Source organism: Ursus americanus, chromosome 14 (assembly GCF_024610735.1).
Source record: "Ursus americanus isolate L20-20 chromosome 14, mUrsAme1.1.p, whole genome shotgun sequence".
In the NCBI taxonomy this organism is placed as follows: Eukaryota; Metazoa; Chordata; class Mammalia; order Carnivora; family Ursidae; genus Ursus; species Ursus americanus.
The window spans coordinates 35,525,525-35,989,609 of NC_142140.1; the positions used below are offsets into that span (position 1 = coordinate 35,525,525).

Consider the following 464,085-nt stretch of genomic DNA (forward strand, 5'->3'; position numbering starts at 1 on the left):
GTGTGGTTCTTTTATGGCACGTGACCTTCCTCCGTCTTACAGGAGTTATTCGTGCTTTCGTCCATCCGCTTTTCCTTGTGGAGAATGGAAGTTCCTTAGTGGCAGACACTCTGCAGCCTCGGTTTCAATGCCAGCTCTACCACTGGCTACCTGTGAACAAGTCACTAAACCTCTCCAAGCCTCAACGTCTTCATCTGTGAAATGGACATGATAATCGTACCAACTTCATAGGGTTATTAGGAGGAGTCACTGAAGTCAGACATGTTAAGATGGACATTTTGACTGCAGTGCCTGGATTGAACGGATACAATATTTTGAAAAAGGAACTAGAGTAAGATGTAAGTTTTCAAAGTAGCCATCTGAAAACCAGCTCCGTGTCTGTGGCTGCCAGCCAGATCACCCTGAATGTGTCTGACAACCAGTTCCTGAACTCCCCAGCCTTTCTGCAATGCCAAAGGGCTCAAGGGAGGAAATTTTTAAAAGGTAGATTTCTTTGGGGTTAGTTATTCTGTGATTCCCACCCTGAGGAGAAAGGGTAGGGAGTTTCACTACTTTTATCTCAAGTCACCAGCGGGAGGCTTTAGGGAAGCCACCTAGAAAGGTGAATATGTACCCCTGAGTTTTGGAAGGACTGTAATGTGTGTTTATTATATTTAAGCTATGCAATTCGGTGATAGAGGACAAGGAAAACAAATAGGGTGGATGTCAGAAAGATAGTATGTTAGTAATGATGAGGGAACGGAAGGCAAGCTGAGGACAAAGCAGAAACTGACACCCTGAAACCCGCCCCCGCCCCCCCCCCCCCGCCCCGGATGTACGTGACATTCCTCAGGCACTCTCAGCTGCCCTAAAGCTAAGGAAAGGAAAAACAAATAGTTAACTAACAGAGATCACAATCCTGCAAGACCTGAGTCTCCCTCAGTTTACACGTCCTAGTGATCTACAAGGAAGCAGCTTTCTTATCAATAGCCTAACTTCCAGAGCCCCATAATTCAGTTTCCTGAAGCCCTAACGTTACCATCCCCTCCACAAAACTGAGGGAGGCTGAGGCAGAAGGAAATGTAAATAAAATGGAATTTCTTTTAAACCTGCAGCTCATATAAGGACACGTGATAGGAGGAAAGTAACATTCTCCCAGGAAGTTCCCAACTACCTTCGTGTTAATGTCTTGCTAGAGGGAAAAACAACCTTAACTTGACAATGGCAAGGCCTCGGGTATCCTGTGAGTCTTCTTTAACATGTGAAAATCCTTTTGAAACCTCCCTTTTTCCTTACCTCCCCCAACCCCATAGTATATAATCAGCCACCCCTCACGACCCAGGGCAGCCGCTCTTTCTGCCCACGGGTCCTGTCCCCGTGCTTTCATAAACCACCAAGAATTCTTTCTTGGTCATCGGCTCCAGACTCCACCCCACCGAACCTCACCGATATCCCACAACCTCATCAGTAACATCTAAAATGTGTTAAAGGTAAAGGGAACGATGCACTATATGATTTTTTATTTTATTTTATTTTAAAGATTTTATTTATTTATTTGACAGAGATAGAGACAGCCAGCGAGAGAGGGAACACAAGCAGGGGGAGTGGGAGAGGAAGAAGCAGGCTCATAGCAGAGGAGCCTGATGTGGGGCTCGATCCCAGAACGCCGGGATCACACCCTGAGCCTAAGGCAGACGCTTAACCGCTGTGCCATCCAGGCGCCCCTGTATGATTTTTTTTTTTTTAAATGGAATAAACAAGAGTACAACTTGTGGATAGAAAAGGATGGAAAGGCCAAGTCATAAGGTAAGTAATGGATCATGCCACCTCCAGACTGACAACTGTGTTATCCCCAAATTGTTCACCCACCTGTGATACCCATTATGGTCCCATTCTGAACCCAGTGTTCTTCCCAAGATGTGCACATAAAACCCAGAGCTGCTCAACAGGCTCACTGACAAGCTGTGGCTAATGGCCAGGCTCACGTGCGTCACTGACAGAGCAAGCATGTTGGCTCTAAGCACCTTCTATATGCCGAGACCCTTTGCTCATTTTCAGATCTGGTTCTTATAGCCACACCATCAACAGGGAAACTAATGTAGCGAGGGGGCTGCAGATGATAGGGGACATACAAACGATGAGAAACAAAGGATTCAGAGAATGCAGTCCTTCCACCCTGCTTGTCTACTACCCTAAGGTATGATAAACCTACCCATCTGTTTCCCTTTGTTCTTCATTGTGTGTTTTACATTGATTGACTAAATCTTGTCATTTGAGCACCCTATTTTTGTATAAGAGTGATTCTATTTTGTAACCTCTGGGATAGCTTGCCAGGTAGTATACGAGAAGCTACCTCTGCATCAAGGTAAGTTCCCACATGCCAGAGACACGCAAACCTGATGCCCGATTCCTACCTGGAAAACCTAAAAGGTGAGGAATGATCTGGATGGCTGCCTTAAAAGCAGGACTGAGGGGCGCCTGGGTGGCGCAGTCGTTACGCGTCTGCCTTCACGCTCAGGGCGTGATCCCAGTGTTCTGGGATCGAGCCCCACATCAGGCTCCTCCCCTGGGAGCCTGCTTCTTCCTCTCCCACTCCCCCTGCTTGTGTTCCCTCTCTCGCTGTGTCTCTCTCTGTCAAATAAATAAATAAAATATTAAAAAAAAAAAAAAAGCAGGACTGAAGACATTGTTGCTACTGTGTTGGACTTGGCTGGCCCTCCCAAAATTTGTCAGGCAAAGGATGTGGGAGGGACCTTCGATTATGTTGACCTGGCAGCCTGGCAGGGTGCAGGGACATCAGCAGAAAGGACTAAAGGTAAAACATGGATTACCAGAAGCAGAGGAATGAGCTCTGAGTAAGTCAAGAGCAGGAGTAGAGATGCTTTGGGTCTTATTAAGGGGGCTATTTGTGATAGATTCCCCAGAAATTGAAAGAATTTCCAAAGGACCCACAAAAGCTGGGTTTAGAGACAACCAACTCAGATTTCAGAGGCCTATAGGTAAGAAGTTTTCTGGGTCCTCTTTGCTTCCCCTCCCATCCCCAGAGGAGTCTGAAACCACAAGCCAGCTCCAGGAGGTGGGGGAAAAAGCTGGACTGGTGACAAGAAGAGGGAACTAGACATAGACAATTCCTTCCTATAGCAAACCTCACCTGGGGAAGGGAAAAACCTTACTTTTCAATCAAGATCAGGAGTTTTACTATCACTTAGAAATGGACATTTTTCTTATTAAATTTAGATAGTGTGACCTATGAGAAACCAGAGAAGTCATGGGACTTGCCCAAATTTTCATTTAAGTGCATAGAACAACTAGCCCCACCAAACAAAATGTAAAGGAGTAGTGGGAGACAAAAATAAAATTATTATCGGAACCCATAGTTCTAGCTTGCTCAATACAATGTTACATATGGAAAGTGCTTAGAATAGTACCTGGCATATAGTAAGTCCTAAATAAATATTAGCTATTATTACTACCTGTGCCATTGCCTACCATAATGATTTGTACACAGTAAGAGCCTAATAAATGTTTTATCAAGTTAAACTGAATTCATAGTAGTGGTAATTGAACAACTTAATGGATCTTTAAGATCTAGAGCAAAAAGGAAAGTGTCCGGAACTTTTCTGAGGCTCTCTTCTGAAATCTACAGCTCATTAAAAAGGATAGAAAAGACAATACCCTAAAGCATCCCAAGGTCTTTTTTTCTGGCTTTTATCTTAAAACTAGACAGGCCCTGAAATAGGCCTCACATCTTCCAGAGAATCAAAGGAAACCATTCCTTCCCTAGTCTTAAATTTCAAAAGTCATTTCTTTAGCCTAAAACTGAAATACTGTTTATTTGAGAGAGAACTAAAGAAAACAAATTGCCCATAGAGAATATTCCAGAGCACACTTGGTGGGCAATGTGGGGACAGATCCTCCCAGATTTCTTGGGCCTTTGCAGAACCTAGGCATAACCCACGGTGTCTGCAGCCCTTCTCCACTCTGTTTCAGAAGGTAGCGTAAGTCTTGCATTCTACTGTATACAAATTTAAAAGAATTTAACTTATTTTCAGTGTTGACTCCCTGTATGCTATTTCCAAAAAATGCCTTCAGCTGGGAGGCAAAAATCATTGAGTTGGATTCTAATTTATTCCCCTGAAAGAAAGAAAGTTGCCACAACATATTTTTTTATAGCATCTAAATTCTATCAAAGGAAAGGATGTTCGATCAGAAACACTCAGGGGCGCCTGGGTGGCACAGTGGTTAAGCGTCTGCCTTCGGGTCAGGGCGTGAGTGGTTAAGCGTCTGCCTTTGGGTCAGGGCGTGATCCCAGCGTTATGGGATCGAGCCCCACGTCAGGCTCCTCTGCTATGAGCCTGCTTCTTCCTCTCCCACTCCCCCTGCTTGTGTTCCCTCTCTTGCTGGCTGTCTCTATCTGTGTTAAATAAATAAATAAAATCTTAAAAAAAAAAAAAGAAACACTCAAACAACCAACTTTGGACTTTGTTTTTGCTTTGTTTTTGAGGATTTTGAGGATTTGAGATTTGTTTCAAGTTATCTGCCATTATATAAAATTCCATAAATTTTCTTGATTAACAGTCCATTTTTTTTTCCAGCATGGTCCAAATATCAGCAAAATGATTCTACAGTCTGTCAACAATCAGCTACCCAAAAGAAGGGCTAAAGATCTATAAGGTCCATAGCCCTTTTTGAACGTTTTTTAAACGTTTTTTGTTTTTGTTTTTTTTTACTTAGTAGTATGAGAGGACTCTGAAAAAACACATGTTTAAAATGAATGTTTCTGTTCAGTAACCTTGCCAATGGATCGTTCACATGATTTGAACACGCAAGTCTCCATTTTGATCAGTTGTTAGTGATGTGGTTTTGGAATATAGGTGGAGGGTCAGTGGGGTGGAATCCAGAGCCGACGACGAAGAAAGAATTCTTGAGAAGTCTTTGGTGCAAAATGGTGGTTTATTAAAGCACGGGGACAGGACCCGTGGGCAGAAAGAGCGGCTGCCCTGGGTTGTGACGGGTGGCTGACTATATACTATGGGGTTGGGGGAGGTAAGGAAAAAGGGAGGTTTCAAGAAAATGCTTTCATATGTTAAAGAAGACTCACAGGATACCCGAGGCCTTGCTACTGTCAAGTTAAGGTTATTTACCCCTCTAGGGAGGAATTAACATGAAGATAGTTGGGAACTTCCTGGAGGAACTTTATACTCCACCAGCTTCAAGTATCTGTCTATGGTCTGCAGGTTATAAAGACATTTAATTGTATTTACATTCCCTTCTGGAAGCTAGGCTATTGATAGAAATGCTTTGTTCTCATAGACTGCTAAGACATTTGCAAACTGAGGGAGACTCAAGTCTTGCAGGATTGTGGTCTCTATAGGTTAACTATTTATTTTTACTTTAGGGCAGTCAGGAGTGCCTGAGGATGTCACATACTTCCCATGGTGGGGGGGGGGGGGTGTCAGTTTCTGCTTTGTCCTCAGCTTGCCTTCTGTTCCCTCATCAGGATTATTTCGAGCTAACTAGCATGGAATTTGAAACTGTGTTTACTTGATTCTTATCAGACTCTATTGGTACTTAGGGAAAACCAAAAAACATTGATCAACACATGAGGCTTGCTGTAGGCAGGTGTCTGACAGGCAGGTATGACTAGGTTGTTCCCTCTTGTCACCAGTCCAGCTTTTCCCTCCACCTCCTGGAGCTGGCTTACTGTGTTTTTGGACTCCTCCAGGGATGGGAGGGAAACAAAAAGGGCCAGGAAACTTCTTCCCTATGGTCCTCCATAATCTGAGTTGGTGGTCTCTAATCCAGCTTTTGTGGGTCCTTTGCAAATTCTCTCAGTTGCTGGGGATCTATCACATGTGTATACTTTCATAGGTATTACGCGTATACTTTTGTGTACGAGAGCACTTAGGCAGAGCAAACAACTTTATTAAATAAAATGTCCTTTGAATTGTACTCCAAAAGTTAACAACTACCTGAGCAAACCCTTTAGTTATTAATTTCCTATCACTTCTGCTAGAAAGAAATATTTTGGGACAATTTTTTAAGAATTGCCCAAACCATTAAATGAAACTAAAGACGAACCCTCAGTTTCTAACAAATGTAACTTTTAAAAATTATTGATATTTGGATTGATTTTTATTATTTGACATTATTTATATTTCTAATGACAAAAGAAATACCAATGTATTGTCAAAGACTCAAGAACTATAGAAAAGCACAAAAAAAATTAGAGGTCTCATAATCCCATTTTTAGTGTATTTCCATATACATGCATTTATTTTGCACTGACATACTGTGCATACTTCGTAATATGCTTTTCTCACTGAACATAGTATGAATGGTTTCCCATTTCTTTTTAATGTACAATATGCTATTGTATTCTAAAATTTAGCCAATCCCCATTGCTGCAGTGACGTGCCTTCCCTTTCTTCATTCCAAATAACGTGGGGTAAATATCCTTGCACATAAATCTGTTTGAACTCTCTAGGTTCCTTTAGAAATTCCAGAAATGGAAATGTTGGGTTAAGGATATGAACATTTTCAAAGCTTCCGATGGAAAATGTGATTGAGCGTGGTTTCTTTGGAATTTTACATGTCTAAACACAGTGACGCCAATGACTAGAGTCCTATTCTGGGTGGCTTCCCTGTGCAAGAACGGTCCCAAAGCTGAACTCCCGGGTACCTGGTTAGCCTATTCAGTCCCCGTGTGAACTGTTTGTGTTGCCACTTCTGCTGCAGCTGTAATTATGCCTGAGCAACGGCCCTTCTATCTCGTGTGCCAGCCCTGTTGGCAGCCCCTACAACTGCTCTGCTCCCGTGCCAGCCAGCTGACTGTGGCACAGGAACTGCAGAGATCAAACAGGTCAGCAACCCAAGGTGACTCTATCCATTTCCACTTGCTTCTCTACTTTTCTGGGCATATGGTCTCCGGCACACTTGTGAAATGTCTCAGTCTGAATGTGAAAGACTGGGTGCCACTAAGGAGAAGCTAAATACGTTCAAAATGAAATGAGAAAATAATATCAAGCAACACTTCTTCAGTTGCCAGATTCCATTTTCAGAGTCTCTGTTCCATACTTCCCATCAAAAACAAGTTAGGGTTTCATAGCAAAAGAGATGGATTACTGATCACTGTGAAGGTGAAGTTGTGAAGTGAAGAGCCGTCTTTGACCTTGGGTGATACTAACCAAGCTGCTGTGTTTATGTAATTAATAAGGAAAAATGATGTTGAGGCATCAGCAATAGCCTGTCTGGCCACCAAGTCGACGTGACAGCAACCTCCTCCAGTATTCTTTTGAGCCTGGCTAACAGTCTTTCCAAGGAACACTCGTCACTGGGCCGTAAAGAAATTTCCTTTAAGAGCCTATAAAATAAACCCTTTTTCAATGAACCTGCCAATAAAGGAACCAAGAAGTCAAACCAAAGTATGGCTTTATTTATCTGTTTGGTTGTAGAAAGATTAAAAGCAGAATGTTTATTGGCAAAATAATTTTTTTAATCACCCACACATTTTAAACTTACTATTTATAATGACCCTTTCTGCTCACAAGAAATAATGTATTTTGACTATATTAGGAAAACAGTTGTTGTGAAAAAAGTTATTTATACATACATAACAGAATTGTTAAAGCCAAAGGCAAAGCACTGTTCAAGACTTAACCTAAACTGGCACTTCGATTTGGTTAAATAAATGCATCAACTTCCACTTCTGCTATGGAGGATTAAGTAGTTTGCTATGGAATTCCTTCAGAGGACAACTAAAAAGAATCTGGCCAAAATAATAAGAAAAAGACATTTTCTTTCTTTCTTTTTTTTTTTAAAGATTTTATTTATTTATTTGACAGAGACAGACAGACAGTGAGAGAGAGAACATAAGCAGGGGGGAGTGGGAGAGGAAGAAGCAGGCTCCCAGCGGAGGAGCCTGATATGGGGCTCGATCCCAGAACGTTGGGATCATGCCCTGAGCCGAAGGCAGACGCATAACGATTACGCCACCCAGGTGCCCCTAGAAAAGACATTTTCAAAACATCAGAGAGCTAATATGTGAGTGAGGAATTGCTTGGTAAAGATCCAAAAGATGGTGAACTTGAGAGACGTGAGTCTGTCATGAAGGTTACTATTGCCCAAGAGGAATTTGCCAAGCAGTGCTTACAACAACCTCACTAAACTACAGGATCGAAGCTTAGCATCCTGAGTTACAGGGGAAGAAGAGAGACATATTCTTCATGGAATATCCATTTGTATCTTTTGAGTTCTTACATCATGCTCAGGTATCACATTATTTTTTAAAAGATTTTATTTGAGAGAGAGAGCGAACGAGCAAGTGCGTGCACAAGCGGGGGAGAGGCAGAAGCAGAGGGAGCAGCAGACTCCCCACTGAGCAGGGAGCCTGACAGGGGCTCAGGGCTGGGTCCCAGGTCACGACCTGAGCCCAAGGCAGACGTTTAATCCACTGAGCTACCCCAATGCCCCGCTCAGGTATCACATCAAAACTAAAACAGATCTAAGGACTATTGTTAAATGCTCTGCTCTGAGCCATTTAGTGAATAAGAATAATGAATCATATGTTCCTTAAAATCAATGGGCACATATCTCTACCCTAATTTTTCCAAACATAAAAGTCAATGTTATCTTGAGACTTATAAACATAGTAATAGCATGTACATTTCTATTTCTTTACTCCATATTTCGGGATCTAGAGATAAGGCTTAAAAGCAATATTTTTTTGTACTAGGGAATGCAAGCCTAAAAATATTAAAAATCTGCTTTTAATGATAAAAAAATAAGACAATTAAAGAACTAAGATTTCTGAGCCTGAATGCAATAAAGAATACCAGGCAATAACTGTAAGTACCAACACATAAAAGGTTCATAATGAATATAAATGCCAAGTAATTTCCATGTTCCCTAGAGGCAGTATTGAGGGCATCTCGTTGTTTTGATGCAACCTTGTGGTAAACACTACCCCTCTTCAACTCCCAAACCATGTGGTTTAAGTGGGATTGACTCCAGCTCCTGAGGTAGCTGTCTTTCACAATAGCCCATCCCTCTGGCCAAGGGATTGGTGCAGAGATGGGAAGACCATTAACTTTGATGCTTAGGGGAATTTTATCCATTGGGATGTCTAGAAAAGAAAAACTAGGGGAAGTTATTTTGCAACTTGGAGAAAACTGAGATAGATTCAATCTCCAGAAACCACCTCCCCTTCTATGCTGAGTACTAGTGTTTTTTTTTTTTTTTTAAGATTTTTATTTATTTATTCGACAGAGATAGAGACAGCCAGCGAGAGAGGGAACACAAGCAGGGGGAGTGGGAGAGGAAGAAGCAGGCTCATAGCAGAAGAGCCTGACGTGGGGCTCGATCCCATAACACCGGGATCACGCCCTGAGCCGAAGGCAAACGCTTAACCGCTGTGCCACCCAGGCGCCCCTGAGTACTAGTGTTTTAGTAACTGTTACTGAGTGGAGAGATAGTATGGTACAGGAGTCGAGCACAAACTATAGAGCCACACTCTTGGGCTTAACCTCTGCTTTGCTTCTTGAACTAGCTGCGTGACCTGGGGCAAGTCACTTGAGCTATTTATGCCTCGGTTTCCTCACCTGTAAAATGGGAATAATAGTAGAACCCATTTGATAAGGTTGAAGTTTAAATGAATTAATAATACACAAAAAGCACTTACAATATTGCATGGCGCAGGGTAAGTGCTGTATAAATGTTAGCTATCATTATTGTTATTGTAAGGATTAAATGAACTAATACATGGAAAGTGCATAGAACAGTGTCTGACACATAGTAAAGCCTGTGTAAGTATCATTCATTATCATGCTGACATTGGCAGCACACATACTAAAATATTAGCAAGTATTAAGACCATTCATTCATTTATTCAACAAATACTTACTGAGAGCCTTTCTGTGCCAGGCCAGTATCTTCATTCTAGACCAGCAGCATACAAAAGAAATATAATGTGAACCATAAATACAAGCCAAATATGTAATTTTAAATTTTCTAGCAGTCACATTAATGCTCCCCCAAAAGTCAGCATTAAATTAAATGTTCTAGGACATACTTAAAATCTTAACCAACACTATTAAGTGCAAAATGTAACCTTTTCAAGCTGACACCAGGCTTGAGCACTCGGGACTTGGCGGGGAAGGGAGGGTCACAGCCATTAGGACTTCGCGTAGGACAGCCAAGTACAAAGGCCTTGAGACAGGAATGAGATCAACATGCGGCCATCAATAAAAAACAATAACAGAACGGTCTCGCCCTACAGATTTATTTTTCACGGTTGCCTCACAAGAGCTAATAATTCCATTCGCTTCTGGTGAACCAAGAGCAGAAACACTGGTTTTACAAAGGATGAACACATCTAGAGGGTGTCTGTGCATTCCTAAAACAGGACAATAAAGCTCCTAAGGGTTTGGTCACCGCCTCAGCCGAAGGCACTGCCCTACACACCCTCAAATAACACCACTTCTGGAATATTTTCAGGACTTCCTCCTGCCAGCACTTCTTCAAGACATTGCACATGCAGAGCTTCGCCTTCCCGACGCTGGGCCCATCAAGCAACTAGAAAACTCTTCAAGCTCAACACCAAAAGGAGACAAGCAAGCGCTCGCTTACGGGTTAAATCCCAAACGTCACTTCCGGTCACCGGCCCAGCAGCCCTCGCTCTACGGGAAGTCGCCAGCGTGACGACGCAAAAAAACGGCAGTCGTGTGCGTGTCCCTCCCAGCAGCCAATGGGTTCCGTCCACCTCCTTTCTCCGTCGCCGGTTGGTCTAACCGTGGTCTGTGACGTTCAAGGGCGGGGCGCAGAGGGCGGTACCGAGGCCGAGAGGGGCAAAGCCCCTCAGTCGCTCCGGCAGCTTGGGACAAGGGGCGAAGATGGTTTACATCTCGAACGGTGAGTTGTCGTGTCTTCGGGGGCGGCCGCTGGCCTGGGTGGCCGGACCTGGGTTTCTTCCATCCTCTCTCGCCGGCTCTGCGCGGCTTTCGCGTAGTCGGTCGGTCCTGCGCCGCGTCAGCCGAGCGTCCCTGAGCCCGTAGGCGGGGGCCGAGGTCCCGGTGGTGACGACGGTGTTGGCCGCCCGGCGCCCTCGCCCACCTTCTGATTGTGGGTGTTGCCAACGTGGTCTTTGCTCTCGGGCGCCCGTGTCCTTAGCTGGTGATGACAATAGGGTTAACACCGTCTGTCTGCGTAGCGCCTGTGTCTGGGGCGCTGTTTTAACTTTTTCGCTATCAACCCATTCAGTCTCTACAGCAGCCCTGTTCAGGCAGTTGTTATCCCGTTTTAGGGGCGGAGATTCTGAAGCGCGGCTAGGTCCAGTGGGTTGCCGAGCATCACTAAGGTAGTTAATGGTTCAGTCGGGTTCCGAGCGGGGTGACTGTTGTCAGCGTCCTTGCTGTTATCGACTAGACGGTCTTTCTCTGTAATGTATAAGGAGAATTAAATACATAGGATAGGCTTCCCTTCCCCCTCCCTCGCCCCCAGGAGTAGGTAGCTAGTCATACACGTAATTTTTTTTTTGCCCTAATTCCAGGGGGCACAGGAAGAAGCACCGCCCCCTGTAGGAACAAGGTAACTTCCTGGAGAGAATCTGAGAGTGACTTAATTCAGTGACTCCACAAAGAAAGTGTGTGGCGGTGCCTGGGTGGCTCAGTCGGTTGAGCATTATCGGACACTTGGTTTGGCTCAGGTCATGATCTGGGGGTGGTGGGATCTGCCCCGCCGGGGGCTCCGCGCTCAGTGGGGGAGTCGGCTTGGAATTCTCGCTCCCTTTGCTCCTACTCCCTGCTCGCTCGCCCTCTCTCTCTCCAAATAAATAAATCTTAAAAAAAACAAAAAACAAAAAAAACCCACCTGTCTGGGAAAGGACGACACAATATGACTGGGTCAGACCAGTGCCAAAACTGCCCACCTGTTTGACTCAGCTGGAATCAATGCCTTGATTGGCAATCTGTATGAATAGGATTATTGGAGCTAGGTGCTTGTTGTATTTGAATCATCTGTTTATCTTCAGAGAGGATTAAGGTGATGAGTGAGAAGTCTTCTGAGTGCACTTTGCATTTCTCTGCACTTCAGAATGTCTCCCCTTATCCTCGTCCAATTAAAAATCTTTTAAACAGGGGCGCCTGGGTGGCTCAGTCGTTGGGCGTCTGCCTTCGGCTCAGGGCGTGATCCCAGGGTCCTGGGATCGAGCCCCACATCAGGCTCCTCCGCTGGGAGCCTGCTTCTTCCTCTCCCACTCCCCCTGCTTGTGTTCCCTCTCTCGCTGGCTGTCTCTCTCTCTGTCAAATAAATAAATAAAATCTTTAAAAAAAAAAAAATCTTTTAAACAAGTAGGTTGATGGACACTACACAAAAGCATAAAAGTTTCTTATTTGGGGCACTTGCAGACTTTGTGTTATATCCTTTGTGGGTAAGGCTGGCAGCTTCTATTTATGCATTATTGAGTAATTCTTTTTAGTATGTCTTCCTGTGTATGCATTGTCATAGTGAAGTGGCAGAGTGAGGTTCTTGTCTCACCAAGTTGAAAAATGAATCTCTCGGACAAAGAGTGAGTAAAGCGATAGAGTATTTTAAAGATTTTTATTTATTCATTCGACAGAGAGAGAGCCAGCCAGCGAGAGAGGGAACGCAAGCAGGGGAAGTGGGAGAGGAAGAAGCAGGCTCCCAGCGGAGGAGCCTGACTTGGGCTCCATCCGAGAACGCCAGGATCACGCCCTAAGTGGAAGGCAGACGCTTAACGACTGAGCCACCCAGGCGCCCCAGCGATAGAGTTTTTTAAGTGAGGATACAGAAAAAGCTCTCAGGAGTGAGAGGGCCGGGACAGGGCTGCTACTGAGGGCCTCCAGGGTTGGTCTTTTATAGAAAGCTAACCAGGCAACTTAAATCCTTTTAACATCTCTGTTGATAGCACCATTGAGTAAGGACTAGTGATAATATCTTCAATGGCTTACTTCCTTTTTAGGGTCCAGTAATTCTTTGTTGGTCACAAGCAGCTGTTACAACAAGACCCCACCTCTGACACCTAGGGCAGGATGGTCTGGTTTGTTCCCTTATCTCTGGTTTCCTTATACCTCCACATTTTTGTAATTTTTTGAGCCTGATGCAGTAGCCCCCCACCTATCTCCTGACCTAGCTTCCTTGTCTCTTACTCAATGGGGGATCCACATGAATAACATAAAGGTCCTATTAAAGCCTTTATCTCACTTTTATAGTGGAGAAATGCCAGTTACATCCAAGCAACTTATTTTCCTCTGTAGATATTGGAAGGGGAGGTTTCTGCCTTCAGAAAGTAGGAGGGAAAAGTGCTAAAAGCAAGACAGAACAATGCAAGTGCACACAAAAGTTTCTTCAGAGTCACAAAGAAGGAATTGATGTGTTCTAGTTAGGTCTCTCTTGGAAGGGTGGAATTGATCAGCACTTCACAGTTGATGAAACATTTTTGTCACGTGACTTTTTCTTCAGCAATCCTAAATGATGACTAGCCTTGGAATACTTTTTCTCAGAGCAGGAAAATATCGCATCAGCCAATGAAGCAGAGCTAGTAAGAGGCAGAACCACGTGTGTCACCCACGCTCTGTCTTGAAGTGTATCCCTTTTTTGTCAATAGCTCTATTGAGAGCTCAGGTCCAAGTGGCTCTTTGAAAGTAAGGCAGTCAAAGAAAGAGGAATTGTAGACCCTGACTGAGGGGGTGGAGGTGAGTGTGTGGTGAAGCCTTTGAGAAAGTGGAGAGGAGAGGTGGTTGACAGCTCTTCTCCCAAAATATTCTGACCTCTTAATTCTCAAGGCAGAAAAACTCTAGAGCATTAACTTCATGTTGTAGCTTCCATTATTTAGTGGTTTGAAAAACAGATCCTCATTTGTGCTTAAGATAAAGCTGGAGTCCATAGGGGCGCCTGGGTGGCTCAGTCAGTTAGGCATCTGGCTCTTAAAATCAGCTCAGGTCATGATCTCGGGGTCCTGGGATTGAGCCCAGCGTTGGGCTCCCTGCTTAGTGGGGAGTCTGCTTGTTCCTCTGTCCCTTCTGCCTGCCCCCCCAGTGTGTGCATGTGCTCTCTCCCCCTCTCTCCCTCTCTGTCTCAAGTAAATAAATCTTAAAAAAAAAAAAAAAACGAATCCATAATTACAATCAACAGCATCCCATTACAGTGGAATTACAGAAAAATAGTGGTTATTTTAATGAACAAGGCAAATTCTCTTCAGTACTTAGAACACCCAGACTCTCTTGATTTATGGAAGTTTTAGCATAATTGTAAGGATTTTTAAAAGTGTATATAAACAACTTTTTTTATACAGGAAAGAGACTTTGCAGGTGAAAAGAAATATTTTCACATTTAGGGAAGTGCAAGTGGTGTGAATATTCTTTTATATTCACTCATTCCATTTGTTTCCTCAAAATACTTGAATAAACAGAGATTCGTGCTTCATAGCATGACTTACTGTCATACTTCACAGCCAGTGGGTAGAAGCAACCCAAGTGTCCAGCAACAGATGTATGCATAAACAAAATGTGGTGTATATACACACGAGGGAATATTAGCCAGCCTTAAAAAAGAGGGAAGTTTGACACATCTTCAACGTGGATGAGACAAGAAGACCTAAGCCTGTCATCAAGTAAGCATACTGTATGATTCCTCATATGAGGTTCCTAGAGCAGTCAAATAGAGACAAAGTAAAAGGGTGGTTGCCAGGAAATAGGGGAAGGGAGAAGAGGGGAGTTAGCTTTGAATGGGTACAGAGTTTCAGTTGGGGGAAGATAAAAAGAAGTTCTGGAGATGGATAAAGGTGATGGTTGTACAACAGTGTCAATGTACTTAATGCCGTAGACCTGTACACTTAAAATTGGTTAAAATGGGGGGCGCCTGGGGGGCGCAGTCGTTAAGCGTCTGCCTTCGGCTCAGGGCGTGATCCCAGCGTTATGGGATCGAGCCCCACATCAGGCTCCTCCGCTGGGAATCTGCTTCTTCCTCTCCCACTCCCCCTGCTTATGTTCTCTCTCTCGCTGGCTGTCTCTATTCTGTCAAATACATAAATAAAATCTTTTTAAAAAATGGTTAAAATGGGAATTTTTTAATGTATATTTTACCGCAATTTAAAAAGAAAAAAAAATACTTGAATTGTCACCAAATTAGGAACATAGGAAAACATTTGACATACTGAAAGAATGACGCCTACGTCATAGAGCTTTACTTCCCTGAACCCTTCTTTAGAAGGATGCACACCTAAAAATCTTTCCTTGTGTTGGCCATCTGGAATAGTGAGCAAGTTGAAAACTGAGATTTATGGTCCCCTAAGTGATTAATTGTAATACATCTCGTGTCAGGGATTTGTAGTACTAACTGAAGTTTCTTTTTTCTTGTCTGTAGGACAAGTGTTGGACAGCCGGAGTCAGTCCCCATGGAGATTATCTTTGATAACAGATTTCTTCTGGGGAATAGCAGAGTTCGTGGTTTTGTTGTAAGTGTTACCAGTGCTCTTAATAGCCCTTATAATTTAACAGAAGTACATTAGGTACATTATGTTGAGGTTCTTAAACTGAGCTTTTCCAAAACAGTTAATTTTTTTTTTTTTTTTAATTAGCTTTGCTAAGGGAAATGAAGACTTTTGTGGTGGTAAAGCTGCCCCAAACATCTGACAAGTATGAATATGATAGTTGAGTTACGTAGCTTGGCTGTGGCTTAGCCTTGGTGGTAATCATTTCAGTCTGCATCTATGGAGCCAGGCCTCCCTATTTTAATGCCAAATGACAGTGACTCACTTTCTCTTGCTGTTTCAGCTTTAGTGTGTATGTGCAGTTTTTTAAAATTGTTGGAATTGATGCAGGAGATGAAGATTTAAACTTTACCATGATTTCAAGCAATTCTTAGTTAAATGCATCTTTTGGTCTTTCCCATGGTGTTTGTTTTGTGAAAACTGTTAACTAGTCTTACTCATGCTAAGTTTGAGAATATATATATATATATATATTTGAATGTCACATGGCAGAGAACTGCAATGATGCAGAGATGTGGGAGACTGCCCCTCCCTTCATTGACTTTAATTCGTATTACAGTGGGTATTGGGCTGGGTATGATTGTGGGAGGTGGACATCAGAGGAAGTTACTCCAGGTGGAAGAAACACAGGAAAGATGGCAGAGAAGTTTGAATAGCAGACTGTGATCTTTATACTTAATTGGATTGTTGCTGTGATTTAAAAAGATTAATCTGATGGCTGCATGTAGCATAAGTAGAACGGGGGGAAAAATGGAAGAGATGGTTCTGGAGAAAAATACAGTGGGACAGAGGGGCCTTACATTCCCCAGTGCAAAACTTCCTTAAAGTCTCACATATTTACCTACTTACTCCCTATTGTTTTTTTAAAAATATTGTTTTAACTTAAATTCTTCCCCCTCCACAAGTAAAGAAAATTCCATTCAGATGGATTCCTAGAAGCCCTGTGCCTCTGGCACACCATCCTAGGCTTTTCCCTCAGCAAGGTAACATTAGGTAGGCTGTTGGCAGGAGAAATGTGGGGGAAATAAATGTGCAATGCTGTAAAAACAGACTCTGAGGCCTTTCAGCTGATAGAGTGGAGGAAGGAAGTTGGGGATGGCTTTGGTTTCAGAGTCATTCCTAGACACTGTCAGGGAGAGTTATGAGCATGTAAGAAAGACAAGGAATGGTGACTTTGGCCCAGAACATAGCACCTGTATAGACATGTGCTACATGGTGTTGTCCAGCTAGCTTCGAGAAATGTGAGGTTGGAACTAAGTTGGTGTAGACATCTGCTCACAAACATAACTGAGACTATGGAAGTACATTTTATAATGTTGAAAGTGGTATTTTTGTTTTTTGCCCCTTGTTTCAGTTTCAAGACACTGCTTCAGCAAGATGTGAAAAAGAGAAGAGGCTATGGAAACTCCTCTGATTCCAGATATGATGATGGAAGAGGGTATAGCTTTTTTTTTTTTTTTTTTAAAGATTTTGTTTATTTATTTGACAGAGATAGAGACAGCCAGCGAGAGAGGGAACACAAGCAGGAGGAGTGGGAGAGGAAGAAGCAGGCTCATAGCGGAGGAACCTGATGTGGGGCTCGATCCCATAACGCCGGGATCATGCCCTGAGCCGAAGGCAGACGCTTAACCTCTGTGCCACCCAGGCGCCCCTTAAATTGATAATAGATATTTTTACCACTCTGTAATTTTAATTAAGTTAAATATTATAGATGGATAGACATAGGCTAATGGAAATAAAAGGTTTAAATTCTGTTTCACAAAATTAATGCATTACTGTAAATAAAGTCAAGTTGCCTCTGATTTGATAATTAGAGTCAATTTGACAAAGCTAAAATGTTTATCAAATGTCCTATAGGAAAAGTCTTAAATAGAGACTGAAAACTGATAACCACCATTAAATCTAGAGATTTCACTTTAGAATCTGGATTCCTACTGCTAAAGAAGACCAGAGAAGATCAAGCAGCACGGGGTTGGGCTTGCATTTCCATGGAGCTGGGTTTCAGTTGGGCATTTATTTACAGGAAGTACTGTTAAGGTCCTCACAATTCCTTGCTTGACTCACTTTTCTCAGTGCATTAAGTGTCTGGTCCCTATAAGTATTTGAATTTTCTCAACTCTTGACCTAATTGGTAGTTCCTATTTTAGATAAAGCAAAGGGTCTAGTTGAGTGTTTGAAAGGAACCACTTGATGTCTACTAAACAGTAGAAATTAAAATTTTCTTTTATTAGGCCACCAGGCAACCCTCCCAGAAGAATGGGTCGAATTAATCATCTACGTGGCCCTAGTCCTCCTCCAATGGCTGGTGGATGAGGAAGGTAACTTAAAATCTGAAATTACTCTGCAGAGATTTTCATTTTGAAAATATCTTCTTAGGGAAGTTTTCTTTAGGAAAAGTTACCCAATATTTTGTTATTATTCAGACATGTTATTTGGAAAAACATGTATATCTTAACCCTTGAAAAACTTATTGAATTTTATTATCAAAGTGTCTTTTGAAAAAAGGCTTTAAAAAATGATTGTTGGATTTTTATGGTGCAGATCTAAATTAAAATAACTAGTAAATGATATAACACTTTCTTTTAGGTAAATGTCTGCTCTAAGAAGCAGACAACTGGACATGCACATTCATAACAGAGGGAAACCATGAAGAAATAGAGCGCTGACCATGCTGGACAAGGAATTGAATGTGTATGCCTGAACAAGGATTGCTCTGTGTCCTCACAGACGAATGAGGTTGTGCTGGGAGTTCCCTCCCCAGGGATCTGGCATGACTGACATGCAGTTCTATAAATGCACATGTTTGTCTCATCTTTTTTGTATAGTTTATGAACGTATTAATATAGTTTTAATAAGTAAATATTTTTAGGTTACAAAACTTGACTTCTCATCTTTGTATAATTCAGAACTCCAGATTTGAAGAAAAATAAAAGGTTGTGTATTCAGGACAATAAGTGTCACCTTTTTAACTTCTGAAATAGTATTCGTTGCTAATTTGTTCTCATTTATAAATAAATCACATTGTTTTTATTCCAGTAGTATGCATACAATTTTATCTTGAAACATATTTGTCCTGTGAATCGGATTTACTACCAAATATAACTATCAGGGTAATTATAAAGTTGTAACCAACACACCTGAGCTACAAAATGAAGATTGGCTAGGTGGTCTTTAAAATCGTAGACTTTTGTGTTATCTTGACAAATTTGAATTCTAAATCATTGCTTAAGATACTGCCTGTTAGCCTTCACCCCCATGAATAGTTGGTAACTCTCATATTCTTTCACTAGAATGGAAGCTCTATGAGGTTAGGGATTTTGTCTTTTTTACCCCAGTGCTTTGAACAGTGACTATACGTAATAGGCACTGAAATATCTGTTGGAAAAATGAATAATACAGATAATTTTGCTTTGCGTTTAACAGTCTTTGAACCAAAGTGTTCAGGTAAAAGCATTTTTTTTTTTAAGTTTTATTTGAGAGAGTGAGTGAGCACACAAGCAGGTGGTGGGTGGTACAGAGGAAGAAGCAGACTCCCCACTGAGCAGGGAGCCTAACATGGGGCTCAACCCCAGGACCCCAAGATCATGACCTGAGCTGAAGGCAGATGCTTAACCGACTGAGCTGCTGAGGTGCCCTTACATTTATTTGGAAGTATTTATTCAACCCTCTTTGCCAAGAGATGGAGATGTAGTGACATGAGATACTTATCTTCAAACATAAGGAAAGGGGAAATTATAAGACGATTTTCAGGTTAAGGATAATAGAGACAGTTTAGTGATCACTCAAGTGTGTCAGACATCTTTTACATATTAATTCTGACACACTACAGTAGGTAGATGATAATTGCATTACACAGGTAACATACAAGGGATCAGCAAAGTTCTGTGATTATATGGCTAGTGAATGGCAGAGTCATTCTGTCAAATTACCTAAGGCTGAAATAGGGAGGACCTGGGCAGAGTCTCAAGGACATGATGGCTTCTCTGTCCGTGTGATTCATGATCCCCGCCCTTCCCCCCAACTCCTCTGCAGGACACTTCTTAGGACTATTCTATAGTCCTGACTGCCTCCAATATTTAGCTCTCTCACTCTGAACATGAGGTGGACCGCTGTAGGGCAGAAAGTAGCCTCTTGTGTTCGAATCTTGTCTTTGCTGCTCAGTAGCTTATGCTCTTGAGTAAGTTATGTCATTCTATCCCAGTGTACTCATCTGTGAAGTGGGGATTAAATTCCTACTTCAAGGGATTCTTCATTCAGCAGTATTTAATCCACAAATGCTTATTGGGCGCCTACTATGTGCTGAAGATAACAGTGGTGAATAAGACAAAGTTCCTCCTCACAGAGCCTACTTTGTCGTGTGGGAAACAGCTGGCAAGTTAAGTACAGACCTAATTACTGCTTCGATGATAAGATAACGGGGAGGCTTCTCTGAGGTGACATTGGAGTTCAGACAGGCCGAGAATGAGCCAGCTGAGGGAAGAACACCCAAGGCAAGGGGGGCAATGTGAGTGATGGCTCAATGATGGGAAGGGCTTGGCATTTCTGAGAAGCTGAGAGAATGTGTCACTGGAAATGCCAACAGAAGGAGAGAGATGAAGTGAATTTAGAGATGTAGCAGGGACTGGATTAGGAATGGCTTTCTAGGCTATGATTAGTTTAGATTCTGTTCCATGAGCAAGGGGAAACAGTAAAGCATGGGTTTAATTTTTGAGATAACTCATTGGTGTTATTAAATGGAGTGCTGGGTGTATAGTACTGGTTGTCTTAACTACATGCTTTAAAACTTGACACTTGGGCAACCGAATTAGGAACAGACTGCAGGAGGACAAGTACGGTGTTGGTTTAAGAGGCTGTTGTAGTCCAGGTGAGATGATAGTAGTTTGGGCTAAGTCGTAGCAGTAGGAATGGAGAAGTGGATTCATTGAAGATATATTTTGACGACTACAGAATTTGCCGATAGTTCGGACAACTGAAGAATCAAACGTATTTACTGAGATGGTGAAAGTGGCAGTAGGGTTTGGGGTAGGGGGGAGGGCGGATCAAGAGTTCCAGTTTGGGCTCATTTAAATTTGCAGTGCCTTGTGGACATCCAAATGGAGATACCAAATGGGCAGTTGGTTATCAGTCTGGATCTCAGGGAGACTTCCAGACTGGAATCACGTATTTGGGAGTTATCTTCATATGTAAATCCATGAAACTGGATAAAGTCATCCAAGGGGTGTGGAGTAAGGCGCCCTAACTCAAGAACTCCTTAACGTCAGAGGCTGTACTGAGCATAACCAGCACAGTACGAGAACTAGGAGTATGTACGGGGTCTGGGAAGCCAGGAACAGGCAGGTGTGAGCGAAGCGCCGGCTGGTACCGGCTGCTCCTCCGTAAGCGCTCAAAATAAAAACAAGTCAGCTGTGGGCATGCTACCGCCAGGACCAATCACAGCAACATCCACCCATCCACGCCCCACCCCCGCCCCGTCCTCCTCCTCCGGGCGGCTCCGCCCCTCCGTCTTCCTGGAAGTCTCCCGGGCGGCTGCCCGGCGGCCATCTTGGTTGCCCGGCAGCTAGCTGGGAGGGTACGCGTGCGCGGGGGCCCTCCAGCTCGGGCGGGTGCGGCGTGTCCCTGAGGGTGGAGGCCGGTAGGCGTCCGCGGCCGAGATGACCCAGGCGGAGAAGGGGGACGCGGAGAACGGGAAGGAGAAGGGCGGGGAGAAGGAGAAAGAGCAGCGCGGCGTGAAACGACCCATTGTGCCCGCGCTGGTGCCGGAGTCGCTGCAGGAGGTGAGGCGCGGTACCGGGGCGGGTCTCGGTGAGAGCCTTCCGGCCGGGCGGGGGAGGGGAAGCAGGCGGCGACGCGAGGCTTCCGGTCCCCCACGCTGTGGTGGCTGGTTCCCGGGTAGTTCCCTCCCCGGCCCGCCGCCGAACCCGGACCGGGCTTTCGCCTACCTTGCAAGCTGCCGTGGGGTGTCAGTGACCGCAGGTAGAGTTAGCACCGGGCAGGGACAGTTGGCGGGACAGGCGTTTTCCTTTGTGAAGGAAACCTCAGGTAGTGGAGTCCAGTTCAAGCATAACGCTAGGAAAAAAGGCAGACGACTGTCTGAATAGACATGAAGAGTTTGTGTGTCAAAACCAGAACAAGAGTAAATCCTACTAACCAGAAAAAAATTGTGGTTGCATGGCAGGCGAAGGACCTGTGTGTGTGTGTGTGTGTGTGTGTGTGTGTGTGTCTGTGTGTGTGTATTCTTTCTGATCAGTGAAAAAAAAATCACCGTTCCCGTAGGAAAATGGGCAAATTCACAGCAAAAGTAAGGAGGCATTGAAATGCTCAGAATTTTCATGTTGGACATCTCTGAGGCAGCCTCTCACTGATGGATGGGTTAAGGGTAACACCCAACTGGCCAGGCAGCTGTAGGAGGTAGAGCCCCCTGGCGGTCCCGGTAAACCCCGAGGGTGGTTCTTACTGTTGCACAGGCCTCAGTTTCTCCACCCATCTAGTTGAGGGAGCCGACTGGATGGTCTTTAAGGGCCTTGCCGGTTCCCACCCTCTAGGATTCTCTCATTCTGTGAGTGGGAGGCAGGAGGGTAGAGCTCACAGTTGGGCGTGGGGCAGCAGGTATTAGGGCATGGTGTGCAATGGGCTAGTGCAGAAGGCCATAGGGGAGTATTGGGCACACACAGCAGGTACCTCCTCTGGCCCTGATGGCCTGGGACGGTTTAAAAGGAAGTGACCTCAGGACCAAGACCTGAAGAATGATTAGGACTTAGCCAGGGGGAATCTCAGGGCAGGAGAACAGTGTGGAAGAGACCTGGGCCAGGAGAGGATATGAAATTTTGGTGATCAGGATGTTTGGAAGTAAGGAAGAAGGAGCAAGAGGTGACACTGGAGATCTTAGTGAAGCCTATCGTGAGAGTCTTAAAGCCAAAGAGCCTGCTCTCTTCTGGAAGGCAGTGGAGAACTTTGAAAGAGCTCGCGAGACTCCTAGCTACATGATTAACTAACTTAATCCTCACAATAACTCTATGAGGTAGGAACTTCGTCCAGAGCAAAGAAGTGGCGCAGTATGAATTTGAAGCCAGGTCTGTGAATCCAGAGCCTGGGCCCTTAATCATTGTAGCAGCATTTCCTTAACCTCAGTCAGTTGTAGGACACCCTTTAGTTTTGCCATATTCTCTGTGGCTTTTTCATATCCATTATTCGCTTAATAACTTTTTTACTCAGTCTTATTTAAGCATTAGTATTCGGGAAATGATTTGTGGGGTGTACTGGCTATTTTTCCTGATGTGTTAAAATAAGTATGTAATTATTAAAAAATATTTGTTTACACTTTGGAAAACTGCCATTACTAACCCCAGAGCTTTCCACTCACTGTGCTGCAACCTGTGTGCTGGAAATGAGGTACAAGTATCCCTGACGGCAAGCAGCTTCCTCTTTTTACCCCAACCTACTGGGCAGATGTCTGCCATAGCACAGAAAAGCTTTGGAAGTACTATTTAACATCATGCCAACCGCGTGAAAGAGGTGCATTCAGCAAACACCTCCTAGGCTCCTGTGTCCCTTGCACTGGGCATAGAGTAGTGAACAAGACAGAAGTGATCCCTTCTTACAGGGAGGTTTTTGTCTGTTGGGAGGGCAGACAGTAAATAATTACAAGCATGACAGGTGCCATGAAAATTATATTGCAGGGGGATAAGCAAATCTACTCTAGTGACATTTAACTTCAGAACTAAAGAGAGAAATAAGATTTACCAGGGAGAAAGGATGTGGCAGGCAAAGAGAGTTACCTGTGTGAAGACCTAGAAGTCAGCATGGTGTGTTAAGAAATCAAGAGAGATCTAGGTTGGGAAGATTAAAGAGACCGGAAAGGAGGTGGTTCTCAAGTAAGGCTAGAGAAGTAGACAGGATCTTGATCTCACAGGTTCTGGACTTTATCTTATGGGCAAGCTATGGAAGTGTTTTAAATGGAGACATGCAAGAACACACAACTGTAGCTCAAGGACAGGGCAGGGCAGAGTAGGTGCAGGCTAAGGAGTCGTGCAGGAATGGTGGTTCTCCACAGAGGGATCCTTTGTCACAGGGATCGTCAGCATCCCTTCTTCCCCTTCTCTCTACTGAAACTCCGGGTCCCTCAACAAGTTCACGAGGTAAAGATTCCCCCAATAGTTCAGATTATGTTCTGCCCCTCCTTGCAAATTATAGATCTGAAACAATTACCATCTAAAAATAAAGCCCACAGTAATCACTCCCCTGTCCTGATATGTGCTGCTTTGTCATTTCTTGTTCACCATTTCCCAAGAATGGATTGTGGAATACAGCAAAGTTTTCTGACCTATGAGGACAGAATTGTGAACTCTGGCATTTTAACCCCAAACTTTTGCCAGATTAGAAGAATAGCACAGAACTAACAAGGGGTAAAGTGTTTTAAAAACAATGACCAAAATGTGGTTTATGCGCACACTCAGAAGTGGTTGATGTATAAAGCGTTATTTTCCAGCATTACAAAACAATAATTCTGTGCTTACGTGAATTTCTCCCCTAACCTGTTCAACCAGTGGTTATCAAACCTGAGTGATCATACTGATCACCTCAGGAACTTTTGAAAGTTGCAGATTTCTAGGCTCCCTCCCTGGAAATTCTGAATCGGAAAATTTGTACTGGAGGCTTAGAGTCTAGTTTTTTATTTACAAGCATCTTTAGGTGATTCAGATTTAGCTTGCACTTCGCTAGGCATAGTATTCCCTACACTTACTCCTTTTCTGTTTCCCCTAGTAAACTGAAAGTTCCTCGTGGTCAGGATTTTGTCTTGGTCACCATTGTAACCCCCCCTCCACCGATACCTGGCACAGAAATTCTCGGTAATTGTAGATTAACTTGCATTGGATAATTATGGTTTCGTTCATTTAAACAGATGTTGACCTGTGTAGTGTGAGTCAGATGCTGGGAGCACAGAAATACGAACTGAGTTTGCATTCAGGCAGGGAGCAATAATTGGGTGCCTCTCAAAGAGCTGAATTATTTTGATACCTGTGAGTCTGATAGTCATTACAGGAAACTAACTTCTTAGTCTAGCCTGCTACCTGTATGTTATTTAACTTGTTACCTGTATATTATTTACTAAGGTCACACTTCTGTGTTTTATATTTGCAGCAAATCCAGAGCAACTTCATTGTTGTCATACATCCAGGTTCAACAACCTTAAGGATTGGTCGAGCCACAGACACACTTCCTGCTAGCATTCCTCATGTCATTGCACGAAGACACAAACAACAAGGGCAGCCACTATATAAGGACAACTGGCTCCTAAGGGAAGGACTAAATGTAAGTCAGAAATGGAGGATCTGGAGAGAAAGCCCAAGGTTGTTTCCTTGGGGGAGCTTAGACATTCACGTATACTATGTGTACTTGAATTAACATCTTCATAGCTTTAATGTGTTTTAAAATAATAACATTCAGGGTTACAAATAGCATTTTTCATTTGAGCTAGTGGTTTTAGATTGTAAAGAAATAATTCTGACGAAAGCAAATCAAAATTTTTTAATCCGTCAATATGAATTGGGTTTGATGAAGGTGATTTTTAATGGAAGATAGAGAATTGTCACTCACTTAAAATGATGCATTAAGGCCTCTTAACTAACTGCCGTATTTTTCTCTTCCAGATACTTATAGTTTATATTGAGTTCGTATTTTTAATCCATAAGCAAATTGAATTGTTATAATCACTTCCTACAATCTTAGATCAAATTATAATTCAAAGGCAGGACTGTATGTATCCTTGCAGTTAGCATTTACTTTATCCTACCTTGCAGATGGTAATTATCAGAAAAATTTTTCATGGTAGGTGTTAAAATATGCATATTGCATTGTAATCCACATTTAAGTTTTAGATGAAAGATAGTTTTAGGAACTTGAAGTTTCTGTACTTCTGTTAGTAAGGTTTAGGGTTCCACTTTTTAGCATAACTGGAAGACTGCCTATGTCCATTTCTAATCTAAGTGTAACTTGAGGATATAAGAGTCTAAATCCATTTTTATCTTTGGATCTTATAGTTCTACCTGTCTACATAAATCTCAGGAGTAAAAGTTGATAGAAAACAGTAACTTTTCCGTAGAGATATTTATAGATGTGTTCTTTACAATGTCACAGGGACTTGAATACCTGCTGAATAAACAAAATAACCCAAGTGAATATAACATTGTTACAAAATTGTAAATAGGAGAATTATGTAGGTGTTTGGAAAAGTCTCTAAAATACTTGTAAATACTAAGTAGCTCTCCAGTGCTTAGTGCCATTAACAATTTTATCACTTAAACTTCACTTGAGGTTATAGATTTTTGCAAATAGGTGGTTTATGGTGAGGGTTCCTTTCTGACTTCTTTATTTATAAAGAATAAAAAGATTACTTTGAATTCTTAAGATTGATACATATGGCAAAGATTAAGGAAATGCTGCTACTTGTTTATGAGGGAGCATTTCCTCTTGATGGATTAAATCAGTAGTTTGCCACATTGCTTTCTCTTTTTACTAAATCCTTTGTGCTTCTCATCTTTCACTCCCTCCCTCCCCCCAGAAACCAGAGAGTAATGAACAAAGACAAAATGGCCTTAAAATGGTGGATCAAGCAATATGGTCTAAAAAGATGTCAAATGGTACAAGACGGATTCCCGTGTCCCCTGAACAGGTTCAGTCTTAACTCTTTCTTCAGATTCATTCTGTCACTGCTGTTTTGTCATAAGTGCTATTCATGTGCTCTCTTGATTTCATTATGCAAATTAAAGATGGGATTTCCTTAAAAAAAGGAGAAAAACCATTCATAACCAGCTACAGAATATGCAAACGAATGTCACAAGTGCTTGGGCAAGCTGAGTAATTTAAAAGATGGTGTTTCTTGTGGCAGGTTGATAAAATTTATAGTTTACCTGAGAGTCTTAAGTGTACAATCCCAGGATCAGGTGGGAAGCAATATTCTTACTATATTTGCCATTTTAATATAATAAAAAATACTTAGAAATGGACATGAGTTGGTATGATATGTAGATGTATATTCAGCTTTAAACAGAGTGCAGTATTAATTTTGGACTGGCTATGAATCACAGCATAGATATTAAAACCACGGGAAAAATCACAATTTTGGAAAAGGTCAAGAGAATCTTTATGTGACCAGTCAGTATTTTGCCAAATATTTAGGATTTGTGATTAAATTTTGCTACTGTATCTGGTCTATGAGAGAGGAGAAAAGAGGACTCATACTACATTTCTCCTTTCTTCTTTTGTTCTTACATAATTTCAGAGACTTTTCTGGTGTTCCTTTGTTTCAGGCACGCTCCTACAACAAGCAGATGCGACCTGCAATTTTAGATCACTGTTCTGGAAATAAGTGGACAAACACATCTCATCACCCGGAGTTTTTGGTGGGAGAAGAGGTAGGGAACTTCTCAGCGCCATCCAGTTCTAGTTGTTTCCTAGAATTCATAATCTTCCTTGCGGGCCCAGATACTCACACAGGCTCCTGGGATATTAGATACTCCACTCTCAACATTTGGAATAGTCAGCAAATCTTAATCATACTCTGGCCTTAGATTTTTTAATGTGAATCCAGAAAACACCCAACAGAAATTTTAACAATGTATTCATCTCCCCGTCTTTTCTAGGCCTTGTACGTTAATCCATTGGACTGTTACAATATTCACTGGCCTATCAGAAGAGGTCAGTTAAATATTCACCCGGGACCTGGGGGCTCCCTTACAGCTGTTCTGGCGGATATTGAAGTAATATGGTCTCAGGCAATCCAAAAATACTTGGAAATCCCCCTGAAAGATTTAAAGGTGAGCTAAAATTCCCAGTTACTTGGATTGGCTTTAAGATTCTTGATCAGTAAAAGTACACATTACTGGATTGCTTGTAATCTAGTGTCCTTGAAGCGTTCTCAGCCTTAAGGTGTTTAGGCGAGCTTTCCTTCTTCACTGACTTCACCTCTGGTGATTTCTTTTTCTTACTGTGTTTGTTTCTGTGGTGTCCCTATCTACTGCTCAGCAACCAGCAAGCTTGCTCATGTTTATGCCTTCTCTTTGGACCTTTTTCAGTTCACATTTGTTGTCTTATTTTTAATTTCACCAGGTTTTGTTTTGTTTTTCAATTGAAGTATAGTTGACACGCAATGTTACATTAGTTTCAGGTGTACGACACAGTGATTGGACAACCCTGTACGTAATGTTGTGCTCACCACAAGTGTAGCTACCGTCTGTCACCATACAGTGCTGTTACACTACCGTTGACTACATTTCCTATGCTGTAGCTTGCATCCCCATGATTTCGTCATTCTATAACTGGAAGCCTCTGTCTCCCACTCCTCTTCACCCATGTTGCCCATCCCCCTCCCTCCTCCACTCTGGCAGCCACCAGTTTGATCTCTATATTTATGGTTCTCTTTCTGCTTTTTTTGGTTTATTGGTTTTGTTTTTTAGATTCCACACATAAGTGAAATTGTATGGTAATTCTCTTTCTCTGACTTATTTCACTTAGCATAAGGTCCTGTAGGTCCACCCATATTGTTGCAAATGGCAAGATCTCATTCTTTTTAATGGTTGAGTAATATTCCATTGTATGTATGTACCACATCTCCTTTATCCATTTATCTGTTGACGGACACTTAGGTTGCTTCCGTATCTTTGCTATTGTAAATAATGCTGCAGTGAACATAGGTGTGCATGTATTTTTTTCAAATTACTGTTTTAATTTTCTTTGGGCAATACCCAGTAGTAGAATTACTATTTTTAATTTTTTAGGAATCTCCATTCTGTTTTCCGCAGTGGCTATACCAATTTAGATTCTCACTTTTTCTCCACATCCTCACCAACACTTATTATTTTTTGTCTCTTTGATAGTAGTCATTCTGACAGTTTGAGGTGATACCTCATTGTGGTTTTGGTTTGCATTTCCCTGATGATGAGTGATGTTGAGCATTTCTTCATGTGTCTGTTGGTCATCTGTCTGTGTTCTTTGAAAAAATGTCTGTTCAGGTCCTCTGCCCATTTTTTAAATTGGATTATTTGTTTTTCTGGTGTTGAGTTGTGTTAGTTCTTTATATATTTTCACTATTAGCCCCTATATCATCTGCATATATCTTTCCCAGCTAAGTAGGTTGCCTTGTTGATGATTTCCTTCTCTGTGCAAACTTTTTATTTTGATGTAACACCAGTAGTTTATTTTTGCTTTTGTTTCCCTTGCCTCAGGAGACATACCTAGAAAGATTAGGGGTGGTGTCGAAGAACTTGCTGCCTATGTTTTCTTATAGGAGTTTTATGGTTTCAGGTCTCACATTTATGAGTTTAACCCATTTTGAGTTTATTTTTGTGCATGCTGTAAGAAGTGGTCCAATTTCATTCTTTTGCATGTAGCTGTCCAGTTTTCCCAGCACCGTCCCCATTGCGTATTCTTGCCTCCTTTGTCGAAGATCAGTTTATCATATAAGTGTAGGTTTATTTTTGGACTCTGTTCCATTCCATTGATCTGTGTATTTTTGTGCCAGTACCATACTGTTCTGATTTTTATAGCTTTGTAGTATATCTTGAAATCTGGGGTTGTGATACCATTTCACAGGTTTTTAGTAATTTAAAGGGGAAAAAACACACACAGCTTCAATATTTTCTGTTTTTCTTTAAACCTAAAAGATAGCAGAGAGGTTTGAGCTTTTGTTCTGGCCCTCTAACCATTGCTGTCATCCTTTAGAGAGAATCCTCTCTGAAGACAAGTGTAGTGACATTTATTTTGACCTAACTTTAGTATTAACCATTTTCTCTTTTTTTTCTTTGTTCTTCTTTTTTAGTATTATAGATGTATCTTGCTAATTCCTGATATCTATAATAAACAGCACGTGAAAGAATTAGTGAATATGATCCTAATGAAGATGGGTTTTTCAGGTATGTCTGGATATTCCAGAGAAATCTACTTGAAATGAGATTGTTTTTCTTTTTTACTGACAAAGTTAATCTAATTCACTGCTTTATTGAAATGCTTATTCTGAGAGGATCAGCTGTGTTTAGACGATTGCCTAGGGGTTCCCAGACTTTAATTGATGATTTGTCTTAGGATCTTTACTGCTCCCTAGCTGATTGCTCCTCTGCTTTTGTGTTTCAGGGATTGTGGTGCATCAGGAGTCTGTGTGTGCCACCTTTGGAAGTGGTTTAAGCAGCACATGTATTGTAGATGTTGGAGACCAGAAGACGAGCGTGTGCTGTGTGGAGGATGGAGTCTCTCATCGGAATACTCGGTAAGGACCTTGGAGGGTTGTGTTCTCTGCTCCTTCTCCCCTCACAGCCTGTTCAGCCAAAAAGCATCACAAGTTTAAAAAAAAAATTTATAAGGAATTATATATTCAGAGTTTGCATAGGAAACCCAGATTGTGAATGTGCAGATTCTAGCAAGGCCATAAACCAATGATTTTATCCTTCCTGTTAGAACTCTCTACTATGAGTTCACATCAGCAGCTCCTGAAAATCCTAGCTTGCATTGTGTGCTTTCCCCCAGAGGCAGTATATATATCAGTTCTGTGTCTCGCTGTGGTGTGATGGAGAGATACCAGTCATGCTCACGACAAAGCTTTATGGAGGCAAGTCATGTTGGGGAAAAGAGGTTTTCAGGTTTGAATTCTCTAGCATTGTATTTGCTTTTGTCATAATTGTTCAGTGAGCGATGAGTAGCTTTCTGGTCAAGTCCCTTCATGATGTCATCACTGATACACGAGGTAATAAAATAACTCTCAGGAGCAGGTTTGCTGCTTGTCCTTCCTGAGACAAGGCCAGCACAGGTAAGCACACTCAGGCAGTGCACATACAGGTTCTCTGCAGCATTTTTTTGCTCCCAGGATGGCTTCTTCAGGATGCTGTAGTTCTTCCTGTCCCTCACATAGGTAGTTCGAGATGCAGGGTATAGAGACATTTAAAAGAGACCCTAAGCAGTCCATAAGAAAGGTTGATCTGTTGCCTCCCACCCCAAATTATGATGCATTCTGAAACTCAGTATATGTTAATTTGGCTCATCCATTGTATTACTTAGTGCTGTTGGTTCTCAGAATATGGAGAAAACACTGGGCCCAGGTCTCCCACCTCTAAAATAACATACCATTCAGTTAGTTAGTATACTCTTTAAAGTTTTCTGCTGTGAGTTTGTCTTAATGGTGTCACAGCCTGTCAACTTGATACACTGGTGAGTATAGACAGGCAAACAACTATCGTATGTGACTTAGAAATGAGTTGCATTTAGGCGTGGCTGTTTTGTTTCTTGGAAACTTTTTGCGAATAGCATGACTGCTGCTAGGTGCCCACGACTGGTTATTTGCTAGAGTTCCGTTTCTCCCTCCCATGCATCCATCCTGTCCTTTCATTTTTTATTCCTACCATAAACATCTTTTGAGACTTGTTATGTTTCATTTCACTGTGCCTGATTGAGTTTTTGAAATGCCCTTCACACCTTCTTTTTTTTTTTTCTTCTTTTTTTTTTTTTTTTAGATTTTATTTATTTGACAGAGACACAGCGAGAGAGGGAACACAAGCAGGGGGAGTGGGAGAGGGAGAGGCAGGCTTCCCGCTGAGCCAGGAGCCCGATGCGGGGCTCGATCCCAGGACCTTGGGATCATGACCTGAGCCGAAGGCAGACGCCTAACGACTGAGCCACCCAGGCGCCCCTCTTGACTAACAGATTACTCACCTGCCTTTTCTTTTAACTCTAGGCTCTGTCTGGCCTATGGGGGGTCTGATGTGTCAAGGTGTTTCTACTGGCTGATGCAGCGAGCCGGGTTCCCTTACAGAGAATGCCAGCTAACAAATAAAATGGATTGTCTTCTTCTGCAGCACCTTAAAGAAACTTTCTGTCATTTAGATCAGGTGGGAGCAAAATCCAAATTGCTGCTTATTTTTGTTTCCAGGAAAAATTTAAGATATTTAAAAGGCAATTAAAAATATAATAGTATCGTGCTACCCTTTCAACCCAAGTTGAAAGAGTCTTGAAGTTGAAGTTCAGGAGTGAGAGTGTTTTGGTAAGGTCAGAGCTGTTAGGATGTGTCTCAGGCTCTGGAAAATATAGCTGATTTTTTTAAGGAAGTGTTTAGCAGATTTGTCTCCTTAGGATCTTTGATCAAGATGAAGATAAACCTTTAGATATAATGAATGTACAGGTATGGACATTTAATAAAATGGCATCAATTGAAGCACTTTCTTAGTGTCGTGGACAGTCAACATGTTACCATTGCTGTATGTGGATTCCTAACTTTTTATGCTTTCTGTTTCAGACCTTTTCTTTTCCCTGAAGCAGTCTAATTTTTTTTTTCAAGCAGTCTAATTCTGCATAACAAAATTTTGAGAAACCTACGACTGGGTATCATTTCCCAGTTATTGAGGGAATTGGCTTATTGATTTGGGTCCTTGTTTACGTTAGTGTTTATCGATAACGAAGAAAAAAATGCAGATGGTAGAAATTTGAGAAGTGTTAAAAGGGAAACAAGGTCCATTTGGACTCTTGTTTTACTAAATTCCAGTTGAAATAGGAAAAAAAAAGAAATGGTAGCAAGTTGCAGGGCAGCCTTGTTATAGGTGATATTCAGATGGTGGAGAGGCTTAATTGTCATTTGAGGAGTTCACATCCACTTTTACTGGTTCACTGACAGCATCTTTTCCTGGAATCAGGACATCTCTGGACTTCAGGATCATGAGTTTCAGATTCGACATCCAGATTCCCCTGCCCTACTTTACCAGTTTCGATTAGGAGATGAAAAACTCCAGGTAATATACGAGTATATATTTTCATGGGCAGAAAGAAAGCTGGCCAGGTTCAGTCAGACTGAGAGAACGTGTACTTGTCTGACACCTCATGAGGTCAGAATGCTGACTGGTTTAGACTGTCTTCTAAAACAGCTTTTAAGCCACCAATAGAATACAGATTAAAGTAGATCTGAGGACCATCTTTTTAATTAGCCACTATATGATTAGTTATTATTTAGAGAGAGGAGTACTGTTCTAACTAGTAAAATATAAAATAGCTTATTGGGCACTTGCATTACGTTTTTAAAAATTTTATTTATTTGAGAGAGAGAGTGAGAAGGAGCAGGGGGAGGGGCAGAAGCCGACTTCCTGCTCAGGGAGTCCAACGTGGGGCTTGATCCTGGAACCTCCAGATCATGACCTGAGCCACCGAGGCACCCCGGCACTTGCATTACATTTGCTTTGACATTTCTCTCTGGTGTCATATCACTCACTCAGTTGGATGATTTCTGTTAGTTTTCTGGCCTCTTGTGCAATGAAGAAATCATGCTACTCCCAAAAGAGAATACTTATTCCGTGTACCTTTTAGGATCTGATTTGCCAGTTTTGTTTTGGGAAGAACAGAATTTAATGGATCATTTTTTTCAGAAGGCAGTGTCCTTGGTTGATCATTTTTTTCCTTCCATGCACAGGCTCCAATGGCTTTGTTTTACCCAGCAACTTTTGGAATTGTCGGACAGAAAATGACAACTTTGCAGCACAGATCGCAGGGTGACCCTGAGGATCCTCATGATGAGCATTACCTGCTGGCCACGCAGAGCAAGCAGGAGCAGGTCTGCCGTGATTCTGGCGTGAGAGGGGACAGCTTTGCCCCTGCAGGAGAAGTTTGCCTGTCATTAATGGATCCTTGTAGTCACTGCAGACCAAAGCTAATACTGTTTTTAGAACGATAGATGGAATGAAGTCTAAATTTGAAATCCAGATGACAGATTTCTTCGTTCAGCAGACATTAATCCAATTTTCAGAATACCAGTCCACACATTTAGAAGTTAGTTTAATGAAGATACTTCCTTTTGGTATATACATTGATCTCCTTTTGAATGTTTATTCAGTAGGGAATATTCTTAGTAAAATCTCACTTATTTTAAAAATTATAATAAACAATATGTGGTCTAGGCAAAAAGCTGAATTCTTTTGTCCAGAGCTAATGATCCCAGTAGTAGGATGTCTGATGCAGGGGCACAGACAGCTTAAAGCTCTTACCTGCCAATAAAACAGCAGCTCATGATGGAAGGAGGAGGGCTCTAAACCTTTTCTAGTCCTTGTTCCTGAGCATGATGTGGTTAGATAAGGTCTGAAAATGAGGATTCCATAATAGACACAGGCACAAGAATCCTGCTGAAATACTCCACTTAAGAACTCTGTGCAAGGGGTAAATGTCCTTGTACGCTGACATTTCAGTTTTAAAATCCAACCAGTGATAGTAAGGTTGTGAGACTTGCCCTGCCTGCCTGCCAGTGACTGCTTTGGAATTGTCAGCACATCCTCATCTTTTGTACACCACGTCTCACTCCCGGGTAATCTGGGAGTGGGTCCAGGTGGTTGACTATATGCTAGCATGCATTCCCTCTGCACCACAGTGATGGACCTTTGCTTTATAGTAGTGTAAAGAGTGTAGTAGTGAGGGGTGGGGTCTAGCTGGAGAACATCAGCAGTGTTCTGTTATAGTCTACCATCCACTTGATTGTCCTTTTGATTGATTTAAAGTCTGCCAAAGCCACTGCTGACCGAAAGTCTGCATCCAAACCCATTGGATTTGAAGGGGATCTTCGTGGCCAGTCTTCTGATCTTCCAGAAAGACTCCATGCCCAGGAGGTGGATTTGGGATCCTCCCAGGGAGACTGTCTGATGGCTGGCAATGAATCTGAGGAGGCTCTCACAGCACTGATGTCCAGGAAGACTGCCATCTCGCTGTTTGAAGGGAAAGCCCTGGGCCTGGATAAAGCCATTCTTCACAGCATAGACTGCTGTTGTAAGCAAGTTTGGGGAGCTGGTTAGGTGAATGGGCTCAAGCTAGAGTGTGGTTGTGCAGCATAGCGCATGCATTGAAAAACTGTGGAGCACCTGCTTTGTGCTTGCATTGTCGGGTATTAGGAATTGGTTCCTGGCCTCGTTGGAGATACAGCCTACTAGAGGACACCAAAGAAGTTAAATTGCCACACAAATGGGAAATTACAACTATGACAGGTGCTGCAAAGTCAAACTAAAGGATACTGACTTTCAGAGTTTCTGAATGAGGGATTTAATAAGGAAGTTTTATTAGGAGGAAGAAGTGGAGGATGGGAGTCATGGCAGGGAAGCCCTTCTTGGGGAAGAGCCACTTGAGAGAGATCTAGGAGATGAGTGGGCGTTAGCCTGTCACAGGGTGGCATTCTGGGCAGAGGAAGAGGCCTGTGTGGAGGCCAGTGTGGCTGAGGGGGTAGGGGCCAGGATGAAGCTAGAGAAGCAGTATGTACATGCCACATTGGACTTTGTAGGTCCCTGTAGAGATTTTGGTCCTAAACCTGCAAGTAGCAGAGTGGGTGGTATGATAACAACATGTTCACATTGGTGTTTTCCAAGATTCTTCTGTCTGCATTTTTGAGGATGGGTTGGAGAGAGATCTTGGAGAAGGCTCTTAGAGTTGTCCAAATGAGATGGCAGTGGCTTGGCCCAGGGTGGTGGTGGGTATGGAGAAAAAGAGTAGACGGAATATCATTGTCTTTTCAGCATCTGATGATACGAAAAAGAAGATGTACAGTTCCATCCTCGTGGTGGGAGGTGGTTTGATGTTTCATAAAGCTCAAGAATTTCTGCAGCACAGAATTCTCAACAAAATGCCACCTTCATTCAGGCGAATAATTGAGAATGTGGATGTGATCACAAGGCCTAAGGTCTGTTGTTCATGGTGCAGTTGGATTATATGCAAATGAAACCAGGACTGATTGTAATTGTAATGCTGTATGTGGACAGATAAAATCCTGGGAGCCATGAGGTTGCGTCTGGGCAGCTCTTTTTTTTTTTTTTTTTTTTTTAAGATTTTATGTATTTATTCGACAGAGATAGAGACAGCCAGCGAGAGAGGGAACACAAGCAGGGGGAGTGGGAGAGGAAGAAGCAGGCTCCCAGCGGAGAAGCCTGATGTGGGACTCGATCCCCGAATGCCGGGATCACGCCCTGAGCCGAAGGCAGACGCTTAACGACTGCGCTACCCAGGCGCCCCACTGGGCAGCTCTTAATTAAGGGTTTGGGCAAATGGAAAAATTTCCGTAGGTCACAGATTTGGTGCAGGGAGCTTTGGGCCTAGGGGCCTGGAGTCCTGGTTGTTAGTCCCTGCTAGACTCTCCAGACTAACATGACTGACTTCCAAAAGCCATGCCTTTGGAAAAGGACTGGGTGGGGCAAGGAAAAGACTGGCTGGTCTCCCATCGGCCAGAACAACTCTAGTTTTCGCTTTGGTATTAAGGATCTGTTGCTGATCCCTGGACCAGGGCATCTTTACAGATCCTTTTGGCTTGCATTAGCTTGGAAAGAAACATAAACCCTGGAATTTAGAAAGAGATTGTATCTGTATTTCATTATATCCCACAAACAATTCCTGGGGATGTTTTTATTATATTTAATTTTAATCTTGAGGAAGGGGTTATGGTATCTATTTATCCTATTCTAACTTCAGAATATGGGATCTGTTTGTGGATTAACAGTGAATAGTAGCATGTTCAGTAATAAATACACTAAAGTTTTCTTGTCAGTTGGAACAGAAAAATGTCTGTAGTTCATAGATCCTATACGGATGAGTCTTTAATGCAGGTTGAAAAATCTGGCTTTTTAGGTATTGATTCAGCAGGGGTTTTTTACCCCCAAAATCAAAGAAATGATATGTATATGTCTTGTCTGCTTTTGCTGAAATACCTTTATCACTTCTCTAGGACATGGATCCCCGGCTGATTGCATGGAAAGGAGGGGCCGTGTTGGCTTGTTTGGACACCACCCAGGAACTGTGGATTTACCAGAGAGAATGGCAGCGCTTTGGTGTCCGCATGTTACGAGAGCGAGCTGCTTTTGTCTGGTGAAAATGGGCAGAAAGTCACTACTGAAGACCAAAAACAGGCCTCCTGGTATAAAAGACTCTTAAAGAATATATATATTTTAATTTATTGACTTAGATGCTTAAGTTTCATGGAAAATAAATGGATTTTAACTTTTACATGGACAACAGGACATTTATGGATAAATATGAACTTTTCAGTGGTAAATTCTCCTGCCCCTTTCTCAGGGTCGCAGGAGCTCCCTGATGATGTGAAATGTTGCTGTTGAGTGGCTCGTATGCACGCCCTGGTTTAAGTTGACCTCAGTGTCATCAGACAATCTCACACAGCCACAAAGGGTGGGTGTGTGACTCGGGTACCTGAGAACCGTCAGGCCATGCCATTTACCTCATGTGTTACGGCAGGCACACATTGTTTTGACTCTTGTGCTCTTAGAATTCCAAATAGGGAGAGAAAAGGTTCATTCTTTCTTTTCCTGTTGGATTACAAAAAAGACTGTGACCAGTTGAGCTCTGGATTTCCAGAGGCAAAGATTTAAGGCTGGGCTGGCTGGCTTTTGTTACTTGACATGCTTCAGGTGGGCTTGGGGAAAGAGAACAATCCTTATCTGACCAAAACAGAACAAAAACTGAAAAGGAAAACACATTTCCTTCCTAAAGCCAAAGAGACACAATTCAGGTGTAATTTAGAATTGTTAACTTGTGCAGAAGAATAAGGTGACTGCTGTGATCTCTGCCAGCTTAATCGTCAAGCTCCCAATTTTCTTTTACTTGAAGAACCAAGAGAAAGGTTTTGGAACTCTTTGTGCTCAGTATGATCATTTGACCTTAATCTGTAAACAATCTGGAGCAAAATCTAAGTACGGATAGCTGTTAGCACTAGTAGTCCAGGCCTTGGTGAAGCCTTCCGAGCCCCTGGCCAGAGGAAGAGAAGACTTTCAGAAGCCGGTCAGTGAGCACAGCCTGGGGTCTCAGAGACCTGGGAGCTCGGGGAATGCCTGATTCCTGCCACTCCCTGCTGGGCGTCTGCTTCCACCATCTGCTCATCCAGAACTGGAGATGGGAGTGGAATGGGAATAGCGGAGGGGGAGACAAAAGTAGGGCTGGATAAGAGATGGAGGTAAGAGTGGAATATAGAAAGAATAGGATGGTTAGAAGTCTCAGAGCGTGGAGAAATGCTGGTCCTGGAGCATTTGCATTAACAAGGAGTATCCTACATACGTGATCAGTAGGCAAGGAACAAAGAGTCCATCAGTATAACAAAATAATTTTACTATTAAAGATATGTGCCTTCAATTTGAAGATTGAATGCTTTTTATTTTTTTAAGTTTTTAACAAAATAAATTTATACTGTATTGATTTTATTTATGTTTTGGGGCTGTTTCAACACAATTTATTAATGGCTACCTAGTTCCAAAAGCAGAATGTGTTTTTGTGTATCATTGTCTTTTTACATAATAACCTATTGCTCTTTTAACTGGTAGATGTTGATTCAGAGGAAGTTGATTTCTGGTCCACGTTTTGACATAAGCCTTGTCCTTCTGTTACCAGCACTTACAAGTGCGGTGAAAACTGGTCATGACAAGTAAGTGAGCTTAACCACATTAAACATACTGCCTCGGCCATTACTAAGTGTCTACTTAATGAAGTTGGACATGGTGAGCTTTTACTCTGTGCTTTCTTATTTTGATTTTTATTTTATCCATAAGACATGGCCCTTTGAGGATAGTTTTAACCCTTCAAAAATACATTTTAACAGTCACCTGGTGGAAGCTGATCCACATTCTAGGGCAGATTCAGTATTGTACTATGTGAAAGAGACAAACATTCCTAGAAAAATTGCACACTAATATAAATGGCCTCTTGGTAACCTCTGCATTAAGAAAAAGATAAGTCAGAAGACTTAAAATACCATACATATCTAGCTCTCTGGTGATTTTTTTATTTAAGTAAACCATTATAATAACTCATTTATAAAAAGGTTACTTGTAGACGGCTGACTTTGAACAGAGCAGGAATTATTTGTGTTTTGAAAATGAAAAGTCCCATAATAACCAAGAAACTCTGAACTCTTGACAGTAACGTCTAATAGGTAACTGTGAGCAAAAGTAGACATCAGGTCTGCAGGTAATGAATGTTGGTGTCCATGTTAAAAGTCACCTGTACAAGAATTGGATAGGACCTGAATCTAGTCCAGAGCGGGAGGGTCCGCTGCAAGTGCCAGATAATACACCTGACGCGTAATGTGTCATCAGGTCAGCAAAGAGGAGTTCAGCTTGTTACTCCCAATTCTGTTTTCTTAAAAATGGCTTTCGTATGTAATGGAGGGTTTTTCACCTGTGAAGTTACTGAGGGAATGCGCAAAGGCTTTCTTAAATTTGGTGTTCACTAAGTTGAGAATGTCACAGAAATAAACAGTTCTCCTTACTGTGCAGTGCATGGGCTTTTCAGGACTGGATGTTGGGCTGGAGGAGGCTCTATCATTGCGTCATTAGACTGGTTATAGTTCTGCGGTGGAATTCTCCTTGACTTTTAGGTATGAAGTTGATTTAGCTTTATAATTATAAATTTAGTTTCTGTCCTTTAGTTGATGCTACAGTAGTTAGCAGTATTTGTAACAGTTTTATCGGCATAAAAGTTTTGATTAAGGTGTATGTATTTAATTATGAATCCTCCCTATTCCTGTTGCTAAATAAAGCAGGTGTATATAAAATCTCCCTGTACATAGTCCATACAGGAAACTTCAGAATCATCTGAGATACTTCCCCCTGTAATGGGAGGAGTAGGAGGGCTTCAAGGCCCCTCACTTCTCATGGGTGGGCTACAGGGAACAGGCCGTCAGCTTCTTTCCTGCTGACACCTGCTGCTTGACACGGAGTAGTTCTGTACAGAAAGTAGGAGCGTCCTTCATGAGGTGGTACTTGGGGCAGACACTGAGTGCGCTGTATTCGTCTTTGGTGTCAGCCTCTTTAAAATAGACTACCATGTATTTGTGAAGGGGAGTCTGGCTTCTCAGATCGCTACAGAAGAGGTTAAAGGCCAGGGGGAACAGGTCTTGGGAGTTCTCGTGGGGGCTGCCCTCATGCCTGCCACAGGTGCTGTCACACCTGGGGTTGACATCATTGGAAAGAAGGAAGATGACTTTATCCACTGCTTGCTTCTGCGTGGTAAGCCATTGCACCGGACCCATCTCAGCTATTTTCTTTTTCTGCCACTCTTCAAGGATAACCTCACTTCTGCAGTGGTTTTGAAGAAATTCAGCGAAGTTACAAACTGTGTGATGGAAACATATTTCAGATGGGTAGACCACAAGAACCTTAATGGGGGGCAGGAGCGTGGTAGTAGGGAAGGAAGCCTTCCTGGTCCTTTCTGTAAGGAGAGAGCATTTGTTGTCTGTGAACAGCAAACAACAGGCTTTCACTCTGGTCTGAACCACCATGAATAAATGATCCCTTGCTAGGGAATGTTGGCTGAGCACCAGGGACATTGTTACTGCCAGAGGGGAAAATGTCCCCGATGTGCCTTTTGAACGTATCACCTGAAACACACTGATGTTTAAACCTTAAAGATGCTTAAAAAGATGTATTTTCCAAGTCCTTATCACTAAATAGATCCTCTTCAGCCATATCTTTTCAAGTAAATTCATAGAGACTGTTTAGGTTTGAGGTACTTTGTTTTAGGTGGGTGGTTGTACTTGTATTAAGTGTCCTATACAAACGGCCGCCTGAACTGCCCTTCACATCACGTCTTGAGTTAGGTCAACTCGGTAATTGGGCCATCCTCTGTCTGCAGGTGGTAAAGTTTCTGAGTAGTTGCGAAAGTTTAATTGTTACCCCATTTCAGCTGGAACTGAACTGGAATTCTGTATGTGCTCAAAAACAAACTATGTATTTAAGTACTAATAACAGGACAAACCATATCCCCTAAATTGAAGTATTCCCAAGGTCAGAGTTCCACATGGCTTTCTTAGTTAGGTCATGAGATTAATCTTGTTTATCCACAACATCACAAATGACTCAAAGGGTGCATTTAGAATCTGTCTCCGTGTGGAGAAGAGGAGAAGCAGAGGTTTTCAGTGTATCGGTATAAATACTCTGATTTCTGTACTCAAATCCTCGATGTTTTAGAGTTGGCAAGGTCCCTAGAGTATATGAATTCAAGTGAGTGGTGTTCTTATGCCGTGGAAGAATTATTTCTAAAAAGTAGGAACTAGCTTACAGTACCTATTAGAGGCAAAATGCAATTCATTATTAGCTGTCTTTCGCCCATTGCAGTGCTTGTAGATGCCTCTGGTAAAAAGGAAACCAGTGGCAGTCCCCAGATTGGGAGGGCCCCATCCCTGCTTTGCCTTGGCAGATGGGGCCCAGTCATCGTACCAGTACTTTCGGAGCTCTACGGCATTACGTCAGTGCTACCTGACTCTTGTCCTAACACCAAAATGTGATTGCCTCGGGAGTCCTCTTCTTTAAAAAAAAAAAAAATCAAAGCGTTATTTCCTCATTCGGTTTTTTTTAAAGAACCGAATTAGAACACTTACCATGCCTCCACATTAGATAGACGCCAACAGACAGCACCCACGTGGCCACCAGCAGAGCTGAGAGGAGGAGAGGCAGCCAGCTACCCAGGGTGCTTCTGCCTGCGAAAACAAAGTGTATTTACCTTCAGTGGAACCAAAGCAAATTGATCTCCTATTTGGAAGCTAAGATTTTCACTCTATACTTTGTAGAAGTTGAGATTCCTATAAAACCAAGGGGCGGGATATCTCTAGGGGGTCTGCAGATTGGTGCCTTTTTCCACGGAGTGGCCAGGCCATTCATTAGATTCTCAAAAGGGCTATGGGGAGGTTAAGAAAGTTCCCCCCAAATCACTTTGGCTTCTTACTCCACATACATAACAGGCATTTTCACCGTGCTAACCGGGGTTTGCATTCAGTTTTTTTGTTCTTTGATGAATTGATGTTATTGTGGGCATGATTACTTAATACACAGTACACAGATGCCATTTTTAAAGGCTATTTTGTTAGGCTGACAAACATGGGGGGTAGTGCTGCCCCCCACAGGCACGTCGGTCAGGTTAGCTCAGGAACCCAGAGGCCCTGTGCCCACACAGAAGTCAGGATTGTCAGGCACCTGGCTTGTCAGTTCAGCTGAGCTTCTAGGAATAACACTTTGTTTTGACTCCACCCCAGGGCTAGTTCTGGGAACATTTTATAATTTGTCTTCCTGTAATGAGAGCACGGACATCTCTAAATGCAGACAGACGTTTTCCCAAACATGCTGCTCTCAGGCATCAGTGAGGCGTGACTTTGGGGGCTAATAGTCCTAATTTGTTATCCAAATGTTGGCTGTGTGACCGCACCAGCTAGTCACAGGCCAGGGCTGGTCCCTGTCGTACTCTGCACACCCATTTTGCACTGTTCATCCCCCCCACCTTCTTGTGTGTATCCTGTTTCATAAAGGATCCTGCAGTGAATTCGTACACAGAACCTTCGTTCTCAGTCTGCTGTGGCTTCAGACCTCTGCCCCTGCACCCCAGCCCTGCGTGCGCAGCAGGGACTCCCTCCCCTCCCATGGGCCAGGTGCACGCCCTGGCGCACAGCGAATGGGGCGGCGCTTGTGGGGCCCCTTGGGCCCTGAACCTCCCCGACGACCCTGCGAAAACGGCCGGCCACTTACGACTATCCAGGGGAAAGGACATGCCCGTCTGTGGGCAAAGCGCAACTGTTCCTTTGCGTCGGATGCAGTCATTGCCGCAAGTACGGAAATATGGAGTCAGCTGAAGGAAAAGCAAGAGGCTCAGGAAAGTTCCCATCATGTGTCAGAGCAAGACCTCATCACAATGCCTGCTTCCACCAAAACCCTTTCTCTTCCATCTTGAACTGCACCCCCATCCCAGCATGTAATGGGACATTTTTTCCCTTGGGTACACACTTCTGTAACAAAGCCCTAAAATCCAAACCAGTGACCCATGACCGAACACCTTCTGACTCCTGACTTGTGAACCTAAACTTTGTACGTGTTGCTAACATGTTGGTTTCCTTATCTAAAAGGATTAGTTCACATCCTAATACATACGCAAATATTTCCTCTAAAAAAAAAACCCAGAGTAGCAGAGCTCCTATTGACAGACACATCCCTGGGGACTAGGAAAGTCTGGTTCCCTGGAAAAGGGATGCCGTCATAATATGTGGACAGGTATCTGCTCCCTCCGGCAAGTCTGAGTACAGCCTTTATGTTCCAGGGGATGAGAAACAAAAGCTCCTTAGATCTTGGGTGTGGCTGTGTGCCACTATGACCCTTGATGTCCCCACATCATAAACTTGGAACTGAAAGAGACTGAGAGCATCTGTGGGTCCAACTTCCTGTTTTCCAGCAGAATCAACGGTGGTGGCTGCCCTTCAAAGTTCGTACATCGACTGCAATCCAAACCTGATTTCCCGTCCTTTGTGACTTCATGCAGTTAGGAAAATTAAATAGTACTCCTGTCTCAGAATTACTCTGAGGCTCTAGGACTAAAAATGGAAAGCCAACAGCCACGAATAAAAGCAGAAGGGATCGTGACCCTGAGGTCAGCTCTGGCCCTCGCCTCCATAGCAGCCGAGACAGGGATCCCCCGTGAACGTCCCTAAGTGCGCACTGCAGGAGGGAGCTCATGGAAGCAGCTGGAAGCAGCAGTGTGCAGCAGCCTGGCCCTGCCTACCCGGCCCTCCCAAACACCTCGTTAAGCCTTACCTGGACCACAGCACCTTCACTTTCCCCCGTCACTGGGATCACCACCGAAGCTCGACTTGGGGGGTTGTTCTGGTGCAGGTTACATGAGACAAAATCGAGAGATGTGAGCCAGACGAATGAGGACACCAAACAGCCAGCGAGGGGACTGCTCTTTCCAAACTGACTCTCAATACACTAAGCTGTGTGAACAAGCATTCTTTTCATACTTCTGAAACGTCTACTTTTGGTTGGTTTTAGATTCTGGGGGACATTTCCAGGGATGTTCCCAGGGACTTGTTTTTCTCTGTTGAATGAATCTGAAGAGCTGAGCACATTTGGACAACAGATAGTCCTGTCTGCGCTCTGTTAACATTAGAGCCTGTCCAGGGAATCCTAGAGCGTCTACGTTTTTGGTCAATAGGTGTGGAAGGCTGGCGGTTGAGGATGGGGGCAGTGTTAGGAAACGAAGGGATGAAGTACCTCCAGCACGACAGAAAACCCAATTACAATGAGATTTTGGATGAGAGCCATGTATTTGTTTCCAAGGGGGCTGGTTGTAAAATTCACTTCCACTGCTGTCTCGTTCTTCTTACAAGCAGTGATGTTTGGATCCCACAGACTTCCTGAGTCAAGAGAGAATCACATGGATGGAGTTGCAAACTGTCCCTCACTTAAGTCCCCCAAAGGGCTTGACAAAAACGAATCTAAGTTCTCAGGCATACATGCAGAGATACGGGCTCTACTGCACAGTGTACTTTTTATTAATCATTGCTCCCAGAACCTCAAAGTACCTGCTGCCCAAGAAAGTTGAGGGGCCCCCTGTCACTGCTTTGCCTAAGATAGCTTCCCTGGGCTGGGGGTGGTGGGAAGCACAGAGCGGGTTCTGCTCCTGTTCCCAGCATCTATTCTGACTTAAGGGTAGGGTCAGCATTTTCTCCTTCCCAGGATAGGGAGGAGCCACAGGCCGCAAGACATGTCTGAGATTATAGCGCAAGTGAATTCAGGATCAGGACTACAGCTACTAGAACATTCTGGGTTCTAGGAGCTTCAGCCATCAGACCATTCTGCTGCCTTTACTGGGTGTGAAGAAATAAGGAAATGCCTCATCGCTTAGCAGATACTCTGACGGGCCTCCTCTGTGGGAAAAAGTCAGTTGATTGTTGTGACTTGCAAATCAGCACCAGCTTAATTTCCAGGAAGGTGAGAGACGATAGCGAGCATTGTTTCCCCACCTGGGAGAGCATGTCAGGCCCTAGCTCAGAACTGTCTCGAGGAGTGGGGGTCTAGGACTGAATGCAGGCCCTCAGAGCTCCTCACACCCACTGTGCCCTCCAGAGTCCAGATCTCTCTCGGTGGAGGGTAAGAGAGGAAGCACAAAGCTCCACGTCTGCCAAGGAGACCTGCACACAGCTCAGCCTGATGGGGTGCACAGATGGGCACAGGGTTGGGGCACCCGAGAGATAGGGCCTGGTTCCCTCATATACCACTAGCCTCATGAGCGTCCTAAGGCTCCATTATGCAGAAATTTACACACGCCCTTGTAAAATCCTTGGAAATGGGACCCTTGGGACTGATTATCCTGAAGGGACTTATTCCAAAATTCAAAGGTAGTGGCAGGTTCTAATAGCCTCGCATGTGAGAGGTGAACCCCTGTGAAGACACAGGTTGAGAATATGTTTCTAGGTCATGACTTGAGCTAACACTCCCACCTTGAATGTTTGCTAATCCAAGGTTCACAGGGTCCCTGTGGCCGGAGGTCAGTGGTACTGCTGTCTGAGCAGGTGGAAGGACTTACAGATTCCCCTCCCATCAGGAGGGCCTCCCATCAGCAGCATCAGCATTACAGTTTGGGCAGAAAGGATCATTTCCCCAAGGTGACGGGTGTTTTTCTGTGCCTGCTGCTGACTACCTAAAGCCACTCAGAGTCAGCCCTTTGGACAGGCTGCTTGATCAATGGGCACAGTGCCAGCCGGGGATCAGACCGCGCTCTGTGCAAACTCCCCTGCTCTGGGCCTCGGTATCTTCACGGAACATGGACTGAGCTGTGTGGGCTCCAGTTTCTTCTAATAACAAAAGCAAATTCTGTATTTACTTACCTGCCTCGATGCACTTTTTTCTGTATTTCATTATGTGGTTCAGGCAGCCTGGAGATTTGAATGGAAGGTTTGACGTTTTAGAAAAAGGTATCTCTGCCCCACTCCCTTGCCAACAAGTACACACAACACAGGCTTACCACACTTGCAATAAATTGCTAGAACATTCACGATGGGAGGTAAGATAGCTAATTTAAATGGGATGCTAACATTTGACTATTAATTACCCGCAAAGCGATAGCCAGAGTCTGAGTTAAATACAGTCTTGATCAGAATAGTACCTGTGATCCCCAGAAGAAGACTCAAACCTCTGAAAATGAAGTTTGATCATATATGTAAATACTGCCCCTTCCAGGAGGTGGAGCTTAACCCACCCCTACCCCAGAGTGGGGCAGCTTTAGTCACTCGTCTTCAAAAGCTAGAGTAGAGAAATGGCAAGTCAGTAGATTTACAACGGAGATGGCTGGCAGATGCCAGTGACGTCGTGTGGATGTCACCCTCCCCTGCTAGGAGGCCATGACGACACTCTGCCTCTGCAGTATCTCTCCGAAAACCCACCTCCCCAGGCTAATCATGGCATGAACTTCAGACAGACCCAGACTAGGGGGCATTCTGCAGGATGCCTGGCTAGCACTCCAGATTGTCGACGTCACGAGGACTAAAGACTCGAAGCCTGTCACTGACCAGAGGAGACACGAGGACTAAATGTGACTGGAAGAGAACGTGGGCATTCACGGAAAAGCAGGTGACATCCCAATGAAGTCTGGAGTTTAGTTAATAGACATGTACCAATGTTGGTTTCTTAGTTTTGACAAATGTAACCATGGTAATGTAACAGGTTAACAATGGGGGACACAGGGTGAGAGCCCTATGGGAATTCTTTGGACATCTACACAACGCTTTGTATTATCTTTGCAAACTTATTCCCAAATAAAACATTTGTATTTTATAAAATGATGTTTGGGCTCATCGCGAAAGCTGGAACACCCTGGACCACAAGCTCAAAGAACAGCAAGGAATCGGAAATTGCCCCATTTGGCTCGGACACTTCGCCAGAGACCAAGGACAGGACTGGAGGACAGAAGAGGTGACCCAGCCTAGATGAAGGCATGGGGACTGCTGTAGCCAGGTACCATGCTGGACCCTCCATCTGGGACACAATGTCCTGTCTCATGCTCACGGCAGCCCCGTGTGTGACACTGCAGGTGTGATACTCGAGGGAGGGCTGGTTGTGGGCTGTGGAGGTGCCACCCTGCCTCTTGCTGACAGCCCGGGGGCCGACAGGAGGCTGAGACCCAGCTGCTGCTCAAACGCCACAGCCTGCTAGCCAAGACTGGAACGGACGTTGTGCAGGAAGCATTTTGCATCAGTGACAGAGTGGTGAAAGTTGCTGACCAGGAAGGACCGGAGTGGGAATGTCAGCTTCACTTGGGCTGTGTATGTAACCCAGGGCAGATTACTTAAGCTCTCCATGTCTTCAACTGTGTCATGGGGCTCTCCCAACCTCGGGGTTCTGGAAGCTTTGGTGAGAGGATGCAGCTCAGGCTCTCAGCACCAGGTCCGACACAGGAATGGGCTGTCCCCTACGTTTGCTCTGACTCAGTCCTGTCCCCCGCTCTTTGAGGGAGCCATCGTTACCGTGCCGTACGACGGCTGTGTATCACGGATGAGGAAACCAGACTCGGCGAGGCCAAATGCTTCGTCCAGGGTACCCCAGCCTCTCTGTACCAAACCACACGCCCCGCGGCAAGCATCCCAGCAGGACAGGAGTGAGGCAGTTTACCTGGTGAGGTGAAGTTCACAGACATGGAGGGAGGGTCTTCATTCATGTTGGCATTGGGGATATTGTGGGCCCCGATGAAGTAGAGTGTGTTCGGCTCTACAGGGAAGCCTGTGTAGGAAAACGTCCACTGAAAGGCAAAGCGAAGAACCCCTGAATTTCCAAAACACTGCAGTGCAGAGACATAGCACCCTGGCGTGCTGCCCTTTTCATTTAAACTGCCTGCCTTAACCTGCTGCGGGAGCTGAGGTCTCTAGCCGATGTCTGCTGCGGGAACGTAGCCCGCACAGTTGCCCGGGGTCAGTCGCGGAATCAGAGAAGGGTAAGCTTTTAGAGCCGGGATAGAATTTAAGTTCAGCTCCCCTCACTTAGCTGATGGGGAAACGGAGGCCCAGAGACACTGACTTGCCCAAGGCGCAGAGGCCAGCAGCGGCCAGGCATGTTGGGTGTCCAGCACGTCACCCCCACCCCCCAGCGAAGGGGCTGGCCGTCAGGACGGTTAGCCAGGTGCCCCGGCGCGCTCACTCTGCCGCCGGACGGTCTGGTCTGAGTCTGGAAGGCCTCCGTGTAATTGCACCTCACGCAGCTGTGGGACTGGACGTTGCTCTTGCCTGTCACGCAGATCTTGGTGGCCTTCAGGAAGCGAACGCTGGCTGCAGAGACAGGCAAGAGGGCGGTTGTTTCTTTAGCACCTACCACGTGGCCAGCTTGGTGCCAGAGCGTTTACACGACTCATCTCTGTTCACGTTCACAACAGTCCTGGAAGGCGGGCACCCTTGTCCCCCGGGTACAGAGGAGGCGAGTAAGGCTTGGGGGGTTTCAGGGAGCTGCCCAAGCTTACAGAGCTCCTCAGCGACAGATACGGATTCATTCTAAAGCTCAGGCTCTTTCCCCTCACAGGGAAGCCTCGCTGTCACAGGATCCTGCAAAGGGGGCTCTGGCTCTGCAGTCCTGTGGTGTCTCTTAAGGGGATCGGGCCCCCCAGAGCGTCATCCCCTAACCATGCCAGTTCTGACCACCCCTTCTCTCCCCCATTCCCCTCCTCTCTAAGGCTTACTGCTTCTTTGAGGCCCAGCTCCCCTAGAACAGCAGCTAACAAATGCCAGGGCTTGCTGTGTGCTGGGCACAGGGCCACTGCCTTACTGCCCCACCCACTTCCCGTGCTCTCCTGAGGGCCCTGTCCTGCTCCCCCCTGCCTCCGTCCCCTTCCCGGAGGCCCTGGACATGGAGCCTGCGCCCCTGTGGCTGTGCCTGCCTCCCCCAGCCCCCTGAGCACCCTACTGCGTGGGAACTGTAGCTGCCTCCCCTCTCTGTGCCGGGCACTCCCAGGTTCCTGACTCGATGGAATGTAACAGAATTGAGCCGGTGGAAACCAGAGCCGTGGGCTTGGTTCATGGAAAGAACCCACAGGCTGCCTTGGGGAAACGCCAGGCCCTTCATGGTGCCATCTGGGAAATGGAAAAGTCAGGTACCTGAGCGAGCACTTTCCCTACACTAGGAGGGGGATCATCTCGGCACTTTGGTTCCTTCCATGAAATACAAGAACAGACAGAAGAGTACGCAGATCCTAGGTAGACCACATGAGGAGTCGTCACACTCATGTAGCCAGTACCCAGGCCGAGGAACAGCCGCGGAGTGCCCTTCCTGCTTCCTTCCCTTACTTTTCTTCCCGGGAGTAACCACTACCGTGACTTCGGACCACTCAGCGGTGCGCTCAGCGGTGCGCTCAGCGGTGCGCTCAGATGTGAATGTGGACGCCTGCATCCGGTTTCTTGGGTCTGTGAGACTCATCGTACTGGGTTTAGCTACAGATCACTCCTGCTCATCGCTGCCCTGGATTGGTTTTGTGATTCTACTGTCGGGCGTTTGACGGGTTCCAGTTTGGAGCTGTTATGAATAACGCTACTAGGAATAATCTAGTACGGTAGTCCCCCCTTCACTGCAGGGGATGTGTTCCAAGACTCTCAGTGGATGCCTGGAAACGTGGAGAGTACCAAGCCTCCTAGATACTGTGTGTTTCCTACGTACACACCTCTGATGAAGTTTACAAATCAAGCACAAGAGCTGAACAACGGTAACCAATAATAGAAGAATTATAACAATGGACTGTAATAACAGCTATGTGAACACGGTCTCCCCGGAAATATCTTCTTGTACTGTGCCCGCCCTTCTACGTGGGGGGATGAAGCAAGCTGAATGACGCACGCACGGTGACGCAGCGCGGGGCTCCTGCGGACCTGCGGAAGGTATGTCAGAAGCGGGGTCATCTGCGTCCAGACTGCAGTTGACCACAGGTAACTGAAACCATGGAAAGATAAGGGGGGGACCACGGTATGTGGCTTTTGGTGCACTTTTGTATATGTTCTGTTGGGTTTATGCCAGGGGTGGAATTAATGGGCCCCACAGTCTGTGCTTTTCTGCTTTATGTAGACACTTCAGGCTTTATTCCCAGATACAAACTTACCATCTGCCCGGAGTCTCCAGCTGACGTTCATCAAAATGGAATAGTCCTCCATGGCAACACTGCTTTTAACAGGTTCCACTCGGAGGTCCCTCAAGTCTCCGGGGGTCAGAGTGTGTTGGATCATCCACTCTGGAGACGGTCCTGGGAAGGGGCAAAATTGCCTATGACACTCTCCTCCCGGCCCAGTGCAATGCCATCTCCTCTCAGTGACCCACCCTGACCTGTCCTTCATTCACAATTCGTCTCTTCTTCCTGCTAAGGCAGGCCAGCCCAGACATTTCTTAGTGCTGGCTGATTTATCGCCGAGGAGATGCTCAACTTCCTGGCCCCCGCCCACAGCGCACTCGGGACCACTCCACGTGCCTGTCCCGGGGTATCTGACATGCTTGTTAGGTCGGTCCTGCCTTCCCCATGCCTCAGCCTGGACTCCAGCCGGCTAGCCCACACAACTCCCCTTCCTATCTCCTAACTCTTGCCCGCACCCTCTCTCCTCCCGCTCATCCTTTCCAACCACATTTCGTGGGCAGAAGCCCATCCATTCTTCAAATGCTACCATCTCAAACGCTCCTTCTTCTTTAAAACATTTGCTTCCTGTTCTCAACTGTAAGTGACCTCCCTATCACAGCACTTGATCTCCCAGAAGTGACAGGCTTCTCTTCCCACCCTGAACCCGGTCATTCCTGTCCTGCCTGTGCCCCTCTTACTGGCCAGAACGGCAGCCCATCTGAAACACCGGGAGCTCTGCCTTGCCAGGTAGACGCCTCACCCATATCAGCTAACCCTGCACCTGGTCTCCAATGGCCCACCGCCTGGACTTGGGTTCCCCCCAAAAATACCCATTCCCTAGCACACCTACCAGGTTCAGAGCCACACCGAATCATCTGTAAGAGAGAAAGAAACAAAGTGTCATGTTGGACGCTAGCAAACCGTAAGCCTTCATTTGCCAAATCAGACAAAACACCATCTTTTTCTTTTTTTAAGATTTTATTTATTTGAAGAGAGAGGGAGAGTGTAAGTGGGGGGAGGGGCAAAGGGAGAGGGAGAAGCAGACTCCCCACTGAGCAGAAAGCCTGATGCAGGGCTTGATCCCAGGGCCCTGGCAGATGCTTAACGGACTGAGCCACCCAGGTGCCCCCAAACCATCTTTTTCTTAAAATGCATATACAAGTGGCAAACTTTTGGAGAAAAGCTGGGCTGATTCCACTTCAGTTTGGGGGAGACTAGGCCGGCTCATTGTAGGCTATCATGAACCTGACGTTAGCTATCATAGACTTGATCTTCAAGCCCGCTCATCATCTCACTTAAAAACTAGAGGTGGGTCTCCACCCTTCTCTGTGCCTCTTCCCCTTCCCTGCTGTAAGCAGGGGTGACTCTCGACCATCATGAAGACCCCTTCACACTCTACTGTTCGACTGTAGATTTTCAGGACCATCCAGAGTATTTATTGATTCTCCCCAGGTTAAGGCCCAAGCTGTGCTAAGAAGATAAACAGAAGAAAGCTATAAATGCAGTCCATGGTGCCTTCCCAGGGCCTTTAAAATAGTCCTCCTCTGATACAGAAGGGCCCACCTGAGCTATAACTGTGATTTCAAAATGTTATCTTTTAGGGGCGCCTGGTTGGCTCAGTCGTTAAGCGTCTGCCTTTGGCTCAGGGAGTGATCCCAGAGTCCTGGGATCGAGCCCCACATCAGGCTCCTCCGCTGGGAGCCTGCTTCTTCCTCTCCCACTCCCCCTGCCTGTGCTCCCTCTCTCGCTGGCTGTCTCTCTCTTGGTCAAATAAATAAATAAAATCTTCAAAAAAATATTTTTAAAAATGTTATCTTTTAAAAAGAGCTTTTAAAAATTATGTATGTATCAGTATCCAAGAAAGGCCAGTACTAAATCCCTTGGAGGTAATGGCTCATGTCTTTTAAAGCAAAAAAATAAAAAAAATAAAAAAAAAATAGTACTTCTGTTTCGGAGTAAAATGCTGGACCTAAAATAGTTAACTGTCAGGCAACAGCAAGTTCCAGTGACAAGACCCTATAGGCTAAAAGGCCACCGCTCTGCAGTCTTGGCCCTCTCAGCCTGAACACTTACAAACATCTTGTAAGAAAGAAGGCAAGACTTTTGATGGTTTGGGTTGTCTGGGTTTGTTAGTCCCTCATCTTTGTCTTTTTACAGCTGAACTTCTAGTAATATCAGACTTTTTTTTTTTTTTTTTTTTTTAAACAAGCCACTATAGTGGGAGCCGAGTTCTTGTCAAAAGGCTGGTGAGACAAATTTTAGGAAGAAGCAAAGCAGCAAGGGTAGTGGCTGGAGAGATCAGGGCACATGAATGGGGTTTATTTTTCCATAACCATCAACAAGTAACCACCATGTTTTATGCTCTATGCTGTGCTATGAGGGCAGAGATATAGTTTCAAATGCTTTTCGAAAGATTTTTCTTCATTAGTGATCCAGAAGATTCCCTCAATCCTTAAAGGCGCTGGGGAAGCAAGGAAACCGGCCAGAGTCCAACAAATTACCAGCTCCAGGGGCAGGGTACCCCAGCACAGCGGGAGCCCACACGGCAAAAAGAAAAAAAAAAAAAAGGCAAGTGGTAATAGAGATACAGTTCCTGTCCCCAGAGTTGGGCAGACCTCAAGACTGCAAACAATAACAATATTGAGCACCTACTATGTGCCACGCTCTTTGCTGCTGCCTTGCAAGCCCTGTCGTTGTTCCTCACTAAATCCAAATGAGTTGGGTAGGACTCTTCCCTTTACAGACGAAGACACGGAGCCTCGGCGAGCATAAATGACTGAATCCAGAATGCAGGCTGGCATTTGAGTCCGGGTTCGTCTGGTTCCGACGCCCCTGACTCGAGCAGCCTGAAGCCCAGGGCGGGGACCCGTCGGGCTGCCCCAGAGGGTGCGGACGTGCCCCTTCCAGGCGGCCCTTCGCGAACGAGCGTGAGCTGGGGGGCGGGAGAGGGGGTCGGACGCCGTCGGGGTGCGGGCTCGAGGATCGGAACGCGGGAAAGGGGCGCGGGCGGAGGCTTACCGGCTCCGGGGACACCGCTCCCCAGCACAGCGTGGCCAGGCTCAGCAGCACCAGCGACATCGCGGAGCCCCGGGCAGCCTGCGGGAGGCCGCGCTCTTATCTCGGCGCCCCGGGCCACCCCTCGGGGCCCCGCCTCCCACAGCGCCGTCCCGGCCCCGCCGCCCTCCGGGCGGACCCCTCCCTGGGTGGGGGACGTAGCCGGGGCTCGCCGGGATGGGCCGGGTCCCAGAGCCCCGGGGCACCTGACTGGCGGAGCAGCTCGGGCGCCGCAAGCCCCGGGCCCGCGCACACGTGCGAGCGCTGAGCGGGGGCGCTACTGCACACGCGCCCTCGGGCCGGCCCGGCGCAGACCCGGTGCAAGCCGCCCGCCCGCGGTTCCCCTCCAGGCCGCGCAGAGCGCGCCGTGCGCCGGCGCCGCCAGTTAGAGGGGAGCGGGGCGAGGGCCCGGCGGCCGTCGCCGCTCGCTCCTGCCGCCGTCGCCCGCCCTTCCCGCCGCAACCCCCGTCCCAGCCGCCGAGGGTGAGTAGCGGGGGGAGGAGGGGGCGCCCCGAGTCCCGGCCGCCCCGCCCAGCACGCCCCCGGCCGCAGTCCCGGAGCCCCGGGCGGCCTCCGGCCGCGGAGTGGGGGAGTCGGGAGGACCCGGGCTGGACGCCGAGGCTCGAGCCCCACTTTACGCAAAGGCCCAGCCCCCGAAACCAAAGAGTGGGGACGAGGGCAACCGAAGCCTCGTCGAGTTCTTTGGGGGCGCTAGTTCTTCGCAGGAACTAAGTTATATGTTGTTGGGACAGCAGAAATCCTCCCTCCCCCCGGCTTTTCTGGTGTGTGTTTATTTACACAAAACGAGTTCTGACACTAACTCCTGGGTCTCGGAAGGCGGAAGCCTGGGTTGCTGTGGGCTTGCAGCCGCGCGGCGCGGGTTTCGCTGTGCCCAGGAGTCCCGCGGCGCCGCCTGGAATGCAAATCCGGGGCCCGCCCTCAGATTCCAAGGGGACCCCTCGGTCCCGACTGGGCTCTGCGCCTGGTAGTTTTGACGCCCGCCGGCCTGGCCCGCCGGCTGCTGAAACCATCCCTTGAGACACAGTGATTTGGGGACAGGTTAACAAAAATTAGTTGGGCTAACAGTGGATCGCAGAGCTTGGAACCCTACTGTTTCAGCCCCTTCTGTTTGCAAAGGACAAGGTTAGGGTCACCCACTCAAGGCCACTTAAACTTGCAGGTGGAGTTAGCACCATTCTACAGATGCAGAGACCAAGGCCTAGAGAGGGCCCTGAGACTTATGCAGGGAGTTGTCAGCTGGCCAGAGCTTGACTTTGTCAAACAGCTGCTTTTGTTGAGGTCCTACTGCTGCCAGGCCTGGCTCACCTGTGGGGTTCAGATTTGGGCATACATGGACTGGGCCCAGCCTCAAGGTCACCTGAGGCTCTGGCCTGCGTACATGTGGGGCTCCAGGAGAGGTTTGTAGGGGATTGATCTGGTTCTTGACCAGGAAGAGTGGCTCAGGTGAGGTTGTTGGCTCATCCCTGCCTGGGGCTGGCTCACCTTGGGCCCCTTCCTCAACCTCTCTGAATTGCTTTGAGCCCCGTGGTCCCTGAGACCATTGTCAGCCCTGATAGTTATCTGTCTTCTCAGGAAACACCTGCAGGTGCCAGTACTGGGGTGCAAAGGTGAATGACACACAGGTGATGGGCGCTCGTGGACTGAGGATGAATGAGATGAGTGCACGTTCAAGGGCACATGTGCCCGCCCTGCTGTGAAATTGCCAATGGAGACAGCCTCATAGACCAGGTGGAGATCGTGAACTTTGTCCCATGGTGCCAAGAAACGACAGCAGAGTTTTAGGTGTGGGGGGGCAGTTTTAAGCCTTATAAAGGCCACCTGGGTGGCTGTGCAGGGCAGTGGGGGGCCAGCCCCTCCGAGACCAGTGGGAAGGTAGCTGCTAACCGATATGCACTCCCTCAGTGAACCACTGAGCCCCTGTCGTGGGCCAGGCTCCGAGCTGTGCTGGCCTTATACATCTGTGTGCCCCAGCAGGCCTTGCTGTGGGAGCGTGGGACTGAGTGCGAGGGGTTCAGAGACAAGCAGGGATGCAGAGGTGAAACGGGGGGATAGGATTTGTGAGTCAGACATATATGGGGGTGCGAGAAAATCCAGGGGCGAGGGAGCAGCCCCCGCAGATCAAATGGGGCAGAGAGGTCAGGGTTGGCCTGACTTACATCACTGGCAATCAGGGGTGGCTTTGGCAAGAAGGGGAGAGACGGGCATGGGAGGAAGTGGGTTCAGAGATGGGAGTGGGGTGGGGGTGGTTTTGTTTTAAGAAAAGGAGAGGCAGGGCTTCTTTCTACAGGGGAAGGAACTGATGGGTGAAGGGGGGAGGTGAGTGTGGTGTGGAGGTCGCTGAGCATGTGGTGGGAGGGGGGACCCTGGGCAGGGGGTGTGGGGCACAGTGCCGACACCGCCCTGGCCCTCTGGGGCTCCCGGATGGTGATGATGCCCACGACCAGCTCTGCAGACAGGACTGCAGGGTGAGGCATTGGGGGGGCCTGCAGCCACAGCTGGTGTTCTCCGTGGGCAAGCAAGCTGTGTCTGCCTGTCTTCTGTGTGGGGGGGGGGGTCCCACACTGGCTTGGAAGGTCATTCCAAAAAGTGTCCTTCATGAGAGGTCCTTGTTGGTCAAGCACGCAGCCTTTGAGGGGCCTGCTGAAAGGGACACCGTCTGTTTGACTGCCTAAGCCCAATAACACTGTGGCCTTATAAACCGACGCAGGCCACTAAATACCCAGTGGTCCCCACTTCCTCTCTCTCTGTGACCTGTGGCAAGTCACTGCTCTTCTCAGAGCCTCAGAATATCTGTTCCACGGAGCAGAGGAGACAGTGAAGTGGCATCAGCTGGAAGAGGTGACTTGAGCCTGTGAGGGAAGTAACCTTTGGAGGTCCTCGGACCTTCCCCCTTCAGCCATGGATTCTGCCCATTCCCGGTTTCTCGAAGCACCGCCACGCAGTGTGCCCTCGTGGCTCGGGATTTCGGAGGCACCGGTAAATGCTCGAATGCACGGTGCGCACTTTGCTCCCAGGTGGGGCTTACAGACCTGCCTGCCCAGGAGAGCCGGCTTGGCCTTCCTCCTCTCCCTCCTCTCCCTCCTCTGGTGGAGTGCCAGTCAGGGCCTCTGCTGGAGCCCGGGAGACCGCCCCGTCTAGTACCCGGGGCGCCTGACCCCAGACTCCCCGGGGCAGGCTCTGTGCTGCCGGCTGAGACACCAGGATTTGCCTGGCTGTGCTCCTCACCACTGCTGGCCTTGGGTGACGCTCTCCGTGTCTTGGAGCCTCAGTTTCCCTATCTATGGGGAGGAGGGTGCTGACATCTACTCTGCTGGCCTGGCAGGGCTGTTGGGAGCCTCTGAAGAGATAGGAAGAAAGTTGAAGGATTTCAAGATGTTGTGTAAATTTGGGGGCCGGGAAGGCAGGACAAAAAACCAGATTCATACTCTGTGACCTAAGTAAGGAAATTCCTTTGGACCCAAGTGCAGCAACAGCCTCAGGTTCTGTCACCTTTATCAGGCCTTTGTTTCTCTGCCTGGTCCATCCCCGAGACAACAAGGCCATTGAGGTTGTTGACATATCCCGCGTCCCGGCCTCCGCCCAGATGGAATTTTCCACTTTGCTCCTTTTGCAAATATTAATCAAGGCCCTGACCAGTCAACAGTGGACTCATTGTCTCGGGAAGAGTAAGCAGTTTCTGGCTGCTTTCCAGGGCCCCGGCGGCCCACCTGAGCTGGGACATGGGGCCGTTGGGAGCACCTCTGCCCTCGGTAGCCCTCCGACCCCTCTACTCCAGCTGGTTGAGCTTTGCAGGGTCAAAGGTAACGGCTGTTTTGAGCCAGGGACGGGAAGCCACACGGAAGGCCCGCACCCCACTGTTCGCCGCAGGGCCTCCGACGGCGACCCCCTGCCCTGCTGCGGTGAGGAGGGCCGGCCCCGAAGAGCGCGCTGGGACTCCCGCCTGCCCCGGGAGGAAGGCCCGCCAGGCCCCGGCCCGTGTGCACTTGCCCTGGCGTTTGCAGCTGTTGTCCCGCGGCCACCTCGAAGCCAGTCGGGACACAGAGTGGGCAGAGACCGCCGTTCTCCCAGAGCCCCATCTGCCCATGGGGTGCTGAAGGCGGCCCCACAGTGCTCTCAGGAGGGTTACCGGAGACGCCGGGCACGCGGAGCAGGGCTGCTGGTCTAGTTTTTGATCAGTGATACGTGAATTAACCTATTATCAGTGATACCATTACTGGCCGTGGTGGCACTTGACGGGAGAAGCAGCAGGGTGAGTGGAGCTGTGTGGGCAATAGGGCAGGGACAGGACCCCGGCCCCACTGGGAATGTGACAAAGTCGCCCGTGCTTTGGCTTGGCACTTTTCATTTTTCGAAGGGTGTTTTTTGGCTCTTACTTCCTTTTGCTCTCCCAACAAACCTACGAAAGAGGTGGCTCCTTTCCCATTTTATAGATGAGGAGACTGAGACCCAGAGGGCTAAATACACCACGAGTGGTGACTGCTTTGGGGCTGCAACCCAAGGATCTTGACCAGCAGCTCCTTTCCTTTCTGGAAAGCCCGTATCTTACTAGGGGACCGAACAGACATAAAGTCACTGTGTGAAATTGCTGTAAGAGTTTCTCAACTCTGACTTCCGATTCTGGGCTTATCTTCCACAGACCATTGACAGCAGCGTGCCGGTGGCCGACTCTCTGAGTCCAGTCATATCTGGGAGTGAGGTGGGTTTCAAACACCATAACCACAGGGCCAGGGTCCCCTCTGCCAAGCGGGGATTTTCTTAACCTCCTGAAAAATCCAGCCGGGGTTCACATTCCCAGGATCTAAGTAAGATCCACATGTTATTCTTGAGAGTTCGCTCCCTCTTCCTCTGTCTTGTTTATTTTTCCCTCGAATCTGTTGAAGAGCTGCATGGCGTTCCCCTGGGTGGGGTTTCTGGGTGGCCTTTTCCGTGCTCCTCTGACTTTCTTCTGAATTGGTGGGTGGATCCGGAAGTGTGAGCAGATTCAGGCTTGAATTTTTTGGCAAGGGGATTTTGTAGCTGCGGTGTCTCTCCCGATCGGATGGGGGCCCCCCCGATGTGGGGTGACTGTTGATACCATCCTGACCGGAGGGCAAAGAGCCAGCTGTGAAGGCAGTACCTCCAGGGACAGTGCCAGCCGTGGGGCACCACTGGCCTCGATGGTCACTAGGAGCCGAGCTTTGTGCTCGGGTCTGCTCAGGCTGTGTCTAGAGTGACCAGGCTACATGGTCACTGTTTAAAGGGTTAACAGGTCCTTTCATGTGGACGGGCCCATTCTTTCACAACGCCGTCCGCTCTTGGTGGACAGTTAGGTTTTTTTTTTTTTTTTTGAAGATTCTATTTATTTATTCGACGGAGATAGAGACAGCCAGCGAGAGAGGGGACACAAGCAGGGGGAGTGGGAGAGGAAGAAGCAGGCTCATAGAGGAGGAGCCTGACGTGGGGCTCGATCCCGTAACGCCGGGATCACGCCCTGAGCCGGAGGCAGACGCTTAACCGCTGTGCCACCCAGGCGCCCTGACAGGTTTTGATCACTGCTTGCCAGCATAAACAACTCGGGACATCACGACAGACCCCTTCTGCTTGCTTTTCCATAGTCCTGAAGAGCTCTGTCCTGGTTAAATGCCTAGAAATGAGATTGTGGAGCCAAAGGGCTGCCCCTTTAAAGTCCTGATGTGTCCATTCCCTTCTGGAAAAGTTCACACACACCGCAGCTGTGCCCAAAGCAGATTCACTGCCATTGGCCTCACGCTGGTGCAGCTCCTCGAAGGCTGAAGCAGGTCTTGTGCCTCAAGCCTGGCTGAGACTGCTTAGTCCCTCCCCAGAGTTCTTAGCATCTCTTCTCAGGTTACCAGTGAAAGCCAGGCCTTCGATGGCCCAAAGAGGCTGACCCTAGGCCGATACACTGCACAGGCCAGAAGCTGGAAAGGAAACACACACACACACAGATACACACAGATACACATGTGTGTGCCCACATATGTGCACACACGTGTGTGCGCCAAGAAATTGTGAAGAACCTGTTACCAGTGTTGTTTCAGAAAGTTTGGTCAGTTCTCCACCTGTAGGACTGTGGAGACACATGGTGTCCCAAGTGTGGGCACTCCTGAGATAAGAGATAAACATTTTATTCTGGGCACAATTCTATTGCAATTTGACTCCCACCCAAATTATCCAACTTGTTGTGTGATTGGTCTCAAGCTCAAAATTACATGGAAATTTGTCGTTCTCCAAGAAATTCTGACCATGAAATTTGGCAAATTATTCAATACCCATATTCACCGACTGAGTTTAGAATTTGAAATGAGAATTGTTAGTTGCTACCAAGCACTGCCGTGACGAAGGCTTCTAGCAACACTTAATAGGGTGAGGTGGCTCGTGCATTCGTTGCCCCTCATTGAATGTCATCTCTGCGCTCGGCCCGTCTGCTGTGTCCATCACTGGACTTGGGGTGGGGGCCTGAACTGACCAAAGCCATGCTTCGCAGACAGAAGTGCCACAGGGACCCGGTGGCTAGCTCCAAGCTGACTGGCCGGATGGATGGGGTGGCTCGGTGTGGCTGCCCTGTGCCCCAGGAAGACCAATGTGGCACGAGGGTCTTCTCCCCTGGACTCCCCTTCCTCTCCTGCTCAGAGCGCAGGAGTGGACGGACAGGGCCCTAAACAGAGCCAGGGTTGGTCCCAGGAAACAGGGCGAGTCAGGGGTATAGGCACCCAGACTCAGAAGGAAGCCTTGGATGCCGCCTGACCTGTGGTAGGACTCCCCACCCACCCCCCAACACACACACACTCCCTCAAGTGGACACACGTGCTATCCTGGCTTTCTCTGGTTCCTTACCTCCACCCCCACCCCTCACTTTCCACACGGCCAATGCCAGGGAGCTCCTTCCCTGCCCAGGTAGCTCAGCAAAGTGGAAAGGGTTACTTCCCTGTCACTCCTGCCCCGTGATGGTCAGTCTGCCCACCCACCCGGTCTGGAAGTCTGAGAGGGCACTGCACTAGGGATGAGGGGGCCCCTGCCCCCAAGGAGTTCCCTTTGGGTAGTGAGCCCTCCCTCTGCACCCCCAGTCCCTCCACCCCCTTAATTTCCTTGCATACAGTGTGTCGTAGGACCTGTCACTTTCCAACACTGTGAGCCAGGAGCCTGAGTGACTCCTCTGCTCCCCCTAGCCCACACCTGCCTTCTGAGAGGAGGAGGGAGCTGGCGCCCTCAGATGGGTCTCAGGAACAGGGAAATGTTGCTCTGGGGTAGGAGCGGCCTGGGGCCTGGGCACCAAGCCTGCCTGGAGAGAAGAGGAAACCCCAACCCACCCCGCCCCTGGCCATGGGGCAGAGAGCTAGACCACGTGCATCCTGAGAAGGGGAAGTGAGAGTGCCCAGCAATCTCCTGTCTCCATTATTCAGCAAATCCTGGGCCAGGGATTCTGGGAGGGTTGGGGGGGGGAGGGGAGGCAGAGGTGCCAGAGGGACTTTCCCAGTTTCAACAGAGGTGGGGACCAGACAGGTCCCAGTGTAGTCTGCCCCTGCCCAGAGGTTGGAGAGATGGGTGCCTAGTTGAAGGTCAGACCCAGAACTTTGAGAGCAATTAAAGATTCCTCCGTGGGGGACCATGTGGAGGGGTGTTGGAGGCAGAGCTGTGATAGGAGGTGGGGTTTGGAGTGACTGGGGTCAAGGAGAATAAGTGACCTACCATCACCCCGTGAATAAGGGACCTATCTTCACTTCTCCGCAGTAGACTTGGTGCCTTTTGGTAAAGGCGCCATGTTGCTTCCTAACCCTGTCGACTTTCATTATCAATTATTTCAGACCTTCAGTGGACCTGTCACCCAGGTTAAGACTCAAAGCATGGCAGGTGCTGGTGAAAACACCTGGGTCCACCCTACGCAGAGGCAATATGCTTGGCTTCTTTATACTTTTCTCAGTCATAGGTTTGAGTCCCTCAAACAACATCCAGAATTGTACGTGATACGGGAGGGGTTTTTGCAATCTTTTTTATTATGGCAAAATATACATAACATAAAAATTACCATTTTCACCGTTTGTAAGTGAACGTACAATTCAGTGGCAATAAGTCCATTCACAGTGTTGTGCAACCATCACTACTGTCCATTTCCAAAATGTTCCGTCACCTCAAACAGAAGTTCTGGACCTGCGACACAGTACGGGCGTACCTTGTTCTGTTGTGCTTTGCTTTACCGTGCGTCGAAGATCTGTGTTTCTCACAAATGGGAGTTCGCAGCAACCCCATATTAAGCAAGACTTTTGGCGCCATTTTTCCAACAGCATCTGCTCACCGCATGTCTCCGTGTCACAGTTTGGTAATTCTCGCGGTATTCTGAACTTTACTATGCGTTATAGTGACCTGTGATCTTTGATGTTACTGTCGTCATTGTTGTGGGGTGCCACGAGCCGTGCCCGGGTGAGATGGTGAACTAACCTGTAAATGTTGCGTGTTCTCACTGCTCCACCAACCTGCCATTCCCTTTCTCCCGCCCTCCCCTTGGGTCTTCCTGTTCCCTGAGACAAAACAGTATGGAACTTAGGCCCATTAATAACCCTACAATGGCCGCTGAAAGGAAGAGATCCACGTCTCTCAGTTTAAATGGAAAGCTAGAAATAATGAGGCTTAGCGAGGAAGGCATAGTGAAAGCCGAGATGGGCCGAAAGCTAGGCCTCCTGAGCCAAACCGTTAGCCAAGACGTGAATGCAGAGGAAGTCCCTGAAGGAAATTAAAGGTGCTACTTTAGTGGACACACGAATGATAAGAAAGCAAAACAGCCTGTTGCTGCTGTGGACAAAGTCTGAGTGGTCCAGAGAGAAGATCGAACCAGCTAACACAGTCCCTTAAGCCAAAGCCTAATCCACAGCAAGGCCCTCACTCGCCTCAGTTCTGTGAGGGCTGGGAGGGGTGGGGAAGCTGCAGGAGAAAAGTCTGAAGCGGGCAGAGGTGGGCTCCTGCGGTCGAAGGGAAGAACGTAAAAGTATAAGGTGAAGCAGCAAGCGCTGACGTGGAAGGTGCAGCAAATTATCCGGAAGATCCAGCTCAGCTAATTCACTAAACAACAGATTTTCAGTGCAGATGTACCAGCCTTCTATGGGAAGAAGACGCCATCTTCTATGGGAAGAAGACGCCATCTAGGGCTTCCATAGCTGGAGAAGAGAAGTCAATGCCTGGTCTAAGCTTCGAGGGACAAGCTGACTCTCTTTTTAACAATGAGGGTAACTGGTCACTTTAAGGTGAAGCCGATGCTCATTTACCATTTGGAAAGTGCTAGAGCCCTGAAGAATTATGCTAACTCTGTGCTCTGTGAGTGAACATAAAGCCTGGACGACAGCTCATCTGTTTACCACATGGTTTACTGAATATTTTAAGCCCACAGTTGAGACCCATTGCTCATTAAAGAAGATTCTTTTCAAAATATGACTGCTCATTGACAAAGCAGCTGGTCACCCGAAAGTTCTGATGGAGATATACAACAAGATTCGTGTTGTTTTCCCACCTGCTCACACAACATCCATTCTTCAGCCCATGGCTCATGGAATAATTTCAACTGTCGAGTCGTATTATTTAAGAACTATGCTTCATAAGGCTCTAGCGATTCTAGATTCTAGATAGTGATTTGTCTGACGGATGTGGGCAAAGTCAATTAAAAACCTTCTGGAAAGGATTCACTGTCTCGATGCCCTTAAGAGCATGTGTGATTCGTGAGAAGAGGTCAAAATAGCAACATGAACAGGGGGCAGAAGAAGCGGATTCCTGCCCTCCTGGAGGACTCGGAGGGGTTCAGGACTTCCGTGGAGGAAGTACCTGCAAATGTAGTGCGAACAGCAAGAGAACCAGAATGAGGAGTGGAGCCTGAAGCTGGACAGCATTGCTACGATCTCACGATAAAACTTGAACGGACGAGGAGCTGCTAATTCTTAGGGGTTAAGCAAAGAAAGTGGTTTCTTGAGCTGGAATCTATTCCAGGGGAGGATGCTGTGATGATTTTTGAAATGACAGCAAAGGATTTAGAATATCACATAAACTTGGTTGAGAAAGCAGCAGTGGGATTTGAAAAGATTGACTCCAATTTTCAAAGAGGATCTGCTGTGGGGAAAATGCCATCAGACAGCGTCGCATGCTACGGGGAAACCATTTGTGAAGAAAGCAAGATTCTCTCAGTGCAGCAAACTTCTCTGTTGTCCGACTTAAGAAATCGCCACAGCCACCCCACCCTTCAGCAACCACCGCGGCGATCAGTCAGCGGCCATCAACAGGGAGGCTGGGCCTCCACCAGCCGAGAGATTACGACTCTGTAAGCTCAGATGACGGTTAGCATTTTTTAGTAAAAAAAAAAAAAAAAATTTAAATTAGGGTATATACATTTTTCTGGCATGATGCTATTGCACACTTAATAGGCTACAGTATAAGGATGAACATAACTTTAAAAAAATTTTTTTTATTATGCTAGTCACCATACAGTACATCCCCGGTTTCCGATGTAAGGCTTGATGATTCATTAGTTGTGTATAACACCCAGTGCACCATGCAATACGTGCCCTCCTTACTACCCATCACCGGTCTATCCCATTCCCCCCCCCCTCCCCTCTGAGGCCCTCAGTTTGTTTCTCATAGTCCATAGTCTCTCATGCTTCATTCCCCCTTCTGATTACCCCCCTTTCTTTATCCCTTTCTTCCCCTACCGATCATCCTAGTTCTTATGTTCCATAGATGAGAGAAATCATATGATAATTGTCTTTCTCTGCTTGACTTATTTCACTTAGCATTATCTCCTCCAGTCCGTCCATGTTGCTGCAAATGGTGGGTAATCGTTCTTTCTGATAGCTGAGTAATATTCCATTGTATATATGGACCACAGCTTCTTAATCCAGTCATCTGGGAGAACATAACTTTTATACACACTGGGAAACCAAAAACTTCATTTGACTCCCGTTATTGTGATATTTGCTTTATTGCATCGATCTGGAAGCAAACCGGCCGCATCTCGGAGGCGTGCCTGTAACTCCCCATTTCCTCTCCTCCCAGCCCCTGGTCACCTCCAATCTACTTTCCGTCTCTTTGAACTTCTCTCACGTAAGTGGAACCATGCAGCAGTTGTCCTTTTGTGACTGACTTATTTCCCTTCACATAGTGTTTTCAAGATTCATCCGTGTTGTAGAATTCATCGTGTTAGAATTCTGTTCCTGTTTGAGGCCGAATCCGGTTCCGTTGCACGGATGCACGCCTTGCTCCTTCAGTCCCCTCTGGACGGCCACGTGCGTTTCTGCCTTTCTGCTACTGTGAACGATTCTGCTGCAAACGCTGGAGTACAGCTGAGACCCTGCTTTCAGTTCTTTGGGGTATCTATCTAGGAGTGGAGCGGCCAGATCACATGGTGATTGTATGTTTAACTTTTTGAGGAACCGCCAAACTGTTGTTGTTGTTGTTGTTGTTGTTGTTTCGCAGTGACTGTGCCATTTTACGCTCCACCCAGCGGTGCCCCCGAGTTCCAATTTCCCTACATCCTTGTCAACACTCGTTATTTTCCTTTCTTTAAATTTTATTTCAGACATCCTAATTCTAGGTTTATTCATATTTTCTATTTCTTCATAATTCATTTTGGGGAGATGGTGTATTTCTGGGGATTTGTTGGGGGATTTTCATCTGGGTTATCTAATTTGTTGGCATACAGTTATCCATATGCTCTCTGATAATCCTTTCTATTTCTGTAAAACAGTAGAGATGTCCCCATTTTCATTTCTGATTTTACTAATGTATGTCTTCTCTCTTTTTTTCTAATCCAGTCTACTTAAAGGCTTGTCTTTTTTTTTTTTTAAAGAATCAACTTTTGTTCATGTCCCTGTTCAGGCGCCAAAAAAAAAAAAAAAAAAAAAAAGAATCAACTTTTGGCTTGATTTTCTCTATTGTTTTTTTGTTCCTTATTTATCTCTGTTCTAATCTATTGTTTCCTTCCTTCTGACAGCTTTGGGTTCAGTTTGCTCTTCTTTTTCTAGTACCTTAAGATGTAAAGTTAGGTGGGTTGGTTTTTTTTTTTTTTTTTGAGATCTTTCTTCTTTTTGCACGTACGCATTTACAACTAAAAATTTCCCTCTTCGCACCGCTTTTGCTCCATTTCATAAGTTTTGGTGTGTTGTTTTCATTTTCCTTTGTCTCTAATATCCCTTGTGATCTCTTCTTTGACAAATGGTTTAAGAGTGTGTTATTTAATTTCCACATATTTGTGAATTTTCTAGTTTTCTTTTTGAAACCGACTTCTATTTTCATTCCATTATGATTAGAAAAGATACTTTGTATGATTTCAGTCTTTCTAAATTTATTAAGATTTGTGGCCTAATACAGATGTCTGTCCTGGAAGAATGTTCCATGTGTACTTGAGAAGAATGTCTGTTCTGCTGTTGGTGGTGGCGTGTTCTGTAGCGGTCTACCCGTGGGTTTATGGGGTGAAGGCATCTATTACCTATTGGTCTAGCTGGTTACTCTGTCCATCGGACTACAGAAGTCTCCATTTACTACTGTAGAATTATCTGTTAATCCCTTCAAATCTTTTAATGTTTGCTTCATATATTTTGGGGCTCTGATGTTAGGTATACATAAGAATTACACATTTTATTTTTTTTTGTTTTTGTTTTAAAGATTTTATTTATTTATTCGACAGAGATAGAGACAGCCAGCAAGAGAGGGAACACAAGCAGGGGGGGGGGGAGAGGAAGAAGCAGGCTCCCAGCAGAGGAGCCTGATGTGGGGCTCGATCCTATAACGCCGGGATCACGCCCTGAGCCAAAGGCAGATGCCTAACCGCTGTGCCACCCAGGCGCCCCCAAGAATTACACATTTTAAAACTGTATTTATGTAAAGGTTTTATGTAGGTCACACAATGCATAGTTTGCTTTTTCTATTTGAATATGTTTCTAGGATTCGTTTGTGTTGATGTGAAGTTCTGTGTCCCTTCATCCTCACTGTTCTGTGGAGTTTCTTTGTATGACTACTACAGTTTTCTATGGCCTTGGTATTTCCATACACGTGTTGAAGTCAGCATGTCAATTTCTACAGAAAAAATTCTGCTGAGATTTGATTGGCATTGCATCTTATCTATAAATCAATTTAGAGAGTATTGACATCATAACAATGTTAGGTCTTCCTGTTCATGCTATCTTTTTCTATTTATTTAGGTTATCTTTAATTTTTATCAACAGTTTTGTAGTTTTCATTGTATAAGTCTTGCATGTATTTTGTCAAATTACCTCCTAAGTGCTTCATACTTCCTGATGCTCTTGTAAATGGTATCGCTTTGTTTTCTGGTTGCCCCACAGAGGATGGGATCAACCCTACCCTCCCACCACCCAGGATTTGTTTGAATGTTGAGACTGATGACATCACACATATATCAAGAGGCTATGAAAAGGCTTATTTCTCCATAATGGGGTTTTCTGGGGAGCGCAGTGCGGACACCCAAGTTGGTCCAGGATAGCTTGAGCGAAGGGAAGGGTGAATGGCTCTGGTCTTCATTATGTTTGGGGAGTGGGCCCAAGGTGGAGATTCCTATATATGGGTTGGATTTGCAGGATTTGAACTACTCCCTGCTCCTCCCCACCCAGGGCAGGAATGCCAGGGCTTTCTTATTGACTTGCCCAGATACAGGGCGAGAGGGAGGGTTGGAGCTTAAAGCTGTCAGTGGTCAAACATGAAAAATAAACTCAGTCTTTATTACATTTTTTACATTTAAATTGCCAACTGTTAATAGTATATAAAAATGCAGTTGCCTTTGTATGTCGACCTTGTATCCTGTGGCCTTGCTAAATTCACTTATTAATTCTAGTCGCTTTTGTAAATTCCTTGGGGATTTCTATGTAGATGATCATGTTATCTGTAAATAAGGACATTTATAATTCTTTCTAATCGGTATGCCTTTTACCTTTATAATAATTAATTAACCTTAAAATTCTGGTTAGGACCTTCATACAACGTTGAATAAACAGTGCTCAGATTGAATATCCTTGCCTCATCCCTGACCTCAGGGGGAAAGCTTTTAGCCTTTCCCCATTTAGTACGAAGCCGGCTGTAGGTATCTCGTAGATCCTCTTTATCGGGACGTTCTCTGTCATTCCTTGAGTACACAGCGATTTTAGGGACAGAATATGGAATATCGCCAAATGCTTTCTGCAGTAGGATGGTCACATGGTTTTTCTTTTGTGCTTTCTTAATATGATGAAATACATTGAGTTTCTACTGTTGAGCCAACTTTGCATCCCCGGGTTAAACTCCAGTTGGTTACAGGTGGGTTGCCGGATTTGATTTGCTACAATTGTGTTAAAGATTTTTGCATCTTTGTTCAGTGATGGGTGTTGGTCTGTAGCCTTCTTGTGGTCTTTGTCTGGTGTTGGTGACAGGTTGATGCTGGCTGTATAAAAACGAGCGGGAGAGTGTTCTCTACTCTCTTTTCTGTAGCATTGGTATTATTCTATCTTGGATGTTTCTTAGATTTTACCAATGAAGTCCGAAGTTTTCTTTGTGAGAAGAGTTTAAATAACGAATTCAATCTCTTCGATAGATACGTGTAGCTATTTAGGTTACATAGTTCTTGAGTCAGCTTTGAGAATCTGCCTTTCAGTTATCACATTTTTGGGCGTAAAGTTTCCACGTTACCCTTAGATCGTCTCTTCCTCATGGACTAGGCAGAGATGCCTCCTCCGTCGTTGCCGATGTTGGTAATCTGTGTTACCTCGCTTTCTTTGGGCAGATGTTTATTATTTTATTGTTTTAAAGAACCAAATTTTGGTTTTATTTTTTTCTATTTTTAAATTTGTTTTCGATTTTATTTCTGTTGTTGTGTGTATTACTTATGACTCCTGTGGGATTTTCTTTTTTCTGATTTTTTTTTTAGGGGTAAAAGTATAGATCATCAATTTGAGATCTGGCTTTTTTTTTTTTTTTTTTTTTTTTTTTTAGATTTTATTTATTTATTTGACAGAGATAGAGACAGCCAGCGAGAGAGGGAACACAAGCAGGGGGAGTGGGAGAGGAAGAAGCAGGCTCCCAGCGGAGGAGCCTGATGTGGTGCTTGATCCCAGAACGCCGGGATCACGCCCTGAGCCGAAGGCAGACGCTTAACGACTACGCCACCCAGGCGCCCCGAGATCTGGCTTTTCTAACATAAGCATTGGGACGTCACATATTTCCCCAGAGCACTGCTTCCCCTGAATGCCCCACACTTTGGTCTCATCTGTTTTCATTTTCATTCAGTTCAAACATGTGCTACTTTTAATTTCTCTTGTGATCTCTTCTTTGACTCATGTGTTATATAGAAGTGTGTTGCTTAATTTCTTATGGATTTTTCAGATATGGATTTTTCATTTACTTCCACATCAACTGTTTCGTGGACAGAAAGCATAATTTCAGCCCTTTTACATTATTGAGTTTTATTATGGCCCAGAATGAGGTCTCCCTTAGTGAGGTGTACTTGCAAAGAACATGTATTCTGGTGTTGTTTGGGTGTTCAATAGTAAGTGTTAATTAGGTCAGTTTAGTTCATAATGTTAAGTTTTCTGTATTCTTCCTGATTTTTTGCCTCGATGTTTTACCTCTTACTGAGAAGGGGGAGTATTGAAGTCTCCAAGTGTCATTATTTATTCATTTCTCCTTTCAGTTCTGTCAATTTTTGCTTCATGATTTTTTAAAAAAGATTTTATTTATTTATTTGACAGAGAGAGAGACAGCGAGCGAGAGAGGGAACACAAGCAGGGGGAGTGGGAGAGGAAGAAGCAGGCTCCCAGCGGAGGAGCCTGACGCGGGGCTCGATCCCATAACGCCAGGATCACGCCCTGAGCCGAAGGCAGACACTTAACGGCTGAGCCACCCAGGTGCCCCTACCATCTTTGTTTTAAAGTCTATTTTGTCTAATATAAGTATTGCTGCCCCAGCTTTTTTTTTCCATTCCCGTGAAATATCTTTTTCCACCCGTTCACTTTCCGTCTGCATGTGTCTTTAGGTCTGAAACGAGTCTTTTGTAGACAGCATATAGATGGGTCTTGTACTTCTTATCCATTCCGTCATCCTGTACCTTTTGATTGATGCATCTATCCATTTAAAGTAATTATTGATAGGTGTGCACTCATGGCCACTTTGTGAATTGTTTTCTGGTTGTTTTGGTAGTTCTTCTCTATTCCTTTCTTCTCTTACTCTCTTCCCTTGTGATTTGATGACTTTGTTTTTTTTTAGTGTTCTGCTTAGTGCCTGTGTGCTTCTTTTTTGGCGTGTGCTTGCTAGAAGGCTTATACCGTCCTGTGTCTAAGAGTCGGTGCTAAGCTGGTGGTCACGTAAGTTTGAACGTTTTCTGAAGCCGCTACATTTGTACTCCCCTCCCCCATGCTTCAATGTATATGACATCAGCGTTTTTATCTTTTTATTTTGTGTATCCCTTAACTAATTTTTGTATATATAATTTTATTACTTTTGTCTTTTACCTTCATACTGGCTTTATAAGTGATTAATCTACTACCTTTCTGTGTTTGCTTTTACCAGGGATGTTCTTTCCTTTCATAATTTTCTTCTAGTTATGACCTTTTATTTTCCTCTTAAGGAGACCCCTTTAACGTTTCTTATAAGGTTGGCTTAGTGGTGATGAACATTTCCAACTTTTATTTGTCTGAGGCGCTCTCTCTCCTTTAATTCTGAACAATAACCGTGCCGGATAGAGTACTCTTGGTTGCTGGTTTTCCTTTCAGCACTTCGAGTGTTACCATGTCACTCCCTTCCTTCTTCCTGCAAAGTTTCTGCTGAAAAATCTGGCCATAGCTTTATGGGGGTTTTCCTTATATGTAACTATTTGCTTTTCGCGTCACGATTCTCTTTAATTTTTGCCATTTTAATTGTTACGTGACTTGGTGTGGACATCCTTGGTCCTCAGGTTAGAGGCTTTTTGTGCTTCCTGGACCTTGGATGTCTGTCTGCTTCCCCAGATTAGGGACATCTTCAGCTATTATTTCCTCAAATAAATTTTCTGCCCCATTCTCTCCTCTCTGGGAGCCCTTTAATGTGAATGTTAGTACCCTGGATGTTGACTCAGAGCTCCCTTAATCTAGCTTCATTTTTAAAATTTTCTTTTTGCTGTTCAGCCTGGGTGCTTTCCACTACCTTGTCCTCCAGATTGCCGATCTGTCCTCCCGCATCCTCTAATCTGCTGTTGATTTCTTCTACTGTATTTTTCAGTTATTATTCCGCTCTGATTTGTGCCTTTTTATGTTTTCTCTTTGTTGCCATTCTCTCTGACCTCATCCACTCTTCTCAGTGAGCGTCCTGTGGCCGTTACTGTGAACTCTGTAGCAGGCAGATTGCCAATCTCCATTTTCCTTAGTTCTTTTTCTGAGATCCCATCATCTTGTGTTTGGAGTACGTTTCTTCTGTAGCCTCGTTTTGTCTGACTCTCAGTGTTGGCTTCTGTGTATACAGTGGGGCCTTTTGTAGAGGGCATCCTGTAGGGACCAGCAGTGCCATCTCCCCTGGTCACCAGAACAAGGCACTCAAGGGGTATCCCTTCCTGTGCCACAAAAGTTGTGACATACTGATGGGCATGGCTGGCCCCTAGTGTGGCTGCTTGACTGGCTCGGCTGCAGCTGCTGTGGGTGCGCTGATGGGCGGGGCTGGCCCCCAGCCCAGCTGGCTGCAGTGACCGGCTGGGACTGCTGCAGGCACACTGGTGAGCGGGGCTGGCTCCTGGCATGGCTGGCTGAAAGCCCAGCTATAGCTGCTGTGGACACACTGGTGAGCAGGGCTGGCCCCCGGGACAGCTGGCTTAGAAAACCCAGCTGTGGCTGCTGCAGGTGTGCGGGGTTAGCCCATGGCAAGGGCTGGCTGAAAGGCCTGGCTGTAGCGGCTGCAAGCATGCTGGGGTATGGTGCCAGCTCTTGGCTTCCCCAGGGCAGGAGTCACTTTGGAGGGGTGCCAGTCCGAGCCGAGGCTGCCTGCTGGGTGTGCTGGGACAGGAGCCTGGTTGGAGGGACACCTGCTGGGACAGGCGGATTGGGTGGTGTGGGTCCCCAGGGGAATGCTGGTGGGGGGCAAGCAATGCCAGCAAGGTAGATAAAGTATCAGAAGTGGCTCCTGCGAGCGTCCCGCCAGCTGGGCTGAAGAAGGGCAAGAAAAATGGTGTCACCAGCACTTCGGTTCCTGGAGAAATCTACAGATCACTGGCCGTTCAGCAAACGTGTTAGAAGTAGTCCGTAAATCTTCATGTGTAAGCTAGGTGCTCTTCCAACTGCTGCTCCCACGCTGGGTCACAGACTGAGCAATATAGCATGCTGGCCCTTTAAGAGCAGACTCTTGGTTTCTGATAGCTCTCCTGCTCTCGCAGAGTGGAGCCTCACTGATTTGCAAAGCCAGACAGGACAGGGGCTCATCTTCCCAGTGCAGATCCCAGGATGGGGGAGCCCCATGTGGGGTTTGATCCCCTGGCTCCTCAGGGAGGACTCACGTGCTTGTGATCGTCTTCTCATGTGTGGTGGGAAACCCACCGTGGTGCCAGGGTTTCCCTGACTGCATCTCTGCCCTCCTCCCCTTCTTGATAGGGCCTTCTCTTAATGTTTTTAGCTGTGGAAGAGCCGTTCTGCCAGTCTTCAGGTGGTTTTCAGAGTAAGCTGCGTTCTATGTCCTTGTTGCCCATGTGTGTCTGTGGGAGAAGGTGAGCTCGGGGCCCTCCGCCACCATCTTCCCCTGCTCTTCGTCTGTATCTCCCACGTTTTTATTGAATGCAGGACCTTGTGTGTAACAGGATAGGAGTGACTAAGGTAAATAGTATTTACACCTAGAAAAGGTCATGCTTTTTATCCGACCAGATCTTTAGTGTGGAGTGTCGAGCCAACCCAGTTGGGAGTTGAGTGATGGGCACCGCTGGGGCTAGTATGGGGCCTGGAGTGCTGGAAGGCTCTTCTGTGTTCCTGCTCTCAGGGGGGCCTGGGGCTTCTTTCTCGTGTGCCTGTGTAAAGGGGGATGGGCTCTTTCCTTACACTCCTCTCTTAGCCTGCCTCCGGTGGTGGTCCGTGGTTGGTGGTCGGGGGTCGGCTGCTGCCGTGAGCCTCCAGGGCAGGCTCCCGGAGGGGGTGGTGGATGGATCAGCGGTTTCTCGAGGTTCCTCGGCTCTCTTGTGGTGGCATCAGTCTTGCGTGCCTGGCCCTCATGTGTGGGGCTTTCTCAGACATTCTTTTTTTTTTTTTTTTAAGATTTTTATTTATTTATTCGACAGAGATAGAGACAGCCAGCGAGAGAGGGAACACAAGCAGGGGGAGTAGGAGAGGAAGAAGCAGGCTCCTAGCGGAGGAGCCTGACGTGGGGCTCGATCCCATAGCGCCAGGATCACGCCCTGAGCCGAAGGCAGACGCTTAACCGCTGCGCCACCCAGGCGCCCCTTTCTCAGACATTCTTGTGTCAGTTGAGTGCGATAGCCTGGTTCTTTTCCGGCTCTGTGCACTGAGCATGTTGGGATTAATTTGCACGTTGTTGGGAAAGGCGGCTCCGAAAGCTATTGGCATTTTGTTGCTCAAACTCCAGCACTCTACAGAGTGATCTCTGAAGACCTCTGAGCCCACCCCTGCTGAAAAGCCCTCTAGCTCACCCCATGGCCCTCACTCAGGTCATAGGCTTTGAGCTCTGCAGCCTCAAGCCTCACACCCTGACCTTCCTTTAGTTACTTAAGTCTCATCTGTCCCCCAAACCCCAGACCATCCGTTTTGAGGGCAGATGTCTTGTTCTCCGTGTACTGCTAGGGATGAAATGTTCCTGGCACGTGGTAGGGGCTCAGTAACCGTCTTAAAGTTACTGAGCAATGAGTGCAACCCCGGAAATCCATACCGCCCCTGCATGCCAGCAGCCAGACACCTGCCCAGCCTCCAGGTTCATGTACACATATCCCAGGGAAGCCTCGCTGGGGACCACCCCACCTCCCAAGCTTGGGGAGGAGCCCCTGAGCCCCCAGCCCTGTGCTTACGAGTCCTGGCACAGTACCGTTCTCGTCTCCTTCTACCTCTGCTCCCTCCTCCTAGCTCCCCAGTGCAGGGTCATGCCAGCCAGGCCTGCCCCTCCGGGCCCTGGGTGGGCACTTGGTGAGCCTGCAGGGGACCTTTGCGGCACTGGGACTGCTGTCCCAGCCTGGGGCTGATTTCCTGCAACGTGCATGCGGAGTTACAATTCTAAAGCTTTTTTTCCTGTTTTAGGAACAATCATCGCACTCCTCTCGGTGGATGTACGAGGACTTGGGCTGGAAGCATGTGGCGTGTCCTGCGAGGCTGGAGGGGAGGGCGTCTGGGCCCCTGGGGAGCCGTGGGGTGGCAGCGGCCCCCCAGCGTCCGCGTGCTGTCCAGTGCGGGCTCCCGAAGTGGGGACGAGTACAGTCACGTGGTGGTGGGGGCGGGCTCCGCGGGCTGTGTGCTGGCCGGGCGGCTCACCGAGGACCCCGACAAGCGCGTGCTGCTGCTGGAGGCCGGGCCCAAGGACATGCTCGCGGGGAGCAAGCGGCTCTCGTGGAAGATCCATATGCCCGCGGCCCTCGTGGCCAACCTGTGCGATGACAGGTACAACTGGTGCTACCACACGGAGCCACAGCCGGGCCTCGACGGCCGGGTGCTGTACTGGCCCCGCGGCCGGGTCTGGGGGGGCTCGTCGTCGCTCAACGCCATGGTCTACATCCGCGGGCACGCAGAAGACTACAACCGCTGGCAGCGGGAAGGCGCGACGGGCTGGGACTACGCGCACTGCCTGCCCTACTTCCGCAAGGCGCAGAGCCACGAGCTGGGCGCCGGCACGTACCGCGGCGGCCAGGGCCCGCTGCACGTGTCGCGGGGCCGGACCAACCACCCGCTGCACCGCGCATTCCTGGAGGCGGCGCAGCAGGCCGGCTACCCGCTCACCGAGGACATGAACGGCTTCCAGCAAGAAGGTTTCGGATGGATGGACATGACCATCCACCAAGGTAGTGCACGGCTCGCATACCCTCCCTTGTTCTTTTTTTTTTTTTTTTTTAAACCATGCTCCATCACAGCCCCATCCCTCCTGCCCCCTTCATGGTAAGTGAGGTTTAGTAAACTGGGGCTAGAGGAGGCCCAGATGACCAAGGGATCGCGCCCCCTAGAGCCCACAGAATACCGCTCACAGCCAGTGAGAAACCGTTTGGAGACAGACTTGGGCATTCGCTAGGCCTCTGTTGGCCTGGACAGTCAACTCTTTGACCGAAGAGCCCAAAGTCCGAAGAGACTTGCAGATGAGGAAACTGAGGCACAGGGCACCGAAGTGCCTTGCTCAGGGCAGGACAGAGGCAAGGCCTGGGTTGACCCAGGGCTCCTGCCTGCCTCCAAAGTGTTCTCACCCCCTTTTATTAGCTGCTCCTGCTCGGTCAGCCTGTGGGTTTTTCCACCCCCACGTGGATGTGGATTTCAGTCCAGCAGGGACTTGTGGGCTCAGACTGACTTTGGGAGGCCGAGCTCCCAGTGTCCGGGGAAGGTCAAATCCCATCCTCCTCCAGCCCCTTTCCCCTGGGCGGGACCTGTGCCTGATCGGCTTGCTCTGTCCTGCAGGCAAGCGCTGGAGCGCAGCGTGCGCGTACCTGCACCCAGCACTGAGCCGCCCCAACCTCACGGCCGAGGCCCAGACGTTTGTGAGCAGGGTGCTGTTTGAGGGCACCCGCGCGGTGGGCGTGGAGTACATCAAGAACGGTCAGAGCCACAGGGTGAGTTCCCGCCAGGCCGGGGCAGTGGACACCGAACGGAAGGAGTCAGTGTGGGTAGCTGTCGGACTCTGGTACCCAGGGCCTTGGATGAAGTGGCGGTCTGGTGGGGGAGGGGGAGGAGCCGTCAGGCCAGCCACCTGCAAAGAGCTCACCGTGGCCTGGGGGAGCTTCTGTCTGCCCCTCCCCCTCAGAGCAGTCACCCAGTTCCTTCCCTACCGGTTCAGAAATTGCAATGTTTATAGTAAGACTTTAAAAACCATCAGTGTGAGCGTGCTCTGCATTTCTGCACTACGCTGCCGCTCAGCAGCGGGTCAGGATCCTCCCGCATCCACGTGGCGATCCGGCTCGCTGCTGCTGCATTTAAACCGCTTGCTTGAGTGCTTGCTTGCGTGGATCCCGTGTAAGCGCGGCAGTCCTGTTTTCAAGACCGTCGTTGCGCGCGGCGGTCACAGAACATCAGGAATCGCACGCCCGCGCTGCGCCTGCCGAGGGCTTCACAGGGCGGCCCGCTGAGCCGCCTCTGCCTTCCTCGGGAGCTGGGGAGCAGGGACATCAGGCCCAGGCCAGGTTCTTGGGGCTCCGTCTGGCTTCTCAGGAATTGTGAGCTGCATGCCTGTGCCTCTTCCAGGCTTACGCCAGCGCGGACGTGATTCTGAGCGGGGGCGCCATCAACTCCCCGCAAGTGCTCCTGCTCTCGGGTGTGGGCAACGGGGACGACCTCAGGAAGCTGGGCATCCCGGTGGTGTGCCACCTGCCCGGTGAGCCCCCTCTCCCCGGTCCTCAGGGGGACCTCTGTTAGTAACAGCCCTTATTGGAGTTCATTAGCATGGAGTGGGGCCAGGGCAACTCCTGTGTTCCACGAACGGTCCCATTCTTCCCACGAGCCTCACTGGACACCCCTACCCCTGAGGGACCCCAAGTCTCTGTGTCGTTTTCTTCCCCTTCCCTGGCCGTCCTGTCCCACTGGGCAGTAATGCCCCTCCATCAGGGAGCATCGCCCACGAAGCCCACTGGGCCAGGCTCAGCTGTGTCCCCAGGGCAGCCCTGCGGTGAGAGGGGTCCAGGCCTTTGTGTGTTCTGTCCTCAGGACTCAGCAGCAGCCCTGACGTTAAAGATGCCGACTCAGTGCTCCAGAGCGTGCTTTTCATGCTAAGACAATGGTCCCAGGCCTGAAGTTTATCCTACAAACAACAGTTTTTGATTCCCATTAGGGGCTCTTACCTCTCTCAGAACCCAGGCTCCCCAGAAATGACCCTTTCTGCATGGAGGCTTCATCGTGAGAGGTGTGTGAGAGTGCTGTCTGTGACAGTGGCTGCCCAGTGTCCCCTCGTGCTTAGATACAGTGCCCAGCACAACAAGGCCTGATTCCCTCTTTCCCCATGCCATGGGTGCGGGTGGGGCTGTCAGTCCCTCAGCTCACAGAGTGGCACCTGCTGAATGCCGGGGCCCTGCCCTCAGGGAGGGTGCTGCCTGGCAGGACAGCCTCGGGATGGTTCCAGGGGCTTCCCTGGGAGTGAGTGACAAGGGCAGGTGGCTGTGGCATCATGAGAGGACTAAACTTGGCCATGAGTGTAGGGCTGGAGTCCGGGGAGCTGACCTTGAAGCTGAGACCCAGGGAAGGAGCAGGAGCTGGCTTGTAGATAAGTGGATGGGGGTGGGGGGAAGTTTTCAAAACCAGGGGATGTCGAGAGGCCAGAGGCAGCCAAGCCCCCCTCAGAAGCCATTTTTCCTAACCCCTGGCTCCCATTCCAGGAGTGGGCCAGAACCTGCAGGACCACCTGGAGGTGTACATCCAGCAGGCGTGCACCCTCCCCATCACCCTGCACTCAGCGCAGAAGCCCTTGAGGAAGGTCCGGATTGGTCTGGAGTGGCTCTGGAAGTTCACAGGTGGGCGTGCTGGTCCGGGACCTTTGTGGAGCGGGTCTGGGGGCAGCACGGCTTCCTTCCTAAGGTGCTGTGAGAGAAGGCTCTGGTCAAGTCACTTACTCCAAGTTTAGCTCTGCCCTTGCCTCAGCTTTCCCATCTGCAAAATGGGGATACACAGTCCCGTCTGGCAGGCTGTCGTGAGGACCTAATGCAGTGGCCCAGGGCCGGTCCCGGGTAAGACTCAGAGCCTGGGTGCCCCTCTTCCTTACATATGGACAGGGGTGGCCTTGTGCCGGATGCCCTCTGGGATCCAAAGAGCCAGGAGAAAAGGCACAGTCAGCATCCACTTCTCAGCAGTTTGCTGTTTTCGGAGTCCCAGCGTGCTACCCAGGCCAGGAAGTGGTGCTTTCAGGCCCCCTTAGCATGGTTTCTCCCACACCTCCCAGGTACTCTGTGCTGTGCCTATGGGGCAGGTGCCCTCGGGGAGCTTACGCGCTGCTGGGATCCATGGAAAGAAACCACATAAATGTGCTTAAGTTTTAGGGTCAAGATGTTAGTAAGGTGGAGGCTGAGAGGCAGGAAGATGTACCAGGGTGCCAGGTCCAGGCACCTGGGGTTGGAGGAACAGATATGTCGGGCCAGGGAGACTGCAGCACGTTGAGGAGGAGGCAGGGGTGCGATGAAGAGCGCTTGATCTCGAGGGTAGGCCGGGGCACCTGCGCGGAGGCCCTGGGAGCTGCCGGTGAGGAGGGGTCTGAGCCGGGACCGAGGGAGCGGCGGGTGCTACTGCCGAGGGGGTAGATCCCAGAAGAGTTGGGAGCTGAAGTCAGGGAGGCTTTCTGAGGGTCAGATGGGGGGCAACGAAGAGGAGGAGGAGGGGGAGGCAGGGACAGCTCGAATGTCCGACTTAGGCCTTATGTGAAAGAACAGCCTGTCGGGGGGCACCTGGGTGGCTCAGTAGGTTAAGCATCTGCCTTCGGCTCAGGTCCTGATCCCAGGGTCCTGGGATCGAGTCCCACATTGGGCTCCCCACCACCCCCTCCTTGCAAAAATAAATGAAATCCTAAAAGAAAGAAAAAGAACAGCCTGTCAGGGGTGGAGCCCGGGCCGGAGAAGTTGGGGATGCTGGGCGACACCAGGCCTCACAGCTGGGTCGGTGGTAGGGGAGTCTAGGGGGAAGAAGGCAAAGCTGAAGCCCCTTGGCGTGAGCGGATACGGGAACCTGTGGGGTTGGTGAGCCCACCTGAGGGAGAGAGGCGAGAGTTGAGCTCTTGGGTCAGGCACCAGAATAGGGCCAGGAGGAGCTACCAGGAGAGGGGAGGCCGGCCCGCCTGCCATGCCCCGATTCACGCAACTGCCTCGTCCTCTTCTCATCCTCAGGGGATGGAGCCACGGCGCACCTGGAAACAGGTGGGTTCATCCGGAGCCGGCCTGGGGTCCCCCACCCGGACATCCAGTTCCACTTCCTGCCATCCCAAGTGATTGACCATGGCCGGGTCCCCACGCAGCAGGAGGCTTACCAGGTGAGCGGGCAGCATTCTCACTGCAGCACGGCCCTCAGAGGGGGGTGCGGGAGCCTGCGTTCTGCCCTCCAGCTGCTGAGTCGGGGGGAGAGGAGGGGCCTGGACTCTCTGGGAGGCCGTGCCCAGAATGGGGTGAGGCAGTGGAGGTAATGGCAGATGCGCCCAGCGGCCATGGGGTTTCCAGCCCCTGAAAGGTCAAGACAATCAGGTATAAAGCCAGGAAGCAGGAGTGATTCGGGGAGGTGTTTTCTGATCACTTGTGGAAGGGGGGAAGGGGTGAGATACAGACAGATGCTAAAATATGTCTGCGGTTAATTGGCTTGGACATGGAATCCCCTCCCACGGGAAACCCCAGGGCCTAAGCTGCCGAGTCAGGAGGTTGAAGGAGGTCCCGCTTCCTCCGGTTCTTCTAGGTGCATGTGGGGACCATGCGGGGCACGAGTGTGGGCTGGCTCAAGCTCAGAAGTGCCGACCCCCGGGACCACCCTGTGATTCAACCCAACTACTTGTCAACAGGTAACTCACCACCCCCCTTGGTCTCCCCCAGGCCTGGGCTTGCCAGGTCGTTCGTTCAGTGGATGAATGAATGCCTTTCTGGGGTTCACATTTGTCTCTGAATCTTACCCCTGAGACACAAGTCACCCTCTGCCCCCGTCACTCTGGGCTATACCCTTGTACACGCTGCTCTGTGTGCCCTGGGATGGCCTCTGATGCAGCAGGAGAGAGCTGCAGCTTTCAGAACCACCTACCAGAAGGTGCACGGAGATCTGGCTGTGTGCACAGAGCTCCCGGAGCGTTTGTGCTGCGGTTACCCTGAGGGCCCTCCTGCAAAAGCAGATTGCATTCTGGGGCCTGCCTCTGCCCGCAGCAAGAAAGAGCACTCCGCCTTGCTCGGTAATGACTCGTAGGGTGCTCACAGCCACACTGGCAAGAGCCAGGCTCTTACCCCGATTTAAACCTAGGGCTTCTGGGGCAGGCTGTGTCCACTGAGGATGCTGCCTGTTTGCCCTCATGGGACTCTGCACAGTCTAACTGGCCCGGAGTGGGTGACACACAACCTGGTGGCTCCATGTCCCTGAGGTTTCCCACCCCAAGCACCCTGGTCTGTGGATCCGCCGCGGCCGTGGGTGGCATCAGAGGGGTGGTAGGCGCTGACCTGTGTCCCCTCAGGCAGCTTACTGAGCCTCCTAGAGCTCAGAATCCACTGGTAAGAGGCGTCCCCTCAACTCTCTCTTCTCCTTAACAGAAACCGACATTAAGGACTTCCGACAGTGTGTGAAGCTGACCAGAGAGATTTTTGCCCAGAAAGCCCTGGCACCGTTCCGGGGGAAGGAGCTCCAGCCAGGAAGCCACGTGCAGTCAGATGAAGAGATAGATGCCTTCGTGCGGGCAAAAGCAGACAGCGCCTACCACCCCTCGTGCACCTGCAAGATGGGCCAGCCCTCTGATCCCATGGCCGTGGTGGATCCGCAGACCAGGGTGCTCGGGGTGCAGAACCTCAGGGTGGTCGATGCCTCCATCATGCCCAGTGTGGTGAGCGGCAACCTTAACGCCCCCACCATCATGATCGCAGAGAAAGCAGCGGACATCATCAAGGGGCAGCCTGCACTCTGGGACAAGGACGTCCCTGTCTATAAGCCCGAGACCCTGGCCACCCAGCGCTGAGGCGGTCACTGCCCAAGAAGCCTCCTGCCAAGCCAAGAGGGTCAGCACAGCCCCTGCACGCCCCTCCCCCCCCACCGTGCCCTTTCCCGAAACTGTCTAGAATGTTATAATTCAATGGCTGAGAATGTGTAATTCCTTAAGCTAGGACACCAGTATCAGGCAACGAAGCACATTTCTTTTCCCCAGCATTTTCCTGCGGGAAACCCCCCCCACCTCCTGAAGGGGCAGCAGAGAGGACTGGGGGGCAGGCCAGTGGAGAAGGATGGCTTACTCCTACCACGGCCTTGTCTTATCCTCCATGGCACTCTGCAACCCAGGGTCTTGTTGGGACTTGAGGGAGGTGATTCTCTACTGGGCCTCCCTCTTAATTAAGGCAAGCCGCTCCAGGAGCGGGGTGCTGTGCCCAGAGGCCGGGTGCTGGCTGACGGCATGGGGATCTCGCGGTGGGGCCATCCTCTGCCTTAGGCTGCCAGCTGTAGCTGAGGCCTGTGCCTGAGCCCCAGCGTCCCTGTTCAGAGGGAAAGCTGCCTGCCCGGAGAAACACAGGCTTCTCTCTTCTGCTTCCTGAGTCCCCTCCCAGGTGGGTCACTCTGAGGGCCCACCTCTCCCATGCTCTGGCTCTTACTAAACAGCCCGATTTCTGGACCTTGTTCAGAGAAGAGTCTGGAGAGTCTCTTCACTACCATAGGTTTCCTGATTCAGCATTTTAAACAATTTGTTACCAGGGAAACCTAGAGCAAACCCCACAGACCAGATCTCTGCTCCAAGCCAAAGCAGCCAGCCCGAGCGGATGCTTTTCTGCCAGCCTGGGGACATGACTCACAGGGGACGAGGCTGGCTGATCCGTATTCCACAGCCATCCACAGGAACAGACTGGGACAGAGCCGAGGCTGGTGGAAAAAGCAGTCGAGTCACACTGTATCCCTGATCCCATGAAAGTCAATTGGCAAAGGTTTGAATTTTTGGGGGGGGGGGGGAAACAGATACAAGTAGCATTTTAAATAGTTCTTTGATCTTTAAACTTCCTATAATTCAAGAACGTAATCCAGTAACTGATTTTTGAATGGAGATGCCTTAGCCACACTGTTCTTGTAAGGTTATGAAAATTAAATGCATTTTGGGTTGATTTTTCTGGAGATCTACAAAGCCACCATCTGTGGCAGGGGAGAAAAGACTTGTGCTCTGAAAACCTGCCCCGGAACCAGGAGGGGAGGCAAACGGGGCGTTCTAGGCTTCGCCCAGGATCGGAGTGGACGGAGATGGCTTGGAGGCCAGAGAGCCACAACTTGTGTTTGTGAGGAAGACCTTCCAGAAAGATGGGAAGAAGAAAACCATCAAACTTCTCCTTCCTTTAAATATTTAAAGTAGCTCTGGTTTCATCTTACCTGCCTCTTGCTTTATTTTCTGTTCCAAGGGAGGGTCTAAGGCGGCCAAGAGATGTATTTCTCCTAGAGAGGTCCCCCATCTGCCCCGCAGCCCTGGTCCATAGCCACCAGCCTCGGGGCCCTGGAGCCACCTGCAGGGGTGAAAGAACAGCGGGGCAGTGCAGGCGCCAACCACCGCCCTACCCCCGCCCCCCACCCCTGCTCGGAGGGCCAAGTTGCAAGTTTGATGGATAGAGGGGTCTCAGGCCTGAGCGTAACCGTGCGGACCTTCTCTAGGGCGGGCAGGCCAGGTGGCCCAGCCGTGCCATTCCATGGTCTCTCTGTGTGCTGCGGTGGTCTCGGTCTCTGGGCCAGCGGCTGGTTTGCTACCATGTCTGCAGCGTAAGACAAGCAGAATGACCTGTTGTCAGAGGAGGTGCGTCGTGCTGTGCGGCTGGATAACCTCCCGGCCCCTCTCACGCTCTTGGCTGCAGTCTCACTGTACGTACCTTGTTCCATACGATCGCACACTTTCGCCACGTGCAGAAGTAAGTCTCAGAAGACAAGACAGTGCGTCTTCTACACCCAGGCCCCATGGAAGTCAGAGTGGAAGGCTGTGCTATTGGGGTTCAGCCAAAGGGCAGAATACTGGGCTCAGGGGCGGCTGCTTGCTCGAGCCCTGACAGGTGAGCGTGCAGCCGTCTGGCAGAGTGGAACCGTGGCCCGTGTCGCAACAGCGGGCTGTCTCCAAGTTCCACTGCCATGGGGAAGCCAGGGAGGGGAGAAGAGTGCCCGCTGGGTCAGGCAGCCCTCGGGGCACCCAAACACCAGGCCAGCCCACAGCCCTGGGAGGAAGCTTATTTAAGCCCCTTAGCAAAGAGCCCGTGACACGAAGAAATGGAGGAATGTGCTTTGCAAACAATAGTTGAGAAAGTGGAACTGAGCTGTGGCTGTACCTGAACCAGGCTCTGAGCACGGACCCCTCGAAGAAGCCTATGTGTCCGAACTGCTGCACGAGCAGAAGGTTCTTCCTGGTCGGGCTGGGGACAGGACGCACGGGGAGGAGCAGCCCGCCAGAGCAGGACCAGGAACTGGCAGCTCCTGGAAGCCGGATCCTGGCACCGGGATGTGCCTGTCTGCTTCCAGGGCCGGCTGTGGGAATCCTCGTTTCCATAAATTCAAATAGAGCCTGTTCTCCAGCCAAACCCTGTTCCTCCCCAAAAAGGCCGTTTCCTGTTTCCACCAGCTCAACATCAGATCTAATACCTGTATTCTCTTAAAAAACGAGAAGAAAATGCACGCCCTCTCCACCAGCTCTGTCTCGAGAGCCAGGCAGCGTCCCTGGTCCCCTCTCCTGCCACCGTCCCCACCGGTGTCTGTGAGGCCACTCTCGCTGGGGCTCCCGCGTTGGAGGCAGCGGCCCCGGGCCTGTTCCCCATTCTCCTGCCCTCTCATGTCCCCAGGAAAGAAGGAATATCCTTTTGGAGAAATAAAAATTTGGTCAACACATGCAAACCTCGCTGGCGTCTGTTTCTGAGTCAGGGAAGGAGCTGGAGCTCTGTCGCAGACCACTTTTTAGAACAAACCTATGGCCCATCCTGACGGGAAACCTGTAGGAAAACAGGCAAGTGGCAAAGGCACTGAAGACCATAAAACAGAAACAACGTGAAGTCAACTGCCCGGGTCAGCAGTAAGGCAGGTAGAGCCCACACTGCGTACGGAGCAGCTTCCCGGCCTTGGGCGGGCTCCCGAAGGTGGGAATGGAGCTGGAAAGCCCTGTCTGGCCCGGCCGCCTGGATAGAAACCAGAGAAAAGGCTGTCAACGGGGTTCCTGCTGGTAGGGAGTTCAATCAGAGCTGCCCTTTCCTTTTGTGATAGGAAAAAACACAAAACCAAATGTACTATTCCTGGGGACACAGCAAAATGACTTTTGGGGGGTGACAGGGGGGCCAAACTGGGGAGACAGTTCACCTTAAAACTTTCCTGAAGGGAAAAAAAAAACAACGCATCGTTCTACAACTTCAACTTGTTCTTACAAAGAACAATTTCATGGTAGATGGGAGGTTGAACCAGACTTAACACGGGCCTGTTAGGCTGGGGAAAGATGGCGGCCTGCGCCGGAAAATGCCATCCTGGTAGGGCTGCTGCCGAGAAACCACACAGAGCAATGCCCAGCGAAGATGACGGGGATGGTGGCTTAGCCCGTTAGGAGAAACCGTGCTCTCTGCAGCTGGTGCTGAGTGACCGTGGGCACCAAGGAGGGAGCCGTGAGGGTAAGAGAAGCTACGCAGTCCCAGGACTGTCCTCACCCAGCACCAGCCCCTCCTGCAACGCTCACCGGCCCACACCAGCTCTTTGCCACGACGGCTCCCTCGCACAATAAAAATTATTAACACAGTTTTATTCTGAAGAACATTTTGCATTTTAATTAAAAAAATTTATGTCAGGAAATAGTCATTTACAAACCTTGAAGTGTTTTTGCCTGGATCTGGAGTAAGAATGTCTTAAGAAGAGGTTTGTAAGGTCTTCATAACAAAGTATTGTTATTTACAAAAAAAAAAAACAAAAACAAAAAAACAAACCCAAAACATTAACAGGTTGTCTAGGTAATATTTAAAAATTTTGAACCAAAAACTGCTCATTGTCTTTTTTGACCGCAGGGAATCCCTGCCAAGGTAACTTGACAAAGTCGGCATGACTCCTTGAACAGAAAGGGAAGCCTTGGTGGGTCTCGTGGTCCAAAAGTGGGTTTTCATCAGGAAGTACAATCGGAGTGCGAGTACGTTCTAATGAAAACTTCAGCCCTCATTCAGTTGCATATAAAAGCCCTCAAAGAGAACACACAGTACAGCAGTGTTGTGTAAAAAGGCAACGATACGACTTGGACAGACCCGACGTTCCAATCCTGCAGATCATCGCTTTGCCCCTCCGCCCCCCCTTCCCCAGCACCCCTATTTAAGACAGGCAGCAGCATCCATCCTCAGGGAGCAAGGGCAGAGGGACTTCATTCACCTCTGCGATGATTTCTACACCAGAGATGCAAAAAAGGTCTTGTGGGGGCAGCTGAGGGGCCGCTGTGAATGCCACAGGGTCAGAGGAACCAGCTCAACCGACGGGATGAGCTTGCTGGAGGGTTAGTAAAATCAGAGACACTTGCGACCCATGGTGGACCAAAGGCGCACTCTCAAATCCTGGAACTCTTGCCCTAAGCAAAGGCTGTAAATAGTCATCTGGTATACCTCACGTAAAGGTAGATTTAGAGTGACTCAAAATATTTTTAGAAAAAATCTCTATAGTGTCAAGTTCTTTTGAACTTAAAATTTCATCCCCAAAAGATTTTCACGGAATAAATGAGAATTGGCTCTATTTCTTCTACTTCTGTACAGCCCGAGTAAAAATGCTAGTAATTTCTAGATTTCGGTGGGGAACTACAATTATTAGGACCCATGGATATTGCTGCAGTTCAAATACGGTACAATAATTACAAAATATAGACCATCTCTTTACAAATACAAATTATAGTACATTACAAGTCATGTACAGTAAATCTGTAATTTTTAAACAAACTAGCGTAGTTTACCTGGTTGCGAGTGCATGATTCTTCCAGTTTACTGTTGTTGCCCTTGAGCTGACAGACACCGACTGAGTGACACTCTCTCTTGTAAACTGGGGTCACACAACAGAAGAGCTCGTGTATAAGGTCCTGCCCCCCTCTCCAGACGACGGCTGGTAGGTCCTGACTCACACACTGTATTTCAGAACAGCTAAACAGAAACCAGGAAGCAGTGTGTTTGGGGGGAAAGGGTTTAAAAATGGAAATGCTGGGCCCAGGGAATGTCTGATGTGCTAGACCGATGGCTGAGGTAATGACACAGGTGTGGTGATCGTCATCACCTTGCCCTCCCCCACCGTGCCAGCAGGTGGGTGGGCGCGGGTGAGAGCCCCGGGGGGGCGTGCCCTGGACAAGCGGGCAGGGCTTGTCCCACCTCCTCGAGGGTCCTCCCCCGGAGAGCCGGACCTGCTGCTTCCCACAGCTGGGGCTGGGCACGGGTGCGCGGCTGTCCCCTACCAGGTTTATGGCTTCCGTGAGCATGACATCACTTGTACAAAAGTCTAATTGAATATGGACTCCACACTAGTGCCTAACCTTTCCTAACTATGAGGCACTTTTTCCCTGGCCCTCCGGCGCCCCACCTGACGCCAGAGCCAGTCTGCCCCTCTCCGGGGCTACAGGGTGGTGATGCAGATCATTTCGTCTGCCAGGTCCTCCTCATCTCTTCCGGGGTCAGGCTCTTCATCGCTGTAGCCCGGCCCGAAGTCCTGGAGCTCATAGTCCTGCCGATGGGAGACGGGGCCCACGCCCCCGTTAGCCCGGGGATGCACGGTCCCGTTGAGCAGGTTGCTGGCTGCACTTTCCATCTCGTCAATGGTCAGGTCACAAGCATCGGCGATTTCGTGTTTTGTTGCCGACACAAATTTGGGGTCCCTTGCATACCGTCCTAAGCCTTCAGATATCAGGACCTGCACGGGACAGAGGATCGACGGCATGAATGCCTTATGAGGCTTTGCCAGGAAAATGACAGAGGAGACACCTCAGGCACTAACCAAATGACGTGCTTTTGGGACTCAGCCAATCCTGTTCGCTAGACCTCACACGTGACAGTTAAATGTGAATGGCTTGGAAACGTCACAGAGATCGAACGCCACATAGGGCCCGAGAGTGAGCCCCACTGGGGAAAGGCTTCAGTGGGGGCTGGTGATGTGTGCAGGCCCGGCATGTGTAATCCTTAGGTCAGCCCCGTGCGGAGGACGGGCACGGGTGGTATTCTTACACTCGCTCTAGGGACCATCTTTGCTTCCAAGCAACGGGCGCGACCCAGAGGAAAAAGGACCCAGCTCGGCTCTGGAGCCCCCCACCCTCGGAACCACCACGCCCCTGCGGGTGCCCCTCTGCTGTGCCCGGAGCCTGCGCGTCCGTGGCACACTCACCGCCTCCACCAAGCTGTCTGCGCTCCTCTGCTTGTCACTGTTCTTGTTGCGGAAGCTGCTGGGGACAGTCAGGCTGGCTGGTGTGAACGTTCGGTACGAGATGCCGGGCTCGTCCGTGTACCATGAGCTCCGGTGCAGGGATGGCAGGCTGCCGTTGACCTGGTCCAGGGCATCCGGCCGCTCCACCTGGATCAGGGGTGCGTAGCATGGCGTCCAGTCCCGGTACGGAGGGGTCGCCGGAGGGGTGGCCCATGACCGGGTCGAGTGGCTCGGCGAGTATTTCTGGGCTTTACTGGAATCCAGGCCCGCAACTGCCATGATCTGGAGAGAGACGAGAGGTGCCGGGGCCAGAGGTCCTCAGGGGGGGGCCCTAGGCCTCCCCACGCACACCAAGCAGGAGGCACTGCCGCACAGGGGTGGCCGCGGACAAGGACATGGAAAGGACAAGGGCAGTAAAATGTGGCTTTCGGGCAGACTATTTTTGGTTTCCCCAGATCCATAAGGCACTTCTCATGACTGTTCCTAAGGAGGCATCAGCCGCTAATTTGTGAAATTGTAGCCAAGCAGTGGAGAATTAGGGGAGACATTCAGCTGGTGGGGTATGAACACACCACCCAGTTCGCTCTCCGTTTAAATATGGAAGGACACGCGGGGCAAACGAGTCATTCCCAGCCCTCGGAAGGAGCACGGCTGGTTCTCTCTGCTCTAGTGCCCTTCGTCACACCAGCCAGCATCCACTCTGCTCTGGAGCTCTGGGCACAAGCCCTGCTTGCCCACCTCCAGCTGCACCCCAGCGGCCAGCCCAGCATTCCCTCTCTGCACGGAGGGCCACGGAGGGCCACAGAGGCCTAACCGGAAGCCGTGGCCACCCGAGGGAGGCAGTGCAGACACAGATCTGGCCCTCGTGGGGGCCAGACAGCAGAGGGAGGGGCATTTGCACGCACGTGCCCACGGAGACTTCTGGGCCTGCTCGGTTCATGACATTTGGTGGCTGGGCCTTCCCGCGCTTTGTCCCTTCCACAACAAAGCAGGACACGAAGACAAAGTAATAGAAAAACTGAAGGCAGAAAAGTAAGAAGTTGGCAGAGAGACCTGAACAGAACACCTGAAATGGAAGCTCGTGCTCACGTGCTCAGGATGCCGGTGGTGAGCAAGGTGGGGGGGAGCTGGCCCTGCACATTTGCAGACCGGGGGCTCCCCGCACGCCTGCCGACCCCTGACACAGGTACACAGTGGACCACATCTCTGATGTGCTCTTTGCAGGAAGAAAAAATGCCCTATTCCTGCCCTTGAGGCAAAACCCTGGTGAGTGGGCTGCAGCCCCCTGCCCCCGCCCCAGGCCCTGGGCTCCCTCCTGTCCAGCCATGTCACTGTGGACGGGTCCTTCTCCCTGGCCCGCACCCTCTCCTTGCAGCGGGCTCGGAGGCTCACCCAGCCCTGTGACCATGGCATCCTGATAGACCCCGGGCTCCACGGCAACGGGGGACGGCGGGACCTCCTGCAAAGGGCTCTCCGGACATGTCTTAATGAAGGAACGATGTCTCAGAGCAGGTAAAGGGCAGCACTGACTGTCCAGGATCGGGCAAGCGGCCACCACCCCCTGGGCCAGGGACTGTGCCAGGTCCCATCTTCAGTGCCCAGGAGAGAACACAGCAGGCACCAAGGCCGAGAGCCCAGCCTCGGAGTCGCAGGTCAGCTGGTCACGCGCCTCCTGTGTGAGCTCAGGCGAGTCACCTACCCTCTCCCTGATATCTGCTCCTCTGTGAAATGGGGTTCGTGATGGTGTCTACCTGGCAGGGTTGCTGCAGGACTGAAGCACAGTGTCTGAGAAGGGTCTCTCTTTCCCTCCTGCTGCTGGCACCAAAGGGAAGGGGTGTCCCGAGGGTGGGTCCCACACAGGGTGCCCCTCGGGCCTGTGGCGTCCAGGCCGGGTGGGCCGGCTCACCTGTTGCTGCATCAGGTGCAGAGGCAGGGCTGTGCGGTGGGGGAGGGCAGGGGACGGCGGGACCTCCTCCTGGCTGCTCTGCCGCCGCAGGCACTCGAAGTTGAAGGAGGATCTCCGGTGGGCTGAGAAGCGAAGCACAGCGGCAGCCATGAAACAGGCGCTCCGTGGGGCCCCCGGACCCTCAGCAGGTGGCCCAAGAGGAGGCGAGACTTATGGGAGTGAGGTCTCGGAACCTTGGGGGGGATGAAGGAGCTGCCCAACCGACGGATGTTTTTATAAGTGCAGGCTGGTTTCTCGTACCCATGGTGCCTGTTCTCACGGGGCGGAGCTGAAGGCTCCAGAGGGCAGCTGTCCTCACCGGACGTCCCTGGCCCCATATACGCATTGTGGGCAACACAGCACGGCAGGTCAAGAACACGACGTCATTCTAGAATCCTGCGAACCCTTGCTGCTGCCCCCTTGCCTCCCTGCAGGCATGCTAAGTGTCTCTGGGGCCCCCGGCTTATACCTGCTTGAAGGGGACTGACTTGCTATCAGCTCACCCAGGTAAGAAACAAATTCTTTGGCTGGGGAAGACCCAGCTTCTCCAGCACTGAAGGCAAAAACAGACAAGAACACCTCTGATGTTAACACGGCTGTCCCGTGAACAGCCACTCGAAATAGACGCTCGTGCACAGGCTGAGCAATGACGAGAGAGCCTGAGTTTGTGTCTTCACAGGACACAGGGCCCGGGAGGTTGGTCTGAATTCTGGGCCCCCAACCACAGGCCAGAGGCTCCCCCCTGGGAAAAGGTCCACCCTCAAAGGTGCTGGCCCTAGAGACACGGCCTGGGGGACTTAAAGGACAGTTTGCAAGGCAGGAGCCAGGTCTCTCAGTCTCTGCCTCCTAAGATCCCAGGGCATTTCTCATGCCCCCGCAAAACTCCACACCCCCGATTCCCTTACTGGAAAACTGCAGGGCCGAGCCTCCCAGGCCTCCTGCGAGTCACATGAAGCGGCACGAACTGGGTTCTGTGAGAGCTCTAATCCGAAAGTGTGGGAGGACTGGGCTGAGCCCAGGGCGGGGAGAACAGACAAGCAGTCCCGGCCACGCAGGCTCGAGGCACCTCTGAGGGACATGCTGAGCCACCACCGCCTCCTCCTCGTCAAGTCGCCTCCATGGAACACAGACAGCTGCACACCAGCTGCTGTCCTCATCAGACAGCCTGGCCTCCCTGCACCACACAGGGGCTGAACTGAAGAGTGTTCTAAGGGGGAGGGGCCTCCCTCGTCGGCACACCCTTGAAGACCCTCCTAGGGTCAGCGGACCAGGGCGAGAGGCTCGGAGCCAGGAGAGGAAACCACCGTCTCTCTCATTCAGGTAGTGCCTTTCGGTTTTGAAAATCGGTCCCTGGATACACCGATCGGCTCTGTGCACAACCAGCTCTGACAGAGGAAGTAATTCCACTGTTGCTGAGAACACAGGCCGAAGACTTCCATTTTCTCCCAGCCCATGTCTGAAGCAATGGGCAGCAAAGCAAATAAAATACGCTTTATTGATTTGCCCTTACAAATAAGGAGGGCATGTGCTCTGGCCCACTCAGGTTCCTCACTTCATTCGGGCGGCGCCTCCGAATGGTGGGCAGTAATGTGGCCACCGTAGGGGACATAGGGAAGTCCAGGGAGGGCAGGGCAGTCCACGGGGCAAGGGCCTTTGCCCAGCTCACCTGCAGGTGCCACCCCGCGTTCAGGGAGCTCAGAACTGCTCTGTTGGGCGGCACGTGTTTGGGGCTGCAGAGTTGAATATTAACCATAGAAATGGGTCTGCTGACACTGCCCAGCAGGGCTGCAATCGCAGGCGAGACGCAGAGGGCCCTGGGCGCCGCCCAGCTGGACTGGCTACTGAGCACGGAGTCAGCCGACTCAGAGCCAATGTGTCTTGGCTATTTTTGGTTACTGATTACAGTCCTGCTCAAAAATATGCTTCACTCCTCAGAAACCCCAGGAATGGATATTCTTTAACCATCACCAAAACGCCCCCATGTGCAAAATCCAACTGCCCGGCTGGGAGCGGGCAGGGGCCACGGCTTCATTTCTTACTCCAGCCCAAGTCCCTCCCTGGGGGGCGAGCCACATCTGCAGTCCTGCTTACGCCACCTGCGTAAGAAAACCAGGTGGGGCACAGCCAGCCCCCCGCCTCTCCTCAGCAGGATGGGACTCCTCCAGCCCCAGGATGGGGGCGCTGACCCAAAACCTGCCCCGTGAGCAAGGGCACTGGCTGACACGTGGCGAAGATGGGGGTGGGGGGTGGTGGTGACAGGGGAAGCCCCTGGTGGGGACTGAGCAGAGACAGACACCAAGAGTCCCCAGGGGCCCCTCAGAGGCTGGGGGGGGCTTGGTGGGAGAGGCCTGGGCTCAGGTCCAGCTCTGCACAGGGGCTGCTCACTTCCGCCCTCCCTCTGAGGGTCGGTTACCCCATCCACATCCACGGAGAGGGCCTGACAACCCCACGGTGCACACCGTGATAGACCCCGGGCTCCACGGCAACGATAACGGGCACAAAAAGCCTCTCAGAAGATCCTATGTACTGTAGGACCGCACGCTGCCTTTCTCTGTGCTCAGAGAGTCAAGAATGGCGCAGAAGTGGTTTGAGCTCAATCACAGGGGACACGGATGAGACAGAAGGGAAAGCTGATACTGACAGGGTCCCCAACCGGGGGGCTGGTCTCGCGAACTGACAGGCCCTAGCACAGCGCGACCACATCTGTCACACTTCCTCCTCAGGGCTGGGGTTGGGGGAGGAGCACACTATTCTCTGGGAGGCTTCACCCAAAACAAAAAATCTGGCCTCACATGTCGGGGTGGGAGGTAGTAGGCGTCTCCTTGGAGATCTCCGGGAATCATAGCAAACGGGCGAGTCCTCATCCTCCAAGAAGCCTTGGGGGTGATGGTAGCCTCGGGGCCACTCGAAGTCCCAGCTGCCGCCTGGGTATCGGCTGTAGTAGCTGTAGTTTTGCCTGGGGGTCAGAAAGGCCAGGAGAGAGGGCAAGGGGCACATGGAATCTTTGTTAACACGCCCTGTTTCTTAGCTCAGACAGACCCGGGGCTACAGTCTGCTCCCCAGCTTTCTTGGACAGCCCGGACTGGCTGAGAGCCAGGCAGTCAGTCCTCAGCTTCGCGGAAGATTCGGGGCCCTGGGAGAAGCTGGTCTGAAAAGGCAGCCCCCACTCTCCCTCTGCTTCACTCTCCCAGGGCAGTCCAGGCGTCGTACAGGTGGGGCCTTGCCGCTGAGGATGAGGGGCAGGAGACACCCAGGCCTCCTGACATCAGGCCGAGCCACAGAGCCACTCACCTGCCCCAGGTCGGTGAGCCGGCATCCTCATAGCCCTCCTCGCCACTGAAATATTCCTGCTCCTCCAAGCAGCGGGAGTCCCTGAAGTAGCCATGGATCTCTGGATCTTCCCGGCAGATGGTGGGGCACTGCTCGTCCCCCGAGTCAGATCTGCAGTGGTGAGAGAGGGCCCGACCACCTGAGCACCCAGGCAGGCCTCGGTGTGTGGCTAGCCCCCCTGCCCCCACGTGCCTCTGGGGGCAGTGCTGTGTGTGTGAGCACGTGCGTGTGCTGGGAGGGTGTCGCTCTCTCGCTACCTTGCGCAATGCTGGTGCCGAACCAAGATGCCCAGGGGCCATGGAGCCAAAGGAGTGGGTGTCATGTGGGGGAACAGAACAAGGAAATGGACCTAGAGGCCTGCAGTGATCGGCAGTCCTGGGGAAAAGATGCTAGGCTCCCAGGCCACCTACTCTGCTCCTTCCCCCTTCCTCCTCGGGGCCGTGTGACTTCAGGATCCAGAACAAAGAGGCTTCCTGACCAGTTTCCCACTACCTCTGACCCAGGAAATGCGACAGGAGTTTGGGATATGGTGTTCTTGGGGAGACTCACACGTGTGACACCTGCCAAGTGTTCAAAGATGGCCCTACCCACATGGCAAGCCTGTCGTGTTATCTCCCTGAAAGCCGCTATCCTGACCTCAGTCCTCAGGAAAGCCAGGCAGGCTCTGTTACATCGACTCTCTGAAGAGAGGACTGTGCTCCCTCCAAGTTCTTCATTCTCTCAAGTTGCTCCTGAGTCGCTGGTTACACTTGATAAAATTAAACCAAGAGACCCAGCCTCTCCGTCCCCAACAAAATGCTCATCCCACTGACAGTTCAACCCAGTGCAGCAAATATGGAGCAGGATACAGTGCACATATGTTGAGGGCTGCAGGGGAAACAAAGACCTGGTCTCCGGTCTTCGGATGGCTGGGGTCATGCTTTTATGAAGCTCCCACAAGAGGCCTGAACCCAGCCAGCAGTAGCAGGCAGTGCCAGCCTCCCAGGGCCAGGTGCCCAGACGTGCACAGTGGGCTCTCCCTACATGGTGGTCATGAGGTGTGCAGGGGCCAGCCCATGGGCACGCTGGCATGTGAATACTAGTCCTTGGATGACAACACAGTCTATGCACATATGGACCTAAAAGCGCCTTTCCTTAGAAATAAGCAACTACCGAGGCCCCTGGGTGGCTCAGTCAGTTGAGCATCTAACTCTTGGTTTCGGCTCAGGTCATGATCTCAGGGTCCTGAGATTGAGCCCCTGTGTCGGGCTCTGTGCTCAACAAGGAGTCTGCTTCAGATTCTCTCCCTCTCCCTCTGCCCCGACCCACCTCACTTGCACATGCTCTCCCTAAAATAAAACAAATGAAATCTTAAAAAAAAGAGAGTGAGAGAGAATGGGAGAGAAGAGGGGAGGGAAGAAGGGGGGGGAGGGGAGGGGAGGAAGGAAGAGGCAACTATGCCTGCCTCTGGAGTCCACAGCCCCAGGCTCCACTACCCTATCAGGTTGCTGCCTCAAAGGAAGTTCTCGTCCCTCAGCACTGAGAGGCCAGCTGGTCACACTCACAACACAGAGAATTTAATACACAAACACAGGCAGTGCGCACATACCTAATGTAAGTTTCATAATAGCGGGTTCTATCCAGGAAAGGCATAACATGGGAGGGAGGGAGGGAGAAGATAAAAGTTAAATATTTCCAATAAAATATAAAATGCAGATTATCAGGCTAGTTCCTAGAGCAGAGATCAGCAAACTATAGTTCACAGGCCATATACTGTCCACGAGCTATAAGCAGTTCTTACGCTTTTAAAGGATTGCAAAAAAAAAAAAAAAAAATCAAAGGAAGAAGAATAGCTCATCACACGTGACCATGTGATGTTCACACTGCGGTGTCCATAAAGAAAGTTTTACCGGGACACAGCCCCACTCAGGTGGTTACACACTGTCTATGATGCTTTCTCTCACAACAGCAGCGCTCGGTCGCAGCAGTGGAGCCTGCATGGGGCCCAAGCCTAAAATATTTACCATCGGGCCCTTCACAAAGGTTGCCGGCCCCTGTCCCAAAGTATGTTGGCCCCGCTGGGGAAGGCAGTGTTTACAGCAACTGCTGCTGTTTTAGGGGGCATCCCCTTTGGCAGGACACAGGATGGCTGGCGGCCCTTTATCCTTTGGGTTCGGCACTGGCTAGTGCCTGACGAGGCCACGAGCTCACAGCCCTCGCAGGTTCGAGTGCCAGTGCCTCCCGGAAATCTCCTGTGTGCCAGAGCACAGGGGAGAAAGCAGCACCGCGGGCAGACATGACATCACCAAGCGCAAACACATTTTAAAGGTTACCTTTTAATACTGGACCTTCTTTGAGGCTCCCGGTCGTGCTTGTGGGAGGAGTGATGCCCATTTTCAGACATATGCTCAAGGTTCCCAATGCTGGGCCGCTTTCCAGGGGCAGCTTTGGACATATTGGCATTATTGAGATTGGCATTTGTTGAGCTGGGAGCTTGCTTTCCTATGGAATTATGGTTATGATGGCTATGACACCCCGAATTTCCTGCTGGAGGAAACAGCGGTCTCTCAGTATCACTTGCAGGTGGAACTGAAGGCCTTTGGACATGCAGGGGACGGTGGGTGGTATTGGTCTGCTGAAGGGGGTCTCTCCTATCACTATTAACATGATTGACATGGTTTCCAAGCAGGGCACCATTTCTCTGCAAAATAATGGGAGACAACACCAGGTAATTTAACAAGTATTTGATGCAGGCTAGCTTTGTTAGGTAATTTTTTTCTACACGAAACACAAATTCTAGGTAAGCTCCGTAGGATCCCTGTAAAACAATCTCAGTGTCTCACAGATCAGGGCGGACGTGTCTGTGTGGCAGCTGGTCCCCCTGAAATGAGGAAGGTTACCGATCCCTGAGCTGGGGAGCAAGCTCTTGGCTGTCCCACGAGTGTGCTCTTCCAGTCGCTCCAGGTTGAGGTGACTTATACCCAGCAGGGCTGGCTGGCAGCCCCCAGCGGTTGAGGCTGGACAGCAGGCATGCTCTCTGGGCTGGGGGGCTGAGGGCCGGCTGGCAGATCAAAGAGTTGGCCCAGGGAAGGAGGGGGTAACACAGGCGGGCAGCTGCTAGCAGGACTCAGGATGCTCAGCCACCCTGGCCAAGCGGCTGTGGCCAGGCTCCAGCGTGGGAGAGAGGGGCCAGCTCAGGACAGGAGCAGGCCTGGCCCTAGAGGAGGTGCCGAAGGTCTGCGGTGGAGAGAGCATGGTCCACGAGCCCCTCTAGGCCCGGGGGCTGGCGTGCATTCTCCAGGTTCTTTTGTGGACCACCAACTGCCCAAACTGAAGTCCTGCCCCGCTACTTCCAAGTGGCCAGTGTGTAGCTAGGCGTGGAATAATTACTTTGAATACATCTTCTTCTTCTTCTCGTTTTGTTTCCTCCGGCTCGTCATCTTGCAAATCACATGATATAGCACGCCGGATTTCTGGCCCAATGTCATGCAGTGTCCTTAATCCTGCCTAGATCAACAAAAATGGCAAAACGGATTAGACAACATGGGTGTGCTGGGCCCGGCCTGGGTCCTGGCTCTGCTCCTGCCTGATTCAGCTGTGGCAAGGGAAGGTTTCTCCAAAGGGCAAACCCAGGGAAGTGACTACTCGTGTGAATGTAACTGAAGGGTCCCTGAAGCTCCAGGGCTGAAGGGTGTGGTCGGGAATTCCAGACGGTCCTAGACTGGGATGCTTGAGGCCTCCGACCTAGTCACCTCCTTCTCACATAACCCAACTTGCAGGGAACAGTGTCTGCCGTGGCCACGAGCACATGCCTGCCTCTAAATGACAGTCTACAGAAGGATGGCCTGCAGAGTCCTCTCCCAGAGCCCCAGAGGGGGCCAGGAGCATAGCCCGGCCACTCTAGAGGGAGGGTGGCAAGGACTCACTGGCCGTGACCTACGTACAAGTGTGAGGGGGCGAACAGACCAAGCAGCCACCGGGGCCCCCGGTTCTGCAAAAAAGCCATGGGAACGAGGGAGTGACAGCACACACTGCAATCACCAGCACATTCAGGAGCATGACGGAATGGGTCGACACGCACACAGACCCGGGCCGCTGTGCAGCGCCAGCCTCCGTGGCCATCCGTGGTGCCCTGGCCTGGAGCCCGGGGTCAGGCCAAGAACTTGCCAACGGTTGGATCATCCTCTTGAAGACCACAACACATTGAAAGGGGCTCACCAGCCTCTGGAGGCTGTGCGGGACCCACCAGGTGACCCCTCCTGGCCCCTCGCAGACACAGTCCTTTGCCTGAGGCCCTCACGGTTGGCCTTCCTTACACTGGGCCCCGGGTTCCACTGGAACAGGGCCTGGGAGAAGCCCTTCTGTTGTTCCCGGCTTTGTTAGGGAAACATCAGAGATGCTTATGCTATACACAGGGGAGGTGGAGTTGCTGGTTCTGAGAAAGTCCTGTTCTAACCATCAGTTTGAAGAAAAACAGCATGCTGACTTTAAAAGGGATAGAATAGCCACTTTATCCTTTTCCACAAAAAGACTGGCATCTGAAAGAGGCGTTTCCCCCCTGCCACCAGGCCTAAGCCCCTCCTGTCCTCGATCTGGGCAGGACCCCCTCATTTGCCAAGAGTCCTTCGGCAGCCACAGCGGAGACTGTCTAAACCCCAGCTGCACAGGGCTGCATCTGCGGCTTGCACTCTACATCACGGGGGTCTGCAGGGCACAGCTGGGCCTAGAGGGGGGGGCGTCAGGGGAGGCGGCCACTTCCCGGCCCTTCCTTCACAACTCCCAGCGGCGGGAGTAGGGAGGGGCGGGGAGGCTGGGGATGGTGGCCACAGGGCTGGCCCCCCTGGTATGTGAATGCTCACAACCGGTATTCCGCAGATGCCAGTGGTGGTGACGGTAATTTAGAAAGTAAAGTCCTATGGGAGCTTTCTAAGAGGCTCCTGTGAAAAAAGCCTCCTCCGTAGGAGACAATGCTTTAAAAATGGTATACCAGGCTTGGTCTGATTCGGTCCGTTCTTTGAATAGAGGAGTGGGGGAGGGGGTCTTTCCATTTCATGCACTGTGGGTGTGCAAGAGCTGCCTGGACTCAGAGCTCACAGGTTCCTGGCTAGGAATGCTACGGTCTTGTCGGGGAAAGACACACGTGTCCTGCCACCAAACCCAGAATAGTCTGTGGTACAGTCAGCGAGGCTGCCTCTTACTCCCCTGTCCCTCTGACCACAGGCACAAGCTGCACGCACACACGCATACACATACACACTCACGTAGGTGCACACACACATGCTTTCCCTCTCTCAGGATCCCCAAGTCTGGCACATCTGAGCCAGGGGAATCATCTGGCTTGGACGTGGACCCACTTGCCATTCTCTTGGCAACACCGAGAAGGCGACGCTAACGTCCAGTGGGGGAGAGCTCTTTCACACAGAGCTGCGGGCATGTGCAGGAAGGTCCAGCCCAGCAGTGTCGAACAGCCTGCAGCTCATTCGCTCAGTGTTTCCCAGAGCACAGTCCTCAAGGGAAGATTAGCTAAGCCAGGGTTTCATTGTCTGGTTTTGGATCACTGGGAGGAAAGGCTGGCCACAGATCTGAGGCTCCCAAATCAGAGACCAGGGTTGAGACACCTGCTGCCGTGTCTATAAGATAAACACAGGTGACAAAACACTAAGTCAACACCCCCAGGTAAATTATGTATCTGCACCCATGTCACAAGGCACCACGGGCTTGGAATACCCCTGAGTTTGGGGAAAAACCCAAAAAACCCCCAGATAATCCTATTCACTGTCATTCAACAATTTGGACTAGGTCTGATTAAAAGAAATAGAAAACTATTTATTTGGATAATTTTTAACATCATCCTCTGTTGGCGGGTTGACATTTCACTGAAATACACATATAACATAATTGCATAAGAAAAACAAAAACGGTCTCCAGCAGGTCTTCGATGGTACACAAGATCAGGGGAGTGCAGTGAACAGACACAGGACAGAGAGTTTGTTCGCAACATAGATCATGGAGAAAACTGAGAGGTGGCTCAAGAGGCCCCTTCTGAGGACAAATAATGACAACATATTTATTAGAGACATCAGAGGAGGAAAAAAAGCATCACTCTTCCTCAACACGAAAGCGGAGGTTTAGAAATCATGGTTATGTTTTGCTCGCTCCACACAGGAAGAAACACATCTTCTAAGAGTCAGGGATTGACTTGACTCTTTCGCATGGGATCTGGGGAAGGACGGGGGTCGGGGGCTGTCTGCTGGGGGTGGGAGTTGTGTTAGGGGTGAGGCGTCTGCAGGGGGGAGGGGTGGGGTGTCTGAGGGGAGTGGTACCAGGGATGGGGTGTCTGCCAGGTCTGGGAATGAGGGAAACAGAGGTCCCCACGCTTGAACTGAAATGAAGCTTAAACACAGCACCCTGAATTTATTACATATCACAGAACATGATAATGAAATTTTTCTAGCACACATATCAAGCTAAAAGGTAGCTTAGGCTGCTCCAAAATTTCCATAGGCACAAGTTCTGATCCCAGAAAACTATCTTAAACTCTTGAAAAAATTACTTTTTTCCACAGCCCTAAGAAAAAGAACATTTTTGCCTTGCAATAAACACTTTACAATCAGTAAAATGAGCTATTCTTTCATTTTTCATATCAGTGTCTACCTCTATCCGCAAAATACTACTTTAATTTGAAACGTGGTCATTAGCACTTAAAACCAACACAATTAAAGCCGTAGAAAGTCATTCCATTAACATCACAGTAGAATTATGGTTTTGAATAAACACAGAATTGCTAGAAAATAGAAACATTTTTAAGATGTCCAATCATATAAAATATTAAACAGAATCAAGCCTAGTTTCTGGTTGATTTTTAAATGCTAGACGGTATCATAAATATCTTTAAAAAAAAAAAAGAAATGTTGGCGCTTTGCCCGCAGACTGCCGCTTTAAATTTTAGACACCATTTAATTGGAATTTTATAGATATTAACTGTACAGAATGACTGAGTCACCAAAAAAGCCCCCAAAACAAAACAAAAACCAAGCTACAAAATCTCTCTAAATATCTCTGAAGCAATAGCATAAAAATATGGTATTTTAACATCAAATAGGAACACTTGTTTACCTCCCTTTCTCTGGCCCACTCTCAGGGTACGTTTTTCCTACCTGGGTGCGCGACAGATCTCGCAGAGACGGCCTTCCTGAGCTAGCGCCCCCAGACGCACTGGGGAGCGGCCCGCTCAGCCGCACAGCAAGCCCCACCCAAGGCCAGAACCCCTCCCGCACCTACACTGTAACAGTGGAGATAAGAGATGTGAGTCTCCAGGCGGACCCGGCCAGGCCATTCATCTCCGGGTGCGAGTGCCCGGCTTTCAGACGCCAGCCAGCGAGCCCCCGTCTGGCGGAGCCTGTCCTCCATCACCAGCTTCGCTCAGCTCCTTAAGAGCAAGTTCTGGTGAACCCTTTCGCGGGATGCCGCCCTTCCCGAATCCGAGGGCACTGTTCCCGACTAGCTCCATCAGAAGAACGGACCGGAGGTTCAACTTAGAGAACCAACCGGCTCATCTACCAGCTGTCCCCCACCGCCTCCTCATGCACACGTGCATACGTATCACACACGGGCACACCCCTTCTTTTGTCCTCCTTTGCCTCCAGGGAAAATGTGACAGCGTGGCCTTTGTGTCCATTATGCACAGTTCTTGAGTCACGCGTCCAGGGGCAGAATCATGAGCACGGCATGCCGTGGGCCGCCCACAGGGAATCTGACACTCGCTGGAGAGTCAGCTGTAATGCCACCAACAGAAGTTCCTGCTGGGGCTGCGCCCTGCAGCACACATCAAGTTCCTACCACTCTGAAAGGTTAAGGAAGGTTTTCTTAAAATTCCTGAAAGGGATCTCTGACATTTCCCAGCGAACGATCTCGCAGAGCTCTCTGAGCAACCTCGATTCTTGGCTGAACTTTAACACCAGGATCCGAAATTCCTGCGCGTTCCCTGATAACAGAGCCTCAGTTTAAGCTCAGCAGATGCCTACATCAGGAGCTCTGTTCTGCTAGCATCTCTGTTCCTGTCCTAACGATCTCACGTCCTTTAGCCCACTACATCCTGGGAGGCCAGGACTAACCCCATTTGGGCGAGTGGCCTGACCTACCTAGCAAAGGCTCAGCTACGACTCAGGTCCCCAGGCCTGTGGTCCCCGTGAAGCCCTGCTGGCCTCATCCTGGCCACCACCAAGACAAAGTCGTTGAGTCTACGGGAAAGAGGGCGGGGCCAAGTCTGAACTGTGTGCTCACTTAAGGACGGCGACCCCACCTGTGACCTCCGTCAAGGTTAACCTTCTTCCAACTAACTTAGCAGAGCTCTTGTATCACCAACGCCACATGGAAATGACCAGTGACCACACACCCTTGTCTCAGCTGGGCGGCTCTAAGGAGTGGTGTCTCTCCCGCACTAATTCAGACAGGCATTCCTCCGGATTGGCACAGGCAAGGAGATGTGGGGTTCCACTCTCAGTTTGAACTCAGCTGACAGAGGGAACGGGCAGCTCTGTGTCTGGGTGAGTGGGTTGGGACTGCCGTGGCACCGGGGAGGGACAGAAAAGTTCAGGGTGGGGGCAGTGCTCAATGCAGGAGGCTCCCTCACCAGGGAGATCATAAAAAGGCTCCAGCACCCTTTTCCTTTAGGGGAGATATGGGATCATTTCCCTAGAGTAGCAGTTCTCAAAGCATGGCCCGGAGACACCTCGGGCGGCCCATGAAGGGACTGTAATTTGCACAACCCTAATATCTTCTTTGCCTTATATACACATTCTCTCAGAGCACAGTGGGGCTCTGCAAAGGCTCCATGCCTGCGACGATGCCACCTCTCTGTTATCTTTGTGCCTATATATTCTGTATTTTAAAAATTTCTCAGTTTTAATTTCTAATGCAAGTACTGATTTACAAAGGTCCTCAATACTTTTTAAAAACATCAAAGAGACCCAGAAGATTGAGAACAGCTGAGAACTCAGCCCCAGACAGGCAGCACCAACCTCTCCTCGGGCACTGGCCCCTTCATCTCATCTAGGATTCCTGGGATTCTGCTGACCTTTCTCCACTTTTGGAAAGAAACTTCTGGCTTCTCTGAACTAACCTTTGGCACTCGTTAATGAGTTGCCTTCACCATGGCTGAGAATGACATACCCTCCATTACCTCAAATAGCCACCTCTCTTAGGTCTGAGGTATGCCACGGAGAATGAACTCACGCAGGCACCTACCCGACCCTGGGACTGTTAGGTGTTAGCAAGCTCCCTCCCGTGGAAAACTGACACATTAGGGCTAATGAAGGGCGTTAGGCTGGTATTATTCAGTAACACACCACAATAATTAAGACCTTCTGCTACTATGTAATATAACCTGTCTTAACTTCTTTTCAGTAAGTCTATCGTCTCGAAGACTTTTGAAAATAATCATTATTATTGTCAGAGGGAAAAGATCTCCTGCCTTTCAGAAACAGTAGAGAATCCAACGATCCTGTGAATTTATGGTTGGGTCATACCACAGTGTAATTACGACGTGTCCAACTTTACACCTGCTTCCCCACGATGGATACCGGCCTGCATCGTGGCTTCCATCCGGGAGTGTAAGAGTCTAGCACCATGGATTCTGGTGTTGGGTACCAAGTTTGCTGAGTCTGTGAAGATTCTCAGGTAATAAACTTGAATTGTCTCTTACAACTTTCCTACACTCAAGGCTATACTCTTCTGGCAAGGTTTTAGGACAAAGGACAGAGCTCTCTGCGGTCTGACTGTACGCCAAGTTTCAGGGAAGCTTTGTTTCCCTTTTGAGTTGAAGTCAGAGGCAGACCTCATGACTTCTGGGTGTTTCCATAAACTGCCTTTGGCTAGCAGCCATAACTAGCACCATCACTCAGCAACACAGCCAGGCCTCTGTGGGGCCAGAGCCTCTCATTTCACTGAAACCAATCCCTAATCCCATCCAGAAAGTTCGCTGTTCTCCAGTTTTTCCTTATTTGGAAGGACTGCAGAAAAGCATATGCAAACACCTGCCATGCCCACCACCTGGGGCTGTTCTGCCGAGACTTTACCCTGTGGAGACTCCATCTGGAAGTCAGCTAGTCACCCTGGCCCTCCGAGACAGGGGCAAGCACATATTGCCCTTCATTGTTTAATAAACTTGACAGAAACAGAGGGATCACTCATCCGACGGTGAATTAGATCCACACCTGTGTCCATGGGGCTCACCAGCCTCTTTTCAGGGATGATACACCAAATTCATAATAAGAGGTACATCCCAGGTGCTAGCCGATCAGGGCAGAGCGGGCCTTCAGACCAGGGCAGGATCCTAGAGGCCCTGCTACGCCAGGCAGCTTAGTTGTTGGATCACAGAGGGATCTGGGGAGGGACTGGATGTTGGCAGCTGTGAAGTAGCACATACAGAGGCTTCAACATCTTCACAAGAGTGCGGCCACACCAGAGTGTGCTGGCCAGCTTTCAACCCCACCCCGCACCACTGCCCTGGTGCTGTGTGAAGTCAGACCTGCTCTTGGACCCCATGGACTCTGCTGTGAGAATCCATAAAACCACCACGAGCTCCCAGACTTACAGCAGTCTACACAGTGGGAGCAGAATCAGGGGCCAGGCCTGTTTCCATAAGTGAGGCCGGCGAATCCACTTCAGTGCACACAGGCCAGATCACTGGTAACGGGAGCCCCGGAGGCCAGAGGGCAAAGGTCACAGTAGAAACGCCATCACTGGAAGAGACCTCAGGGCTGGGAGGGGTCCCGCCAGCTGTCCCCGGATGGGCCTGCAGGACTTCCGCTAATGCTGCTTTTCCCGAGGGTGGCTACCACTTTCCTACTTGGCCTGCCCTTGAACGAGTCTGACCAGGAACAGGGCTTCTCCACATTCTGCTGGCTGTCTCCTCTGCATTCTGCATACCCCCTCATACACACACGCGCGCACACACACACAGACAAAGCCTCCAGTCTGCACCGGCGAAGGCAGGCAAAAGGGGCTTATAAGCACTTCTTTTCTCTCAACACTCCAGAAACTTCAAGTCTTTACACTACAGTTACTTCTGAATATTGATCTTAAAACTCTAGTCGGCTCCTCTGGGTATCCTGGGCTCAGCCCTGCATGCACAGACTCCTCAACCACTGCTTGTAATCGGCTGAGAACTGCAGACTCCCTCACCAAGCAACCCCTCGGACAAAAGTCTACAGTCTGTAAGATGTGAAAACACAACCCATAGAGGCACCTCTGTGTACACCTTCATACATTTCCCAGATCTCTTTAAAAGCGGTAAGATTCTCTCTCGGTGGGTAAGTACAGAACAGAACAGAGATCAAAGAAAAACAAGAATATCTTAAAGTTCCGGTAGTAAACAGGCATACGATATTATTATTGTTGTAGTCTTAATAATAAGCAATTATACGTTCAAAGTGCTTTACAATCACTTAGCTATTCCTCACAACAGCCCTGTGAGGTAGGTCGACATTATTACCCCCATTTTACAGATGGGGGAAACTGAGGCACAGAGAGGTTAAGTGTCTTGCCCAAGGTCACGCAGCAAGTGAACGCTGGAGCTGGGACTAGAACCCAGATTCCCTGACTCCCAGTGTCCTTGAAACTAGACCACACTGCTTCCAAAGAGGCATCCCCAGACTGGCTTTGAGCACGAATTAGAGACGGACAATGTTGGATGAGGTTTGGGTGTGGTGGCATTTCCCGAGGACACGTTACGATGGAACCTGAGGTGTTACCTGGACTGGTTTTGGCATGCGGGTGTATGTGTTAGTTTAAATGGTGTGTCTGAGCTTCCTGGCCTGCCCACTTCCCACTGCGTTCTCGACTGGGTCACTGCAGAGAGTGGGGGCCGGAGGGTCAGTAGGTCATGGCGGACCAGCATAAAAAAGGAACTCTGTCAGCTCAGGGCCGAGGGGCCTGCCAGTCTTTGGGAGTTCGGGCAATCTAGGGATGCAGGACTTTGGCACGAAGCCAGCTGCCCACCTTAGGCAGGTCTGCTTCACCTTTTTATTCTGGTATTTTTACTGGCCAGCGTCAGGAAGTTGTGTTCATTTCATTTCTCTGTGGGGCGGCTGCCCTCCTCCTTTGCTCTCTCTCTCTCTCTCTTTCCCTTTCTCTGAGTCTCTGCTTGGAAGGGAAAACCGTTAAGCCTTTTGCACGTTCCCTTCCAGGACAAAGAGCCACCGGGAGCAGCGTCCGCGACAGGAGGCCACGGCTCTGCAGATGAGCCGCGGCCCTGCTTCGGCCTTCTGGAGGAGTGCTTTGCTTGGAAGGGGTCTCCCTGGGGCCTTGGGTTTGCTTTTTCCTGCATTTCTTCCGAAATGCTGTTTCAGTAGAAATTAGCCCACTTGAGACTTTTCCCTTTCAAGGCCTTAGCCACAAACGCCTTCCGACTAACGAGCTTGGTGCTGTAGCTCAGGCAGAAAATTCTAAAGCATCCGTTCAAGCATCTGAAACAAACGAATCAGCCAGTGAAATCTCATCTGTTAGCAACTGTTCTCTTCTTAGATTAGAAACGAAAAGAAAAAAGCCTTTTTTATGGCTTTAAATGGACTCATGCTTTTAAAAAAGAAAAACACCTTGCCATTTCTTCAACTAAGGTAACTAAATGACAGGTGTCTGCTACTCCACAGATTAAATGTCTCCTTCTGCACTGGGCCTCCCCAAGGGGGCCACATCAGAGCACATCAGGGACTTAGAGTCGCTGGATTCTTGTATACCACCCACCCTTCCCCTCGACCACCTACATCACCACCTGTTGGCTGGGGTGCCGGCTTTCACAGAAAACCTAACCACCTAACTCTGCACCAGCTGGAAATAATGGTTGCCTCCTTAAACCCAACCTCCAGACAGGTGAGCAAAAGACTATCCCTCTAAAGTCTTCCTGTCATTAAAGACAGGCAGGCTCCCATCCGGGATGACTGGGGGATAGAGTCTCCTCGGATTTCACCAGAGTATCTTTTGCGTAAAGGGAATCCTTGAACGTTGAAAGAAAAAGAAATGAACAAAACTTTTCCCATTTTGGGATCTTTTTTTTTTTCCCTTATCCATGAGACACTGGACTAATTCATGTCTGCGTCTTGCACAGAAGTCCTCATCCGGAAGGGGCACTGCTGTGTGATGGGAAGGGGACTGAGCATTTTCAAGACTGCAGAGCTGTGTTCCTTTATTGACTTGCTCTTGGCAGAAACGTGCAGGTCACTCGATGCAGCAGTGATGGAGGGAGAGCAAATGTGGAGTCAAACTGAAGTGGGTATGGCACACGGGGGGTGGGGTGAGGAAAACAAAAAGGCAGCCTGATGCAGCTTCTCTCCGACCCTCTGCGGAAGGTCGGAGAGAAGGCTGGCTTTAATGAAGATGGATGGACAGATGGAAACTGCACACTCATTCGGACCACAGAGGCCAGAGGACACCGGGTGCCGAGCTCCTCCCGACACAAGGATCCCCTTCGTGTAGAAGGGGACACCGCAGTGGGTCTGAACACAGGGAGACCAGATGGAGCCCCAGGGCTGGAAACCCCAGGGCATCTGTGTGCCCTTGAAAACCATTCCATGGGGAGCAGAGAACGCGGGCTGGTTCTGACCCCGCTCAGACAGACTGCACTTTCCGCAGCACAAGCACGCACATGCCTACGTCGTACTTCTGCGCTCACACTCTACCTCCCACGAGCAAGCCGTCCGTCAGCCACGTGGCACCCCCGACGCGGGGAGAAGCACCTCATCCCACTTCTCGGCAGGCCGTGCCCACGTCTGGGAGCTTCCTTGCGCGTCTGTGCACTTGTCCTAGTGACACTCGAGTGCCACTGCCTTTCGACCCCGTGTCCCTAACTACTATGTCGTCACAGAATAGTTCCTCCCACAGAAAGGAAGCGCCTCCTCGTGCTTATTAAATGTAGAGTGAAAATCTACATTTAAAGGCACTTCTAGAACCGAGGAGGCCAAAAATGTAATTAGAATTATCCTTCAAGGAGACCAGAATTTTCTGTTTTTAATGTTTGCTTCGGAATCCAATATACTTTCAGAATTTATCTGTCAAGATTATGAATACAACTTAATCTTCTAGGCTGCGTACTCAACATAAATTATAGTCATAGCCTAAACTCCCAACAGAACCGGGTAAAGATGCACTGGTATCATCATATAACAGGAAATGTTTGATTTCACCAAAGAAATGAAACTCTTTCTACAAACAACAAAATGAAAAGGTTTAGGAGAAAAACATTATTGTAACGCAATGTAATAGTCTTTTACCCCATGACTTACAAATGCAGCGTTAGCACCATTTGAACCTGTAACTTAAAAGACTCAGGGAAGCCCATCCTTGAAATATGATAATTACATAGCCACGTGTTGTTTTTCAGGTTTTAAAATATCAAAACACTATATCCAGCCACTAGAGCAGGGAAGTCTTGGGGATTCCGGGAAGGGAGAATGCTACTCGTGTGGTCGTCATGCATGCCTTCCCCAGAAAACAGAAGGATCTCATAACACAGAGCTAACTTCGTTACTGGAAATTATGACATAGCCATGCATGAAAGAGTATGTTCCCCCTCAAGAAAAGTCATCAAGTTCTACCAGCCCCGCCACCTAGAATCCAAGAACAGCACGCAACTCCCCGCAGGAGGAGGGGACCATGACACTCTGAAAACCAGCCAGTCTAGTCCTTCAGGCCCAGGGCCACTTCAGGGAAGCAGCTTCAGAAGTGCATTCATCACACCTTTTCCTTGCACCCAACGTGGCCACGCTGCCCTCAAGAGCCTACGGACCACAGGCCTGTTCAGATTTGCAAACACATCTTTTCGGTTTGCTTTCGTCTTTCTAAGGCTACTTGTGAACAGTGATCAGGAGGAGGGCTGTCCCTTTTGCAGACTGGAGGGGCTGGAGGGGAAAGTTTTACTCACAAATGCCACGACCTGCGACAGCAACGGGCTACTGGACTGAGCCTGTGGTTCACTGAGCCACCTTTAGGACAGGTGATCAGAGAAATAAAGACCAGAATGGACTTCAGCTGGACTGACAATCCTTGCTTCCCCCGGCTCTGCAGCTGCCTGGGCAGAGCAGAGGTGTCCTCACGAAGGACACCTACTAACCCACCACCTGCATACGCGTCCACATGCCCTCACTCGTAACCATTCACATTCATATCCTCTTGCAGCAAGCTCACAGACAAGCCCTCCCTTCACTGCACCATCGCTTGGAACACAAAACAAGGCTGGGCATTTCTCTCCAGAAAAAAGTGAAGGACTATTCTACACTGCACCCTGCTAATACCCTACACGGCCCAATGTAAGACTCCTGATAACAGGGACATAAAAGTCATTTTAGAATTAACAAATGAACAGGGAAAAACTACCATATTCATGGTGGACTTCAGGCACTTGGGTAGCAGTGATTAGTTTGGACAGGTGTTTCTGCCCGCTTGCCAACCTCTATAGTTCCCTTTTGCCCATTCTTAACATCTGGTTCCCTCTTCACCCGGCTTTCTCTATTGCCAGCGCTCGCTAACAAATTCCCTTTCCTGGCCCCTCTTCCTGCCGGCTTCACAGTGACCCCCTTCCTCCACACTCCTGCTTCCCATGCCAGAGCTCTGGGCTTACCTAGGTTTCTACATCCTCGAATGCATGGACCCCGGCTGGAACCAGAGGTTCCTGTAAGCCGCACCCCCAGTCCAGGAGCCTGGGGCAGGTCAGGGCTGGCACAGGGGGAGGGACCAGAGGCTGGCCTGGGCACAGAGCAGCGTTTGCACAGCAAGCCTCACGGCCGTCAGGAAACACACACAGAGACAGACGCACTGTGACACACACGTGCGCGCGCGCACACACACTCATATGCACGCACACGCACGCCAGGAGGTGATGGATGTTACTGAAATGGACCGAAAACCAACAAGCAGTGGGGTAAGAAACAAACAGAAACAAAACAAAGCACTTGCGTTCAGATGGAAAGCTGTTTCCTGGGCAGCTAGGGCCCGAGCCCGGGGCTGGGGGAGGTGGGTGCCTGCCTAAGGACGCGGTCTTTGGAGAAGCCAGGAGGAGACAGGGTATAAGGCCAGCGCTGGCCCCCCGGGGCCCACCAAGGCTGTGCCTCTGTCGCCGTCCTGGGAGCCCTGCCACCCGGGCCATGGCAGATGCGGGCACAACAGACAAAGCAAGGAGAGGGGGGCACTTACCTCGTAGCCCAGAAATGGCTAGTCCGCATTTTGGGGGGTGTGCGGTATCTCAGTTTAAACAAAATCCTTGTGGCACTGCTCAACCATGAATAGCCAGCTCTCTAGTATTTCAAATAAGCTTGTAAAATGGTTAGTGAAAAGAGAAGAAAACAAAAGGACAATTCACCTGTAGGGCAATGGTGGTGTTCTTCGCAGGGTATTTTCCCACCAGGCCTTGTTCTTTCCGTTTCTTGAATTTCCTAAAGTAGTCCTGTATCAGGAAAGTGGCATAGAACTTCCCCACGGTTACCTCATCATCTAAACGGAGAGACCAGACAGAGCTCTCCCGAATCAGCACATTTGCACCAGGAGCCTCAACTTTCACTGGGGGGTGGGGCGGGGTGGGACAGCACCCAGGGCACTGAGCTCTGAGCTGAGGACACAGGACACTAAATCTAGCAAAAAGCAAGGTTTTGCAAAGCAGTTAAGGCTCAAAATTAGAGTCAGTCCCACGAACTGATACTCAAAATTGCAGAAAACGATATGTTTGTCATGAGCTTATTAGAGCAGCGTATTAGTAACACTATGGAGTGCTGTCTTGGTTATTTACTGAAAATAAAAATTACAAAACAAAAAAAGACTTCCTGGGTCCTATTTTCACCCCTGTGCATAGGGATTTGCATGTGTAATTACCGTGAACACCAAGGGCAATTAACCATCCAAATCCCAATGCTTTGAGATAAAGACAGAGACCTCAGAAAGTGACAGACAAGCTTGGAAGAGGAGGAAGGTTCAGGAAAGTGGCTGCAAACCCAGATTTTCATGTGCCCCCGTGCTTCTGTTCCAATAGCCTCCATATGCCATTTCTCTGTTTGTAATCCAGAACTTTTGGCACTGCAAGCGACAGCTCCAGCTAACCTCAAAGCTGAGCTTACTTCTGCTTTGCTCGGAATAACTCCAGCATGTACCCTTGGGGAACTGGAACTCTGCTGAGCGTTTTAAAGGTGATGCATGAGGCAGAATAGAGGCTCTGGCTGTCTCATGGTAAACCACAATGCGTTTGCCCAGGGGCCGCCACCAGTCCTGCTCTCCCTGGGGTGCTCACCCCCAGATCTGCAGTGGCCCCTGGGCAAGAAGCTTAGAACCCCAGAAGTTGTAAAGGCTGGGAGGAGGAAGGGCTGCCGGCCCTCAGGCTTTAGGACAGCTGAGCTTGTACCCAGGCTGCCCCTGCAAGAGTTGCATGCTGATCTGGGGCAAAGGACTGGGGTAAGGGGCTTATGTTCTCATCTGTAAATGGGGCTACACCTCTTAGAGGAGCTGTAAGCACGACCCTAGAGGAGGCCCGGAAGCACCCGGCCCCATGCCAGGGGGGTCCAGAGTGCCTGGGCTGGAGGGCAGTGAGCCAGCAGCCTGCCGACAATGGCATGCACTGAAATGGATGGTGGAACGTGACGGGTCGGGGGCCACTGGGACCCTCTGTATTCACTAATGCACCCTGGGTGGGGTTCAGTCAGTGCCCATGAGGCAACTGTACCCGTCTGGGTCCGCTGGGCTGTTGTACACACCTCTCCAACTTTCCCTGTCAGGAGCCACTCAGGGTTACTGAGTAAGAAGATGCCTTGGGGTGGCTGGGCTCAAGAAGGGCACTGCATTCCTCCCAAACCCCAGCCAAGAAGTCCTGAGGTGGTGCAGGGCCACCAAAGGGATGAAGGCTTTGGGTAGCGTGTGAAACCCTGTCCTGCATCTGTCTCAGGCTGGTCCAAACGGCCTAATGACGCACTGCCCATGGGCAAGGAGGTGAGAGGTGGACAGACCATTCGGGTCTTGACACTTCACCCCTACTTTGCTCTCAAGCTGCTCCCAATTTTGCCCAGGGTACGTCTGGAACACCTGTTCCAGCGGCCTCTACTCTTGGGCATCCATGTTCCCAGAGGAACTCCACGTGGGTGTCATGGCCTCTTCACAACGGCTCTGAGATGGTGCAGCTGCTTGCCCCCTTGGCAGGTGGAGCGGGGCTGAATGACCTGCCCTGACCAGTTGAGCTGCCGTGCAAGCCCAGGGCAGTAGGCTCTCGAGCATGGGCCCTCCCCCTCCTCTGCACTGCCCACCCAGAGACAGCTCAGCTCTGGCCACAAGACCACCTACTTCTTTGGGGCTGCCTCCCCCAGGGTCCAAGTCTCTCTACTGAGCAGCATGCAGGAGGTGGGCTCACAGCTGATGACCCTGGGGACCCAAGGGGACTCTGCTTTCTGTGCCACAGCTATCCCCTACAGTCCAGGGTACTGAGTCTTCTCTGTGGGCTCCCAGAAAAACACACTGGGTTTACAAAAGGCCCACCTCATTCCACACTGGGATGCTTCCTGTAAGCGCAGGTCTAACCCTTTTCTCCCTTCAGCCCAAATGGTGCTAGCCTGGAGGGGCCCAAGGGGCTCCTGTGGGAGGGTCTTGGCTCTCCCTGGCCCAGAACTGGGGGCAGGAGGGGGCTCAGTGCAGAGGGCTGACTGTGGTTCTGCCCGAGTGGCTACTCCAGAGGAGAGGCAGGCCACCACTTGTTCTTCTCCACCGAGATGCTAAGCTAACTGAGGCTGGGCTGAGGACAAGCCCTCAAGAACGGGAAAAATCAAAGATAGAGCTGGTTAGAAAAGGGACAGAAGGAATGGATACAGTGAGGCTGTCCGGGCTCAGGCCTGGAGAGAAAGAGATGGGGTCAGCTTTTTGTGCTCTTCAGGGCAAAGGAGCCAAAGACCCAGGTCAAGGAGTGGAAGTCCAAAGGAACGACAGCTCCTGGGAGGATAGGGGACTCCTACAGAAAGGGGGAAGAGCCACGACGTGGCAGAGGACTGAAGAGTGGAGCAGAGGACATGAGCAAGATTTGGAGATGGGCAAGAGGACCACTGAGCACAGGTGATGGAGAGGACAGGCAGGCTGTGCCCGAGGTCACAGGCCCCTGCACTACTGACAGTGCAGAAGGACAGTTCCCCACTGCTCCTCCAGGGCTGGCGCCTAGGGTCACCTCCTTCTCAGAAGCTTGTGATGACCTGGGGGGCACCTCACACCACCCTTAGCTACAAAGCGGCCCAAGATGGGTCCCTACCCCGCTGTCACCAGGCCTGTGAGGGGCTCCCTGAGCGACCCCCATGGGCCGGTCCCAGGCGCCAGGAGCAGCCAGCCTGGTGGGGTCTGCCGCTCTGGCCAGGGTATGGCCTGGGGGATGCTGAGCCCCTCGGTCCCCGGGAGCTAGCCATCTGCTGGCCCAGAGGACGGACCAACTATTCCCATTTTCCAGGTGCACCATGGTGTGGGCAAGGCTGGGAACCACTGCTCTACTGGAAGAGAGAAGAAGAGACAGAGGACTGGCGGAATAAAGGCAGTAAAACCCTGCCCCGCACGCACAGAGTGTGTTTGCAGATGCCAGAGTCCCTACTTGCCACAAACCTCTCCAGCACACTAGCGCTTGGGGTCGGCCTGCAGGAGCGCATTCTAGGGACATACGCAAACAGTGCAGAATGCCGCCTCCTAAGGCCTGCTGCCTTCTCCTCGGGGTTCACTGTGCCTCCTGCTGCCATTTTGGAATAGATGAACACCCGTCATCCAAGAAATAGAGAGAGAAGGCCAGGCCCAGCTATCGGGCCAAGAAAGCGGAAGGATATCTGGCTTTCACTAGCAGTCTAGCAGAGTTAAATGCTGATCTGTTTTGAGGGCGTTCGCATGGTGAGCCAAACTCTGGACCTTTTTTTCTGGTCTAATTTAAAGAAAGAAAGCTTAACAGTAATACGACTATGCTCCCCAAGATGTCGGGGTAAGACTGGTTTGTAAAGAAGGTGGCCTGTCAGCAGACGGGTGCTGGGGTGGGGCGGGCGGGTCCCCGGGCAGGGCAGAGGGGGAAGGGAGGGGGGCAGGGTTTACCGGGACGCACGCAGCCGCTATTCTGAAGCATGCATCTGGATTCGAGAAACAGTGTAGGGGAATACGGCTGCCAAGAGATAACCCTGATTCCATGCCACCACCCTAAAACAGAATTGCTTCAGAATATTCTGAAAGACTGAGACTTGAAAGGAATGGAGGCTGCAGAAAAAGCTCAAGCACATTGTTACAACAATCTTACAAAGCAATTTCTCTAAGCCATGCGAGCACTGGGTGCGCAGCTGCAAGGAAAAGAACGAAACCAAAGAGTCGTTTTAAATGTGCAGTATCGGTTCTCCTGTGGAAGGGCCGGGGTGGTCCAGGTGGGAGCTGCGGGGTTTCTATTCTCTGGTTTTGGGGGGGGGGGGTTGTGTGTGTGCGTGCTTTCCCTTTAATATTTCTTTGGGGCCGGCTCCGCCGGGCTTCGAGCAGGTGGCCGCGCCAGCTAGGGGTGGCTCCCTCCAGCGACAAAAGCTCACACTGCTCTGGCTTCATGCTGGGGAGCAGAGCCGGCCACCATGCTGCTCTCTCTCTCTCTGCCTCCCAAGAGCCAGAGACTGTCACCTTCTCAGAGGGTGAGGCCTCGGCCACCATCCTGGCCCGGGGTCCCGGAGTCGGCTTCCAGCCCTGAGCCCGACCAACCTCGAAAGTTGCAGGAGCAGTGACGCTAGAAAAGTGTGGCGGTTACAAAACACACGGAAGGCTCACAGTGTGCCCGGGGCTAGGGGCAGCTAGAATACTGGGGTGGTGGCACGGAGTGAACGGATCCTGCACCTTTAAAACGTGAAAATAAAACAGTCACGAAACAACCACCTCAACGTCTAAGTCCGGTGTACTTAAACAAAGATGGAAAAACGGCATATATATTATATATATGTGCATCATATATATATATACATCTGAGAAAGTTTAGTCCGTTATTTTATGACAAATAACAAAAGGAAATAAGCATGCCTGTTAGTTGTGATTCTAAACTCCAGTTAAAGGGACATTTTCGGTAATTATGATGGTAAACTCAGTCTCAAGAAGAACGTTTCAAAAATACCATTTTCTGAAAGCTATGTTTCCTGAGACATTTTCAACAGGATGTTGAAGGATAAGTGGAAACTAATTTTAAGTATTTCATTTTGGTTGAAAAAAATGCAGGCTCTTTGTTTTGAGACAGTAAGCTTGTTCTCCCACGGACCACAAATCCCCTGCCCCAGCCATCTGGGTCTTGGGTCTCCTTCCCACTGAAGCCTCTCCTTTGTCTGAAACGGGCCTCCTGTTACCCCCCAAAATTACACCGAAAGGCTGCAGAGCCTTCCTTAGCTGTGGGCGGAATGCTCTAGCGGATAGGTAAAGCATTCTGCAAGCCCGCTTTGGGCTTGCTGGAGATCCTCGCATTCAAGCCAACGCACTGGCCAAGAACCACTTAGGAAAGAGACCGCACTGACCACCGGCTGGAGGGACAACTTGGTCAAGCAGCTTCATGCTGGTTTTCTTCCAGATTTTCTTGATCACAGCTCGGAGTTCTTCATTAGCTTGTTCCAGGTTCCCTGAATTCAAAAAGCAAGAGGGGAAACGAGCCTTGCTTCTCTTAGCCAGCTCTCCTGTCTGTTCCCACCAGGGCTGCTTCCCTCCCAGCCTGGCCTGGAGCAGAGCCCTCAGGTAGGATGGCGCTCCCCTCCCCCCGGGCTCTCCAGGGGAGGGGTGGCAAATAGTGGGCGAGCCTTCCACAGGGCAGTCGCTCCACCGTGGGAACCGTTTTATTCTGGAATTCAAGGCCTATGCAGCCTGATCTCATCCTACCCTCCCACAGCCAAGACCCACCCCTTCCCACGGCCCCCAGCTAGAATGCCTTCTATCCCTCCACTGTCTGTTCCAAACCCTGCCTCCATTTCACCCAGATGGGACTCTCTCAATTCCTACCGCACGTACTCGTCAGCACCACAAAGCCTGGTCTTGTATTACTCGGGCTGACGCCTGTCTCCTCACCTAACCCAAGACCACCCTGTCTTCTGCCTCGCCCGGTGATGCTGGCCGCGGCCGGGGATGGGTGAGCACACTGCCAGGGGTCCTGGGAGCTTGGGGAGACTGGCTTTGTGCAGAGGTCCCCCAGCGCCTGGGGGCCGCTAGCAGACAGCCTCTGCTGACTGCAGCTATGCCTTGCTGGCCCCTCTTCCGTCTCGTCACAGAGTGTGTCGAGAGTCGGCTCCTTCAGGGCCTCCGCTTTCCCACCTCCTGTCACTCCTCAACCTGCTGCAATCCGCTTTCCGTCCCACTCTCACGTCATCACTGCGCCAACCCCAGCGGCCACGCTCCAGGGCTGACTGTGGCCATGAAGACCACTGCGGTTTGCTCTCCGCGGGGCAGATGCTGCTGCTAATAGGCCCCAAGTGCCAGCTCTGTGCTCGCCCGGCAGACATCCTCTCATCTCGGCCTCGCGACTCCTCCTGATGGAGGTGTGTTTATTCCTTTTCAACAGAGAAAGAAGCTGCAGCTCAGCACCGTGAAATCCTTCTCTGAAGGTCACACAGTAGAAAGGGACAGCTGGAGTGAACGCACCTGTGACGGTCCTGTCTCGGCCCTAACCCCCCTCCCTGCACCTAATTTCTCCTGCTCTGTAGCAAGCAGTGGCAGGAGTTGCCATAAAACTTTCTGGGACAAAGGGAAGCACAAACGCAGGCAGAAAGGGATGAGGGAGGCAGGGACAGCCAGAGGGCCTGGCACTCACCGCCCCCTTCCCCACATCCTCCCCTCCGACAAGAAAAGGCCCGGTGGGAGAATGCAAGGTGCGATAAGGCATCCTCCCCTCTTGCACCCCGTCCTGTCCCAGGGATGCTCACCTTCCGTCTTGATTTTAAGAGCTGTTCGAACCAAAGCAAACAGGGTTGCATTAAACATGACCGTCCCATCGCTGTTGAGAGGCATGTTCATGGCCACGAGCCTCTGCAAACATAAAGAAGTTTCTCAACAGAAGGCGAATGATGGATGATAGCCATGTTCCTTTTCGGTGTCGGTTCTCTGTTTATCCCTTGCCTCCTTCTAATCGACAGTTCAATTCCACCACTCCTTGGGGAGCCCCTAGCATCTGGGGGGACTCGGAGCTGACACAGATCAAGGCTTTAGTCGTGAAACGCACATGCTGGCATGCGGATGGTGTGCTTTGCTTGTTTTCAACCCCAACCATTTAAGACCTGACGAGTGCTCTTCTGTCCCTCCCCGCACCCTGGGGTTAGGCCTCCCTTCTGGGCACATCCTTTTTTTTTTTTTTTTTTAAAGATTTTATTTATTTATTTGACACAGAGAGAGACAGCCAGTGAGAGAGGGAACACAAGCAGGGGGAGTGGGAGAGGAAGAAACAGGCTCATAGCGGATGAGCCTGATGTGGGGCTCGATCCCATAACGCCAGGATCACGCCCTGAGCCGAAGGCAGACGCTTAACCGCTGTGCCACCCAGGCGTCTGGGCACATCCTTAAAGCTGTCATGAGGGTGAGACGATACACAGGTATGACAAGCCAGCACACTGCCTGGGGCTTGGGTCCTCACTATTCCTAACACAGGGAGTGTCCTTTAGGGAACCCCTGCCCTGGGGGGGCCACTTGGCAGTATTTCCTACAAGTCCACACTGCTGCTCTGTCTGGTCTTCCAGAGCAGGAACCCCACCTCCTGCTTCTCTTCTCCCTCCTGGTCCCTTGAACACCAGCCCTGGGAGCTGAGGAGGGGGTGTGAGAGGGTGACCGCGTCTCTGGGCCCTCCCCTGCATATGCAGAGGCACATCCAGCTGGGATCAGGGGAGACTATGGATGTGAAGATTTCAGGGGAAGCCTGGCATGGGATCAGAGCTAAGTAAGTGGTACTTGTAATTGTTAATGGTTCCAAATTTCTTATTTTGGGCTGGTAAGGTGTCCTAAGAGATTTTTAATGCTTTTTCTCTTCCCTATTAAGGGACTGGAATCTCGTGTTTGCATGACTCATCCCACCTAGATTTCTAGCCCTGTCTCCAAACCCAGCACAGGCAGCCAGGAGAGCCTGCATGTCCATTCATTTTTCCTGGCAAGTCCCTGAATCAGCAAAACGGACCACGTGGTGCCTCAAAGATACTTAGATCCTTATATAAAAGGGTCTGGAAACATAAACGCAAAACGACAGCCGTGAGCTGGAACCCATCTTGTTCTTGGAAAGCAGAAAAGAAGTTGGTACTGAAAATTTATGAAAAAAAGTCAGCTTCTGTGGCTTACTCTCTGTACCTTCATCCAGAGTCCAGGCTACAGAGAAGCAACGATGTGGGCAAAGACCCAAGGACCTGCCAATGGGGTTTTCTGGACTTTCAGGGCAGAGAACAATGAGTTTGTCTCCAAAGATTTCTTTGAAAGCCTGCAATACATTGTACACTCCACTCTGTTACATTGGGTTCTGTCTAGAGCTGGCCCAGCAGTGCTGGGTAAAACCCCTAAACACGGAATCGCCTCAGACCCATGGGGAGAGGTGACCAGCTGTTGTGTGGCTGGCTGGATTTCTAGGGGCAGGTGCGGTAACCAAATCTTGCATGTCTCCTTCAGAAAGGGGAATTCTCTTCTGTTGCTACATTGACTCAAGGCGGTTCCCTAGGAGCTCTATGGAAGAAGAACAAATCTCAGCTGGGGCTCACAGAGAGCATGGTGGGGGGTGAAAACTACAGAGGTGGGGTGGGGTGGGAGATCTCGGCCCAACCCTGAGAGGCCACTGCTGATGTATGGCTCATGGGGACAGGCACTCTGGCGGCAGAGGGGTGCGTGACCACGTCCACGGTCACACAAGCTAGGAAATATCCAGGGCACCACGTCTTCTCCATCCTACTTCCTAAGTAGACCTTCCAGCCCTGCCCTCCTCTGTCCCCGCCCCTGAGTGACTCCCAACATCTCTCCGGTTGGTCTCCTGTTTACTCCCCCATCACCGAGGGGCAACTTTCCACCATGAAACTCTACTGATGCTTCTTTTGTGGGACTCAGCCTGGCACACAGGGCTCCTTGGAGCTGCGCTCAGCTTGTGCCCGCAGTCCTCTGCCACTTTCCCTTCGCTCCAGCCACACCGGTGACTCCCCATGTGCCAACACAATGATCATCCTTCAATCTCTGCATCTGAGTTGTGTTCCCTTTCTGCAATGCCCTCCCGCCTCTGTCCTTCTGGACCTGATGCAAATGTCACCTTCCCCTCCGCCCACCCAGTGACAAATGACACAACCCCCTTCCTATTCTTACTGTTGGCTGACAGGGTGTCCTAAGAGTCACAAATCTGATAGCTCCTCAGGACAGGAACCACACGTGATTCATCTCTGCGTCCCCCGTGCACCTGACGGAAGCTCGGCAGAATGTCACGGAGCGTGTGCTGAATGAAGTGGGGCGTCCCTGCAGAGAGGCCATCAGACACTCAAACAGAACCTTACCTTACAGGCTACTCTGTGTGGGCATAATTTCCCAAACCCCAGGGGAGGCTGGATGCGGCGGAGCAGAGTGACCACATCGAGGTGCTTGATCCTTCCTCTGCAGACGGAGAACAGCGTGAGGGCCGGGGAAGCGCTGGCTGGCCTGAGCTTTCAGTCCACCCCACCTTCCACAACGATCACAGCCAACACTCCAGAAACAGCCCACACAAGTCACACGGAAGCCTTGTCAACTCACTTTGCCTCAGGGTCGTATTCCGACCATATTCTTTTGAATTCATCTAAATGGTGAGGCCCCAGAATAGACCAGTCCCGGGTCAGATAATCAAAGTTGTCCATGATGACAGCCACAAACAGGTTGATGATCTGAAAAGCAAATCAGAGCAAAGATGCTTCATCTGTAGTGGAATGGATAGGGTCAGACCCTAGTAAGGGCCTCCTAATTGTAAGGGTCGTGAAATATTTGGAACTCATTTCTCTGAGAGAGGCCATAGAAACTTTCTCTCTGGAGAATGTTGAAGAAAAAGGCAGGCTCCCAGCTTTCCAAAATGGTTTTGGTATAGTCCCAGGGGAGGCAGAGGGCTGTGTCATCTGGCCTTTTCGAGGCACACTGCAGTTTTATAATTTCATGGCCACCAAACTGCTCACACTTTTGAGTCACTGCTCTGCGATAAAGACACCAGCGGCCCTAAAATGCTGGGCTGGTGACTGTCCCAAGCCTGTTAGTGAGCCTCAAACCCTGCTCAGAATGAAGGTGCTAGTGACACACACCTGCTGAAGGAAAACCTCCCACCGCCAAAAGCAGCCTAGAGCGCTCATCAACACACAGTAGCCACAGCGATCCGAGGCGGCGACATCCGTGGTCTGAATCCCACACGCCACACAAGCATCGGTCAGTTGAGAAAGGGCTGTCGTGATCACCTACCAGAAACGCGCAGAGCATGTAGAAACTGATGAAATAAACAATGGCGAAGTTGCTCCCACACGTGTGCTCCTCCCCGGGGTTGTAGTCCGACTCGGGGTCGCAGAGCTTCCCCGGAAGGCAGGCCAGCATGATCTCCTGCCAGGCTTCGCCCGTGGCACACCTTGTTTAGATGAAGAGAAAGGGCTTTTTCGTAGACGAAAGAGCAATCTGAAGCTTAGACCTCCACGACATTTTTAAGAATTTTTTTTTTTTAAACAGAATTTTTAATTAGAGCAAAACCTAAGCGATTTGGGGGAAAAGCCAGTTCAAATTAGTGAAAATTCCTAAACTGAAATTCCTTATTTTCAAATGCTACTTCTCTGAGTGAGGCCCTGCTACAGCCCCTTTAAAACAATCATATGATACAAGCACATTAATTCTTTCTGTATAAATGGATGTTGTTGTGTCTTCTCTTCTTTAAATGCTCATGTTACAATCTTAAAATAACTATTAATTTTTTTAATGACCTAACACCTGACAACTTGATGAGATCCCCACTCAATTTAGTTGAAAGCAAAGAACTGAAAACTACTGAACTGCAATGACTCTCTATTTAACCATGATAACTGTCAGAAATTACCCGTATAATTTCTAGAAAGTTCTCTCACTTCAAGGCACCTTGTTTATAAAGCTAGTTAACTGGGGTTAAAAACAATCCTATAAAATCTGAAACTGTGCATCTTGGATGTTTCCCATTGGCTGTACAAAGGCCTTTCTGTTCTTTTTTTCTTTTTTCCACTGTCAACGTGTACTTTAATGGCCCAAGGTACATCCTAAAAGCCGAGAACTTCTTCATATTTCCCCAGAATGAAATCATAAATCACCCACTTTTAGATTTAGTCATCTACTTTCTGGGGCACCTTGGAAGACCAGCGGCTTACAACACCCGTTAAATGGAGATGACACCACCTGGCCCTTCATTGGCTCCAGTTAGGATAAGAGTCAGGTTAAATAGGTTTAAGCTCTTTAAGAAATATATACCTAGGAAATACTCATGTAATTTTTTTATTATAATAATATTTTAAAATTATATTATGTTAGTCACCATACAGTACATCCCCAGTTTTTGATGTAATGTTCCATGGTTCATTATTTGCATATAACACCCAGTGCTCCATGCAATACGTGCCCTCCTTAATACCCATCACCGGCCTATCCCATTCCCCCACCCCCTCCCCTCTGAAGCCCTCAGTTTGTTTCCCAGAGGCCTTTCTGTTCTTGCTAAATTTCCATGTTCCTGGGGGTGTTCAAGTGCATGCTCCCACGCAGAAGTGTGCATCCCACCATTTTCCTGGTGGCCTTAGTAGCCTTACTAGCTTCCAAAGGGTAACCCTTAAGCCGGCCACAGTCTGAATGACCATGGCAGTTTCCACAACCCAGCGAAAGCCCCCTGTGACTGAAATGCTAAGGTCTCCATTCAAGAATACAGAACAAATACAACAAGGCACATGATCAACCAGGAGGGGCCGCACTGCTGGCATACGGCAGGTGTCCTGGGGCACTCTGGAGCCCAGAGCCAGAGAGAGATGTGCCCTCGTGGGACTCAGTCACCTGAAGAGCAGCAGCACCGCCTGGGGAAAGGTCTGGAAATTGTTGTTCCTGTTGATCTGGTTGTTATCTCTCATAGCAACCTTCCCAAACATCTAGGTGAAGAAATTATTAGGGAAATAAAGATTTTGTAAAACAAAATCTAATAGTAATAATACCTCCTCCCTTCCAAAACACTCTCCACAAAGCATATCCCACATGTGAATTTAGAACTAACACAAGCTTGATCAACACCCAGTAGGGCTTTCTCATAGCACTCGGCACTTCATTCACTCTGCAAACATGGGACGGGCTCCGCGCTCAGCGCTGGAGCACGGTGCTCAAGTCAGGCGCGTCCTCACCTCAGGGAGTTCCTACCAGGCAACCAGACAGACCCCCAGGCTGAGAGCTGGCGCGATCCAGCCGGACAGGGCAGCGCCTAACGGATCTGCAGCCAGGGGCTGGGGTCAGAGAAGGCCTCTGGAGGAGTGACATTTGGGCCCGGAACTGAAGGCACAGTGGAAGCTAGTCAGGTGGGCAGGAGGGTGGGTTGTCTGGGCAGAGGAAGCACTGCCTGCAAAGGAGCAGAGGGGACACGGCCCAGGAGCTCCAGGAAATGAAAGGAACATGTGTGTGCGTAGACAAAAGATCAGGCTGCAGACAAGCGTGGGGGCCGGTGAGCCACAGAAAGGAGAGTGGCCTTTCTTGGGAGGGCAAGGGGAAGTTAGCTGTGGGTCGTGTAGAAGAGCAGGCCGTTTCAGAAGAGCCTGGAGAAGCCTCCTGAGCGAACTGGTGATGGTGTGTGCGGGGCAGCTTGCGGGTCTCCGAGACAGCTCTTGCTTTGTAGAACATCAGGTCATAAAAGGGGCACACAGCATCCCACGCTCAATTACAGGGGCTCAAGTAGGTTGACTCTTCGTTCACAACTCCCAAACAGATCCCTAGCGAACTGCAAATGTTTCTGTGCCTTCAGATAAGTAAGCGCAGCCCCCTCTCTGCCTCTGGACTCACCCCACCTCTCTGACACTCACATTCCCCCTTATCTGAAAGACAGCATCCAAAACAGCAGAGCATGTAGCACAGAGACCCCCCATGAGGTCCAGCAGGCTGCTCTCCACCTTCCTGTCCTCTTGGAGGCTGTGCCTACCCTATTAGGGCTCAGCAGTGAATGAAACCCCAACCCCTTTCCGCACCGCGGGAGAAGCGGGAAAGAATCCTGCAGCCCCTCAGCCATGGTCACAGAAGGGCCTGGCTTTGTGCTTCTTTTTTAAAAGGGTGCTGCCCCTGCCAAATAATGATCCCAGTGCAGCCCCTGCCATAGCGTCTGGGAGCAGGTGGTTTCAAGTAAGAATCTCAGCTGGTTGTGATAAAACATAACTTTCCAGGCTATCAACAGACTTCTGTATCATTAAATATCTTCTTCGTAACATCAGTACAGAAACTAGAACAATTTCAGCTTCACTCAGTGTGGTGGTTCCTGTTGCTGAAACCAACTGTGGGTTTTCTCCATCAGTTGAATCTCCCAAGACTCAGATTGGGGGTGAGAAGTACCACCAAACCCAGCTTTCTGTGGCATGTCCCAACCCCTCTCGGCTCTCCTGAGCCTGGCTGTCCCCGGCACAGGCACTTGCCTGGCAAAGTCAGGACCCTGGCTTTCCATTCCCCCTGGCCAAGGTACATCTTGCCACAGATCTGGGGCTAGCCTGCAAAGGGGACACAGGGGGAAAGTGGCCAGTGCTTACCTGCATGCCAATCACCGCATAGATGAAGAACAGCATGGCTATGAGGAGGGCAACATAGGGCAGTGCCTGGAAGAAGGAAGCAGTTGGCTCAGTGCCTGCCTCTCCCCCCCTCCCCCGCACCGTGACTGCTTGGGTGCAGAATGAAGACCCAACACAGGGCCACATGCTTCTCTTTTCTGGGTTATGTTGAAAGGACGTTGATGGTGAAGGACGACTTTTTAAACCCCAGCCCAGCACAATAACTTCAGTGCTGAGTATACCACCCATGCACACACCTAGTGTCACGAAGCTATGGCGGGATGTGCTTTCCACCATCATTGGCAGTGTACCCTGACCCTAAATAAAAGGTGTCAGGGCAGACATATTGCCCTCACAATGTTTACATGCATCATTGGATTCCTTTGTGAAATTATCACAATTGATCAAACCATTCCAGAACACTGGATACTTAGATTGCTTCCACTTTCTTTCCTGGGCATGTCTAGGGTGGGGGTGAGGGGCTACCGTAGATTGCACTGCAAAAGAACAGCTTTGTGTAAAACCACCCATGTCTGCTTAAGGTGAGGTCTTGGGAGCGAAATTACTGGGGCCGAGGGGAAGAACCACTTTCTGACTGGTGCTGCAGAAAGCAAGACACCTTTCTTAAAATGCACACTTTCTGAAAGAACGAGAGTTGGGGGTTGGGTCAGGGAAAAGAAAAGGAGCTAGCTGGGTTGTCACCAAACCTGGGCTCTCCTTAAGAACATTAAATACAGGTATATGTGTGGGGTCAGCCTCTTGGTCCTCTCATCCTGTTCCTCAACTACTCTTCTAGGACCTGTCGTGTGACAGATGTCCATCACATGGTACACCTCCAGGTAGTGGCCAGATTGTTGAACTCAATGCCAAGCACACATGATTAAAACATTTACTTTCTCTTTTATCCACAAAAGGTCATCAGAAAGCCAGCGGCTAAAAACCTTCCCACTGTGTGCCAGCTCTGGATCTGGGACTGCTTGCTGGGCCCAGTGCAGTAGCACCGTCCTGACGGCTGACCGCTGATCAGAGCCCCACAGGGTTAGTTCCAGGCTCTCCTCACCATAACTGTACACATTTTCTGCCTAGATTACTGAATCTTTAAGAATTCTGTTGGCACCGTTTCTCGGTTTTGTGAACTACCACTTTGTGCGATGAATTTATCTACAATGGCCAAACTTTTAAAAAGAAACATTTTAATAATTTCTTTAAAAGTAAGTATGACATCAGTGCATGAACCTATTCTATTTTTACAGCAGTTCACTCACAAACTTTGGTACTTTATATTAATAACAAGTGTCTGGGATTTGATCCCTTACCAAGCCCAAGGCTTACGTGAGGCCCCACTTGCTCTCCCCTGCCCCCCGAGCTGCATCCTCAGTTCTTCCCACAACGTCAGGTCCCCTCCCAGGAGCTGTGGTTTCCCTTGAGTTTTTGGATCCACCCCCTTTCCCAGATGCCATCCCTTCCCTTTACATGTTAAAATCTTACCCAAGCAGAAAAACGCTCCCTGGGACGTTAACACCAGTTACCTCAGAGGTGGTGGGCTTAGCTTGAATTTTTTCTTTATGTGTCTTTGGATAGCTTCACTTGTCAATGTGTTTATTTCAAAATAAAAATAGTCACAAAGATTCATGATTCACTTTCTAATATTTATACATAGCGACAATTCCCTCACATAGGCGAATATTTTAAACAGGAATCTGTACCCCGTCCGCAGTTAATTCAGTCTGGAAGACTAAAATATCTAGGGTGGGGTACTAAAAGGTATAGGAGAAGCGGGGTCAGCCCTGGCTCAGGAACAGATGCAGCAGCCTGGAGAGTCACAGATGACAAGTGAGGCCTGGCTTATGCCTAAACATCCTCAATGCTGTGACCCTTCCAGGCACTGGGTAACGCAGGGACTGGGGAGGGTGGCTGGCTCAGGTGGAGGGCTCTCTGATTCCTACCTAGACAGGCCAACAGAGAGGACCACGGCAGCCGTAGGAGGAGGAGCCGTCCTGGCAAGAAGTGGCTCCGTTTACAGGGGTCTGCTGGGACCTGCCCTCTCTCAGATGTCACCCTCCACCACTGGGCATTCCAGCGAGGACTGAGGGGCTTGGAGGCTCCCCATCTCTATCCGTCTTAGAAACATTACACCTCTCCTCAGCTGTGGGTCCTTACTGCCTTCTGTTTCCTTTAAGCGAGTAATCCTGTCTGATTTACCGAGTACGGCTGGGTCAGGTGCCTCGGTGTTCCACATCCTCTGTTGACCCGGGGGTCACACAGTGGCCATGCAGAGGGGAGCCCGGGTCCTCCACGACAGAGGACACTCACTGGCTCACATGTGACCTTCAAGAGCAACAGAGAAGCCCCCGGCCCGGCTCTTACCTGAAAGGACTTTATAAAAGTCCACAGCAATGTCCGGATGCCTTCCCCCCTGCTGAGAAGCTTCACCAACCGCATCACTCGGAAAAGACGGAAAAAGGTGATGGAGATTCTATTGCTCTCTTCAGAGTTCTGAAGGGTTATCATGGAGAGGTCAAACCCAATGCCAAGTACAACATGCAACACTTTCAGAAAAACAGCAACAGATGCAAACAAAGGTGACAGAGGTAAGAACGGAAGATGTGTGTCTAGGGCCTTTTCACCTCGGAAAGCATGGTATGAAAGGAAGAGTTACATGCTAACAACACAGGGCTTGGGAAACTGCGTCCACACAGCACATGCATGTCCACGTGGCCGAGTGTGTTAAGAGGAGAACGCCGGGCTGGTCGAGAGTACTGGACACTGATGATGAATGCAAACCAACGCAGACACCATTTTGGAAGGACAACCATGGAGGATACAGAAACACTAGTGGGGAAACTCAGCATGGTCAAGGAAAAGGCCCAGCCCCGGGGGACTCGTCACTGATCTTACCCCGGGTGTGGCAGTTGGGACAGGGACATTTTCACTTTCAGTTGGCTTTAAGAAATCAAAGATTGACAATGTATTAATGAACGGAAAGGAAGCAGTGGTTCAGAAGGATAGGCCCCTCCCCACTTTTAAAAAAGACTAGTGGTTTTTGTCTTAGGACAACACGGCTGTTCCCTCCCTGAGAAAATGCCAGGAGCTCTGTCTGAACCTGGACTTGAGGGTAGGCAGCCTTGAACATAGGCTCAGACACGCTGCCCTCTGATTCACATCCCAGGCCATGATGCTCCGAGGCTGAGGGGCATCCAGTAAAAGAGAAGGCTGCAAGACCTCCGCTGTCCCCAGAGACAGACATGCAGAGTGGGGCCCTGCTTCTCACGGGCAGGCTAGCTCTCTTTGCTGAGGCGGGACTGTGGGTCCGGGGAACTAACTGTTCTGCAGCAGGCAAGGAGCAGGAGTCGTCGACCAAACGGGGCAAACAGGGGGCACCTGCCTGCACCCCACACCCCTCTGAGCCACACGCTAGGGCAGGGCCGCTGAGGAGGTGGGCAAACCAAGTCAGTGTGAACGGGAGAGGGGCTGGTTTCCCCCCAGAAGCCTTCAACGCCCATCCTCCAGGCTCGACCGCCGTCAGAGAAGACAGCGCTCAGCCCTGAGTGACTCTTGGGAAGCAGCAGCTTAGGGTCAGCTTGCCCTGGGTTTCTGCACTTCCACCTCATCCGGGGTCTGGCTGGGCGCCTGTTGCTCCGGCCGCAGGGGGCTGGACCACAGCGCTCACCACCTTGTGGGCACCTGCTTCACTCAGCGCCCAGCACGGACTCTGGCGCTTGCTAGATGTTCAGTGTTTCAGAGAATGGAAAGAGGGTGTAAGCAAGTGCTAACGAACATCAGGAGACATCTTTAAATTAGTAAGGGCTGAGCAAGAGACATGGACTGACAACCTCCCTGTTCCCTTTAGGAAGGTCCCCTCCACTGAAGCAGCTGGTCTACCTGGTAACCGACAGAGGAATGAGCCTCGTCTGGTTGGGGGCCAGGGCCTGCTGAGTGTTCCCCAGGGTTTCTAGGGAGCCTACTACATGGCGTGTCTGCACGGCCAAGGGATGTATGCACACACAGAGATGTGCACATTAATTGGAGGGGTTCTCCTCCCTGGGGATACAGGGAAAGTAAGGGCTCCACTCTCAACTCTCACTCTCATTAACAGCTGCCTCCTGCAACCAAACATAAAATTCATGGAAAATAAGGAGTTGGGGCACATCCTATCGGAAGTGAAGTTCAGCAATGTGATGACAAACCCAGGACTAACAGGTTCTGATAGGGTGACAAAGGGGTCCCTAATTCACCCGGGATGCTCAGAAGGTGAGCCCTCGAATGGCAAGGTCCAAGCCCCAGTCACTGTCTTTATTTTCCTCTTCTTTTGTCTCACCTGAAGACAAAGAACATCTCCTTAAAGGGACAGATGTTGGTTTTAACTTATGACTTGAACAAATGGAGGAATTAGTTCTCCGAAGTTCTGTCTCCCAATCTCCCTAAGGCTGCGTGCATGAGGCTTCTAGGTCTCACCCATGCAGCTGGAGTGGGAGGGTGTGTGAGTAGGTGGGGGTGTGCGTGCACGCCTCTGCCTGCCTATGCTCAAGGGGGCCAGGGTGTGCCGAAGACAGAGCACTCTACAGGGATATTTTTGAGATGTCCGTAACTTGTGTGTTAGACCTGCAAGAATAAGAGGGCTATTGGTCAGGGAGACACTCTCTGGCTACGATCTGGCCCCGGCTCCCCTTCTGCTTGTCCTACCCATCCCATTCCAAGTCTAGTGGACCTCTCAGCACCCCCTCCCTCACAACATGGGAAAGTCAGTGGCCAAACTGACATTTGATGTGCGCATCTCTTTTCCAACTGATATCTTTGAAGTATGACACATTTTGGACTATGAACTTGAAACCCTGGATATTCTTAAAAAAAAAAAAAAACGAAGAGGAGAACGAGACAGCATTTGTGGAGGGACATGTCAGCACAACATGCAGAAAGGAAGGACAGAGCAAACAGCACACCAAGCCACGTGCACCCCAGTGCAGCCTGTGACACCTCCTCCGTCCCTCAGCGCCGTGCTGGGCAGGGAGCCCCTCCTCCGTCCCTCAGCACCATGCTGGGCAGGGAGCACCTCCTCCATCCCTCAGTGCCATGCTGGGCAGGGAGCACCTCCTCCGTCCCTCAGTGCCGTGCTGGGCAGGGAGCACTGCCGCGGGGGAGGAGGTTGCTGGCAGCACTGGGGGACGATGCAAGTTGCCAAAATATCTTACGAATTGGAGGGACCCTGAAGATGGCTTTGCCCAAACTACAGATGCCAGCCAGATGCAAAGGGCAGGCCAGCTCTCACTCTGGGCTGCACATTCCAACTGCCTGGGGCTCTTTTGCAGAATCTGATGCCTGGGTCCCACCCCAAGGATTCTGATCTCCGTGGGCTGGGGCGTGCCAGAGCTTTGGGAGTTTTAAAAGCTCCTAGGTGATTCTAAGGTGCTGCTCAAATAGGGAACTACAGTCCTAAGCCAGGGTAAAGCGGAGCACATCTTCAGATGGTCACTCACGTCAACGAATTCCTTTTGGTCTGGATGGGCCATACAGAGGGGAACCCCTACAAATGCCCACTCAGACTGTTACAGCTGAGCAGTGGGTTCTTTTGGAGTTGATGAGGGCTCAGTATCCAGATGATGCAAACAGGTTAACTGCATCCCCAACTCGCCCACAGGAGATGGAGGAGGCTTGGAAACATGATAAGCTTTGGATGCTGTGGTTGGAACATGGGTGAGCTGATGCCCTGCGTGATCCAGGGATCAACTCCAGAACGCCCTCAGAGGCTGACACTGGGAAAGGGTTCACTCCCTGAGTAGTTTTCCAAAGACAGCCACCAGGGCTGCATGGTCATTCCTCAGTAGCAGGGGATTCCAGTGCCATCCCCGGGCTTGGGCTGGAGGCTCTCAGCGGCTGCTGGGAACCCTCAGCTCCAGGAGACCAAACTGTATGCTGGGGTTGTGAAGGCTCCTTAGACCCCAGGAGCGCACCTGATGTCCCCTCCAGCCCCTTCGCACAGCGTTCTCAGGCAGGCTCTCGAGATGCAGGTTTGGGGTCAGCCTCCAGCAGCTACAGGAGCCAAACAATCCCTGAGCTTCCCAAGTGCAACTGAAGAGACCAGTCTGCACTTACTGTATTAATTCCCATCTCTTCTCAGAAGGGCTGAGATGATGTGGTTTTCCACTTCAGACAGGAAGCAAACCAGCATCCCAGAACCTCCTGGAGAATCCACTCTTTGGGGGTGGGGTGGGGGAGAGCCTCCCTCTGGCTACTTCTTACCTGGCACATAACACTTCTGAGAGGGAGGGCTGTACGGATATATGGGAATGCTGAGCCTATGTCCAGAAGCCAGTGACCTGGTCCCCAGAAAAGGGCTGGCACCTGGAACGGAGGGCTGAACAGCCAGAAGCTGCGTACAGCTGTTGGGCACCTGGTCCAAGCTGGGTACCTGACAGGTCAGGGACAATTCTTGGGTCCCTGGAAGGGAGCTCCTTACTAACTTTTCACATGCTCTTCAGTAAGTAAGAACAAGGCAGTCATGGCTTCTGCACAAGTATTTCGCCTCCCCAGCAACAATGACAGAGGGAAAGGACTCAGTGCTGGCAACAGCCACTGCCCGGGTTAGGCAGAGCAGGGTGCTAGGGCATTTTACCATTCGAGGCACCAATAGGCATCCGAGGGTGAGCAAAGGTGAGCCTGCCAGTCATCATCTGACATTTTAGCAGCTTGATGATGTTATGACCAGATGTGATAAAGACAAATCTGTGAGAGCCATCAAACCATGGTCAGAGCAGGGGGGAGGGGGTATATAGGGCAGGGGCAGCAGGAGGGGGTCGAGGGGGCATCAAGCAGGACAACAGAAAGGGCCATCCAAAATGTTTTTGCAAACAGTACAAACGCAAGCTAGATTTCGCATTTGCAGGCCAGATCAATCATCCTTGAAGACGATGTTGGCAAGCCACACGGCCAAGCGTGACTGACCAAGACGGCCCTGGCCCAGACCCCACACGGAGACTGGGACCCAGGGGATGGGAAACAATTTAGATGACCACGACCCATAAATAGCACACCCTGTGAAACTCAGTCAAAACCAAAGGTGGGGAAGCCACAAACAGGTATACAGTCTTTAAAGTGCTTTTGCTTTAACAACGACATCACCGTATATATGTTTATATATACTTGCCGCTACAATTTTCTAAAAATAAAACCAACATGAAAATCAATTAGGCAACAGAAAAGAAAGATCAACAGAGGTTGGGGGAGAGAGCACAGCAAGTTAAATATTGCAAAAAATGATGACTTATTGCAGCTAAAAACAGCCAACATGGACAAAGGGTGTTCACGCTGAGCTGACCCAGGAGCTTGGGGGTTAAGGCCAGCCCAGGGACAGGATGTGCGTTGCTCCTCTGGGGAACCTGGCATGTGTGGGAGAGGGGGCTGGAGGAATTAACAGCTCCACCTTTAACAGTTCTACCATCAGAGGAAGGACACCCAGTCTCTCTTTTATCTTGGTGCACATGGCCTGTGGACTGTACGTGCCCAGGACACATGTGCTGAGAGACTGAATACGTGAGAAGGTGGCTTTGAGCATCTGCCCTGCACTGTGATCCAGCCCAGAACTGCTGAGACCTCCCGTGGGGACCTACCAGCCCGGGCGCACAGCTGGTTTTGCCAACAGCCGAGGGAGCTTTTGTCTGGAGCTTAATCTGACCGGGGGATAAGTCACTGACTAGAAAATGCTAGGACAATGGTCACCGGTGTGAGTTTTGAAAGTTTTGAGTGCCAGAAATGGGCCCCATGAAAGCCTGTTTTGTGCAGACACTCCAAAGTCAAATGCTAACGAGAAAGTTCAGTGTGGGTTTTTGTCCCCCTGCAGCTTTCCTGGTGGACGTCACGTGAAGAAGGCTATGTCTGAGACACTGATGAGCAAGGCGGGGCCAGAGGGGATGGGGACGGTGTGCTTCTTGCCCCCAGCATATGGAAGGGCAGCTGGAAAGCTCGGTCACGTGCTGTCAGCCGAGGGCACCAGCGCCACACCCTGACAGCCAGCAGGGGGATGAGGCACTGGAGAGCTGGCTTGTTGGCTCAGTGAACAAACCTCGGCCACATCCTGGTACCCAGAAACCCGGTATTTATGCCCACCGCCTGCACATCCCTTTCAACACGGAGCACTGCAGGGAGACCCACTGAAACGGTAGTTCATTCTATTTTCATTTCCATTATAGACCATCTCTGACTTACGGAAGGGTCTGTGCCAGAATTCTGACGTAAGCAGACTTTGACGAAGGTCCTAAGTGCTTTACGTCGGGAGATGGTTAAGCGGGCAGACATCTGGTCATAAACGCAGAAGAGAGCCCATGGCAGCCCAGTTAGGGCCCTGCTGTTCTGCTATTAGCATTAGATTATTTTATAACCAAGCATAATCTACACCTTATGAATGACAATAATATAGCTGAGTTATGGAATATTTCATATAAAGTGGAATTTACCTAAGTCTGGGCTCACAGAGGTTCGGGGATGTACCTTCCGGGGCCTGGGAAAATACCACTTCAGTCCCTTGTCATGGCACGGATTGGGGTGTTGTGAGGCATATATCACAGCCTCGTGGACATGTCTTACAGTCCATTTCACTTGTTAGTCCATGGAAAATCTACACTTGGATAATTGCCTTGTATCTCCCTAATACTTTAATTTTTGTAACTAGTATTTTCACAAATATCTGCATCATTTTATGCCCCCGACGTACCTATGAAGCAGGGAGGGCAGATATCATTCACCCCAGCTGATCCATGGGGGAACTGAGGCCCAGGCCCAATAAGTCAGTTTTGAACCAGGACCAGAACTGTCAGGCCTTAGGAGTGCCAGGCCAGTGGCCATCCCACTGGTCTGTGCTCTAGGCTTAGCTTGGCCCCAAAGCAGTGGCATAAAGAGGGTCTGCACCATCCGTATTTGATACAGGCTGTTTGGACACCAGGATGGGCCGTACAATCCTGCAGATGTCAGCCAGGCAGAGCGAGGAGGCCCCTTCCCAGCCAGGGGTGGGGGAGGAGGGCGGGCCTGGCCACAAGGAACAGAAAGCCAACACCACACAGCAGTCCCACCCCATGCTCCATTCATCCCCGTCACCGGCTCTACACAACTGGGGCACACACACTGGACACCCACTAAGACTTGCTGACAAACTGCGGACAGACCAGGTGAGCAGGGCCATTTCTGCCTACCTCAGGCCCTTCTGGTTTAGGCATGGGTTAGATCCAAGAACTGCTGGCAGGAGGCAGTGCTCCCCTTTCTTGAGCCTCTTAATTTTGAAGAAGGGTTCTCAGGATGCTTCTGGAAGGGTGGGGGTCACTCCACCTACCACACTGCTACTGTACTTGTTTCCTTATTAAAGGGTTCAAAAGAGTGCAACAGAGGAGAATGGACACCCTCTCCTCATACACACTCAGCCCTCCTTCCCCTGGTGCAAGAGGTCACCTTCGTTTGGGGAGCTAGGACAGGGGGTACTCCCCAGTGTCACTGGTCAGACTCGGCAGGTGCACACCATACAGGTGAGGACAGCAGCAGCAGCCACGGGTTCGTGGTGTGGCTGTGAAGTTTCCCCCCTGTGCCTTCACAGAACCATCGTGAGTACCCGGGCACATGTTATGAACTCCATTTTGCAGCCGGAAAAACTGAGGCACAGAGCAGTCAGGTGCCCGGCCGAGGTCACCCAGCTAGTGAGTGATAATGTTCACATACTCACATAAATTAACTCCTGGCCCTTCACATGTTCACAAGAACTTTTTCAAATAATGTTAGTTCCAAAATGGCCAGTCTACATTTCCTGCTCCACTCTCTTTCAGGGGAAGGGGGTGGGGCAGGGGAGGGGAGGCCCCAACATGTTCGTCTTTCAAAACAAAATGCATGCCCGAATTTCTTAAGTGTAGAGAGACCCATGGATAAGGTTTTAGGCTCCTGAGTGTCAGACTTAACAAAAACAATCACGTCACAGGACACAAAGTTTGCTACTTACATTCACTTCAGTTATAGCAATATCAACGACGCTACCAACAACAATTAAGGCATCAAAAGTGTTCCATGCATCAGTGAAATAGTGCTGTTAGGGCAAGCATTCAGAAGCCACAGAGGAGAGGAAGCACAACAGGAAAAAAGAAGAAAAGGACAGTGTTATAAAAAGGGAACATTCTAGCATTATGCCACCCGGCTACTTGAAAAATCACCCTAAAACAAACATGTTATAGGTAGTCACTTTGGGTGTTGCCGCTGACGCAGCAAATAAAAACAAGTAGAGCCGCCTGTCTTGCCCCGCCTACCGGTGACTCGGGGAAATGCGGCCCGAGTCAGCCCTCCGGAAGGTGCTCTGTGTCTGCAAAGGCCTGGGATCACGCTCTACCCTCACAAGCCTCTCGTCCACAGCTCTCGTGCGGAAATTCCTGGTTTTAGGTCAAGTGAGGTTGGGGCCTGTGACTTGTCCAGGTGATGCCAGTGCGGGGCGGGGAGCGGAATGTGCAGACAGAGAGAGGACACGAGGCGGGCGGCCACGGCGGGCGCATACTCACGTCGGCTTCGCTGAGGGCCACGTCTATAATGCTGCCGATTACGATGAGGGAGTCAAACGTGTTCCAGGCGTCACTAAAATACCCCTGGACAGAGCAGGCAGGGGGCAGACGTTTATGAGCACGTAGGAACGAACACGCCACACGGATCATACGGGGACGTATCGGAGGCCCCGTGGTACCCATGGCAACCAGGTGGGGTGGGAGAGCCAAAGGGAGCCAACAGCACCGTCCACTGGTGGAAAGGGACACAGGCTGGGGTGCACCGGCATGTGTGAGAGAGCGCGCACGCACACGCACGCACACGCACGCACGCACGCGCAGCGCAGACCCATGGTCCCGAGCAGCACCACCGCAAGCAGTTTCTGCAGGGCAGAGGGGTCCTCTGAAAACCCTGCCCTTGCAGCTAGGGTCTCAGCTTCAAACCCTCACAAGAGGGTGTGCGACCCTAAGTTTACAACCCTTCCACAGAAGGGTCAGCAGCCCCTCCCCCTGCTCCTCCCGCAGTTCTGCTCTTCTCCCAGCTAAAGAGCGCTGTGACCAGGCGTTTCAGTCCTCCTTTCTGTGCTCTTAAAACAAACCCGTAACCCCTCCTGCTCCTCCCCGCTGCAAGAATTACAAAGGGTGCGCTCCGTCCTCACAGAGCCCTTGGGCTCACTGGGACAGAGGCACAGTGAGGCCCGCTGTCCTGGGCACAGGGTTGCGGGGAAGTTGGCGCGGGGTGGCGGGGCGTACTCCCTCTCGTCTGGGGGGCAAGGGGGTTATGTAGGGAGCCCAGGCAGGTCTTACAAAGGAAAAGAGCAGTCAAGGATGATGATGTGCTAAGGCTCCCATTGGCCTCGAGAGAATCCTTGTATCCCATCTCCTCCTTTCCCTCTCCACAAGGAGGACTCCTCGTCATCTCTCAGAGCCACCAGCAGGTTTTTCCCCCCTCTCCTGCTGCCACTGCAATCGCCGCCTCCCCACCCCCAACTCTGTCTGCCCAAATCCATTTCCTCCTTCAAGGTCGGACCAAATGCCAGCTCCTTGAAGGGACCTTTTCAGATCCTCCTGACCTCCACTCTGCCTCTCACATGTCCTCATCACCGAATCTGGGATCTTTGCCGGTTTAACCCACTGAAAGCCCTGGGGATGAGTCCCATGCCGACTCCTCCATCCCCTCTTTCGCTAGCCCCAGTACCTACCCCCAGAGTCTTGAACCCGTTGCTCCACACACTGCAATGCCTTTCTTCCACTGACCTAGCATCCTACCACCATTCAGATCGTCCTATCTTGCAACAAGCATGAAGGCACAATGTCCCTATGACTGTGACTTATAAATCCATATATACCTATGTGGCATATATTTTACATATGCCTCTTGTGGACTCAGCACAGTAGGTGCTAAATTCGTTTCTGCTGTCTCCTGACACCCCCTGGCAATCCTTGGTCAGAGGGGTGGGGGTGGGCACTGCACACAGAGGCTTCTGGTTGCAAGGTCGACGACTCTGTCTGAAAATCAACTGTGTTTTCAAAACGTTGGAACATGTTTTGGAAATTAAAAGAAAAAAATCTAGGTCTGAAATATATCAAAAGGTGCCAAGCATGGTTACAACTGGGTACACTTAGTGAGGATGAAGAAAACCAGAAAAGAAGGTACTTTGAAGTGTCAGGTCCCATGAACTTGTGATCACATGCAGGCGCCAAGAAAGCCACTGCAGAGCCCCAGCCTTTGATGACACGATAGAAAGTGTGGCCGTGCTGGCCATCCTAATAACTGGAGTAGGGATGTTTGTTCTAGTTACTGTTGATCACTTCAAGTACAATTATGGGGGAACTATGACATTAACTGATGATTTGGACTTTTAAAAATTTCATCTTAAATAACGTAAGATTTTCCCACCCAATCACCTCTCACCCAGTCCTCACCCCTCCCCTCCTCTGTCACACGTTACCTCGCTGACTGCCACCCTCCCAGACCCCTCATCTCAGGCCTCCAACAAGTAAACAAAGGGAGTCTGGCTGCACCAACCCTGCCGACCTGTGTACACAAGTCTAATGGGACAAGTCTAAACGAACACCACGTTTTGCACCTTCTAGCTTTTTTTCCCAGTGTCCCATGATTCTTGGCTGGCAGACTGGGGCAAGACCAGCCACTCTGAGGGTAGACAAGTACCCCGGAGCGTGCTGGTCACGCTGGCTGGCCAGGACACAAAGAGCTTGTGCCTGGACCCAAAGGAGCACCTGTTTCCTTCAGAGAGAAGACCTCCTAACACAAAAGTCTGCTGGGTCTAGGGCTGAGCACTGCCGTGGGGGTGCCGGGGTCCCTTATTTATGCTGTGTGACTAGGTAACAAACAGGCCTCTGACCAGCAGCCTTGCCACAGCCTACTCTGAGGGCCAGAGCCTATCCGTCCCTTCCTGAATTTAACAGCATCTCCAAAATGAAGGAGAGTACGGTGATCATTCCCACCTCCACTAGAGGTGAGCTGATGCCTCACTGGGACAGCGGGGCACCAGTAAAAATCAGGCCTCCGGGGTATGGAGAGCAGCAGAAGACCCCGAGTTCCTTGTCCTCTGTCCAGGCACAGGACCAGCCCCCGCCCACAGCTGCACCCCACCCGCTCCTCCTGCTACAGCAGGCTGTTCACCTGAGGCCAAGGCCACCACCTGCGCACCGACTTTGGACTTTATTCCTGAACAGCTCCTCCCCTGCTTTTCCGGAATTATCAGCACTTACCTCTGAATCATTCCCATTGGCCTACACACTATTCTCCAACGGCCCATTCTGGTCCATGGTGGTACGTGAAATCACCTTAAACCCGTGCAATAGGGGCTTCACATTTGGGGTCCTGGAACATTTTGGCAATCTTGTCAACTCTCTTCAGAAGGTCCCTCACCTCACAAAATTGTGCCACGCCCTGTGCCCAAGGATTCCTGGACTGAAGGTACACACCCCTAATCCAGGCAACGGGAGGCCCAAGCTAATGCAGGTGGCTGGGATCACAGGCTCAGGCAAGATGGCTGTGCCAGGGGGCCAGTGGAGGCAGAAAAGGCCAGGCTCTCTTTCTCCCCATATCTGATTCCCTGTTTAGTAGCCTCCTATGTCATCAGATCACTGCCGAGTGAGCATGACTCAGTCCCCCACCCCTTTCCCAGCGAAGTCACCACAGTGTCTGGGTAACCAGAAGATGAGACAAAGGCTTCTGACAGAGCATCCATCCCTGTGCCCTCTTCTCTTGGCCAAAAATGACAGGTTCTCCTGCCACTGAATGCCCAGGCCAGGACCCATCGAGCGGAGCCAGCAGTCCCCAGCACTCAGCCAGACTCAACTCTTTGTTGTCCCGTCCTACTGGCTTGGAAAGACCAAGCAAGTCAGCCACGTACGGTAATCTCTATTGTTCAGAAACATGTCTGACTTGGAAATTTTAAATCAGAAAGCACACTCATGTGGGTATGAGGGCCAGGAACTTTCAAGATTTCCAAGAACTCTGACAGTGGGTCAGTGCCCATATCGCTCCTGACTGTGGGCTCCTGGACGCAGAGCTGGAACCTCCAGCAGGATAGAGCACCCAGGGGTGGTACATGTGTGTGTTGGCGGGGGGGGGGGGGGGGCGTAATGTGTGTGGAACAGAAACAAGAGAAGCAGCCCAAGTCCGGGTTCTTTTTGTTGCCTGGAGTCTTTCTCATTTGCAGATCTGAAGGAGCCCACACAAACCACCTGCTTTTGTGGTTTACCCCGGCAGCCAGGTCACTCAGCGGTTTCTGCCGGGAACTGTTTGGGCAGTGATGACCCACAGAAGCAGATTTCGGGAGACACCATTAATGGACAGCTTCCTAACTAGCACAAGCCTTTTCAAAGGTCAAGTGGGGGTTTACAGCAAAGCATTCACGTTTGGCCACTCTACTGTGATCAACTATCCCGTGACAGAAAATACCCTGCGGGGGCGCCTGGATGGCTCAGTCGTTAAGCATCTGCCTTCCGCCCAGGATATGATCCCAGGGTCCTGGGATCCAGCCCCGCATCGGGCTCCCTGCTCCACTGGAAAGCCTGCTTCTTCCTCTCCAGCTGCCCCTACTGGTGTTCCCTCTTTCACTGGCTGTCTCTGTCAAATAAATAAATAAAATCTTTAAAAGAAAAAAGAAAAAAAGAAAATACCCTGCGTACCATCTCATGCCAAGAGGCTGCCCCTAAGGCTCATCCATTTGTGCCTTTCTTCATCCTACCTGTCCTTACCGAGCGGCCAGCCTGGGGCAGGCATCATGTGGGACACGGGGGACCCAGCCTGTGACCTCAAGCAGCCCCTCAGCCTTAGTTAACAGAGAGACCCGGAGAAGTCTTGATCATGACATAGCCCAGTAAGCCTCTAGTGGACACGCAGGTGAAGGGAAGAACAGACTTTGGCTGAGCTGGTGGAGAGGATGTCACAGAGGAACCCACATGTCAGACGGGCCTTAGGCAATAAGGCAAAAGAAGGGCTTCCAGATACAGAAGCATGTGCCATGGAAAGGTCTGGCTTGTTAACAGATGGGAGTGGGGAGTGTAGAAGGAATGAGAGGGAAAGCAACTAGAAACAATGCAGAAGCGCAAACAGGAAGGTTTGATGGAGGATTTTGAACATGAGACTAAGAAAACTCTAATGTTTTTCTTTGTTTTTTCCTCAGGCAACAGGTGGCTGGTACCAGAGTTTCATTGTGGAAATGAGCAGAGAGGGGCTGGGCGGGGTGGGGGAGGGGTGAGACTTAGCTATTCAGGGAACGGAGGGGCAGGAGAAGCTCTGGGCCTGTAGGCATTTACCAGGGGAGAAGGGGACCAGGAGAGCACCCCGAGAAACCATGACATCGAAGGCGCAGGCTGGGCCCACGAGGTCTGGCGCAACGTTCTAGCTAAGGAGAAGAATGTTGGGCCTCAAGTATTATTTGACATTAAAATAAATCACCTAAAATAGACATGATCACTGTAGAACTGTAAAGACTATCAAATGTTCTTTCTAAGAGATGGAGGGTGTCCTCCGAAAAGACTGCTAAGGCTTTAAGAGCCCGTATTTGGCCAGGGTCCCTGGGGCAGGGAATGCCATCCCAGGAGGCTGGTGGCACCAAACGCCGGTGTCCACCGTGCAGCAGCTCTGCACTGACAGAGGAGAACAGCGCCAAAACACTCTTCTCTTCCCCCAAACCCAACTACCGTCTACTCTTCCCAAGCCCAAGTGGCCAGGAGTATAAATTAGCCATTTTCGAGGTAGAACCAAGATGAAAATGCAGACCTGGGAACAGAGTGTGGCTCTTTGGGGAAAAGCCCACAGCCGAGGCAGCTAACCTGGGCTCGGGTACATGCTGGACAGGCAGGTGACATCTGGGAGCACCAAGACGGAGCCCCACCAAACTGGAAGTGCTCTTTATTCCTGCAGCAGCCAGTACTTTGGGGAAGGCCCTTCTTCCTCAGTCTCCCTCCTTGGAGCAAGAGAATTCACTGGAGACGTCCAGTGGCTTCCCCTGGGAGTTCCGGAGGGAAAAGCCAGGGAAGTAGGCTTACCTTACTTCAATTAGGGCCTCCCTTTTAAAAGCCTAGGATGGCACAAGCACCTCCAAGTCAAAAGTACCATCCAGAGTGTGCAAGGTCAATGCCAGACGGTGGGGTTTCCCTTGGGGAGCAGATATAATACACTCAACAGCCTGCTTGCTTTCCCCCAATTCTGCTCTTCGGCTTCTTGCCACCTTGCGCTCTTGCCTAGAACCAATGCTCAGAACAGCTCTTCCCATGCAGTGAGCCTGACTCCCCAGCCAGAGCAGCTCCTGGCTCTGGGTTTGCTACCTCCGCCTCTCCATCTCAGCCCTCCCTGCTTATGGAGGCGGGGTGACCTGGCCTGCCGAGTCTTCGAACCACTTCTCCCTAAATGTGTGCTCTTGGGAGACCCCACCTCTCCGGCGGGCTCTTGAATACGGAAGTCCCCATGGTCAGGTTTCCTGACTTCTTTTAACCCATCCCCCTCACAGTGCCTTCTCGTCCACCAGAAAGGATTTTGTCCAACTTCACTTTCTGTATCTGTATCCCAGAACAGCTGCAACCCCATCTCTCCTGACAGATGCTGGCAAGTTTTCCTAGAAGGTGTGCCCTCGCTGTGGATAACACTGCCCCAAAGGGCCCTGTAACAAACTCCTCACAGAGACAAAGGCTTTCCTGAGATGAGACCCAAAGGTTCCCATGTGGCCCTTTGTCCCACGTGGGCTTCTCCTGGAAGATTCTTCCCTCGGCAGCCTCTGTAACCTTGCTCCGTAGCCCGACTGCCCCTCTGATGAGAGAGGGCTTCTCAGTGAAAGCCTACCCTCCCTGGGCTTGCTTTGTCAACCCAGAAGAGAAAAACAAGGGAAAGTGGAAAAGCATTTTAAGAAGGGCTTTGTTTCTTAGGGAACTGATTCTCCCCGTCTCCTCCACATAAAACCTGTCTCTCCCGGCTTCGGCGAACGCGGAGACAGTGCTCCTCTCAAGCATGGGAACGCTCCTATTGCTGTTTCATGCTCCGGAAACATCTTGCTGGGTAAAACAACAAAGCAGCACGAATTCTAGCGGAAATCACTCATTTTAAAACTCTGATTAATCAGTACTGATTAAAAATTAGCTACTCATTTCCCTCCTGATATCACCAGTCTGATCACATGCCACCAAACCCTCCTCCCAGGTTTGATATCAGTGGTTTACTGGGCAGAGGGGTGTACGAGCCCTCGGGTGCACTGGCCCGCTGGCGGGGGCGCGTTTGCATACGGACACACATGCACTCTCACACACACATGCCGTGGGCGAGTGTGCCTTCTCTTCGGCCCAGAGCAAGCTCTGAAACATTTCAGAGCTTAATCACCAGGCAAGGGAAGACATGACAAGGGGATCTAGAAACATTCCGTGGAGAGGTTCCGCACTGTCTCTCTCAAGTCCTTTTGATGTTCTTACTTGACAACCTTTTTCATCAATCCAGACAAATATTGTTTAGAGAAGTAAAGGTGACAGGGAAGCAAACCAAAAATCTCAAAGGAAATTAAGATGAATTTGGAAAAGGAGGAGATGTGTATGTATGTAGATATGGACAAGTCACAGTAAAATAACATCTGGCCATGCATAAGGTGCCAAGTTTGACCCCACTGCAATCACCCCAAGTGACCACTTACAAGTGTCCTTTCTTTTTGGTCCACAAAGATCTGATAAAGATTGCATAAAAATTAATTCAAATTAAAGAAAGGAACAGTTTTGGATTAGAAGTCCATGGAAACATGGAGTATGCGAAACCATCATATCATAATCCAGATGCCTTACGCACAGACGAACCAACAACCGGGTCCCCGGATTCTGTCACTGCCTCATACTGAGAGTTTGGGGGCTTTGCTAGCAAAGAGGCTGAGAGTCAAATGTCCCCCAGCTCAGCCTGGATTTGCTCCTCTGTCTACAGTTTTAGAGCGAGGGGGTGTCATGACTTGACGATGATGGTGGTGGCGGTCACAGTAACAGTACTGACGTGTCCGCGGCACGTCACTACGTGCCAGGCACTCTGCTAAGCATGGCACAGATAGTGATTCTTTACCCCTCACAACCACCTTGGGAAACAGGACTGCTACTGTCCTCGTTTTACGGGTGAGGAAAACCCAGCACAGAGCTGTTAGGGAATACACTCGTGTTAGCAAGTGGGGAGTAGGGATTTGGATCCCGAGTTGGGCATGCTCTTCGACACTGTGCTGTCAGCCTCTTCGACCACAGACACGGACAACCGTGGGGCTGGACCCGCTCCCTCCCAAAGGCGACACCATAGGCTGCCTAGCCCAACAGCGTTTAATAAATTTCGTGTCTTGTTTTGTCTTAAAGTCAAGTGACATTTTTCTAAGTCAAATAAACAGTAAGAGCTCCCCAATGGGTAGGACTTTCCATAAAAGGTGAAAAAGCAGCTGTAGACCCCGAACAAGGAAAACCAAGGTCTTTCTCCTGGAAACCTAAGAGTAAAATCAAGGCTACGTTCTTTCTGATGGGTTCTGTTACAGCAGTTTCCCTCATGCTTGAGCAACGAGGCCAGTTTCCCTGAGAGAGCAGGATGGGCTATTCTAGAGGCAGAAAATCCAGTTTCAAAACCATCTCCATTCTATAAATTCCCAATTCTGTCCCACCTTCTTCTTTTTCTCAGAATTCTTTTCATGAGCTTTTGTTCTGTAGTTTTGTTTTTCCATGTGTACCCAGATGCCCTAATCAGATTTTAACGTTCTCAGGTGATAACCCAGTTATCAGCATCACTGGGTAACGCGAGACGAACAGGAAGCGTGTGCTTCTCTGGGGTGATTCAGCAACAGCCTTTGAGAAGTGGGTTCAGAGACTCACCTTAGGTTTAAACGCGATGACTTTCAAAACCATCTCGACGGTGAACACCCCAGTGAAGACCATGTTCAGAATGTCCATGGCGTCGTTGAACATCTTGGACTGCTCGTAGTGCTGTGGACAAAGTCAGAGGAAAGGTTCTCAGAGGCCCGGCCCAGCCAGCCTCACGAAAGGAGGCTCCCCGGCCCCCTGCAGACCTCCACCCTCTGCTTGGACATGGAGGCAACCCTCCACGGGTTCCAACGGCACGTGGTTAACTCACCACAAAGCACAGGGGGGCCTGGACGAATGAGGATGATTGGAAGATGAAGGGGAAAGACATTCATTTCCTCTGCTCAGGATGAAGGGAACCCACCCTTCCTCCCAGCAGGGTTTCTATTCAGGGCCTTGACCCAGGCACGAGGCAGAACCCACCTAGATGCCTACGACTAAAGACAGGATTTGGCTGGGGATAAATCTGATGCCATTGAGGTCCACATTCAATAAAAGGCAATGACATCTCGACCTCACGCCTCTTCCCTACATCAACACGGGATCCTGCTCATTCATGAAGACTTCTTAAATTTAAAAGACATGCCAGAGAATGTATCTCTGGTGGCTTTTGGACCCATTTTCTAGGCAGCACTGGGAGTTGGTTTGATTTACTTAAGTTCTTAAAGTCAGTGTAGAAAGTGGATCGAAACCTTGGCCTTTGCTTTTGTCCTAGTATCTACTTGACAGTATGACTGATGGAAATGCCCACTGTCAATACGAATTCGGCCAACTGACGGGAGTCATATGCCTTGGTGCCAGGGTAGCAAGAAGTAGCCGTAACGCAGGCTAAACTCTACTTCACCAGCTGGAAGATTCTCCACCACCATTCTCACTACTCCAAGAGCTCCTTGAAGACAGGAAGGTGACTTATGTTTTGTGTTTCAACATTGGGTGTTCGCTCTGTGATGGGCCTAGCGCCAAGTGCCTGACGTGAATTATCCAGTGCAAACCTTACCTCTGGCATAGGTGTGATAGATTTCCCATTTTGCCAATGAAGAAAGCAAGGCTCAGGGGACTGAAATTGCCCTGTCAAGATGGCCCGGCTGGTAAGGAGTAAAGGCAGGATTGCAACGCCCGTCTGCCCCACTCCACACGGACCGAGCTTTTAGTCCTTAAATGCTCCCTGGCCTCAGGGGGCCCACGGGAAGTGTCTATAGGATTGGATGCCAGGCTCAGGCCGCAGGGAAATGTTACCTATGGTCACGCTGTACAGACAGTCTCTTAGAACAAAAGAGCCATCTCCGACGCCTGCCGTGAGGACTGTTAGCCAGGATGGGACTCTGGCCAAACTACAGCCCAGACTCATCAGAAAATCACACCCATTCTCTTGTGAGGGGGCGGCACCCTGCCCCAGAATCTGCGGCAGGGGCTGCGCAGAAGGCCCAGACGCGACCCCCGCGGCCGTCTCCATTTTTACCTGCATGGCCAAGCAGAGTGTGTTGAGCATGATGAGGACAAACATCATGTATTCGAAAGGCGAGGAGTTCACCACGTACCAGAACTTGTACTGGTAGGGGTTTTTGGGAATGTATCTCCGCAGGGGACGTGCTTTCAAGGCGTATTCAACACACTGGCGCTGCAACGGCAGAAAAGAGCAAGGAGGGGTCCTGAGCACATCCGTGGCGGGAGGACACCGGTCTCGTCCGCTCTGAAAGGGCCGACGCACACCCACCGCGACAGACTACGGACCAGGGGAAACCACTACAGTCACCCCCACGGGCATCACACCGCGTCGCCGGCCACGGGCCCCAGCTCCGCCGCCTCATTGGCTCCTCACGGCCCCCCGGGGGTGGGGGCTTAAGCGGGGCACCCAGCGTGCTTCCATTTTCCTGATTTAAACAGAGGTCCAGACTGGGAAGTGCCTCGCCTGAGGTCCTGTGGGCAGAAGCAGAGGAGTGAGGCCTGCCCAGGCCTCGTGCCTGCCTTTCCTCCATGCTGGTGTGTCACGCCTGCAGTTCTGCCCGGGGCCGCCTCGAGGAAAGGCAGCCCGGGAGCAAGAGGCGCAGAAATCCTCCAGAGCCCAAGGGCCTGGTCTCACTCCCTGAGACCCGATGCACACGAGACACCTCTCGGGAGCCAGACCGTATTAACCACATGCGTCTAACGGCTAACTAGCGTGTGTCTCCCTGGGGCCTTCTGAGACTCAGGAGCAGTAATGACGGCCAGAGCACTGTCCTTCCCACTCACTCTGGGGCTGAGACTGGGTCTACTCTTTGCAGCCCAGAGGGAGCCTCCAGCCCTTTCGGCTCAGCCAACTTCCCCACTTGCTCCTAGACCCAGACCTACTCCCATTCTCCTGCTTTGACCCTGGCTTCTGACTTCAGACAGGCTCCCTCTGTCCAGGATCTGGCCCTGCTGTGACCTCACACACTGAGTCCAGGGACCCCTCAATTCGAACCTGTTCTGGACCTCAAGAGATGACACAATGGCAGCTCTGGCTCTGCTACCTGGCCGGCCTGGACCTTGCCCTGATATTCTTCTTCCGGGGGCTGGGAGGTAGGGGGGGTGGGGGATGATGAAGAGCTGCACCAGGCTTCCCGCTGACCATAATTGATGGCCTCTGAAGGGGTGCCCTGACAACTCAAAGCAACATCGTCCTACAAACCCAGCTGGCCCTGTCCTCACCGCCCCAGTGGGCACAGCTGCAGCCCAAGACAGACCACCTCACCACAGCCACTTCCCCTCAGGAAGCCCAGGCTTGCAGATGACCCCCACTCCTTATGTCATCATCAAACAGGGGTGCTACCGACCAGGGCCCAGGGGAACTCCCAGAGCAGACTCTCTACCTCGCCATCTTTTAGGGCTGGAAGGGACCTCTCATAGCAACTCCTGTGCTCTCTATCTAGAGGGAACGGAACAAGCCCAGAGAGGAGCACGTCTCCTGACCCCCTCACATCCTCATGCAATCAGAGCCAGAGGTCCCGGCTGCTCTTAGATTGGCTCAAACAAGGGAGTCGATGATGAAGGAGTGACTCCAGGGCAATCTTAGACCCAGGTTTAAAGTTAGTAACTTTCGCTGCAGTGGGATAGGTTACTTCTCCCTAAGTCAATGGTTCTCAAGCAGGGGACATTGAGCAATGTCTGGAGAGGTCTTCTGGTTGACAAAACCCAGGGCGGTGGGTTGCTACTGGAATCGAGGGGGTACAGGGCAAGAGATTCTACTAAACATCCTACAAAAGCAAACGAAGAATGATCTAGCCTAAAATGTCAGTAGTGCCGAGGTTGAGGAGATCGGATGCGATCCCCCGTACACACTGTGGGAGGGGCAGTGGGTCCTTTCCGGCCCTTGGCCACATCCCCTGCCAAGATCCTGAGCCATCACTAGCCGGTCACACGTGCGGAAGGTGGCCTAAGCATTCTTTGACTTCTCCTCTGCAGGGTGGGGTGGATTTCACGATGACAAGCCCTAGCCTGTATCTGGGAAGCTCATTCTTCCCAGCAAGGGCTCCAACTGGCCGAGAGGGTGCTGTGAACAGGGCCTGAGCCCCGGGGACAGCCAGCAGGTGCACGCTCTTCTCTGGGCATGGAGGAAGCTGGCAAAAGACAAGCCACTCCTCTCGTGCTCACGGGACAGAAGCCCAAACAGTGTGTGACTTTAACCTGATTTTTGTCCAGCTCACAGTTCTTATACTCTTTCTCTCCCTGCTCCTGAAACGTGACGATGACAAAGCCCACAAAGATGTTCATCATGAAGAAAGCCACGATGATGATGTAGATGATGAAGAAGATGGAGATCTCCACTCGGTAGTTGTAGACAGGGCCCACGTTCTCTCCGCTCGAGTCGATGGCTTTATACAGCAACCTGGAGAACAGGAGGACCAGGTGAGCCTTGCCAGCCACTCAGCCCAAGCAGCCAACCGTGTGCCTCTTCCGACGCCTTCCGTGGGCCTTGACTGTCAGAGCCCTCCCCGGGAGCCCCCCATGGCCCCCAAACAGACGGACGGACGGACGGACGGACACACACACACACACAGGTCTCCAAGGCTCCCTCCATGGCTGGCATTAGACCCAGCTGGCCCAGCGCCCCGAGGAGGGAACACCTGAGATACATTTGGTGGCTGATGTTTTGAGGGCTGAAAAACAAAAGATCTCTTGGCTATTCAACAATGCTCCTTTCTCCTGGGGAGAGGAAGGACATCACATGTAAGATGCTGGTGGAACTGAAAACTGTACATATGCCAACGAAGAGAATAAGCAAGCAACCTGGGATTTCCAAAGAACCGAGAGAGGTTCCCCAAACTGAAATATACACAGAGTTAAATATACACTAAGCAGAACTCTCAACGGGGGTGGGGGGGTACTGTAACACCTCCAAGTTAAATTTATCCCCATGTTGATGTAGATTTAGCACTGCCAAGGCACCCACCCCACGGTGCACTGTGCTAGCCACTTTCCCATCTATCTGGAAAGGCAGACGTTACAGTTGTCCTCATCATAGGGAAGCTCAGAGAGGGAGCTAAGTGACCAAAGTCACACTCCCCAGGGGCAGAGCCAGGAGGTGAGCCCAGCTGCTCCGAGCGCCAAGGCCCAAGTCCACTGGTTTCCCCTCGGCTGCCACCCTGATTAAAGCACACTGTTGAATACCCAAGGCTGCATCCAGTGCCTCCCCCGCAGTGAAGGGGCTCACTCCCGTCTCTCTGCTCCCCAGACCAATGCCCTAATGAACCAACCCCACCCAACTGTCCTCGCACTCCACAGGATCTCCTGTCAGTAACTCTGACACTCCCATGCATCCAGAGAGTTCTGCCAGCCCCAGAGAACCAGCCCGTCCACCTCTGGCAGTTCCTCTGGGCATGGCGACTTGGCATCGGGACTCCGCATATGTATGTACGTTCGGGTGGCAGGAGTGGGTGTGGGCAACAGAGCACAGAGTAACAAAGGCACAACAGACTTTCCTTTTGTATTCTGCCTTTTCCCTTCTTCCTGGATTTTTTTTTTTTTTATTTTTTATTTTTTAGCTTTACCCATCAAAATCCTAGCCATTCTTCAGAACCCTATTTTGCACATCTCTGATGAGACAGACCTTCCTGCCTGGTCTAACTACCTGAGACTCTGACTAGGTTTGGGCCCTGAAGGAACATGTCAAGACAACCGTTTCTTCCACAGTGCAGGGGGCTGGTACCAGAAGCACCTTTTATGAATGAGCAAGTGTGTGGGTCTGTGAAAGACCTGGCACAGTGGCAGCCATCCATGTCTGGCACATGTTAGAACTAGGAATGAATGATGGGATGAATTAATGGATGGATGGATGGATGGATGGATGGATGGATGGATGGATGGATGGCTTGGGACACTCTTAAGATGTTCTCTATACTTACGCAGGCCAGCCCTCAAACGTGGAGACCGTGAACAGCGCCATCATAGCAGACAGGACGTTGTCGAAGTTGAAATCGCTATTTTGCCAGATCCTCTCACGGACCACAGGGTTATCAACATCCCCATCCTTGTAGAGGATGAAAAGCCCCCTAGAGAGGAAAGGAAGTGTGGGTCGTCCTGGCTTGACATGAAATCAGTCACAGCTGCCCCAAGCCCACGTCCAGGGTCTGTCAAGCTCAGCCTGCCCTCCAGGCCCCACTACTGAGCACTGTGTGAGCCTGTCCTCCTCTTGCCCTGCATTTAATCTCCTCTAAGTTTCCAATAATCATCGAGTACCTACTAGTTTAATGAGCAGACTCCAGAATGACTAGGCAAACAGCAAGCATACGCCTGGTAACAAATGAGACCTACTAAACGATAAACACCTCTCATATACAACGGGCTCGAAGCATACATTACTGAAGGATCTGAACCTCTGGCCTGGAGAATTCTGGACTCTGGGAAACACGCCCAGGTATCCTCTTAACTACATTTTGGTTGTTATCAAATTCCTTCGCTTTGTACTAACAATATTCCCAGTTTTCTTTCTAAAATAATTCTATAACTTTTGGTCCACAATATTTGTCACTAAATTTCATTTCTGGGAAGGGGCCGATGTCTTTATGTCACAGATGGGGAAGAAGAGGCTTAGCAAGAGAAGAGAAGGGGTCTTCCGCCTGCTGCTATGCCGCTCAACTGCAGGGGGTGCCCCCCACCCCCCAGCCTGCACAGATGGCGGCCCTGGAGGTGCATAACCAGTCACAGTGCAGCTGGCTCGCTCTGACTGCACCTTCTGTTGGGAAGAAACCCCAAACACACGCGAGCAGTGCACGCAGCCAGACCTCAGTGGTGCCATCCCCAAAGGATGGGGAAACGCGGACTCCCGCACAGTCTTACAACTCTGGGCACTGGTTTCATGCCTGCCTTCATATTCTTCTGGATGTCTTGGGATAAGAGATACAGGTGTTTCCCACCTTGTCTCTCCCCTGTCCCCTCTTGTGAATAAAAATATGCCCCAAATGTGGGTGCCATGAGCAAGGGGAGAAAGGTAGCCCAGAGAACCTGTCAGAAGGGGCTAGCCAGCTCCCAAATGCCAGGGAGTTGAGTTTCAGAGATCTGGTTTGGGGAAAAATTACCCATGCAGCTGGAGAGAGGGACTCCCTGGGGCATTTCATAATCGTTATTTTAGGTTTTAATGCACTCCCTCCCCCCACTTAGAGATTCCATGGCAAATATCAAAAGCCATCTATCTAGTCTTTTGGGGGTGACGAAGGTTGGGACCTAGACCAAGGCCATGCTTGTACCACAATGTGACTGTACTAAATGCCATTGAATTGCATTTAGTGTACACTCAGGACACTCACCTGCACTCTTCGGGGTTACTTTTGGCTTCGTCTGTACAGCGATAGAACTTTCCCTACGTATAAAACAGACAGGCAGTCAAATGCAGGCTCCCTGCAAAGCGGTCAGCTGGGCTTCATGGCAGAAGGCGCGTTCCCCGTACCTTGAACAACTGGACCCCGATGCAGGCGAACATGAACTGGAGAAGGGTGGTGACGATCATGATGTTGCCGATGGTCCGGATGGCCACGAAGACGCACTGGACCACGTGCTGGGGAGAGACAGCCGGGGGAAGGCGGAGGAGCGTTACCTGCCTCGGGGTGAGCTAACACCAGCCAAGGTTTTCTACATTTACGTGCATTTTTATATGCTTTTCTAACTTTGCATTCCCTTGCACTTGTTTTTCGGGTAGTTATCTGTGGGGAGTTACCCCAGGTGTATCGTGGCCACCTAGGAGAAGCACCCCTGTAGACCAGCCCCTCCCTGGTCTCCTCCAAAGTGGTTTAGTCTGAAGAAACGCTGTGGGTACAGCACTGCCTGGCACACAGGTCCACACGGACCCCAGCCCCCATAAACAGACTCGGGGAAATGCAAAATCTCAGACCTTTTACACAACCTGCCTGAGAATAAAGACCAAAATAAACCCAAGAAAATATTATAATATAAATGATATAAACATTAATAATCTTTAAAAATAATAAACAGTAATCATATGAAGAAAAATAAATTAACAAAGATAATCAGTTGTCAAATGCTTTCAGCACTAGCCAGGGGCAGTGTGGCTGGTTAGAAATGTCCTTTCCAAATGTACAGCCACGTAAAACCCATCGAGCCTCAGCCCAGCACTGGCCCCAACCAAAGCAGACCGGCCAGGAGGGCAGAAATCCAAACCTTAAGTCCTTTCGCTCTGTTGATCGCCCTGAGTGGCCGCAGGACCCTTAAGACCCTCAGAATCTTGACAACGGAGATGGCACTGGATCTAGGAAAGAGCACAGAAGGCAGGCAGAGTGTCTGACAGTCAGATAAACACTCTGAAGTTACTTCAGGTGGCCTTCACTGCAGGACCACTGCCCGTGTGGAGCTGAGCTCACCTCCCGCTGTGAGACACACGCACGCACGCACACACACACAACGCGCGGATCCTTCTCCGTCCTGTCCACACTCCGGAGCCCTTCCTGGCCCAGGCCGTTGGGCACTCCCAGAGGCCCTCACCTGGCCGCCCACTAAGGCTGCAGAGGCACAACTTAGGAATTCGCTTTGCTCTTTTCACTCCATGTAAATGGTAGGTAGTATTTGGCTTTTAGGCTGTGATATTGTTGGGTGGGTTTTGCTTTCTAAGTTGGGAGACCTGCTCTGTGTGGGGCTTCTCCAGCCTCTGAGGAGTTCGCTGTTGGGTGGGAGAGACGCAGTCACCCCCTGTGTGGGGAAGGGACAATGGAGGGGATGCAGGAGGAGCTGCCAGGAGAGCACATGTTAGGGGAGCCTGGGAGGTGGTAGCCAGGGGAGCCCCGGGTGGGGGGCGGGGGCAGTTAGCTAGACTAAGGGGGAAGGAGCTCCAGGCAGAGGAAGCAGCACTAGGAAAGCCCCCGGCGGGAGACTGCAGCTGACCGGGCCCCGCAGGTGCCTGGAGCACATGGCAAGGGCTGCAGGGGGAGAGGGCAGGCGCAGCTGGGAATTTATGGGAGCTGCAAAGACGCTGTAAGAACATCCCCTCCAGTTGCAACTCCGGGCTCCCTCCCTCTGGGCAGGTGGGAGGTGAGGACAAACAGAGAGGGCTGTCTCAGGCAGGGGTCCTTGGTCTTCCGAGGGGGATGCAGCTTCTCCGTGGAACTTGAGCTCAGAGGTCGTAGGTGAGCATGTGTTCTCATATGGGGTATTGATGGCCAGCACCTGAGCGCAGGTGCTTAACGATCAGCAGGAAAGCCAGGGGGGAGAGTTGGCAGGCAGCGAGCTGCTGGGGCACCCCTAGGGCCCTAACTTGTAGCCTTCACCCCCTCCTCGCTGAAAACTGTAGAAGCCAAGAGGAAGGGATCATGGCAGCTGGTATATCCTGGAGATCGAGGGGGGAAGCCTTTGATAGCCAAGCTGACAAGTATCCCCGGAACGCCCCACCCCCATAGGAGAACTGAGGTCCTGGACGAACCCGAACTAGAACCTGGCTTCCTTCTGTCCCAGTCGGGACTTCTCTGTTGAAAGCCAGTATCACAGAGAGTAATAAGCCTGACCTGGCAGGGGGCGGTGTGAACTGTCCCAATGCTTTCCAGCGTGCGCATCAGGGTTTCCCAGATAACTAAATGTAATTGTTGAAATGATGCCCAGCCTTTATGAATTACGTTAAAATCCCTCACGTTAACCATCCTGCCCGACAGCCTTGCGCTCCCGCTCCCACCCCCACCCCCACCCCAGGATACTTACTGGATCCCAAATGATACCAGGGACACCCCAACAACCAGCATATCCAGCAGATTGAAGTAATTCCTGCAGAAAGCCCCTTTGTGGAGGAAAGCTCCAAACGTCGCCATCTATAAACAGAATCATGAGTGATTTACGGATTTGTTTTCCTTTCAGAAGAAAAGAAACCTGGGCTCTTTACAAAACCTTGAGGAAAGTATGACTTTATTAACAAGCATGCATTAAGAAGTCAGAAATGTAAACCAGGGCTGAGCAACCGAATATTTGTTCAAAAATGGAAAAGGGGCAGCTGATTTCAGATCCATTTCCAAAGAAGAGACCAGTCTGGACTCCGTACCAGCGATGGCAAACTGCGTGTAGGAATCCAGCATGGGCAGGTGCAAAGAGCCTGTCCCAGAAGGGTCTGCATGGCCCTGCTCGTCAGGACGTCATCGCGGCCCAGAAAACTCGGCTGCCCCACAGCACACCCGCTCTGGCCCCTGGGACCCCGGGAGAGCCTCTGTCACCCCAGCGTGCCTTTCAATGGGGCTAGCGAAAGCGCTGGAGCCCAGTGCTCTCAGGCTCTGTTCAGAGACTTGCACTGTTTTAATGGGGTTGACCCCTGCCTGCTGCTAATGGTCCTCAGCGAGACACCCAGTTTAAACGGTGCCTCCAAGTCCAGTGACTCCAGCACATGCAAGGGATGGCCAGGAAGCCGGCACAGGCCTCTCGCCTGGGCAGTCGCCCTGCCCTAGAGTCCCGTGCTACGTGTACCCGGAGCCCGCACCCCAGGTGCTCCGGAAAGGTGCCTACTGGCGATGCAAAAGGAGTTTAGTGAGGAAGTTCTCAGGGTAAAAACAGCAAAGTACGTCAAGTTCACTGTGATTAAAAAAAAAAAAAAAGGTGGAGAAGGCTCAGGTGAGTCCAGGACAGGAGGGCCAGAGTCGGGAAACCATCACATTGAGCCATACGAAATAGCCAACATGCCACCGTTCTTGACCGACAAAAACGGCAATTTCATACGATTCAACCGAATCCTCAGAGCCTCCCCGGCCTTCCCACGGCTGGCAGGAACCTCCGCGCCTGAAGCTGGATGCTTCTCGGCGAGTCTGCCTTCTCTGAAGCCTTCTGGTTTTAAGCTTGTTTTCCACCCTCTAACACGTCTTTAAAATGAAGAATCACATGGAAGATTTAAGTCACTGAGGCAAATACGCAGAAATTTAAAAGCAGTAGTTGTTTTTAATTTCTTTTAAATAACCCCATATCTCATTTGCCCCAAAGCCCGAGGATAACTATATTTCTTTAACCACTAAAAAGTGCGGACAGTAAAATAAAACCTCGGTGAAGCAAGCTCAGAGACTAAGTGGAACGTGTCCCCCATTCAGTCTGAGGAGAAGGCAAATCACAAAAAAAGGGCAGCTTGGGATCACGTAGGGGCGGGGTGAGCGTCCTTGACCCCCAAGCCCCGTGCATGGTGTGTCTGTGCGCCTCCCCGTGGTGACGCTGCTAGAATCGCTAACCCGGCGGGCTTCTCATTGAGGGGGGAACTGTCAGCCACAGCTGATGGCTTAAAGGCAGGAAAGTGAATGTGTATTTTTAGATTTTTAACAAAGGTTTAAACAGAGGTTGCTTGGTTTTGTGCTGATGCTTTCATAAAACAAAAAAAGAAAGTAACTCTAAGTGCCCCATTCCCTGGCAAAGTTCAGCGAGGTTTCATTTTATAAAAGCTTTTGTAAAGAGCCCAAGTTCCACAGGAGCGTAACATAAAATACATTTTCCCCCCTGAGATGCACACATAAAAAAATGGTTTAAAGACAATTGTGGTGAAAATCTCCCAGGTTGTCTCCCCACTAGGAGACGATTGCTCTGACAGTTGTCACGGGTCACGCTGTCCTGGTATGGCAATGCCCCCATGCCACTTAGCAGGTGAGGGGGATTCTGGGCTGTCTGCTGAGGGTCTCCAGACCTCTGAATGCACAGGAAATGAGCTCGCCCAGGGGGTCTTCACACTCAGGCCACAAACCACATGCAGTAATGGAAGTGTGAGCTCATGCATGGGCCGTACATTTAGGGCGCCCCGTCCCAAGGGTGCTCCTTTTGTTTGCATAAATGTAAGCCCATCCATTAAAACAGATATAAAATATCTTAACACAAATAGACCCGGGTTATCTTGCAAATCCCATTGCAAGAAAATAGTGTGTTACTATTCCGGGCCACTGAAAACAATTCAGTCAAAGAAATGAAAAGAGATACATTCCCTTCGTAGGATAAATGCTTCTCCTCTGACTTTGAGGTCAGGAAAGGTGGAAGAAGGCTCACACAGAGTGATGTATCTGTTATCAGACGACAAATTTCAGAGGATATATTTAAAAAGGAGCAAAATCATTTCCAGTCACTATTATGAAGGTAAAGTAGCTCCTACATGCATTTAAAGGTTAGAAAGAAACAGCAAAAACAAGTTGAATGGTTACAGGGAAAAAAAATCCTTTGGTTAAAAAAAAAAAAGTGTAGCTTGATCACAGAAGGCAAAAAATAAAAATAGTCAAAAGCACTTCACGCTTCTTTGCCGTGTGTCCCACAGGAGCAGGCCCCTTAGACACACGGCTGTGGGACCTGTTACCTTTAAAATGATCTCAAATGCAAAAGTACCAGTGAAGACATAATCTGCATAACCTAGCATCTGGAAGGTAAACAGAGAAGTGCAACTATTATTGCTACGGGTGCTTTAGAATAGGTGAGGATCAATGAAAACGCCATTACCTTTAACAGGATTTCAACAGTAAAGATGGCTGTGAAAGCATAGTCAAAGTAACCCAGTATCTGCAAGGTACAACATGTGCGAAGTGAGAAACAGGCATCTAGACAAACTCTGACAGCTGTGTGCCCACGGGCAGAACCCCCACATGCAGCCAGACACCCGTTCTCCCGAGACAGGCCTGACGCGCTGGGGGGCAGGTGCGCCCCCCCACCCCCCCAAGCCGTTACGGCTCATCTTTGTGACCAACAAAGAGCATGTGGGGACACTCACCTCCTTTAAGCACTCATGCGGACACCCCTCCCTGTCTTGTGTCATGGACGGACAGAGGCTCATTTCTACAAGTGCTTTATGAATACAACCTTTGCTCATCAGAGCCCTACACTGACAGATTGGGGACACCAGATAAACTGGAGTGTTATACACTATGTTGGATTTTTAACTACCTTTCTGGCTGAATGGAATAGGTTGTCATCTAGCTGAGCTTCGGACTGGTGGGGAAACGTAAACAAAGGTGTAAGTGGCATCCAGTGGGGCCAGAAGCTTCCATGTGCCCCTTCCAAGTCCAGCCCATGTCATCAGGGAGTCAATGCCCTTCCTTCACTGAAGGGCAGGGCTGTGTAAGTCCTCAGGGAAGAGTCTGACTTTACAAGACAACTTGTACTTTTATAAGAAACTTGGAGAGTAAAACTCTCTCTATGGCCTCTGCTCCATATCTAACACCATTCTGTCCCGGCACTGGGGTTTTGTTTGGTTTTTACTTAGCTGGGCCCAGGCAAAGAACAGACTGAGCTGGCCTTTGAATGGTCAGTCCAGCCTACTTTATCAGATTTCCTGAAAAATACCATCTACTCTCCAACTGCGTGCTGCTCAGAGAACCCTTCTGGGGTCCCTGCTTCTTCTCAGAGCCATGAGGGTGGACAGGTGAGTGGGGTGGGGGGGCAGTGGCAAGAGTCTGACTGCTCAACTGAGGCTACTCACAAGGGACCCTCAGCCACAAAGATGGCAGCCGAGACTCTGCCACTTGCAGAGGCCATCTTGGCTGCTGCTCTTCTTCACAGCCGTGCCCTACGGCTTCAAACCACTGAAGAGATCAGAGCCGAAGGGACCCTGGAGACCCCCCTCCCCCAGACCAACTCCCTTCAGGGTGCGGGGGAAGGGTCGGGCGGCAGCCGCTTAAGCCACACAGCCAGGCACGGCATGGCTGGGCAAGGAGTGAGATCTGTGGAATGCTAGTCGAGAGCCCCGGGTCCCGGGACTCGAGTCCGGGATCCAGCCCAGGGAGTCCTTGATTGTTTCACCACAGTAAGGGCAGGGCCCCTCCTGCAAAGGCCAACTGTCTTCAGCTCAAGTTCTCCAGAGGGTATTCATTGCCCCAACCATTTCTGTTTTGAGATTTATAGATTTTGCTGGAAACCTTTTGTATATTTGTGTTTCCAGCACACTGCAAGCCCCTGCCCCCTCCTCCATCCTAGGTCACAGCAGGACTGTTCATGTTGAAAGCACCCATGCAGCCAAGGCAGACACCACTGCCCACACACCAGCCATCCAACTTGGTGTCGGAGGTCAAAGCTCCTAGATTCGAGTTGTTCTTCCCTCATTCACCCCTCTTTCACAGTAACTCAGCTAAGGGTAAAACAACAACAAGAACAAAAGCACTGCATGAGTCCACTTACACGGGGCCATCTAAAGTAGTCAAACCCTCAGACAGAGAGGAGAGCGGAGGCTGCCACGGGCTGGGGGAGGGAGAAATGGGGAGACGTTCAACGGGTGTAAAGTTTCGGTCGTGCGAGATGAGTAAGTTCTGGAGACCTGCTCTACAGCATACTACCGTTAAGAATGCTGGTTCATACACTTATCAGGAGAGTAGATCTCATGTTAAGCATTCTTACCACAATAAACACGGTAGTATTTTACAAGCAATACACGTACCCGTATGTACATGTCTAAAAAGAACAATAGCATTTTTGGGAAAAGGGAGGGGAACTAAACTCACAGAGAAGTAATCACAATAAAAAATAAGAACACAAGGCCCCATGTAAGTTAACTCCTTGTCAGTCTGTGTTCTAGACTAGCTCCTGACCTCGTCTGTCAGTAATGGTATTTTTTTCCAAATAGCTTTCTCCCCTTGTGCTTCATTTCTGTGGTGGGGCTCAAGGACACTGGGGTCTTCGTTCCATTTGAACACTGAGATACAGAGATAGTCCCAGCATCTCTAACACAAGTACTGATCTGTGAGTGCAGATGCGGACAGGTGCAGGGCCTTCGTCTTCGCATCGACACCAACATGTGCCTTAGGAGGGAAGTTCTTTGAATATCTGCACATCAGAGTGGCCACGCTTTATCAGTCTGATAGATTGGGGTTGCTAGGCTGCACACCGACAGCCCTGGAAATGAAAAGATACAGCACAGGGCTTGATGGTCACAACCAAAATCCTGGGACGCTGATCCGGTGATCTGTCTTAATCCCCACATCTCTCAAAATCCAGTGACCACAGGGAGGTACTAACCAGACAAGGCAGCAATGCCAATGGCCTCGCACACCTGCGGGCCTCCCTCTCCTGGGTTTCCTGATAACCACCCGAAAGTGTGCTACGGTATCAAGGCCAGGGCCATCGACGGACTACCGCTCTTCTGAAGCTCTGGAGTGTTCCCAGTGCTGCATGAGCTGAGCGGGAAAGATGGGCCAGCTCAGGCAAGAACTATTTCAGATACTGGGTTCTGAGCAGCCCAGAGGCCGTGGAAGGGTGCTCTCCCTAAAGTACGAAATTGATAACAGAAAACTTAACCGTCGACTTGTTTTCTTTGTAAAACCACCTCCTGGCCCCACCAAAACACAGTTCTTCCTCTCTGCTGCACCACGGGCTTCCACACACCATCGCCCCCCTAACTTGTGTTTCCCCCGGTGATGAGTCCAAGCAGCTCCATGAATTTCAGCCCACGTTGGCTAGACGTCTTCCCACCAACCCGAAATACGAGCTTCTGGGCACGTGACATACCTGGTTCCATTTCTACTTTCTCTCCTGCTGGATGCTTCCAGCTGGGCAGAAATCTCAAGATAAGTGTGGATGTGAATTGGACCAGGGAGGGGGAAAGAGGGACCAAAATGTTGGCAGCAAGAAACAAGGAGCAGGAGAAGCAGGGCTCCTGAATGCACTAGAAGTTACTGCAGAGTATTTAAAATGAAGTGTAGTGGACAGGATTCAAAACAGGTTTGTCCTGATAAGACAAAGCCCCCGGCACACATGTCCCGAAATACCAGATGCCTCAGGGTGAACAACCTCCTCTAGCCTTTAGCCCCACCTAACAGCCCCTGCCAGGGAGACCAGTGCTCACCCCAGCCGAAGACCCGCCCCCTGTCCCTGCTCCGTGGCTTACAGTGTTCCGGAAGGAGTGGCTGCGGATGGGGTCCTCGGCGGCAAGGGCGGCGCTACTCAGCATGATGAAGACGAGGATGAGGTTGGTGAAGATGTGGTGGTTGATGAGCTTGTGGCAGCCCACGCGGATCCTGTGGGGAAAGCCGCTGCATGGACACAGCCCTAGGCGGGGCCAGTGCCTTCTGCATGCTGGGGCTACCCTGCAGTGACAGGTCAGGCAGAGGACCGCTGTGCTGCCCGTGCCCCCACCCGGCCAACCCACGCCACCAGACTGTGAGCCCCTGGAAAGTCGCAGGAGGCAGACCCCAAGGGCTAACAGTGCCACAGCTCTGCATGGGGGCTCCCCAGAGACATCATTCGTCAAGTCCTTAAAAGCGGGGACTATCGTCCTGCTACAAGTGGAGAAACTGAGGCTTACGCATTTGAAATTTCTTAAGGTGATGCAGCTAGGAAGGATTGAGGGAGATTTCCAATCCAGCCAGATGGCTGACGGTTTCCTGCTATGACATGAAGCCCAGTGGCTTCCTATCCCTGCCTTAGGAAGGAATCTGAGCTCAGAGCTCACTGCAACAGCTCACAAGAATGAGAGCAATGGGTGAAGGGGATCCAGACATACAAACTTCCAGTCAGAGAATAAACACATCATGGGGACGAAGAGTCGAGCATGCGGAGTATCATCAGTAATATTGTAGTAACGTTATCGCGGTGAGCACTGTGTAACGTACAGACGTGTCAAATCACTATGCTGTGTGCCTGAGGCCAATATGATGTTGTATGCCAACCATACTTGGATTACAAATAAAAACTAAAGTCTTATACTGCAACCTGGCTGTATGAAAATGACTAGTAGACGGGCTTGGTAAAACATGCTGGTATGTGGAGAACAAAGCTCACTGGTGCTTTGTTGTTGTTTTAAAGATTTTATTTATTCATTTGCACAGAGAGAGCACAAACGGGGGAGCGGCAGGCAGAGGGAGAAGCCGGCTCCCCGCTGGTGCAGGGCTGGATCCCAGGACCCTGGGATCATGACCTGAGCCCAAGGCAGAAGCTTAACCGGCTGAGCCACCCAGGCGCCCCTTTTGTTTTTGTTTTTAAACTTTGGAGCTGACCCACAAGCACACCTGAGAAAGTGGAGTGGAAGCTGCATCACGCAGGAAGCATACAGGGATCTTACGCACGCTGTGATGAGTCTCTAGAGCCCTGCCGTCCCTGCCGTCCACGGGCTAGTTAGTGCCACATTACCCTTAACCTCAACATTTGGCTTTAGAATTTAAAGATTTTAGTTGTAGCCTGTAGAAGACATGTATAGTTTTCCCTTGAAATATTTTCCTTTTTCCACTTTCAAAACTGGAGTCAACTTTCTGAGAAACCTCCCTCTGGGGGCTGCTTCATGCCGGGATGTGCCCCGGGAGGCTTGGAAGCTATTAGCAGGTGCGTCTGGGGAGCATGTTCCAAGGCAGTGACTGCAGGCGTGTTCACAGCTTTGGGGGGGAATCGATCCATTCCTTCAATATATATAGACCCAGTGAGCTGTAGGCTTCAGTAATATCGAATAACTTTTTTAAAAGAGACACCCAGGGGTGCTTGCGTGGCTCAGGCAGTTAAGCGTCTGCCTTCTGTTCAGGTCATGATCTCAGGATCCTGGGACCAAGCTCCAAGTCAGGATCCCTGCTCAGTGGGAAGTCTACTTCTCCCTTTGACCTTCCCCCTGCTCGTGCTCTCTCTCTCTCTCTAAGTTAATAAAATCTTTTTAAAAAAATAGAGATACCCAAACTCTCAACAGTGATGAGTTATAAAAACTACCATCACAAATCCTCAAGTTACCAAGGACAGCGGACTTGCTTCCCACCTGTGTCTCCCTGGGGCCTGTGAATTCCATAGAGTTCTTCTCTGACAGCCAAGAACTGCTTCTGTAATTCTAGAAACCTTTCCAGGAGCCACTCATTCCCCCTGGTATGCCATCTGTCTCAGATGAGTTAAAACCCAGAAACCAGCTAGTAAATAAATGTCATCCTCTTGCAGTACTTGTAAGTACCGTGCTCGAGCACCTTATCATTTTAACAGAAGAATGGCTATTTTAAGCAGGGTATCATAGAGCTGAATTGAAAAGCTACCACCTATAAAATATCATTGAGCCGTATCACTTTATTGCCATAAAACTCAATAGGGCATAGTGATTAACTAAACTGCATCTCAGGATGAAGATGTTGTGTGCAACTTGGCCACAAAATTCTCATCCCCAAAGCACCTCAACAGAAAGACCCACTCATGAAGAAGGGGTCCTCTGGATAGAAAACACTTCACAGGTGATAACCCGTGGACACCCGAGCCGTGGGCTCTGACCAGTACAGGGGCTAAGGGGGAGGAGATTCTGGAATGGCACTTGTCCCAGGGGCTGGTCATCCTCCTAACAGCACCTCCACCCAGGAACAGGACAGCCAGGAAGAGACAAAGGGCAAAGGCAAGGCTGGAGCAAGAGAGGAGTCAGAGAGGACCCAGGGACTCCAAGGCAGAGGCCCAGACAGGGGATGGGAACCACCCTCCTTCACCCCTTCTCCAGCACCCCTCAAGCAATCCGTAGGGTGACAGGTGAGACACAGCAGCAATGGAATTAGAAACTGGGTATTTACGGGTTGGTCTTGCTCAGAATGAAGAACGCACTCCCTTCAGGAATAGGGGCGATTTTCTCCTTCATGTTCAACTCTGAGATTCTGCGAGGACGAGGGCCAGCAGGAACCTCAGGTTCGTCCTCTTCCTCCTCCTCTTCCTCTTCCCCTACTTTAAATGAGACACCTTTTTTATAAGCATGAAATAACAATTGCATTCGGGTTTGGATTATTGTTTGCAATTTCACATGGAGAGTAAAGTTTCACATCTATCAGCTTACATTAATTAAAACCCTTCCAAATACGGACTGAGTGTGTGGGGGGCCGAGAAGTGTGCCCGTCTGTGAGTGTGTGTGATTCTGGGAAGGAGATTCCCAGCAGTTCCAGATCTGAGCATGGATAGAAGGTATTCGGTGGTGGGATTCTCACAGATATACCCCCAGCTCCCAGCTATTTCCCCAGTAGCTTTGCTCAGCTTCAGCCTGAAAAACTGTGTGAGACTTCAAGCCACATGGGATCACCCCCCCCCCGCTCCCTCCCCCACAGTCCCTGCTACATTAGCCAATAAAAGCACCAGCAAATGTGAAAGGGTCAGGTGAGCAGTAATAACAGAAGAACTGGCTGGTTGCCTCCTAGAGAGATTTCCCAGCAGAAGGAGGGCTTGCCTGGATCCCCTCACACTTTCTCTCCCCACCACCAGGCATTTGGGTTATGTAAGCTCCCTGGGTGACCAAGAAAAAAAGCAGGGCTAATTGCTCCGCACTACCCACCATCACCCCAGCTGGGCTGGCCGGCCACAGACTGAGCCCCTGATCACTGCGTGGTAGCAAAGCCACATCCCCCAGGAACTGAGAGCCTGTCACCGGCCTCTGCCACCATACCTGGCACATCACAAGGAGGGTAGGGGTCCTTGTCTTCATCCTCTTCTCGATAGTCATCAATTGTAACCTAGGATGACAGAGAGGTCTTGGGAGGAGGGGAGACCCCGACTTCAGCACACTGTGGAGGAGCCCAGTGAAGACTCAGCCCTGCCATTCAGCACAGAGAGCAGCCCTCTCCAAACGCACAGAGCACGTGAGCGCGTGCGTGCATAAGGACAGGGGTCCCCAGTGATGATTCTGCTTCAGACATAGCTCTGAGGGCAGATGAGGAGAAAACGGGCATAATCCCTACCCAGCGATGGTTAGCCAGCACCATCCACGCCCCCCACTACCCAACACTGTCCCACACACTATGGTAAGCGCACGGCAGATTGCTGTCTCCCTGCTAGGACACGAGCTCCAGGCACGCTGGGACCTCGCTGGTCTTCATCGCTGAGCTCCAGCATCTGACACACAGTAACCACTCAGTAAGTATTTACTGACTTAAGGAACAAACGAATGAAAAATCCAGACGTCTTACGAGTGGGATGAAATTTGACAGTATAGCCCTGAGCACCTAGATGCCTGATCCCAAGATTCCTTCTGGAGGGAGACATCTATTAACAATCCTCCATTTTAACCCCCACTGAGAAGATACTAACAGGTCAGCTCTGAGGACACAATTCCAATAAAGAAAAAATAAGCGGTCCGCCCAAGTCAAATACTTATCATGCTGGTTATCTAGCAGCCTAAATTCACCCAGAAGTCCCCATGGGAAGCCAGCGTTTATAACGGTGTGCCACATTCTCACACCAAAATATCACACAGGATACTTTTCATGCTGTAAATGGCACATTTATGACAATATCAACAGACTCATTTTGAAACAAAAAGGGGAGAAGTGTTAGCAGACATATACCTTATTGTCGCTGTTGGCTATCTGGTTGACTTCTGGTTTCGTGTTCCTTTTATTCTCCAGGCTCTCTTTTCTACAGAGAAAAGAACACGAGAAACCAAATAGCCATATTACGATGTATAAACATGCTAATCCTGATTCGGAATCAACGGTGGCCTGATGAAGGACAGAATTTAATTGGAAACCACTCTAACAGCGAGAACATAGCACAACCCACAGTCAGAGCTTCCCGTTCACCTTGGTGCACTGGGTTCATTACACGGATCATCTCATTACAATTCCCATGCAAAAGCTCATCAGCATCGAACGCACTGCTTATTTTATGACACCGAAATTAACCACAGGGATTCTTTAAGCATGGGACCATGTGACTCCTACTCTCGGCTCCGAGGGAAGGAGAGCCCAGGGCCTGGGTTCTGCCCCTGATCCCATCCTCGGGTGAAAAGGGGGTTACCTGGCAATCTTTTTCCTCTCCTTCTCTTCAGCTTCCTCTTTCTGGGCGGTATTCAAACTTTCCGCGTCAGCCAGATTGTCTACAGCGATGGCCAAGAAGACATTCAGCAGGATATCTGGTTTGAACATTTTAAGGAAACAACACAATTTCTAAATGTAAGTACTTGTGGTCGACAATGGCAATGTCACACCCCTCTGTGCTCTGGAAGGCTGGTAACAGGTGACTGTCCCCTAGTGCTGTATTCACTTGGTAAGACCAGAGACTGCTTAAAAAACAAAAGCAAACAAGCAAAAACAAAAACCTTAGAAACCTGGAGAGGACAGTCAGGAAAGAAGCAGAATTAAGATCCACGAAAACCTACAAGCTTCAACATTTCCTTTCATAGCATGTGTACGTGTGTGCTTGCACAAACACGTGAGTCCCTGTACCCCGAGGTGTCTCCAGCTATCATACACACTGCAGGAAACAGTCTATTACAGGGACATGGTGTTGTTATGCACTTTGCATTTTGCTTTGTGCATTGCTTTCTTTCTTTTAAAACACACATATACCCGTAACATATATATCCAGGGCGTGCTTTCCCAAATTGACCCTTTTAAAGGTTACACATTACTCAAGATGATGATTGCACAAGGCAGTCTGAGTCTTTCTCATCTGAAATGGTCTTTCGAGTCTGCGGATACTCATTCATTCATTCACTGCACAAACACTGATGTATTGCCAGATGGTGCCCAACTGTTCTTCTGAATAGCCCCACTCTAGCTATATCTTTGACTACTGTAGTTGAATTTTATTTTTTCAAATCCTAAAAAGTGAGGTGACTGCACACGCTATGAGGTTTCTGGCTCTTACTATAATGTTGCATGTGTGGTTTCCTTGGCTAGAAAAAAAATAAATAATTCTGATCAAGGTTCCCAGATCTCCTGGAAGATGCCTGTTCCTTATTCACCAGCAGTTAAATACATTTTTTGAGAAGCACAGGGAGCAGAGGGAAGTAAGTCAAGATGGCTCCTTCTCTGACGATGCTTCTCCCTGGCTGATGCATGGTCATCTGCATGCAAGACTGGGGGAGCCCAGGAACCCTGAGACAAGAGAGGCACACCGCTGTCCCCAGGCCCTGTGCAATCTGAAATCTCAGCTGGGTAACACAAACGTAACCTAATAAGGGGCTGACGATGAGATAGCTTCCAGGGGATATCATGCTTGACTGATCTATTCAAGTCTTTAAAGATGATAGAAACATGAAAGAGTTGTATTAAAACTTCCAAAAAGCCTTTGATATGTTAGACTATGTTCTAAGCAGAGCTGTAATGAGCCCAAGGAAGCAATCTGTCTTGGGCTGGGTGATGGCGTGGTAACGTGAGCACTCCTCTGATACATGTGGGATAACGGTGGCTCAGGTAGGGATTAGTGCAGGACTCACTGCATTTGAGAATTCCTACCAATGATCTCAATGAAGAAATAATGTATCCTTAGTCTTGCAATGACACCAAACTCTTTTGGGTAGTGGAAAGCACATCCAGAGTAATAAACCATAGGAAAATCTTGCAAGTTTCTAACAGATGATTTCCAAGACAGGACACCCATCATCTGTATTTAGAGGCATTACTCAGATCCCCCTAAATAGTGGTGTGCTCTGGAATTCATTCAAAAAGATCCAAGCACTTCCAACATGCTGGGGACTGTGCAGGGTGCTAGGGACATGATGGACCAGAGTCTTTACTCTCAGGTAGCATCTATTCTAGTTGGGGGAGACAGAACATAAACTACTTAAGCATTTCTGGGAGTGATACACGTATTACAAAAACCAAAACAAAACACACAACATGTAACCAGAATGAGTGTGGCCAGAGAATACTTCTCCACAGACCTAAAGCTGGTATATTGCTCTGGCCTGAAGGGTTCGTGGAGGAGAGTACAATAGAAAACACTGATCACTCCTTTAACAAGCATTTACCAAGGGCCGTCTATGTGCAAGACCCTCCACCATAAGCCATGAGAGATGTGAATACAAAGAAAAGATTCCCGATTCAAGCAGTTTACTGTTGAGCTGGGGGGATGGAGAAGCACCCATCACAAATCCAGTAGGAGCTGGCCCCCCACGTGCAGTAGGCGCTATAAGGATAAAATCGGGTAGGAGAGCTCACTGCTGGGTAGGAGGGGTGTTCGAGCTGCCTGCGGGACTAGTGGGGTTTCTATGTATTGTCCTTAGAAGTTTGCATGGGGCTTCTGCACAGAAGACAATTCAGTAATGAACTAGAGAACATTAAGGAGAAAAACAGCTGAAGGAATCTGGGGCTTCTTAGGAGAAGAAGCAGGTAGGATTCTTTAAAATAAAAAAGTGAAGACCAAGGGGTCATATTCACATGTTTGTACAACCGCTCTTTTGGCAAACCCTCACTGAGGGTTCCATATACCAGGTCTGTGCCAGTCAGGGAGGTGAGAGAGAGAGAGAGAGAGGACACAACCGAAAGTTACAGGGTCATAAAGGGTCTGATCGAGGGAAAGAGAGATCCCAAGTTCCATAAGTCTAGAAGGAGGGAGTACCACTTGCCAGGGAAAAGGAATAAAAGGAGTCAGCTCACAGCCTAACACAGCAGTTAGCCGATGGATACTTGATCCCCAAAGATATACAGATCAGCAAAGGCAAACGAGGTACGGGGAGCTTACGTCAAGCCACTAACGATGGGTCCCCACAAGTTAGGAAGGGTCTCAAGAGACACAGATGTACCCCTAACCGCCCAAGCATCATGGCACGGGAAATAACTTGGCTCTGCCCTAAGCCTTCCCTTGGGACCTGCACAGGAGCTGGGATGCTGAGCTGGGTGACAACGGGTCCAGCCCACACATTGTCCCGTGCTCCCTCCCCCAGCTTGCACATTCCTCAAAGCCTACTGGAACTCTGGCCCCACGATGGCATCCCAGCGACAGTGAAGGAGAGCAGATATTGGGCTAACAAGGTAAGGGCATTCACCTCTCCACCTCAATGGCCACCCCCCCGCCACCACCGCAGGGACAATACACAGACACAGAGAAACAAAACGAGGCGGCGACGACAGAGCCCCTGGTCAGCTTGAAGGATACAGTTACCACAAATGAAGAGGATGATGAAGTAGATACAGACGATCATCCCCGAAGAGGACGGGCCGCCGTAGGCCATAATGCCGTCATACATCACGGCGTTCCAGTCTTCCCCTGTCAGGATCTAAGAGGCCAAAACCGCCGTCAGCCCGCACGCAGCTGGACTGCAGCCCCCGACGGCCCGCCAGAGCCCCCCGGGGGCCGCCCAAATCTGGTTTGGGCTGCCTTCCACTGTCCCGTTTGTGCTCCACAAATCCATCAGTTACCCCGCAGAGTTTTCGAAACGCTGTTTTCAATTACATGAACACAGGAGTTAATTCTTCACGTGGAAATAAAGCAACACTACAACATATAAGACTTACCTAGTCTCTGATGACACCCCGGTTCTGCAACCCCCCCCCCAAGAGCGTGCTGTTGGTGCGTCTCTCTCCAGAACCTCCACGCACGAAAGCACATAGATACCCGCCCAGAGCAGAGAGGTAGTTGGTGTCTTCTCAGACTTATTAGACATAAAGGACATTGCACTACATGAATTTTCTGCATTTGCTTTTGTTTCTTTTTTCCCCCACTCAACAACATACTCTGGAGACCCTCTGTGTCAGTAAATGCCTTCGATCCTTTCAACGGCAGCCTACTATTCCGCATTTAACCTATACTGGAAATGGAGAATTAGACCCATGAATTTGTAAAGGCGGGGAATTCCAAATATCCATGTAAATTTACAAACTACCCCATGAGTAGATACTAATAACTGCCTGAAATTTCACATGGAATCTTCTCCACTGATGATATCTGATAACTCGATCTATCATGAGGTAGGGATCAGATGAACCTAACAGCATTGTAAAAACATACGATCTAAAAAATAACGAGAATAAATAAAAATAAACCACACTATCTTCCAGGGAGAGGAAGTATATATGCTTCTGTATTGCCTCTCTGCACCAGACACTTTAAAACTGTCATGGCTCACACCCCAACAGAAGTATGGGCGAATGATTTCAAAAGATTAAGCGATTCCCAGGAAAGGAACGCAGTGGCTCTTAGTTGCATGAGAAGACATTCAGGTTCACTCCTGATAAGAGAAAGAGGCATTAAAACTACAAGACACCATTTTCACCTGTCCGACAACTACCAAACAGTTTGAACACCCACTGTGGTAAAAAGCGGTGAGGTGTAGGACAGCGTCCACACCCCATCCCTGGAGGATGGATTGCCGCTAGTTTGAAGAGCGTGCCAGGCAAGAGTATCAGTGTCGAAAATGGACACAAACCCTTCAAAACAGCAAATCCACTTCTGGGAGATTCACCCTACACATCTACGCTCACACATGTGTCCATGGTGCGTGTTCAAGGTCACCCACTGAGCCGAGGCTGGACACAATGAAATATTTATCGGCTAGGGACTGGTTCTGTGAATTAGGGGACACTCACACCACAGAATCTGTGCAGAATTGAAAAGTAGGGGGCAAACTCTTATGGACCAATAAGAGAGATTCTTAAGGACGCTTGAAATGGTGAGAAGCTGGAAAATGGCGCCTAAAATGAGCTACCATCTCTGTCATAGGGTAGTCATTGGGAGGAAGATTGGTTGGTAGGTTCACTGATTTACATCTATGAGCAAATACATTTCTAAGAATACACAGAACTCTTCAATGGTGGTTGCTCCCAAAGGAGAAATTGGTGGCTGGGTGGGAAGGGGACTCATTTGTTACTTTATATTCTTTTGTAAACATTTGAATTTTGTGCCAGACACAGGGACTACCAAAACCCACCACCACCATACAGGTTTCTCTGAAAGAAAACAGAAAAAAGAGTAACTAATCAGTGGCTAAAAATTAAGTATCGTCCAAAAAATTAAAGTATATTTCAAAAAAGTATGGCTTATAGCAGCGACAGGAATTCCATTCACCTCAAAATGACCAAGTGGAAACGAATCTTAGAGATCATTCCCTTTAGTCTCTTGGGTTTTTTTGTTTTTTGTTTTTTTTTCCCCCACAAAGGACAGTGACTTTCCCAGGTCACAGAGCCGAGCACTGAAAGAGCCAACGGGGGACCTTGATGTCTGTGGTCTCTCCAACCAGGACTTCCCGCCTCCCGGCCAGGGCTCCAGAGCTCGCTGATATCACATGTGCAAAGCGACAAGGGCAGATGGATCTTTAAGATGTATCTGCCACTCTCTGTTTAAGGAAGGGTTTTAGCTCACAACATAGGAAGAGGGGGTTAGAATACCTCAGCTTAAAGCCAGGGGCGCAGTCGAGGCTGCCCACCCGCACATCTGCCACTGTCCCTCCATCTCAGCCGCTCGGAGCCTGCCTGTCCCCGTGACATCGCAGGAGGGAGGAGCGAGGGGGAGAAGGCTGTCCCCACTCTTTTATCACCCTCATTCCTCTGACTACACACTGGGGCATGAGAGCTTTAGAATTCACCTCTCTTTGCACAAATCCGTTAGAGCCAGGATCACAAAACTTGCCTGCAATCGAAGATTCACAAAGAACAGGAAGAGGATTTTAGAGCCTGTCTCCCAGAAACCTTGGGAACCTCACGAAATCAAACAGATGTTTTTGGTTTATTATTCTGTCACACATCCAGGGGTCTTACGAAAACATGAGATCACGCCACCTAGATGGCGGGAGTCAGGTGCGCAACAAGCGACGTCAGCGGCGTGAGATTTGTCAGAGCATTACTGGGGCAGAGGTCACTAATCCCAGCAGACTCATCCTGTCTTTCCGAGCGGTGAAGGGACAAGACGGCGTCTCACACGGCCTCCTCGCGAGGGCTCACCTGGAATACTGTCAGAAGGGCTTGAGGGAAATTGTCAAAGGTGCTCCGCTTGGTCTGCGTTTCGTCAAAATTAAACTTGCCACCGAACAGCTGCATCCCAAGCAGGGAAAAGATGATGATGAAGAGAAAAAGCAGAAGCAACAGCGAAGCGATGGACTTCATGGAGTTTAACAAGGAGGCCACTAAGTTGCTCAGGGAAGTCCAGTGCCTACAAGTCAAGATGGGGGTGTGAGCGCGCAACACCCACGGGACACAGCAGACATCACGGGGCCAGGATGCGGCTGATCGCCACCCCCCAGCCAGAGAACACCTGCAGCGAGGTACACGCACTCTCACCTGGTCACCTTGAAAATCCTTAAGAGGCGCACACACCGAAACACAGAGATCCCCAGGGGAGACATGATTTCCAGCTCCACCAAGATGGTCTCGGTAATTCCACCGCACACCACGAAGCAATCAAACCGGTTAAAGAGAGAGACGAAATACGCCTGGAGACCCAAGCTGTACATTTTTACCAGCATCTCGCAGGTGAACAGAGCCAGGAGGACTTTGTTAGCGATATCTGGAAAGACAAAGAGTCCCATCATGCGCGTGGCTTAGACTGGTCTTCCTTCCCCAGACCTCCCTCCCGCCAGCCTCTCCTGGAAATGCCCCAGCGTCTTGCCCCAGTCTTCGCAATTCCCGACGGCCCCCATTACAGACAAGTGGCACCAATGTTTATGGTCTGTGCGCCGGGTTCTAGTCCTGCTTCTGCTACCACCTAGATGTGGGACTCTGGGGAAGTCTCTGAGTTCTCTGCACCCCAGTTTCATGGACTAGAAAATGGGGAGCAGTTTGCCACACAATCTCTGATGCTTTCTAGCCCTAAAAACTTGTGATTCTGCATTTACACCAGCGTATTATATTTTTTGTTTCAATCAGTCACAGAAAGGCCGGTCTGGTCTTGCTTAGGGCACCATGAGACAAGTTGTCTATCAAGTTCACCTCTAACTACAGAGAACAGCACCCAGCAGGCTGGAGAGCTGGACAGAAATAAGGCCTCCCCATGGATCACAAGTGACCAACTCAGAATGGGCTGTCTCTGGGGCCGAGCTCCTGTCCCACACGGTGGGGGCCTTCTAGGTAGGGGGCCAACAACCACTTGCCAAGAATATCATATGGGAAAATAAAGCTTCCAGTGGGGACAGGGAGAAGGAAGATGAGGTCCCTTCCACTGCCAGATTCCTTGACCCTAGGCCGTCATAGGGTTAAGACAAGGAGACGCTCCGATGTCAGCCAGCCCCAGAGGGCTTCATTCAGCACACCACGTGGGCTGTGCCCCCACCACTCCAGGTGCAGCCTGGGTTTAGACGGTTCCTCTGTCTTCTAGTGCCCCCGGCAATGTCGCATCATTACATACGGATCGGCTAAGGCTAACCTGCAGCCGACAGCCTCGGGAAGCCCTAATTCAGAATCAGAATAAAAAGGCCACGGCCTCTGCTCGCACCTTGAATCTGCGTCAGCCAGTCAGGCTGGTCGTAATGCTCAGAGGAAATGGTTAGGGTGTTGAGAAATACCAGGACGATAACCAGCCAGTAAAACGTGACAGACTTCACAGCAGCCCGACATCTTCTGCGATTGAAGCGGTTCCAGCGCCGCCAGCGTCGGCTGCAAGAGAAGCACACGTGACTCCGTGAACGGCAGACGTAGCACCTGATTGTCCGATAGACATTATGGGGACACAAGTTGTCTTTAACTCTGGAGATTCAGATCAGGGGGTGCAGGAAGGAAAGATGAGAACACATGGCACAGAAATGATGTTGGTCTTTAAATGCAGCTTTAAATGTGTAATCTTGACCTGATTGTGCTATTGGTTTCCTTCCTATGGCTTTAGACGACTCCATAATCTGCCACTCACAGCCCTCAAACCAGCTAGAAAAATCTAGATATTCATAGATCCGTCTGCAGATGCAAAACTGAGACTGCACACATATATGCAATTTACATTCCCACCATATGGTACATGGATCTGTTCACACCACGGGTGTAGAGAGCCGTCTGGCTTCTCACACACATCTCTTGCGGCATCTCAATCGTCATACAGAATTTATCAGGCAGCAAAGTGCTCCAAACCCAGTTTTCCTTTTAGGGAAACTTTTGGTCCTTTCTTTCATCCGGGAGGTTTCTCTGGAGCCTGGCAGACTTGTCAAAGCCGAGTAGGACATGAGTCTTCATACTGAGTCATCAGGTGCCCTTTCTAACGAGTGATGCTCAAAATATACCTTCAGGAGAAGAGCCAATATTGAATTGTGTTTTCATACAAATAAAATGAGCCGAGCCAGACAGACAAGTAGCATGTCCTCTACTGACTTTCATTTCCGGTTTGTAATTAGGGTAAGTATTCCCTCCCTTAGCCTGTTCTCCCTGTGGGAACCGTTCCCTGCCACAGGGCGGATGGGCGAAATGGGTCCCAGGAGAAGGCCAGCTGAGTGGCGATGTCAGCCCCGTGCAGGCTGTGCTCATGGACAGAGGCGGTGGGCACTTCCTCTAGGGGCCTGAGTCGGAGGAATTCCCAGGCTGTGTGCTAGCTGCAGCCCTGGCTGACCCAGCTGCGTTGTATGCTGAAAACACTGTAACCCGAGGACTGGGCAAAGAAAGCATTGTGCCAACTCTTCAACAAGACCTGGAACAAGAAAAGTGTATTTTGTTCTTGCTCTTGCTCTGTGGTTTCCAGTGGTAATGGGGCTGGAAACATGATGACCAGTGTAGAAAAATCCCACCGAGGACACTGAAGCCTGCCCCTGAGGCTGGGTTTCTCCTGTGATGCGTAATTCAGTGCACACAAGCAAGGTGGTCTGAAAAAGGACCAGTGTTGGGTCCATTTATGCTGCAGTGACAAGTCTTAAGTGTCTCCCAAATCTCAGAAGCCTCACTGTCCCACCCCCCGAAGTCCTGTAGCACTTCCCATCATGCCCCTCACGGGGCTCCAGACACTGGGTCTATGGAGGTAAAGAAGGCGCACCGTCCCATGGCCTCTGACCTTGAAAAGCATGCTTGGGGCAAATAATTATCAATACCCACTCAGTGTTATTCTCAGCGTCCTGGGTACAGGAGCAAAGAGACAGGAGCAGCAAATGCTCTTTGTAAGAGTCAGGAAGGCCTCCCTGAAAAGTTGAGATTTGGGCTGGCTCTGGATAAGAGTAAGAGCTCACCAGGGGACAGGCAGGAGGGCATTCCACCCAGAGGAGACTGTATGGCCAAGGGAACTCAGGTGGGAAGAAACGAAGCATGGTGAAAACGGACAGCAGTCCGGTACAGCCACGGAGTGGGGAGTGTGGGAAGGGTATCAAAAGGTCAGGCCAGAGAGTAAGCCAAGGGCCAAACAGTGAGGGAATTTCTATGCCCTCTGGCAACAGGGAGTCATGGAAGGGCTTCCGACTGTTCTTTTTAAAGTCGGGTTTATTGAGATACAATCGACATACGGTAACTATTAATATTTAGGTATACGGTTTGTAACCACCAGCACAATTAAGAGGAAGAATATTTCCATCCCTCTTTGTAATAGTTAACCCGCCCTCCTCACCTCAGCCCCTGACAACTACTGATCTGCTTTTTGTCCCTACTCCTTTGTTTTATCCAGAATGTCCTATAAAGAAAATCCTATAACATAGAGCTTTCTGAGACTGGCTTTCCTTACTTAGCAAAAATACTTTCCAGACTTATGTGTGTCGTTGTATCTATCAGCAGTTTTTTCCCTATTGCTGAGCGTTATTCCATCAGACGCATGAACTACAATTCGTCAACCCATTCACCATCTGACGGACGTTGGAGCTATTTACGGTGTTCAGCAATTGTACACAAAGCTGCTATAAACTCTTACATAAAAATTTCTCACGCGGACATATGCTTTCATTTTATATGAATACCTTCGAAGTGGAATTGCTGGGTCATATGGTACGTATATGCTTAACTTTCCAAGAAACCCAATTAGTTTTTAAAATGGCCATGCCATTCACCTTGCAGGAATGCATGGGAATTCCTGCTGATCTGCATCCTTGTCAGAACTTGGTATTGTCAGATTTTAAAATTTGATCCACAGGTCTAAAAAATGGTCTAATAGATGTGCAGTGGTGTCTGTGATTTCTATTTGCATTTTCCTAGTGACCAATGGTCATCTCATGAGCTTCTTTGCCATCCTTTTTTTTTTTTTTGGCGACATGCCTGTTGAAATCTGTAGACCCTTTTTTTGTTTTCTTATTACATCATATTTATATAGTCTTCTTTTTATATAGTGGATACTAGTCCTTTATATCAAGTGTTTTGCAAATATTTTTTCTTCTGGTCTGAAGGTTATCTACTCGCATGGCCAGTGTTTTGGATGTTGTATGCAAGAAGAAACCTTTGCCCAACCCAAGGTCACAAAGACTTTGGATGTTTTCTTCTAGAATGTTTATAATTTTAGGTTTTACATTTATTCCTCGGTCCATTTTAAGTTAATTTTTGTATATAGCAGTAAAATGTCATTTTTAATTGAAAAATAACATTTACATGGAAAAGTACACAAATCATAGGTATATGGTTCAATGAGCTTTTAGCAACTAAACATGTAACTTGTATCTAGAGCAAGGAACAGAACGTCACTGGCACCTCAGAAGCCCTCTTGAATCTCCCCCTTCACAGAAGACTTGTAAGCAGAAAAGTGACAAGAAGTATGTCTCTTGGAGAAATGGCTCAGGGTGGGGGTTGGAACATGAAGGTCTGGTTAGTGACAAGAACTTGTTCGGTGTTGCGTCTCATTGGTTTATTTCAGGGCAAGATCTCCAGCACCTACTATGCTGCTCTCCAAGGCAGGTGCTGGACACTGACTGGACAGACTGGTCTTCGATATCAGTGTCCTAGACCAGAGAGTAAAAACCAAGTCTAGAGCAACTCCATGTACAATAGAAAAGTTAGAAGGTAAAACACCAACACGCAGTCTGAAGAAAAAATAGAAGATACTGACCTGAGCTTGGATTTGGAAATGGCTTGGCTGAAAGAAAGACAAAAAGAATAGGATTTCTGTTAGGAAGGCTTGAGCACAGTCTCCCCGTCATTTCAGCTGGGAGATCAGAAAAGCCATGCACAGAAGCCTGGGCTCAGCGTCCCCAGCTCCCCCAGTGAGCCAGCAGGGGTGAGAGCAGAGCAGGAGACGAGGTGCTGCCAGGGCCAGGTGGGCCAGGCTGACACCCTCCAGGGCCCAGGCAAGAGAAGCCTCTTAGCCAGCGGCCCTGCACAGCCCTGTCAGAGGCTGTGACGCCCGGGGTTCTCCTCCCCTGACCCCGCTTCCCCAGACTGAAGTCAGTCGGGCCTCCCCTGCTCGCTTCTCAGCCACTCAGCAGCAGCATGTGCCGCTGCTACAGCAAAAAGAGCACTGGACTAGGAGTCCTCGCTCTGCTATTCACTAACTGCATGGGTTCGGGCAAGCAGCACGCCTTGGCGAGCCTCAGTGTTCTTGTCTGTAAAATGAGGAAGCTGACTCCATCCCCCTGCATAGTTCACATGTTGTAGGGAGGGCAGAGCAAGCAAGAGGCAAATTTACTTCTTAAACTGCTGAGCATTCTGCCCAAAACACAACATTTTTATGAATTGCTGCCAAGAAGATCAAGTTCTCTTAAAAACACCGCCTCTACTTTACAGAGATAAGACCTAAGGGATACCAGCAGGAAGCAAACGAAACAAAATTGCATGGGCTCCCCAAAGCAGGCAGTACTCTGCACATCACACATTGCTGGTCCCCGCTGGGGGCCCCGTCTTCTAGACAGAAGCCAACAGGGGTGAATGTGGTGGCGCCCTCCACTGTTAGGAGAGGGTGGTGCAGGGCTCCAGAAACAAGGGCCGTGAGCAAAGGAGGGCAGGCTCTCATGGTCCAGCCGCCACGCAGGAGTTCGGGAGAACCCGCCAGGGAAGGAAAACTGAAATATGCAGCACATTGTGTCAGCCACTCTGCCATACAAGCTCTTCGTCAAAGCACCGATGCCAACACCAGACCGGGAGGAGAATCAGGCCTGTTACCCCCACCGCCGACACCCAGAGGGCCCAGCCTTGGCCGTGCCTCTTCGTTTCCACCAGCACCTAGTGGACACAGTGGAATTGCCGGGTTACCTGGCACGCCCCGCGGCAGGCTCTGCCTCGGCAGACGGGCTGCCCTGGGGGGAAGAGGCATGTGAAACGCTGGGGGTCTGGGGGCCTGGGATGGGAGGGGAGAGGGACCAAGGGGTCCAGGGTGAGCCCACCCACCCCTCGTGCATCCGAGGCTATGGCCCCCGGGTGCCTGCCCCACAGGTGCTCGCTAAGAAGACAGGAGGAGGTCGGAAAGCAAGCGGCCTCCACACTCACCAGAGACTCCCACAGCCGCCTTGGTTCTCGCCTCCGCCACTTACGTTCTCTGTGTTCACCGACTCCGTCTCGCTGGTGGGCATGCTGGCTGCGGGGAGAAGACAAGGCTTTAGCCGGCATGCTGGAGGCGCTGCATGGCCAGGAGTGGGCCGGTTGCAGATCGCCGCCTCCAGGCAGTCCCTCTGGGAGCCCAGGAGGAGGTCGAGTCCAGGTGGAGGCCAGTACCTCCACGGCAAGGGAGTCTCTGCTTTGGTGATCAGCCCACAGAGCACCCCTCCCTCCCCAACAGGAGGAAACACTATCCATTCAGACACTTCCCAGGAAAAGAAGCCTAGGGGCCAAACTGAATCCACTCAGTGTGCCTGGCCCCGGCTTATTCTCTTGACTTCCAGGAGTGCACTGAAACAACTCAGCTACAGCGACGTCTTTGCTGGCCCCAAATGCTATTCTCTAGAATCCGTGGCTAGACCAGTACTTCACACGGGAATTCTTATTGTAACTATACCAAAGGAGAAGAGCTATTGGATGCAGGACAGGAAGGTACCAAGCACAAAATCTTTTTAAAAATTTAAGAACTCTACTCATCATTAGCTAATTTATCTGTTAAGTTCCATGAGCTTGTGAACCCAATATGCAGAAGGCTCTTTCCCAAGCAGCTAGAACTAGAGCACAAAGGAAGTACAGTCTTACAGGTAGGAGATTTTCTCCCAACCAGTGACCAGAGGGCAAAGCTGACTGTGGTCTCAGTGTCACCAGGGTCTCTGGGCATGTCTCACTCCTGTACCGCCGGCTCCCGAGCAGAGGAAGTGGAGGGAATGTAGAAATGCACCAACTGTGCGGGGAGGCCCAGGGACCCACCATCTGGCACATGGGTGTTATTTCTCATCCACCTGATTCAACTCTGTAAGCATCCTGGGCAGGTGTTGGAGCCGGGCCATCAAGGAGAGGGAGGGCACGAAGCATTGCACCTGCCCTGGGAAACCAATGGATTTCCATGAACTATGAAAGGAGCCACCTCGGGGGTCTGTGCAAGGAGTTCTGGAAACACACAGTAAGGAATAACGGATTCTGCTCTGGGGTTCGGAGAGGGGGTCCCTGAAGACGGAAATGGGGGAGAATCACCCAACCACGTGTACTTCTTTGCCCTGATGCATCCTTTTGGACTGTAGCGACCATCTTTATAGACCTTGTGGTATCAACAGGAAGGCCTTCCCCCTGTGGGCTCTGCTGATAAGGCTCCTCTGAGCAAGGATGGCTCCGCTTTGATGTGCAAACCCTGGTAGTGTTTTTCTGTAGCGCCGGTACGGGTGCAGGGGCCAGCCCGGGCGTTCCGGGCAGAGGAACTGGCCCGGTAAGGTCTGTGCCGTGGCTGCGTGTGCGCGGGCCGTGCTCCGGCGAGGGACACTGTGAATGACAAGGATGAAGGTGGGCCTGACCCGAAAGGCCCAGAGCGCTGAGAAACATCTCTTCTGCGGGCACCAAAGAGAGTCCTTTTCCCTCTGTGTGCACCCAAGGAACTGAGCCTGCCCGGGTGAGAGTTCCACAGCCATGTCCAGGAGCATTCAGGCAAAGGCAGCAGAGGCAAAATGAGCATGACAGACCCACATCACATTACTGATAGTCTCCCAGAAAAACCTTTCTTCCTCAATTAAGTCAAAAGAAACCAACTTCACTTTTTTTTAGGACTCTACACACACACAAAAGACAAAGATAAACAAACCAAAAACCCCACACAATCCACCCACAGAAAAACCTTTAACAAAAGCTCCACAGACACACACACACACACACAGGCACAAAGCTGCTCATGCGATTCTCTTCTCCAGGACTGATTTGCGCTCTGACTTGAAAAGACGAAACGTTGTAAAATTCAGTGAAGTGCGTTGCTCTGGGCTCCTCCCATAGGTCACCCCTGTCTCCAGTGACAAAGAAAATCACAGCGGGAGACTCCTACAAACACAACCGGGAGTCATCTCTGTGGGACGCTTTTCTTGGGCGTTGCCGTCACTACCAAGGGCACAGAAGTTGAGAGCACGTGACACAGGGCAGGCGTGGGAGTCAGTGGGGGGCCCCGGGTAGCGTTGGACTGAGCCAGGCGCAGTGCCACCTCTCTGCAGACTGCGATGCCCCAAGTGGGGAGTGGTGGTGCTGACTCCACACTCTCGAGGGCCACTTCCGCCTCTCACTGTGCACTGCTTCTCCATTCTACTACTAATCCTGCTAGAACTGTACTTATTCTTTCCAAAAGAGCCACTTTTCTGAACAGGCTATGTTTTGTGGCTCTTTACCCTCTGAGGCATGTCCTGGGATGAGAGCAGGGCAGTTGCCGCATGCCATTCCAGAAGCTTCTTTTTTCCAACCATTTGATCAACGCAGATAAATTACATGCTACCTATGGGAAAGGGGTGGGGGGGGTTTTGCATTTCTGGCTCTGTGCCAGCTATTAGGGAATGAAATATACTAGTTAGTCCCTGGACATGAGAACCAAGTGGGGAGAAAGATAAGAAATAAAGACGAACTCTCCAAAGAAAAATTAAGAGAGGTTAATGGTGTGGCACAGTGTCAGGGCTGCACTGATGGAGAGAAGCTTCCCTGCCCCTCAGGCAGACTGCATCCTTCAGTAGCTAAGACCAGACTCTAGGTCAGCCAGATCCCAGTTTAACCCCACCTCTGTGGCTGAACTTCTCCAATGCTTCATTTTCTCATCTGGGGCTGTTGGCAGAACTGAGTGAGATAAAACCCATGGTGGGTTTTCCCCATAGTCCTGGGCCATCCTATGTGCGTCCACAGTGTTGGGCAATTGGTGAGGCTCAGACGTGGTAGTTGTCACCTCAAGAAAGTTCTTCTGGAGCTCCCTGGAAGCGAAGCGACACTCTGTGCATGGCCCAAACCCAGGGTCCCTTTGCTCTGACCACTTCCATTCCTGCAGAGAGACACCTGGCGTGAACAATCTTTCACACGCCTGAGTCAGCTTTGGCCACCACTCTTGGTTTGTATCTTTTCTATCTCAAACGAGTCATTTCTGTCTGACTTCGCCTGCGGTAGAGAGAGCAACTTTTCTGTCTTAATGGTTAGACACCGAGAGAGCCATGGACCCATAATAAACAACTTATTCCGGAATGACATCAACCAGAGCCGAGGAGGTGGTGAGGGGGAGGCGGAGGAAGAGCACAGTGACTGTGCTAGAATCGGGTGACCTCATTTGGCCCCGGAAACGGACCGTGATCCAGTCCCTTCACCTGAGCAGAGGAACCAGGCTCTGATGGGGCCCTGGCCGCCTTTCTCTGGGCTCCAGCCTCTCCCTCCCAGTCATAGGGGAGCATTTCCTTTCCCCAAAGTACAGAGACAGCAGGCCCAGGGGGCGAAAAGAGCTCATTTGTACACAAGCATTTCACCCTTCGCTTGTACTGGGCATTATTTTTAATGTTAAAAAATTGATAGGAGTTTCATTTCACTTAGTCCCAGTGGGACTTCATCTATGTTTTTACCATCGAGACAGGAGGACCACAGACTGTTAGAACTGGAAGGGGCCTCTGAGATCACATGAAGCAGCCCTGTGGCTTCACAGATGAGAAACCTCACCACTATGCCTCGGGACACACAGCTCAGGTGCGAGAAAGCTCTCCTGCTTCCCACCTGGCGTTCTTTCCACCTGCTCCCTGCGCTTGTGGTGCGAGCTTAATATACTGCATTTCGGTATCAGTATATGCTGATATGTGTGTTGGAATGCCCTTAAAATTATACTTAATATACTGGTACACATTGGTATATATTGGTATCCTTAAAGGGCCACACATTAAAAGTGCCAAAAGCCAAGCAAGCCTATTTTCCATCAGCCTTGGTATGATGTCCTGATGAGCTCACTTAACCCAGAAACCCGGTATACAGGCAGACCACCTCCAGGAGACCATCCCAGCAAAGAGAGAGAGAACGAAGGTCAAGCTGCTGTGGTGACTACTGGGACTTTATGAAAATCCACGTAAGTAAGCCCACGGGAAAATTTCTGGAACGCTTGCCCTTTCCCTAACTGGCTGCCATGGCCTCATGGCTGCCCCGTGCAGGGGGAACACTTCCTTTGTGCCCTTCAGGACAGATTCAACAGTAATTGTTGGCAAGCAGCTCAGCTAATTAGCAATGCAGGCAGAGACCCCTCCTCAGTCCTACCATGTCCTCTAGAGACAGAAGTAAGCCAAGGGGCCATCTGCAGGCAGAGCAGCTGTAAACCCTTTCCCTTGCACATTCCAGGGAACTTGAGAGCTGTTAAGCAAGTTTTCACTTTTTAAAAAATACAAGTTTTAAAACTATTTCCAGAATCTGGGTGAAACCAGGCATTAGGACAAGCCTGTGCCTAGAACGGGATGCCGACCTGCACTGCAATTAGTCTGCTGAAAACCTGGGGAAACGCAGGGCCAATGCTTTGCAAGCTATTCCAGGCGCTGGGATCTCCGAGAAGAGCTGCAGGGCAGCCCCCGAGGCTTCCATGTGGGCGTGCTGAGCAAAGGACCTGAGGGCTGCTGTCGGGGAGGAGGCGATGTCAGAGGAGGCGATGCCAGACCTCGGCCCAGCGGGCCCGGGACTGCAGACAGACAGAAGCGACCCAGGCCTCCGCAGGCGGGCTCCGCCTGGAGCGCTCTCTGCGGATGGGACACCACCCTATTGCTAAGACCTGCTGCTGGGCCCGGATGCCATTACGGGCAATGCCACACAAAATATACTGGGGAAACACACCATTTCTCAGGCCAGCACAACTAACCAGCATTTTCACGGACACACGGTGATGAGTCTGCGTGTGGGTTCAAGTAGGCAGCCCCGAAATTATGTCCGCTGTTAACAGGCACAGCAAAACCTCCAACGTGCTTCCTTCCACGACAGAGGCTACTCAGGTCCAAAGACACGAGAAGCAATGTCCGAGAAGCTTGGCCTTTGTCACTGGTAACATGGGAACAAGTCCTCTCCCTTTTCCTCCCTGGGCTTCACTGGCTGCTCTGGAACATGAGCTGTTGGGTGATATCATCGGTAAGACCCATTCACCTCTGACCTGCTTGAACTGCTCTAAAGAGCAAATGCTCACAGCTGTCTGGTTTTACCACCAGTGCCTAGGGGGTTTCCCTTGCACACCCCCAGCTCGGCCAAGAGAGCAGGAAGGAGCGGTGTTGTGAAGCCCCTGCCCCCCGCCCCTCAGGAGGGCCGCCGGGAATCTGGAAGCCTGCCCTGGAGATGCATTCCCAAGTCCCCTCCAGACAGAGCTGCTGGGGAAGGGGGCTGCACCCCCCCCCCAAGAGTCCTCGGCCAGCCACAGGAGCCCCGGGACCCATGCCAACTGAGCACAGAGCACCCCAGCCTCCTTCTTGGGCCTGGCACACCACACAGCCTCCTTCACACGTCCTGGGCTTCTTAGAGCCTCGCGCCCCTGTTCTCCATAGGACAGGCTCTCCTGCAGCGTCAGGGGTGCCTCTCTGAATCTTCCTCCGAGCCTGAGCAGCCTAAACCTTCTCAGGCCTTCCTCTCAACGGGCGGAGGCATGAGGTCGGATAACCGAGCAGTGGCCGTCATGGCCGCCTTCCTTGGGAACAGGGGATCCGAAGCCAAGATCCTGCGGGTTTGTTTTTTTTAATCTTATTTTCATGACAAGCATGAGCAGTGCCATGACATCCCCTGAAGGAATGTGCCTGTGTTCGCTAGTAGTGACACGTTTAGCCGTTACAAGGGTAACAGACTCTGGTTGCTGTCAAGAAGCCAGCTTCTTCTTGGGGAATGTGGGTCAAGGCCAGACCAAGGTTTCTGTGTCTAAAGCAAGAATGATGCCCCGATAATTTCTTCTGCATGACTAATGGCATGGGGAGCGCTGCACCCGCATGAGGGCCCTCGCCCCACCAGCCTCATCGGGGACCTTCTTTAGGGTCCCTGGGTATCTCAGTTAATAAAAGACCTCCCCTACTCAAAATATAAAGTTTCCTGAAAATATGAGGCTTCTTCCTCTCCCCGCATGCCTTAGAAAGCTGGCAAAACACCCCTGAAAAATCACAAGGCACAAGTTCCTGCTCAGGACGGGCACCTAGGTGCCCAAGGAGAGGGCTCTTCTCTTCTGGGGACAGGTCACTCATCTCTTCTCACGGTAACCCGCCGAGAGCCAGGGTCCTCCGTCAGTCTTCGAAAATGGTTTTGTCTTACGTCGGTGACAATATTTCCTGCTTACCTGAAGCCCTTCTTCCTGCAGAGGCCTCCAGGGGCTGCACCAAGGCCAGCTCTTCTTCACAAACCTCTGCAGACACGAGGCCTACGTGAGCCAGGCCCCCGCTCCCGGCCCCCACTTGGCTGCCCACCCCCACACAGGTGCCTTGTCTTCTCAGGTCCACAATGTGCTCTCCGGAGGCCGACGGGCTTCTGTCTGATACTCTCTGTTCTCATCCACTCCAAAAGGGAGTGGCTTCAGTCCGACCACCCGTGGCTTGTTCCAGTTCCTACAACCCTATGAGCTCAACATTCCCACGACGGCAGAGGCCTACTACCAAGAGAACAGTGCCTTGTGTCCCCTCTGCTCCCTTGGCAGTTGGCTTTGTGGACCTATTCACAGTCAGATCGACTCTTCCTCCAGACTCGTCTGACCAGGGCTGACCTCAGTGGCAGCAGCTAGGTGAACCGTGCGGAGTGCACAGGCCAAGCCCGGCGCTGCGGTAAGGCTACGGTGCTGGCCTGGCAGGCAGGACAGGACACCAGCTGTCTGCACTGATGCTCTGCATGCAGACGGTCCTGACGTGGACCCCAGGGCTTCCGGTGCGGGTCTGTGTTTAGCATTCTTCTCTACAACATAGCTTGAAAATGAACTGTGCCCCCACGTGAGCCCTTTCCTCATCCCTGCTCACAAAGGCAAGTGTTCCCCTCCCCCAAACCGGAGCATCCTAGAAGTCTATTTTTAACTCCATTCTTGAAACTGGCACTACTAGCTTTAGGATGTCCTGGGCAAACCCGCCGGAGGGTGGAAAACCAGCAGGCCATGTAAAAAATGTAACCTGGAAAATCAAAATCAATCAAGTAACATCACTGGAATTTCTAAACAGTTTAGATGAAAAAGCATCATTGGGGGAAAGTGTTTAAGAAGTCTGTCTTCCAGTCTAAGAATATTCATGCTGAATTAAATAAATGTTCTGAGTGGGTTCAGCTGCTTCTTTAAAAGGTATAGTTCAAACAAAAAGGAAACTGTAATGCTGTCTTGGCAAAACCACACATTTGGGGTAAAGACAAGAAGAAAACAACATGACCAAGTTTCAAAGGAATCAAGCGGTTAAGACATAGGCATCTTACAAACACAGCACACGGGCACACACATGCATGTCACACGGGGCCTATGTGCAAGGAGAAGGCTCCAGAAACCGCAGGAGAGGAGTCTCCCAACGGAAGTTCAACCTCGGTCATTTACCGTGATCTCTAGCCCTGCGTTGGTGAAAGCAGCAAAACTTCCTTTTCTTCTTATCCTCTTTTAGCAGGTCGGCCACTGTGACTCCTTCAGATGGAACACAGGCAATGTCGTTATGATTCAGTAGAGGGCAGCAGGAGCAACGCAAACAGGGCCTCAAGGACCCAAGCGGCGGCCACAGCCCGGGGCTCTGATACACGGAACCCGAACTGTCGTCCTCCTACCAGACATCTACAGTTCAGGGTCTGACCAGGAGAGGGGAGGTGCACTTTCTATAGCGAGGATACCAAATGCCTGTCTCTAAAGGACCTGTCCTAAATAACCAACCAACCAAGCCACCGAGAAGCTTCCCAGGGTTTGGCCACCCCGCCAAGAAGGGCATTAGGGAGAGGGCATTTAGCTGCGGTCAGGAGTCCCGGGCACTGACCAGCTGGGTGAGGCTTGCTGGTATCGCTGTGTGGGAAGGACATGTGGGGGTTTAAAAGGTGGGCTCTGGACTTGGACAGACCAGGTCTGATCTCAGGCCTGCCACTTCCTGACTGGATGAGCAGACAGGTAACCCACTTTTGCTACGCCTCTGCTTACCTTAGTAAGTGGTAAACGGTAAATCCGGTAATACAGGCCCTGGCAAGGCGTGGTCCCCCATTATGGGTATAACTCCCCCGTGGCCACTAGGTCACAAGAAGAATGAATCTAGGGTCTCCAGCTCCCTCTGGCTCTGGGATAGGATATCACAATATTAGCCGGTGGGCTAATCTTCAAGGTGGGGCCGTGAGCTCAGGGAAGGGAACTGCAGGAGGGAAACAGAAGGAACGCTGGGGGGGCAACGCCGTGAGGACACGGGCACTCACGGAGCACGACTGGTGGGAATGCAAACGGGTACCAACGGCAGGACACATTTCAAAAATGGGCATCCTCTCTGACCCAGCAAATCCCTTCTGGTACTTTCTCCCGCAAGAAGATGAATGTGCACGTGCAGACACAGGTGCATGCATTTGCCGGGATTAATGGTGGCTCACATGCACACTAGCAGAACCTGGGTTCAAGTCTCCGCTTGGCCACTTGACGGGCATACGACCCTGGAAAGCTACTTAACCTCTCTGTGCTTCAATTTCCCCATCTGTCAAGTTCTTGCCTCCCAGAGCCCTGGGAGGGTTAATGGATTTGTGCACCCCTGACCCCTAGCACAGTGTCTGACATGCAGGAAGCACCTGATAAATGTGAGATGTGATTATTCTGCATTCTGTCGTTGAACAAATAATCACTGGAAACTCCTATGTGTGACAAAGACCACGCTAGGTGTCAGCCACCTGATGGAGAACAGAGACAGGCCCTGTTCCTCCCCCCGAGGAGCGCACAGTCTGCGGCACGCGGTTCAGTGAGAAAGGCAAGTTGCTGCACTGGTGGGGACCCGTGTGCAGGCCGCCCGTGAAAACACGTATGTCCTCACCTGCACAGGTGAGGTCAGAAAGAACAGGCCCCCAACTGCCCAGTCAGGTCCTCTCATCCTTTATACACTTTGATATTATATGAATTCTTGGCAATGAGCAAATATTACTTTTGCAATTAAAATATATTAAAAACAAATACACACAACCCTGACTTGGACTCTACGAACCTGGCTGGAGGGCCCTCTCCTCATGTCCATGCTAGGGCAATCATCCCTGGGACTGTCTCCTGCCAGCTCTTTGGAGACCTAGCCAGGGCAGGTCCCCGTGCCGCCTGCCCAGTGGGTCTTCCAGCCGCCCCCAGTGCTGGGCCCACCCCCGTTGGCTCTCCCAGTCAGAGGCACTTCCAGCAACCTCTTGGGACAGGGAAACCCTCCGGACACATGCAACTCTAACTGCCGCTGTGTGCTTTGCTGCTTTCAAAGCAACGTCTTCCATTCTGGATTTGTGCTCTGAGCTAGTTTAACCGTGATGAAAGCCAAGTGATAAGTCGTAGTTTGAAGACACAAGCTTTCAAACCGGACCAACACACTTCCATGCCCTGTGCTTGCCAACGGCTATGCCATCCCTGGTTTCCTGCCCATCCCCAAATCAAACATCTCAGTAAAAGGCACCCAAGTGGCGCCTGCAGAAGGGAGGTGAACAGCTGTGGCAGTCTTGCACAGGGACACCTGGGGGGGGAGGGGCGGGGCAGCCTCTAGGACCTCTGAGGAAGAGGCCCCTCCTTGTGGGCAGCACGTACCCCCACTTAGAGAGATTATCGATCATTCATAGCTCCCACGGTGAAACGGCCCTGCTTTTCTAGCCAGAATTTTAGAATGAGCTCCCTTTAAAACGATTTCATTATTTTTAATGCCTTTTTTTTCCTTAAAAAAAAAAAAAGACTAATCACTGACAATGAGAAGAGTTTAAAATAGAATTTTAGGCTTTCAGATTTTAATGGCCCTAGAAAAACGCCATTGTTAACACAGAGCAGCTGCATACGTCTAAAAAATCACTTTGAGATTTGGCTGGGTTTCTTAAGAAACTTGAGGCTCAGCAAAAAGTTAAATAAATTATCCTTGAAAATGTCCCAAATGCTTAGGAACTAACTTCCAAGGGAACGTTGTCCATTCAAGTAACCATGTAACACCAGCTTCCTAACAGCAAATTTACAGAATGGACCTTTTAAATATTCCATGAACGCGCGAAGCTAGAGCGACCAGTCACCGTGGCCACCAGACAGCCCAGTTACGTCCCCGAATGCCTCTCCTTCGGGCTTCCTACAGGTGAATGCCTGAACCAGCGTGATATTCAGTGTGATAGCATTCAGGAGTTCCCGACTCTGGCTTCACGCGGGAACCTCCAGGGAGCAGCAGATAAAGCCACGCCTGGGTCCCACCGCAGACGAACAAGTCCTTGTCAGGCTGTGGGTATGACACCAGGACATGGCAGTGCTCTCCAGGTGACAGCCATGTACAGCCAGAGTCGGGTACCACAGATGCAGACATGACATTCAGTAGATCAGAGAGAAGAGATAGGTGTGCATGTCTCCAAGCACTTGATCTGCCACCTGCTCTCCGACAGCAAGCATCAACAAACCTCAAACGGATGTTGGGCCAGAACGCTGTGCCTCGGTATCTCCAACATGCCTGGTCAACGGGGGTGTTTTCCATCAATACTTTAGAACTTTACAATCTCTAAACAGGAAAGTATAGGGACGTGGTCCTAAAAGGGGTCCTTAGCCTGAGGTTGGTTAGAGGTTTAATAGAATCTGCAAGAATCATTCTGTTTAGGTCCGGTTTTGCTGTAGTCTGGTAACAGCAGCAGTAACTAGTACTCCTATGGTTACAGTGACTCCTGCCGGTTATCCAACTTCCATCCTCATGACAAGCCCATGGGCAGATATCTTTATCTGCTTCTTGCAGACAGGGAAATGGGGGCTCAAAGACATTGGGTAGTGTGCCTGTCACTCAAGCCCGAATTCTGAGTCACGAAACTCAATGGCAGCCAATTCCAGAGAAGGGGCACCAACATGCTATCTAGCCCCTACCCCAAAGGCTCATGACACCTGCTATTAATGGCTCCTGAGACGCCCCCCCCCTTCACTTGCACAGGCTGAGGCTTGGCTAGAGCAAGGGCTTCCTGTCACACTATCACTTAACTCCCCCGTGTGGGAAGGAACCTGCCCCAGTCCCACCCAGGACCCAGCTGAAAAGGGCAGTCAGTGGCGTAAGCATCCCAAGGCAGTACGGAGAGAGCCAGGATGCCTAGGGAGTGCCCCATCCCCTCCCCCAGATAATACGCAGGAGCAGGGCTGCGGTGTTAAGTGTGTGGGCCTGGATCTTGCACACCCAGGGAGCATGCTGGCAATGGCCATGCCCACGCTGCGCTGCTTGCCACTGGGTGACAGAGACCAGACCTGGCATGTGCAGGTGGTAAATCGACCCATCAGCTGGTGAGGGGGACGATGCAGGCCTTGTGGAAACCCTCTCCCCCTGGGGTTTCTCGCTGTGACAGGAAGAAAATGGCCAGCAACCACAGGATGTCCCAGGGAAACCCCAGCAGCTCTCCTTTGGCCAAAGGTCTGAGCTGCAGGGAATATATTCAGGGAGGCCCACTTCTTCGTCGGGAGGAGACTTAGGGCTCTTGTCTTAAGTCAGTTAAATCCCTACATGTTTCCCACAGCCTGGGGTCTGGGTCTTTCTTTCAGACCGTAATCATCAATGCCCTGGGAATCTGGTGACTCAGGAAATCAGAGCCTCACTCCACAGGGAAGCCCAGCATCTGGCAAAATGAGCCTGATAAAGAAAAACAGTACCCACAGAAGCACGTGCCCTTCCAGATCAAATGTCAAGCTGGTTCCCCAGGCTGAGCCACACGGCACTGTGCACAGCGAAACCCACAGAGCTGCCATTTCAGGGACACGGCGCAGCCTCACCGGGTGAGGAGTCCTGGCACAAAGTGAATTCTGAGGATCTAGAACTTTTCAAGGGCTGTCATTTCTTTCCTTGACTATACTACTAAGTAGTGCACTTCAGACTTGGAACATTTATAACCCTCTGTACCTTGTTCGTGCCATTTCCCCAGCCGAAGAAGTACCCCCCTCTCCCCCCTCCCTTTGGAAACCACAGGCTTCTCCTCCCTGGAGCTCAGCAGGAACACCACCTCCTCTAAGAAGCCTCCCCTTCATCCCCAGCCCCCGCCCCCGACCAGGCTGCTTTGCTGTGCCCTTCAGGGCTCCCACAGCAGACTGCCGGCCCCTGCTCATGGGGCCAGCTTGTCCCCATCTTATGCTAAGGCCCCACTTCTCCGTCTTCCCTCCACAGCAAGGTTTCCAAGGGCAGAGGCACTGATTTTTGTCATCATGTGGCCAGGTCCTTCACACACGGTGGCAGTACTGGGGTAAGACAAAGTGAGTGAGAGCTCCCAGCCCATCAGAAGACATTGCCTCGAGTCCAGCGAAAATGCCCACTCCTCAAACCACAGGCCACAAGCACAGTCTCACCACACCTGATGCTAGCAGCACGAACAGGGACCCCTCTCCATTTCCAAAGCTGGAGCAATGAACAAATGCTCAATGAAAGGCTCACGTGGCTCCCCGTCAGACACATCTCAACTGGCAAAGGACGGTGCTGTGCTCAGGGGAAGGGCCAATGCTTGCACTGGCTGACATAGGACATGCTACATTAGGGGAGGGAAGACGTGGCTGGCAGACCCTTCCCCCCCCCCCCCCCCGCGCCAAGGTCAGCGCCGAAGCTGCACTCAGGAAACAAAGAGGAAGACAGTGCGGTAGGCATCCCCCCTGCTCCAAGCACAGCCTGTTGTCGGCCATACGGTGGGTTCGGAAGCCACGAGAAGACCATGGGGGATTCAGATTCAAATGACCTGAACACACAGACACCCTTCTCACACCCAGTGACCTAAAGGACATCACCAAGTTTGGAACTGGAAGGAGTGCCCCCATATGAGCTCCCATCTCAGAGTTAGCACTCAAAGGCAGCCTCTAGAAATCCTCTGGAAGCTTCCTGATGCTCAGACACTGAGCCCCCAGTCTCCTCCTCAAGGAAGCAGCATCAGTGACACTGGGAAGGGGAGAGGAGGTATCTGCACCCTGCTGGCCCCCCAGGAGCACACAGGACTGAGTCCCTCATTTGCAGCTGTGAGAACAGGAAACCCACACTCCCAATGGAAGTACGGACCCAGAGTCCCCAGCTAGAAGTCACCAGAAGGCCCTCTCAGTCAACCATGGGCTGCTCAGCCTTCATGATCAGCTGCCTACAAAGGCAGCAGAAATTGGCTTCACCCACCCAGCCTCCCTGCCCTGTCTCCCCCAACAAGCCAAAGGAATGAACTACCCTGTGCCCTCCTCATGCCTCTGCCATGGCTCAGGATGTTTCCCCTGACCCTGACTGACCTCAGACCCCTCCAGCCTTCCAGGCTCAGGGCCAATGCCCCACAGCTCCCTGCTGGAGCCCCACAGCCAGTCCTCGCCCCCTCAGCACCCATCACCCAGCACCCAGCCTGCCGCCCCTCACTACATGTGTCTCAGCATGCGCAGGCCTGACCATCCCCAGATGTCCCCTGACATCCCTTCCATCTCTGGAGAGCCCCTGGCAGCCAGCCCCCGCCTTGCTGAAGGAGTAATTGCATGACATCTTGGGGGCCCGGACCAAGGGGAGCTCGCTCAGCCATCTTCCACCATGTGGGGCCCACCTTGCCTCCCCAGGCCTCTCAAGGGATGCGTGCCTTTGAGATGGGTTCTCGGGCTTTACCATCAACTAGTCTAGATTTGAAACAAACCACAAGCATCTCAGGCAAATCCCCTGCTGAATTTCAATTTCTGCTTTTACCTGAGGCACAGATGGCCCAGGAAGAGTAAGAGCACATCTGTGGGGAAAGTAGGTGGTAAACGACACACCTTGGTTGACGATGGGAATGAACTCCAGGGCTTGCTGGGCGTTGGGCCTTCCCGCTGCAGAAAGTGCCCGAGGGGCCTGGGCCCCGGTGGGGAGTGGGCTCCAAGCAGCCACACAGACTCACAGGCCTTCTCACCCTGCCCCGACTGCTGAACTGGTTTCGTCCCAGCTCCTGATAGGCTAAGCCCCTGGCTTCACCTGTGCAGCACAGGTGGGAGCCACTCCAGGTGGCCTGAGGATGGAGAGGGACCCTGCTCTTCAAGCTCTCGTCCAGCAACACGGCTCACTCTGCAGGGAAGGAGCCACAGCTCCCGTGCTGTAGGGTCACCACGCGTCCTACCATGGCTGGTGCCCCCACAGAAGGGGCTCCCCGAATTCCCAACGAGCGAGTGTGGCTGACCTTCCTCCACCTTAAATCCCTGTGACCAGATACAAATCTAAAACCCAGACCTCGGACAGATCGCAGACTTGGTGTGAACGCACCGGTCCTCTGATGGGCGGCAGAAGGAACAGGGCAGCTGGGCGGAGGCCACCTGTCTCACAGGCCGGGTCCGGGGGAGAAACGTCCCTGCCCAGCAGGCGCCTGAATCGCCCGCGAGCTCCCTCTGGTCAGGAGCAGGAAGGGCTACATACTGTTTCGTTTGCTTTCCTCTCCGCCTTCTTCCTCATTCTCAGGATCAATGTCTTCAGCTTGGGTGATCCAATCCAAGTAGCCCTTTAGGTCCTCCTCCAGCTGCTGCTTCTCCCGGAGCTTCTGGAAGTCTCCCCGGGCTTTAGCCTTCTCTCTTTCCTTTGAGAATTCTCTGAGGGAGGCAGAGAGAACAAGCGCATGTCAGGACGTCCTCGAGGACCTGCACCTCGGGCCATCTGCCCTGCTGCACAACAGTCATGCGGCAGGACACACGGCACTGAGTACAGCCACGCGAGCACAGCAACAGAGGCCACACACGTGGACAGAACATAAGACAGTGTCTTCCTAAGCAAGATTGTGGGCGTCAGAGCTGCAGTGACCACACCAACACACATGCGCTATTTCTTAGAAAACGAACAATCCCAAGGAGCCCAGGCCCCAAATGCCATGTGCTGTCGTGGCAGGCCTCGTGACCACCCCTCCCTGCCATTAGCCTGAACTCAGAGACGTCCCACCTGCCCCAGAGCCTCCTCAGATAGCTGGCATCACACGTCAAAGAGCAAGGACCCGGGAGGGCTATGCGGTGGTCAGAGAGCGCACACACCGAGTGTAGGGCTTCTTCAATACCTTCAGCCAAACAGCATCCCTGACCCTCGTATCCAAACTAAGAGCCAGGAGGGGAAGCAGGTGCTGCCAGCAGCACCTGCGGGTTCCAGCCAGAGCAGAGGACAGGATCGGGGCAGACCCACCTCACAGCCCCATTCTCCCTTCCCACACAGGAAACAGAACACCGGTGAAGCACTATTCTCGTTTGCAACCCTTGTTTTCTCGCCATGATCTTTCCCCAAAAGTCTTCCCTGTAGGAGACGAAGAGGCAGTACGATTTGTTGCCCATTTATGGGAACACCTGTCCTGGAAAGGCTTTGGCAGATGTGTACATGTTCCCAACTGCTTGTTGTTTACACCCCCTTTCGTGTCTGCAATCCCATCTACGCATACATGTAGAAGCCCACGCTGGCTCAGGCAAGCCTGGGAGTCAGGTGGGTGATTACCCAGTTTCCACGACCAAGGATCCATCTGCATTTCCCACAGCGAATGGCTACAGGAGCCAAGCTACCCGAGCTATGGATTTCCTAAGTACGATTAAAAAGCTGTGAAGGAAGCAGATGAGATTACAGGCAGCTCAGCTTCCGCGCACACAGCCCTGGATTCTGACAGAGGTGACATCTGCCTTCCTTCTGCCTTCCCTCCAGCCCCAAACCGGCACATCTCCCTATCAGGGACCTCTTTTTTTTTTTTTTTTAAAGATTTTATTTATTTATTCTACAGAGATAGAGACAGCCAGCGAGAGAGGGAACACAAGCAGGGGGAGTGGGAGAGGAAGAAGCAGGCTCATAGCGGAGGAGCCTGATGTGGGGCTCGATCCCATAACGCCGGGATCACGCCCTGAGCCGAAGGCAGACGCCTAACCGCTGTGCCACCCAGGCGCCCCTATCAGGGACCTCTTTAACCTAACCCAACCCAAGAAGGGGGAAATGATCTGCTTACATAGAGCCAATCCCTCTTCTCTCTCTTCCCTCTCCCTCTCCACTCTGGGCTGACGAGGGGCTGAACAGATACTTGAAAGCCCAGGAAACTAGACTCCTCACCAAGGTGCCACCCTCTGCCTAGTGAGAAAGGATGACACTCATTGCTCCCCGGTCACCCACATTTTGGATGCCCCAGAAGCTGTTCTTGGCTGTGTGCGGGCTGATCCATCCCCACCTGCCCCTCTGGGAAGGCATCCTGGGCCCGGCCTGTAGAAGGTAGGACTTCAGGGGGGCTTTAGCAGGGGGAATCAAACCAAAGCTGATTAAGACTCAGAGGTGTTTTCTGCACTCCTCACCCAGAACCTTTTCCTCCGAGGGAGAATCCCTTGCTGTCTCACATAGGAAGGGCCATTACAGGCAGGGTCTTGCTGCTCAGGCCAACCACACCCTCAGGATGATGTGGGGTTGTTAGGCCTGCCAGGCTTCCTGAGATACAGGACACACGTAACTCGGTTCTGGGTAGGTTCACCAACTTAATTTGAATTTTGAAAAAGTCACACCAGTCCATAATGACATCCCTGAAGGATGAAGCGGAGGCCCTGGAGGGTCATGTGTCGACATGAAAATACATGATGCCATCTGTTTTCTTAAAAATGTCATAGAGAGCAACTACGTGGGCTCCATTTCTATTGTTCGCCACAAGTATCTAAGCCCAAATCTCTGTGTTTTGATTCTGAACTTGGAGTATGAAATTTACATGATTATAATACAAACAGGGTATTCTTATTCCTAGATTCATGTCTCATCTGAGTTCTTGAAAAAGATGACAAAGATAGTAAAAGTTACCTGAAAAACTTAAGAGCTTTACAAAAGAGGATTTTGCTTTAATATATTTTATGAGGGTTTTTTTTTTTTTTTTGTATTAGGAATACAAAAAAAAAAAAAAAAGAAGAAAAGAAAAAACAAAACTCTCTAACAAGCCGTATCACTGTTGCACATTCTTGGTTGTTGAGACACGGTAACACATGCATTGCTAAAATCCTACTATGAGTAACATTTCTGAGAACAAAAACCACTGCCTCGCTTATGGCCCGTTTATTTCAAATAATAGTCACTGTTACACAAGTTCAGGTAAGAAAGTTGTTAATGTAAACCCTCAGAACAGACTTTAGGCAGTTTCTGAAGAGTCTAATACCCATCAGGCATGCAAACATATGCTGATCTGGACAGAACAGAGATTTGCAAGCATAAATCTCCTGTCGGCTCTGAGACGGGCTGGAGGAAAAGGGGCGGGGGGAGGGGGTCTTTGTGATGGACCTAGACACACTGGGCTCTCAGTCTGAAGACCTGGATTCTAGTCCCAGCTCTGACACTGGTCTCTTCTGAGCTTCGGTTTCCTCCGCTGCACAACAGACATAGGACCCGTTCTACTGCTTCACAGAGATTAAGTAAGACAACACTGCAGAAATCACAAAGTATTGGGAAAATGCGAAGTTGAAAGAATATTTAGCTGTCGAATCTGGGCATGAAAAAGGCCATGGGAGGAGCTTTCTCCAATACCAAAGGGAGGAAAATTACAGACAGCCCTGATTGGGCTCTAAGCTACACGATCCCAGCAGAACTGAGAGAAACATAGGACACATGGGACACGTGGGATCCTAGGCTCAGAGTGACCTCAACGAGCCAGCCAGTGCCTCATCAATCCTGTACAACTCTCTGCTCTGGTGAAAATACCCCAAACCCATCTTGACAAACCTTTCACTCCAGAAAAATCCCACCTGAGTGCATGGAATCTTCCATCAACCTCCGTGGATGAAGAAAAAAACAGTTCTCCATTTTGCATGAGAATTCATCATTTTCAAAGCTTGTTACTAAGGGACAAAACAGCAGTCACCACTACAAAAGTAGATTTAAAACAGCTATTGGTAGAAATCATCAGACTTCTGACAAATGACTAAATCTAACAATTCTACATGTGACAGAAGCCTACTTCTGGTGCATTCAATCAAAAGAAAAAAGACATAAGAAAAGCTTCGACAAAAAGGCACATGGTATTTTACCCTTTATGTATGAAAAAAGGAGAAATAAGAAAACACGCACATTACACTTCAGGGTACATTCAAAGGATAAAGCAGAAAATGCTGAATGGGGACAAACGGAAGGAAGGGGACAATATAGGAGGGACACTGTTAAGTATATCTTTCTCTATAGTTTTGACTTTTGGAACCATGTTAATGTTCTACACATTACGATTTTGTAAATTAAATCAACAAGGATGGGATGGAGGGAAAATACCCCTAAAGTGAAAGTGAATTGAGACACGTGAATCCGATTGTATTTCAAATGAATACCACAGCTATACTGAAAGGGAGACACTGGTTCAGGTTAGTTTAGGATCCCTGGGCTGCATGCTCTCAGCCATGGATAGGACCGAGAGAGGGGGGAACAGCAAAGAAATGCTAAACTCTTTCTGGAAGTTTCAGGTTTGGTAGTGCTATGGACAAAACAACGCTGAAATCATTTCGGATGTATTACAGGACTTAATGAGCGAGCAAATGTGTCCATGTTGCTGGGAATCAGGGTTCTCACTGTAGAAGGAGGGACACAGAAACATCAAAGAAAGGAAGACTAGAAAGAATCCTCTGGGGATGGACTGGAATTGGAGGTGTTGGTGTGAATTCATGATTTCTAGAAGATGTATATAAATATGAATAAATGTGTAAATGTAAGTATGTATATGTATATTATTAATGCATGTGTTTCCCAACTCTGTTGAAAGGATATGGAAGCAGAGGCACCCCAGTAGTTATGAGCACACCTGGCACCCAGACTTGGGTCTCTAATACCTCATCCATGAAAAGAAACCAGGAATCTCTGGTAAAATGGCTGATTCCAGGGCTAGGATAGAGTGGGTACAGGTTGAAATAAGTAAGGAAGTGCCCCAAATAAGTAAAAATTAAAAACAAAACAAAAACATGACAAGGGCATGCCATAAGGTCACAGGAGCCAGAGAAGTATCTCACACTGGCTAAATCTAGGATAGTCTGAGCCCCGAAATAATGAAAAACAGGAATAAATTATAATTTTTAAAAAAATCAGTCCACACCTCTTATAGACAGATAAATGAAAAAACAAGTGGACTGATACTTGCTAGAGGAGAGGAGAAGGGGGGATGGGCCACATGAGTGCAGGGGAGAGGGAGACACAGGCTTCCAGTAACGGATGAATAAGTCACGGGAATACAAGGGACAGCACAGGGGATAGAGTCAATAATACTGTAATAGCACTGTATAGTGACGGATGGTGACGACACTTGGGGTGAGCACAGTGTAATGTCTAAACTGGTCAAATCACTATGTTGTACACCTGAAACTAACGTAACACTGTGTGCCAACTACACTCCAATTTTATTAACGTACAAAATTAAAAGCAAAAGCAAATGAGATAAAATATTAGTAAGGGAATTCAGGTGAAGGGTACATGGCTTGTTCAGTATGTTATTCTTGTAACTTTTCTGTAGTTTGAAATTACCTCCAAAGAGAATAAATTTTCAAGTGTTTGGAAAAATGTAATCAGAGGAACCAAATGCAGATTTATGTTATATATGTTTTTCCGCTTACCAGCCAGATTGTAGGCTCTTCCCAGGAACGGACAATGTTGTCCATCTCTTACATTTTCCTTTCCACATCTCTGTCTCTCCCATGACGCCCCCCTTCAAGCAGGCATGTGGGGAAGTCTGGGTACGAAGCTCACGAAATGAGCCCTACTCCTTAGGAGGCCAGAATGCATCAGGATAGAAAGCCCGTGATTCCTGGGATCTCCCAGAAGCAGGAAACCCAGACGCACCATGTGGGGCAGCTTTCACCATCAGCCTACACTTTCCCCTTATCGTTTATGGGCCTCATGGGGTGGATTTTCTGCCTCCAGGCTGCTAGAGAATCTTCCCTCCAGGTCTATGTCCTTTGTAAGGAGCAATTTCTCAGTGAGGAATCTCCCCGGCAGCTGACATCACGACCACCAAGCATCGACGCTGGCCACTCTGCACGCCCCTGACCCACCAAGGCAGCTGGAGAAGCTGTAGCTGGAGCCTTTCAGGAGGGCTCACTTCCCCCTCCACTTCGGACTACCACTGCAGACCTCGGCTTCATCCTGAGGTTGTCCTACTCAGAAAGCCTCGGGGCTCCTCGCAGCTGCCCTCAACACTCCAGGATCAAATGCCTCTCAGCCTGGCACTCGGGCCTTCTAGCCTTCTCCCACCGGTTATCCCAGCTCCATTTCCCTCCCTTATAACAAACACACTGTATTCTGGCTATGCTCTTCTCAAGTCCTCAACGCTCAGAGCCTCTGTCCACAGAACTCCATCCAGCTGAGAAGCCTCTCCCATCTTTGAATTCCAGCTCACCTATCAAGACCCAGCCTTTCCTAGCTACCCTGGCTACTCCTGCCCCCCAGAAAGAGCTCTGCCCTCCTCTGATTCACCAGGGCACTCTATTGGGTGAACACCAAGACACAGAGGTGTGTGTGTGTGTGTGTGTGTGTGTCCGATCCCAGCTGGCCTCCTCAATGAAGTCTCCCTGACAGAGCCCGCCCCAATGCCTTACCCTATCCTCACTGGAGAGCATCAATGGTGAGGGAGGGACTATTACTACCTTCATTACACAGAAAATGAGGAAACAGAGGCTCAGAGAGATTGGTCAGATAAGCCCACCTAGCTCCTGAATCGACCCCCCCAAGGACCTCGACACAGGCACACAGGAGGCAGAGAAAGAAGAGGGTAGAAGTAAGAAGGGATAAGGACCAAGAAGCAACCCGTCAGTCCAGGAGGGGCCCTAAATCCCAAATTCAGGATTGGGATTGCGTCCCTGGAGGCAATGGGGAACCCCCAGAAGTCCGATAGCAGAGAGTCCTTTATCGGCTTTGTTTCATAGGAGTTCTATGTGAATATGAGATCTAAAGAGGGAGAAAATGGTGCTGATGCCAGAAGGCATTCAGTAAACACCGGGTAACGGGGTAGATTCAACACCAATAAAAATGTGAGTCAAAAGTAACATGGCTCTGATGAAATTCCCAACTTTCATAGAGTATTTGGAAGAACACCTGTGGGGGCTATCATTACTGACCCCCAGGCGGCCCCGTACTGTGGTCACCTTGACCTCTGCCCCCTCATGCTGGTCCCCTGGGTCTGGTCCCACCCAGCGCCATCTTCTCTGAGAACATGGACCTTCCTCCAGGGCAGATGATGCCCCGCTCCCTGCCATGTAAACATCCCATGCCCACGTGTTCAGGAAAGAAAGGCAGGCGGGCAGGGGCAGAGGAAGGCCAAACAGGAGGGGAGATACGAGATGCACAGAAGAGCCACATTCCTGGTCCTCAGTCCCCAGAAGGCTGCCATGGAAAAGAGGAAGTGGACCCCCCCCAGGCCCCAGGAGTGGGTAGAAGCAGAATGAGACTGATTTCAGTGCAATGTAAGGCAGAAACTTCTACCAGTCCAAGTGCACCAAAGATGAAATAAGTAGCCATTCAAAGCAGCAGCTTCCGGAGCGGCGGCTGTGGAGATGGGGACCTTTGGTAGAGGACTAGCACCTCGGTGGGGAAGCTGGAGCATGGGATATGGTGTAGACCTTGCTGGTATATCTTCCCCAGGCCCACACAACACCCCTCCATCTCACTCAGGGTGGCACTTGCCACCCACTGCCCCGTACTGTGTCCAGCCATGGCTGTGGCTCAAGCCTCCTGGCCTCCTCTATGGCTCAAAGGGAAAGCCGGACCCCTGATTGCTAAGAAGGGATCCCTTCCTCATTTTCTGCTCCCTTCCCGGGACGGCAACCTGGTGGCTCTCTCAGTCCTGCCAGCCAAGAGGTCTGGTGGCATCAAGAAGCCTAAGGGTTGAGGGAGTCAGAACCAATGGCCAAGAGGGGTTCTGACTGCAGAGCAAGGGTATAGCCACACCCTCACTCGGGCCCCAGCAAAGCTCTACAGAAGGGAGAGGAAAAGACAGGAGAACAGGTGGAAGGCTCGGAGACAGGCGGAGCCTGAACCCACTGCGGCCTTAAGCATCCCTAACCTGTGACTAACCCAGGGCCCACCCGTCAACCAGCAGCAGTGCCAGCAGGATCCGCACCTGCACAGCTGGGGGTGCTGCCTCAGTTTCCCACAGGAGAGCCTGTCCAGGTCATGGCCCCTTTCTAGTAATAACAGAAACAAACCTCTTATATACTGGGATTTCTATCTGCAGTCCTCCAAGCATCTTTACATGCACTGTTCCACAGGCTCCTCGCTACCTTGATGCGGGACAGGCAGGAGGACAAGGGCTGTCTTCCTGTCTCACAAAAGCCAGAGCTGAAGTTCAACAAGGTAACGTTACTGACGCTGCATCACATACTCTAGGAGACAGGACAACCACGCTCCAAGCTAAGCGTTCTTTCCACGGGATTCCTAAACCCTCTGCTTCCTGGCTTAGGAGATGTGTAGACTGGACACTTACTGGTCAGGATCAGGAGGGGTGGGTCAAGACAGAAAGCACCGCTCACCCCCGGCATTCTGATTTCATCCAGATCCCCAATTCGGGCTTGGCCAGGCTGATAGTGCACTTCCCCGACACGCTGCCCCTCACTCCCCAGGAAGCTCTGCTCCAGGAAGACACTCTCTGCCTGGAACCAGCCAGCCTCCCCCCACCCCAGGAGTCCCTATGCACATGCCCCACACTGCAGAGAGCTCCCCAAACCCTGACACCGCCAGGGTTTACAGGTCCTGACATCCTGCGCTCTGGGAGCCCTGGCTCAGTCAACACGACGAGAGAGAGAGCACTTAGCCTGAAGCAAACCATTGCATTCAAATGGCAGTGCAGGTCACACGGGAAGGCCACCACACAATTTGTTCTGGAATTTATTTCTCAAACGCCCCATAAAATAAATGGGCCACTGGAAATCATGCTGATTTAGAGATAGGGTTCCTTCTTGGGTTGTAATGCTATTTGTTTTAACCAGACCCACACAAATAAAATGTAGACGAACGCTTTGAAATTTGTGCACACGCACACACACAGAAAACAAACACAAACAAGCATAAAAACCGTCAGTGAGCAAAGCCCACAGAATCACTAGGACTCAGATTTCCAGGGAAAGAGAGGACTCAGGAATACACACACACTCACACACACACACACACACACACACACACACACACACGCGCAACAATCGTAAAAAGGCAGAGTCAGGGGAAGCCGGAGAAGCCAACCACTGGTTTTGATCAGCGGAGGCCTGTCTTCCTTAGGCATAAATTCTTTTTCCTACGTAGACATAGAGGAAATGAAACAGAATGAAAAAGTAGTCTGGTTCAAAAAATATTTTTATGTTTAAATCTAATTTTTTGGAAAACACATAAGTTCAGTTTCTGTTCAAGGAAATGCGTGTTCTGTAAAAAAAAAAAAAATGAAGGAAGGATGGAAGGAAGGGAGGAAATGAACAACCTGTGATGTGTCACAATAAAAAAAGCCAATTTAAATGAGTGGCACTGGCTCAGGTTCAAAGTTCAGTCTTTGTTCCAGTCTCCCTCAACCACAAAAGGCTGGGATTCGTCCCAGGAGGCTGTCTTTGCATGAGAGGAGGCCAGCATGCCAGCCCAGGGTCTTGGGACTACGTCCATGTGACCTGCCCCTTTGCAGATGGCACAGGGCTCTGGGGGAGGGGAGCTCATCAGGGACAGCATTCATCGATGGCAAGTGAGGCACTGGCCCCCAAGAAGCGAGGGCCCCAAGGGCTGGGAAGAAAGACAAGAGAAAACTGGGGGCTTTTGTTTACACAGAGAAGAGGTTGGAAAAAGAATCTAACAATCCCATTTTCAGCAAATCACACTATGACCGTTCTTTGGGAGCTCATTACTGAAATAATCCCCACAGTGAATCTTTCTGTAAAGGGAGTCCGTGCCTCCTAATTTTTCTGTTCATAAAGGCTTGGGTGTCTTAAGTGATTTCCTCAAACCAATGTTCCCCTTTTCATGTCCTTGAATGCTTTTATGGACATAAAAGTCTATGAAAAATGCTTTAAATAGAAAACAGTGTCCATCTTTTGAGAAGACGAACCGCTTTCAAAGGAGGTATTTCCTGACCTCCCCCCGCCCCCAGCTGTTAATGACAAGGATATCTGCTGTGAACCGCAGCCGAGCAGGCGTGCACACACCAAACCTCAGGGCCCGGGCACGTGCGGCGCTTACCCCCCACAAGAGCAGGAGGGGTAGGGACGGAGCCAGCTAACGTGGGATCAGCCTGGTATTTTCTCTCTTCTGGTCCTAACCACCTGCTCCTTAAACTCTATATTCCAATCATCCTCAAGTTCACTCATTTTCTCAAAGGCACGGAGATCTTACAGCTGTGTGTGCTGTTCCGTAAGTCAGCCTCAATGCTCGTCCTGATCCTTGCCCACTCTGCCAGGTCAGCCTGCGACCACACCTCTCTGATGTCCTTAGGGTCTCCTGGAGAAGAGTCTCACTTGGGTAGAATTTCATTCACAGCACTGTCATCGTTCTCTAATATTTTCTTTTACATACTCAACTGGAAGCTCGGTGAAGGAGGGGCGGTGTCTGTCTTATCTTTGTATATCAGTTCCTTATCAAACACATTGGCCATTGCTCTCTGAGAATAGGCTAAATTTTAATAAACAGTTTTATAGACTCGGGTCTTTTTTCTATTTTCTATTCATTTTTATTAGAGAGAAAGGAGAGAGAGAGAGAGAGAGGCAGAGGGAGAGAGAGAATCCTAAGCAGACTCTACGCCCAGTACAGAGACTGACGTGGGATCCATCTCACAACCCTGAGATCATGACCTGAGCTGAAATCAAGAGTTGGACGCTTAACCGACTGAGCCACCCAGGCACCCCTACAGACTCAGGTCTTATAGTAACAACCGCCGCAAAGACATGGATCCTGGGCTCTGCACTGGGTGTATCTGATCACAAATGGCCATGTAATGTTCTATCAGCTAAAACTGTACCCATTGTCGTCATTAAAAAACAAACAGAAATGAAGACAGCCGATGTCCTGTAAAGTCTTAAAAAGTCCTCCATGGAAAGAAATACAATGTATCTGGCATCTTAGAATGAAATATACTTTCCTTTCACTGCATCTCCTTGTCGGAGGACAGAGAGCTGCTCTCTCTTTGAAGAGTGAGTTTCCATGGCTACCAGAGACATTCTAGTGCTTCCGGCAGAAAATTTCCCATGCAGGCTGCATGCTAAAAGTTACAGGGTTCTTGTTTCAATCTGTTTTTTTAGAAAACGTGTGTGAAGAGGCATTCTTCAAAAACATGGGCGCTCTCATCTCTTATCACTTTCTCTGAATGAAATACATCATTCAATCAAATAAGCCAAGCCAACGATGTATCTTCCATGACAGGCTTCAAACGCTGCTACTTAAGGAGTCACTTGAGAAACCTCTTGCTAGACTTGTCAGATTCCAGTTTTTAAAGAAAAATGAGGAAAATGTGCACCTGCAGTCTGACTCCAGAGGGTGGCAGAGCCATTAAAAAACAAACATGTTTGAAGGTACCAGCAACCCCAGGGCATGTCCTACTTATACACCGACACCGTTTGCTGTGTTTGGGGTCTGGTTAAAACTGCCTGAAGTGGCGTGACGACTGTATCCACCTGTCTGCAGGCAGGGTCTGAGTGCAGGTAAGCGATGCTGGACCAGGGGAGAAGCTGGGACCAGACCCATCCGTTGGGATGTCCTCAAAGCAAAACCTCTAAGAACTTCAGCCCAATCCCACCCACTGGCCATGCGTGTCAAAGGCAAACCCGCCGATGAGAGGCACGCAGAGATGGAGCCTCTCCCCCCCAGGAGGGGTTCCTCGTTGGAGGGCAGGATAGGGGGGAAGTGCCTTCTGTGGACCATCACATTTAGTTGAGGACAAGGGAATGAGCATCAGATTATAAGGGACCCTGAGGGATTCAGAGAGATCCATCCTCAGTAAAGGATCCAAAAGGACCACTTGAGATAGAATGGGACTTGTTCACAAGCCTTTTGTTTTTTGTTTTTGTTTAAGAATAGATAGATAGATAGATAGATAGATAGATAGATAGATAGATAGATAGATAGCACAAGCTGGTGGGGAGGGGCGGATGGGGAGGAAGAGAATCTCAAGCAAACTCCCTGCTGAGCATGGAGCCCCACACGGGGCTCAATCTCACAATCCCGAGATCATGACCTAAGCCGAAATCAAGAGTCGGACGCTCAACCAACAGAGCCACCCAGGTGCCCCATCACAAGCACTTTTACGAGGAAAAAGACACGAATTTCTCTGAAGCCTCCATCTTCCACTATTCCACTTGTTGCAGGTAACGATCTTGGGGGAGGGAATGACATGGACAGAACGTGAGGCTCACAGCAGCTCAGGGTGTATGGGCACAGACCCGGCCGGGCGGGCTAGACAGGGTCCCACAGGACATGCCCCCTCGGCCCACACAGATGCAGCTCCCAACTGATGAGAGAAACAGCCTGGGCTCCGGAGACAAATAGCTAGAAATTTAATTTCTAGCTTACCAGGAATTCCTTACCTACTTACTAGCTGTGTGACTTTGAGAAAAGCGAAACCTCTCTGAGCCTTGCTTTCCTCGTCTGTAAAAGCGAGGCAGAAGCACTTCACTAAGGTGCTAGAGAAGACTGAATGAAGTAAACGATACAAAGCTCCTAGCCCAGTGCCTAGCGTCTGTCTTAGCAGTTCTATTAACAATGACAAAGAATAAAGGAAACTCTCTCACAATCCACTGAGGCCCCAACCGCCTTCTCCATCGACTCCTTCGTGTTCATCTCCACCACCCCACCCTGCCCATCACCTCACACCCACCTCACCGTCGGAGCCCCCCCACCTCCCAGGACTCCCCTCACTCCATGCCACCTGCGGGGGCCCTGGCTTTGCTTTCCAGGCCTGCCTCCACACCATCACCCAGCTTTCAAACACCTCCACGGCTCCCATCAATTAAAGACAAATGCCACCTCCTTCATCGGGCTCCCCTGGCTCGGTGGCCATTTTCTGCCCCCCTGCACACCAGCCAGCACAGAGCACCCTGGCCACCTCCCCGGCTCCGACACATGTGTGCACTGGGCCTTGCTTTCCTTGCCACTTGCTGGGATCTGGAACGTCCCTTCTTTACATCCTTACAAATGCCCTCCCTTCAATGACCAACCTGAGTCTGGCTTCCTCAGGAGGAAGAGCCCTCTCTGACATGCCAGCCCTCCCCAGAGGCCTAGGGCACGCTGCTACCTATCAGTAAATGCTAAAATGCACGTGACCGATGGCTGGACAGGAAGAGCGTGCAACTGGCCCCCAGACTGGGCCCTGGGAGTCCTCAGTGCTTATGTCTCTGGAAGCCGGCTCATCAGGAACGGCACGAGATTCAAGGTCAGGTGGGGCTCAGGGCACAGCACACATGTGGGCAGGCGCAGGGCCATCGCCCCCTGAATTAGACTTCTCAGAAACAGCAAAAGCCTCTCGGACTCAGAAGCCAAAAAGCCGCAAACGCTTGGAGGCTCTGAAGTTGCCAGCAGAGAACTCAGCTTAGACCAAGATTTATTTTAACGCAGAATTTAAAGCAAATGATCTAGTTCTGAACAGATTAATATTTTATCCCGGAATCCAAACCCAACTCTTAGGATAATCAGACTTAGAGAAATTAGGTTAGTGCTTCAAGTGCCACTCCGGTCCTGGAAAGCTGCGGCGCCTTGAAGAGAACAGCCCGCAAGAGAACAGCCCGCAAGTGAACGTTCAGAGTGCAAATGAGGCTTTTCAAATGCACAGAGCCTGCCTCCTTCAAGGAGACTACAGTCTGGCTGATGCTGAGCGCACCTCGCGTTTGGGAAGGTCTGCTCGGTTTACAGGTCCCTTCCCAACCACTTCTCTCCTGGGTTTTGGGACAGCTCTGCAAGAAATATGACAGGGTGGGTGAGGCCACCCAGCTGCAGGGGACGTGAAGCCCCCTGGGGAACATCACGTCAGTAGGAAGCATGCCACCAGCACGACAGCCAGACCCTGCAAATCTGCCCACTATGATGACAGGCGGGAACCAGTCACCGCAGCAACTGGTAATCCCCTTGGCCAGCGGAGCCACGGCCACCAGCAACACTCAGACCTTGACCTTCAGCTGGGCTACCCACGCCTGCTGGAATAACCACCACCCCGGGTGGTCTCTGGAGGGCATCTCTGGAGAGACTGAAGCTTCTGGCACACACCTCTGGCTGGATGAGCCAGACCAAGTGGGCCATGGTCTCCATCAGCCGAGGACCCTCCCCCATCAGGAGACCTCACCACCAAGCCTCCGCTCCCTCTGCTGATGACCAGCGAATGCCTGTCCCAAGTGCAGGGCACGCGTCCAATGCCCAATCCCTTATCATCTGGTGCACCTCTGTCCCCACATTCCCCTGCACGTCCTTGTCACTGACTCGGCTTTCCCTCACTCTTCCACCCTTCCCTGTGCCCTCTGGAATTCCTGTTCCTGTACCCTCAATCTTTTCAAAGGGACCCCTCCCCGCCGTCCTCCTTGCTTTGATGGAAATCTGGGTCACCCTCGGGCTTACCGCTCTGCTTCCCTTGTGGTCCTTCCAGATTCCTCCTCGAGGTGGAGTTGCTTGCTTTTCTGTTCCTCTTAACATCTTCATTAACCTATTCCTTCATTTTGCTGTAAAAGTCCATCCCACAGAAAACTCTGTTCCTTCGGGGTAGATGTGGCCTTCTCCCCTTCCTCAGGGTCGGCTTCAACCAACCTCTTCAACTGAAGACTTCAGCTCCTGGCTCCCAGGAGCCCTCTCCATTCCGAGCCCTCCCATCATCCTGGGGGTCTCCTGCAACCCCCAGCATTGCAATCCCTTGATCTATTAATCTTTAATAGCCATCCCCTCCATGCTGCTTCAGCCACCCAATCCCTGCCACACCCCAAATGTTCACCATCCATAACTTCAACATAAATCCCAGCCTTCTGTGTTCTGACCATAACCTCCTAACAGCCAACTTCCTCACTCCCACTACATTTTTTTTTTACCTCTCTGAAATGCCTGACCCATTGGACCCATTTTCTCCCAGTCCATTAGGCCTCTCCTTCCTCCTAATTGAACTTAGATTTCATGATACATCAGTGATCTATTGGGTAAAGTTCTTGCCAGTAACCGAAACACTCTTCCATCCCTGGGGAAGGGATGGTTGGGACAGGCTGACATCAAGCAGGTCCCTCATCACCAGCTTCAAGGAAGATTTCAACACAACCTATCACTCCCTCCCAGCTCATCTGAGCCTTCTGTATGCTCTTCAGACATACGACTCTGCCAGCCAGCTACCCCCTTCTTCAGAGAAACTAGGAATTAGGCAATAATATTCCCAGCTTCCCACCATCAAACCAAACTTACATCTGCTCCACCCTCTCTTCCTTTCTTCTCCTTACAAAGGAAAGCACCTTCTCTTAATACAGCCTGTCTTCTGGCATCTCAATTGGGCTTTTCGATCCGTGATCACCTATCCTTCCATGCACTGAGGTCTTCTTTAATTTCCTTCAGCAAAGTTGTGTGTAGAAGAGGTCTTGTACATCTTTCATTAGATTTATTCTTAGGATCTTTTTAATGCTATATTTTTTTGTACCTTGCATGCCTCTATTTAACATTGTGAACATATGGAATACAGTTATAATGATTTTTTAATGTTCTTTTTGCTAATCCTAGCATCTGTGTGAGTTCTGGGTTGGTTTCAATTGATTGATCAAATCTTATTATGGGCCATGTTTTTCTGCCTCTTTGCATGCTTAGTAACCTTTAATTGAGTGCCAGACATCGTAAGTTCTATCTTCTTGGGTGTTAGATATTCTGTATTTCTATAAATATTCTAGTGCTTTGTTCTGGGATACAGTTATTTGGATCACACTGATCCTTCATGTTTTGCTTTGCTGTTTTGCTGGAACAGTCTGGAGCACTTCCCCATCTAGGTCTAGTTATTCCTCAGTAGCTGGGCAAATCCTTTGATTACTTTACCCAATGCCCCACAAATTAGGAGTTTTTCCAGTCTGGCCAGTGGGAACAGGCAATGTTCCTGGGCCTGTGTGAGCACTGAACATCATCCTTCGTAATCCATTCCAATGTTCTTCCTTCAGCCTTTGGTAGTTTCCTACAGACGTATGCTAAATAGTAAACTCTGCTGCACCTTGAGGGGGACCTTCTGCTCATCTCCGGAGTGCTCTTTCTATGCAGTTCTCTCCTCTCCGATACTCTGTTCTGCAAACTCTAGCCACCTTGGTTTCCGCAGACGCTTAGCTTCATCTTCTCAACTGTGCGAGGTCACAGGGCTCCGCCTGGGTCCTTCCCATCTTGTGCTATGGTGGCCCCAGAAGTCTCTCAAGCCAGCAAGCTGGGGCAATTATGGTGCCCATTCAGCTTACTTCCTGTTTCTCGGGGATCAATCCCTTTCCTTCATTGACTGATGTCCAGTGTGTCACACATATGATCTGGTTTTGGTTTTGTTGTTGTTTCAGGTAGGAGGGTAAAGCTGGCATCTGTTACTGGATCTTCACTGGAAGCAAAGTCTCTCTTAATTGTATTTTAATAGTATCTTAAAATCAATTTTATAAAACTACAAGTCATGAATAAAAATGTGTTATGTTTTAAGTTTGTAGCTTAGCTAACATTGACACTCGTCATCAGCAACACCCCGATCAAGATATGGAACACATATACCACTGCCCAGTGATCTCATTCCCTTTCCCAGCCAAGCATCCTTCCTCCTACCTGAAAAAATCAGTGATCTAATTTCTATATTACGAATTTTGCTTATTCCAGAACTTCATATAGAGTCATACTGTATGCTCTCTTTTGCACCTGGCTTTCTTCCCTCAGCAAAATGTTTTTGAGCTTCGTCAATAATACTGTGTAGCATTTCCAATTCCTTGTCCTGATGGGTAGTATGCCAATTTCACCACATTTTGTTTATTTATTTTCCTGTTGATAAACATTTGGGTTTTTCCAGTTTGGAGCTACTGGGAACAAAGCTCTATGAATGTTCATAGATGAGTCATAGTGCATGTAGGTTTTCATTTCTTTCGAGTCATTACCTGTAGGGATGGGACTGCTGGGCCGACATGGTATTTGTTTAACTTTATGAAAAACTGACAAACTCATCCAAAGTGGTTGTGCCATGTTAGGTTTCTATGAGCAATGTATGAGTACAGAAATTGCTCTGTATTCTTGCCAACACTTGGTATTGTTCATCTTAATTTTAGCTATTCTACTATATATGTTACAGTATCTCACTGCAGTTTTAACTTGCACTTCCCGGGTGACTAAGGATTTTGAACATCTTTCCACGTACACTGGCTGCTCTGTATTTTCTTTTATATAGTATCTGTTCAGGTCTCTTGCCAATTTTTAATTAGGTTATCTTCTTAGTTGTTAAGAGTTAATATATTATAGCTACAATTCTGTCAGACATCTATTTACCTATCTGTAGACAGAAGAAATATTTCCCCCAGTGTGTGGTTTCCCTCTCAATTTCCTGATTCTGAAGGGAAAAATCACTTAAAAATGTAGTTTTTAGTTTTTTAATGGTCCATTTCAAGTCAGTGTTTGTGTCTGGTGTGACCTAATAGTCAAGGTCCATTCCTTCATTCATTATTATATTTTACTGAAAAAACCTTTTCTCCATTGGATTTAGCACCTTATAAAAAACCAATTGACCATATATATATTTCTGGATTTTCTATTCCACTCAAGTATCCTATATATCTTTTTGCCAAAATGGCACTAAATTTACTTTGCATTACGATAAGTCTTGAAACCAGGTAGTGTAAGTCCTTCAACCTTGTTCATCACCAAGATTATTTTGGTTATTATTTGGTTATGTGGCAATCTGTAATTATATGTGAATTTTAGAATCAGCTTGTCAATTTCTTTTAAAAAAAAGCTATTAAGATTTATAAATAGGACAGCATCGAATGTGTAGAAAATTTGAGGAAAATGGACATGTTAACAATATTGTGTCTTCCAATCCATGATCATGGGACAGCTTCATTTATTTAGACCATCTTTAACTTTACTAATCAGCGTTTTATAATCTTCAGTGTAGAGATCTTCCATATCTTTCCTTATCTTTGTTCCCACGTATTCTAATTTGTTGATGTTATTATATATTCTCAAATTTCATTTTCTACATGCTTGCAGCTTGTATATAGGAATAAAAATTTTTGTAAACTGATCCTATACCCTGTGACCTTGCTGTATTCATTTATCATTTCTAACAGGTCTTTGGTCAATTTGTGAATAGAAATAGTTTTTGCTTTCTAATCATTCTGCCTTTTCTTTTTCTTGCCTCAATGCACTAGCTAGTGCTTCCAGTATAATGTTGAATAAAAGGGGTAAGGGAGGGATGATTGTTTCTAATCTTAGGGAAAAAGCATTCAGTCTTTCACCATTAGGGATGGTATTAGGTACAGTTTTGCGAGGTTTTCATTTTTGTTTTTTGTAGACAACCTTTTTCAGGTTGAGGAAGTTCCCATATATTCCTAGTTTGCTGAGTTTTTATCACAGTTATAGAACACTGTCAGTAGCACTGTCTGTATTTACTGAGATTATCATATGATTTTTCTCCTTCATTTGGTTCATGGGGTAAATTACATTGTTTGAGTTTCCAGTGACGAACCAACCTCGTATTTCTGGTGTAAACCCCATTTGTCCTTGAAGTATTGTTCCTTTCATATTGCTAGAGTAGATTTGCTAATATTTGAGAATTTTATGTCATTAATGAAAGATGTTCTTATTATATCTGTTTAGCTTGGTACTGAGGTTATTCTGGCTTCATTAAATTAGTTGGAACATGTTCACCCCTCAATTATCTGCAAAAGGTTTTCCTAGGAATGACATTCTAATTTGTTTGACAAAATTCACTTCTGACATCAAGGCCTCTAGTTCACTTTGAAAGGAGGTTCATGATTTTGAATTCTATTTAAAAAGCAAACATAGGGCTCCTTGGTTTTTTATTTCTTTTTGAGTCCATTCTGATAAGCTGCGTTTTTCAAGAAATTTGCCTATTTCTCCTAAGTTATTGAATTTATTCTCATAAAATGTTATACCCCATTCTCTTGCTATTGCTTTAGTGTCTGTGATAATGCCCCTCTTTCATCACTAATACGGGTAATTTATAATTTGCCTGTTTTGATTAGTCTTGCTAGGGATTTGTTGATTTTAACAAGCTTTTCAAAGAGCCCACTTTTGTCTTTGCTAACTTTATTTTTGTGTTTCCTATTTCATTGACTTCTGTTAATTTCCACTTATCTTGGGCAAAATTTTGCTCTTTTTTTTCTAGATGTTTACACGATAATGTGGCTCATTGAATTTAAACCTTTCTTCTTTCCCTCTCAGCACTCCTTTAGATGCATAATGCAAATTCTGAGATGTTGCGTCTTCATTACTCAGGTTAAAATATCTTATGATATTTACTGTAATATTTTTCCTTGAGTTGTAAGTTCAAGCTATGTTATCTAATTTCCAAATATTTGGAGAACTGTCTAGACAGATTATTGTGATTGACTTCTACTTCGCATTTATTGCTGTTAGAAAACACACACTTCTAAGATTTCACGGTTGTGAAATTGAGTCAGACTTCTGCCACCCATATGTAGTCTACCTTGGTTCATGTTCCCCGTGCTTTTGAACAGAATGTGTATTTGGCAGTTACTGGATATAGTGTTCTATAATTATCAGTTAGCTCAGTTCGGCTATAGTGCTTAGATACTGTCTGTACTTAGTGTTTTTCATCTCCTTGCTCTATCAGTTATTGAAAGAACTTTCATCTACGTTTGTGGATTTATCAGTTTCTCCACTTAATTTTTACAGCATTCCTTTTATATATATTAAAGCTTATTTCTTCATGTGTTTTTAAAAAGATTTTACTTATTTGACACAGAGAGAAAGCACAAGCAGGGGGAGCAGCAGGCAGAGACAGAGGGAGAAGCAGGCTCCCTGCTGAGCAAGGAGCCCGATACGGGGCTCGATCCCAGGACCCTGGGATCATAACCCGAGCTGAAGGCAGATGCCTAACCAACTGAGCTACACAGGCACCCCTCTTCATGTGCTTTAAAGACATTTAGAATCCTCATATCTTCTTGGTGAACTGATCCCTTTATGAGTTGCCTCCTTGTATTGTAATCCCTTTTGTATGACATTAATACAGTTACCCCATTTTTTTAATCTGTCATTAAATTTATGGCATCTTATATTTTTATATGCAGCTGACATGTCTTTTAATTAAAATGTGTACATTTGCATTTAACGCAATTACTGATGTGGTTGGATTTACGTCTACCATTTTGCTATTGGTTTTTGGTTCATCCCTCGTGTTCTTTGTTCCTTTTCCTGCCTGATTTTGAATAACTGAGTATGATTACTATTTAGCACACCATTTAATCTCTTCTTTTAGCTTTTAAGATAACACTTTACTTTTTAAACCATTGCTCTAGAGATTTACATAGGCATCCTTAATTTACTACAGTCTACCATGAATTCATAGTATTTCATATATAATGTAAGAATATTACAGTAGTAAAGTTCCATTTAACTCTATCTTTTGTGCTATTGTTGTCATACGGGTTTTTTTTTTTTACATACTGTAGTCCTTACAATATTGTTATTACCTTCATTTTCATCATCTTTTAAAGAAATTCAGAAATGAGGAAAATTCTCTATTCATGTTTACCATTTTTGGTGTTATTTTTTAATGTATATTTTTAAATCTGGTATTTTTTTTCAGCCTGAAGAACTTCCTTTAGCACTTCCTACTGTGCAGATCTGCTGGTGACCAATCCTCTGTGCAAATTTCTTTAATTCATCCTCACTTTTTGAGGAACATGTTACTGAATACAGAATTCGGTTTCCTTTCTTTCAGCTCTTGAAAGATGCTACTCCATTATTCTACAGCTTACATTATATCTGAGAATAAGTCACTGTATAATCTTATTTTCCCCCAGTACATAATTGCCTTTTCCTCTCTGGTTTCTTTTAAAAGAAACTGTAGTTTTTAAAACATTGTAGTTTTTATTCTCGACAATTTACGTTTGATGGGTCTAGGTGTGCTTCTCCTTGTGTGTAAACTGCCCGGGGTTTGTTAAGCATCCTGGACTTCGAGTTTAAGTTTTCAAAAACTTTGCAATGTTTGGGCCTAAATTCTTTCTTTAAAAGTTGTTTTCTTCTCCAATCTCTTCTCTACTTCTGGGAGTCCAACTTCCCATCTATCAGATTTTTATTGTCCTGGAGATCACTAAAGTCTTCACTGATCTTTTCTCTTTTCCTCCCTGTGTTCTATCTGTTGATTCCAGATACAGTATTGCCTCTATTTCTCCGCGGAGATTTGCCATCTGTTCCTTTAACATATCCATCCTTTCCTTCAATTCCTTAAACAGGTTTACAGTAGCAATTTCAAAGGCCTTGGCTTCTAATTGCAACACTTCTGTCATCTCTCAATTTGTCTCTATTGACTTTTTCCCCCTTGACTATAGATCATGTTTTCCTGCTTCTTTTTCTGTCCTGTGATTCTGAATGATGTGGAGAAACATTTGGGAGAACATCTGGATTCCGGTGTCTTCTCTAATGGGTGTGGACTTTTGTTTTGGCAGGTATTTAATTAATTAGCCACTTAACCTGAGCCTTTTGAAGCTGGTTTTTAAGCTTTGTTAGGGCAGGTCTAAGAGTAGCTCTACTGTAGAGCTAAAGTAGCCCCACCCCTAAGGCCTGGCTTTTCTGAAGTCTCAGTCGAAGGTCCAATGTATTCATCAAGGTCAGTCCACTCCGGCCGATCAGAACCCCTCTGTTTCCCAGCATTGTGAGGTTTCCAGCGGTGCACAGCTTTCCAGCGGCTATTCTCCACCTTGCCTTGATAGTCTCACCAGGCACAGAGCAGCTTAGTGTACAGTCAGAGATTTAAGAGAATCCTTAGATTTCCAGAGCACCTTCTCTGCACACCCCTCTCCAGTACCCTGCCCTGAAAATTCCAGCTGGCTCAGCAGCCCACGTTCTGCTCTTTGCCTCTTGAGCAAATACCCTGCTGGACTCTGCCTCCCTGTGCCTCAATCCTGGAAGGGTCTTCAGGCAGAAAACCAGGGCAATTGTGGAGGCTTAATTGATGTGTTTCCCTTCTCTTAGGGATCCCAGTCCTATGCTGCCTATTTCCTGGGGGGAAGAAACGGCTTCATATGTTTTGGCCAGTTTTACAGCTGTTGATGGTAGAAGGTCCACTCTGGAACTGTTACTATGGTGCGGCTGGAAGTGGATTATAAACAGTCTTGTAACAACTCAGTCCATTCATACTGTGGCAGCCCGGAGTGATTTCTATATGCAAATTTTTCCATCTTGTTAAGAAAATTTTCAAACACTCATAGAAGTAGAAAGAATTATGCAGTAAACACCCATATGCCTACCACCTAAAATTTGCAATTAACATCTTCTAGATTTTATCACCTCTATCCATCCTTCTATCCATTCACAAAGTCATCTTTCTTTTTTTTTTTTGATGCAGCTTAAGGTAAGCTGAAGACATCATAACACAGAATCATTCTGATAAAGTACAAATATAAATCATGTACTTCCTGCTTTAAATTCATCAGTAGGTTTATCCTTCAGCTAATGACCAAAATCTGTGACATGATCTAGAATGACCTTTCTTGATCTGGGTTTTGCTGATAAGTCTCATCTTCTCTCCACCCTCCTCTCCCTGCTCCCCGGGTGCCTGCCACCCCCGCTTTGCTCAGTTATTCCAAGAGCCTCTGCTCCTCCCCTTCGCAGGGCCTTTGCATGAATTCTCCTCTGACTAGAATACCCTCCCCCAACCTCCTCCCGCATCTTGCCTGGATATGATGGTTCTTCGTTCACTCTTCTCTTCCTCCAGGATCCTTCGCCTCAGCCCTTGGATATCAGCTGTGCCTTTTAAACACTCTCACAGTACTCCATACCTTTCTTTCAAAGAATTTACAGAAGTTTGTAATTATAATCTTTGTCTCCCCCATGAGATAAAAGCTTCATAAAGACAAAAACTCTGTTTTGTTTCCTTATTAGAAACCCAGTGTCTAGTAAGGGGCTTGGCAAATACACCTACTATTGTGTAGGCACTTAAAAAAGTATTCATTAAATGACTAAGTCATTTTTTTTTTCTTAAGAAGTCTAAGTAAGAGAATAAAAGTACCTAGCAAGATTTTCTGCTCTGTATTAGTCTGTTATATTGAACCCAACCAGCAGGCACAGGGTCAGACCTCATTACTGCCTCCAGGAGGACTGGCGAGGAAGACAGTCATTCAGAAAGCCCTCTAGAGACAGGAAATCCACAATTTTTCAGTGCTCTTCTAGACGGCCAATCTAAATTCTCATAACACGGTGGCTCCATATCTTCATTTGATTCTCAGAGATACAGCTCTGAATATCAGAGTTTTGTTTTGTTTCAGAAGGAAAACATTTTGATGGTATCAACACCGCTCCACGCCACCCCGCACCTCTACCCACGTGCTCTCGTCCCATAATGCCAGGGCAACACACAACACTCCCCTCCACCTCTGGGACCTGGGAGAGCGGTCTCGTCCAGGAGGAGGATACTTGGGCCTGGGATGCATACATCTGCTGAAATATTAAAATGAAACTCCAAGAAAGGAATGCCTGCTGGACTTGGATTAAAAAAGAGCCCCCCATACCATGAACATACTGGTCTTTGTATGCTGAGCTGCCCGGCTATACCAATATTTGATCTCTGTAAGCAATTTTACCAGCCTGCAAAAGAATAGCTCACAGAAGAAAACATAAACATAAAAAGACTGGCATAAGGTTGACAGGAGTGTCTTAGGAGCAATCGGCAGTATGTTTCTCAGAAAAAGTCAAATTATTGACTTCATAAACATTCCTTTCCTTGCAAAAGTGACAGCAAGTGTTAAAACCACCAATCAAATAGGGAACACGGGAAAATTATGGCTTTAATTTTGACCATTAAGTTACCAGCAGCTTTATGAAGAGCTGGGTCTGTGGATGGAAGTAATGAATTCTCTTCCCCCAGGACTTGGTATCCACAGACGCAACAACCCGCCTGACACCACACAGACACCCACAGCTACCTCTCCCCCTCCCCTAACTGCTCATCGACACACTAGAGCGCGGCGGAGGGAAGGCTGCCTGCCCATGGAGCAGCTTCTCAGTACGGAGCTCTCCATCAGCAACGCGGGTGCCTCCCGGTCCTCAGAGGTCTTTGCTGTGCATTATGAAAAAGGAACTCGGTCAGGAACAGTGGACAGCCACAGCAGACAAGTGAGAGAGCGCTCCTGAATCCGTGGCTAGTGCCTGGCTGCTGTCCACTGCTGTTGCCAAGGAAACAGACGTCAGCTTGATGGAAACAAGGATCAGCGAAAACTTTCACTTACCTCGCTTCCACTGATCCCGACAGCCATTTCTATGGCAACAGCAGCTGCGAGCCAGCGGCAGAGAGGTTCCCACTCCCTTACTAAGGTCAGGTGTGGCTAGCAGCCTGTGCCCTTAGGGTACTGGGGTACCAGCAGCACCAGGATCCGGCTGCCAGCTACCCCCGACAGCCTTTTAACTCTGAAACGAGAAAGTTCAGTGTTGAAAAGTATATATAAATGTTTAGCTTGGTTCTTCATTAGAAAAAGGAAATGGAGCATTCTTCTGTGTAAAGCTGAAGCGGGGCTCGATTCCTTGTTCCACCCAAGCCAAACCAGGGGAAGACACTAAAGGGCCCATGGCTCTTTCCCTCGACCTTCAACCCCACTCACAACAAGACTTCCAAATGCAAGAACAGAGACCTCCAACTGTGTGGACTAACCTCACATATTAGCCTACTCCAACCAAAGACAAACCCAGCTCAACGTGAGTTACTTTGCTGTCAGGGATCATGAAAGGTGTCTTTGTCCTGAATTCTTGTAGCACGGTCATCACTAATTACACATAGAAAAATACCTTTTTTTTTTTTTGAGTCATAAGATCTTCCAAGAACCCTATACCCTCTTTTCGTTTTTAGACTAGACCTCGATGTGGCTCCTTCGTCTGCTGGTCAGGATACAGAATTAAGTCATGAATCAGTACAACTTCATTCTGTAATACAGCGGCACCCAGTCACACGGGCAGCCTGATTACCCCATCGCCTAACAACACCCCTTCCGGTGTTGTAAGCCATTCAACTACTCTTCTAAGACGCAGGTATGCCAGAGGGGTATGTATAGGAAGAAACTCCGGTGTTCATTTTCAATCAGCAGATGCTGGTGAAGTGTTGAATGAGAGCAGAATCTAATCCCAGTCATGAATAATTCATAAGAATGCCTCTTCCCAGAGGTTATGTCTCCACTTAGAAAACATTCGCAAGTGATACAACTACCATCTACCTGCTACGTTTTGCCTCCTGAGCCAATATTCAAGGAGAAGAAATCAGAGGCCATCTCTGACCTACCGTGGCTCAGAATGGTGGGAATTTAAATGGACCAGGGGGCAAACGATGAGGCCCCAAACCAGATCCTGCTCTGTAAAATCCCGAAATCACACAGTCCGGAGTCCCACCGCTACCACCACCCCTCCATCCCTCCCCATTCCCTCCATGCCTACAGCCGCACGGTAAAACAGCCATGCCTGAGTCTGTGAGGCTCTGGGATTCGATGCAACTAGAATGCGGTATGGGAAGACCCCAAAGGTGAAACTCAGAATGATCCACTGGTTTAAAAATGGCCCTTGCTTTTCTATAACACTTCACCACATCCATGTTCCCTCAAAACTTCTGAAGTTAAGATAAACAGGCCTCTGGGGCGCCTGGGTGGCACAGCGGCTAAGCGTCTGCCTTCGGCTCAGGGCGTGATCCTGGTGTTCTGGGATCGAGCCCCACATCAGGCTCCTCTGCTATGAGCCTGCTTCTTCCTCTCCCGCTCCCCCTGCTTGTGTTCCCTCTCTCACTGGCTGTCTCTACCTCTGTTAAATAAATAAATAAAATCTTTAAAAAAAAAAAAAGATAAACAGGCCTCTAGTAATATAAAATCAGATTAATGATTTAAAAAGATACCTGTGATCTGATAAACTGGAACTTACTGGGACACAAAGAACACAATTTAGAGATGAAGGACTTTGAACTTAGAGACATGGGCTGGGTTTACATTCAGTCTTAGACTGTAAAACCTGCTTTACAAAGAACACTTATCTTCTAACATACAAAGCCTACTTAAGGAAGTGTTTCAAATATTTTCCCTAAGATGTTAGCAAAAACCAAAGCTTTGAATTCATAGGCGAGTTATAAATGATTTTAATCTAGTCTTTAAAGCAGGCCCAGGAGGTGGTTTATGTAATATCATCCTTCAGTAATCATTGGCTTATGTCATTACATATACACGTGTATATGCAATAAAACATTTAAAAATATTATATAACTTTCCACTAATGTAGGCTAATCTTGGCCAATTATTATAAGTTTAAAAGGACTGAGTTGGTTAGATTTTTTTCTTGCATCGAATCACGTTTTATATTCTTTCACTCAAGCCACCACAATGACAAAGGGCAAACACGCTCTAGCTCCCTGAGTCCTCGCACAACTCACACGGATGGTCTTATTAGCTCCATTGCACAGACCAAGAAAGTGAGGCTCGAACAGGATCAAGTCTTGGCTATCCAACTCTAAAGCTGGTGTGATTAACCACAATGCTACAGAAATGCCTTTCCCTTATGTTGTGCAAAAAAAAAAAAAAGAAAGAAAGAAAGAAAAAGCAATCACTGTCAGAGAGAACATGAGTCACAACGATTTAGAGTTGCGAGATATTTTGTGGCCTCCCCTCGGGGGGCACAGAGTACAGTATTAATGTGTATACAAAGTTCATTTCTCTCCGTCGCCTCCTGGGAAATCCAGACAATGGTACACTTTAATTTGAAAAGAGTCCCTGTGTCTGTCCCCACTTCACCCAGAGAGGGGACAGGGAGGAGGTCCACGGATTTAGGATGAAGTTGCATTCACTGAGTAAAATCCTTTACTTCTACATTCATTAGCTGATATAAATCCAGCCACCGAATGGGGAAGGCCACACAACGGGACCACCGTCCTTGAGGGACCAGGAGACCGAAGCTCAGGGCTACAGAGTGAAGTCCCGGAGTTGGTGCGTGACACCGGCAGGACCAGAACCCAGGCATTCGCATCTACCAGTCTCTTCTTGGGGGTCTGAACCACACCTTGGGGACCTTTCCACAGGTATGCCTGGCATCAGGTGGGTCCTGCAGGTAAAGAAATGAGCCCACTGCCCAGGTCCATCATTTTCCCCCCTGGGAATCTGGCAGTGGTTCTAAAGAAACCAGCACTGAGACACCAATGAGTTCTCTTATTCTGTCTATTTACTGGCAAAAACCTCAAAAGGGACAAGAAGTTAAATGAACAATTTAAAAGTAAAAAAAAAAAAAATCACCAAGCTTCAAAGAAAACAAAACACATCCCCCCCCCCAAAATCCCCAGCATGAGCAGAGACCTATCTGTCTGACTTATAGATGTAAATGAGACATTCTTTCCAATCCCTGGTCATAACAGGACCATCTCCTCAATGACAACGTGGAATTGCAGCACGAGCTACAGACCTTCTCGGCTCCCCCTCCCCCGAGATCGCTACCGTCCGAGATACAAGTCTTCACCTGTGTTCACGCTTGGTTACACAGGGCGTGCACTTCATAAACTTCATACTCACCTCGGGAAAAGCATCTGTTGTAAAACCAAAGATTTTTCCAAAGCATCAGTCTTAGGATACTTTACACATGGTACCAACACCAAATCAAGTGTGCAGATTAAAGTCAGCTCACGAATACAATAGGATGCCATGGCCACACACACACACAAAAGAAAAAAAGCCAAGGAGCAGGAATAAGTATTTCCAAGGGGTTAACAGACTGAAAGACACACAAGCATCACTTCACGATTCTTCATCAGAAGGCTATGGCACGGTCTTGAAGCTTCTAAAATGGGAGGCTCTTAATTCAGTGCTTCAAGGATTCTGTGCGTGCGTGCTGGGCTGGTGGTCCCTAAGGGGCCACGCAGCACAAATTGTGTCCCTTTTAACATCTACCTCCCTTCAGTGTTCCTAAAAAAACTGTGAAGACTCTAAGACTAAAGCAAGTTTTTAAAAATTTAACAAGAAAACGCACACAAGTGACTCCTTTTGATTTTTTTGTTGCTTTGGGGGCCAGGCAAGGGGGAGGAGTGGGGCAGGGGAGCAGGGAACCGTCCAGGGAGGGGGGAGCAAGCTCCTCATCGGTTTTCCCCTGTAGACGCCGTGTCGCCTTTCAAGATCCAGCTCTCAGACATGCAGCCTTCACAGCCCCGTGGTCTACACCTCTGGTCCAGCTCTGCCACCCTGCCCCGTTTCACGACAGTCTCCCCACCAGGCAATGAAAGCCTGAGCCCAATGCCTCCGTCTGGGTCTTAGACACAGCGGCACCTCCAGTCTCTGGCCCGGAGCCGGGCGTGCCATTGCCTTCTCCCTCCGAAGGGATCTAGTTTTGTTCCGATACCCAAATGTTTGTAAATTACTTGTTATTTTCCCTGAAGTATATCCCAGTAAACCGGTGGTCCCATGAGGGTGTCACTGTTGTCCTCCCCCATGGGAGCCGACATTTAGTGCCCCCCATTCTGCCAAGGAGCCCCTCCTCCCACCTTTTCCTTTCCCCGCCCCCGTCTCGAGCTGCTTCATCCTGCCAGGGCGACGGCTCCTGCTCTGGGAAGCTTGGAGATAAGGCATGTCACTGGCACTGTTAAAATTAGCAGTTTCCATGGCCTCAGTCAGTTTGGTTGAACATAGGAGACGTGGGGTGCCGAGCAACGCACAACAGAATTGCTGTTAACCTCGTGCAGGCCATTCCTGAGGCAAAACCGACACTAGGCTGTTTCTCCAGCGATAAATTCCACCCTTCCCAGCCCAACACTCACCTACGGCCACAGAGATTCAGCAGGAGAAAGCACTTTTCTAGTGTTTAGACTTTCACACGGGGGCTTAGAGAGCCAGTGCTCTGTAGATGGAAGCTCTGGTGGGAGTGGGGGATGCTCTCACACCCTCGACACGGCCCTACTCCCCTCACTGGGGGCACGGGCTCCAGGGCCATCTCTAGAGAGGGGCTTCCCGCCACAGCTGTGCGTCCGTGGTGTAAAACAGACCACATTCGGTCAAGGAGAACCCCAAATATGTTATCCCCTGAAAACAGGCAGGGCAGTTTAGACGGTGGACAAGGAGCTGTGCTCTCTGCTCTGGAAAAGGCAGCGTTTGGACAAATGCGATACAGGGCTCCTTGCTGACTCAGCATCCCCCCCCCCCCCCCCCCCGCCCCGAGACACAAACTTGGAAAGAGGAAGACAAAGCAGGTGAGGATTCGCTCACGTGGAATCAAGTGTCCCACCAGTATTCCTGAGGAAGTGTGAGCACGGTGGGTGACAAAGGTCCTCTGGGGAGATAGGCACCCCCGGCCCCCAGGGGGGGCCCTTGACCTCCTGGTGCAGCTTCTGGGAGGGCCCAGACAGCCCCTTCTTCCTTCTCAGGGTGCTCCTCTTTCTGGGTGTCTGTGGGTGGGCCTCCTCAGGGGCTTGGGACGGCATCTCCAAATATGGGCAAGGCAGAGCCCAGAAACACCGGCATCTCCTTCCCAAGCCAGCCTCCACTCTCCATGGAGAATCCTCTCTATGGAGGGTCATCCAAGGAGTAGAGGCGGCCAAAAGACAGTTCAAAAATGGTGACTAAGCGAGCCAGACCATAAGGCCATGGGAAGTGTGTATGCAAAAGCTGCTCATTACTCTGCATTAGAGATTGCACAAGGGAAGACCAGTCACGAATTAGAGGGACAAGTCTCCCAGTGACAGTAGCAGGAAACCAAGCAAATAAATGACTTGAAGGACGTAAGATTTCGGAATTGTTCAGTACTCACGGTGCTAATCTAGGTTTATTTCTCCTTCTCAATAAAATCTAAAACGCCCTGGAAATATTCATGATACGCTGTGGCTAACTCAAAAAGGCCAGGTTATACACGAATGGGAACAAAGCCACAAAAGACAAAGGCCCTCTCCTGGGGGACGCCAAGGCTGGGACTCCGCTCACTCACTTGCAATCAGCTTCTGCACAGGGGCACGCTAACGCACCTGGCTTCGGGGACACGCTTTCATGAGATTAATAATGTGTGGCAAGCGTCAGAAACACAGCATCTCACAGACAAGTTACAGGCAGAGAGAATCACAGTTCAATCCAAAAGCAACACACAGAAGGGACGTCAGAGTCCACACGCATGCAGAGAAGCCGCAGGGAGCAGCTGGGGGACACGCAGAGCTGCCCCACAAGAGGCAGCAGCAGAATGTGCAACACAGATCTGACTGCTTACCCACTAAGGACACCAAGAACCAGGTTAAGGACGAAAAATGAGCCAAGGATGATCAGACTAACAAAATACACCCATGGCCATTCCCATCCTATCGCATCATTTACCTGTAAAATGTAAGGAAATCAGTTATCAGTTATCCATTTACTAAAGAGCGGAGCCCCAGGAGCAGCTGCCAGACCACTTAGGGCTTTGGGTGGAGACTACTGCTCTGAGGACAGGCACCCCCACCTAGGACCTTTCATCTTTGGTCTTCAGGTAAGTTCTGCTGGTGAAATCTACAAACCTGGCCTACCAAAAGTCGGCCAGGACCAACTCATTTAGCTCCTATTTTGTACTAATTAATCTGCATATTTGGATCCAGACCAATAAAGCAATTATAAATGTATCTCATTTTAGGCCAGACAGAAAGGCAAGCAATGGAATCTATTTAAATCCCAAGCAACAACGCTGATTAATTTCTGGTCAATAACCATTCCATAGCTTTCTTTCATAAAGGCTGGTGAAGTTCCGGGAAGTATCTTGATTTGGGAAGCCTCAGTAGGAGAGAAAGCCTCTCGGAGGTTTGGCACCCATCCGGCTGCCCCCATCTAGCAAAACCTGTGTGGTCTTGGCAACTGTCCTTAGAACTCTGCTTTCAAGATGAAAGAGGTGTAGCTTACCCGCTCAATACACCAAGTACAAGATTTAGTACGAAAAATGACCCAAAGATGACGAGACTGACAAAATACACCCAGGGCAATTCAAATCCCATAGCATCATTCATCTGCAAGAAATAAGATGGTCTCATAGGAGTGGGTTAATAAGAGAATCTAATAAAGAGAGAGGGTCACATTAGAGATAGCATTCTATACATTTTATTAAACATTTACTTAGATTTGAATCAGAGACAACAGTAGCCAAGGCACATTCACTACACATCCCCAACACACACACACACACACACACACACACACACACACACGCCCGCCCATGAAGAGTCATCATAGCTTTGGGGGCAAATAATAGCAGACTTTGACACAGGCAGGGAAATCAGACTTTGACACAGGCTCTTTCTTACTGGAAACAGTCTTGGATCATGGACTATTAGAACAGGTCTTGGTAGATCTATTCTAAGCTAGTGCTTAGCTGGAAAGTATTTCCTACTCTACCCAAGTCGTTAGAACTTTCTGCTTTCAAAATTTGTGATGGTAGAAAAGTCTTACTTAGACAAACTTGCAATATCTGACTCAATAAATTCTCTTCCTTAAAAAAAAAAACTCTAAAATGATAAATTTCTATTGGAAGCCAAGCCATCCAAAGAAACCTAACCCACCTAAAATCTAGATTATCTGCTATCAGTGAGTGCAAACACAGCTCACTGAACACAAAGAGGAAAGTGTTCAGAAGTCAACTAGCTGACACGCATTCAAGCGTGCTTGGGGAATGAGATTTTTGCCAACTGCACCCAAGGAAGGACCCAGAAAAAAGAAAGAAGCACTCATCCCCCACATCTCCCTTTGACCTAGATGACCCACCCTGCGCGAGCTGGCTCCAGCTGTGAGCTGACTTGGACTAGGTGAAAGAGGGCTGGTCCAGAGGAACCCTGTGCCACTACTTCTGGAACAATCTCAAGCAAGCACAGTCAGACCTGGCCTCCGTGGCAGACCCTCACAGGGGAGGTTTGATCATGAACAGCTCTCATCTGGGAGTAAATAGGTGCTTCAAGGTTCATGGCTGGAGATGGAACTTTCCAGCAACACAGGTCCATGTTAAATTAGGCAAACACTTCTCCCAGGAAGGAGGTGTTAAGGGCCAGTCCAGGGACAGAATGAATGCAGGCCTGACTTTGTTGGAACACCCAGAATCTCGGCCAACAGAACTATACGTGGTCTGTGAGAGTTCTTGCCTCATGGGTGCAAGCCCCTTTGGCCTTGAAACATGTGATTTCTTCCACATTATCTGGCTCCTGAGTTTAGCTTTGCAGAATGAAGTGCATGCATTTCACTATGTTTGCCTCATGCAGAAGCCAAACAGGAAAAGAGAACATTAAAAAAAAAAAAAAAAAAACACCTAACATCTGTTGCTGAAATCTAGGGAGAGGGCATTAAATCCCTTATGAAACACCTGTTTGGCCACATGAAAATTGATGTGCTTAATAGAACTCATATCAGTCTGCACATCTCACATTGGCAATTAGAGTAATGAATGAACCAGGGCCATGGCTGCAATTGTTGATCTAATTAAGCTGGATAAACTAATTTCAGCAGGAAGGCAGAGGCTAATTCTTCCAAAGCAACGACACCACTAAACTTATTTAAAAACCCATGTGTGGAGAAGCAGGCTGCCCGGTGTAGTGGCCAGAGCCCAGCCTGGAGTCTGGACCTTCCATGGAGACCTCTCTGGGCTTGTCTCCCCTGCATGGGAGCAGTGCAGGTGACAGGGGAGAGCGTGCTCATGGGGTGAGGGAGGAATGGGCAAAGTCCGGGACTCCCATCAGGACACCTCACTCTCGTACAGCCCTGGCACTAGATGACCCACCCTGGGAGAGCTGGCTCCAGCTGTGAGCTGACCGGGATGAGGAGAAAGAGGGCTGGTCAGTGGCCAGGCCAACTGCTTTACCAATCCTCATTCAGATCTCAGTCTGCTGTTCCAGGGAATGTTCTAGGAACAGCAGTTTGCTCCACTTGGGAGGGCACTTTTTTTTTTTTAATTAAAGAAGCTTTTAACTTTTTTGGAATAGGTGTTAGACAGATTCACATTTACTTGGATCAAAAATATCAACTGGAATGACAGTTGGGGGCTGGAGGGAAGGCCACAGAAGACGGACTCTAACTCTCCAGAAAGTGGGAGAAGCGAAACAAAACTTAAGCTCTAGGGGCCAGTCTTTGACCAAAACTAAATTTTCTCAACCCAAGTCTCTTCTCAGAGGTAAGTATTTCTCAGACCTTACCGTATACACAGGACAAGTTCCAACTTGGGAACTGGCAAGTATACCCAAATGACAATAAAGACTTCCGCTGGGGATTTCGTCTGCGTGGTCTTTATCAGCAAGGGAAAAAAATCAGCATGAGCTGAAGGATTTCAATTTAGATTCATTCTTAAAAATTCATATCAAAGTCATCATGTGGGGTCACCTGGTACCTAGAAAATAATATTCTATTTAGTTTATGGTTTTCCCCTCATTTCAAAGGCTGAGATGCACCTTCTTGACCTCCACTTAAAGAGCAACCTCAGGCTTTTTGTTTTTTTCTAACTGGTGAAAACACTACTGGGAACGTGGTATAGTGGTCATGGCTCCCCTGAGCAAGGAATAAGGCAAAGGCACAGAAACGCACACCCTCAGCTACCGAAAGAGGAATTTCCCAGGTGTCTTAAATGTCAACATGGATGGTCAGTGTGACCATGAGAACTTCCCGCTGGAGTCTGGCAGCAAGCACCTCCATAGCGGTGTGCACTGAGGAAAGAGCTTGGCGCTAAGGCAAGAGGTCATCAATGATTTACATATGAACAGCTCTTTCCTGAAACCAACACTATTTTAATTTCCTATCTTTCAAAAAAATTTCCTCTGAGTTGAAGAACTGGACGTGTAGTCTAACTGAGCACCTTGCAGACTAGAAGCGAAAGCCCAGAGAGTTGTGGTGACCCACCCAAGGTCATGCAGCCAGCCCTATCCAGCGCTCAGGCTCTTCTCTTGCCCTACACCCTGCTGCCTCCATAGACAATATGGGTGGGTCAGATGGCAGTGTAATTATGCTTATGGAACTCACTTTATAAAAGTGAGTAGGACTGTTTTCCCCACCAGAAATTGTTAATCCAACTCCCACATGTCCAAATGGTTCTAAGTATGTCTTCCTGCGGATTAGACCCACCTGCACTTTTCTCAAGACCCAGCCAGCCCACTGCCAGAAATTCTTGAGAATCAGGCATCAACAAGCTTGAGAACACGGAGTGGATATAAGCTTGACAAGATGCAAAGTAATCCCTGGTGAAGACTTTGCCCACCATATACAAACACCTAAAGGACTGAGAAACTTGCTTGCAATCAATATCTATAATCTAATCTCCTTAGTTATCTCTCAAGATGTTCCCTTTACACCCTAGTTGTCCACAAAAATTGATATTTAAACATGGCCTTTCTACACTGATGTAGAATGGTAAATGGAATTGTGGTACAATGGAATTGTACCAGAAGCAGTAAGAGTAACTAGTAGTTGTCAAGCACCTGCTCTGTGCCAGGCACTGCACTGGTCAAGGATGGTCTGTTCTGGAACACAACTGTGTATCTTCCACCTGGCCATGGCCCAATAAATATTAAGAAGGTTTGGTGTCTTGGCTCTTGTCCATCTCTCTGATGAGTTAATAAATGTAATCGATAAGTAATTAAAAACAACCTGATGTGTTTCAGAGGATAAGATCTTAGTGAACTGTATGGGAGATTACTTAGCTGCCCTCTAGTGTTCTAGAATGATTCACAAACCTCTGACAGTAGAGAATGCCAGTGAAAGAGTGCTGGGTTCCAGTCTAGAACAGGGGTCACCAAACTATGACCTGTGGGCCAAACCCAGCCCACAACCTGCCTTGGCACAGCCCTTGAACTAAAAATAGCTTTTTCATTTTTAAATAGTTGGGGGGGGAATCAAAAGATTCTTTCATGACACATGAATGTTCTATAAAACTCAAAGTTCAGGGTCCAGAAATAAAATTTTAATGGAACAGAGCCACATCCATCTGTTTATGTGTTGTCTATGGCTGCTTCTGAGTGCCATGGGCAGACAGAAGGAAGAACTGTGTCTTTGTTACAGAGATATTATGGTCTGCAAGGCCAAATATATTGACTATCTGGCCCCTTGTAGGTCTACAGACCCCTGTTCTAGACCAAGAACCACAATCACTAGCTGTAGGACCCTAGGGATGTTCAGTGGTCTCTCTATACACCACTGTTTGACCTTCAAAATTCCAGACCCTCTAAGAAAGGGATATAGACTGGGATAATGTTGATAAATTACTCGAGTTCCTCCATCAGAATAAAGATGCCCTGTAATTCACAGAGAATATAATTATTATATTGTCAAATTATTAACTCTGTGATTGTCATATTAACAATAGAGATAATAATTATACAATCCTAGGTGATACTTAAAGGTTCCAAGGAAAGCAATGGAAACTTTTGTTTCTGGGTGCATGGAGTTTTCTCTCCTTTAATCACATACTCAGAGTTCTCACTTGCTTGACAACAGGAAAATTGTCATGAGAGAATCCATGTGCAAAATATAACATAAAGTATAAAATTGTGTATTAGTCAAGGCATGTTGGGTCAGCAGTGGACAATTCACTCTGACAACAGAGAGACCAGCAGAGCTGAGAGGAGCCAGATTTTTTAAAAATCAAAATGTTGTTTCTGCTCCGTTTGGTGGGGGGCCAGGGATCAAAGTTTGGGCTATTTGGATGAATCTTTTCTGTGTATCAGAAACTTTAAGGCAAGAGTGGGATTGAGACCTCAACTAATCTAACTAGGATTTGCAACTTTGAAGACAATACTGACGATGAACGCTTTATCTAATTTGAAGGTCCCCTTGTCATGGCCGTAATCTTGGCTCATCCAATATAATTTCCCTCCTTCTTCCTCTTCATGAAAGGCATTGTCTGATGGGTATAAATAACAGACATGCATACCCACACGGACACAGACACGTGTACGTACACACACACACACACACACACACACACACACACACACACACACACACTCTTTCTCTCTCTCTTTCCCAGGACGATAAGACAAAGGAAGGGAAGAGAGAGAAACAAGATACAACATGTTGGTAATGCTCAAAACTTTTTTACCAAACTAGACTCACGCTTTGGGGAGGAAAATAAAAGCATACCTTCTTGGCCTAACATTGACTATATGAGGACTTCTACAATCCTGTAAGCATGGTGTTCACTGGTGAAGGGAAGCAAAAACCTATTTATAACCATCATGTGTCAGGTTCTCTGAAGTTATAAAGGAATATGGAACCCTGTAAAGAGTCTAAAATTTAGATACTTCCAGAAGCTACTTCTCAATTTGTAGGCCTTCTAACTAAAGACTGCCCATTCAAGAAGTACTTTATTACTAATTGCCTTTTAACAAATCATTATTGGAATCCTGATTAATCCCATTTGAACTTGGATTTCGGCTCAAAATCTGCATGTCAGCTGTTTTCCCCAGCAATCTGTGCCATGGAAATTAATTTCTAAACTTTTATGAGCTTTTTCAAATTCTACCAAATAAATGAGCATACAAACATACTCAGCTCTGGAAAATAGTTGTTAAAATACTACTGTTCTTCATTTATAGCAAACCCTTCTGGCTCTTTCAGGAACAAGAAGAACCAGGCCTTAGCCATAGAAGGGGCGTCTGTTTTCACAGCAGGTTGGATGGGTCCGCCAGGCCTGGAAGTTTGATGGGCCTTTCCCACCCTCTCTGCCAGACTTCTAGAGCTCCAAAGAGAAAGGAAGAGAGAGGTGGGGGTTTGTGCTTGGCTGATTTATGGGAATGCTGAAGATGCAAAAGGGAAAGAGTATAATAAGGGAAAAATCCATTTTGGCCTGAAGGTTGTACTAAGTTCATGGAGAGCATAAGGGATCCGATTTATATTCCCTATCTTCTGTTTAGGGTCTGGTAGAGCAACCTACCTTTATGCTAAAAAAAAAAATCAAGCTCATGGAAGTCCAGGAGCCTCTTAACCTGGAAAATAACCCCTGGCTCTCTAAGAGTTTAATTCAGAACGGCCCTGACTTTGGGAGTTCCTCTGAAGCAAGGACTCGTGGGCACACTGAGCAGCAAGTCCGCAGACAGCACAGGGGAGGGAGGCAGCCAACATCACACAGTGGCTTTCTGGAATAGAAACGAGGGCCCTGAGGAAGAAGGAGGAGGAGTCTCACTGAGTGAGGAGAGGGTCTGCTTCCCTTCCCAAGAACTGACTGCAAGGGTTTTGTTTTTTTTTTTTTCCCCCAGCTAACTCTTCAACAGCTCTAGCGAACGAAACACTCTTATCCAAAGAAAGAACACGCCACACACTCGGTCCTCCAGCCGCTCACCCAGTAGAGCACGTCTGTCCAGCCCTCCATGGTGATGCACTGAAACACGGTGAGCATGGCAAAGGCAAAGTTATCGAAGTTGGTGATGCCTCCGTTTGGGCCAACCCAGCCACTCCTGCACTCCGTGCCATTGGTGGCACACTGGCGTCCATTCCCTGAGAACGCACACGGCGCTGGGTCCTCTTCAGCTAGGATATCTGCAAACAGAGCACAGCGGCTTCACCCCTCCAGACACGAACAGCAGGAAGCCCAAAGCTGGCGGAAGCCGAGTGCCCTTGCCAGAGCCTGGACCCCCTGCTTCTTGGCTATGCTGGCGGACCCCCACCTGACCCTCGAGGACCACTTCAGAGACGCCCTCCTCCGTGGCACCTGCTGCTTCTGTACTCAGAATCCATGGCTCTCTCCCCTGCCCGGACTCTACAGCCCCTTTCTTAAGTGTGTAGGGAACAATGATGGTGATTCCCCTCATGTTCTTGTATTGGGGGTACCTCATCTTTTTTGCCAAGATGCATTACATAGGAAATCAGGATAAAAAAGGAGGTTAAATCCTCATTTATTCTGAACATAATTCATGCTAAGAACTGGCTGGTCCTTACTGCTTTTACTGGTATATTTGGCTTCCACCCCCCACCATTTTGTTTTAGATTTTCCCCAAACCACAGAAGTTATTTTGGGAAAAATTAATATTTTTTAAAGTTAGGTTAGCTACTGTTTTCATTACTCACCTGTGTCAGCAAAAAAACATGTTTTGTGCATTTTTCCAATAAAAAGTTCCAATCCTATAATAGCATAGATTATGATTACAAATAATACCAAAAGGGCTATGTGAAGGAGGGGAACCATGGCTTTTATAATGGAGTTCAGGACAACTTGTAAACCTAGGAGAGACAAAAAAAAGTTTGTGAGCCAGGGAGGAACTTCAAAGATACATACGTGTATGTATACACAAATATATGTACACATATATACATATGACATAGTAATAAAACACAGAGATATTTAACATTAAATTAACATTAAACCTGGATGTGAGATAAGTTAAAACGGAACCTAAAAGACCATCTAATCCAATTGCCTCCCTTGACAGATGGAAAAACTAAGGCCCGGAGAGAGGACTGACTGCCCAGTGTCGAAGTCAGTGATTATTCATGCGTGCGTTCACCCATTCAACAAAATGCTTTCAACAGCGATCACGTGGCAAGCGTAAAGTTTAGTGCTTTGGGGAATACGAAGATGTATTACTAAAGTGCCTTCTCTCGAAGAGGGTATGTCCTAGAAGGAGACATCAGAATTAAACACAAATTACCCTAGGGCAGCACACGGACACTATGGAGTAATATCAAACAATTAAAATTAAAGAGGGATGGATGAAAGACATCGCTTCCGAGTGGGGGTAAGACAAAGGACTGGGCAGCAGCCCCCTCTCGCCAGGGCCTAAACGTGGAAGAGGATGGATTTGCACAAGTGGGCCTGGGAAGAGCACCAGAAGCCGGAGGTGAGCCAGGCAACGGGGGCCGGGCACCAGTGAGTCTTGGTTGGTGGTCACACAGTGGAAAGCAGCTCAGGAAAGAAAAGCAGATTGCAGCAATGGAGCTCTGGGTATTAAATGTGGATCACAGGGCTGGACTTGAGTCCACTGGTAAAAGGCAGCCTCTTTAGAAAGACAGACAAGGCAGCAGGAGGCGAGGCCGGCAGAGAGGTGGTTAGGGAGTGCTGGGCTCTCCAGGCAGGACAGCTTGAGGATCAGGATGAATCCAGCAAATGAGTTTGAGGGACGAGAAGGCACCCATGGAGGCAAGGTCTTGAGGTAAGCCTCCCCCGCTCCGTGCCTAACCCAAAATAAGCATGTCAAAAGGAGTCTCCCCCTGCAACAGGGAGGGAGGAGAGGGGCAAGAGCTGCTTTGCACTAGAAAGTCTGATCATGGGCCTGGCATTAAAAGGGAAGTGTTGTGCAGCTGGGATGTGGACTTGAGAGACGAAGGTAAGGCATGGACACCTGGAAGCTCTCTGCATAGAGCAACACTCAGAGCCACGGGGCAGAATGGGAGTGAGATCACGGAAGAGGGCAGGCGAGGCAACACTGAGATTAGGAGCAGGTGGGCAGAAGCAGCAGACTGAGGGTCAGCAAGAAACCAGAATCTACACTGCGGCCAGGCTTCCAGACTCCCCGGTTTAGCAACTGTGCTCTCCCCCCACCCCGTGAACACACCCGCTGCTCTGCACCGGTCACGCTCTCCCCATTCTTCCCTCTCCACCCCCTCCCCTCCGCGCCGTCTCTCCTCCTTCACACTGCTCCTTTACAGTGTCTCCTCACTTTCCCAATACATACTCAAAGAATGAGTGAAAGAAGCCAGGACGCTAAAGTAAGACAAGTCAGAACACACTGACCAAAGAGAAGAATATTCATCAGCAACAGTAACAAGAGTTGCCCGAGATCATCAGTACACGGGAAGAGGAGAGGGAGGAGATGGGGAGGGACAACCGAGAAGAGGGTTTCAGACTCAGGAAGAGCCCGTCTTTCCAAGACCCTCATTACAACCCCAGTCCTAGGTATTACCTTCAGCCATTTCAATGCTCAAATGGTTTTAGGAAAAAAATGATTAATAAGAGGACTTCTAACATTTTCACCTTTTATCAGGAATTAGATGGAAAGAAGTAACTGCTCTAATGTGCTCAGATGGGTTTGTTTGTTCATTTGGGCATTTTTTGTTTGTTCTAAAACATGGATGGCCCATTCAAAATCATCATCTGGCAGTTAGCTCTTCTGAATTCTATGGTAGTGAGCCGTGAGTCCCGTGAGCATGTTTGTTCGCTGTAACTACTGTACTTCAGATTGGCCAAATTGATGAGATAATGAAGTTTGTCTTAACGTGACTGTGTAGACTTTCCGTACATTAGGCTCCTTCGTACATAAGCAGCGTGTACGGCAGAGCTGGTGGGACTCCAGTTCAGGAGACAGTGGGGTGGAATGGAAAGAACACGAGACCAGGAACTGGGACAGCGTGCGTCTGTTCCCATTCAGCCGCCGACTGGCTGTGAGAATCTGTGAGTTGCTGCCCCTCCACAGCCCTTGGCTTCCTCGTCTAAAAGAGGACGCCCATGGACCAGAAGATCTGTAGGGTTCTTTCCCATTTGCTGGTCCAGGACTCTGATGAATATTTATCATCTGAGCATGGGTGGTTAAGAACTCCACAAATGTCTGAAGCACTCTCTTTGACAATACATATTTACCTCCCAACGAATGAATACAGGCACACACAAAATCGTGTCTTATAGAACAGTCTGAATTCTCTATAGAGGGCACAAGACAATTCTGAGACAAGTATAAACAGTCACACCTTCCCCGGCATTTTTAACCATTTCAGGATTCTTAAGAAATCACTAGGCCCCAGTTGACAACCAGCATGGAAAACATCATGACCCAGAGCCCCCGACCCATCTCCCAGTTGGGGCTGACGTGAGACTTGGGTGTTCTCCACTAAGGTAATTAAAAGGAGGCTGAAAAGTCCTCAACAAGACTCAGGTCCCCATGTCTCCCTGTTGACTTCTGGGAGAGAGTGATGGAGAGCTCTGTCATGTTATAAGGGAGAAAAGGAAGAAATGTAGTTTAAAACTGGTTCCCAAGAGCACCTGGGAATACTAGACTAGTCATTTAGTGAAAACCTCGTTAAACAAGGAAGCCAGAACAATGATCTGTGAGTTTGGGGAGTTTCACCGGCCAGACCTGCATGCGTGAAGCCACAGCACCCGCTCGTCCGTACAACACATGCGGCGAACAGGCTGTCCTGTCATTTGCTCATTGGGGGAAACAAGGCTGTCGTGGTTACTTTGAGATTAGATTAAGCTATAACAACTAAATCTGAAAGAACGTGCTTGCTCATTGAACTTCTCATTTCATCATGTTACACATAACAGAACCAGTCATTTCCAAGGTATTTCTATTTTTCTCAATTGCTTCCAGACAGCTCTGTGGTTTTGACTTGGGCTGATCTTTTTCAATGAAAATAAATGAACCATCTGGAAAAACAAGTACACATAAAACACCACTTCCTACATTTTAAAATGTTAAATTTGTAAATCTTTTTTTTTTTTTTTCCAGAGAATTTTTGGTGTGTCCCAAGTGCCAACAGGTTTAATAAAATTTCACGAAGAACTTCTGGAGAGGCAAAACCATGACCTGTGCTCTTTTGATGGCTTTATGAGTCGTGAAAAACAGGCACGTCCTATCATCCCATCTCCCTCCTCCAGCTAGAGCAGGCAGCTGCCGCCGTACCCCTGGAGAGGTGCTAGGACTACCGTCAAGTTCCCACCAGGGGTGTCCCATCAGGGAGAGAGCTCAGTGAAGCACACTCCATGCTCCTTAGAAGAGCAGAAGCAGCCCAGAGCTGCTGGCCAGAGCACAGCCAGAGCATCTGTCCCAGCTCAGGTGGCACTCCACCTGGCCCAGACGCCTGGAGCAAAAAGCAAACTAGGGCCTGGCACGGAGAGGTATCACAGCCTAGTGGAGGAAAAGAGCATCTCTCGCCATGGAGGGCCACCTCTGTGCTCTAGACCTTGTGCTGCGGGGGCTCTCCCCGCATCATCTCGTTCGGTCCTCCAAACCACCAGCAAGCAGGTCCTACCCTACCCTCCATACAAGGAGGACCCGGAAGCATCCATCTCTTCCCCCAGAGCCGGATATGTACAACTCCTGATAGTGGAGAGCTGAGCAGACTTTTCAGGAGTCCAGCCCCGTTGCTGCTCACTTGAAGAAAGCCAGTCGGCGGGGAGCCCTCCAACACCCTCCTCGTTTGCATAAGCCACCACTTTCAGAGGGGCAGGCCTGGGAGCGGGAGGAGGTGGTGGCAGCGAGGTGTCCAAGAAGGAAAACCAGCCCGGAATCAGGAGGCCTGACCTCAAGGCCTCGTGTCACCACTCACTCGGTGTCTCTGTAAGACAAGGTTCTCCTACAAAATCAGGAAGACAACAATCACTACCGGCCCTTCCTCGGGGCCGTCACGGGGGTCCAAAGTGACCACGCAAGCAAAAGCGTGTTGTGAACCGTGAAGGCCTCCGTGGTCGTCTGAGGAGCCCCTGGCTGGCACACCGCACTCACCCGGCAGCGCTCGGCTCCAGAATACTGAGCCCCACCCAGAAGGAAAACCAAGTCAACAAACTCCTGGCTTTAGGAAACAAGACGTGCTTACTGGGCACTCCTGACACTAGTCGAAGTGGTCGTAACACCCGAAAGGCGCGGAGGGCTTTGACATCGAAGCCTCCTGACTTGCCACTGGAGTGGTTACCGCCTTCTGTTTCTTTGGTTAATTGTTCCAGAATTACACTAAACAATCTGAAAAAAAGAAGGAAGAAATGTTAGAGTCCGTCACCCAGGGAAGCAACATGGGAGGAGAATAGTAGTTATTTCTGCACAAGGGCTAATTCTGTGGGGCGGCTGCCTTCATGAAGGGGAAGCAGGGCAAGGGCAAGAATCAGGCTGTGTAGCCCAAAAGCCACCCCTACCTGTGACATGAGTGGGGACAAGGACTGAGCTCGGCTGTTTTCCTGCCAACAGAGCATCCCTGAGCAAGTCCGGTCCCATGGAAGAGGGGACTCACCAGGGATCCAAGGACGACAGGTGGACTGACCAGAACGGAAGTCGTGAGGACAACCAACATGGCAGCTACCTTCCATGCACATTCACTATGTGCCAAACACTTTACATACATTATCTCAGTCCTCACAAAGTGTTACGCAGTAGGGATTCTTATCATCTTACGCATGAGGAAACACACTTGATGAGAGCAAGTAACTTACCCAAGGTCACACTATTAGCGTAGAACTAACATATGAATCCAGGTATGTTGGCCCCCCTCCCAGGATCCAGGTCCCATGAGGGCAGGGACTTTAAGTCTGTGTTGTTCATTTGTTCCTTTAGTCTGTTCAAGCCTAGTGCCTGGAACAGTTCTCAACACAGAAGGTGCTCAAGGAATATCTGAGGAGTAAATCAATGGGCGAATGAATATTGATCTCAAAGTCCCAAATCTTAATCAACATGTTACACCATTTCTGGTACAGCCCCTGACACAAACACATACACATACACCCCTCCACCCGCATAGGGATGTTCAAGGAATGATGTAAATCACAGATGCTGAGGAGTTGTGCAAAGGCCAAAAGCAGTAACCCAAGGTAAGGGATTCATATCGTCATTTTCTCTTTTGAAATGTGCATAATATTGTATCTGGCAGCCATGACACATTTTTTCCTACTCTCCAAAGGTTTTTCGGATAAAGCTATTTTCAGACAATCTGCTCACTTGACAGTTACTTTTGCTCTTTCAAATAAACATTTATTCTTTGGAATTATTGCTTGTTTTTCAGCATAAATATAAATTTGCCCATTTCAAATAGAATCAACTCCGGCCAATCAGATTGTGGGGATGACTGGCCCAGCAACAAAGGAAAGGTTTCCAAAGTTTAATTAGGAGCTGAAGCAGAAACTCTGCCCCCACTGGCATGCCTCTGGACTGCCAAGACACGAAGTCCATAAAACACAGGGTGGTCTGATTACAGTCCTGATCAGGCATAGTCCTGTCGTTCCGGGGCACTTCAAGACCAACCATTTGTTTTAACAACACTACAGCAATTAGCAGTCAACCTGGGCGGGGGGCAGAGGGGGGTGGCGCCAGGGGGGAGTAAATCAAGCCTCTACCTTTTCAAACCTTCAGATGGTGGGCTCTCTCTAGTTATGGCTGGGGAAATAGATCATATTTATGATCGGTTTCTCTCATTAGAATAGTTTTTTTTTTTTAATTACTCTAAACCCCTGCAGCAAGGCTCAAGTTAAAAGTCTCCCCTTCAAAACAAGTTCATAGCTTCACAAGAACAAAGAACAAGGAAGAAAGAAAACCTCAAACTCTTCTGAAACTGTGGCAGCCACAGGAATTTGCATCCCAAGGGGTTAGGAAAATAATTTATGCAGGTGGTGACTGAAGATCACTTTCAAGTGTCTATGTTTTACAGTGCGTACTCCACGGTCCTTTCACCCCTTGTTCTTCAGCAGTGCCCTTGAAAACAGGTGAATGTTGTCTCTCTCCCATTACAGAGGAACCTGAGCCAGAGAGGGAAGCTGGCTGCCTTCTCCAGATAGCCAGGGGTGGAAGGGGCTGGGGCTGGCTTCCATTCCTAAGAATTAGGAAGCTTTAGGAAAGTTCCTCTCCTCCTCTGGGCCTCAGATTCCTCCTCTGTAAAGGGAGAAAACTGGATTAAATGATCCAGAGCCCTGCCCTTCCCAGTCTAATATTCTGTGATTCTACTCCCTTCACCACTCATAACACCCTCCCTGCCCCTGACAAAAAAAAAAAAAAAAAAAAAAAAGTACCACACGCCTGGAGAGTTCAGGACAGAAAGTATTTGATCCAGAATATTATAAAATTTACCCCAATGCAGGAGAAAAAGGCAAGGAGCTACCTAAACTGACTCAAGTTAGAAGCACCAGCATGAGTGCCCCGTGCTCTTCTTCACAAAAGCTGAAGTGATGAGGCTGAAATATATGTTGACTGAAGCATTCGGGGGATGGAATAAACTTTTCTGTACAGGGAACACTATCAGCTCTGGTAGACACATTGAGTCCTCTTGTGGTCACACTATTACGGTTAATATTTTAGAAGTATCAATTACTTCCCTCATGTCTCTGTTATTGGGAATCTTGACAAAAGCAATAGGTCACAGTTGGCTTGGAATGGAAAATCCATTGGATTGAGATACAGCCTGCAGTTGGAAACTTTAGTGAGTAGAAATGTGATTCACATGAAGACCTAATAACTTTTCTTTTCTTAACTTTTCTTCTGCTCTTTGACTGTAATTCAATGCATATTTTGGATAAAAACAAATCTGATATTCTCAAGTTCTTCACATTTCATGAGAAAGACCAGTGAGTCCATTCCTATTTAAGTTTCCCAGATGATTTTTTTTACTTAAGTCAACTTTGTTGCAGCTCAACTTATAAATGATAAAATACATCTACTTAAAGTATACAACGAGAGGAGTCTTAACAAATGTAGAAGTCCAAGTGCAAACACCACAGCCAAGATCTAGAACATTTCCCCCATCCCCAACAGTTCTTTAACGGCTCTGTGCAATTATCTCCCTCTCGGCTCAGCCTTTGCTATCCACTGATTGGCTGTCTATCACTTTGGGTTGTTTTTTCCCTTTTCTAGAATCTTTTACAAATGAAATCATGCAATATATGTTCTCTTGACTTCTTTTGCTCACCATGTTTTTGAGACTTATCCAAGTTACTACATTTATCCACAGTTCATTTCTTTTTATTGTTGGGATATTTCATTGTACGACTATACCACAATGAATCCATCCATTCACTTGTTAGGAGATATCTGGGTTGTTTCCAGTTTTTCATCCATTATGAATAAAGTCTCTGTGAGCATGTGTTTTCATTTATCTTGGGTAAGTACCTAAGAGTAGAGCTGGTTAATATGGTCATGTGGTTAGTGTATGATTAACATTGTTAAAGGCTGGCAAACTTTTCCAAAGTGACTGCACCATTTTCCATTTCTACAAGCAGTGTATGAGAGTTCCAGTTGCTCTGTATCTTGGCTAAGATTTGTCATTGTCAGTCTTTTTCTATTTAGTAAAGCTAGTGGGTATGTATTGTGTCATTGTGGTTTTAATTTGCAGTTCTCTAATTACTAATGATGTTGAACATCTTTTCAGGTGCCTGTTAACCATTTACATACTTTCTTTTGTGAAGATCTGTTCGAATCTTCTGCCCATTTATATATTGGGTTGTTTTCTTACCAATACATTATAAGAATTCTTTATATATTCTGAATGCAAGTCCTTTGTCATGTAACTGTATTGTGAATATTTTTTCCTAACCTATGCTTTAATTTTTAATTTTCTTCACACTATCTTTTGAAGAAAAATCTTAAATTTTGGTAAGCTCCAAAATTTTAATTATTTCTCTTATAGCTGGTACTTTTGGGTCCTAAAAAATCTCTGTTTGCCTCAAGGTCATAAAAATCTTCCTCTGGACATTATATAGTTTTAGCTTTCACACATAGCTCTATGATCCATTTTAAGGTAATATTTATGTATGTTACGAAGTAAGAATAAAGATTCTTCTTTTCATATGGGTAAATCGTTGTTACAGTACCACTGACTACAATTTAATACAATTTATAATTCAAGCCACTGAATTATCAAGGCACCTTTGTCTAAAATCAATTGATCACATACAGATAGGTCTATTTCTAGAATCCTTAATTCTGTTCCGTTGACCTTCATGTCTACTTCTTCTGCCGACATCATACAGTAGTCCTGACTACCATAGCTTTATAGTAAGCCTTAAGATCAGGTTCCAGCTTTGTTCTTAAATATTTCTTTGGCTAGCTGAGAGCCTCTCTAATTTTCATATAAGTTTTAGAATAAATTGTCAATCTCTACAAGAATCTTGCTGGGATTTAGATTAGGATTCAATCTACAGCTCAGTTTGAGAAGAACTGATATCCTAACAATAACTGAGCTGTCCAATCCATGAACATGGTACATCATTCCATTTATTTAGGTATTCTTTAATTGCTCTCAGCAAAGTTCAGTCATTTGTAGTATGCCATTTATCCCTAAATATTTCATGCTTTTTGATGCTGTAGTAAATAATGTCTTTAAATTTTCATTTTCCAATTGTTCATGACTAGCATACAGAAATTCACATTTTAATACTGACCTTCTTTCCAGAAACATTGCTAAATTCATTCAGAATACATAATTTTGTATGATTTTAATACTGTTAAATTCACCGAAACTTATTTTATGGCCCACGATATTTCTTGGTCAATGTTCCATGTGCATGTGAAAAGAATGTGCTTTCTGGTCTTGAGTGTTATAAAAATGCCAATTAAGTCAAGTTAGGTGGTATTGTTCAAATCTCCCTATATATTTAGTGATTTTCTAACTAGATGTTCTATCACCACTCAGGAGAGAAGTATTAAAATGTACAAGCACAATAATAGATTTGTCCATTCCTCCTTTCAATTCTTTCTGGTTTTATTTGGTGTATTTTGAAGCTCTGTTATTAGGCACATATATGATTATTACATCTTCTTGATGAAAGAATTCTTTCATCCCTATAAAATGTCTCTATCCTTGATAATATTCCTTGTTCTGAAGTCTACTTTTTTGGACTAATATTGCCACTCTACCTTTCTTTTGATTAGTTTTCACGTGGTATGTATTTTTCTGGCTTTTTACTTTCAAATTCTTTGTGTCTTTATAAGTTACGTTTCTTGTAGATACTATAGAGGTGGGTCTGGGTTTTTTTATGTATAAAATCTGATAAACTTCGGATTCTAATAAAGATTTAGCTGGGCTTAAATCTGCTGTCTTGCTATTTGTTTTCTGTTTGCCCTGTCCATTGTTCCTTTTTTCTTCATCCCTTTTTTGAATTAATTGAGCTTTTAAAAATTCTATTTAATCTCCAACACAGGCTTATTAACTATACCTCTTTATTTTTCTAGTGGCTCCTCTAGGGCAAATGTCAGCAAAAATCTTCTGTGGAGTGTCAGACAGTAACTATTTTAGGACTTGCAGGCCACAGGGTCGCTGTCACAACTATTCAACTTTGCCATCCTAACACCAAATAGCCACAAACATGAGTGAGTGTGACTGTCTTCTGATAAAACAATCTTCCAAAGCAGACAGGAAAATACTTCGTATATGTGAAAAATTTAAAAAGGCAATAAACCATACCTGGCCTATGGGCTGAACTTTGCAGGCCTGTGCTCCAGGACTTACAACATACATCTCTAACTTATTATAGTCTACTTTCAAATAATATTTTATCACATTTACCACCAACTGTACATGCTCTTTTCAGTAGTATATAGCTATTTCCTTCTTCCTGTCCTTTGTGCGATTATTGTCACATATTTTACTTTCATAGAAGCTACAAACTCCACAATACATTGTTACTACTTGTGGTTTAAATAATCAGTTAAAGAGATTTTAAAGTGAGGAAAAAATGTTTTTTTTACCCTTGCATTTACCCTTTCTGGAATTCTTCGTTTCTTTTTTATTTCATTTTCCTTCAGTGTGAAGAAAGTCCTTTAATATTTGTTGAGGTACAGGTTTACAGGTGGTGAATTCTCAGCTTTGGTTTGTCTGAAAAAGTCTGTTTTTACCTCAATTGTGAAAGCCATCTTCCCTGAATAAGAATTCTGGGTTGACATTTTCCCCTGCACTTTAAAGATACCTCTCTACTGTCTTCTGGCTTCTATAGTGCTGACGAGAAGTCTAGGGATGTCTTTTTCTTTGATTACTTTTTTCAGATTTTCTCTTTATCCTTGGTTTTGAGCAATTTCATTATGATTATGGTGTACTTAGATGGAGTTTTCTTCATGTTTACTTGGCTTGAGCTTTGTTGAGCTTCTTAAATTTGTGAGCTTACATTTCTCATCACATTTAGAAAATCTGGAGTCATTTCTTCAAATATTGTTTCTGGCTCCCCTCTATCTCCTCTCTTCTGGGACCCCAAATATATGTATGTTAGACCACTTGATATTACCCTGCAGGTCACCGAGGTGGTGTTCAATTTTCCCCATCATTATTCTTTGTGTTATTGCTAGGTCTTCAAGTTCCTTGATTTTTGTTTTTTCCTGTTGTGTCTAATTTGCTATTAAGCCAATCCAGGAAAATTTTTCAACTCTCAAAGTCCCATGTGGTTCTTTCTTATATTGTCCCATCTTTTCTTTTGCGGGCATGTGTTCCTTTATGTCCATAAACATATTCATAACAGCTATTTTTAAAGTCTTGTAAAGCAATTATCTACTAATTCCATTATCTCTGTCATTTCTAGGTCTGTCTCTATGGATGGAATTTCCTCCATGTTATGGGTCATATGTCTTAATTAAAGGCTGTAGGATTTAACTGGATGCTGCACACTTGTTAAGTGTCTGGATTTTGTTGTCTTCCTTTAAAGAGTGTTGAGTTTTGTTTTGGCAGGCAGTTTGTTTTGCACATCAGTTTGCTCCTTTTCAGGCTTCTTTTCAAACATTATTAGCAAGGAAATTCAGGTGATCCCTACTCTCTAGCAGGGGTTGGCAAAACTGTTCCATAAGGGGCCAGATAGTAAATAGTTTAGGCTTTGTGGACCTAAACTACTCAACTCAACTATATAAACAAATGCATGTGACAATGTTACAATAAAACTTTATTTATAAAAATTTGTGGCAGGCTGAATTTGGACCATTGGCCATAGTTTGCCAACCCCTACCCTAGAGTTAGTTTAGCCCTACTACTAATGCCCCTTCTGGGGTCTCTACTGACAGTCCAGGGTGTTTACTGAGGCCTTTTCATTCTGGTTGGTCATAACTTGAACATCTCTCGGACCTATGTGAATCGTAGTTATTATTCAGCTAACATTCTCCGGCTTCTCTTTCTTTTTCCCTAGTAGTATTATTTGACTGGCCTCATGGATTCTCACCCCCTGTAAGTATAGATTATTCTTCAGGCAAAGCTCAAGAGGACCCCAAGGCATATTTATGGGGCTCTTGCTCTGGAAAGCCCCCTTCCCTCCCATCCCATGCTTGTCAAATTTCAGCCCCATTGGCCTTCCTGGACTCTTGTCTCTGTTTTCTCAATGCAATGAGACCACCACCCTCTGTTTGATTCCCTGTCTTTGTGCTCTACTGTAGTCTGAAAAATGTCTCAAGGTAGAAAGCTGAGGTGATTGTAGGGTAAGGACAAAATAAATGGAGCTAAGCATCTCCATCCTATAGCTGAACATAAAGTCCAGGCTCAGGAGAGGCACAGCAAGAGTAATCCAGAACAGAGACCTGCAAGGCTCCTGGTTGCCACTCCTTATTAGATTTCAGCAAATACAGGAAAGCATGGTACATACCTGCTACCGGTTCACTTTAGCCACGCTTCCTTTGCAGTAATACCTTACCTGCCATGTCCTATGGTGGTTTTTGCAAAAGCTGACTTTTTCCCCTTACATCTAATTATCCCACTGGGCCACCATTTTGGATCCCATTTGAATTTCCTAGGCTTTAAGGAGCAGACTTAAAATTTATCCCACTCTCTTAACATCCAGCTATACTGGTCTCCCACGAAAAGCCAAAGGATTCACGATTTTTAAAAAAAGTAGCCTATAAGAAAAATTACATCGCTCAACTTCAAAAGGCAATTGACCAACGTTATGGAGATGAACACAGAGAGGTCATTTAACAATCTCTCTCTGTAGGACCACATATAATTTTAGGAGCAACCCACCTTATAGCTGGGTAACGAAGACTCACCAAAGGGATACATATTCTTTCCCTATATGGGTATTTGGTCCAAAGGCCCAGCACTCCTCTGATGCGGATTCATTTTCTTCTCTCACTGGCAAAATTTCCAGGTGTGGCAGGGCCAGAGCCACACAACACAGGCCACTGTTTTTTAACACTCTTCTTTAACTAAACTGTTGGTGTCTCCTTCCTGTGACAGGATTTCTGGAGAATGCCTCCTTCTCTGCATTTTCTGGCTTATTTCATTTCATGCCAGATACCTGACATTATTCAGACCCTTGTTTTGTTATTTATTTATTTATTTACTTACTTATTTATTTATTTATTTTTAAAGATTTTATTTATTTATTCGACAGAGATAGAGACAGCCAGCGAGAGAGGGAACACAAGCAGGGGGAGTGGGAGAGGAAGAAGCAGGCTCCCAGCAGAAGAGCCTGATGTGGGGCTCGATCCCAGAACGCCGGGATCACGCCCTGAGCCGAAGGCAGACGCTTAACCGCTGTGCCACCCAGGCGCCCCTTGTTTTGTTATTTAAAATGGGGTGGTAGCATGCCAAAGTTTTTCCCACAAGTCAGCAGAAAAAAATTAATAGCTTTGCTCAGGGATGTTAAATAGCAGAGTACCTTACTTCTCTGAAGGATTTATTACTGTAATACTGGTTTGGGGTTTTTTTGTTTTTAACTTAGCGGGGTGCTAAGTATAAGAGTTCTACTCATTTGACTCTAACCATCAGCAGGGCTGGCCTATCTGTGAAGACCCAAGGCCTCATAAAATGACCCCTCTTACATCAAGAGCTTCAACCTCCTTCTATACCCATTACTGGAAGGGAAGTAAGAACAACAAGGGGATTTGAACCAGTCTCTGCCCGATACTGATAGCAGTATCGCCCATCTTCAAAACCATCTGGCAGGTTCTAGCTGCAAGCCCTAGCAGAGAAGAGCAACCATATCCCCTCAAAAAACTGTGGCTTTCCATTACTCCTTGCCCCCCAACTTCCAAATATTTCCCCAAAATAAAAGGGACTTACCCTACTATTACTATAACAAAATCCAGTAAATTCCATCCATTCCTAACATAAGCATTAGGATGTAGCAATAATCCATACGCTATAATCTTCAAAAATGTCTCGACTGTAAAAATAATCAGGAAGGCATATTCTACTTTTTCCTGTGAAGAGAAACAGAAAGGGGGGGATGGGGGAGAAGAAGAAAAAGAAATAGGAATTAGAATCAATATCTCTGAGATATAAGCGTTTTTCTCCAAGCAAAGTTTTATTATGAGAAATGGCACCATTAGCACAGCACCTGTGCCAGGAAGGCGTTTTAATTCCAACACTGAATTTCTCATAAGCAACTAAGTGTAAAACACTTTTCATTCCAGGCTGCATGACTGCATTTTGCCACCTGCCCTGATGCGTGTGCAATGAGTCTGCCTGGGACATAAGGGGCATGTTTGTTATTTGCACACATTTGCAAAACGCAGCGTGTTTTCCTCCTGAGATTGCCAAACCAGGCCCAGAAAAGCACAAGGGGGCAAACAAGATTCCAAGGGCGGCTTTGAGTAGAATGTCCTTTGGAAGAAAGGAAGATGTGGCTTCTTTGACCCTCTCTCTTTCTCTTGGGTTTACGCCCGATTTTGAAGTCAGGGTCCTCTTTGTCACAGAGCAGCAAGGTGACCTCGGCAAGTCCCGCCTCTCCTGTGGACCTCAGTCTCCTCGCCGGCACAGAAGGGGAGCAAATTCAGGATGGCAAACCCCCTGTCTGTGTACTGGCATGAGGTCTCTCCCAGCTGACAGTGCTGAGGGGTCATCATACAGTCCCGGGGAGCCGGGGCTCAGCCTCTGCATCCTTCCCCCCTACGGGCCCTGGCAGCCGTGCCCACCTGGCTGCCCAGGCCTCGGAGACTCAGCCCTCAGGCTAGCTGACTTAGAACCCTTCCCTTCCAACTCAGGTGACTTCATGAGTCCAGAGAATACATTCCTCAACAGGTCTAAAAATGTTGACTCCTTTCCTCTTTTGTGAAGGTTTTCCTTATGCAGCTTCAGCTTTAATAGAAATACCGACCCGCTGGGATGTGTGCAATTAATTTTATAAGAGGCGCTCCCTGGCAAGAGGCTACTTAATAACTCCATGAAAAACTATCAGCAATTAAAACTCTTCCACATGGGCCATAAAGCCCTCCACAAATATTAATTCTACCCCGTGGGACCCGAGGAAAGTTACCAATACCTTAGGAAAATGGAAGTCACGGAATTCACTTACGAAGATGCCTGGTGCAAGAAGTCACATGAATTTGGCTCAGGAAACACTGAGTGAACACCTCTCCTATATGCCGGACCCCACGCCAGGAGCCAGGATGAGAAAAACAGCTCCACTGCCGTCCCTAATCTCGAAAAGTTTAGTCTGGTAGGGAAGGGAAGGTTTAGTCTGTTCCAAACATGAATGCTGCGAATGCCCCCAGAGAGGTAGTGGAAACAGTGATTCTGCACCCTGAGCTCTCCCAGAAGGCCGAAGGACTGGTCCACTCCTTCCCCACCACGACTTTGCTTTGCTATGTGACCACTGCGAGATGGCCTCAGCCACCCTCCTACCAGAGTGCTACTCCTCTCTCACCCGGCCTGACCTTCCCCAGTTCTCTCCCCCAAATCCTTTTTTTTTTTTTTTAAGATTTTATTTATTTGAGAGCGTGTGCGAGAGGGAACACAAGCAGAGGGAGAAGCAGCCTCTCCACTGAGCAGGGAGCCTGATGCAGGACTTGATCCCAGGACCCCGGGATCATGACCTGAGCCAAAGGCAGATGCTTATCCTACTGAGCCACCCAGGAGTCCCTCACATCTCCCCCCTGGCTACCACCAGGGCAGCCATCCAACCACCGCTGGACCCCAGCCTTCACCCCCATTCCCGACTTCGCGCTGGTCTTGCTGAAAAACTAGTTCATCATTCTTTCCTCCCAGGTCCCTGACATCCCTAACCTGTCCTTGAGAGCTCCCTCTGATCCCTGAACACCATCCGAGGTCTAATGAATTCTTCTGTGCTGTGAGTTGGCCAGAGTCAGTGTGTTTTCAACCATATGGAGTCTCACTCATCTCCAACCTGCACCCCCACGCTTCCCCCTGACCTCCCAACTGGCCCTGCCCTCATTCTGGCTCCTCCCATGGACTGCACACCCTTCACCGGGCTGCCAAGACCCTCCCTGAACACGACCCCTTCTCCTTCCCCACAGCCGTGCCCTCGGGGTATGCACGAGCCTGCAGACCTCCGGGGACTCCCTGGTTTACTCTCCACCATTCCCTGAGAGCTAGGACTGGACGGACTTTGCCACTGGCTAGGGAGGAAGGATCCCAGAAGGCTTCAGTGAGGTGGTAACGCTAACTTTGAGGGCTAAAAGGAGAGAGCAACTCTGTTACTTGAACCAGAAGCAAACCCCCTGAAAATACCAACCCACTATACTCAAATTAGACCCTGACCACCAAATGTAGGTTGTCAATACGTTTCTAAGACTTGGAGTTCTAGGGGAACAAGATACGCTAAAAACAGCATGCTGATTTTACAATTCCTTTTCCCTTTTTATCCCTTCTGCTTTATTTACTAGGCCGACAGAGAAAAAAAGCTTTTGCTGCCATCAATATTCATAGCAGTTACATCCCTACGTCAACACAGTGCTATACTTTGGAGCAGAAAAACAAGGCAGGGAACAGAGAGTACATCTAGCAAACACGGCTTGTTTTTCCTCTTCGGCTTTTATTTGTAAGTAATATTGCCACAATAATACAAGGGCCATTAGTGTAACTGAGTTGTTTAGGGTTTTTTTATATCCCCTTCTCTTGTCTTCCTCTCTCTCCTTTTAAAGAACTGGGTTTCTCTTTCCAAAAATCCTTCGTGCATTACTTGATGGAATTGATTGTAGGAAATAGAACCTTGTTTTAATGTGTTTTTATTTTATTTATTTATTTATTTATTTTATTTATTACGGAGACTCTACCATGATGCCAACTGAACCATCACAGCCTGGAGAGCATTCTAGATCAGTTGGCCTAGAAGCCAGTGTGGTGCTTATCCCCGATCCTGCCATTCAAAAGGACTCCTATAATTCAAATATACCCCCACAGCAAGCAAATGTAATATTTTTAAAAAGTTTGCAAAACAACCATCATGGGCAGGGGAGGTAATTATCTCCTTCACAAAAGAATGGTTCATTTGAGAAAAGAATGTTGAGTTAGTAATTTGCAAGGGAAGTCACCAGGAAGGTCAGGTTCCTAACTGGGCAAGGTGGGACTGCACACCGAGCGGAGGAGGCCCAGCGAGATGTCGCATAGAGAAGACACCGAGTCTGTGGCCCAGATGGAGGAGAGCACAGAGGAAGGGCATGGCTGAGGAAGAGGCAGGCAGGAAGCCTCCAGAACTGGACACACTGGAAGGTGTTCTCGGGGGCAGGACTGCTTCGTAAAAGCTCACAGCCCCAGACGAAACAGAGATGAAATCACCCCTGCATCCCAGTCTCCCTGCATTTGCCAGTCAGGGCCACAGCTCTGTGCACTCACCGAGCCAGCAGCAGGCATTCTTCTTGCTGGAAGTGGATCCTGGGTGAGCAGGACCAGGTTTTTAAAACAAACAAACAAACAAACACCAATTCCTCTTAGCCAGACACCACCCTATGTAGGGATGAGAGCCACCCATGAGACCTCCAGCCACCTCAAGGCACCAGAAATAAAAGCTCAAAATCTAATTCAGAAACCTGATACATCTTTAAACAGTGAAGAGTCACCATGGAGAAGAGTCTCTGTACCAGTCAACCTTACAGAGAACCTTGAGAAACTGAAACTGTCAACTGGTGATGGGTGGGAGGTGCCAGGATCCCCTCGATGACACCTGCTTCTCTTCTTTCCGGTCCTCGGGGGATCTTTCACTACTGTACTATGAATATCCAGCCAGCCAGGCAGCCAGCCACCAATACCTGGGTCCTCCTCAGAAAGCCTGATCTGTATCTTCACAGAGCTCCCCACCTGCCATCAGAAGATAACAAGGACTTGATGAGACGGGCAGGTAAGGTTCAACTCTTTGCTTTGGTCATCCACCCACATGGCTCCAGATCTTTGGGAAGCCTCTCCTGGCTGACACCCTGGTAGCACTGCTCGTCCTGCACACACCGCTCTTCCTTACCCTACGGTCCCGGGCTCCCTATTGGTGGGGATCATCCCTTACTGTCTTTGTAATGCCAGCACCCAGCCCCCACATGGGGCATACATAAGGTACTCAACAGGAAGTAGAGAAGAAAGAGGCAAGGAATATAGCAAACAAAGCTAGACTTAAAGGGGACTAGAAAAACATGAGGTTTTGTGATCCTAACATACATATCAAAAAGCAAAACAACAAGGATATGCACCTAAGTTGCCATTAACCCTTTCCAGAACGAGCTTGGAAGAAATGGTCACACTGCTGAATCGACGATTGATCTCAACATCTCACCTGGCCCTCGCTTTCTATTCCAACCCAAGCCCACAGGGAACGTCCTCCTCCCCCCTCCCTCGCTTTCTCTTCCAGCTTCCTCACTTCTCTTCCACGAGGGCCCCCCCCCCCCGCTTCCATAACTAGGGTGCCCACCTTCACGTGTGTAAACGCCCTCTCCAGGTTGAGTACACGGGGGACACAGGGCTGGACGAAGCCCAGACTGGGGCAGCGGAAAGAACACAGGGCTTGTGACTACAGCATCTGTTTTCTGCCAGCCCGGGCTCAGCCACTATTTCAGGTCCATGTCCATTTCCTCTTTCTAGAACGGTTTCCGCCCACCCCCCCCCACGTTCTCACCAGGCTAAGCTCTACTTGTCCTTCAAGACTCAGCTTAAATAGCACCTTCTCAGAGAAACCTTTGCTAACCTCCCAGACAAAAGGAGGGCCCGCTGTCAGACGCTGTCAAAGCCCATGATGCTCCTTCATGGTCCTATTCACAACGGAAATTTTAAATTCCTTAAAGTTATCTCTTTGATGTTTGTCTCCTCCAGTAAGTGGATTTTTGTAAGATCAGAGACTATTTCCATTTCATGCATCGCTGTATTCCCAAGGCTTGCCACAGAAATACTCAATATTTATAAATGAATAAATGAGCAAATTGCAAGGTTTTGACCAAACATTATTCACTGTCCCTTCCTGCTAAGAAGTTCCATAATGGGTTTAGCCCACTCAGGCTACCATAACAAAGCGCCATAGACCGGGGGCTTAAACAGCAGAGATCCCGCACTGTCCTGGAGGCTGGAAGTCCAAGACCAAGGTGCCAGCTAATTTGGTGTCTGACGAGAGCTCTCTCCCTACCTTGCAGACGGCTGACTTTCCATTGTGTCCTCGTCTGGCCTTTCCTTCGTGGGTGTGTGTGGAAAGAGATCTCCCTCTTCCTCTTCCAACAGGGCACTAATCGCATTCATGGGGACTCCATCTCATGACCTAATCACCCCCCCAAAGGCCCCACCTCCCAATATCATCACACTGGGGATTCAAATTCTAACATATGAATTCTGGGGGAGGGGAGAGAGCAGGGGACGCCAACATTCAGCCCATAGCGAGGGGCCCCTTGACTTTGCTCTGTTCCAAGAAAAACGTCTGAGATGAAATGCCAGGGAAGAGCTATTCTGCTCTGTAACCGTGCCCCTCCTCAAAATGGTGGGACAGGGTCTTCCAGTCAGAGCGAGGAACACATGCAAAGGCTGAACATTCAAGGGGGACGAGCACACGGGGGTGAGGGACAGGCGGGGGCGGGGGACACAGGGCCTCACGTGCCAGACTACAGGGCCGTCTCTCGCCTGGGGAACCAGTACATTGAACCAGATGATCTCCTCCAGCTGTAAAACCACAATTCTCTACCACCTGGGGAGCAAAGTCTGGACCCCAGTTTCACAGTGAGGTTCCACGAGGCCCAGAGACCCCCGGAAGCCAGTCAACCCGGAGCAGGGGCCGTGCCATCCAGGGACTGGGTCACCTGAGGTCACTGCAGCACATTCGGGGCCAGGCTTGCTGTGGCCCCTCCCACGAGCTGCTGTGCACAAGGCAGGAGCCTTGGGGAGCCGTGGGGCTAGGGTGACAGTTTCCGTGAGCGATTCCACGTCTCGTCAAACCGCAGTGGGTGAGCCGTGGGACAGCGGCTGGCAGGCAGGCCTTGGCTCAGGGCTGCTCAGATGTAAACAGAGCTAATGTTCTCCTCTGTGGGTAGTAATGAAGGATGCGCTTCCCTGGCCCCCAGTGGGCAGTTGAATGCCCCGTTTCCATGAGGAAACTGGCTAGAATAGTCAGTTTGCCTTCATTTTTCTTCACCTTTGGTTTAAAAGTATAAATTCGAGATGAGGTTTGTGTCTCCTGAGTCCAATTCCAGTCTCTACGGCTGAGTCACCCTGGTTGAGTCATCTACCCCTGGGGCTTCTCTGCTGCCTCGTGGAGAACAGGAGCACTGTCCTTGCTCCACCCACCTGGGTTATGGTGACAATCAGAGCAAGTGAAAAGTGGGGAAAAGTTCTGTAAACTGCCCCACACACCACGATCCAAGGCCCCCCTGAATGAGGACAGACGTGAAGCAGCTCTTCCAGTCCCTGGGAGGTGCAGTCCTGACGGGGGGCTCTGGAACTCTCTGAAGATCCTAGGACAGTCCAGTGACCCCATGACCAGCCAGAGAGGGAGGACCCCTGCCCAGCGAGGACACATGGAAGAAGCCAGCAGGGTGGCCCGGCTGGCGCCTCCATGGAGATCAGCCTCCAGACCGCTCGTTTGTGGGAGGACAGCAGCGGCACGCCTGGCATGGCAGGGGCTGAGCAGGGCTGTCTCTCTGGATGCGGCTTCCTCGCTCACAGGTAGCTGCTGCTTTGCTGCCACGCTCGGCGAAGCGTGGTTCTTGCCACCCAGAAAACTCCCAGGTGACAACAGCACCCTGTCCTTCCTTTTCTACTGTCCGTCCAGGAGCTACAGGTGTTGGCATGTGGCCCACGTTACTGGTTCAAGGACAGGCAGGTGACCCACACATGCCAACCAGGTCCAGTGAGAGCTGCACCGGTGATTTTCACCAGGCAAGAAATTCTGTCATTGGCTGGACTGAGCTCTGAGAGGCACTAAGCATGGAGTTACTGGGAAGACACAGAATGAAGAACCGACACGAAGAAGAACTATGTCACCGTGTGCAAGGAGAGTCAAACAGAAAGGCAGAGGAACTCAGAGGCAAGCATCTGATTCTGATGCCTTTGTAAGAGCCCCTGAATCAAGCCGAACCTGAAGCCACAATTCTCCCCCCTGCCTTGGGCTGTTCAGTCATAAAAAGCCAATTCATCGAGCAAGTTTGGGTTGGGTTTCTGGTCAATTATAAAAAAAATGTTCGAGCTAACTACACAGTGATCCTACAGGGTCACTCTGCTTCCCTAAAGCATCTAAGAGAAACTTCAGCAGCTCATTTCTCAAGGTATTCAACTCCTTTGGGGATTCCCTCTGACCCACAGGCTTAGGGTGGTTCTCTACATTGAGGACCCACGAGCCCTGCAGGTCGTTGCCTCTGGGAATTCATCTAGGTTTAGCCTTCCAAACAGACTCCTTCAATCCCATCCATTCTCTGTTGCTGTCTTCAATTCCAACTGGTTTCCCACACTCCACACATTCCTTCTTGAAAACTCAATGCCTTGGACTTGTCTTGCTTCCCATCCCGCCCATGCCAGGACCCGAACTGTGAGTCCCCCGGTAGCAGGTGCACTCCACAGCTGGCGGTCATGTGCCTCCTCACCCAGGTCCAATGCCAAACTTCTGCCCGCCTCCACCCCATCATGCCTGGCAGTTCAAGCGCACAATTTCGAGTCAATTCAACAATATTCATGGGGTACCTACTCCGTACCAGGCACACTCCTGAGCACTGCAGAGTGAAAGATGACTACGGCAGCATTGGTGCCCTACAGGAGGCATATATGAAAATTTTAAGACACAGCAGATGACAATCCAAGCCAAAGTAGAGAACCGACTGGGGATTTCCTGTGTAGAAACAGAGGGATGGAGCAACTCCTTGTGTCTGGAGCATTCGGGAAAGCTTCCTTAAAAGTACAGGACTATGTCACACATGTGACGGAGTCACAGTTCCTCCAAATGGCATCCCCAAGGACCTCTACAATCTGTCTGCGGTCAACCTACCAACAACCAACTGATATCTGTTACCCCACAGGATAGGGTCCCCACCCTACCTGATCCCCTTCCTCTTCCTCCCCCCTTCTTCCTCCTTTGCTCTAGTCCATCCGTCCCCCATGACACCCTGCACATAGGTCATATTTACTAGAACCTCTGGTCTTCTCCATGACCCAGAGCACTTCTGCTGATCTCAGTCCTGCTCCACCATTGCAGGGAAGGCTAGGGCGCTTCATTTCCTCTTGAGCACCAACTATGTACGAGGCCATGAAAGAGACCAGAGAAGGGCAGGGCACGGCCGTTTTCAGCTCCTGGTCTGATGGGCAAGAAGAACCCACGGACGTGTGGTCTTGGCCTACGTGTAGATCGTCGGTACCTTGAGGGCAAGGACCTCTGCATCTATGTGGGCAGACTCTCCCACCATCCCGAGCAGAGAATGGAGCCTGAGTGACTGTGATGGCACATCCACCACGAGGAAGGAAAAGCAGAGACGCGCTCCTAAGGCTGCATCGCTAAGCCCCCGGGGGCCGAGACTTTGTCTCGCCATCAGGGAGCACTGACGGCGGCTCTACCGCCCGGGCCAGAATCCCATTCGTCCTCTCCCACTTGGAGATACAGAGGTTCGCTTTCTTTCCAAACCACGTCCAGCCTTTACATCCGTTCTGACAGCTCAGGTCAAGGTGGATGGCAGGAAGAATACGCGTCCTACGTGGGGCTCACCAAAGCCACCCGCTGTCTCTCTGGGATGTGGGGGCCTGGGTCCTGTCACAGCTGCCAAACACCCATCGTTCTAGAAAAGCCACCTTTTTCACATTGGTTTGCACGATGTGAGCCAAATGCTCCAAAACACCCGCCTCCCTGACCGTAAAGAAATGAGCAAACGTTTCCAAATGGCAGGGATGGAGTAAGCTTAAAACTAAACATTTTCATGTGACAAGACGACGGTCATTTCTTTTCTTAACAGAGGTAAGGACAAGCCTTTCAAATCTGCATATGGTTGAATTCCCCGACATCAGAGCTCTAGATGAAATCTCCCGGCATTGCCCTGACGCCCGCTCGGATCCCTGTAAACGTGCCGTCTGCACGCTGGACACCGCACTTGGAGTGTGAGGAAACACCTTCCCGTCCCTTCCCACAGCAGACTCTACGCGAGGGGGTAAGACAGGCAGAGAAGGGACTGCAACTCACATCCACATGCAAGGGTCCCAGACACGAGGTGCTTCTGGCGATCGTGCCCTCTGGTGTGAGGAGCCCTGGCCACACCCACCTGCATGCCATCCGTGCCCGCCAAATCTCACCCGGGCTTCTGGGCTGTTCCGCCGAGGTCACAGCAGAAGGCCCTCAGCCCAGGGTCACCCGGACAACTGAGCAACCTGAGATGCACCTTGGAGGTCCCGGCTGCCAACTGCTCGGTGTCGGGACCGGGGGCGGGTCTGCCCCCACTGAGGAAGGCGTGCAGCCCCTTGGAAGTACTTTCACCTCCTCCAGGGGAGGCAGAGAGCCGGGCGGCAGGGCCTGGCTCTGCCCCTTACGTGCTTGGTGGACTCAGGCAAGTGACTCTACCCCACCCCCCCCGACTGCTGCTTCATGGTAAGAGGAGAGGGAGGGCAGCCACTGCCCAAGTTTCTCGTGGAGCATAAACGAGGCCACACGTGTACAACACGACAACCGGGTGTACATGTCACACGCTCCATGGATGTTGGCTCCTGTTTTCGTCGTGTCGGTGGCCACCACCAGGAAAGGCATAGGGCCTGGCACATAGCCACTGCTAGCTGCTGACTAAGCGAGCCCTGGGAGGGGGCCTTACCCCCTGCCAACCCTGCGGGTCTCCGCACCCACAGCGTGGACAACTCGTCCAGGTGGGCCTGCTCCGGTGAGCACGGCTCCACCTGGGAGACCGCTGCTCCGTCTAAACCTGCCCCTGCACCTGTCTGGGCCGTCCCGCAGTCCGCCTGTGGCCGCTCCTAGAACGGTCAGGAGGGGAAACGGGCCCCCGAGCAACCCACCCTCCCCTCACGGTCAAAACAGAGGACGGGCGTCTCAGCATTCAGCCGGTCAGTTGTGACCTTCTGCCAGAAAAGCCACATTGGGTGATGAACGACCCTAGGCCACGGTCACCTCTTTCCCAGGGAATGCGCGGAGCACATAGGTCGTTTCTTTCTGAATAAGTTTATGAATCAAAGTTTAAAAATACATAACGTGTGGAGTCTATAATTGAGATAAAGTATGTAATACATTCACTCAGAAGATTAATAACCCCGTGCCTATAATTCACCATTATTTTAGAATTAGTAAGTAAAATTAAGTTAATTTAAAAGACATTGGGTAGCTTAAAAACCAGGCAGCACCGAACCGTGGCCTTGAAGTGGAAATCAATACACGGTCAATGACTGAGCAGAACAGATTCTCTGCAGAGCTGCTCCAAGCTGCAAGTATCATTTGCATTGATCTGGTCCTGCCAGTCAAAGGTCTCCCTCATCACTTCTCGCCTCCCAGAGGCTGGAGGAAGGGCTCTGTACCACCCCACGAAGCTCAGGATACACCCGGGCTTTCCACGAGCAGCCCTATTCCCAGAAAGACAGGTGGTTCCGGAAGCATTTACTAGAGGTGTCTATTTGGTCAGATGGCTAGACTAGTTCACAATGCCATTATTCTTTTGTATTTATTTTTTTAAATTTTTTATTATGATATGTTAGTCACCATACAATGCCATTATTCTTTTCAAAGTGAATTTTTGTTTAATACCTGACTAGCTCCAAAAAAGAACTCTAGGCAGCAAAAATATGAAAATCTGAAGTAGGTAAGAAAGGGAAAGCTACATGGCTGTGTTTTAAAAAGACAGGGAAGAATGTCCATGATATGTTACCACAGGAATCCTATGATTAGGATCCCGTTGATGTCTGAAAAAAATCTCTTAATAAGCCAGTCTGCAGTGTACACAGCCAAGTGTGAAGAGGCTTGGCTCTGAGGGCAAGATCATGGGGCACATCTTCCCTACTTTTAGGTATCCCTGATTTGTCTGAGTCTTTCTCATTGAAGACCTTTTCCTTTAAAATTAGCTGAAATTCTAAGTATTTAAGACAAAGGAGTAAGCTGAGAAGAAAACTTAACAAAGAAAATGAAATGAAGCGGGAGTAAGAACATGACAAAGATGTGGGCAGCGAAGACACAGCTTTATTAGTATGTCTCGGAGATTTCTCACCACTGCAGTGAAAGCAGGAAATCAGACCAGTGACACAAGTCACCTTCTCCTTTGAATGAAACGTTTTCTCAGCACAGAAGAATATTTCTCCAGAGCATTTGCATAGAGAGAAGAGTCAGCTGACAATAGGGACTGAGCACCAACTATGGGAAGTAGACTAACGTTTGCCTGTCTTCGTGGAATTTGTACTGTAATAGAGAGAGGACTTTTTGAATAAAATACGCAGGAAATCAGTTCTGTGGTTTACAACCAGCACTTCTTGAAAAATGAAAATAGGATGGAAAGAATCAGAATGCACAGAAAATAGCAAAATCTGGGAAGAGTAAGTATTTTCATCAAACTTCATGTCTCAGATGACATGCACATGCATGTTTGGGAGTTACAACGTAAAAGGTATCTATTACTGTCGGCCAAAGTAAAAATTAAAAAAAAAAAAAAAAAGAGTTTGGAAAACACAACTGTAGAAGCCAATAATCTGAACCCACCAGTGGACCCCAGTAGGGATAAAGACCCACTCAAGGTCCCATGGGGAATGGCTCATGAAGAGTCCTAACTGGGACAGGAAGAGAATAACACCCCCCCCCCCACCTGGGTCCTAAGCCTGGGACAACAGATCAGAAAGAAGCAGGGAACAGAGCATGGAGGCGTCTGAAGACCTGGGCCACAGGCCCCCACCCAAGACTGGAGGCTGTAGGCCAAGGAAGGCCAACAGAAGCTGGGCGTCCCCTGTGTCCTCAGTCCGGCGTGGGGCTGCTTTGGAACAAAGCTGTCAAAGCAAGGGACACTGGGACTCAGGAGGAGACACAAGAGAGAAGGGACGCCTCTAGTCGATACAGCTGCTTTATGGAAAGGGGGGCCAGCTGAGATCCAGGCCTCTCTGCAGCTGGCCAGTTGTTGGTGTGTCTTCATTCCCTGGATGAGACGAATTCCTCCCCCACCTTCCTTCACACTGTCAACCGATTTCCCCCAAAGAATTTTGTAAGGAGGCACAAGGCTGTGGGTAATGAGGAACATGCTCGAATCCCAGTCCTGCCTGGACCGGTTGTGTGGCCTCGGGGAGAGCACCGAGATTCTCCAGCAGCAGGTCCCTCATCCCCTCAATGGGGACACTACCACCGTCACGTAATTAAGGATGAACACTGCTGGTGGGAGATGCCCGGTGCCTGGCCGGCTTGCAGTGAAGTGGCTGCTGTCACCCTGGTGGCTGTGAATGTCCCACAGAAAGGTCTCCACAGGCTGTGGGGTGAGGCGGGCAGAGGACCTCTTTCCAATCAAGGAATCAAGGGCAGGGTTCTGGAAAGCTGAGCAATCCTTTCACATTATGTTGCCACAAGGCTAAGGCTGAAGGGGGCACACCAACCCCACCACCGCCACCACCATTGTGCCCCATGACAAAAAGTCGTATTGGAGGCTCAGAAAACACAGGAAAGATCATAAATAAACACGCACCTGGAAATCACAGCCACTAGAGTCCTGCTTGGCTATCTGAAAGCTCAAAACTATATCTATCCTGTTAATTCGGGCACAGGCAGATACCTTTTTAATGGCTTCGTAATCACTAAGATCCATCATCATCTTAATAATGATGAGTGTTAGAAAAGGCAATAGGCTTCATCACAAGCGCCTAGATTCAAAATTCATTAACACGCCGTGACCAACGGAAATCCTGCACTGAGTCCTAGACTTCATAAACGCACCTCCTAAGAGAACTGCCACGCTGCTTAATGTCTGTCCTCTATTTTAAAGCTGCCTCGACAGGTCAGTAAAGTTCACTTCCCAGAGTCACTGCCGGGTGAAGTTCGGATTCGGGTGAACTCAAATCATGAGGATCAGTTCGAGACATCTGAACATAAAGAACCAGGAAAGCTGCAACAACTAAATGGATGCTATTTGCTAAATATCTAGGTTCATTATTTATAAAACATCCTAGTGAGTTAGGATAAAACGGAGCAAATACAGGTTTTCCTTTAATTACAGTAATGCTGGTGAATCAGACCTCAAATGTCTGGAAATTACTACTTTCTACAACTTGTGATCCTGCTTAAATGCCAAACTTAAAAAAAAAAAAAAATCCAAATCCAGAACAAAGAGTTCAACTGTAAGAACCCGTCTTCTCTCTCTCTCTCTTTTTTTTTTTTAACAGCTCAGACCTAGGAGAGTCCAGAGAGAGAGAGAGACACAAAGCTCGGAGGTAAGACAAGCCCCCATTACAGCCAAGGGAAGGGAAAGGGGTGGGGTCTGAAAGACAAGGGGCTATATTAGCTCTGGAGGGCCCGCACTCCAGTAGGTTGTTACTTTTCAACAGCCAGACCCGTCCATAAGCCAGGACAAGGAACACAAAATCCATCTGGATGACATCTGGCTCCCGGTTCTCAGCTGGGCAAGCACAGTGAATTTGTGGAGTCAGACGGTTGGGGTGGAGGGTTCCCGTTTGGTCCAGCTACCACACCTGGGGCAAGCACCTCACCCTCCTGAGCCCTGGCTTCTGGGTCAGTGAATGCGTTGTCAAAGGAACAAATGAGGTCATGCGCAATGCCCAAGCACACGATAAATGGCTGCCATTAGGATATTGGGAATGGAGGTTAGCAGTGCGGGTCTTGACCTCTTTTCTTTCTTCCTACACTAGAAGCTCTCCAGACTGATTTCCTTTTAACCAATGAACCCGATGAACTGACGTTGTTTGTTCCTTCTGGGTAAGATAATGACGAAGGTCCATGCCATACTGAACTCACTTGGCTCCTCAGTCAATTTCTAGACAGCTCCTATGTTTTTGTTCCCAACAGCGGAGTTGCGTGCTCACCAAGAATTGGTTATGTGCTCCCAAGTTTATAGCAGATGGACTACCCAACTTAAGTGAACGCTGCTTGGAGTGACAAGACGGGAGTCTAAAACAGTTGTTGTTTCCATTAAAAACAACAACAACAACAACAACAACAGGCTACATCCTTCGGAAGTACCGGATAAGAACATTGCTGAAGGTTCTGTCATTGAATCCGACAAGAGCAGCATGACAGACAAGATAAGGGAAAACCCGTAAGCTTTTAGAATTGCTCTCAGCTTCCTTCTCAGAGATCTAAGTTCTTATTCTATTTTTAAATAAAATGTGACTACAAATTGTAGGCACATTATAGGCATAGTTTATGCAAGAAGGAAGATGGACACTCTAACCGGTATGTGCGTAATACTCAAAAAAAAAAAAAAAAAGCCTTTGCCCTGCTCCAAAAGATTAACAAGTAAATATCTGGTTATATATTCCAGGTGAAAATAATCTTTAAGATGTGCTTATATCTTTTTAAATGAGCCTATCACTGACTTCTTAGAATAACCAACTTAGAGGTCAGGTATGAGAGCAGGTGTAGCAAGAGCCAGCACTCACTGTCCTCAGCTCCCAGCTGAGGTCTGGCACGTGACTATGCTTGCCGTGAGTCTGTCCCTACAAACAGCATCACAGAGTGCACATGTGTTGTCAGTCACCAGGGAATGTGTGTTGAAATAAATATACGGCTCTCATGACAATCTGATGCACAGGTGGAGGACCGAGGACCACCACCGCCTTCCCAAGGTCGGGTCCTAGGTCACCACCCCCGCCCTCCTGGTGTGCCCAGCGAGGGGGCAGTGCTCGTGTGTATGTGTCCGTGCGGTGGTAGTGGCAGCATTACGGGCCGCGGCAAGACGAAGAAAAGGACTGTGATGCAAGCGAGCAGGAAAGAGGAAGAGTGTGCATGCGTGTGAACAAGCAAGACCCACGTGGGAGGTCACACGTGGGAGAGGAGGAGGGCAGCCCCTGGTGGAGATGCACCCCTGATTAGAGTTCCCCAGAAAATCACCCAGGTGCCACCTGCTAACTCCTGACCGTGACTGTGACTTCAGTTCAACTGTCAAGGATTCTCGCATTCTGTATTTCGTCCGAAGTTGGAGAACCAGTTGCTGAGCATTTGCCGCGTGGGGGGTGAAGGAAGGAAATAGGGCTTTCTCTCGGGGGTCTGTATCCATTTCTGCAGACGGGCTCACCTGCGTCGGAAGAGCCCGAAGACCAGCCTGGCCGTCCAGCGTGGCCAGCGATCACCAAAGGACACTCGTGTCGCGTAAAGGCAACCGGCGAGCCGTGCCACCCTCTTGGGCGACATTAGACTATCAGTGACAACTCAAAACCCATACTTCTCCCTAGACGAGGGGTTGGCAAATCCTAGCCCACAGACCAAATCCCGTCCGCTGCCAGACTCTCATCACCGTACTCTCTCTGTTCATGTACCGTCTGTGGCTGCCGGGGCGTGGCCCACGTAGCCTCAACTATTTACTGTCTGCCTCGGGACAGAGAAAGTTTGGTTTACCCTTGCTCTGGACCCTTACTGCCCGTGAGAGGGAGTGCTCTTGGCTTTCACTTCTCTGCCAGGAAAAGGAAAGGAGAACACGAGTGACTGTCTAGCTTGGATCCTTCCTCTGAGATGAACGGTGTGACGGTTCTGCTCAATAGCCAAGACAGGTGTGGGATGCGAGCACAAATCTTTACACACACATCTTTAAACACGGGTTCTGCTCATCCCTCGCTGCTTCCTGTGCAAACATACAGGCACGACAATAACAGTGACCACTGAGGTTTTCTGAGGCACACGCATGCAGAGTCGCATACGGGGCTCAGCTCTGTTCAGAGGTACACACCACAATTCCGAATTGCATGCACAAAAGAAACCGCTACTTAGGGATTACTTTTTAAAAGACCTTGAAGGACTTGATTCCCCATTATTCCCAAAGAAGCTTTCGGTTTTTTTACTCTGCATTTAACCAAAGTTCCTACGAGACTATAAAAAAACCATAGCCACTGTGAAAATTAGTTAAAATAATAGTTTCTGCAAAATACTTCCAGTGCCGTGGCATTCATCCCTTAGAGTCGGGTTAGGGAGTACTATAATTTGGTCTGTCAGCAAGGGTGATAAGCGTACAGCAGACCCAGAGCAAGGCACGTTGACTTTCTACGGTTTGGGGGCTGTGGAGATTATAAGAGCCTTAAATAACACTCAACATCCATCCTTCCACAAGAAACGATCCTCAGACTTGACAAGTAACACCATCACAGAGAGAACACCGAAGCCACCGAAAGACAGTCCTGAAGAAAGGGTTCAGGTTCCGCTCTGATACCGTGTGTGGGTGCCGGTGAGGTAGAACAGGAAGTGGAGGTAAGGATAAAATTCTCCACTTTCTATTTTTTTTAAAGCTGGGTGAGAGGTTTCTTATTACCCAGGTGCTAAAGGACAGGGCTCCCTGATGGAAGAAGCACAAAGTAGTTCATTTTCTATGTACCCAACAAATAGGACTAGAGGCGCCCTGCCCAGGGCTTACTAAGCCAGCCCGCTATCATCACCCACTGGCCACCCCCATGGCTACAGTCTCAGGAGCCTGGAGGAGGGGGACTCAGAGTCATCAGGCTGCCAGCCTTGCGGAGACTTCAGTGTTGGGGAGGCCCCCCTTTCCTAAATCCAGGTAATAAGGACTCAGGAGAATCATAAAGATGGTCTTGCCTGCAAGAAGAATAAACTAGCATCTTATTCCCCACAGTTCTGAGTTGCTGCTTCCCTTCCCTGCACAGGGAAAAGCAAAGTGGCAGGACAGTCACCATGCCGCCTACTGGCCTGGCAAGGACCTGTGAGCTTTCCCATGAGCCAAGTGGACCTCATGGGGTACTTACTAGGAGTGAATCATCTCTGGGACATCACCCAAGGGGACTGGTCACCACGAGAGGTAAGTCACCATAGTGACACAGGCTGTGCAGTAGGGACAAGAAAGGCTGAGCCAGGGCCAGGGCCTGTGAGGTGGGGAAGTGTCAGCAGGCCCTCTGCAGAACAACAGCCCACCCACCCCGTGGGGGACCCGCACCTGGACACCTGTCAGAGGGAGGGTGTGCCACCCGGCCCGTTTTTGCTACAGAGGCTGCAAGACCAAGCAGGAGGAAACCCTCCGTCGTGCCCAGCTAGGGGAAAAGGTGTTTGTCCTTTTACAGCTCTCCCCTTCCTCAAAAACGGAGCACTTGGAGCTGCTGTGGGGGCAGGGAGGGAGGCTGGTGGGGACGGCAGTTGTGGGGTGGGGGAGCCCTAAATCAGGTTAAAACCCTCCAGGGTAAGAACTGAAAGGGACTGCAAAGGTAGTCTGCCCAGGACAGTATGGTAGGAAGACATGGGAGAGTCACGGGGTGGGGGTGGGGGGGCACAGGCACAGGCGAAGCCGCGATTGCAAACCTCAAACCACATCATGCGCCATGTGAGATTCCTCAACCAATGAAATACACATGGGTAAACGGAGGCTCGTACAGAACAAACTTATCCAACGCCATCAACCCTGACGGTAGCTATGGTGAAACTTTCCCCTGCACAGGAATACTCGACTGGCACTTCATCCATGTTTGAGGGGGGAAAGAAATAGAGGAATTGGCTCAGGGCCATGGGTCAGGTTACAGGTCCTCCCTCCTTGAGGGCTTTTCCCAAGAGCCTCCTTCAGGCACTCTGTTTCACCCTTTGTCCTTTCCCCTCTTACCTTTTTCTCCACCTTCCAGGCAGATTGCCTCTATCATCTGCCGCACCTGCCCCTCTTCCCCTCCACCTGATTGTCAAGATCAGTCAGGACCTTACTGGGTGACCACGTTGTCCCCAAATACTCAGGCCACAATCACGGTTCTAGGCTATTTCGAGACCAGAGGAACCAGGACATGACTTCAGAGCAGGCCTTTCTAGAACTTGGCCATCAGCCACCACCTGCTCTGCACCCCTCTGACCGGGAGGGCACAGACATGGCACAGTGCCGACCAACCCGAGCCCACCGCACCCAGCAGGGACAGTCCAGACTTGGAAACATCTCTGACGAGCCCCACTTTTAATGAGGAGGAATACAGTGGGCTCCAGACCCCTTCTGCTCTAGAATTCCACTAACTCTGTGGATCTCCTTAGCCAGTCTCCAACTTCTAAGTTCACCTAGAAAGACGCAAAGCAGCAGGACAAGAAACAAAAACTTCCTTTCCCTCCACTCCCCACTCGTTCTGTGAGTTTTCTCACTCGGCTCCCCCACCTCTTCTGAAGGCAGGGGCTGCAGCAGGTGACTCCAGGGGACCCCACGACCTCTCTGCGTCAGGTAGCCTGAACCTCTGCACCTACCACTAGCCCACTCCCCCAACAACACATCCCTGGGGAACCAGCTGCCCCACCACGTGACTTATTTTAATTCGTTGCAAACCCATCAACAGATTTGAAGGTCAAAGAGAAATGGGGGTGGTTGCAAATCATCTACGGGTTTTGCAAATTCCTTTTGTCTACGCTGGACCCAACATGTCACTGAAGAGTGAATGAACAAATCAATGAACGAAAGCGCCCCGTCCTCCTCAAGTTGACTATTTCAGAAAACAGGCACAAACTTGGCTAAGACAGAGAGTACATGAGAGAGGCAGAGAACACTCCCCCAACACTCCCAAACACCTTGGTAGTCCCGCCACGGCCTTCATTAGCAGAAGAATACAGCCAAAGAGCAATAAGGAAAATAAAACAAAGGGCTTCAGGGCAAGGGCTGGACACACAGCGGGGACCCGGCCACAGGCGGCGTTTATAACTGGGTGGCCTGGCTAAATACAGGGAGGGTAGACCTTGAGGTCCATCTCGCCAGCATTGGTACCAGTGGCTGGACCAGCTGCCCTCACCGCCTTTCAGGGCTCCTTCCAGGGCATGCTCTCGACGCCAGGACCTGCCAGCCAGACGTGAAGGAAATGTGGTTTTTGCCCCTCCATTCTCTGTACTCACTACAGTCCACTGTCCTGAGTTCTGTTGACTGCCAGGGACTCCGAGACAAGTTGAGCTCTCCTTATCTGGGGCTGGGAACAACGGAAGAAACACACGAGCCCCTGGGACACTCATTTGCAGACTGACACCCTCTTTCCTCCCCTTCTTTCTCTATTCCCTTAAAAACATACAGCAATTCATCAGCTTCCTTGTGCCCCTGTTCCATCGATAGGATTTTCGCTGTCACCTAAATGCTCTGGGTTTCTTAGAGTTTCTCAGTGTACCCACAGTGTCCACCTCCAGCGTGCCCCATGCAATCCCACTGGCACCATGAGACAAATCCAGTCTCAGGGCTGTCACCTGCGGAACTCACTGTCCCTCGCAGAAATTCTATTTCCAGGGACTGCTCCCACCAAGGCCTCAGCTCTAGGACTGAGGGCTGTGCTAGACCATCAAAGGAACTGGACTACCACTCAAGGGCTTGCGGGTTATAGCAGAGCGCCTCGCCTGGAGTCCCTCCCGTGGGAAGTGCCACAGAGCAGAAGGTAAACACACCTGGAGCATACACTTTGCAGCTGGGTCGTTCTAGCTGGTTTGGGCTGGCAGGGCGAGGGGAGATGGATAGTAAACCCCCGCCCCTCCCCGGCAGAAAAACCAGGCAGGTGGGGAAATCTCAGCACTGCAGAAGGCGAAGGGGCCCGGGAAGGAAGGCGGAGTGAGCTTGGCCAGCCAGAAGTTGCACAGGGTCACTTTCTGCTGTTTTCTTTTATCGTGCAAGAAGAAACCAGCCAACGTCCTGAATCCCCTTTCTTCTGGTTCACCTTTCCTGTGATTATGACATAGATCAGTTCAAAAATCAGGTTCACTGCAAATAAAAATGAGAACAATGTTGCTCTGACTTCATTCCAGGAAAACAAAGAAGAAAGGAGTGTTGATCTAATCTCTGTCCTCAGTTCACTCTCTGATTATCTACGGTGGTTTAGAAACTTCCCCTCTCCACAGAAAGGCTTGCCTGATACTGCTAACTTGAACAGCGTCTCTGGCATTTTCGTCTCACGGCCTGAAAGTCAGAACGGACAGCCGCTACAGCTCTTGTACCTGACATCTGCCATCACATGAGGTAGGGGGACAGTCATCAGAGGGAAAAGATGTCCTAGTCTGTCCTTTAAGTCTTTACTCAAAAGCTACAACTTTGTTTCGGTCACTGAGATTGCAGATTATTTAGTGAACTCCCAGTCTTTCCTCACGGCTAGGTCCCAATCTCCTTCTGCTCATCGGTTTTTTGTTCTCCAAATGAGCGGATCGTGAAAGCAACCCTTCCCAAGCTGCTCCACGCACTCAGCACTTAGGAAAACACACCTCTGGGATGAGCGCACTCGTGGTGGGGAGAGAATCGTAACTGTGGTGAGAAAATTAGCTCGAAGTATCCAGGTGATACAAATGGGTCCCGGAGGATGGAAGGACTCTTCCGAATTTGATATATCAGCTACATTGCAGAGGCTCCTACGGCGGGTTTTAATGGGATTTTGAAGAAGATAAGCAAAATAGCCCTGTCGTAACAAGGGCAATAAATCACAATTATTTTCCACTCATACGACTGCAACTTGCATCCTCCGCTTGAGCGTAAACCTTTTCAAACACACAGAAGAGCTGAAAGAATGTTCCAGTGCCTGCCCATATATCCAGCCCCTAAATTCCACAATGAAGATTTTGCTATGTGTGCTTTGGCTAGCTACCCTTCGATCCATGCATCAGCGTACCTTACATTCAGATACACGTCAAAACATACTGTAGACCTCTGTATACTTCATCCCTAAGCCTGTGAGCACCATACTATTTTCTGGAATTTGATATATATATATATATATGGCTTTTGAAGAAAAATTTACATATTGAGAAATACATTACTTGTAAGGGTGCTATTTGTGAGTTTGGACAAATGCATGCCCCCACCCCCCAACAAGATGCAGAACATTACCGTCACCTCAAAAAGTCCTGCTGAGCCTCTTCTCCCCAGACCGTACCCCACCTTCTCTGGCAGCAACCGTGATTTTACTCTCATCATAGATTAGTTTTGCCTGTCCAAGGACTTGTATAAATGGACTGTACAGTATTTGCTCTTTTATGAAAGGCTTCACTCAGCATCATGATGCTACCCGTACCCCTGGTTCATGCCTTTTTACTGCACAGTATTCCGTGGTAGGAACATTCCACCGTCTAACCGTTCTCTCATTGAGGGACCCCTATATGGTTGCCAGGATTTTTTTCTATTATGGAGAAAGCTGCTATAATCATTTGTGTATAGGTTTTCCTTTCTCTTGGGTAAAAATCCAGGAATAAAACTGCTGGGTTAATAAGCTTCATCAAGAACTGCCTGAGAACTTTTCCAAAGCGTTCCTACCGTTGTATGGCCTCGCCAACACGTGTGAGAGCGCCTGGCTGTTTCACGTTCTCACCCACACTTGATATTATCACCCATTCTCATTTCGGTTACTCGGATGGGCGTGCAGCAGGACACCACTCTGGTTTTAACTCGCGTTTGTCTGACATCAATAACATTGAAACTCTTTTCATCGGCCCTTGACCATTTTCGTTACAAATACATTATAGGACGGTAGATGAGCCAAAAGGAAAATAAATGCAATAAGGATAGGTTACATCCTCCGCCCATTTGCTACATTGAGATTTTTACTATCATTCAGTTGCCTGGATGCGTTCTGCGTCCTGAGTCCAAGTCCGTCAGCTATGTTTTGCACTTGCTTTCTCCCAACTGGTGGCTTGCTTACGCATTTTCTTTACAGCAAGCTTTTGATGAGTCCAAGTTTGTCATTTTGATGAAGTCCTACTGTATCCATTTTTCCCTTTTACGGTTATTGCTGCCTGTACCCCATTTAAAAACCTTTGCCGATGTCCAATCCTTGATTTTCCACACGTAAGTATATTTAACTGTGTTATTACCTTGGTTGGTTCTCCCTAGCTCCTCTCTCGAGGCCACTGACAATCGGCACACGCTCACCTTTTCCTTACCGCCGCCAGCCCTCCCCACCCCTCCGTGACAGCAAGAGCTAGAGGAAGCAGGACGGCTGGCTTTGGACACACCTCTCATCCCTTTGGAGCACTCTCTGGCTTAGTGCTGAGACAGAGATTTCAAAAAGACAAAATGAAGGAGACACGTAGTCAAAACACCGGGCCTCCAACATTCCAGCCTCAAGTAGGAACCGTGAGGAAAGTTCAGGGAGCCACACCCCAGCCCCAAGCATACTGACCTTTGTGAATTCTCAACTGTGTGTACTCCGGTTTTTCTCCTTCCCCTGCCAGCTCAGGCTTTTATCTCAGTGTTTAAGGCAAGACTGTATTCATTTATAACAAAAGTATATCCTCTAAACTGTGACTGGGGCCACAGGAGGGCTCAGGACAGAAGAGGAAATGGAGTTTCAAACTAGAGGCTGAGATTGTGTGTGGACCCTGTATATTCTCTTCCTCATTTAGAAAGTGCCCCCCCCTTTTTTTTATTCTGCATTTTTCTTATGTTAGTCACCATACATCATTAGTTTTTGATGTAGTGTCCCATGATTCATTGTTTGCGTATAACACCCAGTGCCCCATGCAATATGTGCCCTCCTTAATACCCATCATTGGGCTGACCCATCCCCCACCCCCTCCCCTCCGAAACCCTCAGTTTGTTTCCCGGAGTCCATAGTCTCTTGTGGTTCCTCTCCCCCTCTGATTCACCGCGCCCCCCCCCCCCATTTCTTGATCCTTTCTTGACGTTCTGGGGCCTGTGCTCCTAGGACACAGTCAGGGCTAGCCCTTGTGGGATGGAGCATTCCTTCCTTCCTCCTCGAGCCTCAGAATGCCCCTGCCTCCCCCTGCCCCATCTCTGCTGCCCCCAGTCCTCATCTGATGTTAAAGTTCCCACAGCAGTGGAATCTTACAGAAGCCTTCCTGAACTACAGTCCTTTCTGCTGCACAAGTTCACGTATATCTGCTTATCCCCAAAATGTAAGATGCAAACCAAGTTCTTAATACAAATGTATGATCACAAATGCTCAGGGGGCGTTCACAGTTGGAAGAAATGTTCCTACACCATGAAAGTACAAATGTTGTTTCTTTGTGTTTTCTTCTGCTTTAAAAGAGGGACCAGAACCGGGTTCAAATGGTAGAAATTAAAGATCTCAATACCCTTTTCAAAAAAGGCACTCCCCTTTCCCAGACCTTCCGTACCCGCTGCCCATGGAAAGCCTGCTTGCTAGAAACCCGCCCCACCCTCTCACACTGGATTTCTCTGCTATAAAGAGCAGGAGGTAGGACCAGGGCATTTCCATAATGGATACGTGACGGACCTATAATTTATCTTGGTGTGCTCTCATTTTATTGTGTTCCACCTGTATTGCCATTTAATTTTTCATAAACTTCCGTCATAGCACTTATAACAATCTAGCTATTTTGATTATCTGTTGCCCTGTTAAACTGCCTGTTTGCACACCCAGAAGCCTAAGATATTTTTTCTGTCCAATTTGTCCCCATATTACCAACTCTTAGCACAGTGCCAGGCATAAAGCAGACACTCAATAACTCTTTGTTCAATAAAGATATATGTGTCCTAGCCTCTGTGGGGAGTTTATAAATTTCTGGTAGAGAGGGACCACGTCCCCCTTCCTCTGCACCTGTCCAGTGTTCCTCACACTTAAAAGAGAGATGGAACAGGGCACCTGGATGGCTCAGTTGGTTGAGTGTCTGACTCTTGGTTTCAGCTCAAGTTGTGATCTCAGGGTCGTGAGATCAAGCCTCGCATCAGGCTCTGCGCTCAGTGCAGAGTCGGCTTGAGATTCTCTCTCTCTCTCCCTTTGCCCCTCCTGCTCCTGCTAACCTTCTCTCTCTAAAATAAATAAATAAATCTTTAAAAGAGAGAGAGAGAGAAAGAGAGATTGATCACAAGGAAACCTTCCATTTCGGCCTGGTGGGACAGGGAAGTTCTGTAGAAGGATCTTCTCCTGACCGTCCAGTGAATAAGGAGGTCAAGAGGAGCAGGGAAAGGGTACTGACTTAGAGCCAGAAGATGTGGGCTTGAGCTCCGAATCCTCTGTGAAATGAGGGTGGTAACAGTTAACCATGGCCCCTCAGCCACATCAGGCATGGCGGGAGCCACACCAGTGAGCACCACTGAAGGTACCTGGAAAACGCACACCCATCTAAGAACGCTGGTTATCATTTCCAGCACCTCAAAGTCCAGGCACATTACCAATGCTTCACAAAGGTTTGCCAAATTAATTAATTCAAGGAAAGAACCTAAAACTCTGATCTTCACTGAGAAACAAGTGAGGGGGAGAATGGAGACTTTCCCACACCTAATTCCAACTCTATTAATTTTCTGAGGGCCAGGGGAGAGAAAGCATGAGCAAATTCAAAATCTGATTCGCCCGCTTTCTATTAAGACTGGGTCCGCCAACAGCCCTGTGCAAGGTGCAGGGGTGGTGGGGGTGGGGAGAGGGTGGAAGTTAGAGCCGCAGCGCAGGTTGGTGTGTCCTGACGGGACGCTAATACTTCACGTGCAGCTTCCGCATGGAAGGAGGTGGAGTTGGCCAGTGAAACAGACTTGAATCAACACAGGGGGGTGTGGTGGCAGCTCCCTTGTCAGGGCCTATTTGCTGCCACCTGCAGAGAGCTGTAAATACAGTATGTCACAAACCCCTGTAACTTCAGAGTTGCTAACCCCACCTCACCAATAAGGATATTATGGCCCAAGAAGTTAAATGATTTACCCAAAGTCACATGGCTAGTGACTGACAGAGCCTGAATTCAAATCCCAGTCTGGTCGGCAGCAAAGCCAACACTTGAACCACTAGAATACACTACCTTACAGACACGAAAGGTGCTAGATGGACCCAGGTACGTTCTAGGTGCTACGCAGTATACATGGGAGCAAAGAATTCATTCTGATCAAGGGGAGGAGGCTCCCTACAGAAGGCATCTGAGCAGGGAAGGGTGAGAGCCCAGAGAGCACGGATGTGCACAGTGGGGAGACAGGTGCACTGCATGCCTATGTGAAAAGTTAGGGTTCTGAGTACGTTTGGGGACCAGCAAAGAGGTGAGGAGACTGCAGCATGGTTTTGGGGTCCTGGGGTCTAGAGGTGAGCCAAAGGGGACACGAGAAATGTCGATGGGGCCAAAGCATCTCAACGGCCTTGAATGCCCTGCTCAGAAGTTTTCTCCTATGGCCAGCTGGACACTAGAGGCTTCCGACCAGCAGAGAGAAGGCGAGGCAGGGCTCCCGTTGTCAGAACTCGATCTTGACTCTGACTATGCAATAGCAACAGCAGCAAATCTGGCTGCCAGGGAAGTCCTTCAGCGTCAGCACAAATCAAGGCTGTCCACAAGCTGAGCGCTCCTGCCGGCCCGGCCATCTGAGGACAGCCACACGCTGCCTGCAGCACTGCCAGGACCTGGCGCCCTCGCTGCCAGTCAGCCCGTGGGACCTTTCGTGCTCTTGCCTCTCCACCGACTTCTCCAAAAGCACAGCTGAGGTCAGACGCTGTGTGGAGGACAGCCACAGGATGACCCCCACACGCCGCCCGTGGAGCCGCGTGGCCCAACCCCTCCTGCACCGGGGTATCTGCAGGAGCTGGTCAGGGTTACCTAGGTCAGAGGCGCCACCAGAGCTGTGGCTTAGGACCTGGGGCCATTCCTTCCCCGGACAAGGACCAAGCACCTGTCCTGGGGGCCGGGGCAAAAGGTGAAGAGGACAGAAGGTACTCTCCTACAAAGCTTCTGCTCCATCTCCAGGTCAAGTGCTGCCCCGCTGCGCATGGACTCCTCCATCCTGCCTCTCGCAGCACACAGGGTGCTCCCGTGGGAGTACTCCCTCCTCCCCCCTGCTGTGCCCCTCACGGAGTACCAGCCACTCTTCCAGCACCAGCTGACAGATGGAGCCAGCACGGAATAGACCAGTTAGCTAACCATCTACAGTCCTTGCTGAGAAGCCGCAACTGGCCGCATCCTCAGGCTAAGCTGCCTACTCCCCGCACTTCCTTCCCTCCACCAGGAAATTCGACCACCCCCACCTAGCATCTACAGAGCTAAGTACTTTCGGTGATCAGTTCTCAGTTCAGTAGCCTTCACTCTGAAACTGGAAATACTCCTCTCAGTGTTTTCCATGTGAGGAAACTGAGGCCCAGAAGGGCAAAGCAGCTTAGCCAAGGTCACAGAGCAGCAGCAGGCATGCTGCTCCAAAGCCCGTGCTCTTAGCCCAAACTCTGACCTAGCTCTCCCTGCCTCCCCCTCACCACCACCCCCACTGAGACCGGAGAGCCTTGGGGAGAATCGGGGGAGACAACAGAGCACCCCATGAGCTCTGCACACACAAGCACTGTGCACAAGGATGGGGAGAGGCTGTTTCTGTGACAGAGCACGGGGAGGCAACGCAGGGCTGGTCCTGATAGCAGAAAGGAGGATGAGGCGGTCCAGCTGTGCAGGAAGTGGAGGGGGGAGGGGGGAGACATCACACAGAAGAAAGGCCCAGAGGCTGGAATCACATTCAAGGTACAGGAAGTCAAATCGTCCCAACTATATTCAGTGACACCACCTCCGAAACTCCTCAGGACACCAAACCCTTCGCCCTGTGCCCTCAACCCGCCAGGTACACCTAAAATCGGTGTCACATGCTTGCCTCCATGGAAACCCACCCAGCACATCCTCCGCTCTAGACCCTCAGGCTCAGATCCCAAGCACATTTTTAAAACAAGGCAAGGCAAAGCTGGCGTGATTCGGAGTTTCAGGCCTCCTGCCTTGTTTCCTATAGGCTCAGGCACAGTGCTTATTTGCATGGTTGATTGGATAACCAATTATAGAGGAGAATATTTTTAGGTCTTCATCTCAAAAACAACCCAGGGAAAGCATAGTGTATTTCCTCGTAGGCCTGCTGCCACTGCCAAGCGCAGCATCAGGCCTGGGAGCAGGCAGGAGAAGAGCCTGGAGTGACTGTCTCACCGTTAAGTGTGGCTGACTCCAGAGCATATGCACCTGTTTAGAAAGGCGAGCAAGAAAGAGTGTGCCGGAGAGCACGTGCGCCTCTGCGCAGGGGGAATGAGGGGAGGGAGGCAGCAAGAGGCAGACGGGAAGCATCAGACTCCTCCCCATTCTTGCCCTGACCTCCCCCATGAGGTTGCCCCTTCCTCATCCCCACCAACACATCCCAGTCCATGTCCACAAATAGGAGCCCTGATCCCAGAGTCCTGGGGGCAGAGAAAGGAACACATGAGAGTGGAGGGCAGCTCCAGACTGAACAGAAGTCAAGGTCTGGACACGGATACTGACAATAAGGAGAAGGCATCATGCCCCAACCCTCCCGTGTGCACCACCCCTCATGCTAACAATTCACTTTCACCCACGCCATCCCTACTGATCTCACAGCAACCCTGCAAGGTCACCAGAGAAAAACACTGGAGAGGGGAAAAGTGGGAAAAAGATGATCACCCCCGGACCTCCCGCTCTTCAGGAGGAGATTCAAAGATGCGGAGGGAGGGGAGCATTTACCCAAGCCTGCACATGCGGTCATGGAGGAAAGCAGACAACATAAGCAAATGAGAGCAGCAAGCCAGCCATAACAGATACAGAGCCCGCAGGCAACGCGGTGTCGGTCCAGGGTCAAGAAGAGCAGCCAGCACCCATCACCTGGAGATGGCCGGCCAACTGAAAGGTGGGATGGCTTCCTCAAATACTCCGTGGTGACAGCAGGTGGAAGACAAACCCCCAACAAGATGAGATTCTGTTTTACAGGAGGCAGATGTTCTGAATCAAAACCCGATGCGTGGCACGGTCTCTCCCACAGCCAGAACGCACGGATCGGGGATTGTGCAAGTGCGGGAGGCTCCTCTTACCATTGCATCTAATAACCAACTCACAAAGGGCCCGATTCCCATCTCAGCAACTGGGATCTGCTGGTTTGGAGACCTTAGTCCCCAAGGGAGGAACAGTTCCCCCGGGGTACGCAACCATGGTTTCACAGAATCGGAACATGAGATAACCACCTGGACGGTTTAGTCTCTTCATGCCACTGGACCAACAAGCAGAACAGAGAGGGGAGGGTGTTAATCTCTTGGCTGTAGGAATGGATTCTGGGTAGCCAGGGGAAACTGGGTTGCTTTCACACAATGGAGGCCAAGGAAGCAGTGTGGAAACCAGATGGTTTTCTGGGGCACCTCTTCGTATCCCGTGCTCTATAATAAAGGCAAATAGGAAACTCCAGCAATCCAAACCAGGCAGGAAAATGAGGACTCAGACCTTCAGGAAGGTAGGTTAAGGTCACTCCAGCAGATTAAAAAAAAAAAAAAAAATCCCAACCATGTGAGATTGTGACCGAGAACAGGGCAAGTGCAGTCACAGGACCAATTTCAGAAATGACACAGGGACTGTAGCAATTTTGCGTATTTTCTATTTGCCCGTTATATGTGTATCTTTATTTGTCTACACTAATCGTTTTCTTCTCTCTCCTTCCCACTTTGATTTATGTACAAGTAATTGCAAGTTAACGTGAAGTACAATGTAGTCTGTAGGTAACAGAATAGTCAGTGGGATTGTGGCTGGATACGAGGCATCATCAGCAGAGTCAGAGAAGAATGCTACGGCTCCCGGGACTGGGGTTCCTCATCTGGGGAAGCAGGGGAGAACGTCTTCACCTGTAACGAAGCTATCTTACTACAGAGGAGCCAAAGTTGCAGTCTAGTCCTCACGTTGCTGTGCAGAAGTTCAAGTGTGACAAGGTTCCGTACGGACAGCTGAGTCGCCAAAGGGCTGTGCCTCCGCCAGACTGCCTGGTTCTCAGGCTCCACATGTGCTCCCAGTACAGCTGTCCTTGAACTGAAGCGTGTGGACCGTTCGGGTTTTGGCTTTCAAGTCTACCTTCTTGCTATTTTCTATTTTTCTATATATTAATTGTTCCTTTTCCCTCTTTCTCTGCCTTTTTTCTTTTTTTTGGCACAACTGAGTATTCTTTAGCATTCCACTTTATTTCTACTCTTGCCATATTAGCTACACCCATGTTATAGATCTTTCCTAGATAGGTCTTTTATATTTAACACACATTTACCACTTGCAAGGCTCTTCATTCCTCTGTACGGATCCAAGTTTCCATTTGATGCCACTTTCCTCCCCTATGAAGACTTTCCTTTAACTTTTGTTTGTCTGATCATCTGTTTTACCATCATTTGGGAAGATGTTTCCACTGGATATAGACTAGATTGCGGGGTGTCTAGGTGGCACAGTTGGTTAAGCATCTGACTCTTGGTTTTGGCTCAGGTCGTGATCTCAGGGTCATGAGATCGAGCCCTGCATTGGGCTCCCCACTCAGCATGGAGTCTGCCTGAGATTCTGTCTCCCTCTGTTCCTCCCGCTCATGCCCGCTCTTGCTTGCTCTCTCTCTCTCTCTCAAGTAAATAAGTCTTAAAAAAAAAAAAATTCTAGGGGCGCCTGGGTGGCACAGCGGTTAAGCGTCTGCCTTCGGCTCAGGGCGTGATCCCGGCATTATGGGATCGAGGCCCACACCACGCTTCTCTGCTGGGAGCCTGCTTCTTCCTCTCCCACTCCCCCTGCTTGTGTTCCCTCTCTCGCTGGCTGTCTATCTCTGTCGAATAAATAAATAAAATCTTAAAAAACAAATTCTAGATTGATAGTTTGCAGCATTGTAAAGGTGTTACTGCATTATCTTCTGGCTTGTATTGTTTCCGGTAAGAAATTTTCTCTGAATCTGTTTACAGAATAGGTCTTTTCCCTCTGTTAAGATTTTCTGCTTATATAATTTTGGGGGTATTGATTACAGTGTGAGCTTTTCTTTGTTGCTTATCCCCCTTTGGATTTATTGAGCTCCTTGCATATGTGGGTTATTATCAAATTTCCAAAGTTTTCAACCATTAATTTTTTTAAATCTTTTTCTATTCCTACCTCAATTCTCCCTACATAGATACACAGATTCGATGCCAGCCAGATCAAAATCCCATCCAGGTTTTTTTGTAGAAGTTCATGAGCTAATTATGAAATCCAGATGGCAATATAAAAGACCTAATAGAAAGCTGGAGAACATACACTACCTGGTTTCTGGACCTAATATAAAGCTACAGTAACCAGGACAGAGTGGTATTTGCATAAAGATAGACCTATCCGTGGAAAATAAAAAGTCCAGAAATAAGCCCACACATCTATGATCAACAAATTTGACAAAAGGACCAAAGGAATTAAACAGATAAAGAACAGCGTTTTCAACAAATGGCACTGAAACAACTCTGTATTCATGTAAAAAAGTGAACTTCAACTCTTACCTCAAAGTAGACCATAGGCATTTGTAAAAGCTAAAACTAGAAAACTTCAGAAGAAATGGGAGAAAAATGTTTAAATCATGGGTAAGTAAATTTTCCCGACTTAGAAGGAATGAACCAAAGAAAAAAGTAAAATTGACCTCAACAAAATAAGACATGTCCTTCCAGAGACACGATTAACAACACAAAAAAGCAAGCCACACACTATGAACAAGGAGATGCAATGCACAGGTCTTCTGAGAACTTAAACACAGACTCTATGAATATCTCTCCAACTCAGTAAGATGGCAGCCCAATGAGAACTGCACAGAAGATCTGAACAGGCACACTGCAACAGAAAGTCTACGAATGAAATAGAAATTAGAGCCCCAGTGACATACGACCACACACCCAACAGAACAGCTGAAATGGAAGACAGTCTGACAATAACAAGTGTTGACAAGGATATGGAGCAACTCACATACTGTTCCTGATGGGGATATAAAATCGTATAACCCATTGGGAAGGCTTTGGCAGTTTCTTATCAACACACACTTCGCATATACATTAGTTTGCATAGCCATTCACTGCTGCTGTAACAAACTTACTACTTAAGTTTGTTACAGCAACAACAAATGGCTTAAAACAATGCAGATTTATTATCTCATTTCCGCCATGTCAGAAGGTCCAGTAAGTGTGACTGGTTTCTCTGCTGTGGGTCCCACAGGTCCGAAAATCAGGGTGTCAGCCAGCCCGGGTGCTTATCCACAGGCTCTGGCAGACGATCGGCTTCCAGACTCATCCGACTGGAGTTGTTGATGGCATTCAGCTACATACAGCTATAGGATGGAGGTCCCCCTTTCCTGGCTGGCTGCCAGTCGGGGGTCATTCTCCTCTCCTAAAGGTGTCTGCATTGCTTGGCTCATGGCCTCCTTTCTCCACATTCAATAACCGCAGTGGTGTCTGGGTCCTTCTCGCTCTTTGACCTCTCCCCCTAGAAGAGTTCTCACTGCGTCTTCTGGCTTCCTTTTCGGATACCTCCATGGGATCACACTGGCTCCATCTGTTTGGTTCAGGATACTCTCCCTGTCTTAAAATCTGTTGATTGGCCACTTTAATTCCATCTGTAAAGTCCTTTTTGCTACATATGATAGCATTCACAGGTGCACCACCAGTGGGCGGAAGTTACGGGGGCCAAATTCCTGCCTGCCATACCGTATGATCCAGCAATCCCAGGCTTTGCTATTCTTCCTAAGAGTAATAAAAATTTATGTCTACACAAAGATGAGTATAAAAATATTCCCAGCAGCTTTATTTGCACCAACCAAAACCTGGCTGTTTATTTGTAATAGCCAAGACAATGTTTCCAGTGTTTGGACCCAAATGCCCAACAGCAGGTAAGGGAATAAACAAATTGTGGTGTATCCACACGATGGAATGTCCCTCAGCAGTTAAAAGGACAAAACTTTGATACACATACAAGAGTACATTCTATGAAACTCCAGGAACGACAAATCTAGTCTGGAATAGTAAAAGGCAGATCAGCGTTTGCCTTGGGTCAAGAATTAGTGGGGGGATGGACTGGGGAGGGCACAGGGATCTTTACGGAGGGATGGAAATGGTCTACACCTTCACTGGGATGGCGGTTACAGAGGTGTAGACATTTATTGAGACTCAATCTGTATACTTTAAGATGTACATTTTATTGTATGTAAATTGTACCTAAATAAAGTAGGTGACTGTGCCCTCCCCCAAGCACTTGTGGGAATCAGACCCCAAACCATACAGAAGCTTTGGTGATGGCGCAGAAAGTCCATGGTCCCTGGCCTGATGCTGTGCCCCACACCCGGACCCCAGGCATCCGTCCTTCCTAAGTCTTCCTTCCTGTCTCCCGCCAGGGTATATGCGCAATAATGCTGTTAAATGTAATTCACCACAACTGAAGGTTATTCATGCTGTCACGGCAGCCGCAACTGAAGGTCTGGGGAGCTAGAGAGACTGCTCACATTAATTGTGATTGACACCTCTTCCCTTTTTCAGGGGGTCCCAGTCCTGCTGTAGGGAGTTCTTCACTTTGGGTTCAAGTAACCCCAACTCAACCTCTCAATTTCTTTTTGCTTTCTCTTTCAGTGAAAAATAACAAAGATGGGTAAGGGATTAAAAAAAAAAAAAAAGACAGTTGGGAAATCTCAAATCAGCCAATTAGATGTGATAGCAAAGCTGATTTCAGCACTGGGGACCTGTTATTAGGTCCAAAAGGACCTGAACACTGGCTCGGTTGATGGCTTTCTCCGACTCCTGCAAAGCCTTGCTGGTGTCTCCCAGCCTATTTCTCCTGGGTCCATTTAAGAAACGGGGTAAGAGTAGAAACAAACAGGTCCAGAAGCTGTCTCCCCAGAGCCATGCTCAGAGAATGATTGGGGTAGCTCTGGGAGAGGGGGGACCATTTAGGAGAGCATGTACCTTCTTCTCAAATGGCTCGGTCCCGGGGGCCCAGGCCTCCAGGGGAAATAGTGCAGAGCTCTAGAGATCAACACTGCAGACTCCGACCACAGCTAGCTCTGCCTTTCATTGTATTTGACGTTTTTCTTATCTTTGGAAAAGGAGAAGAGTCCTGCCTCCTAAGGACGCTGTGAACATTAAATGGGATCTTGGAAAATCGGAAGTAATATGTTATGCTTCTATTCTAAATTTTAGATTGTCATGCTTTAAGGTGCCACAACCCCCACCATTCTAACTGCTTCCCCAGTTTTTGTTACCTGCCTGGTCCTGGAAGGCATCTGAGTTCATGATCCCTGTAGAAAATTTTAAAATGTAAAATGCTCTACAAAGAAGTTACTACTCTGGGGGCACCTGGCTGGCTCAGTCAAGTGTCTGCCTTTGGCTCAGGTCATGATCCCAGGGTCCTGGGATTGAGCCCCGTGTCGGGCTCCCTGTTCAGCGGGGAGTCTACTTCTCCCTCTCCCTTCGGTCCTCTCCCCACTCAGCGTGCTCTCGCTCTCAAAAAATCTTAACGAAGTTATTACTCTGATTTGCATTATCAACAGCCAGCTAGCTACCTACCCTTTAGTGTCTCGATCGATAAGACTGCTTCGATTAATCTGAATCCCTCTCTTTCTGAACAACTCCTATAGAAGCTAGGAGCCTACCATTCATTTGGGCACAAGATCATTTACTGAATTCCTAGAAAGACTGAAGTACCTGGAAGGGCCAGAAAATGATACTCCATCTGTCTCCCCACGAACTCCCACAGTGCCAGACACAGGGGGAGAGCCCTCCATGGTGGTCTCAGGACACCATAGCTGTTAATGTCTGGAAGGATCTCCCTACCTGGAGTTGTGGTTAACTTGACAACTGCTCTGTGGGGTGTTGTAGCTCATTTTTTGCTAACAGCATAGTATAAAAAACTGAATCCTCTATTATGTTTTGGGTTTCTCCTTTAATCAGTGGATTCAGAGTTACCTCTTTAATGACTCACTCTTGCTTACGTGTAGCAATAGCACAGAAGAAAAAGGAATGGGGTCACAGCAGAGCCCGGGCAACGGGGCATAACCAGCAATCTAACCGCTACAGTCCTATAGCCCACACTGAGGACCAGAACAGACATACCACTACCATGAGGAGTGAGCTCAGTTCTCTGCCCTGCAAGAGATATTAGGAAGGTGCAAACTCCTCCGTTTCAGACCATGAAGTAGACATGATGGCAAATGTTTCTAGATCTTTAGATCTGGGGTTCTACCACTGGGTAGCAAGTACCCCCACGTTCATCCAGGGGCAAAACCTGCTTTCGCAGGCCAGTACCGGGGGCCATGCTACATACACATTATAGGCAGGGCTTCCGTCTGTGTGAATGGCCCCGTACAATTAACGAAGCCACCATTTCATCCGCCTCTATGACAGCTCTGTAGAGTAAGGCTCTTTAGCCCTATTTGAGAGCCAGGACCAACCTAACCAAACCGGCTGCTGGACACTGGTCCAGAGACCATCACTGGCCCATCCCAACATCTCGCTTAACTTCTATAATCTCCTGGAAGGCTTTTATAGACTTTTTAGCTCAAGTGCAGCGTAGGAGGGATGAGGAAGTGTTCGATGACTTTCAAAAAGCCCTCTCCGTTTGTAATCCTCTTCTTCCTTCTCAATAGCATGCCGGCCCCCTTTCTATTTAGCACACATCCCCCAGCTTGCTCCCTGCTCCTGGATGGATGAGTTTGCCATGACTCTGCACTCAGCTCTGCTCCCCATCTGCCGGCCAGTCACCCCAGTGCCTACTCACCAAATCCCCTGCACCGCTCCCTTCCCCTGCAGCTGCCACGTTTGAAAAATCCCACGGAGCCCTTCCGTGTCCACATTCAGACACGGGAGGCTGGTGTCCCTGCTACAAACCAGGATCCAAAAGTGCCAGCTTCCAAATCCCTTTTCAATTACACTCACTCCCACTCCTCACCTGGTTTGCAGTCTCCGTGTCACTTTACCCCATGGCAAGGGGACCAGCGAGCCGGTAAAAACTGACCTTGAAAAGAAACAGAGCCAGACTCGGCCCCAGGCTTTAGGTGTCTTTAGAGGTCTTGGATTTCTTTTGGACAAACTTGCCTGTGTCACCTCTCCCACATTACCTAATGAAAATGTATTTAAATACAGACACCTGCTGTCAGACCCTCTACTAAATCCTCCTGCACCCTGTTAAATATAGCCAACTAATTCCATTAGACAATCCACGCCAGAGGTCCCCAAACACGGGTCCATAGACAGGTGGCACCAGAATGCACCTGGAGGGCTTTTTGTAAAGTAACAGCTTCCTGGGTCCACGCTTCCCCATGCCCTGCATAAATCTGATTCCATTGGTCCGGGAAAAAAACCAAGGGCTGTGTATTTTGAGTTCCCCAGAGACTTTAATACATAGCTGAGGTAGGGCATCCCTGATCTGGGGAGCTCTCTCATATCTGTGGGCTCCCCATCATCTCCCGATGGCCAATTTTCTTAGGGCTGCGTGAACTGGGATTATCAGCTACAGCTCAGGCTACGCCATTCCATTTCTTCACCTTTTGTCACTAAGAGGATTTGAAAGGTATTTTGCAATTTATGAAGCATCCTCACTTGATTTAGAGAATTAAATGACATAACAACACGTCACCTAGCCTCTCCTACGTCCCAGAGCCTGTTCTGAGGGCTTGACATATAGCAAGTCATCCGGTCCTCATGCCAACCCTGCGGGGTGGGTTCATTATTGCCTCCGGTTTTACAGATGAGGAACCTGAGGCACAGAGAGAAGAAGGCAGCCCCTCGAGGTCTTACCATTAGTATCAGAGCTGGGATTCAAACCCCAGCAGTCTTATAAGCACTGAAAGCTTTCAGCCGCTCTGCCCTGCTGCCCTTCAGAGCAAGCACGAGCAGGAGTCCCACCGTAAGGGGTGAGGGGACTGGAACGAGTTCTCAGGTGAGAGTGCACCTGTTCCATGGGGGGGTTCTGGCCTCTCAGAAAACCCTGGGTGCAAACCGCAGTCCGGAGCACAGTTCCATTGTGTCTAAGTCTGCCCCCACCCCCACCTTCGTGTCTCCAGTAGCCTACCTGTGCTCATTGTGTGAGAAGGGCAACTGGGTCAGCTACTGGGAGAAAGCTTGTCAAAGCTGGACCAGAAGCAAATCAGCTGAGATCCAGAAATGGAAGGAGCTACAGAGACCATCAAGTCAAAACCAGAAAGCCGGTTCCATTCCAGCTCTGATTAACTGGTAAAGTTGTGAGGCTTTCCCCCAAAAAAAGCAAAGAGAGGAAAGAAGGAAGGAGGGGGAGGGAAGGGGGAAGGGAAGGGATGCATGACCCATCAGCGATGGATGGGAAGGGAGCTTCCCCAAGTCACAAAGCCACTTAAGGACAGGTGAGACTCAGAACTCATTCTCAGTGCTCACACTAGGGTCCAAGCATCACCCAGCCGAACATGAACTGGAGGCTGGTATTAACTTCTATTAACCGCTACTCTGACAATGAAAGTCCTCTGCTCTGACCACAAAAGAGCCTCTCACCTAGTGAATGAGACTCTACCGAACCGAACCCTCATTCCAGAAGGGTTTGGAACAGCCAAGACGACTCAGTTGATCCAGATGTGGTAGAGAATGGAAGCATGACTTTTCCGCACAGGCTCTGCGAGCTGCAGCAGGATGTCACGGTGAGAAGGACCAGGCTTTGGGCCCAGGCGACTCAGAGTAAAATGCCCACTACCTGGTTGTGGGAGATGAGGGCTGGGATAGCGCCAGAGCCCTCCGACCTAAAATGAGGGTGAAACACCTATAACAGGGGGTCATTGTAGAGATTAAATGAGTACAAAAAGTGCCTCCCACAAGGCTTAGCACACACTAAATACTAGCTACTACCATCATCTTCATCATCATCACCAGCAACATAATTTCATGTTTCCCATGTGGAGTCGGGAAAGTCAGTGACTGAGCTGGGGCTGAACAGTAATCGCAGGGGTGACTGAGGCTTGCAGGGCTCTTTCCCCCTCTTCAAAATCATCCCAGCTATTTTTAGCATCACAGGATTTCCAAAACCCTGGGGTTTCTTTTAATCAGTCTCCTGCCTTCTCCCCTGTTACTAAACCAGTGGTTCTTAGCCAGGGGGCGCGCCCCAGAGCGGGACACATCTTGGGTAACGTGGACAGGCTCACAGCAGTGGGGCTAGATGAAAGGAGCACACTTAGTATTAGAATGTAATTTCACAGTTTAAGACTTAAAACCTTAATACCTAGGACAGGAAGCAAAGCTTGATCAAACCTTTGCGGATGGAAAGTCCAGAGAAGGAACACACCCCTCTGGCATAGGAATGATCCTCACGGAGGATGGGGCAGCGGCAAGGGGCGCGCATGAACCCCCCCCCCCCAAGGTATCATCATCTCTGCAGGGGCCTGGAGTCTAGATTCATGACAAGAGGGTGTGACCTTTAAAAGGGGGGACTGAAAAATACTACGAGGTGTGTGTTAGAGATGGTTCCCCTCCTCACAAACCGACGGTCACTATGGAATCACGGAGCGGATAATCCAACATGTGGGGATCCCCAGTAAAGAATCCACACGCTCTAAGTGACGGTTGGGGTGCGCATGGGGCATAAATGACGTGTGTAGTATGTAAGAATCATCTGTTTTTGTCCTTCAGAACAAAATTCTTCAGGGAGTTTGGGGTTCAGAGCTATGTATCAAACAGGTGAAGTGTTTTCATATAATTGATAGCCACTTTGTTGTTTCTACAGGGGAACAGGGACCCCATCTTTGTGTCTTTGCATGCTCCCATGCGACAACCGTGTGAATGGTCAATGAGCTTGATAAAGCCCACTGTGCAGACAGGTACAAAACACATTCTGATAAATACACATCTGTTGAGAGGTGGCATCACGCAGTGGTTCAAAGGACCAACAATGGAACTACACTCTGCAAGATTCAAACCCCAGATCTGCCACTTGCTAGTTGCACACCTCTGCACAGCTCAGTCCTCTTGCTACCTCAGTCTCCCTGCATGTTCTCAGAAATCATAAAGATGGGCGAAAGCAGGTGTTACACACTCTGGAATCCCAACTCAGTGCAAGCTCTCCTGATAGCCCCAATACTGGTTTTCACACAAAGCAACTATTCAGGACCTCTGGGCCTCTCATTCAGCAAAAGGAGAAAAAGAATCAGCAAATGTGCCCGCTCTACCGACCAATGAGGAAACCGGAAGGGAAGGCATTCTCACTGAGAAGCTTAGAGCTTCTCCGAAGAGGAGAGAAGGAGTAACTTTAGGAGATATGCAGACCAAAGAGAGCTGATGAGTATGTCGTGCCCTAGGTGGACTCACCAGTGTTGCTACGGACAGAGATCCCAACCAAAAGCCACCGCAGGCCCCTTGGTTTCTGATTTCACCAAGCTGGCCCCGGTGCCTGTCGGTACCTCAGAAAATTCTCAGAATTTCTCAAGGCTGAGAAACCAGTTTCTTCCACGCCTGGGTAATTCCAAAGCAACTAAATGGATTGCTTCATCTAGCTGCAAATAAGCATGAGAAATTTCAGCCTGATTAGTTTGTCTGAACATATAAATGTCTGAAGGCAGGCTTTCAGAATTAGGACAGTCACAGAGCACCAAGATGGCAGCCGGCTTGCTTGTGCCTACAGTGACGGCCCGGGAAGCCGGGAAGGGCTGGAGAGGAGGCTGCCTAGAAGCCCAGGCTCTTGGGCTGAATGAGGGGAGGTTCAGGTACAAAGGTTCAGGTACAAAGCTTCCACACAGAGAGCTCGTACGCAGCCTCACATTTTACTGACATGATTTCATGCTCACATTCAGTTTGAGGATATTACGACGCCCATTTACAAGTGAGGAAACAGGCTGCGAGATGTGAAGCAACTTGCATCTGACCTGAACATCCAAGCTCTTGAATACTCAGTTACTGTAACATGAACATTTCTCAGTTTTTATTCGCTTTTGAAAATCAACAACAAAGCAAATGCTTTGCACACTCACATCAAAGACCAAAAAAAATTAACCTGTATACTCATTGTTACAGCAATTTCATATCTAAAAATTGATTCTAAGGAAATAATCGCGGATGTGCACGGCAATCCTGCCACGGACATACTCACGGCAGCACGGCTTACGGAGGTGAAAAGAAGAAGACCACCTCAACTTCCAGCAACAGGACATGGTTAAATGGAGCCTCCGTTTTAATGAAATTATGCAGCCAGCAAGGACAGATCTGGATCACACAACATGCCAAAAGGCATTCACAGTCCAGCGTTCAGTTTCGTAAGAGTCTATTTTAAATGATCCCATATTTTGAAAATATATTCTTTTATTATGTTTTTGTTTCAGTTTCCTATATGTTCTGAATTGAACACGTTTGGCTTTAAAGCATTTTAAATTAACGTGAAAAAGGAAATGCAGACAGAGCTGCCCCTTCAGGGGAACCTAATTTTTTTTTTTTTTTTAAAGAAAATTTAAAAGATCCCTTTCAGTGGAAAACTACTTAAAATCCAATTTACGTACATGTCCCTGTTTACCAGGAACATACTTGTGGTATTTTCTAAAAAGGCACACTGATACCATATCCACGCGTGGCCACCTAAAATGTATGTACTTCCACGACTGGCTAATCTGCTAGAGCCCTCGAGAACATTTTTTAAGATTTTTTATTTGAGAGAAGAAGAAAGAATGAGCCAGCAGGGGGGGAGGAGCAGAAGGAGGAGGCTGAGCAGAGCTCCCTCTCACGACCCTGAGATCATGACCTGAGCCAAAACCAAGAGTCAGACGCTTAACTGACTGAGCCACCCAGGCGCCCCTCGAGAGCATTTTCAAATGGCATCAGGTTTCTCAGCTGTGCCGGGGCCCAGAAAGGTCCCCCCGATGACACAGCTGTCAGCCGCAGAGCTGTGCAGGGACCCGGTGTCCCAGGCCCAGGCTGCACAGGGCCTTCACTCATTAACCAAAAGTTCAATTCCTCTCACAGCAGCTGGCCTCAGGGGTGGACTCTAATTCTTCTGAAGCAACTTTTCCCTTTCGCTTTTGTGTAGAAGTAGCAGCAGGAAGAAATAAAAGGGAAACGGTCTCAAAAGGAGCTTAACAGGACCACAGGCTTCTCCTCAAACCCCCTTCAACAGAAGGCACTCCGAAAATCTCTAAGATCTCCTGTTTGAGCCTGCAAAAAAGACTCATTAATAAAGCTTACTAATTCCTTATTAATTATGACTTGTGAGTGTTTAATCCCAAAACACCCTACTTCCACTAGTCTTATGACCAAGAACCTAGAGTTTTCCAATCGGAAGTGGACTAAGGCGTGAAGCGGAGGGGGCAGGAGCTCTGAGGAACAGTTTCCTCTAGGATGGCCACATCCTAGAAAAACGTATTCCTAAATGATGAAAATCAGATTGCCTGAGAAAGGCCACGCTGCAGAAGGATAAGAGTAATTGAGCATTGTCCCCAGAGTTACGGCCTTCCTCTGGGGCCTCAGGCGGTGGGGACCGAAACAGTGGCCCGCGTGCCTCCCGCACTAGCCTGCTGGGCTGCCCCCTTCCTTGGCTCGTCACCAGCATCAGAACAGGCCCAAGATTTCTGGTGTGTTATTAGAGAGATGGGAAGGAGTTTAAAAAGTACGAAACCCAGAATGACAGCAACTTTTTGGGCAACAATTGGTCACAGGGACTCCTCTCCCTCAGAAAAGTGGGGGAGTCCGAGTAAGTGAGGTAGAGCAGAGCCTTCCAGCAGCCCAAGACAAGGACCAGGTCAGGCCTCTGGATTCCAGCGGATCTGGGTTTAAGCCCAACTTTACCACTGCCTGGTGCTTATCCACCGGCTCCAGAAATCAGGATGTGGGCATCTTTGAGGGACCATTATTCTGCTCAATTTTCCCCAAAATGACCCAGTTAGCAAATGACAAAGCCCCCCTCCCCCAGGGTCGCTGGCTCTCAGCAGACAGTCTCCCGACACTGGAGTTACCACTCCTCAAGCTCGGCGGCACACGTGCAGGTGTGTGTGTGTGTGTGTGTGTGTGTGTGTGTGTGCATTATTGCACAATGACAGAGCAGGGGTCCCCAAGGGCAGAGACCCAGGTCCCACGGTGAGCCCTTGGATGCATGGGACTAGAACCCAGGACCCCGGTCCAGCTCACCTTCCCCAGAGCCATGAGGGCTGCTCGGGCATCGCCAGAAGGAGCAGACGTGCTCCAGGGCTCTCAAAGCCCTGGCTCCCCACTGCATTCTCCGTCTCTTTGGGACACTTCAAGCTCCAAGTAGCTAAGCCTGGTGTCTTTAATGATGCCAGAACTCTAGGAAGGAAGTCCACCCTGATACCAGCCTGGGCTCTTCATTAAGAACAGATAGTAGGACCTAGTAACACATTCCACCACACCCACCGACGTCCCCTCCCGCTCCGCCCAACTCTCGGAACCGCCCTTTGGGCCCATGTCACAAAGTGCCTTTATTATTCATATCCTCGTGAGCACTAGACTGGAAACTCCATGAAGGCAAGAACTATGAAGACATCTAACTTCTTTTCATGAATTCTCACCTGGCATCTCACTTCAGGTTTAAGTGCATTCTAGACAAACAGAGTCCTGTCAGGCAGGGGTCAGTAGGACCTGGGGTCACACGAGAGTGAAAGGCAGGCAAGCAAGGGCCCAGGATGTCAGTGGGCTCTGGTCAGCCAGGTCAGGGAGCACCTGGAAGCAATCCTGGCTGCCAGCTGGAGATGGAGAACACACAGATGGTCCTTCCTGGTCCCCAGGGGTCTCCACTGTGATCCGAGGCTTCAGAGACAGCTGTCTGTGGGTGAGGGACCTAGGGGTGGGATCGGAGGGAAGGTGCCATTGCCTTGGCTTAAGCTCTGGAGTTCTCTTTTTCCTCCAAATGCAAGTATTCTTAGGACCCACCTTGACTCCCTCCAAATGCCCCAGCAGTGTCTGCACATGGCTACGAGCTTTGCATTCTCCGGGGGGCAGCGGCCCACCGTGTGAGGAGCCAGCCGTCCTAACAGGACCAGCAGCTCGAAGACGACGGAAACCACCAAGGTTAAACCCCCCATCGAACAGTAGCGTGTAGTGGTTATGCCGAACTAACAAACCGTGTTAATGGTTCAACAATTAGCTTCAGGAAGAGAGACAAGCAGGGGACAGACCACAGGGAGAAGAGACAGTCGGGAGGAGAACGCCGGTGGGACACTGAAGGTGCAAGGAAGAAGGCTCCTGGTGGCACACAGCCCCAGACCGACAGGGGCTCCTGGAACACGAAGTTTTCACACGTGCGTGACCCGGGGTGCAAATGACAGACTAATCCCCCGAGTCTCAAGGCACGCGTGCTCTGCTCAGAAATCTTTACATCTCGGCCAAAAGGAAGAAAGACCGCGTAGAAAGAGACTCCCAGCACCCATGACTGTGCCTGCCATACACCCGCAAGTCTGTGGACAGAGGAAGGGCCTCCCAGAGACCGCTGCTCTCCTCAGCAGGCAGACGGTGGCTTCTCTTTTGCTCCTAAAAACACTTCTTTTTGCATCAAAGTCGGTATCTCCCTCCTGCCTCGAAAACTCTGCCGCAGAGCTCGACACAGCCTTCACCAGACACCCCGGCAGGTGCGACCACGCTGCCTTCGTCAGGTGGTGCTCTGTGAAGTCCCCTTCTCTGTTCACCTGCTGCTGCGTGGCTGTTCACCCCAACAGCACATAAGCTCCGCGTGCAGCCGGTTCAGACAAGGGCCCTGGTGCCGGGAACCGTGGCCGCCGTCCACTAAGTGCTCAAGCCACGTTGAATAAACTAATGGAAGGACGTGACCTGAGGAAGCTGGGCTCTAACTTCCTGTCTGGAGTATCAGGAAGCCCAGAGCATTTGAGTGACCTCGTCCCCATCCTCAGGTCAGACGGAGACAGCTGCCTTTTAGACCAGTTCGGTTATTTCAAATGCTCTAAAGTAACACAACACACAGCGTAAAGCTGTTCTCTGGTCCGGTTACTAATACGCACCAGACGTCCTACCAGAAGGGAGTCCCATCTTTTTGCCTTCACACGTACACACGCGCACACGCACACTCCCTCCCTCCGTACTCCTTAGTCACCCGGGCTGTGCCAGGCCTGGTGGGTTCTGTTGCTGACCTGAATTCTTGTTCCTCTGACTTCAAAGATTCCACCTTACTCACATCTTTCCTTTTTTACACCTTCTAAGAAAAGCAGCAGCTCTCTAAAGAATGGATTCAAACATCATCGTCTCTGACGGAAGCTCTTGTAACATCGCCTGGGACTGTAGCCATCTCCGCCGGTGACCGAACTGTGTGGGCAGGACCCGCGGCCACTTCTCAGCCCAGGACAGACGAGGCAGTGCCTTCTGTCCACCTGTTAGGGGGTGGGGGAGACTGGGCTGAGAAGGGAGACATTCCAGCTGCTTGGCAGCCTCGGAACCCCGCCCTTGTCATACCTTGAGGGTGAAGGCTGGCTGCCACCCTTCCCTCCTTCTCTCCTCCCTCACTGGCTCACGGCTTCAACGCCGACAGGATGGCCCTGGGAATTCTACAGTCCTCAGAGAGAGGACAAAGCCTTTCGTACAGAGCTCCAAGCACCACACTCTCATCACCGCGACAGGTGCTGTGGCTGAGGAGTTTCATGGTTCTCAGGGTTTGAATTCACATCTCAGAATATCTCCCGTTGATTCTGTGAATGTGTATGGGCCTTCCAAAATGTGTCTTTTAAAATACAGCACATACACGATACTATGTTGAAATTTGGGGGGAAAAAAAAGCTGATGTCCCTAAGAGTGTTTAACGTTCTTTGGTTTTGTTAGTAAAAGACAGTTTTGTGGTGCCAAAAACTCTCCAAAAAGAAACCACACTGGGCTTGGGGTAGATTTCTTCCCAAGTGTTTACCACTTACATACGTGCTGGGAGAGAGCGAAGCAGGAGGCATTTCGAGTTGCTTACTCCCATATACGCAGTAGCCTTCTTGCTTATAGGCCTCCCCCATAATTAGGCAGGTGCCCTTCTGCTAAAATGCAAGTAACTTCCCTCCTCTTATGACTTCGTCCAGTTTCCTTACGTTCCTGAGAGATCTGCGGTGACGCTACATCAATCGTGCCCTCTGCTACTCAAAACGCTCAAAGGGCTCCCCATCGAATTCAGAATCAAATCCAAGGCCCTTTGAGAGCCCACGCAGGCTGGTCTCCCCTAGAGATGTCTCTGCCCCTTCCACTCTCCCCCACGTCAGCCTCTCCGTTCCAGTGGAAGGTACCTCCTTGCAACCTTCCCAAGACAGCACAGGTATGCCCCTCTCCTCGGGGCCTGGGTGCTTGCTGTCCCTTCTGTCTCAAATATTGTTTCCCTGGATATCTTTAGGCTTGGTCCCTCACCCCATTCAGTCCCTGCTCACATATCACTTCACGGAAGAAGCCGTTCCAGGCCTCCCAAAACGTGGACTACCATCGCCTACCCTCTCCTCGTTCCCTCACTGCAATTCCCTGACCGGAAAGCAAGCTCCATCTCTGGGGGAAAGGGGTGGTGTCTGTGGTCTGCCTCTTCCCCCCAGAACGTAGTTCCACAGCATGGGACCCCTCCCTGTTTGGTTCCCCGCTGCTCCTCAGTGCCCAGGTGAGCTCCTGCCTGCCACGCAGGAGGGAAGCACTCGCACTCCTGCTGAACCGCCGAAGCAATGAGAGCAAGGACCCCTTCGTGTGAAGAAGGATCAAGTGTTCTGCAAAGGCAGGGAAAGAAAAGGGGGGGGTGGGACAAGGTCCTGTCACTCAGTTTTGCCAAAGGTTGATGACACAATATGCTGAGTGACACGGCATTGAACCAGCCTCTCGGGGTTCACCTGATATGCAGATACTAATACGTCAACACCAGAGCTAGGTCAATGAGCTTTGCCTGGATGCCTAAGAAGAGTGGCCTTCCTCTGCCTCGTGTGGCTCCCAGGCAAGAGGAGATGGCGCCCTGCCTTCAGCAGTTTGGAAGCTGAGTATCAGAAAGCAACGAAGGCAAATCGACAGAGCGCAGAAGGGACAGAGCAGCGCAGACAAGGTCAGCAGTCGGCGGACACGCCCCGAGGGCTTGTGAAGTTGGTGATAAAGGGGGTGGTGGACATGATGCCAGGGTCAAGGAAAGCTCTAGAGAGAGTATCTCAAGCAGCCAGAAGGAGAGAAGGAAGTCCACAAAGAGGTGCTTGTTCCGTGTGCAGGAGAGGGAGAGAAGGCGATCGCGCGGGGCTGCCCAGAGGGGTGGGGAGGTGGGAGCAGAGATGCCGTCGTACATAGGGCAGGGCGTGTGTGTTGTAGGCTCAAAAGCCAGCATCCAGTACCTTCTCACGAGGTTGGTTTCCAGCTACAAATGTTTACTGAAAGCCTACAGCTAAGAGAAGCATATGAAGCACAAGGCAGTAGAGTCTTACATGTCCCCCCCCCCCACCCACTCCTATATTCCCCCACCCCGGCCCACTCCCTACGGCGGTGGGGGTGGGGAGAACAGCTCACAACACTTCCTGGAGGCTCACCTTTGCCCCACACCTGAACTGGCTCCTTTAATCCTCTCGATACCAAGAGGTGGGTACCATGATTTCCCAGATGAGCACACTGAGCCTCTGAGTGGGTGCCTGACCCAAGGTCATCCATCTGCAAGTGGTGAGGTCCGGACTGAACTCAGACAGCTTGGTCAAGAGCCTGTGTCCCTCATGAGTATCCTACCACACCTCCAGACAGCAGGGCTTATAACTGAGGACCACAGGGATTCGGGGAACCAAAAATCAGGGTTGTCATGAGACCGAGGGATTTCAGTTGCTTCTGAGCAGGAGAGAGAGTCTGAGAGATGGCATCTGAATGCCACCGTAATAGGAGTTCTGGGACATTTCATGGGTGTGACGGAACAGAGCTCTGAAGCGAGGGCTGCCCTGGGAAGCCTGGGCCAGGTATCGAACACACAAACATGTCACGACCCCGAGTGTGGGACAGACAGCATGCCAAGACGGCACCCAGTAGGAGAGAACCTGCCTCGGCCAGGCAGCTAGACAAGGCCCCCTACAAAGCAAATGAGGACTTGGGACCCGAAGAAGTGGATGGAGGCAGGGAAGAAAACCCAGGGAGCTGGAACCATGTGTGAGGAGGCTCTGAGGTGGGAAGGAGGTCAGCTCAGAACAGCAAAGGCTAGTGTGGCCTCCAGTCATGAACAAGGTGTGGGGGGATGTGGGGGGTGGTCAGGCAGCCTGGGCCAGAAAACTGGCTGGATTCACCCAGGGCTGGGAACTTCCTGGGAAGATACAAGGGAAGGGACAAACGGGAAGAGCATTTAGGGCAGTGATCTGAAAGGTCTGAACTTTGAGCCAAGGAGGAAAGCGAAGGTCTGCAGGGAGAAGGGAGAAGAGGTCCCAGGGCAGTGCTGGGCAGGGGAGCAGGGAGGAGAGGCAAGGGCGGGGTGCCGAGGGAGAGGCTTAGGAGCTGGAACGTCATCATGACCACAGACCCAAGGTACCTGCGGGGAGAAGAAAGAGGTCCCTGGAAATAAGAGACCAGAGTGTGATGAATGAGCCTCCGTGTAAGTGAGCCCAGACACGTAGAAAGGAAAATGAGAAGCTGGCGGCCAGGGTCGTCAGGGAACCAAGGGACTAGCTGGACAGGGAGCAGGTCAAGGTGACCCTGAATCAGGGGAAGGGCGCTTGACTAGAGTGAGCCAGTGGGGACTAGGCCGACCTTGACCCACACACATCTGTCCTCCCTCCACAGTCCTGCTCTGTCTAGGCCACCTCACAGCAGCACTGCATCCAAAACGCTGCAGGACAGGCAGGCAGTTAGGACAACGTCTCACAGGAGACACACAATGTGTCCCCCCACCACCACCCCCCCAGGGAAAGGCACACACAACCCAGTCTCTCCTGCACGCAGCACCTGTGAATGCCCGCCCTTGCACACGTGGAGAAAGGCGTGCAGATGTTCTTTCCCCAACTCCCACCCATCGTCCCGGAAGTATCACCCCTCCCTTCCGTAACCTCTTGGTTTCTAAATTATGCTAATGAGCACAGGGCCTCAAACACCATTAATAATGAAATACAAGACATGGAGTTCATTTGATAAAATATTCATTAAAGGTGTAATCCAATTGAAAAAAAAAAGACACTGATTTCTGCGTGAGGGAAAACCCTACAGACCTGAAGAACTGAAGGATCGCACATCTGTCACCATTCGAAGCTTCGTTGATTCTAGCAGTGATGCTGTGCGGGACGGAAACGTACATGAAGGGGCTGAGAGATGAAGCACGCTCTCCAAAAACTGTGAACGCGACGAGAAATTAACCCAGACCTTCTCGGGCATTTAACCTAGAAGAGATCTTCTTCTCTCCCCACAAAGGAGATCAGAACGTGTTACAGTTTTACGAAGACGGTATACACATCTAACTGCATAGAGTTAGATGGAACAACTCAATAAATCCTAACTGAAATTTAAGTTAAATCCAATTTTAGAATGATTTCTCGGGAGCGTTAAGTAACTTTAAGTTCAGAAGAAATCTGGGTAAAAATTCATACTTCAAGAACTAAATGGTAAGGGGCGCCTGGGTGGCACAGCGGTTAAGCGTCTGCCTTCGGCTCAGGGCGTGGTCCCGGCGTTACGGGATCGAGCCCCACGTCAGGCTACTCCGCTATGAGCCTGCTTCTTCCTCTCCCACTCCCCCTGCTTGCGTTCCCTCTCTCGCTGGCTGTCTCTCTCTCTGTCGAATAAATAAATAAAAAATCTTAAAATTAAAAAAAAAAAGAACTAAATGGTAAAAAAAACAAAAAAACAAAACAAAAAAACAACGCTGGCCAGGCTGTGACACTCAGGTCCTCACACAGGCCTTTGCCTGCTTGTGGGTAAACTGAGGCTCCACTGGCTGACCTCTGTGTGCCCTCTGGGCGAGAGTTCTCTAAGTCTGCTGACGAGACCGTGGAACCGGGCTGTTAGTCATCTCTGCGAATTCAATTTACTGTCACAACCTCCGTGAAGCCCTTTCTCTGCTCTCTGCGCAGAAAGAGCCCCTCCCTCCGCTAAGCCACCCCCCTCCTCACCACTCAAATAAAGCCGAGCTCATCCTTGGCTACAATTACCAGCATTACTACCTACCCAGCTATTAGGCTACCTGCCCCGGGCTGTAAGCAGGGCTGGGGCTGAGTCAGGATTCTGTCCCTGTGGCAAGCAAGGAAAGAGGTGACAGGGTGTTCGGGCAGCACTGATGAAGGAGTCAGTGAGTGAGTGCTTCTACCCCCAGTCTCCAGAGGGCCCCACAGAGGGGATCCTTCGGAAACCTGGGCAGGGCAAACTTTTGAGGGATTTAGTAGGACAGGCCATGAAGCTCTTGCCCCAGAGCTTTGTCTTGCTGACAACCCCCATAGAGTGTGTCTCAGTAACAAGAAAGAGTCATAAAAACACATGTCTTCTATAACGATGAAGACAGCCTCTGGGTATTTACCCAAAGAATCCACAATTTGAAACACTATGAAGGTCTTTCAGAATGATTTGATTGTGCAGGACCCCAGGGATCTACTGAAGTAAACCTGGGCAGAACAACTCGGGTGGAATGGGAACAACCACAAAAAAGTGTCACCAGAGACCACCTACCTTCCTGCAACCAGCCACTGGTTATGAAATTAACACCACTCCGAATACTGAGTTCATTTGTTCATTTCACTCACCTACTGGACTTGCCTTTGGCATTACGGGGCCTTTCTGGGACCTGAGGAATAGCCTTTATTAAACTGACTCCAGACCTGCTAATAACGCCCTGAAAGCTCTGGCTCCTGATGCAGGCCTTGAGTGAAACGTCCTCTCAACAAGTGTGGTAAAAATGAGAAAACACAGCATTTGGTGGCCTAACCCATTTCAAGTACTCACTTTGTATCCGTGGATATCCAAAATTCACACCACCGGCCTGATTTTCTCTCCCAAGCTCCAGCCGACTTCTCTAAGTTCCTATAGGTATCTCCACTTGGATATCTTACAGGCATCTCAAACTCAGCGTGTCCCAAACAGAGGCCATGATCCTGCCCTTTCTCCCCAAGCTGGCCTTTTCCCCCAGGGTTCCCTAACCCAGAAAACAGCCCTATCCCACATCCAAGCCAAAACCCTCAGAGTCTGTCTTTGCTTCTCCTCCTCTTCTGTCACAACCAAACAATCCCAAACTCTCTTCAGTCCATTCACCAGTCATGCCTCCATCTGTCCCCCTCTGTCTATCCCCACCATCCCCACCAAAGTCCACATCACCTTATTTTACAATGCCACTTTCCCAACCTGAGCAATTCCAGCACCCGAGTGACCAGGCTGCTCAGTCTATCTTGCCCCTCCATCAACATGCATGCACCCAGTAACCAAGGCAGTCCTCTGCTTAAAACCCTTCAGTGGCTCCTCGCAGCCCTTAGGACCAAAGCAAAGCTCTTGCCCTGGCTTGGAAGACCCCCCCCCCAATGACGTGACCTTGTGGTCCTCAACCCCTTGCTCCTGCCTGTCCAGCCACGTGAATCTCCATCTGCCCCCGACGGTCTTCATGCCTCTTCGACTCACCATCCGGGTCCTCATTTACCCACCACGGTCTCAGGGAAGCCCACCCTGACTCCTGAGACCAGTTTAGGTCCCTCATCATATGCCCTTTACACCTGGCTTCTACTTGTTTCTGTTTAATGTCTTCTCAAGTAGATTGTTAGCTTCATGAAGTTAGAGACAATGCCAGTCTTACTCTGAACTAAAGGATCTGGGTTCATTCAGTTCTGGTGTTCACTAACTGGCCAGTAACTTTGGGCAAGTTCCTGATCTTCTCCAGATCTTAATTTGCTCATCTGTAAGATGGAAACATTTAAATATCCTCTTGTTTAATCCAGATAGTTTCTGGAAATGACAAGACAACCGAAGTAAAGACAGTCTAAAATTTAAGCTCTTTACGAAAGTGGGAAGGATTTATTACTGTTGCTTTTCATGATACTGACAGTCTTTGGTCCTTGTGAATATTTTTTTTGTTGCGTACAATGACTGAAAAAAAAAAAACACCAAATCTGAAGTGGATTAAGTTTGCTTTGGGATTTTTTATGACACCCATTCTTATCATTGTAGGATGTCACAAAAATTGGGTAAGAAATCGTTGCCTCTGAGACAATCAAGAAAAGCAAAGGAGGAGACAAGGAGGCTACTGATAAACCACAGGGTATAACCCTTCGGGACAAGGAGCCATCTTGTCCTCCAAGGGGAGAAAAACCCAGAACAGAGGCCGGGAAAAAGTCAGTGGGAAAGACCTCCTCTCCTTCCTCTGCATGAATTCCTCTGGCTAATACCCTGGCCACAGGGTTGTCCCCACTTTACCAGGAACTGAGACTTTTCCCTCCTCTTCCCAAGGGGCTCATTATGTGGCAAGGTTGCTCAGGAGAGTTCACTTTCCAAGGTTTTCCAGAAGAGTGAGCTTCCTGGCCTATTACACACAGATCCTACATGCAGTATGGGGGTTCCTCTGTTTCCCACACCACAGCTACTTAAACCAAATGAGGAAGAGAACAAAGAAGTGGAAGGTGTCAGAGGTGGGAACTCGGGGACAGGGCTTGGACAGGTCTTGGTGGCTTTGAATGTTCTCACTTGGGCCCTCCAACCACTTGCCTGTGTAAGCGTCCGCAAGGAGAGCATGGCCTGCCAGGCCTCCCTCCCCGGGCAGCTGTCAATCAAGGTCACATAGGAAGGTGTAGATGCCCTTTGCAGAAGGGACAGCCCTGCGTGCTTGCACTAGGCATCTGCTGTCCTCACCGCGACGGCCCTCCCCCAGGCAGGGACCGGCTGCTGTAGGCTAATGCTCAGCCCCCAGACCCGTGGGAAATCCAGCTCCCCCAAACAAGGTCTTCACACGCTCCCCTCCTTGAATCAGGTGTTCAGTTCATGTGACACCAAGAGAAGCACCTTCAGGAGCTAGAATCACAAAGCAGGCTTTGATAATGCTGTGATGAAAATAGGTCAACCTGCTTTAAGATTCAAACCTGGCCTCATCCGAGTCTGATTTTTTTTTTTAAGTCAAATCTTTCTTTTTTTCTTTCTTTTTTTTTTTTTTTAAGACAATGACAATTCTTCCGGCATTAGGACCGTAAGTGGGCCAGCCACGTGTGCTGAGAAGCCAATCGAAGCTCCACACTGTTGATGCATGCCCCAGCCTGACTCCTAGAACCCTGGCTCTCCAAGTGCAAATCTGCCACAGACGACAGACGACAGGCTCGGGAGGGATGCCGCCCCAGAGGCTCTCTGGGCAGGCAGGAAGCCGTGCTCAGCGTCGTCTGCCCTGTGTGTCACCTTCCTGGCTCTATTAATTAAGCTTCGTTTATGAGGCAAGCATCTCAGCAGCAGTGGAGGTGTGAGGAGACAAGGCACATGAAGATGGCAACTCTGACCCACATTAAAAATGAATTATGAATTAGCAGCTGAAATTGACACATCCCCCCCTTTTTCTTTTCCTGTGTTTTAAAGAAGTGGAAGCATAAAGAAAAGGCATGACTTAAGCTTTTCATTCTTCAGGAGAGACTCCAGCACAAATACACTTTGGGGATCTTTGCCTATTGAGACATTGTATTTTTTTTCCCCAAGTCCCTCCCACCACACTGGATTTCCAAACCCAGAACTAAGAGCCTCTCGTGGAGACATCTATGCAACCTGGCCAGGCGGAGAGGCAGGCCAGCTTTGCAGACACTTTCTGTTCAGTCTTTCGTTAAGCAAATACAACAGAACTACCAGCAATCCCCCGACCAACAGATCTTCCCATCTTCCAAGAATACCTAAGAAGAGATCATCTTTGACCTCAAGAGGTTTACAGTTAAGCTGGGGAACAAAACCCACAAGGCAACGTGAACCATGAGAAGGCAACCAGAAGGCTCCCTGACACCTGGGACTGAGTCGGCTTTCTTTCCGCGTTCCTGTCCGAGGGCCTGTACACATTGATCGGCAGAGGGATGGATGAACAGGCAGATGATGGAGAGAGCAAATCAGAAGTTGAAGATGGAAATGTTCTTTAGTGGTAAAAATTCTGCAGGTCTGGGGTAGCAGACGGAACATACAGCTACCTCTCAAGAAGCAAGAGCATCAATCCAACCACCTCCCCGCCCCCCACCAGCAAACAACTCAAAACTTCTTAGAACACTAGGTGTTAGCTTGCATTTTAGAAAGCTCCCTGAAGGTAGGATGGGTGTGTATCTGGTCACGGTCTCCTGTGTTGGACAATCAGTAAGCCACTGAGCGGCTGAGAATGGGGCGGGGGGGGGGGGGGGGGGGTAGAGGGAGCATGCATGGGAGTGACAGCATGGGTTTCTGGATCCCACCTGGATCGGGACTTGTCAGGCTTGGCTTGTCACCCCGAAGCACTACGTGCCATAGTCGCTGTCTTCCCAAGTGAGGGCAAAGCCCTTCATTCATGGTGGAAACGAAATGGTCTCCTCGTGCTTTCCCAGACAGGAAAAAGAGGACTCTGCCCGACTATGGAGGAGGCCGCTCTCCTGCCTCCATCTCCCCCGCCGTGCTACAACGCAGTCTAAGCCAGGTGGGCAAATGACCCTGCCTGTCCTACTCCTGCAGCTCTTCGATGGGCCACGACTTGCACACCTGCTTAACAGAATGCCAAGGCAGCTGCTAGTGGCCCTCCCCCACCCCCAGCAGAGCTCCTGATGACAAACAGAGCAGTCACCAAGCAGAAAGTCCCTGAGAAGAGTCCTAACTGGTGGTTTTGCCGTCACGGGAGTCCTTATACTGCCCAAGACACACTGGGGGTGCTGCTGGCACCAGCCGTTCGCAAGTCAAGGGGGGGAGAGGAGGTTCCCAAGAATGCTCGCCGCCTTGCAAAAGGTGAGAGGTACGTTCGTGTCTAGCCCTATGCCTGTGGAGCACGGGGCTGAAGAGCCCTTCTGAGAGAAGACAGCTCGAACTGTATTTGTCAGATGCAGGGCAGACAGACCCAGCCCTCGGCGGACCGGCAGGATTTGCCAAGGCCTGTCCCCGAGCAGAGGAGGGAGGGACCAGGCAGGGAGACAGGCACTGGAGATGTCTGCTCCCCACAGGGCCAGCCTCAGGATCCTACAGGTGGCCAACTGGTCTGAAAAGCCCACCCTATTGCAGGTCAACGTGCAACACTACTTATTTTTTTTTTTTTAAAGATTTTATTTATTTGACAGAGAGAGACAGCCAGCGAGAGAGGGAACACAAGCAGGGGGAGTGGGAGAGGAAGAAGCAGGCTCCCAGCAGAGGAACCTGATGAGGGGCTCCATCCCAGAACAATGGGATCACGCCCTGAGGCAAAAGCAGACGCTTAACAACTGCGCCACCCAGGCACCCCGATGCTACTTAATTTCCTAAACAAATGTCACAAGTGCGTGTCCAAGGCTGAATGGTGGGTGGGGTAGTGGATTGGGAGTAGGCAGAGAGAACAAGACTCAGTCCTGCTCATCGGGACACAGTCTAAAGAGATGGGTGAGCCATGCGTGAGAAGGGTGAAGGCCTCCAAACTTTCTCCTAAACAACTTTACAGGATTTGGGTGTTGCAATAAGTTGTCAAAATTCTTTCACACGATAACCTTCTTCTCCAGAATATAAGGTGCATGTCCTTTCGAGGGTTACGGAGACCTCTGATAATTGGGGGGGGGGGGGGGGGGGAGTACACGTAGATACAAAACTATGCACATAATTTCGGGTAGTTCCCAGATACCCGGATCCCCACTGGCAGGCTCCTAAGGAGTCCACAGACACTGGGTCAAGAGCCCCGCCCCAAAGGAAAGCTAGTTGCACCTACTTGCCAGACCGTTTGCATCAACAGCACTGGAGCAGGAGTGGGTGGGAGACCAGGTGTCCCCAAGTCACAGGCAGCAAAGGGGAAAATTAACTTGCCTCTACTACGTGCCAGAGCCCAGGATTCCTGGAGTTCCTTCTTGGCTGACCCCAGCTGCAGATTCACCCCCGACACTACACATCTCTTACTCTTTCCTCTGGCTGCAACGCTTTCCCTGCAGCCTCCAATTGCTCAAGCCCTGGCTATCCTTTCCAAGTTGAGCTTAAATGTCTCTCCTTTGAAAGCCTGGCCTGCCTGCCCATCTCCCAACCCCTGGGAACCATGAGGAAGGCCTCCTGCCTCTGAGGATCCAGAGTACTTTCTCTGTCCCTCTCTTCATCCCCAGCCACTTTATAAATTGAGCATAATTTTCCTATATACATGTCCCCTCTCTCTTCAGACTCAGATCCTTAAAGCCAGGGAGTTACCAGATTGCAGAATCTTCCATAGGATAGCCTCACTGGGGACCCCAAACATGAAAGGTTTGCTGGTAGGTAAGAGATGGCTCGGTCATACAGCCACAGAAGGGGAGAGGGCGGAGCTGCACACCTGTGAGAGAGTGAGGAAAGGACCGCCTATAAAAAGGAGGACCCTTCCCACCGGGCTTGAAAGGCAAGGCACGAGAAATGTTAAAGACTATTTACACGAGCAGCACAGGAGAATAGTGTCCTACCAAGACTAGAATGTTAAATCAAGCATGCAGAGTCTGCATTCAACACAAATGGTGATAACCAAGAGGGAACCCCCAGATGTTGAGGGACACAGAAGTCAGCATAATGTTGTGAGAACAGTCAGAAGGCTCTCCTGGAGACAGCTATTCTGAGACACCCAGATGCTATCCTGAGACGGAGTGGTACCCGCAAACCTGGAGATGCAGGCAAAACCCACCAAGCACTGACTTAGATATCTGCCAGGAGTGTCTGCCCAACAGACCTCCCAGCATCTGCACTCTAACTCACTAGCAGGGAGTGGAGGTGAGCAGGCCAGAAGACCAGCAGGCAAGGTCTGGACATCCAGCTCTACGATCATCCAGCCCTGGGGCCCTGAGCCGGTTTTTCCTCCCTGAGCCTTACTTTCCCTGTATTTAAAATGAGGATGTTCAAAATTATAACTCAGAATCTTTGTAGCCCTGAAGTTCTAGAAATCTATTAAGTATTTAACAAATTCCTGCTCTGTCTCACACCACACTGGGCCCTAAGAAAATGACAGAAGAAATGGGAAGACATGTTGCAGCAAATGTTGAGAAATCGTTCTTTCTGATGGCTGAGTAATATTCCATTGTATATATGGACCACAGCTTCTTAATCCAGTCATCTGTTGAAGGGCATCTCGGCTCCTTCCACAATTTAGCTATTGTGGACAATGCTGCTATGAACATTGGGGTGCATATGGCTCTTCTCTTCACTATGTCTGTATCTTTGGGGTAAATACCCAGTATTGCAATGGCTGGATCATAGGGTAGCTCAATTTTTAACTTTTTAAGGGACCTCCACACTGTTTTCCAGAGTGGCTGTACCAACTTGCATTCCCACCAACAGTGTAAGAGGCTTCAGAAGGGAGGGGGGTGGGGGATTGGGACAGGCTGGTGATGGGTATTAAGGAGGGCACGTATTGCTTGGTGCACTGGGTGTTATACGCAAATAATGAATCATGGAACATTGCATCAAAAACTGGGGATGTACTGTATGGTGACTAACAAAATAAAAATTAAAAAAAAAAAAAAAAGAAATGGGAAGACAAGGCTCTTTCTTCTCCTGTTACTGGTCTTTGCTATGGAGTGAATGTTTGTGGCTTCCAGAAACTCATATGTTGAAGCCCTAATAGCCAATGTGATGGTGTTTAGAGATGGGGCCTTGGGGGGTAATTAGATCATGAAGGTGGAGCCTTCACAAATGGGGTCAGTGCCCTTATAAGAAAAGACAAAGAGATGATCGATCGATCGATCTCTCTCTTTCTCCCCACCGGGTGAGGATGCAGCTAGAAGGCACCCATCTACATGCCAGAATGCGGGCTCTCACCAGACACCCCATCTGCTGGGACCTTGATCTCGAACTTCCCAGCTTTCAGAACCGTGAGAAATCAATGTTGTTTAAGCCACCCCGGCTCTGATGTCCGTCATGGCAGCCTGACCTAAGACAGCATGGACTTCGGAAAGGGAGAGGATACAAAAGTAATTGTTTGATGACTGGAATCATACAGTGTGTGTACGATGTGTATATGCTCCTGCCTAGGAAAGGTTCTAAAATATTCCACAAGGTTCACAGTGATCATCTCTGGGCTACCTCTTTAGGGTAATTATTATTTTCCCAGTTCTACGTTTCTGTAATTTCCAAACTTTCTACACTGACAGTGTATTCAATTTATCGATTTACTCATTTAGGTAAAATAAAGCCACCAGTTAGTTCTCAGGGAGGCCTGGGAAGCAGATGCATACGCATTAGACACAATCATTGTAACGGGTTTCCATCGTGTCTCGGTAACAAGTTCCCTGTGGGTACAAGACTTGACTTGAGCCAAGCATTTCACATCCGTTCGTTCTTCTGAACTGCAAAATGGCTGCAGGGCAGCAACGGGTGGCCCCATTTTACAAAGCAGGGCTCTGCCAGGCCCAGGCAAGATACCTGGCCGACTTACCCAAGGTCTCCGGACTGGTTAGTGGCCAAACGTGGTCTTGACTCCAGACCTTCTAACTCCTAGTCAGGGCACTCCGCTTTACCTACTGCCACTTACTTCATTCCCTCAATACCGAAGACCAAATGACCATGATGCATCACTGTGGTGAACACTGGAAGGAGGGGACAGGGGAGGGGGAGGCCTTGAACTTGGAGACATTCACAGAGGATTCTCAGAAATGAGCTTCTAATATGTAAGAGAAACAGGCATCTCTACTCATTTACTCCTTCACTCAAATATTAAGTATCTGCTACACGTCAAGCCTTGCACAAGGCACCGGGGAACAAACCCTGAGCAAAACAGAAACAGGCTCTGCCCTCACAGCTCTTGGTACCAAAAAGAGCCAAGTCAGATTATGAGGATGCTTTAGCCCAAAGCTGTCCCTGCACCTAGAAGTCACAATTCACACTCTACAAATGGTCAATGTCTCTTTCTTCAGACAGAGAAAATGGGATTAATTCAACTGCACATTTTTTCACCCAGCAACCACCACCTACTGTGTTCAGAGCAAGGTACATGGTGTCACGAGAGAACCAAGGAGCTGGCCAAGCGTCTACAAGCACTTCCTCTATTCACTGCGCCCAGAGGTGCTCCTAACTAGCCAGTACTTTGCGCCGAGGGAGCACCACTCCTCGTCGGCGAAACAGGAGTAGCCAAAGGGAAGCAAATAGAGCTCAATCATGGCAAGAGACCAAGCAAGGGGACTCTTCATTTCCACCTCGAGAATTTATGGGCCTCCCATTAGTGACATCATAGATTCCTCCACAATCCCCTTAAAAAAGCAACAGACATAACCTCCATTTTTAGAGAAGGACACACGTGGATGGCACCAAATTCCTCCTTTCATAGAAAAAACGCCCAAGTCAGAGAAAGCCATGGTGGGTGTGCGGGTGTGGGGCAACACCATGAAGGCAGGAAGAGTTGCAGGAGACTTTGTATTCCCTGGAGCCCATTTTTGATAAAAACATAAAAAGGGTGCCGACCTGTGCACATGACTGCAGTGACACCCCTCCATCTTTTCACAAGCCCTGCCTGGGTCCCTGGGGCCCTGAGCTGCTCCCTCCATCCCAAGACGCCCTCGCACAGCATCTGGGGCCTGGATGGCACTGCCTTGACCTCGTGTCCTTGCAACAGAAGTGCTTTGTCTATGTCTGCACCAGGCAGGAAGCAGAATACAGTGTCGAAGAGCCAGACCTGATAGGTCAAAACCACATGCCCTTCCCACCCTGCTTCTCGAAGCCCTGCTTGCGGCCACCCCAAGTGCAGGGCAACCTTGATTTACGTGAAGCGTGTTTTTAAAGATCGCTAGGTAAATACACAGTTGTGTTATCTTAATTTCTATGTGAAGTGAACCAGGGGAAACAAATTCCTTCATGAATCTTTGCAGGAGACAAAATAACCACTTCTGAAACCTCAGAAAGGAGGTCATTTCCCAAATAAGGTTTTTCGGTTTGGATGTCATATATCAGGCATCCTTAACTGGGGTGCCCTATAATAACAAGGTCTTTTAAGTAAAAGAAACCAAAAAAGGAAACTACTTAGGAAGATGCTTCAAAATTAAATAAGGAAAGAGAAATGTGATTATGATTAACTGAAGTTCAAGTTGTGATTTACTGTTTTTAACATGATTGCTTGGTCCATCTGTTGGATTCCAGAATGCCTCAGAATGTCTTTTCTGGTTATTTTACATTCATCGAAGGAGCCTGCCAATGTCAGCTTTCGCTTACTGTTGAGAGTAAAAATATTAAGACAGTCTTCTAAATTTTGGTTTGGAAAACCAGCCTTATCCACCGGAAGTCCTCTGGCTCAGAGGGTAGCGCTGAGCTAGAGAAGATCCCGAGGGGAGAGCTGAGGCTAACTCGGGCTCCTCCCTCCCCCTGCCCTTCACATCCAGCCTGTTGCTCAGGCCTGGCCAGAGGCATCAGATTCATCCCCCACCCCCCACCCCCGTCCTCCTACCCCTGCCCTCACCTGGGCAGCCTCACAGCTCTCTTCCTCAAAGCTATGCAAACGGCTTCCCCATTACTGCCCTCCTCTGCGCAGGCTCTCCTTTGCTCCAGCTGGACGTGTCCTAAAGCCCAGCTCAGACTGCTATCACATGACCCCCACAGGCTATGTAACGTGCAGAGCCCAGCGCAAAACGAAAACGCACAGCTCTTTGTTTGAAAAGCACTAAGAATTTCAAGTCGACCATAGCAGAGCGTGAGCCAAGCATGGGGCCCTGTGCAGCTGCATGGGTCACATGCCCACGAAGCCTTCCCTGGAGAGCTGAAGCCTCAAGGATCACCGCCAAACTTCTGAATCTGGCATTCAAGGTCCTCTACCGCCTGGCTCCACCGTAACGCCTCCCGGTGAAACTCCAGCTCCAGAAACACCAGTCATTTCATGGAGTCCTCCTTCGCCACCCAGCCTCTATGCCTCTGTGCATACCTTGTGAATGAGAGTGGACAGGTCCCTCCTCTGTGCCCTCACCAGACCCAGCACAGACTTCTGTGAGGAAGACCCACCTGTGACTTTGTGACGTTCTTCCTCCACTACAGCAAGGAACGATTATTCATCTTTGAATGCCCAGGGCCAAGCACAGAGCCTGGCGTAAAGTGAGCTCCAAGAATAAATGGATTCGCTCCCTCTCCCTCACCTGTCCTGCCGGGCCACCCCCTCTTGCTCCCTACAGCCCATGCCTACAAAGCCATGCCCCACCTTCAAGGCTCAACTCTAACGTCACCGCCCCTATCACCTTTCCTGTATTCTCCTAGCTGGCTGGTGTCCTTCTGTACTCTGTTCTCCCCACTGCCTCCCCTCTTCCCTAAGCGCACCTCCCCGTATCCTACCTTATACCACACACTACCAAGACACCTGACTTATTACCATCAGATGGGCTTATAGACACCCCAAGAAAGGGGCTTTTCCTTGTTCTTTTCCCTGCTCTCAGAACTTCTGAGTGTCTCATCTAGGGCAGATTCTCCATGAGGAATCTTTAACTGAATAACAAAAACAGATTCAATAACACTTCCCTCTACCATGCCACTCCTCAAAACACTTCAAGGTTGACGGCAAGTAAAATTCAAGGTTTACAGACGTCTTAAACGTGGAACCACCTTGCTGTGTTAAAGGACAGCTTTAGAAGCACTATGAAGCAGCTGCATCCCCTGGGAGGCACCGCATAAGGCATCACCGCAGGTCTCCCACCGCTGGGAGAGCCGATGCTGCAGGCGGGTGCACCTCTTCCTCCCGTGGTTTGGGAAGCGGGGTCTCCAGGCTCTGGCCACTGCAGGGATAGAAGACTCTGTCCCCCTGACCACGGTGAAAAGGAGAAGCGCTCAGAGGCCACCATGGGATTTCTCTATTTTTTCTATTGGAAAAAATGCTGTTTTGGCTGTGTTGCCGGGTTGGTAAGATGAATCTGGGGCTGCCAAGGGCCCTTTCACCGCCACATCGGAAGAGAAAGTCGCGTGGAGAGCAGCTGTGCCGAGAGCTAGAGACAGCCCCCTCCCCGGCACCGTGGGAGCCGGGCCCCCGCCGCGCCCTGGCTTGCTGCCTACCTGAGCCAGCAGCTCCCCTGTTCTGCAGAACTTGAGCTGGGCTCCTGTCACCTGCAACTCAGGGGGTCGGAAGGAGTCCAAGTCCACCTGACAGAGGCGGAAGGTGAGCCTCGGGTTCAGTGCAGCACACAGGCCACATGAGCAGGAGAGCGTGGGCCCCGAGGCCCGCGTCCCACTACCGTGAGACGGGAGTGACCGAGCATCGGCCGCGCACCGCGGACAGCCCCGACAGCACGAGGAAGTGGCCTCGGGAGCCGCACTGGTGACATGAATCGGAGTAACGTGCCCTGACAAAGCTCTCACACACAGGTGAACGCTATATGCATCTATCAGTTCTACTCAGTCAATCAAATGAAGAAGTGAAAACTGAACGGGAAAAGGGCCGCACTCCTTCATGGGTGACACAGGTCCGTTCCGACTGGCTTGTGCTCGGACCAGCCACCACCGCCCACCAGATGGCAGAGGCCAAAAATAAAAACTGCTGTCAAAGCCATTTAAACACATCCAAGAATAATGGGAATAATGGCTCCATGATAGCTTATTAGTGGAATTTCTCCATATTTGAACCACACCCCCAGATTGTTAAGGTGATGGCAAGAAGGGGCACCAGGCCCTCCCACTGGAACCCCCCGCCCTAATAATCCCACACTTTTCATCAGAGCGCTGGATGGGAAAAACCATGAGTCTGATGGAGAATGGAGATTCCCATGTTCTTACAAGAAACTGTTACAGAAAGCAAAGTTTCTCTGAACACACTGTTGCCTTTAGGATTTCTGCACGCTGCAGATTTCACTAAGAATCGTCACATCCACAGACCAAATTTTATTTGAGTCCATTTAAAATTTAAGAGGACACACTCACCAGAAAAAGCTCACTGGTCACTATTTTAAGAAAGCAGATGGGGGCCGCCTGGGTGGCTCTGTTGGTTAAGCATCCGACTCTTGATTTCAGCTCAGGTCATGATTTCAGGGTCATGAGGTCAGGCTCCATGCTTAGCACAGAGTCGGCTTGAGATTCTTTCCCTATCCCTCCTCCTCTGCTCCTCCCCCTGCTCACATGCTCTCTCCCTAAAGTAAATAAATAAAATCTTAAAAATAAATCAAAAGAAAGCGGATGGACCTACAGGTCAAGCTTTAGGGCCCTCTTGTTATTTTTACAGTGTAACAAATGTCAGTGGCATCCAACTTCTTGGGCCACTGTTTGAAAACAAATAATATTTCCCAACCGAAACACAGTAGCATATCCCTCCACTGGCATGCGTCTGGCCTGAGGCCTGAAACCGAGACATCCACGAGAATAAAGCAAAGATGCAACAGGGACCATCCGCTTTGTCATGTCTCAGTGGTGAGAGGGAAGTTGCCCATGAGACATGAAATATTCTCCCAACTAAAACCTGACACATAGCTTGGGAAAAATAACTAAGGTTTTTATCTACTTAGTCATTTGTAAGCTTAATTTTAAGAACAAGAAAAACTGCCAGTTAAGGCATATTCTTCCCAACACTGGAAGGTTCTCTTAAGGACTTCTGCTCATCAGAAGATAAAGATGAGCATTCTGCTGGGGGTCAGGTACCATGAATACTGCAATTAACAATTTTACACCAAGTCTTACCACATGAATGACTATAAGGGTCTAGCACCCTTTAACATAAAGAGAATGGACCAGTGATTTTAATGGACATAACTAGTTAAAAATCTATCGAAATAGATTAAACCAATTGGTGTGCATCTTTACTCTCATGAAGTAATATTTAATGACCTAAAAAGACATTACTAGATTTCTACTGGGCTGGGTAATCCTGCGAGTTTAGGTAACACTGAATGCCATCTGGTACCAGCAAAATGATGACTGACCCTGGGCCCTGCAAGGCTGCGCACCATGGCCACATCAGTGGAAATTCAGGAATTCCCTGACAAGTACTAATATGTCTAGTGAAGGCAGGAAGCAAGTCAAACAACAATGATTAGAGCTTGAGAACAGAAATGAACATAACCCAGGTAATCCAGTTCCTGTCTGTCCCTGACAAGGGCAAACAGGAAGCTGACCCAAACCACAATCCCACCCCACACCCCGGCTCTTCTGCCTTCTGCTTCGCCCTCTGCCACACACAGACCTCGTGCCTCGACAGGTACCTTTGTGAACTCTCTCCTGCCCTCCACCTGCACCTGCACCCCCACCCCACACAGCAAGTTTCCTTTCCCCTCAGAGCTCCCAGGGTCTTGTGCACAGACCAGGCTGGCGTTCGTAACACCATCAAGCAGTCGGGTAGGGATCGCTCTCCCTGCAGGATGGCTCTGTAAGCTCTTGAGGGCCACGCCTATGCTCGAGTGCCCCCCGAGCCCTCCACACCAACACAGCATCAGGCACAGTGCAAGTGCGTCCATGACACTGGGGAATGCAACAGAGAAGACCCCAAACCCTCAGACATGCCAGCCCTATGCTTCTGTCTTAAGACGTGAGTGGGGTCATGAACAAAAGACACCACGGCAATGTCACCGAGGAATCCAGGGCCGGGCGTGTGATAGAGACGGGTGGGAACCTGCCATGTGAACTTCAGCAGGAAGTCCCTCAAATGGCAAGGATTTCCACTGAATTCAACAAGCTCGTGAGAAGAAACTATCATGGGCTTGAAATAACCTCTCCCTTTCCGTCCATCTGGGAGAATTTCATAGTCAGTGATTTTACCCACACTTAACATTTTGTGTTCCCTATAATCTGGTTTACTTTAGAATTAAAAATAATCACTGCCCTGCCATCAACGGAATCCTCTCCTAAAGGGTTAATGAGAACAAACCCACGAGAGGCAGGAAGGCAGGGAGGGTCCCCCCCCCCACGATGGGGGGGCAGTAAGAAAGGTTGAAAGGCAAATGAACACTTGTTTTTGCATCATTCCACTAGCTCGAAACATTAGAGTCGCATCCTCAGATGGAAGAGAGAAGGCACGCGGGTGCGCACGGTAGGGAGAGGCGTCCCTCATCGTTTACGACAGAGACCACGCAGAACAGCTGTCACACGTCTGAGCATCTTTGCTGTAGCTACCGGGCCTCCTGAGAGGCTACTCAGATGCCTCTTCTCACCCTCCCTCCTCTTGGCACGAGGCAGTGCAAAGAACACTGGGCCTCAAGTCAAGAGACCTTTATTGTAAACCTGCTTTTCATTCATTCACTTACTCACTTATTCTTGGATTCGTTCATTTCAGAAAATAAAGAGCAGATGGTGGTGATGGTTGCACAGCAAGGCGAATATATTTAATGCCACTGAACTGTACACTTAGAAATGCTTCAAATGGTACAGGTCATGTATATTTCACCACAACACCAAAGTGTGTAGAGTGCCCACTCTGTGCCCGTCACAGAGCATGCATTATTCATGCAAGTATCCTTTCCTCCAACCAGCACTTACAGAGTGCCCATGGGCCCAGAACTATTCAAGATACTGGGTACCTAGCACTGGAAGAACAGAAGCTCATGGAGTGTTCATTCTAGTGGGGGAGACAGACAAAAAATAAGATAAATAAGTAGGATGTGTCACATGGTAGGTGGTGGTAAGTACAAGGGAGAAAAATAAAGCAAAGAAAGGCAGTGTGAAGTGTTGGGGCAAGGGGAGAGGGGGCAGGTGCAATTTAAGACGTGGGCCAGAGAAGTCTTCCCCAAACAGGTGACTTTGAGTTAGGATCTAAAGAAAATGACAGTTAGCCACTAAGATATCTGAGTAAGAACAAAACAAAACAAAACACCTTTCTGGATAGAGACCCCAGTAAGTGCAAAGGCTCTGGGCATAAGCAAGCCTGGCATGTTTGAGGAATGGCAAGGAGACAAGTGTAGCCGGAATGGGATAAAGGAAAGAGGAATAGGAGATGAGTTGGAGACAGAGGAGGATTCACATGGGTGAGCAAAACGAACATAGGCCCTTCCCTATCAGTACAGAAAATAACCAAATGAACAAATAAACAACTGCTATCAAGAAAATAAGGTGGGTCCAGTGATAGAGAAAAACATGGGGGAACTTTTTAGGTAGAGGAATTAGCAAAGCACAAAAGGAAGGGACATTTAGGCTAGGAACCCATGGATAAAAAGGAGCTTCCAGGTGGGAGGAATGGGTTTGAAAGCTCTGTGGCCATCAGAACTTATTGTCTGAAAGAACCTAAAACGACGTTGTGGCTGAAACACCACAGCAAAGGAGGGAGAAGACAGGGATGTGGGAGAGAGGCAGGGATCACACAGAGCCTTGTATACCCCTGATGTGAAGCCCAAGCTCAATTCACAGTAGAAGGTCTATGAACAGGTACTTAGGTGACTGAACATGCTCAGGTTGGTTTCGAAAAGGCCACCTGGCCACTGTGTGGAGAGGAGAATGGAAATGCAGAAGATGACGACAGTTTAGATGAGGGAGGTGGTAGGAGAGACACGGAGAGGTTCAGAATAAATCCAGAGGCAGACAGGACAAGACAGATGATGAGCTGATGGTAGGACCAGGGATGAGAAGGAGTCCAAGAGACCCTCAGACTTGCCCGCTCAGCACCTGGGTGGATGGGATGCCACCCCTGGGAGAGGGAAGGCGAGGGGGTAGCCAGGCCAGGGCGGGGAGATGTGGGTTCCGCTGAATGTATCAAGCTTGAAGTGCCTTGGCAATATTCAAGTCAAGATTACTGCTAGGTCAGGGGTAAGACTATAAATTTAGGACTTACTAGCACACAACATACAAAGACGTAGAGATGGATAGACAAAGAGAGCTTAGAGATCTCAAATCAGTCCACGGGCTGAGTATTCATTTTCTCATCTGTAAAAACAGTGTGATGCCTAAGGCACTTCCAGGAAATTTTGTGAGTCCCAATCATTCAGGGTCAGAAGTCCCCCACCACCCATTATTTAGAGAGTATTTCTCAAGTAGGCTGGAACCAGCTATGATCCTGACTGCCCAGTCAAAGCAGAACAGCTTGGAATTCACGATCATGGTCACACGGGTCATGCTTTCAAGTAAGCCTTTGCCATAAAGCTCGTGGTGTTTTATAGACAGACACTTTAATTGGGGAGGTCCCACAAAGACAAGACTGTTTTCTTGTTTAGTGTTCACGGTTCACCCAGGCACACATCTGCAGCTGTGGTTCCTCTGGAGAAGTGCGGCTGTCACCCCGTGACAATCCTAGCCCCTTTTACCAGCCTCCTCGCCAGCACCGCAGCCTCTGTGCCAACAGAGAGCCTCTCATGACTCACATAAAAGCCTGCGTAAGACTATGGGCTCTTGGCCACACACCTCCAGTCGGTACAACTATCCACAGCTACGATTTCCCAGTAAACAGTCCAGAGAGCCGAGCAAGTCAATCGAGAGACACAACCCTCTCCAGCAAGCCCACTGCTTCCATCCCCGCCATGAGGCGTAAACCGCGTGCTTGGTTTTCAGTGGATGGGGAAAGTATTTGTGAATGGTTCCCCACATTTCTTTCTGTCTAAAGCCGGAATCTCCTTTGCCTTCTTCCCCAGAATCATTCACCACACCCCCAGCGAGAAGCCCCATCTCCAAAGCAAGACTCAGATGTGAATGGTTTAAACACTTGCCCACAACAAACTCGGTCCTAAATCCCTCTCTCCTGCCAACTTAAGAACCCCCATCTTGACCCAAAGTCCACAATAGACCGAAATTACAGTGGCAAATGAAGGTCGGACTTACACATCACAGGGAAGCTGTGTGGTGCTCCCCAGACGCGCCCCAGTCCTCCCAGAGGTGGCTGTGGACTCGCCCGAGAACCACCCACTTGGCCCCCACTGTACCACCCTCATACACCGCATCAGGAGACACAACCTTCAATGCCCAGCCCCGATCTCACGTTTCCCAGGAAGCCTCCCCTGACCACATTCAGCATTTGCAAAACACACCTTCTTAGAAATTGCAGTCCTTAGATCTAGTCTGCTTATTTGACACTTACCCCACGTTGCTCGGTGATACGCACTGGACTGTATCTCGCACTTGATATTTGGTTCTCAAATTAGCATTTAACGGTACGTGTGAGAGTCCATGTGTATGCACGAGTACACCCATGGATAGGTGTGTTGGTGTGCACGTCCTCCAATTTACTCAGCTTCCTCTGAATTAGGAGCCACCTGCAATCCTCCTTATCCAAATAGATACAATCAATCCATAGTTGTCCTGAAAGTGGCTACTGTTGACATTCAGGAATCAAAGCCAAATATCGTCCTTAAGATATTTTTAAGCCAATGTTAAGTTTGTATTTAAGTAACAACAGTTATACTTCCTATAGCTTATTGGTCAAGGGCTAATCAATCTAGAAATTAAGGTAACGTCTCTAAGTTAAAGACAAGTAACCAAGTATTTATTGAGCACTGGCTGCACACTTGGGATTATGCTCCGTGTACATATAAAGGCATTTTAGGAAGAGCCTCTCCCACAAAATGAGTTCCTTTCTCGTTAATTAGGAGATTCAATTCCTCCAGAACATTCCATTCCTAAGCACTCTGGTTAAGTAAATTTTACTGAAAGGCAGTCCTTGAACTTTGTAGCAGAACAAATTCCTGAAAAAGACTCTGTAAGTTGAAGCAATGTAAATCAAATCTAATTTTTACCACAGAAACAATGTTTTATTAAACAATTATGTTTTTGACCAAAGACCAACTATCAACGTTTAAAAAGAAAAACAGGAAAATGTTTGTTTCAAAAGTTTTAGAATTGTAAGTAATGCCAAAGATCATCTATATAGCTAGGGACAGTAATCGTGATGGCGATCATTAACCAAACTATGCTACGTGCCTTCCATACAGTCAGCAATTCCTCCCAACAACCTTATGAAACAAGTATCCTTTGACTTTGCAAATGAGAAAACTAAGGTTGGTGTTGCTATGTTTTGACAAAGGCTCTGCAGCTATTTAGTGGCAGAACAAGAATTTAAACTCAGAAGTATCTGGCTCTAAAGTCAAAGATCTTTCGACTACTCCAAGTGGCCTCCCTCAATCAATTGTGAGGAATATACTTAAGAGTGCATACTAAAATGTCTGATTTCAGTTAAAGACGGCTATATGGAAACAATGATATCATTTTGCCAAATGGATTTATTAAGAGGTTTCCAAGACCAGAACCATCGATGAGGAGCTAGAGCACCCTTGGATGTGGGGAGAGTAGAGACTACACATGAGAACGGTGACTTATCACAGTCTGCACTGAATACTGAGACCTAACACTCACTCTTAGGTGCTGTCAGTGCCGCAGTAAACAAAAAAACCCTCCCTTGCGGAGCATCCTTTCTAGTGGAAGGCACAAAGATGACAGCCACCAAGTTGGTGACAAGTGTTTTGGAGAAAACACAGGGCAAGGAGGATAGGACGTGGCTTTCCTCGGGCAGGCAGGTGTACAAGGCAGGAGTGCAGGAAGCAGCCTGAGCTGGAGGGACATAGGATCTATCAGCTTCTGGATATACCTGAATCCACAGACTGTGTAAGATCCTGGAGGGAGGGAGGACTGCCAGAAACAAGAGGTCCACCTACCACATTCCATCCCGGAGCACTCCCACACAAAGAGGTCCAGGAGCCATCGGGAAAGCAGAGAAGGAGCAACAGGTGAGGCATGGAGAAACCCAGAGAGTGGGGTATCCTGGAAGCCGCGAGAAGGCAGCGCAGCAGGGAGGAAGGGTGTGAGTTGTGGCTAATGAATGGAGCATGGAAAGGGCTGAAAACTTGCCCCTGGATTTAGCAACACAAAGAGCAACAGTGGTCTTGAGGGGAGCGGTTGCGGAGTGCTGGTAGCAAAAGTGTAGTCCAGAAAGGAATAGGAAAGGGAAAGTATGCAACAGGCTGTATGGAAAGTCATCCGAAAAGCTTAGCTATAGAGGAAGAGAGAACACTGGTGTGGTAGCAGAGGGCTGAAGAGGGACTGGCGAAGGGTTTGTACCTCCGTGGAGAAAAAGTAGCATGTTTATGTAGTGATGGCAAAGGTCTGGGGGCAATCCAGAGGGCAAGGGGCGTGGCTGGCCTTGACCAGGGGCATGGGCAATTCCTTCCAGATCAAACAGGCACGCAGCAGCAGCTGCAGACAGATGCAGGCGGACAGAGGCATGTGGCAGTGGAAGCTTGGAGACAAGTTCTGATGGCTTCGACGTGCTCAGGAAAATGGGCAGTGCGACCATCAGTGGGGAGTGAGGACAGAAAGGAGGTGTTGGAGGTTTAGGGGGAGAGGAGGAAGGTGTTGGAGGTTTAGGGGGAGATGAGGAAGGTGCTGGAGGTTTAGGGGGAGAGGAAGAAGGTGTTGGAGGTTTAGGGGGAGATGAGGCAATATGGAATTGGTATCAAGAAATGAGAAAGAGACAATGGGTTAGATTAAACATACTATCAATACCCGTGGCATTAACCTCTCACCTGAGGTCAGTGGTCATTTTAAAGGCTACCAGTTACTGTTGGCGGGAAGAGAAGTGTGAAACCACTGTGGGAAACAGCATGGAGGTTTCTCAAAAACTTAGAAATAGAATTGCCATATAAGATCCAGTAACTCCAATACTGGGCATTTACCCCAAAAAAATGAAAACACTCATTCAACAAGATATATGCACCCTTATGTTTATTGCAGCATTGTTAACAACAGCCAAGATATGGAAGCAACCTAAGTGTCCGAGAGATGAACAGATAAAGATGTGGTCTGTGTACACACACACACACACACAGGAATATTACTCAACCATAAACAAGGATACGCTCTCGCCATCTGTGAAACACTGGACGGACCTTGGGGATGTTACGTTAAGTGAAATAAGTCAGAGAAAGACCAATGCCGTGTGATTTCACTTACGTATGGGATCTAAAAAACCAACAAAAAGCAGAAACAGACACATTCATCCAGAGACCAAACTGATGGTTGCCAGAGGGGAGGGAAATGAAGGGGAGTCTGGGAACCAGGTTTCCAGTTAGGGAACAAATAAATCACAGGAACCAAGGCACAGCACAGGGAAGATAGTCAAGGGTAGTGGAACAGTGTTGTGTGGGGACGGACGGCAGCCACACTCGGGGTGAACACAGCCTTACGTACAGAGTTGTTGAATCGCCACGTTGTACACTTGAAACTAACGTAACACTGGGTCAACTCCACTTCGATACAAAAAGAGAAAAAATGCGAGCATAAATGGAGACTTGGCTGCTGGGTGCAGGTCAGGGGAGATCAAATACTTGTAGTTATTCAAGTCTGGGGGTCTTGCCGAGACACAACAGGACCTCTCCTTCTTGTCACACAACTTCAGTGTCCACAAAGAATTGCATCCTCTCCCTTTATGTAAACACCACCTCGTGATGGTTCTGCCCGTGTTCAGGGAGGACAGGGAGGCTCGGGAGGTGAAATCCCGGAGGCCGCAAGGCTGGGTCCTCTGACTCCTAGCCCAGTGCTCTGCCCGGCTAAGCTCCTTCCGGTCAAAAAGAAACCCATAAACCAGAACTCCTGTTCTAGGAATTCCTGATACAACCCTGCCTGGCAAAAGTGGCAGAAGTTTTGGCACTGGCTTCTGCCTAAGCTCCACCCAGCTGCACCCCAGGCGAAGGGTACAAGACACGTCTGGGACCGCGTGGAGGTCAGCCCGCCCGCTGCTCTTCGGCACACTCAGCTGCTAGGAGGTGAACGTGTTCTGAACTGCAGATACTGGCCTTTATTTTTTAGGAATACAGAGTTTGCTATCAGTGGGGGTGCTGTCTGCCCTTGAGTTCTTTAATTCTAAACTGTAGGTTCTCATTCCTCATTAATCAAACACTCGAGGCTCAAACTCTCTGGTGAGGAGACTGCAGGAATACAGCTCTATTTGGGAAGGTAGGTGAAAATGTTTAAGGTCACAAGGGCACCACTAAAGAAAGTAAAAACAACAGATTGCTCAGAAGAGACTCTGAATATCTAAACATCTAGGAAAACCCCAACTAGAGAATGGGGTGCATGGCTGTCTAGACCCTCTTGTCCCACATCACAGGAAGTCAGGTGAGAAACTGTTGTCCCCTACAGAGCCTGTATGGAGAGTGCAAATAATTTTGGCGATGTTAAAGACTAAGTTTTGACATTGATCATAAATGACATGTAAGCCAAAGTTAACTTCAGCAACGCATCCGTAGTACACATTTACCAAGCGTGGGTACCATGTGTCGGGCACCGCGCCAGGCACGGGAGATGCTATGGTGAATAGACAGACCAGTCCTTCTCTCCTCAAGACTGCAGTCAATGGGATTTTCTTACACAGGGCTCGAGAAAAGTACATCCAGGAATTCAGAATGAAAATGCTAGTTCGGCCAGAAGTTTGCATAAGAAATTACAGTGTTGCCTAACTGAACGCTCTCCTCCCTGGGGTAGACAACACTGCTGGGATCCTAGTAACAGGGAGCCTACCACGAGTAAAGTAGCATGCAAGGCACGGTCCTCAGCCCTAAAGGAAGGGAAAAAATTTCAGACTCTTGCCTCAAGTTACTTAGCAGGTAACGAAAGCAAGATGCATGCAAAGAGCTACCTCAATGGTGAGGGTTTCTTACCGAGGCAAGCAAGATGCTGCCAGAGCTTTCGGGAAAGGGCCAGGTGGCTGGTGGTGGGGCACAAGCCTGCTCCAGAGGCCCTCTGTGCCCACCTCTCTCTGGCAGACAGCTTCTTTCACTCAGTGAATAGCAAACAAGCAGCCTCCACGTGGTGGGCACTGTTCTAGGCAGTGGAAAAGTGGAAGATACAGCAGTGGAAAAGTCCCTGTCCTCCAGAAGAACGTCCCGGTGTGTGGTTGGGCACCAGGGGAGCGGAGGACGTGGCGTGTCAGGGGCCATCGGGCAGAGGCGACGAGGTGCGGGGGTGGGGCGTGTAGGTGCTGTGGTTTTAGAAGTGGTCAGGGATGCCCTCTCCAAGAAGTTGGCATCTGAGCAGAGGCCCTGGGTGAGGAGGAGTGAACGACCTGGGGAAGCACATTTCAGGCAGAAGGAAGGGGGGAGTGGCAAAGTCTGAGGCCAAAGGGGGCCTGGCATTCTGGGCAGCAAGGAAGCCACCATGGCAGGAGCAGAGTGAAAAGGGGCATGCGTGAGGGATGAAGGGGAGCAGCACGGGCAGAGGGCGGATCTCTTCAGTCCTTGCTAGGACCTAAAGGCTGCGAAGGCTTCACACTGTCAGGTTTTACTTAGGGAAACAGCTCCCGTTGCCGAGAAATTCTCAACGCCTCTGTCAGGAGGAAAGAGTAATTATCTTCACAAAGCCTTAGCATGCCACACTTTGGCCCACCAGGTTGGGAAAGGCTAGGACACAGAGCACTGGTGTTATCTGAAAGCTGACTGCTACTTGCAGCTTCAGTAATACTCGCTACAGAGAGAAGGAAAGAGTACTCGGTGCCTGAGTAGCTAGAAGACACATTCTACTTGCTATTACTCTGGTGTAACATAGTAGAAATACCCTCAAGTGCAGGTGCTAGGCACTCTAGTTCAATTCCTTCAACGAATCAAGACAATATAAGCACCAAACTGTACATCAGCCACTTAAGACCAGTCGGATGCCATCTGTAATATCTTGTTTTTCAACTAATGGAATCCTACTACACCAGGTTCCACACACCTTTCAGAGTTCGTCAGCATGCATTCTGCAACCGACGACCTAACTGCGGTTAAACAGGAGGGAATGTTAACCTATCAGACTGCTTTTCCTTTCCTTATCCCTTCCCCTCCACGTCACAAGATTCCAGAGCCTTCTAGAGGCCGCGGCAGGATACGCACGGGAGGACATTTTTGCCATGACGATCAATTGAGCCTGAGTCACTCAAATGGAACTGGGTCTGCTTAACTTTTCAGAAACAAGTAAACACAACAAGCAAGGACAAATCATTTCCAGAAGCCAATAAGTGAATACCGTGTTACCGTGAAAACTTCTCCTGCTGTTTTGCTTTCGAAGAGTAAGAAACCTTCCAAGACACCCTTGATAATACAGAACATGGTGGAAGGGTGACTTACCAGATAAAGTCACGGTCATTAACACAGCGTGGAGCGGATGCACAAATTGACCACTGAAACAAAACAGAGAACCCGCAAACAGATCTGGGCACACGAGGAAACTGGAGTCATTACAGAGCTCGTGTAGCAGAGGAGTTGGGTCTATGCTGGAACAAAAGATTACCCACATGGGGAAAAAATTAACTGTACCCCTACCTCACACACCACACAAAAATCTATTACAGAACAACTGACACGCTAAATGTTCAAGGGAAAAATATAAGTTTCAGAGGACGGTCTAAGAGAATCATCTGCATGATGTCACAACAGCAAAGGATTTTTTAAGCAAGAGCTTCTCAAACTATCTGCATTCAATTCCGGGCTCCACAACTTATTAGCTGGGTGACCTGGGCAAGTCACTTACCCGTTCTGTACCTCAGTTTCCTACCTACAAAATGGAGATAATGGTACTTGCTTCTAATGTTGTTATGATAGTAAATACGTGGAACGTGCTTAGGAAAGTGTCTAGCACATAGAAAGTACTCCATTAGGACTTGTTAAATAAAAAAAGAAATCCATGTAGGAAAAGATGAATAATGTCAGCTACGTTAAAATTAAGAACTCTGCTCATCAAGAGACATCACAACGGAATCAAAAGGCTGAGCCACGAACTGGGGAAAATATCTGTATAACATATTATTGACAAAAAATTAGTATCTAGAACATATAAAGAACTTCAGTGAATAAGGAAAAGATGATCCAGTTGGAAAATGGGCATAAGATGGACTGCAGATACTTCATGAAAGAAGAGAGCTAAATGGTTATATAAAAAGATCCTCGATCTCATTAGTCATCAGAGAAATGCTTCTTGAAACCACGACGATACACTATTTGGAACCATTAGATTAGAAAAATTAAAAAGTGTGACATCAAGTGTTAGCAAGGATCTGAAAGCAAACAGCCCTCAGACATCATTGGAAGGAAATATAAATTCATACAACCCTTTGGAAAACAACTGGGCATCACCCAGTAAAGGTGGAAATGCACGCACACTTATGACCTTGCAACCCCCTGCCTATCGTTGCACCTGTGCACCTGGAGACAGCCAGAAGACTATTCACAGTAGCACCATTTGAACTAGAAAAAAATGGAAACATTTCAAATGACCAACAGTAAATGTATTAAGAGATGGTGGTACAAGCTAATATACAATGACGACAAGTGAATTACAGATAAACGTCAGAAATATTGAGAGGAAACTGCTAGTTACAAAATATATTCAGTATCATTCCACGTACATAAACTTCCCAAATGTCCAAAACGAAAGATAGGTTTTTGAGGGATTAACACCTAGGTAGTAAAACTATAAAGTAATAGTTGCCTATGTGTGGAGAGAGGGGATGAGGACAGGCCCACAGGGGAGTGGAAGGTGATGGAGTTTTATTTCATAGGAAGCAGGATGGGTCCATGGGTTTTCACTGTATCTTGAGTTGAACTTTTGAAATATTTTTAAGATAGCCTTTAGTATCAACTCAAAAAACAAAAGATGAGGATTTCCTTCATCTCTAAACAGGCAAATTCTATTATTATAGGCTCAGCGGGCATGCTATGTCCTTGACTTTGTCTTCCAGACTCCCACTGGACTTCTCTGTGGCATTCCATTTGGACTTGGATACACGAAGCAGCAGTCCAAGCAAAGTGGCTATGATCGTACCTTCTTTCTAAAGCACATTAGATCAGCTACATGATTAAGACGTGCAATATCAAAGCGATTTTTTATTTTTTTTTATTTTTTTTAAAGATTTTATTTATTTATTCGACAGAGATAGAGACAGCCAGCGAGAGAGGGAACACAAGCAGGGGGAGTGGGAGAGGAAGAAGCAGGCTCATAGTGGAAGAGCCTGATGTGGGGCTCGATCCCACAACGCCGGGATCACGCCCTGAGCCGAAGGCAGACGCTTAACCGCTGTGCCACCCAGGCGCCCCCAAAGCGATTTTTTAAATGCTAGACTGAACAAAGACAGCAAGGAGCACTTTCATACTATCCCGTAAAGTCTTCAAAACAAGCTTTACTTGCAGAACAGACTGCACAACTGCATTGAGGCCCATGGTTTTTTAGTTTTGGGGGAGGTTTTCTTTTTTGAAATGTAGAAACCAATTTTATTTAAGATCTGAAGTACAATTCCTAAAATATCAACATCTCCAGAAAACCACGGCTACACCATAACGCACTGCCTCTACCAAGTTAGAACGTACATTGGACTCAAATACAAACACCATGAAGCAACCCATCATCCTTCAACAATTTGAGCAAAGACAGAATGCCCAAGGAACAGCATGGATGGACTTGCAGAGGATGGGCGATTTTACTTCAAGCACCATTAAAACTTTTTTTAAAAAGAGCACAAATGCATGGGTTTGGGGGTATAGACATTAAGTTGAACCTTTGGCACCAGGAAGCAGGGTTTTTTGTCATGTAGCATTAATACCTATTAGAAAACCGTGTAGTGTCGAAGGGGTAGAACCACCATTCAAGCAAAGTTGTCAACAAGGCAATAAAACGGTCTACTGAATGTTTCCTCTCTGTCCAATCACTGTGTTTGCTGGTAGCAACTTTGAAACAAGAAGAGGAGCTTGCGGTCCTCTCACTTTCTGTTTAAAACAAAACAGAAAACTATAACTGAAACATAAGCCCTGTTATACATGAACAATTTTAAAGAATGTCCATAATACAAGAAAAAGACCAAGAACAAAAAGAGTGTTTACAGACACCAGACGTGAGAGGTCAGGAGCCCCTCACAGGGCTTTGCGGTGGTACTCAGCCCAAGCCACGCTGTGATCACTGGCGGTAAACCGAGGCGCAGCATTCTTTGCCAGGTATTTTAGGAAATCATGCAAATGGCCCAACAATAATGCAAAGCTTTTCTCATCAAGGGGCGTACAGGCCAACATTGCTCCCAGTCTTACACACAACCTCAGTAGTTGTAGGGCTTCAAGGCCCCTGGTTTCTTAAGCATTCTCATGGACTTGCACTGAGAAGAGGTCAAAGAAAATGGAACTCATGCGGCTAATGCGAAGTCAAGGTAGAGTGTACCATGAAACACCGAAGATCAAAGGAAGTAATACATGTACTCAGTTCCCTTTAGAGCTATGGAGCCGTACATCAACGGTCACCACGGTGTGGTCCCCAGACCAGCTTGTTCTCTACAACTCTCCCCAACCCTCCAGTGCTGAAGGGCACCGAGCATCTCTTCCTTCACTGCCCAAACCCACAGAACACAGTGACAGAGAAACCGACGCTGGGTGGTGCACCCCCCCCCTCAATTGTAGAAGCAGAAAACTGAGACCCAGAGGAATGTAGAGACTTTCCCTGAGTCATGCGAGAATTCATGAATGAGTCCAGACCAGAACACAGGGGTCTTGCCTACCACATCTTTTGATGATCTCTACATTATCGATAAGATGGGGGTTTTTTTGGCAAAGAAACAAGTCAAAATGGAGAACAGAGATCTGCACTAGCCTAGAGTGTAAAGAGCAGCAGCCCTGGCACTGGGCGGACTTGGACACAAACCCCAGCTTAGTCATGCTTCGGGACATGATAGTAGTCATCTCTGTGCCTCAGTTTCTACATACATAAAATAAGGATGAAAGTTTTTACAGAGTAAGATGAGGATAAATTGAGATAAAATACGTAAAATGACCCCTCTCTATATACGACCTAAGAAATATAAGTTTACAAGTTTCATCTACAAAACACTCCATAGGATTTGTGGAAACTCTGCTGCTCTCCTGCCTTTGTTTCCCCATAACAATAGAAAATATGCCCTTTCACGAAGATGTGCCAAAGGCAAAGAGGGAAGCCCCTGCCCCTCCCAAAGCTGAAGCCAAAGCAAAGGCTTTAAAGGCTAAGAAAGCAATGCTGAAAGGTGTTCACAGCACCCCCGAAAGAGATCTGCACATCACCTACATTCCAACGGCCCAAGACACTGTGTCTCCAAAAGCAGCCCAAATATCCTCCAAAGACCACCCCCAGGAGAAACAAGCTGGACCACCACCCCACCAAGTTCCCTAACTTCCAAGTCAGCCACGCAGAAAAGAGAAGACCACGACACACTTGTGTTCATCATGGATGTCCACAAGCACCAGATCAAACAGACCCTGAAGAAGCTCTAGGACATTGACATGGCCAAGGTCAACACCTGATCAGCCCCGACGGAGAGAAGAAGGCATATGTTCAACTGGCTCCTGACTATGATACTTTGGATGTTGCCAACAAAATTGGGATCATCTAAGCGAGTCCAGCTGGCTAAATCTAAATTCCTTTACCATTAAAAAGGAAGAAAGAAAGAAAAAGAAAAGAAGCCTTGTTATCAAGAAAGATTGTTGGTTAGGGCCCTACAGCCATTCGTGACAAAAGCCAGGGATCAGCAAACTTTGGCGCATGAACTAAAACTGGCCCACCAACTACAAAATGGTTTTTAAAAAATAAAATAATAAGTAATACGCTTCATGACACGTGCAAAGTAAGAAATTTAAACTTCGGAGTCAACAAAGTTACATTAGAACACAGCCACCCTCGTTCACTTCTGTATTGTTTATGACTGCTTTTGCACTGCAACAGAACGAGTTAAGGAGGTGTGACAAAGACCATGTGGTCACAAACAAAGGCTTACTATTGGGCCCTTCACAGAAACAGTAGGCCAACCCCTCCTTTACAAAAAAAAATGCAAGTTTATTTAATTATAACCATGATTTGAGAATTCTTTGATACCGGTTATAAACACATCCCAGGGTCTCAGAAAACCAGGCTTGGTAAATCCCACCCTACGCAGGGTTTGGTTTATAAACAATGATGTTTAGATTAATATGGAGGCTCCGGTTAAAGGTGAGATGGAGTAGGAACCCCCACCCTGTAGCTCTCTGAAGGCAAACATAAAAGCTGGACAGGACACATGGAGTAACTGGGGACTCTGGAAAGCACATGGTAGCAGGTAAGCTGGGGGAGGAAACTAGAACTCAGAGCACCACTAAACCAGTGGTGAGCTTCCACTGTTGTTTTGTTCCCTCTGGTACCACCCAGCCTGGATTCGAAGGCCCAGAGGTTCTCACTGGGTACGGACAGAATGACCTGAAGAGGAACACTCACTTTCTAGACTGGGGACCAAAAATAGGAACTCCTGATGTTCAGAGAAATGCCCTGGATTGTTTTTGCTTTTTTCTGATCTCTCCCACCTCTGCTGCAGGCAATCATACAGTGCCACAGAGCAAAGAGCAGAGGTGAGCGGGCACCTAAAACTCTGGAAAAAAAGAATGATTCTAAGAAGAGGAACTATAGTTCTAAGAACAAGAAGGTGAATCCTCATCACTGTTGCTTCTCTCTGGTCTTCCACTGCTTGGCTCTCTGGTCTTCCACTGCTTGGCTCTGGACAGTCACAGGAAGTACACAGCAGAGCAAGGGAACCAAAGTCCTGGATTTCTGGCTGGAGGACATCAAAAGATGCCTCCGTGAATCAGAAATTGTTGGAGAGCTTGCAGAGGGAAGGAAGCTCAAGAGAGTGGTACCATAGAGTGATCTGTTAACATTCAGGCTGACCTCCAAACTGGTCTTTGTAGGGGCGCCTGAGTGGCTCAGTTGTTAAGCGTCTGCCTTCGGCTCAGGGCATGATCCCGGCGATCTGGGATGGAGCCCCACATCAGGCTCCTCCGCTATGAGCCTGCTTCTCCCTCTCCCACTCCCCCTGCTTGTGTTCCCTCTCTCGCTGGCTGTCTCTCTCTGTCAAATAAATAAATAAAATCTTTTAAAAAACAAAAAAACAAAAACAAAAACACTGGTCTTTGTAGATCTGATCCTAAACAGCATGCCAGTGGCTTTGAGATTTGCACTTTGTAAGAGATCGCAATGCCCAGGCCCCACCCTGGCTGTGGACTGCACACATGTGGGCCAGATCCAAATGACATGGCCAAGTCTCTGAAAGCTGAACTGGTGTTGGAAACATAGCCTACAGAACCTGCGACTGGGCCAATCACCTGCTTAAAGAAAAATAAACAAACAAACAAGCAAACTCCATAAGATAGAAACAAAACTCAGAGGATCACAAAATCCAAAATATCCAGAATTCAGTCTAGAATTATTTGAGCATATGGAAATCCAGAAACTCTCAACTTGCAAGAAAAATGACTATCAACAGACACCAACTTTATGATAACACAGGTATTGGAATTCACTAACAATTTAAAATAGCTGTTACAACCATGCTCCAAGAAGTAAGGCTGAACCCTATTAAAATGAAGAAAATAGAAAATTTCAGCCAAAAAATTAAAAATAAAATAAAAAACCAAGTGGAAGTTTTAGAATTGAAAAATACATAATTTTAGATGACAATGGATGGATTCAGTAGCCAAATAGAAATGATAGAAGAAGCAGTGAGTGAAGTTGAAGAGAGATTACCCAATGTAAAACAGAAAGAAAGGGTATAGAGTCTCAGGGACCTGCAGGACCATACCAAAAGATGCAACATTCACGTCACGGGCATCCCAGAAGAGAGGAAACAGTGTTATGTAGGAAAAATATTTGAAGAAATACTGACTGAGAACTCCCATCTTTGGCAAAAGACCTAAACTGACAGTTTCAAGAAATTCACAAACCCCAAACTGGACAATCTCAAAGAAATCCCTATGTAGACACATAATCAAATGGCTGAAAATATCGACACAAAAAAATCCTCACAACAGCCATAGAAAAACATCTAACACAGAGGGACCAAGGACTTCAATAACTGTGACTTTTTCAGAAGAAACCATGGAGGTCAGGAAGAAGTATAACAAGGTTTATAAAGTGGGGACTGAAAAGAACGGTCAACCTACACTGCTCTCTCCAGCAATAAACATGCTTAGAAATAAAGGAGAAATGACATTCTCAGAAGAATGAACTAAGAATTCATCTGTAGGAGGCCTACTGTGAAGGACAGGCTGCCCACGAATTAGATGTTCTAGATGAAATGGACAGGTTCTTAGGGGAAAAAAAAAAAACCACGCACGGCGTGTGCACGCACACACACACACACACACACACATTCTATAAACTTGCTCAAGAAGAAATAGAAAATATGAACAGGCCTATGATAAGTAAAGAGATGGACTCAGTCATCAGAAAACTTCCCACAAAGGAAAGTCCAGCCCCAAATGGCCTAGCAACTGGCCCAATTGGTAAATTCTACCAAATGCTTAAAGAATTAACACTAATCCTTCTCTCTCCTCACTCTCTCTTACGCACACACACAAGGGAATACCGTGAGGCCAGCATTACCCCAATACCCAAACCAGACAAAGACCCCACAGAAAATAATATACCAACATCCCTGAATATATACACAAAAATCCTTAACAAAATACTAGCAACTGAATTCAGCATATAAACGTATAAAAATGATTATACACTATAACCAAGTGAGATTTACTCCAAGAATGCAAGGTTGGCTTATCATATTAAAAAAAAGGCAATGTAATACACCACATTAATGAAATAAAAGGACAAACCACATGACCATCTCAATAGAAACATAAAAACCATTTGGCAAAATCCAAGCCACCTCTCATGATAAAACAAAAAAAAAAACAAACAAAAACACAAAAACCCTCAACAAACTAGGAATAGGAAGGAACTTTCTTAAACTAATAAAGGTCATCACAGAAACCCATAGCTAACATCATACTTAGTGCTGAAAGACTGAATGCTTTCCCCCTATGATTAGGAACAATAGATACATTTAAGTGAAATGTGAAAAATATTCAAATAATTGGGGTGCCTGGGTAGCTCAGATGGTTAAGTGTCTGCCTTAGGCTCAGGTCATGATCTCAGGGTCCTGGGACTGAGCTCAACAAGGAGTCTGCTTCTCCCTCTGCCGCCCCCCCCCCTCCATGTGCACGTGCGTGTTCTCTCTTTCTCTCTCTCAAATGAATAAAATCTTTTAAAAAATATTCAGATAACCTGAAAGGAGGCAAGAAAAGGAAAACAGATGAAAGAGAGGTAACAATATAATAAAATGGCAGACCTCAATATAAACGTAACATTGAATGTACTTGATTTTTTTTTTTAAGATTTTATTTATTTATTCGACAGAGATAGAGACAGCCAGCGAGAGAGGGAACACAAGCAGGGGGAGTGGGAGAGGAAGAAGCAGGCTCATAGTGGAAGAGCCTGATGTGGGGCCCGATCCCATAACGCCGGGATCACGCCCTGAGCCGACAGCAGACGCTTAACCGCTGTGCCACCCAGGCACCCCTGAATGTACTTGATTTAAGACACTAACAAAAAGATAGTCTTTGATGACATAAATCAGATGAAATAAATCAACGATGACCTGAATAAATGGAGAAATATATCATGTTTATGACTTGGAAAACTCAATATTAATTCTCCCTAAATTGATCTGTAGTGTCAATGCAATCAAAATCAAAATCACAGTAGGGTTTTTTTCATAGAAATTAGCAAACTAAATCTAAAGGAGATGAAACACACTTCGAAAACGATACAGATGGCAAATAAGCACATGAAAAGATGTTTAGTATCATTACCTATTAGATAAATGATTATTAAGACCAAAGTGAGATACCACCCTACACCTATCAGAAAGGCTAAAACAAAAAATGCAGACACTGTTGAGTGTTGACAAGGATGTGAAGCAATCAGAACTTTCATAGGCTTCTGGTGAGAATATGCAATAATGGGATAGCGTCTCTGGAAAATAGTTGGACAGCTTCTTCGAACATTAAACAGAGCCTTACCAGATAATCCAGCCATTTCACTCCTAGGTACTTGTACAAGAGAAATGAAAACTTACGTTCACATAAAAAAATCTATAGGTTTAGAGCACCTCCATTCATAATCAACCAGAACTGGAAATAACCTGAATTTCTTCTGACAGCTGAGTAAGTAAACTGTGGCAATCTAGAAATGTAATACGAGTCAGCAATAAAAAGGAACTCACTGCTGATATACAGTATTGAACTCGTACGACTCTCAAAGGCATTATTATTGAGGGGTTCTGTTTCCAGGACATTCTGGAAAAGACAAAACTATAGTGATGGAGAACAGATCAGCAGTTGCCAAGGGTTGGGACGAAGGGAGAACAGAACTACAACAAGGCAGGATGAATGAGTCTGGGGAGGTGATCGAGCTGTTCTGTGTCCTGACTGAGTCGGGGGGGGGGGGTGGTAAGGATTTATGCATGTGTTAAGGCTCACAGAACTGTACATCAAGAATAAAAAGTGTTTACAGTGGGTTTGTTTTTAAAAACAAACGCAAGAAGAACCTGGGCAGGGACAATCCAGGTAGGACAGAATTCCTACCGGCAAGAAAGGAACTCGATAAAATGCAGGTGGGCCGTCTATCTGAGAGGCACACGTAGTTTAAAAATTCTGCCTTCCCAACAGATCACCTGCAACTGATAAGAGAGAAGGGGAGGTGAGAAATGGAGCATCACTGAGAATGATTTAAAGAGAAAAAAAAAAGTGGAGTCAATATAGCATTAAATGAAAGGGCTCTGAGCTTTAGGTACAAAAAGTCATAAATCCCTCTTTTATACTTGCCTTTGTCCACTTATTTCTCTATTCCCCAGGAAGTACCTCAGAGGAAAACTGAAAAAGCATCCAGAAAGCAAGAGGGAAAAGGGCAGGAGGTCCACCCTCCCCGGCCACTTTCCAGCTGAATTCCATCAGCGAAGCCCCGTCCCTCATCTTGTTCTATCACTGTGACCGAGATCCTTGTCAATATTTTCCATAGTTTTGTAAAATATGGGGCCATAAAAGACATAGCTGGAGATTCCGGGAGTGACTCATCTCACACATCCCTGACACTAAACGCTTGATAAGTCTCAGTTTCTAACCCATCATTTGGGGATAGCACCCTCGCGTCAGAATCACTCTCTGGACACAGCAGGATACAGGTGACAGGAAACCAAATTTGGCTGCCAAGCGATGGTCATTTTTCACCTTGATTGCATTTCAATATATGTTCTTTAAAGCTTCACATAATCCCATACACTTGCCAGTAAGATTAACATTGAGAATGCAAATTTTAAAAAGGAGTTGTGGTGTGTGTGATTAAATCGAGGGGAGTCACGGGGGGGGGGGGTGTCTACTACCTCCCCACCCCAACACCAGCCTTTCCCATTGGACACCAGGAGGCAAACAGTCCTCGAACACAACAGAATGCAGGGTCCTAGAACCTTCCTCAGCTGTAGGAATTATTAATCAATGAAATATCCGATTGCTTCTGCGGTGTAAGACCGTGTGCTGGTCCCCGGGTGGCGAGAGTGGCATAAAACGTCTGCCACCAGAGAGTGTGAACCTCATGCAGCAAGAGCCCCGTGGGCCATGCCGTGAGCGCAGGAACACAGAGCACCTACTGCCTAACCTTGACGTGACGCAGGTAGCTGAGGAGGGCTGATGAATGCATCTGACACAGGCCCAGGAAGCAGCTAAGAGCTCTAAGGGCACATTCCATCCAGTGCCCATTCCGCTGCGGGCTGACAGGTGGTAGCAGCAGGCAAGGAGGCTCTTGAACTCATCAGGGCAAGGGCGCAGAGAAGGGTCTGTGGAAAGGCCCATACACGACATGTGCCTGGAGAGTGGGAGAAGCTCCGCCAGCAGCTAGGGTGGGGTGGGGGAGGCTGCACGCAGCAGGACTTACAGGGATGTCATCGGAGTGGTAATAGCAGGGAATCTAGTTCCTGGAAAAGCAGTTTACTAGCTCACAATTCCTGTCCTTTTTTTGTAAATAGTTTGTATCAGTTAGCTTACGTATCTTTTTTTCCTATGGTGTGATACTGCAAATTCCAGTTTTAAAACACACGTGCATGCACGGACGCAGCTTAAGACATTTTCAGAAAGTATTCATAATATTACTCAGCCATCAAAAAGAACGATTTCTCAACATTTGCAGCAACATGGACGGGACTGGAGGAGATAATGCTAAGCGAAATAAGTCAAGCAGAGAAAGACAATTATCATATGGTTTCACTCATTTATGGAACATAAGGAATAGTGGGAGATCGGTAGGAGAAGAAAGGGAAGAAGAAAGGGGGGGTAAACAGAAGGGGGAATGAACCACGAGAGACTATGGACTCTGGGAAACAAACTGAGGGCTTCAGAGGGGAGGGGGGTGGGGGAACGGGATAGGCTGGTGATGGGTATTAAGGAGGGCACGTATTGCATGGTGCACTGGGTGTTATACGCAACTAATGAATCATGGAACTTCACATCAAAAATTAATTAATCTTTTCTCTAAAAAAAAAAGTATTTGTAAACCTGTGTTTTGTGCCCTAATTTTCTACTTTCACACGAGTTTGTAGGTAACAAGTATTTGGATGGCATATGGAGAGCCGTCCCAGAGGCTTGTCACAGTCCGGAGAAGAACCTGCGAATGCCATCTGAGCAGCCCTCATTCTTACCTTCTCCTCCAAGGCAGCCGCTAACTGCCAGGGAATAAAATGTGTTGCCTGCACAGGGCTATCACAGAATCTAGGGGCTTGTGCATGGTGTGTGTACCTGCCACTTGCAATATAGCTAGATCCTCTGTAGTGTTACACTGTTTCAATTGCTTCCGGAACAGTTCTCATTATACATTTTTAGCAGAACTCTTTTTCTAATCATGAAGTATTCCTTGTAGGAATTTTGGAAATCACACGCACTGGGGAATTACTATGTTTTAGAGATAACTTGGTCAGGTCCTTGGGGTCCAAGCGTCCTGAAGCATCTAAAGACACTCACACATACCTATGAACACATAAGCTGTAACTACCTAGAAGAATTTTGAGCTTTGCAGTATTTCCTCCTCTCTGGTCTGTATGCGCACTTTGTCATTAGTGCGTGGGTGACAGTTCAGAGCTGGACTTCTGATCGTAATCCTGGTACCTGCACGACTTTCTACCTGAACCACGGGTAACTCTCAGCGGATGACCCTCCTTGACTGCTCCCCCCCAAGCCCTGTCCTCTGGATCTTAGTCACTAACAAGATGGGAATGTTTATAGCCTGTGCCCCATCCCAGGGGAAGGTCTTTCTCCTATCAGCAGGCTCTGATTACTTTTCAGTTCGCTTAAAGAAAAAAACAAATAAACAAAACCAAAAAAACCTCATTACCCCAATCGCCCACCCCACTCTCTCAAGCCGTGTGATCTCAACATGTCGCTTGACCTCGCGGATCCTCCCCATAAACTAGGAATAATCATGGCCACCGTCTCTTCGGGTTCTGGGATGTCTGAATGGGGCAATACGCGTCAACTGCTCAGACAAGGGCCCGGTGTAAGAGTGCTCCTGCATCCTAGCTCCCGTGAGTGGTGGGGTGGCCAGTGGACTGGGGTGCTGGTACTAGCTCCACCACGACCACCAGCAGGTCCCCTTGGGGAATGGTAGGAACTTGTTCTCAACACGTGAGGGGGAACGGGATGGCTGCGGTGCCCCCGGCGCCTCTGCAGCCAGCTGGTGAAGGGGACAGACAAGCTGCTGTGGCAGCAGCCTCACCACATTTTTTGTGGAACTTGATAATGGAGAGGTGGGGACTGTGTTGAACACGAGCCTAGCCTAATTAGTCAAGTCACAGAAACTAGGAATGTATTAAAAATGTCACTAAAAAGCTCCACTAATGGGTACCAAGGCCATTCTGAATCATCATTCTGAATCATCATTCTGAATCACCGCGTCAAATATGTTAACATACAACATTGAACTTTGTTTCCTAAGCTGAAGTCGGGGCCTCGTGGCGGTTCTCAGGGTCCCCGCTTTCCTGTGTGTGCAGGCAGCTTGCCTGGAATCTACGAGTAACTGTTTCGTGGGCCTGAGAGTTGTTAACGTAACTTGAAACTAGCTGCTCTCCCATAGGCTCAGCATGGAATCGTCTCTGTTTACTATAAGCACTCGGCAGGTTGAGGCACACCCAGGAGAATAAAATAGTTCCTGACCTGAAGACGTTTACAGTTTAGGAAGGAAGAAAATTCACAGGATTAGTAAATCCTCTTCACGTGTACATGGCAGCTCCAAATTCAGAAGAGGGCAAAGTGGTAACGTGTTATCTTTATACTATGAAGTCGAATAAAAGATAATCAAGAAAAAAGTTCACGTTGGTGTGTAGACGCATGTACACCAGAAGCCATCAAACAAGAAACAGAAATAGACCTTACAGGTCGTATGTCAAGAACAGAAGAAGAATCTGGTGGAAAGAGCCGGGCAGCAGAGCTTCTGCCCCCACCCCTACTCCTTGGACGGGCAAAGAAGGACAATGCACAAAATCCTGGTACTTCTCAGTTGTGGGCTCCAAGTCAGAAGCAGACAGAAGAGGTCAGCCCACTATCTTCAAGAAGGGAAATAAGCCCGCCAGGCCTAGAACCTCACACACAACCCTGAGGGACAGGGGCAAACACCAGAAACGCCGGCAGGCTGCCACCTCGCAGCGCACGGTGCCGAGCCGCCCTGGGGAGTGGGATCCCTCCCGGATGGAAGAGTGGGCTCTGGCGGGTCAGTAAGGGGATACCAGAAGAACAAGCAGGAACCGGACCCCCAGCAAGAGCCCTTGCCCTTGCCCTTCCTTTGCCAGCCAAGACCCCACATCGCACCTCTACACCCTCAGATGCAGCGAAGACGACTGAAAACAACCCCCAGCGCTGCACCTGTAGCCCCTGGAGGAGACACCCTATTCCGGATAAGGCAGGCGGGGAGAAGTCACCCAGCCACCACCAAAGCCATGCACGAGGCTCCCCTATCAGAGGGGAGCAGCAGCCCAGCCAACGTGCAGGGGTGGGGCACACCGGCTTGTCTGGAGTGGATGGAGTGTTAGGTAGGAGCCCTGCCTTCATGCCCTGGGTGAAAAGCAAAGCAGCAAAGGTGCCTGGCTGGGGGTCAGCAGAGATCCTCGGAAGGTTACCACTGTAAGCCTCAGAGCAGGGTTTTAGGGAAATTAGGTAGATTCCCAGAATCTACCGCAGTCGGTGGCAAAGAGTAAATACGTCACAGTTCATTTACAAGCACCTAGAGTGAGCAAGCGCATAAACACGGGAGCTGGTGATTCGAGCGCTGTGGCCGTGACCGAGTGGGTACCGGGAGGTCAGGCTGGGCTGGGCAGCACGCTTCCGTGCCCACTCCCCCTCCACTCACAGCCTCCGGCCCGGAGCAGAGACACTCGGGGCCCTGGACCCTTCTTCAGAAGGCTGCACTGATGCGGGGCTTGAAAGCCTCGCCGCTCCTCCGGACGGAGGGCAAACTGAGGTATTCAACCTTAAACCTGCGCAGTTCTGAAACCAATCAACCCCCTGGAAAGTCGCCATGTGACCTTGGCCGAGGAAAAGCACTGCTCCCGTGCTATTGAAGTGTACATCAGCACTAAGCGGAGGGAGAACATTTTTTCTGGGCTTGAAATCTGGCACCCCGGGGCACGGACCCAATGCAAATGTATTTCCTCAACTATGGAAACAGTCATCTAATTAAACAGCGGCCAAAATAAGTAAGGAGGAGAACTATATGTTCATCAGTTTAAGATGTTTTTTGGCATAGAAATCCCCCCTCCCAAGACAATGTAGCTTTAAAGAAAATTTGGCAAACAATTAGGCCCTAATCACTCTGCCTTGATACCTATTCAAACATCTTAAACAGGAATGATATCATCTCTGTAATTTTATTTCTTTCAGAAGGAGCTGACAAAACAAATTTCCAAACAAATTTCCATCTCCAAGTTAAGGATATAATTGCTCATTTAAGTAAACACTTTTAGGTCTTGGTCTGTCCCTCTCTCCCTTCCCCTCCCTTGCTAAAATATCTAACTTGAAAATCCAGATTTTCCCCTCACACATTCTCTCTCACCACTTCTCAGGCGGGTTTGGACTCCTATGGGTCTGGGTACTTCTCCAGTGGTTCTCCTCAGACACAAAGCAATAAAATAAAGACAGCAAGAGAGCGACTCTTTAAAAGCCTACAATGGCCGGCCACAAGGAAGACCAAAAGACCACCAATCTCAAAGAGCAAATGAAAAATTAGCCAACCTTCTAGAACCAGGTCGCATATCCACAGAGAATCTTCACAATGATCCATGAAATAAACATCTTTTCAAAAAAGAAATTGGCAGTGAGCAGGTCACATGGCTGCCTGACCCAATTACAGAGGAAAACCTGATGGTTCACGGGGAGTCCAGGAATGCGGACTGGGAGACTGAGCCGCCATACAGGCTGCTGAGGGGGAGACCCGGGCTGGGAGACGGGTATCAGCTCTCAACGCTGTGTCATGGCTCCAGGGTCACTGAGCACATCACCTGGGGCCCTCGCACATCTTTGTCATTGGGGAATATCAGAAACACAAAGGAGGACTGGCCCACTCCTCTGAGAGCCTGGTCAGGTGCTGTCACTCCCCAGTTCAGGACAAAAGCCCCCAGGCACAGAAAGGGCTCTTGAAGACGCGCCACCCCGCTGCTAGCACCTGCTCTCACCAGGGCCCCTCCAGGGCATCCCAGGCTCTGGACCGCTGCCCCATCTCCTCCAGGACGCCCTTCCCCGGGGGTCGGGGAAAGCTGGCTCTTTCTACCGAAGGGCCATCCTCCGGGTCAATGCCACACGCCACCTCTCCTCCCAGTGGCTCCGCAGAGGTTCCAGACAATGACCGGACTGCTGTCACCCTTCTGTGTAGCCATGTGGCATCTCGACTTTAACGCCCTTTTCTCTGCTTCTATCACAAACAGACAGGCAGAACTGCTCAGGAGGAAAAAGTAATCCTTTGAGTATTGGAAGGGAAGAAGACTTTTCCCCCATTCTAATTTACTCTAAGTTTAAAGACCAGTGTGAACAGACAGCATAAGACCATCATTAATAGAAAATCTGCCAATTTAGAATTTATGATAAATTAATCTGAAAGAGCCACAGCAGTGGTTTGTAAAAGCCAATGGAGAACATGAAGACTTAAAAAAAAAACCAAAAAAACAAAAGAACAAAACAAAAAACACCACGCAAGACTCCAAAGGCAAGTAGGATAGCCTTAAAAGAATCAACTTTTGGGGCACCTGGGTGGCTCAGTCGGTTAAGTGACTGCCTTCAGCTCAGGTCATGATCCCGGGGTCCAGGGACTGAGCCCCACATCAGGCTCCCTGCTCAGTGGGGAGTCTGCTTCTCCCTCTCCATCTCTTCCGCTCGTGCTCTCTCTTTCAAGTAAATAAAAAAGAATCAACTTTTAAAGAATTTTCTAAGTGAGTGGTTTACATTTAAACACCGCTGCTGATTACAGCCCTCTTTAGAGCAAGCACCTAGAGACCTGCATCTCCAGTCACAATCCTTTGAGATATAATACAGCATCTCCATAGAATGACCCAGACTAAAAGTTCTGTCAGATTTCCTTACCCCCTCATTTTAAAATTTGAGGAGCTGGAGGCCCAGTAAGAGTCATCGTTTCTGCTCAGGGACCCACAGAAAGGTGACAATAGGGGCAAAACTAGAGCCTAAGTCTACTGACAGATCACCTACAGTTGGGTTCACTGTATCCACAGGGTTTCAAGGGCCTGTGCATACATATATCCACATGCATCTGTGGCTGCCATTGTTATCTCACAGAAGCAATGTAAATGGATTTCGGTGAAAGCACATCCAAGTTTAGGACAATTAGGCTGCATAAATGAACACAAATTATTGTGACATCAGTGCATGTGACAACCAAAAAAAAACTTCTACTGTACTCAATTGTCCTCTGGTCTGCAGAGCTGAACCCCAAGCAGTAGGGAGAAGACAGCATTTGCATTCTAATTTAATTTATGGACTGTTTCTATCATTCTCAATGCCCTGTAAGGGTTCTGAAACAGCACAAAGATTTATAAAGCCCTGTAACTAATAGGACTATTTATTTCACAATCTCCTATTATTCAAACTCCTTTTGCTGTTACTGCTCCACAATCCCCCCCAATTATTTTTCATTAATGATGCTCAACTGCTACAATAGAAGCCCCCAGTGGATGCCTGTCAAACTAATTTCCTATATTTCAGGCAAGGATAGGTGGTTGCTTTCTCTGCTGCCCACTTCCCTCTTCTGTAAAATGAGGAGGATATTATCCATCTCCTAAGCTGGAAACATTCATGCATAGCCCTGCCACAGTGCCTAGAATAAGAACCCACTCTATGGTAGATGTGGCACTTCTGTTTCTAGATAAATTGCTCTCTTGTTCCTGAACACACAAATTAGAAGGGGAGAAAAATTGTAAGCAAAGGTAACATCTACCAGACCGGGTGATGGGGGGTGGGGGGAGATAGAAGAATCGGCAAAGTAGGAGAGCCGAGCCGTTTCCTGCAGGGGCAAACACGCCAAAGGCATCCCTCCTCCAGCAGAGCAGACCTGGATGTTCGGAACCATGACCCTGTGTGGTAGACAGAAACGTCATGGTAGGTTTCAAGTGGACTGCTGAGGAAGGCACCGTATGTGCAGTATGTAATACATCTCAGAGAACTTCCTTCCAAAATGGATTTTTAAAAATAAAGAAAAGCTTTGTTGCTTATAATGGATAAGATTCCGTTTCAGCGCTCTGGAACGAACGCAGCTCTCTGGAAGGCTACAGTCTGTGCAGGACCCCAGCCACGGTGTCTCGTCTTCTTCAGTTACTCTGTGCACCATCAACGAAGCCACAAAGCTTGTGTATTTAATGTGAGTCTTTCTCACCCTTCTGCCAAACCACCTTTCGGGAGAGAAGGTACAAAGAGGAAGAGCAAAGACAAGATACAAGGCAGAATGAATCAAAGGACCAAGAGAGGCAGCAGAACAGCAAACCCCAGAGAAGCCTGCAAAGTGCCTCGATTCTGTGATGGGGTGGAAAAAAACTTTCTCTATTTAATGAGCCCAGACCTCCCTTCCACCCACCTAACTGTGAAATCTGGATAATCTCCCTCGGCCTGATGCTCCTCTTTGCTGGAACCATACCTCTTGCTCGTGCGGGAAATGCTGCCCAGTGGAGCCAAGGAAGTGGTCACATTTTACTACTCCCTTAGGGGAAAGCTTTGGTAAGGAGAGGATGTTAGAGGGACAAAGGCGGAACTGGATTGCCTTGTCATCTCCAGCTCTACTCAGAGCAAACAGACCAGTACAAAAATTTCACAAGTAGGATGAGAGATCTCAGTGAAAGCTGTCAAGGTCCCACCGTGGGTCATGACAGCCAGCAGGACAGGCACCACCTCCCGAGGGACCCCTGTCATCATCTTTAAGATGCATGGTGATGGATGGTAACTAGACCTGCAGTGGCGATCACTCTGTAATGTACACACGTCAGATTATGAAGCTATACACTTGAAACATACAAAAGAGAGAGAGAGAGAGAGAGAGAGAGAGAGAGAGAGAGAGGGAGGGAGAGAGGGAAAGAGAAAGAGATGCATCTCCTTGGGGAAACCTTCCCGTGTCTTTCCCAGCTTCAATGCCCTCCCACGCTCACACTCGCACAACCTCCACGGTCTCCAACTGCCAAGCACACAGTCTCGAAGACAGGCAGGCTGGAACCTCCCTGAGGGAGCTCAGGAGCCATCCCAGGACTCCCCCAGAAGGAGAAGTCAGACAAAACCCAAGGTGAGGGGACCAAGTCACTCTCCACCCCTGGCCCTGGCATGTTCACAGGATGAAGAAAGAGGACCAACTGACACTAATGATTAAAGTCCGCCTGCCCTACTACTAGACTGTAGGTTCCGAGGGAGCAAGAGCCCCATCTTCCTGGTTAATGACATTTCTCACACGCAGCCGAGGGCCTGGCTGCCAGCAGCCCTCAGGCGACAGCTACAAAGCCAGTGAATGAGGGCCGCAGACACAGGTAGATGAACAGCCAGGGCCAGGCCCTAGGAGCCTTAATGCTCCGAACTCAGCACTCAGTGACGACAGCAGGGCCGCGCTGCTGGGCCAGACTCAGGATGTCCGGGGACATTACCGATTTGGGCATTTATTCAGTAAATAACCCTGGACGAGTCACTCAACATCCGGGAGCCTCATTCCCCTTACTCGTAAAACGGGTGGGGGAGAAGAGTAACAATGCCTGCCTCTTCCTTGCAGAGGACTGTGATGGCATCAAAAGAGAATCACAAAACAGAAGCCCTGGGAGTAAACGTAAAGGACTAGTAAGTGCAATATACAATATTGTGATTTACTGCCCACAACTTTTCTACAGAAAGTCCCACTTGACCTAAGAAAAATGGCACCTTACGTTTGTGAATGTTTCATCATCTGAATAACGTAGGCATGTGTTTCTTCTTAACCATGTCCTATACGGATATCATCATCACCCCATCCCAGAGAAACTTAAACTCAGAGGACTCAGCCCCTTGCCAGCTGTTCTCTGTCCGTTTCCTTTGCTGTGGTTTCCTACAATGCGCGGTACTAACATCGCGCCAATGAGGCCGGGCGAGTGCGTTGGGTCCTAAAACGCAAAACTGCCAACATGAAGAACACGGAGGCGCGGCTCGGAGTCGGAGACGAGGGGCAAGAACGAATGAAGACATGGCCCCTCCTCAGGTCAGCAGGGACTCTTTGGAGTTGGCTTCTCATCCCTGCCTGCCACGTCCTGGCTCTCGTGGCCTTTCAAGGGCTAAATGATGGTTGGGAGCAGTCCGTCACCAGAAACCTGAGCCAAAAGGCACTCTGAAATCACAAAGCCAAGGACAGACCTGAATCCGCGCCCTGACCACGAAATAGTTATGTACTCAGTGCCTCCACATCGAGGTATGGACACGGTTTAGTTCGGGGAACCCGCACCTCCAATTCTGACCCACTGGGGTGAGGGTCCAAGCCCTCCTCTGGGGGCTCCTGGTGTCAGCCAGACTCCAAATCCTGTAGCAGGTTCCCCGGGGGTCCACATCTCCCTCCCAGCACTGGAGGGAGCAGCCCGAAGCTGACCTTTCGTGGCTGAGCAGTGGTAACGGCTAAGTTACAAGCTCTCAGCCGCCACCACAGCCACTGTCCCCATGCAGCCAGGAAACAGCTTAGAAGGGACTCAGGTGCCGGCAGGACTGGCCGAAGCACCCCACGATTCGATAGGCATGACCCCTGGTGGCCACGGTCACTCCTCTAGAAGGAATCTCTCTTCTTCCCATCCTTGCACACTGCACCCCCCGTCAGCCGCAGCCCTTGTGCTGAAGCCCAGTTATCCAGTCTGGACGCAGGGATTCACACTGCTTTTGCCCGTTTCTCCCGCTTCTGTAATTGCTTTATAAGAAGAGGGCGTGAAATGGAACGTGATAAACCAAGAGGGCATGCAGAAAAAGAATTTCATCAGGGCACACAATAGAAACAATCTGGCCTTTCCACTGTTGCCAGGGGCCTGTTCCCCGTCCCTTGAGCCCCGATGCCGCTTTATCCTCCGCTCTGAATCCCAGCTGCTTTGAGGATAAGAATAAAGTGTCCAGATCTGGCTAATTGCAGCAAACCGAATTTTTACATGGTAATAACCAGAGATTTTTGAGGTCAGTCTTTGCAGGCCCTTCCCCTTGTCCTTGGACCCCCAAGATACTTTGTTTTCATCTCTAAAGAAGACCAGCGTGACCTCTGAGCAGCCAGAAGCCTGTAAATCACTACTCTACTAGGACAGTCCTAGCCTGAGGCTCCTGGAATCCCCTCTCCAGAAACCCTCACCCCGCCTCTCCGAAAACCCCTCTCTGGCTCAGTTTCAAGACAAGGTCAAAAGCCCCCATCAAGGTGCATCCATGTTTAAAAAAAAAAAAAAAAAAAAGTCATGTTAAAGGAACCTGGCCTTCACTTTCTAGAAAATGCGCTCTCTCTCCCAAAAGCTCTGAGTTCTTGGGAGAGCAAGGTCTGCAGAAAATGGCAGGAATAGTCATCACACTGTCAATATCATGCGGAGGCTCAAACAAGGAAATGCTCTAAGAACTCTGCGTTCAGTTAAGACACACTTTAACGCAATCGTACGTGGGGTGGGGGTGGGCAAAATGGGTGGAGGTCAAAAGGCACAAATTTCCAGTTTTTTTTTTTTTTTAAAGATTTTATTTTATTATTTATTTGACAGAGATAGAGGCAGCCAGCGAGAGAGGGAACACAAGCAGGGGAAGTGGGAGAGGAAGAAGCAGGCTCATAGCGGAGGAGCCTGATGTGGGGCTCGATCCCACAATGCCGGGATCACGCCCTGAGCCGAAGGCAGACGCTTAACCGCTGTGCCACCCAGGCGCCCCAAATTTCCAGTTATTTAAAAAAAAAAAAGGTCCTGGGGATATAATGGGTAGCATGACAATGCTAGTTAATAATACAGTATTGCTTATTTGAAAGTTGCTAAGAAAGTGGGTCTTAAAACTTATCACGAGGAAAAAAAATTTGTAACTATGAATGTTAAAAACAAAAATAAAGTACTACAGACTCACAGAATTGTAATCAAGGGTTGAATCTAAGATCATTTAGAACCACCCATCCTCTTACTACTGAGGAAACTGAGGCCCAAAACATTGAAGTGATTTGCCTAAGGACTCACAGCATGGTTTTGTGCGTGAACACAAAGGGAAGAATCCATAATGTTCCAAACTTCATGTCCATCTCTCCCCCTTCTCTGGAATTATAAACCATCAGCTCATCTTTACTGAGCCCTTGCTGTGTGCTAGGTACCAGACGACGTGCTTTTTGTGCCTTATCTCACTCTGCCCTTCCATGAACCTGGGAGGCAGATGCTGTGGGTGGCCCCACATTCTACAAACGAAATAAGCATTCTGCCAGGTCACACACTCGAAAGCAGCACTGCTGAGATCAGAACAGTTACTGTGGAACGCGAGCATCTGAGCCTTGAACCATATTGACACCCGGCTACCCTCAAACAGCTCCATCTACTACTCCGACCCTCCCAGCTAAATATGCCACGCACATGGGAGACGCAGCTCAGTCCCCAGATGGAACTCTTCTTTTGCTATTGATTCAGAAAGGAAGCTCTCACCTGTCCCTCCCTGCCAACCCCTGCACTGGAAGCAGGCACAATCGCAGGTGACCCCCACCAATCACCAGGCAAATGACTGGTGACTCATCGGGCAAAGTCCCATCTGACTTTCCCCCTCACCTAGATCCTCCCAGGACTGGAGGTTCTCACGACCTTTTCATAGTACACGGAACTTTCTCTCTCCGATTTGCAGGTTTTCAACTGGCTGAGAGCCAGCCGCAGTCCCATCTGTCTCAGGAAGCCTCCAGCCAGATCCTGCCCCGCACCCACACACCTCACACATCCGGGCATTCTCACAGCAGCTCTGGCTAGCCCTGCACTTTTCCATACAGTGCCATGTCCTTTCTGTACGGGCCGCAGAAGGTGCCCCTTTGTAGAGCTTTTTCTTTAAATGTTTCCCCAGGAGACGGTCCAACATTTGGGGGAGTGGAGAAAGACTGGGAGGGCACTTTGGAACAAGTGTCTGGACCATGGTAGGAACTTATCAGGTCTGGGTCTTCCCCTGCCCACCGGTCCCCAGCCCACAAAAATATCCTGATTTAGGACTTGTCCATCCCAAGGTCCTTTAATGAATTAGCAACACCCTTCAGTGCTGGGCTGACAGAGGTTGGGAGGATATAAAAATAAATCAGGTAGCATAAAAACGGATTAGAAGGAAATACACAGAAATAGTAATGGTGGGCAGGCCCACATGGTAGAGTTATGGGTGACTTTTTATTTTCTTCTTCTTTTTCTTTCCTTCTCTTTAAATTTGTATTATTTGTGTCATAAAAATGGCACTGATTCCTTGCCTCCTCTTCCCTGACAAGAGAAAGTATGGACGGATCTGGGTGTGAATCAACCCCTTAAGTGACCTTGGGCAAGATACCACACCTCTCCGAATCTCTGCCTCCTCACCCGGGAAATGAGAAGGGCCTCCATCACTCACTTGTGAGAACCTATCAGATTTTTCCTGCTTTTATAACAATTTTTAAATGTGCAAGCCTAGCACATAATAATCAGTAAGTGTTAGCTATTATTAGGATAGTTATTATTCACAGGTTTGTCTCAGGCAGGCACTGTATTCCTGGGTAATCCCGGAGTTCTTACATAAGAACAGGCAGGCATTAAGACTTAATATATACACACATCAGTTCCTGGGTGTATACCCTTCACCTACCCAGAGAGAGGGCCCTGAATCCTGCACATTTGGGGAATGACAAACACTAACTCAACTATAGGTACTGAAGTCCTTTACCCACCCTCCTCACCCTGAGCATCAGAAAAGGTTTACTCAGAAATTGGGGGTGAAAGATGGTAGCATTTAAATTTCATATTAATTATAATCAACGTGCAGACATCTGTTGCATTCCTATATACTAATAATGAAGCTGCAGAAAGAGAAATCAAGGAATCAATCCCACTTGCAATTGTACCGAAAACCGTAAGATACCCAAGAATAAACCTAACCAAAGAGGTAAAAGATCTATACTCTGAAAACTATAGAACACTTAGGAAGGGAATTGAAGAGGACACAAAGAAATGGAAAAGCATTCTATGCTCACGGACTGGAGGAACAAACACTGTTAGAATGTCTATACTACGCAAAGCAATCTACACATTTAAAGCAATCCTGATCAAATTACCACCCGTATTTTTCACAGAGCTAGAACAAACAGTACTAAATTTGTGTGGGACCACAAAAGACCCCGAATAGCCAAACCAATCCTGAAAAGAAAAGCAAAGCTGGAGGCATCGCAATTCCAGACTTCAAGCTGTACTACAAAGCTGTCATCATCAAGACAGTACGGTACTGGCACGAAAACAGACACATAGATCAATGGAACAGAATAGAAAACCCAGAAATGGACCCTCAACTCTATGGTCAACTAATCTTCAACAAAGTAGGAAAAAATATCCAATAGAAAAAAGACAACCTCTTCAACAAATGGTATTGGGAAAACTGGACAGCAACATGCAAAAGGATGAAACTGGACCCCTTTCTTACACCATTCACAAAAATAAACTCAAAATGGATGAAAGACCTAAATGGGAGACAGGAATCCATCAAAATCCTAGAGAACACAGGCAGCAACCTCTTTGACCTCAGCCGTAGCAACTTCTTACTAGTTACATCACTGGAGGCAAGGGCAACAAAAGCAGAAATGAGCTATTGGGACCTCATCAATATAAAAAGTACCTGGGTGGTATGGTCATTGGAGCAGCTGGCTCTTGATTTCAGCTCAGGTCAGGATCTTGGGGTCTGGGATAGTAAGTCTGCTTGGAGATCCTTTCTCTCTCCCTCTCCCTCTCCTTCTGCTCACTTGCTCTCGTGCTCACTCTCTGACTCTCTCTCTCTCTCTCTCAAGTAAATAAATCTTTTTAAAAAATATATTGAGAGAAATTTTTTTAAAAGTTTCTGCACAGCAAAGGAAACAATCAACAAAACTAAAGGGCAGCCTACACAATGGGAGAAGATAATTGTAAACGACATATCTGATAAAGGATTTGTATCCAAAATCTGTAAAGAATTTATGAAACTCAACACCCAAAAACCAAATAATCCAATTAAGAAATGGGCAGAAGACATGAACAGACACTTTTCCAAAGACATCTAGATGGCTAATAGACATATGAAAAGAGGCTCAGCATCACTCATCATCACAGAAGGCAAATCAAAAGCACAATGAGATTCTACCTCCTACCAGTCAGAATGGCTAAAATTAACAACACAAGAAACAACAGGTGTTGGCAAGTATGTGGAGAAAGGGGAACCCTCTTACACTGTTGGTAGGAATGCAAACTGGTGCAGCCACTCTAGAAAACAGTATGGAGGTTCCTCAAACAGTTAAAAATAGAACTACCCTACGACCCAGCAATTGCACTCCTAGGTATTTACCCAAAGGATACAAAAACACTGATTCAAAGGGGCACGTGCACCCTGATGTTTACAGCAGCAATGTCCACAACAGCCAAACTAGGGAGAGAGCCCAAATGTTCATGGACTAATGAATGCATAAAAAAGATGCGGTCTATATATACAATGGAATATTACTCATCCATCAAAAAGAATGAAATCTTGCCATTTGCTAGGATGTGGGTGGAACTAGAGGGTATTATGCTAATGAACTAAGTCAGAGCAAGACAAATATCCTATGATCTCACTCATGTGGAATTTAAGAAAGAAAACAAATGAACATATGGGAAGGGGAGAAAGAAAGGAGAGAGGGAAACAAACCATAAGAGACTCTTAATGACAGAGAACAAACCGAGGGTTGGAGAGAGGTGGGGGTGGATGGACTAGATAGGCGATGGGCATTAAAGTGGGCACTTGTTGGGATGAGCACTGGGGGTTGTATGTAGGTCATGAATCACTGGATTCTACTCCAGAAACCAACATGGCACTGTATGATAACTAAATAGAATTAAAAAAAAAAAAAAAAAAGAATGTTGACCCCTTCTTGAAAGGGTCTCTGAATGGGGCGGGGGGGAGAGAAAAAAGAAAGAAAGAAAAAGAAAAAAGAAGCCTCAGACTCTTAGCTATGGAGAACTGGTGGTTGCCGGGGAGGGGGCTGGGGATTAGGAGTACACTTACTGGGATGAGCACTGAGTAATGTAAACAATTGTTGAATCACTATAATGTACACTTGAAACGAATATAACACTGTATATGCTAATTATACTTTAATTAAAAAATGATCTAAAAAAAGAGCCTCTGAACAGCCCTGAGTCATGGAGTGAAGAAAGGAATCACACGGTTCGTTTCCTATCTGTTGGCCGGTAAACCAGCTATCTCATGGACATCAAACTGGCATCTTTTTTAGGAACCTTCCTCCAGACCTGGGAATTCTGTATCGTCCATTCTTTAAAGTAACCATGGAACTTACAGGGAAAGCCTCGCTGAGCCAGCTGAGGAAATACAGCAGCACTTCAATTTTTTTTATTTTTTTTTTAACAACTTCATTGAGGTAATCATACAGTTCACCCGTTTAAAGCATACAATTCAATAAGTTTTAGTATATTCACAGCTATGTGCATCCCTCACCACAGTTTTAGAACATTTTCATCACTTCAGAAAGAAGCTTTGTACCCTTTAGGGATCATCCCCCATGCCCCCAGCCTCCTGCCCCCAGCCCTAAGCAGCCATTCATCTGCTTTGTCCCTACAGGCGTCCCTATAGGCTTCCCTGTTCTGGACTTTCATATTAATGGAATTATGCAATATGTGGTATTTTGTGACTGGCTCAGCCTTTTGGATTTAAATGATGTCCCGAAGAAAGTTAAACCCAATTCATGGTCCAAGTCCATTATGTAAATGCAGAAAGTTAAACCCAATTCATGGTCCAAGTCCATTATGTAAATGCTGTGCTGCCTAAACTCCTCTGTGCGATGGTCATCTGTCTGAGGACAAACCGATCTCGTCAGCAGCCCTCCACCTTCCCCATAGCATCTGCTATTCCCTGGAAGTCAGGGGCTCAGGAAATACTTGACAAAGAACAGCTATACTCGAAGAATTACTAAAACAAGAAGAGGAAATGCATTTCAATTTGAATAAAGCTGAAAATCCAAAAGGCTGGTAAGAGTTCCTTCTTGGGAGAGGATTACTCAGGAACCCAAGCACACTCAAGTTAGTTGTCAAAAAGAACACGGCGGTCATCAGAAGAGGCTTCTCTGTGCTCACCTGGTAGCACACTTAAGCATCTCCCTGCCTTCCCGTCCTTTAGGGTGTATACTCCACCGAACCGTAGACGTCCATGAGATAGAATATTTGGTATCATATTATATGTCCTAACCTAGCTCAGGGCTGAGGAAGACTTCCTAAAATAAGACCTAAAAGGCACAAGAAGTTGTCTTAATCTAAAGGCACCATAGGGGCGCCTGGGTGGCACAGTCATTAAGCGTCTGCCTTCGGCTCAGGGTGTGATCCCGGCGTTCTGGGATCGAGCCCCACATCAGGCTCCTCTGCTGGGAGCCTGCTTCTTCCTCTCCCACTCCCCCTGCTTGTGTTCCCTCTCTCCCTGGCTGTCTCTCTCTGTCAAATAAATAAATAAAATCTTTAAAAATAAATAAATAAAGGCACCATAAAGAATGTGAAAAGCCACAGAATGGGAGAAGATATTCAAAACACATAGCCAATAAGAATCTATATCCAATACATACGAAATACCTATAAGTCAATATGAAAAAACAACAACAACAACATCAACAACAACTACTACTACTACTACTTAGTGGGAAAATAAGCGAAAGACTTGGAAGAAATCCAAATAGTCGACTGAACATATAAAAAGATGTTTAACCTCACCGGTAATCAGGAAAATAGGAAACAAAAGTCATTGTGAGATACCATGTTGAATCAACAGACTGGCAGAAAGGTTAAAAGTCTGACCATCCCAGATGTAGGCAAAGACGTGCGGCAACAGAACACTCAAGACACTGTTGGCGAGACTATCAGTTGGTGCAACTCTGGGGGGGGAGGGGAAATTACATCTTTTGACCCTGCAATTCTACTTCTATATACACCCTTCAGAAATTATTGCACACGCACACCAGAAAACATACAAAGACAGTCTCAGCATTTTTAAACAGCTCGAAACTAGAAACAACTCAAATGTACATCAGTAGAATAGATAAACTGGGGTCTATTCATTCACCTGATGGAATATCCCACTGCAAAGAAAATGAAAACAAATGGATCCCACAATGTTGAACAGAAGAAGAAACAAAAGAATTCATGCAACACGATCCACTTGTATAAAAAGGCAAAAGCAGACAAAACCAAGCTCTATTTGCCTAGGGGTGTGTACATAAATGATAAAACGAAAAAGATCAAGGAAGGGATTACCATAAAAGTCAAGACAGTGTTAACTTTGAGAGGAAGAAAGGCAGGACTGCACAAAGGGATCCGCTAGGGTACTTCCGAGCTTCTGCCATGTTCTACTTCTTGACACGTAGGTGGTGGTTACATAAGTGGTGTACTCCATGCATTTTCTATGTGTGTTTTTTACTATAAAAATTCTGTTTATAGATATGCACCTTGGAGCCTTGACTGTAGTCTTAAAACACAATTTCACCACTAAAAAGAAACGGGACTGACTCCTTGTAGAAATGGCCAATTCTAGATCTGGGGCAAGACATGTGGAGGATGACTACAAAACATCCTGTCACATCACATACAAAGAAAGCTATCAAAAACACTGGGTTCATGTCAAAAAGACTCAGGGACAGGGACCAACTTGAAAAGGCTAACAATGGCCAAAATGGGGACATTTTCAGCATCACGAACTTCAGTGGAACACAGCAAATGTTTAAATTCATAATATTTTTTTAAATCACAAAAACAAATAACAAAAAAGGCATTGCTAAAAGATGCTAATACACCGATGCTTTCATAAATACTATTAAAAGAAATCAAATATTTCTGCTGATAAATGGCAAAGGAGTGACAGAATTGAAGCAGAACCACCATTTCACAACCCATACTGAATGAGCGGACACGTACCGTAAACACCAACCGGCGCTAACACAAAGAGACAACCAGATGTTAAGTGCCCCCTATTGGAAGCATCTGACATCATCTATGAAGTACTTGCTAAAAAAATAAAAATAAAATGAATCTTAAACACGATCCAGTCTTCAGATCCAACTAGCAAATCAGAGGACGGAGGGACAGTTAAACTTAACTACAGGGATGTGAAACAGGACAGAAGAAATCACCTCCTTTCTTTGGCCGGTAAGTGCGAAGTGGGGGTATGGGGGAAAGGTCTAGAGGGAATGTACAGGTTACCAATCACCTTGTGTGAACCTTATCCAGATCCTGACTCAAAGTAAACGAAACTATTTAAAAGATAGCCGAGAGGGGTAAAAACAACAACAACAACTAAGTAATTAATAATCAGTGTTCGAACTTACATTAAGGTATTACTATTTGTTCTGGGTTTTTTTATGTGTGTTAATGGTTTATGGTTGTTTTTTTAAAAGAGTCATTACTGGGAAGCTTGGGTGGCTCAGTCAAGTTAAGTGTTTGCCCTAGGCTCTGGTCATGATCACTGGGTCCTGGGATCAGGTCCCACATAGGGCTCCCTGCTCAGCCGGGAGTCTGCTTCTCCCTCTGCCCTCCCCCATTCGTGCTCACTCACTCACTCAAATAAATAAATAAAATCTTTTTTTTTTTTAAAGCCGTCGTTATCTTTTAGAGATATGTACAGAAATATTTAGATGAAATGCAGTACCTGCGTTTTGCTTCAAAATAATATGGGAAGTGGATGCCATAAATGAAACAAGATTTGGCCATCGTTTGAAAAGTTGAAGCTGAATGATGGGTTCATGGGGTTCATTCATTACACTTTGTCTTATCACATATACATTTGAAACTTCATAATAAATGGTTAAGTAATTGACTAAGAAGTATTTTACGGTAAATTAAGCATGCTAAGAGAAGCTTTTTAAGAAAGAATACACACATATATTCTAAATAGCCCCACCCCAAATTTTTGGAATGTTAAATTATTAACAGTGCTACCTTTGGGTGGAGGAATTGGGGTAGGGAAAATGCAGGGATAGGTTTTTATATCTTTCTTAACCCATTTGAAAAACAATTTACCATGAGCATTTTTATTTTTACCATCAAAATATTGAACAGGGTAGTCTGCATAGCGGCATTAATGGGTCATGTTTGATCTTCTTCATATTTTTATTAACAAAAAAATAAAAGTTAAAAAAAAACCCTACGGTCAAAAAGAAGTCACTTATCAATGAATAGATATTAGAACTAAAATTCCTCACTAAATTATCTAGACCCGGGACTGGCAAATCTATTTCTGTGTAATTCCAGCCAGTAAGTATCTCAGGCACTACTCAATTCTATTACAGTACAAAAGCAGCCCTAGACAATACGTCAGCAAATGGGCGTGGCTGCGTTCCAAAGAAATCTTACTTATGGACACAAAGGTGAATTTTATATAATTTCTACATGTCACGAAATAGCATTAGTCTTTGGATTCTCTTTTAACCATTTTTTTCATGTGAAATGCCATTGTTCATCCACAGGCCACGCAAAAACAGGCAGCAGGCTGGGTTTGGCCCAAGAGTCATGGTTTGCTGACCCCTGCTCTAGACAGTTCTCATGCCATTTGGACCCTCAAGTCTGGAGATACCATCTGGACTCTATGGAGTGTTGGCTATTTTTACGACTTTTAACCTGGTAGTTCCCAAGCATTTCAACAATGCTTCTGTGAAAAATCAGTACCATATGTTAACAGGACTGTTTGCAATTACTTCATTAGAGATAGAATCTATTTTCTCAGCTGAAAAAAAAAAAAAGTGAATGGTCAAGACGACACGGATTTGGTTCAACCCATGCCAAGTTCAGCTTAAAAAATGACCAGCGTAAGAAAAAAACCTTTGACTCTTAACCTCCCCTGTTATTAATTACATGATTTAAGCTTCAAAATCTTTTGCAAAGAAAAAAAAAGGAAATTCAAAACCCTGCAGCCTTTTATGAAGCCATGAGTCCTTTCAAAATTTCATCACGGTGGCGTTAAGACCCTAAAAGTGCAGGTGTCCACAGAAGCTCAAACAGCATGTGTTACCCTATTATCACAACAAAATGAAAACAACAAACGAAAGCAAAAAACAAAAAAAAAAAAAAAAAAAAAAAAAAACCCCACCGGAGGCCTTCAGTAGGCTTATCAAAGGGCTTATCAGTTAATATTTATTGAATACATATTCTGTGCTTGGCATAAATTTCTCACATAATTGTCACTGCCACCTGTGAGGCAGGAATTTGTATCCCCCTTGGCCAGCCAAGGAAACCAGAGCCCAGGGAGGTGAAGTGACCTGCCTCTCACTGCGCTAAGACTTGAAGCTGTGGAGACTGAATCCGGTATTCTCGGTGTCTGACAGCCTGCAAAATTTAACCAAATTGTCTATGTCTAAATGCAGTTTTTCTCTTCCAGAAAAGGAAGAAAAGTCTGTGGTCCCGGATCTATCACGATTTCCTCGTACATCTGTCCTAGCTCTCATCTAAGCTTTATGGCTGATAAGACAGGATTTCAAGTATTCACATACTTTCCGCTAGTCTGGGAGGAAGGGGATCCTTGTTTGCTTTTTATAACCTCCGAAGAGACAACATGTTCTAATTCCACTCCGCAGAAAACATTAAGAAGATACGTCCAATGCAGAGCTTTAATTTATAGCCCAGCATCCAAGCCTTTTCTACATGGGAGGTAATGCCTGTCAGTCAATATTCACCCACAGGCTGGGAGGCAAGAATTCTAAGCCAAAGATAGATTTTTATTTACCTTGAAACAGAAGTGACAAGCAAATACCACTTCATCTATTCTTCTTTTGCTTTTTTTCTTTTTTTTAACATCATCTATTCTATTGCAGCCCCCTCTGGTTCCTGGCCCCTCGCTCAGATGCTTCAGGGATGGGCTGGTTTCCCCACCACCCATTTGGGAGGGGGATTCCTTGGGACCACAGGCGAGGGAGGCAAGGCTGGGATTGCTCCTGGCTTCCCTCCTTTGCATCAGCAATACACTCAGGGGACAGTGCCCAGGCTCCACGGTCCAAACAAAGTGCTGCTGACCTAGGAGAAGGACCACAGAGCCGGGGGCCTGCACTTCTAGTTCTCTGCTGGGTCTTGCAGCAGCCTCCTGACCGAGCCCTTTTTGTTCCTCCTCACTCACCGTGTGTGTGTGTGTGTGTGTGTGTGTGTGTGTGTGTGTGTTTTATTCCTCCTCACTCACCCAGTGTGTGCGTGTATGTGTGTGTTTCCAAACAGGGATTTATGGGGAGGAAAATGTGCCAGCCTATCAGAGCTTTGTGTGTCTGAGAGAAAAACAGAAACACAGAGATGTGCACACAGCAAGGAGACAGACAGACAGAGAGAGAACCGATGAGGGTCATAATCAGCATCCCGAGGGGGTTGCTGGCAGGAGTGGACATTTGCAAACAGGGATCCAGCCCACTGCTGACAGCCAAGTCCCTGACTAATATGTGCATGAAGAGACAGACTGATATTAAAATAAACATATCACATGTTAAATTCTACCAACTGCAGTTCACGATTTAGAGGAACAGATGCTTGGAGTAAAAAGAAAGTGAGCCTGTCAATCTGACAGAAGGTAAGGAGAGCCAGGCGGCCAGCAAAGGGCAGGACAGGGGGGTGGGAAGGACATGGGTCAAAAGAAACAAGGGGGTGGATAGAGATGGGGAAAGAGAAAGCAAAAGATGTCCCTGAAACGCAATGACAAGGGGGACTCAGGAAGGAGAGCTTCCAGAGGGTGAAAAGCACTCGCCCGCCCAGCCACCTCCCAGTGCCAGAAAATGTAGATCATGCAAACCCAGTCCCTATCCCCCGGGGCCGCAGAGGGAGCACAGGAGAAGCGAGGGGACAGAATGAGCACAGGGCCTAATGACGCTCTGGACATACGAGGCTGGAGGAGATAAAATTAGATAAGATAAAGCTTAAGCCAGCAATTTGGAAAGAAAAGCAATCAGTTGAATTACGGAAAGGAATAGCCACGTTTGGGGGGGGTGGGGGTTCGTAAGCATGGCCGGCCTACACTCTCCGCCCCCCACACCATTTCTGGAAATAACTGGCATGTTTGGGGGCCACACCAAAGGCTGAGGGATCTGAGGCACTGTCTTTGTAAACCCAAAGATCTGGAATTACCGTGAAGAGGTGTCCAAATGGCCCCTGATGCACGGTGAACACAACTTGGAGAGGGGAATTCTGCTGCCTGTGCTGCCCCACGGTAACCCCTGTCCTCAGTTCCTCTACCAGAGCTGCACACAGCTGCCGCCAGGAGTCTTTTCAAGAGCATTCCTCCGAAGTGTGGTGCCTGTGTGAGGATTTTATCACCCTTGTGATTATGAACAACTCCACCACCACCGTGAAGTGCCGAAAAATACAGCCCCCATGTCAGTGCCCAGCCCCCCGCAGAGTGGATGCCAAAACATTGCTGGCCAAGTAAATAAAAGCTACTGCTAAAAGCCAGGCTAGAAAAAGAAGGGAGACAGGCAGTGATGCTTAGTAACTGTGCCCAACACCTTTTCCTTCCATATTCTAGGAGGATCGGCCAGCAGCGGCTCAGGTAAGGGGGCCACCCCCACCCCCCACCCCCACCCAAGTGGCCTTGGGACCCCAGGGGAGCGGTCTCAGGCGCTGACAAGGAAGAGCCAGGGGTGTGGTCCCCACTGCCTCGGGGGCTCCCAGGTCTGCCCACAAGGTCAGAACTGCAGGCTGCCCGAGGACGAGCTTCATCAGGAACACGGATTTTTATGAAGCACAACTTCCCCCGGTTGCTTACCTCACGCGAGAAGACGGTAAAATGTGCTGTCTAGACCATTTGATAGTGAATAACATTAAAAAAAGGGAGTTTAAAGACAAGATCTATTCCAAACATTGACCAAAGTCACCCACATCTGTTTTCCATTTGTCTGATGGTCCCCTCCCCCAGAAAGGGTTTTTCGATGTATACCTGACCTACTTCTCAAAGTGATTTAAGGTGATAATGCAAGAAAGGACACAGAAACAAGAGGACCAAAAGAAAAAGAAAAATCCCATCAAGTAAAAAAATAAAAATACATATTTAAAATCTTGGCCAACCCAGCAACTATAATCAAGCCATAAATTTAGCTCCGAGCTTCTTTGAAGCCAAGACAAAAAGAAAACATGATGGGAAGTGCAGATATAGTCACAACTCAGAGAGAACACAAGAGGGGCACGGCGAAGACATCAAAGAAGTCCGACCTAGTCAAGAGCCCGGGTGGGAGGGCAAAGTTCTCAGGCACCATCTCCGCCATCCTCCCTGCCCGGCTGCCCGGGCCACCGAACGAAACCCCCCCTCAGAACCCGGTCAATCAACAGTCGCAGAGAAAAAGCCACGGAGCCAGTCTGCGGAGCCTGACGCAGGGTCAGCACCCCGCCCCCACCACAGGGATGTGGCCTTGTGGGGCCCAAGGTCACACAGCCAGGTAAGAGCAGGAAAGGGACCCGCATCGCAGCCGGCTGCCTTCTGTTCAAGACGCTCACTGCCTCTCCGATTCCTCCTGGCTCTCAAAGTGATCTGCCTCGAAATTAAGAATGTAAAATCCAATAAATGTAAAGGCTTTTCAAAAACAAGGATCAAAGGCATAAAAGCAACATCCACGCAAAAGTCAATTCAACAATATCATAATCTCAAACTCCAGCCAATGCCGCTTATCCTAAAAAGAGAGGCGATAGAATTTTGGTGTCACCGCAAAGTGCTTAAAATTCATCCTCACATTCTCTCTTCATGCTCTTCCCTTAGCCTGAAATGCCCACTTGCCACTGCTCTCCCCCACCTCGATACAGCCTCCTGGAGCCCCCGTTGACTCCCCGGCCCTATGACAGACTTGCGACTACTGGGGACAGTGCCTGGGACAGAATGGTGGCTCCATAAATGACAATTGCTGTGGCGGAAGTCCCACCTCCTTAGAAAGCATCCTCCATCCTCCCCATGTTCTCTCTCTCCCTTAATTATGTAGCCTTCAATCTCCATACACAACAAAGAGTAAGGCATCCGCTGACCTCTTGTGGCCCTAGCTACTTCCTGGTGTTGCAGTAATAGATGCTGTCACCATGGGACTAGTATCTTCCAAGTGTCACACCTGCAACCAGCATGAAACATGCCTTTGCAACAATTTAGCCAACCCGCATTTAAGGACACTCACCTCCCCTTGGTTATCGACTATTAAGGTCACCCTGCTTGTAACGTCAGTGACCCACTGGGAGAACGCTTTCTGGGCACCTGTGATATGCAAGGACCAATGGAAGCCTGATGTGGAGCAAACAGAGACCCACTTAGCTACCGTCAGAGCTCCTGTCATGCACCAGGCACCGGACACATATCTTCTCAAGTTCTAAGCACCACCCTTCTAGACAAGCTTTGTAGTTCTTTTAAAAAGGGACAGAAGGAAGACACAGGGAGGTTGGCTGGCTCAAGAGGACACAACCTGAGATCTGGTCCTGGGACGTCTCAGACACCACTACCCTAAAAACAACTGGCAGGAGAGCCTCAATAAAGAGAGACCTGAGGTACACACACCAAAAAGGGAAAATAAAAATTCAGACAGAGTGGGTACGGTGGGAAGAATTCATTAGTGACAGGAAGGGACCTTGATAAAAAATCTCACCATATAAGAGTAAAGGAAATAAGGCAATATCCAGGGGGTTGAGCCCGAGACATCAAGACCCCAGATAATTTATACTAAAAGAAATAAATTATGTGCTGGCACACTTTTTACAACCTAAATTTTCTGGCTAATGCAAACATTTCATTTCCCATTGCGTACTACACAAATATTTTTTCATGATTTCCAAAAAACTAAAACCTGAGAATGTTGAGTAAAAAAATAAAATACCGGGGCGCCTGGGTGGCACAGCGGTTAAGCGTCTGCCTTCGGCTCAGGGCGTGATCCCGGCGTTATGGGATAGAGCCCCACAACAGGCTCCTCCGCTATGAGCCTGCTTCTTCCTCTCCCACTCCCCCTGCTTGTGTTCCCTCTCTCGCTGGCTGTCTCTATCCTGTCGAATAAATAAATAAAATCTTTTAAGAAAATAAAATAAAATAAAATACCTCCATTCTGTGCCGCTTTTTAAAAATCAGACCTAGTCTTTATCTGCTGATATAAACCTCGTCCTCTCAATTCAGTTCAACGTGCTGTTATCCTTCCGGCTATGTTAAACATACACAGAATAAATCCTAAAGGGAAGGAAAGGGGGGCTTGAGAAGTTACTTAGGGAGGGCTTCCTAAAGGATGCTGGACTTGAAATAAGCCTCATTCTCAAGAATGAGAGCAAGGACAGACATTTCATGCTTGGGGAATATTCTAGGCAAACACAGGAATGGTCTGCAAACCCAATAACCTGTGTAAGGATCCCCCAGAGGAAGAATGAGGCTGCTACAGGGGGCAGCACCAAGGTCAGGCCTGTGGCATCCGAGAATGTGCTCACTACCCCACAGGCATCATGCGACGAGGCCCACCGTCCAGGAACCAGGGACAGCGGACATCTGTCCATCAGAGGTCACCAGGTGCTCCAAGCAATGTTGTGGGTCCCTGCTCATAGGGGAGTTATAACTCACCTTCCCTGGACTCTTGGGATGGGAACAGGGGAGAAGATCCTTCTAAATCACACGGGGACAGGATTCCCCCCAGAGATGCTATCCCCTAGATTTGAGGGGCTAGAGAGAAGCACGGTAAGTGCTGCTGAAAATGTAGGATGTGTGTCTAAACGCGTCCTCTGAAGACAAAGGTGCAGAAGCTGGTGTGCTTCCTAAAGCACCACGACGCGTCCCAGAACTCTTCCATACGGATTCTCTTTTTCCCTGTGCTTCTCACCATCATTATGGCCACCAGGGTGGTTGCTCCCAACTCCCTCTCACCCCGTGCTGGCTTAACACAGAGTTCTACCTCACCACAATGGACGGCTTGGTTTCTTCTAACTCCATTCTGCACTGAGTTGGACTGAATTTATAATCCTTTTTGAACGGAAGACTCCCCAACACAGAAACCCTAGCAGTATTGGCAACCTACAATGCCCCCGACACAGAAGAAAAAGTTTGTACTTTGAGCACACGCGACCAACTTTATGCAAAATAACTCAACATGTGAAAGCACTAGCTGACTTATGAACATAAGCTTTTATTTGGGGGAAATACAACCAAAAGAAGGGAAAGAGAGGGGAAAAAAAGACCCAAATATTGGCATACAATAAAACCGTATGAATTGAATATTCCATAAATTACAAAGGAATGACAATCAGATAATTCATTCCCTTGGTGAAAAAAGATATTCTGCTAATAAAATACAAATGCGATTCAGCATATGGGAGGGTGTGAGTTGTTTATCCCACTTGAGATAAAATGTTTTCCAACATCTTTGATGCATTACTTCATACACAACAAGTATACTCTTCCATAGATGTTTCAAACATTAATAAGCAGAAATTCTGAGCTGAGCGGTAAAACAATTTCTCCTCTTTTACTTAACAGCCATGACTTCATGCACTTACAAGTATGAAAACTAGAACTTTGCAGCTGGTCATGACAAAGTAACTGGTACCAGACTATTCATTTTGTGAGGCCAGCACAAGCTTGATACCAAAACCAGAGATATTCAAAAAAAAAAAAAAAAAAAAAAAAGGAAATTACAGACCCAATATCCCTTAAGAACAGACATCCAAAATGCTTAAGAAAACTTTAGAAAATCAAATGCAGCAATATAAAAAGAATACTATAGCAGGACCAAGTGGGGTTTATCCTAAGAACATTTGGTTTAACATTTAAAATTCAATAGAATTTGCCACATCAATGGAATAAAAGAAAAATCATATGATAACCTCAACACATGCAGAAAAAGTATTTGACAAAATTCAACACCCTTTGTAACAAAAACTCTCAAACCAGAAACAGAAGGAAATTTTCTCAACCAGTAAGGACAGCAATGCAAAACCTACGGTCAACATTGTACTCAATGATGAGAAACTAAATACTTTTCCTCGGAGTTCAAGAATAAGACAAGGATATCTGCTCTCACTACTTCCGTTTCAACACTGTACTGAAGGTCTTAGCCAATGCAACAAGGGAAGAAAAATACATATACACATACATACTTAAATACTGGAAAGCAAAAAATAAAACTGCCTTTATTGGCAAAATGATTACATTCATATAAAATCCTCAAGAATCTTCAAACAAATACCAGAATAAGTAAACTGGACCAGGTGACAGACACAGGGCCAATATGTAAAAATCAAGTATGTATATAATAGCAATAAATAACTGGAAGAGTTTTTTTTAATTCCATTTACAATAGCTTCAACAAACATTAAGTTTTAGGAATTTAATAAAACATGATGAGGCCTCTACACTGATAACATTGCTAAAAGAAATTAGAAAAGATCTAAATAAAGAGATACACTATATTGAGTGAGTGAAAAACTCAATATTGTTAAAATGTTCTTCTTCCCACTTGACCTATAGATTCAATGTCCCCCCCTTTTTTTTATGATTTATTTGAGAGAGCACAAGTGAGGTGGGGATGGGGCTGAGGAGGCAGAGGGAGAGGGAGAAGCAGACTCCCCGCTGAGCAGAGAGCCCCTTGCGGGGCTCAATCCCAGGACCCTGGGATCATGACCTGAGCCAAAGACAGACGCTTAACCAACTGAGCCACCCAGGTGCCCCTCAATGTCCTGTTAATCAAAATTCCTGAAGGCTGTTTTGTAGAAATTGGCAGATTGATTCTACACTCTACATAGAAATGTAAAGGACCTATAATAGACAATACCATCTTGGAGGGGGTCATGGAGAACAAAAATCAAAGAAATTATACCATCTCCTTTTAACACTTAAAACAATAAAGCTTTGGTAATCAAAATAGTATACTAATGACATAAAGGTAAACAGATCAATGGAAGAGAAAAGAAAAGTCTAGAAATAGGCTATATTTAATATGGTCCATTGATTTTCAACGAAGGTATCAAAGTAATTCAATGACAGGAAAGGGTTTTCAACATATGTTGCTGGAAGAACTAGATATTCAATGGGGGGGGGCAATGAACTTTGACCCCTACTTCACACCAGAGGGGAAAAAAATTTGAAATGGGACCATGGACCTAAATGTAAAAGCTAAATTATCAAGCTTCTGAAGAAAACAATATCCTGTGACTTTTCTCAGGATCTAGAAAGCATGGACCATAACTTTTTTTAAACATCAAAGATTGATCTCACAATTAGAAGTAATAAAACTAGGTTCCTCCTTCAAATATTCTGTAATTCAAACTCAAGTCTTCCCTTCTAGTTATTAGTTTTTGGTATGGTCTGGCTGTGTATACTTGAAAACATTTCCAGAACTTTCTAAGACCTTTGGAAAGAAAAAAAAAAAGCTGTTCTATAGATTATACTTAGCATCATTGAAAAATACTCCCAAATGTAGCTAAAACTCTAGCTTCTCCAAATTAAGGGACCACAGTGGGACAAAATAGAGACAGTTTTCAGGATTTACTCAGACAAAAAAAAAAAACAAAAACAAAACAGGAAATGACAAATGTCAAGAGAGGGGTGCAATAAGACAAGGAATGGAAGTAATTAAAAAAAATTTTTTTTTAAGATATAAGGTGTCTTTCTACAAGGTCTTTTACAACCATTCCCATTAAATATGAGGAAATTATTCCAAGATAGGAAGAGATAATGGATACAGAACGCCAGCTAACATATTCATTGACCCCGTCATGCATTTATTCAAATGTCATCTACCACACATGATGTTATACACACCGTCAGGACTCTCCAGCATCTATGTGGAAGATGTGGGACTAGTTGGTGGTGGGAGAAAACACCCCCTCCACCAGGTAAAGAAAAAACACGCAATACCAGAAGCTTCCAACTTCACGGAAGTCCTTTCCCAGGCAATGTCTACTTCCTTGGCTTTTACATTTCATCATGTTGCCAGGGTATCTCTTATCTCAGAATGTGTGCTGCCCACCAGTATAAATCAAAGTTGCTCAAACCCTTTTTATTCCAGGTGAGTTCTCAAGCCCAACTTGACTGCAAAAAATGGTCCTCTGGGCATTATGGTGAAGCCAGATATACAACAGTACATACTGTAGGATTCTATTTATAATGAAGCTCGTGAACAGGCAAAGCTTAACTGATGCTGGTAGAAGTTAAAACAGTGATTTCCTGGGGGGAGGTGGGGGATTCAGGGAAGTAGGAGTGAGCAAGGGCATGGAGGAGCCCTCTGGAGTGACAGAAATACTCTACACTTTGATCTGGGTGGTGTCTGCGTGGACATGTATATGCAACAATTCACTGAGCTGTACGCTTCAGATCTGTGCACTTTATGCACCTGTCGTACGTGTGGCGTACCGCAAAGCCAATTGTTATTCATCTGTGCTTTGGTCTCAGAAGCTGGTGTGTTCTACTGCAGAGGTCTTCACAGAGACATCAGGGTGTCCTTTAGACTAGCAATGTGAGTCAAGGCCTTCTGCGTCTTCACAGAACACCCATTCCTGGTGTATCAGGAGACCCGTCATCTGGCTTTAGTCTCGACCCTCAGTCAACCAGATGTGACTCACCCTAAAACCCCCCAACGACTGATAAACCTGCTTCAGATGATCCTGCTTTTGCCGATTCTTGTGACCATCTTGCTCACACATAAATGAATGAGATAGTAACAGACACTTACGGAGCACAATGCAGGTGACTAATCCGGTCTACGTTTTCAAAGGTCTTGAAATAGAACAGGATTATATTATGTCTTTTGGAGAAGCCTCTAACAACAGTCTATTGGCTGCTGGGCACACACGCAATTTCTCTCAAATAGTTAATGCCATCATAATTACTATCCAATAGTTTTAAATAGTACTTTAGCGCACAATGCTTTGAGAAGCGTGGCCGGGAAGAAATGAGCTAAGTGTTAACAGACTAAGAACGTAGGGTTTAGCGATCTTTCACAGGAGTCCATCCTCCCTGAGAAATCTTTACCTCTACCAAGATAAATGACTTAGACGTCAGTTACGCAAGCTTTCCAGGTTCTAATTAGGAAGCTACTGACTAGAACTTTGAAACGTTATAAACTTGATTTGTGTTACTTCATACAACACAAATTGAGCTAATTTGCTCGAAGGACAGCAGAGGTTTGTGATACAGTCCTGATAAATCAGGCCAATGAACAAAGACAAACGTGAAAGGACAATCATTTTTCAATAAACGAGCTCAGGGTTTATTTTAAGGAACTACATGATATGGTTCTCCAGTGAAATCCATCAGAAACCGTGGTAGATAGCCAACAAATTCAATGAATTAGGCAAACACTCACTGGAGTAGCAGAAGGCTACAGACGTGGGCTAGCGGAGAAGATGCCGGCCACAGGGCCTGCCCCACAACTCTACAGTCCTATGCCCTTGGAGAACTCATTCAAGCTCTCAAAAACACAGAAGCACCATGAATTATAAAGCACTATACTCCAGGAAGGCTTTGTTTGAGAACTTCCTAGCATCTCACCCCAAACTCTGAGTATGAGCATGGAAGATTTTCATAGATTTACAAAATGGTAACACCAAACTTCAGAGAGATTATCTGGCAGTACACCCAACTCGTTTGAAAAAATTAGGAAATAATAGCCACTTCTTATGGACTGTTTACCACGTCCCAGGCACCATGCTTTATTCACATCACTCCACTTCTCACAAATCTAGGAGTCAGTTACCATTTACAAGTAAGGAACCCTTAGTTACGAAGTCAAGCTGTACACTGGAATCTTTCTCCCAAATCTGAAGCCTGTACCATCCCCCACTCTGCTAGATCGACCCCCGAGAGATTGCAACGTGTTTCTCTGAATAACGTGGCTGATTGGGGAAGGGGTGGGGGGTGGGGTACCACTGCACTAACTGTATTTATTCACCTTTATGCGTTTGAGAATTTCAAATAGTAATCATCTAAGTTAGAAGGCTATAAGTTATCTAATATTGGAGTCAAGGGCCTAATGCTCACCTGAAATACATTTCCCACCCCATCTCGGGCCAGAGCAATGTTCTCAAGGGAGAAAAGATTTGGTGTCTCAATGTCTGGGCCAGCTAAAACCACGCGGTAACAAGGCGCTGTCGTCATTACAGAATCAATTCTGACTCGAGGGTAGGTCAGGTGGGAACACAGCCCCAGGTTCAGCCTGCCCCGACAATGGCGCAGACCACAGTTCAAGCCTGACACCCTTCCCCAACTATCAGTGTTTTCTCTCCATTCTCAGCCCAGGGTTTTAGGGTAGAGTTGGCTCCACTGGGTTCAGGGGTGACGCATAGGACCAGGGCTTAAAGGGTTTCACGTACCCCTAGCCATGTGACAGATTCCGGATGTGCACACGTTGGAGCCTGGGCCAATGGGATGGAACAAGGCTGGTATGGCGGGGAACAAGACGCTCACGCTCTCTTGCCGGAAGGAAGGTGGACAACAGATGCAGGCCTAGCAAGTGCTGGCAGCCATTCTACAGTTCCGGGGGAGGCATGCCTGAGAATGGAGTCAACACACAGGAAGTGGAGGCAGGATGGGGAGACAGAAACCAGATCCTGAGGACCTCATGTGGGCCCCTGAGCTGACTCCAAATTTCTCTCTGGACTGGTCAGTGGTGTGAGCCAATAAATTCCTCTTTGACTTAATCCAGCCAGAGCTGGGTTTGGACTCATTACTTGTGACCAAGGGAGTCCTCCCACAAACGAAGGCTCACTCGAGGGTCATCTGCTCCCCCCTGAACTGTGAGCGCCTTGTGGTCAGGCACTGACTTCTCATTCCTGTTCAGTCAGGGAGTTGGGCTGATCCTCGGCACATTCTGAGAGCTCCAAATATAGGAATTAAATAGGTCACCTCCAGGCTTTACAGAGCAAAAGTGATGCCCAAAGCAGAAAAGAACAAAAATCAGAAAACAAAAACAAAAAAACAAATACAGGGCAAAGCCGTATACTGATCATTTATTCATCAGTTCTAGTTTATTCCCACGGTGTTCCCACCCCCACCCACAAAGCTGCCCTGTGTTATACAGCCCACTACCTACTCTTCATCCCTGGATCTTCTCCTCCCTAGGAAACAGTTTTAAAAGAAGACAGGCATGAGTTCACACCCTGATCTAACCCTTTTTGTTTTTTTTTTTTAAGATTTTGTATTTATTTATTTGACAGAGAGAGAGACCGTCAGCAAGAGAGGGAACACAGGCAGGGGGAGTGGGAGAGGAAGAAGCAGGCTCCTAGCGGAGGAGCCCGATGTGGGGCTAGATCCCGGAACACCGGGATCACGCCCCGAGCCAAAGGCAGACGCTTAATGACTGAGCCACCCAGGCGCCCCCTGATCTAACCCTTTTATATATTTTTTAAAAAAATTGGGGTAATGCTGAATACTTTAAGATCTCTAGAATACATAGAAATCACATATTATATGGCCTGTGCTCACTGATGGTACCAGGCTTCTTACTTCTGATGCCCCTGAAAAGTGAAGCAATAGCCCTGAGCGAGAGGCAAAAATCAAGACGTTAGTACAGAATCTAACCGGCAGCTCATGGAGGAGGAAGGAACAAGAGCTGAGCCCTAAATTTTCAGCCCAGATTCCTTGCAGAGTGAGGTAAGGGTAAGACCCAGAGCAATCTGCCCTGTACTCCCTACATAAGAAGTTTTGGAAACGTTCCTCTCCAAATGAAATCTGAAGCGCAACCTTACACATATGCACACGGGAGGGTGGGGGCTGCGCTGCGGGTAACACAGTGGGAGGGCACAGTTTCTCTCTCCCTGGTCTCTCCCCCCAGCTCCAGACCCCTGCAGCACCGCCACAGGACCCTTGAGGCCCCCTCCGGTGTCCTCTCATTACTTCTCAGAAGACACAAAAAGCAAATAAGCAGCAAATTAATACACGGTTGAAATTCATGGCTCAAGTGAGTGTTTAGAACCATTTCCATTTTCCTTGGCTGAAAAGGCCAGATACCCACAGGCTACGTGAAAAAGAAAACACAGGCAATGGTCCAAGTAATTCAGCCTGAAAACTTACTCTGCTCCAACCAGAGAAACTCAGGTCCTAGTAAAAGCAGAGCAAGGAATTAATTTAGATGAACTCAAAAAGGGGCTTCAAAGGCCAGGCGGACAGGTGCTCTGACCTGGGTCATATCCCTGTCCCATGACCTTGTCCCTAGGCCGATGTCCCTAATAACCCACCTAAAAGCATACCAGCTGAGCCTAAGACGTTTCAACCTGTTTTTAAGATTTTTGCCAGATCTTCTGTAAACTGCATTTCTAGTGCTAAGCCAGTGCATAAATTTATCTCGTAGTTGTGCGTGCTAGCCCAGCAGTCATTAAGCTGGTCTTTGAAAAGAACGGTCTTCCACCTCTGGAGGAAAAGGCAGAAAAGTTCCACTGTGAAGCGAGATATTCTGTGTTTATGGCATGGAATTCCTTCCACAATTCCCTGCTTGCCCCTCACTGCTCTGGGACTCCTTCCCAGGATATCCTGTTGGGATTGGTCTACTCACTGCCCAATTCAGCAAAAGTAACCCTTACTTTCTCAGCACAGATAGAAAAGTCCTTCAACTCTTAAAAAGTTCAAAGGCAAATGGACAGCTCTTTCAGCGGCAGAAAGAAAAATGAGCCCATTTCTTCTGGTCTCGATTTCCAAATCAGAATGGACAAAGATTCAGGACCACAGGGAGAACCGGCCGCATACATTCAAAACACATCAAAAGGGGAACTTTCCTGAAAAAGAGAATGTCCACAGATATTCACTAAATGAACATGTGGGGCTTGTCCCCAAGGGAGGACAGAGCGCACGTGGTCCTTGCCCTCAAGGCTCTTCAGTCTGGCAGACAGGCTGAGCTCCATAACAAGTCTGTTTCCAAACACTTTGAGGTCAAGGACAGATGTTCCTGCAGAAACAGATCCTGGAGACAGGCTGGAGAGAGAGAATGAGGACCTGGGTGGCCCCACCTTAACTGAAAGGTTTCTTAATACTTTCTAGCGAGGAGAGTGACAAAGGAGAGCTTACGGCAAGACCTAGTGCCTAATGGGTTAAATCAATTCACGGCTAAGCTCAGGCAATGTCTCCAAGAAGAGGTTTGGTTTGTATTTGAAGTACCTGTCCCTCCCATCAATAAAGATACACAGTACAGCACGTGGAACATGCATGAGGGCAAGGTGCCACAGGACCTGAAGACTACGCTCAACTCTCTCACCACTAACTTGTTATAAGCCTGGGTGAATGCCCTTCTCCTCGGAGATATTCCCTGTACTCATTTCAGGTCTAATATTCCAGTTTGGTACAAGCACAAGGTCTTCCATCCTTTCACGTAAAGCACTTCCTTGTGCGGCCCTGGTGACCTTGGGATCAGAGGCTCAGTCAGCCCTCAGGGTTATAGGCACTCGCTGCAGAGCACTAAGCAGGACTGGCCAGAATCTGTCTTGTTATTGTCTCAGGACACCAAGGTTCCAACCCTTCCTGCCTCCCACACCTCCATGTCACCTCGCCATCTTGCAAATTCTTGAGACCAATGACCTCTACAGGGAAGTATGTGTCTGAAAGGTCACCAAACAAACAGCCAAAAGAACCGAGCCAGAAAGTTCTCCAACCTCTTCCCCTTGTCCAAGAGTAGATCGATTCATTCTTAGGACTAACTTTCTGAGAAGGCACATATGCCTTTAAGCACCTTTCAGCTCTATTTCTGCAAGTCACATCTATTGGCTGAGGTGAGGAAAGAAAGGCACTAGTCCCTTTACTGGCAACCAAATCCAGAAACGATGGAATGGAAGGGTCTCTGCCAGCAGGGCCCACAACCATCTGATCTGAAGAGGGGGCTTGCCAAGAAGCCCAGAGGCAACCAAATAAGGAGGAAGTCTGAGTGGCAGGGGGATGAGGAACACACGGAAGACAGATCAAGGCTGCAAGTCCAGGATGCCAGCCTGGGTTGGGCGCATGGACACAAGGTCAGCGGGCAGGGGATACAACCCTCGCCAGGCCAGTGCTGTTCAACAGTACCTGCTGCAATGCTAGAAATGTTCCCGCGGCGCGCCCAGTGGGCTCAGCCGGTGGGGCATCTGACTCTTGATTTCAGCTCACATCATGATCTTAGAGTCTGAGACGGAGCCCCACCATGAGCTCTGCACTCAGCAGGGAGTCTGCTTGAAATTCTCCCTCTGCCCCTCCCCCACCCCCCACTTGCTGGCTTGCTCAAATAAATTGAGAGGAGAGAAAAGGAAAGGGGGGGAGGGAGGGGAAAGGGAGGAGAAGGGGGAAGGGGGGAAGAGGGGAAGGGGGGAAGAGGGGGAAGAGGGGGAAGGGGGGAAGGGGGGGAAGGGGGGCAAGGAGAAGAGAGGAAAAAGAGGAAAAAGAAAAAGAAAGAAATGCTCCCTGTGTGTGCTAATATGGTGGCTGTATGTGGAGACCGAACAGTGGAAATGCGGCTTGTGTGACTGAGGAACTGAATTTTAAATTTTGTTGTAATAAACTTCCATTCTTATAGCCATATGCAAATTGTACATTCCAAAGAGCACTGCTCTAAGCAATTCTCTCATACAGCGCACCCTCTGAGAGACAGGACCAAATTTCTGGCAGGACAGAGATAAATGAACTGTGTCAGTTACATCTCAGTAGAGCTGGGCGGGGGGAGAGGGACACACAAGCGAACTATGGAGAAGCACCTTAGGGTCAGTCCCACCTAGAAGCAAAGAGTCTGTGTGCTGCGAGGGAGAGAACTACCCACTCTCGTGCCCTACATACCTAACACACCTAAACGAAACTTCCTTCCTTCCGAAACAGTAGGGGTAGAAATGGAGGATGCACAGAGGTGAAAATCAGGGGATGAAACTTGGCCTGTGACCTGAGGAAGATCCCTTCTCTCCAAGCCACAGAGCCTCCCATCACTAGGGCAAAGGAGCTGGAACAGGCAACTTCAAAGGCCCCCTCCAGCTCTAAGATTCTAAGAATGTGCATGCCACTTCATCAAAATTAAGAACTTTTGTGCTCAAAGGACACCATCAAGTAAATGAAGAGCCAACCCACAGAAAGGGAGAAATTTTGCAAATCTTATATCTGATAGGGGATTGGTATCCAGAATATATAAAAGAACTCCTACAACTCAAATGTAACAATGCATGCTATTTCTAAACAAGACGACAAAACATAGAAGAACCTGAAAAAATTAAGAACCTGACTATATACGCATAAAAATTCATGAAAAGCATGCATGTTAATAGTCGCCATTAAATGAGCAACTACTAGGTGCCAGAAATTTTATCCTTATAACGAAGTAGATTTTATGGATAAGGAATCTGAGACTCAAGATCACACTGCTAGTAAAGGATGGAAAAACAATTCAAACCTTGGTCAGTACGATTTCAAAGTCACAGTCTTCCCACAATGCTCTCCTTCACCACTGAGTTGCAGGGTAAGTCTTCAAATTACAAAACAATAAAACTCTTACGTCCTTCTCAAGTCTTATATTCAGAATTTATGTTCTCTGATGTATAATTTTTACGGCTTTTTTAAACTGTAGGTTAATTGGAGAATATGTGCAGTTAACAGAGATTCTGATTAGACAAATGCCACATAAATACTAAGACCCTCGAATTGTGAGTTTTCTACCTACCAAAGTAGGTCCTAGATATATGTTTCATTCAAAACAAGCAGAATGCAGACCAGAGATGGTTAAATGAGCTCTTTCTTCTAAAGTGGGAGAAAAGATCTGCCCAAAGCCTTCTAGGATTTGTCAGTTTTTGCCTGACAGCATGACTTCAGTTACCTGAATTCTGATATTTTACCATTAAATGGCTATAGATTCTAATCAAATGTCATAAAAAACAAGAATTCTCTACAATAATAAAATTGCCCTAACTTTTTAAATGGGCAAAGGGTTAGGGCACCTGGGTGGCTCAGTCAGTTAAGTGTCTGACTCTTGCTTTTAGTTCAGGTCATGATCTCAAAGTCATGAGATCGAGCCCTGCATGGGGCTCCACACTGAGCATGGAGCCCGCTTACGATTCTGTCTCTCCCTTTTTCTGCCCCTCCCCCACATGCTCTTTAAAAAAAAAAAAATTTTTTTTTAAAAAAAGGTCAAAAGATCTGGATAGACATTTATCCAAAGAATATATATACAAAGGACTACTAAGCCCATGAAAAGATGCTTGGTATCATTAGTTGTTCGAGAAATGCAAATCCACAAGGAGATATACTACTTCACATCCACTAGGATGGCTAGAACCCAAAAGACAATACAAGTGTTAGCGAGAGGAAACTGGAACCCTCATACACTGCTGGTGGGAATATAAAATGGTACAGCCACGTTGGAAAACAGTTCGGCAATCCCTCAAAATGTTAAAGTTACCATATGACCCAGCAACTTCCACTCCCAGGAATATACCCAAGAGAATTAAAGACGTACGTTCACACAAACACTTGTACACGAATGTTCACGGCAGCATTCTTCATAATAGACCAAAAAATGTAAACAATTCAAGTCCAACAATGGAGGAAGGAATAAATCAAATGTGGCCTATCCCTAACGGTGGAATAGTAGTCAGCCGTAAAAAAGAATGAAGTGCTGATACAGGCTATAACACGGATGAATCTTGAGAACAAGCTAAATTTTCGTACATAGACCGCATATTATATAATTTATATAAAATGTCTGGACTAGGAAAACCCACAGAGACAGAAAGTAGCTTAGTGGTTGTCTGGGGCTGGGGAAGTGTAAGGGTTGGAGGGAAAGAGAGAGGGATAGCTAACGAGTGTGGGGTTTCTTTATGGGCTGATGAAAGGTTCTAAAATTCATGTTGATGACAGTTGTACCACTGTGAATACAGTAAAATCCCCTGAATTATAGAATTTTAAATGGTGAATTGTAGGGTATGCAAATTACAAAGTGTGTACATGCCATCATCCCATCTACTTAGCAGAGACCAATTCTATTATTTGTCGCCCCCAGATGCCAATGCCGAGGGCCAGTGACCAGTGGTGGTCCTGTGAACCCAGCTACAGAGCACTGACTTAAGTCAAAGATGCCCCACTTACAAACAAGGAGACTATTTTTAAAGCTGTATTTGTTGTCTCGCACAGTTTCACAGGCAGCCGGGGTGGAGCTCTTTGCTGTTGCTAAGATTAAAATGTTTAACTTAACTGGTATCAAAAGTACATTTAAAAAAAAAAAAAAGGCAAGAAGAAAGAAATCCAGAAACTTGTATCTTCTTCATAGTCAAGCCCAGGGAACCCTCCTGGGAACTGAATTCTGTCTGCTTGGGTAAAGCACCCCACTGACAGCTATAAACAGTCATTCATCATCTGTTCCCAAGGACCCCGAAGCCCTGGCAAGGGTCAGGCATAGATCCTAACTCCCCAGACTCTGGGGTAACATGACAACGTGTCTTGCCCGGGATGTGGGGAAACCTTTACGAACCAGGCTCTCGTGGGGAGTGAAACATCTCACTTGACCGTCTTCCTGGGGCCAAGGGCTAAAGAGCAGAGCCTAGGTGGAAGAATTCTTGGCATGAGACAAAGTCTAGCAGATGGAGAGACTGCAGACTTCAGAAGTCGGACTGAAGTAGCGAGGCTGTTCTGTTTAATAAGCACACCAGAGTCACGTAAATAAGAGCCATTCCCTTCGAAGTAGTAAGCTGGGAAGCAGGACACCTAATTTTAGTAATATGGCCATTCCTCAGAACATTTCCCAAATGCCACTGTCTGACCCTCTTCAAAGACCATGACATTCCTCTCACCTCCCGAGATCCTCAAAGATAAGAAAACTGGGTTGAGGGCAGATGTGATTTGCTTACGAATAACCTTTAAGAAAAGGCTGTGAATAAGGTCAGTGGATCAAACTCAATCACCCCATTTTTAGCCAGAAGCAAAGCAAAATGAAAAGCAGAAACTGGCTCTGGAAGCAATTCTGAAGCATTCCAGCATCACTGGGATGAGGGTGCAGCTCTGACAATAAGTACTTTGAGGGGGGCACTGTGTTTCTGAGTAAGTTCTGATATTTTCATTAAGCAGTCAGTCTACCAAAGGTGGGGGGGGGGGGTCAGTTGGGCACATGTGAATGCTCTCATTCTGCTCCCAGGCTGGAAAGAGACACCATCAGGCCTAGGTTAAGGAAACAGTCAAAACAATTAAAGCAACCTCAGGGCGCCTGATGTAGACACAGTAATGCTTCATTAAATAATCACTCATTTACCCAACTGCCCGTGCCAGGAGGTGGAGGATAAGACCGAGGCAAGGCTGGGTCCCTGCCCACAAGACGTTCGCGCTCTTGTTAGAAATCAGAATGGCACAAGGTCAAACGCAAGCAAGTCTGTGGTTCAGAGGACCCGGCTGCTTCCACCCCACACGCTGGTCTTGAACTTCCACAAAGCACACACCAGCTGATCTCACTGCTCCAGCTTTAGCAGGCACGCACGCACGCACACCCCCACAGGAACGAGTCAGGACCCACCCAGCTGCAGGCTGGGACTATACTCATTTCACTTTTTCATCACAGACCAAAGGAAGAGAGATCTAGGAACAGAGTGAAGATGTGATATTAACTATTCCTATTCACACGCAGAACCAGGAAATAGCATTTGCTTGCCTCCGGGGCTGGCTGGGTCACAAGCCTATCCATTACTAGGCAAAATCGTTTGTGGTTTGCATTTCATGAGCAGGGTGAATTCCACAACTCTCAAGGAGCTCAAGGAACAGTCAGGACTTCAAATAACAGCTGGTCTTTGAAAATCGTGAAGGGTGGGGGTGGGTCCCTGGAGCTTAGATCTGATTGGTTTTGTTCTCTGCCCACACCTCAGCCTCTCCCCAGCACCGTCACTGTGGCTGTGCTGGCGGGGGTGACTTTTCTTCCGTGGGGGGCCCACATGTGGCACTGGCATCATGGGGAGACAAGAGCGGATCTGGGACTCAGTCTTGCACTGCTTTCCAGTGGGATACAAGGAAAGGTGAAGCTGGGTCCTCTCCCTGGAGTCACTCAGCAGACAATAAGGATTTTGCTTTGTAGGTATACACTGCTTTCCAGACTACAAAACACTTTCACACACATCCCGCTGGGCTTTCACTCCCTACTTTATGACGAGGGAGGAAAGTGGGGATCTCACAGAGAGCATGAACTCAAGACCACATGACCTGCTTCCAAATTCAGCGTTCTTTCCATGCCACACCTCAGACATACAGCTGTGCACAGCCCCGAAGCAGTGCAGAAGGACCGCAGGACCGGTTTATAACCTCAGGGGCTTGGAGTCATTCAGTTAACCCCTCTGAGCTTCCTTTTCCTTATCCGCACGACAGAAGGGCCAGTCCTGGAGCCCTGAATGGTAGTGAAGACCACACAAAACAGGTGGAAAATGCTTAGCCTGGTGCCGGGAATCAAAGGGTGCGAAGTGCAAGGCACGGGCCCTACGAGCACTGCACAGAGGGCAACACTCTCTCATCCGAAACGTCAGCGTGGCCGCAAATACCAACTCGAACCCCCAAGCCATACTTGGTCTTTCTGCTTTCCGTCACTGAAGACTATGAACCCGGGCTCCCTGCAGCCGAAAATGCTGACCTCAGCACGTGGGCAAGCTCAGCGGCAGCCTCTCCAGAGGTTCCGCTGCCTCGACGAGGCCCCCACACGTCTCTCTCTGGGCTGCCAGCAAGCCCCGAGCTGGGAGCAGCGAGCAGCCCCTAGCTGAGGCACAGGCAAGGGCATGCCCCTCCCCCCACCGCCATGCGCTGGGCCACAAGGGCCAAGAAGTGGGATGCTCACTGGAGAACACAGGGATTTAGCAGGCATGGCTTGTAAGTGGGTTTAAAACCCCCCACAGCGCTCCAGCAGGGGAATTCAGACGGTCCCCCATGCTCAGCCACTGCTGACCTTTGAACTTCACTGGGAAGTAAGAGCCCCTCCCTGGAGAGGATTCCTGACTAAGTAAACAATGTCTTTGGTAAACTGTGGCTCACACGTGTTCTTTCATGGGCTCCTCACAAAGACTCCATGCTCCACAGGACACAAGTATTATCATCCCCATCTTACAGATGGGGAAACCAAGAACAAGGCGGGGAAGAGAATGTGTTCCGTCACAAAGCTGGCGAGCAGACACCTGGGACCCAAACCTAGCTCCGTTGAGCCCAATCCTCTGAAGTCTCTGCTCTCTGAAAGACAAGAGACAGGCTGAAGACAGGAAGACGGGGAGGCAGACCCAGGTGGGCCCCAAAAGCCTGAGCAAGTGAGGCCTGAGGTACAAGGACGTTAACAGTACAGACCTGAGGTCCAGAGAGTTCCCTTGCCAAAATCCCTTTTCACCCTGTCAACAACGTGAGGCAAATGTCACCTCATGAGGCCCAGGTCACAGGTGAGGAAATGGAGGCCAGGGACAGCCAGGGCTCCAGTGAGCCTTAGTTCCGGCAAGCCCCGTCCATTCTGCAGGCCTCGGTCTCCCACCTGAACGATGCGCAGGGAGGACTCCGGCGGCCCAAGAACAGAGCGTGGTGGGAGGGAAAGGCCAGAGAGCTCTGCGGGCTACCTCTGCCACTTCTGGCTGTCAGATCTCCCGCCCTCCCCGCCCCAGCAAGGCTGCCTGCTCTGTAAGCGTGAGCGATCCTCACAAGGCAGCCATGAGAATGAAAGCAGACGCCCTGATGGGGGCACCTGCGGGGCACTAGTGATAGTCACTATTCCAATTCGAGACGTCACCCGGTCTTCCTGTCTGAGCCATGGCAGTCAGGCCAGAACTCTCAACACCTGTTTTGCTCCTTAGAGCTTGTTTTCTTTTCTCTCCTGAATAACAATTAAATCAAGAGATGGTCAGCGGTCTCCCACCTGGGCCGAGCAGGAACAAGACACAGCTGGTAAGCAGATTCCTAGTTAGCTGAGAAAGTAGTCTGTGAAGACACCCCCAAGCCTCAAGGGGGGGTGTTGAGCTCTGGACTTTTCTACCCTGCCTACCCCCAAGATGACTCACTGTGTAGAGGCAGGCTTCAGCCTTCCCAGCTGTGGTAGAAACAGTTAAACCAGCCCCTTTTCTTTCCTCGGTGTTCCCAGGGAAAGAAGCAACCCTTTTCTGTTGTCTAAGCAAAGGCGGGGTACGGTGCTGGCCTCCGTCTTCCTCCTGCTAACTTCTTTCAGGCACTTCCTCACGAGGGCCACCCAACACCCTCCAGGGCCACTACTGTCTTAGCTGGGTCAGTCTGGTGAATCCACTTTGCACTGAATGGCTTTGGAGAGCAAACCCCCAACCCAGCAAACCACCCGGGAAACTTCCCCGGTGTGGCTCACCCATCCGCATTCTGCCACTCCCTAAGTCAGGAGCAAGTGGGTCTGTCTTCCCATAGCCCCAGCTTCCTCCTTGGTCTCTGAGGCTGAGGACAGCCGTCCCTACCTCACATGACTTTACAGAGGCTTAAGGACACGTCACTGTGGCTCACAGTCATAGTGACCACTCACAGTGACTCCATGTTTTCTAGGAGCCAGGGTCTGGGCTAACCCCCTTAAGCCACTTTATTTCTTCTTTTATCAAAAAGGCACAGATTTGGTGAGAAAAAGCAGATTTCTGGTCACAGGCAGTGACCAGCCATGCTGGGGACTAAACGTGGTCCGACTCTAGAACCCATAACCCTAACCGCTCCATCCCACAGCTGTCCAGTGCTCAGCACAAACCTCGGACCCACACCGCCAAAGCTTCCTGAACCTTCCACTTGTAGGTAATGCTTTTCAAGAATTAAAATGCAAACGAATCTACTTCATACCCAAATGTAAACTTCTCTACTCATTGCTATTTTAACTGAGTGATTCAGAAGGTTGGCAGAGGGCTACGGGGTTGGTAGAAACCTCCATCCACCCTGATTCTCTCCAGCCACAACCCCCCACCTAGAAATGCCTCCCGGTGGTGGGAAGGAGGGGGCATGAAAAGTTTCTCTGCCAGCCCCCAAAAGTAGGCTCCAAACCCCAGCCAAAATCAAGAGTGGGACAGCAGTCTCAGAGACCCACCTTGATGTTCTGACGCCGCTCTGTCCCTCGGCTCCACCTTCCTCTACTCAGCCTTAAGATGGCATCAGCCATGAGCCTCGGCTTCCCCTCACGGGGGGGGGGGGGGGGGGGCACTTAAGTCAGAAAGCCCAGGTGGGAACCCTGACCCTGCCAATTCCTAGGCCTTGTGGCCTCTTGTAAGCAATTGAGCCACTCAGAGCCTTTGCTCCTCACCTGGACACTGAGGATTCCTCAGGAGTTTATGGTAAAGATAACTAGGAATGAAAGGCTACTATGTATGCGGAGTCCCCCAGCTCAGGAGATGTCAACCATGCACTAGTAACAAAGGCAATTACCTCCATGCCTCCAGTTACTGTCAAAAGGCAGGGAATACACCCCACACTAGAACAAGGTCACGGGGGAGCAGCTGATGCTCTCCTGCCCTCCCACCGGCCTGTGCCCTGACTCTTTCCATGAAATAATGCGGCTATGTCTGGTCAAATGATTCCTGCATGTTGGTATGCGTGAAGAAAGAGAATAGTTTCTAAAGTAAAGCAGGGGAAGGAGTGATCAAATCTCTTTTTGGGAAAAGAAACAAACAAAAAATGGAGGCGAGAATGGAAGGTCCACTGAATACCCAGCGTGCTATGAAGAGGCATTCTTCTGTCATGTGATGTTCCGGCTGTCCCAACTGCCCCTGGTAGTCTCAGACCCTGCCCGGTCAGAGGGGGAGTGCCTGGCTTCACCCCGGAATCACAGCTATAACTGGAGGGCATGGGAAGAGACCGTCCAGGAGACAGGAGACTGGGCCTAGGTTCCCACTTGGCTCCTCTGTCACCATGGGACCCTGGGCAAGTCAACTGCTGGGTCTGAAAAGGAACACATTCATCTGCAGGTCTCCGGGGCCCTTCCTATCCCAACCTCAGCCGGTCTGTGATTCGAATCCAGCGCGAGTCCAGCACGATTCTGCGTAAATGCGAACCGGCCAGCTAACCGACCTACGGCGGCCCCGTGTGTTCTCCCTGCTGTCGGCGAGCTTCCCGACTGGCCAGATGAACATACAGCAGCGCCTTCTCTACCCTGACCACCCTAGGTCCAACCCCCGTGTCCTTCTAGAAAAAGACCTCTTCACCACCCACACCCTACAAATTCTTGCTGGGTGTCGCTACTCCCTGGAATTCTAATTCAGCTCTGTAGATGTTTTCCTTTCATCCCCTCCTGATAAAACATCCGAAAAGAGCATTAGATTGATTCACCATTAATTTATACTTCAACAATCAGAATTTGTGAAAGCCTGAAGACAAGTTCATTTTTGCATTATCGTGAAAAAAGGACTAAAGGGGCTAATTACGGGCTGGTTTTGTACAATTTAAAAGCAGTCATTTAAATATAAACAGTCATTATGCTCCATTGTTATCTATTTACTGAAGAGCATTCAGGGAGATGTCTTTTTAAAAAACATACTGGTCACTTCCTCAGTTCATGTCAGAGTAAAATAAAAAAAAAAACACATCTCTTCAAGCATGAGGGGCGTTGGAGGGGTTCTCTACACTAAATCATAGTACCCTTTTATATTTTGACTTAAACTAGTTAGGACAGGAAGCAAATGTGTTTAATGGCCTCTATTTTACACATAACAAACACTCAAAAAAGTACTTTATGCATGATTTCATGAGAGCTGTGTTAAACTGCTTTTTCAGCTTCCCAGCTTTACTTCTATAGTCTTTTATGCAGTCCAAAGGCAAAGCTCTCCTAGAACACAGAAGCGCCTTCCCAACGCCACAGTTCAACGTTGCCCGCTCACCCTCTGGAAACGACGAATCCAGAGACCATCTGCTCGCAGGGTGTTTCTGACTCTGTAACAAAAGCACAGCGACGCCACGGCTCCCCATGCCTGACAGTGTACTTTGTACAAGGACCCACGCGCACATGCCTCGTGGATCCGGTTCCTGAAAAGTGCTTCTCTGAATGAATGCAGCTGCTTCCCATCGTTGGGAGGATAAAAGCCCTGTAAGTTAGGATGTGCCTCCTTTGGCCACCGCTGCTGGAAACCCTAAAGGCCAAATCAGTGCCCTGGTGTTAGCAGTCCGTTAGCTCCCAGCCCCCGGGCCAGGTCTGCTTTGTTCTGACGCCACATTGCCCCAACTTGCACCAATTTCCCTTTCCTAAGCCACCTCAGAGCTTTTGGAAGTAGGGGGGGCATAAACTCTATCATAAATAGCATAAGAGCGAGATTTTACTATGTGTGAAAATAAAATAATTAATAACCAAAGAACATGGGACAGTCGAAACCTAGCAGGTTACATATTTTTCTTCCCCATCTGGAAGGAACATAAAGGCAGTGTTCATCTTGAAACTGTAGCAAGCAAATACTCCAAAACGAAGAATCAATGTGTGGGTAAGGAACTTCCTTACCTCTCAGCCGCGTAGAATGACTGTTTCACTTGACAGCACGACAGTACCAAACCTGTAGCGAAGTAGTTACGCAAAGTAAGGCAAAGAAGCACAAGCTTCGGGGCCTTTCATCTGGATCCAGGGTTTGGAAGAGATTAGAAATCCAGCACTCAGGGTCTGTGGACTTTCTGCTCTAACCAGAGGCTCTGGATGCCTGCCAAACATCCAAGAGGAAGGCTGAGCCCCACTCCCAGAATTTCTCTTCCCATAGCTGAAGCTGGAAAACACATGAGGTCACTCCTTCGAGTGAAATGACAGCAGATCTCAAGGAGATGTGGGGGCGGGAGTTTAAATCGATACAGGCTTAGTGGAGGGCGATGTGGCAGCGAGTAAGGAAATTTAAAATGCCCTGCCCTCCCCCCCAGAGAGTTGACTCCTAAGGACTTACCCCAGAGAAATATTTCCTTGCGCACAAAAAAGCACATACAAGGGTACTCGACGCGGTACTGTTTGAAATCGCAAAACTTCAGGAACTAACCTAAACGCTCATTAGGAAGAGAACCAGTCAACCATGGCACATTCATACAGGGAATATTTTACACCAACACGAAGTTGTGAGATCTCGACATACAGATATGGAAAGATCTGTAAGATACGTTACGTGGGGGGGAACGGAGCCATTTAACACGTGCGTCCTGCTCCCACTTGTGTAAAATTTAAAATACCCAAACTGTATAGACACACACTTCAAAATGCACAGGGTATAGACACACAGAGACACAGTGAAAAGCAGTTCTGAAAGGATCACACCAAACTGAGGACTGACTAGAATGAGCTGGACGGGTAGAAAGGAACTGTCACTTGATATTGTTTTCATTGTCTGGAAGAACGCACTCGTGCAAATCTTGAATGATGGCTAGTCGTAAGAACGCAAGATATGGAAAACAAAGAGGATTGTTCTCTGACCCCGTGTGGTGGGTTTTCCTGGGCACAGCGAGCCACGGCGGCTCAGGCTACACAAGTCAGGGCCACGAGAGCCTGGTGGGCCCCGCAGAGCCAAGTCTCAACAGCATATCTGTTGGATAATGGTGCCTTGCCCTCCTGCCTCATACACAAGGGTCCATACAGCTCTACAAAATTATCTGTGAGCACGCTGTGCTGGACACAGGAGGCGGGGAAAAGTGGGAGCCTTCCACCCAGCCTGCTTCGAGGCCCCTCCCTCCTTCCCAGGCTGGGTCCACCTGGCAGCCTCATTTTCCCTGAGCAGCCTGCAGCCTGCCTTTCCTCCCTCAGGTCAGCCTCCCATTTCACTCCAGCCTGCCCCTCAAGGTCACTCATTCAATAATTTCAACAGATGTCCTGTGATTTCTAGAATTACCACTCAGCCAATAGGGAGAAGGATAAAAAATTGGCAGAAAGAATTGCTTGGAGGTTCAGGAGAAGAAAGTCATTTTCCCCAGCCTGGGCAGTGTCTGGGGCCCTGCTTAGTGATAAATCACTAGAAGGCTTCACCCTTCAAGGTGTGTGTCAAAAACACCCATCCATCCATATACCCACCCACACCCCCTCGACACACACACACACACACACACACACACACACACACACACACACACACGACTGGTCACCTCAGGCAGTTCCTCCTTCAGCCCCGTCTTCTGCTTTGCTCACTGTGTCCTCCTCCCCACCAGGCATGGCCAGCTTTGCCTGCCCAGCCACAAGGCCTTACCATTCACAAGCACCCCAACTGGAAGAACTCCAATCCCACTTGAATGAAAAAGGGAAGACACCTTCTGCCACTTTCCTTACTTTGATGACACAGGCAGAACAGGACTTGGGGGACATATCCTGTGCTATTGCTGGCAGAGAGTCCCCGGAGTCTGAGCACAGTAGGAGGCAGAAGCAGGAAGGCTACCATCTATTCCTGGATGACCTGCCAATCTCCCACCCCCACCCCCACCCCACCGCCAGGACAAGGACACCCATCAGCATCCCTTCCCGTGGCACTGCAACCAAGCAACAGCAAGACCTCATGAGGCCCGTTCCAATAGCTCAACCACTCCAGTTCCAGAGCTTCCACAATTCCTTTAGGGCCTTTCTTAGGGGGAGGAGCTGTTGAGGGTCTGTTCTGGATCCCCAGCACCACCCCCAGTATTTAACGAGACATAATCTCCAGTGCTGAGCGAGTAGTCCCCTCTGATTCTGGAACTTCTCATATTCTGCAGACAGTTAAAAATTAAATTCTGATGGGAAAGGTCAAAAAAAAAGAAACTACCCACACATCTGCCACAGGGGTCTCTTATTTCTCATATAATCATTCGTAAAATACCGAGCTGAGGTTAAGGAAGGAATGCATCTCCCCTCCGACCCTCCCCCAGATGGGCTAAAGGGGCTGCGCGCTTCAGACAGTGTGTGAGGGAGACCCACGGCAGGCCAGCTGGACTCTGCCAGAGACGCCCGAGGGCCGGGGTGTAGGGTGGCATCCTCACACCCTCTTGTAAGCCCCCTTTCCAGCTGTCTCTGATAGGGTTTCTATCCCTTGGACTTTCCAGTTCGCTAAGTTAATAAATCACACAAACACACACACATATACTTCTTTTTTTTCAACTAAGCCAATTTGAGTTGTATTTCTGCAACCCGTCACCCTGCAAGGGCTGGCTAATACACCAACATATCCAAATATCTGCACTCTGAGACGGCTCATTTTTAAAAGGTCTGAGCAAGGAAGTTCCAGTGTGCAAGGTATGCCTATAAAACAATGAGATTGGCTTTTATAACAAACCAACCGAAAGACTGAGGACCCTGTTGAAATTCTTAAGGAACTTCAATAGTAGTAGATCTGAATTCTTTAAGAGCCCGATTTGGTCTCTGAAAAACTGTCAACACCCGATCAAAGTCCATTCAGTAAACGAGGGAGCCTGGTAACTTGTTCTCTGTCAAAATGAGGTAGGACTAGAAAGGACATGTGATTATCTGTGCAGGACATAAACTGGCTCACGTTTTACGATTAGGAAACCAGAGCTGGGTCAAGCGTTACTACACAAGTGTATCTACTCTGGTCACCTTGCTGCTTTCCCTCCAACCCTTCCACAAACACTCCCACTCACACTCACACACACTGCACATACAACACTGAACACAGAAGCCAGCTTGTGAGCTAGGGATTCGAACACAGAAGCCAGCTTGTGAGCTAGGGATTCGAAAAGTATCAACAAGTACTTGTCTTTCTTCCTGCTTCAGATATAAAGAGTTAAATTTGCCAACAAAGACATGATCCTGAAATTAAAGGCAAACTCTGACAGGTGTTTCCTGGGGTTCTCATTAATATCGGACAACAAAAGTCGGCCTCTTGGGCAAACATTAATCATTAGCCAATTGTTGAAAACTAACTACTGATCCATAAGGACATACCATGAAGCCCTTGTACAGCCATTCATGTACTTATTCCCTCATTCCACATGCATTTCCTGGTGCCTACTGTGCGCCAGGCACAAGGTTAGTCCCCAGCACGACAGAGACTAACCAGACGCCAGCCTCTGTCTCTAGGAACTCAAACGCTGGTTTCATCCAAAGTCACTCAGCTAATGAGCTTCTTCAAGCAGGTGGTCAGACCCTGGAGCACAGGGGCGGAACCACCACACACCAAACCACTCCCCGCAGCACTTATAAAAAGATGCGGAAAGGGACGAATGCCCACAAAGAGGAGAGTTTACGCACTCATGGCAGGGCAGAAGGAAAGCCAGTACTCAAACTCAGGCAGGTGGGGTGGGAGGCAGGAGTGGATGAGGCTCAGAGGAGGCTGGGCGGTGAAGGCGGCAAAGGGGCTGTTCTAGAACAGAGAGAATCGCGTTGTGCAGAAATAAGAGCTCACAGTTGAAACAGAAGGACAATGTAGCAAAGATACAGTGTGCAGAAGGTACAGAACTGAAACCCGCCCTAGAGGCTACACCCAATGCACCAAGTTACGAAACTGCGTTTCAGTCATTCTCACTATGCACAAACACTGTGAGATGTTGAACTATGGGACCGCGCAGATTCAATGAGCTCACGTCTTAAGCTCAGGAAACATGGTGTATTGGGATCTCAGTCACGGAAGAGAGAACGCAGTCAGGGTACACTGTCCCACAACATTCCTGGCCATTGTAAGGCCCCTTGCAATGGTCCCACTGCCAAGAGTCCACGGCCAGCACTGCTGCTCAGGGGCGCTCCCATCGCTCAGCTACTCTGAGCACAAAATGTGCTGGAAGGCTCAGCTCTGACACCCGGCTCCTAGGCCTCCTTCAGCCAGAGGTGCTCAAGAAGCAGAGTCACAACAAGACCCTAAGCTTTTCAGGAATAAGCACTTACAACGTCCCACCCACTCCCAGCTAAGGACCTCCAAGGAGTCCACAGAGGGACCTGCCACCCAAGGAGATCCCGAGTATAGCTTAGAGGAAAGAATGGGTGAGGTCAGGCCCAGCAACAACGCGTGTTCACCAAACAGCCACTGCGTATCCCAGGCCAGGCACTGTCGGGGATTCCAAAATGATTCGCTAAGACTTGTATCCTGAAGATGCTTGGTAAGATGTGCATATGAAAAACTCAAACGTAGGGTATTTTTTACATGAAGTGCCACGAGAGAGGTTCAAATAAGAGCGTTACTTGGGGTCAGGGTGGGAAAAGCCCTCGTGGAAGAGACGTATTTGAGAGGATTCCTGAACTCCTCCAGGGGCTGGAGTGGAAGGGACACTGCAGGTGAAGAAGAGGCCAGAAGGTAGACAAGCACATGGAAGGAGTGTTTAGGAACTATGGGTGGGCAAATGTGGCGGGGGGGCTGCTGGGAAGGAGGGACTCAGAAAGCTCAGACAGCCAGGAGGACCTGGCCACGGCGACAGGGGCGTGGATGGGGAGGACCGGGAAGATGTGAGGGGTTCTGCAGAGGCTAAATGTCAACAGGCTAAAGGAAAAAAAACAGGCCTCAACAACAAGATGAGGAAGGGGACAGGAAAGGGGTCAAAGACTTGGTAAGACCTCCTGCTGAATGAGAGGAGCATTATAAGAGCCCCTGGTAGGAGCCACTGTGCCTGATAAAGGGGTCGAGAGGCCTGGGCCATGGGCCTCGCCCTCCAAGGCTGGCATCATTAGCAGACATCAGCGGAGATCCAAATTGGCAGGTGAGCACCCTGATATGTGGGACAGTTCTCATTTGAAGCGACTTAGCACTACAGACAGCGGGGCTCAGCCGGGGGCAGGTGGCGTAGACAACTTCGACCCCGTCCGTCCGTCGGCCTCCGAGAAACTGAGGCCTGGGACGCAAGAGAGGGCGTCCTTCCACACAGTGAAGCACGGTGCTGTAAGCAGCCCCGCTCTGACACTCCGAAAGCAGAGCTCCCCGCTGCTCCCCACCCCGGGCTAAGAAGAAATTAAATAAATGATACACACTCCCAATAAGTGGAACCGAGGAGCTTGCGCTATAGACCGAGCCAAGAAGGGTCTCACTGTGGGAACTCAGTCGTACCGTTTCCATGGCTTCAACCTCCACTCGTCCCTGCAAGTCCACAAATGAAACTGCATAGAAACTTGAGACTGTTTATATTTAAACAACAACAAAAAAAAAACCCTAACCCTGGGAAAACTTGCTGCCCCCAAGGTAGTCTCCAGATTCCCAAAACTGGCTCAGTTACAGGCCACCCAGAGCAAACACACGTTGGCCCGATGGGGATGGCCACCCTTCCTACCCGAGGGAGGCAAGCATGTCACGACAAATGACCTGTAAGAGACAGACAGAGCCTAGCACAAAGCTGGCTCTAAGGGTTCCACATACACATTTCCCACAGAGCTCCGGAGCAAAGAAAACCAGCAGCTCCCTGACACGTGCAGCCTTGCAACCCATATCGGTCTCTGCCCTTTGATTTGCCATTCATGTTAACTGAAAGGTATTTACTACAGATGAAAAATAAGCTTCGTTCGGCCGCCTCTAAACCGATCCCAAAAATAGAGCAATCACTTTGGTATAAATTGGGTCAAATGTATTAAAAAAAAAAAAAAAACGGCTCCCTGGCAGGAGCACTGACATGACATGGGACCTTGCAAAGAGTCAGGGGGAAATCCACCAAGATCTTCCCTTCCCACAGTGGGAAAGGAAATATTTAAAGAGTCAAGCAGAGAATAAACTCCTCTGGCCATGTGACCATCCCAATGAAACAAGACAGAAACTCCAAGGCTCTGAGTTTCAGAACAGTAAGAGGTCAAAGGCGTGTATGTTGGTTTTTAGAAAGGCCTGCCAAACTAATCCACTGCCTCCCTCCCCCCCTTAAAATACCTCTGTTTAAGAATTGTTAAGAAAGCATCCACTAGGGAGGGATTGCAAGGGAGAAGAAGAGAGATTTATCCATTTCCTATATTTTATTCCCTTCCTCATTAGCTGAGAAATCCAAATGGTCTGACGGCAGATATCAGTGCCCTGAATTTCCCTGGGAAAAATCAGAATATTAATTGGCTTACCCACGCAGTTACATTAATTATTCCATTGATCTGAATTAATCTGCCTTTCTGAAAGGTATTTATTTTCTAAGTTTGTTTAATCATGTTCTCTTGAGCTACAAAAAGCAACAAACTGGGTCACCATCCACGTTGTTAAATTTGGTAACAAAGCTGACACCATCTGTGGCCTAGACTCTGATGATCCATCCCCATTGATGGGGGCTTTTTGCCACTTCTGCTCTTCCTTTAAAATGATCATCTAATGCCACATGTCTATGACCAAGTCAGAAGCTGTTTAAAATATCCCAAAGCACACGAATCACGTCTAGCACAGTATAAACCCACACTAACGGTAACTGTGTATATGTGTATCCGAGTCCTGTTGAGTGATATTTTCAGTAGCAATATCCAAAACTTTTTTTACATTCTCTAGAAATCAGACTATAAATGCCCAAATATGAACAGACATCATGTTATATCTGACATATGCCACAACATTTTAAGTGTAACATGAAATCCTGTATGTAAGCCATGGAGTCTAAAATCACAAGAGCATAATTTCAGTATCGTCAGAACCCAGCAGAGCCCCCCACACACAGCAGTTCTGCCTTTACACCACTCACTTAGTTACAAACAGCCACCCTACTCAAATACAGCTTCAACATGGGAAACCAGAAACAAATCTAGCTCAAAGAGGAGAAAGCAAAACCAGGGAGAGAGCTGTTACCCAGCACTGGCCCCCTGCTCCACCTGCCTTTCTGCACAGCCTCCCCCAAGGGTGCTGCAGCTCCAGAAAAATCCTGACATGGCTTCTGAATCATCGAGAAAAGATTACAGAATGTCAGAGGTAAACACGATCCCAGTGATCTTTTCATCCGGCCCCTTGACAAGTGGGTGAATGAATGGCAACGCAGAAAGGATTTGGGAAATGCCTCCCAAAACACACCTCGTTGTCCCAGCTCAGTGTGGCAAGCTCCTAGTCCTAACTCTGGTGCTCTGTCGGGCTTGCTTTCTTTTTTTTCTTTTCTTTTCTTTCTTTCTCTCTCTTTCTCTCTTTCTCTTTCTTTCTTTTTAAGCTGTAGCAACCTTTCCCAAAGGAAGTTTCATGAAACACTGGTTCCGTGATGTGTTCTGCCAAAAAACTGTTTGAAGAATCCATGACCAATTACTTTTAAGGACTAGCTGAGTTAAACAAAATGAAACTGGTTTTTTAACTACAGACCATCCCAGAGCTCTTGCTGAGCTAATGTGCACTGTAAATCTTTAGGAGGGCAATAAAGTATGTGGAAGTATCCCAATTTATTTAACCCTAGAATCATTTTATCTTGGGATAAAAGGTATCTTCATAGGATACTCCTAGTGGAATACTACAGTGTAGTCTCCAAATTATGTTCCATGTAGATCTATTCGTTCTGTTGTATTCTGATGCTCTAAAAATGAATGGTTCATGTACAAAATCTATGCTAATTCTCTACTTACCAGGAAAATTGACCAAACAAAATACCCACCACTCCTAAGTAAACACAAAACAAAACAAAAGCAGCTAATATTATCTGGAAAAGAATGGTAGACAGCAAAAGCTTATGTGGAGAGAAAAGTTATTTTAAAATCTGCTACAAACCTCTTCCATAAAAAAGTGCCACATCTATTTATGCAAGATTCATGACTTTAAACACTTTCATTCAGTATAAATTTGAGAATACAGGTCAGAGGGAAAAAAAAAAAAAAAACCACAACAGCACACAGACAAACCCACCGTTGCAAAGCTCCAGGAAACATCACATGCACAGCTGTAAACTTCAACCACCCAGAAAGCCAGCTGCCAGTTTAAGTAGAGAGCAAATGATAACCACACATCAGGACAAGCAGGAACTCAAAGGACACTTACCAAGTTATGATTTGTTGAATTAGAATCATCTTCAGGGAATGGGATGTAAATAGCTAAGGCCACACAATTGGCAAAAATAGCCAATAATATAAATATGTCAAATGGTCTGAAAAATTTTGTTAAGGTATATATGTCTTATACAAACATAAATCCTTTCTCTCATCACACTCCCAATCACACCACTCTTGAATCACTTTTGAAATGAAAATTATGCACACGAATCCTTTCTCGACCCACTGCTGTGACCACTATGTCTCTGACAAATGTAATCGTCCGTGGTCATCTGGCAGATCTTCCTATCGAATGACTTTTCCGCGTCCTTTCCTTCTCTTGCAAGGATCATGTTACGCGTTCAGTCTTCGCTGTGCATTTTACATTAAAACCTAAACATACATCCAATTAGGGCACCCTCCAAACCATGTTTCTGCTTCTTAAAGTTTTAAAAACGACAAAGGCCTGAGAACACTACATTCCTGGCTGGTGTAGACACAAAGAGAAGTCCTCATGAGACAAATCTCTTCCACAAATCCTTGCCTCCATGTGTTAAAGCCATTTTCTTAGGGGCTATTCTTGGCTGGGTCAGTCTCCTGTCTGGACCAGGGCAGGCCAAGGCACCAGAACTTTCTGCATTCTACCTGTGACTGTCTCGTGGCATGTTCCAATACCTCAAACACTGTAATAAGCAAGCCAGGCTCCGGCCCCTTCTCTGCTTCCTTTACTAATCAATGCCTATCACTGTTTCGGATTACAGCTGGACTGGGGCTCGGTTTCTAATGAGCTGTTACTGCATTCAATTTATAAACAAATTAAATAAAAAGCCATAAGAAATCAGCACCAGACACTTGGAAAGTACAATTGAACAATTCTAAATCTCGGGGGTCTGTCTGGAAGAAATCACTTTGAAATCAGCTTGCAACAGATACTTGCTTCAACATTCTGGTGTTATTAGGAGACATTGTCAAAACTGGCAATGCAAAATTTGACTTCTGCCAAAATGACTGTTTTTCTTCTTTTGGCTTTCAGGCTTTCCGAATGCATGCAAGGTTTCTGAGCACCAGCATAATGTACAACTCTGGGGGCGGGGGGGGGGGGGGGCTTGATTTTCTAAGTGTTTCTGCCATAACCTCACTCACAAAAGGCAAAGCCACTGGTTTAAGCAAACATCTCCGAGTACTAAAGCTTTGAGGATGTGAACAGACCCTTCTCCATTCATCCTGATATCCTTCTGGGAAATCCAAAAATGCTGAAGGAAACAAATGCCCTCTACCTCTCTGGGGATACCCTGAGTCTTAGGAAAACTCAGCCCCTTAAAGTGTTTCGACACTTACTGAAATAAGGACATGAATGACATTCTTCTACTAATTTTGATGGGTTTATTTTTAAAGCCAATTAGCTTTCATTCATATTTATTCTTTTAACACATCTAGTATTACAAGATCTCTTATCCAGGGATCCAACCTTAAGACAGCTCCCCTTCAGAAAACTTCAAGATCCTCTTTTTGTTTTTCTTTTTTGCCATTCCTACTGAAATTTTAACAGCCAATTGCCCCAGTGTTATCCTACACAGAAACACACCTGTGGTCTCTCCTGTCCCCCCATACCACCATTCTTCCTTTTTAGTTACCAGTACCTAAATGATAGACCAGCAAATCCGAGAAATACCAGGGCCATTCGGGAAAGCCAAACACTTTTTTTTTTCTTTATGGTGATCTGGTTGCAGTTCCCGGTGTTGGTGGATAACTATCTCACTGCCACAAGATTTTTACAAGCCATGCAGAATAGAGCGAAGGAGAAATAGATGGGTCTGCTCCCAAAAATACCTTCTGATAAAGCGAACACTCCTCATTCCCCCAGGATGCAGGACACTCTCGTCTCATATGGGTGTACAAACCAGTGAGGCTCTCACTCTCCCAGTGTGCACTGGGCCCGACACAGCTGGCTTGCAGAGGATTCTATGACCTGCTCCCTGAACTAGAAGGCAACTGTCACTGGGAGAGACAAACAGATCATATGTTGTTTAAAGATCTGTTCTACAGATGTCCCATTTGCAGGCAGGCTTGTCCCTGCCTTGGCAGCCATATCCCTAGCTCCCGTACACATGTGTCCAGCCACGAGGGAAAGGGAGTCAGCAGCACGCTCCAGGAATTCACTCCGTACACAGACACTGTGATACACAAATTACCATGCACCAAGAGAAACAGCGTCAGGCCTCCCACCTCACTCCACGTGAAATGAATGACCCCAGAGAGGCCTCTGCTTACCCAGAGTCATGTCAAGCCAACCTCTGGAGGAGCGCATCTTCCCAGCTGAGTGCAACCACGCTTCCGACTGCTGCAACGCCACTGAGGCACATCCTAGGCACCTAGCGGCCTCCGGGCTGACACTAGCATTCATTCTCAGACTAGAAGAGAACTTCCACAGAAAACGCAACCCCAGCTACGTGAGAGACACCGTAACTCCCTCTAGAGAGGAGACATCTGTTCTAAAAAGGAAAAGCACAAGAAAACCCCTCAAATCCTACCCTTGGCATTTGGCTACCCTCTCTAAAACCTTTCTAGACAAAGTTACCTCATTTTAACTTGTGTCCGTGAGCACAGAAAACAGCCAGCAACAACAGAAGGCCTACAAAGAGCAACCTCACTAGGCCCTCAGGTTATAAGGGGGTTTCAGCTCCACCTTTCAGCTGGTGGCCCATATCCTCCCTCAGGAGCCCCCTTCACCCTGGCTGCAGTGGGGGAAGCCCGAGATTCACACTCCTTCCTGTGCCTAGGAGCTACTCTAAGGCTCCTGTCAGGCCCAAATAGCTTCTGGGAAAAGGAAATGCTTTGTTTTACCCAGACCCATGAATCATCTGACTAATTAGAAAGCCATTTGCTCAGAAAGGAGGCCTCAGTCAACCTTTTCTGAAGGGTGGCAGTAACTGGAGACTGGTCTCCAGATTTGGGGACGGGGGCGAGCAGGCCGAGCACCCTAGGTTTCCAAGATCTGGGACGTAACCACCATCCTGGGGCATGTGGAGTTCAGTTTTAAAAATACAAAGGAGACACCCAGAAATGTAACTCCAGTCCAAGGACACAGACAGAGTGTTTGATAAAGGCAGCAACTGCAAATTCCCCCACCGACAGACTGCTCTCTAACTCACGAGGGCTCAGGAAGAAGAGGCCCGCCCAGCCTCTCCCTCCACAGGCTCCCTCCCGCTCACGTTTCAAATGCTTTTTTGGAACATGTCAAAAGGAAATTCCAGGAAGTCATAGCATTGATGAGCAAATTGCTCCCTGCCTATGAAGCAAGTGTTCATATTTGTAGCTACCTGAACAATCAGAATCAGCAAATGGCAGAGCTAGAAGCGACCTCAGCAGTCACTGGGCGTTTCAGAAACAAATTCTCAACATCGGAATGGGAAGATGCCACTAAAGGTCAAAAGGTATTTATTTCTAGCGGAGCCTCATACGGTCTTTGTGTTTTAAATCAGCACACCGCATCTGCAATAGGTTCGATGCCTATCGTGGCCCCAACAGCAATGGTGGGTTTAAACTAACCATCTAGTGTCAAAGGACCAAAGGTCAGTTTCCTATTTAACGACCACTTTGAAGTTTCAGGCCGTCACCCCCTCCCTCCACACACACACACACACACACACACACACACACACACACACACACACACGGCAAAATATACCCAAAGAGCAACCCCTCTGCACCCTAAGGAGATAGGAAGGTATATACAATGAAACCCCCGACATACAGCTTTGCCGCTGCTCAATGCCAGACGGCTATGACTTCGTAAGTGCCATTTCAGAAAGCAGATCCTTTTAAAGAACAGATGGTAAAAGAGAAAATGAGAAAGACTTCCCCCCAAAAAAAGGATACTTCCATTCCACTATACTAATGCAGGCTCTTCGGATGGGGTTATTGAGTGACAAACAGAAAAGGGCGCGGGCAGGTCGGCTGTTGGACGAGTTACCCTGTTTTTTGCTCTTGGCGTATTGCTGACGTTTTCTTTGGGAGAGAGATCCCACAGGTGGGGGTGCAGAGGTGCTCATAGTTTGGGCAGCCTTGGCCTGCCTGGCAGCATCGATTGCAGCTTGCCAAGACAGGACAGTTTGCTTGGAGCTATTCGGCTGAGAAGTTGGTCCTTCACCAGAAAGAGGGAGTGTGGTGCCTCTTGCATAGTTTGCCTCTGGGAAGAAGGAGAAAAGGAAAAATGAAAAAACAAACAAACAAACAATGAGAATCCAATGCCAGAAAAAAAGACAAGGTGGTCTCCCATCAATAATGGGGGGGGGGGTATGGTTTCAACGTTTCCATTTTGAATCTCATGTCCTATTTTTCAGAAGCAGGAGTGTGGTCAACCAGAGCAGGAAGAGAAGTCCACGCGTCGGGCCCTGAGCGGCAAAGGCCCACTGGTGCAGTGGGGGGAGTGTCTCTCTACATCCATGTCTTCACGAGGACTCTGCTAGTGCCTTTCTTGAAACGGAGGTCATCCACACTTAGTCCACCTTTTCTGACTTTTAAAACCCATGGATCTCTAAGGAGTTAATAGATAGGCACAGTAGCTTTTCTCCCAAATAAGAACCACGATCACCACCGGGGAAAAAAAAAAAAAGGCAGCGCCAATAACTCAATAGTCTTAATCATTTTCAGGATGTCACTCCAACATCTTTGTACAGCCACACATGCATTTTTTTCAGCATAGAAAAAAAAATCCTCCACTGGCACCAGGGCAATACCAAAAGCCCCATAACAAATATCTAGATTATGCACTGACACTTCCTGCAAATGAAAATTCATGATGCTTGGGACTCATTTCCTCCACAGGCTTCCGAAAACAGAAAACATCTTTAGGGCTTTTTTGCATTTTAAATTGCAGCCGCAGCAGCCAAGCCAGCATCCAGAGACACAGTCAAGGCAGGCAGCCTGCACCCCTACACCTAGGAAGGACAGGATGGATTATGCCAGGGGCCCTCAAGGCCCAAGCAGGAGTCACCTAAGTGCAGGTGGGCATCTAGGTACAGGGCAGAATGCCAAGGGGGCTCCATGTGCAAAGCCCTCTCTGACTTTGGGTCAGGCCACCACCCAGGCAGGTCTCCCAGGCACTTGCCTACCTTGAGTCACAACCTCTTCACCGAGACAGAAGTCAAAGTGAGAGTGGTGGCAAAGGTAGAGGGACGGGTGTTTGCAAAACCAATTCTTGCTAAGTAAAGAACAAGAGAGAGTCAAAGCAAGCACTCACTGCCCAGTGAGAAGGAGGCCACGGGGGACTCGGGGCTCCGGCAGCAGCAGCCTGGAGCTGGGGACCGAGCTGGGGAGGAATCGTGCGGAGCCTTCCCTTGGGAAGCGCTCTCCCGGGAAGGCTGTGAGCCCACAGAGGTTGGGGGTGGCGGGGCGCCGCCGGCCTTCAAGGAGGAGGTAGGAGGGCTGACCAGAAGCTGTTCCAGTCTCCGTCGACCCAGCCCGGCCGGCGTGGTGGCTGCACGTGGTGCCCAGGCCGGGCTGGGGAGGGGAGCCCCACAGCGGCAGCGACTCCCCGGGCATTGCTAGGTTACCGACGTGTGCACAGCGGCTCTGGGAGCGGGAATACGCTCCACCCGACCCCCTGGCCGCGATTCCGAGACCTGGCCTCCCTCTCCAGGGGCGGGGTGTGCTTCACCCACCCTCGCCAAGAGGGAAACCGGGCAATCCTAGAATTTTCCGGATGCCACTGGAGACCAGGGGGCGGGGAAGGAGGGGAAGGCAAGAAAAGGCTGGAAAGGGGGCTCAGGCTGAGGACTAACAGCCATCCCCCTTCCATCGCTCGGGAGCGTTGGAGGAAAGTTGAGCCCGAGGACACTGAACCTGAATCACCTCGGCTTACCGCCCCTCCGGCGGCACAGTACTCCAAGGACTCCACGGCCGCCCCCACCCCACAAATGCAGAATTAACTCTGACATTCAAGGCCTGAAGGGGAGAACGGAGTGGCTGTCACGCATCTCCCCTTTCTATGTAGATGGTACCGAGCTAGAAGCATCCTCTCCAACCCCCTCAACCCACCCAGTGCATCAGTGACGGGAGGGGGTGGGAAGGAAGAGGGGGTGGGAAGAGGAGGACCATGACAAGGATGAGATCTGGCAGCGAGTGCCCAGGCTCTGGCTGCTCACCGTTCGCGTGGTCCGCTTGCTGCTGCCGTTGATGGTGCATGTTTTTCATCATCATCATCATCATCATCCACGAACATTTATTGAGCGCCTACTGTGTGCAGGGCACGGTGCTGAGCGTTGGGGCGGGGGAGGAACGGGTAAGGGGGTTACCAATAGGTAGGAGCCGCGGTCCCTGCCCTTATTGTCGCTTCAGCAGGGGGTGGGGAGGGACGAGGACAGATAGCAGAAAATAAGAATAATTTGTAAAAACCGCTCGCCACCCACGCTCCCTCTTTTTCAAAAATGGAGCAAAATAAACTTTTTTTTAAAAAATAAGATCAGATGTATATATTATCTTAATAATATATACATGTAATTTTTTGCTGCAAAGGAGAATTGGCTTGGTCCCCTCCTCTAGCGGAGGGACGCCGCGGAGATGCCGGCCCGGCCGCCGGGGCCGCTCGGAGCGCCCCCCATGCCCGCCCGCCCGCCGCGGTGCCCGGTGCCCGCCGCCGCCGCCGCCGCCCGCGCCGCCGCTGGCTCGGGACCGCGGGCGCCCCGAGCTCACATCCGGGGACGGAGGCGCTCGCTCGCTCGCTCGCTCCGCGCCCGCCGCGCCGCGCCGCACGCCGGCTTCGCCCTGGCGACGCTGCGCGCCCGCCGCCGCCGTCCCCTCCCTCCCCCCCGCCCGCCGAGCCTCCCACGGGCCGCGCCGCGCCCCGGGGGCCGGGCCCGGCCCGGGGCTGTCCCCGCTCGGCCCGCGCGCCCGGGGTGGCCGCCGCGTGGGACTCGGGGTACCGCCACCCCGCCTGGCTCGGAGGACCCGCGGGCGCCAAAGGGTTAAGCGCGCTCCGGCCGCCGGCTGCCGCTTAACCCCCTGCGCGCCGCAGCGTGCTCCCGGCTCTCGCCCGGCAGAGGCGGGCGGGGCCTGCGGAGCCCGGGGACGCGGGGTGCGGATTAACCGCTCCTCCCCTCCATTTCTGCGGGGCAGGGATGGGGCGGGGCGGGGAAAGCCGGAGAGTGCGACGCTTAGGCTCCAACGCTGGCCTCAGCTCTCCGCGTCCTTCTCCTCCGCACACCTGGAGGAGGCCCCGCCCCCTGGGAGCACAGGTGCAAGCGGGCGGTCGCCTCGGGGTGGGGGGGCTCTGCCAGGCTCCCTCCGGGCTCTGCCGCCGGGCGGACTCCCCCCACCTTTCCTCTGGCTTTTTCTGGTTGCGGGGGATGGGGAAGCCCTGCTCTCTCGAGAGCAATCACTGTCCCAGGTAACGGCACCTTGAAATCTAACCGGGTTTCCAGAGTGTCCCCCCTCTAACCTGCGCCGGGTCTGGCGTCGCTGTGGGCTCAAAGATTCGGGGAGTGAGGGGGGACTTTCTGTCTCTCTCCCTCCTACCCTCCCCCCCACGTGTGTTTGCAGGCAGGTACAAGGAAGTAAAGGCCAAGGTCTTTCAAACAGCGAGTGCTCCTTAAAGGAATAGGTAGTGCGCTGCTGAAACTGCTGACTCCCGCGTGGGAGGAGAGGAAGAGTAGTTCGTTCTATGCTACCTTCACTGTCTCCTACTTGGGGTGGGGTTTCTGCAAACGGCCGCTCCTGTCTAGAGGGGGAAATACTGTATCTAGTGGAAGACTGATATTTCTCATTTAGCCTTGTGCTGGCTGTTGGAGAAGGGCTTCTGCTTTACTTCACAAGATTCGATTTATTTGCTTTTGTTCCGATCTGCATGTTCCTACAGCGTTTTAGAACGTTTGAGAACAGTGTCTCTAAAGCAAAAATAAAGCAAAAATCTCAGCGTGACTTAAGAAAATAAGAAGCGTTTATGGGAAGGTGCTCCTTGGCCAAAGAAAGCACGCTGGGCATCAATTGTTAGGGGCCACCTAGGGAGAGAATGTGGGGACCAAACATAAGGCTTTCCAGGGGCCTTCCTGAGACGGCCCTGGGGACTGGAAGGGTAAAAACAATCAGGCTCCTTGTCCCTTTCTCCTCTTTTGTTGTGGTGGTGGTGGTTTCGTTTTTTTCTTTTAACAGAGAGGAAAGAGCCCTGGGACCTAGCAGTAATATAAAGCCGGCCTGGACTACCTCACCTAAGGCTGCTCCTGAGCCCAAATCTGAAGAGCCAGAAGATGGTTGCCTTCAAAGAACTTTCCCACCCACAGACCTTGAGTGCTGAGGCAAGTATCGAATTCACACGTTTACCTGTCACTTTCAGACTTCAAGGTTGAAAGCTTTGCCTCTTCTGCAAAATCCCACCCTAATATTTGCTCACAATTCAGGTCAGCCAGCATGTATAAGGCACCTGTTAAGAACAGGGTCTAGGCTAGGTGTTGTCGGGCCAAATCCACGGTACATCCTCTCCCTCATGGAGCTACAACCTAGCGAAGTGAGAAGGGTGTGTGTACATCTGTAAGACTATAGGAGCTGTAACACCTAGGAAGAAAATGCTATGCAAGCATCAAAGAGATTCATTTGAGACGTGTGCACAGAAGACATGGCATTCTGATTCTTAAAAATTGATGAGGGGAGGAAAGGGGTTGGAGCACGGGGCAATTTAGGGCATTGAAGCTATTCTGTATGATATTGTAATGAATATAGGACACAATGCCTTTGTCAGAACCCACAGAATGTACAACACAAAGAGTAAACCCTAATGTAAATTATGAACTTATATAACAATGTACTTGTAACAACGTGTCAATATTGGCTCATCAATTGTAACACATGTGCCATACTCATCCAAGATGTTACTAAGAGGAGAAACAGTTGGGGGAGGGAGTATATGGGAACTCTACTTTCTCTGCCATTTTTCTGTAAACCTAAAACTGCTCTTAAAAAATAAAGTCTATTAAAAACAGGTGACTAATTTTATTGGGCATAAGTGCAGTAAGAGGAATGAGCTTTTGGGGAAAGAGTGAAGGCGGGGGAGACTGACGTGCAGGATGGGATGTGTTTGAAAAGAAGCAGGAGTGCAGGATTGAGGGGCAGGCCTCCCGGGCTGGGGGGGTGGGGGGAAGGAGGCTGGGACAACACAAAGCCAGTCAGGGAGTCTTGCTGGCTCGCTAAGAAATCCAGATGTATCTTCTCTGCAGTGGGAGCTGGCGAAGGTGCTTAAGCCGAGAAGTGGCATGATTATATTGTGACTCGGGTCTCTGGGTTTTACACTTCAGATCTTAAGGAGTTTGTGGAATTAGAATTTTTAACATTGTGCCATCCTAGGTTCTGAGTCCCATCTTCACAATGTCTCCAGCCAGCTTTTTTTATTGGGGGGGGGAGGGGGCGGGGACTTGATTCAGCACAGCTCTGAAGCTTTGGCTCACTGGGTAATTTAAATATTTATATTCCCATGCTAATGTGAATGAATAAATAAATAATAGCTAATATTTTTGAAAGGCTTCCTATGTCCCAGGCCCCAGTATAGCCACTTTACATGTATGAACTCATGTAATTCTCATCACAAGCCCAGGAGATGGGCTATTAACAACCTCATTTTACAGATGAAAAAACCAAGACGCTGAGGAGTTAAAGGACCTGCCCAAAACCACACTATTATCTAGTCGCTGAGACAGTAAGACCCGAGAAAGGCTAGAATAAGAGATTTCAGCTCCAGATCAGCCACATGTGATAAGACCCAATTATGTCAAGAACACGCTATTGTGGGGCTTTAATCCCCATGGCCTCATATGTAAAACACTCCCATCTAAAGGCACTGAGCAGGCATTCTGGAAGCGGTTCCCTGCATGTATTTCATTTTTTAAAAAGCCTTGCTGATGCCCCAGTCCAGAGCCTTGCCACCTCACACCCCGAGATCACTAACTAGATGCCCTACCTCCCTTCCTCCTTCCATAATAACCCATCCTGTGCTCAAAAAAAAACCCATGCCACTTCCCTAACCAAAATAAAGCTGGTTCCTCCTTCCTTCCACATCCAAGCTAAAATCGTCCGACTAGCTTTCACCCTTATCACCTCGCACCATTCACCTTCACCGTGGTCAGCAGCCTCATTAGGCTAACACGCTGTGCTCATTTCTGACTCTCTGCTCTGACTCGTGTTTACTCGCTGACCTGAAATCCTGCCTTGCTGACCTCTAACTAAACCCTGCCTACTTAACAAGTCCCCAGCAAAGTCCTTTCCTCCTCCCAGAAGCCTTCTTTGATTTCTCCAGCCACTGTAAACACACGTCCGCCCACCCCTGCCTCCACCTCCCCATCCCTAAAGGCCTACAGCACCTGGTTATCCCTTTGATTACATATCCTCTTGTGCCCTGTTTGATTGTACCTTGGCTATGAAGCCTGTGTCTCCAACCACGGTGCAGGTCCTTAAGCAAGGATCACCTCTTTAGCCCCCTGCTCCCACTGCCAAGTGTTCTGTTCACAGCAGGCACCAAATACTCCTGATTAATCTGCACTGGATCCTAAAAGCCCACAGATAACACTAGAAATAGCTAATATTTACAAAAATCCCAAAAGTTTATGGCAGGACACTTGGCCCTTCGATGGTTTAAAAAATACACACACACACACACACACACACACACACACACACACACACACACGGAAAATTGGGTCCTTGGGACTCCAGGAATCCTAATTAAAATAACTAAACAGATCCTAAAGGCTATATGCAGAATATACATATAAACAAACTGCGAAGTTGGGTCTCAGTGTCTCTGCATTCTCAGGCCTTCATGCTCAGATGTAAGCCCTGGCCCTCTAACCACCAGACAAGTAGATAAAGGGGGTCGGGACACATGTTCCAGGTAAAGGAATGGTATGCACAAAGTTAGGCTGGAAAGTCCACAACATGTGAAGAAATCAGTAAGGTGGTTAGGCTGGGACCTGGGGGTACTTCAGAGATGGTGATATATAGTGAGGCTGCAGAGACAGGATGGGATGGGATGATGGAAAGCCCCAAACATCTGTCTCACCAGTCTGGGTGTCGTCCTGTGGTCCAGTGGTTCTCAAGCCTTTTGGTCTCAGGACCCCTTTATACTCTTAAAAATTATGGTACACCTTGGGGCACCTCGGGGCTCTGGGATCAAGCCCCACATTGAGCCCCACGTAGGGCTCCATGCTCAGCCGGGAGTCTGCTTCAGGATTCTCTCTCTCCCTCGCCCCCCTCCCCCGCTTGTTCCCTCTCTCTCTCTCTCTAATAAATAAATCTTAAAGACAAATTATGGTACACCCCAACAAGTTTTGCTCAGATTTTATCAATCAGTATTTACCATACGCAAAATTTGAACTGAGAACATTTAAAAATGATTTATCGTTCACTTTAAAATAGTAATAAGCCCATTACATGTTAACATTTTTTAAAGAAAAGTAACTATGATTCCCAAAACAAAACAGTGAGAAGAATAGCATTGCTTTACATTTCTGCAAATCTCTTTACTGTCTGGCTGAAAAGAAGACCCCTGGATTCTCATACATTCAATCTATGGTGACAGGATGTTGGGTTGAAGTATATGAAAAATATTCAGCCTCATACAGATATCTAGTTGGAAAAGGGAGAACCATTTTAATAGCCTTTTCAGATAACTGTAGATATTCTCCTTTGCTATGACATTAAACTTGGCTTTTAAAGGTTAGTTGAAATGTGGAATTTGAAACCATAGCAGTGAAACTTCTCATATTGTTACATTAAAATCTATCAGTTTATATTGTACTTTGAATGGATCTTGTTAGATCCATAATTTGGTAACATGCATTGGTCATTTGGAAAATATTAGTTCGCTGAGTTACATAGACTTTCCAAATGTTGACACATTTCATTATACAGTATTTAAAAAAACCCACATCCATTGTTATCACCACCAATCTCATCAGAAAGTCTTTAAATATTGGGAAGCTGTCAAGCTCTCAGTGGTAGATAGAAGTTTTTCAAAGTTCTAATTTTCACTTGAAAGCTCAAATTTTATAATTGGCACAAATACTGTCAAGTTTTTTCTTTGAGGTGACTGGCTCACTTCATTCATTTTCAGGAAAATAGCTGCCAAAGACTTAGGTATGAATAACCAAAATTTGTCAGTAAAAGTGGTGTTCCATGAAAAAGCAGCCCATTCAGCTCCCCACCTCAAACCATCACAAAGTAAGACAACCATTGTATGCAGCAGAGACGTTTTATGCATATGTCCTAGTTTGTCACTTGGAATATTAAGAAGACATTTACACAAGGGTTGAGATTAATAATTTTCACTGCTTCATCAAGAAGATTCTTAAGTAAAATTGGCAACGTTTTTACTGTGAGTACACGACAGACATTGTGCATAAGGCAATGTCCACCAGCACACTTTGATGTCACTGCCTTGATTCATGTTAAGACACCAGCAGTTTGAACTACTGTTGAATTTGCACATATCAACACACTAGAAAAGGCAAATAAGTCGTAGTGTTACTATGAAAATAGATCTGACCTCAGAGACCCCTTGAAAGGGTCTTAAGTTCCCACAGGTAGGGTTACTAGATAATCTACAAGATGCTCAGATATTTCTCAGGACCTATTTATACTAAAAAATTGTCATTTATTTGAAATTTAAACTTAGTTGGGTGTCCTCTATTTTGATTTGCTACAACTGGCAATCTTACCTCTGGGGGTCCGTAGACCACCCCTTAAAAATAGCTACTATGGGGCCATTTGGGGGCAGAGAAGTAATATCAGAGTTGTGCTGGATGAAAATAGCTCTAAACACAGTAGGAAAAATGGATCAGAGGGCGGGAAGATTTGTGGGCACAGGATACTCTGATGTTACTTCGTAAGTGCAGTCATAGAGAGGGGCAATGCTATGCTAAGCTTGGGCAAGAAAAACAGAAAACCTGCCAAAAGCAGCTCCCAGCCTGGTGGGGGTCCCTCTCCCCTACCTAGCCACCCTCCTTCCAACACCCTCCCCCTTTCAGGACTTCTTGCCTGTAACTGACTTAGCCCCCACCCAGCACAATTGAAAGGTCTGACTTCTTGCTTTGGAGAAATGGAAAGTAGAGGCCAGCTGGGCTTTATCCTTCATCAACTCACTCTTCCCTTGAAAAGCAGGATTTATATTACACATCAAACTAAGTCATTCCCATTCCTTTAACTGGTTCATTCCCATCCCCCTTGACCCAAATCTTAAATCTTATCTCTGACTCTTGGATGCACTAATTCCTCTCGATTTCCCCGGTTGGGAAATCCTGGCAGAGTCCACTGTACAGTCAACACCCCATTATCCATGCTGACTGAGGGAAGCAATGAAGGGGGCAAGCTTGAAGTTTCCCACCTGTGAAATAAATTGGGTTATAAAACATGATCTCTAAAGGCTCTTACCATTCTACTATGGCATATTGGACAGCCTAGACTTCGGAGTCAGATCGAGAAGGGGCTCAAATCCTGGCCTCGCAGGCCACCAGTTACATTATTTGGGGAAGTCCCTCACTCTCCTGGGGTAAAACAGGCATAACATCACCCATCTGACTGATTTACTGCAAAGATTTAAAACAATATTGTACAGGGGTGCCTGGGTGGCTCAGTCGTTAAGCATTTGCCTTCGGCTCAGGGCGTGATCCCAGAGTCCTGGGATCGAGCCCCGCATCAGGCTCCTCCGCTGGGAGCCTGGTTCTTTCTCTCCCACTCCCTCTGCTTGTGTTCCCTCTCTCGCTGGCTGTCTCTATCTCTGTCAAATAAATAAATAAAATCTTTAAAAATAAATAAAATAAAACAATATTGTAGAGCCTCTGACGCATACTATCAAGTTGAATCATATGCCTTATATGAATTCAAGTAGAGGCAGTTACAGAGAGAGAGAGGAAGAGAGGGCACCATTTAAATAATGCTACCGGGAGTCTGTCCTTCCTCTGCTTGGTCTTAGTTCTTACCTCTATGCTTGACTTTAACTCCTTACCCTATTAATATCAATCCTCCGTAGTGGCTCTTCTTTTTGTTAACAGCATCCTGTCATCCAATATAGTCCCCAAGCAACAGAACACGGTTGGGTTTTTTTTTAAATAATCTTTGTGTTTTGCTGAATTTTAATTTCTGGTACACGCTTTAGTACACACGATTCAACCGTGCCTATTCATAGCTCCATAACTCCAAATCAGATCAAGTAGAAGGACGGAGATAACAATAAAATGGTCTTTACATACATGCACGGAAGCGCAGCCCCACGGTACACGCTCCGTGTAGAACTGAACACACACACACGCCCAACACGCAGTATAGTCAACAGTGTTGCACAGCCGCCTCCAGGTTAAAAGCACTAGCGAACCACTGGAAATAAAACTGGTCGATTCACACACCATGATGGAAAACATAACACAAGTCTGCATCCGAACCAACCATGGGAGCAAATGTATGAGAGCGGGAAGTTGTCTGGGAGATCCAGAGTCCGTAAGCGTCAGAAATGTTATGGTTCAAACATGATCGTTTCCTCTCGGTTTCTTCAGAGAATCTGTTTACATATTCAATTCATGAAACAAAAACTCGAGTTGAAACGGCCCCAGTACCCGCCAGACCTGGCGCCCCTGCATAGGCAGACCAGCTTCCCTTTCTTACTTTAAGGAAAAAATCTCTACGTCACAAATCCTTGGTACTGACATAAGTCTCTTCAACCTTTAAATCAATGCGTTTGGGGACTATTAAGTAGGAAATAATAAAAACATCAAGAATCTTCGCTTTATCAATTTTACTAATAAAACCCTTAGAAATAAGCAGCACAACTCTGGAGTGCTTTGTACCCTCTAAAGTTCCCTATTGCTAACAAAGTAGAGAGTGCTTAGCCAATTTAGGAATATTTTCTACCTGTTCGACAAAAACGCAATGTGAAAATGCAGGAACCTCTGCTTAGCTTCATGATCACGGTCATAAATGGGTGCTAAACATCGGAATTGGACCTTGGCTTTCAAATTGAGATAAAATAGCCAGATCTTTACATATCCAAGGTTATTACAACAAACATGCAGAAAAAAATATGCCACTTAAAAGGTTCCAATTTGAGAGGCTTTTATAAATGAAAAGGAACATTGCAGGAGCCAAAAATACTTATTTGAAGAAGACTCATTATACCAACTTAGATAAGTCACTAAGGATTATCTGTTTCGTGTTCTAATAACCAGCTTGGCACTGTGTTGCATCCAAAAATATGGACCTTCCCGTTTCTCAGTTTTTATCTTTTTTTTTTTTTTAGGTTGCTATTTTTAATTTGTGTTTACAATACACTGAAGACATCTTTGTCAATCATGTATTGAGCAAAATAATCACCATGGCAGGGAGACACACATGGTAGTCTTTATTGTCAACATGTCTTATAAAACTGAATAAATATTTGTTAGTGTTCCATTTTGATAAATACAAGAAACACATGGGGCTGAAAGGGAAACATATCAAGAGCTCCATAATTTTTCAAATACTGACACTACTCTAATGGTAAATAACAAGAATGCCAGGGTGGATGGGAGGGTTTTTGCAAACACACTAATCAGAAACAGACCAGACCTTTGATGTGGCCCAGCATCCGAGCAGCTAACAGACAGAACACTGGATATCTTTTCCCATGAAGCTAAATGCCTGAGTGATATAAAAGGTCTCTCGGTTTCTTAACTTTCTACCCAAAGTCTGCTCCTCTTCCATTCCCTCTTCCCTTCCCTTTTCCCTTCCCTCCCCTTCCCTTCGACAGGCCTCTCCTTGGCTTCCTTTTCCAGCCCCTGCCTGACTGGGCTCCTCTCATCCCTCAGAAACCTTTCTTCTTGGAAGGTTCTTCCCCCCAGCCCCTTCATTTTCCCTGTCTAAATATTTCTCCATGAATCTCCAGAATACCCCGATTATTCCAGGTTAGAACCAGAGAAAGGGCAGCAAGTGACAGGCTGGACTCCCGGCTCTGCTGATCACCGCCCCTGAAGGGCAGGGCGAACTTCAGCATCCGGAGTCTTTCTGAACGTGCTTCTCCGTCCTGAAGGACCTACCTCATGAGGTCACAAGCAATCGGAGGGCCACGGGAGACTGGTCTGGGAAGGCACTGTACAAAGTACAAAGCCCAAGACCCATGGCTTGCCAGTGTACTTCCCACAGCCGCAGCAGGAGCACTGCCTGAGAACCTGCTAGAAATGCAAATTCTTCAGCTCTCCCCAGACCTACTGAATCACAAACTCTGACGTGGGGCCCAGCACTCTGTATTTTAAGAAGTCCTTCAAGTGATTCTGATTCACACGTACGCTTGAGAACGTGGCACTGTACAGATGAACTGATTTTCCTGAGATTTCTTCTGGTTGTAGATTTCTACGATTCTGGGTAGATTCTGCCAGTGTGAGAAATGCGAACACCCCTGTATCGTGTGAGGAACACGACAGCTCATGCTCCTCTGTCCTCTTCTTGATTCTCACAGAACCTGGCAAAGTAATGCAGCTGGGCCCATTTTAGGGAATCCCACAGCATGGATAATGTGGATCGTACAACTTATGCCGTCTTTGAGAGCTGAGAAATACTGAATCACAAGGCCAGCCCAACAACTTGATAGAAGTCTGTGCGCTAGTGTCAAGGATACCAGAAATATCGAATTCTACACATTTCCACCCAGTGCACTGATGCCAGAAATGCCATCATTATAGCTTAAAGCTTTAGTCCAATACCTGAAAGCCAGTATCCCTGGAAATATCACACCGAGCCCTTTACTTCTCAAGTAAGGGAGGGAGAAGGAAGAGAACTTGAGTGTCTTGTTCTCAGGAAGGGGGATGCCCGCCCTACTTGGGGAAGCACACCCTAGAGAGGAGATCTAGGGTCACTACGGTTAGCAATTTTGCTAACTTCATGGTTTTGCCAAAGGCCAGGTGTGCATACGGAACCAGGTGCAGATCCCAGGTGTGTAGAAAACCTTAAGGACTGACTTGGGGGGTCTCAGGCTGAAGGAGGGAAAATGGGTAGACCAGCACAGAGACAGAACCCAATGGGCTGATTCCTACTCTTTGGTGCCCCTGGAAAGATAGAAAACCTCCCGAACTATCAAGGAAATGGGTAGTCCCATTTCCTTTGGTCTTCTCCTTCCTTCTCTGTGTATTCATTCTATTGCTCACATGCAATATTGCATTTACTCATGGCAGCTCAATGAGGAAGAGAAAACCCCTCACTTCACTGAGAAAGAAACGAGCAAGGCTACTAACAATACGGAGCAGAGCTGACTTAGATTTGAACCCCATCTTTCTGACCCCAAGCCTACTTCTTTTGTCTCAGTGTGTAATTTCAGGCTGGTTCGCAGCCTCCTGCCAGGACGATCTGTGCATTCCTGCTCAGCTCCTGCAGTCCCTTGGGGAGGGGGATGCTCGGGGTCCGGAGCCCTGGTGCAGAACGTGAATCCCAGGCCGCCAACATCAGAGCAGGTCCCCGATCTGCTCCCACGGTGTACCTCCTGCCTGCTTTTTAGAGCACAGAGCTTAACGACTCCACAGATGGGCCACTCTGTCAGCCATGGAAAAGAGATTCTGCTACACAGAATCGTACTCTGAAAATATCACTGTGGAAGTGTGTAGCTGAGTCACAGATTTGGCAGGGGAACTTCACACGCAGGCTAGGCTCTTCTGGGAATGAACTCCACGGGCTCTGCAAGGTGGCCCAGGGCACAGTCCTTCCCCGAGTCTAGGCAGAGGGTTGCTGAGGTCAAGTTGGAAAGACATTCCTTGCCCTATCGCTGAGGTCAGGGCACGTGGTGCACACACAGAAGTTTGGCCTAACTTCTCTAAAACTCCTTCTGCACTACCATCCTAATATATACACAACAAAAGCCTTTTATTTTGTTATCTGGTCACCTGTACCATTTGTGTGACTCGAGGTCCCCTCTCTGTGATGATGGATTACAAATCCAGTCCTGCCCTTTGTAACCTAGTCTCCGATCCCTCCCCACCAAGGCTGCCAGATGTGCTCACCATCGAATCTAAGGGGAAATGTCTTAAAGCAAACAGAGCTCTCATTATCCTGGACAAACCAGCTCCCCACAGCAACTTCTAGTACGACCATTCTTCAACCATCAACACTCAACGTTGGCGAAGGCGTCTTCCCCTTCATTCCGCGTGTTTGTTCGCCATCACTGACGCCTGTTTGCTGAGTACTTTCTTCACACTGCTGCCTGGCTGGCCCTTATTAAATCCTTCACTGTGCTGTTCTCCAACCCCACACAGCATCCGTGCTTTACAGCCATGAAAACAGCACTTCTCAGCCCTGGCTACAGGGAACAGAGCTTCTTAAAACTTCCATTATCGGGGCATCTGGGGCAACTGGCTCAATCAGTTAAGCATCTGCCTTCGGCTCAGGTCATGATCCCAGGGTCCTGAGATGGAGCCCAGCGTTGGGCTCCTTGCTCAGCAGGGAGTCTGCTTCTCCTTCTCCCCCCCCAACCCCGTCTCCCTGCTCATGCTCGTGCTCTCTCTCTCGCTCTCTCTCGCGCACGATTGCTTTCTCTCTCAAGTAAATAAATAAAATCTTTTTTAAAAATTTAAAAAACTTTCAATGTCCAAGCCCCATCCCCAGAAAATTCTGGTTTGGGGTGGGGGTGGGGCCTGGGCAGGGAGCCCAGTCATCAGTATGACTGAGAACCATTATCCTAAATGACAGTACTTTTCACACATTAAGGTGCACAGGAATCTCCTTTGGATCTTGTTAAAATGAATATTCGCATTCAGGAGGGTTGGGATGGGCCTGAGATGCTGTGTTCCTAACAAGCCCTCAGGCAATAAGCATGCTCCTAGATCACAGACCACACTCTGGGTCTCCAGGCCCAGGCCACAGGAGCACTGGCATTGCCCGGGGGCAGTGATGAGTGCAAGCCTTCCCCCCTTTCCCAGGCTTCCCGCTCTCACCAGACCTGCTCCCGACTCCCCCCAGCTCACGGGGGCCAGCCTTGCCATCTGGTTTCCTCAGAAAGCCTGACTCCTCTCTCTCTGCCTTGTGAAGTCTTACCCCTCTGCCCGTTTCCAGCCTAGGCCCTCTCCTGCCCTTTACTCTTTCCTCAACCACCCCAGGGTTTATTCACCCTTTTCCCCTCTGTCTCGCATAACTCTCATCTCGGGACCAACCCTCCCATCGCACAGTAAACTCAAGAGCAGGAAGAGAAGCGGACGGGGAGAGATATGGAACTGGGGCCGCCTTGTTGACACATTGTGACTGCTGGCAAGTCACTTTCCCTTTCTAAAAAATGCCCCAAATGGCCAAAGTCCATCTGCTAAAGGCTGAATTAGAGCAGTGGTCTTTTTTCTAAAATCACTCATTCTATCTTTGAAACCGCCTCAGAAACTTGGTCCAACAGAAGGGTTCTCCAGACGTGCGAGACGAACGGCGGGACGCAAAACACAGACATGTCATCAGCAGAAGCTATTCCTCACCAAAGGGGAGCCTTAGCCCTAGAGGAGCTCTCGAGATCCCAGGTCCAGCTGTCCCTTCCCCCAACATTTCATTAACAAGGAAGCTGAGGCCTCAGGAAAAGAACAGCCTCCTCACATGTCCAATTGGTTAGTAGCCGATTTAGGACCAGACTCCAGATTCCTGCATTGGTTTGGCTTTGTGGACCCAGGAACCATACAGCGCTCCTTTCGGAACGAGCAGCTTTTGATCCTTCTAGATGCAACATCCATCTTCCTCCGTGGCTAGAGGAGCCAGCATTGCATTAAGCAAAAACCGTGCCAGTGCACTGCAATTAGCTGGGTGGACAGACCTCAGGAAACATCAGGAATGGCAAGACGTTACAAGTTGGCAATCTGCAGGGTGGGACACCCTGCCCCTAGCAGAATCCTCCCGCCCTCTGTAAGAGGTCAGGCCCTACGGTTCAGCATGACTCCTGGCTTCGAGGTGCCCTGTCAGCTGGCTTATCCTAAGCTTCCAGCATCCCTCCCTGCCAGGACATCCCGCTCAAACCTGCTGTTTCTCACACATACCTTATGCCATTGCTGATGCTTAAACCACCAGATCGCTCCTAGGCCCGGGAACCCGCGTGGGTGAGCTTCAATCTGCTACCTGACCTTTGACATCCTGACGTTCAGAACTGAACCAGGCAACTTCTCAGTCTGAGCGGGGTTCCAGGCCTCACAATGGTTCCACCCTTTCAGGAACTGGGGCCACGGTCTTTCCAGGATAAAGAAGTTTTTCTTTTTCTCTGTGGGCTTCCTAATGCCACCTCAGGTGAAGCTCTACTGTGTGGAGCCCAGACAATTGTCAAGCTGTGGCCAGAGATGTTTAATTGGATTTTAAAAGATGAGAAAGCAGCAGGGAGCTGATTGTCAGGCCTCTGACAAGGCCCAGCAGCATAGGTGGCCTGGCAGCACGGGGGAGGGGTGTCCTGCCCAGTGTCGATTACTGTCTCCACCTGGGGGCAGGGAGGGCTGAGGAAAGGAGGGGACGTGTGGCAGGGGCCGTAGAGCCTTCTGTAAACTCTGTACCACGTTGCCCCATCTTCTGCTTTTACTCCCAGAACTGGGCTCTCTCAGAAGGCAACCAAGATTTCCCTTTTTAACTCATCCCTCCTCATAAGAAAAACTTCTCTCAGCAGTAATATCAATAATTTATTTTTCTATTTTTCCTTAAAGATTTATTTATTTATTAGAGAGAGAGGGAGAGAGAGAGAGCGAGGGGGAGGGGCAGAGGGAGAGGGACAAGCAGACTCCCCACTGAGGGCAGAGCCCGACATGAGGCTCCATCTCAGGACCCCGAGATCGTGACCTGAGCTGAAATCAAGAGTCAGATGCTCAACCGACTGAGCCACCCAGGCTCCCCTACTTTTATATTTTTAATAACATTTTTCCATTTCCAGGCTACCTTTTAAGGCTCGCTGAGTGTCTGAGGTAGGTGGTCAGGGACAATATGATCACCCCCAGTTTATAAAGGAGCAAACTAGATTAACTCAGCTGAGACATGAATTTGCCCAAGGTTATACAACTGGTAAATAGTTGAGCCAGAACTGGAGATCAGTTGTCACCGATGAAAAAGTAGATAAAAGCCATTTCATACACGACATGTATACAATTACAATTCTGCATCTTAATACTAATTCCCAAAGAAGAAAGCTCCCTTTGTTGTGACAGTGCAGGGAGAGCAGCCTGTGCCCTAAAGGCTAATTACTGACGGAGGTTCCCACATACACCCTTCATCCTTGGATTGACAGAGACGTCACCCAGAAACACAGACATTTCCAGGACGCACGAGGACGCATCAGGATGTGTGCTGCACTGCTCCTAGGCACCGAGGAGTTGACCCGCCCGTGAGAAGGCTCGTGGCTAAGGAGGAGGACGCATGGATGTTACTCTGAGACGGAGTGTATAGTGTGGCCCAGATTTCTAGATTCATCTCTGGGATGAAGAGGGCTCTGGCAGATCGGATCTGCCACTGGATATGTGAAGTGATTCTTTTACATTATTTTTTTCTCAGGAAGACCTTAGAAGAAAACCATGGGAATAAACATATTCTCCTAATGCTGAACTTTAAGACTTCCACCTCCACAACACACACACACACACACACACACACACACACGCCAGTTTCGAAGGCTTGAGGGACGATCCTTTTCCTGAAACCATGGACAGCATTCACCCTTTCAGCTTTGCCTGTGAAAAGATTTTCACCTTTCTGTCAGTATGATCATTGCTGGGAAGCCATGGCGTACAGCTCGAGCCCTGGAAGAAAACCGGCTAAGCAGAGGCCAAGGGCAGTGGTTCAGAGAAGATAGGAATATTGAAGTTTGTTTCTCAGACAGCAACTAAGCCGAAACAGCCAGAAACACTGACACTTTTCAGAGAGCTTTGCGTGCCCAACGCACCCGGATTTCAACATGAATTTTGGGAATGTAGCCCCTATAAATTCATGATGTTGAGAAAACGCAAAAGAGACACTATCCTAGCCCAAAAATGTACAATCTAAACATGCTTAAGAATAACTCAAGAAACTTCAGGTTTCAAGAGGACAGAGTTATTTCCACCCCCATTCCCTTTCTAGAAATTAGCTCTAAAAATAATAAGGGAAAAAAATCCATCTTTGCTGAAACTCAAAGACGTCTGTAACCCTGAGCCACAATACATGAAGAGAGAAAACACATGACGAAAAGGTAATGACTTAGAGCAGAATAAAGGAAAAATTTAGTACCTCCAGGGAGAGATTCCCACAGGAAGCAAACCAATTCAACACCCCTCAACACACAGAAAGTCACAGGAGTCGGGGCCCCGGGTGCTGTAAAGAGCTGCGGTGGAGCCTCTAGTCTGACTACAGTAGAGCAGCTTGGTCAAGATGTCCCACCTACAGGGGCACCTGGGTGGCACAGCGGTTAAGCATCTGCCTTCGGCGTTATGGGATCGAGCCCCACATCAGGCTCCTCCACTATGAGCCTGCTTCTTCCTCTCCCACTCCCCCTGCTTGTGTTCCCTCTCTCGCTGGCTGTCTCTATCTCTGTCAAATAAATAAATAAAATCTTTAAAAAAAAAAAAAAGATGTCCCACCTACAAATAACGGTTATAAAATCAAAACCAAAAAAACTTTTTTAACTCTGAAAGCATTGGGTATTGACCTAAAGGAAGCAGGAACTAGAGGGCAGGTAACCCTTAAAAGATGGGAACTGCACTGGGTGAGAGTTGATGTTTGTGGCTTTCTGCCCGAGGGCAGTCCCTTACCTGGGCTGGCACAGGGCTGTCGACTCGCTGCCTTGAACAGTTAGAGACAGACTAGGTTACCAGAGAGGTTGGAAAATTATAAGGGAAATCCCAGAAAAGAGGGCTCCACGGAGGGGATGATCCCCCAAATCTGAGTGTGCACACTACACAAATCCTCTGTTGACTTCTGTGCTGACATTTCATGAGGGCGACTCCAAGAAACCCAGCAAAAACCTGAGCTAGAAGAACTTGGTGCAAATTTCAGCCATTGCCCACCTCAGGGGAGACAGAGTTTGGGGTTTGAGTCCAGGTAAGTTAACTTATGTCAAGACCAAAATCAACAGTTTTTGGATGACAAAACTAAATCCAGAGTCTGAAAAAAGAAATTATCATGCACAATGTTCTGCACACCATCAAAAAGTGTTAAATGCAAAGAACTGAAATATGTGATGCCTAATCAAGGGGATGAAGAAGGACTTGGTAGAAACCAATTCCAAACACAGATGTTGGAATTAGTGGACAAGACTTTTCATTATAAATATATCCAGGGACTTACATAAAAACATAGATATAACGCATGAAGCAAACTCTCAGCAAAGAAATCAAAAGTATAAAAAAATGAAAAGTCTAGAACTAAAAAATAAAAGAGAAATTTTAAAATTCATTAGATGGGCTTAAGAAAAAAAATTCGAGGGGTACCTGGGTAGTTCAGTCGGTTAAGCATCCGACTATTGATCTCAGCTCAGGTCTTAATCTCGGAGTCATGAGTTCAAGCCCTGCATTGGGCTCCGTCTTGGTGTGGAACTTACTTTAAAAAGTAAGTTACTTATATATATGTAAGTATATATAAGTAAGGAAAGTATATATATATAAGTAAGTATATATACATACATATATATATATATATATATATGTAAGGAAAGTATATATATATATATATATATGTAAGGAAAGTGTATATATATATATATATATATATATATATATATATATATAAATAAGTATATATAAGTAAGGAAAGACTCCATGAACTTTAAGATTGATTGGTAGTAATTTATTCAATCCAAAATACAGAGATAAAAGACTAAAGAAAATAGAAGATGCTCAGAAATTCATGGTTCCATACGAAACAGGCTAACATAACTGCTAGAGAGGAGAGAAAAAATGAGACAAAAATAATGTTTGGAGAAACAAGGGTTAAAATTTTCCCAAATTTGGTGAAAAATATCCAAGAAGCTCAGAAAAATGCAAGCAGATGAACACCAAGAAAAACCACACCTATGTACATTTTGAAAACTGTAGAGAGCCAAAGATAAAATCTCAAAAGCTGCCAAAGAAAAACAGCATATTACATACAGACTGAAGAACAACCAAATAAATGGCAGATGACCTCTGATCAGAAAAATGAAGTACAGAAGATAGCGGAAGAGTGTCTTTAAAGTGTTAAGGGGGTCAGGGGAATCAGAGGAGGAGCCGAACCATGAGAGACTATGGACTCCAGGGAACAAACTGAGGGTTTCAGAGGGGAGGGTGGGGGGATGGGTTAGCCCGGTGATGGATATCAAGGAGGACACGTATTGCAATGAGCACTGGGTGTTATACGCAAATAATGAACCATGGAACACTACATTAAAAACTAATGATGTACTGTGTGGTGACAAACATAATAAAAAAATAATAATGAAGTGTTAAAAGAAAAAATCATTCAAGTCGGATTTCTATATCCTTCAAAAAGGAAGGTGAAATTAAGTCATTTTCAGATAAATGAAAACTTAGAGAATTACAACCTCGCTATAAGAAATGCAAAATGAAGTTCTTTGGGCTAAGGAGAAGTTCCTCAGACATTAGATGGACCCTAAATTACCATCGGAAATGGTACATATGCAGGTAAATGCAAATTACTATACTTTTTCTCTTCTCTTAATTTATTTAAAGATATAGGACTATTTAAAATTTATGTTATAAAACTATATTGTAGGGTTTGTAATGCATATAGAGTGAAAATACATGAAACTAATAGCAAGAAGAAAAGAGATAAGTAGACTATACCTTTGCAAGTTTCCTATATTTTATATGAAGTAGTGCGATATTAATTGTAAGCTGACTGAGATAAATTTAAAACATGTATTATAGTCCCTAGAGCAATGGATAAAAATATGCGGACATATAACTAAAAGGAATTAAAATGGAATATAAAAACCTATTAAGTCAACTCCCCAAAATGGAAAAAAAAGTAGAAACCAAGGAACAAAAATCACATCAGATGAATAGAAAATGAAGGAAAAAAGGGAGCTATGTAGGGGCGCCTGGGTGACACAGCGGTTGGGCGTCTGCCTTCGGCTCAGGGAGTGATCCCGGCGTTCTGGGATTGAGCCCCACATCGGGCTCCTCTGCTGTGAGCCTGCTTCTTCCTCTCCCACTCCCCCTGCTTGTGTTCCCTCTCTCGCTGGCTGTCTCTATCTCTGTCAAATAAATAAATAAATAATCTTTAAAAAAAAAAAGGGGGGGGAGCTATGTAGATTAAGTAAATACAATAATCAAAAGAAATAGGTTTTTCAGACTGGATAAGAACGCATGATCCAACCATATGTCATCTACAAAAGGCTAAAAAGCATTACCAAGATAAATTGAATTATGTCAATTCTCCCCAGATTGATCTATTTAATGCAATACAATCCAAATAATAATTATTATTATCATTATTTTGAGATTGACAAGCTGATTCCAAAATTTATATATGTAAGTGCCAAGGATGTGGATTAGTCAAAACAAAAATAGTTTTTAAAAACCCACAATTTGGAGGACTTACTCTACCTGACTTCAAAATCTATCATAAAGCTAGAATAATCAAGACAGTTGGGGCGCCTGGGTGGCTCAGTTGTTAAGCGTCTGCCTTCGGCTCGGGGCGTGATCCCCGGCATTCTGGGATTGAGCCCCATGTCAGGCTCCTCCGCTATGAGCCTGCTTCTTCCTCTCCCACTCCCCCTGCTTGTGTTCCCTCTCTCACTGGCTGTCTCTGTCTCTCTGTCAAATAAATAAATAAAATCTTTAAAAAAAAAAGAATAATCAAGACAGTAGATATTGGCATGAGAATAGAGAAATAGTTCCATGGAAAAGGGGGAAGAGAGTGCAGAAACTGACTCATACTTACACAGTCAACTGACTCTCAACAAATTTGCCAAAGCCGTTCAATTAGAAAGGAAAATTCTTTTCAGTGAATAGTACTAGAACTACTAGATATCTACGTAAAACTTTAAAAAGTACCTTAATCTCCAACCTCACACTATAAAAAAAAAAGATTCAAGATGGATCAGAAACCAAAATATAAAAAGTTAAAACTGTAAAGATTTTAGAAATAAACATAGGATTTTATCTTTGCAAACTGGGGTTAGGCAGAGATCTCTTAGAGATGACACAGAAAGCAATATTCATAAAAAGAAAAAAGTAACATATCAGGCTTCATCAAATTAAAACCTTTGTTCATTAAAAAGGGCATTAAGAAAACGAATAGGCAAGCCACAAATTGGGGGGAAATACTAACAAAACATAACTGAAAAGGGGCTTATATCCAAAATGAAGAATTCCTACAATTCAACAAACTTTAAAAAGACTGTCAACACCAAGTCTCGGCAAGGATATGGATTAACCACAGCTTTCATGCAATACTACTTTTACAGAGCAGAAATCCACAAAGAAAAATCTCCTTGAGAACCAGGTATCTGGGTAGGAAAATCTGAACTGTACTGACAGGTTGCTGGTATCTCGGTGTGGACAAGCCTGACAGAGAACTCCAGGGGGACCTAGTCATCCTGGGAGCCCCACACTTTTGTAAGCTTTATCTCCAGAAGCTCTACCAGGTCCTCCAGTGAATATCAGAGAAAAATCCCCTTGTGCTTCTGCAAAAGGGGAGGGGAAAAGGAACAATTCTGAAATAAGCCAGAGCATTCTGTTCTTAAAAAGGCCTGCCCCCAGGGGAAATCAAGCAATCAATCTAGCTTACAACCACATCAGAAAGAAGAAAATATTTAGGAATAAATTTAACCAAGGAGGTAAAAGACTTATACACTGAAAACTATAAGACATTGATGGAAGAACTTGAAGAAAATACAAATAGAAAAATATTCCATGCTTATGAGTTGGAAAACTTAATATATTGTTGAAATGTCCATACTACCAAAGCAATCCAAAGATTCAGTGCAATCCCTATCAGAATTCCAATGACATTTGTCACAGAACTAGAACAAATAATTCTAAAGTTTGTATGGGGTCACAAAAGACCCTGAATAGCAAAAGCAATCTTGAGAAAGAACAAAGCTAGAGGTATCATGCTCTCTGATTTCAAACTACGTTACAAAGCTATAATAATCAAAACATTATGGTATTAGCATAAAAACAGACACTCGAGTCAAAGGAACATAACAGAGAGCCCAGAAATAAACCCACACATATATGATCAATTAATTTATGACAAAGGAGGCAAGAATATAAAATGGAGAAAAACAGTCTCTTCAATAAATACAGTTGAGAAAACTGGACAGCAACATGCAAAAGAATGAAACTGGGCCACTAACTTACATCACATACAAAAATTAATTTGAAATGGATTAAACACTTGAATGTAAGACATGAAATCATAAAACCCCAAGAAGAAAATATAGGCAGTTAAGCTCCCTGGCATCCATCGTAGCAATGCTTTTGTTTGTTTGTTGTTTGTTTGTTTGTTGTTTGTTTTTGGATCTGATTCCAAAGGCAAGGGTGAAAGAGCAAAAATAAGGAAAAGGGACTATATCAAACTAAAAAGCTTCTACACAGCAAAGGAAGCCAGCTATTAAATGAAAGACAACCTACTGAATAGGAGAAGGTATTTGAAAATCACATTCTGATAAGGGGTTAACATTCAAAATATATAAAGTACCATACAACTCAATAACAAAAAAAAGTCAAACAATCCAATTAAAAAAAAAAAAATGGGCAGAGAATCTGAACAGACCTCTTTCCAAAAAAGACATCCAGATGGCCAACAGACACATGAAAAGATGTTCCACATCATTAATCATCAGGAAAATGCAAATCAAAACCACAATGAGACATCATATCGTACATGTTAGAATGACTATTATCAAAAAGACAAGAAATAACAAGTGTTGGCAAGGATGTGAAGAAAAAATAACCCTTGTGCACTGTTGGTGGGAATGTAAATTGGTGCATCCACTGTGGAAAATAGTACCAGGTTCCTCAAAAAATTAAAAATAGAACTATTATATGATCCAGCAATTCCATTACTGGGTATCTACCTATTTGAAGAAAACAAAAAAACTAATTTGAAAAGACATATACACCCATAAGTTCATTGCTGCATTATTCACAATAGCCAAGATATGGAAGCAACCGAAGTGTTCATCAATGGATAAATGGATAAAGAATGTGTTATATATAATGAAATATTAACTGACCATAAAAAAGAATGAAATCTTGCCATTTGTAACAATATGGATGGAGCTTGAGGGTATTATGCTAAGTGAAATAAGTCAGACAGAGAAAGACAAATGCTACATGATTCCACTTACACGTCAAATCTAAAAAACAAAACAAACAAAACCTAGATTCACAGATACAGAAAACAGATTGGTAGTTGACAAAGGGGAGGAAGGTTGGGAGGGTGAGTAATGGGTGAAGGGTATCAAAAAAACTTCCAGTTATAAAATAAATAAGTCATGGGGATGTAATGTACAGCATGGGGAATATAGTCACTAATATTGTATTAACTCTGTATGTTGACAGATGGTAACCAGACTTAGTGTGGTGATCATTTGCAATGTATACAAATATCAAATCACTATGTTTTAGACCTAAAACTCATATAACATTGTACGTCAATTATACCTCAATAAAATGAAATAAAAAACAATGAATACTCTAGACAAAAAAAAAGCAAATGGATAGACTTTGTCATAGCACAACCAGAAATAACAAAACTAGAGCCCCAAAGCTCATATATTAGAAAAATAATAAAACATGTATGTGAAAAATTCATGGCTTTAAAAAACAATGAATATTATAAAATAATAAGAATTACTTGTAAAATGCAACTAAATTAACGATGACTGAATGTATATATTAAAATATAACAAGTATTAAGAATTATGATCTACTCAAGCCCTCCAAGAACTTATAAAAAGAACAAAAGACTAAACTCAAATGGAAAGAAGGAAATATTGAAGGCAATATAAATTAATGAAATAGAAAACAAAGAAATGATAAAGAATAGTATCAAACACAGACCGTGTTTCTTAAAAATATTAATAAAATAGACAAATCTCTGAAATGGTTGGTCAACACACACAAAAAAAAGAGAAGAGATAAATTAGCAATATTAGCAATGATAAATTTATTATTTAGGTAATGCTAACCAGTAATAAACTTCAAAATGTGAGTGACATAACAAAATAAAACTTTATTTCTCACTCATCTAACAGTTGAATGTGGACATGTTGAATGTCCACTCATTAATTTAGGGAATCAGGTTTACTCCATCTTGGAGCTCTCACATCTGCTGGGGCTTAAGAATCTTCTTCATTTAAAAAATAAAAAAATTTTTAAAAAAGTAAATGGATGGGAAAAAAATGTACCACATTAATACTAATTTTTAAAAAGCTAGATTAATTCCAGACAGAGCAAACTTCAGAGCAAGAAAAGATATCAGGGAGGGTGTCTGGGTGGCTCAGTTGGTTAAGCATCTACCTTTGGCTCAGATCATGATTTCAGGGTCCTCGGATCAAGCTCCACATTAGGCTCCCTGCTCAGTGGGAGTCTGCTTCTCCCTCTCCCTCTTCTCCTTCCCCCAGCTCATGCTCGTGCACTCACTTGCTCTCTCTCTCAAATAAATAAATAAATAAAAATCTTTTAAAAAAAAGGAAAGCTATTAGGGTTAAAAAAGAGAATTATATAATGATTAAAGGGTCAATTCTCCAAAAACATAACAATCATTAATGTGTATGTGCCTGACAACAGAGCATTGAAATGCATGAGGCAAAAACTGATCAAACTGCAAGGATAAATCCACTTATCATAGCTGGAGACTTCAACATCCTTCTCTCGGAAATGGACAGATGCAGCAGGCCAAAACTCTGTGAGGACATAGCTGGATTCAACACCATCAATCAACTAATGTAATGGACATCTAAAGTCTACTTACTTCATCCAACAACATCAGAACACACATTCTTCTCAAGGCCACATGGAACATTTACCAAGATAAACCACATTCTGGACCGTAAAGCACATCTTTAATTTAAACAGAAAGAAATTATACAATGCCTGCTCTCAGACCACAATGGAATTAAACCAGAAATCAATAGCAGAAAAATAGATGGAAAATCCCAAAATACTTGAAGATTAAACAACATACTTCTACATCATATGCGGATTAAAGAAGTCTCAAGAAAAGTTTTCAAATATTTTAACTAAATGAAAGTGAAAACACAACTTATCAAAATTTATGGGATAAAGTGAAAACAGTACTTATAGGGAAATTTGTAGCATTGAATGTATATATTAGGAAAGAAGAAAGATCCAAGATCAGTCACCTACGCTTCCATTTTTGGAAACTAGAAAAAGAAAAAAAAAATTAGGATTGCCTGCCTGGCTCAGTCAGTAAAGCATGTGACTCTTGATCTTGGGTCATGAGTTTGAGCCCTACACGGGGATAGAGTTTACTTAAAAAAGAAAAAAGAAAAAATTAAATCCAAAGTAAGCAGAAATAAACATAAAAATAAGAGCAGAAATCAATGAAATCAAAAACAGGAAACCAATAGAGAAAATCAACAAAACCAAAAGCTTCTTCTTAGAAAAGATCAATAAAATTGATAAGCCTCTATTCAGGCTAATTAAGAAAAAAAGAGAGAGAACACAAATTACTAACATTAGAATGAAACAGGGAACATTACTATAGATCCCATGGACATTAAAAAGATAATAAAGGAATAGTATGAACAACTCTATGCCCACAGATTTGATAACCAAGATGAAATGACCAGGGGCGCCTGGGTGGCGCAGTCATTAAGCGTCTGCCTTTGGCTCAGGGCGTGATCCCGGTGTTATGGGATCGAGCCCCACATCAGGCTCCTCCGCTATGAGCCTGCTTCTTCCTCTCCCACTCCCCCTGCTTGTGTTCCCTCTTTCGCTGGCTGTCTCTCTCTCTGTCAAATAAATAAATAAAATCTTTAAAAAAAAAAAAAAAAAAAAAAAGATGAAATGACCAATTTCTTGAAAGACACAATGTGCCAAAACCCACACAAGAAGAAATAAGCTGTCTGGATAGGCTTACATCTACTTCTAAAATTGAATCAATAATTAACAATATTCCAAAATAGAAAGCACTAGATCCAGATGGGTTCACTGGTGAATTCCACTAAACATTTAAGAAAGAAATTATATCAATTCTCCACAATCTCTTTCAGAAGATAGAAGCAGAGGGAATACTTCTTAACTTATTCTATGAAACCAGCATTACCCTAATACTAAAACCAAAGACATTAAAAAAAAGAAAACTAAAGATCAATATCTCTCATGAAAATATATGCAAAATCCTAAATAATATATTAGCATACTGAATTCAACAATGCATAAAGGAATTATACTCCACGACCAAGTAGAATTTATCGCACAAATGCAAGGCTGGTTCAATGTTTAAAAATCAGTTAATGTAATCCATCACATTAACAGGCTAAAGAAGAAATATAATTTGATAATATCAGTAAATGCCAAAAAAAGCATTTGATAAAATGCACGAACACCCATTCATGATTTTTTTTAAAGATTTTATTTATTTATTTGACAGAGATAGAGACAACCACCGAGAGAGGGAACACAAGCAAGGGGAGTGGGAGAGGAAGAAGCAGGCTCCCAGCGGAGGAGCCTGATGTGGGGCTTGATCCCAGAACGCTGGGATCACGCCCTGAGCCGAAGGCAGACGCTTAACGACTGAGCCACCCAGGCGCCCCCATTCATGATTTTTTAAAAAGCTCTCAGTAAACTGGAAATAGAGAACTTCCTCTACTTGATAAAGAACGCCTACAAAAAACCAACAGCTAACATTCTTAATGAAACTAGAAGCTTTCCCACTAAGATCAGGAACAAGACAAGGATATCTCCTCACATCACTTCTTTTCAACATTGTACTGGTAGTCCTAGCTAATGCAATAAGACAAGAAAAAGAAATAAAAGGTATAAAGATTGAGAAGAAAGAAGTAAAACTGTCTTTGGTCAAAGATGACATGATTGCCTATGTGGAAAATTCAAAAGAATCAGGGGGAAAAAAACTACTGGAAATAATGTCATTATAGCAAGGCTTCAGGAGACAAAGTTAATATACAAAATTCAATCACTTTCCTATAGAGCAGCAATAAATAAGTGGAATTTGAAATTGAAAATAGAGCACCATTTACATTACACCCCCCAAAAATGATTTAGCTATACTGAGTCTAACAATATATGCACAAGATCTATATGAAGAAAACTACAGAACTCTGATGAATAAAGTCAAAGACTTAAATAAATGTAGAGAGATTTCATATTCATGAGAGGAAGAGAATACTGTCAAGATGTCAGTTATTCCCAACTTGATCTGTAGATTCAATGCAACCTCAATCAAAATCCTTGCAAGCTATATTGTGGATATCAACACATGTCCTGAAATGTATATGCAAAAGCAAAAGACCCAGAATAGACAACACAATATTGAAGGAGAAAAGCAAAGTCAGAAGACTGACACTATCCGACTTAAAGACTTATTATAAAACTACAATAATCAAGAAAGTTTGGTATTGGTGAAAAAATAAACAAATAGATCAATGGAACAGAATAAAGAGCCCAGAAATAGGTCCACATAAATACAGTCAACTGATCTTTGACAAAGGAACAAAGGCAATACAAAGGAGCAAAATAGTCTCTTCAACAAATGGTACTAGAACAACTGGACATCCCCACATAAAAAATCGAATCTACACACAGATCTTACACCCTTCACAAAAAATTAATTCAATGTGGATCATAGACCTAAATGTAAAACGCAAAAAAATATGAAACTCCCAGAAGATAACATAGGAAAAACTTAGGTTAACCTGTGCATGGTAATTAATTTTTTGATACAACACTAAATGCATGAACTATGAAAGAAATAATTGGTAGACTGGACTGCCTCGAAATGAGAAACTTATGCTCTGTGAAAGACAATGTCAAGAGAATGAGAAGACAAACCATAGCCTGGGAGAAAATACTTGCAAAAGATAAATCTCGTCAAAGACTCTTATCTAAAATATAAAAAGAACTAGGGGTGCCTGGGTGGCTCAGTCGGTTAAGCATCCGACTCTTGATTTCAGCTCAGGTCATGATCTCAGGGTCGTGAGATCAAGCCCCAAGCACTCTCTCTTTCTCTCAAAAAAAAAAAAAATCTATCTATATCTATATAGGTATAGATATAGATATAGATCTTAAAATTCAACAACAAGAAAACAAAGAACCTGATTAAAAAGTGGGCCAAAGACCTTAACAAATACCTCACCAAAGGAGACATACAAATGACAAGTCTTAAAAAGACCATGCTCTATATTATATGCCAACAGGGAATTGCACATTAAAGCAAGATATCACTACACACCTATTCTAATGGCCAAAATCTGGAACACTGATGCTACCAAATACAGGCAAGGATGTGGAGTAATGGGAATTTTCATTCATTCGTTGTTGGTACGAATGCAAAACGGTACAGCCACTTTGGAAGGTAGTTTGGCGGTTTCTTAGAAAACTAAACATACTCTATCCTTACAATCCAGCAATCACACTCCATGGCATTCACCCCAAAGAGTTGAAAATTTATGTTCACACAAAAGCCTGCACACAGATATTTATAGCAAATTTATTTATAATTGCCAAAACTTGGAAGCAACTAAGATGTTTTTCAGTAGACGAATGGATAAATAAACTGTGGGACACCCAGACATTGGAATAGTATTCAGAAATAAAAAGAATGAGTTATCAAGCCACGAAAAGACATGGGGGAAACTTAAATGCATATTACAAGTGACAGAAGCCGATCTACCAAGGTTACACACTGCACAAGTCCAGCTATGTGACATTTGGGCCAGCTCCCGCTACTCTACCTCCATCCACTGGCTGACCGCAATTGTGTGAGACACCCAGAGCAAGAGCCAGCTCCTCAAGCCTTTCCAAATTCCCGGCCCAAGTTGCTACGGGAGAAAACAAAATTACTGTAGTTAGTTTAAGCCACTAAGTTTTGTGATTATTTGTTACATGGTGATAGATAACTGGAACATTGACAATCAAGTTAACCAAAATTTGAGATAGAACTAGAGTGGATTATGGGACAAAGAGAGGGGAGAGAAAGAAGAATACAAGTTTTGATCTACCAGGGTGCCTGGGTGGGCTCAGTCAGTTAAGTGTCCAACTGTGGATCTCAGCTCAGGTCTTGATCTCGGGTCGTGAGTTCAAGCCCCGCGGTGGGCTCCACGCTGGGTGTGGAGCCTACTTAAAAAAAAATTTTTCATCTACCAATTTTTAAAGTTAGTAGATAAGATATAAAATTGATAAATGAGGAGATAGTATACAGACATAAAATATTTATAAATATGGAGGATAATACTGAGGAGGGAAAACAGTTAAACAGTTAAGAAGTGGTTATTTCTGGGGAGCAGATTAGAATGTGTGGCTGGCAGGGACTACTGTTTTTATAAGCCTGTACCACTTTTTAACTTTTTAATGTATGTTCATTTATGACTTCGTTAAAAATAAAACATTTACAGAGTAACAGAACACACTCAGAAGACTTTCTTCCCTCCCATCCTCAACAAAGAAAAACATGGCCCAGGCTCACATTGCTGGTGCGTACCCCATATAAATCGCCGTGACGCGCTATCACTGTGGGATGACAGACGTGCATACACACGGTCCAGACTTTGAAACACCTGTAATTCGGTAGGGGAGAAAGAATGTGGAAATTGAATACCTAGATGGCACAGATTACCCTGACATAATCAGACAAGTGCTATGGGGAGGCAGTGCTATAGGAAATGAGAAGCTGACAGCCAGCTCTTCTCCGGAGGAGAAAGACTGAAGGCGGCGTTGCCAAGGAAGCCCGCATCTTGGGACTACAGGTGGGACCTGGTGTCCAAGTCATATTCATCAACACGCTCACTTGCACCCTTTGGAACCTCAGGTACTGCAGCCCTACTCTGTGCCTGGGGCTGCTCTCCACCCCTCCCACATAGCCCATGCTGTGTGCCAGGGAGCCAGCCAGTCTCAGAGCCCCAGCACTGATGGTATGGATGGCAAACGCCTAGAAAATCAGCCACAAGAACGATAATCGTGACAAAGATCACTTTCACGTCTAGAGTGCTTTCTAGATCACCAAGCTTACATCATTGCTGCCTCATAACTGTGAAGCAGGCACAAAATGATGATACCCACTCTACCGATAAGGAATTCGGAAGACTCAGAGATGTGAACCAACCCCCCTGATGTCCCACAGCAAGTAGAAGGGGGATGGAATGGGAGATGAAAATTCACCTCTGTGACTCCAAGGTCGGTGGGTAAGCTCAGGGCCATCCAAGACACAAACTGTTCTAATCCCATGCCTGCTGCCGGACTCCTTGGTCAAGCCGGAGCCATTGGGTGAAAAATGAAAAGAAAGGAGAAAGGATAACTCTCGAGTTTTCACATCATCCAGGGTGTCTGAGCTGCAGTAGAGGACTTGGGTTACGAATAACCCGCGTGGGGAGAACCGCAGTGTCCGATATTCACAATCTCACTGAGGCCAAGGGGATTCTTGCTGCAGCAGCCATGTTTAGAAAACGGGCTCACGGAAAAAAAGAGACAACCGTGGGAAATGGAAGTAAGCAGTGTGTTCGACTCTGAAAATACAAGGCAAAGAATATCCAGGAATGAGCAAGCAGTCTCCTCCCAGATCTTGGAGGAAAAACAGAACTCAAGAACGCTCCCAGCTGGAGACAGGGGAATTAAATGAGTTCTCGAACTTAAGAGGTCTCAAAGGAGAGCAGAAGTAAAAAGCCAGAAACGTCAACACCATTTCTGGGAGAGAAAACCAGGGGCGGGGTGGGGATCGGACTCGGCAATAACTCTTAAGCCTGGGAATTAGCTTTCGGGAGGATAGTATGGCCAGAAAAAAAAAAAAATCCAAAAACAAACCACAACTCATCAGTGATTCTAATATTGCCTTCAACCGCCTAGAACAGGTGCAAAAACCAAATGGATGAAGGAAGCAAAAGCCGGACCAAATTCCCTGAGTGATTGTGAATTGTGGGATATTTACCAAGAGTCACACCGCAACGTTAGCAATGCCATCTTCCCATCACCTGGCTCTTTGGAGTTCACTGAGCACTTTTACGTATATTAATTGCATTAATGAAGTCTTTTGATCGGTGAGTGAACAGAGGCCCCTGAAAGGGTACAATTGCTTATCCAAGGTCATAGCGCTATTTAGTGGTAGAACTAGAAACAAAACTCAGATCTTTGGGATCTCAGGTGACTTTAGGTTGGAAAGAGTTTCTAAAAAAAATTCTACTTGTTTTAAATCTCAGAATTCAGCTTCTCTAAATATTGGGCATTTTAGTTTGATGATAGGTCAGTTCTGTGTAAACGGATTCGTTTCTGCATACATGGGCCACAGGAAACCGCTGGAAGACTGGATTGGAATACACAGAAAGGAGAACTAGACGGACGGAGAAGTCCCACACATTTGAGGAAATGTAAGTTTGGTGAGCCGGGCGACATCCTAGAAGAAGGAAAGAAAGCAAGCGCAGCCTGAATAGGGAGGGAAATATTTCCACTAGTCTCAATGTCTTTCTGAGAGCACCAGCACGTCTTCAGAACTCACAAACGACACTCACCACTAAACCCTGCAACCCGGAGGTTCAAAGGCAGCAGAGCCAGCGCGGGGCAAAGAGCTTAGCTCCTGCCCCTTTCTGTCTCCTGAGAGTAATTTCTCCCGACTCCTGGGCTGTCACTGTCTTCTGACCCTCCTCCCCTTGGGCTCAGTGAAGACTTTAGCCTCAGTCATGGCACCTGAAGATGTATTTAAGGCATTATATTATCTTTCCCCCAGGAGTTTGCGTTGTAAGCCTTTTCTTTAAATGGAAGAAAGACACCACATTAGTGAAAGGAATTCTCGGCATTAGCCAACCACTTTAAGGAAAAATCTGCATGCACCCCCCACAGAAACACAGCCCAGCTGCAGAAGCTTCTTGGTGCCCCTAAAATCAAAGCCATCCCCAGTTTTCTTTGGAAGAAAGAAAAAATAACACAAATTTATACATAAGGGAAAAAGACATATCTATGCAGGCTCTCCTTGACATTAAACCTGCAAGACAGTACATTAGACCAAGGGACCTCATTTTACAGCAAAAGAGGTAAAGCCGTGTAGCACGTAACCATGATATCCCTGGTCCTACCATACTGCTCACCTCTCTAGAAGTTGCCACATTGACAGAGTGGTAGAACAGCACACTGAAGTTTTATCCGAGGTGGCAGAAGTGATACCCGCAGGGTAGAAATAAGTTAACACCTAGAGCAATGACCATTATATTGTGCTATATCCCCAGGAGGAGGAATGCATGGGTCTGGAACCAAAGGATGAAAGTAGGAGTGTTCCCACCTGCCATCACCCCCAGCCACCCAGGAAGGGAACTTCTGTTTCTTCCCCCTGCAACTTCAGATGCTATGGGTCTAAAGATCTTGTTTCCCACAGGAGTAATACTTCTACCAGAGGATGTTTTAGCTACAGCTTCCCCCTAGTCACTTTGAGCTCCTCGTTCTAAAAGACCAGCAGGCAAGGAAAGGTGTCACCGTACCAGGAGAGGTCACTGATCCTCGGCAAGGACTGCTAGTAGATAAGAGGGACAGGGAAGAGCGTGCTTGACACCCAGGTGGCCTCCTGGCACATCCCCTGGTATTCCCCTGCCCAACTGGATGATACATGGACAATACAGCAGACTTGGACCCCAGAGATTTCAGGAACAACCAAGGGTTCAGCCCTCCCCACATAAGGTAAGCTAGCAGCTGTGTTAGCCAAGTGTGAAAGGAATTTAGAATGGGTACAGCGGAAGGACACAGCGAATACCAGTGGCAGCTCCAGACCAGCTGCAGGAGAGAGATATTTCTTTTCTTAGGAAAAGAGACCAGCCCAGAATCTCTTCCTCCCAGATGGGGTAAACAGAAATACAGCGTGTCATGTTATTTTGAATCAGAAGTCAGGTGGAATTCTGAGCTGGCCTGGACTGTATTTTAACCACTTGACTAGAAAGCTGCAGGATATGCCAAACATTCACTAAGAAGCGGGAAATTGGTGAACAAGGTTGAAAGCAGTCACTGGAAAAAATAAAGCTGTGTCAAGTCTATATCCAAATGAAATGAGAATCCTCAGTGAACTGTTTATTCTTGTTACTTGTTTATTGTCTGTCTCTCCCACTCCTTTGTAACAGCCAGGAGGGCAGGAATCACTATTCTGCTCTCCTAACACCTAGGAGAGTGCCTGGCACAAAGCAAGTACGGGAACAGCCGTCGCTGTGGTGCATAGGAATCCGGGCAGAAATCAGAGAGAGAGGCTACAAGATCTGAAAGCTGAAGAGAGCAATGAGCCCCAGGTGGACAGGAAAACCTTCAGAGGATTAAGCTGGGATCTGAAGTGTATCCAGATTTCCCTTGTTTCTCCTTGTAGGGTAGCCTGTCACTACTGTCAGCTGTAGCTTTTTGGTCCCATGAAGCTGCACAAACAAGTTATTCCAAAAAACCACTGCTTTACGTGAACTATGTGAGCTCTTTTACAATTTAACAGCACTGCTTCCAAAAGACTTGCCAGGTAAGGAAGCACTACGTATTAACCCCTTCCTGTGTGCTTAGTGTTGTTTTGAGTGCCTTCCAAGTAACTAAATCTCCTTGGGAAGGTTCAAGACGGGCCAAGTTCACACTGAATTCACCTCTACAACTGCGGATACTGGAGGAGGATTCTAGAATGATCAGCTTTCCATTTAGAGACCAGTGAACAAGGTACAACAATGGAACTAGGGAAAAGCTCCAGTCATCCCAAACTTCCCCTTTCAGGTAACCTGAAAACAGCGCCACACGGACCCAAGCATGTGAGAGAGACACTAGCTCCTCCAAGGACAAGTCAGAGTCAGAAGGTCTGATATAGGGAAGCTCGAACGTGACCGATAGATACCTTACTCTGATCGGTACAATTTCCTCAACAAAAACACTTCAAGTATTTGAAATAGGTAAAAACTGAGAATCTCAACCTATGTTTAACTAGTCTAGCTTCCTTATTTTCAAAGTGCCTGTGTCTAGCAGTTCTACCCAACGAGTCCTCCCGTGCTGACCAGTGCAGGGAGATTGCATTCACCTCTTTAAGTTTGCGGGAGCTAACCTGCACCTTCCTTGGGCAGTCTGCTGGCGAAGCCTAGGTCCAGTAGACACAGCTCCGTGAGCGTATGCCAAAGCACGACTATAAAAATAAAATTCAAGCTAACAAAAGGGGGAAATCCCTCTATCCCAAAAAGCTAAATGCACAGAGCAGAAGTTATTCCCTAAGGCACTTACCCATAATGATCTCTCTTCCCGACTTCCTTCACCATATATGGAATATGCTCACTGAACTACCTTGAATCGTGTGCCCGATCTTAAGCTCCTTGGGCCCAGGTGTCTCACCTAATGCCTTGTGTAATAAAGTTCTCCATACATGTATATGGGAGATGAAGGATGGAAATTCATAATGGTGCATTCAGTGTCGGGTTGTGGGGGTTAGGACAGCAAATACAAACAGATAGGACTTACCCTCCCCATTTCTAATGGTGTTAGGGGGTAGGGCTGGGGGGAGAGAAAGAATAAAAATAGTAAGAGAACAGAAAGCAGACTGGGACACAAAACATACCCTAATGTAACTTCTGCTTGCCATCCTAGCTCTTGCTTCTCCCAAGGGCTAAAAGTCCCCTCTAGAACTTTCATACTCACTATGCCTATGAATTGGGTAGATGAATGCCAGCAGAGCACAGAAGCTTGTTGTGATGATTATTTCCTGAACCATGACACTTTCCCACATCTACTTTATGTCGTGGAGAGTTCAGGCACAGGGACTGACATCTTCCCTAAGTCAATAATGTTTCCCTGAACGAAACTCCTCTAGCACTAACAATTAATATTAGAGTACATGTTATCTGCATACCTAAAATCATCCTACTCGAGAATGTTCCTACGAAATGAACACACTGATTTTACGTGCAGTGAACACTTACGCATTTTTCCAAACTTGGTCAAGTATAGTTCTTTCTTTAAAGGCTTGGCAGAGTATTGGAAAAGACCATTCTTTTGAAGTACATACAAAGATTATTTTGGGAAGTGGGTAAGTGAAGACTTATAAGTTTACCAAACAGTCTGAAGGAAAGGTAATGGGACTCCTTGAAAAGGAGTGACTGCTTCGTTCCCTTCCACATCTATCTATGGGAGCATGGTACCGAAGGAAGAAAACAGAGGCTTTCTTTAGAACGAATTTCTAAACCATAACTTGGTACTTTCTGGTGCATATAACACTCATTTTGTGTACCTTAGAAATCTTTTTAAATGGTTTAAAATAAATCGAATGCCTTCTAATTTAGCTGTGCCTTTTAAAACCTTCTTACAATAAAAGTAATATATACTCATCTTGTTTTTATCATGTAATATATTTTGTGAGCTCTTTCTCATGTCATTAACAGTCCTAAAAATCTGACTGTTTTCACTTTTCAAAGCACCTTCAAGAATACCTCTTTAAATGTCTGCATTACATTCCAGTGAATGTGCCATATTTATCTTGTTGTGGTTTCTCCAAGTTTGATCATATGACTAGTATTGTGATGAACGTGACTGTACTTCTATTTTTGCTCAAGTTTCTGATTATGCCTTTCAGGCAGGGTTCTAGAATGACGAAGGATCAAAAGGTATGAACTACCTAAAGTGTTGACTGTAGATGGTACTTCTCACCTCCTCCTCCACTCCCCTTTAACACTGGAATTATCTGAGATCCTTTTCGTAATGTTCACCTTTAGCACAAAATCAAGCAGGCTCTAATAAGAGTTTCCATTTGCCATCAATATTTTTAGACTTCAAGCCTATCCCCAGGGAGATGTTAACATCTGGATAAAAATGTTTTTTGGGGATTTTTCAGTATCAAGATGGCCTTCTTCTCCCAAAATTCTCCAAAACAAGGAGGAAAAGAAACAGAAAGAGAAACTCCATATAAAGTCAGAAGGTGGTTGGAGGACGGTTGAATGACTTAACAGAACAGGGAAAGGTTAGGGGTGCCTGGATGGCTCAGTCAGTTCAGCGTCTGACTCTTGGTTTCAGCTCAGGTCCTGGTCACAGGGTCATGAGATCAAGCCCCGTGTCCAGCATGGAGTCTGTTTAGGGACTCTCTCTCTCCCGCGGCCCCTCTCCTACCCCACTTGCGCATGCGTTCTTTCTCTCTCTCAAATAAATAAATAAAATCTTTAAAAAAAGAGAGAGAGAACGGTCAAACGAGAGGGTGTACAAAAGAAGATGCCAGTGAAAGAGAAGCTAATTCACCCACAAGAACTCTAGAAGAATTCAGGAAATGTTAAACAATAGATAGAAGGCAGGGGTGAGCCAGAGGCAGCAGATAAACCCCAAGATCCCAACCTCTATCTTGTATATTCAATTGATTCCCTTTCCTGTAGGTCTAGAGGATACTAGGCTTGGAGAGAAGAGGGGTTTTGGTGAGGGGCAGAATGAAAAATCAGGAGATACAGTGATAATTTTCAAACTGAATGTAAGACGTCCAGCCCCCTCTACTGCATAGCTACAAAACACTGGCAGCCAGGCTTCTCACAACCCTTGGGCAGGGATTGGATGATCCTTTCTTGGAGAAGCTGGATGACGCATGAACAGAGACCTACAGACGTTGATATTTGGGAGTCCCCAACAGAAAAGCCAGCCAGCCACCCATCCATTTGTCCTATGGTGGAACTGATCACACAGCAAGTCTTGCACATACACATCCATTCATTTAATAAATATGTATGGAGTGACCACTGTGTTTTAAGTACAAAGGATTCTGTAGTAAACAAAACAGGTAGAAATCCCTATCTTCATAGAGCTGCCATTGTAGTAGGGGAAAACCGACAGTAAACACAACAAATAAGTAAATGACATAGTGTATGAAGAACACTAAAGCAGAAAAGGGGACTAGGGAGTGCCGGGAACTCTAAATAAGGTGATCAAAGAAGGATCCTCTGAGAAGGTGACCCTTGACCACAGACGTGAAGGATGTGAGAAAGTGGGTCATGTGGATGGGTACTTGGGAGAAGAGGGTTCTAGGCAGAGGGAAGAGAAAATGCAAAAGCCCTAAGACCCTTGTGGCTGGAGCAGAGTGAGTAAGAATGACAACTGTAGGAAATAAGGTCGGAGAGGTAGTAGAGAGCCAGGCCACGTAGAGCGTTGTGGCACAGCCTCAAGGTGACACCCCATCTTCACACCTCTGTGCAATTCCCTCCTTCTGAGTGTGGATAAGATCCGTGACTTGATTCTAAACCAAAAGACTACAGCAAAGACGAGAGGGTGTCACTCTCATGATTACGTTGCGTTACGTGAGACTCTGTCTTGCTAGAAGACTCACACTGGTCTCTGTTTCTCTCTCTCTCCGTCTCTGTCTCTCTCCCTCCTTGCTGGCTCGACAAGGCAAGCTTCTGTGAATCCCACCACCGCAAGGAATTGAATGCTGCCAATAACCAACCACGCAAGTTAGAGAACAGGTGTTTCCCTAGTCCAGCCTCCAGATGAGAACGTAACCCTGGCCAGTACCTTGATTGCAGCCTTGGGAGATCCTAAGCAACGGGCCCAGCTAAGTCAGGCCTGGACTTCTGAACCACAGGGGTTGTGAAATAATAAATGTATATTGTTTAAACCATTAAATGTGCGGCGACCTGTTACACAGCATAGAAAACAAATACATCATCATAAGGAGTTTGATTTTTGTTTGGAACAAGATGGAAAGCCATCGATTGATGCATCTAGAGCAGACGTGATGTAATATGACTTATATTTTTAAAAGATTGCTCCAGCCTCTGTTGAGAACAGTCTATAATGCATTGGTATGGAAGCAGGGAGTTCAATTAGGAGACTCTCGCAACTATTCAGGAAGGAGATGATGGTGGTTTGAAACAAGATGGTACAGGTGACAGTGGTGAGAAGTGGTAAGACTCTAGATATATTTTAACTAATGATGTACTATATGGTGACTAACATAACATAATAAAAAATTTTTAAAAAATAAAAAAATAAAATAAATAAAATAAATTTTAAAATATACAAACAGCCCTTAGACCTCATCCTTAAATATGAATAGACAGCCTAGGGTCATCAGACATTTGAGAAATACTAGAAATATTTCTAATATGACAGGAGAAAATGAAACAAATACTTGGAGATAACAGGTAGGAGAAGAAAAGTCAGTAAGAATCTCAGAGAAATAAGGGGTGCCTGGCTGGCTCAGTCAGTAAAGCATGTGACTCTTGATCTCAGGGCTGTGAGTTCAAGCCCCATGTTGAGTGTGGGACCTAATTTTAAAAAATCTGAAAAATACAAAAATAATATTTCATCCTTGAAATAATAACAATACTATATATAAAGGTTTTAAAGTAATACTCCAAGAACAACAACAACAAAAAAAACCTCTTCCTATTAAAAATATATAAAATTTTTAAGTCTAGGAAAATCTCCTTAAAAATAGAAATAAAACAAAAAGATCAAGAAATGGACAATAATACTGAAAAGGAAAGTAGAAACAATCCAGGAGGTCCGATTTCTGAATAATAATTTCAGCCAGAGAACAACAACAACAAAAACAGTAGGAAGGAAAATTAATAACCGTGTATATATACATATATATATACATATATATACATATATGTATAACAAAACAACAACAACAAAACCAGGGAAATTTCTAAGAACTAAAGGACACAGTCCTCCAAACTGAAAGGGCCCATTTACCAAGTGTCCAATGCAATGACTGAAAACCAACACACGTGAGGCCAACTATTGTACATTTTCAGAGCACTAGGATTAAATAAGAGATCCTAAAACATCCAGGGAGAAGAAACAGGTTACCTACAAAGGAGTGGAAATCCAATGGTACCAGACTTATCAACAGTAACACTAAAGCTGGAAAGCACTGGAAGGATGCCTTCAGAATTCTGATGCACTAGGAAAATTTTTTTTAAGATGTTTTTTATTTACTTGACAGAGAGAGAGAGAGAGCAGTAGGGGGAGCAACAGAGCGAGAGGGAGAAGCAGACTCCCCACTGACCAGGGAGCCTGATGTGGGGCTTGCTCCCAGGACCCTGGGATCATGACCTCAGCTGAAGGCAGATGTTAACTCAGCCACCCAGGCGCCCCACTAGGAAAATTTTTTTAAGGAGATTCCACGCCCAGCATGGAGCCCAACACAGGGCTCGAACCCATGACCCTGTAATCATGACCTGAGCTGAGATCAAGAGTTAGACGTTCAACTGACTGAGCCACCAATGAGCCCCTAAGAAATTATCTTTTATTTAGAATTCCACAGCAGTGGAATTCACTGTACAAGCAATTCACTTGTAATATTTGCAGTTTCTAAAGATTTCTGTCTCACATACACTCTTTTTCAAAAAGCTACTGGAAGATGTATTTCAACAAAATGGAGTGAACCAAATAAAAAGAAAGATCTGAGAGTCAGGAATTAGGGGCTAAAACACACAGGATGAGATAAGAAAGGGCTTGTCAGGATTGTGGCAAAGGGAAGTCCCCAGACCCCTGCTCTGCCATCCTGGGGAAGGACAGTGCCGACTGGAAGGGAAGGATCGCAGGCTGCCCGAGGGGTTGTCTGCAGGAAAGACACCATGGAACTGAAAGCTAAACTTTGCATCTATTAGAATGGAGACAATAAGAATGTCTAAAATGATAAAAGGGGCGCCTGCATGGTGCAGTCGTTAAGCATCTGCCTTCAGCTCAGGGCCTGATTCCAGGGTCCTGGAATCGAGCCCCACATCAGGCTCCCTGCTCTGCTGGGAGCCTGCTTCCTCCTCTCCCACTCCCCCTGCTTGTGTTCCCTCTCTCGCTGGCTGTCTCTCTCTCTCTGTCAAATAAATAAAATAAAATCTTTAAAAAAAAAAAAAGAAGAAGAATGTCTAAAACGATGACCCAAGACATCACAGCATCTATATATTGGGCTTTTTAAAGTAAAACTTTAAAGAAAACTTGAAAAAAATGGCTTAAAAACCAGAAGGTGGTTGCCTCTGGGACGGGGAGAAGCCGTGGGACCACTGGCTTTTGTTGTTCATCTTCCTCGAATTGTTAAGATATGTTAATTTATGCTTTTGCCCGTAGTCAAAATTCGTTTTGAAAATTTTAAATGGTTTATCACCCAGAATTTGGCAACATCACAGGAAAAAAAAATGCAACAGACTAATTAGAGAAGAAAGTCCTGTCTTATCACAAATAGAGGAAGCGCTATGTATTATATGAAGTGAGACACCTCCCAGCTCCTCTCATCCTCAAAATTACAGATCAATTCAAAGAATCATAGGGAGTTGAGTCAGATTGTCGTGAAGCTAACAAAGCTTGTTTGCACAGGCCTCTTTCAAAGTCCTGGGAGTGTCTCTAATGTGTGGGGGGGTATATATTTCCAACTCATATATATATAGTCACATAAAATAAATTAAAATTTAAATTTTTTTTAATATTTAAAAATATATTTTTTACAGATCATGTGCAGAAGTAAAATATTTCAACCACAGTTGTTAAGAATATTCTCATTACACTCTGACTTCCTTTCTATCACACTTGTCCAGAGATGGGTACCATCAAGAGTAGAGGTCATTTTGAGAATCTGGATAGGGGCAAGTTGAATTGTGGATGCATTTAGTTTTGTGTTGCTGGGAAATATTTGTGTGGCTCAGATTCACTTCTACATAGAGGTAAGTTTTTGCTTTCACATCCAAGAAAGACTCCTAGGGATGTTCTTACCGTCTACTCCGCCGACTTGCCTGGTATCTATCATGGCGTGCAGGTGCAGAGCTAAGGTCATGACATGCTATGACCATGCGCTACGCCACCAGCCCCAGAAGTACGTGAGAGGTGGAGGGGAAACAAGATTTGAAATGCACATGGCTAGATGTCAGTCTATGGAAAATTCTTCCAATCGCTGAACATGTAAAGTTGTGATGAAGGGTAAAGTTTTCATCCATACTAAGTCAAAAGGGAAGCTCTCTTCTAGAAGAAATAGACTTGGTAATAACCAATGCAAATAATAAAAACACCATTATTTTTTTTTCCTTTTTGGTGGGGATCATAGACAATAGAATTTATCAGAATTCTTACCTTTGAATTTCTTGCTGACTTGGCATGAAATACTGACTTTAATGAAGATAGTATCAATGAATATTAAGCTACTCACATGAGAACATCAGTGACAAGCTGTCTAATGGGTATTGCCAGTTTAAGGAGTGCTTAGGATAGTCAATGTACAAAAAAACTTGTGTTTATCTGACAGCTTAGATATAAAAGAAACTAGAAGTTTCCCCAAATTTGATAACACTCCTAAAAATTTACTTGATAACTAATGTGAAGGCAAAAGAAACATTTCTAAATTATCACTAGCAGAAACAAAGTGTGATCAAGTACGCTAAAGGGAAGACAGAACTATCCTTCCTTGTCTTGATAGGAAACAACGTCCATCGTCATGTGAAAGGTGATCGGGGTGTGCTGCCAAAAATGGGGGGGGGGATATTATAGAGGCCCGTCAGGCAGTTCGTTAATTTAAAAAAATACTAGGTGCTTGAGATGTGTGTGGTACTTATCAGCATGAAAAAATTCTGTATTTTGTTATAATTTCTTTTCCATTGTACATAAATGCCCATGTTCCTACCTAATTTGGTATTTGTAATTTTGAGTCTTTGTTAAAGAAAGGACCACACCGCCCCCCTCCCCAGTTCATGAATAAGCTCTGTGCCCCCCAGTGGCTGAGGCTGCCCTTGGTCCACCAGACACAGACTTAGAATATTGTCCAGTTCAGTAATTCTCAAGGGAGATGGTACTGCCCGCTAGCCACTCCTGCCTCTCTCCACCTAGAGTGTGTCTTGGAAATTGTGGTGGGTCTTTTTGTTGTCCTCCTAGTAATCTGGAGGGAACCGACCAGCGTTTGGTGGGTGGTGGTGAGCGATATATCCAACAGCCTGAATGTGGAGAAGTCCCTCCTTCCCCAGACCATTATCCCACTTCCACGTTGACTTCCCAATGTTCAGCCAGCCAATCACATAAGTAAAAAAACGTGTATTTTATTATTTGAGCCTAGAACAAAACTCCTTTCTGCATATAAACACGTTTTGTTTTGGCTTATTTTTTTTCAGTTTAAATATATACTGATTTTTTTTTTTTTTTTGGAAAGCAACCAAGAAGGGAAGATCATAGTTTATTTTGTTTGGAACCTTACCAAGAAATGTTCACCATTTCAGAAAATCACATCACTGACAGCAATGCCACTAGTTATATTTGATGGCCAATAAAGATGATATACGAGGGCCAGTACCACACAGTCCTGGCTGTAGCGTGTGTAGCTGTCACATTTATGGTTCTATGTATAGCTGGAAACATCTAATGAATACGTCTTCCGGTGTCTGTGGGCCTAAGCATTTACATATTGAAATACATATTGTTTTATATGAATACTTTCTTTTTACGTCTTTCTTTATTACAGTTAAGGCACTATATTGATTTTTAAATTATGTATCTAAGTAACTTATGTTATCCCTGGATTTCATTTCAGATCAGTGAAAAGGGAGCTTCAGACAAAAGGAAGACACTGATATGACTGCTAGAGCTGAAAACCACTGATTACGTTTAACTGCCTCATTTCATAAATTAAAAAACTGAGGTTCTATTCATTCAATTGGTCCAGCTTACAGAGTCTGTTAATGCAGTGCTAGGACCAGAACCCAGGACCCCGCGGTGCCTCCTGGAGCCATACCAATGGACCAAGCAACTTTCCAACATTGTCAGACATTACGAAGAATCTGGCCCCTATTAGGATAGGAGTGTCACAGAGAAGGGAGATCAAATAAGTTACAGCCCAACATTAACAACGAAGTTTGAATGGTATGACCTTACTCTTTTCCCAGAAGTTTAGAGAAGCTTTCTGCCTGGACCATATACTGGGTAGAGTTTCAAAGCAGGAAAGATCTATTACGAAAGGACATGGAGATAAACAGTGACCCAAAAAAATGCCAAAGACAAACTTCTTCAGTGGCATTCTTTCGCTAAATGCTAATACTGAGAGTAATCCTACCAGAGAAGATATTCATTTGCCATCTGACCTAGCACTGGCATTGCTATGACCAATCATTCACCTAGGCAGATACTCAGCACCTGTCTGACCCAGGATGCTGGGAAGGGAGGAACTATCACTAGTCGTGGGGATTATCCTAGAAGAAACTTGAGAGGACTCTCATGTAAATGGCTTAATTCCAACTCCCTTGAATCAGGCTTGAAATATGAATTTCCTGGCTGTACAGGATCTTGCCTGGATGGAAGTGCAAAAACCAGGTGAATTTCCCAAGTAACCTAGAAATCCACACTGAAAAAGGAAGGTGGGGTCTCTCAAACAATCCAAGGATTAACAATGAGGACAAAGACACCAGATCTGCCATTTAGGCACAAATAGCTTAATCCTGATACATTTCCATGAATCAGGAAAACTACGTGTAAAGTTAGCTTTAGTAGGTAGTATTAAACATGCATGACTCTGGTATTCCGTAGTATCCTATCTATCTCCCCACCACTACCAGCCCAAAACCAGCTCTCACCTCTTCTGACTTCCCGATCTCCACTCAGGGCCCACTATTCCTAAAAGCTCCAAAGCTCAGAATTTCAACATTTCTGCTTCCTCCCTCTGTGCCCTCAATCAGTTGCTAGATTTCCTCTGAAATTTTCTTCTGTCCCCATTTTGTACTCTTTCTGCTACTAGTTTAAGCGTCATCCTTTTTTACCCGGATTACCATAGAAACTGTCTTCGCTTCTCTTTCTTTTCTCCATTCGCCTTGCCAAGAATGTCCTTGAAGTCAGCACCAAGTACATGCTTCCATTCCTGCATTGGTTTGCTCGTTATGTCTTTCACTCATGCATCAAATACTTATGTCCTATGTGCCGGGCAATGGGAATATAGTGGTAAGCGTGTCACAGTCCCTCCTGTAGGAGCTTACTATCCGGACGTGGATACAGAAGATTGAGCAAGCATCGCAATTCAGAGCGATCGGTAGAAAGACAAGGTAACCGTGGGGTCCAAAGGACACACAGAACCAGGGTCCAACTCTATTAGTAGGGGCCAGGAAAGACTTCTGGAAGACATGATAGGAGAAACCTCAAGAACAGGTTAGAGTTCATCATAAATAAAGGGATGGGAGAGAAGGTGAAGACACAGAGGCCATGGAACGGGGAGTGCTTGGTGATCTGCAGGTAGCCCACCATTTCAGTGGGTGTATGCCTGCGAGTGTGGACGTGCACGGAATGAGGCCAGAAAGACCAGTGCAGGGCAGATCGAGGTTATTATAAACTCCATTAAAGATCTTCAGAGACTCACCAAAATTAACGCAGCATCCTTGTTCTGGCAATCAAGGCTCTCTCCAATGTGACTCAGACTACGTCCTGGCTCTCTCTCCCCCTTGCCAGCCTTTTACACTGACTGACTGTTCTGTATGTGACTTCTACTTCTCCCCTCTCCCTAATTCTCAGCCACTCTAACCTTGGCTTTGGTTCTCAACATCTCCCCCCCGCCCACCACACTCCCACACACGTGTGAGCACCAGCGAAATTTCACTATGTGAAATCCAGGAGTGGTAAAAAGATATATAAGAGGTTGAGAAAAGGGACAGAATAAATCATTCTTCAATGTACGAAGTTAATCACGGTGATTTTAGATGGTAGCTCTTATTGTATACGACAGTGTTAGTTTATACACCGTAAACTGCTTTCCAAAGCTGCTGAGCTAGGGGAAAAACTTAATGCTTAGAATGTAAGGAGCTACTTTTTTTTTTTAAAGAAAGGCTATTTCACTTATTTTTTATTTTTATTTTTTTAAGATTTTATTTATTTATTTGACAGAGATAGAGACAGCCAGCGAGAGAGGGAACACAAGCAGGGGGAGCGGGAGAGGAAGAAGCAGGCTCATAGTGGAGGAGCCTGACGTGGGGCTCGATCCCGTAACGCCGGGATCACACCCTGAGCCGAAGGCAGACGCTCAACCGCTGTGCCACCCAGGCGCCCCAGGAGCTACTCTTGAATCAAAGGTAAATCAAAAATAAGAATCGGGGCGCCTGGGTGGCTCAGTCGGTTGAGTGTCTGCCTCACTCCCCCCGCCCCCAGAGTGCAAGATCCATGTGGGTAGGAACGTTGTGCCATCTAACTGTCTCTCCAGAACCTTGCACTGGGCCTAATACAGAATAAATAATGTTGATTTGAGGGGCGCCCGGGTGGCACAGTCGGTTAAGCACCTGACTCTTGGTTTCAGCCTAGGTCGTGATCTCAGGGTCCTGGGATCGAGCCCCACGTCAGGCTCCATGCTCAGCATGGACTCTGCTGGAGATTCCCTCTCCCTCTGCCCTTCCCGCTCATGCTCTCTCCCTCTCTCTCAAATAAATAAATAAATCTCAAAAAATACATATTATTCATTTGATGGACAGATGTTAAGTGTTCTGAGAGAGAAAAGCAACATGAGATATTTTCTCAACTCTGAAGGAAATTTTCACCGGGCACTTGGAACTATTGAACAATACAAAGTAATTTAACACAAACTATTTAACATAGATTTGTGCTGTAATGTCGACAAAATAGAGTAAAATGATTGGTAAATGCTAGAGTGATGGAGGGGTGCCTGGCTGGCTCAGCTGGTAGAGCACATGACTCTTGATCTCGGGGTTGTGAGTTCAAGCCCCATGCCAGGCACAGAGATTACTTAATAAATAAATAAATAAATAAATAAATAAATAAATAAATAAATAAATATTTTTAACTGCTTTAGTGATTGGAGAAGTTTCCAAAAGAAGTAGAACCTGCATCAGACTCTGAAAGATGGAAAGTTAGGGGTTTGGGATAAGGGAGGTGGAATGGAATGAGTGAAGGCCAATGAAAATGGCCTATCAGAAGACCAGACAGATTTTAGGAGTTCCTTTTGGGAAAGAAAATGGGCAGTAACGTTGTAAGAGCAGGTGAATCACAGATTACAGAAGATCTCCAAGAAAAGAGAAGGGTTCAAATTTCATGTGATAGCAAAATAGGAAGGAAGCCCAGAAATAACAAGATTAAAATCTCGCCTCCCAGACTGAATCACAACTCTCCTTTTCCTGGGTCTTCTGCAAACAGCAACCAGGGCTAGTCATACAGTAATTGCTTAATTAGCATTTGCTGATCAATAGAATTTCAATCAAAGGCCTCGGTCTTCCATAATCCTTTATTACTCACAGACCCCTCTGGAAGGGGGCAATGGCATAATTTAATTTCTCATTCATCTTTTGTGCTTTTTTTCACGTCTGCTACTGTTTACAGTCCAGGAAAAAAGAAAATGTATTACCCACTAAGTCATTGCCTCATTAGGAAGCAGGGTCTGATCTGAAACAATTTTTCAGAACAATGACTTGTTAAGTGCTGGAAAATGCAGTGTTTAGTCATGGAGAAAATAAAGACAGATTCACCATACAATTTGGGGGTTTTGTGATACTAAAAGATGAGAGTTTGAACAAGTGGAAGGAACCAGTCCATTATCAAGTCTCAACTCCTTCAACACGGGAAACAACATGCTCCGAGAGGCACAAACGGAAAAAGCTTCCTTCGCCCCCCCTGCCTCGATTTTGCTACTTAGTATTCAGAATGAAGGCGGGCCTTGTAAGAAGGTGAGGAAGCTCAGAAAGAAGGGTGTGTAAAGCTCAAAACAAATCACTCTGTGAAGGACACACCGGCTGAGCCATTTCGGGTGAGTGTGCGGTGAGCTGGGGCTTTGGGGCTGCCGGTGGCTGGGTTCCCCAAGGACAGCAGCGGGCTCCAGGTGCTGAGAAGGGAACGATCAGAGAGTCGAGGATCACCCAAACATCAAAGTGAAACGGCCCAAAGGTGATACCAGTTCTACTTAAGTATCTTGGAATAATTGAGTGGGAATAACTTCTATCCTATCATTTATATGGCCTCTGAAAGGCAAATGCGTAGAAAACGGAAATTAGAGGCCCCTGGGTGGCTCAGTCGGTAAGTGTCTGCCTTTGGCTCAGGTCATGATCCCAGAGTCCTGAGATCGAGCCCCAGGTCCGGCTCCGCTCAGTAGGAGCCTGCTTCTCCCTCTCCCTGCTGCTCCCCCCGGCTTGTACTCTCTTTCTCTGTCAAATAAATAAATAAAATCTAAAAAAAAAAGAAGAAGAAGAAGAAGAAGAAGAAGAAAGAAAATGGAAATTAGTTGACTCCCTCCATTAAGAAGTCCACTGCAAGAAGAAATGTGGGAGATTACTAATGCTGCAATATTGTTTTAGCCTGAAATAGAAGAATCCCCCAAATGCTTCTTTCCATGGCCCTGAGGGCAGGGTTCGGGGCTCATTTCCACTGTGAACTGGTTACTGTCCCTAACCACAGATCCTAACCATGACCCCACCAGGTCCACGGCAAGTGTATGCCCTATGTCACAAGGAAGACCAGATCAGAGAATGGAAATAACTCTACTCAAATTTATGTTCGCTTCTGGAGAAAATACCTCAAACTTAGGTTCAAACTATGTTCACCATATCAGATTCTTATCTTAAAATATAATGTAAAACAAAGAAAGCAGAGGACACAGGGCAGGCTTTCCAGAGGTTCAAGCACTTGCTACTTCTTTGTCTCTGTAATCCCACCCTGTCTTGTGGAAGAGGATGTGGAAATGCAGGCTTGGGGAGCATAACTCCAATGATCTAAGGGGCAGTCATCATTCCCTGCCCCTCTCCTCTCTTCCGACTCTAAGAGTATATGACCGCAGAGCCACCATTAATTTAGAGTTCCATGGTTTGGGTCTTAATCATACACCGTATTACAATTACACTTTCAACGTATGAATGTTAATCTCATCTCCCCATCTTCTGTACATTGTAAACTCTTTGGAATAAGGGATTATCCTTACTTGTGTGTCTTCCAAAATGCCTATAAAAATGTTGGGCGCACACTTTGGAAAACAGTTTGGCAGTTCTTCAAAAAATGAAACATAGAGTTACCCTCTCACCCCTCCATCCCCTCTTATACCCAAGAGAACGGAAAACATAAATTCACACAAAGACCTGTACCCAAACACTCAGAGCAGCATTATTCATGATTACCAAAAAGTGGAGACAATCCACTTGTCTGCCAGTTGGTAAACGGATAAACCAAACTGGTATACCCATGCAGAGGACTATCATTTAACCACGAGATGGAATGAAGCACTGACATATACTGCAACATGGATGAATCTTGAAAATACGGTGCTCAGGGAAAGAAGCCAGACGCAAAAGGCCACATATTGTTTGACCCCATTTATATAAAATATTCGGAATGGACAAATCCATAGAGACAGAAAGTAGATTTGTGGTTGCCAGGGACCAGGTGGGAGGGAAGAGTGGGGAGTGATTGCTAATGGGTATAGGGTTTCTTTTTGGGGGTGATGAAAATGTTCTGAAATTAGACAGTGTTGGGCACAGAGAATTAGTGTTTGAAAGTGAAGTTTCCAGAAATATTTTAGGGAAAAAAAGAAATATAAAAAACCCAGAGACTCTGCCTACTGACTTCAGTACAATTGTTCCTTCCTGTTACCATGTTATGAGCTAGAGGCCTTCTCCACTCCTGATGGCCCCCTGACAGGGGCTGGGCTGCCCCCAGGAAAACCCTGCTCCGATCCCCTGCTGCGGAGACGATACGTGACTGATGGCCCCAGCTGCTCCTCCTCGAGATTTGTCACCACATTTGTGCCAGGCTTCCGCTGGCTGCTCCCCGCCAGTGACTGAGCACAGCAGGGGAACGAAGGCAGGCTCATTCCAGCAAGACACAGACTCCTCCATCAGGCAACTTTGGCTTGAGGACTCCCCCGTCCACCTGGCATCACTGAGAAATTGAGTGGCGGCTTTCCTCTGCAGCCAAGCTCATGAGAGCAGTAGCAGTCACGGGGCTGGGTTCACTGCCATCTATGGGAAGATGGGGGACCCAGAGTAATAGAGGTCTGGGCGGCAGTCAAGGGGGCCTGACACACACAGAGTTTGGAGATGGTTAATAGCGCATGGCATTCATAGGGGCAAAATAGATAAGCAGCCATTAAGAGTGTTACCTAACAGGATGCCTGGGTGGCTCAGTCGTTAAGTGTCTGCCTTCAGCTCAGGGCCTGATCCCAGGGTCCTGGGATCGAGCCCCACGTTGGGCTCCCTGCTCTGCTGGGAGCCTGCGTCTCCCTCTCCCACTCCCCCTGCTCGTGTTCCCTCTCTCGATGGCTCTCTCTCTCTCTGTCAAATAAATAAATAAATAAAATCTTAAAAAAAAAAAAAAGGCATTCTTTAAAAAAAAAAGTGTTACCTAACTTAACATCTATAAGCGCAAAAAAAGGACAAAAAAGGCAAAAATGTAGAACAAGAGGCTGAAGGTGGTCACCTCAACAAAAAGCCACTTTCTCTTCTCGGTTCCCAGACTCAAGGCAAATTTTAGACCTGAAACCCATTACCTAACAGAGGTGAGGTGGACAGAGCCGTAGGCCTCATAACAGCATAGCAGGTATAAGCTATAATGATCCCCAGGCCCTCTCCAAGGGACTCCAAGGGCCAGTCACTCATGTGATTACTGAGCAGAGGTAAGGAAACTCCCAGACTTTTTGAGAATGATTTGACACAGAATCTGAGTTAACATTGATACCTAGAGAGCCAAAGCATCATCATAAACCCCAGGGGGACCTGGTAACAAATAGAGTCTTGGCTGTAGTCTGGCTCACAGTGGGCCTGACGGGTCCGTGGATCCAGCCAGTGATCGTTCCCCCAGTCTCTGAAGGTGTAATGGGAATTGATAGACTTGGCAGTTGGAGTAACTCCCACATTGGGTCCTTGGCCTGTGGGGATAAGAGCTATCGTAATGCAAAACACCAAGTGGAAACTCTGAAACTGAACCCCCATAAGCCAAGATAGTAAATCAAAAACAACATCACTTAGGGGCGCCTGGGTGACTCAGAGGGTTAAGCGTCTGCCTTCGGCTCAGGTCATGATTCCAGGGTCCTGAGATTGAGCCCCACATCAGGCTCCCTGCTCAGCAGGGAGCCTGCTTCTCCCTCTCCCTCTGCCTCTCCCCTAGCTTGTGCTCTCTCTGTCTCTCACTGTCTCAAATGAATAAATAAAATCTTTAAAAAATATATCCCTTGGGGGGAGCTGGAGAGGAGCGCCATCATTAAAGACCAACAGAAGATAAGATCTACCATATTTCCATTTAATCTGCCAGTCTAGCCCCTGCAGAAACCAAATGGATCCTAAAAGATGCCTGCAGACAACAAGCTCAACCAAGTAGGAGTCCCAACTGTAGCTGCTGTGCTGGCCATAGTATTGATGCTAGAGGGGACTAATAAGGCCTCAAGCGCAGAATATATACTTGATTTGGCAAGTGTGTTCTTTTCCATTCTGCATTCACATGGGACCGATGATAACTTCGTTTACAAAATTGTCTGGGGGTTATGTTAATTCTCCCGCCCTCTGTCATGATATAGTCTGGCCTCCTGGATATTGCACAGAACATCACACAAACCCATTCCAGTAAAGATAGGACAAGCAAAAGGCAGCAAGGATGCTGGAGGCCTTGAGGAAGCCCATGGGTGGCCAGGGGTGGGAGATAAGCCCTATGAAGCATCTGGGACCTGCCACTTCAGTGCCGTGTGTAGAGGTTCAATGGTCAGGGGCAGGCCACACCCTGCCTTCTAAACCGAAGAAAATGACTTGCTGTATCTTACATTCCATACCACAGAGGAGGAAATAAGGTGCCTGGTAGACCTCTTTGGGTTCTGGAAGCAACACATGCCACACCCAGGAGTTCTGCTCCAGTCCACGCCAGGTAACTTGGAAGGCTGCCAGCTTCGGATGGAGCCCAACGCAGGAAGGCGCTATGCAGCAGATAGAGCAGACCCGTCCTGCTACGTGGGCCATACTCTCCACCAGACCCCATCGTGTTGGGGGTGTTAGCAGTAGGAAACAAGATGCATCGCGGAGCCTCTGGCAAGCCCCAGCGGGAGAACGCAACACAGGCCTCCGGGGTTCTGGAACAAGGCCATGCCATCTGCAGCAGAGGACTGTGATGCCTTCCAGAAAGCAGTTCCTGATGGGGCCCTGATAGAGACACAATGCTTGGCCCTGAAGTAATCAAGCCAACATACAGCTGTCCATCAACAGCTGGGTTCTGTGGGACCTGCCATGTCATCAAGTGGGACAGGCCCAGCCACGGTCCGTCATGGGATCGACATGGCGCATCTGTGAGTAAGCCTGAGCAGGAACAGAGGGACCGGAAAACTGCGTGAGCAGGTCGCTCAGACCCCGGACCACCCACCCCATCTGCGCCAGGGCCCCTCTCCAGGCTTGCACCGATGGCCCTACACAGAAAGAGCAGGAGAAGGGCCAAGTTTGGCTCACAAATGACTGACAAATCTGCATGGCATGTGAACTGCAGCTCAATTTGTTTCAATGTTGGGCGTAAGCTGCGTGTGGATACAAGCTGAAATGGACAGCAGCTGCGTCGCGGGCACATTCAGAGTTGGCCTTGAAAGGCAGCAGAGAAGGGAAGTCCTCCCCACAGGGTCATGAGCAGAGCTCGCAGTCACGCACATGAACGGAAGTGGCCTGAGGTGAAAACATGCCAAGGTTCCGGAGCTGGGGCTGGCGGCTGGCCCTTTCCTTGGGGCAGGGACAGTGCCTGCTGGTCCTCTCTTGCCTCCTTGTAACTGTAAGCAGATATACATAGCAACTCCAGCCTGAGAAGGGTACAGTTACCAAGGGCTCAGCCCCTCGAGATGAAGACGTGGGTCCCAACACCAGGAAGTCACCATGACCTGCCAAGGGTGAGGGGAACTCAGAAGGGATGGGCGGAGCGGGGAGCAACTATGGCTCCAAGACCCACCACAACAGCGGGCCATTGTTCACCCCATTAACCTCTTCTAGGTTCCCCCCAGAAGGAGAGGCCAATGGGAACTAGGAGGAAGCTGCTCGAGGAGCTATGGAGAGACGAGATTTGTGCAAGGCAAGGAGTGGACGCTGGAGGCCATGGAAACACACAGCTCAGATTTCCTGCTGCAGGCGTGCGACTGACGCTCAGCCCCAGCCAATGACCAAGCACAGTGGGGAGATGATGGCAGGTCTTCCAGCAAGACAGGTGACATCTGGAGGACTCCCCACTGGCCTGGCTGCACCTCTTCCAGAGCTATGCTGTGGTCCAAGTCTCCTCGCCCAGCCCTGCTTCCTTCCCTGCTCCTTCCTCAGGTGTCAGACCGGCGTGTGGGTGTCTGCCTCCTCCTGCTCCCTCCCCCAGACATCTCTGCGGCGCCGGCTCCCAGCCTGCTCCCGTGCGGACTGGACGGAACACAGGCTGTGTTTCAGCTGAGCTCTGTGAGCAGAGAGTAATGTGGTGAAAGGCACTTTGTGGGCACAGAGGATTTTATCATTATCCACTCGGCCCAAAATAGGTGTCATTATTACCTCCTGCCAGGAGATGAGGAGTGATTGAGTGGAGGGCACTCGCTGTAATCTAAAACACTAGAAATGATGAATGAGGTAGATTTGGAAACTGGCTTTTATCAGTTCTCTTTATCCACTCAATTTCTACTGAGTAGAAGGGGGGTGGTGCACGGTTCCTCGTGCTGCTGGCATAGCTGGGGTCGCAGAGCATGGAGGGACATGGGTTTCTGTGCACTTCCGTAGGACTTGAGTGAAACACTGGATGATTTGGGATCTGACTAGAAACAGAGGCATGCTCCTTTGCTCTAGGGGAGAGCTCTGAGCTCCTGTCAGAGCAGACCAGGGAGCAGAGCCGGCTCGACCTCCCTAACCTAGCCAGGGAGCCCAGTGTCAGCACAAAGCCAGGGCTGGTCGGCAGACTTTCCACATGTACCTAGCTCCTTCCTGGGACCTCTCTCTTCACGTCTGGAGGCTCCTCCATTGTCTAGGGTATGACTGACAGCAACCTAACAAGCCTTTCCCAAAGCTGTAGCATTCTGAAAAGACTTCTAGTTGATATGAACTTTTTAAGTGTAGGGAAACTCTTTTGGGAAAGGGGGATCCTTCCACCACCTATCACTTATAACAGGTCCTACTGTGCATAGGAAACCACGCTAGTTTGGCTGAAGCTTTAAAATCAGAATTACTTTTGGGGTGCCTGGGTGGCGCAGTTGTTAAGCATCTGCCTTCAGCTCAGGGCGTGATCCTGGCGTTCCGGGATCGAGCCCCACATCAGGTTCCTCCACTATGAGCCTGCTTCTTCCTCTCCCGCTCCCCCTGCTTGTGTTTCCTCTCTCGCTGGCTGTCTCTCTCTCTATCAAATAAATAAATAAAATCTTTAAAAAAAAAAAAAAAGAAAATCAGAATTACTTTCAAATATATTGTCTCATGGCTAATGAGACCTCAATCAACAGAAGGCAAGCAGGGCAGGGGTTAGCATTCTAGTTCAGAGAAGGAAAGACATTCAAAGGTGAAGGGATTTGCTCAAGGTCACAAGGTCAGATTCTGCTCTTCTCACTTCCCTACTAGCTTGCCTAACCCTAAAGAGCATGTAGTCCTTAAATTTATGATTTACTCTTTACTAGTGAGACAGTCACAACTATTTCATGAACAAAGGCAGACAAGATCAGGAGATGTCACATTCAAGATTTTTTAAATCCTAAGAAGATGTGGTCCCTATATACAATGGAATATTACTCAGCCATCAGAAAGAACGATTACCCAACATTTGCAGCAACATGGACAGGACAATTATGCTAAGTGAAATAAGTCAAGCAAAGAAAGACAATTATATGGTTTCACTCATTTATGGAACATAAGAAATAGCAGGGAGATCGGCAGGAGAAGGAAGGGAAGAATGAAGGGGGGGTAAACAGAAGGGGGAATGAACCATGAAAGACTGTGAACTCTGGGAAACAAACTGAGGGCTTCGGAGGGGGGAATGGGATGGGCTGGTGATGGGCATTAAGGAGGGCACATATTGCATGGAGCACTGGGTGTTATATGCAAACAATGAATCATGGAACATTACATCAAAAACTAAGGATGTACTGTATGGTGACTAACATATCATAATAAAAAATTATTATCAAAAAAAATCCTAACCACTGACTGTACTAGATGTTGTGACATTCCACATTGATCTCCCTTCTGGGATAAAAGTTTCTCCCAGCTCCTTGGGGTTCTGCCAGCAAAATGCCCTCCACTGTCAGCCCCTACACAAATCACCCGGCTCATGACAACCACATTGCCAAGGGCAAGGCCCCTTACCAAAGCATCCTGCATCCAATGGCTCTTTGACATGGGGGTTTAAAGACTTGGCCCTATTGCCCCAAGTTGAGACAGTCCTAAAGAGTCATGCTACCCCAGCTTCTGAACCCCTCCGGGGACAGCAGAGGCCACTACCAAGACTGCATCTCAGCTCGATTTCCCTTCACTTCCATGGGGTCCACAGGATCCTAAGAGCACCTCCTAATCAATCTTTTGCATACTCGTCTTCAACTGGCTCCAGGTGTCGTCTGAGAAAGTGGCCAGGATTTGGGAGCTGGATCACCCAGTTGGCGGTGAGGCTCTGTCCCTGGTGGGACTGTGTGGCACTGGGTGGCACAAGGTAGCCTGCGGTGACCTGGGAGGGTCTACTTACAGAAAGAACCACGCTGGCTGGCATGATGTACAGCATGCATTGAAGAAATACGGGCAACGTAGTCACAATAAGGATAATGCAGTTGGATGACTAGTGCTTTAAGTCAATGCACACTGGCAGGGAAGAGGATCTGAGCCTGCAGTCCAGCAGGGAGGAAGGAGACCACAGCACACAGGAGAGGCGGGGCCCAGCCAGCATGTGGAGGCAGGGGCGAGGAGGGCACTCCACCAAGGAGGGCAGAACAACAAGACAATAAATCCAATGGAGGGTTTATCGCTCCGGGAGCACTCTCCTGGGATACACGATAGAACAGTCTGGCAAGGATCCCGGGAGACGGTGCAGGCACTTTACTAGGCTGATTCCTAGAAGCAGAGAAAAGGCAAAGGGCCATACTAAGGGAAGTGGAAATTCCAGAACTGCATGGCAGGTAATGGAAGAATGAAAAAGCCAGTGTGGGTGGTACTGTAGTGGATATACCGTGCGAGGCCAGAGAGCCCACCAGAGGATACCCTGCTTACCAAAGCTCAGAAGTTCCGTGGTGGCTGCCATCTTGGCCCAGGGCCAATAGTAGATGCCATTGCAAAACTGAATTTATTGACAGCAGTGAGGATGAGGGTCATGGGACCCACCCCCAGAACCCTGTCTTGCCACTGCCCAAAAGACGCCAGGTGGCGATGCTTCTCTGTCGGAGGGCAGCTGGGCATAAGCATCACAGTGAGTGGCAAGGCTGTGAGGGCAGCCCACGGGCCTGAGACACAGAGTCATGGGGATGATTCTAGAACACAAGATCCCTAGGGACAAAGGAGTGGGATGCCAACAAGAGTATTACTCAAACCGTAAAATCAAGAGAAATCAAGTCTAGATAATGAGGAAGTGGAGGGCCATTGCCTCCCCAAACATGTTAAGGTCCCCTGCCCAGTTTCTGAACCTAAGCCAGTTTTTAGACACAGAAATTATTCCCTGAAGGAGAAGTTGGGCCTCCAAATGGAAGGATCCTGTAACACCATGGCAAGTTCCTATTAATGTTTCCCCATTTCCTTCCCAAATAGGCCAATAACCATTACTCAGGGAACCACACATCGAGGAAAAGGGGCTACTCAAAAGGGTCTGAATTTTTTACGTTAATTTCCAGAGACCGAAAAGAGCACCAAGGCCCCCCCATTTCAGTGGGGTCATATGGGACTTCAGTCACGACTAGAATCCTGGCCCAGGCACTGCTCACCGAAAGCCCACTGTGTCTGCAACCCACATAGCAGTCATTTGTCTGATCCCCAAATGTGTAACTGGTGGAATCTTCACGTCAGTGAGGTAAGAGCCATCCCAGTGGGGGAAGGGGCAGCGGAAGCCTCCGAAACTGATCCCCACCCTCGGCTTACAAATAAGCCAAGATAATAAATCCAAATCAATCTTGCCTCCAGGGGAAATGGCTACAATTTGTGCCACCCTTAAAGAGCAAAAGGATACAGAAAGAATGGTCCCCATCATGTCTTCCTTTAATTCACCCGCCCGGCTCCTGCAGAAAATAAATCCTGGAGGATGGAAGGAGACTCTCGCCAACTCAACCAAATAGTATCCCCAAGGCAGCTGTTGGGCCAGATGTGCTATCTTTGGTAGAGCCGATTAAGGGGACCTCAGGTATGTGGTCCAACCTGGAGATTGCTTTCTCTTCAATCTCTCTCAGGAAAGAAGGTCCAAAACAGTTCACACTCATTTAGAACAAACAGCATGCGGAGTAGAGACCAATGCCCATCATTTTGAAGGTTTTGTGGGGAGCTATAGACCTCTTTGAGATTCTAATGGCCCCTAAAGACGCATGTGTGTGTGAGTGTGTGTACGTACACACACACATATGCATAAAATACCGCATAAACTTCAGATAACTCATGAAATAGCTAAAGACCCCAAATTAAGAACTCCCAATTTACATCATCTCCAGCAGACCCTAAATGTCTTGAGATTAAGCCATGTATTTCCCATAATGAGACATTTTTAGGCATTCGGGAAAAGTCTGCTGGTTTGCATTTTGTAGGCACTCAATAAATACTTGCTGGTTTGGTGTGCTTTCATCTGTGAGGTCATGGACTAAAAGCAACATTTTCTCTCTAATTGTGCCGCCCACCTCCCACGCTGCGGCAGTGACCCCCGGAAAGCCCACCACTGCCCACTTTAATCTCTTTAGCTTGCGGCTTTGCTTCAATTAAATGAAGATACTCTTGAAAGACAGAAAAATAACTTACCATTTAAAAAAATAATTTCTCATAAATCAGTTTACCCTAGCATGAATCCGTTCACATTCACTCTTGAACACTAGTGTGACTTAGAAGTGAGGCAGAGTTTTCAAGAGGGCTCTGAATGCCAGACGGGACTTGAGAATTGATGGACTGGGGAAAGACGAAGGGAAATTGCTGGAAATGAGTACATGTTTCCTCCGCTATCTGAAAGTAGAGCATTCTTACGAAATCTTTTGTAAGCCAAAATGGCAGGGGGAAAAAAAGAAGCAATTATCATTAATTTATATGGGAAAATGTTTGAGCCTTCCCAGACCCAAAAAAATAACCTCTCTTCAGCCTTTCTGATACCTTGGGACACATCTTGCTAACAGATGCACAAAATAAATGGAGATAAAGCCCAGATGCTCACGGACCCAGTTCAGACCTGCAGTGGCTTGATGCTAATATGCTGAGTGCAGTTCCCGGAGAAGGAGCTGCGTGGGGCTGCGTGCCGCCTTTACAAGGACTTCCAGCAACACGACGCTGAAGGCTGGCTTTGCTTTCTGTCATGTTCCATGAAAGCGAAAATCCTCTTCAGTTTCCTTGGTTGGCAAAAACAGGTACTGATGTAGGTCTTTTCGTAGAAGTGAAGCGCCATACTGTGAACTTTCAAGAAATGGGGGACACCTGTAGAAACCTTGCCAGCTTCCGCTATTTTGCATTGGAGACTTAGTTCTGTGCTCAAAATGCTGTTGTGCCAGATGTAAGCTCAGAGCAAATTATAGTAACCCCAAATTTTGCCTGATAAAAATATATAATTACTTTGTGACATTCTTTTCAAGGAAAAACAACAAGCCTGTTATAATAGAATCACTGTCTTAACGTAACGGATCCTATATTAAATTTAATTTCCTAAGAGGTATTCAAGATCTTTTTGAGACCATGTGATTCTTATCTGCCACCTTTCTTTTGTTGACTCCCCCCAGTCTCCCCTGCAGGGCCCCAGCTGAGTAGGTTTAGATGCTAAAAGCCTTCCATGGGATCTCAGATCAAACAGCTTGTCCTGCTTCTTGACATGTTCTGGGCAAGGAAGAAGGCACGTGTGTCACACAGACGGCCAATTCAAGGTCTCCTGGCTTTCTTGAGAAACCATTCTTACCAATGGAATGATAAGGGGAGGCAACATGGAAAGAACTCTAGCCTTGAAGCAGAAGAGCTGAGGTCCCCGCCTTGCATTTGCAAACAGGATTCTTCGGCAAATCGTGTTACCTATATGTCCCTCAAAATAAGAATATTACCTGTCCTACCCGACAGTATTCTTTGAGTACTGAATGAAATAATAGATGTGAAAGCACTTTATAAACGGACACGTTAACACTCAGCTAAGTTTTCTTTCTATCACCTCTGAACATAGCTCCCCTCCTTCCCTTCATCTCTCCTTTCCAGGCCCATTACCCTGTCTGGGATGTCCCTGACCTCTTCTACCTTCTCCATCTGACTGTGTTCGGGGTTTCCCTTATCCACTAACACAGTTTACGCAACCATGCACTTTGCCTACCCTCTTCCCTCTTCGTGGTTTCACACGTATTCGTCCTCTCTGCAATTTGAATGTAAGCTCTCTATAAACAAAAGCCATAACACCTGTTCTTGCACCACTTTTCTTTAGCTGAAAACAAGATAGGTCCCCAATAAATAGGAATATGACAACCTGATTCTAAAATATATATACGCAAGAGCAAAGGTCAAAAAATAGCCAAAACACTCCTGAAGGGAAATATGAGAAGACTTTCTCACCAGGCACTGAGACTTGGAAAATCATAATAATTAAGGTAATATTTATTGGCACACAGACAAAGTAACCAGTGGAGCATAATAAAGACAATCTGAAGCCATGACATGCATTTACAGAAATGTAATATATCTCAAAAGTGACACTGCGTATCACACAAGGAGAAAAACAGACTATAATGGTGCTAAGACGATGGGTTATCCGCATGGAACCGTTAAATTGAATTCCTACTTTGGGGTGCCTGGGTGGCACAGTCAGTTAAGTGTCTGACTCTTGGTTTTGGCTCAGGTCATGATCTCAAGGTCTTGGGATCAAGACCTGCTTCTGTAGGGCTCCACGTTCATCGGAGAGTCTCCTCTCTCTCTTCCTTTGCCCCTACCCCCAGATTCTCTCCCGCTCTCTTTCTCAAATAAATAAGTAAATAAATCTCTTTTTAAAAATCGGATTCGTATTTCACACCAAGTAGAAAAATCAATTCCAGATGCCTTAAAGGCTTAACTGGGAAAGGCAAACACATTTTTAGAAATGGTTATCTTTATGACTTTGGGATAGAAAAAGATTTTTTAAAGATGAAGAAAGTGTTAACATTTTTTAAAAATCTGAACATTTTTACTGCATTAAAATTAATAACCAATTTAGTTAGTTAATTAATAACTAATCTACCCACCAAGATATCATAAAGGAAATGAAAAGGCAAGCCATAATCTGAGAGGATGTATTTGCAACACGTCCAAGGAACAAAGGATTAGTACCCAGAATATATAAACAGTAGAAAGAAAAAGATGGCTCAGCAGCCTTGACAAGGTCTGCGGGGGAGATGTAGTTTTGGAGTTTGAGTCCTGCCAAGTTTGAGGGGCTGTGGGTGGGCTTGCCACAGATATGGGTTTTATGAGGATCCATCGTACAAAGCATAAAACTAATTCTGCACACGGGGCGCCTGGGTAGCGCAGTCGTTAAAGTGTCTGCCTTGGGCTCAGGGCGTGATCCCGGCGTTCCGGGATCGAGTCCCACATCGGGCTCCTCTGCTGGGAGCCTGCTTCTTCCTCTCTCACTCGCCTGCTGTGTTCCCTCTCTCGCTGGCTGTCTCTCTGTCACATAAATAAATAAAAAATCTTTAAAAAAAAAAAACTAATTCTGCACAAATTCAAGGTGACCTGCTAGTAATGGAACTGCCTGCTAGAATGAAAATCATTACCCTTCAGATAAAGATAACAAAATCCAGGTTCTCTAAAATATATCCGGAACAATTTTCAGTACACGATTCAAAAGTATTAGACATGTAAAGGAACAGGAAAATGTGACCCTGAAGTGGCATAGATGTTGAATTTAGCAGACAATTTTACGCAGCTGTAAGTATGTTCCAGGACTTAAAAGAACATATGGTCGCATTGAGTGAACACACAGGGAATGTCAGCAATAAAACAATATTTAAAGCTTTAAATGGAAATCGAAGAATTGCAAAGAACAAGAACTGAAATGAAAATTTCACTGGATGGACTCAACAGAAGAAGAAAGTGTTAACAAACTTGAAGACCAATCAATAAAAAGTATCCAGCCTTAAAAACAGAGAAACTAGAAGATGCTTAATATCACTCATCATCAGAGAAATGCAAATCAAAACTATAATGAGATACCAGCTCACAACTGTCAGAATGGCTAAAATAAAAAAACTCAAGAAACAAGGGTTGGGAGGGACATGGAAGAAAAGGAACTCTCCTATACTGTTGGTGGGAACGCAAACTGGTCCAGTCACTACGGAAAACATTATGGAGGTTCCTCAAAAAGTTAAAAATAGAACTACCCTGCCATCCAGTAATTGTGCTACTGGGTATTTACCCAAAAAACACAAAAACACTAATTAAAAAGGATACAGGCCCACCTATGTTTATAGTAGCACTATCTACAATAGCCAGATTATGGCAGCAGCCCGTGTCCACTGATAGATGAATGGATAAAGAAGATGTGGTACATATATGTTACTCAACCATAAAAAAGAACAAAAAGGAACAAAATCTTGCCATTTGCAACAACTGGATGGAGCTGAAAAGTATAATACTAAGCAAAATAAGCCAGTCAGAGAAAGACAAATACCATGATTTCACTCATATGTGGAATTTAAGAAAACAAATGAACAAAGGAAAGAGAGAGATTGAGAGAAAGAAGCCAAAAAACAGACTCTTAACTATAGAAAACAGATGGCTACCAGAGGGGATGGGGTGGGGGCTGGGTGAAATAGGTGAAGGGGATTAAGAGTGCACTTAACTTGATGAGCACTGAGTGATGTATGGAAGTGCTGAATCACTATATTGTACACCCGAAACTAATAGAACACTGTACGTTAACTACACTGGAATTAAAACTTTTTAAATAGATAAAAAATTAAAAAAAAGAAATTCAGGGGATGGATGATATTCACCCAAGGCTAATTTTGTAACATAAATAGAAAATATTGGGGCACCTGGGTGGCTTCATTGGTTAAGTGCCTGCCTTCAGCTCAGGTCATGATCTTGGGGTCCTAGGATCGAGCCTCGCAGGGTCCCAGCTCAGTAGGGAGTCTGCTTGTCCCTCTGCCCCACCCTCTGCTGCTTGTGCTCTCTCTCTCTCTCTCTCTCAGATAAACAAATAAAATCCTTAAAAAAAATACTAATTCCTTTAAAGGGATGCGCAAAAAAACAAAAACAAAAACTCCAGAGAAGTGAACTGAGCCTCAGGAATTTATAAAAGAGTGATCAAATAGTCTATGTGTTGTCTAGTTTTGGGAAATAAAGTTTTATTAGAACACAGCAACATCCATTCAACAGAAACCACATGGCCTGCAAAGCCTAAAATATTTACTATCCGTCTCTTTGTAGACTTAGGCAAGAGGGACAATAGGAGGAAGCAATGTTATAGAAACATGTGGACAACCGTCCCGTAACAGAAGCCAGAAGCACAGTAGCCTGACCTGGAGGACAGGCACTGCCCCTTCTAGAAACACTGCTCAAGACAGAGAGAGAGGGGCGCCTGGGTGGCACAACGGTTAAGCGTCTGCCTTCGGCTCAGGGCGTGATCCCGGCGTTCTGGGATGGAGACCCACATCAGGCTCCTCCGCTATGAGCCTGCTTCTTCCTCTCCCACTCCCCCTGCTTGTGTTCCCTCTCTCGCTGGCTGTCTCTATCTCTGTCAAATTAATAAATAAAATCTTAAAAAAAAAAAAAAAAAGACAGAGAGAGAGGAGGAATACCTGGTTGCTCTCTTCCTTACGCCCTCCAATCCCCCCCTCAGTGCCGCCCCCTGGCCAAACCCAGCGACACAGAGACTGAAACATAAGGAGTCAGCCTCGTACGCTACCAGGCAGAGCAGCAGCAGGGCAAGAGCTAGATCTGAGGGTAAATCAAACCAGGAACTGCCAAATATCTTAGAGAAACTCTTGCACGTCTGCACCGAGAGACATGGAAAAGAACGCTCTAGCAGCTTTCTCAGGAAAAAACTGGGACCAACCAAAGTGTCAACCAACAGGAGAACGGTCAAAACACTGCAGAATATTCACACAATGGAATGTCACACAGCAGGGAGAAGAAACGAACTACAGCTACACAGGGTAACAATGAAATCTGAAAAATATAATGCTAAGTTAAAAAAAATCAAGATACCAAAAAACGTGACATGATTTATCTAAAGTCCAAAAATGTAGAAGTAAACAATACATTATTTTGTGGCATATACCTATATATTAAGATTATAAAGAAAAGTAAGGATACGATAAACACAAAATTCCAGCTTGTGGTTCACCGAGGTGAGAATGGAGAAGTAGAGGAATAAAATTAAGGAGAAATTTAAAGGTAGTTTTACCAGTATTGGTTTTGTTTTATTATTAAGTTGAGTATCAGCTTCAATAGTACTCATTTTATTATGAACCTTCATAACTTCCATGTTTGTGTGTGTATATATACACACATATTTAACTATGCATCATTAGTTTTACAATAATTATTTTAAAAAATGAAGCCATGCTTCCCAGTTATATCTTAATTCTCTGTCTTTCCCTTAGGTATTTCAAAGGGAAAACCACCCCTTCAGATTAGGAGACATAAACAGGAGGCGTTGTCCCAAGAACAGCCAATCATCACTGTAATAGAGACAAAATGTGTTGAGGATATCACTCTCCTGTGCAGGATGAGACATGGAAAAGATAGGTACACTCTGAAGGGTTAGCAGAAACGACAAGGTACAGAAGCATTACCATATAAGCTCACTACGAGGCGCTACACTCCTCTTGAGAGACTCCAGGAGCCCCCAGTCTATTGCAGACATAGGACACAGTATCTGGTGTGCGACGGGACAGCCTGGAGAGTGGGCTCTGTAGGAGAGAGGTGGGAGAAATCGGGACAGACCCAAGAAGTAAAGGAAGGTCTCCAAGGAGAGGAGGCAGTCAGGACCAGGAAGGTTGGAGGAGATGCCTTCCTTTCCTGGCCCCTGGGGTCCCCATGCTGCCAATGACTTCCTGCATGATTTGAGCAGGTCAGTTCATGTCCATTCTCAGATTCTACCTTCTGGGGAGAAGATAAAGCTCATCTGCTTTCAAGGGGTATTTAGAAGAAAGTGCAAAATTAACAAAACCCTTTATTGATATGATTAATAGGAAAAAGAACACCATACACCAAACACCGACACCTGGTCACCTTGTTCCCTCCATTCCTGAGAAGTCAGCAGAGCAACCCTAGGCTTTGCTAGAGAACAGCAGCTTTTGTGCCGTGTGAAGGCTCCCGCCCACGGCTGCCTGGGTTAGTCCCCGGCTCCTTGCACACTGATGGCAGTCAGGATGATAGAGAGAGGGCCTTATATCTGGCTCCAAAATATAGCAGAGGACCTCACACATACGAATTGATTAAATGCTTAATGAATGAATGAATGATCTACCAGCTAGCAATGCACAGGGTCAGATGATTCCCGGGATACAAATCACGTGGATCCCACACACCCAAATACATTAAAACAATAAGTAATGTCTACGAACTTAATTGGCACATTGAGTGGGTCAACATAGCCATAGGCAAAATGTGCCCCAAATGTCTCTATGTCTTGTTCTTGAAGACAGTATATTTATGCTTTATCCATCATATTAATGTTCTCTTGGTTTTTCTATTAGGCTAAGGCCAAATGAATCTTTCAACAGCCAAACTTCGGAGATAACTCAGCCAAAAACCCCATCAAAACAGGCTTCTTTGTGCAACCGAAGGGGCCCTGGGAATCCGGGTCTTGGGGAAGGAACTCACTTCAGACATTAGGCCACTTCTCCAGCATCCGCAGTCACGGAGGGTGTGACACACTGACCCCATGGTGAGGTGAAGCCTGAGCATTTTGCTTTCCCGAGATGGCAGATGGCACAGGGACACAATGAATGAAGGAGCAGAAAGGGAGTGGAGTCTGATAAGGTCACCACAGGGGTTTCCAATAACCCTGGCTGAAAACCCCGGGGCTCTTTCTCTCTTCTCTCGATCAGCACATCTGATCATCAGATTTGTATTCTGAAAAACACCAGAGGGAAACTAAGCGATGCAAATCTGTCCCCTCTTGTTCAGCTGACTTTGTGGCTGCGAACTGAAGTTCTACTCAAAGATCCTCATGGCTCAGAAGGTAACTGTCCTTTCCATGCCTTGTCTTAATAGCTTAAGGCTCCACCGAGCACAGGCTGCTCGGCAGACCTACCTGGAGTACATTCCTCTCCTACGGGCCTCTAGAGGATAGCGATAAGCCACGTGTTCCTTCCCCCCTTACCAGTCCTTGCCAGTGGGCCACGGGAGCTACGTATCCTAACCACATGCCTCTCATTGTAGTGAAATATATCTATACCAGAACACCTGCCACTTTAGTCACTTTTAAGTGTACGATTCAGTGGCATTAATACATTCACAATCTCATGCAATCACCATGCTATCTACCTCCAAAACCCTTTCATCATTCCAAACAAGAACTCTCCAACCATTAAGCCAAAAAGTGGTAACTCCCAGTGACCCCGCCCCCCCCCCATCCCCTGGGAAGCACCGTTCTCCTTTCTGTCTCTATGAATTTGACTCTTCTAAGTACCACGTAGAAGGAGAATCCTACAACATTGGTTCTTTCGTGTCTGGCTTATTTCCCTCAGCATCGTGGCTTCATGGTTCATCCATGTTGGAGCATACATCAGATTTTCCTTCCTTTTTAAGGCTGAATAATCTTCCATTGTGTGTACAGACCACAGTTTGTTTATTGGTTCATCCACTGATGGATACCCGGGTTGTTCCCACCTTTCAGCCATGTGACGAATGCTGTGAGCACTGGCATATGGAGACCTGTTTGAGTCCTTGCTTTCAGTTCTTCGGGGTACATTTCTTTAGAGCTCCATTTTTATTTGTCTTATGGTGTTTTCTAATACACCATTTGGCAGTCTTGTGTTGATCGCGGCAGGCATCCCCACACTGACATGCATAACTTATCACAGCCTCCTTGGGCAGACACTTTCAAGTGAAAAATGAAGTAAAGCAAACGTATGCCCCTTTAGGTTGCTCTGCTCGCCCACGGCAAAATAGTATTTCCTCTATGTATCGGGCACCACCTCAGACGGTGGTATAGTGTATTCTATTAGATTCACATAGGGGCGCCTGGGTGGCGCAGTCGTTAAAGCGTCTGCCTTTGGCTCAGGGCGTGATCCCGGCGTTCCGGGATCGAGTCCCACGTCGGACTCCTCCGCTGGGAGCCTGCTTCTTCCTCTCTCACTCCCCTGCTGTGTTCCCTCTCTCGCTGGCTGTCTCTCTGTCACATAAATAAAAATAAAAAATCTTTAAAAAAAAAAAAAGATTCACATGTATTTTCGCCCATTCCTTTATTCTTCTATCCTTTCTGAAGGCCCGGCCTTCTTCTATTATCATGTATGTGTGTCTAGACCTTCCTCTGTCTATTCTTTAAGGATCGATCTGCTAGCAACAAGCTCTCTTAGTTTTTCTTTGAGAATGTCTTTATTTCCCCTTCATTCCTGAAGGGTCTTAATATAGGATTTGGGCTCGGCAATTCCTCTCTCGCAGAACTTGAAAAATCCTGTGCCTCTTCCCCCTGGACCCTATGGTTTCAGAGGAGAAATCTGCTGTTACTTAAGTAGCTGTTCTTTTATAGATTCCGTGTTGCTTCTCTTTGGCTGCTTTAGAGATCTTTTTTCTCTTAGTTTTTCCGAAGTGGGTAGATTTCGGAAGTTGGCGCAGATTTCTTTTTTTGTCTTATTTGGGGTTCACTCACTTCTTGAATATGTAAGTCTGTGTCTTTCACCACGTTTAGGAAGTTTTCAGCCATCTGAATTCTTCAAGGTCTCTTTCAGCAACACTGAGTTCCTCTTCTCCTTCTGTGATGATAGGAACGTGAGCTCTTTTGGCAGTGATCCCCAGACTCCCGAGGCCCTGCTCATTTCCTTTCTGTTGCTCAGACTGAGTAAATTCTATTGATCTGTCTTGGAGTTCACTGGTTCTGTCTTATGTTATCTCCACTCCACAATGGAGTGTTTCCAGTGAGCTTTTATTTCAGTTATTGAATTTTTCAATTCTATGCTTTCCCTTTGATTCTTTGTTATAACTTATATTGCTTTGCTGAAGTTTTCTATTTTCTCCTTTGTTTCAAGAGAATTTGTAATGGATTGCTGAAGCATTTTTATGATGGTTGCTTTAAAATCTATGTCATACAGAGGCGCCTAGGTGGCTCAGTCAGTTAAGTGTCCAACTCTTGATTTCAGCTCAGGTCATGATCTCAGGGTCATAGGATCAAGCCCCGCATCGGGCTCTGCACTGGCCATGGATCCTGCTTGAGATTCTCTCTCTCCCTCTCCATCTGCCCCTCCCCTACCTCTCTAAAAACAAAACAAAAACCCTTTAAAATCCATGTCCTATAATTCCAACATCTGACTCATCTCAGTATTAGCGTCACTTGATTTTCTTTTCTCATTCAAACTGCAGTTTTCCTGGCTCTTGGTATGACGAGTGACTTCTTTTATCGTTGGACATTTGATTATTATGGGAGGAGACTCCCGATCCTATTTAAGCCTTCTCTTTTAGCAGGCTGTCACTCTGGTCAGGTTTAGCCTGTAAATTCCTGCTTACTTTGTGGGCTTTAGTTCCAACGAGAGTTTAGTTTTCAGAGCCCTTACAGTGCTATTCCGGTCTGCTTCATTCTTCCTGTGCTGCCAGGGTTCCTGTTCAGTTCCCACTGGTGCCATCTATGGTGGCAGAAAGCACTTCCTTCAGCCACCTGCAGTCACTGGGTGATCTTCTGGGGGAGGAAGATGGAGCAGAAACCACTGAGTTTGCATCTCCTTTTGCCAGAGGGTAGAAGGCAGAGAGACACAGGGCTCTCCTGCACCTGCCACTGTGTTCAGATCGGACTGCCTGCCTGAGTCCTGGTTGTGGAGCAGTGTCTGCGACGGCCTGGGGTTCTGCTGCTGCCACTGTTACCGGCAGATAGGACTGCCTACTGGCCGAGGATATGAAACAGAGGTTGCAGCTCCCCACTGAGTGTCTGTGGGCTTCTCCTCTCCTGCTCGTTTGGTGAGAGAGAGCAGGCTTTTCTTGGGTTCTTTTGTCTATGCCTATCGGTGGTTCCAGATTGCAGGCCTCTCTTGTCCAGGGGTATACTGGAGACAAGAGAACCTAGGGAACTCACCATGTCGTTATTCCTCAGGTCCTAAACTTTTCTACCAGTGTACTTCTTCTTTCTAGCCTTCAGAGTCCCTTTATCAGTCTCCTTGATAATTCTAAGTGTGTTTTGCTATATTTAGAGAAAGGGACCAGGAAAAAGTACATCTACTCCACCTCGTTCCAGACCCAGAAGCCCAAATCAATTTTAATAAACCTGTATTATTGGGACACTTGGGTGGCTCAGTTGGTTAAGCGTCTGCCTTCGGCTCGGGTCATGACCCCAGGGTCCTGTGATCGATTCCCCTGTCAGGCTCCTTGCTCAGCAGGGAGCCTGCTTCTCCCTCTCCCTCTGCCTGCTGCTCCCCCTGCTTGTGGTCTGTCTGTCTGTCTCTCTCTCTCTCTGACAAATAAATAAAATCTTAAAAAATAAAAATAAATAAATAAATCTGTATTATGAAGTCAAGCTATCACCTCTCAATTATATAAAGGAATGGTTGGGTTCTATGCAGAAATATCAACACGGACACACCTTGTATAACAAGAAGCAGTAACTACGTGAAATCGATCTAGTGTTTTCTGATCGCCATACGGTAGAAGCAAGGCCTTCTGTAGCACTTTACTTTAGAATTGAAGAAAGAATCTGCTAAGAACAGATCAATTGCAAGCAAAATTCCAACATGATCTTAGTCAACTTCCAGGTGCTGGAGTAAGTGGTGGAAGGGAAAAGTAAAACACTACTACTTAAAAATACTTTTGACTATAATCACTTCTGACCCAATGGAAGTGGAACTATCCTGTCCGGAACCATGGACTGCTGTGCAGCAGGACACGGTGATTTAGGTGCCCAAAAGTGAGGCCAAGTCATGACTTGGAAGAAAACTGGGAAACCAAGAGATAGCTAAACTCCTCTGCCTGAGACACAAAGAGGAATTGGGTGATGAGATGGAGTGGAGACATAAGAAAGAGAACGGTAGAGGTTAGAGCAATGTGACAGCAGGGAGGAGACTCCCGTGGAGATCCACTGATGAAGGACAGGAGGCTCTGGTAACTACTTTTTAAAATTCTTTGTTGTGCAGTGATAAATCTGTTATTCACGATGCCTTTTGCATAAGGTATCTTGGGATGTGCAAAGAAAAAGCATCGTGTTCCATGTCTAGACAAGTGTCAAGGAAAGAGAGAAGAGCTTCTGAACAGCAGTGAGACCTGAGTGAAATCTATAGTTCAAAAGAACAAGTTAGTTCTAGAGGTGACCACGAGAACATAAGTGTCCAGAAATTCACAGACCAGATGAAAGCTAGTGGGGCGGGTAAGTTTTCCATGTATCTTTAAGGATAAGATACTCTCAGCTTCAAGAAACATACGTGTCCATGGTGAGTGAGCCCATAAGAGTAGAAGATAAGGAGGCATAACTGACAATCGGCTGCTTTTCTCTCATGTAAGTGTGGCCAGCCATGAGACTATAACCCAGAGTATCTCATGGGTATAGACAGTAATAAGGAACACAGTAGAGACAAAGGACAGACTATTTGGAGAAGAACAACAGAAAGGAAGAGAAAAGTGTAATCCTTTTTTTTTTTTTAAGATTTTATTTATTTATTTGACAGAGATAGAGACAGCCGGCGAGAGAGGGAACACAAGCAGGGGGAGTGGGAGAGGAAGAAGCAGGCTCATGGCAGAGGAGCCTGATGTGGGGCTCGATCCCATAACGCCGGGATCACGCCCTGAGCCGAAGGCAGACACTTAACCGCTGTGCCACCCAGGCGCCCCAAGTGTAATCCTTCTGCAGAAATGACAGACTTAAACTTCTGTAGACTGACAACCATCCCACCTGTGTTTTGAGAGTCCCTTCTTTAATGGCTTGCTCCCTTCCAGTTTGCTAGAATTACTATGAATCCATATTCTAGAATTACTATGAATCCATATTCTGATGTTAGGCATTAATTCATATATTAGATATTTTTAAAACTTTAATATAATAGGATATATAAGATTCTGCTGAATCTTTGAAAATTTTAACATGACCTATGCAGAGAATGTATGAGCTATAAAATAAAAGTTAAATTCAAACTGATATATTAATTAGTAAGACAATAGATACTGATAGTTTTGATGTGTTTTTCAACGGTAAAGGTAGGTTCTCTAATATGAGAGAAAGGAAAAAGTAAGGAGCCTCAAAAGACAGAAAAAAAGTTTTTTCACATTATCCAAAAAATCCATCTTGATGGGATAAAGTATCTGTTGCACATCCCATCAATAAACCTCAGAGGTTTTGATCACACAGGAGTAAAAGTGCACAAGGCAAAAATCAAACAGAATTCCAAATGGCTGCACTAAATTCCATAGCTGCAAAGCCAAGTATTTTGAAAAAAATGATACAAGTCTTCCTGCTCTCTCACCAAGAAAAGATCGATCCAGCCTCTATAAGAGCCTTGGGTGGGCTGGAGCTGTTGTAATGGCTGTCGACCACATTGTACAGGAGAGGTGGATGGAAGGTGGTGGAGGAGATGGTGGCCATTTTGGGGGAGGATGACTCAAGGAAGAAGGAAAAAGGAGGCACCGGTAATGGATCTTCTGCAGACTGACCCCGTGGTAAGCCTGTGTCATGAAAAGGATTGACTCACTTGGAGAATGATAAATAGCAACAATCACAGGCATTTGTACAGTATTGATTTCCCTGAGACTTCCACAGGTTTTCACATGACTAATCGAATTTATAACCAAGCAGTTCCTATGATGAGTCTGATGAATCTCCTGTGTGAGTCTATAGTATTCCTTCCATCTCACAGAAGAGGAAACTAGAGAGAGAAGGCGCATGGCTTCCCCAAGACCACATGGGATCCATACTAGATGGATGGTCTCCGGAGGATTCTAGAACAAATCATTCCAGATTACATGGATGAACCAGAGTTAAGTCACTGGATGCCTCCAATCGACCCTCAAATTTAGTTGAGTCTGAATAATTGCTGTGAATATAATTTTTGTTAATGTAATTTTAAATCTGAAGGCAATCCTCAAGTAGTTCTTGGAAGAAATAATACACAAAGTAAAATGGTAATTTAATAACATAAATAGCAAGCACTTCTATCTTGTTTATTGTGTTCCACGTACTGTTGAAAGTGCTTTACCTGTATTGCCTCACTTAATCCTCACAACCATCCTTTGATGAAGATATTACTACTATCCCCATCTTGCAAAGAAGGAAACGGAGGCAGAAGAGTTAAGCAAGGTCACGCTGTTGGTAAGGGAAAGAGCTGGGATGCCAGGCGGTCTGGAATCTTAATCACCATTCTACACTGCCTTTCAGTACTAGTATTAATAATACTCCAGAGTGAGGTTCCTGGAGCAGATCTACAAAAAGTGGCAATGTCAGGAGACCAAGTGAGGAGGTAAAACATGCCATTTTTTTTTTTATTTTACTCAAAAGGAAATCAATTTCATTCTTGAATTTGATCATTTGAGAAAAAACATAATCAGATTTAGAGAACTGGAAGGAACATGAGGGTAGTTTTTGGAGGGATAATAATGTATACCTCTTTAAAATATTTATTATTGAAATATAGTTGACATACAATATTATATTAGCTTCAGTTGCACAACATAGCGATTCAATAATTCTATACATTAGGCAGTGCTCACCGCGATAAATGTAGTTACCATCCATCACCATGCAACATTATTACAATATGATCTTCCTTATGCTGTACTTTGCATCCTCATTACTTACTTATTTTATAACTGGAATTTTGTACACTTTAACCCCCATGTAATGTACCTCTTCACAGGAGTCTGGCTTACATGGGTGTATGCATTGGTTAAAACTCAAATTTGTGAATTTCATTTTATGTAAATTTTACATCAAAAGACATTCTAAGTAAATATTGAACGCTAGCTAATGATATTGAAGTACTGAAGTACTGACAGGGACTTTTACAAATGTCTGAAATTTACATTAAAATGCATCAAAAAATAAGATGGATTGATGGATGGAAGGAGGGATAGATGGATGGCCATGTATATGATAAAGCAAAGATAGTAACATGTTAATATAGATCAACTTGGTGAACCTTCCTCCATGTGCCCCATACTAATCATGGCCTCCACCTCTCCCTCTAAAACTATAATCACCTTCTTGTGTTATGTTACGGTTTTATCACCCAGGGGTGCACAGTTTATTTGCTCCCTGTTTTAACTTGGCAAACCCCCACTCTGTCCCTTTCTCTCCCATACAATATGTCTGTGGAAGGACCTACATTCTTTCACCTGTAGAGCTTCCTCTGATCTAGACTTCGATGACTGCGTGCTCATGGTACAGGCCAGCATGTTCCTCTATCCCCTATATCCCTGCACATTGGCCACTGGATCCAGAGGATTGATGACACTCAGATTCCATCCTTTTGGCAGGATGAAGTGGTGGTATTTTCTGGTACCAGGAGGCACATAATGTCTGCTTTTCACTCTTTTTAATGCTGGCAGTTTTTTTGTGCTCTAGGTTTATAAATTCATTTGAGATAGATAGGATGGTGGTATTCTAATTTTATCACATTGTTTTCATTGGTTGGCTGAAATAACTTTATAAAAAGATGTTTCCCCTCATCTACCATTTTGGTTACCCAGTTGCAACGTTGATAAAGGATGGGCAGGATAAACAGTCAATTCTTTGTTTTTATTCACAATTTTCACAATAATAAATTGGTTATCTGTCATCTTCAGAAGGTGAGCAATAAGTTATCTATTTAGATATTATTATGAAATGATGGATTTAAACATATTTAAACATTATCCTTGTTAAGGTTCAAATTGTTTCACCTTTGACCTGTGGATCCTTTTCCAAAATGGCTGCTCAGCTTTTTGTCCACAACTCTGGTACCCTTTGAAAGCCTCCCTACTATGTGGTAGGTCAACATGCTCTAGTTCATCTCTATATTTCCTACTCTAGACCTAGAATCAGCCATTTCACCAAGAAGCTCTATTTTCTTTTAATGAAACATAGTAGTTCAAGATCATAATCTGGGCTCTAGAGCCACCCATTGTTCCTAGGGAATGGCATTTCCTTTCTTCCATACTAAGAATCCTACTTCTCAAGGACAATCCATCTATCAAGAGGATGATAGAACAGAATAGCCCATCATTTGCTCTAACCTATAATAATTGTACAATCATCTCAGAATCATAATAATAAAGCCACTACAAATTATGATTAAATGATCAAAACTTTTTTTCTTAGGCGGACCTCATTCTCTCCTTTTGAAAAAAAAAAAGATTGATTGATTGATTTGAGAAAGAGAGCAGGGGGAAGGGCAGAGGGAGAGGGAGAGAGAGAATCTCAAGCAGATTCCCCACTGAGCATGGAGGATAAGGGGCTCGATCTCACAATCCATGAGATCATGACCTGAGCCAAAACCAAGAGTTGGACGCTCAGCCAACTGCACCACCCAAGCGCCCCCTCTCCTCTTTTTCAATGGTTGTGCCAGCTCCATGTGGATAGATCATATTACCTTTACATATCATAATCTCCCTCTTTTAATCCTCATTAAGTCTTAGCTCTACAAGCAACCATGCATCTCATGCTTACCAGCAGTCTTGTGTCAATGTCTTGCTCATCTTCCTGGTGGACTTGATCTCCAGCAGATACTGTAATAAGGGCCCATGAGAACAGCATTCCCTGAGTTGATCAAGTTTGTGTCAATCCTATCAGATATAAAAACCCTTCACTCATATTTTCTTTCCTTGAGTATCTTAAATATATATTCCATTTTCCCCTGGAATAAAGCTTTGCTGTCAAAACTCTGATAATAAGCTGATTTTCTTTCCTTCATGAGTCACATGCTTTTTGTGCCTAACTGCTCCAAGATAATTTTTATGTCTCTTTAAAGTCCAGCAATTGTTCTAGAAAATGTGCTGGTGTTGGTAGTTCTGGGTCAGTATTCTTAGGTACATGGTGTGCTCTTTCAATCTGTAGGACAAAACACTCCAGAAAATATTTCAGGTAACTTTTCTTGATTTTCAGTTCTAACAGGCTTGGTTCCATTTCTTTGCTCTTCTTCCTCTCCACGGGTTCCAATTATCCATATTTCAGACCTTTCTTATCATCTCTATTGGTCACTTCTCTCAAATCCTTTTTTATTTCTTCATTTCTTTTTGATTTTTAAATTATAATTCTTTTTACCTTCTATTATGTCTGCTCAATTGTTCCTTCTGGTTTGGCCTTCTTTTCTAAAATGATTTTTCTCCTTTTAATTCTAGTTCTTTCTTGAATTCTGTCATTTGTATCTTTTCTCATTTTCTTATTGTCTTGTAGCTCTTTTGAAATAGTGTATCACTGCACCTAGCCCTTTCCCAACAGGTCTTTCTGGCATGCTTTCATTTCTAAAACTCCTTTAATTTTCACACAGAAACTGTAAGCCCAGGGGTGTCTGGGTGGCTCAGTTGGTTAAGTGTCTGCCTTTGGTTCAGGTCATGATCCTAGGGTCCTGGGATCGAGTCCCTGCTCAGCAGAGAGTCTGCTTCTCCCTCTCCCTCTGCCCCTCCCCCTGCTTGTGCTCTTGCAAATGCACTGTCACTCTCTCTCAAATAAATAAAATCTTACAAAGAAAGAAAGAAGGAAAGAAATAAGGAAGGAAGGAAGGAAGGAAGGAAGGAAGGAAGGAAGGAAGGAAAGAAGGAAGGTAGGAAGGAAGGAAGGAAGGAAGGAAGGAAGGAAGGAAGGAAAGAGTAAGCCCAGAGAGTGTTTACTCATACAAGTTCACTTCTCAGAGGATGAAAAACAACTTAAATTTTCAAACAAATTTGCATTCTAATGTTTTCTTTGGAGAAGCAGTTCACAAAAGCAAACAGTCCACAAGGGACTGAGAACTCCCAAAGGCAGGCCATTCTTGCTCCAGGAGCTGGGGCTTCTTTCAGGTAACTGTTTTCCCCTTTCATACTTCAAAAGCAAATAAACTATCAATTTAGTTAGAAGAAAGCACACCCACAACACAACCCCTTCAAAAAGGCCTAATGAATCTTGTTTCGTTTCGACTGCCCTGTCAGTTCAGCTTCTGCTTTTGAGGTCCCACAGAAAAGAATCATCTCTGTTCCTTTGTGTGAATCAAAGAGAGAGATCAGTGACATATTGAATTAGTATGAAAAGGAGTTTCAAATGCAGGCACCGTCCAACACCAACGCTGAGCATAAAACTGTCTTCACTGAGATGTTTGATCAATTGTTTGATGCCAAACGATATTTATTTAATTAGATATTTGTCTCTCCTCACATAGGAGGACAGAGTACTAGTTTTACAGAGGAACAAACTGAACAATTTCCTATCAAGAAAATAGAAATTTGCCCTCACAATGTTTTAACCACTTGATCTTTGAAATGCAAGTTGTCTCCATGGTTATTTGCCATTTTGTTTGGATTGATAAAAATAATTTATTTAATATTAAGATAAACGCCTATGAAAAATAATTATCTTGCATTGGAAGTATAGAAACACCCAAGCAATCCTTTGATTAAGGCCAAAAATCTCTGAGCATTTGCATATAAAAAGGAGTTATAAAACTTGGGTAATTATGAAAACCTTGCATTAGGTCTGGCCCCCTAAATAGAGCCTCTTGAGTCCATAAAAATCCTTCTAGACTTTCCCAGCAAGAATTTCCTGTGCACTTCCCTACTTGCACCCAAGACTTGGTCGAGATCATTCCCAAAGCGTAACAAAGGCTACAGCCCTGTGCTCAGGCTATCAGGCACTAAGCAATACACAAGGGAATCATTGATAATGCTAAACTATAACTTGGATGGGAAAGGGAAAAAAAGACAAAAAAAAAAAAGGAGAAACTTAAAAGGGAAAGATGAACATGAGCTGGAGAATAGGACAAAAGGAAAGAAAGAAAAGCTTGGCATCCAACAATAGTTACCTCCAGGAATGTACAGCATGGCGACTGGACTTAAGATTACTGAAGGGGTGGCTCAGTCAGTTGAGCATCCAACTCTTGATTCTGGCTTGGGTCATGGTCTTGGGGTTATGAGATCAAGCCCCACGTCGGGCTCCACACTGAACAAGGAGTCTGCTTGGGATTCTCTCTCTCCCTCTCCCTTTGCCCCGCCCCTGAGCTCACATGCTCTCTCTCTCCCTCTCAAAAATAATAATAATAATAATAATAATAATAATAATAATAATACTGTATCACATAGTCAAAACTTGCTAAGAGAATAGATCTTAAAAGTGCTCATCACAAGAAAAAGATAATTCGTAACTGCATGTGGTGATGTATGCCAATTGGACTCATTGTGGTGACCATTTCATAATGCATACAAATATCCAATCATGTTGTACACCTGAAACGAATACAATGTGATATGCCAATTACATTTCATTTAAAAGAAAACAACAACCTCTTGCTCCTGAAAGAGACTCCTGTCATCATCATCACCATTCTCATATGGAATCACCTAATTTATTTTGCAGTTGTTGTGTTTCAAGCACTGTGTTTGGTGCTTTGCACGCACTCTCTCACTTTATTTTTGCAACAACCCCACAAGGTAACCATTCCCGTTTAGAATCATAGATTGATTTGTACATGAGTGTTCATAGCAGCACTGCTCGTACTAGCCAAAAAGTGGAAGCCACCCAAATGTCCATCAACTGATGAATGCATCAACAAAATTTGGCATATCTGTACAATGGACTACTACTCAGTAAGAAGAAGAAATAAAGCACTAATACATCCTCAGCATGGATAAACCTTGAAAACATGCTAAAAGGAAGAAGTTTTTATGAAAGACCACATATTATATGATTCCGTTTATGTAAATATTCTAGAATCGACCAATCTATAGGAACAGAAACAAATTCGTGGTTGCCTAGTGCTGGTGGGGGAGGTGGTATTTGGGAGTCATGCTCATGAGTATAGGGTTTCTTTTTTGGGTGATGAAAATATTGTAATATTGATTGTGGTGGAGGCTGCACAACCCATAAATATATGAAAACCACTGAATTACACACTTTAAAGGGAAGAATTGCAGAGCATGTGAATCATGTCTTTATAAAGCTGTTTGTAAAAAGTCATAGATTGGGGCAGCTGGATGGCACAGTTGAGATTAGGATCCAGTTTCGGCCCCGGTCATGATCTCAGCGTCCTGGGATCAGGCTCCAGCTCCAGCTCCACGCTCCACGCTCAGCACGGAGTCTGCCTGGGGTTCTCTCTCCCTCGCCCTCTGCCCCTCCTGCTCATGCTCTCTGTCTCTCTCAAATAAATAAATACATCTTTTTTATAAAAGTCATAGATTGAAAATACCAGTCACTCCTTGAGATAAAGAGCCAAGACTGATTTGCTTAAGCATAACAATTGGCCCATTCCTGAGACATTTAAAGGGCCCTGGAAACATGGTGGAAAAAACTCCCCATCTGGGTTGGGAGCCAAGGTTCTGGGTTCTAGTGCTCTCTAGCCGGTCACTTTGAATAGGCAAAATCTTGAAATATGGTGGGGTTGGGGGGCATCGCACAAAATCTGGTGTTGCTGAGGGAAGGAACGTGTGTGTTCTGCCTTGTAGGTGCCTTAGTTTGTAAATTCTTCCCTTTCCTTCAACCTCTACCTAATCACCAAGTCGTGGAGAGTCTATCTCCTTAACTCCTCTCCCATCCACTTGCTTTGCTCCATTTCCACCACCCACCATCTTGCCTCAGGCCTCCATCACTTCTGTATTACTGTAATCACATCTGTCAGGGGCTCTCTTCCTCTACCAGGGTTTTCATCCATTCCCCCAACCTCACTGCTGCCAGAGTGATCTCTTTAAAATTAAGGTCTCGATTATCAGGGAAATGCAAATCAAAACTACAATGAGATACCACTCATACCCATTAGGGTGACTACTATCGAAAAGAAAAGAAAAGAAAAGAAAAGAAAAGAAAAGAAAAGAGAAAAGGAAAGGAAAGAAAGAAAAGAAAAAAAAGAAAAGAGAAGAAAAGAAAAGAAAAGAAAAGAAAAGAAAAGAAAAGAAAAGAAAAGAAAAGAAGTGTTGACAAAGATATGGACAATTTGGAACCCTGTGCTCTGCTGGTGGGAGTATAACATAGAACAGCCACTGTGGAAAACAGTTGGGTGGTTCCTCAGAAAATTAAACATAGAATTACCATATGATCCACTTCACTTCTGGATATATACTCAAAAGAACTGAAAGCAGAGTCTCAAACAGGTATTTGTACACTCAAATTCATAACAGCATTATTCACAATAGGTAAAATGTGGAAGCAACTCAAATGTCCATTCATGGATGAATGCATAAGCAAAATGTGTGTATATAAAGGATTCAGCCTTAAAAAGGAAGAAAATTCTATCATATTCGACAACACAGATGAGCCTTGAGGACATGATGCTCAGGGAAGCACATCAGTCACAAAAACACAAATATCCGATGATCGCACCTACACAGGGCATCTATTTTTTTTAAGATTTTATTTTTTGAAGTAATCTCTACACCCAATGTGGGGCTTGAACTTACAACCCCAAGCTCAAGGGTTGCATGTGTCCTGACTGAGTCAGCCAGGCATCCACTTAGATGAGGTATCTAAAGCAGTCAAGTTCATAGAGAAAGAAAGTAGGATGGTGGTTTCCAGGGACTGGGGGTAGGGGGAAATGGGGGGTTATTGTTTAATAAGTACAGAGTTTCAGTTTTATAAAATAAAAAGAGTTCTGGAGATGGAAATGGATGGTAGTGATGGTTACACCATAGTATAAATGCATTCAATACCGCTGAACTGAACACTTAAAAATGGCTAAGAAAGTAAATTTTACATTGTGTGTATTTCACCACAATGAAAAAAATTGGGAAAAAAGTACTCTTTTTAATTAGCAATAATAATAATAATAATAATAATAATAAGTACACTGGTCATAGTACCAGTACCACTCCCCTGCCCGAAACCCTTCCATTTCCCCTTCATCTTAGAGGATGAAGGTCAAGTTGCTTGGCTCTGCATCCCTTGGTGAACCGGTCCCTAGCATCATCTCTGTGACACTTCCACCCAACAGAGAGGACGTATCCTCAGCCCCACCAATACGATACCAGAGGACTGGAGGCCCCTTTACATTATGCCACAACCTCTCACATGTCCACGCCTTTGCACAATGATCCTTCCCATGGAATTGCCCTACCTCTTGCTATTGTAAATGCCTAGACCAAGGGCAATGCGTCTGATTGCCTCTGCACTGGGGTATGGGGTTGGGGTGCTGGCTGGAAGGAAGCACGAAGGGAATTTCTGTGGTGATGAAAATGATTTCTATCTTGATTGAGAGATATTTACATGGATGTAAGCACTTGTCAAAATTCAGTGAACTATATCACAATCTGTGCATTTTATTTAAATTGTTTATACCGGTAGGCAATAAGAAAAAGTTTCATTCAAAGTTTCATTTCCTATAGGAAGTCTTCCCTGAGCACCACTTCTAGCCCAGGCTGATTAAATATTAAATATCCCTCCTCTGGGCCGCTATAACACTAGACAAATACTTCCATCACAGGACTTAAATTCTCCCACTGCAAATACACAACTATCGAATTTATTTGTCTGCCTCACCAGACAATAAGCTTTAGAGGGCAAGGATCATGTCCTAACAGCTTTATTTCCCTAGCACTGGCTACACCCCCAGCAGCGCAAAAAGCACTCATTAAACAAGTATCTATTAAATGGATCAAAATGAAATATATTGATGGGCAGGTAACAGAGGTGGCAAGAGAGAGACATGAAGAGATTCCTGAGGCTGTAATACAACCCCCCAAAATGTTACATTTTAGTAACAGGTCATCGCCAACCATAATTAGAATCAGCTTACAAGCCACGCCCACGGTTGGCTACCATCTTGCATCCCATATACATATAAACAATCCTTCCTCATCACTTTCTTTGGTGTTTCTTTAAAACGGTTTACACCAAGATTAATTAACGTGTGTGAGGTTGTGGGGGACACCTTCCCCATGTAAGGGGAGATTTGTCTGTTTATTCCCCTCCTACCCCCCCGCATAGACAGTCCTAAAGAGAGACGTTTAGAAGCCATTCCCACAGTGAACTTACATCCTGTTGAATGATTAGCAGGAATGATGGCAAATCAATTTTCCAAGAATGGCTTCCCCTGTTTCTTGTTCAGGGAATTCAATTCTAATCTCTTCAAAACACATGTCTAAGTGAGCTTTATCATGCCTATAATTAACTTCATTTAGATAAATATTAGTCTCCAGAAATTTCACATTATAATTGTGGCTCTGGTTGAGCGCTCCAGGAAGGCCCCACTGTGCTGCGGGAATCAATGAAATGTTAACAAGCCTTGACAGTCTAGCAGGTGTCATGGAGGCAAGTAGAATCCCAAACGGGATTGCGCTATACCAGGCATTTCTGCTGTACCTCATCGAGGTTAGCTTCTTGCCACTCCTCCACCTGCATTTACTGACCCAGAGGCACAGCCCAGGCCCACTGCAATTCCTTCCCCCGCCACCCCGATGCACTTCCCCACTACCTTTCCCATGCAGCACCTGCGCCATGAAAACCTCTGTCAAGAGAGAACCGAGACTCATTCAGTCCGTGGTAATATCGACTGATACAGGTCCATGTTCTCTCTTAAGCAATTCCAACTCTCAAAACTCTGAAAGCCAGAAAGCCGCTTTCTTTTTTTTAAGATTTTATTTATTTATTTGACAGAGATAGAGACAGCCAGCGAGAGAGGGAACATAAGCAGGGGGAGTGGGAGAGGAAGAAGCAGGCTCATAGCGGAGGAGCCTGATGTGGGGCTCGATCCCATAACGCTGGGATCACGCCCTGAGCCGAAGGCAGATGCTTAATGACTACGCCACCCAGGCACCCCCAGAAAGCTTTTTGAAGTTTGATGCAAACTCATTTGACAGCATGCCCAGGTCTGAACTTACACGGGACCATTTGTAGTCTTTATCATACTTCGTTATAAATATTCATCATTGTCTGATTACAGAGAGCTGCCTCAGGCTGTGCTGACAGTATTACGTAACATACAGTATACGCAAACGCATCACCTTTCTCAAATCCAAACACATCTAGATGCCCAAGGACATCTGGCACCAAATATTTTGGATATGGGATTGTGGACGTGAGCCCACGAGAAGGCCAGTCAGGTCAGTTTGTAGTGGCACCCACAAGAACATTTCTGGGTCCAGGTGGAAAGAGCAAGGACATGGTAGGTGGCTTCTGGGTGTCTGACGTGGGTGACCGAGCAGGGAATGGGTCACATCTGCCTGACTCAGAGCATCACCTGGTCCAGCAGCCCCAATGCATAGGAGCACAGGTTAGCCACGACCTTGCTCTTGAAAACAGTCATTAGGAGATGGCGAGGACACTCTCACTGCCTCAGAGACAGGACCCTGAAGCAGAGCTCAGACAGGACTCTTATCCGAATCAAGATTTGCACCTGCAAAATCTGTCCGTGCAAACAGACCTTACGGAATGGCCACGGCTGGGTGTCACCTCCAAAGCGGCATGCCAGTTCAGTGAATTCTGGTCCCCAGCTAACCACCCCAGTTCGTTGATGTCATAGACACCCGGCTGGAGGTTGAACTGAATTGCTTCTTGGGATCGAAGTATAACAAATACACAGAACAGTGCACGCCACCGGATGAATGTTCACAAACTGAACACGCTCTCGTAAACAGCGTCCAGATCAAAAAATAGAATATGCCCAGAACTGCAGAAACGTCCCTCATGTCTCCTTCCAAGTGATAATCATCCCCACCAAAGGCAACCACAACCTGACTGCCAAGAGTCCACTTTCACCTGCTTGGTTCTTAGACTCTATTCATCCAATGTTTTGCCGTTAGGGAGAACCAGTTTGGGTGACGAGCAGGTCTCCCCACCCAGTTTGGGTGGTGAGCTGGGGAGGAACTGAGGCAAAATAACCATGGTATAGGTCTTGATACAACTCGAAAAGCACATGCTCTCACCCCATCCTGGCGGTGCCTCAAAACCAAACCTTGACGGAATATTTAAAAAAAAAAAAAAAAAAGCAAAACTTGCTTGCAATAAAGAGCACAGACACCTAATTTAAATAAGATGATTCAAATATATGTATCACTTAAAGCCTGCAAAATGCCATTTTTTTATTGAGATAAAATCACCATTTTAAAATGTATAATTCAGTGGCATCCTCGCAGAGTTGTACGACCATCAACACTATGTCACTACGGGACTGGTGCATCACACCAAAAAGAAAGCCCCGGTCTGTGAGCAGTTACTCCCAATTCCCCCTCCTCCCAGCCTCTGGCAACCACCAATTTGCTTTCAATCTCCATGGATTTGCCTATTCTGGACACTTCGCATAAATGGCATCAGACAATATGTGGCCTTTTGTGTCTGGCTTCTCGCATTTAGCACGATGTTTTCAAGGTTCATCCATTTGTCCCATGTGTCAGTTCTTCGTTCCCTTTTTGGCTTAATAACATTACATCGCACGGATACACCACATTTTGTTTAGGCACTCATCAGCTGATGGACGTCTGGGTTGTTTGCGCTCTTTGGCGATTAACAGTGCTGCTATGGGCGTTCGTGTCCAAGCACATGCAGGAAAACATATGTTTTCCATCCTCTTTGGTATACACGTAGGAATGGAACTGCTGGGTCCTGTGGTAGCTCTTGTTTTGAGAAGCTCCCAGTCCGCGTTTTCCAAAGAGACTGCACCATTTTACATCTCCCCCAGCAGCACAGGAAGCTTCCAATTTCTCCACACCCTCACCACCAATTGTCCCTTGTTCTTTTCTTGGTGGTGGTTGGGTATGAAGCGGTATCTCATTGTGTTTTCGACTTATTTCCTTAATGACTAACGATGTCGAGCCCCTTTTCCTGCTCTCATCGGCCATTCTTATGTCTACAGTGGAGAAATGTCTATTCCGATCTTTTGTTTATTTTTATTTTTATTTTTTAAGATTTATTTATTTTAGAGAGAGAGCATACATGCATGCGCAGGGGGAGGGGCAAAGGAAGGGGGAGAGAGAATCCTCGATCAGACTACCTGCTGAGCACAGAGCCCGACTCAGGGCTCTATCCCAGCACCCCGAGATCACGACCTGAGCCAAAATCAAGAATTGGCTGCTTAACCGATCGAGCCATCAGGGCACCCCTCCTTTATTTTTAAATTGGATTGTTTGTCTTTTCATTATTGAGTCGTGAGAGTTCTTTATACATTCTAGGTACTAGACTCTTATCCGAATCAAGATTTGCACGTTTTCTCTCACTCTGGGGATCGTCTTCTCACTTTCTCAGTAGTGTCCTTTGATGCACAGAAGTTTTTAATTTTTAAAAAGTTCAATTTACCTGTTTTTTTCTTTGATTGTTTATGCTTTTGGTATCATATATAAGAAATCATGGCCTACTCCACCATCATGAAGGTTTACATCTGTTTCTGGCTAAGAGTTGTATAGCTTTGTAAAGTGCCGTTGTATTAAACGATCCTTTGATTTATATAAGACAACTGTCGTGCTAAAGCTCTTTTATTATAAGTGTTATAAAAATACAAAGAAAACACATAAAATATATTCTAGTTTTATCTTCTATAGCATAGTGGTTTAGAATGTAGCCACTGGAGTCAAATCCTAGATTCAAGGTGTGTAAGGAGCTCTTTCAGAGGATCTGTGTTCCGTGATTGAGAATGAGCGTTCCAAATTATATATGTGTTCTATTCTGTATACTCACTGTAATGATCTTTATATCCAAGTCTACATAACTATAGTATATTGTCCTACCACCAGAAACCACTAAAGTGGGGGAAAAACACCCAGAAACTTCGTATAGATGGATATATTCCCATACCCCCCAAGCCACAGAGAGACAAAGGGTATGTGAATGGCAAAAGAACCGTCTGTTGAGAAAATATTAATAGCATATTTTAAGAGGTGCCTGAGTGGCTCAGTTGGTTAAGCACCTGCCTTCAGCTCAGGTCATGATCCCGGGATCCTGGGATACAGGCCCGCGGCCTCACTGGGCTCGCTGCTTGGCGGGGGGTGGGGGGGTTGGGGGGTGTCTGCTTTTCCCTCTTCCTCTGCCCCTCCCTCCCACTGGTGCTCTTGCTCTCTCTCTCTCTCTCTCTCTCAAATAAATAAATAAATAGCATACTTTAAGACTGAAAAAAAACCTCAATCCCAGTTACCCAACCTCTCCTAGCCTCAGCTTTTGCCTCTGCAATATGGAGATGGTAGTAGTGCCTATCTCATAGGTTATGAAGATTAGGTGCCATAATGTATGAAAAGTAATGATAGCATCGGTTACACGTAATATGCTCAACAAATGTTGGCTGTTATTATTTTTACTATGTTTCATGTACATTACATGTTTTGTAGTAATTTTTTAAGCCTTGCATTTTCCTTGGGATGCTCTCTGTTCCCTCTTGCCCATAGAAGAATATAAGCTCTATGCAAGGAAGATGAGCAGATGATGATTTGAGCTAAAGATAAATTGCCTTGGAAGAAATCTACAAAATTAGAGAGAGAAACTGGAAATTTTAGAGTGGTTAAGGACCGAGAAATATTCATTTCTCCATCTCTCGGGTGATACTCTACCTACTTGCCCACTGGCACTGAGATTTTTGAGAGCTAAGCAGTCAACTTTTTCAAGATATGTAGTTGAGCATTTTCCTGACTATTTCCTTGTTTACTGGGAGGGCAGCATAACGTATTCCAAAGAGTGAGAATCAGGAAACCTGAGTTTGGCTCTGACTCTGCCATTAACTGTGTGACCCTGGAGATTTGTCTCTTTTCTTTGGCTCTTGGTGTCCTATTTGAGGAAGGAAGGAAGGAAGGAAGGAAGGAAGGAAGGAAGGAAGGAAGGAAGGGAAGGAAGGAAGGAAAGGAAAGGAGGGAAGGAGTGAGGACAAGAAATGCCCTTCTGATTCTGAAAGTCTGATTGTTTGGGACTACATTTAGAATTTCTTTTCATCTCTACTCGTAGCCAGCAGAATTGTTCAAACCAGTTTTCAAGCTGCTCATGTGTGCTAGCCTTTGTGATAACACTTCTATCACATTTGGCTTTTGGAAGTAATCCCTAGCCCCCAAAATAATCTTGCTTTCATTGTCTGGCATCTCTACCCAAAAGCCAAGCATCCACACATCTGGAGGGAAGGAAGGCTCTGTGCCAGGCTCACAGATGGGCATAAATGTTGACTCCCCAAGGACTGCAGGAGATCAAAGAGGGGAAATGTGCTGCTTAAACATCCAGTAGAAATCACCGTTAGCCCAGAGCTCGGAGGGGCTGTGTCACCCCTGACCAGCCTAAGTTGGGCAAGGAAACAGAAGGCCCCTACCCCTTCACATCAAGCAGGAGGCAATCAAAATCATGCTTTCAAGTTTCTGCTCTTGCCCCTTGTCTCTGGGGGGAGATGAAGTAGATAGACAGTTTATTCAGTCATTCAGTGAAAATATTTTGAGAGCCTGCAATGTGCTGCGCACGATTCTAGGCCCTGGGAAGACAACAGGGAATGAAATGCAGTTCCTACATCCACGAAGCTTACATTCTAGTGGGAAAGACGGGCAATAGACAAAAAATCAGGTGTAGGCGTGTGCATACATGTATGCATAAGTGCAAAAATGTGTGCACGTGTGCTCTACATACGGGTGGGAAATGCGTACACCTGTGGCTGCATATACTTCTGTGTCGACGTAATGCCAGCAGCAAGTATTGTAGAAAAAAGGAAAGCAGAGAAATTGGCATTGGGAATGTGGGGACGGGGCTGGTGCAAGTTGCTATTTTAAATAGTGTGGTCAGTGTGGGCTTCATTGATTAGGTGACATATGAACACAGGACTAAAAGATGAGGAACTGAGACACCTGGAGGAAGAGCATTCTAGGCAGAAAGAACAGTAAGTGCAGAAGCCTTGAGGTGAGAACGTGAGTGTCGTCTATGAAGGAGAACGAGGAGTCTGCGCAGCTGAATCCAAGAAATCAAGCTGGAGAGTAACAGGTGGTTAGTGTGACGGGGGGAGGGGAGGGCTCATCATGCGGGACTTGTAAGACACTGTTAGAAGCTTGGCTTTTATTCCAGCCAACACGGGGATCCATTGAACAATTCTGAATGGAAGAGACAGTTCTGAACAGAAGGGGCGCCTGGGTGGCTCAGTGGGTTACGTGGCCAACTCTCGATTTCGGCTCAGGTCACGATCTCAGGGTCCTGGAATGGAGCCCTGCACTGGGCTCCTCGCTCAGCAGTGAGTCTGCTTGAGGATTCTCTCTCTCCCTCTGCCCCTCCCCCTGCTCACTCTCTCTCTCTCTCTCTCTCTCATAAATAAGTAAATCTTTAAAATGATCTCTTGAGCCTCTAAGAATATACTCTGAGGGGTGCTAGCAGGGACATCAGTCAGGAGTTTATTGCAATCATCCTGCAGGAGGTGGAAGGGGCTTAGACCAGGAGCTTAGCTATGAAGGTAATGAGAAGGGGCTGGATTCTGGATGAGTTTTGAAGAAAACGCCAGTAGGATTTGCTCACAGATGCAGTGTGGAAGTAAGAAAAAGTCAAGCATGACTACAAAATGTGTGGTCTGAGCAACTAAAAGGAAGGCTGTGGAAGAAACGAACTGGAGTAACACGCTGCTTTTGCGATGCCTATCAGAGACCCAAGGAGAA

General features: G+C 47.6%; 5 protein-coding genes and 1 long non-coding RNA gene across 14 annotated transcripts; 3 read left to right on the forward strand and 3 right to left on the reverse strand.

Annotated features, from left to right (window-relative positions):
- Positions 1-7,788: 7,788 nt before the first annotated feature.
- LOC123798768 (uncharacterized) lies at positions 7,789-10,599 on the reverse strand. The gene is made up of 4 exons (XR_006781397.2): positions 10,441-10,599; positions 10,088-10,185; positions 9,881-9,915; positions 7,789-7,984 (listed from the first exon to the last, which is right to left on the reverse strand). It is a non-coding gene; the product is annotated as an uncharacterized LOC123798768 (long non-coding RNA).
- A 131-nt stretch (positions 10,600-10,730) lies between these two features.
- SELENOK (selenoprotein K) lies at positions 10,731-17,806 on the forward strand. The gene is made up of 4 exons (XM_045807369.2): positions 10,731-10,887; positions 15,358-15,448; positions 16,839-16,922; positions 17,716-17,806. The coding sequence occupies exons 1-4, from the start codon at positions 10,869-10,871 to the stop codon at positions 17,804-17,806; spliced, it is 285 nt and encodes a 94-aa protein (XP_045663325.1). The 5' UTR covers positions 10,731-10,868.
- A 3,199-nt stretch (positions 17,807-21,005) lies between these two features.
- ACTR8 (actin related protein 8) lies at positions 21,006-36,472 on the forward strand. Of its 2 annotated transcripts, none has more exons than XM_045807358.2 (13): positions 21,006-21,258; positions 24,623-24,793; positions 26,043-26,153; positions 26,791-26,895; positions 27,124-27,297; positions 29,298-29,391; positions 29,609-29,741; positions 31,200-31,353; positions 32,152-32,247; positions 32,919-33,059; positions 33,994-34,258; positions 34,996-35,159; positions 36,195-36,472. In XM_045807358.2, exons 1-13 carry the CDS (start codon positions 21,136-21,138, stop codon positions 36,336-36,338), a joined length of 1,875 nt encoding a protein of 624 aa, XP_045663314.1. In that variant the 5' UTR covers positions 21,006-21,135; the 3' UTR covers positions 36,339-36,472. The 2 variants fall into 2 exon arrangements, with proteins under 2 accessions (XP_045663314.1, XP_045663315.1); XM_045807359.2 differs by lacking the exon at positions 21,006-21,258 and adding an exon at positions 21,340-21,457.
- A 1,761-nt stretch (positions 36,473-38,233) lies between these two features.
- IL17RB (interleukin 17 receptor B) lies at positions 38,234-52,526 on the reverse strand. Of its 3 annotated transcripts, none has more exons than XM_087866967.1 (11): positions 52,385-52,526; positions 50,217-50,241; positions 49,361-49,501; positions 47,422-47,549; positions 46,900-47,026; positions 45,120-45,167; positions 43,504-43,646; positions 43,045-43,113; positions 41,989-42,088; positions 40,851-40,949; positions 38,234-39,586 (listed from the first exon to the last, which is right to left on the reverse strand). In XM_087866967.1, the coding sequence occupies exons 1-11, from the start codon at positions 52,442-52,444 to the stop codon at positions 39,135-39,137; spliced, it is 1,392 nt and encodes a 463-aa protein (XP_087723093.1). In that variant the 5' UTR covers positions 52,445-52,526; the 3' UTR covers positions 38,234-39,134. The 3 variants fall into 3 exon arrangements, with proteins under 3 accessions (XP_087723093.1, XP_045663322.2, XP_087723092.1); XM_045807366.2 differs by having other exon boundaries at positions 38,234-39,682; XM_087866966.1 differs by lacking the exon at positions 52,385-52,526 and adding an exon at positions 52,019-52,265 and having other exon boundaries at positions 38,234-39,682.
- A 237-nt stretch (positions 52,527-52,763) lies between these two features.
- Positions 52,764-80,588, forward strand: CHDH (choline dehydrogenase). 3 transcript variants are annotated; one of them, XM_045807360.2, is made up of 9 exons: positions 52,764-52,903; positions 57,078-57,137; positions 72,643-73,397; positions 73,999-74,150; positions 74,779-74,908; positions 75,903-76,037; positions 77,397-77,539; positions 77,953-78,055; positions 78,786-80,588. In XM_045807360.2, exons 3-9 carry the CDS (start codon positions 72,695-72,697, stop codon positions 79,202-79,204), a joined length of 1,785 nt encoding a protein of 594 aa, XP_045663316.1. In that variant the 5' UTR covers positions 52,764-52,903; positions 57,078-57,137; positions 72,643-72,694; the 3' UTR covers positions 79,205-80,588. The 3 variants fall into 3 exon arrangements, with proteins under 3 accessions (XP_045663316.1, XP_045663317.1, XP_087723091.1); XM_045807361.2 differs by lacking the exon at positions 57,078-57,137 and having other exon boundaries at positions 52,770-52,903; XM_087866965.1 differs by lacking the exons at positions 52,764-52,903; positions 57,078-57,137 and adding an exon at positions 70,099-70,198.
- Positions 80,174-379,830, reverse strand: CACNA1D (calcium voltage-gated channel subunit alpha1 D). 4 transcript variants are annotated; one of them, XM_087866964.1, is made up of 49 exons: positions 379,355-379,830; positions 377,088-377,397; positions 373,219-373,324; positions 237,375-237,514; positions 228,249-228,391; positions 223,788-223,940; positions 223,063-223,259; positions 216,004-216,107; positions 186,112-186,281; positions 171,719-171,806; positions 171,395-171,454; positions 170,346-170,372; positions 166,851-167,011; positions 165,701-165,926; positions 165,365-165,572; positions 162,585-162,705; positions 159,501-159,615; positions 159,050-159,119; positions 158,152-158,218; positions 157,295-157,442; positions 154,666-154,795; positions 151,293-151,352; positions 148,557-148,663; positions 147,033-147,120; positions 146,305-146,412; positions 146,165-146,217; positions 144,764-144,910; positions 143,046-143,247; positions 140,863-141,021; positions 139,416-139,526; positions 131,091-131,174; positions 130,544-130,627; positions 123,472-123,516; positions 122,941-123,069; positions 120,556-120,621; positions 118,838-118,929; positions 117,248-117,407; positions 116,561-116,688; positions 116,326-116,422; positions 113,746-113,848; positions 112,354-112,455; positions 107,202-107,332; positions 94,241-94,357; positions 93,184-93,551; positions 90,833-90,982; positions 90,334-90,497; positions 87,503-87,624; positions 85,558-85,878; positions 80,174-85,089 (listed from the first exon to the last, which is right to left on the reverse strand). In XM_087866964.1, the coding sequence occupies exons 1-49, from the start codon at positions 379,419-379,421 to the stop codon at positions 84,796-84,798; spliced, it is 6,603 nt and encodes a 2,200-aa protein (XP_087723090.1). In that variant the 5' UTR covers positions 379,422-379,830; the 3' UTR covers positions 80,174-84,795. The 4 variants fall into 4 exon arrangements, with proteins under 4 accessions (XP_087723090.1, XP_087723088.1, XP_087723089.1 ...); XM_087866962.1 differs by lacking the exons at positions 123,472-123,516; positions 130,544-130,627; XM_087866963.1 differs by lacking the exons at positions 123,472-123,516; positions 130,544-130,627; positions 171,395-171,454.
- Positions 379,831-464,085: the final 84,255 nt, after the last annotated feature.

Bases quoted from the DNA above. Each gene is read 5' to 3' on its own strand.
- IL17RB (XM_045807366.2), bottom strand. From the start codon at position 52,444: ATGTCGCTGGTGCTGCTGAGCCTGGCCACGCTGTGCTGGGGAGCGGTG. The intron at 43,647-45,119 runs GTAAGTAAATAC...CTCTTGACTCAG, and splicing joins AAAAAAGTGCATCGAGGCAG to GAAGTCTGTGGGATCCAAAC. The intron at 39,683-40,850 runs GTAAGTGTTCTA...CTCTCCTTACAG, and splicing joins CTATCTAATGTGGAGGCATG to AAAGGACCAGGAAGGCTTCC.
- CACNA1D (XM_087866964.1), bottom strand. From the start codon at position 379,421: ATGATGATGATGATGATGATGAAAAACATGCACCATCAACGGCAGCAG. The intron at 186,282-216,003 runs GTAAGCAGTCAG...TGCCTCCCTCAG, and splicing joins GTTCTTGGTGTCCTTAGTGG to AGAATTCTCAAAGGAAAGAG. The intron at 116,689-117,247 runs GTAGGTGATCAC...TTTGCTTTTCAG, and splicing joins ACATGCTCTGCGCGTTTCTG to ATCATCAACCTGTTTGTGGC.
- CHDH (XM_045807360.2), top strand. From the start codon at position 72,695: ATGTGGCGTGTCCTGCGAGGCTGGAGGGGAGGGCGTCTGGGCCCCTGG. The intron at 74,151-74,778 runs GTGAGTTCCCGC...TGCCTCTTCCAG, and splicing joins AGAACGGTCAGAGCCACAGG to GCTTACGCCAGCGCGGACGT. The intron at 76,038-77,396 runs GTGGGCGTGCTG...TCTCATCCTCAG, and splicing joins GTGGCTCTGGAAGTTCACAG to GGGATGGAGCCACGGCGCAC.
- ACTR8 (XM_045807358.2), top strand. From the start codon at position 21,136: ATGACCCAGGCGGAGAAGGGGGACGCGGAGAACGGGAAGGAGAAGGGC. The intron at 26,896-27,123 runs GTAGGGAACTTC...CGTCTTTTCTAG, and splicing joins AGTTTTTGGTGGGAGAAGAG to GCCTTGTACGTTAATCCATT. The intron at 27,298-29,297 runs GTGAGCTAAAAT...CTTCTTTTTTAG, and splicing joins TCCCCCTGAAAGATTTAAAG to TATTATAGATGTATCTTGCT.